Consider the following 482,845-nt stretch of genomic DNA (forward strand, 5'->3'; position numbering starts at 1 on the left):
GCTGGATTTGCTGCCGTTATTTTCTGATTACTTCCTCTTTTTTTCTTATTATTTCTTCTTACTGCAAATAAGAAAAATTTCCAAGGTTAGGTGAAAAAGAGGATAGCTGTTCTACATTCTTTATTTAAACACATTTTTCCAGTGGTCCACAGCATAACTAGAGCTATGGGTTTCAATGTTTTCTCCTTAAAAACATAGATCAAACAGTATTGTGAAGCCATACATCTCCCCTGTCAAACATTTAATTTATTGTGCTGTTCATTTATAGCTTGAGACTAGAGAACTATTGGTTGACAAAAGAGGATGGATGGCTTTTTTATTGAGTCCTTACACAGCTGGCAGAAGATAGCAAATGGGGGAAGGAAATGTACAACACTCATTTCCAAGCTTCTAATAAATTGTGAATGGATCACAAGGGGTTATGCTAACTTAAATAAGTATTGCATTGCTTTTCTAAAGGATTGAGGGTTAACAATCATTTGTCTCATTCACCGTGGTTAAACTGAGTGTCAGAAAGCAGGTTAAAAACAAACTTTTATAGTGGTACACAACAGCTAATATTACGGATATACACAAGTAAATAGCATGATCCATTTCTAACTCAGTTATGGCTGTTGCTTCATCCCTCTGAAGTTAAAGCAATATTAGCATTAGAACAGTTCTTGTTTGGTATTATTTATTCCATTATACTTTAGAGCTCCTTTTCAAGTTAGTAGTTTATGGTAGTGGGATTTCAGCAGCTTGCTTCTCTGACAGCTCTGTCTGTTGAGTTTGTGCACAGGATGGCCGTGCTGTAGGCGGCACTTCGGGGCCCAGATGCTGCTGCTGCCTCGGAAGTTCTTGGTTACGACGCAGTGGGCATCCCTCAGCATCCACTCCTGTAATCTCTCTTCCTCTGATCATTTTGAAGTACATAAAAATCATGCCACTGTAGAAAAATGCCGATGCTTATTGGTTTGAAATAATAATTTCCTGGTTTGAATATTTTTCTGTTTTCTGCATTGTCAAGTTGTAGGTTTCATCTTCAGCTTTGGGGACCTTTGTCTCCTCTCTGCTTTTGCCTCACCATATCAGCCCTCATCTTTCTCTGTATCCATAATGCTGTTACTTCTATTTGGTAGTTTTATCGATCTGTAAACTTCATGTTCCTGCTGAGCATCCCGTAAGCATGGATACCACCCTTGACTCAATTAGTTTGCAAGGTCATTTGCACTATCAGCATTAAATGCATACTCTTACCAAGACTCCTAAGGGGAAAAATGGACAATTATCACAACTCTTACTGGATTAGGAAAGGACAGTTTGTATTTGGAGGGGAAAAAACAAAGGTAATTTAAATTGTCTGTTTTACCCAGTTTCTGCTTCTTTTGTTGTTAAGAGATGAAAATGTAATTTGCAAAAACAAATAATTCTCCTGGATTTTTTTTTTTTCTTATTTCTCAAGTGGGAATGCTTTGTCATTGTGATACTTTCCCCTTAAGGGAAGTTGTCCCATAACATTTAAAATACATAAATTTTTTTTTAATGATCTCTTGACCATAGGTTATCAGTGGGTATAAGCCATGCAATCTGAACTTCAAACCGCTTTGTTATCTAGTAGCATTATAAGTCTTGTATCCTCTCTCTCAATCACTAGAGGGGGATGAATCCTATTTAGACATAGCAATTAAAGATATTGTGATTGGTTTCAAGTTAGACATCCTGATGGATTAGTTGGAATAAAGATCTGCATTCTACAATTTTCTAACATTCCTGAGTTCCTACTGTTTCACTTTTCCTTCAATTAATCTTTTATTTAGGTGCGTTAGTTTAAGCTAATATTAGTTTACACACGCATGCAAACAATATGTAAACAGATGAATAACTATTAAGAGGGCTGCAAAAGCCATTACGCTAATAGAAGTGTTTCTGCTAAACAGACGGTGAATGGATGCAGTATATAGTAATTCTCTTCAGAATTTTAAACAGCACATATATGAAGCAAATGTAAGAAAAGTGGTATCTGAGCTTTTTTAAATAAAGTGAAATTTCTGCTTGCCCACATCTTAATAAAGAGAAAGAAGCTAAGCCGCATTTCTTCTATCTGCACAGAATTGACCGCATTTCAATCAGTAAACCTAACAGTGAAGAGGAAGCGGTTTAAGTATGTAGCTGCAAATACCAAATATAGTAAGAGTTTAGAAATACATTGACAAAACTTGGATTGGTACATTTGTTTATTTTTTTTAGGCAAAATATACTTGCATAGTAATCGACACTGACCATGAAAATAACATGCAGAAATAATGATGTATGATTGATTTTTGAAGTGGAGAATGCTTTTATATCACAACCTCATTATCCAGCAATCAGCCTGGTAAAATCTTACAGAAGGGCTCATAAATGAGGCAGCACAAGTCAAAATAATTACCTTTACTTCTGTTATTTTCAGAAAAGTTCCTGTTTAGAATAGGTAGAAGAAAGGAAAAGGAACGGGTGGATGGGATATGCTGTAACAGAACTCCCCCAGACTTGCCTTCCACCTGCACATCAGCCTACGTTGCAGGAAAAGCACTGGCCAGACTTTGCTATTTAAAAGCTTGTAAATACCTATTTTAAAAACCTTATACACAAAAGGAGGGAGCTATGCAACTTTTAAGAATTAACACTTTAAAATATCTGTCCATCTACGTCCCCACCTGGAACACTTGTGTCATCTTGGCTTTAGAAGCTGTTTTGTGGGAACTCTGTTACTGTTTCCCAGCACAGATTTTTGTCTTCCAAGCTTCATGAAACCTTACATATAAATACCTTCATAGATACAAATCTCCAGTCTTTCATCCAGAGATAACCTCTGAGTTTGTGGAGATGGTCTCAGACAGTATTTTCATTCTTATTCTTCAGATTCAGAAGAGCATACCCAGCTAGCCCATTCTACAACGAGCTTTCTCAACAAAACAGCTTATGACGCTCCTCTCCTCCAATGGTAATTCTGACCCAACCTAGCGCCTTTTCAATTTCCATTTTTTCCATTTTCAATTTTGAGGCGTGGAGTCAAACCAGCCTGTTCTGGGAGGGCAGCTGTCCACCACCCTTCCTGCGATGTTAGCTGACTCTGTCTGCGAGGGGTTTGTCAGCCCAGCAGCCCTGCGCAGCCCAGCAGTGAGCTCCCATTGCTGCACATCAGCAGCCCTTGCGCTGCTCCCCGACAGGCCAGATAGTTTGACTGTAAAGGACGGCCTATCTTGAGCAGGTGCAGAAATCAAGCCATACCCTTTAGTCTTCACCAGACCAGACCTATTTAGCTCACACACAGGGCTGTTGACAGCACTTGTCACAATGTTAAGGAGCATTCATGGTAACCAATATACTCCTCCAAATTAGTCCTGCAGTTAAGAAGTCTCTAAAGGGGCATGGTGGTCTGCACTAACTCCTGAGAACTATGCTGGTGCACTGTGAGTGACTGCAACACCTGCAGGTACCCTGGACCCACCATCACATTCTCAGAGGCTTGTCCTGTTCCACATTTTAAGAGACTTCATGCATTCAACATCTTCACAAGGAAATAAAAAAAAGCACACCCTTGTTACTTCATACAAGCACGTTTGCAATTTTTTTCGTTCTTTTTGAAGAACTGTGTTGAGATTTTAAAAAAAAAATATGGTAGAGAAAAGATCCATTAGAATTAAACTGCCATCATTATAAACTAGTGTCAAACTTCAAGTATTTCTACTTTCCCTTTCCTATTCCTCTTATTTTCTCTATAAGTAACGGACTTGTTCAGTAAGTGAAATAGACTGCTTCAGTAGCCTATCATGTATTTTATTTTTGCTAAACTTTTGGTTGTGCTTTTTATACCATGCCACCTAAAAAAAATTTGTTCCATCAGACTGTTTTTCATTTAAGCTTATTGCAAATTATTTGAAAGGTTTTGTTTGTCCCAAGTGCAGCTTAGGTTCGGTGCAATAGATACTACTGCCTCCTTAATAGCATAGGGAGATAAAACATAGGATGGCTAGATACTCAACACTAGTTTCTGAAACTCACAGTTGATCCTTCCCCACCCTGCCTCCCTGTTTCCCCCCCAAACCTTTTACACAGTTTTACATGGATTCTCATAATTTTTTTTCAAGGTAATAGAAAACCACTTCCCCACTCTTTTAAATGTCAAAGATGTACACAGAGGAAAACATAGGAAAAGATTTTGTTTAAAATAGCCTCACCAACGTTGAAGCAACTGATGTTTTATTATGTTGTCTGGTGAACTCACCCTAGAGCAAATCATGCAGGAAGATGAATATGTTTTGAAGGCCTTTGAGAACAATAATTATTCTTCAAATGTATCCTAACTGCAGAAACATGTCTAAAAAATAAATGTTTGATGATTTACACAGAGAAAACTTACAAAGTGTTCAGTACCTTTTAGCAAAGTTTCATTGCTTGTCTTACGTGTGAGCCAAAAACCCTACTTTTGTGTTTCCAGCTGTCTAAATATTTTGTAGACTCTCCTGCTGTACTCTTGCTGGTTTGCTTTCCAACCTCCAACTGGCACTTAGAGCCAGATTTTCATGATGTTTGAGAATGTACATATCTCACATGTGTCATAGCCACCTCCATGTGTAGGTGATGAAGCAAGCCTGTGTCTATACACCAGATACTGCGCCCACCATTTAAATTTTAGCACATCATTGTAATGAAGTCTCAAGGACAGCAATCAAAATAACGCCCCTTCAAGACATTTTATAGCTGAGTCTTAATCACACAAAGCAATGTATCTTTTTCATTATATCATCTTACTTTCTTACCAAATATTCACTATGATCTTTTTCCTTAAGTCAACACATTTCTGCCTCTCCAAGCAATAAAAAATAGTAAGAAAATAATAGTTTCTGAAGGTAAAATGAATGCTAGAGTTTGCTTACATGTGTTTTAAGCTTGATTTAAATTTTAAAGCTTGGTTGAATACATGTAGAATACATGTAGATTATTCACTTTTTGTTTAAATGTTCTTGAAGTTTAAAAGGGTGAGATGGGTTGTACTTTTTTTCCATTGCTGTCTTTTTGGTGCGTCTTCACATGGGGATGTGTTTTCCTCTTGGGAAGCTGGCAGTGTAAGTGGCTGACAAACTAGCTAATAAATCTGAGGTTAATAGGGCTGTAGACAGCAAAGTACATAGGCGTAGGAAGGATCACCAGTCACAGAATGCTGCACATCTAGAAGCTGTCAATACAGAGTATGAAAAATGCAAAGGACAAAGCAAAACTAGAAGTTCCAGCTCATTTTTCTTCTTGCTGAAGCAATCTCTCACATCAGCATATCCTGGTGCTCTAGGGAAGGCTTGATCTTGCTTCTGCTCATGCCAGAAGAAAGTCTAATTTTTAACCCAAAGTGGACAGGATGAGGTCATTAATGACTTTTCCTCCAAAAATAAAACCAGAAAAAGTAGCAATGCTTCAGGTTATACTGAAATGGCATGTCTGTGTAAGAAGTATCGCTTTCTATTTCACGTGTAAAAACTAGTTTGAATTCATTGAGAGGTATTTAGAAATGGGTATTAGAGCTTTAAAGCTGATTATTCTAGTTCTCTTAATTAGTGGACCAAATGTCCGATACAACTGCTGTGCAGTCAAGTTATTGAGGACAATTTCCATCTGGGGAAAAAAAAAAGATCTTTTGAAGAAATTTTCTGTGTAGTAAATTAAATCCCTTGAAGTAGCTTGTGGCCAGAAATTTGAGTAAGTCAGTATGGCGTTCTTGAATTCAACAGAGCCACACTGATGGCTGTTGCCTGCAATTGTCATTGAATAATGCAATGAAATTCTCCTAAGGCACAAACATAAGCATGAGATAAGAAAGGGTGAAAAGGTGTTACTGCTCCACCAAAACTGTTCAAAGAAATGTCAATTGCTAAAGAGTTACGTCTTCAATATACTCTCCATTTGTGTAAAGCCAGCATAAAAAAAGCTGACTGGAGACTTAAAGGCAGCATGCACATCACAGTACTGCTAGGGAAACCCTCCCTGCGCTAGGAAGACTGCCAGGCTGCTCTTCTGGTGTCTTTGAAGGCATGATGCCCTGAAGGCTCCGTTCTCCCCTCTTCCTTCCCTGTGACTCTTCTCAGATGCTTTTTGATCATGCAAAGACCTTGCCAAGGGGCAATCATTTCAAAGGGAGCCAGGATGCCCCATAACAGCTGGTCTGGGGTAACTGTCTGCCTCTGGGCTCTTCCCAGGTGCTGTGGACACCATCCCACCTCCTGGCCTCTCGCTTGTTGCAGAGCAGCACCAATTTCTGTGGGCAGCTGCTTACAGCCAGGGAGGGAATGCTTTCCACATGGCACGGAGAAGGAGGCACTGGGAGCTGGGGCTGCGGAAAGGTAAGTCCGGGGAGCAGCCCCTCTTTGAAGGAGGAGTTGGCTGGGAGCTGCACCCCCATGGATCGTGCAGGGCAGCTGCCTGCTGTGGCCGTGCCACCACGAAACACCTCTTCCTGCAAGGCTGAATTAGTGCCCTGAGTTGGATTTTTTTTTTTTTTTTTTTTTGAAGTAAGTTTGAAACTAAAGTACTGGGTTTGGTGGGGGTGGGAAATAGCCTGCTTAAAGGGGGAAGGGAGAAGACAAAGCTATTAACTACATAGGGACGCACATTCATATATGAAAGTCTTGGTCATTTGGAAGGGCAGTCTGCAGGGAGGCGCTCATGGGAGGTGCCATAGAAGCACAGTTTAGTATTGCGTGAGTCATGCCCCTGGCTGTAAACTGAATGAAGTGTGTGGTTAAGTGCCAGACTTGGGGGGACTGGGGCAGCAAATCTCAGCTCGTAATGTTACCTGAAACAACACTCCTACCTGAAGTACTTCATCTTCTAAAAGAGGTTTTCACTGTAAACGTACACTGCTTAAAACAGATGGAGCCAGGGTGTCAGTGTATTCCTCGGGCAACTCAGTGGGCAAAGTGAGATTGCAATAATAGAGGTGATTGTGATTCTTTATACCTTAAAGATTTAAATTCTGTGGCAGGATTAAGACTTGCCCACATTGCTAATCTGATTTGTACTGTCACCCAAGATTTCCTTCCTCGTACCTAGACTCTTCACTAAGTTTTCACATAGCAAGAAATTGTGCCCACTGTTGTCAATTCAGAAGAGTATGTATTCACACACACACGTGTGCTGGCACAGCAAGACATGAGCTTGATTTAGTACGATAGGAAACTGAATACTGTGGCCTCATTGGTATTCTGTTGTGTTTGTTTTGGTGGTTGTTTTTTTTTTACTTGAACATTAAGTGTATGACAACACAGATGTTGGATATGCAAATAGTGTAACTTCTGATATTTCTCAATATTAGTATAAGAAATATATGCTCTGAGGGGAAAGTGCTGATTGCCAGGCCATAGAGTGTTTAACAGCAAAAAAGAAGCTACTATAGTTGTCCTTTTTTAAACCTTAAACGCTTTCAGTAAGCATCAAATATGGACCACTGTCAGAGGAGGTTTGCTGTATTACTAAACCTTTGTTCTGTTGCAGCATGCTTTCTTAGGCTTTCAAAAACAACAGAAAAAATTTACATTAAACCTTTAAATTTACAAATACTTTATTTTCAGTATTATATTGACAACTTAAAGATATTTTTAATTTATTTTACGATTATACTTTCTTTTCTTCATATTCATCTTCTGCAATGCAGTTTATGATTCTTGTGTCTGTGACCCCAAAATCAGTTGCCAGGGAAAGAAATGTGATGCCGCAGATTCAGCCCAGGACTTCAGTGCAGAATTAAGTGCAAGGAACAAAGAAGAAGGTGAGTGGCTTTCTAAAATAGAAACGCCTGTTAGAAAAATCCTTTTTTTTTATGTCAGCTTTATTTGAATAGGTAGTTCCCGTGTCAAAATCTCCACTTAACTGGAGTATATGTGTTTAGGTTTTGCAATGACTTTGTGCTCCTGGGGCTTATCCAGGCTCCACTGAAATCAGCTGAAAGGTTCCTGTTGGTTTCAGTGGGCTTCATTTCTGGCCTCTGCTAAAAATCTTTATGTTTGGAGATACTAAACTGAAAGGTAGGTATTGAAAGGCAAAGATTTTGATATGTAACTTACTCTCAAAGGATCCAGATCCTCAGTGTGCTGGATTCTGTGCTTTTGCTTTTTTTCAACCTCCATTAAACAGAAGGTGAGTGAATCTCTTCCTCAAGCACTTAGAGCAAGATTTTAAATAATGGAATGTTTGAATGCTGAGGCATCAGAATTCTTAGTTGCCCAGATATCTGAAAATCTGGCCTTCCTCAGAGTTTCCTACACAAATTTTTTAACTATTGCACTTGCAAATGAGAAAAATACATTCTGCAGTAAGATTTGTCTGGACTGAGATTCAAAATGTTTAAGGAACATCATTCTCTAATTTTCACATTCCTTTCAGTTGCCTGTGGTTTCATAAATTAGCTGTTTACCTCTCGCTTAGTCTTTGCTGTCTGTATGTTGGATATGTGGTTAGGCTAGTTGCCTACGCTCCCTGTTGCCTGTGGGGAGAAACAGGCAGCTCTGACCAGGGCAGGGGGTGAAGTCCGATGCACTGAATCATGTGCTTGGAGGTGCCATTGGCTATGGCAGCAGTTTTGGAAACCAGCCAAGATTAACTTCTAGATGGGTGAAGTCAGGTGAAATGTATGCTATCTTTAGCAACCAAGAAATGTGATTGGAAGCCTTTCTCTCTGACCCACAGGAAAAGATGCACTAATAAGCAGCAGTCAATCCATCAGCCAGCAAATGGTGGTATTTTCACTGAAAGTGGATTTGATGCTTAAAGGGGAGACGGATAATTAAGACTTCATCTTCCAAAATATTAAATATTGATTTGTAGCCATTTAGCAGCAGGCATAAAGCTCTCCTGAGAACTGGCAGCAACTGTCTAAAAGATTATAAAAGATTTTACTTCTCCATGTAGAATTTAGCATTTTTTTTTATTTAAAATTTATGAAATGAGAGTAAAATAAATCAGGAGGTAACTTCTAACCCTCTGAGTGTGTGTTAGTTCTGCTCCATGTTGCCATTCAGAGTCAAAATGGATATATAATTTTCTTTAAGGTTTGTATTGGCTTTTGGTTTATTGAAGTGTCAGGAGGTTTATAAGCTCTTCAACTCCAGTTTTGATTGTTTTATCCAAGTACTGTCACTTCTTGTCAGTATTAAAGGCAGAAATCAAAGCATGGGACCCATGGGAAGTAGCGTTTCAAATGTACACCACCGCTCCTTTTTGTCAGTGTTCTGAACTATGCACCTCTGCTTCTGACAGCTAACCCAAAACGAGATAAGGAGGTGAGTTTCTTACTTCATTAATTCATTTGTGGATTAAACAAAGGCTTTTTTAACTAGAGTGTATTTCTTTCCACCTGCCTAGTCCTTTCTTTACGACCTGTGAAAATTGCTGAAGTACAGCAGACACCACATAGGGCAGCTTTGCTCTAGGCAGCCCGCTCGTCTCTTCAGCCTTTCACTAATTGTACATTGGGAATCTGCATGATTACATTTGTTTGAACAGGTGAAAAAAAATGTTCCAGTTAGCTGCGTCTTGCAGGGGTTTCTCCCTGACAGAAAGTAACCCAAATTTATCAACTAGATTTGAAAACTTAGCCTCAACTGTGATACTTGTTGGTCTGAGTAAAGTTAACCAGATGTTCAGCTACCTAATTGCTGCTTGGCACGGGCCGCTTGCAGGACACTGCTGCTGGACCGAGGAGGCAGGTGTGAAGTGGTTTGAAAAACCCTGCCTCTGCAGAAAGAAAATACCTGAAACTAAAGGGAAAGGAACAGTTTGTTCTCACTAGGCAGTGTCTGGGTGGATATTACAGGGTTTTACAGGTGGGATCTTTCCCTATCACAGCTCAGCTACCAAAATGGCAGTATCTTTGATGAGTAAAATTGCAGTATTTTTAACTTTATGCTGATGGCTCCGTGGTCCAATCTGTGCAATAATAGTCAGTCTTGTAAATCGAGGGCTTTATTCATGGTAAAGCATTTGTGCAGCAAGTTTTCTTTCTTTTTTTTTTTTTCATTTTTTGAGATGTCTTTGCATTACAAACCGACGCAAATTTTCACAGTCCATTTTATTTGGATTAACAAGTGTGTTGAATTTGAGATATTTTTTTGTGCTTTATGTGCAATACTTTCAAGCTGATCAAATTCATTTCAGAATGTTCTCCATTTTATGCAAACTCACTTTAAATACATGTAAGCATTAGACTTATTTTCATTTCACCATTGTATCAGCTTATTAGGTTTTAAAAGTGCATTTCCACTATACCATCAACAGCAGTAAAGGAGAAAAGGGGACGAGCAGTGACACAAAATCTATTTGACAGAGTAAATAGTTTCTTTGCATGTATGTATATATAGGTGTGTGGTTTTATATGGATAAAGTCATGGTGATGTGACTGGTGGCGCTGACATGTTTTAGCATTACAGTGACAAATCATGAAAGATGACACACACTTTAAAAAAAGATGGTATTTATTGGAGACTTGATTATTTCCTACCTTCACCAAATGTATAATTGACAGAGACAAGAGAATCCAGCAAGTTAGGGTCTAAATTGAAACACTAAGTCATGTCTACGTGGTAAGTAAACAGTAATTAAAAAAAAAAAAAAGTCACCAGTTCTAGAGGAGGGAAAAAAGAGAGGCAATATAATTAGAAGCCAATACTTAAATCTTACTTTGAACACTGCAATTGCAAAAAGCAGATATTTTGTAACAAAGATGTTGCAGTGGCATAAGCAGGGGAAAAGACACTAGGAAGAAGCAGGCAAATCTTTATATATTTGCACATTTCTAAGTAAGTATATATACCAGATATTTTTTGAGTCCTTGGGGTTTTAGTAAATTAATACCTTTGACCATTTCAGCTGGGCTATAGATCCAGGAGGGACATACATTTTATGTTCATTTCACTTTGACATTTTTATTGTTAAATGTTGTGCACTGAGTTAAATTTTTTTTTGCTCAAGTTTGGATACTTGAATCCTGAAGTCCTTTTATTCATCCTGTCATCTGTCATTGATGTAACTGACTTCCGTGACAGTGTTGACAGGATTTATCTAAGAGTTTGCTGGATAGCACATTTTATAAAATCAAATATAAATAAAAGGTTCCATCACCTGGGGGATATGGGATTGGAAGTCAATGGGTGTTGATGGTGCTTAGTTTTACAAAGAGCTATTCAAGAACTCACACAATCACCTCTTACAGATTTAGCTCTCTTTATATATGACCATGTTCGTATTCCCTTCAGGTTGGGGAGCAAAATGTTGTTTTTCTTTTTTTCTTCTCTGAGATCTGCGAGATAATCAAATATGTACCTGCATTTCTTTCTGACATTTCAGAAATACTAAGTCTTGTATTCTGGTCATAATGCTTTCCGAAGGAGGAGGGAGATGGCCCATTTAATAATGCATACTTCATTTACAGTTTGGAGCATTAGCCAACTACTTGTGATGATACTTCTTCCAGTCATAATACTGATATATGCAGAGTTCTAACTACATTTTTAAAACGAAAAACAACTGAATGATACATTCAAAATAATTCATGGAGAGGAAATAGATGTATTTCAGCATGGGAGAATATTTATGCATTATTTAACAGCAATAATGTTTGAATTCATACATTATGCAAATGCTGTTATAATCAGGAAAATGAAAGAACTTGGACTCCTGCAACATCTTTAAATCTACCATTAGGTACTTATTTGTGCATATCATTTAATACTGCACAATGTTACAGTATGTCACTTGAAGAGAGAAGTTAACAGAGACTAACAGGTTATAAAAAAGTAGAGCTGAAGAGTCCTGATTGCTACCTTGATGCTAATGTCTATAAATTTATCAGCAAACAAGAGTAAAGGCTTTAATGGTAATTTACATAAACTCCTCTTCCAGAGATAAGTTATTGGGGTTTTACACACAGTTCACATTTTGCGTTGTGATCCCTCTGCATACCCACCCACACACAACAGACCGGCGTGCAGCGTGGGCTGACACTGCCAAATTGTGTTTTCTTAATGTATCAGCAGCTATGCTCCAAAACTATCTAAACCAGCAAGCCTGACCAAAGCTGCTTCTCTCCTTTCTGTCTCTTACCTTCAAGACAAAATATCAAACATAAAAAAAAAAAAAAAAAGAGCTTGTGATCTGGTGAAGGGCATTAATAGACCTTCCCTCTTACCAGCTAAATCTGTTTATATCTCTGCTTAACTAAATTCATAAAGCCACATATATGTATGTGGGCACTTCATTGCAGTATGTGCCACACACCCTTTGTGATGTCTGTGGCATTGTGGCCGGTGTGAGTGTGCATACGTGTAGCCGATGGGCGTGGGAGGGGGCGATGGCAGCCCTCGGCCCGGGAGCTGGGCCCGAAGGCACTGCTCTGGAGCTAGAGATGCAGGACAGGGTACGAGCAGGAGCTCGGCATGGCGCCTGGGTGGCCTTGACAGAACTGGCCCTGGCTGTCAGGCCCAGGAGAAGAGCAGATTTCTGCCCCAGTGTTGGGTGCCTCCTGGTCTCTCCCTGCCACTCCTGCTTTTGTTTTCTTAGTCCTCTTTTCATCAACGGTTTCTTTTTCTCCCTCTTTTAAATAGCTCTTCTGTTTCTTTCTTTTACTGCATTCAGCCAGGCTTTCTACCAACCGCTTTGTCCTTACAGCCTTTCCTCTTCAGTACTTCACGTTAATGAATTTCTCCTCCAAATGATATATGAAGTCATCTGTAGTGTGTACTACTCCCATGTTATGAAACAGAGCTAGTCAGACATATGTCCTCAAAAGTGTCTGGGGTATTATCTCCTATTTTGAGCCTAAGAAGTTGAGGGTTCAGCTGTGTTCAGCTTGCTCTTTGGAGAAGCAATCTTGTGTTAGAGCCCCAAGACTGTCCTTTTCCACTGGCATCAGCCTTCAGTACACAGCACGCGCCAGCACTCACCCTGCCCTCGCCATCCCCATGGGGAAAGCCAAGAGGAGTGCGAGATGTGAAGCGACCTGTGAAGGCTGTGCTTCCAGTGCTGCCATTTGCTTCTCTGAGGTAAAATCCAAGGAGTTCACTTGCTGCCCAACTGCACAGCCACTCTGGAGCTGTGCTTGAATGGACTTGCTCTGGTTGGTCTCCAACATCTCAGGGTCTCTTATGTCTGCATATATGAAAAGTAAAAATGCACAGGATACAGGAAGAACAGAGTAGACAGATCCTCCTTATCTCATGGAAAATACTGGAGCTTTTGGGTCTGGTGATAATGATTAAAAAAGAAAAAAAAAGAAAAAAACCTTCAATTTTATCTGGTCTGTTCTTCTTTGCCATTATGGGAATGAGAACTTCAGAAATAACAGTACTGATTATCTTGTGCTTTTCAGTCTCCCACATTTGACAAATATACCCTGGAGGGAATGGGCTATGGATGATTTTGCCAAATTGGAAGTAAACACTGCATCTGATTTCTTTTTCTTCCTACCAAACTTTGAACATGCTTAATGCATTGGCAGGAAAGGTGAAAGACAAAGGAGCTTCCTAGTCGGTGATGGACTCTGCCAGGTCCTTTCTTGCCTGGCTGATTTTTAGGTCAGCATTTGGGAAAACAAAGCCATCAGTAGTCAGAGGTGCATAGCAATGAAAGAAAAGCTAGACTTTCCCTTTGTAGTCCATGAGTGAACAAAATTTCTTCCAAAGTATTCATATTGCAAAATCCTTCATTTTTAATAACTAATATTTCTGTTAATGATAAAAATAAGAGCAAATAGAAATAAAGAATGATTGTACTGAGAGAGCAACCAATTTTCTTAACCCTTTAAATAAATCTGGCCCATCACTTGTCAAGGAGTGATTTACAGAAACGGACAGCAGAGGGAAATTTACACTGATTTCCATGTGTACTGGTTGTATGGCAAGCAAAAAAGAATTTGCATGCAGATGCCATCAATCCAGCATGTCTCGTAAACACTATATTCCCATAATAGCTCAGGAATTCAGAACAGATCTTCTTGCAACTGGGTGGCATTTGGACACATTTTGGGTACTCACCAATTTGAATCCAATCCACAGCCTGGAATTTTTACTGTGTTAGAGTCTTCCAGAAATGATTACTTTTTATGGCAGAATGGATGCAATACTGTTTGCTCCTCCATCATAACGACTGTGCCAGGGCTTCTGCTATAAAATCTCTGTTGCTAACAAGAAAACACAATTCAACCAATATATTGTGCTCCTGGCTAAGAACTGGCATGCAAGAATTCATCCTGGAAATTTTTATTTGCAATGAATGATTTCTAATTTCTTGAAATGCAAAATAGTGCATGAACTCCCTTTTGTTGAATATTATCTGAGCTTTATGTCATTGTAGCAGTCAGTTGTTGTAAAGCTGATTGGGACAAGAAAGAGGGACAGTAGGATGCAGCAGGCACCAAGGGTGCAATAACAACATGAGCCCACTCCAGTGCCAACTGGAGACAACCAGCTGATGATCAAGAGGAGACAGGGCTGTAGAAACTGAAGTCAATATGTTGTACAACGGTAAATAAATTAACAAGATATTAACTTTGGAGTGGTTATAGTAATGTCTTTAATGCAGACCTCTCTGTTTTACATAGCTTTGACAGTGACAGATGGGAGTGCTGGCTATACAAGAAGAAAGTGGAAGCTAGTTTTCACTGCAGTCATTTTATGGCACTGTTGGACTGGTGGTTGTGTTGTTTGTGCATAGGTGAACTGAGGTATAAGTTAGTCTCAGGTGGAATTCAGTGCCTGAACACAGCAGGAAAGCCCAGCCTTAGCTAATACAACACGTTCACATCACTTCAACACTTCCTCCTGACTGGTGTGCTCCTTTTGGTCAAGCAGATGGTACAGCATTTTGTAGAAGCTGTCCAGCGCGTCTGTGTTTTCCCTCTGATTACAGCTCCTGAGATCAAATTTCAGAAAGTGCCTGTTGGGGTTGATGTAGCTTGAGAGTTAGCATGACCAGGCCGCTTAAGCAAAACAGTTAGCATAACTGAACAGGCCGCTGGAAAGGGCAGCTAAGAATAACAATTGAGAAAGTTCTGATAGTGTACGTGGTGTGGGTTAGCAAAAACAAGATGTGTTCAAGGACGTGGAGGCAGTCTGTTGCTATTGGTGTTAGTGCGTAGTTACCAATCATAAGGGAATACAGGGTGCGTGAACAGCACGTGATTTATGTCTGTAGCCTATCTGAATAAGTGTGATCGTGTGTGCAGATATGAAAAATGTATATAACCGCACAAGTGGAGCAATAAATCGAATCGGCTGTGCATTGCATCTATGTGTGAGAGTTGTTCCTGTCCCTGCATGGATGCTGAAACTCGGCAGTGCCAAATCCAGCCAGGCCTCTGCTTTGGCAGGAGGGTTGGACTAGATGACCCACAGAGGTCCCTTCCAACCCCTACCATTCTGTGATTCTGTGATTCTGTGATTCTATGATTAGCAAGGATGCCATTCCCACCACAGAGAAGTGCAAGAACTGTGGCAATCACTCATCAGAGGTCCTTGGAGACACCAAGAGAGTCAATGGTATGGTTAACCCCAAAGCTGTCACGCTGTAGAAATTTACTTTTCTGCCTAATGCAACCCTGTTGTTTTGGCAGTGTGGACAAACTCCAGCTGGAGGAAGCGCCTGCTTGGTGAAGAGAATACAACCCCCATCTGCAAAGTTATGCAAAATCAAGATGAGAGCTTTACATTTCTATGGACTTAGAAGAGGGTCTTCTAAAAGACAGCATAAATTCTACACAACCAAAAAATGACACAGTAACTTCTTTGGGATTTTGTTTAATGGTTCAGTAGAATGCCTGCATGTGGAAAAGCATCTCTGGATTAACTCCTTTTGTTAGCTCATCCTTCTTTGAAGGAAGACTATTGCTCTTCTTACTCCTGTTAGTTTCTGATTGCACTTAGGACATGCTCCAAAATCCACTGAAGTCAACAGAAAAATTCCATGAGAGCCCAAACACCAAATTTCTGTGGTTTTCCCTATTCAAGATCGTCCAGTGTCTGTCCCCAGTGTGCCAGGATGGGTCCAGGATACTTGCTTTTCCAAACAGAAAAATGAACTCAAACATGAAAATTGGCACTATGTCACCTATGTTCTGGCAATCCTTTCTTACAGCACTGTTTTAACGCATGTTAAATTTTGCGCCAATAGTTTGCATATTCTTATACTAAATAAATATGTACATTTATGTACACTGTGATGTAATGGCAACTTACATCTCATATGACCATCTGACATTGTTTCTCCTTGGAATATATAATGGATGCATCTTGTCAGCATCATGAGAAAAATGCTGTTTCAACCTAACAGCATATTTTAATTTCAGATAGTCAAAACGGTGTATCTTTAACATAGGGTTGTCTGCAGTTTGTGGTATGGCTTTTGTAAGTTTGCTAATTCCTTTGGGTTTTAATTAGAAACACTTCAGCTACGTTTCCCTAAAACATGCAGATGCTGAGGATCCCACAAACAGTATTATTAAGATGGCTTCTTAATTGATTTTTCTCTGGAAGCAATTTGTTTCTCTTCCAGTTTATTGTGGCAAACACTGGCATTTGTCACTTCTTCCAGTAACTGAAGCTTTCTGCTTTAATAAATGCACATATTAGATGCTATTCTTTCTCTGCTTGATAGGTGTATAGTGTCAGGCAGGAGAAGGTCACAATGATGTTAAATTTGCTGCTAAGCAAAGGATCAGAGTGTAAATGAAATCTTGAAAGCTGGGAAATGAGAATGTGCAAGTGTAAATAATGTATTAATTATTGACAGCTAAGGGACCAAAGAGTCCTGTTTAGTAATGACCTCTTTATTGTCACACTGCCTGACACTATCTCAGGTATTTTTATTTTAATAACAGGTTTTCCCCCCAAGATAGTAAGTATTTCAATTTACCAGTGTAACATTATTGATATTTTTCATTTTCTTTGGCTTTTCTTTATCTTACTGCAGTCTAGGTGCTTGGTTGAGGAAGGGATGGGGGAGAGTCAAATCGTCTTATTTTATTGTAGCAAGTGATATTATTATGGTACAAAATAGATTTTTCTTATAATAAAAGAGCACAGTACTGAGGTGCAAAAGGAGATTCCACCTCATGGGTTATTTATAGAAGATAAGATAGAGTTTAGGAAAAGATATATGATAGCTAAGGGCTCAGTTTTGCCAACAGGCATTGCTTAACATATGTGAGAGGCAGAATTGATTTCACCATGGCTTTCCTGAGCAAAACACTGGTTAGGTAAAAGAAAGGTGCTTCTGAGGTAAAGTCTTTTAATATTCTGTACTTCCTAAACATTGCACAAAGTCTAAGAGTATTAGTAAATTTGTTACTATGTAAATGATTTTTTTTTATTACAAATTAGCACAGAAAAAAATCCCATGATCCAAAAAAAGGTCTTAGTGTAATACCTGTTTGCATAAGACTGCTAGGATAAATCTTGGCAAATACCAAGATTTTAAAAGAAAAAAAAACAACCCCCAAAAAGCAAAGCAAAAAACCCAAAGATACATCCTGAGCCTTGTTTGCCAATGGAGCCAAGAACTTTTCTCCTCCTGAGATTTTAACCTGTGGAGGAGATCTGGTCTCTTGCTTCCCAAGCCCTCCAGCAAGCTCCTCACGGAGACATTGTGAGCCCCAGGCAACTGCAAGAGGCTACACTGCCGCTCTGCAGCCCTGGGCCACCTCCAGCCCCGCTGCTGGCCCTGACTCCTGCTTTAATCCCCACGCTGGCTCTTCCCGTAAATGGTAGATCTTGCCCCTTCTGTAGGTGGAAGGGACGGCAGCCAGGGGAGGCTTGCGAGGCTCTGGGGGAAAGTGGGGGCTGCGCAGTGTCCCTTCGGCGCAGAAGGTGCTACTGGGAGCTGGGGGTTACAGAAAAAGAAGAGGCAACTTCTTCAGATGCTCTCCAGCTATTTGTCTTTCCTTTCTCCTTAGTGAGGAGAGCTGGGCGGCAGCTTTCAGTCAAATCCTCTTTCCCCTGAAAAATGCAGGTTCTGGTCTGTGGAACTGCTTAGCAAATTTCTGTCAGCTTTAGTGAATTGATCCTGGTATGTGGGGAGCTGGAAAAAGTGAAAATATCTCACAGTTTTCAAAACGTTGTTTGATTGATTGCGTTGGAAAGATGTTCCATCTGAAGCAGCTCAATTTCTTCGATGTAAAAATATTAATATTTTTACATAGCTAAAATTAATGAAACAATTCACCTGAAATTAATTTTCCACTTTTGAGCTGAACAAAGCCTTGCTGTGTGTTCGGCCAGGAGTGTGCTATTGTTTCTGTGAACAGCAAGAGGCCATGCTGTGCCCAGCTTGGTTGGTGCGTGCTGTGGGGCTCCTCGTGCTGGTGGCTCTGCCGGCGTCATCTCTGCGGGGAAAAGAGCAGATTCATGTTACCAGGATGTCCCCAGCTGCACCACCCACTCGTAAGGTGTTATTTACTGTTGCTAATACCACGAGGGGAAAATGCAACTCGCTTTTTAAGTCTGTTGTTATTTACAGAACATGTGTCTCAAGCATTAAAAAATGCCATATGTGATACTGAATATGGAGCCTTCTTCCTCTGCCCAAGAATATAACTTTATCAAACTGAAATTTCCTGCTCATTTGAGCCAGTCTCCATAGCAACAGTACTGTACACCTGTGATGTACAAGTATAAGCTGTTACAACCTCTGAACTAGGCAGAATGAGCCATGCCCCATCCCCCTGTCAAAGGGAGAAGTACATTGCCCACGTATCCATGGCACACATTTCTATATTTTACATATGTGTGGTCTGTCTATAGTGTCATTTTATACAGAATTACCCTACTTATATTTGGTAAATAAATACAAGTATGCTACTTACATGAAGTTATACACTTGCAGAAATGCAGTGTATTCTTGTCCTGAGGGAAGACTTTCTAATGCAAGCATTACCTGAAAATAAAAGCTTGTGCTTACATTTGCTTCTGTAAGAATTTCCAAATTCGAAAAATTAATAAAATGCCTCACTCTTGCAAATCTGTCAACCTGTTAATAGTACATCATTAAAAAAAGAGTAAAGCAACTGCATGCTGAATTATTTAAATACTGTTTTAGTAGTAAACTGGAAATAATTATGCACCTTTGGCTATCCAATATTGCAAACAGGCTATTGCTGTTCACTCCATAACTTTTAGTGAAATTGAACTCGCCAATAAGAAACAAATGGTTGTATTTTAAAGAAACCTGAAATGATTTCCCCAGGTCATTCATAAGGTAGATCATTACAGAGAAACATTTTCTTATGCAAAGGAAAAATAGCTTACTAATGCAACGGAAATTATATTTTAAGCTTCCTACATTTATTAGCTTATGTGAGAAGAGGCAAACTTCAAAGGATAACTTTATTTGAAATACATGCAGTATAAAAAACTACATAATCATAAGTATTGCTCTCAGATATACTATATATTACTAAAAATACAGATGAACTGTTTCCATCTTCTGACATTCGCACATTCTTGTCTTTGCTTTCAGATCTGCCCTCTCTTCCCCTCTCAATTCAGTGTTTCCCATGACCAAATGCAGGGCAAGCTACAAGCAAAAAGAGTGAAATATGATAGACGATACATGTATCTCTTCAAAGTTGAATGCAGCAGGTTGCCTGAATTTTTAATACCGCTTCTTGATACAATGTTCTTGACTTTTTCCCCCTGGTTTTATTAGAATCCTCATTTCTATGCCAGTGAAAATGGGGCTTCTGCTCCCAGAGCAAAATTTCTCATCCTTGTTGAGCGAAGGGGTGTGCAGTGGTGGTGGTCTTTTACAGGGCCAGAGAAGACAGGGTCTGGCCCCTTGCCCTCGTGCAGGCTGCTGGCAGCACGGCCGTTCGGCTGGTACCAGCTGGCAACTGCATGGGAAGGGAAGGGAGCTGAGCTTTCACCCGCAGTATAAGGATGGGAGACAACTATCTCTGCTTTTTGTTTGGTTTTTTTTCTGTAACAACTATTAATTTACGTTTTTTTCCTGAAGTGTGGTTGTTTTCAGATTTTCTACTAGGAAATATCTGTCTTACGTAAGCTGCTAATACTCTGCTTGAGGCAGAACATGGTGCTTGGAGCTTATGTAGGCTGATTTCAGGGAAACTAGCAGCATTATTGATTTTCATTGGGCTTATTAAGATCAGCGTAACATGCACTTTTGCTATACTAGATTGTATTTGGCTTTCATCATGAAATCTCATTACACTAAAAAGAAATGGAAACAAGTTATGCAAGTAAAAGATTTTGCAGAGTACTCTAATGAAATTACTCTGCATCTGTGAAAATACACTTTCGATGTAGGTCGTTCAAACCCTGAATGCTGCTGGTCAGATTCTGTTCTCATTTGCTTTTTGAAAATTAAGAATAAATTCTCCAGTTTTAGTGGAAGTATTTCAGATTGATACTAAATAACTGAAGGTATAGCTCAGTCCTTGAAGTAGTCGTGCTCTCTGAATCCTGATGTTGAATCAGCAATTTACTAGGAAAGAGAAGTCCCAGTTGTTTCTCTGCTTGCATCTGGCATGGAATATGTTACAACATTGTGAAGGTGTGAATTGCATGTGGCTGTGGGTGCACTCCTTTTAGACCCCCAGCCAGAATGAGGAATGAACAGTAAGCTTGTTCTCACCCTTTTGGTTCTTGTGGGACATGAGCTAGTTGTGATTTGCCTGCTGACAACGGCGGAGGAAGCGTGAGCTGGTAGCACAGTGCATCTCCTCAGCGCAGCATCAGAGGCATAAATTCCTCTTTCCTGAAGCTCAGAGGAGGTCCAGCTGCCACCCTAACTTCCCTCTTCTGAGCCCAATTCACCACCGATGCTCATATGTCCAAACCTTGACTCTTCTCCAGCATTTCTGGAGCTGCAGACAGTGCTGTGACTTTCTTATATTCTGCTAGCAGGGTGGAGGTAAAGGTTTTTATGTGATTCCCAGCCCACGAGTGTCTGGACTCTTTAGGGAGAGCAAAACTCCTTTGCTGTGGGTGTCCCAAAGCCACTGAAATCACGCGCCCAGGGCTGTGCGGGGCTGGGGATGGCAGCAATGCCTTCCTGCCCACAGTGGGGTGGCAGCAAGCCTCGGGCGTGTCTCTATGTGGCCAGACCTCATCTTGTGGCTTGTCAAGCAAGTTTGCAGGGTTGAGGAGGGGTTTTTTTGTTGCTTTCATTTTTTTAGCACTTGAAATGGTGATAAGGAAAACACTTCCCCAAGATCTATACTTGTGCTGTAAGAATGGATCAAGACTCTTGAGCTGTCAGGGAAAAAAATATCCTCTTTTGACATGTTTTGATGATGCCTCTTAGAATATTTCCTAATGGCCAGGATGCTTTTATTTTCATAGTTGTTCTACATTTGGCAAAAGCAACATTCTTTTGAGAAAGAGAAAACTAGTTTTGAAGAAATATGAGAAACTACTTTCAGGCTTCCTTTCCTAATACAGCAGTGTATTTCAGATCATAGAGAAAGAGCTATGTAAGGTACCAAAACTAGCAGAAAGCACCCAGTTAAAAAACAACATACAGAATAGATGCTAAGAAGCACAAATTCAAGATACAAAGCTGTAACTGCGAAGTGACTTGAGGAGTACATATTTTGCATTATTGAAAGGCTATGATATAATGACATTGCATAGTTACCTCTTGCGCAGTCTTGAGTCATTCCCTGTTGATTCAATGACACTGCTTTTCCACTTGGAATTGCATACCAGTTTGGTGGTTTTACATGGAGAAACTTTGGTATCATAAATGGACTGACCATGTCCTAGACTTCAAAGCTTTTTTCCAGAATTGTTCATACCCATATAGCAAAACGCTAAAGGGGAAGATCCCCTGAATATACATGTGACTGTCTCATTTATTTGTGAAAATGGGTCTCAAAACTGCTGAACACACAGCTTTATGGAAAAGAGCTCTCCTGTGTTGCTGACAATTAGTACACTTTTCACTTGTGAAATGAAATGATGCTTTCTGCTAATGCTACAGTATAGTAATCAAAAGCACCTAATCCATCTGATGATTAAAAATTCCCTGCTGGGCTTTGCTGACCAAATGAATACAATTAGTAAGACATTTCAAGTAGAGAATTTCCTGCAAATACTGATATTCATATACTTTAAATTAAAATTATGAGAACTACACATCAAATGAAGAGAGGTCTTGTTCCCTGGTGCGTCTCAGTGAGACCCGTTGCTGATGTGCGGCAGAAGAGATTTTATACTAAAGTGCAGGTAAGCTTTTCACTCAGATCTCAGCTTTAGAATCAAATTAACTGAGTGATGAAAGCATTTTCTTTTTGACCTCCAACCAAAGAAACCTAGCAAATCAGCTCCCTTAAATAAGTTAGCTTTGTAGGCAACGGTAACAGGTGCTATGGGTTGTTGTTGGGTATTTGTTTGTTTAATATTAATCTAAAATTATTTAAATGGCATCTTAATAGCCTTATTTTATGTCTCTTATTTTGATTTTAAAAATCAGCACATTCCCCTTAGTGCAGTTAATAGGGTCAGTCTGTAAGCCTGTGCTGGTTACCATGCCTTCAGTCATGTGGAATCCAAACAGCCATTATAATTTGTTTCTAAACAGATCAAGAGCTATTTACCATCTCAATGTTTTGTGCACAGCTGGGTGTCTGGCAAACATCCAATATCCATTAACATTTAAAAATTAGTCCCATAATGCATCTTTTCTGTGGCTTGAGGAGTATACACACTGACACATGTTGGGAACCAATTATATTTGCACCACCATTAGTCTGGCTGCATTCAACTTCCCAGTAAATGAGGGCTAATTTAGTTTCCAGAATGGTGTATCTTAAATTCATGCAATGACCTTAGAGAAAGCGGAGTATCTGAAGATATAAAGAGGAAGGAAATGTTCAGAAAGAATAATGCTTCCTTTTTTTCTGCCTAAAACATAGGAGTACATTATTATATGACTGTTCCTAGCATCCATGCCTGGCCCTGGAAACCAGATTCCTCTAATTCAATACTTCTAAAATTCATGAGCAGAATTTAGATGGAAAGAAATCAGACTAATACAGTAAACTAGAACACCCTCCTTGCTCAGATCAAACCTGCTAATGGACCTTTTTATAACAGCAATTTAAGACCTGCCTGTAGTAGGTCTAACTCTTTAGGTTCCCAACTGGTTTTAAATATTCTATTTTCCTACCAGCAGGAAAATAAGAAATACGGATTTCACAGTAAGTGCTGTCTACACTGCTTGTGAAATATATTCTAACAATGCCGTGCAAGTAAAACGACCTTCACAATTGGCAGTTTGGCAAAAAGGTTTAATGAAAACAGAGAAACACAAAAATATTTTCTGAGAACTACAGTTTGCCAAACCTCTGCTGCCATGAGAAATGCCTTCAATAGTATCAGAGGTGAAATGGGGTGTCTAGCTTGGCAGATGAGTAAGTGAGAAGAGGGGTTTTTGACACCTTTCCCTGCAGCGTGTCAGCACAGCTCTCGTAGTCAGGTTCTAGACTGATTGGCTGCTGCTGCTGCTGACTCTGCTGCAACATGCTGTACAAAGCTTATCTTCGCTCACTTCGTCTAAGTCATGTTGCTTAATAAAGCTAAACTGCTTCTACAAACAGAACACTATTCTGCATCCTTTTAGAATTCAGAGACAGTTTAAAAATACTGTTTTTCCTTAACATTCATCCAAACCAGTTAAAAACTCAGGAAGGCAGGAATTTTCTAAATGGGCATACAGCAATGCAGTGGAGTGAGCTTCCAGGTGACGAGCCTGCTTTCTCCTACAGCAGGGAACAGTTGCAGGAGCCCCGTCCTCTTGGCACACTTGTTTGAATGGAGTAGCTGTAGGAGTCTGTCTGGGGTGAGGCTGCAGGTTTATGAGCAAGTTTATGAAAGTTTAAGATATATAAATATTTATTTACGTGTGTTTAAAATGCAGTATTTAATATGTATAATTATGTTCTCCAGTTACATCCATATAGTTCAGAGTTGCCCTTTGCCAAGTATTTCTTTATTGCATCAGCACTCCTTTTCCTTTTTGTGCAAGAAAGTAGCCTTTTAGTGAAATGGCTTATTCCTTGAAGATGCTCTTTTGAAAAAGTTCATTGTACAGTCAGTATTTACAGATGCTGTTTATACTGCATTTCTCTCAAAATACGTAGCTTTTTATTTTACTGCTTTCTGTGAAACCCATGCATGTAGTCCCTAACAATAATACATTTTCATGCATCATTGGCAATACAAAGCTTCATTTAGACTATTGATTAACATTCTTGCTGTATTAGAGCTTGTTAGTGTTTTATACCTTCTTATTCTTTGGTGATTTCAGGAATTGACCTTTGCAGATTTACAGCACATAAGCAATTAGCCAGTAATAGATTAAATTAATAAAGAAGATTCGTATCAAATTTTGGGGCTTCACAAATCTGTGATGTTACAATACTGTCCATTTCTTTATTTATATTACGCATAGCTGCTGTTACTAGCTGAAGTCCATGTGTGTTGAATCCTGCTTAAGACTCTTGAGTTACATGCAGGAAGAAGATGCTGCACGGCGTGTTTCTAATTTGCTGGGTAAGTGGGTAGGGATGAGAACTGGCAGGAAGGTTGCAATGTTTTCTTTTTTGGTCTTGACAGTCTTTTTTGTTTTTCAGCTATGGATTTAACAAAACAAAACTAGAACTAATTTTAATTTTTAATTAAAGTCAATAGCTTATGTTCATGCTGAAGTATTTGGTACAAAGAAGAATAAAAGAAAATACAGAGAGAAACTTGAAAGAGAAATGCATTTCTTCAGCTTAAGTATTTGGTTTCCAACTAAGAAACAGCTCTGCAGAGTTCGATTATCCTTCAGGGATAACTTAGAAGAAGTGAGCAATTAGCTTGATTTTCTGTTGAATATGTAGCTTGTGTCTCAGTATGTGATCTATTAAAAAGATGATCATTCCTTTTAAACTATGCCCTGATACACATGGAGCCTGTTGCTGAAGGTAAAAGTCAGTGGAGTCCATCACCACGAGACACAGCTTTTCTGTCTTGCTACCCAACAGTCAATGGTAATTTAAAATTCCATAAAATGTCCAAATTTCACACAGGAAAAACAGAATGCAGTTTTACATTTCGTATGTTAGGGGTGTTGGTGTTGTTTGGGTTTTTTTGGTTTGGTTTTGGTTTGTTTGTGGGTTTTTTTTTTACTGTTATGCCATTCAAATTTTACCACAGGGAGAAATTTGAGTGTTTGAGTTTAAAAATGAGCTTTAAGTGACTGGCATGAGAATGGAGTTTGCAAAAGCACTGCCAAATTTTCTGCACACCTCAGTCCCACTTTGAGCACCTCCATCTGTCAAACTGTGCTGCTCCAAATACACACTGAGCTGATGCTCAGGCCTTGATGGGCCTAAATTAGTAGGCACCTGTATTTCTGACATTGAAGCTCCCATGGTATCTGAAACCTTGCTTCTGCTCATGTTTAGAAGTGCCTCAGTCCTGTCGGGACTGAGCAATGTGGTACCTAACTTGTACCTTCACCTGCAACATGAACCCAATGCATTAATATTCACAGCAAACTCTCGGTCTCGCACCTTAAAGGCCAGACTGCTCTAAATCCTTTCTGCATCTTCCCAGCATACTAATGTGAGGAGTAAACCCAAACTGTGCTCTTTCCCAGAATTGTGGCAGGATGTTGAATAATCCCCCTCTTGCCTTTTTGAAACTTAACTTCAAGGCCTTCTTAAAGAGATGAGGTCTTTCTGAGCCCTGTGCACCAGTGCGACTGTTGCTGGCGTGGGCACAGGTGGGCTCCCAGTGGCACAGCTCCTCTGCTCCTGGTGCGATTTGCACCAGCCCACACACATGGTGCCCAGCGGTTTGGCCTCCTTTGCCCTCAGTCCCAAAGGAACACGCTTCTTTAAGTCCCCTTTCACCTCTGCTTAAACGTAAGTCGGCCCTGCCATGGACTGCCCAGCCTAGGGAGTGGTGAGATCCAGCTGTTTGTCGAACTGTACACAAACATGATAGTTAAAGTTAGAGCTCATCTATGTAAGAACGAATATAAGAAATGCTTTTCCATCTCATCCTGTTATTTCTTTGAACTGATCATGCATCATGAGAACTACTGGTGCAGAATAGCCCGTCCTCCTCAAAAATAACTTTAGCTCTGGATAATCAAGATGACACCTACTCACTGCTTCCATACAGCCCAGCAAAAACATCCTGTGTGGTTTCCAGGGCTAGCTGCAGTCCAGAAGCAAATTAGGTGTTTTCTGGTGTCCAGGAGCCTAGGCTAATAAACTCTGCAGACCTAAGCTAGCTTTTCATACAGATGGTTTGTGGCTTCCTGCATTGTGTTTCCATTTATATTGAAAATTACGCTGGATCTGGCAGCACTGGAGCTCTGCCAGGGCTAATAGGCCCATCCAGCCCCACACTGACTCCTGAAGAGCTCCTTAGCTCCTTCCTGCATTGCTGCTCCTGGTGCTGAGGAGCACTTGTGACTGGGGTGTGTGCAGGCAGCCCAACCCAGGGTCCTGAGCTTTTATTACATCATTTGTACTTATATTTATTTTGTTGTTTTAGACAACTTGCATTTCTGCTGGCTTCAGGAAGGTGCTGTGCTCGGGTGCACCAAGTCCTGCCTTTGTAGGCTCCATGTTATCAGTGAGCATGGGGTAACACCAGTGTGATGGCTGTGCTGTAGGTTTAATCAGCTCAGCAGGGACTCAGGGCAAGGCTGAGTATTGCCCAGAAACTCCTTCCATCTGGCCATCCCAGCAGTGGACAAAGCTGAAGATATCGTCCATATCATTGCTTCATTGAGGCGTTCTCTGGAGTACCTGATGATGGGACTAAGAGGCATCTATCAGGCAGTGTCTCAGTCACCAGAGAAGATGACCCCTGCATAAAGCACAATGAAGAGGCAAGGTACAACTGCAGCTTTTGCACATGCCAGGTTCACAGGCTCTGTACTTGTTACTCTTGCAGAGGGTGAGGCAGCTGGGAGCTGTGCAGACCGGCTTCTGGGACACTCTGGTAAGGGCTTGCCACAGACGGTTAGCAGCACAGGGAGCAAACCTCTGTGTTGGCAAAGGGGGAGAAAGCAGAGGGGCCAATGCTGCCAAACACAGCCCTGAGAGGAAAGTCAAGAGGTTGGCCTCCAGGAGACACATCAGGCCTGTATGTGAGCATGGTTCCCTCCCCGAGCAGCATCACCTCCCAGCACTGGAGGGTCCCACTTGCCTGGATTTTGCCTCACGAAAGTCTCTGCGGGGCAAAAGGCACACAGCCCGCATTTCATTGCCATGGCCTTTTAAAAACTGAATGAAGTGCTCATGAAAAGTGTGGGGGAGTGGGGTTCTGGTTCTCCTCTGTTTACTCAGGACGTATGAACTGGAAGGCTGTGGCTGGCACCATTGTTGATGCAACTTCGGTATTACTTTGGCTTCAATTTTTTGAAGGAAGCCAGCAATTAAGGGTGGGATTTGGAGAGGTTCTCTGCACTTCAGTGAAGCACACCTCACAAAATGATGAACACCTCCTGAAAGGGTCATTCAATTACTGATTGTAATGTGACTTTTTTTCTTTTCCAGTGAGGATGCATCCGCTGTCAGAGAACTGCTTCAGTCCATCCTCCCCCAGCTGAGACACAAGAGACACCAGAAAACGGACAAATCTGCCCTCAGCGTGATTTTACTCCTTTTGGCTCAGCTCCATGTTGGGTTAAACCATGGTTCATTAAGCAGTGGCTACTGTGGAAGTTACGGTAACGTTCTGAGAGAGCCTGTCTGGCAGACAGCAGCACAGCGTGGTGCACCTGGAGCTTCACCTGAGTGCACCTGGGGTCCTGTGGGAGCTGGCATCCCAAAACACCCATGCTGTCAGGTGCTTGTTCAGCCTCTTGCTTTGAAACTAAAATTAATGAGTGGGAAAGGCTCAGTATCTTTTTTAGTATTATTTTTTTCCTGTTGTGTTTGTTCTTGAGCAGTGGTGTCTGTGATAAAGCATCGCCCAGTTTAGCTTCTGTACCTCATCACGGAAGGAAAGGATTTCATAAGCGTAAAGGACAGAGTCTGCTGAGCATCCCTGAGGTGAAGCACACCTCGCTCTGCCTTTGCAAGCCCTCTCTGCAAGGGTGTGTGGTTAGATCCCTCTCTCCTGTGGTGCTTTATGTTTCATCTTCCTCGAAACAGGAATTTAAGGAAAGGCTTTTACAGAGCGGGGTGTGTGTTTGTGTGTGCTCTGCATGTGTGTGCTGCCTGCGTGTGCCTTGTTAAAAGGAGGCAGCTGGACCTGCAGGACCACAGCATGAGGGTCTCCTCCAAGCATGGGTACCAGCACCCAAGTGCAGCATGGATGCTCAGCCCCTGCCTGGGAGATCAGGCTCCATGGTGCTGAGGTCCTACAGCTCCTTGTTTTTCTCTTACTCACTCTGGGCTAAATAAACTCTAGGCTCAAGAGAAATTTTAGAAGTGGTCCTCTCAGGATCAGAAAAGTTGTAATTTTCCATACTTTAATCTCAGTTAAATCCAGTTAGCAGTTTTCTAGTGAAAACTGAAACTTTCTGAAATAGGGAAAAAAATGTGAGGCAACTGAACACATGATGAAAGGCAACGATGGTGAAAGAAAAATCCCACCGAGCAGAGGTGGGATGTGCCACAGCGATGGGGTGTCGGTGGGGCAGGCGTCGCCAGCCCAGGGTGATGGGCTGGGAGCATCCCCAGCCCACCCGTGGCAGCAGGGAGAGGGTTTCCCTGCGGACAAGGCAGCGAGTGATGGGGCTTCACTAGAGGTTTGAAGTACACCAAGTGAAAGTCTTGCTTTTACATCTTAAGCAAGGAATTAAGTTGTGTGTAAGCCATTTTTCTGTGTTCATGCTGAAATGTTACAATGGAAATTTTCTGACCCAGAGAAGATACTTATTTTTCTTAAATGCTTTTGTAGAGAAACAACACTACAGCTTATTTCCTGTTGTATGTCTGGGAGGCTGTACAGGAGAGTTAAAACTGAAGGACAGGAAGAATTTAAAGAAATAGGACCTCTGTCTGTTCAGAATGATTCAAGCTTAAAGATGGAATACTGCTGCATTTTCACTTCAAGCATCACTTCATTGATATTTCTGACATTTCAGAATAGCAGAGTGAAAAAAATACAGGAATGTCTTCAATCCATTGAAAAACATCTTCCTGGTGTTTTACCAGAGTGCTGAAAGACATTCCAAGGAAATATGTATATGTATATATGCAAAAACATATATAAATATTAATCTTTATAAGAGACCAGTTTCTGGGGAAAACAATATGACAAGCACAAGTACTGTAAATGGTACAAGTCCATTAAAGCGTGCGAGTACCAGGAGCTGCTTTTGTGTTGAATAAAAAGTTCACAAAACCTAAGGTTGCCTCCAAATACAGAACCAACCTGAGAGTCTGCATTTAGCACTGACCGGACCTGTCATATTTCCTCTTAATGAGGCTCAGTACTGAAAAAAAGGAGGAAACAAAAATGGTCGCTGTGATAAGCTGTACAATGCAGTAATTGGATCAAGCTGAGACACTAGTGGCCTTAGGAGCAGCAGAAGAGACTTGTAACGAGGTTGGCATATGCAAATTTTTTATTTTAATATAGAATGTCCTCAATAGAATTTTTTTATTTCTTCAAAACAGGGCAGGCAGAAAAATCCTGTTTGTGGACTCTGGGAGCGTTACACATTTTGCTTCTCAGCCTGGTAGGACATAGGTGGTTACACCTTTGCCCAGAAGAAGACCCTTCCATGCCTAGAAAGTTTATCATGAAATTCTGGAAGCCATCTTCAGTGTTGCTCAGAGGCTGTAAGGAGTTTTTTGAGGCTCTGAGTTTTGGAGGGAAATACCTGCAGGACGAGTTAGGTGACAGCTACACTGGTTTTATCCTGGTAAGTCTGGAACAGTCAGGTGGACCTAGACCTCAGTCCGAAGCAGAAATATTCTCTGTGGATATTTTCCCACTCTTATCAAGAGTATATGGCGGATATCTCCAGATGTGATAGAAGCCCATATCATTGTGTAAATCCAGATTTAAATGATTCTGATTATTAATTTTTCTGATGTGGCTTAAGCCATCACATTATCCTTGATTTCAATTTGACTGGATTTCAGGAATAAAATCCATGTGTGAAAACAGGATAAAGTTGCTTTATAAACATAAGCATTTGGGATAGACCACTTTAATCCAGCCAAGACAGGGCAAGTCTTTCCTAGGTTAACTGCAATGCAAACCAGATAGAAGTCAATAAAAATGTGGAAGATCAGTGTCTTGTCCTGTTTGTTTTATCTTGCAGACGAAATAACCTTCCTTAAAGGTTTGGATTTGGCATTCACTTTTCTACTCTCAGTGTACTTCTAAGGCTGTATACTGACTCTTGGCCCTCCCTTTCATAGATCGGTATCCAAAAGGCTACAAGCTGGCTGACGCAGAGTAACTTTATTAAAACCATTTGGGAAATAAAACAAGTGATCACATTTTTGACCAGCAAAATAGCAGTTTACTAGTCATCTACTAGGAAAGTAATAATTAGTAGTAAAATTAGTTCTATACTTGTTTAGTATGTCTGTGATATTGTGGAAGGAAATCTGGGATTTCTGTCTATGCCGAAAATCAATCACAGGTGGATTGCTAGGTGCTATGATACCTGCAGTTCACAGTAAGAAACAGTGAGAAAGACCTCAACAACTTTTCCTCAAGTCTGCAGCAAAATGAATCAAGTCAACTCTGTCAGAAGGCCCCTTGAGCTTCTACCAGGACTGGCTATTACATTTGCTATTTCTTACCGGAAGTTTTATAGATTGCAGAGGTTGCACCAGGATCTTCTGGCTCTCTGTGCACGAAGTACCTTAAACACATAGCAGAAAAAAGTCTCAAAGCACTGACAGTGTCATTCATTTTTTTCATTGACTAAATATAATATTTTCCACTGGATAAAAATGATTGACATTTCTCAAGCTGCCACCAGCTAAATTCTTGACTCCCCAAATACTTTAAAATAATTCAGTTATCCTCACACAGTTTCTTCAGGGATCACAGTGGTACTACTACTGAAGCTCGGTTTCCTAAGGAAACTCAATCTACACACTCTTGCTATGAATTTGTTAACTCATTGCTTTCCCTCTGTTTGAACCTTTCAGCTACAGCAGCCAATTTCACATAAATCTGGCGGCATAACTACCTCAAAGATACCACATCACCGCAGGCTCTGTGGCAATCTGCGGTGTCATCGCTGAGGGACAGAGGGCTTTACCATTACCCCGCGCAGCGGGGAATGCTGAAGAGGAAGGGGTGATGTGGGTGCTCCAGCACTGGGACAGGCTCCAGCTGGAGCATGAGCTGTATCTGGTGCCGCGACACACTGTGATCAGATGTGAACTCAGTGCACTGCTCCTGCCACTCCCAGCATGGCTTGTTCATGCAGGAAAACCTATTTTCCAAAGAGAGCTTAGTGACTTCCAGAAGAATAGACCACATCCACGTGGCTACCACTTGATGCTGGTGTCTCCTTGCTAAGCATTTGTCTGGGTACACAGGAGCTTGCCCCAGGAAGGAGCTTAGGCATGCTCGTTCTTCTGTGATGTCTTCTCAGGTGGCTCATGATGTATTTGTAAAGATGCATGGTTCTTAAGTCACACACACTACTTCAGTAGTTTTTTTCCAATTCTTTTGGGGAAGAAAGAACGCATTATAATAATGTCATCTCCTGGAAATGTCTAGAAAGGACAGCTGGTTCAGATTAGGCCTTTGATAAGCTCCAAGTTGTTATAACTGTTACAGTTCAGTCATTTTTTTGTTTTAAAAAGATATAGCGATGCCATGACCGATGCATGTAGTTGAATAAGAATAGTGCTCTGTTGTGGCTTAGTTTATTATTCAGAAATAGCCCTATTGGCCCAAAAGAATCTATCCCACTAGAACTGTTGTGACACCAGCTATACTTGTGGAGCCCGAGTAAAACAAGCAAGCTCTTCTTGTAGATGGAATTTATGTTATATATACATACATAAGTGTATGGAAATAAAATGTGGGTGTAAATCTCCACATTATCTTATACTAGTGTAGTCCTCTACTTTACCAAACATCATTTTAAAAAATGTTTTTGCCTATTAAAAAAAAATCCAAAGAATCTCTCTTTTAATATATATATATATCTATATTCTACAGCCTGTACCTTCTCTGAGAGAACACCTGGGACAGATCTCCCTTAGTTTCCATTGTGCTCCCCAGCCCTGATATCCAAAGCTGCACCTAGGAGGCACAGCGCTCTGCCCCCCTCCCCTGCTTCGTGTTGCTCCTGCCTCTTCGCTGTCTCAGGAGTGCGTCTTTTCTACGTAGGTAGGGACAACATGCCGTCTGCTGGGGAGATTAGCATCCCTGAGCTGGAGCCCTGCAATACTCCTAGACAATATAGGAAATGTATTACCAGAATGGAGCGACTTGTATTTGCATTTCACGCATTTAGGTTTGCTTCACACATTCCTCTCTCTCAGACATGATAAAGGGAGGGAACGCTCTATTTCTTGTCAGTGTGGATGGATGGCACCCCTAGAAGAATATGCATTTGAAGCAATATGTTCTGCATCACTGACGTAAGCTAAGATGCTGTTAAGTCCAGGCAGGTTTGTTTTCCTATTCAGTGCTAGCGAGCGGGGCACTCAGGGACTCGGTGTCCTTGAATTTAAAGAAGATTGAAATGTCGCATTGTTCGGAATGAAGGGAACAAGGATGGGAGCAGAATCATGCTGCAGCAGAGAGTAAACACTTGATTGCCAGAGCTGAATGGGCTTGGACTACATTTTGAATCTCACCACAGCCTCTTTTATTTCACCCATTTGTGTTCCCTGACTCTCCCGTCAGTCCCAGGTTTTCTCCTGTAGTTTCTCACACGTTTTTCTTCAGGTCTGCAATGCTGATTGTGCATCTTGGCAGAAAAACAGCCCGCGAGGGATGCCAGAGTGGTGATGTATACAAGATCATTTCTCCCTGTCTGTATTTTGTCCTTTTAAGATTGAAAATTGTTCTCACGAGATTCTCTTGGTAGTCTCTAAACCCATCATTTTATACCACATAGCAGGGCTCTAATGGTCAGGGTGCAGAAATGTTTCTGAATTTCCAAAAGCAAAATTTTATCAGTAGCAAGCCCTGTCCTTTCCCTGACCCTACCCACCACTCCCTCCTCATTTCCCATTCCACGCGGGGAAGACATTAAGGTGGTGAACGCTAAGCACTGAGCTCATCAGCATCTTGCCAGGGCAACTTCTTCTCTTATTGTTTATTTACAGCTTTTGTTGGAATAGCTAATAAACAGGAAGTGAATGAGGGGGGCAACACCTGCAGAGAAAGCCATAGTAGATCCCAGTGTAATTCCTTTAAATATCCAGATTTTTCAAATCTATCGGTGGAGACCAAGAAATGCATAAAATCATAGTTAAAGCTGAAATGGGAAAACAAAAATGCTGGGTTTTCCTAACTGATAAATTGACAGGAATAACCAATTTTAATTCAGTGGAGATCCAAGTTCCTTGATGGAGCTGAAGGAAAGAAATGGAGACAAATTAAATGCAATGCATTTGTAATAGAGAAAATAAGTTTTTTGACGTATTCGCAGTGCTTGTTAAATGGTTTTCTCTGGCAAAAATGTCTCCAGAACTGCAAACTATAGATGGATTTACAGAGGAGGCACTTTTGAATCTTGTCTTCTGTACATTGGATAGATGATTAGAACAGCAAGCAATCATAACTTACTCATCCTTTCATTCTTTATATACAAACCGAAATATTTTTTGTCAATTTATTCAGTACCTTATTGTTGATCCCAAGGTAGCTGGTAGATACATCCTTGAGTATGATCATCGTTTAGAATGGCATCTTAAAAATATATAAACTAAGATATGTTACTGTGTGATACATGTAAATACATAAAATACAGAATATGAAGAATGATGTCTCCACTCTTCGAAAACAACAGCATTTGCTAAAGCATCTTTAAATTTCAATCACCAAGTTCTATAGGATGGTTTTAGAGCTAAACTTCCATCATCCCTATGTAATTTCTACAAATGTTTCCCTGGTAATCACTGCCACAATCACCCTTGCCATTTGGCTGCATTATGTGCAGGATTTTGGAAAAGATTACAAATAGCTCAGTATAGAAACAAATACATCAACCGCTCTCTGGTTTTTATTCCATAGGTATTTCAGGGACCGAAGGCACCACAGTATTTGCGTTTGCCAAAGCTGGAGGAACTTCAAGATACAGTTATGCCCCTCTTGGTGCATTAAAGGAGGAGTGACTTCAGGCAATGGATGGGTGGGATTTGGTCTGTGGATTTGATCTTTGGCCGTGCTTGCACTCCAAACATCTCTTGCCTACAGCTGTTTGAAGAGGTGTTCAAGTCTGCACTGAACAGTATGAGGCTGGGCAGGCCTGAGTCATGGACCAGTCTATGTGAGTATCACCTTCTTCCCTGTAACATGCCCACTAAAACCAGGGACCAGAGTCTAATATGTGATGTTTCTCATTGTGCCCTTTAATGATTACCCATAACTTTGATCAGGGAGGGGGAAGGGCTTGAGAAAGCTAAGTTTGAGACCCAACTGTGATGAAAATTCAACACATTAAGATCTTGCTAATCAAACAACTCGAGACACAAAGAAGAGCTGATGGGATGTACGTGAAAGAGTGGGGCTGCCAGTCTTGGAACTAACTCTGGACAAAACGCTTACCCAAATGTGGGGAGAGGAGAGCAGGTGTCTGGTGAGGTGGCACCAATGTATGGCACTGCACAAGTGACCACTGTCCCTGCTCTGGGCATTAGCCACACTGCACATATTGCTCAGTTGCACTTCTGGTTGCTCTGAATTATGTCTGTCTTTCTGACTCCCAACGCTGCAGTGTGTAATGTCCTGCATGACGTTAAATTCAGTAGTGATCCCCAGTGCAGAGTGTGCGTAAGACCTGTGCAGAGGTCAGACACCAGCAGCAGAGCAGACTGGGGTTAAGAGGAGACAGGGTTGGAGCACTTCTTCCATAAGCAGGGTTAGAAATACCAGACCTAAATCTTAAGATCAAGTATCATCCCAGAGAGACAAGAACCTTCCCTCCTCCTATTGCTCTACAAGGCAGACTTCCAAAGGCCTCAGCTTTGTTTCACTCTACATGTTCATTACTGCTTTTTAATGACTGAATTCTCACTCAACCATGAATTTAGGGAAAACTGCATTAGTAAGCAGACTTGCTAAATTCATAATTAAGGTATTTTCAAATATTATGGATGGAACTTCACTTACTGTGCTGTCTGTGGAAACAGTGCAGAAGACAGCAGGTTGTCTTGTGGAATATTTATGAAATACTTACTGGTATTGGCAGAGGACATAGACAAATCTGTGGTGATGCAGCAGTGAGGGTGTTGGTCTTTGTGTAGCCTGGGAACATTTATTTCCACAGTTCAAAGAGAGATCAGCCGACCATTATCTCCTCTCCCCACCTGCAGTAAATGAACAAGGTGCTGTTCTGGCAGAGGGGCGATGACCCACCGAAAGCTGCCAGGGAAGGGGCTGAAGCCATCCCCATGGCGGCCGGCTGCAGGCAGCAGTCTCAGCACAGCACCTCTGTGGCGGGGAAGGAGGCAGGTGACACAGGAGTTTCACTCTGAAATTATCGCGATTTGAGGAGATGTCTGCAAAGCACAATTTCCCAGCAGGCCCACAAGGAGGGATTTTGTGGGCTGCAGAGCCGGCGGTGGCGCGGGCAGCCTGCATCCCGCAGCATCGCCCCGCGGAGCAGCGCACGGGATGGAGCGGGATGGAGCCCGCGAGCTCAGTTACACCGTGCTGGCAACGACATCCTCTGGGTTTTTTTTTTTTCTTTTTCCTGTTTAATCATGTCTCCCCGTAATTGTCTCCAAGGGTGTCTTTTTAAGAGCAAACCAGTGGGAAATGTGTTAGGAGCTCCCTGGAGGATGTTAGCAACAATATCAAACATATTCCTGTTCCTCTGCTGCCCAAACGTTGGGGGCAGCTCGCCTTTTCTATCAGATGGGCACCTCTGCCAGGGAAACCAGGAGCAGGGTTGGCAGGCCATGGGCAAGTAAAAGGTCTTTGTGAGGAAAAAAAATGGTTGTCTTGGTGTAACTAAATTTTTTCACAGAAGTGACAGGCTTTGGATACATTTATGTTGGACAATGACATGAAAAACCTGATTTAAAATATTTTATTTGGGATATTTTTGTTTCAGAAATGGAAATGAAAGTTTCACTTTTGCATGTTTATTTAAAATGACTTCTCAATTTAATATTGACTACTGTCATCTTAGAAACAAGAAATAATATAAACATTCATTTTCAGCTTTTAATTTAGAAGCAATTATGAGCTCAGCCTGCTGAAAATAAATGGAGACACTGATCTAGAAAAACAATGACTTTCAGTCAGTTCTAAGGGGCAGCCGTCCTCACTGATTTAACAAATGACATAAAAGAACAGGAAAATTTCATCATTTCCATTGCATGATGATTTCAGTAGATGATGCAGTGAACTGAATATCCCACAGCTGACTTGGTAGGACGGAATGTAAAATAATTGAAAAGATGAAAATCTGAAACTGTGACTAAAAGAATTTTGGCAATTTTTTCCCCAGATTTCCTGGGATTAGGAGAAAAACTTTTTTTGTTGTTTTGTTTTTAATTGGAAGAAACACAAACTTCCACCAGTAAAGGTGTCCTGCGATTCTGTATTGCAACAGGCTGGTGCTATGACAGTGTGGTCAAGCTGAGATTAACCCAAAATTAGCAAGAGTATTTGAAAGCACAGGAGAAAAAACAAAACGCAGAGCAGCAGTTGTGCTTCTGCGGCGGAAGGAAAGATGAAGCTTCCTCTACAGCTGCAGACCCTGTGTATGTGGTCCATGGACACCTTGCTGGGGAGTCAGAAACCTCACTGGAGAGGCCTGATGCCATTGGTGTGAGGTGGTCCCCTCTCTCGTCCCCTGCTGCATCAGCCTGCGAAAGAAGAGCAGAAAGGCAAACAGGAGGTGTGTCTTAGGAGCTGTGTTTTTAAGATGTCAGTGGGGAAAGGTTTTGCATCCTTCCTTCATGTGAGGCTATGCTCAACCTAGTGGGTTTAAACTTAGTTATGAAACACATCCACAGTGCTAGCGAAGATGCTGATGACCTGTCACTGAGAAGTCAGGAATGGAGATGATCTACTATGCGACTGGTAGACACAGATAGGGCACCAGCCTGGTGCTACACTGCTGCTGCGTTTTCAGAAGGAAAGCTGTTGTCAGCCTTGTCCTTGGAGGACGTGGTGCTAGTTGTGGGGCTGGGAACAGGGATTCAGCTAGCCCACACATCATTTATGGTTGTGTCCCTAATGGGCTGGCTTGTGGGGAGAGCAAGAGTTAACAGCTAATGTTGTTTTATGAGCAGTACATGTGGTAAACAGGATTATCTCTAATGAGATTAGCCTTGGACAGGCTAAACCATTGATGAGTTCATCTTGGTCTGAGGCAATCCTGAAGCAATTGTAGCACTAGAGAAGGTCTGAAGTGGTGCTGGGCATCCTGGTGTGCCAGGGTCCTGCCAGGAAGTGGTGGCCTCTCCTTGGATGGAAGAACAGCTGCTGCAGGTAACGGGTGGCTGTGAGTAATCACCTCGCTGTAGGTACATGATGCAAATGGACATAATCGGCTTCAAAGAATCATCTCTGGTGAACTGAGTATGGTTACAGCTGGAAATATCTGTGGGTGGCCCAGTGGCGCAGCTAACTGCGGGCGGTTGCTCACCAGCAGCTCCCAGTGCTGGGTGTGGGGCACATGCACGGACAGAGGTGGGAGCTTTGGGTTTGGCCAGTGCTGGCAGCCCGCTGTGAGCTGCGGGAGCCGGGGCAGGGCGTGTGGACCCCTCCTGCGAAGCAAGAGAGGTTGGGCACTGACCAGCACACATGCAGCCCAGCTGCTGTCACCTGCAACCCACCCAGCTGGGGAGTAGCAGCTGCAGGTACATGGGATTTATGTTATGGGAGGAGTGAGGCAGGGAGTTGATGCAGCCTTAAATTAACATAACTCAGCTAGGCGCCTGATAGCGCATGTCTGTGCTGTGCTCGAACAAGCAGACTTTTTATCTGGGATGGGTTAAGTTAGTGATGAGTGTAAGGAAACATGCACAGGGGAAAAGAAAAAACAAAAAAAGAGCAACCTGTTAGCAGAGTGAAGTCCTTGGCTTCAGAGAAACAGCCCTGTGTTTCCGTGTTATTTTCTCAGCACCCTGCACACAGCTCCTCTAGAGGGGTCTCCCATAGAAAACAGCACTGAAAGGCATGCACCCGAACGGGAATGTAGGAGAGAGGTCCTAAGCCTCAGCGGGCGGACCTGGGTATTCCCGCTGGAGGCATGGTGCCGCTGGGGAGAGCTGGGTGAGAGCTAGACACAAAATATGCAGACTGGGCCTCAAACAAGCTTGTATTTGCTGATGCAATTTAAATCACTGATTCAGACCTTCCATATGCTTAAACCAGCCATTAGATTTCTGTGTTCTTATAGTGGTGTAAATTAAGTTAAAATCTGTCCATGTAGTGCTGTTGCAATGAAGAACTGATCTGGTGGTGGTTTCATGCCAGCTCAGTGTTATCCATCCAGTTTGTCCCAGTAGTTCCCCACTGGGAATATGTCTCCCTTAACCCCAAGTCCCTGCTACAGTAATGTTGAACACACAGCAAATGGAGAATTATTGACATTTTAGCAAATATCATTTACATTCCTGCACCTGTCACTTGCTGATTTTGGACCCTCTATTTCCTTGGCCAAATCTCACTGTCATCCATCAACTTTTTGATATTAAAAATCTAAAGCACTTAGGTATTTTTTTTTAATCAGATACTAAATGATTATTCTACTTTCATTAATTAGTCTTTTAACACATTTAAATTCTGTTTTAACAGAAGAAAATATGACCTAAGAGTCTTTGAAGCCATTCTACTCCTTTCTTTTCCTGTTGCTTGTCACGGAACAGTATGTCTATTGCTTTTCACTAAACACTATGTATGCCAGACTAAAATTATGCTGCTTAAACTTGATAAAGTACTGCATCAACAGCAAGAAGGAAAATAAGACTGAGAAAAAGAATGGAAAGCAAAAAAACTCATAGTACACCAGAAGGGCTTTTCTTTTCCATCTCATGTTATGCAGCGTGCAAAAGTATTCGATTTGAAAAATGGACTTGGAGCAAATTGCTAGCAAGAGAGCATGCACAAAAGCAGATACAAAGCTGCTCACAGGCTCAGATTAAGTGAGACTCTTGTCAGCCCTCCCTCAACCCCCCACCATATTACAGAGGGGAGAATTAGGCAAGCTGTGTCCTGCAGCATGTGTGCAAGTCACATGTCAGATGCGTAGCAAGGGACACCGATTCATTGCAGAGATTTTCTGGGCTGGCAAGGCCTCACCAGCGTCCCCCCTGACTCCCAGCATCTCCCGGGTCATGAAGCCCCACTCCCCCGTACCCAGGCTCTGCCCAGGGATGGTGGGCCTCATCTGGTTGAATGGTGCCAAAACATAGATGAACTAGGTAGAACAGTTCCGCATATTAAATTGTCTCAGTGCAAATTGAGAGTGAGTGTATGAAGAGGGAGATTGGTATTTACTATATTTCTCTTTCTCAGAAACCCTATTAGTGATCTCCCACTTCAGCACTTCACTTGTTGGTTAGTCCCCATTCTCCAAATGCCACTATGTCATAGAGGGAACATCAGCCCAGAAATAATTAGTGTGGCAATTTGGCACTCACTCTGCAAATTACATCTAGCAGTTGCATGCAAAATTGTCTGTAGAAATCATCTGGCTCTTACCAGGAGCTAGTTTAATAATGGAACTTGTTTTGTTACTGCTGCTATTATGCTGAAGTCTGTGGTGAAGATTTATTTTCCCTTCTTGCTGATGGAAACATCTTCTAGGGAGAGAAATGAAGCCTTCTCTGCTACACAGTGCTTTGTTGGAGTGAGGAGTCCTGACTTCAAATCTGTTGAAAATATATGTGTTTGCTGATATTGACTCTGGGGAGACCCACTCAAAAGCTGTATTTCATGCACATAATAGACTATTGGAGCTCTTCCTCTTATCACTAATTAACTATGAACTGGTGCAGAGACAACAGTACAATCTCCCACTTCTTAGGTGACTGCTGAGCCCAAGCTGAACTACGATCCTTCATACTACAGAGGAAGAAAGGCACCAGGAAAGACTAAAAGAGAACACTCCCCCACTAAAACCAAAACAGCTCTTCATCGCAGTGAGATATGTTGCCCTCAGCTTGCATTTGACTTATCTCCGTCCTTAATGAATGTTCTCAGGACCCTTACGAGAGAAATGCAGACTATATTTTTCTTTCTGTGAACAAACAGAAACAACAAATTATCTTGGACCTGAGAAAGCTTCTTCAGCAAAAGTGAGTTTTGCCCCAGGAGGTACAGGGTACAGTCCCCTGAAATGGTCCCAATCCAGCATCTCAGCATCATCCCACCAGCAGTATTTTTCCCACCTTCCAAACACTTTACTAACTGATTTAGCAATCAGCCTTTCCTGTAGCAGCAGGAGGTTCTGGAGCAGACCTTGTGGATGGGATTTTAAGAGAGGGAATAATAGATAACCACCAGACTACTGTCAAAGGAAAATACAACATCCTTATAATATGGACACTGCGGGATTTCTGAAGCTGCTTTCAAAATGGATCCAAAGAATATATCCAGCAGTGCAGGACCTCTGGAAAAAGAAAACAGGCAGATAGTATGCTAGCTGGAGAACAGTAAACAGTGAATGTGGTTTGTGCGTGTGCGCATGCGTGCTTTGGGCTTTACACACACAGGAAAGTTATTACAGGGCAGCAGCTGATTCATGTACTGTACACATGCACACTGTTAGCTAATGCCAGGCAATGCAGGTTAGTTTGGGCATCTTTCCTTGACTTATGTTGCAGCTCAGCTGGTGGGAAGTAAGGCTTAGTACCTGTGACTACACCCTTGGTGACACAGATAATACGCTTTTTTTGAACATGTGGAAGAATGAAGAGCTTTAAACACACACTGTGAATGTGTCTTCAGATGGCAGGTTCTTCAGTTGCGTGCTGTTTGGCCACTGCTTAGATTTCATGCGTTTCTTCCCACAGATTAAAAGAAATTAAGCCTGCTGTCACACCAGCTGTGTGGCTGAGGGACTAGGTGGGGAGGGACAGAGGAAGGTGTGATTTTTCACTGCCCATTTATTCCTTGGTGCTGGTGCTCGCTTGAACTGTAGTGCGATTAACCACACACCTGATGGTTAGGCACCAGGGCACCTTATGCCGTTTGTTAACGGTACTAAGTTATGAGCACTCCTGGGTGTTGCTCTAATTGTCATACTTTACTTCTGGCAGCCTTTAACTCCCACTAGATTAGTAGATCCTATAAGAATTATGACTGCCAAATTAAGCCATCTGTAAACACTAAAACTTGCATGCTCTTACCAAATTCGTAGCAGTCAGGTTTGGGAAATAAGTTCTGCATCTTTTCAGCTGGCTGCCAGGAGAAATGCTCAAATGGTCGGCGTGTGCTCTGGTCCCTTCCTCTGGGAGCATCCTCTCCCCGTGCTCTTGCAGCTGGTGTCTTCTCCACCAGGCCACTGCAGTCCTTGGCATTATCATGCTCAACGGCCTTGGCATGCCACACTGCACTTGTGCATGAGCCTCTCTGTAAACATGTCTTGGCAAATACTATAAAGAAGTAATTTGACAACACAGCCATTTGAATCTGAAAGGCTAACGCAGAAGTGACAGAGCAGCTTCACCACTCTGTTACTGCTGGCTTGTTATGTTTGTTCTACATACGCTGTTACTGCATCAACGTGATATTTTTCAATTAGAAAGTGAAATGAAGAAGAAAACCTTCTTTGTTGGTTTCTTCTTTTGTCGTCTGTGCAGCAAACTCTGGATTACTATAGCCCAGCCTAGTGAGCAGTAAGTGCAGAAAGTATCGAAGGCCTCAGGTGAGCTCCCGAACAGCCATGGCGGGCAGAGGCGGCTGGGCTCGAGGAGCTGGCTGCGCGCACACCCGTGGCTCTCGCCCTGGCACACGCGGCCGGCGTGGGCTCTGGCTGCGGAGTGTTAATCAGCTACCCTGAGTGGCAGTGCAGTATTCATGGTGCTCAGATGAATCACAAATGAGTTGAAGTCCTCACAGAAGTGAGGCAATACCCCTTGCAACACATGTATTTAACAATTCAAGGGCAAAGGAGGGACTTGTGTGAGTCAAAAGCAGGCTGTATTCTGTGATAGTAAGCAAAGGCTGGGCTCACCGGTTGCTGTTCATCTTTACTCCTTGGAGCAAGCCTGGAAGATGCGACATGGGCTGCTCAGAGTGGTGTCACCATGCAAATTGCCTCTCTGTAGCTGCCTGCAACCTAGGGCCATGTCCTAGGTGCACTGCAGCAACGATCAAGCTCCCCTGCTAATCCCCACTGTCAGCCAGCCTTGATCCGGACGGCGTTCCTGCCACTCAGCTTGGCCTGTTGCTCAGCACTACATACAACTAATTATGCAAACAAAAGGTACAGTGTAATAACTGGCAGGTTGCTCACACCACACCAGCAATGCTAAATGCCTCCAGGCTGCTCTTCAGGAGGGAAGACAGGGTTGGGGCAGAACTGCTGAGGAGATAAGGGAGAAAACCAACGCCACGGATGGGTTGTTGGAGTCGTCTCCCTGTTTTCTGCCCTTTTTAAAGGATCAGCTGGTTGATGTCACGGGCGTTCCTGTGGGAAAGCCAGGCCACAGAAAGCTGGGATATATAGACAACTCTAAGTGGGGAGACTTTTGCTCGCCATCATCACCGCAGAGTGGCTGGGTGAGCAGCTCTGCACGTGCTGCGAGATGCGCTCGGGGGCTGGGTGTGAAAGAAGCAGAGCTCAGGCCAGCGGTGATGGCTGCCTGCCGCGGGTTAGCAGGACTGAGGCAGCCATTGAGATATCCTGCCCTGAGACAGCTGAGGGCTTTGGAAATGCGTGAAGTGACCTTAATTTTGATTTGGGCTGTGCAGTAATGAGCAAGTGATGTGATGAATGCATGAAGCTGACAGAAGGCACCAGCATCTGTGAAGAAATAGGATGTGCAAGGTCAGGAAAGGTGTGTGAGGTGAAGCGATGTTTCAGAGGCAGCGAGCATGCCAGGCTGACTCATGAGCTGAACTGTGCAATAATCACAGATAATTACTGCCAGCCAGCCAGGAGAAGGATTTGCATACACACCACGCTGGACCACGGGGCCCGTTTGGGCTCTGGCACGCTCCACTCACAGCTTGGAGCAGACAGGCAGAGAGATGAGGAGCCATTTCCAAACAGCTCACTATTCTGGTTGTTTCCCCATCCAGCTTCCAGACGTGACACTGAGCCACGTCCTGCAGCAGTAAGGAGACAGGGAGCCACTCTTCAGAGCAATGAAGGGCAGAGAAGCCCCTGTATTCACTCCCTCAAAATAAGGCTGTGCTACAGAAACGTGCTTCTGAATCAATACCGAGGAATTCACTCATGAGCCAATGTATTTTTCACTGAAATGAAAACCATGGAAGGCCTGGAAAGTAATGAAACCCTGTAGGGCAGGACCTCTCAGGCGATGCAGGCTGCAGCTTACCAGCTGAGGGGCGAGGTACCGCACCTGCCCGGGTCTCCTTCGACAGAGAAATCCCGAGGGTTTCCCGTCGTCCTGGGGGCAGGTTTTGAGGCTGCCTTCTTGCAGTAGGAAAATAACCTTAGTACCTTGCTTCTGGTGCTGTTAAGGCCCTTGTACGGTTTGGGTTAATGTCACCTTGCCCTCCCCTGCTCTTGTCCAGATACACAGCCGGCTGGTGCTGATGGCAGTGGAAGTTTGTGTCGGTACACAAGGACATGGCACAGGTGGATCATATCCCAAAGCGGCCGTCTGAATCCAGAGCAGAGCACAGATTTTCTGCGTGCCTATGAACAGACCAGACCTTGAAAGAGGAGCACATCGGCAAGTCTTGTGGTTGAAGGGCAGACAAAGCATGTCATGCATCAGGTAGGGGCTCCTAGGCCCCCTCACCGGTCACTCTTTGTGCCACATAACACGGCTGCAAAAACCCCAGGCGCACAGGCGGCTCTTGCTAGAGATCTTAGGGGGGGCATCCATCAGCACCTCTAACACCGTTTCTCTTCCCCTGCTAGGTGTTAAGCTACGTCTGCTACAGAGAAAAGAGTTTGGAGATAGTGTCTCACATGACTTGCTTAGAAACAGAAACTTAACCATGAGCAATAATTAGCACCTGTCCAGACATACATGCAAAGTGCAATATATGAAGTGCATACACATGTGTGCACACAATGTATTGCAGAGAAGTACATATAAGGCACTGTTTGTATGCCTAAGATTTCATGCAGCGGAATACCATTTCAGCATCAGTAATATGAAGTCATACTGTTTCGGCTATAATATAGACATTTCCCATCTATTTTTAGCTCCGTCTGGCTAATTCGGCAGCGCTTGAGTAACGGTAATAGTCTCCCTTCTCTTCTTACGATGCTACTCTTATTGCGGTGTCCAGAGCCTCTCTGGCAATAGCTCTGCCTCCCGGTTCATCGGTACCGGTGGCCGCTGGAAGGGTAAAAGAGGCTGTGACCAACGTCGCAGTGCGCGGGCGCTTGTGCTGCTGTTCGAGCAGGGAAAAAGGCAGCGCCACCGAGCCGCGGGCACGGCGGGGAGGCAACCCGCGCCGAACGGCTGGCGCTGGAGACCTCAGGTCCGTACTGCGGTAGCGGGGACGCAGCCAGGCGCCCGGGAGCGGAGCCCGTCTCCCTCCGCATCCCGCGGCGCGACAGCCCGTCTGCTCCGCCACCCGTGGCTCGCGCCCTCCGGCCGTCACGAGCAGGCCGCTCGCGCACCCGCGCAAGGCCCGCGACACAACGGCGGCAGCGCCGGCAGCGCCTGGGCCGCGCTGCCCGCCCGCCCGCCCCGCGCGGCCCGGGGACAGGCGGGGGGTTCCCGCCGATGGGCCTGCTCTCCCGCGGCACGCGGCCCGCGCCCGCCAGCCGGGCAGCAGTCTGCCTCACGCACCGAACCGCCCCTGACGCCGACGACTGGCCGGCCCTGACACCAAGCGGGCGGGGCGGGGCGGTGCGCGGCCTCCCCGCGGCCCCGGCAGGCCCCGCCCCGCTCGCGCGCCGGGCCTGGTGAAAGGCTGCCCCCTGCTGCGGGAGCGGGGCTGGCACCGCGCCCTCGCGCCGGGGTCGCGCGCAGCGCGGAGCGGCTCCCCCAGCCCGCTCGGCCGCCGCCGCCGCCCGAGGGTGGGCTAGCGCGTGGCCCCCGGCCCGTGGGCCCGCGCGCCGCAGACCGAGCCGGCGGGCGAGCCCGGTGCGCGAGCGCGGTGCGCGCTGCTGGAGGCGTCCGGGCGGCCGCCCCCCGCCGCGCGCGAGCCCTCCCCCCGCCCCGAGCCGGCGGCCCCGCGCTGTGCCCGCCGCGCGCAGCCCGCACGTGGGCGCGCGGCCGGGGAGCCTCCGGTGCCCCGTCAGCTGCGCGAGCCCTGCGGGTTGGTGCGGTCGGGCAGCCCCCAGGCGCCGGTCTCCGGCCTCCGCTGCACGGAGCGCGAGGGGAGGGGGCGCGGGGCCAGGGCTTCTGCGGGTCCCTGAGGACCAACGCGGGGGCAGCGGCCCAGGCACTCGCGGTGCCGAGGGGAGGGCAGCGCGTGGCGAGGCCCCTGCTTTGTGCGACACGCGGTTACCTGGGACGCGGTTGTTTTTCCTCATGGCTGGGCCAGAGGAGCTGCAGTGAGCTGCGGCGAAGGGTCCCCGCCCCACCCCCAAACCACTCCGTCTTGTTTGTTGACTGTCCCGTGTACCAGACTGCCACGTTTAAAGCATGCCAACCTATGGAAAAGAAAAACGTTAAGCTTAAAAAAAACCAACAATACTTGAGTATATTAATTATTGTACCAGTGTTAACCTCTGCGTGGGGGAAAGGTGTTTAGATGCGGTGCTTTTGGGAGCCACAAGCTCTCTGTCAGTCGTGACAGGACACGGACTTCTGGCTGAACTGCCACCAGGTGACGTTTGCCCAAACCCAAACCGCTGGTTCAAACGCTTGACGTTAACATTGACTAGTCCAAACCCCTCGCCTACAACAGCACGATAGGTAATGATAAAGTTAACTGAGTCCTGTATGACTAGGCGGCTGGAGGATGCTTTCCATGTGGAAAGAGAAACAAAGGCGGGAGAGGAATATGGCACCAGCACTACCCACCACGCGCACTGAACCCTTGGCCTTGGGCTTTTCTGTCCAGGGGCAGCTGCAGTCTTTCACCTTGCCAGCTACATCACTGTTTTCCTTCTGGGTCTTTGGGCATTTCTTACACAATGAATTGCCTAGGAGGAAGCACTTAAAATTTAATTCAGGTAGGGAAGGCAGCACAGGTGAATGATACAGATGATTCAGCGAGCCCTTGTAGATTCTGTGATTTATACATTCAGTCAGACAGCAGTGAATGAACAGTCTTACAGCAGGCAATATGCTACTGTGCTGTTACTTCTATGCCTTGTCTTTTTAATGAAAGGGTTTATACCTTCAAAGTTAATTAACTCATTTCTCAAAATCATTTACACATCTGCTCTGTTTCCAGTAAAACTTGTTTCACATTACTGACTTCAGAGTTATATTAGAAAAAAGAAAAAAAACACCCCACATCAGATATGCTACTTCATTGGTAATGACTTCAGACGTGGAGTTGCTGATAACGATGAATTTCATGGCTGAAATTTGGCCTGTGACTCTGCACCGGTTGCTGCTTCAGAAGGACAACCGGATAAACACTAGCCAAGAGCCTGTGTCGTACTCCCTGTCACATCGGTGGTGCAAAGCCAGACTAAAGCCAGCAGAGCCAGTCTTGGGGTGTCGCTGGCGCCCGCCTGGGCACCACGGCCCCTCTGTCGCTGGCAGGCAGCACGGTAGAGCTGAGGAGGTCTCCCGTTCCCGACTGCGCCTTACCTGCCATCGTAGCCTCTGCGGCTACCTGGCACCAGTACGCTATGAAGAGCTTTTCCATCTGACTGCGGGGCCTGTTTTGGTTACTGCTGGCCAAAACCCAAGACTGCCGAGGGGAGTGCTGAGTGTTGTACGGGTCTCAGCCAAGCCCCACTGCGTCCCCCTCCTCCACAGAGCTGGCCAGGTGCTGTCACAGGGAGGGAGCAAGCGGAAGGGCAGCACCAGGAATGGCAGCGCTTGAGAAGAGCAATGCAAACAGGGCTGACACCGCCCCTACCCGTGCCACACACAGGGAGTAGTCCCACTTACTTCTGCTAATGGGCGGACGTATTATTTTAATTGAGCTATTATTTCAATAACCATTACCACGTGTGGGCACGACTTGGGAAACATTAAAACCAAGGTAAACAAAGAGTCTAGCACTCCATCTGCTTTTAACCCCACAGTTCAGCAACGCGACTGTTTGGGCAGCACACATAGCTGAGTACTGTTAGTATTTACAGTAGAACACATCATGCCAAGTTTAGCCTACAAGCTGATCACAGGCATGAAGTTTCATTTTTTAAAGTGATTTATTCTTTTCTGATGCACAGAACACCACTTCTCTGCTCCAAATGCTGCCTGTGAAGTCTGCTTTTCCACTTAAGGGATGCTAAGCAGAAGCTAGCCAATGAAATGAAGGTAAATTTAATTACAAAAAATACAAGGTTCTTCCAAACCAACAGCTCACTCCCTCTCCAACATGGAAAAATACAAATAAAAACCCTTTGGCAATGCAGAAGAAATATCTGGGGCTGAGGTGAAAGGGACACAGCTTGACGAGTATGCTGAAAGCTGAATGTGGATTACCCGTGAGTGCAAAAATGAATAAATGTGTTTTATTCCATTATATTAATGAAATGGTTAATTCGGTTGCTATAGCAACAAAGAACAGCCATGCTAAAAAGCTAAAGGGCTATACATAATGCCAGATACAAGGTCTCTAATTCTAAAGCTGATTTTCTTAGCTACAATAGAAGTGATGTGTGTTTTCAATATCATCTTAAGCTTTTGCATCAAATCCTCAAGCTAATCCAATAAATAGGCTAGTAGCATAAAATAGCGTATATGTTTGCACCTCATAAAACTTATGAAAGGGCTTTACCTACGCACAGTCATAAGAAAGGATCCATAGAGTGCAGCGTGGGGCTCTTTAAAAAGACTGCTCTGCATGTGATGGTGAACCAGCAAACGTGTTACAATGGGAAGTTCCTGCAGTTACGAAGCAGGTGACTGCACGGGAAATCACTGCAGCGCCAGCCCAGACACCAAGACAAAGTTATGCTTACCATCCTGCTAGCTATTTCACCTTATAGAAAATAGACTTTGTATTTTTTTTTGCTTGCATTTCACATGATTGTGTTTAAAAATAATAATTCTGAAAGACTTCAGTAAGGAATCCTGCAGTGCTTGCTTTTGTTTTAACATTAAAGTCACGGAAAGGGTGACCCATGGTCTTGCCAGCAGTGCAGAGGACAGGCTAGCATTATTAAAGTCTGCGCCAAAGCCAAGGGAAGAGGAGTGCCCATTCTGCCCGTCAGAGGGGCCTGGGGCAGCTCCCGCACAGCCGGCGCTGCCTGGAGAAGCAGCTGCTGGGGAGGGCTGCCCGTGCTGCCCAGCCCCAATACCTTCGTCAGGCCGGAGCCCTACACCGCAGCACAGGATTGCTTCCATTCACTTCGGCTCCCTTTTGTTGTAGCTAGATTTGTCAAACTGTGCATCACTCACTGCCTAAAATAAATAAAACAGAGTATAGCACACCCATAGGAGAAACAGAAGGCACTGACTTCCCTCCACTGAACCCTGGCTTGCAAAATTTGGCGTCATGCACTTGCACAAAGGGGGTGACTTTTATCTTCAGGCCATCTGATTTTGCAATAACAGGAGTTCAATTCCCAAGAAACATTATTTCTCAGCAATTGAACATGAATACAAAGATTTCAGTGACGAGGCCTAAACCTGTCTCCAATAAGCAGAAGTAAAACCTGTGACGATAAGTAGTGTCTAGACTAAACAGTTGAGAAAAATATTCTTTAGGATGAAGATTAGCTCTAGTTGTTGGTGTGTGACTTGTCAGCAATTACCACTGCAAGTCGCCAACTGGAGACATTTGCTGCTGACTGCCACTTGGCTGAAATGCAACACGACCTCTCACCACTGAAGACAGTAATACTGAGGAGCAAGTTTAACTGTATTACAATGCTGAAGAAGTAAAATGTTTGGTCTTAGAAAAGACAAGGCAGATCAATGGTTGCCACTGTTTTAGTCAACTTGTATGAAAATCATGTATTAAAATTCTCCTGAACTTTACATAGTACCTCCAAAACAGGTGAGCAGCAGCTTGAAACTATTTGCTGCCCTTGTCTGAAGGATCCTGGCTGCCAAACATGTGGAAAGGGCCATGGGATGCAGATAGATGAGTAATGTCTAACCTCCACATCTGGAGGCTTGGAGGGCGCTGCCATGGCTGTCCCCGCAGAAGCAGTCCCCGCCATGTAAGGTGCAAAGGCAGCTCTCCGCAGAGCACATGAAGTCTGCGCTGTGCTCACTGCACTGCCCTGCTGAGTGTACGCGGGACAGTTGGCATTGCTGCAGCACCACAATAAACCCCAGTGAGTTCAGAGGTATGTTAGCATTTGGCAAAGCGCAGATAAACTGAACAGCTACAGTTTTCAGCTGCTGAGCCACAGCAGGAAGAACTTTCTTACATCCCAGTGATCAGTCCCAGTTAATTCATATGTATTGCCCAGCCCATGTCTGATAGCACCCAGGTAGGCCTATCAGGGTAAAGCTTAACAACTTGCAGGTCTTAACACGGCAAATGAGCAATTGCATTTCCTTGTGGTAACTTTAGTTTGCTTGAACTAGAAGAGAAGTATGTGTGTGTGTGTGTGTGTGCGTTTGTGTGTGTGCGTGCATGCATGTGTTTACTGCTAAGAGTTGAGATTGTTTAGGGCTTTATTTGTGCAGAGGCAGTACATGTCCACTTGCCAAAATGACCTCCAGCTTCCTGCTTGGTAGCAATGAGATATGCTCCAGCACCACAAAAAGGCATGAGGTACAGATTCAGACCTCCAAGAAAGAAGGAAGGATAAAAGCAGGGTTCCAGCCTCTGGGCAAGGCCAGCATGAACGTTTGCACAAAACCCAGCAGACCAACCTGAGGAAGAGTTACTCAAAACTGATCTCCTGGAGAACGAACTGCAGAGCTTACAGTTCCTCAGAAAAGAAAGGACATTGCAACAGCAAAGACGAAGTGACCCAGATGGCCCATAAGCAGACTAATTACATGAAAGACCCATAAGCAACTCTGAAGTCACCAATCCAGCTGCTGAGAGAGTCTGCCAGGTTGCCAGGTGTTGCCAATGCAAACGTATCTTCCACAATTCATCAAAGAAGTGGAGCAGCCTGGTGAAGTGAAACCTTTGCCAATAAAATAAATATTTTATCTAAAAAAATATTTTCTACTAGGAAACATGGTGAAAAATATAAAATTTTACCAACATGCCCAACCCCATGTTACAGTAGATAAATAATGAAACATACATACAAAATGTGTTAGCAGGATCTTCTTACTGATAGGAAATATCTATGCTTAACATTGCATTTCGAACGCTACAGTCTTGGACTGTGTTAAACAAAGTGGGTTTATGAGGGATAGGGTTGATGGCATCCAGCTGGGATTTGAGTCATTTGCCTTGAATCTTGCAATCACTTTTGCCACCTTGAGCTAAAAGACTTAAAGACAACAAAGCTGGAGGAGCCAAAGGTGACAGTGATACATGTAGGAAGGTGGGGAGACTCTGAAGAGGCAGCGAGTCGCTTTGCCCAGAGGCCACAGGGTGGACAGCTCTGTGTCCTCCAAGACGCAACAAAGAGGGGCAGCGATTCTAGGCTGGTAACTTGCATTTTGCTCCTCCTAGGTTTTATGAATTAAGCAAATGGGTGTCTGCAAAGAAAGCCTCCTCTAGCCATTGGTAAAGCTTCAGAGCAAGGAGCAGTATACACGTACATTGGCTTCAACACTGGAGATACAGGTTACCCATCAGATTCATGCACACAAGCTAGTTTTAATTTTTCTAAGGGATCAAATTAGTATTTGCTTTAAAATCAGGAAATTATGTATTTCAGAAGTCCTGTGTAATTTTTCAAATGTGCCTATTAACATTGCCAATCCAATGCCTTGGAAATATTATGTCTGTTCATCCTAGAGGCCACAACCCAAACTGCCTGCATAGTCTGTTAGCAAGGCAAAACATCTCTTTTTCCAATGAACATGTATGAGTGCATTGGGATTCACACAAGCGGATTTGGCAGCTTTTTCAAGTATTTCTTGGACTGCAGACCACACACTGAACACGGGGGGCTTTTTCTGTTTGGGAATATGATGTGAATAAGAATGTGCTACTGGAGGATAAGCTATGGCATTTCCATCATAATTTAATTTGTCAATATAGTTTATAATATAATAGTAAGCAATAGGACAACATGTCTAAAAACTGCAAGGGCTAGCGTTGCAGGATCGCACCCAGCATGTCTTTAATAATACATAATTCCTTAAACGTGCAACTAAATCTCTGAAATATATGAGCTTAATTTGGAACCTTTTACACTTTGAAAATTCATATCCCTTTTTTAATAACTGGCTACAGCATTTGCAGAATAGACCAGATTTTTCTGATTTGTTTGTTTGGCTCTTGAAAATGCTGAATGGGATGGATTCCCCAAGGAAGATGTGAAAACCTACAAAACCCAGGAGTATGTTCTTTGTGGCTCCCTCCCCTGCCTGTTTACACCTCGCCTTACCCTGATGACTTACAGACAGTCCTGCAGGAGACCTAACTGTGGCCATTTCTCTGAGTTCCTGCCACACAGATTTATTGCTGTCAGAAAGTATTCACATTCATTTGGGAACGCATTTCCCGAAACTGTTAATGGACTTGATAGAACAAGAGTAGGGGAGAGGGCAGGTAGCGAGAAAGAAATGTGCATAATACAGCCCGTTATTCCTTCTTCGGTAAACAAATTATAGGCTTGATTATAATCTTGATTCACAATGTCTCTACTCCTCCAAAGATTACTTTATAGCTACTTGGGAATACTGGATATCATCTGATACTGAATATCCTAGGAAAAGCTCTGATTTTGCTGCTACGCTTATGATGTACATGTGCTTATCTACTTAAATTAGGTCTCCTGGCATTGTCCTGCCTTTAAAAGAAGCCACACTACCAGATGTGATGCCTTCAGGATAGTAAGGTAATCAGGTCTCATGATGCAGCAACAAAAGACCCGGAGAAGCTGGCCGGTTCAGTCACAGGTGACGCACCACTGCTCACCCTCAGGGTTCATGGTAGGTAGGATACAAAATAAGAAGTACATGGTAACAGCCTGGGAGAAGATAACTACTTTTTCTTGCATCTGCTAACTGAGAACATAAAATATTACCTGCAGATGATCTGATTTTGATGTTTTTTTGCCCCACTCAAGGGCGTGCTGCCTGTCAGCCAGCTCCTCAGGAGAAGTACTAGTACATGCAGATACTTTCCAAACTTTGCCCCTAACATTCACAAAACAGCTTGTTCTTCCTGTGAGTCCTTCATAGCTCATGTAAGATAAGAAACTACCAGAAACCAAGAGCTTTAAAGAAGTTTCAGGCCAGTGTTTGCGAAGCAGTATGACGATCTGTTCCTGTTTTCATCTGAGTGTGAAAAATTCACAAGGAAGAGAAAAATTAAAGTATGAAGAGAAAGCTGCTAATGGAGACACTGGGCTTGAGCCTGCCAAGGGATCAGAGTGCAAGCCCAAAGTGTCAGCAAAACAGTGTTGGTGGCGCAAGGATACTGAATGAAATGACACTTCAGAATGTTCGGGTGGCACAGTGTGTACATATGTGTGCATGCAAGTGTATGCATGTGGCGAAGGGATGCGAAAGGAAGACAAGGCAAAGGCAGACAAAGAGGTACCAGAGTGGGGCAAAGAGCACGCTACGTTCTGCACTGTAGGCAATTAATGGAATCATCTACACATGAATTAACTCATTAATGATTCCTGGAGTGAATCTTAGAGATCATGAAACACCACCTGACAAGCCTGTACAAGAAAATCTGTTTAGTAAATGAAAAAAAATCCCACACACAAACCCAAGTTGGTTCCCAGATTTATTTATAATTTGGTCACAATTCATATATCAAGAAACAGAAGTCAGGGTATATTTTTAATCAAAGCTTTTGCTGAGCACAATATAGGGTATAAGAAATTGAATTGATAGATCATTTATTATTATGAAACTTAAAGGCTTTACATTCTGCGTAAAGCAGACAGTAATACATTCATATTAGAAAGTTCCTACTGTGCGTGAAAAATGGATTAAAACTGAAGTATTGTTTAGCAAGACAGACAAATCTATGTTTCTTTTTGGTTGCAAAACTATTATAACCATACAAAACCAATAAGTATGAAGAATTGGCACTGGGGGAAATCATCTTGCCAGTTTGCCCTATGTGTCTGTGTTTGGCAAATGCAGTCTGCAGGGTGTGTATTCCATTTGCACGTAATCAGATCTCTGACCTGTAACATGTATATTCTGGAACATTAATTGGCACAATTAAAAAGTTATTTAGAGGATGAGCTTGGAGAAAAAATAGTTGTCACATCTCAGAATCCTGAAATGCAACCTGGACTTCCTAATAAGCCGATTCAACCATTTTTAGAGAGATGTTATGAGTGTTCATTGGGGGGAAAAAGTAATGATCAAACTACCCATGCAACACACAAATGTGAAGAGTCCAGCATGTGTCAGTGCACAGCAAATTTATTCTATGAAGTGACTAGTGTGAGAAAGAATTAGAAAGGATTATAAAAATACACTACCATATGCTGTAGTAGTTGAAAGTGATTAATCCAGTTCTTAAATCCTATTTTAAACTCCCTTTCATTTCTTCCCATAGAAAAACAGAAGCCACGTTGCTTTGTTTGAATGCTATGTAGTTAATTACATCTTCTAAGAAACTCTTTTAAAACTAAATGTAATGTTTAATTAAAAAATGCCTCCTTGAAAACAGTTAGCTTGTACACTGATTTGTAGTTCATGAAAAATGCTTTCTTAATTATATTTACAGCCAGAAAATACATAGAGATTAAAGAGTCTATAGAGAAATTTTGAAATTACAGCATGAATTGTGAAGAGAAAGTTACACTTCAAATAGTGGACAACTGACAGCCACGACTGACTAATTGCTGCCTTTCTGTAATTTCAAAACTTAATGGTTGTAAAAATAATAATAATTGGAAAACACAGTGTTCATTTTAATGGCTATCAATATTGCATTTTTTTATAAGAGAAGATTTTCAAGGACTAATTAGAAAGCAAATCAACTGCATCAAACAAGTGTAAAGTTCACATGAGCTGTCGGACCGATCACCTCAACACACGGGGTTCCTGGCTAAGGGCAGCCCGCGCTTTGGTTCATAGGGTGTTGTCCTGGAAACCATGCGGATGCAGTCGATAACAGGGCAGACACTGAGACACAGGGTGCAGCCTGTACAGCTGTCAGTAACCGCGGGCAGGTGGGTTTCGGGATCAAACTGGATAGCCTGCGAACAGGAATAAACATTATTGATGTCACTCATGGAAAAGGTCAAAATTGCTCCCATTTTAGTGTCTGCATTTCCTGTGCTACAGCACTTGGAAACATCTTGGTGTGATTCTGCACTGCAGCTACAGCAACTGTTCAACTGGCAGGGAACAAAACAACCCCTCTCTCGACACTCTAAAATTAGAAATATGGGCCAAATCATACTGTGGTGAAAGCTCACGGGTCACACGGGCTGGTTACAAAAGGAGGAGTTTGGCCCATGATGTTTAAACTCCCAGAGCGGTATTTCTCCTTCGTGTGAAGGAAATATTTTGTAAGACAGCAATGTGGCAGGGTGTGGTGCCTGAAGGGCTTCAGCGAAACGCTGGCCACAATGCATGCTTCTGACTTTTATTTTCAGCACAGCATAAACAATGTAATCTAATAAACAGCCCAGAAAAACACAGCATGCTGTGCCTCGTGATTATTTTCCTTTGCAAATCTTCGAAAGGGATATCTGCATTTTAGGCAGGCAGAACTTGCTTTAGTTCTCACGTTTCCATGCAGTGAATCTTCATTACCAGTTAGGGTGATAAAGTGTATTTGAATGCAAAAGAACAATTGCAGTCTCAATGAAATAAGCTCCTGGTATAATGCAAATGTCAATCAAAAGTGAAAACAAAAGCATTACACAACCACAAAAGCTTCAATATCTAAGAGCCAAGCCTAGAAAAGTAAAAAATAAAATAAAAACCCCCAAAATATCTACTTTTAAGAGTTTTAGGAAAGAAAAGTCAGGCCTGAAAGCTGAACTCTCACTTGTCTGCAAACAAGTGATGCCTTGGCAAATCTCCCTGGGCATCGCCAGCACCGGGGAGCCCGGGAGGAGGTGGGAGGTACCCAGGGGTGCTGTGGGCTGGCTCCCGAGGCAGGCTGGCTGCAGTGGGGCTTTCACTACTAGCAAAGCACAGAAGCTGCTGTAGCAACCAGCAGGGCATGAAGTAGGTACCAACTGCTCCGAACCTACAAGTTTTAGTTTAGCTTGAGCACAAAGAGAGCTTTGGCTTGTGAGTATTTAAGAAGGACTCCTTCCTCTCTCCCTAACAATGTGCATCTTGAAAGGGAGTTCAGGGAGGCAGAGGAAGTCAGGGCCGCAGTGCTAACTTTAAATTAAGGAAAGCTTTTCTGTTGGAGTCATACAAGGTGATAGCTCTGTAGAGATGCATGGGTATTTTTGAAACAAAGAGAATCATAAAGCAGATGCTATTTTGAAGGGGGGTGATTCTTTGCAATTAAGAATTTCTTTGCAATTCTTTGCAATTAATTTCTTTTCCATTTCCTTAATTAATTAAGGAAAAACCATTTTTTTGTGCTGAGTAAACCTCCTGGGGTTTTAAACTTTGGTTCTTCTGGTGCTGATTTTTTTTTCCAGTTATAGAAAAGAAAGTTTTACTAAATATAAACACAGTCTTTTGCTCTCCAAGGACTATATCCTCCCCTTCACTGGGAAATCTGACGGAAGAAGAGGTGAAGACTGCAGTGTCAAGAAGAAATTTAGACAGTTCAAAGGCTACTGTAGTAATCTAATCTGGTATAAATGCAGCATTAATTTTCTCATATCAGTGGAAAAAAATGTGTCTACCTTTGCTCTGACACACTTGTAATTGCAGGAGTTGATTTTAAATGGGAAGACTTCTTTCTTTGACTGTATGTAGTTAAAATCATCAGACCTACGATTGATTAGACTGAATTAAGGATAAACAAAAGGTCCTGGTGTTCAGAGGAAACTTGGTCCTCGGTTAAAGTATTTGTTTCTCACAAACTATTCTTGTACTGGGATGAATGGAAAAATTCAGGTAAAAATTATTGCTTACTGCATAATGGATTCCATGGGGCTTATGCTACACTGTATTTTAGTTTGCTAAAAGAACATGAGTCCTCCTGTGCTGCCCTTTTTACTGCAGACCAGTTCATCAGCTCCAGTGGACATGGCAAGGAATGGCATGTAGCAATGCTGACACATTTCATACAACTTGTGTTACCATACTGAGCGGAAAACAGAGAAATACTTTGCTGCAAACAGGAGCCCCAGCTTAGAATTGTGCTATTTTCTGGTCACAATGATTTCTGCAAACTTGAACCTGCTGCTCTAAACCCTGGCAGCTATCCTGGAGAAAGGATTTGCACCTCAATCAAAATCAAAACAAAAACCCACCCGCCTGAAACCTGAATTAGTTCAAGTTCAGTAATGCTGATGGAACAAGGACTATGCTTCTTAGAAAGCACTCGGCAGTAAGAACAGCTCTTGTCTCCCTGCATCCCCTTGGTGGGAAGGGATGCATTCTTCCCTTTCTCCCTCACGTACTTTAAAACCACCAGATAACTACATTTACTGCCATCTGACTTGGGTCCCCCTCATTTTCTTCCTCTTAAAAAGAATCCCACTTCCCACTTGCAGGTAGGGAGAGTCTGGGAGAGTGACCTAGAGCGAGCCAGTGAGATGTGGTACACTCAGCGTGGCCCTCCAGAAGCAGCCATGCTGGGCAGTGTTCTCACTGCCCCGCAAACAGCTCAGGCAGGGCCTGGGAGCATGCTGGGGTTCAAATCCAGTATTTAAGACATCTGTTTTTACCACCTGCTCATTAACAGAAGGTGGTTTCTTTCTTCCCAGCAGCAGAAAGATAACTTATTGTGCCTTTCTGCTAATTACAGCTGTGCTCTTACCTGGTAGCCAGAATCATTACAGGTCATGTAACATTTGCCACAGTTGATACACATTTCCTCGTCAATCAGAGCCACAACTTGCTCTGTGTTGCAGAGCTCACCATATGTTCCAATATACTGCAGTGCTTTTCCAATTACATCCTAGGGAAAAAAAAAAGTGATCAACTAATTTAGAAGATAACTAAGCTGTTTCTATAGCTGCGCAGGAACACTCTCTAGTACTTCAATATGGAAGATTTGGCCATGCATTCTGATGGTGTTTAGGATTTTTCTTATGAATTTGCAAGTTGCTGACCTTCATCCTGTAAAATACAAAGAATGCTCCATACAGGCACATTTTGAATGTAGGCAGCACTAGAAGTATATATTTGTATAGAAATATGTTCTACAAATAGGTTACATATTTAGTACTTGATTCTGAATGCACTGGTGTTTTGCCATTATTGTGTGAAACTCCAGGGAACAAAATGGAGCACAAAACAGGAGTGACATGCTACAAACGATCAGATCATCCTTGGTCATTTCTCATTAGCACAGATTTAGGAACTTACAGCAAGAAAAGAAAGGGACATGATCAAATAAACTGACATAACAATAATTGCTTTTCTCTCTTTAGTAAGGTGCGCAAATGACATGAAAATCATCAGTTTATTGCAAATATTGTACAGAAGTAAGATGTGAGTCTAATCCTGCAAATCTTGATTCAGTTCTGCTAACTTCACAGTGAGAAATTTGTGGCATCAACCTTACACAACTGTGCTGCGAAAGTAAAGGTATATGGCAGGACCATGTATGGGTACATACCACAAGGGGAAGTCACGCCCTCTATAGTAAGTTGTTGGGGATCTACCTAATGCAAACCATTTCTAGCTTACACAAAGAGAAACTGCACAGTTCAGTGGCAGTTCAGCTTCACTGAGTCAATGGAAGAGATGGGACAAGTTCCAGGTCCTTCGGACTACCGCTATCCCTCAGTTAAATGAGTTGAACTTGTGGAATTATAGCATAGATGATGAACATGACTGCATTTTAAAGATTCACTCAGTGGCACTGTACTGGTGAGTTTACTAAGCACGCTTCTATAACAGCTCCCATGTTGCAAAACAAGCTAGATTTTATGTGCAAGATTCTACATTGTTAAGATAAAGTTGGGCTTAGTAAATGAAGGTTATGTGATAAAACAATACATTTCACTTTTGATTTAAAAAGGAGTGTAACTGTTAAGTATTCCAGAAATCTCATTGAATGATAAGAGAGCAGAACTGGCTTCAAAATCATTCTACTGTAATAAACCAAGAAGTCATTACGATTTTGATTATGGAATGTGATCCAAGTCAATTGAAAAATGCTCAAGATCAAGCCAAATACAAGACACAGACAAGTCTGCCCAGAATTATAAGCTTCAAAGTGTTTACCTTTGGTCTTGCATTGCCAAGAAACATGATAAGGATTTCTTTTTGTATTCTGTTTCTCAACATTTTTTGAAGAAGCAATACTTACCTTATTCCTATCAGTCAAAAAAAATGTTCTGAAATGATTAGCAACCATTTTAAGTGTGCAGTAGCATGCTATATTTAACCTGTATAATTCATAATCATACACAATGCTTTATATTGTTTTCAATTCTCATTGAATCAGAAGAACTAGATTAGAGTAACTTAAATTTTCATTGCATATCTTATTTTGGGCAGCCTTACTTTCAGACAAACTAAGCATCCCTAATTATTCTTATGCCACGTAAGAGCAATAGGGTAATATGGATTTATCAATGTTAGCTCTAAAGAAAAGCTCTGCTACATGAATTAAATGCAAAAATGGGTCCAACCTTGTCTCCCTGAGCCTGCTGAGAACTTCCAGCAACTGCTCTGCTTCCTGAATGAATGACTCCTATTCGTATCAGTGAAGTTGTAACTCTGAGGCCTACCTGGCCTTCAGCATTTAAATTCCAATAATATCTTTATACAATGAGACAAATTCCTTTGTTCATTGGATGCAGTGGTAGAATCTACGCTCTTAATGACTGTTCAATAGGAAATTCAACCATATCCTAAGCCTAGGAAGAAGGACAGGGAAATTGTACTGTTTTCTTGTTCCAAAAACATTCAGAAGTTTTCTCTCTGCTAAACCCCTAAGTTGCTGATGAGAAATACCTTGGTTGCATTCATTCAATGCTAAAAGCCTTCCAATTCTTTCCAGCATAAACCAGCTATGGCACATTGCTAAAGGCAGCATGATGAGTGTGGACAGATGACTGTAAGTAAGCAAGTTATCACAGCTTAATGAGTTAGCACTCATAAATAGAGCTGTGCAAGCTGATTATGTGCATGATCCAAATTCACGGCAAATCTGAAGTAAAATCTGTTTGCTTAAACCACTGTAAAAGGTCAATTAACTACTATGAAATTGTTTCAGCAAATGCTTTTTACTTTGGTATTGCAAAGGACTAGACTTGAACACATAACCCTTTACTGTGCCTCCACTGATGAGCTACAGTAACTCAATCAAATGTGATCTCTTAGGAACTGCTCACATCTCTGTATTATCATTTCCATGTCTCACTCAGAAATGTTCATGGATTTACTGGGAATTGCTCAGCAGTTTTCAGGTTGCTACAGTTCTCAGGTTTCTGCAGTCTTCTGTATCAGTTGAAAAATTCTCCAGGTTTCAAAATACAGGTGTCTTTGTGTGATCCACTGCCCCCAGCAATACTAAGTATCCTACAAGCCTCTCTGTATATAGCCCCCAAACATTCAACTGCATGTCACAAATGCAAGTGTCATCTGCAAGTACTGGTCTGTCTACTGAAGAATTTGAAGAAATTATGTAAAACTTGTACAACATACAGTGAAGTAGCCTTCCACTGCCTAGTCATGTTGTAAAAGTATCAACATGGGGAGATTCCTGATAGTGAAGGGCTTTTTAATCTAATAAACGCAGATGTTTAAACAGCATAGTTAATTACCAGTTTTCTCAGGGAAGTTCTGGATTCACATTTGTATTCCTCAAATATCACTTGGATGTTCACAAAACCCACAAAGCTCAAGCAGGTTGCAGAGAGGGGCTATTGAAATAATCATGGGATGGAGGGCCTTGCTTAGGAGAGAAGACAAAAAGAGCCTAACAAAATGTTTAGCCTAGGAAGATGAAGGCAGAGCAGGAGTATGATGTCGCTTTATATATACATCAGGGAGGGAAAAGAGCTGTTTAAGTTAAATGACAATGTTGGCACAAGAACACATGATTATAAGCCAGCCATGAATAAATTTGAAGCTGGAAATTAGAAAAGGCTTTTTAAATGGGAAAGGAGTGAGGTGGTTAATGGCCATCCAGAGAAACACCTGGGGGACAAGGAGGAGACAGTGTGAGGTTTAGGATCGCATTAGATAGCTCAGGAAATGGTTGCTCAGAAGAACATGATCACAATAGATTTTTCCAGCTACAAACTTACAAAGGCAATAACAAAAACAATGCATATGGCACGGTGATTTCTGAATTTGCAACCAAGTCTCACTTCTCAAAGCTTACAAAAGACACTTTTGGGGACTCAAAATCCCAAATAGGGAGGATGATGGCATTTTAGAGGCCTGAAAGTGATTTCAAAAGACCGTGGCAATGATTTACTGCTCATTTACACTCCTGGGTGTTATGTCTTTTAATCACTTCTTTCTCTCGAGCAAAAACTGTATCTTTATTCATTTGCAAAGTTTCAAGGCTTTATTGACTAAAAAAGCAATGGTATTTAAAAGATGTTTTGCAGGTGCGCTCTTTTACAGCATCTCAAGCTATCTCAGAGCTTCTTGTTTCCATCAAATCATAATCGTTCAGAACAAAATAAACAGTGCAGCAAGAAATAATCAGCTTTCACTGTTTAAAGCGCAGTTTCACTCCAAAAAGCAACTGCCTAAAATGGCACTATGGGATTCCACACTTGTTATATCTCAATGGCCTCCAGATCAAATTTGCACTGTTTACAGTATAATGGTTTTTTTGCCAACTGCCAGACCTGCAAACAGAAGCCAGGTTCTGAAAGTCAAGCTGTGTTCTTTCTGGCTTATGCATTACCAGCAGCAATAACAGAAAAAAAAAGCTGGAAGTTAAATTTTGTACTAAGTTACACCTTTGCAGTCTTGGGGACCTAGAGTGCTCCTTTTGACTACTGCTGTGCTGTCCCACTCTTCTCAACAAAACTGTACTGAACGAACTGGGAGAGGAATTTAGTCCTGCCACTGGAACTGGCAGGGAATTCAGTTGCTATGGAGAGAATCAGAGCAGAATCCATTAGTTCCATGTTACTAATGAGTACAGAAAAAAAATTCATTTTTTCACTAATCTAGGCAGATGTGGTTTTGAGTATACACAAGGAGCAGATCTGTTCATTAGGATATTATGTTTCCAATGCTATTTTTATTACCATAGCTGCATTTTTACCGTTAATATATCAAACATTTTATGGTGATTAGCTTTTCATTAGCCATCATGTTAATAAACCTATATTTGTAAATACAATTCGTGGTTCAGTTATGACTCCTTGCAGACCTGCTGTGTCCATCTTCATGCAGACCACACTGTAAAAGACCACACTGTGCTCTAGAGATGATGAACATCACAGGCCTCTCATTAGATCATCAGAAAGCCATACACAGTGCAGATACTGCATCTCATATAGCACGTGCAAAGGGAACACACATGCTTGCCCTTTTATTGCACTTTTTGAGTCATCATAAAACACTTCGTATGTCACACCATGTTCAGGAGAAAGGTTCACTGGCTAGGAACTTTGTGCACCTGAAGCTGACAGCAACAGCAGGTAAGGAAAGGAGGGTAATCTTGAGATTGCCAGAAGTAGAGGTCTGCTTGTCCTCTTCACCTCAGCCTCAATCTTCACGTCTCCGAGGGATCACTGACCATGATACAAATGCTGAAGTTAATTCACCACTAAGTAATATAAAACACTCCTAACAAAGCACCTGACATTTATATAGCAAAGTTGTGTGCTTGATCCCAAGTACCCTTTTCCATTCATTATTATTTATGGGGTGTTTGGGCAGTTCTCAGGATTCAATAGGTGGTGAAAGAACAAGGGGATCTGGAGAAGTGCCCTCACTAGGACACAGAGAGAGCACAGAAAGGGGACGAAACATTGCAAAGAAAGTAAATGACTCTCTGTACCAGTGTTTACCTCCATTAGTGAGATACCTGCCTCCCACTTGTTCTTTTTTGGTAATACAGGTGAGGTAGTGTTAGAGAGATGAAAAGAAGAAATGTTAGGAAAAAAATTATGGATTAAAGGAGAAAAAGTCACCAGAATTTGAGGGTACACAACCAAGGTCAATTTACAGTAAAGTGGCTAACAAAAATATGTAATCTTATTAAAACTAACTTTGCATTGAAAGATTACAAATGCTTTGCCAATAGTTAAAAAGGTTATTAAATGTGCTCTGGGATTTAGGGACCTCTAAGCCTTGTTTCAGTAAAGCAAGTAAAACAATTGCAGTACTAGCTAAAGAGGGACTGAAAAATAACTCAAATGAACCTGTACTACACAATTTAATATGGCTTCTGTAATAAAAACTATGCCTCGTGAATCTATCACAACTCTTTATGAGGACTGTGAGACAATAAATAAAAAAACCCCACAACTGGTATATTTTATGTTTCAGTAGGCCTCTGACACAACAGAGTTCTGAAATTAAGTAGCCATGAAGTGGGACTGCAAGTTGGCTAAACAAAGGAAAAATAAAGAGCTGGAATACAATGATCAATGTTCAGAAAAGGCAAAATATTAACAGATAAAGTGTCTCAATTTACTGGTTTAGATATGATGCTGTTTAATATGCTTGTGTGTATTTCAGGAAAAGATTTGAACCAGAAGACTATAGAGTTGATACAGATTTTAATTTAAACTAAATTAAAGAAAACCCAAGGAACTTCACAGGTATTTTATAAAACTCAATGAACAGGTACTATCACAGTGAAAAAATGCAGGTCGACAAACAGCCTATCAAACTTCTGTTACTCTTACCAACAGATACCTTCTTGATAAAAGCAAGCTGCAAGAGCAAACACTGTAGGAGACACCACGGGCAGCTCCAGAAAATTCTGCTTGATGTGCTGTCCTGACAAGACACGAGCAAACTAGCAAGATGTTAAGATAGAAAACAGCACTGTAATTACTGTAATGCTGCTGTTGTGTTCATCAGCCATGATCTTGGAATACACATTCCAGTTTTACATACAGCAGTACAGTGCCCTTCCCCTTACGGGCTGCTAGCGCAACGGCAGCCTTGCAGAGAGATCTAGATAGATCGGAGCATGGGGCAATGATTAACGGGATGAAATTTAACAAGTCCAAATGCCAGATTCTACACCTAGGACAGAGTAACGCTGGGGACAAGTATAAATTGGGAGAGGAGTGGCTGGAGAGCAGCCCTGCAGAAGGGATCTGGAGGTGCTGGCCGGCAGCAGACTCAGTAGAAGTCAGCAGTGTGCCCTGGCAGCCGAGAGGACAAACTGCACCCTGGGGTGCATCAGACACAGCAAAACCAGCCGGTCAGAAGATGTGATTGTCCTGCTGTAGTCAGCCTTGGTGTGGCCTCACCTTGAGTACAATTTAAGAAGGACATGAAGGTACTTGAATGCATCCAGAGGAAGGCAACAAAACTGGTGAAAGGGCTGGAAGGAACGTCCTGTGAGGACTCTGGGTTTGTCTAGTGTGGAGAAAAGAAGGCTGAGGGGTGACCTCATTGCTCTCTGCAGCATCCTGAGGAGGGGAAGTTGAGAGGGAGGTGCTGACCTCTTCTCCCTGGTATCCAGTGATAGGACGCGTGGGAATGGTTCAAAGCTGAGCCAGGGGAGGTTTAGGCTGGACCTTAGGAAGCATTTCCTTACTGAGATGGTGGGCAAACACTGGAACAGGCTTCCTAGAGAGGCGGTCGATGCTCCGACCCTTTCAGTGTTTAAGAGGCATTTGGACAAAGCTCTTAATAACATGCTTTAACTTTTGGTCAGCCTTGAATTGGTCAGGCCATTGGACTAGATGATGTTGTAGGTCCCCTCCAACTGAAAATATTCTATTCTATTCCATTCTATTCTATTCTATTCTATTCTATTCTATTCTATTCTATTCTATTCTATTCTATTCTATTCTATTCTATTCTATTCCATTCCATTCCATTCCATTCCATTCCATTCCATTCCACTGCATTCCACTGCATTCCACTGCATTCCACTGCATTCCATTGCATTCCATTGCATTCCATTGCAGAACCACTTGAGGCTGTCCTTCCACAGCCAGAGTGGGGAGAGAAAGAGGTTTGGACTCTGGATTTCTCCCCATATCTGAAGAGTAACTTAAATTTTCTTAAACTGTCACATGTAATGAGAATATTCTCTGAGGTACTGTGATAGAGAAGGGATCATTACTGGCTACTGCAGGAGAGATTATTGCTGTGATTCATGTTGGAGCAAACACTTGGGAGAAGCAGACTCAGCGACCCGTAAATTATGGGACACACATGCATAGTTTCACCTGAAATATGTAACAGCTCCACATTTCTGATGAAGATTACAACAAAATGGTCTTTTCCAGGCAGGCACGCACAAGCTAAAAGTACTCGTGTTGAACCACCCAGACACATGCCAGGAAGGATCCAAATGTGACACTGTTATGCCATAATATTGCTGTGCCTAGACCAATATACCTTGCTTATCTAGAGGATTTTATAGGTTAAGCAGAGCACTAGACTAAATGTGGTTAGATGCCTCCCAAGATGCTGGCTTCCAAATTATTCGGAAAAAAAACACAGAAATGTATAAGGCAAGAAAGTTAAAGTAATAAGCAGGTAACCTGAGGTAGGGAAATACATGTGTGGGAGTTGTACAAAAATGTAACTGAAAAGAAAAGATCCAGGGCACATATCCGCTTACGGTAGAAATTTTGATATTACAGACAAGTGAGAAAAGAAGAAACAACTCTGCTGAATATCAAAGTATGCAGTTTCAATTAATATTGAAAAATAGAGAAAATAAAGAGAAAAGCCATGGGAAAACCATCCAAAAATTAAATTAGATTTTGGATAATCACTGAGGGTTTTTAAATCTATAAAAAAAGCATTTTTGGCAGCATGTGGAATTTAAACAAATGTTGGAATTTACATATCACCAACCCAAAAGCAGATTAGACACATGATGGAGTTCTGGGCAGGCATCAGGAAATTTTCAGCAACCCTCCAAAAATACAACCAGCCAAAGCAGGGGTTGTAGCTCTTTCGAGGACAGCTATGTCTGGGGTTGTAGCTCTTTCGAGGACAGCTCTATCTCGGGTCCAATCATGCTTTCAAGCATGCCTCTTCACTGGTCCAGAGAACTGGAGTTAGGCTGGGACTAGCTATAAGAGCTGACCATTCCCACCTCTCGATATCCTAGTCTGAACTAACATAACATATTCTCTCCTCTGTCTAGAGGGTCAGCCAAGACAGAACCACTTGGAGACTGTCTGGGATTTGTAATTCTAAATGTGAGTACTTCTTGGACAGCGACAAATCAGTCCTTCAAGTCCGAGCTCCTCTGCCTTCCTCTGTGGAGAGTTCCTGATCAGGAAAGGGTGTCATGCTTCACTCAGCTTCCTTAATGAATATTCTGAATCTTCCTGGAAGTTTTTCTCCACAATGTAATAATAGATGGATCTATTAATAACAAACTTTATTAAAGCCTCCCTCTGTTGTGGCAAGTTCCCTAATTCAAGCAAAGCCCAGGTATTTTCCTATTTCTTAGTGGGCATCTGTCATTGCTGTTTTTCTCATTATGGTTAAAAAGTTACCTTCTAAAGAGATGTTCAGACTGAAAGACTGTCAAGAATCACCTTTGGTGGTTCCTACTTTCTTCTAATTGCTTCAGCCTTTTTCAGTGAAAATGAAGGTGTGAGAAAGATGCTAACCTGATTTCTCTGAGCTGAGAAGCTCCTCACAGACACCACACAAAAGTATTCAACGTCTTTATAAACAGAAGTTTTTGTTTTGGGGAATTCATTTTCCTTTTCCCTGCAGCAGGGCCTCTTTTCTTCTTTTTAACCTATCTCCTACTACTTGGTTCTTTTTTGCTTTTGTATTTGGAGTTAGGCTTGATAAATTATTGACCTCAACTTTTTATTTATGTATTTTTCAAGTCTTTATGTCTGTTTTTCCCTCTTGTTAAACTTTTTCCTTCATTCAGTTTATTTGTTGTTGGGTGGTTTTTGGTTTTCTGCTGTTTTCAGAAGCAAGCTGTCTCATTGAAAATGCAGTTACTGGCTGTTGCTGCTTCTTTCTCTTTTCCCCTACATCAAAACTCTCCCTGCAAAGAGAACAGAACCATAAAACCTCTGAGGTCAAGCAGGCTTTGAAAATGCTCACCATAGTGGGAAAAAAAAAAAGAGTAGATTGCTGTTCTTTGGAACTTTCTGTACACATAAAGAAGGGAACCTCAGCACAGGAGGAAGGGAGCGATTTTCAACAGCATGACACAAACCAAAATAAGCAGTGGAAAAAAATGAGAGGGGTCTACAGAACTGGCAAACTATTTAACTTAAACAGGAAGATGACTCAAAATTTCTCCTTGGCTGGTTTTGCAGTTCTACCACTTTGCTTGGAATACTGCATGTGCTGGTAAACTGTAAAATTCCCTTGGGAATAATGTGTTATTCTGAGCTATTGCTTGTATTGTATTTTATGTTTGGCCTTATTTTTGCAAGAATTCTTACAGGTCCAATCATACAATGAAAGTTACCTATCTGTAGATATCTGATATTCTCACATATATGAGGAAGACAGTCAAGAAGCTCAATAGATGTACTTTTCATACTACATGAGAATTCTGGTTTTAAAAAAATATTTTTTTGCTTCCTTCTTTTTCCTATTCATACATGAAGTTTAAGTAAGGTCTAAAATGAACATCTAGAATAATTAGCTTCTCACGTTTCATTTTATTGACATTTATTGGCTACCTAAGGGAAGGGAAAAGCTCCAATGTATGGATTATGCAGTACATGGGGTCACCAGAGGTTTTATTTTCTCCTTGACATTTACTCATTGTAGACGGTGGATCAGCTACTTAGACAAACATTCTCCAGCTTTGAAAGTTCAGACTGAAAACCTATGACACAGCTTTCTTGTATACTGAACACCAACCTTTTCCACTGATCCTGCATGAGAGATGGATGTATTTAGCATATTGCAAGTAATCAGAAGGTATCATACGAAACTGAGCTCATGCTGTAGCATTCAAACTGAAAGAAATATTTAACAGTTCTACTTTGTTCTTCAAGGCATTACCCATGCCTTGTTCTACGATTACCATTCCATTGCCTGAATATCTTCATTCTGAAAAATGACATTAGGGAAATACCTATACATGTACATCACAAATCATTTCCCATCGATTTTGGTTAAAAGCTCAAAAGTCTGCATAAATAGTTGTCTTCGATGACCTCTAACAAGCTTAAAAGCAGTAATAACCAACTCAATCTGCTAGAAATGACTGTGCATGTCAACTGCCTGATGGCTGATCATTTCTTATGCGTAAGCATGTATTTTTGTTACCTTGATTGCTGGAATGGGCTTCTTTGGAGTGAACTGCTTTTTCTCAGGAAGCACAGCAGCCATGCTCTGTTCCTTCAGCTTAATCTTGTTCTCAGCTATTATCTTTCTGCGTTGTTCCAGGTAAGGTCCAAAACTTGGTAGTTTCTGAAAAAAAATCAGGAGTAATGATTATACTTAATGAGTGGGTGTAGCAAAAAGGCGAGTCTGATCCCAAGGGCGAGATCCTAAGTCCTTCCTGAGTACAACTTGCTTCTTGTTCAGGAAGTTGAAATTGAAATCAGTGAGACTGCACCAAAGTGAGAAGTGAATAAAAATCAAACATGAACTTCAGGATCTGACTTGAAAATATATATTAGAATATTAAAATATTAATATACTACAGCAGAAAAATCGCTGAATTGCAGGTCAGCATCCAACAGTCTTATATTTCCCCATTGCATACTTGCTTATATATAAAAATGTATTATTTTAAATAATTCAAATGTGTAACTTTATTTCTATAGTATGTGGAAAGGTATCATAAAACTATCAGTTTACTTAGGAAGGTTCCACCAGTGTTTACAATTATTTGTATGGCTATCTGAATATGTCAATATATATTTTTAAAGCTTACAAACGTGTATTTTGCATTCTGGTGACAGAAGGCTGTCTTGACCTGTCAAAGTAAGGCTAACATACACCAAATGAACTGAAACACATTCTAATCTCCTGATTTACCTCTATGCCCCACTAGCAGTCGTTTCTGCAACATCTAATCCTCAAAGCCAATTAAGCAAACTCTAGAGGATGATTTCACTGAATTGCAAAACTCATGTCTCACCCAAGAACATGAAAGTGCTGGTTCAGATTTCATAAAACATCCGGCTTCCTGAAAGAAAAAGTCCCTTTGCTTACCTATCAGAGATATGGACAACTGTCGCGTGCCACAATCACAGATTTAGGTGAATGAAACATGGTGGAAAACATGGATTTTTGCTTGATGCAAAAGACCATGTCCTTCTTCCCCTGAAACTAGTTCCTTATTATGCAAAAGTATTTTATCTGCCTAACTAAACCCTGTTCAGAAGCTACGGCAGTACTGCAGAAACTAGCAGGTAGTAACAGGGGATACATAGCCTCAGCAGTTGCTAGCATTAATTCACGCTAATAATACAACCTCAAAGAGCATATCGAACAAGATACAGTACTGCTGTGGTTATAAATTTTTAAGAAGGAATTTCAATGTGAATTTTAAAACCAGAATTATTTAAAAATTTAAAAATTATTATTTTTTAAAATGAAGTATATCCAGAAGAGGTTACCCAGCTAATCCTTACGAGAAAAATTCCTCAATGAGCTCTGTCAGTCACCATACCCAACCTTGGGATCTCAGGCTTCCTGTTATGACAAATAAAAGCTTTCTTGGCTGCTAGGTTTTTGGCACTCTGAGCATACGGCCCATGGGTGAGGCCTTGAAATGCTTCCCTGCCTCCGAGAGCTGGTTTGTGGCCTCAACACATTTTTGACTTCAAGTCAGAAGACTTGCAGTTTCATGGTGCTCTCCAGAGGAGGTGCCCTCCTGCACGCTGGGACTGAGCTGTACTCTGGGACAATGCCTCAATCTAGGCAAATGCAAGACAAGAGCTGCAGGGGATGTTGCAGACCCCATCTGTCCCAAATCTAGATGTAGCCTGAGTTTGCCCACTAGCAAAGGGATCTTGTTTTGTCTGTTCAATGGGAACGCTGTTGCTGAATGTCATGTTCAAGGCCTTCCTTAGAGACATCAAACAAACTTTCCTTTCTGTGCAGTTGCCGTACATGATCTTGGAAAGAAAATATTCTAGGATGTCTTAAAATAAGACTTTAAATATTACTGCAAACAGCAGTAAGGTAGTGGCCTTACATACCAAAGTCAAATAAGACAGCAAAACCAGAATTATTTTAAACAGGAAAATGAGTACAAGCAAGAATTTGTCTAATTTCAATATAATCAATAGGCTCTAAAGAACACACATAAAGACTCAATTTTTTATGAGACTTTTAGCAAAAATCTAAAAAAATACAAATTTTGATAAAATGTGTTCTTGTATGTCTGCTAGGCTGCATCAATTAGAAATACATTTTGGTTACAACTAAGTAGTAGCTGTGTCACTGAGAAACTACTTTCTCTCCATAATTTATGTGCTGATGCCAACAAGTTTGGGTTTGAGAGGGCAAGACACTTGATGACAAAGCATTTTTGGACTCTTCCTTGTCTGGCCAGGAATTGAATTGCTGACTTTCAGAGTAGGCAGCAAAGCTAATTTTGCTGAGGTTTTAACTGAAGGAGTAGAGAGATGAGACAGTTGTTCATGGCTTGACTGAACATCTCTGGGAAGAATAGCCAAAGCTCTGCAGAATAAATCATTTACTTTTCTGTTCTCTTAATGTATGCCCAATCTCCTAATTTGTACAGACAGAAATACTGAGTATATTGAAATGAAACAGGTGATCTAAGGAAAAGTGTGGAAAAAAATGATTTCTGTGTATAGATGAAGAGCGAATTACAAAGGCAATTAATTAACTGTCTAAGTTGTGAGATGGAAGTCTCTAGATTTTTACATCTAACATAGCTGCTAGCTGGAATGTACAGCAGACATTTGAACAAGCGTGCAATCCCATCAGTACCAACATTCAGATGCTTCATAATGACAAGCATGCAGTTAAATTAAACAATATAATCTGTACCTTTTAGAAATAAATGAAATTATGATTAATCTAGAAAAGTAACATTCAACCTTGGTCTTTGCTGAGCCTTGCTGGTTTTCCATCAAGAAATTGATTATAAATGCAATTTAAAATGATTAAGGAAGCACCTAGGTCGTAGTCCAGGCTTGGGCACACACAATGAGCTTCCACTGACTTAACAGAAGGTGACTATGTGCCCATGCAAATGGTCTGATTACTTGGTGTTTGGAGTCTAGCAGTTCACAAGCAGCCAAGCCAAATTTCATCAAACACCACTGAAAACCAGCTATCTTTTCTACAACAATAAATAATACATGAAAATGTAGCCTCAGGAGCTTAGGAAAGACTTATTGATGGCTCTCCTTATGAGTAATGCACAGATACAGGGAACGCTGATGAGAGTGCTTATTGTTCAGAGCTGTGGTTTCAAACATTTTAGAGTCAAAGGCCATATGAAATGGCAAACAGTATTTTAATGAAGTGAGTTACTGGATATAGCAAAAGTGGAAACATGTTGAAATAACTGCCAAAGAGATGGATATTTAAGAGGGTTTAAAATAAAATCACCTCTAATCATTGAAGGGGATATCTTCCTAAGCACATGGGGGATTTAATAGCACAATTCCCAATGAAAGCAAAAGCATAGAGCTTGGTAAGTTTAACTCTGTTTGCTTTGCTTTTGATATCTTTCTACACTTTTTAATTTCCAGATATTCCAATATCACTAAACTCTCCATACACTGATCTCTTTGTCATATCAACATCTGCCTAGAAAAAAATAATTAATATGAATATGTGGATCATAGCAAGTGCTTAGAAGATTGCAACAAGCACAGTAATTAGGTAATTCTTGTCTACTTCTATATGTGCATCAGTGATATCTATAGCTGCATTTGTATCCATCTGTCTCTGTATAGCCATAATCCAATGTGTTTCTATTGGAGGCACCACATCAAGAATGGGGCCAAAATAAATATATTGAGTGATATTATTTCATGGTTTATAACTGCATATAACAAAACTCGAAGCTTGACATATTGTACTGGAATATTTTACAGAAAGAAACGAAAAATCCAAATCCTTCTCCCCACCACAAGATTTCCAAAAGCTGCCTTTTAACTGATGAACTGTATAAATCTCCGGCAATATTGTGATTTTTGTTTTAGTAGTTTCTCCAGGGATTCATCATTGATGACTTTGTTTTCACCAGAAAAGCTAAATCCTACTCATTTAAAGATAACATTATCTTCCACTAAAACTGTCTCTATCCAGATATAAAAAAGCATTACCCTGCCAATAGAGAACTGACAACATAATGAATCAACAATGAAACCTTAATCCGGGAGAGCTTTAAGGTGAATAAGTCTGTTTTGATTATAATTTATTCATGGATCAATCTAAAGGTAATTGAGCATATTATGAACTACAGAAGGTGCTTGTTTCCTAATGGTGCAAAGCAGAGAGAATCCTCCACTTCAGACTGCTGCAATTTTCATGGGCACACCAGCACATAGCCTAACTGGTGGAACAGGCTAGTGAACAGGGCAGTGCAATATGCGCCAGATGACTCAGACTTTATTTCTAACTTTGAAACGGATCTGCTCCTTATTCTGGGAAAGTCCATCTATGTCTCCACTGTGTAATCATGGGTTGCTTATTTGGGAGCTGTCTCCTGCTGAATGGCTGGACGCTATCTACTGTTAGAAGACCCATATTTCAGCTGGCCCAGCTAGGTATCATCATAAACCAAAAATAAGCAACAGTCTCCTACAGTACTCTAGTGGATCTAAAGTATATCCTGCTGGTATATGCTGATGAGATGGGGCATCAGAAAGAACACTGGAAAACAGTAATTTTCATAAAAATGATTTTCAGGGAGCAGTGGTCACAAGGTAAAGGAGGAACTTGCATAAACAATTCTAAGGATCATTGGCTCATGGAAATTTGAGGTAGCAGTATCATTTAGCTATGAGGCAACACATTTCAAAATACTGTTTCCCTCGTGTGAAGAATTTCTCATATTGAATGTAATGTCATTACCCAATTTCTTTTATACTTAAGTGTTGCCTCTATTCTGAGGTAGGAAGGTGCATTAATTCTCTAAATTCCTCTTGTGCCCTTTCAACATGTAAACAATTTTAAGTCACACAGTGATGTCCCTCATGAATCTAGAAATGGAACTGAAGCCAAATTGTCTTATTTCATGTACTATACATTTTTCAAGTGTTTCTGCTTGCACATAATAAAACTAGATGAGAACAAGAATGAAGACTGAAAAACGTCTGACAAACTGAACTGCTAAAGAGAGTTCAAATTGCTCTACTGAAATATTCTATACTGGCTGGAGTAGAGATGCACCAAACAAAGGCCCACCTACTCTGTAGCTACAAAAATTGATGGATAATTGTCACACCAAAACTTTGCCACATAGTGGCAAATACTAGTGTGCTCTAAAAAACTATTGTGTTTTAGAAATCAAACAAGAGGTGGCTTTTAATCTTCCTTCTCTGTGGCTTGTTTTTCTGAATAGGCCTTTCTCTCAAATTACTTAATCAACAGCTTTCCCTCAGAGAAGGAGAGAATAAAGGGGAAAAAATACAAATTCCGTAAACAATTGGGAAGGACAAAGGTGGCCAGCTACCTTCACAGAATCACTGAGTGGCTGAGATTGGAAGAGACATCTTGAGACCATCCAGTCCAATCCCCTGCTCAGAGCAGGGTCTGATACAGCAGGTTTCACCTGTTTTCTATGAGGATGCTATGGGAGACAGCGTTGAAAGCCATACTAAAGAGAACACCTACTGCTCTCCTCTCATCTACCCACCCAGTCATCTCATTGTAGTAGGCTATCGAGTTGGTCAAACGTGTTTTTCCCTTCATAAATCCATGCTGACAACTCCCTTCCTGCGAAGAACAGTTGATCTGTAGTTGGTTTAGCTACCTTTCCCAAATACCACTCTTTTCTGTAAACATGCAGAAAAGCTGGGCTTCATCACTTGCTGCCTTGGCAGGACTATATCTGGGAAGGTTTCTCATTGGCTTCAGAGAACTGGGGAGACAAGCAGCTGGGCTGGATAAAAGCTAAGAGTGAAACAGCTTATAAAATCATAGCATCATTGAATGCTTTGGGTTGGAATGGACCTTTAGAAGTGATCTAGTCCAACCACTCCGCACTGAGAAGGGACATCTTTGACTACATCAGGTTGATCAGAGCCCTGTCCAGCCTGGCCTTGAGTGTTTCCAGGGATGGGGCCTCCACTACATCTCTGGGCAACCCGTTCCAGTGTTTCACCATTCTCATTGTAAAAAAATTTCTTCCATATATCCAGTCTAAATCTACCCTCTCTTAGTTTAAATCCGTTACTCCTTGTCTTATCTCAACAGGCCTTGCTAAGAAGATTGTCCCCACCTTTCCTATAGGCCCCCTTCAGCAATAATGTCCACCCGCAGCCTTCTCTTCTTCAGGCTGAATAGCCCCAACTCTCTCAGCCTTTCTCCTCACAGGAGAGATGCTCCAGCCCTCTGATCATTTTTGTGGCCCTCCTCTGGACCTGGTCCAACAGGTCCATGTCCTTCTTGTGCTGAGGGCTCCAGAGCTGGACGCAGGACTCCAGGTGGGGTCTCACCAGCTTGTGAGGCTACACAGCCAAGTGACTACCTCAGACACAGTTAAAGCTATAAAGATTGCAGACAAGAATGAAAAGCTTTGAAGAGGGTAATAGGTGAAGCAGAACCCCTGAAAGTGGGAGCATGGTACAGAAAGGCAATCAGATAAGGGAAACATTAACATTTAAGCAAGGTAGACAGCTGCCCTCACACAGAAGCTACAAGAATTTAAATCAGATTTGTATGGGTCATTTTATATGCCCTCAGCACAAAGGTTTTGGTAATGTTTGACCCCCTTTTTTTCATGTGGAAAACTTCTATATTTGATGTATAAAGTTTTCCAGAGAAAGCAGTTTCAATTTTAATGATTTTTTTCCAGTTGCTTCTGAATCTTTCAAGTTTATTTTTCATAAAGTCTAATGTGCTCAAAATGGCTGCATATATCTAGAATCGTTATTACACGCTGCATGTACGTGTGGCCTTGACCATACTTTACACTGCACAACAGTTTTCATTCAGTGGTCTGCATCCACCCTCCTGCAACTTCACAACAATAACAAAAAAGATTACTGTAAAGTTTCCTGAAGTGCTTATCTGCTTTCTTCCTTGTTCTCAGAGAATACAACGAAACATGACTCCAACATTTCCAGAGAGGAAGAAAACATGAAGTCCCAGTACCAAAGAACAGCACGAGTAACAACAAAACGTTGTCACCATGTCAAGGGAGCTTGTGCTCCTTCTGGGAAAAAAAACCCAACCCGTCAACAAAGCCAAAAGCTGAATTCTGCTCCTCTGAAGGTGGCAAATAACACACATATTCATTTTCATAGATATATGGAGAGACTATTTTGCACAAGCTTTCCTCACTAATTGGGTAAACTGCTTAACTAATGAAGCCTAAGTATGTATGGCAATGGAGAAAGCCAAGCTGCTACTTCTTATTCTTTTAGACGTTCTCACTTCTTCAGACATTCAAAGCTAAATTCTCTGAAATAGCTGCTCTTCTGTGTGTAAGTCTGGCAATGCTACCACACGGGCCCTTCCTATGCGCTGCATGGTGAGGGCCCACGGCATGAAGGAGTCACCCAGATGGCAGCAGGGTTGACGTCAAGCCCTTCAGCAGGGAATCCTGCAGAAGCTCTCCCCATGGCATGCAGACCTGCGACGTGCCATGGAGAGGACAGGATAATTCACTTATCAATTTCCATCTGATAGTGAGTTTCTCAGGCCAACACCAGTTGTTACAGCCCCCAGAGCTGCTGTAGTTACATTAACAAGAAGCCACAGAGAATTTGCCCCTTGTATTAAGGGTTCACACATTCTCATGGCCCTGTTTCTTAGAGCTGAGACATTACTGGCATCACTGCCTTTAATGATGTGGAAATGCCTTCAAAATAAAGGACAGAACACAACAATTCTTCAGAAAAAAATGAACTCTGCCTTTCAGTTAATCTTTTTTCTTGGAACTTTTAGTTGCTTTGTAAACAGTGTTGTCTCAATAATCTGTAGTTACTGCATGTATATTTGTTGCTGTAACCTCTTCTTCTCACACTGCATGTGTACATACCATTGCATTTAGTTACTCCATTATTCCGCCCGCTCTTTAGACCATGATTATTTAAAGCAGGTGAGCTGACCCCCAGCACTGCAGTAATTCTGAGACTAAACAGAACATTAATGTGTGTTCTAGGAAAACATATTGTTGTGACCTCACCATGAGATATACAGTACCATGCTTGAGCGTGCAGATAAACCATTATTTAAAATAACAATTATTTCTTCTTTCATCATTTTTCTAACACTGCCAAAGTTTTCTCTACTAGCTCAAAATAACGAGCAAATTATTCTTCATGTTCTACCTCAAATGTCTGGGTTTTAGCAGCTTAGATATACCAAGTGAAGGAAAAGATTTTAGGATTATAGGCTTACTAAAGTGCAGCAAAAACATTCTACAAATGTACTGAAGTCATGAAATATTCATCAATAAAACAAAAAGGAGTTAATATTTGAGTCAAGCTTAGACATTTACAATCAAAAAACAGGATGACATAGATGATAAAGAAAATGTTACCTTCTGGGGTGAAGAAAAGCAGATACTGATACACATTACTGTGCTACTTCATGAACATCTGGCAGTCTGTCACTTAATAGACAACAACATCTTCTCTAAACAGAAGAGACTTGAATTCATCAGGGATTCCTGTAGTACAGTATGTGCTTAACTTAAGTACCTGCTTTCTGTGATTTCCATAGATTACCATATTCATGACACCGTGGAGTGAAAGCATTCTTCTTACTCTCTAACCAGAACATGCAAAAGAAATTAAAACATTGGCAGGCACTTTGTCTCCAGTTTGTTGGACATGTGAGGAAAGGACTTTCCACCCATTTATGCAGATGAAATTCTGTCACCTAAGCAGCAGCATAACAAAGATGTCAGCAGAATGACTATTAACAAATATCTGACAGGCAAGCAAATATAACTGTATTCAAATGCATTTAGGAAATGTGGATCAGAATCAGTTAAGCCTTAGTACTGGAAAAAAATTTGTGCAAACAAGATTTTGTACTTTTACTGGTACAGAAGTAAAAATACATCAGTCCAGCACACACATGTGTGTCTGTATACCATGGTGTGTATATATCCATACATTCAGCTTATGTGCTTATCATATCAATTTTGTAAATTACCTGATCATATGAAAAAATGCCATTGCTAGATACTTTTACCTACCTTCTCCTCCAGGCTGGCTGGCAATGTAACTGTTCAGAACAACCCTAAATTTATATGTTTCTTTGGATTTAACCATCATCTTCTGGGGGTACATGTAGTGAGGAGATTGAACTCTAGCAGTACCTAATGACTGTCTGTTTTTCAGGTCCTTTAAAGAAGTTTCAGAGGTGCCAGCTAGACTATTAAAAGGGCAAAAGAAATCTTTTCTTACAACTATGAGGAAGCATCAATATCCATGTTGCTATAGCTATATTAGTGGTTACCAACCGACCTGTCAATCATAGATGCTGCTGACCCAGCAAGGTGAGTAGAGCTGCATTAAGCTGAATTTACTAATTCCACCTGTGCTAAATGAGCTGGGTCAGGTACCAGGAGCACCCTAGCCCTGTTTCTAGAACTGTGAAGCTCTGTGAAGCTGCATTTAAAGTGCCTGTGTGACCCATGTGAACCTGTTCAAAAGCACCATGAGCAACCTGACACTGCCATGCAGCCGGAGGGCAAATACACCCTGTGGGCAGGACAAGATAAAATTCATGCTATCTATATCCTCCTTAGCTGTCCGACGCTCCCTTCCAGCATCTCCCTGGTGGAAACACAGATCTAGACACCCTGCAGTACCTAGACATGTTCGTGCCCATCAGATTCGCGTTCTCAGGGGAATGGAAGACTAGACAGAAAGGGCAACCAGCAACCACTTCTTCCAGCCTCTCGACGAAACCAAGATTTTGAAAGCCATTCTACATGGCTTTGAGTACACTCAGTAAAATAACGACTGCTGCCACTGTGTGCAAAGAAAAGTGCATTTTCACCATTACTATATGTGTTTTAACTGCAAATTTACCTATCAAATACTTTTTGCTAACAGTTAAACCTTACATAAGTGATAAGAGCATACACTTTTTCCATCTGCTGGAACATTTGCATATTTTTGCTTTGGTTTTGTTTTGATTTTTGTTTATCCTGCCTTTTTGTTTTGATGTATTTTTTTGCATGGAAGCTCCAGATTTATTACCACTTTAACTATACTGTAAACAGCATAACATTTCCATATATCTAGAAATCAACTCTGCTTTCCCCTGGTAGATTACACATCACATAACTATACATATATAATTGCACTAATAGATTACTTAAATGCAAACCACTGCTAATAATTCCTAAGCAAACCTTCTTCCACTTCAGATTCACTGTAATCCATCTCTTATGGCAGATGAACTACAGTACTTATCCTTCTGCACAGACTACAATGCTGTCCCTCATTCATCTCTCACACACAGAGTTATCCTTCCATCTCTACTTCACACAATCCTAATTTAAATGTAAAGTATTCAGAGCTCTAGTCAGCTCTCGCAGTTATGACCAAGGAGCCAGCATTCCCTTTTAGAGTCTTCAAACTCAATAATACAATGATTTTTATCATCACCTCAATAATCTAAACTCACTAAATTTCATGCTAAGAGTCATAACACAAATAGTTCTGGCATTAATAGTAAGTGCTTCCACCCCTAGTTAGTCAAAACTCCCTCTTAGTTAGCGAGATGTGGGATGAGAAAATGCTGAATGCTCCCCTACGAAGAGTTTGGGCATTCTGGTTTGATTCAGGCCTTGCAACAGTTTTGAAAATTTGACAAATCAACACATGACATTAAAAAAAATAATGAGAATATAACCAGATGGTAAAATTTGAATAGTCCACTGAAAGAAAGTAATGATGAAGAATTTTGATAATTTGAAGTTATTAAAACTTTTAAACAGATCTGAAAAGAAATAATTGCTAAACTATTTAAAATGAATATTATGCCCAACTTCTCTTACAAATAAAATACCAATAACACATTACAAAAGTGATACCTTCACTAAACTGATACAAATGCTTCCTATATCACCACCAAGCAGTGAGGAGATGTCAATGCGTAGGTACCAAAGTAACAGATGCTATATAAAAATTAGATGCTATATAAAAATCTAATGCAGACAAACAGAAAAGTGCTCACCTGAATCAACCTTTCAAGTCCCCTACAGTGCTTTGCTTGCAAATTTATCTGTCTTTATAACAGTTGAAGTATAATATCTAAAGTATTGTTATATTCTGAAAATGACATTACAACGGTCATATATTCTAACATGCTAATTTGATTAGATTTTCACTCAAGTCAATCAAAAGAAAAAATTATTTTTAAAAATCTAATGTGTAAATTGTTAGAAATACAGATCACAGGCATACGTCACTGTATTTTTAAAAACTATCTTGTTTTAAATTACTATAATAACTTTAAAATGAGTTCTGATCATCTTGTTACTACAAGATTTCACTGATTTGTATGCACAGTTAGGCTTGTGAGTGTATGCATTCAGCTTGCCCTCTGCTACTACATATAACCACAATTACATATTGCTTCAGCAGGCCATCCACTGTTTCACTGGTATGTACTCCTTACAGATAAACAATGGAGATACATAAACCTTCCCTTTACATATCACTTTGCACTGTGTACTCATTGGGCTATTTTGCAGGCCAAAAGGATTGGCATGGCACAACAAACTATATAAATTATATTTGCAAAGGAACTGCTGTCTTCATCCTACAAGCTTTTATGCATGGCTGACCTTTAAGATGCAAGCAGTTACACTGACCGAGGTTAAGCCTCCGTGCAGTGACTGGGGGAACCGGGACCATGTCTCACTGGCTGACCACAACCAACCCACTCTTCTTGGACATGCACAGACGGTTCCACCTGACTTCATCACAGTAGTTACAGGTGCCCAATGAAAAATAAAACAGAGCATTCAGTGTACACCTCTTCTGTGTTGTTTGAAAAAACTGTGATGTCTTCAGCTGTTCTGCACCCAGATAGTTCCAGATAACATACCTCTTCATGGATGAGTGATCACACAAGCCCTACAGAGCTTCACTAGTCAAAAACCTGACATATTTTAAAATCTCATTCTCATTTAAATTGTAAAAAAAAAAAATGTTTTTATTTCTTGACATAATTCATCTTGTTAAAGTTATGTCAGATATTTATAGTGATCCAATCTACAGCTCAAAAAAAAAAATCTATAGCCATTTAGATCACAAGACAGAAAGGGAAACAAAATTTTCTACGCAGTACAGCTTCTCTACATTAATGCTGTCTACAACAGCGCTGCTGTTATAAAGGTCACAGATGACATAATTTATATTATTATAGATAATCTATGCCATCTCTCTGCCTGACTGTTTTTTCTCCATATTTTATAGAGGTGTTGTGTATTCTGATGGATAGAACTCCTAGGAGAGCTTCAGCCCGAGTGGCTTACAAAGGCAGGAGAGGTTTGCTGGTTGTCCTGAGGGAGGCTGGGACCATTCACTACCTCCAGAGAAGATGCAGTGAGTGGTCCTGCACGAACAGTTAAGTCTGTTCCCAAATATCCACTCTTTCTGCATGCAGACCACTTTGACAAGCCATGACATCATAGCAGGACAAACTGCTTCTTATCAGGTGTGCATCTGGAGCCGGGCGGGCAGGGAGGTGAGGCAGGGTAGCAAAATGTAGCTTAGCTACATGGGCTTCACAGACAATCGTGGCACAAAATCAGCTCACAGCTGTGAAGCATTTAAGCAACACTTGATTTTGCTGGAGATGGGTTGCTGTCCTGCACCTCACTGCTGCTGGAAATGCGTAGTGTGGAGCTGGAGTGCTCGCTGACCAGGCAGGGGAAAGGAGCAGGGGCAAGGCTGTGACGGGGAGCAGTAGCATGACGAATGGCAGAGTCTCCTGGGCAGTAGCAGCACGTCCTCAAATTCCCCGCTCTGCCCATGCCACCCCAAGCTGCTGCCTGCTCTGATAGTAACTTGACTGATGGAGCAGCTCGTGCCCTTCAGCCACCATTTCAGGGTACCTGCAGGCTTAGACAAACATTCTTCTGTGCTCAGACCTCAGAAATGAGATAGAGCACCTCACTCCAGCCTTTAATCCTTCTTCCAGATGGATTATTTTCTTTCAATTGCTTTCCTGAAGCAGAGTTCTCTGAATTTCCTACACATAAATGTGTTTATGCAGGAAAAAACCAGCTCATTGTGGTGACAACCCCCAGTTACATTTAGCTGAAATGGCACTATGAAACACGAATATAACTGCTCTCCATACTTAGCCTGGGACACAGAACACACAAAACTTAGTAATTATTACTGGAAAAAAACAAAATTCCAACTCAACTTTCTCGGCAACGTGGGTTAGGCGGATTACTTTGTTAGCTTCAATACTCCCCAAAATGGAACCTGCAAGCAGTGTAAAGCTTGGGCAGGCATTTTCTGCAAAGAGACTGTGACACAGCTGTTGAAGTGGTGTGGAGTTTAACAAGTCGGCTACAAAATCGGTTTGTGTTCTTCTGTCCCCCTGACAAAGCCCTGATGAAAAAAGTGTCTTCTTATCCATACCTTTGCCTCCTGCTCATATGACGTAGACATTTGGGGTGAGACTAGAAAATATATTCACCCACTCCTGCTTTAGACCAGTTACAGGGTCTCTTCAATGGGGGTGACTTGCACTCAAGTTCATGATTTATCTTGAGGAAAAAGTTCGATTTCAGCAGAGTCCTGGGTCATATTTCTTGGTGGTTGTTGGCCTGCTGATCATAGTATTACCCTTTGATTTCTTTTATTTTCTTTTTGTTATTCCTTTCCCCATTGCCAGCCATAATGCTTCCTGAGGCAGCAGACACTGAGGTATACACATGTCCTGGCATCAGTATGGCACCAGGCAACTGTAAGCACTTTCTGTGAGGGCCATTTTTCCACTGGATATTGTCTTCCTTTTCGTTTTTTTTTTTAAAAATTGCAATTTCAGTTCTTGACTCAGTTTTGCCATTTGACTTGCTGCAAGGCAATGGTAGTGATAGCAGTGATGAGAAGTGGACTAGATTTTTATTCCCAGGTTATTTGCATCAGTGAGCAATAAATAGCCCAGGCTCCACTGTCTTCACACGCAGTTTGGTAGCAGGACTGCTGGAGTCCCCGATCCTGATCACACTCTCTGCAGCAATTGCTACAAAATGACGGTCTGACCAATATAGCAAAGGTTAGGCTCTGAGATTTGTTGTTTGAAATCAAGTCCTTTGATCTACTTTTCCTCAAAGTCTGTTAAGAATGCAATGAGTTTTTACATCTCTCCTTGCTGTTAGGCCTGTATTTCTCTAGGAGTAATGCAACTACCTGCACAGCTTGATGCTCCCCAGTACACAGTCATCCTTTTAAATGGAGGATTCTGTCCCAGAATAGCTTTGACAGGTGCCCAATAGCACTTCTGCTCAGTGATCTGGGTGCTGTAACTTGAACACATTCCACTGACCTGTGGGGCTGCAGTACTCCAGGAGATGATGGGACTTCTCCCTGCTCATATGGACAATATGAAAGATTGATGGGCATGAGCTGACACTAAATTTTTGCCTTATTCAAACACTCCTTTGCGGTTCTTTTGTAGCCCCTGCCTCAAACTGACAAATTCCCAGTTTAAATAATACTTATGTTGAATCTCCTAATTTTCTCTATTTCTGTTATTTTAAGAATCTGACATTCTTATTCAGTTGTCCTGAATTTGTGTACAGCAGCCTGGATAAGAAGTCAGGGATGTACCTCTCAATCCCTTTCCAGATGTCAAGCAATGCACATCACTGAAGGTTTACCAGCATTCCCTTGTGGTTGCTGATGGGGTGCTAGTTCTGACTTTATAAAATGCTTTCTAAATTGATGGTCACTTCATATTTGTATAAGTTCCTGTGCTTAAAACATAAGGATTGAAGTTCTTCACTTGCGCACATTACTCCAGTATGTCTCAGCTGGGCTGCTCCTTCACTTTGCTAGTGGATGTAGAAGCCTTTTTGGAGGAGCAGTGTTCTACATATGCCTTCCACAAACAGTAGTGCCTCCCTTGTCTTGCCTTGTGCGATACAATGGCCTCGGCATTTACATGCTGCAGTGCTGCACCATGGGATATTTTGTGCAGTTCCTGTATATAGGAGGAGCCTCCAGTGAATGACAGCAGTTGTACTTATAGCATGATTTTGTTTAGTATCACCTTAGGAGACCACACAGATCTGAAAAGCATTGAAAAGTATTGTGTGATGGTTTATGAATCCCACTAATCTGCAAAATGACTTACCCATTTTCAGGTGTGGGTCTACCCTGCCTGGATTTTGCTTTTCAGGAGCTGGGTAATAGCCTTTGGGAGGTCAGCAATTATCCCAGTGCTCCAGGAGTCAAATGCAATTTCATCTCATTTTATTTCATTTTAGATTTATTGCCTTGGTCATTTCATGATCAACTACAGCTTTTGCTGTTCTGTTTCTGCATCTACACATCTATGGCAGCAATCCCAGTCAGCCCCGTTAGTTCTTCTTGCTGATACTGTTGGCATTCTCCTACCACAGGTTTGATCACAAATTGCATTTTCTTCCACCTGTATCTGCCCTAATGGATGCTCGAAAGATATTGAAGTAGTTAGTTTCTTTAATTCTTATATCTAATACATTTGCAAATATATGAGTATTGCATCAGAAACTAAAACTACTTTTACTTTTTTAAGATGGAAAGCATATTACCAGCTGCACGTCTGTATAATGCCTTGTTAAATTGCTAAAAGACTATGCATATGTATAGCTTCCCATCTTCTCTACAGCTGCCTTGCTGCCCATGTGACCTGTGGCTCTGGAAAACCTCAGCAACGAGACTTATGCCCTCCTTACTTTAACTTGCATTATTGCTTTTTCTCTGAGTGCAGAGAACATTCTATCAAACAAGTGCTCTCCTGGCTGCATTGCTGTATCCATTTCCACCTCTCATCTGCCTAGAAGACATCCCAGACCTTTAAAACACCATGTGGATACTTTGCTACAGAAGTCTTACAGCTTACTACCTATTTGAGCTAGGTTTTCTCACTTTTTGTACTTTTATTAATTGTTTGCCCCAGTTTAGTCACATGCTTTATTCATTCACTGGATTTAGTTAAAAGCAGAGTATTTGTGTGTTTTCTATATTTCCTGGTATTTTAATTCATTTAACTTTTCTCGGTAATTTAAATTGTCCTGCTGGTATTTTGATTTTCTATTATGTAATATTATGCTGTACGTTTTTGTCAGCAGTTTTATATTCTCACAAAATGCCAGTGAAGTCTCTATGATCTAGCATTTACTGATGTTTAACTGTCCAGCTGGCATTCAGACTCTTCTCTGATTTTGTGCTGCTGCTCTTAGTTTAAAGTTCATGCTTGTGCAAATGGCACCAAAAGTTTATTTTAGTTCATGTGTAGTGCATCAAAGCCAGATATGTGCAAAATTACATTTTCTGACTGAGTTTGTTTTCCTGATGTGGTGCCTTTTTTTTTTCGCTATTGTGAGTAAGCTTTGGCAAAACAATTTTCTTGCCAATGCAAAGAATCCCATATGCAAGAAAATTACCAGTAGATTTTTCTTCTCTGCTTTGTGCTAATGCATTTATGTTGGCACAAAATTTTTCCTTGTCTATGCAAACATTTTCTTTTCTGTGTGATTAACGGTTTCTATCTCTGCTCCACTGATGGTTGGCCTCGGCTTGCTCACTAATTGTGCACATTAGCTCTGCATTGCTGTAATGCTGCTGCATGAGCTCTCCAGGTGCCTCTACATTAGTGTTTTAGTTTAGATCAGGAGTACACCTTTGAAGTGAATCTCCTGATTATCCCCACATACTGCACTTTGGTTCTTATGGCAGAGCAGCCTCAGAGAGCACAAACTGGATTTTATTTTGGATGAAATGAAACCTGAATGCTCCGGGAGTGTACCTAAAATGAGCTCCAGCTGCTAATGGGCATTTAGCCTATAAGACCAGACTAGAGCTAGAACACAGTAAACAACCCCGGAATGCATATTGTGTGGACACCAGTCTGCAGCATCAAGCATTTCATTCTGCAAGTCCATTCCTATTTGGCCTACTTGTCTGCACTAATTAATGTAAACATAGCTTCTGAGTGCTCTGATTTGAATCACTACAATTTTGTCCCACCTACAAACTGAATTAATCCATTAGGATGCAATGAACTCACAGGTTAGCTGTTTTACAACATTCAGAAAGACAGTGAGCTGTCATTTTTTTAGACTGTCCATACTTGGATAATACATATATACACATATATATGAGTGACACCACACAAAAATACATGATTAGTCACACATTTACGTTCTATTACATTACATTGTATTATATTTTAGATAGAAGATATTTCTGGAGATTTTTTGAAAATTCTCACCAGTTTTCTTGATTTTGGAGCCTCAGGCTGATGGAGCTGTTTTTCCCAGTGCAATTTTCACTAACATCCAGTATAGCTCATTTTTCTGTCTATCTGTCCATCTTTCATGCCCACTCACGTACTACCATAATAATTCCTTTTTTTTTTTTGAGTCTTTTGCAAGACACTCAGTCTATATCCACAGTAGTAAATCAGTATCTGGGAATGCTCCTGGGCACAAGGATGTTGTCATCTATCCTAACAAAGCGTTACAACATTTTCTTGCCCGCTTTTGGCCTGTGCTGACTATCAGTGTCCCAGGCAATTCCTGGAGAGGCTTTGGAAGTCAGCGTGCTCCAGGAACCATTCCCAGTAGGCAGCCCGCCTGCAGCCAACCTGCTTTGGAGACTAACAGCTTCTGATCATTGGTACAGGCTGCTCGGTGCCAGCTGGCCTAAGTGCCTAGGAATATTCCCGGGCACATTTAATTTGAAAGGACAGACATATCTCTCCTTTCTGAACTTAGATGCCTATAGGAATCTAGTCACTTCTGATGTTAGTGCCCAGGCAGAATGAAGTAAAACAGTGTAACATCCAACTAGTTTCAATAAATCCTATTCTCTGTCATCAGGGACTTCCTGGAACTAGAGTTACAAAGCTTAATGCATAACCATAAAAAGTATGTCCTGGTATGGAGTTATTTATTACAGATATCACTGCATTTTTTCACATTTAAGGACATTTCTCTTTTTTTTTTCAAAAATAGAAGTACAAATACAGCTTTAAAAAGCCAAGAAAATAAACATAAACCAGCATAAACCAAAGTATGAGCTGTATCTCCAACTCTGTCTTAAAGCAAGATCCTGCACTAGGTGTGTCCTTCTACAGCTACTTTACACCACACAGGATTACTTTCACACTCTGCAAAATGCTGCTCTAGTCTTAATTAGGAGGTGAAGCAACCTCAGGATGCTATGAAGTTTTCTTTTCAACACTGTAACTGGTATCAGTGACACTGACACTGGTACAGACAGATCATAAAATCATAATATTTTGATTTAACTCTCCTTTCTAAGTGAAATAACAGCTTTAAAAAGTTAGTGTTGATGATTACATCCACGGGAACTCAGCATATTTAATATAAATTGTTACCAATTGTTTTTTCCTTAGGAAAACTTCGCTTCAAAGTCTTTAAACATTTCCCCAACAGAAATGAGTAGATTTGGGGGTCCACTGACTCCTTTCTATATCAGTGAAACTGATCTGAGATATTCCAAATACTTGGCAGGTCCTAATGACACTACTGGGAGTATGAATCATATCTGAAGACTAGCCCAGACACCTAGCTTCTCTCTTCAAGAACGAGTACTACCTTGAGAATTCTGGTTACAATGTCTTACTTTTTTCTGAAAATAGTACAAATTGAATATGCACAGAATCAGTCTTGGGCAACAGAACTGGGAACTAATTTTCATTTCCTTTCAGTATTTAATTAGGTTTCTTGAGCCTGCCTCTCAGTGTCTCTGTTTCTGTTCCAGAAGACAAAAGAAATGAGATAAAATGGACACTTGTTTCGTATTGTCTTCCCTTGCAAACGTTTTAGGCCACCTTCGTCATTAAAATATCCTAGCGGTGTCTGTTAACTAATGAACTCCACCTATCTTGCATGGCTCACCCGCTCTCTTTTTCTCATTCTTTGTGTGTGGGACAGGCTGCTTTGTTTTGGTAAGATTTTAGTAATTTCCTTCCTGTAAAATCATAAGCAAGCAGCAACATAGATACACTTCTGCACAGAGAAGGCAAAGTTGGAAAAGTGCCTTTTACTCTCAGGGTGAAAGGCAAAGGCACTAACCGAGTCTTAGGTCCTGTGGGAGCTTGTTCCACAGTTGTGGACATGGCCCTAAGCCAACTCAGTCACCTTACACAGCAGTATTATAAAAAGAGCATTGCTGAAAATCCAGCAAGCACAAAGAGTGAATGGAGTCATGGCGTACAGTCTTCCCCTGGGACTTAAGCTAGCATGTAAGATACAAAGAATCTTCGGTACTGATGGTGCTGAAGAAAAGAGCCAAGAGCTGGTTTGCTATTCTGTGCTGGGATAGCCCATCTAGGGCTTCCATGCCACCCATACTCCTCATTGCCAGAACATGCAGGAACCCAGGGGAAAAAAAGAGAAAAATAAAAAGTGGAGGCCATACAGGAGGTCAGTGCTTCATCTGAGATGGAAGATGGATCTTTCCTTCAATGTGTGCTGAACCTTACAGCTGAACTGCTGTGTCGGAAAATGCTGGGAATCTAGCCTATAAAATGTAGGGACGATGGCCTGGTGTGCTTGCAGCAACTTTGGTTTCAGAGCAAACACGCTGCAGCATTTTCTGCAAGCTGAAGCTTTCCAGAAGATAATTACAACTGCTGCTACTTCATAATTTCCTTTCTTTTTTCTCTTAGCAGAAGGTAAATCACAGTAATAATAAATCCTTCTATATAAATGCAAAGCAGAGCTAAAAATTAAATTGATGTTGCAATTTTAATTTACCACTTTCATTGTAGTTAATTTATACGCAAGCAGTGTGCCATAAGTTTCCCCTGGAAAACAGTATAATTCATTTCAAGCATCCCCCATGAAAACTAGATACAGACACTCTGAGTTTCATGCCGTATTCTTTGTATGTCTTAAAAGACTTCTTATTTTTTGCAAGTTGGGGAAAAGAACATACCCCTGTAGCAAGACAAAGCAAAGCAGGTTTCAACCTTTATCTGAAGTTTCTGATTGCTGTGATAAGGGGTGAAGAATAATTTAAGATACCATCAGCTATAATAGATCACAGGAAAATTTACAGTAGCCTTCTTTAAAGTCTTACTGTTCTTATGTATATAAAAGCCACCAGGGGCGCAAACAAAGTTGAACTTTTTGGCTGAGCTCACTTCACAACTAGCAGCCTGGTTCCAGCACAGATCACTAAGCTACACGTTATCTTTCAAAAATTCCTCCAGAAATTAAGCCCGGATACACACCACAAAATAAAATTTTCATTGGCAGCCTGCCTCTTTTACAGCAGATACTACATGCAGTGGTCAGGACCGGGCCGTGAGGGTTACCAGGCTTCACAACAGCAGGGTTCATGGTTCGGGGTGACTCATACAGAGAAACCCTCAGGCCTGGACTCACAGGGCAAGATGGGCAGTGGGTGGCAGGAGGGCCACAGAAGCCGAGCCAAGAACAGCCACTGTGGAGCCACTGCAGGAGAGAAAGCCCTGAAATACTTTGAATTTCTTTGCAACTATTTCTGAGAGAGTCTTTGCATGGGAAAAGTTCAAATGTCTAGTACTCCAGATGATTTTGGAGGGCAAAACGCACCTCCCCCCCAAACTGGAATGAAAACTTTGAGTTGCAGAAACTTCTGTCTGGGAGAACGTAGGTAAGCTATACTATGCAAGTCAGCAGACATTCCTACTGTCCCTCATCACTTTTGAGACGGCCATTTGGTATATTATTCACTTCTAAACAGGAAAAAGAGGGCAGCACTATTGACAGCAATCATGTTGTCTTCTCTGCTGGGTTTCCGGAGAAAGGGGCCACATTTTGGGTTGAAACTGATTTCAGATTAAGCAAAATATCTATAATTTGGTCACCACCGTTATTGTACTATCACTTTCATTGTAATGCTACTTAATTACTTAACATTTCAATTTGTATGAGTAAAACCTTCCGTCTCTGAACTAGAAATACTCCCCCAAACCAAGTAAAACATTTCCAAAAGATAACATCAGAAATCAGTTGTGTAGTGATTGAGCTAAAACTAAGTAGTCTTCAGCAATGCACTGAAATTATTTCAGTGTTTAACCAAATGTTTACAAGTACTGTTAAAATAAAAATTCTTAATTTTCTTAACTCCAAAAAGGAATTCTATCCCTTCATGACTGTAAAAGCCAAGTAGAACCCAAGTGCAATAAAACCATCCCAGCCTAATATTTTAATTCAGTTGTTCAATAATGCCTATTTCTTTGCATTATTTTTACTTTATTATACTTTTATAATACCCTCAAATATATCTATAAAGCTTTACAGCCCTTTTCCAACAGCATATGGTGTGTGTTGTGAACAGAAACATGTTTATGAGCTGCAAGACAGGAAGAAAATTAAAGTACCCTTATGGGACTGAAGCAGGGAGAGCTGACTATGATTATGAGCTGAGATTTTGATGTATCCACCACTACCTAATTCTTGAGTCTCCAAATTTCATTGCAATTACATTACAGAATTATCTTGTGTTGGGCTGACAACACTGTACAATCTCTCAACACTTGAAACCAAAAGCAACTTATGTTGCAACAGTCCCTTTCACAGCAGCAACTGAGCTAGCCTTGAGGGAATTTAAAATGAATTTTAACTGAACTAACATTTATTCCACTAGAGATGTGGAAGCAAATATTCAATGTACCTAGCTACTATTCAAGAACCATTTGTCATATCCTGATCCAATTCCACTCTCTAAATGAACATCAGTCAGTTGGGATAGGATCTAACAGCAGAGGCTTACTTGTCTTTGAGCTAGCTTCAATGTAGCTGGTCACAGTTCTCAGTTGTGGGTTTCTAAAATCAACTTTCAGAAACAACCTCTGTGGCTGACACTGTTTTTGGGGAGAGTGACCACATGCAGTGGCCACATCAGCTGTGGGATCCAAGCTTTCGGAGCTCTCTAGTCTTTCCTGTGCCCCTGACTCCAGCAAGAGTGAACCTTGCTGCAGTTACTGGACATACCTGCAGAACAGCTGAGAAACACAAATATAGCAATACACTTCTTGCACATGCACACACATACACATGGCTACACATACTTTAGTTTTCTTTCAAAAAGCTCAAAGGCATTGGATGACATTTTGGATGAATGCCTCAACCCTTTCCGTCTGACCTCGGCACCACTAGGAGCAGTAAGCCTGGTCAGTACTTCACTTAGACTCTGTTCCCTCTGGAGGAGGAATGGTCTTCCCTCGTTGAGAGAGTGTACACTTCTTGAAACAGCTTTCTGTATCCTTTTTGACTGTGTGTTTCTGGTTGTCAAGCTTTCAGTGTCTGAACCACACCAAATGTGTGGGCAGGAAAGGGTTTATCCACCCCAACACAGGTCTCTAGTGCCACGCTCCAAGATCCAGACCTGGACAGATGCCTTAGATACTTGTAAGGTCTTAAACTGCAACCTGGAGGGAATTAAATCCCACTCTGAGTGTGCAACGTTCAACTATTCCAGTGTCCTAATATCTGACTTCAACGCTTATAGTCAGGGACTTCACTCGTCATGCTGGAGACTCCTAAAGGCAATTCAGCCAGTCAGATACCATAAATTAAAACCTCTCTCCTTGGATGAGCTGGGCATGGTATTTGGACAATACAGCTGGATGCTTATAATAGACTGTGTTAAGACTCCATTGCAAAATAAATGCTCAATTCTGCACTAAAAATTATATTCCCTATGCATGCTGAATTATAAACCAGTACTCATACAGTCAAAATAGTGGTCATGATTTCAAACAGGCATCCCCCCTAAACTGCCATTTAGGAACTAGACAGCTAAAGACACAGACTGGATGGGAAGGAAATGCTCTTTTTAAATGGAGGCAGAGAAGCAGACTTTGAAGCTTTTCAGACTGCATCTTCATCACTTAAATGTTGTTATAAATACCCTTGCAAACAAGTCACACTATGTACACAAAAATATCTCAGTGATAAACAACAGAGAAATAAATTAAGTCCTATGGAAAAATGTAAACACTGTTTCTCCTCCATCTGCTTTATCCTGGTAATTAAGTCCAAAATCCAGCAGCAGGCACAGAAGCCCATCTACAGACCAGGCACTGAAGGTCAAAAACCAAGCTATGACAAAATTGCTAGCAAAATGGCTGCAGTTGTGTTGTGAAGAGAGAGGGGGGTTCTGGAGTGTGAGGGATGAATTAGCCCTGCTCTGTACCACCCAGAATGGCAGCTCCGAGAGACCATGCTCAGTCCTTCCAGGTGCTCTTTTATAAACGCTGATTACAAAAGGCACTCTCATGCTACAGTTGCCAAAGGATTTCTTGTTGCTCCCACTTTAATTGGTAAGTTTAGAAGTTTCAGAATATCATTTATGCTAATATAAATGGCATGTGAGTTTTTTATAATTTAGTGATACATTTTTAGTGAAAGGGAAAACACAGATACATTTGTGCTTATAGAGCTTTGTGGGTTTACAATGAGCCTCTGGTTTTCAATTTACAAATGGAAATTTGTGAAATGGACATTTCAAAATGTCAGGAGTGCTCAGCATTTGAAAGAAGGCTCAGTAAAGGAAATGAAAAACTGCTGGAGAGTCTGGATTAGACTTTTGGTCTAGAACCAGGAAAGATGTCTTTTGGCATATATTTAGTATTTTAAGCAAGAGCACAACTATTCAGACAACAGTAAGTAATCATTAGCATCTAGGATACAATGCTCTATGCTGTAATGATGGGTCGTATAAATAAATAAAATTATAGTCGACATTCTAGATTTCAACTACTTTAAACTCAACTGCAAGGTCTTGTCTTGAACAGTCTAAAAACATGTACTATTTCAGTGATGTGCTTCTGGGTTTCTTATGAATCCAGACATACTGCATAAAACCACAAGGTAGTTTATTGCTTTTATGTATAAATAAATCAGTAACTTGGAAGAAATACAACACAGTAATAGAAAAAAAACGTTAATTATTCCAAGCAGTCAAACAGGAAAGACAAAATGATTAATGAAAGAACAGATATATGTGATGATGTATTCTGAGCAATATATGGGTTATACAGTGACTTACTTACACTGGATAGTTACAAATGTGGCAATCAAAAACTGAGCTGTGTCATAATAAAATAAAAGGGAGTTATTTCATTAAAGCTTGTCTGCAGAGTTGAATGAAGGGCAAACAAGGTCTTACCTATGTGAGGATTAGACCCACCTTCTTAATAACAGCTAGGGTAGGTGTTCTTAAACATCAACCATCAGAGTACCCAAGTGCAATCAGCCCGAATGAGATCCCAAGAAATCGATAAAATTCTTGCCAGGCCTCTTCAAACTATTACAAAGCCCCAATGTGCTGCGGAGCAGCAGATTACAGGCTGGCTGTAATTGTTCCCTCGAACAACCCAAACAGAGTTCCTGGGCCTTAATCAATTCTGTACAGCATGGATAGGTCAGCAAGTGCAGAAATCTCTTTTCTCAAGTCCTACATGGAGAAATCGTGTGCCCAACAGCTCCATTCAGTTACTGGGGGCAGTTGCCTTGTGCCAATGTATGACTAATGAGCAATGAAACAGAAAGACATTTTTAATCCATTTGTCCATAAAAACTCAGGAAGTACAGCTCTGACTGCGGAGGCACCCATGTGGTGGGATCAAAACCACACAAGATTATAGAAAAACCTTCAGGGTTTTTTATAGCAACAAAGTTAAAATAGGTGGGAAAGGACATAATCATGTTCCTTAAGTATGATCTTGATCTTTAAGAAAAAAGACATTTCAATTGCATATCATTAGATGCTGTTAGCTCCAGTGGCTTATACTGAGTCACTATCTGAACATTTTGTGGCTTCCAAGGACAGTCCCTAGTGCCCAACTGAAATGCTGGAAAGGGCCATAGGCTAGCTTGTGCATATCAGACTGGAAAAGTCTACAAGTCCAGCCCTGGCAATCTGAAATTTCTCCCAGCAGCACTTTTGTCAGACTTCATGCATTCAAGTTTTAGAATTTCTCCCTACCTTTAATCTCAGAAACCCAGCATGAAATCTCCATAGTTGCTACAAAAAGGCTTTCCTTCCAATCAGGATAATTTTTCGCCTGCTTTTCCTGAACAGTTCCTTTTTTTTACCAATTCAATTCATCAGTCTTGCTTGAGTTCTTACTCTACATCATAAAATCCCCCTATCTCAATTGATTGCAAACTTCAAATATTTGTAGACCACCAAGTTCTCCACCTCTTACGTTTACACATATCATTTAGGCAGGACATATGGACACTAAAGTTTTAGCTTCGTCAGCCTCTCACCATAAATCACTCCTTCTAGTTACTTGTACATCTGTGCATGTCACTACACTTGGGGCTGTGCTTAGGGGCCAGAACTGTTCCTAAGGGAATTAAGAGATGTTGTAGTCAAATTTCCTTTCAAAACTAACACAAGAATAATACAATTCTTGGAAAACAGGTTGAAAATGAACACTTAGTCTGCTGTCTATGACCATTACCATGGACTTTCTTTTGCACTTTCCTTGCACGAACACTGGGGCCCACAGAGCACCTTGCTATCCAAGTAAACAGCTTTCTTAGGAGAGAAGTTTAAAGGGACAATGGTTCTTTCAGAAGCTAAAAGCTTACATCAGTAAGTATGTCTGTGACTAGTACCACAAAAAAAATGGGAACACATAAATAAAAGTAGGTTTTACGAATAATAGCTACCTGTAGATACCGGAGAGATATTTCTGATTGCATAGATTTTTCTAAGCCATCTGGATGCCTATATGATATAGCCTGCGATGCCGTAAGACTACATCTCGTATAATAGCAAGCATTTTACCAGTGCTTAATGAATAAAAAGATGGTTAGAAGTACTGCTTAGAAATACACAATATTGTTAATAAATTACTTCTCTCACTAGGGGTAGATTCTAGAGGAAGAATTTCATATCATCATGTTCTCGGACTAGTAATTATAGCTTATATTTTGAAATGCACAACCTTGCTTTCACAGATGCAATTTGCATCAAAATCTGCACTTACAAAATCAGGGAGAAGAATTTTGCACATGTAAATTAATTGCTGACATATTTTCTAGTGCTTGAACTGTAAACAATTAGCTATCAATCACTACTGACCAGGGCTTTACTCAGTGAGGAGACAAAGAATAAGGCTCTGTAACTAATATAAATTCTGCCAATACTGCAGTGTCCGAAACATCCCCAAACTCCATGAGTTTCACCTGACAAAGAAAAACCTCTTTGGCAGTAAAAGCTGGTACAGAGCTGAAGGTTGCAGAAGGAGGGGAGAGAGGGAGAGGGAGAGAGAGAGACTGATTTGCTCTCAATGAATATGAAAAAGCTGATCTCTGCCATTGAGGAAAATTCTTGCACCAGCAAGTGCTGACTGATTGCGACGAGGAATGCTTTATCGCCAAGATCCAGACACCCTTTCATATGGTGATTATTATTCCTGTCATGACCCTCTGGTCATCAAGCCACAGTGTCTTTTGTCACAAAACAACTATCCAATAAGGAATAATCTAGGAATAAGCCTGTAGCATAATATCTTCCACTTGCTTATACGCACAGCGGGAGGAGGAAAATCTTCTTCCTGTGAGTTATTACCTGCTCTAATCCACTTTGGAAAATAGTAGTATTTCCTTAATTTTGTGAAGTGTGCAAACATATTTTTCACAAACCACAGCTACCTGAATAGCTCCCAGAGCTGAGAGCAAATCTAAAAGCTCTCTCAGGTAGTAAATAGTCCAACATCACCATTAAATCCGTGGCAGCACAGAAATTGTCAAATATTCCCCTTAAAACTTGATAAGGACATGAAAAGGCTGAATTGTGTACCAGCTTGCCTCTACTTTTAATTTCATATTGTCTTCTGTAAGGCTGAGGTCTGGCCTAATTCCTGATGCTATTCTTGGAGCAACAGCTCTGACAGAGGTAACACATGTACAAAGCCCCAACAAACAGCACATACCACCTAGCAATATTAGCTCTCTTCTAGTTTCTATACAGCAAAACAATACTAAATTCTTCAGAAAAGAGACATTTTATATTAGCACCACCATTGTCCATACTAATATTATCCAACTACAGCATTCTGTAGAACTCATTTAACCTTCTACGCATTATTTCTCTGGCTTTTCTAATTCAGCTGCTTGAGAAAGGGGCTACCACTCTGCAGTCGCAGACAGTGCATGCTGCGCTGAAACCATCTGGGGGAGAAGGGCTGGGAACCCCTGCTCTGGGAGCAGATGGGAGAAGCCATGCCTGGCTTATGCAGGCCAGTTCTTTTAGTGTCTTTTCTGTTCTTATTGCTTGTGTAGATCACCTAACACAAGGGCTGTTCTGAATGGTTTTATCCAACTAGCAAGCTAACCCTAGGTAACAAATACAACAACACATATACAACTGAACAGAATAAAAAATTAATGGTGTTAGAGAAGGATGATGCACAGAGACATTATGTGTGACACTGGGGAGGAGGTGGGGGTAAGTGCACACGGTTAATATGAAAAGATGTCAAAAAAAATGAAGCATAATAATAGTGCAATTTATCCTTGCTAAACGTACTGCACTGTGCTATAATTAAATATGAAAACCTAAATTTATCTCTATGTTCGGCTGTCATTAACTTAACAGGGAGTGCACATGTTCTAATCTAATGGCTGATTTTTTTTCTCCATGTGCAGCGTATTAAAATGTATATTAGCCTCAAGGTGCATAAACACAAAATAATAGACCAAAGGTTTTGGCCTGTGGAGAAAAAAATCCATGCTCAAAGGCCGTCAAGTAGCTGGTGATGCAGGGGAGACACTCACTTAGCCTCATTAAGCCAAAGCTCTCCTTTGCTTGTCTTTTGTTCTGTGTGACAGCAGCCTCTTTGTTGTGTAATAATTCATTCCAAGTTCGTTCCAAGCTACCGAAACTGGTGAACTGTGGCCATTTTAATGAGCAGTATTGGTGGTATGCATAATCTGGAAGCCACGTGGACCAAGCAATCACAGAGCACTGCAGCCAGCAAAATGAGATACTGTCGAAATCACAAATTTGTCAAGTTGTTTTTGGACAGGGTATTATAATAAGTACTAAAATATGCATCTTATTACTCTGCATCTGCCAGTCAAAGATCACTGTAATGAATGCATGCTGCAGGGTATGACCAGGTCATTTCCCTACGTAAAACAAACTGCAGAGTACAAAAAAAAGAATTATGTATATTTGGCAGTGTCTGGATGCTTTTTTTAAATCCTTTTGCATCAGGAGTTGGATTTTCCTGGCTTGATGTCCATTGCCAGCAGTGCACACACTAAAACCGCCACAGCCAAGGAGTTAACGTGAATACATTGTTTCTTAATAGCCACATTTACTGGCTGTGAATATGAAACTTTAAACTCAGTGCTTGAAGCAAATTTAGCATACACTACATATAAAAACCACAAAGATTAAACCACTTTAAATCCACTTTAATAATCCTAGTTCCTTTTGTTTTATCCATTTCTACTGCAAATGGCTTCACCATTAGGGAAGACACATTTTATGTAACAACCGGCAGTCTCCGCTAGAAACAGCACTGTAGATAATCACAACATAAACTTCCATAATAGACCAGTTAGGAGAAAAAAAATAATGTTTTTTTCTACAAATTGGTCAGGCCAGGGATTGCTCATAATTGCTTACAGCTTGCAAATGCTGGGAGGTTCACCCACGGCAGCAAATCTGGTAAGCGTGACTTGTGCAGTGAGGTGCAGAGGTCTGCTCTGCTGGCACTCCCCGAAACACTACTGGCAATGCTCCACAGAGGGACCATCAAGCTCCCACCTGAAGCCATGCCTGTAGAGATCTCTCATCATGTCAGGGGAGAAGGTGAGGGGGAAGCAGGAGGAAAGGACTTACTTCCTCATCTGCTTGCAGACGCTGGTTCAGATGTATTTTGGCAGAGCCTTATTTTTGGTCAACCCAACAAACCTACGTGGCAACAGTCCCTGAGTGTGCTGATGCACAGCTCCCATAATATCTTAAACCAAGAGGCTTCTTGATCAATACTAGCTTACACTTACGAGGCTTTGCCTGCCTGAGAGCTGTATTTCAGGTGCAAGCCTTACCTAATGGGAAAAAAGATCAAACAGCCTAAAATTAATTTTATTCCCGCTCTGAATCTTCTTCAGAACTGTGATGGCAATATGGGAAAAGGGTTTTTTTCATCAATTATTTATTGCAATCTCTATACCACCACATGGTGAGATAGTCTGTATTTCTGGACACGGCCACAAATATCGTTTGTTCTGTCCTCTTTATGCAGTGCTGGAAACAAGGGGACAGTTCTTTACCATACCGGACAAACTTGCCTTCCCGAACAACAAGGAGCACTTCCAAAAACGGAGGGTGAAAGCCTCTGCTCAGTGAAGGCAGCCAGAGGTCTTGAAGAACCTGAAGGCAGCCAAAACTTGGTGCGTGCATTGCAATAGTGTTCTTGCATGGCTGGGAGCTCACATTTTATTTATTTATTTATTTAATAGAAGAGTTAATTTAATATTTTGTATAAAATCTCGATGGTATAGCAATGGTTTTTCTCCTCCATACACAAGGCTATTTAGATTTGACTGCAATCAAGTTAGAATTTAGCAGGTTTGTACTGTTCAGAAAACTCAGCTTTTAGTACCCACAGATACTTGAAGGAAGTGTGTATTTTATTCTTAATGGGAAGTCCATGCATTCAGAGAACAAAATCAGCAGCTTGCTAAATTTAATGTGATGAGAATTTTCACTGAAGGTCATACACTGTGCATGTTCGGGATCATTGTCTCTCATCTGTCTGCTGGAGAAAACCACCTTCTATAGAAGTATTTTTATCAGATATGGCTTTAACATTTTCAATACAGCATAACCTTAACAGTTGAGGAGGATCCACTATGAAACCCAGTTTGTTTTAGGTTTTGGATATTTCTAGAATGAAGGTGTTAAAATTATGACTTTTTCTTCTTTTTAATTTTTTATCCTTTAGGCATGATCCAAAAAATGTCAGTTTTGCAAAACTTCTGGTGCTGAAAGCAAGGTATGAAACATCCATATATATTTATCTGTTCCTATAAACCCACACCTACCAAGTGAATACACTGCCATATTTTTAATGTTTAGCTACCTGGCACGTATAGAGGCCACTGTGTTAAGTATGATTTTTATAGCTGACATTAGGTGGAAGTTTATACAGAAAACCACTATACCACTTCTGTGACCACCAGCTGACACCAGTGCATTTCTGGGACATAATCACTTCAGCTCTCTGGAGTAAGATCAGTGTGTGAATAAAAGAGTCCTGTAATAAACAGACAAGGTGAGACAGCGACTACACACAGGAGATCAAAGTGCACCTCTGGGGAACACTGCACCTTATCCAGATACCTGGTGAGAAACGAGTTATCTTTATTGCCCCTGGTTATGTATCTTCCTAAGACACTCAGGAACATTATTTTAAAACATAATTCTGTTAATTTTGGGTTATAAGGACACTATCTGTGCTCTCCCTCTCTGTTATGCAGCCACGCTAATAACTTTGGGTTGTAAGAACATGCTCTACATCTTAACTCTCTGCCTGATTGCATCATGCACTTGATCTCAGTCCTAAATTCATGCTGAGGTAAGTGTGCTTCTACAAAAGTTCTTCCTCAAGGGAGTCAGTGAGAAGCAGTGTGGTGTCATCATTACCTTGCTATTCTCTTATCTCAGTGTCGAGATTTGCAAGCTGAGATTATAGCTGAGACAAGCTGACAAGTTTTATTCCATGCATTTAATGGCAAGGTGATTCAGAGGTGATACTAATGACAGTCATCTGTGTCAAGGCTTCAAATGTCAGGTCCTCCCAGAGAAAAAAAAAAACCAACTAAATATGCCATCTGAAAAGCAATGAGGAAGGAAGCCCAGAAGGCTGGCTCTGTCCACCTTTGTGAGTCTGATGCAGCATCTCTGCTAGGACTGTCTTTGGAGCAGTTATGGATAAGGCTACAACCACAGGAAAGAATAAAATTGGTGGAGCTATGGAAAACAGTATCAGCTGGTGACTGGAAGCCACGACTGAGGTTAGCATTTCTAAGGGGGAATCTCACCGCTATTAAAGGCAGTGTAGTACCACAGGTCACATCCTGAACTATGGCAAATATCGACTCCACAGCAACTGCTGTGTTAGCAAAAGGGAAAAAGGCAGCACTATTACAAAGACTATCAGAAAATATCTGCTGGCTGGCTCAAAGATGATAAATCTAGGGTCTATATACCAAAAAATAGATTCTACAACAATGAAAAGCATAAAAACAGCACTCAAGTTTCCAAAATATTTTCCAGTGCTATGACGCTTCTCATATGTTGAGTTATAAATTATCAAATGAAAGTATTAGTTTCATTAAAGCAGAAGCATGAACAGTTACTAATCAATATGATTCTCTTTTTCAGCCAAAAGTTAATGTTTGCTATTAAACTGCTTATTATATTACACTATTTAGCACAGTATTTTTAGTATTCTTTCTGTTTAGGAAGGAAATTATTGTGATAAATGTAACGATGGACAATGATAACTGTTCAGTTTGTCATTTATCTGGTAACTGCATGGCAAGACAGCTTCAGTTTGATGTCAGGCGTACCATTTATAAGAAAGTATTTATCTTTTAGTTTACTCTGATCATTAAATACTACAATATTTCACAACAAAACTCTACTGTGTCAATCTCCGGTGGCAACACTCTGCACTCAGCATCTGTTTTATGCTGAAACCACACAGAAAATGAACTATCAAAAGAATAGTGCACTGCTATATAAAAATACAGACATCAACATTCAATATTGCACTGTGAATGAAAATAGATACTATTATGAACATACTTCGCTGGGAATAGGACAGGTCCTAACTCAGTAATTCACTGAAAACTGGGAGAGGGTCAATGAATTTGTATACAATCAGAAGGCAAGTGGTTCTTGATGCTGTCAAAAATAATATTTGTCCCTCTGTTCCTTCTCATTAAAATGTCAATTGCCTGAACTTGTTATTCCTGTGATTCTGTATGAAAATTAATAGGAATTTTGTAACAAAATGGAGGTTGATTCCTTCATATTTTTACATTTACTGCACCAAAAATGCAACATATCAAAATTAGCCTTTTTTTTTTTTTAATGCAAAAGTTCATTCATATTTGCTGTTCGGCTTCTCACGGGGTCTCACTGAAGAAACTGCAATACCAAGACAAACTTGGACAGCTCCTTATAAGTTTGTGAAATCATCATGCAGGATTTTGGCTGTCACATTTTACTCCATGTATAATATATACATTCCTACACATTACTTTTATCAATGAGAACATATACATCACATCAACAGCCTCTATTCTCTTTTCCAAATAGAGAGCAAGTACATGCTTTTTAGTGAATTTAGTTTAGAAAGAGAATCAGAAGTGTGTTATATGACTTGCTGCCAAGCAAGCTGGGTATTTGTGTTCGAGTCTAGATGAAACTACAGTACTTAACTAAATTTACTAGGCACAAGTACATGAAATCCAATATTAATAATAATTTATGAAGGTAAAAATACTGATTCCTATAATACTGCAAACTTAGTTTATGATAACATCATTAGTTACACTAATAACTGCTTAGGCACAGTCTTGCTAATTATGATATTATAAATATTAATGATATCAAGCCTTTGTATTTGATTGCCCCTAGTAGGATCATTTATCATGGTATTTCCTTTTACCCGCGTTGCATTATTTTTCTTCCTTTTCCCTTGAATGTTCATTGCTGGACAAAGAGTCATCCTGAGCTTATACTTAAAATGTATCACTACCTCATCAATGATGCAGCCTGGTTAACTTTGTATCGTATTATTTAGTAGCAATGATCCAATGATATAATTCGGTGCTAGGGGCAATCAAACACACAATCCGTTATATTCTGTATGCCTTGTTCCTTTTAAATGTCGAACAGAGCCAGCCAGACAAGATTACATAGGGCTTTGTTTTTCATTCTTTTTCATGTCACCTGTTTCAAGTTTAAATTCATTTGAATTATTAAATGCTTCCTTAAAGCACCTTTTCAGGCTACCTTTTTAAAGTTAACTATTGATGTAGTGACAAGTGGAAAAGACTAAGAATTATAATTTTTTCTTCTCATTCAAAAGGATATGAGAAACATCTTTGACAATGGTTGTCTGTTTAGTAAAATAGAAAGGTAATACAAAGAACACTGAATGCAGCTTTAAAAAAGAATTACAACAAATCTCTGTTACATGAGTTGGAAATGCTGTGTATGTTTCTACAGGTGTTAATGGAAGGGAGTTTAGATATAACCCTTTGAGCCTGGTTTAACTGCTTAACATAAGTAGATGAAAATGAAACTGCTGGTATCTTGTTTTATTTTTAAGCAGCGTATTATCCAGAGCTTTAGGAATAGGATTGTCTTTTCTCCTGGAAGGTAATGTTGTAATTTCCAGACATCCACAGAGAATAACAACAACAATATAGAAGTCTAGTCTAATCTCCTGCTAAATCCAACTCCAGTTGTCAGCAACGATAAGCAGAGATTTGGAGGTGTTTGACACTCCAAATCCTATTCTTTTGTAATTCTTTACTTTTTACAACATTTTCAACACTGTTATATCAGATTCTTGGAAGGATAATCAATAGGCATGATGTATAACTGAAATCAGTCTTCAGAGTGATCCCCTCTAGTAACCAGAAACAAAAGCTCAGCCTCCCTGCTGTGCAGGTATTTTACTTAGAGCAGTAAGCAGTGGGGCATCAGTAGGAAGCCCCTTCCACCTCCCTGCTTCTCAGCGTGGATCAGCCAGTGCCCTGGTGGAGGGGTGAGCAGTACTGGGGCGGCTGCAAACCACTGCATCTGGCAAAAATCTCCAAAGATGCTTTTGTAGCAGGGAATTGCTAGAACAGAGAGGAAAGACAGTCCAGAGGTTACGACTTCAGTGACACCATAGTTTACATTCCTCTTCCACCACAGTTTTAAATGATCTTGTGGAATCTATTAAATTATTCGGTGTCACTGTTCCTCAACTGGAACTTCCCTGCCTTGCAGAGGGTTTGGATGTCAGCACACATGAAAGACCATGAGATGCTCAGATATGACGATTGAAGGGCCACTCCTACCTGATCCAGTGTTCCAGCTAATAGCTGGTTTGTGAGAACCTGTCTCAGCTGGTCAGGTCCAGTGCTAGCAAGCTTTCATGTCTCCTGAATGTTGCACCCTGGCTGGAACACCCAGGAACTTCTGGCACAATATTAGCATCAATCTGAATCAAGCCGAGTTTCATTAAAACAAGCAGTTCCAGAATGTGTACCAATGCATTTATAATTTTACTTGCTACACTTTTTTTAAAGAAATGATGTTATGAATCAAGTGGAGAGATCATATTTATAGCAAAAAAAGTTATCCCATATCAAATCATTTCAAGTTTGTCTCCTCAAGCTGCCTTCAGATATTTGTTAGTACTCAGAAGGAAAAAGACTTGGTGAGTAATTGTGACGGCAGCAGTGGTTAACCAAGGTAAGCAGCACAAACTGCATACAATGATTATAGAATAGCATTCAAAGCCAAGACTTAGTGTCATTATACAGGAGTGGCTATGAAACAACATACCTTTCCCATCAGATCAGCAATTCTAGGTACTGGTTTTCCTTTCTGATGGCGCATTGTTGCAGGACTCTGTCCATTCCAGCCTTCAAGTTCCTCAATGCTTTTCAGGTAAAGAAGAGCTTGCAGTCCAGTGCAGTAGTCATCAATAACAGTGAAATCTTGATTCTGGATTGCACTGCACACCTATGAAATGTAATTCAGTTATCAGCAACGTCCTGGCAGAGGAGCATATGGAATTTGCAAGCCCTTTGGACTTACTGATTATCAGATGACCCTTCTGGAACTTCACTGGGAAAGAACTAGAAGAATTCAGGATATTAATTGGCTGTTTAATCCTATCTCATGATATCACCACTGCAGTTCAGGAACAAAAGGACTCAATAACACTAGTTATGCCCAAGTTTCCTAATGGCAGCCCTTAGACCAGACCTGAAAGCTGTTCAGAAGTAAGCCTGCAAGACCAGCCCCAAGTGTGCCTTCCAGGTCGCTGATGCTGAGCATGGCAAGTACGCTAGCACAGCACCAGCTGTGCTCAGACCTTTGCCTGCAGACAGACAATGGTATTCCCCAGCACAGACATATCCAGTCATACCCCAGTCAAGCAAATCACAGAACCACAGGCTTACTGAGGTTGGCAAGACATCTCTAGAGACTGTCTTGTCCAACCTCCCAGCTCAGAGAAGGGTCAACTAGAGAAGCCTACCCAAGACTGTATCCAGTCAGGGTTTGAACACTGCCAAAGACACAGACTACACAACCTCTTCGGGGAACCTGGTCCACTGTTCAATCTCCCTTGCAGCTGTTTCTTGTATTTAAATGGAATTTCCTGTGTTCCAGTTTGTGCCCATTGCATCTTGTCCTTTCACTTGATGCCCCTAGGAAGAACCTGGCTCCAACGGAAGTGTTTCTGCAAACAGCACCCATTAAGCTGACCTGTTATTATGGGTGAGCATTGCCAGGCACAGAACAGAACAGTCCCCTTAATCTAATCACCATTCGCCCTTCAGGCCAGGCCCTTTTTTTTAGATACTTCAGAAACACAGATAGCAATAGAGCTTTATAAACATATAAAGCAATGATCCATGACCTGCAGAGCTTAACGTGTAAACACAAAACTACTGACAGTAGAGAACAGTCTGACCGTTTACACAGATTCTTCTGGACAACTTTGTGGATATCAACTCAGATTTAAACCCACAGAAATCCCAAACCAAACTGACAAGAGAATAAAAAATCCCTGACTTTTCTCTGAATATCTTCTCATTAGCTAAACTCTAATCATCCATCAGTGGCGAGGTGCAGGGTTGGTTGAGTACCATTAATTGTCAGTCCCTGGAAATGCTCTGAAATTCCAGATATGTCAGTGTTCTCAGCCTCTGATTCAGCTTTTATTCTAAAAGCTAAAAAGAATGCTCCTGATAATAGCTACACTGACGTACACACATAATGAACCCAACAAAGAAATAGCCACCTATTTTAGAACATGAATGTGTGCACATACACAAACCAGTCCATGCTTCTTGGACATGAAAACACACTTTGGATCATAATTTACATTGACAATTAAAAAATACAGGAAATATAGAATTGTTTTTCGCATTTCAGAAATGATAACACAACTTGCAGTTTTGAAGACTGCAAAATACCATACACTACAGCTGTACAAGGTAAAAAATAAGGATAAACTATAAAACAAGCACAAGAACATTTTCTTTGCAGCACATTTACATTACACAAAATCTGTTTCTCTGAAGAAACAGTGTGGGCATTAATTGGGTCTGTTACGCCTTCCATAGACTTCAAGACTTTTTTTTCCCAGAGCAATTATAGAGAACATCATCATAATTTCCTGTACAGTTTATTTAACTGCAAAGCTCAACTGATGCTTTTTTAAACCTTTTGTTCACCAAGGGATTCTCTATTTTTTTAGTGCATGGGTAACACTTTTATTAGCTATTCTTAAAAATACTAAAACTGTAAAAAAATACAGTTAAAAGTCATGTCATGTCACTTGAACAAGTTCAGGCACTGTTGTCAAAATCCTGAAATATTTTGACAGGATGTATACGCATGAGATACACTGGAGGATACCTGTAATAACCTTATAAATAAAGAGACTTTTACTGTTTTCCATCTTGTGGTGCAGTATTATGAACTGCAATAATATAAAAATGTGCAGAAGATGATATCACACTAAAAGCTAACATTTGATCCCTGTGAGTTTATGTGCAGTGCACTGTTTGCCTTCCCTGGAAAGCCAAGTACGTTCCAGAACTGAAGGCAAAATGCAAATTTTTAAGAAAAATGTAAATCTTTGCACTAAAGGAAAATGTTAGCTGAAATGGAAAGACTTAGAAACAGAATTAGCAAGTGGTTTCAGACAATCTTCCTCTTCTGTAGGAGCCTTATGACTACAGTGCCCAATGGTGCAGACAATTAACCAAAGAAATGCCTTTCACTGATTTCACTGTGGTAAAAGCAAGTGCTTATGTTTATGGGCTGTTCCTAGAACAAGAGAGATTCAAACATTAACACATACAAAACCAACAGAAATAGTTTTGCCATGCAAATTCCAACACATTCCGAGCTTCGAAATTTCTTATGTTGCATATATCAGATGGTGAGATTTGTGTTTTAGCTTACAGTATCTTCCCTGAATCAATGTAGCAGCCTTTGCTGCATTTTAAAAGGTGGTGAAAAAAGTCAAGATAAAAGGTCACCCTGACCCATCAGCCATGACAATTTCTACAGCACAGAGAGAGGTTTTTAGCATCATACCTGGCTGCCTCTGAATCACCAGTTTAAATGACACTGTGCTCTCTTTTCAGAACAAGAGAAGTGGCAGGGCAATAGAGCAGGTGAGACTCAAACTCACGCATCCGGAAAAATCGCAGAAGAACTGAACCGACCCGGCTCCACACATCATTAATGCCCCTGCTTTGCTCCTGCTGCTTGCACTGGGAACAGGTATGCTTCTCCTCCCTTGCAAAGCTACACGTTGAGCCCCCTCGTCTGCTTGTATCTTATTTTATGGGTGTGAAGAGCAGGAAGAGCAGTCCAGCTATGGTCATATTTAAAATGGAGCTACTGTTTGGTTTCTACCACCTCTCATTTAATGTCCTATTAAACCACCTCAACAGCAGATAAAGGTGAGCTGTTGTAACAGCTGTTGTCCGTGCCTTGCACACCGATCAGAGCAGCAGCATGAAACTAAACTGTAACCAGCCCTGCCTGCTCAGCTCCTCTCCTCAGCACCATGCTTTTACCAACCAAACACAGCGAAATGCACTTCCCTTTAGATCCTGAAGCAAAAGCCTGAACAAAAATGTAACTTCACAATGGAGAACACACACATGGTCATACTGTGCCAGACCAGCAGTCTGTATACTGTGGCCAACAGAAGCTGCTTATGGACGAGCATAAGATTAACAGCGCAAGTGTGGATCAGTTGCTGACGTGGTTTATCAGCCCAAGTTCTGGCAAGCAGTAGTGCTAGGATTTCACATGGCAGAGATGGCACCTGTTTGATATCCCTTGATCCTAAATAATCCAAGTGAATCTGCTTTAGGAGTAAATTGACATTCAACTGTTCACTGACCCAAGCTTTCACTTGAAACATTTAGGTAGAAAGTAGCTTTTTCTTCTTTGGAAGATGAGAGACAGGCTCTGTGAGCAACCTATGGCACAGAGTGCGGTGCAGATCCCAATAAGCTGTTAGCTGTCCTCCTGGCAAGTGCTGTCCCGCTGTCCTGCTTGTGTTTGTCTCTAGCTTTGGACTAGAACTTCGGCTAGAAAAGAAAGATGCTACATTTTTCCTGCTTAGAAAGGTAATATATACTATCCTTACTGCACTACATACACAGGGAGATAATTTTGCACAAGCTTGGGTTTACTGCATTGTCTGGCTCTGCTTTGGGAGTAGAACTGCTACAATTTCATTTTTAACATCTGACCTCCTTCCCTTTCCCCCAGATCCAGACTCCAGTGATTGCCCCTTATGTCCCAAAGGAGACAAGCAGGCAACATGGTATGTATGAACAATTATATTGTGCTCTCAGTATTCTGAAATCTAAAGCTGTTCAGTCTAAGTTGCAACTGTAGGTTACCATTCTAATCTATACAGACATGTCTGAGACACTAAAAGACACAATCCCTGCTTTGCTGCTGGTAAATCAAACGTACACCAAATGATCTCACTGGGGAATGGGCATGTGAAATGAATTACAGGCTAAGGCTCTAAGTAAAACTGCTCTGCAAAATGCAAAGATTAGAGAGGCATGCAAAGGTCCCTGCTGATGTCTTGCATAAGAAATGACCTGTCTGCTCTACTACTAAATAAACATAAATACTGAGTCTAACTTTGTCAAAGGATGTAGAGTCATTACAAATCTTACTTGAGGAACTGGAGTAAATTGTCAGGAGGTTATTATTGTGTAAAAAGAGTTTTACAGGTTACATGACCCCTATTAATCATTCACATCAATCCAAAACTTTTAATTTACATACTTTGAAGAAAAAGTTCGTTATTGGTGACAGGTGCTACCACATCAGTTATAAAACACTGTCAATGCCTTTGCTTTTAGCACAATCATTACACAACAAAGAGATGCCAATTTCTTAAGTCTTTACTGAGGCAAATCTCCCGCACCATTTACTGAGAGCTCTATCTGTGTAAGACCTTTTAGATTTTGTCCATAGTCTATGTTTCTAGTAGCAACAGGAAAAACGGATGTTGTTCCTGTACAAACTTTGGCATATCTTGCAGGACTGTGTAGAAGACCTGTACCATTCGTGCAGAACCTGGACAAAGTGGCTGAGGCATTTCCAGCCAGATTATCCACTACTGAGTGTTGTCCTTGCATTTTCCCACTGGGGAACGTTGCAGAGAAGAAAGTATTTTAACACTACAAAGAGGAGGCAATGCACTCCTCTTCAGTGCTGTCCACTCTCTCTTACCCCACGACCTTCAGTTTTTACATAAACTCATTATTATATGGTGAAATCCCAGCTGGAGAGGTGATGGTGGGGAAGATCGTGCCAAAAAACAGACCCCGGTCCCCACCTGCATTCTTTCTATTCCATCAATAGCAGGGATTTCAGCAGAAGCGGCAGAGGAGATGCAGATCTAGACATGTTTGTATCAGTTTTTCCCTACGCTACTTTCAACTAACAACTGGTAGTGTCTCTATAATCTCATATACTGCTAGTTCACTGCAAAAGGCTGGAGCAGGTCAGAGAATCTAGCCTGTTTAATAATGTGTTGCAGTGCAAGAAGTGTAAGTATTCATGGTGTGACTAGATCTGTGAGAACAAGAATGCTGCAACCTCTGGCAGCAGTCGTGCTCCTATTCAAAATTGTCTCAAAGTACTATTAAACCCTTTGTCCACAATTTGTGGTAGGAGATAGTAGCTTAGAGAATATTTTAATTTTTATACCCCTCCGAAATATATGTTTCTCTCTTCAGAATATGAATGTAAAGTAATTGTCATTTTTATGAAAACAGAAGTAACAGTAAGGAGGCAGATGTGTGGCAGTGATACACAGTCTAGAAGTAACAAGATTGATGGGTATATATTTGTATATACAAACGCAAATCATATAGCTTGACTGTTCTACCATATTAGTTTCCATTTGTTGTAGCTGTACTACATCAAAGCAGTGATGTCTCTGTGTATTGCATTTAGTGGTAATGTAACGGACTACCAAAAAAAAAAAAAAATCAAAGCGAGAGTTTCTAAGTAGTTTCCTGGCAATTGAGACAGCAGGCTTTTTCATCTGTGCTGTAACTGTGGCAGTGCATTGATTTAAACTCCTTCTGAGATCTCAAATGCTTTTATATTCTTAGGTCTTGCTGGTTGCTTTCTTTTTGCCTTTTTTTCCCCTTGAAATGATAAAATTCTAGCATTTAGCAGAATGCCATCTTGCTTCCCCAGAAGACGGAGTCTTATTTCCGCTTTGGTTCTAAACTGCATAGGATCTCTAAATAAAATAGCTCTCAAAATGCCATCCGATTAGGAAATTGGCCTTTGACTTCACAGGTTCTAATATTCTTACCATAGCAAGGGGATAAACAACTATTATCCCTCCGAGATACCTGTAAGAGATTTTACAATGGATTAACAGTTTTGCTTTTCCATTAATTTGGTTGAATTCCTTTGAAAATGTTGTTACTGATATGCCCAAATGGCAAGCAAAAGATTTACTGTTTTGATTTTATATTAAAATATATTTTCAATTTTAGCATTATTTTTCATCTTTTACAGAAGCTTTATTTTTCTATTAAAAATTCTTACTGATAATTATTGAAGACATAAATCCACCTTCCTTTTAGAGAAACATTTATGAACAGCTCTAAGCTGTTTTTCAATGTATAGTTGAGGCTACTGTTTTTTTGATTAGTGTCTATTGATTAAGATTCTGGTGGAAAAAGACTGAAGTTGTAAATGACTGCAAGGAGTTTCTGGATGGATTATATTTGTGCCCACCTAGGTATCAATATGAATCGACAGCCTTAAGAAAATTCATTTTATTGTAGTGGGAAAGAGCATGATTATAATCTGGGTAAAGCATACACACAATTTAAAATTTATTCTCAAAAGCAACTAGCAAAAATTGACTCAACTGAAAGGAGATCTTTCTGGGCCATGCAATCTATATGCTGCATAGCTCTTGCCTATGGAAATGAAAATGTTTGTTTTCTAGACCCTGTACAATGATTTAGAAGTACGCAGATCTACAAAGCAAAAAGCAGTACACATAGCATTAGTTGTCTGACACAGTACTCATAATAATGTGGCAAGAGCTGCGATGTGAGAGTAAGCAGGCAAATAAAATCTCCTCTGAGAGGGGTTTCTGTACTTACAATCTTCAGGATACCAATATCTATGGAAAGGCTGCCTGTATAACGATGGGTCCTCCTCCTCGTGTCTCGTTGAACACTGACTTACCAGTACACTAAATGCGTAGCCTAAAATATCCTTTCTATTAGCAATTATTACTTTTGCTAGAGAGTTGCATGAATAAGAACTTTAGGGGAAGTGGTTTATCAGACAATGTGGTGCACTCTCTGGAAAAAAATGAGATTCTTTGTTTTAAAGAAAAAATCCCTAAGTAAGAAAAAGCTTCCCAAATATTGATACAGTACAGATGGAATGATTTGATTCATTCACATTAGCTGCTTAAATGACTCTAGAGATATAGGTTAGCAGATGGGATGTTACTTAACAAAGCTTCAAATACTGGATCAAGATGCAAAACTGATTTGAATGTTAGCTGATAGCCTTTTTAAAACATTAGAATTGAGCTAACATGCATGAACTAATGAACTATTATTTGTTCCAAAGTCTAGTACAGCTTTCAGAAAGCAGTTTGAAGGACTCAGATATTGCATCTATGACTTGTCTGAATTGTGGGGAAAAAACCCACATAGTCTATTTTACTGAGTCCTACACTTGCAGTCCTAACGAGCTTACTAGTGACACTTCAGGGGCAACATAGAAGAAAGATTCAAAGATGCTAACAACTCCAGGCTCTGCAGAGTAGGCAACTGTTGACACATCGGGCTTAAGAAATCTGTGTTAAAAAAATTACTGGATGGTCTGATGTCATGTGGGTGTCAGTAATGAAGTATTTCAGTTATTTTGTTGTACCTTAAGTGAGTTCATCAGACAAACTTGAGGTAAAGTGTCATTCTAATCAGAAGTATAGGCTAATGTAAGTAAGTAACGGAGCTCAAAATGAGTTAAAAGGAGGTCTCCAGCCCAAGACAGGCTTGCGGGATAAGAGCTCTATCTCCTGTACAGCTTGGATCCTCTCTACAAGAGGACAACCTAATGCTGATGTGGTGTTGAGCAGAGCTGAGCTGACATTTAGGGAGCATCAAAGCAGAGACCAGAGGTAAGGAAATAGGGATGCAATAGCTAAGCACCAAGAAAAGCCACACAGCTTGGGCTGAAGCCACAGCAGCCTCCTGGGACAGGCTGTAATGAAAATCCTCCCCAGCACCAAGGTGATAGTGACTCCCACTGGCACAGAGACCCCAAAGTGCCTGATTTTGGGGGGTGAAAGATAGACCTTGTTCATCTATTGCACTCCAGCAACCTTGGGCAACTGTGAGTGGCCAACAATGAAGGAGGAGGAAAGAGTCTAGAATCCATTAGCCACTTATCAGATGAGGGCACAGCAGGGGATAAGAGCACTGTAAGGGATTGTTCAGGAATGTTATCCAATGCATTAATTCCTAGCCTACTCAAATGTATTTTTTCTCCCCTTAAGTTCTTCTCTGCCAATTAATGTATCTTTGATCTAAATAGCTAAACTGAGTGCTTTGGAGTGGGAAGCTGGTACTTATCAAGGGACTCTGAACAATGCAATTTTGTATCCCGTGTCTTTGAGAGGGGAAATGTGGAAGAAATCAAGAATTTTCAGAAGGCCCCCTGAGGTAATTTTTTTTTTTTTTCCCTGTCAACCACCCCTAGAGGAATGGTTATATTTCCTTATCTCACTAAAGCATTCTGTCAGTTCTTGGAACTACAAAGTGGACCTTTATGCAGTAGGTGGGCACACACACTGATAAAAGTGCTCATCGTGATCATCTTTCCTAAGAAAACAAATATGATTCCACATGCCTTGGGCATTGAGGAGTGTGGGAAACAGCTCCATAATAAGCCATCTATAGCAAATTGCATCATTGTACTGCAGATCTACAAAATGAAAGATATCTTTAAAAGCAGATGAGCTAACTCCCCCTGTGTAAACAGTCCAATCACATATAGAGGCTCTACAACTACCTTTAAATGTATGTTGAATATCACTTCATATTTCATTTATTAACACCCAAAGGTCTCGCCTCTCTTTTGTAACTACTGTTGTGGAAAATGAAATCCTTCAGTTCTCCCAGCGGTTCTGCAGCTTCTGGTACAGCATCAGCAGCTGTGCCAGGTAGCTGTAGATTTACTCGACCCACAATCATGAGTTGTATCCTCCAGGTCTTACAAAGACATTTCTAAAGCAGGTATCAGTTAAGGCACTCAGATCTGGTGGTTTGATGTTAAAAGTCATCAAGTAATGTAACACCTTCAGTGAGAAGTTAACAGGCCTTTTAAGATTTTGTTTTCTGAGAGTTAACCAACAGGAACACCGTCCTCTCGGGACTGGAGTTGGTATGTTAATTTGTTTTTGGAAAGGCATATTTGTCAGAAATGAGTGTGGTTCTAGGAAAGCATGCTTTTCAGAACAGAACTGTGTTCTGAAAAACGTGTGGAAAAGAGTTTCAGAATCACCAATATGTGCTGTTTGACAACATGGAATGCAGTGGCTGCATTTAACTTGAAAATGTCTGCTTTGCAATCCAAGATAATTGGAATGAAAAGGTCAAAGCTAAAATATGTTGCAAAATGACTGAAACAAAGATTTGATTTACCCAAATAATATGTTTTTCTTTAAATGTGTTAATTTCACACATTTTTAGAATTTTGATTAGCAGTTTAAACTGGAAAACTTTTCCATCCTTAATCTTTCCTGTGACAGAATAACTATTTTCTGAACATTGGTAATACTCAGGTTTATTAATGCATAATGGATCCAGGGTAAAGCTTCAGTGTTCTTCATCCCAGGATACTCTGAATCAGGCACAGCAGGGACTTGAACCCAGATCTATTCTGATTAAATGAAATTTGTCAATGAAAAACAGTTCCCTCAGAGAAGTTTTCAGCAAACTCTAATGAGAACCATCTACTGAGGGACATCCTCCTGTGACCAGAATTTTCAAAGCTGCAGAACTCTCAAAATCAAACAGAAAAGCAATTTTTCTATTTTGGAAACTCAGTTCACTCCTGCAATGATTAACCCCTCATCCTTGTGAGTCCTTCCCTCTAGAACTCTCACATTTTATTTCAGCTAAAATTACTTTAATCCTTTATCAGCTTGCCTGTACGAATTTGTGCAGCAGCTGCTGTGTCCATTGAAGAGTGAGATTCATGTGAATAAAATAGTCCTGACCCTTTGAGTCCTTCATGTCTGAAATAAAAACCCACTTCCAGATTTCCTTAGGGATTGTTTTACCTATCTCTGTCCAAATAATAAATATCAGCAAGAAAAGCAGAGACATAACTAAGATACTGAAGGAAGTTAAGCCCTTTCTTAAACGTACTGCCAGCTTCAGAAAAATGGTTTCTCTGTTTGTTTCCTTCATTCAAACTGCATGGATGAAAGGACCTCTCACCAGCCAGATCAAGCTGTGTCAGGGAGCTTGTGTTGCAGCAGGAAAAAAACTTCAAAAAGGCATCAGGGCTCCTATTCCCAGATTGCTCCCTCCTTCCTAGGCAGAAAAAAGATTTTTCTGCCCCGGGGAAAACCAGCAGATTGGTCACCAAACTCCAGCTAGCCCCGCACTGAGCCTGAGACGAGCTGCACGGCAGTGCACGCCTGTGCCAGCGTGGGCTCCAGGACCGTGCTTGCCCTGAGCACAGCCTCCTCCACTGCCTGCTCTCCCTTTCTTCCCTGCACTGCCAGCTACGGCCTCTGACTGAAAGACCAACAGAGCCATGATACAAAAAGGAAAATTTCTTACATGCCTATTTTCTTTGTATGACCGATAACATTTCCAGGAAAAAACTGCCCTGATGGCAGAGCTTTGCAATCCTGAATGTTTTACATTTTCCCTTTTTGGAAAACAAGTCCCCTGCAGTTATAATATGTATAATTTAAAACAAAACAGAAAATTCCCTAAGTAATTACTGGAGATGGCAGTAACAAAAAAAGAAACTCAGCATTTTCCACTGCACTTACGTTTCCTTCTATTTACATTTTCAATATCCAGCAAGGAGCTGGATACATTTTCAGATTCAATTTCCAGTCACCTCCACACTGGTACACAAGGGAAACTCTGTCTACAACGGAGCTAGCTGCGTATTTGAAAGCAACCTGAGCTGAGTAAAACAACTTGCCCACAATTTCTTCCACACTTAACTGAGGCTCTTTTGAAGAATCAGCTCCATGTAGCTTTTACTTTGTAAACTTTTAAACAAAACTTGTTTATGTCAATTCACACCATGTGGTTTTATCTACAGGCAGGACAGTTCTGTGCTTGTTCATATAAGATAGAGGCAGCGTGAATTCACATCAGTAGTGTGAATCCACATTCAAAACAGGTGCAGCAGTACTGGGTTTTGGAAAAAGAAGCAGTATTGTGGATCCTTGGGAGAGATGGAGAGAGCATGTTGCCAAAACAACTATTCTTCACATCTCCTCAACCATTAAAGTCCCTGCATCACCAGACCCAGGGAAGTAGGGTAGACACCTGGGTGGAAGGGGAAAGAGAAGCACGCTCAGTGTCCCCAGGTATATAAGAGCAGAGCAAAAATCCTCTGCAGAGGCTGTGAGAGACTGGTACAGGACATCATTGGAGCTGATGCTCAATTGAGACCTAATTGTTATTAAATAATTATTACCATCCACTGATAGTTAAACCTACTTTGCACGAGAATCCATTATAAGAATGACAAATAGCAGTTGTTATGGTATGAGCTTGAATTCATTCTTACAAATTTATGAAATAACAATCCTATCTATGCAGACCTCATTTACTAGCTGGTGAAATGAGCAGAAGTAAAGGAAAGCTAATAGATAAATCCCGTAAGCAGTTCCAAATAAAATGTAAGACTACTGCAAAACTGCACAAAGTAAAAGGCATTATTAGCTTACAGTTTATTCTGTAGCTTTACAATGTGCTGATTTGAATATTGCAATTTTTCATTAAAAGTGGCAAGAAAATAAAGGTAAAAATCAATGACAAAAACCTGTGATTTTTTGTTTTCCAACTGTAACCAACAAGCCTTCTAGATTGTTTTTGTTTGACAAATGCCCATTTCCATTAAAAGGAATTCTCACAGAAAATTCTCACTATCAATTAGCAATTTCCAACCCAAGCATCTGTAATGGAGCAAGTGTGGCAATCCTCTCAGGACTTTTTTTTATTAGCAAAGACAGACAGACAGCTGAGAACAGGTTAAGTTTCTGCAATTAGCACTGAGCTAAGAAAAAAGCAGAAAATAATGAAATGTTTATCAGAAGTGATCGCTTGAGCATGTCTGTCCCAACTCTTCTCTCTCTTTCACATTCCTTTTTCTTTTGATTTTATGTCGACATGTTCAAACAGCACTTTGTTCTCTCTTTTGTTTCTGCACGTACTGTAAATTTCAGCTCTGCAGAGAGGGGCCACTCCCTTCAGCGCTGCGTCCATTGAAGACTTTTTTAAGCACACGGCTCTGTGAGCAGCAGAGCTAATGATACCTGGCTTCCAGCAGCTCTGTGTCTCCTGGTTGGGTTCTCTGACGTCTAACAAGGTGTGACTGCCAATTAAAGCCTTTCCTGTGGCTGACATAGTCCTAACAGTGCTGTCCCATGTGGATTCTCAGAGGTCCAATAAAGGTGAGCTCGTAGTGCGCTCACGCTTACAGTGAAGGAATGCAGGTACGCTGTCTCCTCTGCCTGCCTTTTTTGTCTTCTCAAAACTTGTTATAGCAATATACTTTCTATCTTCTGGCAAATTTCAGTGAAAATGGCCACAAAGCTCAAATGTGACTGAGGATACTCAAAAGCACACAAAAACACATATCAAGTATCTTTGGGAATATGGGCTAAAAACTGGTATTTCTATGTGAGACTTCAATTATCTCAATCGAAGTACTTAATCTGAAAAGTGGTTCTGCCTCAAATGGTATTTTTTTCCCTTAAAATTGTTGGTGGATGTAAAAAGCCATCGCCTGAATCTCATCTTGTGTCATTTCGGTGGCCTGCCACTGCATCCAGCAATCTATTCTTCACTCCTCAATTTAATTGCAATAGAATAATTAAGTAATAATAATAATAACTAATAATAATAATAATTAATAATTAACTCCTCAATTTAATTGCAATAGAATAATTAGCTCCAACATCTTAACTTCTCTGTATCATGTACAGAAAGGTTTTGTCCTTCTACGCCCCCGAGCCATAGCCTACGTCAGAAATTTCACGGTGGCCAGCTGGTGCCAAAGCATGCCGGTTGTGAGGCTTATGCGCCCGTGGATCACTCTCTGACCAGCACAAAGCAAAGACTTCAGCCTCTGTTCCCCCCATGCGCTGGTGAAAGGACAGGCTGGGGGCAGAGGAAGGATGGGCTCTTGGCGAGTCCAGGCTAGAGAAGCTCAGCCTTGCTCTGCCACACCAATGGCAGCCTGTGGTTGTTTAAGACTTACAGCCACCCACCCAACTTCATTCTCCTCGCACAGAGCCTGGGTTAGACACAAGGAAAGACTGAGCCTTTCCTCTGCATTCAAAATCACTGCTATTCATTGCAAGACAAAATAATTTTTTTTCCAAATGTCATCAGTATAAACTTAACCTGGAACTTTACTGCTCTGTCACTCCCATGATTTCAATTTCTTTTAGTTTTTCACTCTCCATACCATTAAATGGCATAAACAAGAATTCCTGGGTGAGAATTTTTTGGCCTTATCTAGTCCTCACTTAACTAAAATATCATTGTCTTCACTGGCCTGAACAGACACTGAGATGGGCTTCAAAGAACACTAATTAAGTGCATGGAGAACCAGCTCTCTACTTTGCAGTCCTGCAGTCACAAAAAACCAGAGAAATCGCATCAGGGCCCTTAAAGAAAATTAGAAAAAAAAAATGGGGAAGATATGATAAATGATTACAGCATACATTAACTTCATGGGTTTTTGCAGGGTTTTTTTTGCGATTAGGGTGGAAAAATGGTAGCATCTAAACATTAAGATGCGACATAATGCTTATGAAAATTTTTTTTTTTCCTCCTGCCATTTCAGTGTTTATATTTTCAGAGCCTCGCTTTTATTTTCTGATACCCAGGTCATTTTATACCATGTAGAAGGGTTCCTCACAGGGTTTCACATTTGCAAAAATACCATAACTATGCTCTCTTATACTTCAAGTCCCACTATTTTGTGATAGAAAAGCTTGTTTATTCTCACACAAAGGGCCATCCTGCTGTTGTAAAAATCCCTCAGCTAAATGCTTCAGTAAAAAGCCTGCTGAAGAAAAAATAATAATCAAACTGTCCTGAATCCCTTGTGACTCTGGCTCTAAAGAGGTACCAACAAGAATGCTCCTTGAAAACATTACGAAAAACACAAGTAGTCTCATAAAAACAACTGCCTTCTGTGCTGGAGGGAGATTTTATCTTGCAGAAGCAAAAAACATTGCTACTGCTTTCCTGTCATGGGCTCTCATACTTCCAGAATGGTTTTGTTCTTCCTCCTTCGTTCCTACATAACTGGTGTGGGGCATCAGAGAAGGGCACGAGGAAGATCCAGCATCACGGCAGCTTTGTCTCTGAGGTGGGGTATATTCCCACCTTATTTCCTTGCCTGAGAGATGAGGCGGGTCATGGTGCAAGGTCTGGAGGCTGCAGCTGTGCATGGGCTGAATATGATACAGTGAGGACAAGAGCACAATGCCTGTAGGAACAGGACTGTAAGGTACTACATCCTGTCCAGGGCAAGTGGGAGACGGAGATGGGCGAAGGTGGGTCCGAAACAGGGCTCAGGGGAAAGCTACAGGTGGCCCTGCTGGGAAGCAGCATTATGTGGGTGAATTTTAAATTGTTGCTATGCAGAAAGCCTTACAGACATCCATGCTGGAGCAACGGGGGACATGTGTGACCATACTTTCTAAGAAAAGAAATTTTTTTGAAAAGGAACCTATATTCTTTATACATTAATGACCAATATTCAAGATTAACAAAAGTATTCCATACCAGAATATAATCTTAAGAGACTCTACCATGAAACAAGTATACTTCAGAAAGTACTCCTTTGTTCTACCTTTTTTTTTGTTACATCTGCTAGAAATAATGACTACGGAATGTCTTTCAACAAAAGGTCATTTACGTCAATGGACAGAACACAGAGGATCAGATCACCTGCGGTAATTGCAAATTAATGCTCTACTGCTAATGCATTAACTACACAATATTGATCTACAATTGAATCATACAGGCTACTGTGAAGTGATTTTTACTTTAATATTTTTATGCTTTTATTGCTTTTTCCATAATGCATTTTCTCTTTCCACTGGAATTTTCTATAATTGTCTCCATTTTTAATTTCCTACAGGGAGATGACTTTGAAAAACATATGTCTCTTTCAAGGCCTTGCAAAAATGTAAAAAACCATCAATGCGACATGGTAAGTCATATATATGATGCAAAAGATGCAAAAAATTGCAATATACATCTTATTTTGATATATTTGGGCTTAAAAAAACCCTTACTTTATTGAAAAAAAATACTTCAGCCTCACTGGAAGCCTATAGTAATGAACTGCACCTCAGAAAGATGCAGTTAGACATTTCTGGAGCTTTTGGTATGCAATGAGTGCAAGATTATCTCCACAAATAAAGTTGCCATTTTAAAAAATTTCATACCTGTACTGAAAAGGGATTGGTGGATTTGGGTATGTTACAAAAAAGTACACTGTTATGGAATCAGCTGAAGACTGATTGAAATGTTTCAGCATTTTTAATAAAAAATTAAAAAAACAGGTAGCATCTTTTTGCAACTGTTTCTGAAGTCCATAAAGTGGAAGAATGGTCTGTTAAAAAAAACCTATGGAAAACTGGAAAAAAATGCCCAAACTGGAAACTATGATAAGGCACATGGAAAAGAAGGAGATGACTGGTGACAGACAACACAGCCTCACTAAGGGTAAATCGTGCCAGACAAATTTGGTGGCCTTCTATGACAGGGTTACAGCGTTGGTGGATAAGGGAAGAGCAACTGATGTCATCTACCTGGACTTGTGCAAAGCATTTGACACTGCTCTGCATGACATCCTTGTCTTCAAATCGAGACATGGATTTGATGGATGGACCACTCAGTGGATAAGGCATTGGCTGGATGGTCGCACTCATAGAGTTGTGGCCAACAGCTTGATATCCAAGTGGAGACCAGTGACGAGTGGTGTCCCTCAGGGATCAGTACTGAGACCAGTGCATTTTTATATCTTTGTTGGTGACATGGACAGTGGGATCGTGGGCACCCTCAGCAAGTTTGCCGACAACACCAAGAAGAATGGTGTGGTCGACACACTGGAGGAAAGGGATGCCATCCCGAGAGACCTTGACAGGCTCTAGAGGTGGGCCTGTGTGAACCTCATGAAGTCTAACAAGGCCAAGCGCAAGGTCCTGCACATGGATCAGGGCAATCCCAAGCACAAACACAGGCTGGGTGGAGCCTTTCACACCACATCTGCCATCCTTTCATTTCCTTTCACACCACATCCGCCATCCTACTCTTTCCCCATAGTACAATGATAAAGCTTACATAGAAAAGCACTGCTATCAATAAGGACTTTGATTCCTTTGTCCAGCTGCTGAAATGACTCAGAAGCACCTTATTCTTTTGGGTTTAAACATATCATGTTGTTTTACTGCAGTCCTTCACGTTACGTAACTTAGGTGAAAGAACAGCATTTACAGGTTGTTAGAACAGCATTATATGGTTGGACTCGATTATCTTAAAGGTCTTTTCCAACCTAAATGATTCTATAATTCTAAATTGCTGTACAAAATTTTAATCCCAGCTTTTAATCAGCTACTACCGACTGCAATGATCCATTTTTTTTCTGTATCTGCTGCGAAACTTCCTTACACATGAACTTTTTGTCAGTAATGACACTAAGATGATGACTTCTTCTAGACGGGATAGAACACACTTTGAATACTGAAGCTCTCTGCCTAAACCATTCTCTAATATACCTGCTTAATACCACTTGAGGTGGTTATGGCATATATCAAAATATGGCTTACCACCTGACTCCTGACTTGCATTCCTGTGTATGATGATTTTGTAAATGGAAAATAAATCCCCATGTTTTAAAAATAAAAGCGATTGGAAAAAATAATGGAGAACTGATTGTAGGTGAAATAGCTGCAGAGGAAAACCTGATCTTGCTTTTAATGGAGGTACATTTATTATTCATAAACCTCTTCTCTAAGAGATATGCCACATTGCAATTACACCAACTCACACAAAGCCTTTGTATTATCTTATCCCACGAACGTCACCCTTACTTGGCAGAGAAGACACAGGACTCTTGCCTAGGCAAAACGAAGGGAAGTGCTACAGCCACCCAAGTGCTGTTCTTCCAGGCTCTCTAGCTGGGCTCTGTGGATGGATCAATACCACCTGTGCTGCTTAGTAGTGTCAGAATGTGTTTAATGCTGGATGAACTGACATTTCCTGTCCTTTTAAAATACTGCTAATGAGGAAACTTCCACACGCTACTCTGTGCAACAGGGCAGTGATAGCAGTGACAATACCCACTCCCAGGTTTTGAGACCACCGCTCACTCAGCATAGCTGAGCGCAGAGCTCACTGCAGCACTGCCAAAGCCTGAGCTGCTTGCTTTCTGCCTCTGGATAAGTCATAAGGTATCCTCGTGGTTTTGGAAATGTGAAGTAAGACACAAAATGTGCAGTATTGAGTCAGTCCAAGTGTCTATTCAGCACCATCTCCAACACCATCCTAAGCAGATACCTAAGATAAGGCTATGGGATGCATATATAATTCCCCTAGTACAGTCCCACCTTTTACCTACTTAACTCAGGGACTTGCTATGTAGTGAATCTTAATATACTGACTAATTCACTTAATATACTGAATAATTCAACTTAATTGACGCTATCTGCAAATTCTGTACTTACTCTGTATTTTGGTACTGAGAAAGCAGAAGTGAATTGTCAAAACTGTTACAATAAGCGACAGAGGTTTTGACTGTTGAAGAAAGAACAACCTGGGCATTTGATACCAAGTACATGTGAGAGAGAGATTTGGATTCAGGGAGAAGTATATTAGCCGGCTGTTCATATGACCTTGTTAAGAAGGAAAACAACTGCAGTGACTCTCATAATCCTACCTGGGTTCCAAAGATAACCTATGAAGATGAAGCTGTCTAATTCTGTCTATCACAGCGTATCTTGCCTGAGCAGCAAATGAAAATTTTGGTCTAGTCCCGGTCAAGTGTATTTCTTGTAAGACTGTCTATGGAGATCACTCGCTTCCTCCTCCCTTCCATTTGCCTTTCCCAAGATGAGGGAAAGATTTATGGCCTGTACTTATAATCTTGCATGAAGTTTACTAAAGGCTTATTTTTAAATAAATGTAATTAAACTCATTCAGACCCTTACCTACAGAGCAGCTTTAGAATTCATTTATCTCAGATTAGTTTAAATGACTTCCCTGCTTAGGTGAAACAGAAATAAGCCACTCAAACTGAGGATAGATTTGATCCAGAGGAGTTTACAATCAGTTCTAGAAATGATTTAAAAGTCAAACTGATGAAGTCTAAGGACAAGAAAAGAGTTTTTTCACCATCTCTGGGAAAAATCTGTTGAAAATTCGAGATATTGTTCTTTAAAGAGCAGAAGACCAGTACAGACCCAAGTCATTTCTGGAAGTCACTTCCAGAGAACTTTTTTATTACTAAAAAGAAAACAATAATTAATGTTTTGTAAATGCAATATTCTTTCTCTTGAGCACTGACTAGGATATCCAAATTGAATTATATTTCAGAATTTCCCGTTACCTTTGTGGTAAACCATCAAAAAAAAAAAAAAAAGATAAACGGCTACACAGCCTATATAAAGGAAAAGTGCATAAATGACATTAAAAAACTTAATTTTTAGTCAACCAGAAACAGATATAGCAGATGTAGAACAGAAAATTATTCCATTCTGTGTAGTTCAGATCACATAACATTGCCACAGAGAAAGCCATCAAAACTGCAGCTCTATTACCAACAACAAATGAAATGCACCTATAACATATTCCCTTGCCAATCCTACTTTTTTGTAGACAAATGCTGCTTTGTAATTTGTACCATTACTTAGTATCTATATGGAAGGAGCTCTCAGACCATTTTGTAAGAGAGATCTTTTGTCTGTCCACGGGAACGAAGAGTTTGAAGCATTCTAACATAAACTAAAAAAACCCCACCAGGAATAGGTATTAATAAATCCAAAGAACATAGTAAGTCTATAAAAAAGCAGTAGCCTTCTACTTCAGCTCCGAGATGCTAACTTTATGTGCATTAAAAAAATTAACAAAACCAAACCATTGAGTTGGCCTATTATTTTTTCTCTAAAACATAGCAAACAAATTACTAATCTCAGCAGTCACCATAGCTGTGCAGCAAAGATGGTCACACTGAACCTAATTTTAACATTTAAGTGTATTGTAGGAATGAAACCACTCCAGTTGTCCCACGGAGTGGCACAAAGCCAATATCCACAGGATCCACAGCTGCTTTTGTCTATGATGGGGATGAGTATCTACCAGAATGTAACAATACATAATAGAAAAATGTAACACAACCACCACTTGCTCCTATCAGCCATTCTAAAGTATATGCTGCAATGGTGCCCTGACATGCCTAGTAGAGCAGGTAAGGGGCTGATTTTCAGCCAATTTCCTGATGACCATAATAACATGCCAGCAAGGCTTCCTTCCTTGACAGGGACTAACTAACCATGCCAGTCTGGCCAGGACATCAAAACAACACATCGGGCAATTAAAGAGCCGTAGCTACTGCATGCAGTCCGACACCTCACTCCAATGCAATCAGCTGCAATGCCAGCACCACATGCAGGAGGTACAGCTCTGCACCTCCTGTCCCATTAAACATGCTTAAGGGACACAGATGCCTGGATAAACAACAGTGACTTTAAACTGGCTGCTAGTGGGACCAAAGTAGTGCTCTTTGAAATCCTCCTCGCCTTGAAAAGGCTCTTTGCAGAAGACAAAACCAGAGAATAAAGGAAGATCAGATAGCTCAAGCTTAACACAGGTCAACCTTATTTGTATGATAAGGGAGAGATGTTTACAGTTAAAATCCTATAGGTCAGAGAAAAAAAGTAATAACATACTCATGGCTAGCCTTTTCCCAGACTAGTATTGTGACACCCAAAGACTTCTTTTGGCAGCTCCTCCTCCTGCTCCATCTGAAATGAATGTCTCTTAACAAGAAGCATGAAGCTAAAAACATGAAAATTCCTTTCAATTATATAAAAACCCCACTATGCTAATGTTTGAAAGTAAGAGACATTATGGTTTTAATTATAGTTATTTTAATTTTAATGTTTTGAAGAAAGAAAAGGTACCTGTAAAGCAGAAGCCCCACTGTGCAGAAATTGGAGCCCACTTTCAGCAGAATCTATGCCTCCAGTTGCTAAAATGGGAAATCCTGGGAGAGCACGGGCTATGGCAGACACTGCCCGGAGCGCGATGGGCCGAATAGCATTTCCTACAGAAAACGAGAACATTATTTTAGCAATGTCAGAACACACTCTGATGTAATTTGCACATCCCTCATGGTAGGAACATCAGGAACTAACATTTAATTCTGACATGTAGAGGTTATATTCATTTATAAATTCACACCAAGTGGGTTTCAAGTGGTATCAATACTTGCAAAGTATTATGAATTTGGCTGAAATAAAGAAAATCACAGAGACATTTGGATAAACATTGAAGAGCTAGTTGAATGTTTTAGCTGATGCTCAAAACAAAGAATAACAATGTCTGAGACAGAAAGCAATACTACCATACAGTACACTGTAGACAGAGATCTACATTTCTACATAAAGAATCAGGTTTATTTTTTGAACACAGATGTTGTCCAAGTAAGAGGGAACACCTCATTTATTTATGTCTGACTAAAAATTGTTTAAAAGTGCCATTTCACTGCACTTGACATTTCATACATTGTTTAATATGTTTCCCCTTTGGATGTTTGTAGATTTGGATAATCCTTTAAGTAAGCCCCCTTTAACTATTAACATGATAACCAGAAGCTCAAAATAATAAAATATATTCATACCATGGTTGTATCTCCAAGACTGGAACTTGCATTTTCAAATGGTATATAGAGTCTGAGTCAGAAAACTCCCTGCTACATTTAGAGGAATTATGATTAAAGTCTCGTTACACTGTATCTGCTTTGGCTACATCCTATTGATGGTATGTAAGCATTTGAAATATGCATACAGATGCTGCTCATTAAATGATGGATAGGATAGACAGCTGACACTTTCAGTTATTTATTTTTTTGGCTGGTTGGGATTTCTCTAGATAACTCTTGCATTCTTAAAATTTTAACTTGATTTAGAGAATCTTTAGGATAATTTTATGTTATCATGGAACAACAATACAGTAGTGTAAGGGAAGGACACATCACTCCCAGAGGAACTGTCTGGCTGTGAACCTACACAAGGAAGTGCTAGTGCTTTTTTTTTTTTTTCAGTATCAGGTAACTTGTGGAAATACTCTGATATGAAATACTTCTGAACACCTCCCATGGGTGTCTTCATAACCTTTAGAGCTTTGACCTTCTGCAAGAGCACATAATCGCAAGAGAAGAAAGAAATAAAACCAATGCAATGAACAAAGCAAGAGGAAGAAGAAACCAAAATTAGGAACTGTGGGAAAAGAGCCCGTGTGGAAACAGTAGCTGCTACATTGCCACACCTCTGCTTAGATGCCTGACCAACATCCTCTTCTCTTTCCAACAAAACATCTTCAGCTCAAACGAGCTGTGTTGTTTTTCCTTCTCTATGCTTTCTGAGACAGAAATACTGTAGTCTGTTGGCTGGATTTTTAATATAAGAAAGTCTCTCGTACAGGGTAAGTTGCTTTTTTTCAAGCAGCCCTGTCTCACTGAGCACAGCACCTACCCTCCTTCCAATGTCCCCATCAGTGCTCCCTCTCAGGCAGAGTTCATTGGTGTCCTCGAAGGGCCTACTGTCGGCTCCGGATTCTGCTCCCTAGAAAGAGCGCCTGCCTTGCTTCTGCATCAGCTCAGACGTCCCAGGTCTATTCGGAATGTCAATGAGGAGAATGATCCCACCTAACTTCAGGTCACAAAACCTGTCATGTTTTGCTTTAAATAGGACAGCTACACTATCACTTTTGTCAAGGAGCTGTTTTTTCAAGGTAATATTCCACTACAGAAAACTGAAATTTGACTTGTCTTAACCATTAAAAATACTTTGTCTTCAGCTCAGATTGCCTTTTGCAACATGCTACTGCCCCTCATTGTAACCCTGACAGACAACACCGAATTCTCAGGAGACTGTGGCCCATCAGTATTAAATACATTCCTACCCAAAAGCTCAGCTAACCAGTCTCTGTTGACACCTGCTCTAGATTCAGCACAAAACTATCTTCTTGGGCAACGACAACTTGTGCTGCTTCAGGATAGACACCTTCTCGTTATATACTTAATACAACACCTCCTCCTTCTTGAATAGCTGATCTCTGCACCTGAGCAAAAACCCGACAACTCACTATCCGATCAGACAGACCTTTCCGCCTGCCATCAAGACACACCGGATGTTCTTGCATGCCCGTGTTAGGGATCAGGACTGCTCACAGGCTTTAGACAGATACTTCTTGCCAGTTGAACAGACCTAGAGATATGTTTTCAGCATATAAAGTTCCATTTGCACAAATGGACAGTCTAACCCAAGATGCACTATCAGTGTGTTTTGGTCAAAAATTCATAAAAATTAGAGATCTCACCAAAACTGCCATAAAGAATCTTAGGTCACTCCAGAACAGATCACAGAAAGGAGCTGGAGCTGAATAGGAACTTTCCACAGGACACTGGTGACTATTTGCCATCATTTGAGCTAGATCAATTGTAACATATTTGAAAGGAACAGAACGATTCTGTGAAACAGGATGACTGCTAGTGTCCAAAGAGCAAATATTATGACAGAATTGACAGTCCAGTCTTAGAGAAAGACTTGAGATAAAAAAAATGGAACCATGCTGTTTGCTCTCACAGATTTATTTATAAAGCTTTTCGGAGGACATACATGCCAAGACACACACCACACAGCCAAAACCATTGAAAATAATCTCATCGAAAAACATTAGCTCATGAAATTCTTCAGATACCCAGTGTTTGAAATTGAGGCTACAGGTAAGCATCAGACTCGCTATATTGCTTTCAGGCACTGACAGAGCTGCTCCAGAATCTCACCGTGATGAAGTAGTTATTTTTTAGAAAGGTGAAAAGAGTGCAGACGCTGGTAACTCTGAAATCATGTGGCTAGAGGGAAATTTCTTCCCAATCTGCATGAGTTAAAAACTGACAACTGCCTTGAGCCATGAAGCTTTATATTCTTTTAACCCCAATGTAACTCTGAGAGTTTGCATTCAATCAGTTTTTAAGCCTTATAGGCCCTTGACCTTAATGATATCTTGTAGCAAAGAGTTCCACAAGAAAATATTTCAAAAGTATAATTGTTCCTTTCTTCAGTCTGATTAAATTAGCCACCTTCTCACTTAAATGACTGTCTCTGTACAACGGTCAGTAGAGGAAAAGGAACAAATGACAGTTTATTTAAGGTTTCAGCACAACAAGTAATCAGAAAGGCCTTCATTCTGTCCAAAGAAATCAAGCATATGATTTGATGAAGCCTGGCAGAGATGGCAGAGACAGAATTTATTACAGAACATAGGTACTTTTTAGTACTAGCTGCACTTCATATTCATGAGTTATTACTTACATTGGGTGATTAGTAAATTAGTGATAAATTGGTATGATCACAGAAGTATTCCATTCATCTATAATTCACCCAAATGAATTCAAAAACATTTCAGGAGTGCTTCTGATGAAAGTAAATAAATGGCTCTAATGACAATCAGAGGGTTGACTGAGGTGTCACTATTCAGCCCAGCCTTTTTTTCTTTAGTCTACAGAATATGGAACAAGCACATTGGAAGGTGCAGCCACTCTCCCATGCATTTCTTGATTAACACTTCAGAAGCTTCCCCTTCTGCAATAAAATATTGGTCTGGAATACCATGTGATTCACTTGTGACAGAGATCCTACTGGCTAATGAAACAGTGAAAACAACCTTCCAGATTAAAGTTAAAAAAAAAAAAAAAGAAGACAAACAATAGTGATGTCAAGCTATTAAAAAAAAAGGCAAAAAACCTAAAAAAAAGCAAATGAGCATTGAATTTGACCTAGAGACTCTATTTTCTGGCATTTTTATACGAGCACCACTGGAAGGTAATAAATTCCATTACAAAGATTTGTGGAGAAGGAGTTTTTAAAAGCCTGAAATAAAGGAGATTTAATGCCAAATTTTAAAAGAGCTGTAAGTAGTAGTGGGGATTTGCAGAATGTTGTCTGGTAAAACCAATGGTATTTAAGTAGCTGAGGTCCAAATCCAGCATGCATTTGAAAGACAGCTCACATGCTAAAAAATAAACATCTACCACATACTTTGACATGTTGGGACCTGTAATTCCACTAACTAAGCACCTGTAGCTGGGAAAACTGCTGATACGGTACTGTCTTGATAATAGCACTACAGCTGCTACCAGATGCTAGATGTGGCTATCATTTACCTTGCTGTAGAATAACGAGATTTAATAAAAAAAGTCCATTTATCCAGACCTCAAGCAGGGAATGAGATTTGAAAACAAAAGACAGACAGAAAAATACCTGGTGGAGATGACATGCTACTCTATGTTGAAAACTACTCTTTCAAGTCTCTCATTAATTATTGAACAAACACTTGGTATTACATAAAGATTTAAACAATTATGTAATTATATGATGCAATAGTCCCTGGCCTTTTTCTTGCCTTAAAACAAAGAGGTTTGGTTTTCTTTTTTTTTTCTTTTTTTTTTTTTTTAACCAAAAGTCATATTTTTCATTACTATCAGGGACTGCAGTCAAGGAAATCCAAGAGGCAAAATACAACACGAAGGAGAAGCAGAACATACATCAATCAAATGCCGCTCGCTGATCAGTGCAGGTAGGGAGAGCTGCCCTTGTCCTCTGAAGATAGCAGACTGATGATAAACTGAGCCTCAGCACAGGAAAGAAGTGGACCTGTTGTAGCGCATCCAGAGGAGGCCACAAAATTGATCCAAGGGCTGGAACACCTCTCTTTTGAGGACAGGCTGAGACCGCTGAAGCTTTTCAGTCTGGAGAAGAGAAGGTTCCGGAGAGACCTTATAGCAGCCTTCCAGTACCTGAACGGGGCTACAAGAAAGCTGGAGAGGGACTTTTTTCAAGGACATGTGGTGATGGGACAAGGGGTAATGGCTTTAAACTGAAAAGGGGTAGATTTAGATTAGATATAAGACAGAAATTCTTCACTATGAGGGTGGTGATGCACTTGAACAGGTTGCTCAGAGAAGCTGTGGATGCCCCCTCTCTGGAAGTGTTCAAGGCCAGGTTGGATGGGGCTTTGAACAACCTGGTCTACTGGAACCATGTCCCTGCCCATGGCAGTGGGTTGGAACAAGATGACCTTTAAGGTCCTTTCCAACCCAAATCATTCTATGATTCTATGATGAGAGGTATTATACCTACTTATTTGTTTGATTGTTTGCTTTTCCTTAGGAAGCAAAAAATCTTTACCAGAAGATGCATGTTTTATTACAACTTCATAAGTCCCTGGAGTCCCCAGAGGCCTCAATCCTGCCAAGCAGCAGAAATGTTCACTTGACTGAGGCCTGAGAGCCAAACTTAATGCCTTCTTCAAGGAGAAGCCTGGCATTAAGCTTCAGGCAACCCAGTAGCTTTGCAAGTTCCTAGCAGAAACAATTAAAATGTTCTTTATCCCAGTGATCCACCAATGGGGAAAAAAAAAGGTCTCAGAAGTCTTGAGTACTGGGCTACATTCTCACTTACAATACATTGCACCAACATGGTAGTTTAAAGTCTTTAACACACATTTGCACCATGTCTAAATGGGCCTTTAGGTAAAGATGATTCAGATCCATTAAAAGACAGCCAACAGAACTGAGGTGAATCAATTCAGACTGCCAATATTGAGCCTGAATCCTGAAACAGTCTGAATGGTCTGTATCGAACTCTCAGTCAACAAAAGAAACAGATTTAATAGGAAAGAAAACTCTCATACCTTTGGTTAATAGATGACTTAAAAGCAAATTTCTGTATCTATGGTTACTAGATGGAATAAAAATGAATTTGGGTCTTCATTCTCCCCATTCTGTACATTGTAACATAAAATTAATTTTTAATTTGTATTAGATTATATTACACCGCAGTTCTTCTGTACAAATTTAATATTAGTTTTAAACCACAGAGCCTAAAAATTACGAAGAAAAACTAGCTGATACATTATTTTTGATTAATAACTTACTGATAAAGTCTGTGCTGCAAGAAAAAATAAACCTCCAAAACCTAAGCAACATCACGCGCCCTCCCTCTGTAAATGCATTCTCGCAAGACAGCTGACATTGTTAACTCCCCGACTGTTAAAATTAATAAAGCTAATGACAAAAGAAGGCAATGACAGCAAATACCTCACTTGGGTGAAAAACCGTTACATAAGGGAATTGGTCTGGGAAAGTTCAGGCATTGTAGACGACCAGTCCAATGCTGCAGGAAGTAACTAGACTCCAAAGTTTGTGAATTAGGAAAAAAACATAGAAAACATAATTCTTTGTTAAGACATTTTCTGCATAATGTGTATGCTGCCTAGTACTGGTGATCAAAATACTTTATATATATCATCTGCATTTGAAAACAGCCCAGGAAAACCTGCAGGTTATACACAATTCATTCGCATTTCATTGCTTCTAATTGCAAGTATTCTATATGTTCTTTCTCTCTTCCACCTGTAGGTGGCCACCATAAGCTATGCTTATCAAATAACTCATTAGCAGGCTTTTCAATACTGTCATATCCAGATAATTAGCAATTTATTTAAATAACCAATTTCTGTGGAAATAATTGCCATGGAATGCCCTGAACCTACTTTTATAAACTATAATAAAAGTGTTAAGATAATCCCTGACATTTGCAAATGCCATTAGTTCACCTTTCCTTTTGATAGTGCTATGGCATTATGTTTAAACAATTACCCGATAACGTGGCAGTTTAATGAAACAGTGTAGCAGGCACATCCTTCAAAATGGCCAGAGAATGCATTTATACACAGAAGAAAACCCAATGAACAGATATGTTTACAGAGGAAGACTATCCACGGCTGTTCGGAAGTCCGTAAATGGGACACACAGTATTCAGCACGCTAAAAAATATGGGAAGTGAACAAAGAGCAAATTCATGATGGACCTTACCACAGTTTCAATGGTGCACAGCCCAACACTTCTTAGGATGCAGAAAAGACTCTTTTCACTACCCCCTATCTATTTCACAGCCTGGTCAGTCCTTCAGGTCGTTGCTACCCACACATTAACAGTGATTTGCCAAAATCACAAATAATAATGTACTGTTTACTCAGGATCTGGCTATTTCCAACCAAAACTTTTAATTATTCATTTATCAAATGGAGCATTTGAGGGACTATTCATTTTATGGGTTGTCTCTACAACAGAGCCTACATCTTCAAAGGAATGGTTACCTAATGTTTCATTTTATCAGTAATTTGTGAAGGGTGATGTGCCAACACTACTAAATCAATGGCAAAGGTTCTGCTGACTACAGTGAAGTTAGGACTTTATCCCAAGACTTTAGAATAAAGTTAATGATTCTGCAAATTTGAAACAATTTCTAACTCACGCTGCCATTGCTGGCTCTTGAAACCATATCGACTGACTGCATTCTTTTGTTACACATTGTGACTAGCTATGACATTTATGGCTTAATAAATGATGGCATGTTAATATTTTCTCTGATAATTATTTCCTCCTTCCTTTTTATTACAAAGTTTACTTCTCATTTGATTCGATTTGAGATAACTATGGGTGTGAGTCCAACCTGTGACTGGAAAAAAGTAGTAAACTTTTTGCTCCATGTTTCCCTCAAAACAAAATTGTACTCAAATAGAAAAAAAGGGTGAAACTTTCGTAAACCCAAAGAAAAATCAGTGTCCTTTTCAGTATTTATTTTTAACATTTCGGAATTCATACTAATGATTATTTATGCTCTTTCAGATGAAAGTTCATAAAATCACCAGAGTTCTCATTCAACAAATGTTTAGCAGTCATCAGAGACTTCTCTCAATTAAAAAGGTTAGAATCAGAGAAAAGGAAGAGGGAAAAAGTAAATTTTTCTTATCTGTAAATATTGTTCATCCAGGAAGACCTTGGGGAATTTTCACTCCTACTGAACTTCAATAGGAAAAATCAAGAGGACAGATACAAATTGTTTTGTGACTGCTGCAAGAGCTGGTTAAAGATTTTCTAACAAAGCAATTCTCTCACTGAAAACTACAAAACCACTGAAAATCAATACTTCAGGTGATCTGCATGAAACCTAGCAAAGCATTTTCTGTTGCAATTTATGAGATGTTAATTGTTTAATTTCATTCATGCTTTCTACTTTAGTTTGACTTGCAGCTGGAAATTGTCTCACACCATACTTTACGTGTTCTTTGGTTGGCTTGGTATGCTCTTTCTTCGTCCTGACTGCTTTGCTATTGCTCCCTGTGAGTCACCTGGCTGGGTGCCACGGAGCCGAGCACAGTGTGCTGCTGAAGGAGGTCTGGCACCTGTTTGCACTGCACTCCTCCACTGGACCAGGACAAAACCTGCCTTTTACTGAGAGACTGATAGTGTTAGTAAAATAAAACCAATAATGACACAACAGTAATGATAAAATAATAAAAGTGGTGCTAATAAATGAGGTATGCTCCCAACATAACACAAGGAAGAAGACACGTGAATTAGACCAGCATAAAAGCCAAGGGACAGCTTTTCTAAGAAATACTGCCCACAGTTCCCAGACAAGACCATAGCAGCCATCACAGAGGGACAAATGAGCTCCTGCCAAATTCTGCTGCACAATCCTTCCCCCCGAAAGATGTTAGTGCTTCACTTGAACACACAGTAGGTCTCACTGCCCATTTATTTTGGTGCAGAGACAGATGTATTTAACTCAAAGTCTAGTAGAAGTGTTTGTGGCTATTTACCCAAAAGTGTATAGATTTGTTCAAATGCAGCCTTGCTTCTGTCAGCCTCAGAGGCAGCGCTACCTTCGTTTGAGCTGGTTTTAACCTCCTTAACAACAACAACAACTGCCATGGTCAACACGACCCCGGTGCTAGAAAGTGGCATGTGCCTGTGTGTCCATGTGTCTGTGCCTGTACTTTAGCGCACACATAATTCTAATCATACTTCAGTATATCTAATGACACTAAGATTTATCTATCAGATATATCAGTGTATCTAAGGACACACTGTAAGAGTGGTGACTGGCTGCTGAGCAGGGAGCTGAGGCTCCTACAGTGTATTTAAAAATAAAAAAGTTACTGAAAAATGCCCTACAACTTTTCAGGTTATTTACAATAGCTAAAGTATACCTTGTACTGTATAATAACCACTTGTCTAAGAACTCCATTACAGAAAGCGAAGCAGAGCTTATGAAAGTACAGCAAACTAATGAAACCAGATCTAGGTATCTAGAAAGCTTAGATGAAGTATTTCCTTCTCCCTTTACATAACTCAGGATCATTCTTACGTGATTTTGAGATTTGTCTATTTTGTCTCTTTCTCTCTCTATTTTATCTATCTCATCCAGTTGCTACTATCTAGTAATATACAGTTTTACATATGGATATATTTAGATCTATTTATAGAAACATAAAATATATTAAAAGTATGATGGTATAAATGCAAAATGTTTGTGAAAGAAATGATTCAGTTTCACTAGAAAACACTGTATTTGCCTGTGCAATAGTGTGTGTGTCTACACACATCTACCATGTTATTATTACATATCCATGTAATCTGCGTGAGTATATATATATATATGCACACTGAGTAGATATATTTCCATATTCACATAACAGTGGATGACACGTCCCCTGATAAAACCTGTTATTTCAACACTTCAAGTGAAAAGTGTTAAAATAAATGGTTCATCACATACAACGTGTTAAAATAAATGTTTATTTCAACACTACGTGTATCATAGCCATTTATTTCAACACTTCCCGTTTCTCAAGACTCACACAACTAAGAGTAGGAGAACTGATAGCTATACCTAAGATAGTTGAAGCACACAGCCCTACTCATCTGCTTGCCATAGTATGAGTAGGAAGTTATTTGACACTTTTTTTTCTCCCAGCAATAACTAGAAACTACCTACCTTGACTGTTCATGGGGATCTACATGTGTCTGTAAGCTCGTAGGCTGTATCATCATTTGGAAAGAAGCAGGGCCATACCAGAGTCTGTTGAGGTACTTGAAAAGCAAGCTGCTGCTACCAGGGTAGGGTTAGGGAAAGAAGCAAAGTATGGAGGCTTTCAACAATTTCACTTCGCAGTTTTGGAATTTGATACATAGGGATCTGGGCAGACAGAGACTCATGTGAACAAGAGCAAAAACTAGAGCTGTTCATACTGAAGGCTGAAAGGCATGAGATTTTTGCAGGACCAGTTTTAATCTGGTGATCAAATTACGAGCTAGGAGAGAATAGCTGGGTTCCCGGTCTATCCTGCTGAAATAATTTCTTGGGAGGACTCTTCAGCTCCCAAGACTTGCCTTATTTAATACACAACTGAAGGATTTTGGAGCAGAAGCTTTCCAACTTTAGGTGGTCTCTGAAGTACAAATACAGTCATTGGGAGCTTCATGTTGGTGGGTGTAGATTAGTGTTCGCATCTGACCTTGCTACTACAAGCTGAGCTTGGACATTACATTATATGCCAGTTTTAAGCTAGCGTCGGTTTCTTTCTTTGCCTTATTTTGGGTGGAAAGCACAAGAAGCTCCCATTCTCTGGTACTGCTGGAGCCAGAGGGTACTATGCCTTTACAGGTCAGTCTCTAAGGGACAAAGGCAGGATGAGGACAAAGAAATATAAATAATGCACAAAAGATGCACAAACCCACCACAAACTACAAGTCCCCTCCAAGAAATATTTAACGCTAACTTGCCTGCAATGTCTTCTTACTGCTTTGATAAACTCTCGAAGCATGATCAGAGGTTGCCTGGGCCCTAGCATGACAGTGTGGTCTTAAGAAGATAAACACTTGGTGGGGGGTTCTCTTTTCTTTTTCTTGTACATTTTCTTCCCTGAAATTGCAGACCTGTGTGCTGGTCTGGACAGAGCACAAACCCACAAATTAAACTAATGAAATGTTACCAAAGACTTTGCAACCAGCACACCCTGTCAGAAGACTGTTTTGTACCGATACAATGAAAAATTGAGACCACAGTTTCATCCACCCACAAATAAATTCACTGCCTGGAGCCAAGCCACTGCACAGTGCTAGTGGCCTATATTCAAACATCTCTCTTCCTGTAAAGTTATCTTCCCCCAGTGTCACCTTTGGCAGATAAAACACTATAATCATTTTGTAGCAGAATAGTGTACAATGCAATGAAAGCTCTCCAGAAAAAAAAAATGTTTTCACCCATTCACTTTCTTTAGATGTGATTTGTTCCAGAAAGAGGAGGTATCATCACTCCTTTGAAGGCACTGTAGGTTATAAGATTGGTCCTCAGAAGTTGGCAACATGTAATAAAAGTGCTTTATTCCTAAACATCAATCAGTTTTAAAAATGGTAGTTGCTCACAGAATGGTAATAATGGAAATATTCAGTTAATAACTACTGTAGACATTAAAACACTGTATGATAGATGTGCACTGCTCGTTACAGAAGAACACTTTCTTATAATTATGGTTTTACGGTTAGGTACATAAGTTTCTAAATATTTAGTTCCTTACACTTTGGTAATTTTGTAATGAAATTTCCATGGCAATACTTAGTTTTCCATAAAAGAAAAGGCTCCCCCATTCCAACAGAGAGTTGATACCTTGGCTTTAGCTGTGACTATGGCTGCGCATGGCTGACAATGTTAAAGAAAGGCTTTTTCTTCTGTTCCTTCTTTTTAATAACCTTCGCAATTACAGGAAGTTTCATGCCATTTCTTTAGCTGAGAGTGTACAGAAAGCTGAAGAGTTAATGCCTTAATGAAAAGCAAAATAATAGCATGTCCATGCCGTGTAAACTATTTGTGTCATAATGGAAGCAGAAACCTTATTTGCGGAGGCCCTTCCTAGCTCTGGACATATTATTGAGGGTTGGTAATTAAAATATGTTTGTATCAGTCCTGCTTGTGACCAGCCACACAACTCAATGTGATTTCAAGTTGAAATTATACACCTGTATGATAACTCTGCTTTCTGCATTAATAAAATACAACAGCATTAATAGGCCTAAATACTCATTTGTTTGACATATTCAGAGCAACATAAGGGGATATAAGGGAATTTAGTGCGTTGCTCTGTCAGATTATTTTAATTGTTATCCAGTGAGGGCAGCTCAGAGGGTGAGTAAGGGACTTAATTTATGTACTTATCCTCTTGGCTTCCACTGAAGAAAAATGATAGCAACACAACTCCTAAACTGCATTCACTGGTCTTCAGTGATCAAACTAAAGGCCAATTAACAGAAAGCCAGGGGCCCACAAAGTGTTTGTTGATTTTAAAATATGGATCAGAACACACACTGCTGCTGCTAAACACATACCAGATATATTTGGCACTTACGCAGTGCCTTCTAGGAGAGGATATCCAAATGGTATACAAAGATATGATAACTTTATCTCACAGAAAAGAAAGGGTGCAAGGGGAGGCCTGGAAATCTGTGTGTGAAGAGAGCAATTCCACTTGAGCAGAAGAGGCAGCAGTCAGCCCTCCTGGTCACAAACTTCTTGTCCCTTGGCCCAGGACGTCACATTGCCCTTTTCTCAAAAACTGTTGGTAATTTCAAGGATACCTTTATAGAGGTATGCTTTGTAAATCAACTCAAAGAGTGTCCTCTTAGAAGTAAATTACATACTAATGTCCTGGTAACCTTATTCTGTGCATTTTCATGGATGAATTTTTATGCCCATTCAAACCACAGCCTCAAGCATGGGAATCTGGCTGTTCACAGAAGCACACAGGACTGTTGTTGACTGCTGCTGTCACCCATAAAGGAATTACATTCTCTTTCCTTCCTGTTTTTCTCTAATCTAAAATAAAACATATCTGAAAGAATTGATTCACTCTGGGAGCAGTAACTTTGGGCAAAACCGGGTTGCTTCCTTGTTCTTCTTGGTCACACAGAATTATTAGGAATTCTGAAGGTTATTTTAAGCAATCCATGTACATATGAAAATGAAGAGATGCCATTTGCATGAGCTATTGCTGACATAATACTGTGTACGGAAAGCTCAAAGAGGAAGACTCACAAAAGCATAAATGTTCTGTGCGAAACTCTAACACATCTGTTCAGTGCTGAAAAGCCAGCATTTAAGTCCAAAGCACTAGAGGGCCGAGACAAGTGCATTTTTGGAATCAAAACAAATGCTATTAATTTAAGAAAATACTGTGAAGCACACAAAGACTGTACAATGCCATATGTTGCACAATGCATCTGGTAATCAATTTAGTGCCTATGCCTAATTTACTAGAAGCCCAAATAGGCTTAAGTTCTTTATTCAGAAATTCAGAAAGTAAACTATAAGCATTATAAACATGGTGCAATTACAATTAGAAAAAAAGTAGATTTTTCTTTTTACTTACAGAACACAAATAAAAATTAATCTCCTAAACTATATCCCATAACAAATACGTGTCCAAGCTCCACTTTCGATCAACAGCTTTCACAGACACACAGTTTTAGGATATAATGTGTTCTACAGCATAAAATATAAACGTAATTTTAAAATATTTTTACACTCAATGTCTACTTCTATTTTGTAAGTTTGAAGTCATGAGGGTTTTACACTGTCATTTGTGATTCTATACACAATACATTACTGAAGATGTCATCAAATACAGATGTACAAGCAACCTTGCATATACTGTGGTCCTAAATCAAATACGAATCCACAGTTACAGCATTAAAAATACAGTAAAAATCCCTAATTCAAGTGGACAGTATCACCTATAAAGCCAAAATAAATGGAGTAGAATAATAGTTTTCAGACCTGGGTTACAGTGTTAATGCAGAGACTTGAGCTGTGTTAATTCACCAAGCTTGATCTTGCTTGCCAGAGCATGCTTGTCAATATTTAGCTCCCAGGGAGCATGTCATGAGTCTTTACAAAAACTAGCTTAAACACAAAATACTATAGCAGCTGCTGTGATCCTTTTTCTAACACTGAGATTAAATTGCTGAAATTTGTTTTGAGCTTTTTAAACCAGAAAATGCGTGCCATATACCTACCGTAACAAGAATACGAGAAACAGCATTAAGGGATTGCAATGCTGTTATTAGGGCTTATTAAAAAACAGAAAAACACCAGATGCTTTACATTAACTGATTGGAAGATATTTTACTGTCAAGCATACAAATATTACTTTCTTTTGTGATACCAGATTAGAAAATGGACTGGGCTACAATCAGATGCTTCCATGTTTTCAAAAAACAAAAAGTCTAACCTGCACCAGAAAAAAAAAATGAATAATTTACTTGCCTGACCACTGGAATTTCATCACAAAATGTAGGCAGACACTGTCTTCGGCATTTGACAGAGGTACCTAAACTAGGAATATACTAACCTCAGATTTCTGATCCAGTCAATGGAGCGAGAAAGGAACCCACCTCTGAGAATGCCTGTCTCCTCACAGTGACGTAGCAGCAGCTTAATAGTCTCCTAGTGAAGTGCCGGAAGTTCAGCAGGATAACCCTTGCTGTACTTGGTCAGCACGTCTGCTCACAGCTGCCTGTGAGATCCCCGACAGTGAGGGCATATCACCAGCTGTATCTTAGCAAGTCCTCAGCCTCTTTGGGGACAGCCTGGAAGGGCTCTGAGACACAGAGATGTCCTGGTAGGAACAGCAGCTCAGGGAGGCAATGCAGGTAGTGTAAGCAGAAGAGAGTACCACTACTGCCTGCCTTTTCTGCCCAGCAAACCTTTGGCTCAGGGCATCTTCTTTATGAGAAACAGGGAGAAATAGCAAAGGACATTGGAGACAGCCCTGGAAGAAGCCCAAGTCTGGAAAAGAGATTGTAAGAGTGACAATTTTCTTTTGAAGACCCTTTTACCACCCCACACTACCTGACTTTTAACAGTAATCTGGGGATGTTCTCAGAGCTGTAAATTAGCGAGCCTAAGAGAAAAGAAAAATAAAGACATCAGAAAGAAATCCGTGTGTCAGCCCACGTGGGAGGGAGCTTCTTCCTAACATTCCCCTTAACAAAATGGAGCAAGACTTGGGGTGACTTCCCTGCCTCTGGCAGGGTTTAACTCCTCTCTGGATACCTGCCAAGGACTGATCCTCTAATGAGTTTTTATGAACAACAAAGATACAAGCAATCTCTTCATTATTTCAATAAACTAGATTGTACCACATAGCATGGGTTTTCAAAATATTTCTTACGCAAAATAAGTTGCCACCAGATCCTCCTTGGTGGTCTGAATTCTTCAAATCCAACCTTCAATAAGTTCTGAAGAAGCTGCTCAACTTCAAAGAAAAAGCAAGAGTCTTAAAAGCCTTGTCTGGAAATACCTTACCTGCAAGCACTCCTGATGCACAGAATTTATCAGGGCCTACAACGAGAAGATTTCTCTGAGTACTCCGTATTAAAATCTAAGTAGCTTTTGAGGGAGCATATATCCAGAAATCAGTGGAAATACTGCCAAAGCTGGGGTACTCAATAGGCAGGCAGCTGATGTGGCATTAAGAGTGTAAGCACAGCAGTAACTGACAGAGAGCAAGACAAGCTCAGCCTAGCCAAAATATGGACTGGAGTAATCATACATACTTTAGAAAACCAATAGGTCACTCAATAGGGCCATGAACATTTATAAATGGCTAGACATAACTGTAAAACAGTTAACCATGTCTTCATCGGCATGCCTGCTTGCAAAAAAACCCACAGCTTTCTCCTCATTGTGAGCTGCCTATAACTAAGTTCTTCATAGCATTAGGCTAACCTCTGTGCTGAGTCAGGTGTGGTACCACACATTTCATGGACTGATCCCATGTCATTAAAAACACCCTCCTTGTATGTCTGCCACAGCTGTGCAATGGATTTCTCATTTTGAAACAGCGGGACACTGCGCTCAGCAGTTCTCACTCAGCTCTCACTTAACCCAAATAATGGTGGCTCAATCCCTGACTATGGGCGTGCTTTGAGATTTAAACAGGACTTAGTAAAGATGGTTATAGAGGGCATGTTAATTGGGAAGACATTTGCAATTACCTGGCAACGCAGAAATTGCAAATTGTTCATAAATTGGGAAACCAAATTACTACAGCATGTTTCCTAAAAGATTTTGTAGATATCTTTGTATATACTGTGTGGGAGCAGGATATCTGTGTAGCTCATTCTATACAACAGTGTGCCTGCATGAAAAGACACAATAAAATGCAGATCCCCTGGCTGACTACTATATATTAGTTGCATTCTTTTGAAAGGTAAAAAAAATTTTCTGTGAAATGCATTTATAAATGCTTCTGGCAATAACTCATCAGGGATGATGTGACGCCCAGTGAAATACAAACCCAGGATCTACCCAGTTAAACAAATCTGCTGTATTTTGTGTTCCGTATTTTATGTGTGAAGTTGGCATTAGGATTTATTCATCATTCAAGTAGTATACTAAAAAATACAGAATGTTAGCAGAATTTAGGTGAATAAAGATCTATTCACTCTGGTGACTTCAGCATAAATCATAGCTAACCAGTGGTAGAACTTTCAAAGGCTACTCCTACATGGAAGCAGGACAGCAGCAATAACTGTGTATGTCCCTTTGGTGTTGCTGGATGTAAAGCAATGCCCTGGGTTTAAAGTTGTTCCAGGGATTATTTCTTTTTTTTCCTAAACCCTTGTATCTGATTGTCAAAATAGCCTGCAACTGGATTAACCTCATGAAGCACAGTTTCATATAGCTGTGAAAACTTCTCTTCAAGCTTTTCCTGACCTATTTCTAAAACACATCAATCCAGGGTTTTGTAGGTAGTGAGAATGGTAGGAGCCCCAGCATCCTCACAGAGATGCCTAAGCTACCAAGGCTACTGAAGCTACTGAACCAGGTGGAGGAGCTAGCATGCAATACAGAAGTTGGGGTGTATTGTCAACTGCGGTAGTATCCCCAGACAGATGGTGTCCGACAGTAGTCGGCTGGCCTATCCTGCAAGCACAGTTGTCACACAGAGAGAAGGAAGAACAGAATGAAGCTCCTGAATTTGGACGTATTATCTTCGCCAGGTCTTTCCTCTGCCTCCTGTATTAAAGCTCCCTAAACTGTCATAACCTGTATCAAAGTTTGAATCCATCACACATGTAACACCGCAACAAAGCTTTGCAGACGTCCAGGCCAACTTGAACACTACCACCTGAAATTATCTTCTTTGTGCTCCAGCCCATGACCATATGTTTAACCACTTAAAATTACTGCTTCTGTACAAAAAATACTTCTGCATTGTCTGACACACTGAGAGCAGAAAGCTAGGCCCAACTCTCATGCGATTGCCAGAGACCAGTCGGCAAGCCAGAATGACCTTTCTAACCCATCACTGAGCTGGGATATCATCAGGCACGCAGTTCCCACAGTTTAGGCGCACTCTGTAGTGAGTTGAAATTTGTATGAAAGACTGGAGAGTTATACCGCATGCCACCATGGTCTCTAGTCCTGGTTCAAGCTGCACTTGGAAGTCAAAAGACATTTTGACTGCATTGTGGTTATCCAGGGAGAAAGGTGAGCAAAGTCAGATTGAGAAAGCTGCTGAGATTTAACGGCAAACAAACCTAGCAGCAGACTTCACCGGGGCTTTTCCTGATTTTTATTTTTTTAATTAATGCCTATTTGAAATTCTTAATAATATTTTAATTCCTGCGTTAGAATAAACTGAATAGTACTTAAATGCCAAGCATTTACTTAAAGCAGTTATATTTAAATGACCTCCAAAATTAATTGTAGTAAGTATTTTTTTTTTATGATAGAAATGTATCAGTTTTCAACACGATAATCTCCACGAGTCATTACACAAAAATATTGTGAGACTTTTTTTTTGCGAGCATTTGCTTAAAATTGCAAGAGGTGATCTTAAGAGAAAGAGACACCTTCTCCGCTACATCTCACAGACATGGAAAGACAATCAACTTGTGCTGACAAAGACAACACCAACGGGTTGAACCTTGCTGATATTACTGGAACGAGAAATTTTCTGCTCCTGACTTACATCTCCTCATCAGGTCATAGTTTGCATGTGGTACATTCACCTCTACCCATTACTATAACCAAGTTTAAATACAAGCCCGTGCTCCACCAGCCTGCTTTAAAATGCTTTGACATTTCTTTTACTTTCTCTATTCATTTCCATTCTTTGTTAATCAGAATATGTCTCCACGTTGCTAACTATAAGAGCACTCTTTACTTAATAATGTTAATCCATACCATCATATGAACTGATTTCCCATTTTATCTACCTGCACCCAGATTAAAACCGCATGTGCTTTCACCCATGCTTGAACAAGCTAGGCCACAGTCATTCTTATTTTTACCATATTATGTCTGAGTAGAATTTATGCTTTTATCTGAATCACCTTCTGACATTCACCTTTGGTAGCCATCAGTAAGACTTGATAGCTTAACAGTTATCTGCTTATTAAAAAAACCCACTCATCTGGGAAATGAATTATTTCAACCAGAGATATTCTGTATGAGCTTTGATGTAAACAGTAAATCCAGAGTGCTCAACAACAGTAGTTTACAGATTAATCTAATTACAGGCTATTAAAACAGGATACAGCTGTTGCATTTCTAAAACCCTGTACAGACCAGTAACAGTTAACAATGATTTGATGGTTTTCTAGGAGTTTGGAACAAATACTTTGCTTTTAGTCTGAGAGCAATGCTGGACATTTCTGTCTGATGCTTGGGGGATTCAGCCAACTAACAGATACATTTGGTGAAGAATCTCATTCTAGTCATGCCCTCCCTTCCTAATTTCCCTTTTCACTGTTTTGTCGTTTTTGCCTGTTCCTCAGGGAACCGAGTGATTGATAGCCTAATCCAATGACTGTATTACAGCTGCCTCAACTTGGACTCTTTTCCTTATCATTAGCAGTTAGCCTATGGTTAAATTCACAGCTCACTGCTTGGTACAGCCCCTGAGATTTAAGGGTCTGGCCTTTAGAAAATATTTAACATAAAATTGAAATCTTGACATACTGAGAATTCAGTTCTCTGCAAGGCTTCTTTAATTAATCCAATGTACTGTACCATTGTTCTATATGAGGCTGTGACATGGTGAACTGTTACTGAAGCTCACAGAGATGTGTAATTCTAAATTAAACACTCACTCACATGTACCTACACTGCATTTGTTTCTCAGGTACACGTGCATGAATGTGAAAAATTCAATCTATAACAACAATAAAACACAAACCAATTATGCTTCAAGAGTTAAGACTTTTCATTCATTTCAAGCTCAGAATGAGCTTTTTTCAAAGTAAGAGGAGGAGAAATCACAGCTTTGTTCAAGTGCTGTGTGTAAAGACTCATGCTTCATCCTTTTTCCAGGACTCATTTAATCTTTTGGTGAATGAAATCAATTACAATCATTTTTAATCAACTACAAACAGCACCTGTGCTAAAAGTGTAAAACGTTTTCTTTGTGGGAAAGAAATTGGCTAAAAAATATTAAATGTGGAAAAAATATGCTTAGTTCTCTGACCTTATCTGGAGAATAATACTTATTTTTAAATAGCTATTGGAAGGATGTAGACCTTGATCTATGCTGTAAACCTTTGCCCTACTTCCAGTCAGTCGATGAGCTGCAAGCTTCTATAAAAATGGCAGCTGAGTCCCAGATGAAAAATTATGCATCTCATAAACTGCTATTCTGCTGAAATGTCAAGCCATGGTAGGGCTGTACCTCAAACTCAGCACTTGGCATTTTCCTTCTGTCTGCTTTGTTGCCATGAAGCAAACATGAACAGTGAGGATTTGTGTAGGGCAGGTAGCAGGCGAGCTCCCTGTCAAAAATCTATTATTAGGGCTCTGATCTCTCCTGCACAGACCAGTGATGGCAGAACACTATGAGAAATCAGACTACTACAAGGACACCATGGAAAACAGAGGACTCTTTGTGAATCCTGATATAATATATGCAAATAAGGGCTTTTAATGGCTGAACTACATTTAACAGAAATAATAAAAGAAAATTAAAATTGTACCATGGCATATATTTGGTTTTTACTCCTATCTACACTGTTTTATAAATATATGTTAACATAAATAGTCTTTAACTCTCAGTAAATATTTATACAAAACAGAAGTGCCTATGCATACATACATTTTGTTTTGTTTCCCATGATGGGCAGCTTTTCATTCATTTCTATTGACCAAAATCCACACTGCACAGTCACTGAGAGAACTGTGATTAGGAAAGTGAATGCTCTTGGCTTTTTTTTCACTTTCTTTTTACTGGTGTGTCAGAAAATTAATATTAAAAGGCAGTCATTATTATAACTTCAACTTTTCCTCTTTTAATATAATTCATACATTTCAGATTAGAATATACGCCCCTATTAATAATGTCAATTATTCACATAATGTATACATTTTAATTTAATGCAATAACACCTGCAAATCATTCCCTTAAAAGTCACAGTTGCTGTCTGACAGTGCTTTTTTTGTAAAAACAGACAGCTCCACTAACATACTTCAAGAGCAACTAAAATTAACTGCCTCTTCTGGCTTCCAACAATTACTCGTTCCCACACTTAATGACCGAATCTGCTATCTAGGTATATTCTTTCTGACGTCCCTTGTGGTCAGCTATGAAGATACAACACAACTTCCTGAATCTCTCTTGTTCTGGAAAACGTACAAACATATGTACTCATAAATGCTGTACAACATATTCATGCAATACAGAAGGTAATGATTGGACAAAGCAATAACAGCACATAGATGTGAGGTGTTTGAACTACTACTGTAAAATACTGCACTATTTTTGCAACAAAGCATTAAAAGGATACTGAGCGAGTGCACCACACAGACAATTGCTTTTAACCTAAGTTTTTTACTAAGTCAGTCCAGTATATGGTTTTATAAATTTGTCCCCTAATGATTTGGCTTCCAGACAAAAATAAAGAAATAAACAGATGACAAAGAACAAAAAAACATGGAAATTCAAACAGAAGCTCTGCTCCATTTTGCCTGCAATAGATGTACTATTGTGCTGCAATGTGGTATGTTTTAGAAAACATCCGGAATATGGAAGCACCGTTTGAAAGCTCATGAAAAACCTTTATTTAAAATTATTTTTAAAACGCATTTAAAGGAAGCAAACCTTAGGGAAGCATGTGGCTGCTGACAGTATATTAACATTTCTCTGGCAAACCTGGCATCTTGTTCTAGTACCTATAATATACAGATTTTCAAAATAATTCATACAGACTAAAACCTCTTTCAGAGTCAGAGGTCTTTATTCGTTTTCGTCAATGACATAGACAGCAAGATCGAGTGTACCCTCAGCAAGTTTGTAGATGTCATCAAGCTGCGTGGTGCAGTTGACACACCAGAAGGATGGGATGCCATCCAGAGGGACCTGGACAAGCTCGAGAAGTTCCTCAGAGGTTCCTCATAAGGTTCAACAAGGCGAAGCGCAAAGTCCTGCACCTGGGTCAGTGCAACCCCCGGTATCAATACAGGGTGGGGGATGAAGGGATTGAGAGCAGCCCTGCTGAGAAGGACTCTGGGGTACTGGTGGATGAAAAGCTGGACATGAGCCACCAATGTGCGCTCGCAGCCCAGAAGGACAACCACATCCTGGGCTGCATCAAAAGAAGTGTGGCCAGCAGGTTGAGGGAGGGGATTCTGCCCCTCTGATCCGCTCTGCTGAGACCTCAACTGGAGTCCTGGGTCCAGCTCTGGAGCCCTCAACACAAGAAGGACATGGACCTGTTGGAGTGGGGCCAGAGCAGGGCCACAAAAATGATCCGAGGGCTGGAGCACCTCTCCTATGAGGAAAGCCTGAGAGCGTTGGGGCTGCTCAGCCTGGAGAAGGGAAAGCTCCAGGGAAACGTTACAGCAGACTTCCAGTACCTGAAGGGGCCTACAGGAAAGATGGGGACAATCTTTTTACCAAGGCCTGTTGTGACAGGACAAGGAGTAATGGCTTTAAACTAAGGGAAAAGAGATTTAGACTGGATATAAGGAATAAATTTTTTACATTGAGGGTGGTGAAACACTGGAACGGGTTGCCCAGAGATGTAGTAGAAGCCCAATCCCTGGAAACATTCAAGGCCAGGTTGGACGGGGCTCTGAGCAGCCTGTTCAAGTTGAAGATGTCCCTGCTCACTGCAGGGTGGTTGGGCTAGATGGCCTCTAAAAGTCCCTTCCAACCCAAAGCATTCTATGACTCTATGATTCTTTATGACAATAAAAAAACCAGGATAATCTTCTTTTTAAGAAACAAATAATCTGTATTGCACATGTATAGGAAGAACTTGGGGTAAAATCTCATGTATTCTATATTCTCAAACCTGAAATACTGCTGGATCAATCCTAAAAGCTCCTTAATGGAAATCAAACTCTGTCTTTAATCCCGCAAACACATATGATAGTTACACATTTTGGGAAGCCATATCACAATTCTAGTATTTTTCTTTCATCCTAAGGGCTTATTTTCTTAACTGTATTTTGGTAGAGCTTTTGTTACGACATTTCCACTTTTTAAGTAATGGACAGTTCCTGGAAACTTATTAAAAATGGATGAAGCCTGGGGTCCTCTCAGCACAATACCCTCTTGTGTAACGGGGCCACAGAAATCCGTACGGCTACCATAGCCCTTGTGCTCAGCTGAGGCTCCATGGTACCAATTAGAAATTAATTTTCTTTAGAAAACAATAATTTGTCAAAAGTGAAATTTTTCCTGCACATATTTTTTGGCACCAGGATAGAGGTAGAAGGTAAAGAAAAACCAGAGAGATTTTACAAAGCTCAATAGTTGAGGGGTAAACTTGGAATCCAAGGGACACAGCTGGGACCTGGGCTCACACCTGAGCTCTTGCAAGTCAGGCTCTTGTGAAGGTCAGCAGCCTGTGCTAGTATGAGCGTGTATCCTGTGAGAGCTGTTTCACTTTGTATTAATAATTCAGTATTTTCAGGGAAGTGGAGAAGAGAGACTAATCCTACAGTCTAGTGCTCAAACATCCACCTGGGATACTGGGATCCTTCCCCGTCAAAACCACCCAACAAACAGGAGAGTAGGAAGGAGGAAACAGTGATGCCTCTTACAGCTTAGCAATTTTCAGCTGATCACATTAGATCAAAACAGGAAGGTCACTGCCCGAGCACTGGCTGGGAAGAAAACACCGACTGTGACAACTCAAAGCGACATGAGAGTTTAAAGTAATCTCATTAAGTCCCTCCTTTGAAAGATCTAAAAAAAGAATTGTTTTAAAAAAGAGAGACATAAGTCTGTTCTGAAAACATCTCAGGATCTGGCAATTATGTTAATAAACCTTTTTCATTATTATTTTCATGTATGTTAGACAAACCGTAGGAAACTACATGTCGTTTAGTCATTTGAAAGTAATTAAAAAGAAATTCCCTTTTCAACGTCTCTCTTTTCTGGAACAATGAACGACAATCCTCCTGCATACAGCTGCTTCCACACGAGGCGGCCGAGGAGGGAAGAGGAGGACAAGGGGAAGTCACGTACAGAAAACATTTCTGCAGTGTGTGGCCACGTAGGAGCACATTTTTGAACAGTGGAGGACAGGGAAGACTGTAAGTCGCAGTGTCAGGCTGCCACTAGGCCAGGGCATTAACGCACTTTCGTTGTTTGCTCTTGGACGGAAAGCTTCATCGAACTCCGAGGAGTGAGTTTGCACTCACCTGGAGAAGGCAACCCGCACTGTGTTAAGAAACGTGTGACGCAGCCAATTTACAAGACATGGAAGAACAGCCGTCCTTCCAGAGAACGCCTTCCTCGCAACCCCGTGCCGCGGGCGCCGGCAGCGCCTGCCCGGCCGCGGGGCGCCATGCGAGCGCCCTCCTGCCCTCGGGCCCAGCGGCGGCAGCCAGGCCTCGGCTGCCAGCGCAGCCCCGCAGCGAGCAGAGGCGGCCGCTGCCCCCGGCCCTGCTTCGGGCTGTGAAGGGCTGACTTTCGCCGGCTTACCGCCAGCCTTCCGCTGGCCGCTCCGCCCCCCGCCACGCCGCGGCCCTCCACCGAGGCGCGGGGCTCCTTCGGCCTCCGGGGAGGCAGCGGGCGCTTTTGCTGTTCGACGTCACGGGAGGAACGTGGCCCTGCTGCTGATGTGGGCCCTGAGCACAACGGCTTCTGCTTTTCACTGAAGCAAAAGCACCTTTGCAGACAGAGCAGCCCCTCTCCTAGCAGGCAGTGCTGCTGGAGGCACAGGGAGTTACCTGTGATTTACATGTAAAGAGAAGGGGAAAAAAGGTAAGCAAGCGCAGACGGATCTAAGGTGTGGGTTGATCCAGCGCTCCAGAAATACTCCATTGCGAGCAGATCCTCACCGGCTGGGTGATGCTGAGGGCCGCCAGCTTTCAGCCTCGGCACATTCCCGACCTCACCAGCAGACCTGACGGGTGGCTCCACGCTGAGAGCTCCCCGGCGCTGGGGACCAGCCCCCCCTCCCCGGGGCACCCCGCGAGGCAGAGACCCCTGCCCCGCACACCGCACCTCCCTGCCAAGCCGGCGCCATCCCAAGTCCAGAAAAGAACTAAAATACGTGCAGCTGGAAAAAGTGCGGAAAGCGAGATACAGCTTGGCTATGCCCTGTATCTGCTCCAGGGCTGCGCACTAGATAATGCGATAAACCAGCTGTGCTTTGGTAAAACACTCGGAAAACAGAGCAGACATACTGCTTCTATAACAGCGCTGACTTTCACTTAAAAAATTAATTCTCTCTCTCTCGGAACTATTTGAAAAAACAACAGAAACTTACCGACTCTACCAGATAATAAAACAGAACAGGAAGGTTAAGCAAGTCAAAACAGAGAACCGATACTTTACACTATGAAGCAAGCGACTTGCATGCCAGGACCACAGAGCCCTTCCCAACAAGCCCGTAGGCATGTAAGTGGTGTTCCTGCCATCTCACAGACAGGAGAAATAAAGCACGGAAAGGTCAGGTTTCTGGCTCCAGGCCACATGGCTCAGCCCTGGCGTGGCCGGGAACAGATCTCAGAAGTACAGCCACCCTGCCCCTTGCTCTGACAAGAGGACATGCTCTCCCATTTTTTGTCTTCTTGTAAGCATGCTAGCTCTCTGCATTTAAAATTGCTTTCCTGCTTTCATAGATGTGTATACTGCTATACCCCGATCGCTGAGCAGAAAGTATTGCAATGTGTTGCAGAGCCTATTGACTTTATTGACTCCGTGGCTTTCTTTTGCACAATGAGTTGTGGGATTGGGACCTAGTGATGTCAATTATCAGCAAGAAGCCTTTATATATTTGTCTGCAACAATACGCTCTTTCTAAACATAATAAATTGACAGAACTTCCAGTGGTTTTAATATTTTTTAAATAACCAGATTTGTGTCATAGGTAATTGTGCTTCCTAAAATGACATTTTTGATCTCCTCTAATACATGTAAAACCTCAGGAAAAACCCCTCATTTTTATACATACTCATGCACATACATATAAAAAATAAAAGAAATAAAGAACTTCTCCGCAGGTCCCACTTACAACAGAATCACAAACTACAGAAATGCTGGTATGTCCTCCCTTATAGATGAGCATCCAGGTGCCACTGTAACTTATGCTATATACATGTTTTAAATTTGTGATATGAGACATACTTTTCATAATGCAGTCATTTTATAGATTTTTATTAGACAGACTTATGGTAGAAAGGAATATTCAGAAATTGCAACTTAAATGAGAAAATGTGAATGGTGTTACATATATAAAATACTACTGCAATAGTTCTTTTATTAATTTTTAATGTGCAGCACCCACTGTGACCTCCTTTATTCTTTTGCCATCAACACGGCAGGCTAGAGAAATTGAAATGGGCTGTAGCTGTTCTCTTCTTGTTCCTCTCTTCCTCCCATTTTGCATAATGTTAAAATTATTACATCTTATTGGACTGTCAGTGTGAAATAATCATTATGCAATAACCACAACAATTTTTTCTGATTGTTATCTCTTCCTTGCTTTTCAGCATTCTCTAAAAAATTCCAAATTCCATGCAGTTATCTAAGGCAATAAGGCACTTTTCCACTGAATACACTCGTCTGAAAGTTTGTTTAAAAGGTATCTTTTGCTACATTTCTTATAGTTCTGTAAGGATAACACCAGTCACATAAAATAAAGCATTTTTTGCCTGTCTGGTCTCCTCTGATTACGTTTTTGGGGTAAGGTAGGAGGTTGGTCTGATAAAATCGTGTTTGACTCAATCAGGAGGATGCGATTACTTCTGTTACATATATTTACTGCTACCTCTATCACCAAGGAGACTAATCTCCATACCAGTAAAGTCAAGAAGCTCACAGTATTGTCTTTGCATGACCAAGTTCATGTTGTCACAGCAACAGAGTGCACAGGGTCAATAGATTAACACATTAGTGTGCACAGGCACTGAATTGGAGTGTAAAAGTTTTGCTGCTGGTTTTAAAATTAAACTGTGAAGCAGGACTTGGAAATATGGCCTACATAAAATATTCTTGTGTATCTCAAGGAATAGGCTACAAAAATACACACATACTTGCCTAATACAATCTGTCACTTTTACCACAGCAGGAAGAGGAGGAAATAACCTCCTTGGGAGAGGTGCACTCCATGGGAAGGAGGGAGGAAGGTTGGAGTTTGGCCTATGAAAGATACACTGCATTTGGATTGTTGATATTTCCCCCTGTGGTGCCCTTTCATTAGCCTCTGTCTAACATGGGGCCTGACAATTGTGACAGAATGAAAAATTTGAGGAAAAGCGAGGGTCACGAGAGAAGAGATTTCCTTCCCTCTCCAGTGACCCTATCACAGTATTCTGATGCAGTGCTTTACCATTAAGGAGAGGGCAACGCTAGAGCCTTCACACTTAATCTTTTCCATCTGTCATGACTATTAGAATCATTGACCAGCAGTGAGCTTTAAGGACTCGGTGCAACTGCAGACATGATATTCTAGCCCACTACAAGGACCTCCTGATGTTTTGAAAACCTCCAAGGAAGTCCGTGCATCAAAAAGGGCAACACCTACCTGACATGCCACCATATGTGGTCCTCAGTCCTCCACCAACTGCTGGCCAAGGTGTGCTGTCTGCTTTCAGTCCCATCAGTCCTGACACAGTGTTGGTGGCTGTAACACCATCTGCGCCACCTGCAAAAGAAAAGGTCAGTCACTTTATGTTAAATCATGTGTATAAGAACAAGAGAGGAAAAAATACAACAGAAAAACTGTGAAACTGTGATAAAACTAGAAATTCAAATAAACAGCTGAAGACAGAAAGCAACAAATCGCAAGAGGATGTGCAGAAGGATCCTTAAGACAAATCCTGGCTGATTAACACTAGCTTCAAGGCAGGCTGTATCAACTGGAAGAGCTGTAAGGGTTCTAAGACAGCACAGGGGAAATGCTGAGGCTTGCGGGTAGATCTCTGCCCTTCAGCTGTGTGAGAGAGAACCTGCTACAGTGGTGGTTCAACACCTGGACGTGCCCCAGCACAGGGGTCAACGCCTCCAAGCTGATGACACCAACTCTACATTGATGGAGCCAGCCCATATTCTCATTTCTCATTGTGAAGAGCAAGACAAAATGAACACCGTGACGGAGAAAAGATGGCCACGGTTCTAAGTGATGGATTAATACACCTACTTGCAAACTAATTTCCTGACATGTTGTACTTCAAGCTCTGAGGAAAAAAATAAAAAAATATATATACCTTCAAATGGTCTATTTCCTTTTCCTCAGGTCACACACACCATTTTCGCTACTAAAGGTAGGAATAGGGCAATTTACAGTGGTATGGTAAACATATAACTATGATAGTAACAGGAGCGCGCAGACAAGCATGTACAAAAACATATATGATTTATTGTTAACAATCTAATATAGTTCTCTTCATATATTGCTATATTCTAGAAGCATGGACAAAATTACGAAGCCTTTGATCACTGTGTTTATTCTAAATACATCAGATAAACTATTGTCATATTAGTTTCTATTGTTATTTGTTATTATTCCAGCAAATCCTCTATCTTCCCCCATCCAGCAAATTAGTAAATCTGCACAGCTTGTGCACTGGAGTTGGTTACCTTCCTGCGCAGCCATCGCAATATTCACAATATCAGTGACATTTGGGGTCAACTTGGCAAAGAAAGGAATCTGAACAGCTTGTCTAACCCAGCGACAGATGTTCCGTACCAGCTCTGGATCCTGTTCAAATAGGTCAGATAAATATAGAACGTAATTAAAAGTAGTATGAATAAAAGGTATACCAGGGAAATTGAAAACTTTGCTATAAGTGGCTATACTGTGATTTTGTGAAATTACACATCAGGACTGAATCTCATCTCATTAGTTAACTTATTTCAGACGCATTGAGTAACTGCAAATCCATTACAGAAAAGTTAGTTAATGAAAAAAGGAAAATTCGTGCTTTTTTTTCCAAAAGACAAAAATATCACAAAACGTTCCCTTCCCAGAGAGGGGAAAATATCATTTTGGATGACAAAGACTTTCTTTACCCATTTATTTAAAAAATTACTTTCCCGGTTTAATGACTCACTCCATGTAAGGTATACTGAAAATAACCACTATCCTATAAAATAATGCGATCCTGAAGCATTGGCTGATCACGCCTTGATCAGACAACAAGGATGAGTCGAGGTTGCAGGGCTATCAGAATTCAATTCAGCATTTCTGAACTCTTCTCTGACTTCAGAGAATAACTTGGCATGGCCATAATGTATAGGAAAGATCAAAATCTTCTGTTATAGGCAGAAACTGAAATCTGGCTTTTCATGATTTCCAGGCATTTACTTCCCTTACAGAATATGTCTCACCTAGAGATATCAACTATGCTTTCCATTGAAAACAGCTCAGAGCTCAGTGGAACTAACTTTCTGTGTCTGGCACAAATAATGTTTATTGTTCAATACAACTCCTACGGTATGGGCTGCTGTTTTTTTCTGTTGGCTATTGATAATGTTCTTCAACCAATACATTAAAATCTGAAATCCTGATACACGTAGAACATGGTGCGTGATCTGGTTAAAAACTGTATGGTGCTATTACAAGTATAACCTGTGGGTAGGCTAATTGGTACCGCAGCAATTATTTACATTTAGTAAATCTTTACCACTCTTACAGATAATTAATTCTGTCATATATGAATAATTTTCTCCCATTTGGATATTGTAAAAACTCAGACAACTGCGTTGCTATGAGTAAGTGAAAATGGGATAAGCCTAAATGAAGTTCAGTTTAAAGCAATCCAGTGGACACCAAGGTTGTCAGTCTAGTGAACACACAGGAAATATTCCCTTGCTGTTTTTCCTTTTTACACCCATGGTTAAATACAAACAAAAAAACCCCACAGGCTGTGTTCCTAGAAAGCATACAGCACTTGATGTGAATAGTAGGACCCTGAGACTTAGCTACGCCATTCCAATAAAAATGGTGATCTCCCCGCCTATGCAGCTTCCATGAAATATGTATGAACACTGCACTGGCAGTATGAAAGTAGTTGCATCTTTGACTTTCATTTCTGTTTTGAATTTCCTTGAGGCCCAACGCAGAAATGAGAGACCCACTAGAAGACATGAATCGTATATCCTTTATGTTAATTCTTATCCTTAGAAATCCTTGTAATAATGTTCAGGATGTTGGCATCACATAACTCATTACGCTGGCTTCATCGTGCTTATAGTGCTGCCATAAAAACTCCAACACAACTAACACTTTAAAAAAATACAACTATCTTAGTCCACATTGAATAACTTATTGGGAGATCTCTTTCAGTCATATAAACCCAATTTCCATCCTACCCAAGACAATCTAACTAATTTGTCTTTCTTAATAGGTATTAATTTGACCTTTTTTTTCCCCAAAAGTAAGAAAGACCTTAATTTTCCATCAGTTCTGCTTCTCCCACACCAGAATTAATGGAACGGATGTAATGGAAGGGTCTTCAATTTCTGAAGCTAGTAGAGAGTTTAAAGATCTGATTGCACAGCACATGTTTAGACAAAGCCCTTTTGAAAGGCTCACTTCTGTCAGTCTTGGAAACCTGCCCATTTTCAGTACCCATAAAACCAAAGTTAACTGAAGAGGAAAATAATTGGAAAACTCAGCTGAAGGAGGTGAAATCTTTGGGTTTACTTCATTTAATATTCCAAGGAAAAGACAGGAATTTTTAGTGAGGAAACACGGAAAAAAAAAAAAAAAATGTTGACACAGTGCTTTGCTGCATAGTGAGACAGTCATTTTATGAAATTTTATGAAAAAAATAGAATTTCCATTAAATTTGACAATTTTAGATTGAAACAAGTATTTCTAAAGCTGATTTTTCTCCCCGTAATCTTTTATCTGGTTCATTTGCTCGTTAAATAAATATCATATAAGGATAATGCTGGATGCTTTAAAAAAAATTCCTGTTTACCCTTGTGTCACCCCCAAAACACATACACACATCTGATGGATCTCACTGCTTCTCTCTTCAGGGCGAGCGCTACAGTGGAGCTGTACTGGAGCACTCAGCTGAGGCCACCACCAGCCAGGGCCATCGCAAGTGTCCAGTGGTCACAGCCACTCCAGCCTGAGCTTCCCTGCTTCCAGAGGGGTTTCTATGCCATGAAGCCACTGCCTGAGAATACGCACGAGGACTTTAGTAGGCATGGTGGTGTTTAGTAGGCATGGTGGTGTTGGGTGGATGGTTGGACTCAATGATCTTAGAGGTCTTTTCCAACCTATGATTCTATGATTCTATGCTCTACAGACAACTAACGTATTCTCAAAGAGGAATGATATCCCCACCTGTTTTTATAGAATTATAGAATCATAGAATCTAAGGTCATCGAGTCCAACCATCCACCCAACACCACCATGCCTACTAAACCATATCCTGAAGTGCCACATCTGCTTGTTTTTCAAATGTGTTTCATATGAAATGAACGAACTACGTCTATATCATCCAGGGGAAGTTCACTGGATGGCATACAACCTCTCCATAGAAGTTTGGCTTTGCACTGAGAACAATTTGTGGAGCTCACACAAGAACACAACTTTTGAGAAAGATTTAAGTGATTAGAGAATTCACTTCTAAGTGCAATCACTGACTAAAGAAATTATCCCAATTTGAAATGCAGTTCAAAACTTAAGATTTCTGAGAATATTAATTTATCATATTAATTAAAGTTTTAAACTCGGGTGCAAATTTAACAAGGTGAGCAGCCTGGTACCAAAAACTAGTTTTAAAGAGGCTATGTACAGGCTTCTTTTTGCCTAATTCATTTTGCTAATTCAGGGCCTCCCATCTACCTGAAAGATTGACCCCAATTTACAAATTGCATTTAGTGATCCTTAGCAGAGATTAGATTTATAAAACATTCAAAGGATAAGCATATAACTTCTAGGAGAATGAATCTTGAGGCCCATAAATCACGTTACAAAAAATACCTGTCACGGCTAACACAACATAAATATCTTTTTTTGCCCCAGTCCAACTTTATGAAAGTGTCTGCAGCTTTTATCATTGATAAAGTGGTTGATGAAGCCTACATAGTTAAGAAATATTTTATAAATGACTTTATATGTAAAATACTATTAGCTGTAAAAACAGCTGGGCATTTACATTCAGAAAATCAACAATATGAACTAAAATATTACTTTGCTTAATGTAGTACAGAATTTAAATGCTTTTGGTTCAAAGTCTACCACACTGCTATAAATTATCTTCTTCTGTTACACATAACTAGGTTTGCTGGTTCTGTCATTAATGATGATACAGTGCAATTGTTACAGAATGTGCAGCGTAATTTTGCTCTGTGTGTCACTCCAGAAGAATGAACACATGCTTCAACGGACTGTAACATCCGTTGGTAGCACACTTAATTTATCTGCGGGTTTTGTTGTTGTTTTTTTTTTTTTAAACAAACACCATTTAAATAGAAGCTTGATGAAATTATCATCAGCTAAAACATAATATTGATTCATGCACTGTACCTACAGGAATCTGTTGGTAATTTAATACCATATAAAGTCTCTTTTGGTATGAGATGTACATCAGTGTGTCTTCTGCTTTCCTGTTCTTAATCAAATATTGCTTGTTTATTCCAAAGGCACAGGAGATTTGAATGTTACAGGGGTTTTTTACTTCCCTAAGCAGCAGCACAGAATCATTTTTCCTGAATATTCATTATAGCCTTGGGGTAGATGGAGCTTTTAATCCTAACTACTCATTGCCAATGGGTAGATATACTAGACGAAAAAAAAACTATTCACCTTTTTTTCTAAATGATCACATGATAAGCTTAACTACAACCATAACTATAAGTCCTCAGAAATTAAAGCAGCAAGTTGGCTACTGATTGCATTTGGCATTCGTAATGAGATGAATCCCACGTCCTATCACCCCCAAGGCAGATACATCCTGCATGTTTAAAAAGCAGTGTGAAAACGCTGCGTATAGAGTAGGTCACCTCTCCTTGTGTTTCACAGAAAGAAACAAAATCATGAAGAGATTATCACAGAAATGTCTGGCTGTAGTTTTTTGGAATTTTTTGAAATTTTTACTGTGTCCTGTTTTCAGTGTTCTTGCAGGGTCCTTGTTTTTACACTATCCTGTTACTGCACAATCTCTATACTGTATCCAGAACACCTCTCCGAGGTAGGAAGTACTATTCTACCTGTTCAATAAATGGAGAGAGGAGAGTCAGATAGACTGAGGTGCACCTCTTCAAACTCACCTTGTTTTGGTGCCCAGTTTTTACTAAGTCATTTTCATAAGGATCTAAAAGATTTGTCTGCCAGAAAACTGCACTTGGTTCTTCAGAATACCATAAATCATGAGACACTTTCCACATTAACAAAGAAATATTCTTAATACTGGAATTTAATCAGTTTTTCAGAGTATTTCAATAATGCAAAAGATAGAAATGTAACTACTTTAGGGTAACAAACATGCTTTTCTTAACTACGCAAACAGTCCTTGGGAAGCACATATGTGTGAGTGTATGTACGTATGTAAGTGTGCATATAAAAAGAATACAAATGTCAGTCTGAAAGATGTCATAACAATAAACCTGTTACAGTTTGCCCCAAGAACTTCAGAAGGAAGGCTACCACTCAGCAGAGCACATTAGCTGATCTTGTCTAATTAGTGCTACAGAAAATTGACCACACCATGCAATCTCCAGTCCATCCCTAACTACTGTAATGGTGGCAGTTCTGTCTCACTGAGAACAGGGTACAGGTCTTTGCAGTTGTGGGAATAATAAAAACATAATTCTTCTCAGAGAGAATCCTGGTTTTACACATGTCTGAAGGCTTTCTTACATAAGACTACCAAAGTTATCATTAGAGGTCATGCTGATGATTGGTGTAAGTCCATTATCCTGACTGTGATGATGGGGAGTTCTAGATGGCACAGAGAATGTTGCAAGATCCATTAGGACCTTGCATGTAAAGTCCTTAAATCTCATTACAATGACCTAAACAATAAAGTTTCAGAAATTAAAATACTTCATTCTATTTAATGCAAGTCTGATCTTCCTCATAAACCTCAAGTCTTTGACGGCCACAAAACTGTTCTCATATATATGTCTTGCCAATGAGTTCAATGGCTAAATCATGCATTATGTCAACATGTTTGCAACTTTAAATACTGACACTAAGTTAAAGAGAACTTACTTTGTCCTTGTATTAACTTAACGCACATGAAGCTGACAGGATTTCTTATATATGGTTAGTAGGCAAGTGGCACGAGGAGTCCCTCATCAGTGCATTCTTCTGGTGACAGATTTTCTTTCTCTGCTGGCTCTTCAGGAAAAACACCTTGTAGCCTCCTTAGATGTATTATCATTGGAGGAATTTTTTATATGAAAAAATGTTCTATAGTTAACTTCCTCATTCTGCACAGGAGTACCTTTTCCAAAATAGTATAGATAGCTATGGGAAAAGGAGGGAGTGCTTTTATGGTCAGGAATGCTGTAGCCTAAGAAAAAATCTAGTGAAAAAAAAAAAGTGAGAATTTGAAAGATTTGGCTTTTAATTAATGTACTATTCTCACTTTACTGTGTCATTCAACAATAGTCTACAAGGGAGGAGTTAAACCTATCCTCACTCAGATAACTGTCCAACAGCCCATGAGGACTCCAATGCACCCTCATCTGAAAAACAAGAAAGCAGAAAATAATCTTTCACCACCTGTAGGTAACCTCCATGCAACAGCCAGACTTTCTTCCAGGCCGTGCTACCCTTTCCTTGTGAACATTACAGCAGCACTACCTGCCATGACCTGCACTGCAGGCAGGCAGGGGCAGGATACATTTGGAGCAGAAAGTGAGTACTGACCATTGCTATAGATTCCTCACCTATTCAATCCACTCCACCAGGTCAACATGTAGGTCTGGATCTGCATCTTTTACAGAGATCCCACAGATGTTCTGAGGACTTGTTAGCCTGATAAGCTGTTACTTTAAATGCTTTTTCTATGTGTCTGTCATGTATTTCTTTTCCAGATCAAACATGGATCCAGAAATTAGGATTAGGAAATCAGAATTAAAAATAAATAAATCAAAATTCCTCTCTGTGTGCTCTTCCTTCATATGTGAATAAAAAGTAAAAGTATGGGAATTTCAGCTTAAAGCATTGCAAATTAGTGTCTTTAGCATTCACCTTATTTTCATACTGCAATTGATCTTTTCCACAGCCATCTTTTCTCCCTCCTCCTATAAGATGAACAACATTGCCTTCATAAAACTGTCTATCTCTAAAGCCACCCAAAACGTCCACAATACCTAAATATAGAATTGCAGTCAATCACTATAGCAAAAGAGACACCATTTCTGAATCTCATGGTTAATTTTACTGTCTTCTCACGTCCTAGAAAGGAGCAGATTAGGTTGTGTATTTGTCCCATTTCAAACTTAATTAAAGTTAAAAATTTGTTTAAAGCCCGTCAAATTAAGAGAAGGATTTCCCAGGATAGAAGATGAATAACTCTCTACTTCTCATCCGGAGCAAAAAATGCTTCCTCATTTCTCACGAAATTTGACAGCTTTTGGTCAACATCTATTGACCGCAGCTGTCAAAAAGAAAGAAATGAGGCAGTTTAACCTAAGGCAGGAATAACAGTTTTCACAGTTGCATGTGAAGGTATCTATATATATTAGGAAAAATTTCAAAAAATGCCTAAATGACTTCAGAGGCTTTGGATCAGCCTGGCTAACCCCACAAAAATGTGGCTGCTGGATGAGAGCTTATAACCTTCTGGCTAGATTCTATGATATGATGTGATGTGAAACCAATGCCACAAAATAAACTTTTAAAGATAACGACAGCACGTGAATTCAGGACTCTTTTTCAGTCAATACTGTACTGCATTTTGGCATGAGGTCCAGAGTATACCGCAGGTAGTGGAAGCCTTTTCCATTAGTTTAGCAAAAAAAAAAAAAAAAGTTCAAAATCTCATTAGACATCTTCAATAAAATGGTATAGGAAAATCCTATTCAGGACAGAAATTCAAAAATGTCTATAAACGGATAATTTCATACTTTGGTCTGGGAGGATCAAAATGTTTCATTCCAGTTGAGGCCTTTAGCTTTCGTTAATTAACTTGCACTTCGAAACAAGAGGTTTCAAAATGAAGTGGGGTTATAGGGGTTTATTTTGGGCAATAATTTCTAAAAGATCAGAGATTAATATGAGAAGAATCAAGCAAGGTCCACATAGTTACCATTTAACTACACTACCATAGCAACAATATGTAGTGTGACTATTGCTCACTGGTTTAATTTGAGGATATATTTGTTTTCTAGTCTCTTACATATTCGAAAATGTTCCTTTCTTTTAAAAAAATCTTTTAAAAGAAGTCTACTGAGTAAATGAAGACATTTATGTTGTTTCTACAAAAGTGTTCTCTTTATAATTTGAAAAAAATATAGTATTTTTAAACTGAAGAAATATCTTATGGCTTATATAACTAAGCATGTACTACTAGTGAAACAAGTGCATTTTTGCTTACAAAATACTGCAGATTAAGATGTAGAAGTATAGCTTGGAAAATTTCCATTAGCTTTTACAGACTACATTCTTTTTGCTATAGTCTTTTCACTCAGGCAAAAAGATTACCATTTGAAGACCATGTAAAGACTATATTTATGTTTTTTATTTCAATTTAATTTTATTTTTTTATATTTATAGGGATTAATGACTCCCAATATATAGATGATTTTGCCAAACTGAAAATCTAAGCAAGATCCTGGTGGCATGATTCTTTTTTTTCATTTATTTTTTTTATTTTCTGTGGGAAATGAGAAGAACTAAAAAACCCCTGCCATCTAGCTCCATTCTCAGATGCTAGGAGTTTATTACTTTAAAGTAAAGCTGCAAGCATGATGTCGTGATTTGTTCAGCTGCTCCAGCAGTCGCTGGACTGACCAGTCGCTTCAAGTTCCACTTGTGGGAGCCTAACTGAGATTCTCCATTTCTTCCAGTGATATCAGTGTGTCACTGGACAAAATCAAGTCACTCTGGATTAGGTCCAGGCTTTGGTCACAGCTGAGTTGAGAAGTCAAAGCTCTGAGACCCAGTCTATAGCGTGAGAGATGACAGCAGGTATGGAGAAAAGCCACCATGAGACTATGACACTACTGTGGTTCTTACTTCCCACAGCTGGGCTACTTTGAAAATTAAAAAAAAAAAATTGATGCACACTAAAAAAATGGAATTTAAAATTCAACAGTGTTTGACCAAATAAACCTTAAAAGACTCATAAAAGGTCTTGACAGAATCAGAATTTCTTCATAAATTTCAATTTTAGCAGATCCCCATCTCCCTCTTCTTTCTTACTCTCAGTTGGTATCACAGTCACTATTTCTCCCTTCTCCAGCTCTACGATTAGAACCTTTGAAAGCTGTTAAAAGCATAAGACAAATAGCGTTTGATCACCTCTCTCTATTCCAAATGAAATAATGGGAACAATAAGTTGTTACAGCATTTCCATAGTGTAGTACGCTAGTGGAGCTGCACAAATGAATGATGCTTAACAGTACATTTAAAAAAAAAGAAAATACAAAGCCCAACACTCCAAAGCTTATTAACATAACTCATCTAATAGCTGCCAATATTAACACAGGCCAGTATCCAAACTCAAGAATACATTTATCGAAGTGCTGTGTGGGAGATCCACTTTGGATATCTTATTAGCAGCATGGCACTCCTACACCCCTTCTCTGATAATGTAGTACCTAATGACTGAAAAGATAACCAACGTGAAGACAAGGTCAAAAATGAGCTGGAAATTTTTGATTGACTGGTACACAAAAGTACAAAACATAGAGTTGTGTTGGGAGTCAGAGCAACGATAAGAGGGATGTCAAGATCAAGCACAACTGAGACTTGAAAGGTTTGTGGCTGTCTTTAGTCAGCTTTGTAATTACTCCCTTTTTCAGATCACATAAAAGCTTTTTGTTTTCTCCCCAGTACTAAAAGAAAAACAATTGAATTTATTTTGAAAACTGAGTCCTCTCTCTAAGTAGGTGGTCAAACTATAATGTTTTTATTTATTCCAAATTTGTTGTTTTGTTGTTTCTTTTAAATTAAAATGTTAATCTAAGCAACCAGAAGAAACATCATTGTTAGAAACCTTTCTACTTTAAAAATTAACTATAATGCTTTTTTTAGTTGTTAGAGTTATATGATAGGAAAAACTGTACATTTCATTGACATAGGTCAGTTAAAACTGTAGCAATTGTTATTTACAGCTATTGGTTTTAATGCAACATTAAAGGAGTCAGACACAACCATTACTTTCTTTGGTTGTCAGAATAAAGGCTCATAATAGCTGGCCTGAAAGGGTGAAACTCAGATTGCCAGTTCAAATTAGCAAATCATTTGTTCTGATACCAACCGGGCCTAAACATTCCAAGAGAAAAATGTGTAATTGCACATTTAAATTTAATAAACTTCTTGGAGATACTAACTGGAAAGATTTATTTATCAACTGCATTGGTATATGTAAAGTGTTGACTAATAAAAATGCCTTTTTACCCCTGACAGAACAAAATATTTTATCTTGGTTGTTTCTAGCCAACCAAAATAAAGTTTCTCATATCACTGTAAAAAAGTATTACACAGCATGATTAAACAATATTTCAGCTCTTTAGTTCATGCAGAGGTTACCTGCTAGAAGGCATAAACGCTAAAGGGAAGCATAGAACTCAAATATACAAGCACTGCAGCAACAAATAGCTTTCTCTTCTGGTCAGGTAGGCAAGCTCTCAATCCTTTCCTATAATAATGAGGCAGAAAATACCAGACAACTGAGGAAACCATAAACCTTTGAAACCATCAAACTTAGGAATTTAAAACCTATGCTCTGAGAAGGATTTCACACTCAGTTTTAAAATTACCATGCAGGCCTGTATTCAGATTTGTTCTACTGTAAAGAGCAAGCCTCCCAGCACATTGACTAAATGTACTAGGAGGTGAGGCAAAATTATAAAAGTATGAGCCTAGTCCTGAAAATCCTCATATAGGCAGTGAAGAGACTAGTTAACACACTGTTAATTAACTTTATCAAATGGTGGCATAAAACTGAAACCATAGGAAAGAAAAGCTATTAACCTGCACTGCGTAGTTAACTTTTACTGTGCACCAAGACAAACAACCTTAAATATTTTATTTTACCTGCACATATATACTTGTTGCTGATAATTTCCTTTCCAATAAATCCTGTTTACCGTACATCATCGGTATGAACAACTGCAGCGCCTTACGCTGCAACCACATATCCAAAAGCAAAGCAGTGCACAGGATCTAGACATTTAACCCAAAAATTTAACCACGTAGACCACAGAAATATGCTTGCCTGAGTTTTCTACATTTCCCTTTTCTGAAAGACTCTCAGTGTATGAAAACACAGCTGCAAGAATAAGTACAGGCTGCCATTGGGTTTTTAAAAAAAAATCATGGTTTTCTTTCTTTCTGGGAAGCACTCGTTATACACTCCATTGTAATTAGGCTACTGAAGTGTCATTAAAACAGCCCAAATCTTTTTGTTTCCTTTTTAAGCAGTGGCAGGTCACTGATATTTTGGCCGAACTGACCTTCTTTGTGACATCTGTCATCCATAATGCGAATTCCAGATGAAATGCTTCCATCATAGAGAACCTGAAAATAAGGTTATCCCCAACTTGCTTTCATGTCTTCATGAATTTCAAGGAAACAGAACCTCTTTTATATTTTTCTAAGAAAATCCATTCTGTAAAGAATGCTTTCCACATATAAATGAAAAGTCACCACAGATAAACAGTATTTAAAACCTTAACAGCCATACTGTGTCATTAAAAAGTTGGTAGTGCTGTTAACATTACTGTCCTATTAATAATCCCTTTTATTTTCCGTTTTGTCTTTTGAGTAATTAAATTAAAAATACTTCAAAGCAATAACAGTGGATTAAGCATTGTCAAAAAGCAATACAAAATTATATAATAGTGTTCAGATGATGAATTAATTAAACTTTGCATCTTAATTCATTTCTTCTTTAGCATACGAAAACCAGAATTCTTAAGACAAAATACCAATTAACTGTCATACCTCATTATTAAATATTGTCTCCTTTCATGTGTTACACAAAATAGAATATGTGAGCACATAAAGGAGATACAGAACTCAAGACAGGAAATAAATCCATTTAAGTCATGACATTCCACCACAGCTGAGTCCTGTGAGGGCAACAGGAAAGGAAAAAAATCCTCAGGTACTGGAGGAAAGCGAGTGATGTCACCAGCCCAGGAGTGATAACATAGCAAGCTTTTTCTGTTCAGATTTCCAGATGAATAGCTCATGAGTCAATTATTACTTTCAAAGCAACTCAGCAAAGGGTTTGATGAGGAGGGTTTTAAAGCAGGAGGGAGTGGAAAAAGATAGGGAAGAGATGCATATAAAACCAAGGAAGGTGAAAAAAACATCCGAAGAGGTTAAAAAAACAAAACTGAGCTATCATAAAGGATGACATGTGGCCACGATCCGTGTGGGAGCTAGGAACATAAGCCCTCAAAACACATCTCTTGGCCCGCAAAAAAGCGTGCTCAGATCTAGGTTTGCAGGAGTTGGAGGAGGCAATCAGCAGCATCCCTTCTCCCTTACACATCCCAAATACCCTCCCAGAAAAACAACGCCCGGTGCAGCCCATTTCTGTGAACGCAAAGCAACACCATCACTGCCTGAAACAAGGAATCCTTCTTTCTGAGGAGTCTGCACCTGGTGACGGAATTCCCTGCGTCTGCCTGAGCTTTTCCCTCCTCTGGACTGTTCAGGCTCTTGTTCATATCCATCAGCTTGGGTGGCAGACAGTTTCTTTCCCCTGCCCAGCTGCCGAGTTGTATGAAACTTACAGCAATTCGGTATCTTTGAAACAGTTTCAACTCTGAGAAACATGACTGAAACAGGTCATTTGGTTGAAATACACCTCAAAGCAACAGAGGGCACTGACAGACAGAAAGACAGTGAGATCAGCTAGGACTTATCATCTGAACATCCCAGCGAAAATGGATGAAATTGGCCAATGCAAGAGAACAAGACGACACATAAATCCTGAAACTCTACCGCAAACAACAACACAAACCTCACTTTGATTACACTAGTTTATACTAGATTTCGGGTGGCAATGTTCCCACTGCTGCTACAGCCCAGTGTAACACCACCCTGCCGTACTTTGCATTAATTTGTTGCAGTAACTGATACAAAAGAGAAGAGAGAGAACTAATACTGCCTGCAGGACTCAATGAATTATACTTAACCAGCATATTATTGTAGGGTGATAGTAGAATGCCACATGAACACAGACATAATCAAATTCTGTTTGGGGCATCATTTATTTAAAATACTTCAAGCTTCTTGCTGGCAGAGTAACAGCGAATTAGCATGCTATGCTGTGCACTTCAATTAAAAAGCAGCCTCATCTTTCCTGTTTCCAAGCTACAGCAGAGCAAATCTAATTGCGCCACGCAGCCAGTCCTCATCTTTGCAGAGTAACCAGGGCTTTTGGGTTTTTTGCTTTTTGTTTTTGACAGATTTATCTTCTTCTGAATAAGGCACTGTGGGCTTTTACGAAACTTGCCTCCTAATTGCTGGCAATAAACATGAGCACAGCCAGCAGAAGAGGCTGTAGCAAGTACAGTTTAAGCAAAATGAAAATAAAGGTAAGACATTTTACATATGATCTGAATAGTTAAACCATCAGGATCTGGATTTCAGTTCTCATGCCTCTTTCAATATAAACTAAAAAAAGCAAACAACCCCCAAAACCTATTGCTTAAATGCTGAGATAGGCAAAGATTTTTTGTATTTTTGAAGGTTAGAAGGTATGACTAATTAAAGAGAAATATTTATAAGCCACAATGCTATTAACTTTTAAAATATTTGCTTACAGCAGAAAAAATCTCTGTTCTTGCACTTAGGCTGAGATCTCTGAACATGAGATTTGTTTTTTCAAAAAGTACACAAGCATCCTCTTTGCTTTGGAAATTTAACTGATGTGTTGCTTTTGATGAGATCTCCCCATGATACTTATCATCTCATCCCAAGTGAGCAGGTGAGTCCTTGTGCTTCCCACTACTCATCTTCCACCCCTGGTACAAACAATGCAGTACCTTTGGATAGGAACTGAGCAGGGTGAATCCACAGAGTCACAGAAATGTGAGTCTGAATGGACTTCTGGAGGGCAGCTAGTCCAAGCCCCTGCTCTGAGTGGGACTAGCACCAACACCAGCTGAAATTGGCCTCGGCTTTGCCTGCCTGAGCCCTGAAAACCCCAGAGATGGAGAGCACAGAGCCCTACTAGACAACATCTTCCCGTGCTGCATCACCTTCTTGGTAACTTTTTTTCCTGATGCCCAACCTGAAACGTTCAGCCTGCAATTTGTGGCCATTTCCCCTTGCTGTATCATCTGACACTACAGAAAATCATCTTTCCCTCTCTGTAGCTACTCTTCCAGCATCTTTGTTACTACCTTTCAAGCAGCTGCAGGCTGCCATTTTCTTCCTTCTGTTGTTCTTCAGTCCCTATTAGGCCAAGGAGACTCACTGATATTTCTGAAGACTTTGGATATCACTCGTCCTAGTTGGTCTTATTTTAATGATTCTAGGTATATGCACACTACACTTAGTAGACCTGGGGTTTTATCTGAACAACAAAGAATGACACAAAACTGGCAGGAATGCAAAATAAAACCCCAGTTATGGACTGAATTAAACTATTTATTCATTCTTACCATAGCCACTAGAGAGACTTTCTGACTTTTGGACCAAAACCAAAAAGCCAAACACTTACATTTGTTGATTTCACATCACAGTAATGGTTCTGAATATTTAATGCCATTTTTAAGAAGGATAAGTAAAAAAAAATCAAAACACATCTCTCCACTGAAGAGACAAAAAGTGAACCACAAACACAAATACAACACCACAAGTTAGACATCAAAACGTGAGTGCTACTGTCTCAGATGATTGATTGATTTATTATTTTCATAATTTTATGCTGTAATTACTACAGTAATAGACTACAGTGGGAAAGCGATACTGTCATTTTTTAAATCATCTGCTGTTCACCACATCGTCTTTATGTTTACTGTTAAATGTTTTGTACACTTATGTTATCTAATTCAAAGAAAATCCATGCATTACTGCTGTTAGTGCTGTTAAACCTAATGACGGAAATTCTATTATGATTTTTAATGATATCCAACTTTTATACAGTTGCAGATTGTTATGAAAGAATACAAACCTTAACTTTATTATCATTAATCAGCATTAGTAAATATAATTGACATTTTATACAGAACCAGCTTTAAGTAACTTATTGGCAGCAATACAGATGCCTCTTAATATTACCCTCTGGCTAGCTATGCTGTTTGGGCGCCAGAGTGTCTGCACTAATGACTTGGAATTAAAATCAAATAAAAGCTAAGAACTGTAATTCAGTATAAAACAAACAGCCATTCTTAGTATCAATTTTTTATATACATAATTTGGATATATCTGGAATTTTTAAAATTTACAGGGCGTAGAAAACAGTGGAAGTGTTTTAGAGTAGATAATAAAATAGGATACAGAAAAAAGAAATCTGATGTTCCCAGATTTCTACACTTACCCTTAGGCGCACCATAGGAATTGAAATGAGCAGAAAAAGTAGACAGTGTAATTAACCTTTCCTTTCCCTTTTTTTTTTTTGAACAAAAACAACAAAAAAGCAGAACATTTTAAACAGTAAAAATACACATGCATGTTTTTCTGCCATTATTTTTCATCTCAGAAATTTCTGTAGTTTCCTGAGGATTTAATGTGCTTGGGCATGAAAAGGGATCTAATCTTTTCCTATGAAGACGTGGATAATGTTATCAAAAAGATTTAAGAAAACTTGCTTAACTGTACAACCAGGAAAGCTGCTCTGTCTCTCAAAGCCTCATGTCCTGTCTTCTAGATATCAAGTGGTGTTTTTTTTCCAGAGCATATCTGAGCTCTCTCTTCCCCACACCACCTATGTATGACCTATTTGACTTCAGCCCGGGGTGGGGGGGACGGGGAAGGAGGGAATTAGGAGTAGAGCCAAAATGCTTCCTAGCACTTTTCTGTCTTATGATGGGGCATCCAGGGGCCACCACATGTGCAAGCCCCCTGAAGGGCTACTGATAAATCTGCTCGCACATGTTGTTATTTTATCCAGTTTATCCTCACTCTTTGCTTCGATAAACTTAATTTAAAGCCACTATAATTTAATCTTAGCCAACTCTGAGGAAGAACCTCAGGATCTGGCCCTCTAAAGATGGCTTGTTTTATTCATTTATTTGTCTAAAGAAGTAGATTCTTTTCTGAGCTCTCATTTTGGTGACTCAGTTAAGGAAACACAAGAATATATTTAAACAAGAGTAGTATATATTAAACATTCAAAAGAATATCCATATTGTATGGGGAAGAGAAAATTTTATTATTATACAAATATATATGTATATATAATGTAATTATCTTCCTGCTTTATGGATCTGATCTTCTCCAAGGAGACTCACAAATACACACGATAGCCCTGAGTGCCTGGATTTTGCATTTGGTTCTCTGATTTTACAATAGCTGAAAGATATGTAAAAACTCATGTAGGCAGACAGCTCCCTACTGACTACACATCTAAGCAATATCACATGCATATATTATTCCAACCAGTGAAAGCTGAAAATAACATATGCCTAACAAAAAAAAAAAAAGGGTAAAAAAAGAGGCATATGCTTGAAACGATATGCCTGTTTCTTCCACGTGAAACATTCAGGGCTCTCCATGACCAAACCGCACCCTTCTACAGCATGCTGCCATCTCTGATGGGGACAACCCAAACTGCTGAGTTACGCTGTGCAGAGTGAAGGGTGGGAATTGCTTCATAAACATATAATAACTGATACTATAGCTCTTCGTTGTGGAATGCAATTCAGGGAAAAAAATTAATAATAACTATTACCATTTTGCTAGTATGGTCCTGGAGTGTTCTTATAATTTTCTCCTCTCCGATTTTTAATCATAACTTCAGTAAATGACCACTGGCCATGAAAAGCAGCTAGATTATTTTCATTAAAAATAACAATCTATAGCATTAAACAGATTGACATCATTTTGCTCACAGAAAATAATGAAACATCCCATGCACTGTGCCTGACAGCATTGCTCTAATAAAGCTTCGTCTGAAGTGTGTCCACAGTTGCATTGAAATGATTACAGCTCCTATTGCCTCTCTACTAAAAGTTTTAGAAAGTTAATGATTTAGTTATCTAACCACACCTTGGTTCTCAAAAGTTTTGTGTTTAACTGAGGAAGTGAGGATGAATTAAGATGTCCACTAGCCCTCCCCAAGGGGATCAACTGAATAGTATGTGTTGATTTTAGGGCACGTAATCATGATTCCCACTCTGCATATCCCTCCTGTTCTTTTTCACCTCTCACCACAATGTAGTAAGATAGGAAATCAGGTTTCAGACTTCTGAAACTTTGACAGTCAAACTGTAGAAAATTTCTCCCAGTAGACTGTGAATGAAGATTTTTTCAGAGACTTCCAAGATCACCACATTTGGGCATGTTTCAGAGCTAAAACAAATTTCAAACCATGACCAAAAGATGCAAAAATCTGAAAACTTCAAAAGGATATGAGTATGAGAATTGGCTTTTGTGCATGTTTGTTTTCTTTTAATGGGCAAAACAACACACATTCTCCTAACTGAAGTCACGGGACATACTGATAAACTCTGCATCAGATTTCTACACAGCAGAGACATCAGGCACAGATAATTCCAACCTAAACTGTATAAACCATCAAATCTATAGGTTACCGAATGCAGGCTCTTATAAGAGAAGAGGTTAACTGTAGGTGGCAGTACCACAATGTATGCCCTATTGTGTGATTCTAAAATACAGCTAGGTTCATGCGCTAAAAGTTGTAAAATGAAATGTGTCTATATCCATGTCCTTCAAAATCATTATTGACACGTACAGTAGTTACCAGGTTGTGATCTAAAAGATATCTATAGGGCACTGAAATGACAATCAACAAATTCTGTCCAAGAACTTTTTGGAAATTATTTGTTTTCATCTTGTTCCTTGTCAAAAACATAATGTGGTATTTTTCTCAGCAAAACTAAGCATTTGGTATATTCTCAGCTTCTTCAGTTTTTTTGCTTTCAGCACTAAATATTTAAATCCATTCAACCTAAAAATCACAAGCTAGTAATCTGCTGCTTGTGTCTTACCCCTGAGGTGTAACTATCAATGTGGTAGTGCAGGATTGCTGAAGAGACATGAAAGAGGCTGCAGTTACAGTCCTACCTGCCCACAGGCCAGGCCCATGCCTCTCTCCCCCATACCATGAGGACAGGATAAATTTAACTCCAGCGCATCTGCACCAGCATCCTATGAAACATGCAAAAGAAAAAAAACCCGCAAAATTAACTTCAAGTAATGCACTCTTTCCTGTAGCATTTACTGTTCATGTTAAACAGATTTTTTTAGACATTTGATTTTTTTTTTTTTTTTAAAGAGAGAAAGCTACAGACATGATAGCCTGAAAAAGCAATGTGTTGATCATTACAGAGAGAAATTTTAAAAACTGATGTGGCTTCCCATAATTACAAAGGAAATGAAAGTTAAAAAAAATAATTAAAAAGAGACAAGTACAATACGGAGTTGGTTCTGGAAAATGTTAACAAATGAAATGTAATCGCAGGGCCTTCGGGCCGGACTGAGAGTGAGGTTCAGTAGTCAGTGTTACCCAGGTGCTTCTGTGCTCTGAAGAACTGTGACTCAGTGGTAAATTTCCCCTTGCTGCTTTAATAAATTTAGTCTGTAAATTTTCTGCAGATGCCTTTACTATGCCATAGCTTTTGTCATTAAATCTGTTTGTTTCTGAAGTCGAACAAGACGGTATTAAAAAAAGTCTACACAAACATATTATTCATGCTAATTTCTCTTCAGCACCCTCTATTAGCTACAATTAAAAAGGCAACTAAAAAAACAAAGGCAAAGGAGCCAAGGTGTACAAGGGCAGCATACAGACACGCTCCTTTTCCTCCTTGCTGAGCTGTTCCAGCCTGAGATGAGGATCTCTCCCGTTGCCTTTGACGTGGCTGTAACTAGTATTTTCTCTTGCATTTGCATTTTGTTTTTGCTTATTGAACTGGAGTAACTTTGCCTGCTGTGTGGCCATGGTTCAGCAGCTCTCCAAGCGTGTGAGCCAGGGAGAAGCCATCCATCACCTTCAGGAACCCTCCACATCCTGGCCAGCTCTGTGAGCCCGGCCATGCCGCGTGGAGGCTGGTGCTGTCGGCCTCCGTGACAAGCTGACCTTTTGTATGAATAGGTCGTCCTCCTGCTGAGAGGCACTGCTGTACCTTCTGGGGCTTCTGCTCTTTGGAAAGCCACATCTATTACCTTCTAGGTAGGATCCTACACGTACGATTAAATATCACTGCTCTTCAGCTGCAGATTCCAGAGCGCCCCAAACAAGTGTGCTGCTCTTTGCAAAGCAGAGACTAACAACAGCTTTGCGGAAAAAAGTTGTATCACATAGGTTACACTTTATTGCATGCATTTAAGTAACTACTTTTTTCTAAAGGGGTAGCATAAATACAAACACAGGTTGAAAATATCTGTCTTAAAACTGGATAGCAGTACCACTGGATTGAAAAAAAAAGGAGGGAATGGCACAATAAAGCCATTCATCTTAGTTTAAAAGCAGTACTGCTCCTGTCAAGCACGGATTCCACCAAAGATTTCATGGTCAATTAGGTAAATACAGGTATAAAATGGACTAGTGTTCAAGATTACCAAGCCAATTACTGATAATGTTTAATTTCACTTCCCTAAGTCCCCAAAGTGATTTTTTCCTCATAGGTTTAAAATGCCCAAAGAAAATAGAGAAGTGTCTTCCCATATCACCATAGGAGGGCTTAGGACACTATGAATAAAGAAGAAATAATGTCCAAACATGCACGTAAAGCCATAAGAAAACACAAATCCAAAATATTCACACCCACATCTACACATATATAAAACCATATAAATACAAAAAATATATGATACTTATAAAAGATTTAAATATGAGCTTATGATAGCAATAATGACAAGCTAATTTTTTTCTTTACTGAAATTTGTTTAAACCTTCCTTTATTGATCTGAAACTATGCTTTTTTATTTCCTCTAGATATCTTAATCTATGTGAAAAAAACACCCAGTTTAATTTAAAAATGACAATTTTGTGTTACACTCAGATATAGACACCTTTCTGAATGAAATTACTGTGGTCTTAATCAAGTATTTCTTATATTATTTCCTATGGACACAGGTACATGTTTTTAAATATTTTTTTTCCTTCAAATTTAATCGAAATTTCAGGTGCATAGTTTGTTTGCATTTATGTGAGATTGGATGTATATTATAGGAAGTCTGCTGACTGCTGTTCTATGCACTGGCTTTCTCCGCTATAATTTTTGAAAGCCTGTATTAAAACTAGAATAGCATTAAATGAGCCTTTTATATGTTAAATATTCAAGAGTTTTATATTCAAAATTTCTTCTGGTGCTGTCAAACTAGTGTGCCTGTAGGCAAGGTAAGATCAAGTTAGGCTCTCAAAGGTAGAATTAAATTTTATCAGGGCATCCGTCATAATATAGAGTTTGCTTAAAATGCAAATAAAAAGTATATAGATTCAAATACTAAAGGCTTTCCAGGTACTGCTTAAAAATCCAAGGGACAATTTTTATGGAAAAGAGTTCCTTTAAATTTACATTTCCATCATTTTAATGAAAACACAGAATAAACAAATTATAATGGCCATGTTTTAAATTCTCATTTTTCACTCTAAATCTATTTCTTTGAAGAAATTCCTTATTGTAGCTCTTGTTTTATTAGGAGAATAAAAAAAGACAGATGCAGAAATGCATCTAGGAAACCATTACCTCAGCCATTTTTGAAAGTTCAGTCCAGTCCTCCTTGCTATAGCTGCACATGATACTGGCAATCAGAATCTGAAAAGAATATATATGCAATCATTTTAGGCCATGTTACCAGATTTTGTAATATAGTACTTTACTGTGACTCTAGACATGAACTACCGCTACCCGTATATGAGAACTACTAGCTGTATACTACTAGCATGTATAATGAAATACAGCTATATATTTCACTGGGGAAATTGTATACAAAGTCCTCTATTTTGTCCCTACTTTTTAAGTCATTAAGGAAAACCAGCAGGTCTAGTCAAACATGTAGAGGAATTTGCATTCTCTTCAACCTGCGATAAAGCGAGAACAAAGGCCGTCGTAGACCCAGAGCCCACCAGGAAAACTGCCAAACATACTTGCTTCTGAGGTCAAAGGAATTAAGTTATTTATTATTTATACAATGCCAGAAATACTTGGGGGTCTTTAGAGGTAGGTAAGACACCAGTGCAAGAGTTTACAGTCTAACGTGGCAGCATATGAACGCAACATTCCAGCTGACTTGAGGAAGCTGGGATACACCAAAACCAGCCCCCTGGAATCTCACACTATGCAAGCTAAGGACAGTGACTGGCAGCTGGGAATGTTTTGTGTAGAGGTAACTGGGAGGAAGACTTGTATGGGGAAAATCTGGGAGGACTGGGAGGGTGGCACAGGGAAATTCCAGCTTTTGTTTTCCCACCATACGTGTTTTGTTCCTATTTGCTGCCTGTGGCCCCAGTGCCCCCAGAGCTGTTTCTGTGTACTGCCTTTCCTCCTCACTGCACTGAACACCTTTCAGGCCCAGGTTCTCCCTGCAACTGCTGCTTATTCTAATATCTTTATTGAGGTTCAAGTTTTCAGGTAAAATAAGTTCTAACAGGATTCTTCTGGTAAGGCAGCTAGACACACACCTTTCCAGTTGCTTATGGTGCTATTTATTGTTAAATGAATGTTAACTACTACTCCAGTCGATGTGTAGTTCAAGTAATGATGTTAGTTTCTAATTAAGACTAAAACAAAACCACTTGTTCTGGACCCATCATATATCATCAGACACTGAAACTCTGCAGTTGATACACTCGTGGTGAGATCAGCAGAGAATTCAGCCCAGGAACTCCTGCATTGAGGACTTCTTAGAAGGATGAGGTTTGCAAGAAAAAAGCATCAGAGACCTGTACTGCAGCAGCTAAAAGGTTAAATCGGAATGATCTCACGGAACTCACGAGCACATTGCTCGATCAGTCTGTGAAGGAAACACCACGAGAGGAGAACAGAAAAACATCTGGTCATGCTCTTGTTTATTTGGCCCTCTTATGTGAAATGCATGAAAGTTTTAAATGTAAGTTTGATTCACAGGTAGCATGAAATTGGGTGTTAATTTTTTTGCTTTCCAAACAAGTTTTACTGTCGGCATTAATATCTGGCATGAGCCTAGTCTGTCACTCCCAGTCATTATAACACTTCTCTTGAACTTTCCCGTAATGATGAGGGTTAATGGCTCATTTATGTAAGGCAAAACACTGAAAAGCGTGGTGTAGAAAAATTGTCCAGTACACACAATGGCTGGAAACTGTAAACTCCCAAATTATCTCCATAAGGATGAGATATTTATTATCTTTAGAAAGGAGGGAAATATACTTTAAAAAGGAAGGCAGCTATGGAGAAAATTAGACATGGTGAGGTTACAATCTGTTCATTTGAAAGGGCAATACCACTTATCATCATCATTATTTCCATTATTTCCATTGTTTTGCTCTGATGAATCTCTATCTATCAATCTACCACCTACCTACCTACCTGCAGACTACCCACCCATCCACCCTTCTGGCTGATGTTTGCAAGATGGGAGCCTTTTGAGACAGAAAGCAGTTGATGAAGTGCCTGCCTTGCCTGCAGGTGCCCTCTGTGTGCCCCTCTGGCATAAACATAAGACCAAGCTTTTCATTAAACGTACACAATCATTACTGGCCATGCTTTTACTCCCCTCTTGACAGAGGAAAAAAATGTCTCTCCTATATCATACTTTATTGTGAAAAATCTTATATAGCTCTACAGGTCAAATGTTTATGAAATAAAATTTGCTCTATGTTCTATTTGAATATTCGAGACGATTTGAGTACTCAGGCAATAAATAAAAACCTCTTCAAAAGGACTCCATAATATTTAAAAAAAATAAATTGTGAAAAATTAGTTTAAGAAAGTACATATGAGAAAAAATTAGAGTAAGAACCTAGTTAAAATATGTACTAACTGGAAGTTAGCTAGCAATCGTATCTTGTCAAATTCACACTCTTTATAAACTAACTAAAGCAAAATAAACCCCCACCTCAGACACTGACAACATGATAAGGATTTTCACAGTTGCAGTCACAATCCAAAGTATATCAGAAATCTACACAATTCAGCTTTAAAACAAACCAAATGTTTCACCAGGGAAAGCTGTAAGACAACAAGGGCTGCTGACTACATTCACAACTAGCTGAGTTAGTTTATGTCAAGTGTTATTAACAAAATTTGAAATTTCCGCTGGGAGAGTACAAAAGAGGAGGAACAACATCTGTAATGTTTCAAAGAGTTGTTAATTAAGATAGGTTTATTTAATATTGATTAGTTCTAGCATTCACATCTAAAATTAAGTACATACTTTTGACAGAAGCAGTGGTTTACAATAACAAAAGTAACTGAAAGCAAAAATTACATTTCTGCGTTGACTGTTCAAGTGAAAACCATGATCTCAGAGGGAATAATGAAAATTCAAAAATAGTAGGGATTTTAGTCTCTTTTTTTTCCCCAGTGTTTTCTTATAACTTGAAATTAAACTTAATTCCTAGGCGGAAAGGATCCTCCAGCACTCCATGTTAACAAAAGTGTCTTTTCTGAAGTGACTACTCTGCCCTACAATGCCTCTACAGTCTTTTTATTTGGAACCAGTACCCATGACAAAAAAAATAATGATTATCGTATGTGGACATTTAGGGGCACTATCTGTGATGTCTGAGGTTTGAATTTACTCCTAAAATCACACATGGGAATTTATAAAGAAAACATAGAATATTATCTCCTATTATCTAGAAAGAGAATAGCAAGAAACAAGTAATAATAACAAGTGATAAAAATCAGAGTTATTATTGGAAAGTAATAAACAGAAATTGTATCACATTTCCGCCTCTCAGCCTCTTCCCATCATTTAATTTTTTTTCCTTTACATCTTTGGTCCCTACAATGTCATGTAACACATTCCCATCCCTGCAACTTTAATAGCCCCAAACAGCTGGTGTCTGTTAACAGCCCAGTGCATGGCCCAGCCCAGGAGCATCCCTGGAGAGCACATCCTTCCTCCTGACTCCTGAAATTTGCACTGGCAACCTGAAATTACAGTTGTTTGAATCACAAGTGCGAGGCCGCACCAGGCTTGCCTGGCTTACAAAAGCAGACTACTGACGGATCTTACAATAAAGCTGCTGCTAACGAGTAGTAAGTGGTAAATGAAGGTTGGCTAAATTGCAGCTTTGTCATAGCTTGAGTGAGGGCTGCCTGGGAAACCATGCGTGATTGAAGCACAGCGGGATCCCTGGCTCATTCCTTATTCCAGATCAGAAGCAGAGCTGGCACGTGCTGCTCCCCCTTCTTCATCCAAATTGCTATTTTGCCTATTGCCGAGAGATCCTGACTGCTCTGCCCAACGCCAAGGAGCACGGCAGCCCTGCGGACACTGCTCCCTCCCTCACGATCCCTGCGACAGATGCCACTGGATGAGGTCTTTACGCCCTGACATTACACAAAGTGATAGACAATTTCTCCAAATGCCTATGAAGGGACAAACACGTTTGTAACATCAGACACTGTTCTGTGTACAGGAATTTCTTGATCATTCATGGAAGAAGGAGGTCTACAACAAAACTTATTTCTTTTATTGGAGGGAGGGGAGACGGAAAAGGGCGGATATATAATGTACCATTTAGGACTTGATTGCAAGATGAATATACTGTAGGTAAAGCACCCAGTAAAAAGCTACATTTCACACAATTCTGTAACTAATGCATTAGTTGTTGTTCTACTTAAAAGCACAGTAACAAGATACTTCTCATAATCCTTAAAGTTTTTTTTTTCTCCCTGTTTATAATAATCCCCTGGAAGCTTAAACTATAATCTACTTCCCTCGCAAATGTTTCTTTTTCTCTTCCACTATCTCTACGTGGATGTCTCATGAATGCAATAGCATCAAAAGAAATAAAAAGGATGAGTTTCACCACTCTGTATGTTTTCAAGTGATCTTTCTTCCTTAACACACAGAATTCAATGCAAGAGGTTGCAAAACAAAAAGAAGGAGAAAAAAAATAACTGGGCCTACTTTGGGTCAGACAATCCTGAGAACAGCTATTTAAAGCCAGACAGCAGTAAAACTCTAGGTAGACAATTACCATTTGTCCTGTACTGCTCTGCAGGGAATAAGGGAATTTCAGTACACTCAAAGAGTCTGGAAAAAATCTCAGGAGGCTGGATTTAAATGTGAATGCTATCAATTCCTGCAAACTTAAGAAAACTTCCCAACAGACACAACAGAATCACAATCCTCTACCCCCATGCCTATAATAACCATATTTATTTTGGTCATCTAACACAGGCCATAGCCCGCATCTGTTCCAAACACATTCTTCCAGATCTGTACATAATCCCCCCACACTTCAGGAAATTCAGACACCTGTATAATTTCTACTTTCTCTTCCCTGCCTGTCCCTTCTCATTGCTGCACCAGGCTTGAGGACAGTTCTGCACCAAGTGTCCATAGATACTCCCTATGGACACTGCTGCTGGCCTCAACCTGCACACCGTTCTGCTTTCTCAAACACTTGCAAAAATCTCCAGCACTTTACTTTTGATGTGCACCGTCCTTGCAGAAATAGAAAGAGATTTTTGATGTCATCTTTGAGAGACTGTTCCCCTGAAAGCTGTAAAATCGAGAGGAGCTTTGAAGAAGGCTGAAGGACTGGTTTTGTAACAGCTACCTGTTTGGGAAGCAAAGATGTGGAACAGGATAATTGCTGCAAATAGAGGTAGTGCAGAGATGGAACACTACATTAAGAATCAGATTTCACATACTCACAAAATTATTCTTGATCAACCTAAACTTCAGAAGGTATTTGTGTTTGGGTCAGACGGAAATACCTCAATCTTCCTTTCAGGACATGTTTCTTCTTCCCAAACAACACAGTATAGCCTTGCCATGACCTGCTTAGTCTACACAAACTCAAAAGTTTTAAACGAGAATTCCTCAGGAAGCATTTCCTAGGAAGAAGCTTGGCACTGGAGATATAGTCTTTCTAAAACAATACAAAAATAATGTATTGAGTTCATCACTCGCCAACGGAAAAGACATCTACACCTTATAAGCACATTAGGACAGGAGAACAACTTGGCTTCTTAGAATCCCTCCTGTTGGTCTGAATGAGGGGAACGTGCACCCAGTTCTGACCCACGCCATCTCTCACCCGCACACAGTAACAAGCCGACACGCTCGGAGCATTTCCTGAAGGCCCTGCACACACGTAGCTACAAGAGTCCACATGTGGTCCACCAGGTGTTTGGTGTGAAGTTTATAAAGAACAGTTTACTGAACACTCATCAGCTATGTCAATGACATGACAAACAACCCTGTAAATAACTAACTGAAAAACACACATGCTACATACAGACTTCTCATAGTTTTTTCACACATGAAAGAAGGAAACCTACAGACCTAGGGCAGATTCTGCCCTACCCAATAGCTCTTGGATGCAGTCTCAGTAGCAAAGAGTGAGCAGCAAGGGAATAAACAATAGCATCACAGGACTTTTTGGGTTGGTGCAAACTTTCCACCTTATTGAGACTTGCACCACTAGCCTGCCACCGTAACCCTGGTTCTCACACAATTTCAAGTTCAGGACAAGTCACAGCTATGCCACATCCTTCCAGGAGAAAGATTCCTGGAGGCTTACTGCCACTGAGTGCCATTTGCACCACTCCTCTGCTTTTCCAAATGGCCGCTGGCTGCTGAAATGATCATATTCAAAATCATCCAGCTGGAATTACCAATGTACAGAACATTTCTAACACCCACCTCACAAGATAAGAGTACAACTGCAGCAAATATTCTGTATTGCACAAACATGCTTCAATGTGCAGTGCTGAAAAAAGAGGTGAGCACAAAGACTCACTGTTGTAAAAATTACCCTCTAGAAGCCAGCCTGATTTTGATGCCTTGTAGACCCAACCAGGTTTCTCTTTTTGCGTACTTCCTTGTTGTAATTTTCGATTTGTTGCAGAACTGAAATGAAAATAAGCTTATTAAAAACTACCTAGAATATCAAAACCCATGCAATAAGAAAGTTAACAATTGTAAACCCTGTCATGTCTCTGAGAAGAAGAGGAATTATCTTGTTATCAATTTAATAATGGAACACTGAAGTAAATGATGCCATCCACTGACACCAGTAACACTGTCTCTCCTGGGAAATTCATGTTCTTAGGAACTGCCAATCTCGATGGATATGGACATATTAAACATTGTACCTTCAGTCCATAAATCTACTCTTTCTATGCTGCCTTAATAAAAAGATTCTGCATGTTGATAAAGACAAGCGATGCAGAATGTCGTGACATTGCTGACCTATAATTCTGCTTCTCTTCTCTTCATTTTTCAGGGAGTGGAGAGTAAATAATTTGAAAATCTCTAACCATCCATTGTTTTCATCCTTGACTTGCACTTAAAATACATTTAAGATAATTTGAGTAAACAAAAATAAGACAAGTAGGGGATACTAATATGCTTATTATTTAGCTGTTTTTCTGTAGCAAACCTTCCACATAAAACCCTGTCTTTACCTTGTTACTTTATATTGAGATCTCCAGTTTGTTTTTCAAAGTGAAGTGGAAGTGAGATACAACAGAACGACACAAAAACAGGCCAAACATTATCAGCACGCAAATAAGTCCAGAGAAGATGATGACAGGAGTTCGAAAATATTACCATTTGCTCACCCTATACCATACACACAAAATCAGCACAAGCAGAAAACAACAAAGATTCCCTTCTCAGGCTAAACAGAGATGCTTATTTTCAAAGGCAGTTATTTTCGGATGATGACTCTACTTCTATCAATGAGATTCCATCTATTTAATGAGATTATTTCATGGATGTCAGTGAGTACACTGGGCTATAGCTTCAAATTAGGGCTTAGAGTTGTTAGGATCTAACCTCCTCAGACACATAAAAACCAAGGGTTATAAACAAACCCATTTCTTTTTAAAATAACAGAATGCTGTGGCTTTGACGGGAGCACAAAGCTAAACAGATTGCTCTTTAGGACTGGCTGCACCTTCAGGAAAACAAGGGAGCAGCTTGGTGTTGTAACTGATCCTCTGCTACCTGAGACTCAGCACTGTATCAGCACTATCAGGGCAGGACGTGAGCTACTGTGCCCTTGGCACTGCTTGTATGCACAAATGTGTAGGCACAGATCATGGAAATGGAGAGCGTGGATGAAGGAAAAGCTAACTTTCCCTTAAAGCATTTAATGACAGTCCTACGAACTTGGAATACCACTGAAAGCATAAATGGACCGAAAAAAAAGAGACCTTCTGATGCACCTGTACCTCCCACGCTTCAGGGCACTCTTTAATTAAGACATGGTAATTCCTGAAAAGTGAAAAAGAGACTATGGAATTTGAGTTCCCCAAAACAGATGTTTAATGGAAGAAAATACAGCACTTGTACAAAACACTTCAGGGAAAATATTTTACATCATGAGAAAAAGCATGTCCATTTTAAGATAGACTGTTGAAAATCTCAGTGCTTCAGGTAAACTCTTCAAATTCCATTGAAAATTACCCGTGTGGCTGAAGACTTCCCTGGAAACTTGATAGAATCTCTGGGATTTTATTTTGCATGGGAAACCTAGCCTAGTTCAACCTTTAGTCTCTTTGGTAATGAGTGAGAACGAATACATGGGTGAGCGGAAATTTGCGTTACTGAAAATTAGCAAAGGCTGAATCCAAGAGAAGAGTGAAGACAGATACTCATTTTCAGCAGTATCCACAGAAAACAACACTGCAAGCCCTTGTGGATCTGCCATGCCGCTGCTGTATTTCTGTACTGTCCATGCTGACTTTATATAAACAGAAAGCAGAGGAGGCCAATACAATATTGGAGAAGCTAACAGAAAAAGGATATATCTAATTCTACCATATTTCAGACACATGCTATGACCTGTAGCAAAAGCTTTACACCAGGGTCCTGACACATTATTGATTCTCAAGACCACATATGGAAAACAAGGCTGGCAAAAGCCAACACGAATCTGCAATTCCCCAGGTCAAACGAGTCTCTCTGCATCCCCGAGAAGTCCATTCTATCTCTTCCCTTGTTCCACCAACCCCGGGCTTCTTTTAATTCACTTCCTTGGATTTGAAGGCTCAAGAAAACTAGCAGTATTGGTGCCGGTAGAGGAGAAAAATGTAGCTCAGAAAGGAGGGCGAAAAAACCCTCCCTTTTACACTTTAGAGCTCTGTGATCTGCTTAATCATGTGACATCGTTGGTGCCAAAGCAATGCTTGGAGTGAGTGATTTTGTCAGCATGGTTGCATCCTCCATAACTCACCCACTCTCTCTCTGTGCACCATTATCCTCATAGTGATATACTGAAAAGCACTGATAATTTACCTGATTTTGCACAAACAGCTCAGAGGTTAGACTGTTCTCATAGATGAGGGTATGGTTATTAAGAAGGTGTGTGGGAACAGGCCATAAGGCTTGTCCTTTCTTCAGGAAATTATCTGAGGCCTTTACATGCCAGCTGTACTGGGGAGACCCATCAGTCCCTTACGCTATTCTCTCCTGTCTGGTCTAGGTATCAGACTTCACAAAGAGGAGAGCTTCCTCACACTCCAAAGCCTGCCTGATTAAAGGGACGGGTTCGCCTCATGAAAGGAGACAATCTGGAAATGTTCACAGGCCTGGCAACATGGGATCTTTTCAATGGCCAGAGTGCGACCAGCAGGATCCATCCCCACCAGATCTTCACTGAAGATCACTTACAAAATGTTTTTCTGGGTTATTTTCTGGGTTGGAAAGCATGGATGAAAGGATAGTAGAAAGTTACAATGCACACAGCAACATAATAATAACTGTTCTATCTATTGATCTTCATTTTCTTGTGATACCTTTGCCTTCCTCCTCCAGACATGAGAATGATTCATTTGAAGAACACTTGTTTCCACTTCTTTAGGCATTCTCTCCAAATCCATATAATTTTCTCTGAATGGTCTGATTTCATAAGCAATTTACTTTGAGCAGAAGGCTGGACTAGCTCACCTCACTTCCTGAGGTTCCTGCCAACCTGAATCTTCCTGTGAACCCTTCCTGCAAAAATACACATGATCAACAAGTATTCTTGCCTCATTCACTTCATGATCTCTCCATACCCTTGTGCTGAGCAAAGGGCCACCTATCTAGCAATTCTGACATTAAGCCTATCAAGCCTTCCCCAGGTACAGGAACCTGCTGCAGTCTGGTATTTGTTCAAACCTGTCTTTCATTGCTATATTTTGCCTTCTGTTCTCTCATGCAATCTTCAAGTTATCATCCTTGATCCTTTTTGAGATCTGGTTCATTGCTGTCTCCTCTGCCTCTTCCTGTGATCTTGCAGGACCGGTGTGTTTATTTTTCTTCATTGTTACCTACCTTCAGATTTTGTTATCCCCCTTCATCGCATACTGAAGCAAATATAACCTTCAGTTCTGCTTTTTCTGCCACTATCTGAGCTCGTACAGCTCTGCTTTTTAATAAGACTTGGTTGTTATTGAGAGACAGATCAGACCCACAGCCCAACAGCAAGGACATCTCCACAACTACAACATGCCATCCACCTCCCTCACATACAATGCACAAACCTCAAACTGCAGCAAAGCCAAATACCAGATGCACTCACATACATTCATTGATTCTTATCCAGCTTTCACCGCTCCAAACGAAGAGGAGCCCTCCTGACCCAGTGGAAGACCACTGGTTCTCATTAGGTCCATGCTAGTGTGAGCCCTAGGCTCATTTAATGATAAGCCTGTATCAATTGTAGCATTTCTTATACAAAATTAATTCTGCTTGAGCTTTTCAAATGATTAGCAATAAATTAGCACTCAGTAGCTTCTTGCCAGTAACATATTTTAGGAATTTTTAAGAGGGAAAAGAGAGAAGATAAGAAGGTGAGACAAGCAACAAACATGCTTCGTGGACTATACAAAAACTTTTAAAAGTAAATAAATATTTTCATTTGAAATAAATTTTCATATATAAATACTTCCATAGTGAAAATTACATTAAAATAGTCCCTTAGCAAATCAAAAAACTCTACTTTCTATCAGACATAGAACTTTTCAAGAAGTGAAGATGAAAATCCATGTTTTCTTTTGAACTTCATCTCTTCATATATCCTTCCTATTATACCCTGGTATCTCCCAGCTGGGCCAAAAATTCAGCGAACAGTGCCACTATACACTGAACCTCATGATAACAGGTCTTCAGTGCTCCCATCTGAGATACAATCAGAAAAATCTCATGAGTGGGTAGCTTTATCTTTTTTATATGCAAACATTATAATTTATTTAAGTAGCTAGCTGTTATGTCTGATGACCCAAGTAGTTTTTTGGCTACACTTCAGCAGCTAAGATATAAAATTAAAGGCTGGAAGTTGGCAGCTACCTTCTGACTAATCTTTTCTCCTCAACCGCCAGTTCCACCCACCTCTTCATCTTTTAGGGAAGCTTATCTGAAAATCCTGAGAAACTGAAAGAGGCCTTACTGTTTTCACTAAATATTTGGATGTTTAATCAAATTGTTATCTAACTTGTTCAGCATACTGCTATGCAATTGGACATTTCAAAATTAAAATGCATTGAATAGTCTATAGGATTATAGTCTCATTCACATGAAAGCACTGTAAGACCAGCTGCCATCTAATGTTGGAGTGATTTTATAAATGAGCCAGCAGTGAGTATGTGTGTTCCCAAAAAGATAAACTGAAAATAAATCAGGTGACATGTGGATGCCTCTGGCAGAATCAAAGGCAGAAGTCCTTCTAGGAACCAGAGGGGTGCCGATACTAGAACATTAAGAGAATGTAAATGTGACTTACATCCTTGTTTAATGCCCACGCTTTACCTTGAGATGCACATACTGCTCACAGGTAAGAATTTGGGGTACCGATAAAATTCACAGAATCTCTAGATACTCTCACCTGAGCTGCAGTTAACTTACACGAAACATTCTGCAAGTGTATTCAGATTTTAACATGGAGGTATATCTCTCATAAATGGCTAGGTGGCCAAGAATGGTGTGGCTAAGAGCAAGTCTATCAGATTCTTACACTGCAAGAAAAGAGCCACAGTGTTTTAGAAATGCTACCATGAAATTTAGGAATAGAGCTTCATTATAATTTTTTTCCAAATCTAAGACCTTAACTAGCTGTTATGTGTAGACAGAAACAATCAACATAACGACAATCTTACAACAAAAATGTTAAACATAAAGAGAACTAAAAGAAAATAAAACTTCAAATAGGTGAAGAACTTTGAGCTTAAAAAATATGAGAAAGATACGAAAATCAACCAGCGAATAAGCATTCTTTCAGGGAGTTGTGAGACTGAGAGGTGCAGCAGCAGAAAACAGGACAGAAAAGTACTCTGTTGTTTTCTTAGAGTTTACATTTAACTTACATGGCTCATAATAAAGGATGTATTTAGGTTTCCTTGAAAGAAGCCTTTAAAATATTTATTTGGGTTCAGAAAATAAGTACTCACTGTCACATTTTTCCTTCAACAATTATAAAAAAATATACCATCTCCACTAGATATGCACACAAGGTTTAGACGCACAAGTCACTGCTCATTTATGGGTTACTAGCAATCAGTACACTTGCAGTAATGGACTGCTTCAGTACTCTTTCAAACCCCACAGAATACATGGTAAGTCCAGTTTGCTATATCCAAAATTAAAGAAATTCATATTAATTTGAATTAGCTTGTATTTGCTGCAAGTTACAAACAGGCACACGTGTAGTTACCATACTGACACACAGTAATTTGCTATCCCATGGTAATTTTTTGGCATGTCTGTGTTCACATAACAGTATATCAGACATAATATATGAAGAGAGAAAGAGTTTTGCTTTTCGGGTCTTGCTGGCCACCCGATTTTGCATGTTTAGCAGTTGCTACTTAACAGCAAGTTCAGTTCACTAGTTTCAACTAGAACAGAAAAAAAGGAGTTAAATATAAACCAGGGTGAACTGAGATCTAGAATATGGAAATGTGACAGATACAAGAAGTTGGGTGAAGAAGACTATGTAAAAGTTTATGATCATAGTCCTTGAACTTAATGTGCATAAAAAGTTCAGAAGCTATCAGCAGTGTGGAGGGTGTAGATTATGAGCCCACTAAGAATTCTACTAATCTACATGTTCCTCTCAGTGGATAAGGAAAAAAAAAAACATCTTGGAACCCCTTATTCCCACATTTCGCTCTGAATTTGAGATCTTTCCACAGCCCCACTCCCCAGAAAGCGCAGGAGGCTGGGATATAGTCCAGCTGCTGTCAATCAGACCGAAGAGCTGGCTCCAACTGCAATAGATTCAAGCATGTGCCTCTGCCTTTCCTGTCTAAGCTAGAACATGTCTGTACAGAGCCAGCTCTCCTACTATTGACGGAGTTCATCTCACTAAAGTAAATTCTTTACTTGCTCTTGAACAAAAATAAACAGTTTGATGGTGTAACTGCATCTACACTAGGGTTCTGCTAGGACAGCAGTTAGATGCAATTTTATTTTTAGTATTCCTAGCCTACATAAGTATGTGAGCAAGACTTTTAAATATAGACCTAGCCTTCATATTTCTCTTCATTAGGGCTCCAGCAGAATGCCTAAAATGTAAACCACATCACAGAAACTAACTGCAGAATATGGGCTACAGGAACAGCATACACTTACTACTTTTATCAGATATAAATTTGCCTTTTTGTTATTATTGCAATATACATTACATAAAAGCAAAAAAGCAGAATTATCTAAATCACATACACCCAGTGCCTCATAAAAGACTAAAATTGTATCACAGCCAGTATAAATGAATGTCAAAGGTACTGTGCATTTTGAAAGAACAAATTTTGTAATTTACCCAATCGCCTATGACCAACATGGAATGGAAACTAGGGAGAAGCATTTGGGGGATAAATGTTTTGCACCAGTAATAAGACTAGCAGAATTTTTTCATTCTTACAAACTTTAGATATTAATTTTGCTACATCATTGGCTATTAATAATTTTAAAATTTTGTCATTTGGCGGTTTATTTTTTAACATTGCCACAAGGTCATTTTCTCCCCATCCAATGGCAACTTCTACATCCTAATATTAAAACAATAAGTACCCAGAAAAGGGCATTTCCCAGGGAGTAATGACTGGCTGGGAGGAGTTGATGGCCCGAGGCACTGCTGAGGGCCATTAACCCTGGCCGGTTATTAATCGCCAGGAAATGCCCTGCACCAAGGCTGTTATTGCTATTTTAAGCACAGATCGGGGAGGGTGAAATGGACATCTTAGTGTACAGATTTTTTTAACACATGATGCCATTTCCTTTGTTGCAGTTTACTGAGGACATTTCTAGAAAGAATTAATGCTCCGCCTGATACTCAGCTGGATTTCACAGATCATTTCGCAGCACTCTGGTATGCGCACAGTAACTTCCTAAACTGAGAAAACAGTTGGGGATTTTAAGGGCGTTTCTTTTCTCTCTAAATAATAGTCTACATCAAAAAATAAAAGGAAATTTGAACCCTAATAAGATGAACAAAAAACTGCAACTTTTCATGTCACTGTCAGCAGAATTACACTCTAGAAATATCTTTATAATCACACTGTCTTTATGTTTAGTGCATTTCCTTTGTCGATACTCCTGCTTAATGACCATTCACGTATCTCTTCAAAAAAGGAATTTTTAGCAGCAACAGCCAAAGCACATCCTGAACACGATTCAGTTGATGCTAGCCATTAAGTAGTTTGTCTTTTCCAATACTCAAGCTCATTGGGTTATTTTCTAGGAGATGACTGGTGAAGTATTTCAGAAACTGCCTTAATTTTCTCCTAGTTCTTACCCTAAGGCTAAAGTTTTAAAGATGCATTCATAGTCCTCACAAAACTGTGAAAATTGTTCTTTTCTTGCAGGGATCAATAACTCACTCTTCAATTCAAAAGGATATTCTTAGTGTATGTACAGTCTCCTGCCTTTACCACTTACTATTTGTCAAACCTTAGCTGTGAAAGTAAAACAAACAAAATAAGTCATGGCTTTATAATATGCATAGGAAGAAAGTACAGCTCTGCACTAAACTAGTTGGACAGGTTTCTCAAGAAAGTGGTAGTTTCTAAGTGCAAAACATAAAAGATCTCGCATTTGTCCTCAAGGTCCTAATTTGTCACCACAAACATGTACATCTGAATCATAGATTGATTGTAAAAAACTCACTGAATTTACCATGTGGTTCTATTTTCAGTTACAAATTGCAGTTTCCAGCAAAAGATATGTGCTTTCTTAAAATAAAATTCCCTCAAATTGATGGCCAGAGTATGTGCTTTCACCTCTTTGCCAGATTAATAACCATATTCTTAAAAAAAAAATAATAACCCCCGAAATGAATATAGTGGCAGTTGGGTCCAATCAATGTGACATGTACTGCATGATTATTTGAACATGCGTGAACAGACCTTGTCTCTGGGTAAATATTTAGCAGACTTGCTTGTGTTTCTATATATAGGATGATCTGCAGTGACCCTGTGGAAGTGCAGCCTTTCAAATCTTAGTAAACTGAAGATGGCACTTGAAATACAAAACCCTTAGCACATCATTTCAAACTAGTACAAAATATATCTTCATCTCAGCTTGAGTTCAAGTAATGTAGTTACATGCTAATCAGGTTATCAAAATGTAGTACGGGCACAATGGTCCAAAGATTGAGACAGGACTGGGAGGCAGGAGAGGGTTTCTGATCCTGGGTACGAACCTAACAGCTCTTCTCTGTGCATCAATAATATAAACCTGTAGGAACGGGTTACGTAGCTCAGTACCCCTTCTCCAACATGGACCAGCAGCAGTAGCATTTCCCTAGAAAATTCTCATAGCTTTTAAGAAATCTGTGCCACAGGAGTTCCATGATCCAGAGGTGATGCACTCCACAGACTTCTCCAAATAATTTTTCTAGTCAGTTCTTTCTCAACCCATATATACCTCTCGCACCAGCAATGCCCTGTGAGAATAAGCTCCATAGCCACAGTGGCATGTCGTGAAGTGTCTCCTACTGCTCATTTCCACCTATCACCCTTCTGATTCCAATCCAGCTTCACCCTTGCTGAGACAGAAAAATGTGAACCGCACAGTGTATTCAAAATGTGAAAAAAAAAAATCAATATGCTGGCATACTGATGGTTTTTACTTTGTTCTCTCTTCCTTTCCCAGAAATTCTGTTTGACATGTTTTATTTCAATGCTATTCAACATTAAGCTGAGATTTTCAGAGTGCTCTCTACTGTAACCTAGTATAGTTAGCTTACAATCAATCACTGTATATATAAATTTAGTACTGTTTTATCCCACGTGCATACTACATGTATCTTCATTTAATTTTACGTGGCAGTCCACTGGCCAGTCACTCAGTAATGCAAGATCCTTCACAACGCTTTATAGTCAGCTCTCATCTCTATCTCCTTACAATACTTACTATTACAAGCAAAGTTTACATTCTTGAAATTCTCTCTATTTTTCTGACTGTTAATAAACATTTTAAATAGCACAGAACACAGCACAAATACCTAGGGAATTTTAGTGGAGCTGTCTATCCACTGTGAAGATTGAGTATTTATTCCTTAACATTGTTTCATATGTTTAACTAGTTATTTATTCCTGTGGGTTTCTTCCCTCTAATCTTATAGTAACTTAATTTATTTCAAATCCTTCAGTGAGGGACCCTATCAAATGCTTTCGGAAACCCAAACTCACTTTATCAGCTGAGTTTTTTTTGATGTCTTCAAAGAACTTTTTTTAAGGCTTGGCATACTACAAAAGGGGTTTCTTTACTCTTTTTTTTTTTCTTTTTACTAATTTTATTTTTTAGAATAGCTTCTACCAATTTGCACACAAGGACAGAAGATTTTAGGTCTGTAGTTCCCCTGATCTCTCCCAGAAAAGAGATATTACATTGATGTTGTGCTAGTTCTCTGCTACTTTTCAAGCCTCAAGCAGATCTGCTTTAGCCAACACTACTATCAAAAAATGCTGATGATAGATGACAATTTCCCTGTATTTTCTCATTTTTTTACTAACACCTAAGCCTCAAGAAGTGAAAATTTACAGTACTGTATTCTGTAGCTCAGTCCCATCTCTATTAACATTCAGGTCATATGAGGCTTGAGCATTTTTTATGCCTTGTGGAAGAGCCTTTCACAGAAAACTTACTTCCTTACAAGAAACTGTGATCTCAAAGACCCAATACATCAACTTTTCTGTTACTAGCCTCTGTTTTACTCTTGCAAATAGAAACTGCTGTGCCTACAGAAATGGACAGGCACTTCTGGTGTAAATCAGAGCTCTTGCTGAATTTCTGCTTAGACTACACAGAGGAAAATGTGTCCTTCTAGCTCACGAAGAGGTCAGAAACAATGAGAACACCCTCAGGATGAGGGAGAGCAGAGCTTCCCCTGCAAAATACAGAGGTACGTTGTTAATGTGTCTGTTCTTCTTTCATGTCAACTCTCTTCTCTCTCTTTTCTAGGAAGCATCTTTCTGCACTGTTTTTCATCCTCTCTTTTCCTTGTGGTGAAGGAGGAAGAAAAAAATGGAAGGTGGTCATATGCTCCATACTCCAAGGCCTCTTCCCTTCTACCCACCACAGTAGTCACTGGAAATTAAGGAGTCTTGGCCATTCTTGCACTCCACACCAGCTAAGGCCAAAAGGCTTAGTTCCTGAGCAAGGTAGCCAGTATGAGTGCCTTACTCCAACCTCATCCTCCCTCTTCAGCTAGGATTTCCTCTGATGTTAAGGGACTAGGACTACTGCCAGTTTTCTGTAGTGAAAGGGATCTTTTCCATATGGTGAATTTAACAACTGCTGTGTGGGTTTTTTCACCTCCTACCAAGCATCCATGATGGATGGCTTTGGGAAGTTTAAGCTGCAGCAATAACAACTTCTGGAATTCTAAAATGTGATTTGTGGATCCGAAACTCAGATAAAGGAACCCAAGTAGCTGTTCTGCACCACTGGGCACTTCCACGCTATGGAGAGTGTAAGCTTCTAGGCAGCTCAGCTTGCGGCTCCCTCCCCTTGTGCTCTGTCCTTCTCAGTTCATGTGGAAAAGCATCTAGGCTTCCAGCAAGGGTCCTCTGATAGGCCTGAGAACATGTGGCGTGTACCCTCCTCATTCTGGTCCACAACAAAGTGGTTGCCGCTGGTACCAAGTGAGGTCCACATGGGCTCAGCCCTACCTGGTTGTTTAGAAATGTTTTATTCCAAGTTTGTAGGTGTTGTGGCTTGTCAAGATGTCTGTGACTTCTCATGTGGATGCACACCTTAGTATGTATTTGGAGTACAAAATATCATTTCTTTGTGATGGAAAGGCAAAGCTATCCATACTAGCCCTAGGAAGAGCAGATGTTTACGGAGATCAGCTGGTTGACAATTTGATCTTTACTTCTTCTGAGCATGCCTTCTGCAAAGATCAAGATGAGGCTCACCTAATCACCTGTGTTACAAATGCTGTTCTGAATTCTGAAGTATTTCAAATTTGAAACCCAAGTAGTAAAACAAATTTTGTAACATGAATCAAGTCAGTGACTGGTACCTTGAAATGTAAATACCATGTACTCTACAAAACATCCCACAGACCTCTGAACACCCATCAAAAGCAAAAGCTATAACAGTGCCTGCAAAAATACACAAATTATGCCTAATACATTTAGTGAGAAAGCCAGACCTTCTCCTCACAGTAAAGCTGTGAAGTCTATGACTCCTCTGTATCTTAAAAAGTTACCCATCTAATGTCCCTTAATTTTAAGTCTCAAAGGAGATCTACAGCCATTTTAGGTATTCTGGTCAATTCCTCTCAGTAACCAGTCTACTATTAGTGCAGACTTGTAGAGGGAAAAGGTTTATATAATTTATAAATGTTGTTCACAGTCTGCAGACGAAACATGCTATTAAAACCAGAGCTGGTCCTATACATAAACTTGACATGTAGGACCACACTTCAAGGATCACTTTGACAAACTAATCAAACTTTTCCATGTAAACTATCCAAATAACTCCTACTGCTGTTGCAAATCCATTTCTATTTATCTTACAACTTCTGTAAATCTTTCTGAACATTGCATTCTTCTGCACCAAAAACTATTTACAGGAACAAGGCACTCCCTTATGTCTGTTCCATTGTATTTTTCTTGCTCTGTAACCCCTCATTTCCTCCTACCCCCACAGAGCAGAATTAAAACAAATTTGGTTTAAAAACCTAAAAATTAAAAAAACCCAAACAAACAAACAACAAAACAACCAAAACCACCCCAAACACCAAAACCAAACAAAACTAGCTGACTGGCTGCCCTATTTCATACCTTAGTGGTTGAAAAAAGCTGCATAATATAAAAAACTAATTACATCATTCCAGGATATTTAAAAAAAAAAAAACAAAAACAAACCCCCCAAGCCTCTGAATGCTACAAAGAAGTCGTTATCAGCCTGGGATCCAGCGATCTGTTCTCACACACTCTCTAGCACGGCTACTCCTGACAGGTGTTCCTGGGACATTCTGAGCAAAATGTTGAACAAAAAAAAATCTATCTTTAACAGTTTCGGCCTTGAAAAGCTGCTTTCTGCTGAGTAACTGTCAGAGACTGTCAGCAACATTGTACAAGCAGCAGAGCAAACATTAAGACAACAAGAGTTTTCAGCTTAGTTTTGGGGTCCAAGAGTACTTAATGTTTCTAGCAGAAAAGGTTTCTCTATTCAACACGTCACAACACTGATAACTGAATCACAGAATCAGTGTCACAGCTGACAACCTGGCATCCTATGTTATGTTCCTCAGAGTCATGAAGCAGCGCAAACTGATTTGTGTTCAGTCAGGAGGCCAAAAAGTTACTTTTAAGACTTATAATAATTGCTTATACTAATATAGCAATATTGAAAAATATTAAATTTGGCATCTTCTTCCAAGATCCCAGGTCTTCTTTGCAGTACAAATTTCTGAGACATTTGCTTGTTTGTGACAGACTTCTGTTTGCCCTGTAGGGAATGACATTTCCTCCGCAATCTATTTTGTTTCATTAAGTGTCCTTTTAAAGCCCTTTATCTATACTGCTGCGACCTTCTGCTCATGCTCAGACCCAAAATAATTTGCATATTGAGGTTTTTCATTAATTTGCTTACTTTTTTATCATCTACAGTGCACCAATTACAGTTTGGGAAGATGGAGAAAGACTACCTGGCAACTGTATCCATCATCTTCCTACTGAACCTTCAGTTCACATTTTTCTGTAGAGAAGTGTTTTACCATTTTCAAACCTTGCTCTTCTCAAGCTTGTTCTCCCCATTGCAAATGTTAAAGGGGTTTCAGGGTAATACGCAACCTTAAAACTAGGTAGTGCAAATATTAGTCCCAAACATGCTTAATGGGACTGGAAGCATAGATGTCTGTGTGAGTGGGTGACTTACCAATTCAAATGAGAAGGCTGAGCTATGGTAAGCAAAAAGTTTTGATGAGGAACAGCAACAGTTTGTATGCTTTCTCTGATGAAACAAGTGCTAGCACCAATATATCCCATTCCCTCACAATCACCAAAAATGATTCTCACGATCACCAGCTTCACTATGCACACAGCTCCTTGTTCTACCGGCACACAAAGATGTACTGCCACAGTATTAATACCAGTATTCACAGTTCCCAGCACAGATACTGGCCATACTATAGCTAATGTCAAGTATGTGCATATAACATTTCATCAGTGAATTCTCTTCCAAGGTTTTATAATTTTATTTTCAATTTTCTCAGACACTTTTTACTGATAATAAGTTCATAGACTTTTGCTAAAGTGATTTCTTTTTTTTCTGCAGAGTTTTCATTCCTGTTCATATTATTAGGTGAGTTCTACTTTGCCAAATTCATATTTCTTAAGTGAACTAAAGTCTTGAATATACCATAAAACACCATTTTTCAGCCTCAATACACCATATAATCAGGTGTCTCCTTGGTAAGTAACATATGAAACTAGGACACATTGTGGCATTAGCATTAGTTCTTTTGCCCTGCTATCTAAAGCACATCAAATATTGCATGTCTAGATTGTGGTCTAGTCTTTTTCACATGAACTGCCAACTTCATGCATTTCACATCTGTGGTAGGTTGATGCCACAGCAGCTAAGCCCCCACCGAGCCACTTGCTCACGCCCCACCTCCAAATCTCCCCTCCACCATCGCAAACCAGTCTAAGGAGGCCTTAGAAAGGGACAGTCTTCTTTTTTCTCTATGATGTTGAGATAATATTCTTTATTACATGGGAACAGCCTTTATTGGCCTTGGACGAAAACGTCCCTCTATAGCAGGGAGTAAAGAGAACAGACTACCAGACTATGATTATGCTTTCAGTAGTCATTCCTCTTAAAAAAGCAGTTTGATTATTTATATTTTTCTTTCACTTTTTTCTTGAGTTTTAGATTAATACAGCACTTTACAAACGACATTTTTTGGAGGAGTGGGGATGCAAAATTTGCCAGTAAGGTGTCAGCTTTATACTAATTCAGAAAGGATATTTTAATATTACATTTAAGACTACAAAATTAATAAAATAATTGTTCCATCTTCTCTCACTGTCAAATTCTCAGTCTCTACTACTAAAGAACAAAAAAACCCATTTTCTCCTGACTAATCAATGCACAGAATGATAAATCCTGTGGTATCAGGTGCTATGCGGGGCCATAAGACAGAAAAATATAAATACTTTATAGGCTCTCATAAAAAACCCTTAGTTAACCACATAAGGAAGATGTTTGGATATCACAAAGACAGGCCAATAGAAATAAGTAAAACTACAGTATCTGGGCAAGTAAAAAGAAGACAACAAATACAAACAGACCAATTTTCTTCTCACTTTCACAGCTCTCTGACTGAAAGGTTGTTATCTTGGTATAGCGGACACAGCGTTTTTAAAACTGCACTCTTTGAAAATATAAGAATAAACACTAAATAATACATATGTTTTAAATGGTCTCAGCCAAGTTGCTGAAGTAATACCTTGCTGAGATGACTGAAGTACCAGAAGGAAAACAGTCCCATTTTTAATTGCAAATCATTTTAAGAGAGAAGCACCTGATTTAAAAAAATAAAATTAAAAAAGAAATCATCTTGGGCCTGTACTGTGCACACCATCTAATTTCTTTTTTCTTTTTGTGTGTGCTTTCTGAAAAAAAACAGTAATAGTGATATTAAATTAACTCCACTTAAAAAAAGGGCCCAAACTGAAACAGCAAAGCTTTTGATGATACTTCATAAGCAAACATACAAAATCCAGATACTTCTTCCTTCTGCTTTCTCCTCTGGACCCTTACAAATATTTAATTCACTGATAGTGGCACTGAAGCAAGTTTCTGCCGATGGCAGATTTTGTCCTAGTCCACTTCAAGAGGATTCAGGGTCGAAGGGAGAAGCTAAGAGAAGAAAAGGCTTGAAAAGACAGCCAGTCAGAGATAATTGCAAACTACAAGCAAGAAGCAGGAGTCAGAAGAGCCAAAGAATGAGGCCACCAACTACAAGGGTGAAGACCACACAAGGGACATGCTAGTTCCTGATCTACAGAAGCAACATGTCACAGTTAGGTGACATTATTCACTGAGCTGTGACTGGTAGTCCTCTTTTGCACAACCCCTTGCAAAATTTAGTTTAAATTCTAGACTTTGTTGGGGGAATTTATCTGCTCTTTTTGCGTTATGGTTCACTTTTTCCTAATGGCACAAAATAGGATGCTATTGTGGGATCATCTTCTAGTGACGTAGCTATTTTGCTCATATCCTTTTCATCCGTAAGATAAATCTTACCTTAAATTACTTATATTACATAGCAAAAGTAATTATGTATAAATTTTTTATTTATTTTTAATATTTACCATAGCAAGGTAAGTTTTTTACTGTAATCACTTGTGTCCTCATCTCTGTTTGGCCTTCATTTGAGCAGAAAATATCATTCTTTGCTTGTTAATTAAGGTCACCTGAACAGTTCTCAGAAACTGTTTTGGTTTTAATAAAACACATCAAGTTTAAAAAGCCTTTCTGGAGGAGCAAACAGGAATTGGGGGGTGGGAAGGAATTCTGCAAGCTTTAATTATGCAAAAAATTTCAAAATAATCACCAAGATATTTCTACTCAGTGAACAAAGATCTGTTTTCAGTTAGCAACAAATTTACCATTATAATTATGACAGTTCTTAGATGAGCTCACAGACACATTTTAAACATCCCTGTGAGCAAAGCCAAGGTCTACTGCTGGGTGCTGCTTCCTCTGTGCCCACGCGGTGTTACCAACCTCAAAGATGCCACAGCAGCAACCACAGCCAATGTGCAGGAGCTGAATTCACATTCTCAAAGTAATAACTCACACAGTGAGGGACGATCTGAAGATGCTCACCCCGGGAACTATGGAAGAGTGGGACTTCTTCATCCCACACAAGAGACCAGGTCTCAAAAAATTCAAATTTTCCTTCTGGAATTATTGCTAGTGCATTTCTTTACAGAAAAGAACAGTTTGATCTCAAGCACAAAGTGCTGCAACAGACTTTTGGTGAAGACTGCAATGGGAGACCATTCCCACAGCAGGAACAGCCAACAATCTGTCTGCATGCAATATCCAGGATTTTGACAAAGGACGTTGTAATCAAAATCAGAGAGTAACACTCTTATCTTTCAGTTCACACTTTCACTATTATGAAGCCTGGTCACAGTAAACAAAGTGACTTGAACCTCAGCAAAGAAACACACAGTCCCTTCATAGTGAAGTAGCATATGAAACATGCAGCACTCAACTTTTATTATCAATACAATGTGTTTAAACATTTTTATACTTGTTGATGTGTATGCTTAAACTCCAGGAATAAGGCAAAAAAAAAGTATTGTCTTCATGTCATAATATATTCAGGAACATTCACTTATTTTGTTCATAGCTGAATCACGGAGGTAATAACTTCAAGACAGAAGATATGTAGGCTCTGGGATTTCTAGCTCTATCCATTCGAGATAATGACTGAGGAGACTTACTTTCCATCTGATTGTTCTCATTCACTGCAACAGTAGCTGAAAACCATTTATGCCAGCTAGCTGGCGTCATTGCTCCCAACTTTGATTATTACCTTCTCAACAGATACCCCCCTTAGCCAAGAAGGCGCTAACAAGCCTTTATCCTTGCTGTGAAGTTAACTTTAAGTCAGTATTGCTTTTTTCCTCCTAAAGCAACCAATTGCTTATAAAAATATTAGAAGTATCTTTCACATTTGGATTAAGAATGAAAAAAACAAAGATTCCTTTTATAATCAAATTCAATTCACAATTAAAATTATTATTCTAAGTTACATCTTTAAATATGATCTTAAATACAAAATTATTCACAGCAGAACTGACAAGCATTCACACTGGGATCAACTCTTTCCCTTGACAGTGTCTATTTGAATGTAAACATCAGCCTAAATATCATGCCCATTCTCTGCTTGTGTAACAATCATTTTACAGAATTTTCTGTGATAATTAATTTGGATGGGCTTTTCTTGTTTTTAACAACATACTCGTATGTCAATAAAGCAATTGGCATTCTATTTAATGTTTATTAAATAGGTGAGTTTTCACAGATCTGTACACCCAAGCTTCTATACATGTTGCATCTTAATGACTGAGTTGTACTTACATGGTTTGGAAAGTCAGCTTTCAGTTCAGCTATACTTTTACACCAATATGCTGCTGTTTTCTCGCTGATCAGTTCAATATTTAGAAAAGAGCCTTGGCCTGGGCCGTACATAGGACCTGAAGTAATTCCACGCACTATCCTTGGAGAAACATTGGTCACAATATCCTGCAAAACAGTGAATCCTTTCAGACTGATTTTGCAAAGTGAGGCATGTATCAATGATGTCTATGACATAACATAAACTTAAATGTATCAGGTGTTTTAAAAATCTACTGTTCTTATGAGTAAAAACTACAATTATAAGTCAGTTCTTTACATTAGCAGCTTCCCTAAATTGGATTCTCTACATCAGAGGAGAAAAATGTTTGCTGTGCATGTGGAATGGTATGACAACTGTCAAGAAAACACCAATACGGGGCACCTATAAACTGCCATAAAAAATCTCGTTCACATAATGGTTTTGTGTTGGGCAGAGGACATACAAGACTTTGTGTAAAAACCTGTGCAGGCCTCAATCATGTAACAGCAGACATGTGGACCATCCTCCCCAAAGATGATCAAAGTCCACGTCCGACAGTAACAGGTGAAGTGCAAAGAGATGCTGCTCGCCAGCCTCTCTGCTGAAAAGTCGGGGCCACTGGTCCAGTCACCAGCAAAAGTATACCGGTGTATCAAATTTCGCAAATGAAATTATATGATTAACAGAGATCACAATCAAAAAATAAAACCAAAAATAGTGAAAATTAAGATCAATATTGTAAAGCATGACATTTTTGAAGGTCAACATGAGGTTAGCAAACAATTTTGAAACATAGAGTAAACACACAAAATGTTGACGTTTAGTAGTCTTAATTAAGGTGCAATGTCACTGTATGTATATTAACAAAGAACTGTAAATTCTGACATTATTTAAAACTAAAGAGAAACATAGATGGCTAAATGTTCCTTTTGCCAATTTCCAATTAAAAATAATTTTGAGTAAAGGTCATTTATTTACAATTGTATCAGAATAATTTGTTTAGGTCCCCCTCCTCAGCATCTTGTCATTTTTAGTGAGATAACATGAACCTCCATTAGTATATAGCAATTAAGGTCAATTTACATATTTTAATTAAGAACCATTCCATATAAAACAATTAGGGTAATAGGCATACTAACTGGATTTCATAACATTTGGACGTTTTTCCAACTAGATAGACAGGAAACCTTAATTAGCATTAATTAGCACTGATCTGCATATGTTTGATAAGGCATACCCTTGCCACAAAAGATTATTTATTCCTGAATCTGCCAAATGTGGCAGTTACAGAGGATAAAGGGACTTCTCTTCACATTGTATGTAAATTTCAGGTAATCTTAATTTGCTTATAAAGTTGAATGAATCATTATACAGTAAATACACACTAATATTTTACACTGATAGATAATTATATATCCATTTTCATATGTAGAAATCCTACAAAGTAATCTCCGCAGTTCATCTGTTTTCAGGCCTAACACGTCTGGAACATGGACATCACAATAATCCCTAATTTTCCTGTTACACTATTTTCCCTTCATCACAAAAACATCACCTCCCTCTCGACAGTTAAGTTATATTTTCAGAAAAAAATAATTCAGAACATTTTCTGAATTTATGCAAATGAAAACCAAAGCGCAAAGTACACTCCCCTCACTCTCAAGACAAATTACAAAAATTGCAGTTTATGCAGAAGAACTATTTACGTCAGTTTGCTACACATTATCCTCTTGAGCCTTTCACTCCTTTTAAATTGCCTTAGCGGAGCTTGTGCTTTGACTTCATCCCAGAAAGCTAGTCATACACACAGGCCAGTGCTATCACATCATACAGTGCGAGAAAACACGCAAAGTCAATGACTTCAATGCTGGCAATCTGACTGCACTCCTGCAAGCACAGGGTGCACACGGTCATTTGACAACAGATCGGGGTTACTTTGAGCATGCTGCAAGCAACCATGAGCTTCCTTCTCCCATGCTCCAAAGCAGTCAGAAGCTATGTAGCTTTGGTAGTATGGCACTAAGCCTGAGCTAACAGCCTGTCTGTGGTGGGAATTACTATTCTTGGGTTCAGTGTAAATTATGATAAAATGCACGTGGTATAATTTCCATTTTGTGCCTGGCTTGTGTATGTGTGCATGCCAGATAATGCTTAGAGCCACCTACAGTACTGTTTGTTATCTTACTACATGTGTGTTTTGTTCTCCTGCCAGTCTCCTCTCATTTTACTACAGGTAAGAATTCAAAGACTGAGATATTACAGACTAGATTATACCTCTTGTGAGACACTCACAAAGCCTCAGTCTACTTCCATGCAAAAACACTCTGAAGATTTTCTGTCTGCCTTGGGTCTCCAGGCAATCTCTTCTCTCTTCTAAGAAGAGACCCCTGTTTAGACCCTGCGACAGCTGCCAAATCCCCATGGCTTTGACTCAGTCTTTCCCAGAGCTCAGTCATAGCCGACTTCTGAGTGACAATTTATCTCTCCAGGATCCCACAAAGCTGAATCAGGTAATGCACAGACTTTGCAAACTGTCTCAAAGGCAGCCACTCTTCACTTTAATGACCACAAGAGATACACAGAGCCACATGAAACACGAAACACACATACATCTCTCTGCCTGCGCTTCCTCACTCTTGAACTTTCCTTGAGATCTTGTGAGAAGCCTTCCTTTCCCTTCCCCCGCCAGCAGACAGCTGCTGCTTCGAATGGCGTCTTCCACTGCCTCCTTACTGCCTCTGTGTCACAGGACCCCTCCACTGTGTCCAAGCATCACTATCTTTCCTGACCAAGCTGCTTCTGCTTCCAAAAATCCTTCCTGGCTTTAAAATTCAAATACCACCACCTGGCTGCTTTGTCTTGGCTCCTCCTGAGAACGATATGCTGTCCTTATTTAAGATCCCGTTCCTCATTTGCCTCTTCTAGCTCAGATTAAGCTAGGTGGTGAGAGTCTGTAATGACTGACACGCTGGCACCCCTCCTGTCTCTTGTTAGCACATGACAGCCCCAGACACAAGGAAACTCACAGTTCATGGAAACAAAATGGAATTTATAACTTATGTGATGATTCAAGGAATCTGTCTATGTACATACAGAACGAAATCACATAAGTGACAGAAAACTGTCTCTTTGAGATGAGTGCGAAACACCTACACAGAACTTGCCTTACCATCATCTTCCTCTTCTGTCTCCTGCCACAGCTACAAATGCTAAACAGGGAGAGAGTTAGGCAAAGGATCTCTTGGCTGGGCTTAGCCAACTTCACGCCCTTTGGTCTTAGGAGTGAATTTTACACGGTAACACAGGTTCCTTCACTAAGATAGGAAATTCTGGTGGCTGGCCTATTGTTACTGCTGTCTCCAAAACAGCAGGGGAGGCCAGAGCAGCTGAAATAGCCACAATGCTCCGGCCCATGGGGGTTGTGACAGACCATCTTTGGGTGTTTTACTCAAATACTGATTTTCCCTGCTTGTAGGAATTGTGCAGCCAAATGCTGGCATCTGATCACTTTTCTGAAAGCCCAGCTTTTGCTTTTATCCCAGCTATGCACACAACCATTTTATTGTTAATAAAAATTGTTATGCGCATAAAAAGTCACAGTGGAATTGAAGCAAGAAGCCTGACAGGAAGCACTTCAAGGTTTGAACCTAAAAACTTTTCTGATTCTAAAAAAAGCTGACTGCTACAGAGAGATGGCCTGACTGATGAGTTGGTCTGGTCCCTGCACACAAAAGTAGAAAGTAGAGGTCTACATACTGGAATAGGAGAACTTTCCCCAGACTCCAAAAGGAATCAAGTATCTTATCTCTCCATGTGACGGACGCAATAAACAGTCCTTGGGAAACATAGCACAAAGCTTTTGTGTACTCTGAAGACCAAGGACAGAAGTCTTTTAATAAACAGCAACTAGGGGAGAACAAAGCTTGTATCTGACCACGGTAAAAGACAAAGCTATGGAAAAAATGACTAAAAAAAATCATTGGCAAAGGTAAACAGAAGAGTCCATAGAAAATTAATTTGTTTCATGGGGAAATCTTGCAAACTAATGTAGACTTGGGGATTAGGGAAACTGTATTCAGTACTAGATTATGGCAAAACAACCTGGTTTGGGGGAGTTAATGCAAACAAAGAGTGACAACAAATGCAATCAAGGGCCAACTGTGAGTCATGAATATTTCAGTTACTGAATTTGTTCTCTTGCCTCAAAAGCAGATTCTTTTCCCCAGGAGAGCACACCAAAAACAATCACATCAATCCCTCCAACATATCTAGCTCAGGACACTACCTAAGAAAGTGGTGTTCACAGATAAAAGTGCCAATACCCTGCTGCTTTAGGATTCCTCTTTTCTGCTTATGAACAATTCTGGTATTCTAGTAACTTGAGACTGAGTTAATCTGCATTATATATACATTTCTGTTCCTGTTGATTAATTAATTAACACACTAAAAAAAAGACCCAAAGCATTGATCAGGCCCCCTCTGCTCTAATAATCTCTGAACGCTGCAATCAGATCATTGAATTCTAAACTACTTAAGTCTAACGGGCTGGGAGGTTTGAGACAACATCTTAAAGATAAAGCCCAAACACTCAGCAGTTTTTACTCAGTTAAATTTAAGTAAACGTGCAAATCAATACATCAGCCCATGCCTTACTAGTCACTCTAAAACTTGCTTTGCTTCACAATGTCCACATTTGCAGTTAGTAACTGCCACAGATTTTTGTAAAAACACAACCACGCTGTTTAAGCTGAGAGATGCTTTTATGTTTGGGCAGCAGGGACATTTGAGTTTTAAGGGATCCAAAGGGGTGTCGGCACAGTGTTAGATCATGAGGTAAGTACATTCCTTGTGTGTTTCTCCTAAACTAATCAGCAGAGAAATAAGTCACACTGTGAATATTAACATTGTCATCTGTAGGCGTGTAAGTTAATGACCCATAGAGAAGAATCAAGCCATTCGCCTCTCTCTCAGAGTTATTGATTTAAGGGAATCACGAAGACAACTCTTCATTAGCTGAGCACTTTTTATTTCATAATCCTGTTTCCTAGAAACTAAAAAAAAAAAAAAAGTTTGGAGAAAAATGTATAAAGAGGTCAGTTACATGAATATATAAAAAGTCTCCCAAGAAGTACACCACAACCTCATGCCTATTCAACTAATGTAGTTATATTAGGCAATATAATAAAAGGAACCGAAAGGATAAATCTGAATGATTTTTTGTATCAAAGCTCTGATGTGTTTCTATTCTTCTTCCCATTTTTCCCAAAATATTAAAGCTAATGGTATTTTAATGAACACTTGAAATAACAAGATTGCTTAAAAAACCACATACGAACTTATATTTTGATATGGAAAAAAAATTAATGAATTGTACCTTTATTTAATATATTAACCAGTTGTACAAGTATTCACTCCTGAAGTACAGGTGTTTTGCAATGCAAATATCTGCAGCAACATTAAGGTTTCAAATAAGATTTTTCTATTTTAATAATACGTTTAATCATGCTATACCAAGTGCTAACACATCTTTAACTTATGAAAGCAGATAAGATTTAGTGACCATTGTCAGTTTCTTCTCGTTAATACGAGAAAAAGATTTAACACAATGAGCTGATTACTACTTCTAACAACCTTAAATTATTTGACCTTTCTCTCTTCTAGGGAGGGAGGGCATTACACTTGCCAAGTGGAGTATGCATCTGCACATTCCTGGGGTTACTACTTACTAAATGTCAATACGAACACCAAGGCAGCCACACTGGGCTCTTCGCGAAGAAGTCTAAGTAAATACCTCATTAAGGTAATTTTAGTCAAGTATCTCAGAACAGCATACTTTAAGTTAGTAGACAGTAAACTGCAATGTAAAAAAAAGCCCAAATGTAAGTTTCTACTTTACTATATTCAATATACCACCTTCTTTACTTGAACAACAAAATACAGTAGCTGAAAAGTGCAGGTGTTTAAGCAAATTATGATGTACTTCTTTTCCAAAGATTTCTAAAGTTGTGTTCAGAAGGTTGTAAAGATTTCAAAATCCAGTATGCATGGAATATTTTTAGAGCTTATTTTCTAAATGCTTTTATCAACCACCCCAACATCAAGATTCAGTTTTCCCTCCAGTTTCCACCAATTACAGTAGAACTTGATGCACTATTTCACCTATGTATAAATATGGAGGAGAAGGAGATGTCGCCCTTTTCTGCCTAATATCACAGTAGTTAAAGCATTCTGGAAATCCGACTCGCTGTTTGCACACCCTCACAGATATGAACGGCATCACAGACTTCTGTCCTCGTAATTCCCTGCCAACTCTCACTCAAGGTCTTGTGATGATTTGCCTCTTCTGTGACTCAGCTGTCTAGCCAGACTGTGTCTAGTATCGCCCCTTCTGGAGTTTTAACCATCCACAAAAGTCAAGTGAAACCTGAAGCAACAATACCACTTCACACAGCACTGTTCCGATACATCTTGAGTTGTTCCTCATCTTCTCCATCAGAGCTGAAATGTGACATCTCCATAGGCTTCCTCTTCTGAGGGTCAAAGCACTGACTTGCACTCCTGAATTTCCCCAAGCTCAGAATTGTTTCCAGCTGAGCTTGCCAGGCTCCTTTTACCAGGAAGCTAAATCCACAGCAAGGAGCACTACAAACACAAACCCATTCCATCAGGTACAACCATGCAGATTAATGATTAATTCCATGAAGACCTTAACTGCTAGAGCAGGATTTTTACAACATATAGTGAGACTTATTGGCTCACAGAGCAAGGCAAGTAAATTTGCTTATGATTTCTGCCCAGGAGGTTTCATGTAGCCACTGGCACTTTCCAGCGCACAACCCACTGTTATGTTGTACACAATGCTGCCTGTTGAATTTGTAACACTTGTATTTAGCATTTTATTTTAGTGAGGGAATAGGCAAGACTTTATTCTTCACATATGAGTACAAAACCTCAAGAAAGTCACTTCCTCACTCTCTTCCTCCCTTTCCCTCAGTGAATGTGGAAGCATTTTTTAAAAGCTGAAACCACCCTGACAGAAAAACTTATCTCAGAACACCCCACCATGCAGAAACTGCTCCAATCTCTCCACCACCAGGTATAAGAAACTCGGTACCATAAAGGCATCTCCTTTTTTCATTGCTTTTGCGAAAGAAGCCTAGACCTAGCCCTCTCTTCTGTCTTCATTGTTTTCCTTCTCTTGAAGACAGATAGCATATAATGATAAAATGATGTAAAATAATTATTTTTCAAGTTCTCTCACCAAAATAAGAAATGAATTGAAAAAGCTATTCTTTCCTCAGCCTTCCAGGATGGTTCACTTTGGTGATTTAAAGCATAAGTGTTCTGATCTTTCACTAGTACAGAACTGATCTTGAAAAAGATCCTTGCTGTTACTTATAAATTACATTTCTTCAGCTTTTACATACAAGATCTAGTATGCTACAGAGGGGAAACGGATACTTCAAAAAATATTCTTATCTGTCTTTTGACGGCTCTTTGTCATGTGTTTGCAAAGACAAAAGTACCCAAATCTGTACATATCTTATATCCCAACAGTCTGGAGTACAAACAGTGCTTGTAAAACTTCCTTAATATTCTACTCTATTTCTAGACTGAATAAGCTGAGTTATGGAAACTATTTTTTTTTAAAATGGACCATTACTTCATAAATGTTTTTACAACATTACACTCTCCCATTTGTGTTTATTAAACCAATTTAACACTACAGCTCCAGCAAGCAAACTAGCTTTCCAAATCAATAAGTTAGCACAGAATGCTGAAGCCCCATAAGGGAAAAAGCAACGCGTCAGGATTTTGGAGAAAAACTGCTGAAGCACTCATATTGTGTGAAAGATAAATTATAAGTTAGAGGTTTAGTTACCATGTATTTGATGTTTTTCTAAACTGTCTCATTAGTGCTCTAAGATTTAACCATAAGAACACATAAGAAGTTTCAAAATTTACAGACACTGAACTTAATTTCTACCTAAACTTTGATCATTGCTGCTTGCTCAGCACACTACCTTTCTTACTAATGCAATTTTCATACAGTAGGCATCACTACCGGTAACTTATGATTAAGACAGCAAAATCCCAAGCTCTTCAAATAATCTTACTAGATTAGAGTATTAGAAAAAAACTGGTTATTCTCTTTACCTTAGAATAATTTTGGCACAATCCCATCCCCATTGCAAGTCAAGTAAAAAAGCTTGGTCTGCTGCCCTTCTTCAAACAGCAGTCCCCCAATCTTTTTTAACTCAGAACATGATGGTTAGGTTACAAGTCCTAATTTTATAAACTAAAGCTCCCTAAAGTAATAAATCAGAGTATTAAATTACAAGACAAAAGCAATACAAATTACGAGTAAACGTACAAAAAAAATGGAAAAGTAATTATAATGTTTATGCCAAATATACAAATAAATATTTTCTAGCTGAGTTACATGTTTTATAACAAAATGAAGATTTGATCTTTGTTTACAATTACATTTGCTTGAGCAGTTTTTCTAAAAAAATCATTTTTATAATACAAAGCCTTAATGCCTTAAAATTAAAACATTTCATATTTTTTCTTATTTTTGACATATTTGCTTATTTGCTAGACATTAGAATGTAAAGACACTTGTACTGTAATTACAAAAGATAATTTAAAAAATGTATTATGTCCTACAGCATTTTGCCATGACAAACAATTAATAGATATCACATTCAACAGAACAGAAAAAACAATCTTCATCACAAGGTTAAAATTAGTCTTTGAACAAAAGATGCTTTCAAAGCAAATCCAAATTCTCATCAGCTTTATATCAGTTTCTCTGGGAGAGACAGGGAAGCGAGGGAGGGAGAGAAAGGAAAAAAAAAATCCTGAAGGACATTTGAAAAATTTCTTGCTAATGTTCAGTGTGAGCACACATTTTATCAGTTTTCTGAAAAAGGTGTAAGCAGTAGGACAGGATTAAATTCCTTCTCTGAAACTGCATAGTGGTCAAAAACTATACCCTTAGAAGAATTAAGAAGTAGACTTCTAGTTCTTGAGAGAAAGTTGTATTTGTATTCAGACATTCACTTTTGGATCTGCTTATTTAGTGTAAGGTTCTGAGATGTCAGTGTTCAAATACAGTAAAGTACCTAACCGATGAATGGTTGCTTGAGCTGTCTGATGAGAAAAATGTTCAGTAATTGTCTCAAAACATTAATTTACTTTCAGTGAGAGGCCACAAGAACAGAAATCATGTTTAAACATCCCAGACTCCTGTAAGAAAGAAATTTGACGCTGATCAGCAGATTTCTCAGGCTTTGGGGTGGGGGGGGGGGGGTTTGGTTGGGTTTTTTTGAGTGTTTTTTTGTTTTGGTTTTGTTTTTTTTTAGAAACAAATAGCATTTCTCTACTCCAAGAGTAAGCTTTCCCAAGCTTGTTTTGGAAACAAATAGCACACAAGCTGTAGCAGAAGAAAAAAAAAAAAAAAAGAAGAGGACAAGATATTATTCAGCTAATGAAGAAAATTAGAAATAAGAATAAAGCGTGGCAGAAAACACAAAGCAAGAACATCTATTAGCAAGCTCTTTAGAAATTTTCTATCCACAACTTTCTGACAAATGATAAAATTTCCAACAACAGCAGCAACAAAATCTGTTTTATTCTTGGCACAAATGTTGGCAACCAGAGCTTTCACAGTGCAGCATTTTTTTCTGGACTGTGCTCTGCACCTCCCAGGAGACAATCCCATGAAAAACAGTCACTGATGAAGTTGTTAGCAGTGGGTGGTCAACACTGCTATTTTAATTGAAGCATAGAATTCAAAATACCAAAAAGAAGCATGATCTCTAGAACTTTAAGTAACCTCAGCTCCAGGAATGCACATGAAGCTATTCATTGTAGTATATGGACTGTATTGGGATCTAGTAAGAAACTAGATCTTTCAGAAATCACTGCGTCAGACTGTATGAAGTGAGATGCTTGAGACTATCTACAATGAAACAAAATGCTATATCATAACAGCACAGATAATCCCTGAGGTACTAGGATACAATGTCTTGAAACTGTGTAAAAACTCTGTTTTACTCTCCTACGAGTTATATCTTTGCCAACAGAGCATTATTTGTGTAGCTTGGATTAAGTACCTGATGAGCTTTATCAAAAAAACTAAACTCTGTATCTGTAACTCACTTATGTTCTCTAAAATATTGACAAGGCATTTCTGGATAATAACCCTAAGCAGATGCTCACAAGTGATCAACATGACGAGACTGGATTCTATGACTCTGCTGCAAGCAAAATATTGCAATGCTAATGATTTGAGGGGAACAGAACGGAATAAAATAGGAGAACATGGGTAAATAAAATATCTACACAGATTGCAGCTTTTGATCTGTATGCTAAAGTGAAATTTCTGTGGCATGACTTCTAAGGACCTGCGTACATTCACAAAGGTGGAAAATGAATGCATAAAATTTAAAATATACTAGTCCAGTTTATAATGCTTACCCTTGGGACTCCAGTCGACTTAGATCATAACAACTTAGCTTGCCTTAAGAGATTAATTCTTTTACAGACATCTAAAAAATATTAGTCCACTTTCAGCTCTCTGGGAATATCACCATCAAATCAGTGACTAAAACTTGTTCTGAAATATACTTAACTGCCCAAATAAAGGAGCAGCAATTCTTAAGGCTTCATTCTAGAGATGTACTGTTGAATGGTTCCAAGAAAAGGGAATGAAAAGCAAGTTTGAAAAGCATAAGTTTAAGAAAACCAGGCAGGAACCAACTAGGTAAGATGCAATAAAAAAAAATAGGTAAGACCAAAGAAAGAGAAGGAAGAATTACGTGACACATTTGCAGCAGCAAGTTTGGGAGAGTCACTAAAGGAGTTATGCTTACAAGGAGAATACAAATAGATTATATTCTTGTACTTTAAGAGGAAGCCAAATTAACATAGTTTTTCAAACATCATCATTAGAGACACTCAATATTTTTTTCTCTAATACTGCTTTCTATTTGCTAAACAAAATACTGTAAGAAGGCAGTAGGGCAACATCAGTAGCAGCAGGTTCCTAAAGGGGTGAACTAAAAGCCAAGGCACATAATGCCGCAGAATGAGCTCCTCTAGATAAAAAATGGGAGAGAATTGCAGGTATTCTCATAATTTGACCAAAATCTCTGACAGAAACAGCAAAGAATGAGAAAATGGGTTCTTTAAAGCCCACAACATCTAGGATTTTGTACTCAACATATAGACACAGAAATTAAAAAAAAACCAAACAAAAACTCTAACAGGAATTCTAATGTCTGCTAATTAGGTATGTAACTCGACACTTGAAAAAAGCAAGGAGGTAACTATTTATTTAAAAGGCAATACTACATGGATTTAAAAAGCTCCTGTCAACAACTCTGGACACCTGTACCAAGCTCACTTATTGTCTAATTAAATATTAACATATCCTGATAGAATCTGTGGTATAATTTTAATTACAGTTTTCTCATAGGAAATCCATATAATCAATGTCTTTCTAGCTGTTCCTAGAAGGCGTTTTGTAAAACTCGATTAGTAAATTGTGAACTGTCACTAAAATATTTTCCTCCAGATTGCTGTAAGTAAATCAAGACTATTGTATTCTCCTGGGAAGAGCGGAGAATAGATGCTTCCCTTTTAAGGAGAGAAAAATATGATTTCTTCAGTAATAAAGAAGACAAATCATTTAACTACAATCCTATTTAAAGAGTAGTTAAAATTCTTGCACAAAGAATTAACATCGGGGAGTTAACAGAACACCAAAGTTATATTTAAATTCATGTGTAATCCAAAATATTTTTATTGCCGGATTAAATAATTAGGAGGAGAATCACAGGACTCCCTTGAAGCATATATTTAAATTTTCCGCTGGGGATGAAACGCAAACATTGAGGTACATCTTGTATCTACCTGCAGCATTTTATTTTTCCATTAGGATTCAGAATGCTTAAATGCTATCAACATTGATTAACATTTGTGTATATTTAGTGGTGAGAAATTCAAGGAAATTATAGGAATTCTATTTGGCGAGGTATTTAAATAGCTAGTACTATAATTTTTAACGTATCAGTTCTCCAGGTGGCACTTACAAATTTCAGGTCATAGATAAAATAAACAAGGTACAGAGAAGGTGGAAGGGTTTCAGTATCTATGGAAATGTTTTTACATTGCAGTGATAATCTATCCACAATGCTTGTATTTTGATCATAGAATTGTAGAATGCTTTGGTTTGGAAGGGACCTTTAAAGGCCATCTAGCCCAACCCCCCTGCAGTGAGCAGGGACATCTTCAACTTGAACAGGCTGCTCAGAGCCTGTCCAACCCGGCCTTGAATGTTTCCGGGGATGGGGCACCTGCCACCTCTCTGGGCAACATGTTCCAGTGTTTCACCACCCTCAGTGTAAAGAAATTCTTCCTTATATCCAGTCCAAATCTACCCTCCCTTAGTTTAAAGCCATTACTCCTTGTCCTGTCACAACAGGCCTTGCTAAAAATATTGTCCCCATCTTTCCTATAGGTCCCTTCAGGTACTGAAAGGCCGCAATAAAGTCTTCCTGCAGCCTCCCCTTCTCCAGGCTAAGCAGCCCCAACTCTCTCAGACTTTCCTCATAGGAGAGGTGCTCCAGCCCTCGGATCATTTTTGTGGCCCTCCTCTGAACCTGCTCCAACAGGTCCATGTCCTTCTTGTGCTGAGGGCTCCAGTGCTGAACCCAGGACTCCAGTTGAGGTCTCACCAGAGCTGATCAGAAGGGCAGAATCCCCTCCCTCAACCTGCTGGCCACACCTCTCTTGATGCAGCCCAGGATGCAGTTGGCCTTCTGGGCTGCAAGCGCATACTGGTGGCTCATGTCCAGCTTTTCATCCACCAGTACCCCAGAGTCCTTCTCAGCAGGGCTGCTCTCAATCCCTTCATTCCCCCACCCTGTATTGATACCAGGGTTGCACCAACCCCGGTGCAGGACTTTGTACTTCGCCTTGTTGAACCTCATGAGGTTCACACAGGCCCACTCCTCAAGTTTGTCCAGGTCCCTCTGGATGGCATCCTGTCCCTCCAGTGTGTTGATAACCTGAGCTCTTAAATGTTAACTTTGTTTTGATGATACTCCTTTTATCTTTTCCTATCCAGAAGTCCTAATTAAGCCAAAGGGTCTTTTGCATGAGCAGGGATTGCAAGGCTGAGTCACCTACTGCTCTCAGAGCCTGATTATACATAGATCTGGATAATATAACTGTGAGTAAAAACACACTATGAAAAATATCAGCCCCTATGAATTTTTACTCAGTGCTTCAACTTCTTGTAAAATATTCAAACCAATTTTAATTCAGCACTAAATATTAGACAGTATCTTTAAAATAGATTTTGATTTTTGCTAGAGGCCTCATCTACTTAAAAATCCATGAAATAAACCCAGTATTTTCCTCTTTGTACTAGCTACCAGAATGGGGACACACATAAGAGTACTGCATGCAAACTGTTAGATTTTATTGACATAGACATAAAAGTAGTTGAAATAGTATCAGAATAGACTTAAACTAAAAAAAACCAAAAACCAAATAGTTACCAAAACTCTTTTGAAATTACTTTCCTATGAATCAACTTGCAAAGAATCTCAAATCTTCCACTCCAAATGAAACTATCATCCTGACATAGTTACCATTTTTATAATGACTACTAACAGTTCTTTCCTAACCCCCTGAACCAGGGAATGAACTCTGCTAGCATGTTATGATTGATGAGGATGCAGTACAGCTCTGGCAAGAAAGCTGAGACTGAACTTGGGGCATTATGTATACATCCTGGGTGTGGTCTTTGGGAATGCAGATCCTGGGCAGGCTGCAGTCAGGAAGGGTAGAGCCAGCACATCTGGATCTGCCATCAGTCTTTGAGAGCACTGTGTGTTCATCCATCAGTCATCACAAGAGGCACCACACAGGCTCCATAATCTACAGAGAGATGACTTTTTCCTCTTGAGAGCCTCAAAGCAGGTATTTCCAGCCTGCTGGGCTGATTCTGGTTTTTCAGACTGAGCTCTCACTAAACATTCAGTGTTTGCACATGTTTTACCTTCTCTGACAGACAGGAATCCGTGTAGACAAGTGCTGAAGTGTACACAGAATTTTTATGCCAAAGGACGAGCTCTGATTCCCATCCGCTAGTGGCAGACACAGAGGCCCCAATCTCAAGTCTGGTTTTCCTCCAGGTTAACCTGAAGTTTTCATAGCAGTAGGCTAATCATTGCCTATTGATTTTTTTTAATACCCAGGAAAAATGATGCATTCTATTGGCCTTTAAAAATCAGCTCTGTGGGACATTAGGAACAAATTTAATAACGCAAAAAAAAGCAACTTTCATTAAAATATTCTTGTAAGAACTGAAAGTAGGCATGATACACGGAAATTCCTAGCTAGATGATTCTCCTGTTTACCACTGAGAAAAAAAAAATATTCTGAGCTGGCCATGTTCTTTCTCTTTAAATGTATAATAGGGCCCAAGCCCCAGCACTCTTTGGAGTCATTGCTCAGGTCTGTCAGTTAAGTAAATATGCTCATCAGAGGACATAGCAGGCACACATAGATAGGGTAGACATGAAGTTCGTTCCCCTTGAAATCAATAGGAAGGTGGTTAGTAGAGTCGATTTTGAGTAAGAGTTTCATTTGGGGAATCTGTGGTAAATGTTCCCACTACTACTGCCACAGACATGTAATAAAGTATACGACGGCTGTGGCTAGATCTCTGGCACTATTAATGGCAGAGCCAGCTGAATGTGTTACTAAAGGCTTATGCATGCTCAAAAATGGTATGCTAAGAATAAATCTGTTGTCAGCTAGAGAGGGCAGCCTGACCTGCCAGCTCTTCGTTTATTCCAATAAAATACTGATTTAAAACTGGGACAGGAATTGAAAAGCCTTCTGATGCTAAACATAAAAAGTCATGCATAAAGCTGTATAAGGAGAAATATGTATTTTTGCCCCACAAGAAATCCTCAATTAGGGATAATTATACTAGTGATAAATAGGACACAGGGAACGTCTTCCCATCCTTTTTCCTCCCGCAGAACAGTGAAGTCTAAAGCACAGCTCACTGCAAAACCTCACTGAGGAACAGGATAGACCTGCTGCTGACACACACCAGATCGCACGATGTGTCATGCCAAGGGCAATGAAGCCAGGTTTCCACCAGGACCAAGAAGAGCCGCACCACGCGGAGATCCCGCATTCCTCCTCATGGCTATAAGAGACCCCGCATTCCTCCCTATGGCCATAAATTGTTGATACTCTTCTCAGCCCAAAGCTGTGCCCCCAGGTATGGAGATTAGTCTATACAGTATAGTCAATGCTCACTTATCTTAATGTGCAAAACAAGAAAGTATGCAGGCAGGTATGGATTGCATGTTTCTGCTTTTGGGGCAATAGGAATCTGATTTTTTACATCTTTGCTTATCTTAGACAACCTTCCCCTAGCTAACATTGGTTTGTGCAGCCAGTACAGAGCAGGGCAGGCTTCTTTGCTGTGCATCTAGGAAAATCAAGGGTAAGACAATTTTATGTGCACAGTGATACAGCAGAAACAATAATCCTCATGGTATTTAAACAGTATTTTGTAAACTACAATGCAAAACACTGAAGTGCCCTATCCCAAGAATATCAACAAACTTTTCGACAATTTCTTAAACCAGAATCACAGAAACTAGAGTTATTGTAGGAGGGAAATCAATTGGGCATTATATAAGCTCTTTATGCTACACATCTTTTCATGACTTGTCTTCATATATTTGAATTTTATATAAACATATATGCACATTTGCAAAATAAGTTGCATAATTTTGAATTTGCATTATTCATACTTTAGTGAAACACTCTTTTATTTTGGAACTCTTTAACCCACAGCCTCCTTAAGGGAAAAAAACTTGTCTGTTTTATATCTGAATCATCCCATTATTCCACAACATTTAGTGTCACCAGTGATAATAACACTTCCTAACCAGGACCATTCCTGCAATTAATTTCATTTTCACAGTTCCTATGAATGTCAATATGCATTCCAATTACCAGATCTCAGCCTTATTAAAGTAATATCATTTTTATATTCTTTTTTTTTCTGATTACAAGGATGCTGAGAATGGCTAATTTCCTACACATTATACATGTGCAACCATTAACAACCCAGCCCTTTGTGAAACTATCCATGTATAAGCATGAGTGCTGCTTGTACCTCAGTTCTTTAAAAGTGACTTCTCTCACATTGCATCCATTCTGTTCTGTAGCAACATAACACCATTTCTTTGTGGAAATATATGCATCTACTTCTTATTTATACATACCAGATTCCATACCACAAACTCACCTAGTTTTAATTACGCGTCATTACCTAGCGATACAGACAACAGAGTTCCCCCATCTAAACTGTGAATACTAGCATCTCAAAAGATTTTTTTCTTTTATAAGTAAAAATAAGTTACTGCATTAAAATAAATGAGCTATTTTGGTCAGTTGATTGGACACTGAGTAGACATAATAAATCACCAAAAGCATTGTATTCTAGTCTACGTGCTAACCTTGAGCTGCAGTTTATCTATTGCTTGCAATTCAGAATAAGGTATTTTACCCAATCAGCTGATCAGCTGAAGGAACGCAAAAGACTGAAATGGCTTTGAAGTACACAAGCTTTTAGATGTCAAATTACCTCTGGAACCCTCTACCCAGAAGTAACTCAAAGAAAACCCATTTGAAAAACAGCTTCAATATTCAAAAAAATCAATAATTTAAACCACAGGTTGAACATTTTTACTGCTTCCACCGCAGACTCTCATTTTTTGAAATGAAAATGCTAATGGCACCAAAGGGGAAAGCTCCAGCCAGAAGAGAAACATGCGTGCAGGCACAAATTGGCTAGAAATGCTGGTCGGCTTTCCCTCCCCCAGTTACATTTACATAAGATCTCTTAAAATAAACAACTCTCATTTCCATGACTTCAAAAAAAGAATTTTTCTTTGTTACACTTAATGTTTCTGTCCACAAGAGCTTAGCTATATCAAGACATATCACTGTGAATATGCATGCTGAATGCAAATACTACATCCTCAATTATGCTATTAAGTTGCATTATTTTGAAACAGGTGCTATTTTTGAATACCAGCTAGCACACACTGTTGAACTCTTGTTTTACAGACAGAAAAGCAAGAATATAGGTGATGTTGTGTTCCAATATCTACATCAGAAACAGGAAGCAGTCCAGCGCAGCCTGCAAAAAACAAACATGTATGGAAGGTCCACTGGCTGTGATAAAAGCTCATTTAAGAGCAGAAATGGCTGACTGACAAAAGACTTCTTAAAATAGAAGGAAAACACAGAAGGAAGAGGCATGGTGGGAATGTGAACCTTTGAATGCGACTGAAGCAAGCTACACATGGAAGATGTCTGACACAGAAGTGAGTCTCTCCTCTGCATGAATTCGACCGTCAGACAGATTCTTAGCAGAGCTTGAATCTGTCAGTCCCTTTGTGTAGAAACTGTTATCTTTTGGTAATTTAAACCTCGCTAAATCCTTGCACTCCCTGGCACTAATTTTTTAAATTGTGTTAAGGCAGGAATGCAAGAAGCAAAAAACTCTCCAAAAGCTATGAAATATACATCACGAGAGAGAGCTTATGTATCTACAGGTATGCAACTCCCAGTGCACACTAAGAACAATTTTTGTTACGGGAGCAACGCATCACTTTCAGTACTGAAGAGAGAGGCATAAGAAACCAGTTGTAATACTGATGTTCTTTTGTTTATAGCCTTAATACTTTACTCTCAAATATATTCGTATTCTCTCTTTCATATACTTTTAGAATTTTCTCCAACCATAGGATTAGAATGGAAAAGAAAATGTAAATGATATTATGAGGGCAAAGTTAGTCAAGTAAAAAACCTATGTATTTGGAGACATACAGTCTTATTGTAAAGTGAAGATTAAGTTTGCATTTCCAGTTTAAACTTTCTGTTTCTAGAAAAAAATCATAATATTCCCTTATGAATTTTCTGGCTGATAGACTTGTTCAATTTTAGGCCAAGATAAATGCAAATTTTCAGCCTGGAATAAGAAATGACAAAAGTATAGCCATTAAAAAAGTGTGACACTCAAAAATGCATACTCCAAAAATTCGGATATGGACTCCAATATTCTGCTCTCCCTAAAGGCACAAAAATTCTCTGGCTATCAAATGGAAAAGTCCATAAATGTAAGCATAGAAATTAATCTTAGTTTAAATATACCCAGAATACAGGAAAATAAGATTTTGTTTATTTATGTGTTTGAGATCTGCAATACCTTCACGTGAAACCACCTATTCCAGGTACTCCTGGCAGTCTTCAAAATATACCTCCTACACAATAGCAGCAATCAACTGACCTTCCAAGAACACTGCTCTTGGCAGCAACATAAATGTACACAGAATAAGAAAAAAAACTGTAGCAACTAGGAACTCAATATTCACCCTTTCCTCAATTCTTGCAAAGTTAAGGAGGAAAAATAAGCTCTTCAAGCTTGCGCTGGAGTTAAGAGACTCCGGCTGTTACAGATCACCCCATGGCAAGAGCTCCTAGCATATGCGACAGTGTTCAGATGAACTGCCAGCATCTCCTTCCTTTCCATCCCAGCGTACCCAAAACAGCCAGTATGGGCTGGGCACATTTTTAATTCCCCAATGAGGCACTCTGTGGTGTTCCAGCCATGAAGACTGTCACCACCGACAATATTTGGATAGATTTAAGACACAGTCCCATATAGCATGCATTGGCAGTAAGTTAATCTTGAAATAAAAAGCATGGACACACTTAGCAAGGCCTGCATTCAGAAAATAAAAGGGGTGTAGGCACCTGGCTCTTATCTGCTGTTGCAGCTACAGCCTGGAATGGAACTACATTCCTCAGCCGGAAGGACTGATAATTGTCTTGCTGTAGTCTCCGGATGTTTCCTCTAACTATCCCAGCATTACTCCTATCTTGTCTGGATTGACTTTTGCTCAGCATGCTCTCAACCATGCCCCAGTCTCCCACAAACACTGAATAATGCAATCAACTGCTCATGCTAAATCAGCCGAGAGTTATAAAGCTGAGTTTCGACATACTGAAAACACTTCAATCAATGTCACTTTACTAAATCTTCTCTATGGCTTGATATACACATTAAACAAAAGGGTGACAAACAGGAACCCTCCTGCACTGCACAGGGAGAACCATCGCAGGCAATAAACTGGAGCACAACACCGACAACGTGCCGACAACAGGCTCCTCTGCCTCCATTGTTTAAGCATGAGATTTGAAAACAGACAATGAAGATGCTGTGAGAAAGAATGCATTAGGGACAGTTGGGAACGGTGTCCAGTTTTGATCAAGTCCACGACAAAGCACAGACATATGATAAGATACAGAAACAACTGCATACGAAAATATTAATACATTATAAAAAACCCCATGATTTCTCAAAAATGTCAGTCATTGATGCTGTAAAAAGCAGCATTATTGCCACACAATTTTTTGTTATTACAGATGATGTTGCAAAAGGGCCTTACATATATACATTTACTACACCATGTGAACTACCAGAAATATCCTTTTCTATGTTTGTGTGATTTATTAAATCATAAATCATCATAACATATGCCAGAAATTCCTTTTGAAGGATGTAATAAGGTAACAATTATCATCTGAACTCCTTTCTCTGTCTTCAGAGAATAAAATGCATTAGCAACATATCCTTTTGCTGCCCCATGATAGAAAATGAAAGCAAGTGTGATGGTTGCACCGTATGCTTTCAGTTCCTGCAGTTGGCTGGTGAAGTGAGCTTTGTTCCTGAATGTGCTGTCAGAGACAAAAAGAATAGTTTCTCCAATATTTTTTAGGAATAGTCCTTAAGGAAAAAGGAATTGAAGAGGTTTGGTTTTGCACATGGGCAGATAGAGGTGGAAAAAACAGACACGTAAATATCAAATGTAAATCTAAAATATATTTTATTTGAAAGAAAATTAGGTACATACAGCCTCCTTATATGATTTTGACTAGAAACAATTAATTACACCTTCTTAATTTTACACAACAATTCACAGAATCTGATGCAGGGGAATCGTAGCATTTTATTCTGTGCAAACATATACAGAGGAGCAACATTACAAGTATTGTTCCAATCCCCTCAGACAAGGTTTAAGGCCTTCTAGATCAAGCTGTTAGTGTTCAGAGTCCAGTGTCTGATGACTGGCACAGTGAGAATGCTCTTAGTGTACCATGATTTTGCTCAATGATTTCTGAAGGAAAAAACATAAACAAAAATTCACTATGTAGAGGGTGCTACATAAAGGCACTGTGCAGGTGCAGGGAGGTAGAGGCAGCAAGATCAGGGTATAAATGGCTTCATTAATTCCAAGAAAGTATAATTTACTCCCTCCAATTTTTATTTTTTTTAAAAAACTCTATTTCTACAGGAGAAGAAACATATTTGTGGTTTAAATTAAGAAGAATAAAATAAAATTAACAGTTTCAGCAGCAATCCAGATCTGGATTTCACTCTGTTTTCTTTTTTGTTCCAGGAAGACACTGTGCCCAAACCATATATCATGAATATTAAAAAGTAAAAAGATGGGGACCAGTGATGGGGACCTCTGAAACAATATATCATTTCCAAGAGTCAAAGTGGATATTAAGATTCACTTTGCTCGAGTGACATGAAAACCTTCTTAATAAATAAATATAGACACATGTTTTCTTTGGTTTATCTTATGACATACAAAAGAGCCATTTTTTTTCTTAGATGTTGCTGATACATAACTCAAAATTAAATCTTGGCATCATGTGAAGACTGACTCCTGTGCTGTGCAATGCTGATTCTGTGGGAAGCTTACATTTATAACTAACTTTAAGAAAGTGCATGTACCACATTATTTTAGTGCATTACAAATTTAAATCACAGAGAATTATGCTTTGCTGAATTGGTATCTGTATTCCTATGTTGTTCAGGTTCTCACTGTTCAAAACCCCCAACAGTTTCCATCAGCTTTGGGTCAGAATCTGGAATCTAGATACTTTCATTAATCATATTATAGTCATGCATAGTGCACACACATTTAATTCACAGCATCATTATGACCTGTTCATACTTTATCACATCTAGGGATGGACACAATGCCTAATGAGGATTTAGAATACCATGTATGATGGTTATGATGGCTGGCGAGCATCCTTATTAACAGCTATACTTTTTCAACATTGACATACAAATAGAGTATCCTGGGAAACAGGATCATTTTGTGACCCCACTAAACAGATCACAATACAGTACTTGCTGCCATGGTCAAATTGCACTGGTTGGTGAAGTTCTTTACATGAGAATTTTTGTACCCTGCGTGTATTAGCAAACATTTTAATTATCTAAAGTCCAAATTCTGACTAAAATATGAGAAGAGCCCACATCACTGCTTTTCTAATATTACACACTTAAATCTTATTTTATTTACAGCTTCTAGTAGCTTTCAGCTAAATTTCTCATTATACCCACTGCCACATAGCTGGAGAAGGCTAACAAACCCCTCAGTGTTCACATGACAACCTTTGTGCAAACGCTTCCTTATTCTGTCATCTACTGGCAGCATGTTTCCCAGTCATGTTCTCTGCCAGTTCTTACCAGTTTGCCAATTACACAAGCTGCTTCCTAGACATCAGACAAAAATTCCACAAGACTGCTGTGCAAGCGTACCCTAATTAACCATCAGCTTAATTAGACAATTTACTGTGTAATTAGCAGGCAATTAGTCAACACCTCTCAGATCTTATTGACTGCTGTGACAGCCTTCCTTAGTCTACACATTCCCATACGCTTCCACAACCATGATCCCAGCCCCATCCCATACAACACCAGCCCTTGCAAGGGAAGGGAAATCACATTACATAACAAGGGAAGAGGGTGAAAAAAATCAATATATAGCCTGTTCATTTATTGAACTGTCTTCTAGCTAAGACTTTCTTTTTTCTAGCAATAGAAGGTCCAGCTGCTAAAGAAAAAATATGCAGCTATAACATTAGCTTATGTCTTTTTCATTTTAGGAATAATTTTTTTAAAACTCTTATATTCCACTGAATTATCAGAGAAGTCACACAAACAGAAGTTAAGGGAAAAAATAATTTTTAAACTTACTTACGTATTGTAGGTTTAAGTATATAGCTAAAAGCAGTGAAAAGGTACTGATAGCTGCTTTTGAAACCTATAGCTAGCATTGTAATTAACTCCTTCATATTCCAAAATGCACCAGGAAAGTCAAAGTAGATTAGCTTTAAAGTATAAGAAGACAATAGTCGACAATAATTCAACAACATTAGTGTAATTCAGTAGAAATTACGTTTTGAAGTAGTATGAAATCCTCCACACAAATCTAAAGTTGTACGCCCTTGTAATACATGACATGAGAATGTACAATTAAAGATTATTGTAATATGTATATTAAGAGGATATTAAAAATGCGTGTTCCTCTTTCTATAGACCAAAAATTGGATTTTCCAACTAGCTGTGACAAGAATATTTTTGATAATTCTTAAAGTAATAATTCCAAAGTTCATGGGATGGAAATACCTGTCTCTTGTTGCAATTAACTGTAGAAGTTTTATTCACAAAAATCCTACACTTTCTGGCTGAAGGATGGAGTCCCACAAAATCACAATCTCTATTATAGTAAAATATTTAGGTAATTATAAATCCCAAATAATGATAAGAAATGTTATTTAGAATACACTTACATACATATTTGCACTACTAATAGGTATTTTAATGTAAGAACCTATCAGGTTTTTTGAACATATGGGGCTTCATTCTGCTTTTGCAACAACGTCAACCAGGAGTAAACGCAATTATATCACCATGAGATTCAAAAATCAGCTCCTTGCTTTCTTAACTTCTTGTGTGAGCAAATCAGGTGTTAAACACAGCCCTACCAGTTTCATTTACCAAGTGGGAACTCAAGACCTGAGACAACTCAAGCATTTAGGAGAAGCATGTTGCCTTTACATAAAAGCTACACTGGTATAACCAAAAATCCCTTGAAAAATTATTAAGCCAAAACCCTGTAAACCCAGATGTGGAAACACACTCCAGCTTAGAGCTAGCTGTATCATTACAGCTTATGTCTGCAAACTTTTTAACACAAGCAATACACCACCAGATGCGTGCTTAACATTGATTTAAGAGTGTCCATGTAGAGTCAGTTTGGGACCACATTTCTGAAAACATGTTGCAAGGCTGCATGGTCCAATCGGCAATCTTTGGGCAATAGCTGTTGCATGAGATGCTTCAGTTCCCTTACTCAGTTTTTCCTGGTGGAGATGGCAAAAAGCGCTCATTGAACAGCAGGGCTGCTATTTAATGTGCAAAGCTGAAGCAAGAAACCACTAGCTGGTGCCCAGGGGAGAAGGCATGGTGCCGGAAGCATGTCCTCCCCAATATATTTGCGGCCTGATAATGTTCATGGGCAGAGGTGGGGTCCCAAAGCGTCATATGCAGAAGCCAGCATATGACCACAGCTATCTACTTCACTTTTGGCTTCTGAATATAGACCTCAGCAAAGATGCTGAACTGTAAATGAGAGAAACTGCGGCATAAAGACCACTTTTCCTTTATTCCACTTCAGTATTTCAGAAGAACTACTCAAGTCGGAATTGCATTCTGGATTTTCTTGTGATTAAAATGTGGAAATGAGGGAAAAAAACAAACTGACACATGCAATTAAACAAATGGAGAGAAGGGGAAGTCAACGACTTGACAGGAGGGAAACTTCTGAATTCTATGATGGCAAACTAAAGATTTCACTTTTTTGCTGAAAGTCTGTGGTTATTAAAGTGTACCATGACAAATCAAAAAAATAAGGAAGTTTATATCACTTAAGCTAAGAAAAGTCAAAATTTTTAAGTATGGCCTTATGCTATGATTGTCTTGGACAGGCATTCTTTAAATATAACTATTAAGAAAAATATACTACAACTTTTTCTAATGGATTACTAAATAAATTAATGCCACTTAAGAAAGTTACATGCAGTCAGTTGTTTTGGAGACAGCAAAATACTACAAAGAGCCTGCAACTCTCAAGTCAGTCGCTCTGAATTAAGAATGAAACATGTGAAAATTCTAAATTTCAGAATTACATCTGGCAATTTCTAGCTTACATTGAAACTGCCTTTTTAGCTGAACTGCCTTCTCACACAAATTTATTTGAGGTATTGTCCAGATTACCAACAGCCTTCCAGGGGCACACAAAGCAGCTACAGAAAATGACACCTGAATGATATTTTACACAAGTATGTTACATATTTGCTTTTTGAATCCTGTTTATTCAGGATGTGATATTCAAAAATGTTGAGTACTTCAGATATAGCCATCACGAGCTGCAGATTCTCAGCGTTTTTGGAAAATCATGCATGTGTGCTCTCTTTTGTGTCTCCCTGTTTTGTTAAATATTTGCAGATCTTTTCAGAAGAATGAGGTAAATAAAGAAAAGGTAGCAAAGAGCAAAGCAGCTTTTTCAACATAAAAAGAAATACTGTTCAAATTTTTAGCCAACTGTAAAATTTGCATCCTTTTTGTCTGACTGATTGGCTACTAGTTACGCTATGAATAGAAATCACATCTTCTCTTAAGCGCTGGTCACTTCCAGAACACCACATATGCTGAGCTCCTCCTTTTCGCAGCTTTTTTTTTTTTACAGAAAGGCTTATGTAGCAAAAGACTCAGTATTGCAATCTTTATACTCTTCTGAATTTCATTGGAACTGCTTCTCAGTTATGCCACTCTAAGCGCACAATGAGTTTCATTAAAACATGCAACAGTTTTCAGATTTAAAACTACCTAAATAACTGGCTTACAAGTCTTTCATATATAAGATGCCTAAAATATTCAAGCTCAAGGTTAATGATCAAATTTACACTTTGCATATGTTAGTGCACTGTTGCTCTAGTGTTTTAAACCATTGGCTCCAGAAGAAAACCACATGAAAAAGAAACAATCTCAAATAACATGTAAAAGACAAACAGATGAAAGGAAAACAAATCCTTATATAAATACATAACTGAGGAATGTGTGGTCTACCAAGAACCAGTTTTGCATATATGTCTAGTAGAACTTTTGATGGCCAGCTTCATATGCAGCTTTCAGGACGATATGTCATTGCTGGCTTAAAGACTGTGGAACTTATAAAATGACCTCAAGAAGCATATGACATAAAAGTTATAGCCAAGCTTACTCTGCTCCATGAGGGTGAGTGGAAGGAAAAGAGAAAACATGGAAAGCAACTTGCTGATGCTCTGTTTGTAAAAACTGCCCTTTTGCATGTATGAGGTCTACTGACCTAATGCCCACACCCCTGTGTGACTGATCCCTCTGCCTTCCACTGATGAGTTGTCACGTGGTGCTCCATGCCTTGAGATCACAGACTTCTCCATGAGAGACTCTGTGCTGTAGCTCTCACTGCAGAAGAAATGCAGCATTTCTGTGATATTGAATGCTACAGAAAGAGTGGGACTAAGCATTTGTCCAGAGGTTTATCATGAACTTACAAAAAATTGCTCATTTCTGAATAAATACAATCACAGGGAGAGACTTTTTTACAGACAGTTATTAAACCCTTTCTTTAAAAATGCAGTTCATTATCTTCAACATTTGAAGTATTAATTGGCCAGAATAACCAGACTTACGAATGGTAAAAACAGATTACTAAAATGGTCCAAACTACCTCACTTGCAAATTCATTGGTGTCAAGAAGCGTGCCTGCAAGGCATGCATCTACTTGGTGCAGACTTCAGCTGTGGTAGGAAGGGACTTGGCTTATCAATAATGACTTGGTTAAAGCTCTTAATCCTGGACTCTTTGGCCTCTGTGCTTTCACTGTGCTGTTCAAGCTGTGCTACTTCTCTCCAGACTGAGATTTCTCCAGGGTGAAGATGTGCCAAGCCCCTACATCCCCAGGTGTGCAGACAGGAGAAAGAATGGTCAGACACAGTCCTCTCCAGTTCCTCAGACACCTATGTTGAAGCTATTAAAGTTATTAGCATTTAAAGAGAGCCTCCAGGCTTCTTTATACTAAGTCAAGGTAGGATAAAACTAAGTAGAGATGAGTTCTGGCCCTGAAGTTGAACGTATCAGAGAAATACTTTTTCTTGAGGAAAAAGGAGGAAAATGTGTTTTCCTGACACTTACTCAGATTCACAGAATGATTTGTTCCTTTTTTGTATCCAAATTACACATTTTCTCTACAAAAATACTCAAGTAACATACAATGTCATAGCTACAGCATTTGAAAAAATATTAATTACATTATATTGCATTTCCCTAGAATAGTCTTTTACCTCCCCCATTTAAATGTTGCTAATTTTATGCAGTGATCTAAAAATGTAAAAAATTGGGGAACAATAAAGCTGATATTTCTTATTAAAATTCTTTCATTAGTATGGAACAAAATAAGGTGTGTAAAGAACTCATAAGAATATTAAGACCAGTAATAATAATTTTAACATTTGTAAAACCAAAAAATAATTCAACTCTTTGTATACCAAGGAATCCTGTAAAATGCCCATTTTTCTGTTAAAAAAATGTAGTTAATAAAAGTTGTCTGATGTTATTTAGTAGAAAGGCAAACAGTCCTTTTTATATTTGACATTAACAATCTTATCATTTGTCTCCCCAAAGAAAGCCCATACAGCTTTCATACAGACCACACAATAAAGAATAGTAATATTTCTGTTTACTGAGATATCAACTGGCATTTCAATGCATGTCAATGGTCTATCTTTGCTACAGCATACTAGACCTCAATCTGGCATCTACAAATGTCAAGAGTATAAAAAAAATATTATAGGATGGAAATCAAAAGCATGTTCTAAATTCCTAAAAAATGAAACAAAGTTCACCTAAACATATTTGCTGCAGAAATCAGTATAATATTCAGCTGTCAATCTTGAAAAACAATGAGGGAGCGATGCTGTCAGTAGGACAGGATAATAACATTTCAAGCAGATGTTCAGGCAGGGCTCTAATTCTCACTGAACTCCCTTGGTAAGCATTTAATTTCTTTATCATATGCAAGCTAGGCAAATTGTACTTCATCAAAACTGTATTGTGAAATATTAATATTTCATATTATAGCAAAACTCCATAGAATAACCTTTGTCATATTAAGAACATCAGAATTTCAAATGTCATGGTTCTGCATTTTAATGCATCTTAAATAGCTTTTTGGCTTGGCACCATAAATTATAACTAGTTTAATCTAAATTACTATGCTGTAATATCATACAAAAATATACATTTTGTAATACAGATTCACTTCCATGAAATACTAATGTTATGGAAAACAATGCGTTATTGTTCCATGATTTTTTACCACCTTCAATTATGAAGCGAGGTGCACACAGTGCAAATGTACAGAGAGAGAACTAGTTGGAGCCTAAATATGTATATTGTAATAACAGCACACAGAAATGCGATATGTCCTGGGTAAATTAATTAATTCTCTAGCAGCAATGGTTTTAATTTAGAAATGGTTCTGCAAATATATTGTAAAATCTACATCAGTGAATTGTATAAACATATATTATGACTAGAAAGTTTTCTCCACTACAGTTTAGTTCAAAATTAATCTAGTTTTAATTGTAGCTTTGTTTTTAAAATCATCCATGCAACTTGCTCCATATATAATGAAAAATATATTAAAGATTAAAAATTAAGTCAGTCTGCATGTTGATTTCTGCTCGTTCTCATAATAAAGGCAACTGTTTCCACATTATTGAAAGTGACAGCATCACAAATCAATGCATGTCACAACAGAATAGACAGATGTATCTGATTAATCAGAATTAAATTTTAGAAGAGAAGGAAGCATCTAAAAATCAAAGCACACATTTCTGCTATCACATTTGGTTTTTTCCTCTTTCTAAGCAGCCCATACAATGCAGTGAGAGAACAACAAAGCCTGAATTCAGTTGATAAAACCAAAATTTCTGCTATAAACTTTGCACTGTGGTAATGGATAAGGTATAGAGGCATGCACACTTCATATAACCTCTGATTTATTTTGATACTATGTTTACAGAATATTTCTGATTATAGGTTTTAAAGCAAATTTTGTGTACTAAACAATGCTCACTAATAAATTCTAAGTAAATAAACCAGCTCAGTGTAACATTTCTACTAAAAAACTCCCACTCGCAGTTATTTGTTTAATTAATGCAGTATCTCTCATTCTGTGGGTAGCTTTCTGTTCATCTAAACTCTAAAATAGGTAGTAATTGGTATTCATTTATTGTGGACCTATGATACCTGCATTTCCCTGTGATATGCAGTTCCCCCATTTCCCACCAATAGCTTGCCCACAGAAATTACAAATCATACGTTGCAGCACAGAGTTATCTGAATAAGAAAGAAATACTATCTGAACCAATAGAGCAATGAGCTATTGATCCTGCAGTCAACAAGGGAAGACATGAACGTAGGAAAAGGTGTGTGAAGAGGCATTTTTATTCTGCTACCATTTGTCTTTCCTAGCGATAGTCCATTTTAAAAGCAGTTATTCTCATTTCTGGAAGCAATCAGATCTATTTGATACTAAAGCTGCTGTGCAAAGATGTTTAATTTGGTAAATAAAATTCTACAAGTCACTGTCCCCCTCACAGACACCTACAGACACATACAGGTACAGTACCCTATAATTAATATTTGCATTATGCTATAATTTCCAGTACCTTCTAAAATATTTAGAGTTCAGTATACTAATAGGTACAAATACTCTAGAGGAATTTCAGTTATTTTTCATGTTAGCTTTTTTTATGTTTCAACAATAGTACAGTAGTCTGCAAGAACAAACTTTTGCTGAATCACTCAGAGTTGAAATCCTCACCCTACAAACAAAAAACGCTACACAGGTTGTCATGAAGGCAATTATGCAGTGAAGTATGTGGGTGTTTGAAAAGGGAGCACGGCACAAAACAGTTAGTGCTATGCTAACTCCCTCTGTGGCAATACGTGATGCTTTCAAGGTGAGGCCAAGACAGACAAGGGTTGGGAAGACTGGGGGAGTAAATTATGGTCCAGGGACTAGAACTGCAGCATCGCTCTCCAACAGTTGCCCTGTACAAGAAAGTATGGCCTCTCATCAGCTCCAAGGAGTTTTCTGTGCTAGGTAGTGAAAGAGGGAAAAGAAGTTCATATGAAATGAATCCTCTGTCTTCTGAGAATCACAGCACTCCAGTCAGAGTCCTCTCTATCTTTGTCCTTGGATCTCCTTCTTCCAAGATTTATCCTGCTTTTCTCTCTGATCTTATTCCATCACACAGTAAGTTAATGTACGGAAATCTGTGGTTAGGCTGTATATGCTTTTCACTAGCTATACATCACTCAAATTTAGCCTGCATCAGTCACTTTTGCTGAAGTGCCAAAGGATGCCCATGGTCAACAGAGAAGTCACTGGTTTCCCTGTCAGTGACTGAATACAGTGGTGAATTCAGTAATCAGCATTTCTCCTGCTGCTAAGCTCCCCATTGCCACACAGGCAGTTTACACTTGGCCTTTAACTACTGCAAGTAAGAAGCAAGCCCACAAGTTAAACCTAAACGGGACAGATAAACGAGGAGACAAGAGGGATGAACATAGAATCCTGCTTGTATCACATACAATCAAGGCTGAAGAGGAGGAGGATCAGCTGACAAAAACTGAGTCTAGTGAGCTCCCTTCCTTCCAGAAGCTGTTCCGCTCTTGGGAACTGTACTGTCTGGGGAGCAGCTCTGTCTCCTCCCACTGACTCTGCAGGCTTCAATCAGGAAATATTTGTACTTGGTCCTGCTATGCCATTAGCTGTGACTAGCTGGGCAGGACAGTTCAGTCTGAAATCTCTACTTCCATAGGTACCGCAGCCCAAGAGACCATTCTGCCCTGCTGGACACTGCACAAGATTTACGTCTACATAATCAGAAGCTTAGTTTAAATTAAAAAAAGAAGTTTGCACATTATGCCAACCTATATTATTCCAAACTCTCTACCAACTCTTTGTTGTTCAGTCAACAAGAGAAGTCTTTGTGTAGTACGCTTTGTTCACATAAGCACTGCTGTACCTCATTGAGCTTTTCTTCCCATTTGAAATATTTATTTTGTAGTATTAATTACTATGCTACTATTATAAATAAAAGCAATTTTGTTTCTGCGGCACCTCGCAGCCAAGAACTCAAATCATGTCACAAACACTAAGACTTAAGACCTGTGGGAAGAGCACTACTGGGAAGAATACAATAGTAGAAAAACTAGGTAGTACTGGTGTGGGACACAGTCCTACTCCACACAGCAATATATGATTCAAGAGTTTAGACTCCAGAGAAAGATTACTGCCTCCTAGTGAACTTCAGAAGAAAGTTTAGCTAGAAATAATAATTACTGGACTAGAATTCATTTAAAGCACTTTTCTGAACTTTTGCTCTTTAAAATAAACACTACCTGCAATATTTTGCAGCTTCTTGCAACAAATATTAAAAAAAAAATCATTTTATAACCCCTTAAGATACTTGCTTTTAGCAATCCTCTCCCTTGAAACATCTCTATTTGAGTCACTCCTCCAAAGCACAGCATCCTGTGGAACATGTTGCAGTCACCATTTGAGAAATGACTCAGAGTCTGCTGCTTAGTGGAGTACCAACATCACTTCCTACAACATGCATGTCTTTCCTCCTGAACTCCCACCCAAGCTGGAACTCAGCCAGTGTCTGTTTAGCTCTTGAGACACACAGTAATCAACATGCAGTCTGGCAGGACTGCGAGCATACCAGCAATAAAACTGATAAATAAATAAATCTCCGTACTTGCTATGAGTTGCCTTTAGCCTAGGCACTGAATAATTACAGCTGACGGTATGTTACACACATAAGTCAGTTGTAAACATACTTCAATGACATTTATGTTTGAAAAAGTGTTTTAATAAGAAACTCTGTGAAGTAGATTGGGATCTCATTGCAATTTACAGAAATGCTTACTCAGGTGTAAGTGAGAGCAGAAGTGAGTATGACATATTTTACACTATGCTGTAGTAATATAGCACTTTGTTCTTAGACCTTCTTCATATTAGAGGGCCACCCTCTATAGTTAGTTCAGTTATAGTACTTTCCCATGTAGAGGTGGCAGAGTAACAAATTCACCTTTTCTCTCCTGCTGAGGTGTCCATCCACCAGCACACTTTTACATCCCACCTCTGAACCAAGAATAAAAGCTCCTTGTTTCCAAATTAATCTGTCTTCAGCCCACGCTACTGTTTGTCACTGGTTGACAACAGATTACCATTATTCACCCTGTTACTCAGGCCTATACCCAAGGATTCACCTTTGATCCTCTTCCCCTCTCCACAACTCAAACTACATCTACATCGCAGCACAGATCCTGTTTCTTTTCTCTGCAATACACTTATTAAAACTGTTGTTTTCTTTCACTGTCTAAACTTCTTGCTCCATCTCATTTTGCCATTTTAAATGTTGTAACAAGAAACCCACCCTGAATGCAATTCTCAGGTCAAATAATTACACCCTTCAAATCTACACAAAATGCTTTATTTTAGGTGCCACACTGAGCCATAGCCTTCGAGACTTAATTCTAACTCCTTGTCTTCCACTACGTGTAACCGAAGATTTATGTCACTGTACTACAAACCTTCAACACAACTACTCTTCCCTTCATAGGCTTGTTTTATATTGTCTCCGTCTTTCTCTTCCACTACCCACGCAGCCTCAAGCTTACACCCACATTATCACATTGCAACTGCAACTCAATTTTCAATGGCTTATCTTGGCAGTCCACAGCCCAGAAGCTGCCTTTCATGAGTTGCTTGATAGAGCTGTTACTCATTCCCTTTGCATTCTGATCCCTCACAGAAAACACTTTCATTGCAATATTTAAAAGAAAGGACTATTACCCTTACTAGATGGCTAATATTAAAAGGTTGGGGAACAAAAAGCAAGAATGTACCAGCAAGCAAAGCCAGAAGCTGTGTCACCTTTACACTGCACTGTTGGAACCTCCCAGACTAGTTGACCTACACAATGTATCATACCCTCCCCCTGCTATCTTTATGCTAACTAGATTTAACAGTGCCATTCCCAAAAGATTCAGGTTTTTCAAATACACAAAGAAATGGTTACATGCCAAATACACTTTAAAATATTTCCTTACCTTATCCAGGGAGAATGTTTTAGTGACAGCAAAGCCCCATCCAGCTTCAAAAGCTCTTCGAATCATTGCTGAACTAGTAGTGGGGGTTGCACTGGCAAGGCCAAAAGGATTTGGAAACTTCAGTCCAGACACTTCTACACTGATGTCAACTAAATCGATAGGAGTATAGAAGAGTGGTAGCTCTGGAACTGTAGAAACTGCAACACCATGTAAGGACTGTAAAAAACAAACAAAAATCACAGAAATTTTTGCTGATTCATTTTTATATAATTTATTATTAACCCTGATAAGGGAATAGTTCACATATAATAACCCAAAGTTCAAGTATTCTGTGTTCAGACTCGCAAATCAGCAAAACATGCAAAAACTTGTTTATGTAACATCTTCTGTTCAAACAGCATTCATGCTGCAATATTATGCCATGATGAAAATAACTGAATAATAATAATAATGAAACAGTTGTTTCACATCCTGTACTGCTAGCCTGGCTCAGTCCAAAGGTTTGTTCAGTGATTCTGAACAGCCAGTTCTGTTTCCTACAGCACCCAGCAGCGGTGAGACTGAAAAATCCCAGGGTATGCACAAACAGACCCTTTCTAGTTTTCTTCCCAGGTGCCAATCTGCTTGTCAAAAATGAGGGGAGGCATCCATGTGCTGGATCACTCAGCCCTAACTCAATGTATTTGAACTCCTGCACCTTTTTACCCCCCTTTTTAAAAATTTTATCTAGCCTATTCAATGGGATACATATTAATATACGCAAAACTATTATTTTTTTAATATTTAATTGTATTAATATGAATACTTTCAGGATGACAACAATTAGACTCTGATTTGAGATCAAAGAAGAATATACACATTATGGCTGTGACACCATAATCAGTTTTGTTTTCATTTTAAAGACAGTCTTTTCTCTGGAGGATCAATGAAAAGCTTTCAACGTAAACGTTGCATCTAACACTGTAAAAATTGTAGAGAGAAAAACTTTTTGCATTTGTGGATACTAATCAGGCTGCGGTAGGTAGAATTAAAATCTTTGCTCACTCAGATGGTTGACTCAATAAAATCACAAAGAAATAAAGCAGGAATATCTAACACAGAGAAGCCCTACACAGTCTGTGTTCCTAACAGGTCCCAGCACAACATCACAGCAGTTTATCCTTAAAATGCAGATTTCTTCAGCAGGACAAAAAGAACCACTACTGGAGGTGTGGGGAAGATTTTCTGTAACAGAGTAAAAACCTCAGCCACTTACAAATTGCTGCCATTTGGGGTAGGTTTTTTTTCTTTTTTTTAAAGGAACTTATTTACCCTATTTTTACATGTGAAAACTAATAAGCATGGAAGGGGTAAGGGGCTGTTGTCTGTTTTAGTGACTTTTGTTTCCTAGGCTGGTTTCAAAACCTGAGAGTTCACATATCTGTTTTGTTTTGGGACTGCCTGCATTCACATCTCAGATTCTGACCCCAGATCTTCGATTCCTTGAAGAGAGAGGATACATTCAGGGGCCAAATTTTCTGATGGCTTAAAAGCACTGAAAATAGTGGAACTGTTCTCGCCTGAGTGATGCAAACATGAACGTGTCCTTAAAGGCAGACATTTTGAGAAAAGTTAATATTTAAAGATCCCTAACACATGGGACCAAACTCCCTTCAGTATCACCACCTCTTCCCTCTAGCAGCCGACGCAGCCACTGTTCTAAAAAGCCAGACAACGCTCATCTCATCCCTCCTGAGTGCTCACTGGTTCCTGCCTGTCATACTCCCCAGGGCTGTTTTCCTGCACCAGAAGAATCTCAGTTCTTAGAAGACCAAACAGTGCGGCATTCTACACATCTCAAAAGCTTTTGTTAACTGACAAATCAAAGAAAAGAAAAAAAAAATAAAAAGGAAGTATTATCTTCCAATTATTTTTGGTTTGATTTCATCCTTTTAACTTTTTTTTTTAGTCTTTGTTAACTAAAATGTCAACTGCAAAACGTTCTTTGCAATGCCACAACAGAAATTCCTGGATCACACGATTTAAATTAAAGCATTTTTAAAATGTTAGCGCTTTTTGTCTCCTACATATTTGGAAGTCAGGAAATCTGCTGAAGCCAACACTGACACACTGAACTCTTACACTGAACTCTTTGATTTTGATTCTGTAAGAATGACAACAAAGAAAGATTTATGGAAAGGTTTTTGGCCAATTCCACTCTATGTGCACATGTGAGTAATAAACCTAATCTTCCATTTGGAAAGCAGTTATTTGTTAATTCATTTGCTATCCAGAATTGTTCAAATGTTCTCTGCAAATATATTTCAGTCTGTGGATCGCTCATGAACTATTCATTGTTTGTATAACTAAATATTGATTGCTGTAGACAGACAGACAGACAAAGTGCTCAGTATGCAACTTTAGTTACATTGTACTGTTTCTTGTCCCAAGCTGGACAATTTAACCTCTAAAAGCTGTTCTCACCTAAAATGAGTGTTGCTTGAAAGTGATTCTTAACGAGAGACCCAAAACAATCTTTCTGTGATAAAACAGAAAATGAATACTATACAAGACAAAAAAAAAAATCCACTAGAGCAATGAGGCTTTTGAACCAGGTGGTTGAATACACCCATGCAAAAATAGGCCTTGCCTCCTGCATGCCATCAGGCAAACTGGTCACAAGCAACTTCCTCAACCATACGCAAACAGGCCTATTCTTCCTGCCCAACTTCCCTCACAAAGAGCAAAACCACAAACAATTCCACCAGATACACTCAAGCACTGCAAGATGTGCCTAATGGTTTGTTAATGATGAGGTGACCCAGGTGGAGGTGGCAGGGGGAGCAGAAAAAAAGCTTTTAATGGAATAAACAGAGTCTTTTAAAAACACACAGGGGCAAAATGCAGCAGAAGGTTCAGTAGCCAGTGTCTATACATCCTCACAGATTTATCTCCCTCCTTCCTATCACTTCCCTTTTTGCTCTATTTATTTTTTGCTGTTTTTTCAGCACAATGCTTATAAAGGAAATAAATTTACTAAGCCTTGATGTGTTGTTTTCTACAAAACAAAACTTTTGGCAAACTAAAATGTATTCTAGCTTCCTGAAAGCAAAATCATCTTTACAATGAAGGATTTCCCTGACATTGCACAAACAAACAGGAAAAGAAAGCCTGTAGGCAAGGATTTGTTTATAATAACTCTTCCCGTGATTTTTTAAAAAAAGAGGACAAAAAGTCCTCTAATTTGATGCCAACCAGCTGAGCTAACAATATTGAAGGTACTTATTGTTCCAGTCATGGCAATTCTTTGGATACTGGAATAGGGTGGTGAAAAATCCCCTGTACGTCACATGCAGTGGCCCTACCATAATATGGCTACAGGCAAAAGCAGCAGAGTGTGTAGAGCAGGGCCGAGAGACAAGAGCTCAGCTTTAGACCTGACACAATTTGTGACATTCATTTTCTTGAGATGGAGAAAATTCTTAACCACAGTGATATGGTCTAACTCCATTTTCAGGCCTTTAACAAAGACAGACTGTGAAAGTGAGTAGTTGTATTACTGTTATTTTTCAAAGAAAGCCTTATCTACAAATGCTACTGCCTCAAAGAGTTTTCCTGAATACTTTCATCTCACTCCTGCTCTCTCTATGTTTAAACCTGATCTTAAAATATATCTTTTCTCCCTTGCATGTGCTTCTTCTATCCTCTCTCCAATTATCCATTATTTAACTTTGTTAAATATGTTTACGCTATTTCATACAATCTCAGAATGATTGTGGAAGGGATGCCTGGGACCATCTAGTCCAACACGCTTGCTCAAAGCAGGGTCAACAAGAACAGGTTGCTTGGGGCAGTTGGACAGAGATTTTCTAAGCTCCTTCCTGGCTTTCTGTTTCTCAAAGAGACATATTGCTTACTCAGTGGTAAGCAACTAAAATACCAGGTTTCCTGCACTTGCATTTAGTCCGTCTTCTTGCAAACAGTACTTTGTTACTTGTCTCCATGCTAGTGTTTCATACGTTGTTCTAGCTAAACAAAGGGACATTCATTTTTTCCTTCGGTTATTCTGAAAAGAAGCAGACAACATAACTAACAGCTTCAAAGACAAGCTTCCTGGGAACCACCCCTCTCTGGCATTGATTATGAAACAATGCACATTCATGCATGCTCAAGGAATATATGAGAATGGTCAACCTTCATAAAAGAATCAACAACTTTACTCTTCAGATACAAAGCCCAAATATTTTTTGACTGTATAGATAAAGAAAAAACTAAGCAAATATACAATACTGGTTCAAAATAACACAGTGATGTTCTCAAAATTCATACTGAATAGTGTCTTAGTGAAGTGCAATTTGTATCAGTTGGGATCCAGCTCTCCATTCTTTAAGTGTATCATGTACATTTCAGTCTAGGAAAAATATAAAACAAACTGTCCACATCGGGGACATAACAGTAAAGAAAAAATAGATTTAAATAAGAGAAAGCTTCTTGTGAACCAGAGAGGAAAAGTCACTTTCTAAGAGGGATTCTAGTGAGAAGAAGATGGCAGCTTGCGGGCCACATATGGGAAAACGCTCCACAGGTAAGTATATGAATAGAGCAGAAGTGAAGCATCAAGGCTGGTGAAGTGGCCCAGGAAGAAAATACTGGAAGAATCACGATGTAAGAGCTGTCTTTGCTCTCAAGGCAGGCACAGAAAATTAGAAGTTAGTCCTGCAATAATTGTGAAATACCCTGTATGTAACTATTATATTATTAAATTCCATTCACTGATCAAATAGAAATGAATGGTAACTGAGGCATAGAAGAGAACAGCAGCCTGTATTGCTTCTGCACAAGATCATAAAGTCACTACTGGACAAAAGCGAGGGCCATTACAATCCCCAAACTAAATAAATCACCCAGATTATTTTACAGACATTTTTACATCATTCATGGAACAACAAAAAAGGTTGACTCCTGAAAAAATGTTGTAAATAGTAGACAGTTGCATGAATTGTGCTGATTCTGTTTGGATCCCTAACAAATCAGAAAGAACAGGAAGACTGACTATATTTTCTAACAGGTTCTACTACAACTATCCTTAGTTAGGCTTTGACTGGTCATGTTTGTAGAAACTAACCTGACACAGCTGCAGGCAACAGTTTTTAAGATGAACCTATGCTTCATATAGTGGGAGGAATATGTTAAGAGGCAGGAGATATTTAGGCAACTAATGATGGAAAGTTTCCAGCATAAGAGCAGCCAAGAAGCTTCTGTAAATAACTCCCAGTTTTGAACATAAGGCATTTCTGCTGGAGAGTTCTTGAGTCTGGATCTCATGCTTCATTTGACCATATGCCAGAGCTTGCAATGACTGGAGTTTCAGGGCACATATCGGGCCCATCTGTTTGCTTAGCCTTTTGCCTGGAGTAGGTTGGGATTCAAGAGGCGTGCCGTTCAAACAGTGCACTCTGCAAGTAGTCGGGATGATGTTTTTGGGTTTCTGTCTTTGGCATGGTCTTGGATTGGTTGAGAAATCCTATGGAATAGTTTTATTTTGCTAAAGGATGACTGCATTATTTACAGATCCTGGTGCTGAGACAGTCTGTGATTTTGGAAATGGCTGCCTATTCCTGTAACTAAAATGTAAATGGATAGATGACATCAATGTATTTACTTAAAATTTAACGTGTACTCAATTCAGACACTCCGATCACAGGAAGGTTGCTTGCTTTACAGTCCCACAGTAGAGAGAAAGTAAGGTAGTGTGTAAGGGTGTTTTTTCACTTGATATTGGAAGTTCCCAGAATACAGGGCTGCGGATTGAATGCGTGCATACACATGCACACAAAGGCATGCACACATGTACATATCTACCCCTATAAACATCAGGGTAACACAATCCTTCTCTAAACAACTCCTTTAAAAAACAAACTCTCCTCCAGTCACTAAAATTTCTACCAGGTTGAAACACTGGTGAAGTAAATTGCCAAATTACAGCACTGCACCACAGCAACCAGATTTTACAAGGGCTGCACATCCAAATAAATGCCCCCGGGCAACCCATTCATCTAACAGCTGGAAAGGTGACACTTGACATTTGGAAACTTTCCTGTGAAGATTGCTGTAAGGCTTTCCCATTAGCTTCCTGGTGAGACTGTAAGGTCGAATAAACTGCCTTGAAACCTGCAAAGGGTAATGAAAATGGTCTAATATCACAAGCCTGCTTGATTTAAAATTCTAATTCTCAAGCCATGACTATTCAGATTTTTTCCAAAGTATCCGACACATTCCAGAGGGGGAACAAAAAGCAAGCTTTGTGGAGGAAGCAACACGATAAAGGAGAGTTTTTAACTGATGCATGCAGTTCTAGAGGTTAAAGAGGAAGGAGACAAAAAGGATGAGACACCTCCCTCTCCCCCTATCAGAGTTACCCAAATTCACTGTGCACTGAGAAATTAAGCAAGCAGGTCAGGGACTAAAGATGTTTCACACTCAGCATTTTCATAGGGTCTAAGAAGGCAGGACACAAACAGTGCTTTAGAACAAGTGAGAAAAAGTATGCACCAATACTAACAACAAGTTTTCAGTTGAAGTATTTTTAGGAAGTGAAATCAGACCCCAACAGCATGAAATTGCAGAAACATACAATCAGAGGTTTTGAGCAGATGGATGGGGGAGAAAGACATCGAGCTGTTACAGTCCCATCTTCAGTTGTTCAAATCTCATTTTGTGGGAGAATGAATCATGTGTCATGTTTCTAAAAAGTTCCTTGCACTATGAACACACTATTTGAGAGCTGGTTCTCCACACACAGGCTGTCTCTCCTGTATTTGCAGGTTCCTCTGCAGCTCCTCTAGACTTTGTGCTCTTTCTTTTACCAGAAAAATTAGGGCAGAGGTGCTCAGTCAGCAACACACAAGGAGCACCAAAAGGCAACATGCAGTTACTTTTTCAAGTCTGTTCCCCTTAAAATCACATTTCTCAGGTCAATTCTCCTTTCCACTATTTTCTCAGTGCATTCTTGTGTCCAGTTTATCAGCCTCATCAGATCAAATTTTGGTTTCAGTGTAGATACTCTGAGTGTTCTACAAACTGTTAGCACACTTGCACTTTAAAAATATTAAAACTGTCTTCCCTAGGTAACAACATTAGCAGTATTTAATTTTTACTTTTATATTATGCGTTATTGAGAGGTTTTACTTTTTAATACTGATGGGCTCGCTTCTTTTCCCCAATTACCTAATTAGGACTTGTACTTGCACTGTGTATTGTACAGGAAGGCTTGCTACAGAATCACAGAATCACAGAATAGTAGGGGTTGGAAGGGACCTCTGTGGGTCATCTAGTCCAACCCTCCTGCTGAAGCAGGGTCACCTACAGCAGGCTGCACAGGACCTTGTCCAGGCGGGTCTTGAATATCTCCAGAGAGGGAGACTCCACAACCTCCCTGGGCAGCCTGTTCCAGTGCTCCGTCACCCTCAGAGGGAAGAAGTTCTTCCTCATGTTCAGACGGAACTTCCTGTGCCTCAGTTTGTGCCCATTGCCCCTTGTCCTGCCACTGGGCACCACTGAAAAGAGCTTGGCCCCATCCTCCTGACACCCACCCTTCAGATATTCATAAGCATTTATAAGGTCCCCTCGCAGCCTTCTCTTCTTCAGGCTGAACAAGCCCATCTCCCTCAACCTCTCCTCATAGGGGAGATGTTCCAGTCCCCTCATCATCCTCGTAGACCTCCGCTGGACTCTCTCCAGTAGCTCTTCATCTTTCTTGAACTGGGGAGCCCAGAACTGGACACAGTACTCCAGATGAGGCCTCACTAGGGCAGTGTAGAGGGGAAGGAGAACCTCCCTCGTCCTGCTGGCCACACTCTTCTTGATGCACCCCAGGATGCCATTGGCTTTCTTGGCAGCCAGGGCACACTGCTGGCTCATGGTTAACCTGTCGTCCACCAGGACACCCAGGTCCCTCTCCGCAGAGCTGCTCTCCAGCAGGTCCGCCCCAAGCCTGTACTGGTGCATGAGGTTGTTCCTCCCCAGGTGCAGGACCCTGCATTTGGCTTTGTTGAACCTCATCAGGTTCCTCTCTGCCCAAATTTCCAGCCTATCCAGGTCACGCTGAATGGCAGCACAGCCTTCTGGTGTATCTACCACACCTCCCAGTTTGGTGTCGTCAGCAAACTTGCTGAGGGTACATTCTACCCTTGAGCAGAATTCAGACCTGGGGCCAAGAAAATGTTGCTTGGACTTTAGTGTTAAGATAACTTAAGAATGTTGGGTTCAACTACCCAAACTCACGTATGTGATCCAAGTTGAATGAATCTATAATGTTCAAACCACCAGATAATCTAGGTATTAGTTCCTCAGGACTTGCATTTTCAATCTAAATCAAATTAAATTGTTTTAACAATCACAATAAAAGTATCTAAAAGCAGATAGAAATGGGAAAGAGAAAAATACTTTTAAAAAATCACCTGTATGTATCTGTGCATGTACCAGGAAGCTTGTTTTCCATCATTTACCGATTCCACTGTAGTGTTAGCAAGACCACCAATGTCACCCCCTGCAAAAACCCAGGGTTCACTTGTTTGCATAGTTTCTGGATCTACTTCAGGAAGACCCCATTTGTTAAACTTGATAGGTGCCATGGCCTCTCTGACTGTAATTAAATTGAACAACAAGTATATTAATAAAAGAAACAAAACCCTGTTGCTAAAATCTGTCAAATATACACTGAAAACCAGTTCCAAGTCCCAGTTCTTTCACTTAAATGTAAATTTACAGTAGAAATGAAAAGTCCTTTTATATACATGAATGTTTTTGCTGAGCTTGTGAAGGTATGTAAATACTAACAGGAGTCAGACAGAAGAACAACATACATTATATAGAACAGCAGTTTGTAATATCAGAAAAGTAACCGGGTCCTGTGTGCCTGCAAAGCCAGGCTTGTGTACAAGACAAATGTACCCAAGTGACACAAGAAGTGACTGACTTAACACAGGCTCAAGAAATAATTGGTGCTAATGTTCCTCTGGTCACTCCCTGAGAACATATGCCAGAAGCTGGGTTTCACAAAGTCATTCTCACTGACATTGCTCATCTGCCAGGGAAAAAGTCCAGCACTTCTGAAAAACCTGCTAATGAATCATATTAACAAAGGAAAATTTTCTCCCTTTCCCTCCACCCATAGCTTTGTATTGCATTTACCATATAGACATGCTTTTGTCCTGAATAACCTACCACATACTTCATTCTGCAACTTCATATGCAGCATACAATTTTTGAGTTTTAAAATGAAGAAAGAATATTTATGATACAATTTCTAGAAATTCATTTAGATCTCCAGAATTTACCTCCCACATTTATTAACCCTCACAACAGAAATGATACTCTGCTACTTTTGACAGGTCATTATTAAACCAGACTGAAAATTTTGAGATGCAACATATTCCCACCAGGAAATGTTACACTATCAAAGCTTTGGCTTTGACAAAGTGTGTTAGTTTTAAAGAAATTTAATTCTGAAAAAGATACATTTCGATAAAGTCAAAACCATCCTGACTTTATACTTAAACTCAGAACACCCTGAAAGTCAGGCTCGCTTTGAAACTTCTTACATATATTAAGAATAAAAACATCAAAACAGACTCAAAATTAAATGCTTAATGCTTACATGAAAACATTATCTTTTATATCTTTTCATTGTAAATTCCGTTGGTGTTTTAGAGCATGTATTAAGATACCTTAATTTTTTTCATGTTAGTAAACAGCATATATAGGAATTCTGAACATAAACTATTATTGTCTTTAAAAATAATGTAGATGTGAAAAAAAAACATAATTTTTTATACTGCATGGAATTATACAAATGGCATTCAATACACATACTTACTGAGAATAAAAACTCTTGCTCTATATTAACAGGATTTTTATTACACATTTTAAAATCATTTTATTATAACAGAAAAGACACTTCAAAGTAGCTTTGTGAAGAGAACCACTTTTTCAATAAATATTTTTAGCAAATGTTGGTGGCATATATCAAAATGAGCGGGTTTTTATATAGCTTTGTCTACAGGAACTGAAGATTCTGCAATAAAACGCAGCTTAAAATTGCAATGTCCCTCAGGGACATACCACTAGCAGATGCATATTGCCAAGGTCAATTAAACTGATGTAGTTGTGCTGTCATATATGTAAAAGAGAAACCTGCCAGTTTAAGACAAGAATATTTCTCCAATACAAGGGCAGAGTCACAGTACTGCCCCAGCACACACCTGAGTATACAGCAAGCTTCAAATGCATCTTTCTCACACATCATCACAATGGAATTTTCTTCCCAGGCTCTGTATCTCTCTTCACCTCCAAATCGTATACTAGAAATGTATTTCAAAGTGGGGGCTGTGTATAACCCAGGGCCAAATAACAAATAGGAAGCAAGGCACAAAAATTGTGACCTACTTTTCCCACCTATGCCTCTCCTCCTCAGCCTTGGGATACACAAATATCCAGAGGACTCAAATCCAAAGTACTTTATTGCAACTGGTTCAGAAGCCAGAATCACAGAAGACAGTTTTAAGCTGAAACACTGTAGCAGGTTTTCATACCAGAAGGATTTAATCTATCTTCAAGTCCTATTGTTTGCACAATCCCTCCCACCCCACATATCTTTGTGGCTTAACTTGGCAAAACTAATATTCATGTAGCAACAGAATCAAAAACATATGAAATGGTGTCCTTTAGAAATATTTAAATTACTGAAAGATCACACCAAACACAACCTTCAGACTGAGACATTTTCCAGTCTGGAAAATGAGTTTTTTGGTTGGCTTCTTTCGGGTTCGAGGTGTTTTTTATTTCCCTTTTTTTAAAAAAGGAAAGCGTTGATAATGGCTGATAACAGTTTTATTAAGAATGCTTCAAGTACTATTTATAAATCGATACATTAACTTTCTCTTTATGTCTCAGACTGTCTGTACTTCCAGAAAGCTTTGATCGTCTTATATTTGTCATATATAGGATAACTCATTGCATGCAGTGGTACCATCTCAGCATGTGGTATAGACAGTTCTCACAAGCTAAACACGTACAGGCTTGTAAAGACATGTTTGGAAAAAACCCAGAGGAAAACTTCGTGCTGCGGGATTTGGTATCTGGGATTTAATAGATGACTTGTGTTTCTCTGAGACAGGACTGAACCACGGTAGGTGTTAAAGGGCAACATACTACTGGAGATGTAGTTTTTCAGAACAAATGATGTAAAACTGGAAGTTCTGACTACTTATTTAATCTTGTGGAAAAATAGGGTATTACTTCTGTTATCCTGGATCTATTCCATTTCTCAAATCTATCTTTGGATTGTCTTGTGCTAAACTAGCTGTCTGGACATAATTATATCAAAAGCTTTTTGAGTGCAAAGAATGCCCAACATACCTTCACTGACACATCTCCCCAGGGCCTGGGGATTTGTCTGCTGGTCAGTATTTTTAAAATTGGGAAAGAACATTTTCCTGGTGGCAAGCTGACATGGTATCCAGCAGCTATTTCTTTCTGTCTTTTTTTTAATCTCCAAGATTTAAGTTAAGTAAAAATAAGGGCATGATTTAAAAACATCTTATATGAGAATTCCTAACGTCCTCACAATTTGGATCTCGTACTGGCAACTGTGAGGCTGAAGTGACCACCTCCTAGACCACTTGCAGAAAGAAGTGGAGAACTTTAGTCTTCACAAAGGGAAGTCCCTTCTCTGTCCCTGCACGGTGTCAGAGAGTCTAAGAGTCAAACCTGACCTCAACATCAGTTCTCTGAATTGCTGTTTGACACTGAACATTAAGCAAACTGGATACTTCATGTTTTTGTTGGTGCATGCTTTGGGACGGGGGTAAAGAAAAGAGTGTGTCCTAAATCCCTGCACCCTCACACCCTTCGAAGCTTAAAACTAACATAGCTTTTCTCTTGAAAATTCAAAGTACAATCCTGTGGCTATGCTGCCTTCTCCTCCATATCCTGGTGAGACATTATGCACAATTTGAAAAGATCCTTCTGGATGAAAGACAACACACAATTGAGTTACTCTAATGCTATCAAGTAATGCTAACACAAATAACACTAAACAAAAGGATAATTCTGAATATATATTCCAAATTTTCTATATTCACAGAGCAAACAAACGCAAATGGAAAAGCAGCAGCAAATTCTAGCACTTGCAAAAACAATATTAAAATATAAGTGAATACAGAAAAAGTATTTTAATTAACAAAACAAATCAAATGGAAAAGATTCCTCAAATAAAGCTTTAAAAGTGAGTCTCTGTGTGTTTGACTGCCATGACTAATTATGTATCTATGTAATGTGTGTTCAATTTGGGCTTATTTAAATAGCAGAAATGCTCATTAGCTGCAGTATATCTGTGAAGCTTCAATAAACAGTTTAATGGTTTTTATGTTTAACCAATTTCATAAGTTCCTGTAATTCTAGCTTTAGTAGCTCATTAATGTTATTTTTGATATCCATCTTACAGACTTCCTTTACAGTGAATAGTAGCATCACTTCAGAAAAATACAAATATACTGCAACTTTCTTAATCTCCTATGTAAAACTACAGCTGTTACATGCACCAACAGACTGATTAACTGCTGATGCTGCCCAGTCTAAATGCCCAGCAAATAAAGAAAGGCACAATCACGCTTCCCACAGTCTCTGCCCCACTAGCATACTGGATCAGGATTAAAAAGTGGTTTGACTGGATAAAGCTGGGTTCAGGTATGCCAGGAGAGGCCCCTGCTGCAAGCTGGTAGTGACTGTTTTCTGCCTGCCACCAGCAAGCAAACGTGTACTGATGCCTACCAGGTTGAAAGAGCAGAATTCCTGCTCTAAGTTAACAGGGCTTTAGCAGTCATCATGAAGCCACTTTTGGATATTGGAAATTGGTAATAATTTCAGAGTGTGGAACTGCTGCACTCAAACTCCTTTAGTAATCGAATTTGGGAAGAAAAATTCTATTTGAAATGACTCAGCAGGAAAACTCCTACCTATTTCACTACGAATCTTTTGAATCTAGATAAATTTCACTTTTATATAACATTTCTGAAAAAAAAAAAATCTGGTGACTAAAAGTCTGTTCTGTGGGTGCAAGGCAGATGCTGTGCTACTAGCAAAACACCAGGTCACCCCTGTGGGCATTCCCAGCTGGGGCATCACAGCCACCTCTCTTCCTCCCTCCTAGTCTTTTCTTAGATAGTCAAGGCTTCAGTGCTTTGAGGTTGAAGTTACCTAGTTGTCCAAGCAGGCTGTATGAAGAAACTCAACACTCCTTGCAGATTCGCTGGCTTCTGTACCACTTGAATTTCTGTATTTGTACAAAGGAAAACTAAAATCTTGTTCACTTACAAGCTCAGAGCTCTGCAAGCGTTTTCCCTTTTTCCCTAGCAAATCCTTCTCAATCTATAGAGATAAATATGAACTAGAAGTGGGTTAAATAATAAAATTGCAAACTACTGGTGCAAATTTATCTTTGCTGTCTGTTGAACTATACTGGGGGGGGCAGCAGTTATACTCTAATAAGCCTTCTGTGGTTTGCTGCTGCAGTTTCCAAGTACGATGACAGTCATACTAAAAGTAAAAGCAAAATATCTGAAAGTTGTGACTGATTCCCAGAAATATGAAATATAATTTTGCCCTTCAGTTACCATGCAATAGCTAGCTACTACCAAAAACTTAATAAAACACATTTTTGCTCACAAATAGGCTACTGTTTCTGGACGTTTTTGCAAAGGTGGTATTTGGCATTTGCTTTGATATTTTTGCATTCCCCTTTTATTCTCCCTAGGAAAATACAATAAACATTATCGTGCTAAGATTTAGTGTTCTGGTAAATGGGAATACTTCCTCATTACTGCTGCCTGCTAAACAGTGTTGAACTGAACTGAACTCATGTTGCCAGTTCCCTATCCTGCCTTAGTCCCCTGTCCCACACTGCATTTTGTAATGCGTTGTGAACAAGTGTACTATTTTCCATAATTTCTCCATGGGTCTCCTCAGAAAGTCCAGGTTGTCCTCAGAAATTCACGAAAATAAATCAGAACAAGGACATTTATTCCAGTGCAAAATTTTACAGTCCAAAAATATTGTTCCTTTTTGCTTATCAGAACAAAGTAGATAAGAAAGTGTTTATTTGAAGTTCAGACTTTAAAACCAACTGGACTGGTGTCAGGTACGATGTTGAGGCTGTACGCAGTGCTAGGAGTACAGAGAATTACATCTGTATATATTGAGTAGTTGCAATTTGGAATGGTGACAGAAGATATTTCAGTAATTCACTAATACATTGTAGGTCTCCAAAATAACAAACCAAGGAAAAGAGCAGGAACACAAGGAAAGGTACAAAATTCTCTCACCACGCTTTGTTTATATGGGACAGTTATGATGGCTTCAAGGCTTTGGTAAGCTATGCAGTGAAAAAAAGCAGCTTGTGCTTGTAAAATTTTTTTTTTTCAACAAGAAGGCAAACATTTTTCTTACTCCACCTGCAGTAGTTTGATTTGAATGATTTGTTGGGGGTTTTTTTCACTGGTTCCAGGAAAGTGGTAACGTTCTTAAAAGAGTCTAGAAGGCAACTCTCCTGTTTTGTCTATGAGCAACTTCCTGAGCATCAGATGGACTTAAGAGTCCAGTTTTTTTAAATGAATGATGCTTTCATATGATTCTCAATGGGAAGATGAATACCTACTAGTACTGTTGCTTAAAAACACAGTCATCATTTTATTTAAAAAAAATAAAAAATACTAAATACCTACCGTTAGCACACAGAATCTCAGCTGCAAATTTAATAGTTACCATGCAAGAACAAGAAACATCTTGTTGAGGATAACAGACTAGAAAAAGCTTTCTAACCTATGAGCTATTTCTGCTTAGAACAGCAGTCACCCACGTGTGTACGTCTTGTTAAACAAAACTTTAAAATATGAGCATCAAGGCTGCCCTGAACACTCTCCTGAAGTGGGGCTAAGTCTGTTATTATTCCCTCTGGTTTTCAAAGTATTTTCCCTATTCTTACATCAGTAGCATCAGAATTTGACAATATTAATAACAAACAGGACATATCTTGCTATCTTAGCCCACACCAATACTGCATTTGCAGTTCCCTGAGGTGCCTTATGAATTAGGTCAATTGATAGAGCTCTTTGCATGAGCAACAGTTGACACGTTTATTCAACCTGCATCCAAGTTATCCAGTTGCAGAATAAGTCAGACTAGAAGGGCCCTCTGAAGGTCACCTAGTCCATCCCCTTTTTCAGTTAGACCAGATCAAGTTAGATCAAGTTCCAGGTCAGATCTGTTTGCTCATGGCATTGCCCAGTTCTGAGTACCTCGAGTATTTCCACCTCCATCTTTTGATGGAGAACACCTGAATATCTCTATCTCTTGAATACAAAAATGCACTTCCTTTAGAAAATAAAAAACAAAACCATTATGAATATGAGATGCTTTTGGTGGCTGGCTTTTTTTTTCATTTCTTTTTGTTATGTATGCTGAGGTAGCCTGGAGATTTGGTTGTAATCCAGCTTAATGGTGAAAAGCAAATTTGACTTTCATTAAGACAGCTTAGTCAAAAAATAAAGATTTAAAAGCAACTGAAATGGTATGCTCGAAATAAACATTTTATTCCCTCAAGTCTTAGTTTCTTTTCACTTTCACAACTTCCAAACCTTGCATTTTTCCTTGTAATTTGTTTGTTATTCTAATAGCAGTTTCACCAAAAATACAGTGTGAAACTGAAGTGTACTGCTCACCCCCAAGGTAAATGACTCTCTTCTTTCACGATTAGCTCACTGCAGGAGTTTGTTCCCCTCCCATTTTAAGTTCTTCTTTAAAAACCTCATAACAAATAATTCAGACAGTGAACAAGTACTAGGAGATACAAGACCGGCACAGTATTATGGCTAAGCAACACGGTAAGTTCAACCTTTTAGCTGAAGCAGATGTTAATGTGGGAGAAAACAGAATTACTCCTTTATGATAGGGTCTGCGAATCACAACAAAATATACTGACTGCATAGGCTAATATTTGGTTTCCCATATGAGGTTCTAGAAAAGCTTCCAAAAAAAAAACTAAAAAGAGGGTTTCAAAAACAACAACAAAACTTTCCAAAATTCTCATTCAAGTCAACTCCACCAACGGAGTAGCTCATGAATCTCTTAGAGATTAAAAACATTCTTCTTCTCCCTGCTTCCTAGAGGTTAGACTGAGCCCTAAAGCATGACCAACACAGATGTCAGACTCTTCATACAGTAACACATCTCCAAGTGGAATGCGACTCTGTTCTCTCACAGGGAGGTAGACTGCACCTCCCCTGCCCTTTAGAGCAGGGGGCAGCCCTGAGTAATCAGCACTGTACGTAGCTGGGTTCAGCTGCTCTCTGGATAACAACCTAGGCTGCATGAACCTATCCGAAAGCAATAGTAACACACACAAGATAGGAATGCTCCTGGAATAAACTTCACACATTCCTCAAGGAACCAGGTTGATCCTTCTTTTCTACTGTGGGAGAGAGTTTCAGCTTTTCTCACAGCTGTATGAAGGTTTACCTTTATATACAATTGGACTGGTGAACAGGAAGCTCTGAGTAGCTCATTCAGACTACAGACAAATCTGCTATCGGCTATATTCTAAAATTCTTCAATAGGACCTATAATTTATCTCATTAACTAATGTTTTGTCATCCTGTGAAGTCAGTACACTTTTTGTATAATTCTACCAATAACTCTAGATAATCTTACTACAAGAAAACTGATTTCTTTAACTTCATTTAAAACAGCCTTATCTACAATGCATACACAGAAAATGCAAATGTGAGAAGTCATACATTTTATATGTGCCTCCACAAATGCTACTAGACTCTGCTTAGATTATTTCACATTTACAATTTTCCTTGATTGAAAGATTCAAAAACCACATTATGCTAAGAAATTTTGAAATTCCCTTTGCACTAGCAGAATCAGCATCTGATTACCAAATTTTTTGGTGATGTGCACTCTGAGGCATTTGCCAAGTCCTATGTCAGCGCATTTATACCCAAAAGACCATGACAACATGTCATGGGGTAATTGGCTGGCATGACCATGCCCTGAAGAGGTAGGCACATTGATCACTAAGGCTTTCAAAACCTGCTAACCTTGATGAGTGTCTCCAAGGCTGAAGATCTATTCATTTTATCAAACTGTCTTCTGCTGAGTCAGTGTTTTTTACTTTCTAGGCACATTTGATGTATGTGCCTAAACTCTTTAAATCTAACCTAGTGTCAGAGCAGAACAGTCTGAGCTCTGCTCAATTCCCATATTCTTAGTTGTTCTTCAGCTCTCTTTCTGCTACATCCAGACAATTTGTTCGATCTCTGAAATGCTGTCTGTGTGTCAATTTCTGTATCTTTGGAGCTATGTAACTGTTAATTTTTAAGACCAAAGCTTGGAAAGTGCAGCTAAGTAATGAGACAACCTGAGACAAGCACAGGTGAATTTAACAAATACTGCATATATGAGAGAACCACAAGAAATGAGTGATAGCCAGACCAGCTGAACCAGAATAATGAATCTGTCTTAATTCTTGCTTAATTTAATAGGTAAAAAAAAGGTTTCAGAGATCAGATCAGTTCAAAGTTGTAGTATAATGAGTTTTTCCAAAGCTAATGAGACCAGAAGAAATCCCCAAGTGTATTCTTTGAGATCCCATTTGCATCGAGAGGAAAGCAAGATATATACTCAGCAACTGTATCTCTAATCTGAGTCCCTGCTCTATACAGCGATATACATAAAACTGCTTTGTTATCAGACCCTCAAGTTTTGCTCTAACAGGTATATCTACAGGACACAGAAATTCCTGTGAAGGAGATCAGCTGTTACAAGCTTTGTAATCTCCAGAAGACTCATTTCACAAAACTGTCAAAGGACAGGAAATGGCTGCAGCTACCATAACCATCAGCATTTACAGAATGCATTAGTCAGGGTTACCTTTAGCGTCGCCTAAAATGGAACCAAAGGCACTGATGACCACATCAGCTTTCAGATGGACAACCTGATCCTCATCTTCTTTCCAGTTTCCATCATTGTCTTCTTCAGTTCGAACAAACTCCATAGCAACAATTTGTCTACCTCTAAGTACAACTTTCCGAGGGGAGAGGAAGGGCAGAAATTCACACTTCTCTTCTTTTGCAAGTTCTATCTGTAGAATAGAAGCATTAAAATATATAGCTTGAATACTGTTGTGTTTTTATGAAAAAAAATATGACATTTTTTGAGTCAAGATGTTACCATGCATTCTTCTGTAGTAGAAGTCACCTGTGTACGGTATACAGATAGTCATCTTAATATCAACTTCACAGTCTCCCATGCTATTAAATCAAGCAGTTCTAGACAGTGGCACTAGGTAAATTTCCAATGCAAATATTTGTCCAATATATTTTCTTATTGTTCCTGGTTACTTTGAATATGTACCACTCCGTTAAGGGCAAAAGAGTTACCTTATATAACTATCTGAGTTTTTTAAGAAGAAGCCTAGTACTAATTAAGTACATTTGTGTTTACTATGGTTTTAAGTTGTTATTAAATGCTGACTACCACGTGCAAACAACAGTTTTCTGAGTGACAATCCAGACTTAAGATCTTCTGAATCTCTGCTGTGGTAGAACTGCTGAAGTCAAACAGCCTTTTGTCTTAGCAAAGTCTTCAGGATTTGATTGTTTATGTTTACATGACAAAACTTCTTTGAACACGTAATATCCAACCTGATGTCATACTAGCATGGCTATTACTAGCTGAAGCTACCTTTATTTTACTTTTTTTCAAGGCCACTGCATGATTAGATGCATTGACATTGCCAACTTTCAGGAATTTACCCAGGCTGCTGATTCTTCATTAGCATGAATTTGAACAGTGCATGAGTGAGCCTGTGCAATGGCTTCAGTCCAGAATTCTTAAATTAAGTGCAACAGAAACAGAAGCAAATTCAGCATCAAGAGACCCCCTATTACTTTTTGTGCACCTCGATTCCCCTTTTATAAGATCTCTTCTCACTTTCTTGACTCAGATGACCAAAGTACCACAAATCTCATTATAAAGATGCATCAGATGTCCTGATATCCTCAAGTATGTAAAAGTATGTACCAGATAGATGATAATGGAAAAAGACCACCAAAGTAATAAAATCTAACCCAAAAAAAACCCTGCTGTAGTACACTGAGAAAGCAGTCAGTTTGAAAACATGCAGATGTCCTGATAAATGCCAAAGTGCAAAGCCAAACTAAAAATCAAACTGAACATTGAAATCCATGATGAATGACATTGCTCTATTGCCATTGACAGTGATTCAAAACCAAAATCACTTTAAGCAATTTTCTTACAAGATTTTATAGGCTCCCAAGGCAACGTCAGGATCACTGAGATTCATTAGATAGCAGCCAGAAGGTATCATTCTAGGATCTAAGCACGACCCGAAGAGTTATCTACAATACTCAAGTGGCTGTTTGATCTCGGGGATGCTTCCAAGACTAAAAATTTTACTGCATTTTCTAATCTACAAGAAAGCCTACCCCCCGTATGCAAAATGCATCTCTCTGACTTTATAGGAAACTGGTACAGCAGAGGAAATTGTTTATACAGAAACTGTATAAAGTGAGCCTCTGATCTTTAATGAACATTTATACATTTTGGGAGCACTTTTATAAAAAAAAAACTTTCAGTAGATGTCTTTTAAGTACCTATAGCAGACTTTGAGGCCCTGTAGAAATAACAACCAATATTCCTTCTCATAAATGCTGTTATTCAATTTTACCTCTTCTGGGACGGCCCTGATATTAGTGAATCCCTTCCTGAAGACCAGAAACACGCGACGAGCTCCACAGCGTAAAGCAGATGTTGCGCAGTCAAAAGCAGTGTCTCCTGCCCCAAGTACAATCACTGTTCCTTGTATTGATGGCAATGGAGAGTGACAGGCACACATCCCTGAAAGATGAAAGGAAAACCCTATTTTCAAGCAGAGAAACCATTTCTGCATGACAGCTCAAAAGGTACTTGTACTCAAAGCAGTGAAAAATTGCATCTTACAGTTTCCAGGCATGGAGTGTCACTATCAAATTATTCTGCTTCACTGAAAGACAGTTTTATTCCCGTTTTTAAGATATGCTCATATACATAATTTCATAGTCAGTACTCTAAGCTGCTGCACCTTTCTATCTGGAAAGAATTCAAATGACAACACGTTTGTAGGATTGTAGGTCCTGTCAGGTTGAAATTAGCATTATGAGATCTTTTTATTCAAAAGTAAGTTTCTCTCTTATCAGATTCATTATCCTCCCAGTTAAAAAACCCAACACCTTTCAACAGATTATAAAGAATAATACTTTTTTCAAAAGACAACCAGTTGTTGACAGTTTTGTGTAATATCTTCTCAAAGTTAGTCCTCTCAGTCTGTTTTCTACAAGGCACTGACACTGTTCGGGCTATGACGTGGTTCTCGTAGGCTATTCTCCATGTCAGCTGAACATGAGGCAGAAGAAATATTATTATTTCAGTGACTTCTAGATCTTCCACTGGGACACAAAGTTTAATCTACAGTGGCTTTCTACAGACGATATGCAAAAAGTTACATGGAAAGAATGACACTGTGTTCATCATCTACAGCTTGTATTTGATGATTCAATTATACAAGAAATACTTCAGTAAAATGGAATTGCATATGTTCCTTGTAAGAGACTGCACCTTACCACAAGTTTAAATACAACTAATTGTTGATTAAGCAAATTATTGCAACTTAAAAAATAATGTCTGAAGCAATATAAAGCTATATTCTTAACGAGCCTGCGATAATTTCAGTCAGGAGGTGATAAGATGGCCATTTAATCATTGCAATTCGAGTATCCTGCAGATTTTCAGTATCAGTATTAGCAGATTTTCACATGCCATTGCCAAGAAACACAAGTATCATTCAAGGAAACAATGCTTTTAATTTAGACATACAAATAGAGTGAGAAACAACCTCTTAATACACATATTCTCTCTCCATTTGCAAAATGCTTCAAGTATGGCAAATGTGTTCATTTTCCCCTATGTTATGGCATTGCATTTACTAATTACTTAATAGGCTTCTTATTCTAAAGTTCTGTCTTAACTTTTCTCATTTACTTTTAATGAACTTAACCCTTCACAAAAATTGTACATTGAGCAGTGGAAAAAGTACAAGTGCAGCAATGGAATGGCAGCTCAGAGTGCCATTACGGAACTAGTCCAGAGAGAACAGATAAGTCACAGCAGCCCACTTTGCTCTTGGTAACTAGGCCACTTGCAAGGTAAATTCACATCTATATATTTGCAAGGGAAACCCCTTTGGAAGGAAAGTATATTCAGAACTTAATAAGCAGACAGAATATGTATTTTACTGTGAATAAGCCTATTATGTCTATTATTTAGAGACCTGTCATAGTGAAAAAAAGAGGACAGAGCAGGATACAGGACATGTATATTTTATTTTAAAATTCCATGCTTTAGAGAGCAAGAGGTGGCTACAACCACAGACAGACACTAGGAAAATTCAGTAAAAGCAACCACGTTATTTAACAGACAACACCAAAGAGCTGTCTATTACTGTCAGTCAGAAGAGGTTAGTTCTTCAAAGTTCATCCTTTTTTTCACTGTAGACTTAACATTAAAAAATATCATTACATATCCTGGCAAACCAAGAGTGCTACTTTGCAACATTTTAAAAGATGCAGATCACAGTATATAGATCCTCTCGCAGGCAGGTCACTTACAGTACACAAGTGCTATATGTCCATACAAAATTCTATTCTATTTTTAGTCAAATTACTACAAGAGGGATTGTTTTGCAGGATTTATTTTTTCCTTTGTTAATCAACAGATGTTTTGCAGTGCAGATTCTCAATCTGCTTCCTTTTTAAACATCTCTTTCTTCAGAAAAAACCCAAACAAACCACTCTTCTCTCCCAACTCATTTGAGCTCACTTTGCACTTAAGAAAACAGAGACAAATAAGCATTTGATCAAAACAGCAGAGATGGGACAGAAGAGATGCAGAATTTCCCTTCCTAAATGTTTTGCATAAAATAGGGTAATAAACTTTACTTCTATATGCAGGATAATTTGATGCAGAAGATTTAACACATTGTTTATGGAAAGTTTACTAAAAAAGCAGGCAACTCTATCTGATTCTAAAAAAAATTCTGAATGCTCAGAAAAAAATCAGTTTGTAGATAAAAAAGGTATATGTGTGGTTAAATATGTGGTCATATGTACAAGACCACATATTGCACTAAGTACATGCCCAGAAAACTGTACATAGAATTTCTTTTTTATCAATACATTGGGAAATATAGACCATGAGGGAATGTGGCATAGGAATCCCAAGCCCCATCTTGTACATCCATCTGAGGCTTATGACTGCACATTCAGGGCCACTGAAAGCAACTATACTCCTTGGGGAGCAAATGCAGCCATCTCTGTACTCAAAACAAAGATGTAAAAGTGTAAAACAAGATTGCATTTGGTGCCCATGAACTGAGTATTGTCTTATTAACTCCTGGCATACTGCTGTCCTGAGTCTCAGACTGTAAGTTCTTTGGGTATGGAACTAGAGCTCCCTTAAGTTTGCCTGTAAAACATGCAGCACATGACTTGGGATCAAGTAAAATCATTTATCGATATACAAAGCGGCTGCTTATATGGGTTGGCAACACCTTTTTAATATCAGGTTTTTTCAAGACCATCTTATATATACTATTTATATCAAGATAATTTATACAAATGAGAAGCTTATGACATCTTTTGAATATAATTCAAAATAACTTATTAGGGGTAGTGAATTGCCATGTGCTTAGATTTTTATATATGACTATTTGCTTTACAGTCTCTAGGACTGACCTTCCTGACGACACTCACAGAATCACAGAATCACAGAATCACAGAATAGTAGGGGTTGGAAGGGACCTCTGTGGGTCATCTAGTCCAACCCTCCTGCTGAAGCAGGGTCACCTACAGCAAGCTGCACAGGACCTTGTCCAGGCGGGTCTTGAATATCTCCAGAGAGGGAGACTCCACAACCTCCCTGGGCAGCCTGTTCCAGTGCTCCGTCACCCTCAGAGGGAAGAAGTTCCTCCTCATGTTCAGACGGAACTTCCTGTGCCTCAGTTTGTGCCCATTGCCCCTTGTCCTGCCACTGGGCACCACTGAAAAGAGCTTGGCCCCATCCTCCTGACACCCACCCTTCAGATATTTGTAAGCATTTATAAGGTCCCCTCGCAGCCTTCTCTTCTTCAGGCTGAACAGGCCCAGCTCCCTCAGCCTCTCTTCGTAGGAGAGATGCTCCAGTCCCCTCATCATCCTCGTAGCCCTCCGCTGGACTCTCTCCAGTAGCTCTTCAGCTTTCTTGAACTGGGGAGCCCAGAACTGGACACAGTACTCTAGATGAGGCCTCACTAGGGCAGTGTAGAGGGGAAGGAGAACCTCCCTCGTCCTGCTGGCCACACTCTTCTTGATGCACCCCAGGATGCCATTGGCTTTCTTGGCAGCCAGGGCACACTGCTGGCTCATGGTTAACCTGTTGTCCACCAGGACGCCCAGGTCCCTCTCCGCAGAGCTGCTCTCCAGCAGGTCCACCCCAAGCCTGTACTGGTGCATGAGGTTGTTCCTCCCCAGGTGCAGGACCCTGCATTTGGCTTTGTTGAACCTCATCAGGTTCCTCTCTGCCCAGCTTTCCAGCCTATCCAGGTCACTCCTGAAGTTGCAACTCACCAAGAGAAAACCCTGCTCCTGACCTGTTCATTGGGAGGTACTTCATAATTGGATGTGCTGCTGAGTAACCATCTGTCCATTTTGATATATCAATAACTGCTAATGACTTACTGAACATGATTACTACAAAAACGTAGTATCACATACCTGGCTTACTTGCCATGGCTACCAAAGGTAGGAAGTCTTTAGATGTGTAGAATCCTTGATCCATTCTCAGTCCTTGGAATATACTGTCTCTGTTTGGTTCTGGCAAACCTAAAATAGGTATTTTAAGGCATATCAGAACTACAAGAGAAATTTCAATGACCAGTATGTATTTCACATTACCCACACATTCGCAGAAACACCCCCAACACAAGTACTTTTACAAACCTTCAAATGTTTCTAAAAGAACATCACAAATGACTGTAGCTTCACGTTTGTAGTCTGTAGCTTATGTAACTCTTGGTCTTTTAATAGTACTGGCACTTGAAAATAAGGTTGCTGGATAACCTGTGTACTCATACAACTTGTATCAAAACAAATGCAGAGGACAGGGTTAGAGAGAACAGGATATACAGGGTGCAAGAGCAGGGAAGCTACTGGGGAAGAAAAGACGCTTGTAAGGTTTTCTTGTATTGCTTCACCTGCACGCGCATGTAACTCTCACTGCTGTGAAATGGTTTTGTTCCCTTTGTTTTAAGGCATTTTTCAATGCAGCTTGTCTGAAGATAATACAAATGAGGCAATAATAAACAGCTTAACCGATGAGGAGAGGAGGACAAATGGCAATGCTGCAGATCTGTCTTATCTACTTGTATTTGTATGCTGTCATTTCTTGCCATTCTTGTATTCTCAAAACCCCAAAGTCCTTATTAGCTGACATTTATTTATAGTTATTAATAGTTCACATTTATACAGAAGCCGTAGCATACAGACAGGGATACACTTTGCAACCAATATTAGCAACAAATACCTTTAATTAAAAGAAAGTTGCAAAAAGCCTCTTCCAATTATCAAAGAATTATCTTCTTGTTCCTGTGTGAACATTTGGACAGAACAAAAAAAAACAGCCTAGTTGGCACAGAAGTTAAAACATTTTTTTCATTCAAATGCAATGATCTCTCAGCGTATTTTCAACAGGGCCTCAACTTTCATATTTACATCTAAAAAAACATAATATTATCAAAGTATGCTAATTAATAATTACACACTGAAATGGAGTAAATGTCAACAATTTTTCTAAAAAAACACACTAGAACTGAGGAGTCCTCAGAGCAAGCAGGCAGAACTGGAGCATGCAAAGCAATCTGTGTTCCCTTGCTTCTCAGGCATGGACGGCAGCAGACTAGTCTTTCTCCTCTTTGAGACACACTGGTCTGGAAAGCCCCAACACCACCATGTCAACAATAAAGTAGGACTGCACTTTGAGGAGTGCTGTTCCAGGTAGGGAAGGTTTAGGGCCTTCTTGTATCACTGAAGCAGCAAAAATCTGTCTCATTACAGCATAACATCAGGACTCAGTCGTAAGAAAGCTCAGGATTTTTTCATGAGTCACCTGATATGAGGGAAGTTTCTTAAATCTCTAGATCCCTGAATGAAGTTACTATAAAACAAGTAGAAAAAAAAGTACATTTTTAGTTTCAACAGGTTCAGTGAAGAAAATGCAACTATGTTCTCAGTGAATTCAAAAGGCTTACAAGCCAAAACACAAATAAAATATCCTGAATGTTTTGCATTTCAAAAATCTCATGTTATTGAGCACTTTCTTGACCTCTATTTATTAAAAAAAAAATAAAATAAAATCATGACTCAGTTGCTGAACACCTGATTTTCAAAACACTGCTGATGTATAATTGGATACTGAGAAAAACAAGCATAGAAAATACTAGCATGTACTGAACTTGAAGATCTTTGAATGCTGTATTTCCTGGGCAGACTGAAATATCAGGTAATGAAGAATGAATAATAGACATCTTAAGAGGCTGACAGAAATAGTTTGTGCTACTGAATGTACAATATGTAAAATGCATTAAATAAATTACTTTTAAAACTGCTTAGGTTTTTCTCTATGTATATATTGCAAAATCATCTATGGCAAGAAGAGTACCTTGGAAAAAGCTCTCAGTGACTGCACAGAGGCAGAGGACAGAGTAATGCAACTATTGCTATTGAGGTATCCATACACAACTCAGAGGCCTCAGTTTTCTCTCGGGAGAAACACTCTTGTCATTAGTGGGATGTGCACCCTGCATTAAAGATAATTTCCTTTCTACCTAACATCTAGCCTCATTCAAAAACAAGGAGAAACCCTCACAAATATTTCTTTCCACTTATTTTTGCTGCTTTTATCGACTCCTAATGAAAATGATTTTATCTCTAACAGCATCATTAATTTAGTTCCCATAGGCTGAAGAAATAGTAGAATTAAGGGAATGTTGCAATGTTCATGGTCCAGGTTCATCACTAGTTCAGCGTCACTGAAATCAAAGGAGTTGAATTAAGAATGCAGTGAATTCAATAATGTTTAGCCTGGCTGGTACAACAAAAAAAAAGCCTAAGAGGTTGTCACTATACATGGCATCTTCTGCTGCTAATTTTACTATTTTAATTTTGCTGAAAACTCCATGAAAACCAATTTTGCAATATTTACATTTGAAGGAAATGCAGGGGATTTTTATCTTATACCTATAAATATCTGGCACAGTTTCAAGCTCTTATGCCAAGCATCTGCTGGAAGTTCTACCGGATTCTGACACATCTTTTTTTGCTGTTTAGTATTTGTTATCATAATGATTGCATTTAGTTTTGTCAAAATAGAGACGCAGAGTACTTCTTTAAGCCACCAGGCTAGCTAAGAAAGAGGCAGACAAACAGAAAGAGATCAAGAACTGATATGACCCACTTTAGAGAGACACCATTTCATAATAAATGGCCATCCCACGGAAGTACACTTTACAGACAGATCAAATATTGATAAATAGCCAACAGCCTCTCAGGAGAGAGAACAGTTGACAAAAAAATAGCCGTAGAGGAAAAATGTAGTTTCAAGCAAACGGTTTTAGAGAAGAAAGAAAATTTTAAAAAGCCCAGTCATCTACGAAAGACACAGTTTAGGTCAAAATAATGAACCAAGAGAAATACCCTTTGAAGATAAATCAGAGAAATCCTTTAGCAAAAGGGAATTCATACACTAGTACAAAATAGCCAGGAGTCACCCAAGAAAAAATGCTTAGAAAAACATGAGGTCTTTCCCCTAGGTTTTAGGCTGAAGTCGACAGTAGTCAGTTCTCTGCTCTCTAAATCCACCTGCAAGCCATCTAAAAGACTTTTTTATTTATTACTTGGCATTTCTTGTCCTGAAACAATCTTTCACTATTCTAGGTGTCCTGTCTTTAAATAACCTGTACCAAAATCTAGCGATAACAATTACTTCCTTCACCAGCACTGAAGAATAACTCTTCCGAAGGGCAGTCAAGAGGAGGCAGCCTAGAAAGACAATTGCACTAGTGTTGTGTGGATGGGCTCTGCACACCCATACACAAGTACACAAGCAGAGGGCTATGCCCAGCCCCCCACCTTCTGCAGTCAAAGCCCTGGACTTCCTGAAGCCTCAGTCCCTTTACCTGCTGATGCCGGGGAACAAGCCTCTGAAGCAACTGATATCCAAACCACATAATGAAGCCTCATGGGCTGTGGAAAACAGCATTTACTAAGAACAGAGAAAGCTGAAACACCATGAAAATAACAGCTTGCATGACAGAACTAGTTCAGCTTTGCAAAAGCTAATCCAGACAGTTCCAGTCTGGGTCAGGTACAGCGTAGTAAGCACTTAATGTCTCTTCCTGACCCTCTGGTTTGCTAGGCTCTGCCTTTGCTCTCCAGATGCTCCAGCTACCTCTCAGTAAACATCACTCTCTTAGTATGAAGCCCCACAACCCCTTCTCCAGTGGGCTATACCTCAGCATCAGTGTCACTCCCATGTCTTACATAGCATGTACTTTGCAAAAGCATTCGCCACTGTAACAGTGGGTTTGGAAAACACAGACTTTAATCTCCCACTTTTATATCCATTATAAGTATATATAAATATATGCATGCATATATTATTATGTTCTCACAATACTGATGCATGTTAATTTTCTTAACTGGTGGTGTTAAGTCCATCATCTACATTTAAAGATAAAACTTAGATCCTCTCACAATCCCCTAGTCCAGACGAAATATGAATTGCTAAATGATTACAGTCAATTTGTCAGATATACAAGGCAATGTACAAGTGTGATGCATACACAATGTAAGGGATTGGCATGCAGAGCAATGCACCTAGTCTACTTGGTTGCTGCATCAAATAAATCAAGGCACGTCAACGTATCAATCAGCTAAGTCTGAAAAGGAAATAAATACTGCTGCTATTACTGCAACTATTAGCCTCGTCTGGAAAGGAAAACTAAAGTGGGAGTAGAGGCACAGCACGTCTCTTTCCTATTTGATCAAATCCACTCTCCTCAAAAGCAGGAATGCCTTCTGAACCTGAACTCATTGTTTGGATTACTTAAATCTGACATATTCAGGCAGATTTGCGGTTTCAAATGAACTTCTCAGCCATTTTTAATAACTGACATACAAAAGAAGCCCTCTTCTTTTTTAAGAGTCAAATGCAGTTTTCACTGACAGCTGACTGAAAATACATCTCCAGGAAAAAAAAAAAAAAAGGAGCGGAAGTGTAAACACACAGTAGCCTACAGGGACAAAACTTAATAGAACATTGTGAGGTTTTCTGTTTTTCCTTACATCAAACACTCAAAAGTTTGGTTGGTTTCATTTTTAATTGTGATAATACCACATTCTGGAAAAACTTAAGCTGGACCAGGTAAACAAAAGAAGAGCTAGGATCTTTCAAGCAATATTCCCTCTCTTTGCACTCTTAGCTATTGCTATCCTGACAGAAGAGAGTTTTCAAGACGAGAACTGGCTGAATTGTATTTACCAACCCCTTACTTTCAGGTAAAAATGTAAATTCAGGCTGGTGAATGCAATCCCTGATTGAATATACCAAGAACTATTTTTTTAAAAGCCAAGACATTCTGTTTTGACATTTTTTATAATGAACCTTTCAACTTTCTTTCAAAATGACATTACATTTATAAATTTATCCAAACTGAATTCGAAATAAAACAAAGAAAAATGGATTCACTGGCTATGCACATCCCTTTTTCTACCTTTTAAAACTTTCTACCTTTTAAAACTAGCAAGCCAAAACCAACATCAAACTCCATCCACCTATTTATGCGACTTTTATTTTATTTATTTTTTTTATTTATGCGACAAACATGGAGCATCAGGTAGAAGTTTAGAGGGTAAGCAGATCTTTCTACCTTCTGCATATCTACAAAAACCTGCTCACGTTTGAGAGTTAAATGAGATTTTGAAAAATCACATTTAGAGGGAAAACTCTTTTTTGCTCTTCCCAGCCTCCATAACAGTGATCTGCCAAGGAAGGGGGGCCCAGGAGATCCTAAGACCAGGCGGAAAGGCTTGAACTGTCAGAATCTACTGAGAATGAGGAGAAAAACGTGTGAATCTCCTAAGAAACTGGATGTGGGCAGAAGAAACATATGACTAGCTGTGTATCTGCTCTGGTGGCAATGCAAGTCTCCTGAAATAATACCTGAGAGGCTAAGACCAGACAAGCTGAGACCCAGCCTGCTAATCAGCATAAGAAACTTGAACACAGCCCAGTAATGAGGCAGCACAGGTTTTGCACCAGCAATAGCTCACCTTTGGCCAGCTTGAGGAATAGGAATAACAAGTTGTGCCCACTCACGTGCCCTGGGCAAAGGAGCCATGGAAGGCTGACAGAGAGAGACTGATACAAATTTTAGAGAGGAACTGATGTGGTCCGATAAGTTATTTTTGTTAACAATATTTGTTTCTATGGTTTTGTTTTTTTTTAAAAAAGATGTGCTGAAGTAGATACAGAGCTAACATAATTATCCTCTAAATGTAAACTTCTAAATCCACCATTTCCCTTTTGAAAGAGTCCTTTTTCCTTTTGACTTAACAGAAAAGTACTCATTTTGTTCCATCTCCTTGCCCTTTTATGCACCGAGTGTTCCAACTTGCTCCTTGTGTTCTCATATAAAAATATTTCAGATGTAACACTTCTGATAGGATTTCACTCTTGCCCAGGGACTTGCAGCTACAGGTACCATATGGTCAGAATGTGACTACAAAGGTGCATGGCAGAGAAGAAAGAACATATTGTAAATTCCAAGTGCATAAGCATCCTTTAATATTTCTGAATGCTCTGTTCTTCTTCAGTAAGTCTAGTTTGTGGTCTGGGGAAATGGAGATCAAAATCTACGTATTTAAAGCAGTTTTATTTTATGTCATACAATCCATGAATTGTATAAATTGGACCATGGGTTTTAAGTACATTATTTTCTTGAAAGATAACATTGAAACAGTAAATTCTCATAACAGTCACATTTACAGTTTTCCCTAGACATGATAGAACCCGTTTGTATGCAGCAGCATGTGCTCTACCTATTTGTTTATAAGTTGTCATGTTCATTCATATCAACATTGATAACATTGCTGTCCATGGATCAATATTACACAACAATTTAGATGTGAACGATAATGAAATGTGGTATCCAAATATGGTACGTAAGCTGTGCCACACAGCTGATTATATTAAATGCACCATCACAATTCGTGCTATGATATTAATCAGCAATGGAACAGAAAGCCATTGGTATCTAAAGAGTTACACTCTCTACATTTTTAAAGGTTTGATTCTGAAAGACTAAATGCCCAGTAAAGTTGCAAATGCTCTGCAGTCGCTCAGCTTCTCGCAGGGTCAGTCCATTAGTGATTAACACATTAGTAAATACTTTTGAGGCTTGTATTTTTAAAGGATCTCTCTCATTTTGCTGGAGATTTCTTTTATGGTGGCAGCTTTGTTACTTCCTGTTGGGAAGTTCAATACAGTATGTTTTCTAGGTGGCTGATTTTTTTTTTTTTGCTACGTATGTTGATGGAGATAAGTGTTTTAATTACTTTTTTAATGTCTATGCTTTTGTATTTTCTTACTCTGTCTGTTTCCCGCTGTTGAGATTACTGCCTCATCTCCACAGCAGGTGGCTCTTTCAAATTTGTTTTCTTTGTAAGCCTAGCAGATTTATTTTGTAATATAACTGCTCATTTTTACCGTTTTTTATTAATGATTTCTTTACTTCGGAATAGGTACACTTGCAAGGTTTGTAGGAGTAATTCCCTAATGATGGCTAAAGGCCTTCTTCATAGAAAAAGTAAAGGGAGAAAAGTAAAAGAACTACAAGCCATATGGCTTAGCCTTCTCTTATTCTCAAGTTAGAATGAACACTGTACGGCATATGTGAAAGAACACGCTCCACATCTATCAACAAGAGCCATACAGAACTGCTGCAGTGCATTCTAAGTAGAACAGCTATGTCCATACCAAAATGTCTTTTAAAAACATCTGAATAAGTACCTGAAACTGGAAGTAATACAGTCTATAGGTATAACACCTTAATTTGTTGCTAAATTAGACACAGAGACAAGGATCTGAGCTCTTGCAAATGGTATTGAAATAACAAGGATGAAGTAGTGAGACCAGCCAGAACTAAATTTGTTCTTATAATCCAATTTCTCTTTGAAGCCATTTGTCCAATCCCAGTGTGGATGCAGCCAAAATTTCACAAGAGCGAGGCATTAGAAACTGCACATGGGAGTCAAAGGCAGAGTTTAGAATCAATTCACGTGAGTGATGGAAATCAGGATTAAGACCAAACAATCAGTGTTGTATGTCTGAGCCTGGATTACAAAACACTGCAGCCTTGTGGTCTACTCTCACAACATTTAGTGATCCCATGATCAGATCAGACTGACATCTAATGTCAACCAAAATGTCCAAAGGTGAACTATAGCTCATCAGCCCCATCAAATATAGAGGTCACCCCTAATTTGGTTATCACAGGATCACAGAATGTTAGGGGTTGGAAAGGACCTCTGTGGATCAGCTAGTCCAAGCTCCCTGCCGAAGCAGGGTCACCTACAGCAGGCTGCACAGGACCACGTCCAGGCGGGTTTTGAATACCTCCAGAGAAGGAGACTCCACAACCTCTCTGGGCAGCCTGTTCCAGGGCTCCGTCACCCTCAGAGGGAAGAAGTTCTTCCTCATGTTCAGACAGAACTTCCTATGCTTCCGTTTGTGCCCATTGCCCCTTGTCCTGTCGCTGGGCACCACTGAAAAGAGTCTGGCCCCGACCTCTTGGTACCCACCCTTCAGATATTTACAGGCATTTATTAGGTCCCCTCGCAGCCTCCTCTTCTTCAGGCTGAACAAGCCCAGCTCCCTCAGCCTCTCCTCGTAGGAGAGATGCTCCAGTCCCCTAATCATCCTCGTAGCCCTCCGCTGGACTCTCTCCAGTAGCTCCTCAGCTTTCTTGAACTGGGGAGCCCAGAACTGGACACAGTACTCCAGATGAGGCCTCACTAGGGCAGAGTAGAGGGGAAGGAGAACCTCCCTCGACCTGCTGGCCACACTCTTCTTAATGCATCGCAGGATCCCATTGGCCTTCTTGGCAGCCAGGGCACACTGCTGGCTCATGGTCAACCTGTCATCCACCAGCACTCCCAGGTCCCTCTCCACAGAGCTGCTCTCCAGCAGGTCCACCCTGAACCTGTACTGATGCATGGGGTTGTTCCTCCCCAGGTGCAGGACCCTGCACTTGCCCTTGTTGAACTTCATCAGGTTCCTCTCTGCCCAACTCTCCAGCCTGTCCAGGTCTCGCTGAATGGCAGCACAGCCTTTTGGTGTATCCACCACTCCTCCTCCCAGTTTTCTGTCATCAGCAAACTTGATGAGGGTACACTCTGTCCCTTCATCCAGGTCATTGATGAAGAAGTTAAACAAGACTGGGCCCAGTACTGACCCCTGGGGGATGCCACTAGTTACAAGCCTCCAACAAGACTCGGTGCTACTGATGACAACCCTCTGAGTTCTGCCATTCAGCCAGTTCTCTATCCACTTCACCAACCACTCATCCAGCCCACACTTCCTGAGCTTCCCTAGGAGGATATTATGGGAGACAGTGTCGAAAGCCTTGCTGAAGTCGAGGTAGACAGCATGCACTGCTCTCCCCTCATCTACCCAGCCAGTCATGCCATCGTAGAACGCTATCAGATTGGTCAGGCATGATTTCCCCTTGGTGAATCCATGCTGACTACTCCTGGTAACCTTCTTTTCCTCCACTTGCTTAATGATGGCATCCAGAATGAGCTGCTCCATCATCTTTCCTGGGATGGAGGTGAGGCTGACTGGCCTGTAGTTCCCTGGGTCCTCATTCTTGTCCTCTTTGAAGACTGGAATGTCATTGACTTTTCCCCAGCCCTCAGACACTTCTGTTCTCCAGGACCTTTCAAAGATGATGGAGAGTGGCTCAGCAATGACATCTGGCAGCAACCTCAGCACTTTGTTACATTGCACATTGTTGCATGGTTACATTGTAATCAGTCCATCTTTTCTCAAGGCTTTAGCCTACCCTCCACAGCCTACGTCTAGTCTTAATTACTCTTCTTAATTTTATTATGGTCAATATATGTGACCTGCACTTCGCATTTTATTGGAGTACATACACTCAAGTATGACTAAGGTAATGCATTTTAGTGAAAATCATCAGTTTTTCAAGATAATTGAACAAAGATCTGAAAAAATTATGTGGTGATCTTGTAGTTCTCAATACCTGGGTATTCAATTAAGCACCATATTTATTTTTAAATCCCAGTTTGACTTGAGCACTTATCCTCTAAAAGCACTCTTCTAAAATGCATACCTTTAGAACCGAAGTACAGAGTATCACTAAGTGTTTCTGAAACATAATTCTTTAAAGGATGCACTAGAAGAAGCAATACTAGGTTGGACAAAGATATACAGCTTCCTAAATTAAGGAACAGATGGTAATTCTAGCCTTTCCTCTCAGGTTGGAAACTGATACTTAATGTTGCCCCTACTTGAAGTAACAGTCAAACTGAGGATGCTAGTCCTGGTGAAAGGACTTGCTGAAATGTGAAAATTACTATGAAGTAAACCTCATCATAGAGCAGGATGAATGCAGAAATCTGCTTACCTTCCCTCTGGTTCTGTTTTGCTGGTATTGTTTATTGCAGGATTTTAAGCACTGAAATGGTTTGCTATGAATCTTGATTTGTAGAACATGAGTTCTGTACACTGCAATACAGAGTAACTGAATAAACACCTGCTGTAAAAACAAAGTGGAACATTGCTGCAAACCATTCTTATGTCATTTTGGTAACATTTGTTATAGTGGCAACAAATCCGAAAAGGTCACTAACAAAAATGCATTTAGTAATCTCAGTCAAATCCATCTCTAACACAAGAATGTACCATTCAACCCAGGAAAAGAGCTTGCTCCCATCTGCTTACAATAGACATGAACTGGATTTTTAGTCCTGAGTGGAATTTGGCATCTTCTCACCACTGGCATAAGCTGTCATTATTCAGGAGCATCCTTGAACTGGCATAGCAGGGAGGCTGAAGTTTAAGATCTGACATGCTAATGTTGTCAGTTTCTTTCCCTCTTCTTTCTACAGGTATGTTCCTAGCACTAATATGCCAAAGGAAAGACACAGCGGGGCTGCGTTTCCTCCAGACACCAGCCAGATACTATTTGTCAGTGTCATACGCTGCACCACACCAGAGGAGCAGAAACTGGCCCCAATGCTTACTTTTGTTCAGTACACAGTGCTGAAGTGAAGTGGTCACAAAAGTAAGATCACCTCCTTGGGGACTGCCTATCAGTAACTTGAAGGACACAAAAAATCACCTCAGAAACAATATTTCACATTAAAGTGATTTTTATACACTATAGAAAATCTATATATGTAGAAGCAATAGCAAAATAAACGGGATGGAGAGACTGGGAGCAACAGATTCCTGAAAAGAAAGCAGAAAATATTACAATAGCTGTTTGCAACAGAAACAATCTCTTTCCCCAAGCCAATTCATTGTAACTTACCTGTCTAATATGTCCATTTTATAGGCAGTCATGCTGGCATATTGGAATATTCAATGTCAATGAAAATTTACAATGGGAAAATCAAATGTTAGCACAGAAAAGATCTCTTCATATTAATTTTTTATTTCAAAAAAAATGGAAAAAAACCTTGAAAAGCTGGATCAATAGAAGCTTCTTACGGTAAATATACAGGGAATGGATAAAATGAGAACAAATCTGATGGAAAACATTCACAAACATAAAGCCACAAATGTTTAGCTAGCATCACAAAGAAAAATAAATACTAGACCTCTACACTGTTGCAAAGCAACAGCTGAAAAAAATCTATCAAAGGCAGCAAATTCATCCTGTGCAAATAAATGAGGAATAATTAAGTCATTAGTATTCTGGAATAATAGCTTTGGTCAGATCTCAAGTACTGTACAGCAAGGAAGCTGCAATGAGGTGTACCGAGATAACTTCAACTTGTACTAGCTAAAATTGTCCTGTACTTTTGAAGTAATAGTAATATAAAAGTTGATAGGTCGTATCAAAGTCTTAGAAATATAAACAATTATTTTTATAATATTGTTTCCTAAATTTGATGAAACAGAACAGTTAAGAATCATAGAAATATCTAACTGTAGCCATTTCTCTTGAATCCCCCATTATTACTCTGTTGCATGCTACTTCCATAGCTTCGATCCTATTTGAATATGGTGACTACGAAACAACAAGCAGGCTCAGTTACAGCTTTGCACCCTATATAACTGTATCTATATTAAATACTCCTAAAATCTTACTTATCCAAGAAGAAAATCCCACATGCTAAATAGTAATATTTGCAAAATATGACTTTCTGGTTATTCCCGTTTTTAAACCAGAACAAGGTTTCACCCAAACCTTTTTTTTTTCTTTTAAATGTGAAAGTCTTCAGTGTAAACCAGCAATGTCTTCCAAATGCTACTTAATAAAACACTCTATCTGAAATTTCAATATAGGAAAAAAATATTGTTTCCCAGTTCTTTGTTAACATATTATATTGTCTTATCTGAAATCTTAGAATATTAATACACTGGTTTTGTCCACATGGAAGAAGAAAAAGATGCTATAAAGCTTATTCAGTAATTACTCTCATATTGTTCCGCCTACACTGCATTTTTTAATCACTTCAGGTAAACCATCTTTACATACATTATAAAATGATGCCTCAAAAAAAGACTTCTAAACATTATTCATTTCTCTGCAGCATAGATCTACAACTGAAAACCTATCATCAGTGCATTCTGATGAAAAGGTAATAATTAAATTTTTTTTCTCCTTCTTCTACAGCACATTATTTGACCTATGATACAACAACCTACCAAATTTCCATTTATTATTTCTACCTGAAGGGCTTTGCCAGATCACACAAACATAAATCTCCATTTGTCAGATTTAAACTGTACCCGTCCCAGCTGCTATAAGGGTTCATAGCTCTTGTCCCTTAAAAATTACCAAATAGCATCAAGCGACATACCCTCCCTCCAGCCTTCACTGACCCTTGCAATCAATATTTGTAACCTGTATGCACACAGTTAAGTAGAACAGAAGCCGTGCACTATCCCAGTTAACCACATTGAGCTGTGATACTACAATCTGCTCCCTTGTGTCTTCTGTGATCAATTTTAATCTCTGGACCAAGAATGAAAGAATGCAGCCCCTTGTTTCCGAATTCATCTGAAACGGATGTTATAGATTTGTAGGTCTGCACAGGACCTGTGTATTTAATACAACCAGCAGTTCAAGGAAAGAACACATCCTAGCTATCATTCATTCGCGTTATCCTCAGTGTATTTTGGATCTTCAGAAGACAATACAAAACACTGGAAAATGCACATGTACTGACTTAAAGCAAGCTCGCTTTGTTAAAATACCATCAAGTAACAGTTCTTTGTTAGAGCTGTATCCATTACTGCCACTGCAGGTAAGGTGGAGGTCAGTCATTCCATTATGATTACTTTGTTTAAAGGTTTATAAATAGACTGCCTATACTCATTCCTTCTGGAAATGTATCATATATAAACTAAACAGAAATTCCCTAGAAATAAAAAAGCCTAGTTCTGCTCTGTTAAAGAGAAACAATTATTATGGAAGAAAAGAGTAATTGAGGCTCCTGATGGTATTTATTCACCTCCAAACTAATTTTATTTAAAAGAGGGCAATTTTGCCAGCCAATTAGTCTAATCAGACAATGGTATCTGAATGTAGAACAGGAAGAAAGCAAATTTAGAAACCTACTCTGGTAGGAAAAAGTGCTTCTTGAATCTGTCGCACTGTCAGAATGCATGTCTCCAGAGTTCTTGTAACTGCATATTTTAGGCTTGGCTATATTGGCTCCTCGACAGCAGCTCCAGTGTCACGAATCATCTCTCAAAACATTTGAGAACACTTTCTTACTCATTTCTTTAAAACAATGTTCTGGAGAGACACTTTCAACATGATTATGCTCCAGTGCTCTCTATCAATTCAGAAAAATAGAACACAGAGTTTTGTAATTGCAGGTGAGTAAGAAGTATGCATTGCTAGAGGTTTTATCTTCTCAGATTATCACATGCTGTGTGTCAGTACAGAGTATGATGCAACAAACACAACATTCTTTTAACATAATGGAGGGTCAATGACCTTTCTCACTCAGGTCATTTACCCACTTCACATCAATGACCTTATCATTAAGCACATACTTATCTGCCTTTCCTTTTAAATGCAGCAGTAGCAAGGAGTTTTATGTAAAAATTCTGTTAAAGTAATACCCTCTTACACAAGTAGATCAGCCGAGAAACATTACACGAACTATATAGCTACCCCTGCATACTTTCACATACTGAGAATAACCAAGCAAGCTCAAACTTTGACCAGGCCGTATTCTGAGTAATGGTCAGCAACCAAAAGAAGTCATAAAATGTCTAAGGCTTTTTTTAATCCATTAATTAAAACTTTAATCTTTTCCCAATATCTGCATAAATTGCATTTCATATGAAATTTGTTATTCAAAGACAGAGTGTCTATTAACTAATTATACCGTTCTCACCAAGTGCCGGATTTTTCCTTGGGTGTTTCACATACTGCTGACAGAGCACCAAGTCTGGTACTTTGGGTCAGAAACATAACACACTTGAACCTCTGATGCTGTAAGGCTACTATCTCGAAAAAAGACAGACAAATGATGGTGAAGATCTCCAAATGCCTCCTCAACACTGAACAGTCAAGAACATGAAGTGAAACACTGTCACTGAAGACCATGGGTCAAGTACTCGGCTTGTGGGTACAGAAATCTGCACAGACATGCACACAAGCTCCCTCCTCCTCCTCTTCATCTTATTCTTTTGGTGGTTAAGTAAAAAATTCAAAATGGAAAATCTATATTTCTTGTGTGAAACAACCAATTTTTGTGACGCTTGTTAAAGTATCAAAAAGGTATGAAGCACATCCCTTTTCAGTCCATGAAGAGATGGCCATGTCCAGAGAGATGATTGTTTCAGAAAGTTAAAACTAAATGCCTCATATTGCCTGAAGCCAATGGTGTGAATATGGTCAAGAGAGGGTACGCTTTCCCTGACACAGGCATCTGACCCATACTAATGTTAGTCCAGCCACACAAACATACCAAAGAGTGAGCGTGAATCCTTAATGTTTTCTTAGTGCATACTTTTGTATTTGTAGTACTACAGCAGGAAGATTCTCTCCCAGTGGAATTTCAGACAGTAACAAAACCAAGAAGCATTTGATCAATAAACAGAAAATCAAGTTACACAGTCCCAATAGGTCCTCTAACAAGGATTTCACTCTGAAATGTTCATGCTTGTCTAATGGTGCTGCTTTTAATCCTGTCATACCAGTGGGTCCTACATGCCTGCATTAGTGCCAATATAAAAAAAATGAACATTTTATACAAGGATATCCACTCTCCCCAAGTAAAGGGGTTAATACCAAAGTAAGCTTTAAGAATGTAAATTATTTTCCCCATGTGGCTGAAAAACTACATGAGTTATTCATTTAAAAATTATTAGCATATAAAATCATTATTATCTCTGCAGTTAATGTACAGTTCACTGACAACCCTTTGGACCATTACAATTAAGAAAGGCAGCATCCTTAATGAAGTTAAAAACCACATTGTTTATTAAATAGTAAATTGTATCTTTAATTACTTTAAATATTATAATCCGATGAAAAATTATTTCATAAACCTCAAGACAAATTATGTCAGAGATGGAGTATGCATTTTGTTCCTCTATGAATCCCAAACAGCACTTTCAATTTGCTTACAGGTTTCTGTTGTATGCAAATCTGCTCTTGAAATTGCTTTGAAGTGCCCAAATCCAATGCCACTAGCCTAAATTTAAGATGCAGTTTGTGCTGTTCTTTCTTTTTAGAACAGATATAATTTTTGTCAAATGTAAAATTTGGCAGTTCTAGTAAATGCAGCTTTTCTATTAATCCTCAGGAGGTAAACTGAAGATAGGTTTCTGTGGGGGTCCCGAAATCAGGCTCATTGAAATAAAGACTATTTGGGGGTCTACTGTATTTTATTATTTCACTGTTCGATTTTAAGCTAAAAGTTAACTTTTCTTCAAAACTGTCAAGGGCTTTGAGGATACGCTGTAATGCCAACAAGCACATACTGAGCTACTTTTAAATATTCTGTCTTTTTTTTATACAAAGTAATCTCTGCACACTATCAAGACACTTTTTGCTGTCTACCCAGTACTAACACCTACCTGCTTGCTGTGCTCGCCACTATCTGACAAAGGCTAAGTGCAACACAATTAAAAAGTTTAGCTGTGCACAGCGTTAGGCCCTTCACTGTGGTCTGGATTAAACCCAGACCAAAATCAGTATTAAAATGCACTGATTTCTGTATCACTAAGAAAATTAATACATTCAGCTTCAATTATGTCAACAGCAACTTGCAAGTGCTTATTTTGACACTGTTTGGAAACTGTGAGTTAACTATCAGACTTCTTGGGCTAATCAATGAATCAGGAAAGCACAGAGCTTGTCTTCAACTCCTTCATGCTAAAAAATTGCTACATTCTATCTATGTCTTCTTTAGCAGAAATATTGCCCATGCAAATCATGAAGAGAGACTGAGGAGAAACAATTATTCAGTTTAACACTATAATAGTAAAACAGAAATTCTAAAAGCAGCAAACTTTTTTTAAAGCTTCTGCCAGTGGTGAATAATTCATATTATATAATTATAAAATACAATCATTGATAACATTTTGGTTAGAGTTGAAACAAAAATACACTAAAAATCAAGAGATAATAAACATGCTATCTTGCACAATCAGTACAAGAACTTCTGAATATGGAAATCTGTTCAGAAACATACTTGGCAGTCCTTTGGGACTACCTGTGCGCCAGAAGAACAACACAGCTGGCATTTTTAGGCAAGCTGGGTAGTGAAAGTCAGATACGTTTGTGAAAGCATTCACAATAAAACCAAGTTTTGAAAAAAGTTTTCCTGCAGAAATTTAACTTTAACTGTAACACAGTTAAATGTGTTATGGACCAAACTGAATGCTGTACTTGAAACAGACTCCTTCCTGAGTGTGCACCTAAATACTCTGGTTGATTTGGGGCCTAGGTATCTTTGGGGCCCACACCTTTTTTTCTAAAAGATCTGTATGTCTGTACATTACTGATGCACTATTTAGCAGAGAGACTGCCTTGGAGGCAAAGAACATCAGGAGTGGCAGGAGATTTTTCAGAGCAAGCCTTCTTACCTATTCAAAGACATTCAAGACCTGACTGGATACAGTCCCAGGCAGCCTGCTCTAGCTGACCCTGCTTTCAGCTGGGAGGCTAGACTAGATGATCTCCAAAGGTTCCTCCCAACTATTTTATGATTCTATGAAATACCCCCCAGTTGAGGTCCTAGGCCATGGAAAAAATTCCAAATATTTTATCTGGGATTTGAAAAACCCACTAATACAGTTAGGTAAAAGAAAAGTATTGTCTATTAGGAAGCAGGTACCAGACATTCACAGAAAATTAAGAGAAATACACAGGCATCTACAGGCATTTTCCACATGCCCTACATGTTTCTATCGGTTACAGAGCTCTCCTAGCCAGTGGCAGTGTACTAGGAATCAGACCCTTTCTTCTTCTACCCATGCTACAAAGAAACAAAGCTCAGGGATGCAGAACTAGAAAATACAGCTCTCGCACAAGGCTGCAAAGTTAATTTTTGAAACTCCATCACTCCAAAACTTCCTTCCATGCTTCCATTCAGTACCACACATACCCGTGTGCAGAAACCACATCTTGCCACTCACAGTCCCTTTCCCAGTAAGTGATGGAGTTGGGCTTGTCTTATTCAACAAAAATACTCATGAATGTGGTAAAATAGGAGTGTAGGAGAAGGCCAATGCCTTTAAATCAAAAACTGATTACAATTTTTGTCCATTCTCAGATGATTTCATTTACTAGTATTTAAAAACAACTTCTTAAATATCACTATGTACAGTTGCAGAAGTTTGCAACATGTAAGAACAGTAATTCTCTATCTGATGTAATTTTCTAACAGGTTACAACCCACACTGTTCAATACTGGAGCTTCCTTAAAGTCCATGTAAAAATTCCACCATGCAGATTGGAAAACCTTGATTTGTACATCCACTGCCCTATTTACAAAATTGTCTTTCAGAAGTTCAGCATCACCAAATCAGTTACACCAAACCAAGCCTTTCACACCAGTATCTTTAATGATAAATTAGTTTTGCTTCACATATAGAATTAGACAATGCCTGCTTAAACACTTGCCACAGAATGACTTTAATTAACCTTAGCAACAGCAACAGTTGTGTAAGAGAGACACCCAGATAAGCAGAATCCTCTGCTAAAAAAAATCTACCTCTGACTTCCGCATTCTGGTGACCATGACCTTACTTCTGATTATAGTACACATGTAAGTAGAAAACAAGTATTCACTTATGCATTCAAATGCAAAATCAGTATGTTAAAGGTATAGCATGTGCGATGAAATCTATCAGCTTGATAACCCTGCACTGACAATCACGTCACCAAGCATATGCACTGATACAGCTCCATACCTGTAAGTACAGGTCTTTCCAAAAGCTCATGCCCTTAAATTTTTGGAGGGTGGGATTAGGATTGTAACATCTCTTGAGTCTGCAATCAAATGCTGAGCAGATAAATATTTATATATCAGACAGCTGCTTTTTTCATGGTCATTTCTATCACCAACTTAACAGAAAAGAAAAAGCCATTTTTAGAGACTCGTGGCTCAGGAACAAAGTAATTAATTAAGCCATATTTCAGAATATTTGAATGAAGAAATTGTTGAAGGGACAAGAAAAAAAACTATTTCTAAATGCAGTCTTTGTAAGATAAAAAGAGACTACTACTGAGGCATCACAGGGGAGGTTTGGGGGACTTTGCTATTTACTTGTTTATTCATTCAATCATTTACACAGATAGTTTAGAATGCTGTACTGAAACCAAAATTCCTAATCACATAGATTTTACAGAATACGTGAGTATTAATTAATGAAACGTCATTCATGCAACCAATGAAGATTACTGAAAAACCTGGAAAGAGATAAACAGAATGATGCACTCAAACGGAGCCATCAGAAAGATGCCATAAATGCAATGCTATCACGACACTGAAGAAGCAAAAAAGAAAATAGAATATTTAAAATTTCTGAAGCCTTGTAATTAAATGTATAACAAATGCAGCATGCTGAATTTCTGGCTGTATTGCAAAAGCCATAAAATTTGTAAAATTAAGGTAGTGGTATTACAGCAACATCTTCCCATTTTCATTGCATATAGAAATGCAAATAAGTTAGCAGACAGCAAGCTATACTCTATGGTCGGCTGCATGAGTTATTTTGATACCAATAGTAACAAATAGCACCTACCGTTTGTAGTGCTTTCTGTTTTCAAGGTGCTACACAAGCAGGCAATCCTCAAAATATCCAGTATCCAGATAACACATAAACATTTATCCCTGCACTTTACAGATGTGTGAAGAAATATAAGTGCTTTGCTGAGGACCATACATTAGAAGCAAGGCTGTGATGCCTCTTGGGCATTCACACAACAGGATTTTAAAATGCTGGAACAGTGGATATTTCATAACCAGAATCTTTACTGTCCGGGAAACACGCAGACTACTTCCTGCCTATGACAGTGCTCCTTGCAACTGGAGCTCTGGAGGCACCCAGACCACCTATGCCCTACGCAGGAACCACGGTGCTAAGAGGTGAGCAATGTCCTTCAAAGGGCACTCTCTATGGTCTTAGAAAGGCCTTGGAGACTGGAGGAGATCCGCGATGACTAGAGACAGGAATGAAGCCTCCAATATCTACTAATTATTGTAAAATGCTTATTTTTGCAACTATTTTCCCTTCCTTGTTTTAAGGAGATGGAACATACCTATAAGCCATGTCACATCATAGCTATTTTGCCAGTAGCCTGGACAGAGTGGACACAGGTAGAAAGATTCGCACATATCAGAGGGCAGCTACACCCTCTGTCTTTGGGAAACACATGTGAATGCTAATATTAAAAACCTAGGAATAATACACTGTCAAAGTGTTATTCAGAGAGTAAATCAAAATTAGCACCTAATTAAAAGTCCCGCTATTTCCACTGACTCCATACAGAGTAGTAAGAGCTCAGCTGCAGAAGCAGAGCAGGAGGTGACTATTTAATGAACTGTACATTTGAATGAGACGGTCATCTGGTGTCAGCACAGACAATGGCAACCTTCCTTCATGATTACTAGTTTCCACTATTTGACTTCCTTTGGACATGTCTAATTATACGTCTTCTCTTACCTGTCACCTAGCAACCTGAGCTGTGATTGAATTATGTTTTGAAAAAAAACCCCAGTATATTGGCTGACATAACAATATGCTTATTTTTTCATTTGAATAAGTAATGTAATTAAAACCAATGTAAAAATCCTCCAAATACACACATTTCCCCATTTTTCAACACATTACAGCTGACCAGTCAGAAGAGGTATTTATATAAATACTTCTCTTTTTATAACTTTAGATCTTACTTATCTGGCTTATGTGACAAACAATATTTTACAAAGAACAGAAAGGATCCAAATTCAGCAAAATGAATCTATTCCATTCATTTGCTCTTCTTCTTAAAAGAAAAAAATGACCTTTACGTTATCAAATGAAGGAAACTATTGAAAATATAGTGAAAATAGCTATATGAGTTTTTTGCTTTATTCTAATCCTTTCAATTTTTATCAACTTTATGGATATTGCTTATGTCTTTCATCTTTATTCCTTCAGTTTGCACTTTTTTTCAGTTTATGCATTCTACTATAGCTATTTTTTTTTCCTTTATGTTTCCTTAATTTTTTCAGTTTCATTTCCTTGTAGACATATTTTTCTTGTTTGCCTCCCCTTAAACTACCATTTTTTTCCAACTCTCCCTCAATTTTTGCAGGGTTTACCCCTTCAGCCCTTCCTTTCCAGGCTCACATTGCCAGTGGTTTTCTCTGGAGCAACTTAAAGTAACAAGACTCAAAATACCACTTGCCTAGGGACCCAGGAATTTGTCAGCTACAAGGTGCTTCAGAGAAAATACTTAATTATATCATTGCCTTAAAAAATGCCAGGAGAACTTAAAGCATTTGAGGTTGGTACTTCAAAATATAGATAATGTGTATTAGAAAAAAAAAACAACACAGGCAAACAACACAAAAACCAAAGAAGCTCTTTCTAGCAAAGTAGTAAGTGTAGTGGAGAAGTAATACCTCGCTTTTGATGATTTTGAAATTTTTCATTCTGTAGATCACTACAAGGCATTAATGGGGCAGTGGAACTGGCTCCCTGAAGAAGTTGTGATGTAGTAACAGCTGTATATCGCAGTATCTGTCATTGACTGCTACACTGTAGGAAGTGTGGAGATGGCATGAACATACCTGATTACCAGGGAAGAATATCATATATACTTCTGGCAGATGTCCCACTGGCTTAAAATACCACATTCTAAAGACACATAGATAATTTTGTAAATTTTTTTTCCTGCATAAAGCAAGTGCTTTGAGCAGTTTTTTCTTGCGATCACTTTTCTACAGTATCTTAGGCTGTTGTACTGCAAACATTTACACTCACAGTGAAGTCCATGCACTGCAAGTTAAAGTGGCCTGTTGACACTGTCTATTGAGGTAAACCTTGAGTCGAGACCAAATTTGCTCCCTATACAGAAGGCAAGCTCCCCCTCAGGAAAACCTTGTTCATACATCAGTCATTCAGACAAGCCATACAGTGCGGCGTGCATAGTCACTCCAGACACTGCATCAGAGCTGTGTAGACATAGCCATAAATGCCAGTGGAATTACTTGCATTGTGTAAAGCGAAGTCTGTGCATAAGCTTTTGTGAGAACAAGGCCTAACATTGTTTTTAACACAAAAACATTTTACAGAACTCCTCCCACATTTCTTAAAACTGCATCCCTAATTATGGAGTGTGGAGATCTACTATAACTGATTGATGTTGTTTTGTATGTTGTTATGGAAACAAACCAAGTAGGAGTCTCTGCTTTGTGTATAGAATTTTGAGTCAGATTTTACAGTAAATAACTAAGCTTTCCAGTGTATAAGCAACAACACCATATGGCCATTAATCTCCACCCAAAGACTATGTCCTCACTCGCCACTACTTGTAAAAATTAAGGTCTTTCCAGGAATAGAGTAAAAATCAGTGGACCTGCTCCATCCTGTCACTGGTCAGTGAGCAACAAAATGTGGTCATCTCAATTAGGGACAGTTTATAAGTGTGAACATTGACAAACTCTATCAAAACATTCATAACAAAGCAATGCTTAAATCAAACATGAGTTGACAAATTCTGCAGCAATCAGGACAGAACACCTGCCCTGGGGATGCTACAGCCATACACAGGAATTTATGGAATGCAAGTTCCCATCAAATGAACGGCGTATGTAAGTTAAAAGATATTAATTTCTGAACTATTATTTTGGTATTGAAAATGTGTTATGTGGGTACCTTCCAAAAGTAAAAACAGGAGACCAGACTTCCCTAAGGAACTTATGATTCAATAAACAGAGGTTCGCAAAAAGTTTGTGAGTGAGATTAAAGGTGAAAGCCATGTGAAGAAAGAAAACATCAAAGTGGTGTAGTTTAGTAAGAAAATAACAACCTGAATTTTGCTTCTGTGGGAGTTAAATGACCTGGATAGACCACGTCATGATTCTTGTCTATCATTTTTGGTTTGTGCATATAGAGCCAAACTTCAGCACTGTGCATCTGAATCCAGCCCTGCATTGTGGCCATCTCCCCTCCCTGAGCCTGACAGCAGGACTGACTATCCCCTTCCTTCGGGTCTCCTCTGAAGATCATTGTAATTCCACAAGGACCCTCTCTGCCACCAAGGGGCATTACTGATCACCTTAGCTCTCACTTGATGTGCTCCTGCACAGGTTCCCAAGCAGATAAAAATGTTCTCCCCAGCATCAACACAAAAAGGGAAGGTGCGTCCATTTCCTGATGAACTGTGGTACCAAACAAATCCGCTTGTAAACGTAGTGGCCACCAGTTCATAGATCAGTGGAAATCTGCAGAGGGATCTGGACAGACTGGAGCGATGGGCCAAGGCCAACTATATGAGGTTCAACAAGGTCAAATGCCGGGTCCTGCACTTCAGTCACAACAACCCCATGCAACGCTACAGGCTTGGGGAGGAGTGGCTGGAAAGCTGCCTGGCGGAAAAGGATATGGGGGTGTTTGTCGACAGCTGGATGAACATGAGCCAGCAGTGTGCCCAGGTGGCCAAGAAGACCAACGGCATCCTGGCTTGTATCAGGCACAGTGTGGCCAGCAGGGGTGGGAAGGTGATTGTGCCCCTGTACTTGGCACTGGTGAGGATGCACCTCAAGTACTGTGTTCACTTTTGGGCCCCTCACTACAAGCAAGACACTGAGTTGCTGGAGGATGTCCAGAGAAAGGCAACGAGGCTGGTGAGGGGTCTAGAGAACGAGTCTTATGAGGAGCGACTGAGGGAACTGAGGCTGTTCAGTCTGGAGAAGAGGAAGCTGAAGGGGTACCTTATTGCTGTCTACAACTACCTGAAAGGAGGTTGTAGTGAGGCAGGTGTTGGTCTCTTCTCCCAGGTAACTAGCGATATGACGAGAGGAAATGGCCTCAAGTTGCATCAGGGGAGGTTTAGATTAGATATTAAGAAAAATTTATTTACTGAAAGAGTGGTCAGGCATTGGAACAGGCTGCCCAGGGAGGTGGTTGAGTCACAGTCCCTGGAGGTGTTTAAAAAACGTGCAGATACGGCACTTCGGGATATAGTTTAGTAGGCATAGGGTTGTTGGGCGGATGGTTGGACTTGGTGATTTAGAGGTCTTCTCCAACCTATGATTCTATGATATCCAGTCATTTCCTGCCTTGCCTGCTCCTTTGTCCCTTCTTGGAATCATGCCAGAAGTACTCCTGGATTTGCCCAAAGTGATTATCACTAGCCCAGACATACAATAATCATTACAGGTGGCTGGTTCCTGGCTGCCAAGCAGTATCAGACAGGCCTCAGTTGGCCTCAGAGACATGCATCTTTATCAAGTCAAAACCTGTCCTGCCATTAATGCCCAGCAGCAAACCCCAGCAACAGAGGCTCCCTCATTTGGGTCCAGTGCATGTTCTCAAACGCACCACAAATCTGCATTTTTGATATCGCATTGGTTCCCTGCTGAAAAGCCAGCCACTCCACCCCCCACGGGGCACGTCACCTTTCCTTTCATCCCCAGCAGCTGCAGGAGGGGAATGGAAACTGCCTCAGCCCTGCTTCATCATCTCCTTATTCTAGCTCTTGATTCTACCACTGATCCCAATTTTCCTTGCATTTTCACTCTGAAGGAGTGTAATGTTACTCTGGTTAGAATGACAAGCTTCCTCATCCATTCCTGACCAAGAGACACTTCTGCCTGTGAAAACACTAATAATGAGTCTCTTCTGACACTGGATATTTATGCTGCCCTAGTGCCCTTTGCTGCATCATTGGGTGATTTCTAACCGGGCCTTAATGTGATCCCATTAGTTATCCTGCAGCTTTGGGGACATCTAATCTACGTCCTGTCTCTGTGTGTACAGCTATGGACATAAACCCTACTGTCCTCTGCTGCCTCCTCCTAACTCTTCTTACCACTTATTCAGACATCATGCTAGAATTTAGTTGAAGGACAGGCCTTAAATATCCTTCCTGGTGCACAGAACAACAGTTTGTCCATCATCTGAATAAGCAGTGCAAAGTGTCTTTACAATGAAGCATCCAAGAGGACTAGGCAAAATAAACAGTAGTCTTTTATTCAGACTTGTCTGCCTGAGCAATGTATTACAACCTTTGGGCTAAGTTTTTCTTTTTATACTAGAAGGGAAAGCAACGCGTTTTAGATGGTACAGGAGGTGAATCACAGGACTTGTAAAATTACAGGGGCAGGTAATAAGAATATTATAGGGTATTTTATAGGTGATATAACTGCAGCTATTTTTAATAATAAAAATCCATTGAAATTAGGATTTGAATTACACATAAATGTAGCCATAGGGCTGCGCTTCTAAAATCTCAGCTGAGAACTTAATTCTCATCTAAAAGTGAAACCATGACCGAAAAGCGAGCAGCCAATGCTAGTCCTCTATACTGAGAATAACTAATACAGAGGGAGTGAAATGAAACGAGCTAGCAATGCATTTCCCCCCCAGCATATCAAGCAGGTTTTCATAGAGAAGCAGTGGTCATCAATCACTACCTCATTACCAACCTGTCATCTGGGTTTAGGCTAAATGCATTCTGGCTCGCTGCCATACTAAATGTTCAATGAAACATCCTTAAGGCTCTCTACAAGTTCAGCTGAAGTCACACATGCTATACATCAAAGACGAACATTAGCGTTATCATAGCTTAATAAATAGTGCAATTCTGGCAATGTAATCCTATGTTCTAGAGCTATCTTCCATTCCCAGTATTATACTGCTTAAGTAAACAATCTTGCTGTCTTGTGTGAAGTTTATTTAGTGATAAATGCATGTAAAGATAATTAGTCATACTGTTATAGATACAATTCCATTCCAGCTGAAGAACATGAGCAAAAATAGCATAGGATTTTGAAAGCACACAATGACATAATCAGCTTTATCTTGAAGCATTAGTTCTTAGTTCTTGCATATCATGGCTTATTATCCAAGTTTCACTGCACTGGAAAACAAACACAACAGCTGAAGGACCCCAAATCAATGTCTTTTTAAAATAACATTGTCTTGAACATGGGACTTTTGCATACCTCTGGGTTATACATATGACAAAATATATACTTTGTCATATATATCTATGCGGAGACCCTGCTCTGGCAGGGAGGTTGGACTAGATGACCCACAAAGGTCCCTTCCAACCCCTAACACTCTGTGATTCTGTGATTCTGTGAATGTAATATGTGCATATGCACATATAATATATGCATTTATAATATAACATAATATATGCATATATGATTATATATATATATATATTACTGCAAAATATATTTCAACAGCTGTGAATACTACTTGCTTTGGGAGTAACTCCTGACTTTAGTAAGGATACTCATAATTAGTCATTCATTTCCACACATACTTGGAGTACAAACTCTTGAATGTTTTCAAATTTTAAAATGCTAATACAATTTACATCTAGATTCTAAAATGGCAGAAACTTCAAGAGACACTTTAAAGCAAAGACTAACAACATGTTTTTCTATATGCGAACCAGATTAGCCACTGAAAATTATTTTAAAATAATGAAAAATCATCTAGAAATTTAAGAATACTTTTTGTCCTTGTACAAAAAATTTTATTTATAAACACTACATTTGCCATGCAATCAGGCCATATTATTCCTTAACTGAAATATGAGAAATGGCTTCAATATGTTCAGTCACAGATTTTCTAGATGATTTTAAGTATGTAGCAGGAAACCTGTCTTGACTAGCAAGCTGGGTTTGTTCTATGCAAAACTCATTGAAGTTAAACCATGGATTCAAGCCCTTACCTGTATCTGACACTGTTCCTTCCCATTGTGTATTGATCTAAATAAAGCAGTAGCTGCACCAACCCTTGACATAAATACAACTGGCAAAGGAGAAAAATTACATGAGTCAGCATCCTTTCTTTACTAATATAGATGTAAAGAAAAAGTGATGTATCAAAGATTGCTCCTCATATTACAGTACGTCAAGACAAGTTGGGAACACTTTTGAACATGCGAAGAATAAAACTTGCATGGTATTTGAATGGTGTCCTCCTTGAGAAGGGATGGCAGAAGATGCTGTTTTCAGAGTGTGTATCCTGCTTGGCAATAACAAAGCTGCAGAGTCCTCCTCCCACACGTTCACTGAGGCATGCATACATGAGGAACAGCAATTCATTTTTTTAACTGAAGTTCTGACAAACTGGAGATAGAGGCTGCTAAATGATTCTTTGGTCCGTACAAAGCTTACGATACATATTGCTCGCTCAAACCAGGCTCTTCCTTTCTTGCTCTGTTGCCTCATCTCTTAAGCAACTAAACTAGAAGTTAGTCTTGGGACAAATTTGGTTGTCTGTAGAGACTTAGCAACAAAGACTGGATTTCCAGATATACATTTGAAGAAGGAACTTGCCCTTTCAACTTTGAGTTGTCTCGCTTTTTGCTTGTCTATCCCACAACCTTTAAGTTCTCTCATGCCTTTAAGGCAAGGTCTCTGCTATGAAATGATGATGCTCAAATAGCTGCATTTAGTGCTTAGAAAAGGTGATATGTCAAGAAGCAGTAGTAGTTGCACATTTCTGGCACTCCTGAGAGCAGTAAGAGTGTATTTGGTGCGGTTCATGCTCAGGACTGCAAGTAAAAGATATAATAGGCTTTTCCTTTTTCTATTTCTGCCTATATATAAAGGGCCAGGCACCCAACTTGCTGTCAATAGTATGTAATTCTTCATTTAAGCCAAACATTAGATGCAAAACACATGGCTTCGATCAACCTCTTTAATAATAACTTCAGTGGAAACAAGATCAGAATTTATATGCGTAAAAGTTATACATTGCTAGGCTGTACTTTTTTCCACTCCCACAAAGTTACTAAAGAAAAAGTATGCGAAAACATGCATGTTGCATGTGAAAATCTCACTAGATCCTTGACAAAACTAAGACTGCTCTCACAGGACCACAGCACTAAACAGTTCTGTCCTTAACCCTTACATTAATTCAGTGGCATTTTAGAGGTCTTCTACACCACTGTTAGCCAGCTTAATTCAGGAAGCTGAAAGTAATCACTAAACACAGCAGCAATGATAAAGGGTATTAAAAGATATATCAGTTAAAGGTGTGCTATCATTTTCTTGTGTATTTGGTGCACAACAAGGGAAGAAGAAAAACTGTGCTTGGCTTTCTAAATTCCTTTTTTACAAAAGAATCCTGCACATGGACTTGCAGCAGGTCTGTCCTCTTCCATGCCTGATAGCTTACAGACTTCGCTGCCTGACCAAGGAAATTGGATTCAGATCCTTCAGTATAGAAATGATCAGATTTACACTGCTTCTGACAGCTTTTGCTTCTGAAATTGCAATCTGGCTGCTAGACTAAATTATTGCAGCATCCATGCAGCATTACTATAAATGCTGATTATCTACTTTTTTAGATTTGTTTGGTTTGGGTTTTTTCCCCCCTTTCACTATAAATTTACATGGGTCAAGATCCTGTGAGAGCTCAGAGGACTTAGTGTCCAGCTGTTCTTCCATATGTTCTCTAGGCCAACACCTGCTGCAGAGATACTACCAAGACCTCATGGTTGGCAAGCTGCTCTAATTCCACTCAGCTTGTAGGCTGAAAGGTCACTCCTTTAATGTAGTCAGTTTGTGTCTTCCACATTAAAGAGAGGGAGTTGCTAACACTGCTGGAGCTCTATTTTATGAAATCCAGTGACAGTAAAACCAGATGCCCTCCACTTTCATAATTGCTTTAACTGTCTAGTACATCTTAGAAAAATAACTTATAGGGCCTGATGAGAGGATGAGCCAACCTCTCCACGAACAAGAGAACCTTCTAACTCAAAGCAATGACATTACTCAAGGACCCTAAAGAACTGGCTCAAGGCATGGTCCGAGGACAAGATTAATTTCCTCTTCTTTTTATTTCAGAGATACTATGAAAAGAGAATTGAAGATAAAGAGGCTTTTTTCTACTCTCTAACTCCCACTATAGAGGAGCCCGTAAGATCAAAAGAAGATGAAGTACTGAGCAGAAAAGGCTGTACGTGAAGAAAGCAAATGCTATGAACAGAATCTACTGGGATCTTCAACAAAACTTTTGATAAACAATGATAACCCTAAGTTACTAAATACAATGTGACTACTACGTTATAGCCCTTTAGCACTAAATTCTGCAGACAAATCAGGGTGTGAAAATAGGTTCAAGGGACACAGCAGTACCTCTTCCAATTTTACTAAAAATTGGCACACTTTATTAAAAACTTTATGAGGATTTAATTTCTTTACATGACAGGAAAACATGTCTTTTTTCTGACTGCAGTTTATGCACAAGTAATCAGTGACAAATCCCAATTTTATGAACCAGTTAAATGATTTGTATTCAGAGCAACATTAAAAATCCCCATGACAAAGTGTACTTGAACAAAAATACCTTGCTTGTGACACATCCTTTACAAGTAATGTGTTTTCATTTTTCACATGTTGCATCTCATTTATTTTATTCAGGCACACATAGTTGAATCTACAAGATACAGTAAACTTACAATACCTTTGAAATTATAAATCATTTCTTATAGATGCTTTCACCCACAGTAAGGCTGCTGCTCATTAATCACACATTATCTATCACTGCCTAGTGCTAAACATGAAAGGCACCTCATTTTGAGTTTTGACTTTTACTCACTGGTTAGTTCCTGACCCTTATAGTACTGCATAAAGGTACAGAAGTGTTTAGAAATATGGAAACTCCTATTGCATGGCAGATCTTACTACGAGGAGTTTTAGCAGGAGTGTTATACAAGCAGAGGTGTATTTTTCTTCGAGAACTGAAGGAAAGAAAGTCAAGTTGCTCTTCAAATTGGCAACACAAATGCAATCACACTGTCTTCAAAGCTCTTTTCCAACATGTAAGTAAAATGTAACTATGTCAGCAAACTAATTCTGGTCTAGATCTTTTCATATCTGAAATAATGACATAAATATATATTAGGCATTATGCAAGACACATTTCCTTTTTGATAAATAATTAAAATTTTATTTCAGGAAACAGTACGTAGGATGCAATGGGGGGGAATACAGGTGGAAGTTTAAAGAAAATGGTACAATGCGAGTAAGAAGTGATTTTATAAAAAATTTCAACTTCCTTGTGATCGTCGAGAAAATGCTGGATTCATGCCAATAATGCAAAATGTGATTTGCATTATTTAATTTTCTATTTTGGTCATTACACATCTTTTTCAAAATACTGGAATAGAACTGAAATTTAGGGAAGGAGCACAAATCACAAGTGGTTAGGAATGAAGACTTCCACAGCTCTAAGAAACAGCCTGAATGTTAGCCAGCAAGAACACAGTCTAGCTTCTCCACAGCACTTTTACAGTACTGAGCACTTGTACAGCCCTTTTAGTGCCAAGTCTCACTACTCCCATATGATGGTATCGAAGAATGAAGAGTCAGCCAGGAGGCCAACAGCCAGAGCCCAAAGCCTCACTCTCAGCAGAGCATCACATCACACTGCTTCCCTCCAGTGACCTACTATGGGGCATGATTTATATGTTCGTTATTAACGAAGTGAAAAATTACAGGCAATGAACGTGGCTTCCTGTTAAAAACAACTACCATCTCCTGCCACAGCTGCAATCCACTCAACTCTCCTTTAACTAAATATTTTGTTTGCATATTCTGTAGCTTTCTGAATGAACACTGAATGCCACACTTGTATCTATGATTATTCACTCTGCAAGGCTGATTCTTGCAAGCATGGCAGGTCTACAGAAACGACTGAGGTACAATGTGTTTTTTCTATGCTTCAATACAATAAAGGGCACATTCAGCACATGCAAAGGCCCATATTTGCATTTGAAAAATAAGGGACCAACTTGCCAGTGTAGTGGATGTATTAAGACTCTTCTGTCTCTATGATTTAAGAAGTGCTAAGATTTCAAAACTTACTTTACTTAATTTTATTGGGCTTTCCAGAAAAAAAGCTGTGCACAAAGAAGGCATGGATTGTAACAATTAAGGGTGATTTCTTCAGATTCTATCTACTGGGGGAAGGGAATCAATTTTTTAATGCAAATTAACTCCAAGCTTTATTACCAAGCAGCTACTACAGCAACAAAACAGGCAGGAACTTTATGCCAGTGATTAGTACAGACACAACAACTGAGTACCTTACGCTTCCTGCACAGAATGGTCACTGCGTCTATCTCCCCCAACTATGCAGATTTATTTCTGCTAGGAAAAGGAAAGAACTCAAACTCTTAGTATAAGGAGACAATCTGGCAATTCAAAATCCCATAATATGCAACAGCTTCAGGATCTGTAGTAGTCTTGAACTCAAGCTAACCACACTAACCCCTGGTGTAGCATGCCATGCCCCCAGCTTCTGTGCTGAACTGCAGAGGAGGCTGCAGGAACTGACCTCAGCTATCGCCTCAGGCTCCAGCATGGAAGAGCTGTCCTAGACTGCCGGGGCCTTCCCGAGCTTTGCATGGAGCACGTGGGGAATAAGCCATCTCACCCAGGGGAGGATCAAATCATTAAAAGTGCCTAAAATCTAATCAGAATAGGCACCACAACGCTTCATGTTTTGGATTTACCTCTTTTCCTTAGCCACCAACAGTGTTTCTTCTACAGCACAGTTGTAGAATATCAAACTCGGGAGCCACAAGCAACCTAAAAATGGTCACCCAAGTATGTAAAATCTTCTTGGGAGCATTTCTTTTTGGTTTTGAAGCAACCCTTCTCTAACTCTGCAAAGGCTAAGAAATCTTCTCCCAGATAAAAACTGAGCCATCATTTTTCACCTACAAAAGATTTGCATTGGGCCATAATAGCAGCATCAAGCCTGTGTTTCCCAGTGAATAGAAAAGTAATCATGTCTAAGTCATCTGTATATTGAAATAATGAACTGTGATATTTTCAAAGTCTAACTACTAAACAATATGGAACTATAAAACTAGAATCACTGTTTCTTTTAGAAGATATGTTCCATTCTCACTTTAGAAATCCAATGTATTAGAGAAAGAGCTATAAATATTGTACTACTGAGAAACAGTCTTTGATAATGGTTAAGGATGTCACCTCAATTTAAATAATAACCAGGTACTGAAATTTCACTATCTACTAAACTGTTCGAATCTATTTGAAAATACACAACACACTCAAATAAACAACCATCTATTGTCATTAGTCACAAACCAACAATGAATTATTTCTCACAAAAAATAAAAATCCTAAGAAATCTGCAGTGAGTTACCCCATTCTCCATCACATCAGTGAAACAATAACAAACAAAACCTTGACACTTCTTAGAAATGTAGTAATACACCAAAAGTTTCTACCTGGTAAGTGACTAGTAACTTCAACACAATTGCAGTATTAACATTAAAGATGAATTGGCTGAAACCTGTTGATCTTTAAATTCTCATTATTCCTTTTTTTTTCTTCCTACAAAATTAATCACCAAAGATCACTAGAGGGAATGTTGAATCATAATACTACTTCTTGAATGCATTTTCACTTTCTCTGACGGTGCATGTTCAGTTTACTACATTTTTAGCACAAATGAATGAATAATAGCCAAAGGATTTCCTGTGAAAGAAAACACTGTCAGGGACAATGTTTGGAAAGTATTTTCCTTTGTTAGATAAACATGTAATTTGTATTAGCATTTTCCGAACACTGTGAGTACTTAGTATGCTTATTTCTGTCTTCTAATCTTGTAAATATTGTTTTATAAAGATAATTTACAGTAAATCTAGCATTAATAAACTGAAAGCAGTAACAGTACAAACAGCGAATCTTAATTACTGTATATACCCTACACCTTGTGACATCACCAAGAGAGTGCCAAATTTTGAATATGGTTTGATACTAGAAAACGTTCACAGAAGACTATTCATGTGACTTCATGCATAAGGAAGGTCGAATTTTATCTCAAGCCTATAGGACACAACAGTACACTACAAAAATCCAGAGAAATATTTGCATACTTGTTAACATTTCTTTTAAAAGACTTGCCATGTGATACATACTATAATATTTATATGTTGTATCTTAATAATATACACAGTCAGAGTAATCATTAACATATGTATTTACACAGTGTCTTCTAATTTCACAGCAAAAGCAACCATACAACTGGCATCTCCAAACAGTATAGATTAGAATAGTAAAGAACAATTTTCAAGTATCATGACCATGACAAGTGGTTCAAAAGCCTGGATAATCTCTGTGCTCTCAAAATTCGAGATACAGCAGCAAAAATACTTACATAGCTTAGTTAAATATTACTTACTATAGTGAACGTGTAGAATTTTCTTCTCAGATATTTGTTGCCTTTAGAAACTGCCATTCCATTAAAACTAAAGAGAGCTGGAAGGCAGTGGATGTGTCTTCCCATAACGGTAGAAGCTATTCTATCCGATAAGTAAATTACAAAACTCACTGGAATAGGAAAGCTTTTCAATTAATGTGTTGAGCCTTAAGGAAGGACTGAGGGATTCCCTTGGGCACAGACCACAAAGACGGCTACAGTTCTCAGAAGGCCCTCACATTATGAATCCCACCCAGAGAAGCAGAATCACTAGTGAGTGTGCCCTAAGTTATATGAAGGACCAAAACTGGCCTCAAGCACGTCCAGGTGTCAGGATTTTCCCAAAATGAGGTAACTGTCCTTCATTATACCAAACTGCTCCTAGATCAAAAAAGGCCTGACTACTAAGCAATGATGAACAGGGAAGCAGATGACTCAGAAGCACAAAACAACCACCAGGTCAGGTGGAAGCCTTGAGCCCTGCCCTTGTTCAGCGGTGGCTTCCTAGGGACCACTTGAGAAGCAGAGAATCAGCAGAGCAAGGTTTCCTAAAGCCATCTCTAAAAGTTCTTCAACAAGTACTACAAACCCACTGCACAAATCCAGGCTTTGTCTTAACTTATCAATTCAGTAAGTCGATACACTCCTTCTTGGGTGGGCAGCGAAAGGAATATGAATTCAGAAACACTGTATTTATGAGACATAAATGCATACAGGAAGACTGCTTAAAACTTTATTCATTCACATAAAAAAGTGCTTGCCATCTTCTCACTAATAATTGTCACTAAAGAAACTGTATTTTGATACACTTCCTATTTCCGTACGATCTTTAAAAATAAAAAAATTAAATGCAATGAGCCTAGGTTATTAACCAGCCTTTTATTTTTTGTAAGCAAGATGAAAAAAGGTAAGGGATTTCTAAAGCTATTGTTTAAATTTTGTATTGTGTCGGTCCTCCGACAATATTAGGTAGAACAACAATTCAAAAAACTATCTGATTGCATTAAATACATATTGGACCACATGCAACTGTCCTTAAAAGGAAAGAGAGCTCAACTGAAATAAATAGATACGCACCAAATTACCAGCTGTATTTTAGAGGGTTGTTCATTCTGTGTCTGAATATTAACATGGAAGTAAAAAGATGGCAGTAAAATTAATACTTGTACATCTAAGAGATAAAAGTAACTGACTCCTGGAGTCAACTTTGGGAAACAACCGGGAAGCAAGCAAAGTTCTTTTCTTTAGGTGTAAAGCACTGAAGTGTATAACATCAAAATAAGAAAAAGCAATATCTAACATCACCATTTTGTTCAATATTTTCTTTTCTTATATACTTCTCAAACATCAAAATGCTTAAAAATAAAAGCCTGAATAAACTCCCAAAAAGTGCTAAATAATGTTAGATGAATTGATCTACCAAAATATTCAAAAAAATTAACTACTCTTAAAACAATATGAATCAAATTGATTTTGTCATTATATTTAGATGAGCATTTCTACAGGGAAACTGTCCAGCATCTTAGAGACAGGAGTGGGTGTTGTAAAATATGTGCAGTAGAAATTGTTCTGCTAAGTAGTTTTTTGGTAGGAAAGTTAAGTAAATAAGAGCATGAAAATTTGTGTAATTTTCAAGGGAAAAACCTAAGGATGCCCAAGGGCAGATTATTAGTATTTTTTGAAAGTGTCCTAAGACTATTTATTATAAATAAGCTGTTTTGTTCATCAGGGCCCTAAAAGTTTTCAATTGCCTACTGCTTCCGATATCTATCAGGAATGTTCCACCAATGTCCAGAGCAGTAGCGAGGACTACAGAATTGGAAGAACAGCTTACTATAAATGCCAATAGTAGAAAAAGATGCCTCAAGCACAAAAATACTTGGATGTATGTACATTGTTGGTCTCCAGGAAAGATGCTGCACTGGAAATAACAGCAAGTTCAAACATCTGCTATAAGCATGTAAGAACAGGTTCTTTCACGGAGTTCCTTTTCTAATATATCTCTATTTCTTTTGTCTTTTAATAACAAAACGTTTTTAAAGTGTAGCAGAAGATGAGAACAACATGAATATTGAGAACTAATGAGTTTTGTATTACAACCAATTTATGGTGTAATTTGTTTATAATACTCTTCACAGAAGACACGAAAAAATTATGAAATGTGGTGTTCTAGAAGGGCGCATTCATTCTACAAGCTGTGAGCCATGAGCTAAGGCTCTCCAGGAGGCTGACTATAATGAAGTCCTACACTTGATTGAACAGACTTTTGTAGGCCTTCTTCCCTGGGACTTCATTTCATGCAGTTGCAGTTCAATGTGCAGTTTTCATCCTGTTCTTTACTAAACTGCAAATGCATCTGTCACTGACCTTCTCATGGATCTTTAAAAAAAAATATTTTTAAATTTAATTTTCAAATTATTCAGGTTTCTGTGATGCAATTGTGAAATATTTTGAACTGGCTTTGTCCAAATGCTGCCACTGCTCTTCATCACCATTGCTCTTCAAACTGTTCAAAGTACTCTCTCTGACTTATGACTCATCTTGATGACTTCATTCTGATTATATCTGATACCAAAGTCTCACAGCTTTTCACAGCTAAATGGATTTGAGTATTTTGTTTTGTCACAATAAAGTATAATTCCAAGTGTTTTCCCTGTCTCTGTGGCATGTATTATCTGTTATTGCATAAGGATACTGATGCCTGAAAGGCCACTGTTGTCACCATTCAAAATCCTGGGTGAAAAGCACTGTCTTTGCAAGATTCTGAGACAGTGACAACCCTTGTCTACAAGCATCAGTAAAACCAACACAGAAATTAAGCTAGGCACATATTTCTTCTGAGTAACTAGTTGATCATGTTTCCAACAACACCATTCTATCCTGCACTACCTTCCAACATATTATTTTTCTCCCCTGCCTGTTGTTTCATGTGGTCTTTAGAATTCAGCTTCCTTGCAGCAAACACTGTATAATCTATGTACTGTCAGAATACTTAGGAAATTATAAAATAATACAAAACAACACCAAAACCCCTACAAAAATAGAGCTGAAGATCCTAAGAGTCTAAGGCTACGCAATGCTTGTACTACAGTTCCATCTTTAACCAAATGTATTATATTTTACATGACTTGCTACATCACCACTGAGACAAACAGGTCTTCACCAAGAGGCCGAAAAGCATAATTTTAGGAACATCTTAAATGCCAAGAAACAGAAAACAATTCTGAAAAACGAACAACCAACAGATAAATCCTGGATATATTATCAAATGACTCTCCCTCTAAACTTCTCCCTTTGGAGGTGATAAGTGAAATAGCAAGTGAAGAGAAAAAGAAAACTCAGAAATGCAAGTTAAAACGAAACCAGAGAAGCAAACAAATAAAAGTCTGTTCACAACGTGAAATGAGAACGATTCTGAATATGACATATTTCCTCCATAAATGTCTGTGCTGGCCATGGGCCTACAGGGCCCATATGCAGATTTCATGTCCTCCAAATTTAGTTTATGAATCAGAAGTATGATGCACAATTTTTTCCTATAGCACAACTAAAATGAACATCTGTTCACTTTTTGCCACATAGGTTTATATCTGTGTGGGTGGGTGTGAACAGAGCTCTTGATGTGTAATATTCTTCCCATCTGCACACCAGGTGGCACTGCATAGTTAATCAGAAGATAATAACAGGCATGAGGAGATTACTTACTTTTTGGGGAAGAGACAGTAAATCAATCTCACAGGATTTTTTTTTAAAACAAGTTACATCAATGCTTGGACTTTTAATTTCTTTTTTTAGTGTGTAATTTCATTCCAATCAATAGAATCATCTGATTATATTATTGTTTGAATGCTATGTTAATTCACTATGAATGACTGCAATTATCACAGAGGCTCTTTCCACGAGGGATTTCACTTTTTTTTTCTTTCTAATGTACGGTTTTAACCCTTGCAAGCAGGATATACTATTTAGGATACATCCAAGCAACAATCTACTTAGATTTACTCTGGTACGCTCATCTAACTTACCATTTCGCAGTATTTAATAGAACTTCTGAATACTCTAATACAATAAAACTGACTTTATAGCAATGCAACATCACAAGATGGAGGAAGAAACAAGAAAGCTTCATTACTAGCTGTGTTTGCCCTATAATAAGAAGTTAACCAGAAAGTTAGTGCCGCAAGTTTAAGCCTACTGTCACTAAAGTTAAAGCTACTAAGCAACTTCTGGGAATGGGGACTTAAGATTTTTTTTTTTTAATAATTTATCAAATAAAACTTTCTTTCAAGATATATTTTATCCAAACTTTATATAAAAAGAATGTAAATGTTACATAAAACCCCTATGTTATGATGAAATGTTACAGAATAAGGACAGAGGTTTGTGTAAAAGTCTGCAGAAAATATGTTTTTGGTGACAGCCTTTCTACATATTTGTTTGACTGTCACATGAAACATGTCCCTATACACTTTAAATATTTAAGTCATTCATTTTCATTCAAGTAAACAGTTTCATAAAAAAATTGGTTTGTACTTTCTGTTTCAAAAAGAATATATAATGCATATACAAATGTGGAGTCTTAAAAAGACAGAACCACAGAATCCTGTTTTCCAAAGAATGTAGCTGAACTTCAAAAACAATGAGTAATAAAAGCCTAGTATTTCTGCATTTTCTCTTACAGCCAAGTGAGACACATACACATAGACATTTTTTGGAAAAATCCTAAGTATTCTATCCTGAAAATCAACCTAGAGACACAGGAACACAAAGCATTCAGATTACCCTGTTCTCTGTAAGATACTCTTCGCTGCCTTACTTTGCCATCTCTGAGGACCATGTGCTCTCTCCTCTAGCCCCTCACACCATCATTGATTTCTCCTTTTGCTCTCAGCATGCCGATTCTCTGTTACGGGGAGTCTCTATGGTGTTTTAAAAAGGCAGCAACTGATGCAAGACTCTTTTTTTCAACAGCAAAATTTTCAAAATTATTTGTCAGCTCAATCACAAATCCTTCACAAACACTTCTTAGTAAAAAGCAGAGCTGATTTTTTTTTTTCTATGCGCAGTTTTAGAGATTAGTTTATAACTGTGAAAGTTCAATTGGGAGATTTAATTCCTATTCATCAATGATTATGAATAACCAAATAAAACCAAGAGACTTGTAACTGGAAGATAAAACAGAATTTTAAAATTAAAATTTTAAGGACTCTATTCTACACCTCCAATTCTTAATCAGCATTTTAACTGTCCACTGAAATAAGACTGAATAAGTTTAAAAATTGCACCAAACTAAATGACAATGAAAAGAGAACTAAAAAAAATAGTAGAGACTCCCAGAACATATTTAATATTAATTTAATATATTTGTTCCTTCCTTTGTTTGGCTGCTGCCTTTTAGTCCTGTGAAAAAGATCTCATGTGTGCTATTGTCTATCATTACTTTTGATGTAAGAAACCGAGATCCATGGACTATCCTTTAATATTTATGTTTGCTGTAATTTGAAATCAGGAGAATGGTCTATCTCTTAGGTCCTTGTATACAAAATGCAAGATACATTTATTGCCAGATGTTGCAAAATATACGTCTTTGTAGAGACAAAACTGAGAGGCCATGAGAGTAAATGATGGACAGGGAAGAGGCAATTCACATACTGATCCTCTAGAAAGAAACAGAAGTACCACATAAGGAACTTCTTGGATGAAACAGAGTTCAGGTAAGCAAAAACCAGGAGATTTAAGGAAAGAACTATCAAAGGCAAAACTGGTAACAGGCAATCCTGTGACTGAGATTCACCTACCATTTGTTCTGAGGTTCTGCTACCCGAGGGTAGTGTTGGCTTCCACTGTGCCTTAGTCCAGACTGATCTCTTTCATTACCGCTTATCCAGGTAACTATGAAAGCTTTTCCTTGGATCCAGTCTTTGCTAGTTCAGCATGTATCTTTGTAACCCCAAGTTCCACATCAGTCTCTACAATGTTATACACACAGCCACAGCCTAACTGGGAAAGATGGTGGAAAATAAAATAGTATGGAGGTAAGGTGTGACTCAAATTGAGACCCCAGAAGTTGCCAAAGGTTGGTGACACCTACTGGCCATCTGCTAGTTTTCAGGTCTAGTACAAGATGTTTTTCTGAGCTTTAAGCAGTGACCTAAATGCACCAGACCTACTGGCTGCAGCGAGTCTTTCACCTTAAGATAAAACATCATAGTCTCAATGCCTCAGTAAGCAAAGACTTGAAGCTAAGTATCTTTTTTCTTATTATTTATTTTAGAGTAAGGCTGTTAACCTGTATCACTTTGTGAACTTCTTGGGAATACTTTACCCTTCAGGTCTGAAACAGAGCAAATACGTTGACTAGAGCACTCTTCTAATACCTTTCCAAAGAGCTCTCACAGAAAGCCTTTGCTATTCATTTTTCTTCAATATGGTCACTTGCTAGAAGTGATCAGACTCAGTCACCTGTGCTGTACCTTCCATAGACCCAGATGAGGAACATAATTTCCCTACTTCATGCGACATTCCTACAGAGCAATAGACTTCTCCTGATGCATAACTGTGTGGAAAATAGCTTTCAAAGTTCTCTTCGCATCTCCAACTGCCCTCATGTAGCTGGCTATTTACAAATGCTCTTCTATTTCATGAATCACACATGGACTCTTCTACAATCCTGACTGATAAATTCTTGAGTTCCATCTCATTTGCAAGACTAAAGCTGTGCTCTTCAAACATCACATGGCTATGAAAAAATTCTCTCACAGTGTACTCCCTCATCTCATCAGGGTCTTCATCTTCTCTTACACAAGCATTCATTTTTATTTCTTCCACTAATACAGAAAATTGAAAACTACCACGTTTATTTTCCATTGAGGTACAGATTAATTCAGAAGCAAATTACAACCACCTTTAAAAAAAAAATCTTCTATTTTATGTAAGCAGGGTTCTCTACTTATTTTACTCCCATGATTCAGGGTAATGTTCAAATGTGATATTTCATTGAATATATATTTGTTCAGTAGGCAAAGAACACAAAAAGAAATACAGTACAGACTCATTATGGAAAAACTGCTGTTGCTGAGTTTATAAATGCTCTATTGCATTAATATAGCTAACCCCAGAAATCTGTAACGCCTTAGTTTGTCCTCCATCTTTCACTACCAGTGTGCAAGGCCACATTACTGTCCAATGTCTAACACAGCACTGTAAAAGAGAGATGACAGGCAGACATGGAGGCACAGAGAGGGACCAACTTCATCATGAATGCAAGGCAGCTTCCAGTTACAAAACTTTGTAGGAACTTTATACCCTCCGTTTCCTAATACAATCCATGAACACATGGTTTACAGGAGAATTATGCTTCAGATACCTTCTCTTGTTTATTAAAATTCTAGCTGTATCTCTTTACACAGCGTCTCTATGGCACAATGTTGTCTATATATATTTCTAACCAAAAATATTTTATATTAGGATAACTTTATTAAGGTCAGAAAATAAACCCACAGACATAAATCAAACATTCCATCCTATGTGTAGTTCTCAATCACTATATTTGCTAACCTTTAACTGAACTACTATTTTAAATTTCTGAGTCAGAAATGCAGGGTTATCATGCTGATATTCCAAAAATGACTGATAACTTTTTCCTAAATGCTACACTCTCAGAAAACAAATGTTTATTTATGAATTAATCGCTCATTGGTGAGATTTTTACAAAGCAGTTTGAAAGACATAGATTAAAACACTAAAGAAGATAAGTTGGACTGTTGCCTTGTATGTAATTATACCAAAATATGACACAACAGAATTCCTATACATGGAAGGTCACTAACAATGTGAGGATTTAGGATTACATAAATTGCAATGCTCTGTACTATAATCACATGGCAGAATAGACCTGCAGAGCTTATTATACTGCATATCCAGATGGTAAACAACAGTTGTCGCTGTACTAAGAATTACATCTCTGTAATCAATAATAGGAAGGAGGAACAGTTGGACAACTTGTTTCCTATTATGTTCACTTAGGCAACGTCTAGATCAATAAAGAGCATTAAGCCTCAAACCAACTGTAGACAATGCCTGCTCAACATGCCTATCATATGGCAGCGATGGGTCCAGCTGTACTTCAAAATACTTGCAAATGGATAACAATTCTAATCTAACGTTAAAAAGAAGCAATGATTCAGACACCAGGCAGGTGCAGGACTTCTTTAGCATAGAAGAGAAGACAGACCTATGATGCCATTTTTAGGTTAAGTCAAAGCATGCTTATTTTGTTAACTCATCCCATAATTACATTTCACTACAGCCCTTCTGAAGGATTTCACATGTTTTTTATGGAGGAAAGCAAAAAAGCAACCAAGCATGGTATCACTGGCTTACATATAAGACTCAGTAATTAGTGGGTATGAGTAAGCTCTTTGCAAAAATTGAAAACTGAACTTGTGTATCACCCTAGGCCAATATGGCAATTAATTGCCAGTAATTTTGTAGTTCATCCATTTTTTAACTATTTAAACAAACATTCAGCTACATTCTCATCTTGCTTAAAAATCTATCCTATAAATGTGACAATTTTAACAAGTAACTGTCTTGACAGCTAGTTTAGCTTCCTGTTTAATTTTCCTTATATTCCATACTTCATAATGCATCAAATTGAAGCTGTCTCACATCATGCTTTTAACACAGATACAGTGTTTACAGTTACAGTTTATTCTTAGACAGTCATTCAATTTCAGGATGACAAAACACAGGACAGTGAGCTCTTCTTACCTATTCCAATAAAGACCACTTCATAGCCATCTTCTTTCAAGGTAGGGAGTGTCATCCCATCCATTGCAAGGCCTTTACTAAAAATTATCTGAAAGAATTAAAGATTACTTGCTTTTAATGTGATAACTTGAAAATACTTTCTATCGTGTCCTGCATACAGACATCTCACAGGATCTTCTCGTGAACAAAGCAAATTTATTTTCCCCTCCTCGCGCAAGCCAGGTTTAAAAAGCCAGTTTGGCTCGAATTGAAGCAAGTGGCCCAAACTAGATCCTGGTAAAAAGTACCTTCAGACTATTCTCAGATGGGAGCCACCATGGGCTAGCTTGGTTTCTGCTGTAAGCTAAAAGAGTTAAAGCAAGATAAACAAACAAATGAAGCCTGTGTATGGAATACAATACTGAAGCAAAGCTGAAAACAACAGTTTTCTACTGTAAGTAAATCGCTGTATTCAGTGCTGACTACAAGAGGTTGTATTCCCACATGAAAATCAGAATTTAAGAAACATGATGTCAAAGCAAGACTCTCCTTTAGGGAATGTGCGCTAAATGGATCACCCAGCACACCAACCAATAAAGCAAGCAGCTTAGGTTATTGCAGAAACGTTAGTGAAAGTATGAGCCTCTTATAGAGAAATAAAGAAAATAAAAGACATGACAGTATTCAGTATCAACAGGGGTTCTGAACAGAAAACGAAGCAATGTTTTCCCACACAGTATCAGGCACTTGGTAGGCCTCCAATTGTGCAGAATGCAACGCCAGTCCCAAAGGAAAGGTGGTATTGCTTTGTGCTGCGCTCTCAAGGCTCACAGCCTGAATTTTGCACTGAGACCACTAGCTAGGACACCTCTATGTCAAAAACCCTCAAGTGAAGCCAATGATGTTTTTGTGGATTCAGAAAACCTGCCTGCAAAACACTGGGCCAGAGACGGAGTCTGAAGAATATTCTGTGCAAATTACAGCATGCCCTATTTGCACATAATGAAGCAGACTGTTCTGCATAGTAAACTAACAAAGGTTTTCAAAGTTATGAATGAGATCAATTTTGATTTAAACTTGCAATTATTAATTCTAATTTAGACAAGCAACAATGTCCAGAGTGCAGTGATTGGTGCTCATTTATTGAAAGTAATAAGTCACAGTAATCAAAATGCACCTATAATCTATACTTGTTTCAGTTCAACTACTAGTCACCTCCAGAAGCAAAAGCTGAAAAATCTTTGTAGACTATGCACCAACCAATGTTGCACCAGCAATCCTGCTTTGAGCAGCCACTGCACAGGCTGAGTAACTATAATTGTTACAAGACAGGAAAGTGCCACGTGTTCAGCAAACCAACTACCACAGTCTCCTGTGTAGAGGTCACGCAACTGAAGACACACATACCTTTTGCTCATAACTCCAAGGCTTCTGAGTGCATAAAATGTGTGTGACTCCTCCTCTGATATTTTCTACTTCTTGACATAGGTACCTGTGGTTTTATCTCCATACTTTAGAATCTCTGAATATGAATGTTTTCCCCCAGTTTTTATTATATCACTTCCGTATTCACTTTACAAGATGCCACGCTCTATTGTATAAGTGCTATACTTTGCAACCTTAACAGTTTAGTCTTGTATATCATTGCATTCATTGTATATCTTGTTTGCTATTGCATCTGCCTATATTCCATTTAATACACTTTTCTTATTGGTGAAAAAGAAGTCTGATGTATAATACAATGTACAATACTTAGAATGCTGACTTTTTTTTGTCTTTGGAGATTTAGTATAGATGTTATCAGAGGTACAAAAGCCATATACAGTTGTAATCCTTTCAAGAATACAGACTAGATGCTCACTGCCAACAAAATACATTCCATAAATTGTCATTACTTTTTTTTATCCTATTGTGTACATATGTTATGAAAACCTAATGAAGGAATTTAAATGGCAATACTGTTTTATGTGGGGATTCATAATACTCCTAGGGCCTAGCTCTGTAATCCTTGTTCAGCTGACTAATTCTTACTAATTTCAGTAGAATTACTTGAATAAACAGCACTACGGAGCATTTACACAATACAGCACCTTCCACCACAAATTTGAAATGCTTTAAGTAAACACCAGAAAGTATGTCCAGCTTATAGAGGTATAAAGCTAAGGTACCCAGTTAACCAGCTTGCCAAAGGGTCAATCGCAAACCAGTGGCAGAGCTTGGAAGCAAATTTACATTGAGATTCTCTGCTGCACTTCAACCCTGCAGAGGACTTGCAGGTAAAGATGATTTGGTGGCTCTATCAGTCCATTCTGGAGACCTTGTCATAGCAGGGAGCCCTGAGGAACTGAGTTTTGCAGAGGGTTCCCAGGAGCCTACGCCCAGCAATTTTATCTAAAATTGTCCGAGTGCCCTGTTTTTAGCCCCATCCCTATCTCAACCTCTATTTTGTCAGTCTTTTCAAGGGTTGCAAAGGGATATTTAGAGTAGAAAAATAGATCTGTGGCATTTAAAGCCTTATTTTACATCTTACCAGCACTTTTATAAAACCTGGGCAGGATGAGGTTCTCACTTGGGTCTTATGACAACAGTCTACTGCTTTTACAATACGAACCAACATGAAAGATTCCAAGAAGAATTTCTTGCTTCACTGAACGCTTTAGTATGATGTTAAAAACATATTATCCCTCCTGGCACTCAAAAACTTGATCCAGTGATGCATTCCACATTTGTAACTTCTATTAAAACGTGCAGCAGTTGTAAATACGATCTAAATCTTCAGCTCAAGCCCTAAATTAACAATAAAGCAATGTTCCCATTATCTGTGAAAAACACATATTTGTTTAACAGAATAATGCATTAGTATTACTTTCCAAGAAGTTGAATGACTGTTATTGTTTATAATGGATGATCATGTTAACGCTTTGTTTAATTTGGTGCATTTTATTATAAAATTAACTTGGATGCAAGACTGTATCATACACCATTAAGAAAAAACTCAGGGAGTGGAAATGAACAGAGAAGTAGCAAATAAGAATGTTTTAAGTAGTGCCAAACTTGCATGAAAAAAACTCGATTAAAAAAAATCAAATCATTCCAATAGCTACATTGAACCCCTAAAGCAATTTAGGAATTTGTTTCTTACAGACAATTAATCACATGCAGGCATGCCAGATGAGAACTATTGATTGCCCTTTTCCAAACTAGTGGCATTCAGACAGGAGACAGACAAATGCCCTGAGCAAGAGGAAGCATCTTCCTGCCTCTGTCTAGCGTAGCTTTTAATTGTTCTTTACTAATGTGCATGACATTTTGCTGCTAATGTTTGGCAGAGTTCTTGTTCTTTTTTCTTTGAGCTATATATAGGCAGGATATATTTTTCATTACCTTCACTCCAAGATCCTTCATAAGTTCAGCTTCAAAATTCACTACATCATATGGCAATCGGAACTGAGGGATTTCAGATGTACTAAAACAAATGAAAACGCTTGTGAAATACCAACAGTTGTTTGGAAGAAAGCATTTTTTATTTGTTAAAAATTCAGTAATTGTAACACACCTTAGTTAATTTTGGAAATTTGGAAAAGTGCTGAAGATTGACTTCAGCTTTTTTAAATTGTTAGAGTGACAAAACAGCATTATTCACCCAATGCTAAAAACTTAGGCCAGGAAGGCAGTACCTTGAGGCCAATCCTGCCCACAACTTGCAGGTAACCATTTAACATATGTCAAGTTGAGGTACAAAAGAGTTTTAGCTCCATTCCTTTTTTTCACCAAAATGTGTAACACTAAACAAACTTAAGACACCCATTTAAGAAAAGATCTCCTGGCTACTAAAAGCACAGTGACCTTCCAGCAATCATTCACTAAGCTATTCAATAAGAAAGAATCAAATTTCCCATACATTTTTTTAAAAAGTGTTGCATATGCTATTTTGGGCAATGATATTTAAAACTGTACCTTCCTCCATTTCTACTTCATAATTTTGTATGATCTTTCAGCATGGACAAAGTCAGTAATTTTCTATCAGCTCTTGGTCTAAAGTCTGCTTTTTGACTTCACGTTTATTAGCTGGCATTTTCTTCCTTTTGGGGAACATTAGAAATGACATCTTCATCTCCTTCATGGAAAACTGCAGAATCTCAATTTATATCTACCAGTACAGATTTTTTATCTCCAATAAAATGACATCTACTTATGCCAGTTCAAAATCCATGACATAAAACACATTACAGGTAAACACAGTGTAGTTCTATTCTAGATACTTTTGTTCAACGAAGATAAAAAAAACTGAGTAAGCAGAAAAGTGAAAGTCTCTCCCCAGACATTTCTAAGCTTCAGTCTAATCCGTTTTCAAATTAATGGTTCCACCATTTCCATAACAACGCACTGGCACAAGAGATTCACTGTGGCTTTATTTTACATATTGTTAGTGACCACACCATCTTTACCATCTAACTTTGTCAGGCCAGAAGGATTTTATTTATTTTACGTTGTATCAACTTTAATTATATTGATAAGAAACTGGTGTTCCTCCTTATCATTTCTAACACTGCCATGTCTTCACCTTTCCTGACCAGTGTACAATGAAGTGTTCTAAATATATCAGATATAATGAACGAGTCATGACAATACAACTTCCATAGGCCATGCTAAGTAAAAAGGTGTCTGAGGCAGAAATTAATGTGTCAGTATGATTTTGCAACAGAGATTCAATAAAGAAATCTAATATAAAAATGAAAGTTCTGTTTCCCAAGCCACCTATATACTTGTTGAAGGTCTGTCATTTCCATGACTCTTAGAAGAACCCAGAACAGTATTGGCTGTGTTATGTCACTGTCAGAATTTGTAAACATTTATTTTCTCTTATTAAATGTTTACTTACAGTTCTGTGCAGTGGACTACCCACATACATGTACATATAACTGTACATATATGTTCCTATATAAATATGCACAGTTCTGTGGGGACACATACATGCACATTTACCATGAAAATAAGCATCTTATGAAAGTCTACTGGGACATAAATAATTCTGATACAATTTCTTTCAGCAGCAGAAGACAGTCTCTGACTCTGCAACGAAGAGACAGAGGGGGAAGAAGGAAATGGGGCAGAGGTGCAGGAGGGATACAGTGGGTGGAACAGTGTGCCACAAATTCACCTCTTACTCAAATCTGATCCAAGTTAGAGGTGCTTGGACAGGTGCCTGGCATTTCTCAGTGAACCCACATTAGTTTTGCTCAAGGAAAACCCCTTTGGCCTAGTGAGAGAAATATTTTGTTCTGTTGTAAACCAGTGGCATAGAAGAATGAACAGTGAAGCTTGATCACAGTCTCTAAGCAAGAGCATGACTTACTATAAAGCACATATTTTACACAACTGGTGAAATCTGGGAAAACCTGCCTGTGAAAGTGAAAAATTCAGACATGTTCAGATAACCACAGACTTACGCTATGCTTAAATATCACATCACAGGAACCGCAATTAATAGACACCTTTCTATTGTCACAATATTATTAAATTTAGCTATCAGGCAACTTGTGTTTGAAGGAACACCCTAGGTAAAAACATTTTAAAAAAGGCAGAGCAAACTGAAAAAGGGCACAAGCACTGCCCTTCCAAACAGCTGATTCCAAATTCAAAATTAATTTGGTCTTGTTAGCCTTTGCCATAGTTTATGAAGCCTTGACAACACACCCATCAACAACGTAAACTTGTTACATGTAGTGCAAAGACTTACAAATGCAATAATGGGTGATCGCTGCCACAGGCCAGCCTCTCTTCTGTTCCAAAATTAAAATAAGGATAAAAGGAATTGATGCCCATAAACCAGGTGTGAAACTTTCTACAATGAATGGAAGTAAAATTTGACCTTGAGTGCTTGTCCTGGTTTGGAGGAGAAGACCCGTGCAGGTGATGTTTCCAGCATCTCAGGGTTTGAGGGGACACAGCTAGGACAGCTGATGCAAACTGGCCAAAGGGGTATTCTATTCCTTATGATGTCATGCACAGTATATAAGCTGGGAGAGTTGGCTGGGGGGCAGCAATTGCTGACCGGGGACAGGCTGGGTATTGTTCATTGCATGGTGAGCAATTGCATTTCTGCATCACTTGTTTTGTGTATCTCTATATATATAATTATTACTATTATTATTATCCCTTCCTTTACTTTCTTGTTAAACTTTATTTATCTCAATCCACAAGATTTTACTTTTTCTCATTCTCCTTCCCATCCCACAGGGTAGGAGAGGGGAAGAGTAAGCAAGCAGCTGTCTGGTGCTTAGTTGCTGGCTGGGATTAAACCACAACATTGCTATGTGTTCTTTAAGACTCAAAAGCAAGAAATACATTTTAAAATGTACTCTTTAACCATTAAGGATACTAACAGAACAGGCAAAACTTAGTGTAAGGCTTTTTGCAGTAGAACAAACAACAGGCTAAGCTTTTTTTTAAATTCAACTTAAAACATGAAGAACAGATGCAGCTTAAGATCACATTGCTCCAAATATTCAAGCACATAGTAATCAACTGCAACATTGTACTGTAAGCACTGTAAGCAACTGCAGAAAGTACTGCATTGTATTGCTGAGTCCACCATGATTCTAACCTGTCACCAAGTAAAATTTCATTGCTAAAAAAAAATCTCATTATTTCTTAGTAATTTACAGCAACAAAACAGATTTTAAACCTGGTACTTACAAAAACATGTGCAACTCAACAGGTGAATAGGTATTTCATATACTAAAATTGCAGTTCTCTGTGGCAACCAGTTCAAGCAAAACAGCTCCATGTTAAATGCCTATGTATTAATACCTTGATAAATAGGTAGAATACTTCTGAACCTCACTGGGGAAAATGCAAGTAATCAGTTCAACTTCTCCAGCATTGATTCTCTATCTTCCAGAGCACTGAATAAGTATTTCACATTATGACATTATGGATCAAATTAATTAACAGTATCAACTCTATCGATTTCGGTGATGCTGCGATGAGAAATATGAGTGCATCGCCCTTGTTTCTCTTTTTGTTTTCAGTTGTTATTTTATAAACACTTTAGTGTAAGTAGGTCTTAACATGTACAATTTAACTTTGATTTTGAATGAGTTGGTATCCACTAGTCAGTTTCTGAAATATTTTATCTTATACTTGTAAGACACAATCTCAGAAACTGTACAGTGGTAAAAATTCATCGTCTAGCATAGAGAACGTGATACCATGCAAATATCAGCCAAGTGTTAACCACACTGGAAAACTGCAAAGGTACCTTCCTTTGTGTATTCGCAATTTGTTGACAGTTGAGACTTGTAGGGGGTTTATTTCAGTCTTATGGTATGGTTTACTAAAGCTGCAAGTCCAGGTGTACAAAATGGATTTATTCACCGTCACCTCTATTTGCATAACGTAGTTGAGGAAAGCATTCTGAATTTTAAATTCTCCATCAATTTAGTTTCTGTCGAAAGCATTTTAAACATCTACTAGTTCTTTCACTATGCAGGGCTACATGTACTTCACCATCTTTTAAAAATTTTTGAATAAGGGAAAATGGTTCCTGACATAATGTTCTGAAGTGTTTATTTGATAACAATTGCACCCTGGAATTTTAGAGGTCATATGAAGAAAATATAGGAGATAGCCACCAGGTTCTTAAAGCTTGCCTGTAGCTGTACCTATTTTAACTTCAATAATGAATTATTTCAATTAAAAAAAAAAAAAGTGAACCAGATCTGAAATTTTCTACTCTCTTCCTTTGGTAAAGGTAAAGGGATAGTGCATAAACCACATTCACACAATAGTTCTTGCTATGCTTTCTACAATCATTGGAAAAAGTACTTTGTTGTCATTGTTTTTTACCTTAAGCCACCAACATACTCCTGCTTTTCAAATATGGTGATGTTCGAATAGCCCAATCGAGCCAAAAAGGAAGCACAACTTAAACTTGCAGGTCCTGCACCAAGGAGAGCTATCTTCATGTGATAGGCTTCAGGCATATCTTCTAGAGGAGGTAAGGAAGGGTTTCTGATCTGAGGAATATTCATAGCTTTGAACACCTGAAAAGCATACATTCAACAGGTTACATACTTTACGTCCTCTCCTTAAACTTTATTATAAATAACATGATGGAAGCTTCTGCTTGTCCTGTCACATATCACTGATGTTTTACTGCAGATCACTTCGTAACACTGTGATCCTGGACAAATCACTTACGGCTTGACTTTTTAGAGGTGGCATGTAATCAACAGTAGACGGTTTTGAAATTTTTTTCAGGAACTGCCTCTAGTGTTCAGTGCTATATTTTAAAAGGTAACCCATGCTTGAAATGCCTCCTCTTAGGTAATTCTAATAGGAGTTGTTTCATGTTAATTGCTCATCTATTTCAGATGTCTCCTTTCAATCGGGTGTCCAAAAGTTGTAGGCATACCTGAAAGTTAGACTATTCTCCCTATGCCTCAATTCTTCACCTGTAAAATGGTGATCACCTGCCCCATTCTGTCTTGACTATTAAAAGTACTCTGGGACAGTCTCTGACCACTATTCTGCATTTTTACAGAACCCAGCGCAATGGGCTTCTAACCTAGTTGCAATGTCACACAGTTTATTTCATATTTGCATTAAACCAGTTCTTTGCTTAGGCACACAGGTAAGAGACTAAGGCAGAAATATTCTACATTCACTGAGCTACACTTCACTGTCCTTTGCATTTATATACATGGTAGAGGAAGGAATGGATTCTCTATCTTGTACAACCTATAAAAGGAAATAATAGACTCACAGCCCTTGAAGGTTACTAAATATTAGGAGCATGGAAGAGCACAATTACTTCTTCATTTTATTTTAGGCATTAGGGGGAAATATTTAATCCAAGGAGTATATCTTATGTCAGAAAAACAATATTATACCTAAAGAATACAAGAGTTCATTGCATTGGGATTCTCAGTCATACCGGAAACACTTCAAGGCTGAACCTCAAAAACTACCAGAGGACAACACTGTTTCCCATCTATTTCAATGCAGAATTGTGTTTCATAAGCACTAACTAGTACTCTAAAACACATACGTTGTCATTTGTCTTAATAAAAATAATATTTGAGCTATTCAACAAGTTTACCAACAGTTTTTACACTCCTTAGAACTCAAGAACCAAAGGTTTTTCAACTTAAACTTTGGCAATTCCACTCGTGAATAGAATTTTTCATTTAAATTTTGAATTAGTTAATTTTCTTCATGTGCACTTGAGCACTCATGCTAGGTAAACCAATGATTAGCTCCTTCCCCCTCTAAAATTTCTGTGTCAAATTCCCCCAGTCACTGTAAATTGACATAGCATTTTAACAAACTGCAAGAAGCAAGAGATAGACAATTGTTTTAAAAAAAGAATCATTTAAACCTGACAATTCATACAATATGAGAAGGTTTAATGTGGTTATTAATGGATTTCACAGGCTGAAAAGCTTATATTGTACTGTGAAACTAGACTGTGATAACCAAAATGCAGTAGGGTATTTCTAAAATGTCTGCTTTGTTACATTCACACAGAAACGGCTTGAATTATACCAAATTTCCATTAAAGTCTCATGCAGTTTTTTTAGAAGGCTATTCAGTAATACAAATTACATAACTTGCATATTTAGTGTGTATATTGAACCCTATGAATATGCATATGCTTAATAAACTTCTCACTAAATTTACTTTATTGTTAACATAATTATTTTTATATTTTTTATTGAACAGTCATACCCATCAACTAAATATACTACAGTGCAGCATTACTGCAGTGCAGTGTTAAGCTTCAAAAACCATGCACTCATGCAGGAAATCCTAGTAGTTCAGGCTGAATGGTCAACTCTAATTCTGCCTATTTGCAAATAGGGTGAAACTGTCTTCATGCAGCACAGCCAGCTTGTGCGGCAGTATCTTGCCATCTGGAATTCAGTGGCAGTTTTGCATATTAAGGCTGCCAGTGTAACTGTGTGAAAACAGCAAACTGCTTCAATGCATTTCAAACGATTTTCACTCACCTCATGGTGAAGTTTCCCTACACTGTAATTAATCCAATTAAATATCACTGAATTCTTCTGTACAAATCCTTTGGTGTGCAGAGATGACTACATTGCAAGCAAGTGTTCAACACCACATTACACGCAATTGTCCTCTCCGATTTTAATCTGCTCAGACTGCAGAATTTTAAAGCTGAACCTCTCAACAGAAAGACCCTGCCTTCATCCCCATGCCTGCCTTTCCTTCTGGTTCTGTCTCATACACAAACAAAAGAGATTACATAGATTATTAATAGACATTAACAACATTGGGCATTTATTCTTTAACTTTTTATCAAATACTATACCATTGTTACTACTTCACCATCCAGGGCCTATTCAAACTAAACCCACACAGATTCCATCCACTGCTTATGCTTCACGTACACTAGGGTCCATAGAAAGTATATCCTAATTTACAAAAAAGGTTATGGGACTTTGTCCTCAAGTAAGATACAATTTGACCAAACTGAAATAGCCAAGCTATTCTGCTACAGTTCCAACAATTGAAACAAATTGTCTCTTGATTCAGACATTTATAACATATTACAGTTTCCCTATTTGCATTACTTCAACACGCAAAGGTGTGAGTGCTCTTCCTCAGTGTTCTCTCCAGAGTGAAATATGGGGGGCTGTTCTCTTCTCCCTTGTAAATCAAACATCCTTTCACTGCAGTGGGGTTGGTTCTTGCTCCAAAACATTCAGTATACTCAGCAAAGAGCTTAATTCCAGGCACTGTATGCAAACACAAGTTTGTATTAGGGTTCCACAATATTTCCCACTTAAGCAAATTACAGTGGTTCCGACTGTTAAGCATCTGATACAAGTTTAATTATCCTGGAGAGTTTTAGCTAACTCACTTTAGCTGTTTTTCAGAATGCACAAAGGGAAAAGCTTATTGTCCTCCTATGTAACATAATTCTGGTTCTTTCCTTCACCACACGACTCTAGTATTAGCATGTTTTGATGAAAAGATATGACATTTGGCAGAGTGGCAGGTGACTCAGAGAAATGCATTTTGTTAACCTCATGAAAATCATTTTATGGCATCGTAAGCATGATTTAAATGAATCTAAAACATTTAAAACCATTAGAGCAAGATAGAACTGTTATTCAGAATCATTATCGCAATTTTCATATAAAATAAAGTAACTCACTTCAGTCACTTTTGAGTTTTCTGATCAGAATTATTTTAAGAGGAATATACTGTAGATACCCATCACCACCTATCTGCAGAATTCAAATATGGTCGTACAGTTTTACTCTAATTCACCTTTATTTAAAATTAGCTTTGAATTGTGACAAAGCATGTGCTAAATAAAAGAGTAAATAGACTGAAAGTCTAACTTCAGTGTTAAACTGTTAAAAAGCCTTTGTCTAATCCTACGACACAAGACAGCCTGCTAAAAAGCATATTTGGTAGTCTCCAAGAAATACACAGGAGGTCACATTTCTTAAGTAAAAAGTGCATCTGTTTAATCTCTCATCTTCATCACAAAACCTTCATCAACAGAAAACGGCTGAAATACAAAAAAAAAATAGGAGAAATGGAAGGACCAGTGGGAAAATCTAATCTTTCAGTAACATAAGTTTTGACTTCATTACTAAATCCTTTATATTCTTGAGGCATAATGCTTGTTTCCACACTTAAAAGGCTATAGAAATAAGTTTATCAGTCAGGTTTGCCATTAAATACCCTTCACTAAGATGATGAGATACCAAACAGCTACTGACGTAAACATCATCATCTAGCTGGTACTTATTTTAGTGTGAAATATATTAGTATATTTTGAATTGTTATCAGATTTTGCTAGTGCACAGAAAGAAAAATACAGGCAATGAAATCAGTAATATTTAGGAACTGATTTTATTAGTTTCACACTTTCCCACTGGTTTCCATGGATATTTATCTGTAGGCTGGTTTACATTAATACGGGGCAGTTGCATATTTTAAGGAGAAAATAATATTATGCACAGATTTAAATAAAAAATGAAGCAAATTGCATGCTCAGTAATCTTATTGAAGTTGTCAAATTACACGCTCATACAATTAATTTCATTTAATTGCAGTGGCTAGCACAGGATGTACAGGGAGTGTTTTTTCCACGAAGGTAAGCTAGTTGTGAAAACTTGTTAATCCTCCCTCCACAAGCTATCAACTAATGTTGCAATACTACAAACTTCTACACAAGTAGGTGAGTGTTGACAATGTTAGAGCCTAAGGTGGGTGTCAGGAGGATGGGGCCAAGCTCTTTTCAGTAGTGCCCAGTGACAGGACAAGGGGCAATGGGCACAAACTGAGGCACAGGAAGTTCCGTCTGAACATGAGGAAGAACTTCTTCCCTCTGAGGGTGACGGAGCACTGGAACAGGATGCCTAGGGAGGTTGTGGAGTCTCCTTCTCTGGAGATATTCAAGACCCGCCTGGACAAGGTCCTCTGCAGCCTGCTGTAGGTGACCCTGCTTCGGCAGGAGGGCTGGACTAGATGACCCACAGAGGTCCCTTCCAACCCCTACTATTCTGTGATTCTGTGATTCTGTGATTAAAGAGTTTTCAACCTAAATAACAACTATACGTTAATATTACCCCAGTCCCAAGAAAATCCATGGATCTAGGCCATTGCAGAGTCCACACCTCGACATTTCATGAATCCCACCACTAAAAAGGACATAGCAACATTTACGTAAATGCCTTAAAAAAAAACTCAAACATTTAATGTCTGTAAAACATGCTATAGAGAAGTTTATAAAACTTGTCCAGATATCAGCAAGTCTTTCAGCGTTGGCCTGAGGAATCAGAAGTCCTCAGATTCACTCCCTGAGCTACTGTATAAGGCTACACTATCCCCTTCAGAAAAACCTAAAATTTTATAGTTGATTATTATCGGTCTCAACATGACTTAAAAGAGAAAATAACCTGAAGATGTGCTAAAATAAAAAAATCAATACTGACAAATAGAGTTTTCTTTCTGTTTGTCCTGCTATCCGAGCTCCCCAGAACAATCTGCTGATGCAGCACACCCATCTGAGCTGGCGACAGGGAGGGGCCCAGGCAGACATCCCGAGGCCATCCAACTGCAGGAGCTGCAGCTCCACGAGAACCACCTTCTCGCCCGCACCTATGTTAAGACTGATTAGATCTCTCAATAAGCAACTAAAAGAGGGACTCTGAGGCCCAGGGTGCAGGGCACCCCTCCACGGCAGTCCCTCTGGGCAGCCGTGGCTTCCTTGCCCGTGGCGGGTTGGGTGAAAAGAGGAGGTTCCACACTCAGAGGGGGACCCTCATCACAGCCCTCCTCCCAGACCAGGCCCTCGGCTGATATGTCCCTAGCTTAACAGCAGGTAAGCTGATAGAATGCATCTTTTAGGAGAAAAACATACAAAGTTTCCTCTTCCAATTTCTCTCTGCTGCAATAGCAGCCAGAATATATCTCCAGAGAGGAACAAATCACCAGAACTGTTGCTGGCACAAGAGTCACTGTACTAAATTATCTAGTATTTAAATCTAGTATGCAGCGATTAAAATAATACATTTTCTATTTAATTTGTGCTGCTCCATTCAGAACACTTAACTATAAACACAGAAGAACCCTTAGACTCAGCAATGTCTATCCGGAACTGTAAGATTTTGCGGGCTTCTTACTCACTCTACAACAGACAATGTACTAGATCATGCTTCTTTTTTACTGCAAGCTTACAAACTTGTACTTGAGTAACCAACAATTTTAGTTTATTCTGTGGGAATGACAGTCATATAGCTCATGCCTGTATGTATTGTCACTGCAGCTCAGTATATTTTCACTGAACTTGTGCTCCAAAACCAGAGATGTTTCCTGATTCTAAAGTACTTGGGCAAAGGAGACAGATAAAGACATTAATAAAATTTTGACCTGTGCAGTAGCAGGTGTAACCTGCGCTTGACACTCATCATTTATAACACTGAGCTTTTACTCCATGTTATTCTCTAGGTGCGACAGTTACCGTGGTAACTGCATCCCAGTATACACACTCTACATCACAAATATAAAGGGACATTTCCTTTTTTTCCACTTTAACATATAATTGTAAAATTCCACATTTTTTCAGATATGATTACGATTTACTGAAAGAATGAGGCTAACATAGTTACAAAACTATATGGAAGGGTAGAAGGAAAATCAAGGAAGCATGAGGTGCTGGGGTTTTTTTTGTTCTACCATATGCAAGACAAATATTCACAATTAGGGAGTTTTAGTTGCAGGATGAACAGATGATCAGTCATTGTTCAGAAGCACAAAGGGGCATACACCATACCCGTATATTTTCCATTTTAAACCCACGTTCCTGCTTATTGCAGTTTTGTCTTTTATCTCAGCTAGCAGTTGTGTCTTTTTATTATCACTCACTATCATAATGCACCAAGTGTATGATCCTCAGACTAATTCCAAGGAAAAAGAGTTTAAAACTGGCTTTATGTACAATGGAGTTTTGAGTAAATAAGCCCCTGTGGGACAAACTGTTACACAGTGCATGAGAATTACCATGCAGCTCTCATTAAGAGTAACATATGTTGCACACTTAAATTACACTATTTGCTAAGTTACTCATATAGGTAAAGCCGTGAACACACTTCACTTGCAGTATCTGGGCCAAATTTTGTGTGAGCAGTAGTACCTTATGATTTTCTGTAGTATTTTAATCTGTATTTTTATAATGATTGTTACTTGGAAGCACTCACACCATTGTATTTTTTTCAACCCTACATACTTTCATAGTAAAATATAACTGAATGAAAGCTAAAAAAAAGTATTAATTACAAAAGTGACTGCCTATTATTACTAATTATGAGTACTTCAATACATAAAAATTCTTTGTTAAACAGCAGTAAATCCAAAGGTAATTAACAACTAAGTTTAACATTTTAGGATATTATAAAAATATAAAGGATATTAAAATTTACTGACATTTTGTTTTTGTTAAGAGTGCTAAATAGAACTGTATAACCATTTCATTTTGTTAGAACTCAACACTAATATCACTTTAAACAAACCTGAAACATTAGGAGCAAAGCCATTCTGAGCTATTCTTCCTCTCTGCAGTTTTCATATCAATCATTGTGCTAGCACTGAGCTTTTTTAATAGACTTATAAAGATTTTTGAAGAAGAATGGCAGATATTTAGCATTGTCTATCCAGCTATAATTCCTCTCTATTAATCATAACATTAGGACTAAAAGGAGACACAAATCAAGTTTTAACAGATATTACTTGCATTTGGTTCCTAAACAGTAATATTTTACCATCATATTTATCATCTACTTGACAACTGTTTACTCTTTCTTTTTTTATTTTTGGGGGTTTTTTTTGGGGGGGGGTTGCTTGTTTTTTCTTTTAAGAAAAAAATAAGCCTTCCACTTTGCAACAAATACTAAGTTTTTACATATAAGTCTTTATACATACGACCATTAGAAGAAAAGCTCATACAATTGCCTCTTGACTGATAAAAAACAACTGTTGAATATACATGTAGAACAAATACAGCTCAGTATCTCTAACCTCATCCTGTACATGAGAACTTTGGTCCAAACTGTACTGATTCTTACACTTGTATGTTCAAATCTCTAGAAAATCAAAGTGGATAGCTACTTAAATGACAGAGAGGAGAGAAGGTTCAGCAACAGCTAGCAGAAAAGTTTAGCAGGTGCTCCAGAAACTTTATGTTTCTCCTGGAGAGAAGAAAGGAGGGATACAAACAGGTAAAAGGAGAACTGCAGCAGGCAGCAATGTTTGCTCATTGAATCATGACCCACAGCCACTGCGAAGGGGATGTGAAGTCTATGAATGACAGCAGAGGAAAAAAATTTTCCTTGTACACATATCATCTCTTACTTCCAGATTAATTTGTATTCCTACGTTGGTCTGTCTTACAAAGTTTTGTTTCTCAGCCTTTGTAAAGGTGACTGGAATTTCATTGTATGTTTGTAAATACAATCTGCCAAATAGCTTAAGGTACACAAGAGGGACATGCTCATTAGTTAAGGACTGTATAGAAATATGCAATCATAACACATGCATATTCCTGTTTTTATACAGCCACAACTTCCTCACTGTTACAGAGACCAAAACTACAATTTTCACCCAATAATACTTCAGCCAGATCAGAAGAGGTGCCAGGTGAGACCACGAGTTTGGTACAAATACTCCATGCCCTCAAAGGAAGTTAACAAATCAGCAGTAGCCTCGATCTTTCTTCAAATAGAAATTGGAGCACTGAAACTATACAGTCACAAACAAGGCACATGCACCTCAACAGAAACCCTTGAGAAGACTTCCTAACATCAAGCACGAAGCAAAAACCTTTGCTTCAGTAGCCAAAATATACACATGCCTGCATGAACTAATAAATTTACACATACACACGTGTGTGCATCTATATCTATCTAGATGCACACACACACATTTCTACCCTTTCATACCGTTTTTTGATTCAGTTTTCAGCCCCAAGGCAGGCCCTCAGGAATCCCAGGCCCTGGAAGCTAGAGAGGAAGCCTACAGAGAGGATGACTTTCCCTTGTTCAAAAAGGACTGCGTGAGGGATCACTTAAGCAATCTGGACACCCACAAATCCATGGGCCCCGATGGAATGCACCCACAAGTGCTGAGGGAGCTGGCGGACGTCATTGCTGAGCCACTCTCCATCATCTTTGAAAGGTCCTGGAGGACAGGAGAGGTGCTCGAGGACTGGAGAAAAGCCAGTGTCACTCCAATCTTCAAAAAGGGCAAGAAGGAGGACCCAGGGAACTACAGGCCGGTCAGCCTCACCTCCATCCCAGGAAAGATGATGGAGCAGCTCATTCTAGAGGTCATCATTAAGCAAGTGGAGGAAAAGAAGGTTATCAGGAGTAGTCAACATGAATTCACCAAGGGGAAATCATGCTTGACCAATCTGATAGCGTTCTACGATGGCATGACCAGCTGGGCAGATGAGGGGAGAGCAGTGGATGTTGTCTACCTCGACTTCAGCAAGGCTTTCGACACTGTCTCCCATAACATCCTCCTAGGGAAGCTCAGGAAGTGTGGGCTGGATGAGTGGTTGGTGAAGTGCATAGAGAACTGGTTGAATGGCAGAACTCAGAGGGTTGTCATCAGTAGCACCGAGTCTTGTTGGAGGCTTGTAACTAGTGGCGTCCCCCAGGGGTCAGTACTTGGCCCAGTCTTGTGCAAATTCTTCATCAATGACCTGGATGAAGGGACGGAGTGTACCCTCAGCAGGTTTGCTGATGACACAAAGCTGGGAGGAGTGGTGGATACACCAAAAGGCTGTACTGCCATTCAGCGAGACCTGGACAGGCTGGAGAGTTGGGCAGAGAGGAACCTGATGTGGTTCAACAAGGGCAAGTGCAGGGTCCTGCACCTGGGGAGGAACAACCCCATGCATCAGTACAGGCTTGGGGCAGACCTGCTGGAGAGCAGCTCTGCGGAGAGGGACCTGGGAGTGCTGGTGGATGACAGGTTGACCATGAGCCAGCAGTGTGCCATGGTTGCCAAGAAGGCCAATGGGATCCTGGGGTGCATTAAGAGGAGTGCGGCCAGTAGTTCGAGGGAGGTTCTCTTCCCCCTCTACTCAGCCCTAGTGAGGCCTCATCTGGAGTACTGTGTCCAGTTCTGGGCTCCCCACTTCAAGAAAGATGAGGAGCTACTGGTGAGAGTCCAGCAGAGGACTACAAAGATCATTAGGGGACTGGAGCATCTCTCCTATGAGGAAAGGTGAAGGGAGCTGGGCTTGTTCAGCCTGAAGAAGAGAAGGCTGAAAGGGGACCTTGTAAATGCCTATAAATATGTTAAGGTTTGGGTATCAGGAGGATGGGGCCAAAGTGTTTTCAGTGGTGCCCAGCGACAGGACAAGGGGCAATGGGCACAAACGGAAGCATAGGAAGTTCCGTCTGAACATGAGGAAGAACTTCTTCCCTCTGAGGGTGACGGAGCACTGGAACAGGTTGCCCAGGGAGGCTGTGGAGTCTCCTTGTCTGGAGATATTCAAGACCCGCCTGGACAAGGGTCCTGTGCAGCCTGCTGTAGGTGACCCTGCTTCGGTAGGGGGGTTGGACTAGATGACCCACAGAGGTCCCTTCCAACCGCTAACATTCTGATTCTATGATTCCATATATTTCAGGTCGACCTGAAACTACTTAGTTACTTTGTTTGGGCAGAACAACACAGTAAAAAGTGTAAATGTTCTGAAACTTTTCCTTTGCCACAAAGCCAGTACAAATGCACACTAACCCAATTACAGGATCTACCCTCTGCCCAGAATAGTCCTAAATCTCCTTAACATGCAGTTACAGATGCAGGCACACTTGATCTTTTTCCCTATGCATCCTACTTCAGTAATATCCACAATTTCACCTGGCTTAGATAAATCTTTCATTATAAAACAGATTGTCTCAACTACTAGTGTTTCAAAAGAGTCATCTTGTTCACAAATAAGGTTCCTTCTATTCCTAAAAAGTATTGCATTATGAAAGCATTTCTAAGCTTCTGAATGTGCTGTAAGAAAAGGGATAATTATTCTAACTTCCTACAGCTTTATTGTATTAGTACCATTTTTTTTAAACAAATCATTAACAATGGCAACCACTTAGACAATACTCATTGGTACATACAAAGAATTTAAGACATTTGCAAGTCCTACCTACCTCAGTAGCAAACTGCTGCAATCCACCAATATTAATTGGTCCCTCCTCAGTGGCATATAGATTGCAGCCACCAACGCAGAGATCTGATGTTGGACACACCATTCCGCATGTCAGGCCAAGTGGATTATCAGAAAGAATCACTTTGGCAGCTCCATAGTAGTTCTGGAGGAAAATGAAAAAAAAAAAAGGGGGGGTGAAGACAAAAAACAAGACACAGGCACAGACCAAGGAAGCAAAAATTGAAAAATTCAAGAGAAAATACAAAATACTTTTTTCTCTGTCTAGTAGAATAAAATGTAAATATAAATACATTAAATAGCAATGACATTACTTAAATGTACCAACATGTTATACAGCATTACGTCAAAGACACTGAAAAAAAAGTCAGCAAAACTGTTGATTATGCAAAGATAAAACTTTTCTGCAAAATAGTTAAAAGCATCTTCAGTCTGAGGTGGCTGTAGGATTTTTAGTGGCTTAACAAATCTGTGTTCAAAAACCACTGTGCCTGCATTATGTACTTGTAAATACTTTCTCCATTTCTAGGTCAACTGGGCAGTAGATGAGTTGTAATCCTTGTTGGAGGTCTGATCAGAAAATGCCAGTTAGAGTATCCGTTCTTTACGACACAGGGAATTAAAAGCTTATTTTACACATCTGTGCACACCACCTCTGCAGATATGCCTGTCCTTCACACCAGATTAGTAGTGCTAGTTGTCCCAGACCCATGATGAGGAGAAGGTTTCCTATGTATCTACCTGTAGATACACTACTGAAGCACTACTGAACATAGATACACTACTGATGCACTACTGAATTCTTTTGTGAACTCTTTTTCCTCAATCACATACTGATCAGGGTAAACACTTATTTTCCTGATTCCCTAAATAGCAAACCAGGCAACTGACTAAAGAAGTTACATACAATTCACAACTCCACAGATTCTCAATATTCAGTGCACATTCTCAGAAAAGGAACAGTTTCCTGCTATATGAGAGCTAGCAACATTTCTTTCCATAATAACAATCTAAGGAATGAATATTAGCAAGTTCTCGGTGCCTGAAGACATGAGAATAGAAACCCTGGTTGTTTTTACAGACTGGATAATTCTTTTAAGAGGTAGCATCAGAAAAAACGCAAAGAGTGAACCAAAGTCTCATTCTGAGAGGCAGAATTACTGATGGCAGTTTTGCATTTAAATCATTTTTACATTCATGAAATTATGGTGTAATTTAAGCAAACTATTTATATCCCATCTTTTCTTCTCTACAGACAATATAGAAGAACTCTAGTTCTTTATTTTACCACTCCTCCTACCCCCTCTTAAGGCCCCACCAAGGAAAGTCCATGAAGATGGGTTAATGCAAGAGTTTCCTTTAAGGCCAGAAGACAATACAGTACCCCTTAGAAACAGCACACAGCTGAGGTTCTACAAAAGTTTGTTCAGTGAGAAATTAATGCTGGGATCTCATTCCAGCTTTCTCCAAACTAGCAATAACCGAGAGACTAAAAACCAGTATGTCTCCCTTCTCTTCCATATTCCAATCTTCAATACTTATCACTAACATAAAACTGTTCTTTATAATAAATACCGTTACCTCTCTGTCCCAGGACAGCTGACTCAGAACAGCCAGAAGATGTAGCGTTCAAACAACACGAAGTACTCAGTCACAGCAGACCCTAAGCAATGCCTGTGACTTACTGCCTGTCAAGTAGGCTAATGTACACAGCAGTGTTTATTCAAAGAGAACACTATGCCATGCAGAGCAAGAAACCAGTTATGAATAAAAAGAGCAGTGTCACGATCTGACAATATAACTAACAATAGGTAACAAGACTTGGGTTTGGGAGATTCAAATTCACTAAAGGCATATTAAAAGACTGAGCATAAAAATCTTAAAATTAAACCAAATGCTACAGACACAGCCAGAGATTCCCAAGAGAATGCCAATGTTTCAGAAAAGTTATTTGCAGATGTAAGCTGGACCTTTTGCTTACAGATGCTGGTCTACTGCACAGCATGAGCCCCTGTCCATCACTTGGAAACACAAACAAGATACTTGGGTGTACCTTCACTGGATTGTCTTAGACACTATTAAAATCCATTGAAATTTTAACCCTGGCTGAACAAGCAATCCCTTTCCACAACTTTTCTGGGAGAACTTTCAACCATTTTGCCTGCAGTGACTGGTAATGCACTTTATCATCCCCAATTCTCATTTATTCCAATGTAAAGGAGTATTAGTTAAATGGAAGTTGTATGTATTAGTAAATATTTTTGCTCTTCCAGATGAATGATACTGTTTTGATATGCTAGCAATTGTCAGAGCTGCTAAAAACAGACAGTAAAGACATTGTAAGCTCAATTCAGCAGCAAAACACGGAAGTCTAGTTATATTGGAGATGTCCCTGACACATAACTATGCAGACAGCAGAGGTGACACAGTCAATGCAGGAGAACCACGTCTTTCTGAAGCAGCACTGAGACATCAGCCTAGATACCCTACAGCAACTTAAGTGGCACTAGATGTCTGTTCCCCAGGCAATTACACCTAGCCATTCCTTTTTTCCACTCTAAAGGAATAATTACATACTAGTGGTGGGGATTTTTCTCACTAACTCAAAGACAAAATGGTTTTTAGAGAATTTTTGTTCAGTTTGATATTTCACTACATATGAGAGTTCTATTTCCCCTTCCTGTGTTGTCCAGGATTATTATTTTTATTATCTTCAACTCTGGTTCAGTGGAAACAATTACAACAACATGCATTTCCATTTAAATAACTTCATTAAGGATTTTCTACATTTTTAGGCTTTGTAATTAAAATGAATATAAAAAGCTAGTTATTATGCCTAGAATGCAAAGCTGTTAAACTATTCCTTTTTAAAATTAATTTCATTACATATCTGTAAAGCATATTCTCACAGTTGAGCTGTGCCATTACAGGCAGCGTCAACACCACTGGAATATTTCACTTGTTTTGCAAGCTCAAAAAAAACTTGGAGCATAGCTATGCTACAGAAAGACAGGGTATGTTAAAGAAGCAAGTGACTTCAGAGAGATGAGACCAGGGTCATTGTGGGTACAGGACTGAGATCGTGCCTTATTGAGGGGATATGTAGGGAAATCTGTCTCAGAACATCATGGTAAGGAGTGAAGGCCTAATGGGTCTAAGGCCAACGGCTGCTGAACTCTTTAATTGGGGGAAACATGACAGAGTATATGAAAATGGGGTCCTGATCTGGGAAGTCCTGAAATGTTGCTGTCATAATCATGAGTTGCTGCCGCTACCACTAGTAGTGGTACCACCTGAGAAAAAGAGGAACCCTGTCCTCTTGAAATGGGAGTACCAAAAGATGTATCATACATGTTACCATGCTAAATATTAAAAAATTAGATAAACTGTATCAAAGAGTATATATCTTCTTAACACTTGAAGCAAGTTTTAACGATAAATTAAAAGACAGTCACACCTGAAGTCCAAAGTATTCCACTTATCTTTGGGAGCGGCTGGGCAAGTCTTCTGCACTGCTTCACTACTGTGCTCCAGCTGCGCTAAAGTGGACACCTCTAAAGACGAAAAGGAAGTACAGGTTCAGTGCTGACTTGGTTTCCCTCTCTGCGAACAAAAAGTTACCCTGCGTCAGTTTTACCATTGGTAAACTTCTAGCATACTCGCAGAAGGGCTGCAGTTTCCTAACTCTCCTCTTCCACCTTCCAGAACAGCAGTGTAACTGCTGTTCCTGTTGCCATTGATACTTTCCACTACCAGTGAAAGGATACAGCCACGTGTCGCTACCATGACTCAAGAGCCAAGGTCATCTGCAACTTTCCTGATAACCAGGGCACAGTCCAGCATGGAGACCAGGCTGTGGACAGGACTTCAGGAGCCCAGCTCTGAGTTGCTTCATCTCTTTGTCCTTCCATTCTATTTAATCATTTATCCTACCTTTACTGTGTTCATTTATTATCCAATGTATTAAACATGATTAGAAAAATGTTTTCCAATACTTGACAAAATCCGGCAGGGAATACAGTATAGTCTAGTAAGTAATACAGTCTACACTAAACAGTGTTATACAAACTGAGTTACAAAACTGTAAACCCCTGTGTTACTACTACAGCAATAAGTGAGTTTGTAGTACATGTACAGTAGTATATGTACAGTATCTTAAATGTTTAGTTACATGAACACTTTGTGCTTACATAGCTTTTTTTTTAAGCTGAAAACATGTATTAATGATCATTACATTTATCAGTGACATTAAAGGTAGAATATTCATGGAACATTCACATTTTATAAAAAAATATTGATCACTTTTATTTCACAAAACCAGGGTGTAGTAGGCTTCACACAAAATAGACATGAGATGCAGACCTGGCAAGCTGGTAACTACACACCACATGTTGTACATGAGAAAGGATCAGAATTAAAGGGAGGCTGGCTACTTTAAAATGACAAAGTTACTCCAGGGCATGGAATGATGCAAGCTACCTTAACAGTTAGGAGTAATTTTTTCAGATGCTGAAATAATAAGATGACTCAGTTGGCTAGTTTCTTACACACGTCACAGAGGAAGCAAGTCTAAAACTAGAATATTTCTGAATTTTAAAATGAGATAAATGTCTGCTCATGCCTTTGTTCATTGAATCGTTTTTCCTGTGCACTTCCATAGAAATAAATTAATCTAACTGGATAGGATTTTTTGTGACTTCCTACATCAAAATGTCAATAAATACTACATCGCTAACATAGGGAACAAAAACAAGCCTTAAACAGACATCAATAATCAGCGGAAACTAGGCAGAGGAGGATCTCCACATGTATCATTTGGAAGCACTATATAATTTGCATGCAAATGAGACTGTTTTTTACTTGGAAAAAACTGTTAAAACACATAGGATCAATACTGAGAGTCCAGAAGAAAATGCATTTACTATCAGGAAATGCTTATAGCATCTTTTATTTAAATTCAATTCGAGAGCTTTTTATATAAATTCATTATGCATCAGGGTGTTTTGATATTGCAGTTTTCTCAAAAACAATGAAGACTATGCATTATTATGCTTTGTGTAATAAAAATGAATACACTGACTTCATCAGGATTTTGGGACACAGTGAGTACTTGAAAAGAAGAAAAAAGTGGTAATTTTGTTTCAATCTGGGTTTAGTTTAAAAAAAGGGAGACATAGCAAAAAATATGGCAAAATATCACCCCCTTCTATCCTAGTTTGTGTTCTGCAATGGCTTTAAAATTCACTCAAGATGTACTGGATTAAAATATTTTCACATACCGAAGAGCTGTTATTTAAAGTACATTGTTATATAAGTAGCATTTTTCACATTGACACACACCAGTTCAAATACAACAAGAAACTCCCTCAGTCTGTCAGCCCCCCCCAAATATCTTCCAAAGAAGAGTGAACAAAACATAACAGCAACTTATCATATCATACATATTCTATATTATAATGCTGATGACTTTTAATCAATCCAGAAATCTTTCACATCATTTGACTTGTGTCACCATAACAGGACTGTAATTTCACACAGTGTCACTATCTTTTTATGAAAAAAAACGGAAGAAATATCTTGTACTGTCATTTCGTCCTTTGTAGTCTAGAATGTGAGAGATTCCTTAATTGACATAGTGTCATCGCAATAGTCTATTCTACATAATTACACTATGGCAACTGAAACCAGCTGTCAGCCATTCCATTACACTAAGTACAAACAGACATCTCAAGAAAAGTCCCTGTTTCAAGTGCATCAATTTAACACCATTACTACTTTTTCTTTTAAATGTTTTTTTTGTATTTAGTGACCTGAAACATACAAAGATTAACAGAGAAAGCTGAATAAAACAGCACTTTCAAAAACCTGGGGCCTCAAAGTAGTACATAAAGATTAATTGTGATGCATATCTGTATATAATTATTACCAATCATCTAGTGGCTTTCTGACTTCCGCAATCCTTCACTGTATTAACAGTATCCCACTTACAGTATTTTACATATGAACTGTGACTCCTGATTTTCTACAGTCTTTCCAATGGCATATAGATGTCCTTTGTTAATTTAGTCAGAGTTCCTCTGGCACAGAAAAACCATCATTCTGTTTCTCTCACCTGTCATAATCCTCTGTCTCTCCCTCACAATCTTTTCCTCATTTCATTTTCTCTTAATGATCCCACAACTTTTTGTTTCTTGCCTTCCTTTGTATGCCCACTTTGCTTTCTTTCTCATTTCCAGTATATCACCACAAACATTTTTTCCTTTACTCCCTCAGTCTCCCAAACTTCAGATTCATCCTTATCCCTTCATACCCATCTCTGTCCTCCAGTTTGTTACCTCTTCATTTCTCCCCTGAAAAAATAAATTTCTTCCCTAAAAAAAAGCCACACATTTCCTTTGGCTTCATTTAAACCTAAACGTTCCCTTGAAATCCTAAAACTTACTCTCATGTTCCACAACTTTCTCTTTACTGTTCCTGGCATTCAGTTGTCCCTCCCCCAGTTTCCTACCAGCACTCTGCACAGTTCGGGAACAACCTTATACCCAAAGGGCAGCATGGTTTTTTCGGGTTTGGGTTTATTTTTTTGCTTTCTGTTTCATTTTTTGTTTGTTTGTTTTTTTAAAATGCTGGCCACCAGAAGGCTTACATCCACCTGTAAAGCCTATTAGAAAATGGTTGACATGCCAGCTCAGACCAGTTTATCTTTATTATTAAGGGATATGAGAGAAGATGGTCTTTCTGAAAAAGAAGAAAACTGTTCAATCAATGTCAGGAATCATTGTAATATTGCAAGACCTCAGATAAAAATATGAGAGCTAGTAATGGAGGGCTGCAGTGACTATGTGTGATTTTTGAGTACTGATAACACAAAAGATACTTCTGCACCCCCAATTCTTCATTATAGACTCAGGCTATAAAGGCTGAGTCACTCACTCACTCATGCCTGTGCCACATAACATAACTTAATATCCCCATGCCTAAACTGCACCAACACTTGTTTTTCAATGCGACTACTCAACCATAAAGGTATCTGACAACAAAAAGCTCCAAGATCATCTCACTGAACATTACAGAGGTAGAGCATGTGAGCAGCTGTTGCTTTCTAAGAGGCAGCTTCCTCTGGCAGACACTTGCACTTAAGAGGAGGAAAGCTGGACAGGCTGCAAGTGTTCAGGCTGAGAGTTGCTTCTGGGAAACTGTAGGATTTTCTGCTGCTGTACAATATTTGATTGTGCCAGCCCTAAAGGATGATGGGTGCTAGAGCTCCATTTTACCAAGTTCTTCTTGCTTTGTCATATCAACATGGGGAAATGAGGATATAAAATCCTAAAATCAGTCATGGTAGTCATTCAGGGGTAGAGGGTATAGCTTTCTCCTGCAGTAGCTGAACACATTTTTTTTCTTAGTGTTTTTTCTTTTTAAAGAAAGAAATAACTCTAATGGCACTTGTGCATCATAAAACAAAGAACATAAACTTTGCACTGTGAAGGCTGTATTTAAAAAGAGGACAGCTGGAAGTCAGATACTTCTTTGCCATCTTCTGATGTTTAGAAACAAAAGTAGTAACTTGTGCATGGTGAATTTGAAGCCTGGTCTCTGAGAGACACAATTGCAAGCAGTCTGTCTGAACTGAGAAACACTGACTGGGAAGACACAATAGAATAGATTGTACCTTTATAAAGTGGAGTTGTAAACCAGTTTGTATGGAAAAAGACAATGGAAGTTGTGGCCTAAACTCTACTGAGTCACAGCAGCTAACACAATACAGCATAAGTGACATTCTTTTTCTCAAAGAGGCTCAAGGCTCACCGAGTCTGGGAATTCAATTACCCTCTCAACCCTAAACAACCCCTCCTCCCCTGTTGCTCTTCTACTCAGGAGCTCAGATCTAATGGCAGAACAGCCAGCACAACTACACTGTACATGGACTGTAAATATCCAAAAAGCCTCAGGCTTTAGAGAGCAAGAATCCCTGACCTTTTAAGATTGCTATAGCAGTTTTCCAACAAAACAAACTATATACAATAGAGCTCTTAAATACCTGACAAAGTAATTAATTTTCAGTACACTGCTGTCTAAATACTCTATATTAATAATGAATCATGTTTAAATAAGCACCTGCATGCAGTACTGCTTACTGCTTACACAGGGATGAGGACAAGGAATTTATTGAACTGAATCTCCTCTAAACAAGTAGAAGGGTACCCTGCTGAAGAGATTTGCTTAAGTGAGTGATGCAGAAAGATTCAGAAGCAGGAGAGGGACTTCAATAAGCCTAGAAAGTGTACCCTGATTTCCTGGATTTATTGACCTCAAATACCTGAATTTTCTACACTTCACCTATTTATTTTGTCTAGAAGTTAACATATCTATTTATACACTTTTGCACTAAAAAAGAAAGTTTATTTACAAGGTGAAAGCAGCAAAAAAGATTTAACATTTTGAAAAGTATTTTCAATGACATGTAAAACACCCTTGGTCACGTGAAGTAAACACTTCACGACAATAATACAAAAATATTCAGCAAGCAGACTGCTGAATGATATCAGAGTCATTATTTCAGTAAAAGTTTAGAAAAATGCAGAACAGTGAAAAATTACTTACTGGTACCAGTAAAAACTTTCAAAATGATAAGTCAGAAGTGTGGTTTTCAAAAGCACACCATTCTTGTTTTCTGTCTGCTCTAAAGGTGCATGGTGCAGGTACCCCAACCACCACAGCAGCAGAATAAAGAGGGAGGAGGACACTGCAGGAGCAGCCATGGTGGTGGGCTCTCATGCAGACTCTGCCAGGGCCATGCCTCCAGGTGAATCATTTCAACTTTCAGTACCCCTCTATCGACATCCATATTATATCTATTGCTTGCTTGGCAGAAAGCAAGGAGTTTTAAAATGCAGTAATATAATAACAGTAGTACATACCTATATCCAGAAAAAAATTCCTATTAACAAAGGAAACCAGAAGAATTTACTGTTACGTTTTCCGAAGAACAGAATTTGTTACAATAGAAATATTTTCTAGCAAAGGCATCAGAAACTAATTCATCAGAAGTAAAATTCAGCCTAGCAGACTGCAGCCATCAAGTCACAATTGGGTTCCCTCTACGCCGCACTGTTTATTTCCCTGAGAAGTTGCTTGGTAGATGAATTACAGGAGGCACAGCCATTGACATGGAGGTCACAAATATGCAGGACTTCCTAGCCTTGTTTCTCAGCCTATGACTTCAGCTACTTGCTTAGCATATCTGGTTGTGGGTTTTTCTCACTTTCTCTTCTTCTTGAGTTTGGTTTTTTGTTTTGTTTTGCTTTTCTGCTTGTTTGTTTATTTTTGAAGTCACCATTAGCAGAAAACGACTACCTGACTTTTCAAAACTTCCTCTGTGTGAATGTTTCCTGCTATCTATGCAATTATCAGACACCAATATGAGCTAAAAGCAGTGGCCAAAATCATTGTATACCTATTATAAACACTAGTTTCAGAGTCAATACAGAAGCTATTAATAGATAGGGATAGGGTTCAAAAAGAAAGGCTATAAGTACATTTCAGTAATCTAAGATACTTAGGTTTTTCTGTAAAGAATCTTAAATCTCCTGAGAGAATAGCAGCATACTGCAATTCTTTTCTAAAGCAGGATTTCCTGATAAAACAGCAACTGATCAGGTCACCTGCTCAGGGCAAAACCAGAGTCTTACCAAGCATCTGCAGCTTCCAAGATGATTTAAAAGAGTTATCATCAAACAGCCCAAATGCTATAGGGTTGGATCCACCTCACTCACCATCCGACAGGTTAAATCTAGCCCTGTAAGAATGTACCCATTGGTTTCAACAGGGCAAAGACTTCACTCCTTTGAGGCAATTTCCTAATATTATTCCAGTATACCTTTGCCAAACTACAACTCTCCAAGCTCTGCAGTCACTCCACCTTGATTTTCTCTGCTCTGTAATGGATTCACAGAATTCAGAATCAATCAGCTGTTGGCATGACTTACCCTTTCTGCCAAGTTACAAAGGTGCATCGTATTTCTGAGGCTACCAGAGTCTAAAAGACCCACCAAATTTCTCATTCCAGGATGCCACTGGTGTTAGTTCTTCTGACATCTTCCGTTGCAGTCTTCAGTCCATCTTCCCTAGTGCCTTGTTCCCAGCTTTTATGTTCTGATAACCAGGCTCTTTTTCTTTCCTCAACAACACATCACCCTATCCTACCCAAAGCAGTGGCATAACTAATCCTTAATAAGAAAAGACCATCCTGGTAAAACACTTTCATAAAATTTGCTTTAAATTGCTTTTTTTTTTTAAACAAACTACAGCACAATGATGAGACGGAGACTAGCAGTTCGATTACTGCCTTGTACCTTCTCTGTTCAATTTGCCTGCTTCGCAATGCCTGGAAGAGGTAATAAGCAGCAATATGCTGCATACTATACTATACTATGGTTGCAAACAGATGCCTACATTCATGAAAATAAATGCTGCACTGACAGGGTACAGATTATGTAAGAAAACTGTCTATATGCAGATGCTGGGCATAATGCCAATTACTGCAAACCACATCAACACATAGTTATGTTAAAATTGATACACGCATCTTAATATCTCCTCTTATCCTAATGTTTCTTGTTAAGGTGCAGAATTTGCCAGTGTCTTCTCTGTACAACACAGAGTGCAGCAAAAGGAATGTGGCTGTTAACTCAGACACGGCAGTGCTGCTGTTGTCCACTTCACTCCAGCTTTACCTGGGTTGGCCCTTTCAGCTGCATGTAACAGTGAGACATGTTAGAGCATAAAAAGTGTCCACAAAAATCTTTGTAGCACCCTCAGTAGATTATGAGTCTACTTGGACTCATACAGGCAAATAAATCACATGGCAGCTAATGATTCCACAGATGGGAAGCAAGTTTTAAAAGGTATGGGGCAATCAATATCCAGTCATCTTTAGGCTATCCCAGACAGCCTAATTAATGCTGTCATATCAACTTTGCAGGCATCTTTATTTCTATTTCTGACTGTTAGAAGTCATTTGTAAACCACAAATAGGAATAATGTTTTTAAGATTTCATTATCATTATAGTATAATAGCCTATTAAGAAAGGAAAAGGTACAGGATCTCCAAAGAAGGGGTTCAATTTATTCCTGTAATATTTTATTAATAGTCTAAGTTACTGACTACATTTGCATTAACCAGAGCCTCTTACTATAAACTACAAGAAAACATCTCTTGAGATGACCACCTTCATGACAAATTTCTGCCCAAAGCAAGTTTAAACTATAATTGCTTCTTGGAAAAAAAAAAATCTTTAATGAAAGAAAAGGTTTGTAACTGCAATACCTCAGGTAGCAGCAAAGTCAAATAATTACATTGTAATGGTTAGTTTTTTGAGTATCATTTTATTTGAAAACCATCAAAACCAAAAACTTTAAAGAAAAAGTGACATGGAGAAACAGATTTGCACTATACGCTATCTGTACGGGCACAGAACAGCAGCAAAAATAATTAAAAATTACATGACTGTTGCACTTTAACGCATCTGTTGTAAACACTATTTTTTTAAGACTTTACAAAGATAAACCTTGAAACGCAATCTCAGTAACAGAACTGCAAGTAACTGCAAGCCTGATTTTACCTTGTTTGCAATACTTGTGATGAATGACTTGATGTCCAGATTAGTTGGGCAACTCTTCTGACAGGGAGCATCCGCACACTTTAAGCATCTAGATGAATAAAAGAAAATGTGTCAAGAAGACATGGAACACAAATGCTGCCAATAGCACAAGGTTTTCAAGCTAGCATGGTGGAACATAAGTCACAAAGGAATAATACAGAGCATTTTCATAAAATTTCTATTTAAAACTTCAAAGCACTGCATGGTCATTATTGACATGCATTCAACACTGACTGGTTACGTTCTGTTGACTCCACTTTACAAAGGAAGGCAGCAGGGTGCAGTTACAAACATATGGACTACACATGTCTAAGTATTATGTAACAACATCTAATTACATAGAAATAATTTCTTCCTTGGAATCCAAGATTGCTAAACTTCTGACCATTTCATTTTTCTATTTGAAAAACATCTGTGCTGTAAATCTGAATTTTTAATGAAGTTCTGGAAGTGTCACTGTGAATTAAATTCTGGATGTTGGACAATCAGACATACAAAAGCAACAGTATTTCCACAGAGGAAGGAATTACTTTGTACTGTATGTGCTAAAGAATAAGAATGGCTAACAAATTTTCAAGTCACTTTCCTACAAATTTCCTGTGGTATGTCTGTGACGTCTGAAAACAATTCAATTCAGTAGTCTTATGCATACTCCCAACTGAAATCCCTAAGACCTTCTTGCCATCTCTAATGACAAAATCTACCTGCGTATTAAAACCTGCTAAGTAACATAGATTTATTGTCTGTTCCTGCATAGACATCCATGAGGATGTACTGAGCTGGTTTCTTACACAAGTCCCATCTAAGGATTAAGCCCTCAGAGTAGTCTATACAATTTGCAATAAGCAAACCTAACAAAAAAGCTAAAAGTCAGGTAAGAAGTAAAATGGTTCTCTATTCAACACAAAGGCACTTGTACATACTTTTGGCTTTACATATCAATGATTATCATAGGCCAAATGCCACACTACTAGTTATCTTGCAATTCATTAAGTTATTCCAGATGATCTTTCAATATTGTTTTACTAACATACAGAATTTATGTAAATTGTGGTTTTAACAGTCTATGGAAAATGAAATTAAATTTGGGTTTTACGTATTATCTGAGCACAACTGCTTACACAACTTCCACAAGTCCACCTTAATTATTGTTACTTAGTGATGGATAATAACACGGTGGAACTGGCTAGGACAGAATCTTTGCAAACACAGAAAAGCTGCAAGAGGCCTATGGACTACACGCACAAAGAAATGAAGAGCACATTAAAAGGAATCAAATGCCTGAAATACCTGCAGTGAAAAACTGGCCTTTGTCAATCACATGCATTGCTTTTGGGGTTTTTTTTGGTTTGTTTTTTTTTTTTGTTTGGGTTTTTTGGGTTTTTTTGTCAAATTAGGGTGGAATAAAAGAGAAGGCAAAGCCAGTTAAGTATAAGATTAATTAGTCTTTCATCTTCCTATTCATTATCATCTAGCTATTGCATCATTATCATCTAGATATTGCAGACACCATGGCACCAATAAAAATTGAAGGCACATGTGGTAGCAGCTTTTGGGATTTTCTCACAGAACTAGTCAGGGGTGAAAGGTCCCAGAGGAAGTATTTAAAGGAAAACAGGTCTCACCAGCTGCAAAGCTGGGAAATCTGATAAAGCCAATTCCAGGTTCAACACCATGGTGGCTTACTAGTTCAACTAGTCAGGATGTTAGAGGGCTCTGGCAGAAAAGCACCAGCAGGTTTAGCTGTGGCAGTTAAACATACCGCTAGCCAGCACTACCCGCTGACAGGCACACGTTATAAATGCCTTAACAAGCAAAGGCAGGCCAGTGGGGACTTCAAAGGGTTAATGTGGCCAGAGCACCAAGTCAAGAGGATGCTCTTAGCATTCTAAGCAGATTGAAAGACAGCAAAGTTTTAGTACTAGAAGCCAGAAAAAAAGGAGCTACACTAGACAAAATAACACCACTATGAGGGCTTGGATGATCATTTTGCCTGTGTAGGCAGTAAGGAAATAATAGAAGTGGAAAATCACATGTTTAAAAAAGGCAACAATTCCATTACAACTGTTTGCTCTTCACTTTCTTGAATGTGGTTTCCTTTAAAATACAACAGTCCTATATCCAAGACCAAAAGAATTGCACTTAACATAAAATCTCATGTCAAAACTGACTAGAATGGCACCTAGCAGAACAAGCAGTGTACAGATTACCCGTTGTGTCTAGCAAGCATCTTTACCAAATTATTTCTCTTTTGATTTTTGAACTGGCTCACAAATAACAGCTGTTGAAAATGTCAGCTGCTGGGGGGGTGGGTAATGCAAACTTGAATGTGAGCTTTGGGGAGGAGGGGAGGGTGCCATGAATATGCCAATCCAGACTTTCTCTTATAATAATACCATCTTCTGATTCTCTGAACACTCTGCAGACTAAAGTGCACCAGGCTGCCATTAATCCCACTTATCACCCTGACAGCTCAGTAATTACACTCCCGCTATTGCTAGGTACTGTAAGGTACTGTAGTCCTAATAAAACATCAAGCACTGTGCAGAACACATGCTGGTGAGGTGTTTTATTAAACTTGGGGGGTTGATCATCAAGTGACATTAGTGTTGACCTATTTTTCTATCTGACAATAGATTATCCTTTGACCATACCATAATAGATATTACAGGGTGCATTTACTGTACCAAGGAGCGAAAGTATTGCATTCTGGTGAACCAGGCAAAAAGCATAAATATAACAGTAGAATCACCCACCAGAAAGTTATTACATAAATAGCTGCAAGTGATTGATCCCTTCAAAAACCACAGGCAAAATACTGTGCTTAAGGGAATACATCAACAATTACCATGAGCTTCAATTCCACATGCACGCCCACATATGAAGAAACATTAAGTATTACACTTCTTTCCTTTTTCTGTAACTATCATCCCACCCTATGAAATCCCACCTTTCATTTTATAAGGTTACTCCATTAATGTGGTTTTAGTTCAAAGTAATGTAAACAACACATTAGAAATTTAATTAAATTTCTCTAATTCACTTGCTAGCTCCTACCAAATTTAAATGAAGAGCTACATGCTCATTATTAAAACAACAAAACAAAAAAAAAAAACAAAAAACCCCACACAACAAAAAAACTACAACAAAATTAAATAGCCATGTTTTTAAGTGGTCATACTATTCTAGACTGCATAAAAACACAGAGCACTGCACAAAGCCAGACCTATGCTAATCTCGGAGTACATATCTCAGCATTTCTTAGTAAAAACATAGGAAAAATCCTTCCAACTATCAGAAAACACCCTATTATCAATTTTTCCCCTATTTTTTCATGGAATAACTTCTCCTTTAGAAACATAGAGGCTATGTTGAATCTCAAAAGATACCATATTCTCTTCACGTGCATATATTGATTTCTATGTAAAAGGCAACACCACAATCTTTGCACAACTAAACCCCAACTTGAGAAACTTGAAGAAAAGGAATGATATTTTCCATTTTGGAAGCACTTAGCTGTTGGTTCAACTCAGTTTCATTATGAAATAGTAAATTAAGTTAGATATAAAATCCCTACAAATGCTAAGCAAGTATAGCATATTTATATAAATATTTAAGCAAATATTATCATTTGGCTTAGCTTTATAGACATATCTGCGCCTATATGATGACAGAAACTCACGTTTCCCACACATCTAATTTAAAAATTTACGTCTCTTACCAAACAGTGTTAAATTATGCATAAGTATCCTCAATGAACTTAAAAACGTAAAGATTTTAAATGTTGCAAACTAAAGTTATTTATTGTTTAAGGTGAGAGTGTTTGTAAATCTCTTTCAGGCACAAAATAATGCACGTAAGCGATACTTATGCAGTAGCCCAGCGTTATCAGCTATCAGGTTTGTACCTATCAATTGCATCAGTGCAAAATAAGCACCTAAAACTGTGCATGTACGTACACAAACTCATTCAATCAACCTCCAATAGCATGGGTACTAATAATTCGCTTATATGGGTTTCTGCAGGACACAAACATTCATTTTGAAAAAAGGCTTCCAGCTCTACCTTTCGTAGAATTTTCTAAAACTTTATCCACTACTCAGACAAATAGCCCAGACAGCCACAGTTTTACACAGGTGTCATAATGAGACCAAACACCCGAAACTAACAATCAAACAAAAAAATCTTACATCCTTTTGTGTTCCTGTTCCTTACATTTCACAATGGACGGAAGAGGAGAAAAAGATTATAAAGAAGTGGGGAGGTTTTGTTGCCAGCTTTAAATACCAAAACACAGGAATAGTTGATATAAGGATTTTATGAGTACCAAAGACAAATGATACTTAGAGAAATATTTGTTTTCATTCAAAGTCGTGAAGCAGAAAAAGCAACTCTCACATGCAAGGCTGAGAACTCTGTTGTGTATGTGCCATGTAACAATGAAGACAAAATACTCTTAAATTAGAATTAACTATGAACACAGAATTTTGGACCATAGGAGAAACATATAATCCCCAAGAAATGCCTCTGAACACGAAGGGCATCAGAAATTGTATAAAAGGCAGTGACCACAGACTGTAAAAGCAAGTGGGTATCGTGGTCCTGGATATGTAATACTGGAAAGAGAAACTGCCTGTTAGCAATGCACAGAAAGAAACAAAACATTCAGTATCACGTAAATTGGCAGTACTGGTTCATATTTGAAGAAAGAAGGAAAGACTCCCACATCATCACTGTTGCCTCTTCAATCACCTGGAGGTTCTGCGAGCCTTCTGCAGACACACAGAAAATGGGACAACTTCTCTGTCAGTAAGTTAAGGTGACCAAAGAAAGCAAATTTTAAATAGAGGCACTCTACAGGGTTAGAGGCAGACATGACTTTGCTGTTGGCAGCTACAGCAGGTGCAAGGACGGAAATGAAAGGAAGGAAGTTGTACTGAAAGGAAGAAATGCTCAGAGTTGAAAGTTAGTCTTCAGACACAAAAACCTCCCACCCTAGTGCAGAATAATGGCACTTACAGATAAGGTTATTTTCGGACACTTAATAGGTAGTGAATCATATGGACATAGACTCCAAATCATTCCATTCATCAATGACTCATCTTTCCCTTTTCTTCTTTAGCTCTCTACACGACCATAATTCTTCTTTTCTCATCTACTTCTGAATCCCCCTTGAGTGCAGGAATTCTCCTCTCCCTTTTGCACCTGTTTGGCTATCTTCCTGTTTTCTGTAGCCTTTTTTTCTCCATTCACCTGAAACTTCTCCACTTCTCTGTCCTATAACTTTTTATCATTCTTCAGCATAACTCCATTTTAATGGATAACTTCGTTAACATAAAAAAGTGTGATTAAATGTCTGCCAGCAGGTAATTACAACAGTGGTGTAGGAGAGTGTAGACCAGTCACTTTTCAATTCATCTTCCGAGTTTTTGCCATCCACCCCTTCAGAACCTCTATTTCTGGTAGGTTCCAACACTAAAACCGTCCTTTCCCAGTGACATCTCTTCTGGATACTGAAGACCGTGCTATCTCGGTCTGTGATCAGACATATGCAAACTGTGGCTACCAGAAGAAAAGCAGATTGCTGAGATTTCCTCTTAAACCCTTGCTGAATGGTGGGAAGGCAGCCAGGCAGAGCTCCGTAGTCAGCTCACAGCTAGTGCTCCGAGCACTGCCCCATGGCAAGAAGCCTGCTCCAAGTCAGTTTATGGGAAATTATATTCTGCCTGCTCTTAAATTTCTCCTGTCATTTGACTGGGACACAGAATTTTTCACTTACCATACTGCAATACAGCCTCAAAGACCACTGCCTTTCACCCACTTCATTTTATATAGCTTGTATATCATTACTCTAATCATATTTCTCCTATTTATAATGTTACAGAGTAAAACTACTATATAAATTAGAGTTGATTAAAAATAGAAAAAGCAGTGTTCCTTACAGAATATTGTAGCACAAAGGATGCCAAATCTGAAAAGCTGTAGCATCCTTTTGACATATCAGAAATCAGAACAATTTTTTTTATATATATAATGCAAATCATTTCAATCATCTTATGCTTTCTCATAGACTCAATCTGTGAACAAGCAAATCAAATAAATGGTTCACATCTCTATTAATAACTGTTATATGCAGCTCATACGAAATCAAAATAATTACTAAAAATATATTTATATTAACATCACCATACTAGAATCTGTATGGAATACCTTTCACTAGCTCCTTCACTCCCACACAAACTACCTCTTTTCTTGAGTTTTAACAGGGCAATTTATTTACAGCATCTTTAAATCTATGCTTTATTTTTACACTCCATTTGTTATATATTCCTCATCATTCAGAGTTCTTTGACTTCAAAAACAAAGTTATTATGATAACGTCTCACAAAAAGTTATAGTCGTGGTGCAGGAATATAATGCTCTCAGATTGTATAAAAGCAACAAGTCCAGTGAGTGTCAAAACCTATTTGTTCTTCCTCCTTAGTGGTAGATCTTAAATGGGATATGTCAACCACACAGTTCCTGACAAGTATGTGCAGACTCATGTACCACACAGCTCTCTTCTATCAGACCCATATACATGCTTTTACCTGCAGCAATTATTCCACCTCAGTCTCTACCACTTCAGACACAAAATAAACATCTGATTCTTCATTTGAATGTTACTTTCTTCTATCTCTTGAATTCATTTCCAAGCGACAAAGATTTCTTACCAGTTCATCAGCATACTATGCTTTGGAAGGGGCTATTAAAAATAATAACCTTCTCTTTCTGCTCCATCCAGGATCATGGTACATTAAATGCTGCTTCAGTTCTCATTTTTGACACTACTAGTGTCACTAGGTTACATCAGGTAATGTAGTCAGAAAGGAAGTCAGACTTTAGTTCTAGACAATAGAGACAGCAGCTACGAGTCCCAGTAAGATCAACCTATATTCCATCAACAGCAATTCAAGCTTATTCTCAAGCGGCAGTTAGTACCAGTTTGGGTGCTGTCTGTCACAGAAAACTATCATGGGAAACAGTACCTGATGTGCTCAGGAGACTCCTGGTCTTCTCCTCATCTTTTCAGTTATTTCTCATCCTTTATGTTGTGGAACCTCCCTAATGAACTTTGACTGGTCCCTTTATTGATATTCTGTCCCAGACTAGGGCAGCATTACTGTACCTCTCCAAAAAGGTTGTATTTCAATTGCTACATTTTTGCAATTCCCATGAATGACAAGGTAGGTACCGGTTTCAATTAGCTTTAAAAATTCAGTACATTGATTGGTCCACTGGTTTTAAAAGCTGGCTTTGGATTTGGGTTTGATTTTAAAAAAATAGTAAGTCTCTTACTTTTGCACATCTCTTCCTAATCTTTTTTTAAAAAAATCCTCTATGGAAGACTCAGCTGACTTAGCTTGTTGTTAACACTTCCAGCTAGGGTTAAGAAGTTTAAAAAATCCTGTGACAGCTCTGTACAAAACTGAGGATTTTACATAGTGTTATATAATACACTAAATGTTACCAGATGTGTTCAAACTGAAAAGTCAACAAATGTGATTCATAAATTTCCATTCTGAAATATTATATTAGAATTAGAATTTAAGTTTAGACACTGGAGTCGGCCCTCACATGCCTATTCCATGGCCTAATTTCTCTGAACAAGTGCTTGGCTGAGAAGTTACCACTGCTTTCTGAAGAATGATTTTGTAAACTCCTTCCAGCAGGACTTAGTACATAACTGGCCTAAATATTGTTGCTTTGCACAAAGAAAGAAAAAGTATTTGGGAATCTGGGCCTTCAAATTTAGCTACTTAAAATAAATGTAAGAGGAAATAAAGTTGAACTTATCAATGTACAAAAGTACGGGATACATTTTCAAAAGAAAAATACCACTTATCTTGAGTTTAATTTTCAGCTTCATCTCTTATACCTACTACACTGGCCAAACACATGAATGCTTAGCGAAAAGCAGGTGCTGCAACTATTAAAGTCTGTACTACAGAATCTGAGGGCCACCTTTACCTGTACATAAGAAATCCATTCCATAATCTGGACAGCTATCCATTTTTCATACCTCATTCTCACAAAAAGAAAAAAACAAAACCAACCAACCAAAGTTGCACCTTCTGATTAAAGGATATATCGAGTAGACTGTTTCCTCCCATTCACTTCAGAACAGAAAGGACTCTTTTTTTTAATTTCAAATACAAAAATTTTAAATATTACAGACTTACAGTACTATTCATTCTAAACTTTGTTACCATTTTCTTGTTTCATATTAAGCATTATGAAATTGTTGCATTTTCAAAAGTATTGATCAACATTCAAAATTCATTAAACTGTCCCAGAAAAACTAAGTATAATTAAAGTTTTTATTGCCATCAACAACATATTTCTATTTAAAACTTAAGAGTTTTTAGAGTTACAAAAAAAAGTAGTTGAAAGTCAATTTGCAACTTCTCTGGAAACAATGATTACATTTCACACTACATATTAATTAATATTTTCTCAACACCATAGGAACACAATACAGTTCATTGGTTATTATGCCAAACTTCATGGTATCCCATAAATTCCAGTAGTGCAAAAGATGCACAAGAAACACATTCATCGATAAGACTTTGACACTGTCTATTTAGAACTTGGACTGTGCACTTGCAAGCCCTTGAAAGCAGTACTTCATCTGCCAAACCAACCACCTGTGGCCCAGTCACACCTAGCCTTACAGGGTTTCTTAAATGGGTACATTTATGTTCACCACAGTAGTGATCCCTTTCACATAGGAGACAGCTGTTACATGATGTTCAATATCCTTTTAATCCTCTATAGACCTTAGACAGAAGGGCTGACAGAATTGACAGCTTTTATTATAGCTTGTCCTGTACACAATAATCTTCTTTCACCTGGACTGTTCTCCCAGAAGTGTTACAGACTTTTTGACTTATACCGAGGATTATTTCTAGTCTTTAGGAGAGAAGAAATTATTTTTGTGTGGCATGATTCTTATCCTGCGTAAACTACCTTTTCAAAATATGAAACACCTGTTGTCTGTTTATCTTAATGCCAGTGAAACTCCTTCGGGTTCACTTCAGGAAAAATACACTTTAGAAGTTCAGTTATGGACATCTTTTTCTCCCGAAATGCCTTCACCGTCTATGGACATCTTACAAATGTCATTCTGTACAATACATTGTTAACAACAGGAGCACGCACCTACTGTTTATTTTTACTGAAAACATTTAATACATTTAATAATAATATATATAAACAATCTATGATAAAGTATAATGTAACTAAAATGCAAGAATTGAAAATTTAAGAAAGTGTTCTCAGTTAAAAACTACAAACTGAGAAGAAATAGATTTCCTCACTATAGCACCACAGAGATTCAAACAATCAGACTAACTGTGCTAATGCTCATCTGTCTTGCAATTTAGGCAAGCCAGCAATTCCACCACAATTAATGCAAGAGTGATTTAAGCTAAGAACCTTTGTGGAGAAGTAGTCTTGGGAAAGGCAATAACAGCAGACTAAGCCAGCATTTCCCTTATTGTTAGGATCTGAGCTCCAAGGAATTCTCTGTCTCTACCACCATCTTGCCATGTGCCCAGAGAACTGACCTGATGTTGATCTAGGATCCAGCCACTTGCAAGGCAGGCTTCACTGCTCTCTGCACACAATGCACTCCCATCATTTCCAAACCCATGCTATGAGAAAGGGGTAGGAGTGGGGGGGGGGGGGAGGGAAAGAGGGTAAAAGACCAAGGAGGTTTGCACAGGCTTTGCTGCTGGTGTCACCTGAACATTTGACCCTACATCGAGTGTACTTGGGAAGCACGCAAAAGCACAAATTACCTCATTGAACTCTGTATTCAAAACACAAGTTTCAAAAGTTTCAGCTTCCCTTGTTTTCCGACTTGTAGAAAAAAAAACCAAAACAAAACACATTTTTGGCTGCTATTACAGTTTAGAGCTCCAAAGAAAACTAAGAGGTCAGTCATCTTCCCACTGTGAACCTAATAAAGTTACTTTTTCCCATGCAGAAGGTAACTAGTTGACCCCAGCTGATGATCTTTTTCCAAATTTTGAAACTTGTAGCCAGAGTATCCTTAGCAAAGCTCAGTCCTGGCAGATTGTGAACACTCTAGTTCATTATCAGACTGCTTAACTGTGCTTTATTTTAATAAATGTAGTCCCCAGTAGGACTTGGACCATTCATTTGCTTGTAATGAAAGCCCTTGAGCTATTTGTTAAAACAACTTAATACAAGTCTTCCAGAAGCGAGTTCCCAGCACCCAGACTGGTAGGAACAGCTCCAGTATCCTCAGCCTTCTCACCTTAAAACTGATGCAGCTACATACTTCAAAACCATGTGCCACTCCCTCATGTCTTTTTCCTCAGAGGATCTGCTGGTGTGGAAACTGCAAGAATTCAGCAGAGAATTCTAAGACTTCATATTTTCTCTAGAAATTGCATGTGTACAATGACTGCCTTCCATCTTTTGCAAATAAATAGGTTTGTCTTAGACACCTTAATAACTGACGCTGTCACTTCTTAATATGTTCAGCCATCAAGACTCAGAAAAAAGTAAGTATGTTTGCTATTTGGGTTCTAATTTTCTAAGCTGCATATCATTTATGCATTTTTTAGCCATATGAAAAGAATACCCTGTTTGTAATACAAAAGCATCTTAAAAAAAAAAGGTGGTATTTTCTTGTATGCTTTGCTGTTTAAGAGAATTATTTGGCTTCGCTTTTCTACCTTAAATTTATTAAAAAAGTAAAGATTCAAAACCAGTATCCCCTCACCAAATGAAAAGAGCTTGATGACATAACAACAGAAAACATACAGGCAAACTACAGAGGACAGCACAAAGAGAAGCCCTCTACAAGCTACACTAAGAATCAATGTTGCATTCATAATATTCCAAGTTTAAACATATAAGTAATATTTCAATAGTAGGTAGCTGAAAATTCAGTCTTACTTGTTTACTAGAAGTAAATATGCTAACTCATTAAGACTGAATGATTGGTATATATGTGCTATATCTAGATTTTGCTATAATCGCCTTCACTGTGAAGAATTTTACAACATTCACAGTATGATGATATAAATAAATTACATAGCCAAAAGCACTCTCCAGACTATTGATATTTACATGAAACCAAGACATAATTTAAATACAAATGGCTTTTTTTTATCTTGTAACCAAAACTTATGGAGACAACAGTGGTAATATCCAGGCTCACCTTCTATAGATCAGAGTGGTCCCCAAATAAAGGTTCAACCTTTAATGTCTCACCAACCAGGACTACTGTAAAGTCATATGGACAGAAGGCTGGACTAGATGACCTAACAAGTTTACACTATCTCTGCAATTTCTCCTAGTATATTGAATAATAGCCTTTAAAAATGGCAAATCTATGTCTGCTTAACTATCTGCAGTTGAGGTTTCCAAACAGACACAGCAAACTTTAAAGATCTTCAGAGATCACATATTTCTTGAGTTATTTTGGATTACAGGAGTGACACAAGTATTAATTTTCCTTACCAATTAAATCCCTGTTTTTAGCACCTTACCAGTCACTCCAAAATTAGGGTAAATAAAAGGACTATAGTTAAAATAACAGTACCCAAAGGATCTAAAATATGTGAGTATTATATACAAGGATTTTCAAATACAGTCACCTGAACGTGTCTTTAAAAGGGTTTGTTTTCTAAACAGTATAGCATGGCCTTTTAGGTGGATGTATATTGGCAAAGAAAACTCCATCTACTAGCTCAACATAAAAAACGTTATGGCCTGCTAGTGTCAAGAAGGCTTAGGTGGCAACTAGACCACAATTGGTTCATCTGTGTTTGTGAAAATAGGACAAACATTTGTTGCTAACAGGAAGGCCCAAAGAATCTTGTGTTTTAGGTTTTACCCTTACAACCTAAGTAGGAAAAATTTTCACATCCTTTTAAGAAGTTTATATAAAAGACAAAGTATTTGTCACATTTCCTCCCATACTGAAGCTAATGGCACAAGAATGAATACATTTTCTGGGATGGCTCAGCAGTTAAGTGCTGTTTGGAAAATATTAAAAGAAATGTTTTTTTCAGAAAAACACAGCTTAGAGAAATGTTAGGATGAATAAAAAGATCATTAAGCTGTTGATTCACCATGGTTTGATAGATAACTTGTTCTTGAATATGTGGCATTGTTCTTCTTTGTACATGCTCAGATTGTTAGACCAACACCAAATACAGCAATCCCAGGACTGTAAATGTAGTGCAACTGAAAAAGTATACTTTTCCCATTACCCAAAGGCACTGCATTTTCAAAAACCTGCTAGAAGGATTTAAATATTCTCTTTGGATAGATAGTTTCTCTTGCTACAAATGAGCAGATGTCTGCCTTTCGGCAATTCTTTTTTACACAGTTATTTGAAAACAATTACAGAAGAATGTTAGAACTGATGTATAAAAAAATAATCCACAAAGATTCAAATACTGCATTCCTCAGACAAGTCACACAAACATTTCAGAAAGCCTAGGAAACAGCGCAGTGTTTCTTCTCTTCCACCCTCCATTAGCACCTCCTCTCTCTACACAAAAATACACAGAGTACACATTAGCAACTTCCCAATTGTTCCTGCATCTCAGGTTTAGATGTTGTGATTTCAGTGTTGCTCTTTTCTAACCAAGAAGCATTAGGGTTTGATGAATACATCTGATATCTTTCAGCAGCTTCATGTCTCAGGTCAAGGAGGATTGTGTGAGAGATCGCTTAAGCAATCTGGACACCCACAAATCCATGGGCACCGATGGAATGCACCCACAAGTGCTGAGGGAGCTGGTGGATGTCATTGCTGAGCCACTCTCCATCATCTTTGAAATGTCCTGGAGGACAGGAGAGGTGCCCGAGGACTGGAGAAAAGCCAGTGTCACTCCAATCTTCAAAAAGGGCAAGAACAGAAGACCCAGGGAACTACAGGCCGGTCAGCCTCACCTCCATCCCAGGAAAGATGATGGAGCAGCTCATTCTAGAGGTCTTCATCAAGCAAGTGGAGGAAAAGAAGGTTATCAGGAGTAGTCAACATGGATTCACCAAGGGGAAATCATGCCTGACCAATCTGACAGCTTTCTACGATGGCATGACTGGCTGGGCAGATGAGGGGAGAGCAGTGGATGTTGTCTACCTCGACTTCAGCAAGGCTCTTGACACTACCTCCCATAACATCCTCCTAGGGAAGCTCAGGAAGTGTGGGCTGGATGAGTGGTCGGTGAGGTGGATTGAGAACTGGCTGAATGGCAGAGCTCAGAGGGTTGTCATCAGCGGCACTGAGTCTAGTTGGAGGCTTGTAACTAGTGGCGTCCCCCAGGGGTCAGTACTGGGCCCAGTCTTGTTCAACTTCTTCATCAATGACCTGGATGAAGGGACAGAGTGTACCCTCAGCAAGTTTGCTGATGACACAAAGCTGGGAGGAGTGGTGGATACACCAAAAGGCTGTGCTGCCATTCAGCGAGACCTGGACAGGCTGGAGAGTTGGGCAGAGAGGAACCTGATGAAGTTCAACAAAGGCAAGTGCAGGGTCCTGCACCTGGGGAGGAACAACCCCATGCATCACTACAGACTTGGGGCAGACCTGCTGGAGAGCAGCTCTGCGGAGAGGAACCTGGGTGTCCTAGTGGATGACAGGTTGACCATGAGCCAGCAGTGTGCCCTGGCTGCCAAGAAGGCCAATGGGATCCTGGGGTGCATTAGGAGGAGTGTGGCCAGCAGGTCGAGGGAGGTTCTCCTTCCCCTCTACTCTGCCCTAGTGAGGCCTCATCTGGAGTACTCTGTCCAGTTCTGGGCTCCCCAGTTCCAGAAAGATGAAGAGCTACTGGAGAGAGTCCAGCGGAGGGTTATGAGGATGGTGAGGGGACTGGAGCATCTCTCCTGTGAGGAAAGGCGAAGGGAGCTGGGCTTGTTCAGCCTGAAGAAGAGAAGGCTGAGAGGGGACCTAATAAATGCTTATAAATATCCGAAGGGTGGGTATCAAGAGGTCGGGACCAGACTCTTTTCAGTGGTGCCCAGCGACAGGACAAGGGGCAATGGGCAGAAACTGAAGGATAGGAAGTTCCATCTGAACATGAAGAAGAACTTCATCCCTCTGAGGGTGATGGAGCACTGGCACAGGCTGCCCAGAGAGGTTGTGGAGTCTCCTTCTCTGGAGATATTCAAAACCCACGTGGACATGGTCCTGTGCAACCTGCTTTAGGTGACCCTGCCTTGGCAGGGGGGGTTGGAGTAGATGATCCACAGAGGTCCCTTCCAACCCCTGCGATTCTGCAATTCTGTGATTTAAAGGATAGTACGATACAGCCTGTGATATCAATAGAATCACAAATATAGCTTCCTTACCAGTGCTTCTCTTCCTTAACAATGAGGGCTGTTAATTGTTGTCTCTACTCTACATGAATGCCAAAAGAAGAGGATACCTGTAGACTGGGACAGACCGTATTAAAACTCTTTGCAGTAAGAATCCTGAAGCTCTCTTTATCCCTGCCCTTTTTATCCCTGCACAACCACCACTCTCCCTGTCCTGAGCACTACAGTTGCTAAAAGCCTTCAACGCTCCCCCAGATCTCAGCTCTCACCACGTATGAAGCCAACAGGAGAACCTCCTTGATGGTTAGTACTATCAGTCTGCTCCATTCCTCCACCTCTGGCTCCAGGAAGCCAGCAGGCAAGCCTAGCTATTTTTCCCCCCACTCTTTGGCCAGAATCTGATCACAGCACGATATATTGCAGTTTGGGTTTATTGTATACTGGTAAGAGTTCTGATTGTGGATGATGCTGCTGCACAGATATCTTTCTCACTCAGGACTTGCCTGGTTAGCAATTTTAAAAGCTGTTAGCTAGCCTGTGTGAAGGCATCTTGATAACGGCTTCCAAAATTTAAGCAGCAGAAGGAAAGCTACTTTGCGTTAGAAGCCCCATTTCAGGCATATTCAAGGGCTGGATGGTATTAAACATTGTTCCATCAAGAAAGGTACCTAAAGATACTAAAACTACATAAGTTTCATCTTCAGTCTGTGAGTTCTGACTGAAGTTATGCAGTTTAACAAAGAATATCAATATAAATTCAAACCAACACTTAACTTGTGTATTTGTTTTGCTGCTGATATGTGTTCAATTAGGTAACATGAAGCAGTGGAACAGACAAATGCAAGTAAAGGGCGTTTAATCACTTGTAATTCAGTCAACACAATTAGGTTTTCCTTTGTAAGCCTAGAATAGCAGAAGGATAGAGTTATCCACTCTTTAATTTCCCATTTCAGTAGGGGCTTGAAATGTACTAGTCACATTATGATTAGAAATGCATTCTTGGAAATAGCCTCTATTCATTATTTTCTACACTCTGAAGCAATTTTTTGGATAATCAGAAGAGGTTTGTCTTTCTGCATTACACAAGAATGAAGACTAGTAAAAGCTCCTTGTCTTTTCTTCATCCCTTCATCTGCTTGTCCATGATTAGCCTCTTCAGCCCCTTCGAAGACCAGGAGCTTTTCAGAGAGACAGGAGTTTGACAGCTTTTGACAGTATATTTTCTCAAAGAGAAAAATAAAAGTCAATTCCCCAAATGCCAAGAAAATAAATACCAGTGCAATTAAGAGCAGAATTCCTGTCTGTATTTTTGAAAGATGTCTCCACAAATCCATTTTGGTGCTCCACACATGCTAAAACCCAGCAACATAAATTCTACTGATTTGTGTTTATAAAACATGATGATGCAAAACTATCTCCACAATTTCAAACAAAAGCAATAGAAATATGCACAATACATTACATAAGGCAATATAACCCTCACATTTTTCAGTAAAGAACAAGCAGTAACATTGCTCTGGCAAAATGCTCTACTGATAGCACAGCATGATCTTTGCTAAAATATACTTGAGTCTGTTTACTAGTGGGGTGCAAGATTATGTACTAGCATAAACAGTTAACACTGAACCACAAATGTCAAAACAGATTAAGTACATTATGTGACACATTTTTTTGTTGTTGTTGTGTTTGTTCACTTGCTAATTTGCACAATTCAGTAATTCATAAAAGGGTCTCCCTATCATTAGTGCAAATTAGCAATATTCTAGCACATAATTTAAAATATGCATTAAATTTATACTTTACATTGCATATTTGTTGCCTTTGTGAAGATGAAAAATGTTACACGGTCAAATGGAATTCTAGAGTGATTATTTTGAACCTGAAAATAGCTCTACACAGCCTCCTGACATACTTGTCAACATTAGTCTAGTGAGTATACTATACTACCATCAGCAATTTTCTGCTTAGCATGAAAATATAAAGCTATTTTTTCTGAATAGCTCCTGATGGAATTACCTATTCATACATTTTAAACTGAAGTCACCCCTTCTCTGGACAAATACTACTAGTGCCACACCAGTAACATCATATGTGTCCTAATCCTTCTCTAACACACACCTTTTCCATAGTATAAGCCTAAGTCACTGTGTAGAGATAAATCTCACATTGAGGCAGGTTCCATCGACAAATTTAAACATCATATTTTGGTTTTAGATTCAGTCAAATAATTGTTCTAGTATAGTTCAGAGTGCTGCCTTGCAAGAGTGACAATAATGGTTCACCATCATTTTTGGAGGAATAAGAGTTATTGTTAATGCATCTATCTCCTTATTATCAGAGTTCACAACACAAACATCACAAATATTAATGAATACTTCAAATAAATTTCATCTTCCAACAGAAGAAACAAATCAGACATTTTCAGATGTTGTGATTTAATGTTCCCTTTTTATCTATTAAGACAAAAAAATCATGAGTTCCAGCATTTTCCATATTCTCCCAGTATACATAAGGTAAGGTGTGGAACGCAAACCATCTCAACCAAAACAGCTGAAATGAGTTTAGTTGGCATCCGTGAATTATGTGTGACAAATGCCCTCAAGTATTCCACCCTTTTATATAGTGAGTTCATAATGGCTCATGCTAGCATCTATTAAATATTTTTATTAATTTACCATGAATATAAAGTATGACATTACCACCTTACTCTTGGAGAGATAAAAGACGAAATTACTGACACACCATATCCCAGGGAGGGGGGAGAAAAAAAAACAGGAAAAAACACGGATTAAGAAAAAGGGAAAGAAAAAGAAAAACCGACATTAGCAAGCATTAACTAACAAAGACACTTACATTGCTAGGCCCAACTTCTCAAGTCAAACCTATCCCAAGAGCCCTAGTGTTTCAGAATGCTACAGACACCAACTCTCAAACAGCTCAGAGACTCACACTTCTGTTGTAAATGTACTAATATTAATTTGCTGATTTTTCAGAAACGCCACATTTCCACATTTTCCTTTTAAAAGAAAACAGGTATTTGAGTCATATTCCAAAATGCAAATATTTAAATTTACATTATGCTTTATGAAAGTACACACTGCATTGTACTAAATCTTCATATTGGTACATCTTTGGTTACTTGACAAACTTATTTCTGCAACATTGTTATAACACAGATGGTCTGAATGTTTCTATCCAGTTACAGATCACTATTCCTGTAACAGAGACCAGGAGCATTTCTTATGTAGGCTCAGAACCTAGCCTTATTACCACAGCTTCAAAATGAGTGACAGATCTTTTGTCTCACTAACCAACAGACAAAAGCACTAAGTGATACCTGAACCAAGCATCATGAACCGATGTGCTATTTTCAAAAATACTATTTTGTAAACGATGACTTCTTGCTAACATAAAACTTGTCTGCATTGTGACTCTAGTGATTAGTGCTCATCCTGAAATGGTCAGTTACAGTTCATTATAGAATGCAGAAATGTAGTTCCTTAAGCCAAAGAGCCTTATACTTCAAGACATCGCCTCGGCAGCCCTGAGAATAAAACCAAATGAGTCTCGGGGTGTTGCCCAACCCCCAGTATTGTTCAGATGTGCCATCCTTGCAGATGTGGACCTGGTGAAAGTAGAGTGTTAAAACCTTTCACTTTGAATCTGGAAGAGGTATAGCTAGGTCAGTGCCCGTAACCACATGTGGAAGAATTAGCTCTGCTCATTTCTTAATCTGTGTAAATTTAGGCTCAGCATAATGCTGACACATCTACTATTTTCTGTTCGCCCACAGAGGCTGTGGAGTGTTGTGCTGGTTTTGGCTGGGATAAAGTTAATTTTCTTCACAGTAGCTAGTATGAGGCTGTTTTGGATTTGTCCTGAAAACAGTGTTGATAACACAGGGATGTTTTAGTTATTGCTGAGCAGTGCTTACACAGAGTCAAGGCCTTTTCTGCTCCTCACGCCCCCCCTCCACCAGCGAGCAGGCTGGGGGTGTGCAAGAGGCTGAGGGACACAGCCGGGACAGCTGACCCCAACTGACCAGAGGAATATTCCATAACATACAGTGTCATGCTCAGCATATAAAGCGGGGGGAAGAAGGAGGAAGGGGACACATACAGAGTGATGGCGTTTGCTTCCCAAGTAACCGCTACGTGTGATGGAGCCCTGCTTCCCTGGAGATGGCTGAGCACCTGCCTGCCAGTGGGAAGCAGTAAATGAATTGCTTGTTTTGCTTTGCTTGTGTGCGTGGCTTTTGCTTTACCTGTTAAAGTGTCTTTACCTCAACGCACAAGTTTTCTCACTTTTACTCTTCTGATTTTCTCTGCCATTCCATTAGGTGGGCGGAATGAGCGAGCGGCTGTCTGGTGCTCAGTTGCCAGGTGGGATTAAACCACAAGTGTCCACCCTTGGAGATATTCAAAACCTGTCTTTACACAAGTCAGAACAAGCTGCTCTAGTCAATGCTGTTCTGAGCAAGAGGATTAGACTACACAATCTCCCTACGTCCCTTCCAACCTCAGTGAGTCTGTGATTCTACAAGAGATATCTAAACTGTTTACTCAAAGATAATTTTTCCTACCTGCTTATTATCACTGACCCACACCTATGACAACCACAACTTCACTCTGTGCTAACCGAAGTTAACTCTGAACTCAGACAAGGCAAGTTTGTACAAAAGACTGTGTTTATCTCCCTACATTTACCTAGGCAGTCAACACAGCACCTGAGCATCTCTCATTCTTGCTTTGTACTTCTCTCCCCATCAAAGCTATAAAGCAAAGAAATATTATTTCAGTTTTGACAATGAAGGACTTGGGCACAGAACACTTTAGCAGCCTACAGCACAGAAACAACTTGCATCCGAGGCAATACCAAAACCACTGAATTATCCCTCATTCCTGGGTGCTCCACTGGACCGTCAAGTCAGATGCTGTTATTTTACTCAATTTAACAAAATCTTTCCGAATTCTTTTATTTAAAGGTTATCATGATGAAGAGCAGAACTCTCTATCTGCTGCTCCAAGCAAACAAAATCATGGTATCAAGGAAGTCAATGAGAAGTCTGTTTCTAACATCACTGTACTCTAAGGTGAAATTATAGCAACATTACTGATATTTTCACTCATGCTTGTTCTGAAGAGTGAACGCAACTCAAGAGTTACCTGGACTTTAGACTGAGTCATTGATCATCAGGAAGACTATTGAGTGTCACATGAAAAAGTTTTGTCACAGGTATATGACAGTAAAAAAGAAAAATTTCATTTTTAGGCTACTTTTCAAGTTGGAGGCCTACTGATAAGAAATTTTAAAGGAAAAACAATGTGCAAACAGAACCAATAAATTTAAAAGTCACTGAGATTCAGATTACAGAATCACAGAATGTTAGGGGTTGGAAGGGACCTCCGTGGGTCAGCTAGTCCAACCCCCCTGCTGAGGCAGGGTCACCTAAAGCAGCCTGCACAGGACCGCGTCCAGGCGGGTTTTGAATATCTCCAGAGAAGGAGAATCCACAACCTCCCTGGGCAGCCTGTGCCAGTGCTCCGTCACCCTCAGAGAGAAGAAGTTCTTCCTCGTGTTCAGACAAAACTTCCTATGCTTCAGTTTGTGCCCATTGCCCCTTGTCCTGTCGCTGGGCACCACTGAAAACACTTTGACCCCATGCTCCTGACACCCACACTTCAGATATTTATAAGCATTTATTGGGTCCCCTCGCAGCCTCCTTCAGGCTGAACAAGCTCAGCTCCCTCAGCCTCTCCTCGTAGGAGAGATGCTCCAGTCCCCTCACCATCCTTGTAGCCCTCCGCTGGACTCTCTCCAGTAGCTCCTCATCTTTCTTGAAGTGGGGAGCCCAGAACTGGACAGAGTACTCCAGATGAGGCCTCACTAGGGCAGAGTAGAGGGGAAGGAGAACCTCCCTCGACCTGCTGGCCACACTCCTCCTAATGCACCCCAGGATCCCATTGGCCTTCTTGGCAGCCAGGGCACACTGCTGGCTCATGGTCAACCTGTCATCCACCAGCACTCCCAGGTTCCTCTCCACAGAGCTGCTCTCTAGCAGGTCTGCCCCAAGTCTGTAGTGGTGCATGGGGTTGTTCCTCCCCAGGTGCAGGACCCTGCACTTGCCCTTGTTGAACTTCATCAGGTTCCTCTCTGCCCAACTCTCCAGCCTGTCCAGGTCTCGCTGAATGGCAGCACAGCCTTTTGGTGTATCCACCACTCCTCCCAGCTTTGTGTCATCAGCAAACTTGCTGAGGGTACACTCTGTCCCTTCATCCAGGTCACTGATGAAGAAGTTGAACAAGACTGGGCCCAGTACTGACCCCTGAGGGACACCACTAGTTACAGGCCTCCAACTAGACTCAGTGCCGCTGATGACAACCCTCTGAGTTCTGCCATTCAGCCAGTTCTCAATCCACCTCACCGACCACTCATCCAGCCCACACTTCCTGAGCTTCCCTAGGAGGATGTTATGGGAGGTAGTGTCAAGAGCCTTGCTGAAGTCGAGGTAGACAACATCCACTGCTCTCCCCTCATCTACCCAGCCAGTCATGCCATCGTAGAAAGCTATCAGATTGGTCGGGCATCATTTCCCCTTGGTGAATCCATGCTGACTACTCCTGATAACCTTCTTTTCCTCCACTTGCTTAATCATGACATCCAGAATGAGCTGCACCATCTTTCCCGGAATGGAGGTGAGGCTGACCGGCCTGTAGTTCCCTGGAATGTTTCCCTGAAACATTTTTGAAATGTTTTGAGAAAAGATTAATAAATAACATGAAGTTATATCAGTTTTTGTTTTTCATGGCGTACACTTGTGAATGAACATTGACAGAGCACCAAGGTAATTGTATGGATTTTAACACATGCATGAGAACAAACTGCATGCAATTATTAAAAACAAACTATATTTTTGCATGGCAAAAGAAACAGTTGCTTTCTAGTACAAAATCTCGTAGCATGGAATACATCTACATGTAGCAGAATTTAAAAAACGGTATAGTCTTAAGAATAAATATCAGCATTATGCCAGATAATAAAATATTTTTTCTATTTAGGGTGACGGAGCTGTAACTTGTGACACATTTCAAGTCTCTAAATATTGCTCTTTTTTTATAGCTCAGACGAATCTTATGACCACCTCTTTTACAGTTCTCTGGTAATTTTGAAGGATATGCCAAATTGCTGTTAGTATTAAAATAACTTCATATTTAGTTTTATGAAGACAAAAAATACTAAGTAGTCTTATTTACATGATTCCAAAGAAAGAAGTAGAAATTATATTTGAAATTATTGGTAATGAGCAAAGACTGAATATCTTTACACGGTTCATAATATTTAGTTCACTTTACATTGTTCTCCGCTGCATCTAACTACAGCAGTAATTATTGCAATAAACAGTATGCTTTCACGCTAATGAGAAATCCTACAGACTAATTTTTAAAGTCTTTCCCTTAATGATTCTCCTATCAATTTGATCTCTTAGATCTAAATAATAAAATAGCAATCATACAGAGAGTATCTAGTAGGTTCCATGTAGTTTCAAAAAGAAAATCAGGTGTAATTTAGCATGTATACATACTGCATCGTAACATTAAATAATCATCTTATTATATATCAATGTTCTGGGTTTTTAGAAAAATTTAAAAAATACCTGAACGCTTATTAATGTTAACCAACTATATTCAAAACACAGTGAACAAAACACAGCAATTTGTACACTCTGATTACCACTTGGAATAACATAATTTAGCCCATTTAAATATGTTATCAAACATATCAAAAACAGTATTAACAAGAAGCGCTCTTCTTTTTTAGTTAAATAGGAATCCAAATAGAATATTCACATCTATTTCTGAGAGAGTAACACAAAGGAATTCTTTTCAAGTTGTATGCAATGTTTTAAATACATGTTCTGCATGGTAGACTCTCACTTCTTGTCCGAATTTAACATTAGGTAACTTTCTTACTCGTTTCATAACACTTCATTACAACTTACTTCACTACTACCTTTGCCATTCATCGAACAATGTAATAAAAGAAATAGAGATCCCTCATGTTGATAAAATATGGTATGTTTGAAGACAGCAAGCATGTGCACATTTGTTTACAACAGAACGCACAAATCAGATGTTTTATTTGTATTGGGGCTGGCACAAATCACTTGCTAACGAAAGCATTAGTGCTATCCTGAGGCTGCACTCTGCCAATAAACAACTTTGAAAAGAAACTAACCTGAAGGAAACCTCCACTTTCACCTGTCATATAAAGCATCCATCTGTCTGACGCACACTTACAGAATGAAAGTAAAATTGAAGTGTGACTGTGGTATCTAATAATTCTATTGAATAACTCTGAAGGTATTCAATGAAAGGGAAGTTTGTCAGAAGGAAACAAAACCCTTCCACCTAATCAGACTTTTAAATTCTTTCAAAATACTTTTTTCAGTAAATTAAAAATATAGCAACCTCTAAATTTAACCATTTGTGGTATAAAGAGAGGCTCAGGGATGACAGACCTCAGAGTTTCCCTGTTTTCAGCCAGCATGTTAATAAACAGATCTTCCTGACAGAGCCCATGCTGCCAAAGAGCAACTAGAAAGCAGTACACTCCAGAGAAGCACACCTAATGTTTCTAACCATCAGTCCCTTCTGAAAGCTGCCTTTAAGTGCTTACAAACAATTTTAGAAAGTACTTCCAGTCTACAGACAGCCAAGCTAGATAAGGGGCAGTTTTCACAACTTGCTGCACAGTCTGTGTTTTAATGAAATTCTGCACTAAGAGAGAATAAACTCTCCAAGAATGTTCCTATGAGGAGTAGTATGAGGCTTCTACAGTTGGGAAACTTCAAATTACAAGGCATTATATGGAGTATATTACATACTATATAAGTCACAGTGATACAAAAATACATTGTGAAGTAAAAGCAGAATTTTATCTGCAAGCATTGCATTCATGAATACTGCAGTATTCATGAATACTGCAGTATTCATGCTACAATTATACATTATGTTCAGAACAGATGATGGTGTAAGGAAAAATTAATTTTCAGTACATTCAGTGGTATCTTTAAAACACCTGTCTATGACTGTTTTCTTTTCTCTTTGTTCCAACAACAATATGTAGCCTAGTCACCATAAGACACATTCTGTGCTGTGTATACAGGGTTGCTGTTACTGAAGCCTATGCATGTGGAAATGAATTGACTATCAGCTCAGGAGCATCCTTCAGGTTTTTAAATATTTTAATTGCATTGCTCTAGGGCTTAGAAGAGAAACAGCGTTTCAAGAGCTCATTCCTGTTTCAAGTTCTTCCGTGTGTTGCTTGGCTGATCTAGCAAAGGTCAATCTTTTTCTTATTTTATTTCTGTAGTATGCAGAGATGATACTGCTTCTCAAAGGGGCTGTGAGCATCACTGATCACTTAGGTACTATGATGCCAGGGCCCCAGGCATACCATGCTTTGCATTTTGGTGCATCTATGTTACCACTTTACTTTGGATCAGCAGAGGACTTCAGAAGCCAGTCTCCCAGGAGAGCGCTCCAGTTCTTCAAACGCTCCAGCCTACACGCAGTCTGAGGGGTCTAACCAGCACACACACGAATGGGTAGACCCTGGGCCCACAGCACTGCCTGTCCACAACATAGACCCGCTCCAGGGGGGCTGTCCTGCTGCCTATGCTGTGCCCCCTCCACCGCACCAGCATCTGATGCTGTGCTCAGCGATCAGTGTGAAAGAGCTCTCTCGCACTGTAAGGAATTCCCCCTTCAAAGACGCAGCTAATAATTTTACTAGATAATACCCTATTCCAACACATACTATCATTAAGACACATTGTGTATCACTTAAAATCTCAAGAGTTTTTTCTGTATTCCTGAAACAAGGCAGCTTCTCTGCCGAAATATCTGTATCTCAGAAAGTCTCTGTCTCCAGACACAGGCTGACAACTTCCTGGACTGAAACTCATTCAACTACATTCAGTATCACTGTTTCCAGGCTTTACAAGTTTCTTTATATTTTCTTGACCAGTGTCTCTGTCAACCACCATAAACTTGATTTTTTTTTCTTTCCTTTTTTGATAATTCATGTGGTTTTTAAATGCGATATCACTAAATAGCTTCATCACTTCAACATTTTTCTTCTTCCTTACTCTTTTAATTTTATGGCAATTGACAGATGCCCTCCTACATTTTAACTGAAAAATCCATTTTTGATAACAGAATTACATGAAAGACAGTTTCTCTTTTCAAATGCTACACATTTTTTCAATAGTGTAATTTCTACATATTATATATGGTTTTTTCTTCAAAGAAAAATATTGAATTTACAAAATTATGCCGAAAAGGAAACACATTTTTTAGAGATTAATATAAGCTACAAGTAACTCAGCCTTGTTAGTATAACTTGGAGGAAGAAAGGTACACAAATGTAAACATTTGCCACTGAATAATAAACTCAGTTTTGAAGACTGAATATCAGTCTTTTCACCTATAAAAGAACAGGTCATTGATTAAGACTGAGGCTATTCATTTATGAGTCCAGAGAGCCCAGAAGAAATGCAAAAGGCTAAGTTTTCTGAACTTTTTGAAATTTTCCCAACATCTGCTGCTACAGTATTATCACAAAATCCTAGGTTTACATCCTGGTTGCCAAAAAAAAAACCCAAACCACCCAACCAACCCTAAAATAAGCTATTTAAGTCTATAATACATGATATAACTTAAGCCTGTTTCCAAATATCTTAAGTTTACCTTTTCTTTACACCTTCTTTCACCTTTTAACATACCAATCCCAATGTAAACAAACAATTAGAAGAATGAACACAGCAGAAAGTTCTTCCCAGCTTTCCCCTGCTCCAGGAAAAGCCTGGGAACACAGAGGATGCTGACAGGATGCCCTGAAGGTCACCACATCCAAGCCACAGCAGACCCAGGAATAACATGAGGAGCCTTTCACTTGAACTGAGGTCCCTCATCTCGACTGCCCAGCACAATGGCAGTGCTATACTACCACACTAGGAAAAGCAGCATCACCCTAGAAGCTAGTTACAAATCACTGGTGCTTTTACATCTCTCTTTAAAACAGATACATGTACATCTTAAATGCTGTCCAAAACCATGCACATACTTATTTAAAACGCTTAGTAAGTGGCATGCAGTCACATCCTGCATGAGTTTCTCTTTCTAACAAGCTTGCAGAAAACCAATACAGTTATACTCCCTTCCACAAACGAGTAGGTAATATGCAGATTTCACAACTATGCATTTATCAAGACTATCAGGAACAAAAAACAAGCAAAGCTGAAAACTAGAATATCCCCAGGTACAAGCCACAGTTTGAAGTATGAAATGAAAGCTGCTGCCAGTTAATGGAAGACACTGACAGAGTGGGACTCCGCAACCCTCAGTAGTATAGGCTCCTACAGAGACCAAAAATACATTAGCCAAAGAAGGGACAACAGAAAAGTTCCTTCCAACTGTTTTTTTTAAAACCTGAAACTAAGCTTGCCTGCAAATACATCTACCACGAGATGCTGCCAGGAAGAATTTGGAAGCTGGACAGCTGTTCACCTACAACTATACATAACTTTCATACCCCTGCTACCCCTTAGATAGGGGAGGAATTGCCAGGATGCAATTCTTGCACAGCCAGTTCTCACAAACCTTATCTGCACTTCCCTAATTAGACCTACCATTTCTAGGTCAGTTACATAGAAGCTGCAGCCTCCTTCAGTCACTTTTCCAGAATAAAATTGTGGTGCTTCAGCCCCTGCTATACAAAGTAGCATATGAAACTTTGTTCCAGTGTACAGAAAATACACATCATTTACAACGCTGACTAAACGGAGACAGAGGTGTTTTCCCAAGCTTCTAAAACAAGTGTGGTGTCTATTGCTGACAGAGAAGAAGAGCAGACCACTCATCTTCAGTAATGTCCACCAGCAAGCAAGTTACAACCTACAGATCTGTTTACACTACGTAATATTAAATGATATGTATCTGGACTGTAAAGTGAATGTTGTAGTCCCCAAATTTGTATCTAATTCTAGCGTATAACAGTTTAACCCTAATCTTTTTATTTTTCAAAGTAGGACTACAGTCAACAACCTGACTATATAACAAATTCAACTAATTCAGGGAATTATTAAAGAAAGTTTTGCAATTAATATTTCTAAGAAATGCAGAAATATTTCACATCAAATTGCCTGGGTTCCTATCAGTAAAACAAACAGATGATTTCCTTTAAAACCCAGAGGGAGGAGGAGGAGGAGGGAAGAATCTATCTGTAACATGAAATATCATTTGCACAGTCACAAGCAGTTTGGGTTAATTACTGTTAAGGTGTTACACTACCCAATTTTTAATCAACAGAGCCTTACTCTGGTGCAGATGTTGACATCTGTAAAAGTTAGTGCCATTTTACCTCCTCCAGGCATTGTAAGCACCTGGAGAAGCCACAGGAAAGGCAACACGGATTCTTCTTGAAACCACTGCAACAGCTGTCAGCTCAGGAGGCGGTATATACCAACTTGCACCAGACAGCAGCATTGCACAGACCCACACTCTCTCTTCTTAAATACAGTCTATAAGCAACACTGGGAAATTTGTAATGAGAACACAACTTACCATATGACAACAAATAACAGCATTCATTGCACAGATGTACTTAAAGCTTTTAATTTTGTCACGCATGTACAGACCTTGATTTGGCACTTGTCTAATTAACATAGCAGATGTACCATTAACAAAGTCATATACAGTTCATGGTGACATGATAACTTGTGTCAAAACACCTGAATTTTAACATGGATGTTGTTTAAAACCAAAACCAAAAAGGTAAAAAACATTTATTACATGAACTCATTTTTATCACCTTATTTTTTTTTTTGTGGGTCTATCAACTCTAAGCAAAAAATTATACACTACTGAGAAAACATTAGTACAAGAACCCAATAATCATATACTGGAAAATGCAGAAAACTGTTTGCCCTTCTCCGGTCCAATCTTGGAAAAAAGAACCAATAGTTTATTCCTGTTTGAAAGTACATCCCAGTTGCGAGATGAGTGTCACAAATCTACACAAAGCAAGTTATAGAGCTGTAAACACAGCAGTATTAGTGCAGACAAAGTACGGCAGCCCTTCCAATGCAAATGCCATAGCATTCCATACCACAATCACAAAAAAGAACAATCAAAAGCTTAAAATAATAGACACATATTCCTTGCGGATTTTGTACAATAGTAAAATGATAACAGTCACTTTTCCAGTTTAAATTCCCACCCAATTTGTCAGCACAGAAATAAAAGGTAATACTGACAAACTACACTGTCCTGTCAGAAAAGAAAAAAACGCATAGCTCTATCATCCCTTGTTGGGCTTTCATTTGCTTTTTAGGCAGTTGTTCAAATCCTTTCCAAAGTCCTTCCACCCAAGTACAGGTTCATGAGAGACCTAAATTCATCAGCTTTGTGCCCAGGAATATCCGGAGTAACAAAAATGGAGAAGTACTTATGTTTCCCTTAACTTCACAGTACCAGAATGCTACAAAATAAAAACCAGCAGAGTGCAAGGCTGGTAACTTCAGTATGCATCCCAGATCCACTTCAATAACAGCATAACCTATCATGTCTCATAATATTTACTAGAGTAATCTTGCTGCATATCAGTGCAGCAAGAACAGAATCTTCCTTGTTCTTATAATAAACTGCCGTTAGCCTCTTCCTAACTTCACAGAAAATACTCTCTGAGCATTTCCATTGTGTTACAATAAACAACTTGAACTTAATAGCTGAAAGGTGTAATACTATTTTTTTTATACTCTTACAAGTTAATCTACTTCTTTGGAAAAAAAGAAAACCTATTTCAGACTACTGTTTCACAGAAATCTGACCCTGTAGGCATTAGGGTTTTGAAAATATTTTCTAGTGGGCAAGAGCAATTTCTCAGATGTACAGCATACTTATAAAACTTACTCTGCAGAGGAGATCAACTTCTATTCTTGATCTCAGTCTATGAACACAACAGATGAAACTGACAATTGTCAATCTATAATCAATCGCCCATTGATCTTAATGGGGTGTTATACAAAACTCAAGAGATAACAGATATTGCATATTAATGAATTTATAGATTATCATCATTATTTGTTCAGTGCTGTATTATACTTCAGCTCACTTGAGTGGGAAATACGTACCTCTCCCTTTTTGATCACTGCTCTACTGTACTGTGTTTCCCTTTCACTCCTTTCCCTGCATTGCCTTAGTATTTCTGAATCTCTCTGCTAGAGCTCTCTCACTGCAGGCTCTGCTTTTAGCCACTACCCAGCAGAGCCACTCAGATGATTGCTTATTAAACAAATACATACACCACACATACTATAAACTAATAATACATACACCTAATAGCAATCATTAGGTCTTAGAGAGACCAAATCCCAGTAATGTCAGAGTGGGAAGCAGTATACACATCTCCCGGTCATTCTTTAGGCTGTTTTCAACGCAAATCTCCACAGCAGCATCTAATACAGAAAAGACATTGGGATGGCTCCTATCATAAAATATCTCTCTCCTGTGGTCCAGGGCCAAATACTGTATCCAGAGGAATTATTCTGAAGACTTACTGTTAATACTGAAAACATGGTGTAAAAGAAGGTGTTAGAAGATGTGTGTATACAAAACTCAGAGAACACAAAACTACATCTAATTTTTACTTTGAAGAAGTTAAAATGTTACGCAGTCAGAGTTATTGATTCAGTCTCATTTGAAGATTTTGAATCAAATTCATAAATGAAGAAGAGTGAGAGCTCAAATACGTCCAAGTCAGGGAGATTCCTGGTGGTTCCTGCAGGACATGCAATTACTAATGCAGCTCTTAAGACTCCCTTTGCTTCTCCTCTCCCACTTGCTAATACTTGTGAAAAACAGAGGTTTTGGTGTATAAAAATTAGAAGAGATGTGAGTGGGTATGTAAAAAACACACGGGGATAGAATCTGAGGGGACTTGAAGTTCAGACTGAATGCAGCTATCCATGATGATGTCCCCTCATGCTGTTTCTAATTTACCTCAACACAAACACGACTAGAATGATAATACTTATCTTAAGAATTGCAACAGACCTAATTGCATTACCACCAGAATCAGAACTACCTTTCCTCAAATCATGCAAGTGATTTGAATTACAGGCTCAGGCTTACGATATCACAGTTCCAAAACTTAAGTGGGATTTTATAATATCCTGCCTTCTAAATCTTATGTTTACCAGTATAACCCACTCAGTCACAGAATTAGCTTGTATTTTGACTGCTAGATCTTCTCTGCCATTCATGCACACGCTACTCTCTTTCCATGAATTCAAAACGCAAGTATTAAAGTAATCTTTCTGACTATTGTTTCATCTGCAAAGGCAAGATTTGGGCTTTGCAACTCCAAAATTAACTAAAGCTAACTTCAGCTGCCCCTCTGTGTAGTGAAGTGCTTTGACCCAAGTTAGATGCTCAGGCTCCAAACACACCCTACATGAACAGACAGAGTAGGTAGGCGTATACATGAGAGATTCTCAAAAAAAAGCCAAGATGCTAGCTGCAAATGGTTTAGTTGCTTAAATACCTGACATGGCCAGAGATGAACCAGACCCATGCCTTTTCTCCTTCAAAGGTTATCACTATAAACCTCACAAAGGAATAAATTTAAGTTTTGCTTTTCCATCTGAAAAAGAAAAAAAAGAAATACAGCTTCTCAGCAACCACCATCAGCCAACCTATGCTTGCGCCCTGAGTTGTAGAAGTACTAAACTGAAGTGTTTACTCCAAAATCAGGAAGAGCAGGGATTTGAACTCACATACTTAATATGCCACACATACTTGCTAAACTTCTAAGCTATCAGGTTTCAGTATCAGATAGTTACTAGCTCCTTCTGTACATCTGTCTTGGTTAACCTGGAGGGACTGAATTGATGTGAAATAGGCAGACCCCTCGTTTGGAAACCTACTGCAGCGTTCAGTGTTAAGAAGCTCTTTAATTGTAAAGCAGCATAAGTACTCTGGCAGCCTTCAGGTACTCTCAAGCATTAGGGATTTACTGGGACAACTCTTAATTGACTTTAATAATCACCCCCAGTGTCTCATAACTACCAGGTATTTTGTCTGACCTGGTAATCTAAAAGACAATCTCACATGTTAATAGCCTTGTCAACCTAAAAACTGATCAAATAATCCATCCATTTCTTTGAAAAATATTACATACCTTTCAATAAATTTGAAAAGTACATATATTCTGTTGAACAGATGTACCAAATTTCAAAAATCACATTTTCAAATAAAAAAGGTCCAAATGGATACTTCAAAAGGATGCAAGCTAGATGCCGCATTCAATAGACATATCTATTTCTACTTAGGATGATATGAAGCACTTACAGACACTGGTTTCGGTGCTATATATGGTACATTACTCATTCTGAGAAATAGTTAGCATATTATTTTACAAATGGAAGAAAATCGCTACTTGCACATACATTTGTGATTCAAAGACTTCATTTAAGCAATGACACCCATCCATCACAAGTACACCACAGTGCATGCTTTTCTCTAACAGGTTGTTACATACAATGAGAGAATCTAAATATCCAACATGTTTACAGCATATCAGGCAGTCCTTCTAGCACATCAACCTGATGCCTGTGTTGAACGAGCTCCTGATAGCACATCAACCATTGCACCATTAATTAACATATCTCTGCAGCTTTCAGAAAGAGACAGATGATCTTTCCTTGGAGGCCAGTGCAGCTTGACCATACTGACAGGTGCCCACTTTGACCTCTAAATTTTAGGTGAGGATGCCTCAGTAAAAAAGGAGTAAGAACTGATTAAGTATCTTACTTCCTTGACAGCACTATAGAAGCCATTTAAGGAATAAAAAACCCCAACTATTTTATGTTAATATTAACTCATAATAGTAAAGCTGGTACAAAATACTGTTTCATAGACTTGTATTTTTAAATAAGTTGCTAGTATTGGTAGCAATTTTTTTTCCTCTCAGCTGTTCACCTACAGATAGGCACACTTAACAGCTAAAGGCAGACCATTTCTGTAATGCTACGAAATTTGACGTAACCACCCCTACTGCTACAACCTCTCAAAAATCCAGTATGTCCATGATCTAAAACAAGTAACAGAATGCAAAAACGCCATGCAAGTTTTACACACATCCATGTGAGCATCTTTTAGTTTTGAGGCACAGATAAAACGTGCTTAGTCTGATCTGAATTACTGCAGTGTTCTTGTTAAAAACCACCATCTGTCAGAGATTATCCTATTTTACACAGAGGGAACATGCATTAATTATTAATTCTACTCCTTACAACAATGTACTCACACAAGATCAGGACTATCCATGGTGTGACAGGAGTATTATTGTTCTTAGTAGGTAGTCTCTGGATGAAACTCAGGATTGATCCCTTGAGTACTTCCAGCAAATGAGCTGCTTCAGGGCAGGGCATCATCATACAAGAAGCAACAGCTATGAATTCCCAGGACCTGAGTCTGTTTCCATGAGCTGACATAAATACTACATGCAGTACAGACATCACATTTGCAGGCTTAAGCACTGTGGCCCTATGCTGTGCATTCACTGAAGCATTTGTTGAAGTTTAAGCACATGAATTTGGCTTCATTTAAAATTAAATGCAAGAGTAAGAGCTTTATCAGTGCTGGTCAAAGTGCTTGGCACTTTGCTGAGTCTTCCACATGTGCTGAGGGAGGGAATTCATAGCTGTAAATAGCACACTGATGTGGCAGGTCTAATTCATCTGCAATGAGCATCTGATTATAGGCAAAATAAGATTAAGAAAGCTCTTCATAGATCTTAGTGAGGGACAATGGAAAGGGATCAATCTTCCCCATGAAATTCCCTGATCACCTATCATTTTCTAGGGAAGCTGGTAGAGATCACATTTCTGCTCTGAGAGAGTTTTACCTGTTTGGTATTGTTTGAGTGTACACTTCCTTATATTGCCTTCAGTTAAAGCTTCATTACCACTGAGCTTGTTTCCTTGGTCAGTGGCAAACTGACCACTCGAAGCATTTTACAAACTTCTTGCAGGTGTTAGTATTCCAACGAGGAAAATCTTACAGAAAGACTACTGAGCAAACTAATTAAAAAAAAGAAGAAGAAGAAATTTATGACATCTAGATAGCTGATATGAGACAGCAACTCACAGTCCCAGGCTGTATTTGGTGCAATGAATGCCAGGACCTCTATCTTACTATGAAGAACAAAACTAAAAGTATATTCTTGATTCCTCAAACAAGAATAAGACATATCAGAACATGGAGGACTCTTCTGGATAAACAGAAAATATAATAATGTCCATAAATCTAAAAACTTTTATATCGTTCCTATTTTTAAGGTAATCTCTTAGGTTACAAAGTCTGTACCTTTCTGGGCAAGGAAGAGGTTAAAAATTTTTCTTCCTAAAAACCAGAAAATGCTCTACTGAAAAGCTGCCTAAGCTGCCAAGCATGCAGGGATGGCACTCCAGTTGGAACTCATTACAGAGACAACATAGGAGAGACGACCCAGCTTTCTATTTACTGTAGAGGCAGAACTGACATGAACATCTTTCTACGTAGACCTAGAAAAACATGTTGGCCCTGAAGCCAAGGATCAGAACATTACCAACCCTGCCAAAATGAAATAGGTTATTTGTGTTTTTAATTTAGTGAGATTTGGCACAATTTATGTATTTTTCCCTGGAGAAGAGGAACTATTTATATTCTTCAGAGCATAGATCATAACTGTTAATTTTCTGTGGTCCTGCATAAAGAAATACTAGGTTTATTATTTTGAAACAAGAGGACCAGAGTTTTCAGTGTAGTAAGGAGAGACAATTTTGTGTAAAGGCATTTTAAGCCTCTTCCAGTAGGTGGAACTTCCAAGAGCAGGTTTTTTTTTTTTTCACGTAAGCACATGTCCATGTCTCTCAAGGTGAGCAACTGTGACATACAGGAAGGGGCATGCAAGTCCCACGTTAGAAGGTCACTTTCCATTAAGCAAAGTGTAACTAAGGACTTCTCCCATTTTCACATGGTTTCATTTTTCCCCTGCATAAAGTCACAGTGCAAGCGGTGCCAATTGTGAGAACATAAAAATAACAGGTACCTTGTCCTTTGATGTCCTGTCCTTCGACACTCCTAAAAAGGGATTTTACTCACCCTTACACCACCATTCAAGTAGTATGCACACTCATCTGTACTTACAGCACGTAATATAGCTCAGGTTATATTTCCAGATCACAGTAGGTTGCCTCTATCTGACAGGAGTTATGAGAACCTGTCGAAGGATCTTCCGAGGGCTCTGCTTACAGACCTCAGTTCAGAGGTTTAAATTGACTATGCAGCAGGAGAGTGAGTCAGCTATTATGTAGGTTTTGACCCTTCGTAAACCACCAGGTCCTAATCCTCTTCCCTGGCAGTCAGATCTGGACTTCAGCATTCAGGCTGCTTCTGCTGAGCACTTTGACCACTCATCAGCCAGCCACAGACTGAAGGAAAGAATCTAAGATCAGCCTGGAAAGTCACAACCTTTCCAACAGCTACTGCACAGGCAAAAGAAGAAAGATCACATTACAGGACTTGGCTCAGTCCCTCTTAACTAGTGAAGTCATGGTAGGCCACATGAGGAACAACAAAAAAGTATACTGGAGACGGGAAAAAAAAAAAAAAAGGCGGCAGAGGAAACAAAAGGGGACAAAACCAGCTGGTTAACACCGACTCTTCCCTCTCTGTCTCCCCATCAGGATATCTGAAACTGGTCATCGAGGGTCAGGAGGATGAAATCCATCAAGCTAACGTAACAAGCTGAGATCATTCCCCTACTTGAAAATGCAGGAACAGATCTAACCTTCCTTGCTGTTTTAAAACAACAGATGTGTCACATGCAGCACAGCATTATAATTATTTGTCCAGTAAACCTAAGAAAACAAATAAATGACACCAAAAGCAATACAATAATTAATGCTACCTATTTTGCAAGCAAATTATTTGTAATTATCGCTCTAGAGTTTGCCAGGCATTTTTATGCAAGCAGTTCAGGAGAATTTACATACTAATAAAAGAGTCCATCATACAGTTCCAAGTTCAGATTCCTTAAAAAAACAACCCAACAACTTTATTGTATCTACTGATACTGAAAAACCTGTCACTGCATAACACTTACCCTGAGCATAACTGCTTCTTTGGGTCATCAGGTATACAAAAGACAACATTTGATTTTTATGACCAACTTGAGTTTCTTGCTCATTACTGGCAACAGTAGAAGTTCCCCACAGTACCACAACTACCCACCCCGACGTCCCCACTCCTTCCATAAGTGGGACAATGTAAACCTCTGGCAGGTCCAAACATTTACGACTTGCTTCCACAAGGCTGAATCCTAACAACAGCATGCAAGGATTGCAGCAGATTTTCCAGAAACTGTTAATAAGACCAAGTTGTTTCTTTCAACCTCAGCAATAGTGCAGCATTAAATATTGACTTTGCTATTCAACATCTAGAACGGATAAAAACAGAGGGAAGAAAATTTTTAAACAATCAGATTTTTTAGAGTACTCCCACAAAGTCTTGCCACCATTCCTATTAATTAGTGACTTCCTCATACTGCAAAAAATATACTTGTCAGCAAACCTTTAAAAAGGGCAACAACCATATGTTAAACAGGAGTCATTCCATGAAGCCAGTCCATTAATTACCACACATTTTTCCACCATTATTCATCATATGGATAATAAATGAGCCAGAACATAAGGTTTATTTATCTTATGATTACTTCCCCTTAGATTGTCAGTTGCAGAGTTTTTATGGTATCGGTGTATTCCATCAGTGCAAAACCTGAGCAGGTTGTGTTGGCCAAAAAAAAAGATTCAAGACAAGAAAGAATCAGAACATTGCTTTCCTAGAGATGAAGTTAGAATTATCGGACTACTGAAAAATAGCCCAACTACTGCTTTAAAGGTTTCTCCTTCAAGTACATCAATCCAGAAAGACAGATCAGTGGGAGCTTCACGAAGTGACTTTTTCTTATCAATGTATGTATTTCCAATTAAAAGCAGAGTACTTTGACTCAGGACAGCATCACTGCTTTGTAATTTTGTGATTACATAGCTGTTCTTCATCGCTGTTTTTCATTAGTTTTAAGGAAATGGCATCAGAAAATTGTTATTTTGAAAAACATGGATAATACATACTGGAACACTGACATCCAGCATGGTGCTCTTCTTTACATTCCACCACTATTTGGATGTTATTTCTACTCTTTCAATAGCTTTGCTACAATTCCCTTCATATCCTCAAAGAAAACAATAATGATGTAACTCATTCATGTAAAAAAAAAGAGAACAATTGTATTTTCACACAAATTTGCAGCATATCTCTGCAGCTCAGATCTTAGTGATGCAGTAGAGAGAGATGTTTTAGAAATGCTCAGGGACACAGACAGCTCCTTCACAAAGCTGTTGATATTCATTCCTTCACAAGTCAATTCTCACAGAAACAGGCTCAGCAAGCTGTTCTGTATTTCTGTCGATGGAATGTAACAAGAACTGGGGAAACAGATTCTGTTTGCAAGCTATCTTGCTATTTAAAGAAATACTTGAAATTTAATTAAAAAGTATTGTTTGCAAAAGAATACCTGAAAAGTCATTATAAGTAAAGTGACAAAACACTTTCTCCAATCTCATTTTTTATATACTAGAAAATGTAAATTAAGACTTTGAATTAAAAAAAAAAAAATCAGAGGTTATCATTCCATTAGGATTATTTTCCAATGAAATTTCATTACATTCTAAAATAGAAAGAAAACTTTCCCATCACCAGAATGTTGTCCTTCAGGGAAATTTATCTTGCACTCACAATTTTGATAATAGTGAGTTAACAATTTTGATAATAGTGAGTCATCATATGCATACAAATTTTCACTTGGTTATGGACTTAATGAAGTTCCATTTGCTCATTCTTTTAATGCAATAGTAGCTATGATGTTTTTCGAAACGGCATGCCTCAAAAGTTTTCTTTCTTCTTTAGTATTTAAACATTTGAAGCACTTGAATTCTCAGCAGTTTCGAAAATCTGGTCATCAGCCACTTATCTAGAATGGGAATATTAAAAGGAGGTTAAGGTGAGCTATCCATATACAACCGCAAGTTACACAAGGTCTGTGTAGGAACTTTAGAAAATCCCAGCCTAAGGATGGTGGGGAAAAAAAAAACAAACAAAACAAAACATGAAAAAACATGGAGCTTACCTTTCCGCAAATACATAATCTAACCTGCAGCTCCCAAAGCATACTTATTTCTGGTTCTAACAAAGTGATACCAGGAGCATCTGTACCAAATTCACCACATTATGTGACCTTCTTGCCCTCTGCCATCATTAAGCCTCAGCAGCTGCTTTATTTTTACCAGGGTCCATTTTTCTAGGTCAAAGCTACATTCCATATTCTACACTGGGAACAGTATCGTAACCTTGCTCTAGAAGTTTTTTTCCTACCTACCAATATAAGAATATATAATGTAATGAAGCATCTCCTTACTTGTCACTTCCACCAAACAGTCTCCATAAAACGGCAGCAAAGAAACCTGAAAACATTCCTCAATGAAAGTAGCTAACCCAAAGCTCTCTTGCTGCAGGCAGATTCCCAATTTCTTGCTGGAAATAATGGAAAAACAACAATTTGATTACTTTTCTGTTAAATTAACACACATTTGCAGATTCGATTCCAGGTGATAATGGACAGACTGCAAGGGATTTTGGTTTTTAGTCCCTTAAGGGTTGCTTTTCTCTTAGTCTTTTTTATGTGTGTGAAGATATAACTATATTTAGATTTTAATTCAAAGCACAGCTCTAGTTTATAGTACATAAAGATGTCCCTGAAGTACAAAGTACTGAATCAGAGAAAGGAAAGCACATCCCATCCTACAGTGGTGACATGAGTTATTTGCATAGTTGCCACAAAACTAATAATTACACTGTAACTCAATGGGAACAATGGTAATTTCACAGTAGCTCATGTTGTTGTTATCACCCTATATCCTGATAACTGTGAAATTAATTTGTGGCACCACTGTATGTGTCAGCTTTAACCTGTTCCCTAGGTAACATTATGCTACCATAGAGAAGGAATGCTTGGCAGTAAAATGGGTAGCAGCAGATTGACTACACAAAAAGAATCTTCTATCTATATACAAACAACCTGGCAAACAGAGAAGATGCTGAGAAAAAAAAAATCCTTTCCACTGCTTTTTTTTAAGGGAAAAAAAAAAAAAGAAATTAATAGACTTCATGGTATTAACTGACCATTATCCACACACACAGGATGAATGCAAAGGTAAAACAAAATGAACAAAATACCAGATTAGATTTAGTGCCAGTGACCCATTGTTCTAACTGCTGCCAAGATGTAGCATAAAAACGCTAAAAATTTCTTTTTCCTTCTAGTCATTTCCCACATTAACCACTAAATAGCAATTTTAAATATAAAAGCAAATATACACCACTAAGACATATTTAGGAGGGCAACAATAGTGTAGATTATGCTTTCACAAATAATTGTCACTTCATCTGAGAGGCACAGTCCTTTCACCTCCTGAACACTCAACATCATTTTGCAATACTACTACTGCCAAAAACGAGTTCCACACTGAACATAAAAGATGACACTCTGCCACAAAATGTGTGGAAATGCTTACAAATTTACTGGTGAAAATCCAGTGCCACAATAATTGAAGGTCTGGAAAACATTAAAGCATGGAATTTAAGGAGGGAACTTCTTACTGATTGGTAACAATAGATGAAACACTGAATTTAAACTTCCCAGTCATTCTGCTTGGTACTGCAGTGTGTATGAGTCTTTGTATTAAAGAAAGACGCTATTTATTTTTATCGAATTTGGGTATTTCTTTCACTATTAATCCAGGTCTGCTTACATCGCATTAGAAACACATGCTGTAATGCCTTGATCTCTTGCTGTATGTTTGTCTGTAAGGAAACAGATGAAAAAAATCACAGCATGTTACACATACAGACTCCGTGGTTCAGCTGGAGTTTTGTTACTGAAAAAGCAGCAGCATCTCACTGTCAGCACTTGTCATCAAAGCAAACCAAGGTGTTGAGCACATACTCTGATCCAGGATATCCAGGGACAAGCATGTTTTGTCGCTCTGTAGTTTTGATCTTTATCTCTGACTGATCCTCCTTTTGTGATTGCTGTTCCTAAAAGCCCTGACAGGTGATATTCAAATGTGGGGGGGGGGGGGGGGGGCGGGGGTGTCCAATCCAAAATAAAGACTTCAGAGCTCTGAAAGCAGCTACTGGAGCCTAAAGCCGGCTTGGACAGTCCCAAATCTGTATTCTTCATTAAATATTGGGGCATACTATGCCAAATTATGTCACTGCTGAGAGGAAAATTTTGACCACCCTATACTCAATTATTCATCAGAAAGGCACTCTGATCATTGCCACTATCAACCCAGGAATTCAACCTATATTCTTTGCCAAATCAGCACATATCCTCATCCACTCATCTCTGACGTTTCTTCCACTCCCCACTATGTGAGCCAATTCTGATGCATGAGGACCCTTAAATGCAGACAACATACACAACACACATTTGCAGTCAGCAAGCTCACTGTATTAACTACATGGAGAAACTGCTAGTGATTCATACCAGCATCAAGAGTACCAAGGGATATCAGTACTGATTGATCCCTTTTTCAGTTCCACTAATAAATGTCTGCAGTTATCTTTACTTTGCTAGACCAGTGCAGATCCTGGATGCTCAGCTAAGTCAGTGGTCATTTTCTTTTCCGCACACCTGACACTACTTCTGCCTTAAGGAGTACCGGCCAAGCCCAATGGCTGGCTTTTTAACCCCTGTGCATCTCCTCTGTCCTGTATTTTCTATACACTCTTCACATGTCAGGGCTGAAACAATTCCAATCAGTTGGAACAAACACGCCTCCTGGCATGACAGATGCTGCCAGTGACAAACAACCTTCCATTTGCTGGATCAATGCTGCCAAAGGCATTCAGAAATGCTTCAAGAAAGGTGTAAGGATGTATGCAACTAAAGATCTTTGGAAAGCTTTAGATGCTAGTAGCAATTACTGTTTTTACTGTAAGCCCAAACTCACTACCACAGAGAAAGTGTCTCTGACCAGGAGATGTCAGATACTCTTTCTAGAAGGCTGTAGTGGGGATGGAAAAAAAATGCCTGAGATGAGGAGTTATACCTTTATAATCATCAAATCAAACCAGGTACAGTGCAGCTGGTATTTTTACCTATAATAACATTCAATAACCTGCTTGAAACTAACTGATGTACTCCAAGCTATCTGTGGTTCACAAAAAGAATTCCCAACATTGTTTTTAGCATGCGCTGGTAATTGTACTGAGACTGATAATGATTGACTCCTTAATTACGAACTATTTGCTAATACTCCATAAGTGGTGGCTGTTCCTTACGACATTTGAAACATGCTGAGATATACCATGGAGCAGTTTATAAAGCCACTCCCATGTTATTTTAAATGTACATATTTTGCTGAGGACTGTTCAAAATTGTAAAGAGTGTTAATGTATCTTTAAGACAGTTATGGTGGGTTGACTGCCATAGTACAACAGTGATGTCTGTTGACTTGGGTAATGGCTTTAAAGCGATGGGAAAATTAGTCGAAAATGAGGCCAACCACTAAAAATCTAAGCAATTTCTATCCAACCCCCCCAGGTCTCAACAGCAAAGTCACTATCAAAAAAGATGCCTTGCCTTCTCTGGTTTCTTCCAGCTGTCAAACTGCTGATACATTACTAGTTCTCTGGCCTTCAAAAAAAAATGAGAATGTCTATTTAGACTATACATACATTTTCATTTTAGATCTTATTTTAGATATATTTTGCCTCAGAAAATAGGAACTTTTTGGAGGAAAAGTTTACATATTTTGACCAAATTAATGGAGCAGATCTTTCCGATTTCATACGATTCAGCAGGGTCTTGGAAAAAGAGTGTACATGGTCTCTCAACATACAGAAATTATATTTGATTACTAAAACTACAAAGCCATAAATGTAGCATCTACAGAGAAGCTTGTTCAAATATTGCTAGAATACCATAATGTCCCAAAACTAAGATATAAAATCCTTGCAATGAAACGACACCAAGTACTTTCCATAAGACAAATGTCACATACATTCAGCAAGAGATATTAGCCAGCACGCAAAGTCTTAGAATAACTTCCACTGCACTTCCAGCCAACTGTAAGCTTGACGTATTACCTTGGAAGAATGCCACATTTTCTGCTGTACTAAACTTACTGAAACAAATAGGAAAGTAGCATTGCTGTGTTACATCCCTGCTTTACCATTGTGTAATTGGACCACGCTACAAGAATTACAAACATTGAGTTACCATTATCGACTTGTGGCTTCACACTCTCAGCACAAGAGCAATGAATTTTTGTCTTACGTGAAGAATTAAATGAGTAAAATAGAAGAGAAAATATTAAGAGAAGGTGCATTTCAACGCTCTGTTTGCAGCTGCAGTTTTAAGACAAAATAAATTTTACGTGTTATGACTCTGTTAGACTAGCAGGAGATAGAATGTTTAGCAACATCAATAGCAAAAGATTACTCAGGCCTTTCCAATCTAGGGGTAAAGGCTTCACTCACCCAGTGTACACAAGTAGAATAAAAGAATAAAAAATGATCACAGAAGCGGGGAGTAGAGTAAGATAGTTTTACACTTACTGAAATACATCTAATTCAACTAAGAAAGAAAGAAAAGTATTTATGCCATATAGTCCCTGCTTGTTACAGGTCTTCCTGCACTAGAAAAGGAAAATCAGGGATTTCATTTGCAACTGACTGAACAGTGGTCTGCTCCCTCTCCTAGGGTATTAACCAGCCTTTCCCCATGATTTGGGCCACAGAGAATTTATCCCTAGGATGGCTACATCTAATAGCAGAAGTAACCCTAGAATGACTATATCTACATGAACGAGCAGTGTTGCCCAGTAGCAAGCGGTCTCTACAGCAAAATAGTTGGCATTAAGACCCAACACAACCCTTCCTGAAATGCAGGTAGTGTTTATTTCAGCCTAGTTCTAACCTAGTCCTGTAGGCTTGAGCAACCAACATGGACCACGACATCCCTGCAGTTTCTGCATCATGGCTGCCTGTGGTGGCTATCAGAGACAGCACAGAAGAGCTCACCTGCCACAGGCAGGACTCACAGCAGTGGCAGCAGTGCATCCCCCTGCCTGGGCACACACTGCCCGTTGGCTTTGCACGAATGTTGACTGAGTCAGTGAGGATGACACAGAGGCACCCCACAGGTAGGCCATGACTAAACGTATGACTCTACCTAGGAGCCATTTAAGCTTGTCTATATATACCCCAAAAAAACAGAAGTTATGCCAGGTGCTGATAACAATACAGCTGCATCTCAGTGCAGGCTGAAAGATACATTCTAGAAATGGGACTTTCAGCTCTGTTTTGGCTATTGCAGCCACATGACTAGCAGATCTCAGGCTTAGCCATGCAGTCACAGCTTGCTTCAGTAGGAAACACTCAATGCAGCCAGAATCTCCAATATCTAACAAATCCTATTTAAGTATTTTTAAACATCCTTGTATCATTCTTTAATTACAGAGACAACAATTCCCACCCTAGTTGATCATTTTATCTGAGAAGGAATCACAGAAGAATACACTTCAGGATGTAAGAGGGTCAACACTACCAGTTGCCATGCAAGTAAATTTGCAAGGCGAAGACTGATGTGTGGACACTGTAAGGCATAGCCCACCATCTAACAGCCAGCCATAAGTGAAGCAAGATGCTGTAGGTCCCTGGGGACAGCAAAGGTTCTACACACGCTCAGGTGCCTTTCCTGTTCACTAGAAAACACAGGTAAGCAGCAAGAACTGCTCAGGAGGCCCCTATATCCTCTGGAAGACACACCAGGTAGGAGAAAAAAGAAAACATGGAAAATCATGCTATAAATATAACTTTTTCTCTAATAAAAATATTGCTTGAAGTGCTTTCTTGCCATTTTAGTAATACTGTCAGATACCAACCAAAACCAAATTTATTTTTTTTCTTTAATACATTATCAAATACAAAGTACTTGGCTAATACCAATTAATACTGACAAATGTGGAAAAATCTTCAGTAGGTAAAAGCAGTAATAAAAGTATTAGTAGCATTAAACAGTAACATTAAACACTACTATTGAATAGTAGTAATAAAAGTAATAGTGTTTACAAATATAGTAATTAAATAAATGAAAATATTATAGTAATAGCAATCATTATTTTTAAAGTATAGTAATACTAAAAATATTAAATACTATTAATAAATAGTAGTAAAAAAGTAGTAGTACCAGTTTTAAAAGATTATTGGATTATAATGGTGTCAGATTGTAAATCAATGTCTTTTGTAAGTATTCTGATGGAAATTACACTGTAATTCTTTCCATTAAATTCCGTTCCACATGCAGATCCATTACTAGAACTCATTTGAATGGGTCCTAATACTATGGTGATATTTAGAACCGCTCAGGGTTTATTTTACAGAAAAAAAAGTCTTTTATTTTTTCTTTCTGAAATAAATCGTTGAAGTTCATTATTGGACCAAGCCAGAACTAAATGCTCCAGATTGGTTGAACAAGCTCCACACATACAAATTGAAACTTGATGCAAACGCCTACTCCACAAAGAATCTTATCATTGCCAATATTCTCTGCACGTTGCAAAGCCCATCCTAGATAAGCAGTACTGGGCATTCAAGACAGCAGGAGATACTACTCAAGAATATTTAGTTTGTTCCTTGATTCGCCATGACACCTCTCATGTTTGTCTCACTCTGTAAGCAGCTTCCTTTGTACAAATTGTTGCCTGAAATCTTAACACTTCCCACTCCTAGGGGTGCTAAAATTTAGGAGCCTTGCCTTAGGTGCTAGCGGTGAAAGTACAGGTCTTTCAGGACACCAGCCAGAAAGAAGTCTAAGGCTTAACTGTCTGCCCACCAACTTTTCAACAGCAAACTCCAATAAAAGAGATTGTCCTTTAAAGTATCTGTGTTCCTTAGAAAGGAGGACGAAAAATTGCTTCTAGAAGATTTTGTAGCCAAATAGCTAAATGTGTGGTACTCATGCTAGTTTATCATCTTAACAACTAATTTACTGAAAAAATCCAATACACATTGGAGTCTTATTTTCAATAAATGGGTTGATTCCATTGGAATATTAAATAATCTTTTCTTGTTCTCCCAAATAGCCTCAAGTAAATAAACAGGATATAAATTCAGAAGTCTACAGGGGAAGGGCAGATTAATTTTGGTGAAAGTTAAATATCTTGGGGCACAGCTGGACACCCAAAATTTAATCTCTAAAACAGTCTCACCCTGATACACAAAGCTTTTCTAGGACAATGCATGTTTGCTCTTATGTCCAGAACCACCACAGCCAGCATATTATAAAGTTAGGACTCATAAGAACTAATAAAAATGTAAGCATAGCTACTAATATTCATTATAACCAAAGGGTTCTAAACACACCATAATCGGAAAAGATAATGATGATCTGGCCACAACGAACATACAATGCAAAGACACACACTACCTAATAAAGCAGTTTTGAATGAAGTCTATACTTTGTTCTCAATCCCCTATCTTTGCTTTGTATGCTGAACTCCAAGGAGATGCCCATGGCAATACAAAGCCCCTTGACTTCAAAGGACACCACAAAGGAAGGAAAGGAAGATTACATTCTTTGAGGGTGGTAGTCACTGTATGTATCATCTCTAGCAATCCAGAGCATTTCTTCATGATTGTTAGCGGTAGCAAAAGAACAAATATCAGAAATATTTTAAACTTTGCATTTTAAAAAGTAACAAAAGGGAAATCCATAGAGTGAACTCAAGATTCTGTAGTGCAATTTTCTGCTCTAACAGTTTGCAGACAAGTAGCTATTAGCCACTGAAACAGTGCGACAGACAGGGTACACCTGTCTCAAAGGGGGAAGAGGATCCTTGCACAGGAGTTTAGCAGGGCTGATAGAAAGAGCTTTAAACTGTATTTGCAGGGCAAAGGAGACAATAACAGGCTCACTAGAGCCAAGCCTGCAGGTGGCACACCAATGTGCGAGGGATGGTATGCTCCCAAGGTCCCTCGGTCTGCCATCTCAGTGGAGGTAGGGGATGGAGAGCCATGCAGCAGCAAAGGTGCAAGGGTTATTGAGGTGTTAGAAACCGCAGAAGTGCCTGAGAATGGTCACATAGGAACAGAGGCTTCTCCCCCTGAAAGGGGGTGGGATAAATAGCCCAGCTGAAGTGCATTTACACCAATGCACACAGCATGGGCAACAAACAGGAGGAGCTTGAACCCATTGTGCAGCAGGAAAACTGTGATATACTGGCCATAGCGGAAACATGGTGGGATGACTCGCACAACTGGAGTGCTGCAATGGACAGCTATAAACTCGTCAGAAGGGATAGGGAAGGAAGGAGATGCGGTGGGGTAGCACTGTATGTTAGGGAGCGTTTTGATTGTGATGATGGTGATGATAGGGTTGAGTGTTTATGGGTAAGAATCAGGAGGAACGCCAGCAAAGCAGATATCATGGTGGTAGTCTCTTATAGACCACCCAACCAGGATGAAGAGGCAGATTAAATATTCTGTAAGCAGCTGGGGGAAGTCTCACAATCGCTAGCCCATGTTCTCATGGGGGCCTTCAACTTACCAGATGTCTGCTGGAAATACAATACAGCGGATAGGAAACAGTCCAGGAGGTTCCTGGAACATGTAGAAGATAATCTGCTAACACAGCTGGTGAGTGAGCAAACTAGGGAAAGCACCCTGTCAGACCTGTTGTTTGCGAACAGGGAAGGACTTGTGGGTGATGTGATGGCTGGAGGCCGTCTTGGGCACAGCTACCACAAAATGATAGAGTTTTTGATTCTTGGAGAAGTAAGGAGGGGGGTTAGCAGAACCGCCACCTTGGACTTCCAGAGGGCAGACTTCGGCCTGTTTAGGAGCCTCGTTGACAGAGTCCCTCGGGAGGCCATCCTGAAGGGCAAAGCAGTCCAGGAAGGCTGGACACTCTTCAAGAAGGAAGTCTTCAAGGCACAGGAGCAGGCTGTCCCCATGTGATGAAAGACAAGCCAGAGGGGAAGAAGACCAACCTGGCTGAACAGAGAGCTTTGGTGGGAACTCATGAAAAAAGGAGGGTTTATGTCCTTTGGAAGAAAGGGCAGGCCACTCAGGAGGACTACAAGGATATTGTCAAGTTATGCAGGGAGGAAGTTACAAGAGCCAAAGCCCAACTAAAACTTAGCCTGGCTTCTGCCATAGAAGACAACAAAAAAATGTTCCTATAAATATATTAACAACAAAAGGAGGGCAAAGGAGAATCTCCATCCTCTATTGGATGCAGGGGGAAACTTCGTGACAAAGGATGAGGAAAAGGCTGAGGTACTTAATGCCTTCTTTGCCTCAGTCTTTAGCAGTAAGAGAAGTTGTTCTCCAGACACCTAGCCCTCTAAGCATGAAGAGAGGGATAGGGAGCAGAAAGAAACCTCCAAAATCCAAGGTGAAATGGTCAGTGACCTGCTATGCCACATAGACACACACAGGTCTATGGGGCCGGATGGGATCCACCCAAGGGTGCTGAAGGAGCTGGTAGATGTGCTCGCCAAGCCACTTTCCATCAGCAGTCCTGGCTAATAGGGGAAGTGCCAGATGACAGGAAGTTAGCTAATGTGACACCTGTCTACAAGAAGGACAGGAAGGAGTATCCCAGGAACTACAGGTGTGCCAGTCTGACCTCAGTGCTGGGAAAGGTTATAGAGCAGATCATTTTGAGTGCCATCATGTGGCACAAACAGGACAACCAGGCGATCAGTCCCAGTCAGTAGGGGTTTATGAAAGGCAGGTCCTGCTTGACTAACTTGATCTCCTTCTACGACCAGGTGACCCACTTAGTGGATGAGGGATAGGCTGTGGATGTTATCTGCCTCGACTTTAGTACAGCCTTTGACACTGTTTCCCACAGCACCCTCCTGGAGAAACTGGCTGCTCATGGCTTGGATGGATGTACACTTCACTTGGTAAAAAACTGGCTGGATGGCCAGACCCAAAGAGTGGTGGTGAATGGAGTTAAATCCAGCTGGCAGCTAGGGAACGAGTGGTGTTCCCCAGGGCTCAGTACTGGGGCCAGTTCAGTTTAAGATCTTTATCAATGACCTGAAAGAGGGGATTGAGTACACCTTCGGTAAGTTTGCAGATAACGCCAAGCTGGGCAGGAGTGTTGATCTGCTTGAGGGTAGGAAGGCTCTGCAGAGGGATCTGGACAGACTGGATTGATGGGCTGAGGCCAACCGCATGAGTTTCAACAAGGCCAAATGCCGGGTCCCACGCTTCAGTCACAGCAACCCCATACAACGCTACAGACTTGGGGAACAGTGGCTAGAGAGCTGCCCAGTGGAAGACGACCTGGCGGTGTTGGTCAACAGCTGGCTGAATGTGAGCCAGCAGTGTGCCCAGGTGGCCAAGAAAGCCAATGGCATCCTGGCTTGTATTAGAAAAAGTGTGGCCAGCAGGACTACGGAAGTGATTGTCCCCCTGTACTCGGCACTGGTGAGGCCACACCTCAAATACTGTGTTCAGTTTTGGGCCCCTCACTACAAGGAAGACATTGAGGTGCTGGAGCATCACCAAAGAATGGCAATGAAGCTGGTGAAGGGAGCAGAGCACAAGCCTTATGAGGAGCAGCTGAGGGAACTAGGGTTGTTGAGTCTGGAGAAGAGGAGGCTGAGGGGAGACCTTATCGCTCTCTACAACTACCTGAAAGGCGGTTGTAGTGAGATGGGTATTGGTCTCTTCTCCCAGGTAACTAGCAATAGGACGACAGGAAATGGCATCAAGTTGCACCAGGGGAGGTTTAGATTGGACATAAGGAAAAATTTCTTTACTGAAAGAGTTGTGAAGCATTGGAACAGGCTGCCCAAGGAAGTGGTGGAGTCACCATGCCCGGAGGTATTTAAAAGACGTATAGATGTGGACCTTAGGGACACAGTTTAGTGGTGGAATTGACTGTTCAGTTAATGGTTGGACTCAATGATCGTGAAGGTCTCCTCCAACCTAAACAATTCTATGATTCTATGAAAGGTACAACGCTACACCCACTGCATGTCATCTTTGGAGTTCCTGTGATAAGCCATCTAGCACAGTGGTTTCAAAATGTCTTCCACCACCAACATCAGACAACATCTCCTGCAGTTTCCTAAAAAGCAAAATTTTGAGGGTTATCAAATTATTTTCTTTAAATTATAAAACTAAATGGTTCAAAAGCAGAAACAGGCTCTCCTCCCTGGAAGTGACAGAAACGCGCTTTTTGTTCTCTCCTCTCCCCTCTGAAATATTTTTTGGGAATGGTACACATGAATACAGCAAAGATGTGTTTACCATACACAGAACAGACGTGAAGCATTATTCAGTCACTGTAATACATACAAGAAAGAGCATGAAAAACATGCAAGATATTACCAAAAACATTCATGTAAGATCTTGCCCAAAACACACTTCAGTATATAAACAAAAATAGTAATTGTAATGCAGTTTCCAAAATCATGAATATTATTTGTTATTTTGCTATTTTACTATATTGCTTACTATTTTGCTAAAATGCTTTCATTCTAGATCCATGTATTGTTTCTATACACTACAGGGCATAAACTCAGTCCTCTGATGCAAAGTGCTGCGAACCTACATTGCCAATCAGAATCACAAAAAAAAAAAAAAAAAAATCAATATCCTTTTACATCTGCCAATCACAAACATCATCACTGCACAGCTTCAGGTCAGTTAAATTTGCATTTTTTAGTTTATGCTTGCTAGGTTACTAAAGGAACATTCAAAGCAAAACAGTAAAACTTACCTTGATCCCCTCCCCTGTAATATCTAAAGAAACATGCCTATCCTTTGTTTAGCACTAGATTAAATTACAATTCATAAACTAAAAATGAAAAATTATATACAATATTCTGAACAACATATGTGCAACAATCAGCTGAGATAAACTGGAAATGTAATTCAGTATCAAACTTTCTGGTCAAGGTATTATGAAGTTAACAGAGCAGCTGATCTCACAATCAGGCTCAAAACAAGAAACTTCATAATTTTCTTGATTTATACCTTAAAAATACATATAGCAATGCAATCACATTCTAAAATGCAGAAAATAAATATTATCACTAGTTCCACAAGACCTTCAGTGTGAATTATACATGTGACTTGAAACAATGGACTTGTCATATATCAGAACCTTCTTTTTTAACAGCAAAATGAAATATGAAGTGCTTTAATTCCCCATGTAAATGACACAGAAACATAACACAAGTTCTAACTATCACAAAAATAACTACATTAATGTCACAGGCTCCTATACACCCTTGGTGCTACAGCTGTGCACAGTGCCTGTAGACAGAAATGATTCCATAGTGGCAAGATCTAAGTAATGCATCCCATGCACCGCTAGGCCCCCAGAGGGTGGCTAGTGGGTGCTCAGGAGTTAATTAGCCAACAAAGAGCAAGGTAAACCTGCATGAACACAGAACCTTGTCAATGACACTAAACAGCTTCCAGCACCTAAGCAGATTGTTCACTCATAGCTATCCTTACATAGGACTGTCTTGCACTGTAAAAATATATGACCAGTGTTTGGTCAACGCAAGTGATGCTGACAATCTGTTTCATCTATAATGTACACTAAGGATGACAGTGACGTTCCGATTTCAAAATGACACTCAAAACAAAATTAAATTCATTTCTATTAGCCACATAGGTCTTCACTATGGAAGTACTACTAACAGCTCTCAAGTGCTTCTAATGGTCTGTATGTATTCCTATGCAACACCAAATATAACTAGCAACACTAGCATTCTGCAGTGGCTGCTTATTTCCATATGCTATTAATAATATGGTAAATTTATAAAATTCTCAAGATACATATCTAGAAAAGAAACTCTAAGGGAAGCATAGTCCCCTAAATTCCACAGTTTTGTGGGTTGTTTTGTTTGCAGTCGGAGTACGTCTCTGCAGATATTATACATATATATTTTTTTAAGGAATATCTCTAAGCCAAGTGTAGTCTAAATAAAGGTCTAAATGAATAAGCCTATATATCAAAGTGGTTTACCTAATTAGTACTTCCTCTGGGGCGAGGGGGGTGTTTGGTTGTTGGTGGTGACATACATCACCCGAGAAGGCATAGCGTTGTTGCAACCTTGGAAGCAGCACAACATATTTGTTAAATACATATGAAGCAATCCCTTGTTTCTCCTCTAAAAACATGCCTCAAGCAGTATTTAAATGATTGAGCTGGAGAGAAATGTAAAGAAAGATGAAGGTGTAAGAGAAATTTTAACCTACTCCCTCAGTCCCAGATAAGCACACTAATCACAAGGCTAGAGGCTACTTTGGATCACTGGAATTCACTCCAAAGGCTTCCAGGTCCCCAGAACATGCAGGATTTCTTTGAATAGACAATCTTTGAGAGCTGGATCAGGAACCCAGAAACAATTATCTTTACTCCTCCTCATTCACCTTCCCTTTCAACTTGCCTGAGATTAGTCCCATCTCTCAGAACAGCTGAAGAACAATACAGGAAAGCAGACATATGTGACATTTTTCATTGTTCTCATTTTCCTTATATTTCATGCCTGCATTTCTCTAACTCTATAGCTCCATGATGTGGCTTTTTACACTGGAAAAACCTAGTTGCCTGACTCAGAAGCAGAATATGAACCTGTATTTGCCACATTTCAGGGCAGAGCCCCAACAAGTTGGTTACTAGATAGTTTGTAGTTTGTGCTGCAGACTTAATTTATTCACAAGTTTTTAAATCCCTAACTCTCACTCTGCAAACTAATGAACACTTGTGAAATCATGGAACTTCTTACAGTGCGATTTTCTTGGGTTTTGCCCAGCCATAGAAACTATTTGTCAAATACATCTGAGAGTCTAGACCATATTAAAAGAAGCTTGATTATCACTAACCCCAGCTTATACAGTTGTCAAGACAACAGTGAATATCATTAACAGAAACTGTTCCTATCAAACTGGAAATCACAGTTGAAGCCTCACTCCTGTGTTCACATCTTCCAAAACCATATGTAAATATAAAAATGCAAAAGAAAATTCCAAATGAACTTTGGTGTCTTTTTATACTGATCCAAACAGACAAGCAAACTTTCTTTCACCTTTCTCACTTTGAAGTATGAAGAAATATGTTTAAAGCTTCCTTTATTAACAAGAAGTCTATACAAAAACACTGAGCTTTCATTTTCACTTGCAAAGGTTTCATTCATACTAAGTCAGTCAATGTTCACAAGATAGACCATACACATGTTTACCTACAGGTAGGACCCATTGGTGAGCTGTTCAACACATCAGTCTTACCAACCGAATGAAATCTATGCTAGACATAGACCTAAAGCATGTTACTAGTATAGTGTTCAAAAGCAATCTGTCATTTACTGGAGTGGTTGATACTCCAAAGGGTTGCGCTACCATTCACAGGGACCTCGACAGGCTGGAGGAACGGGCCTACTAAAACCTCATGAAGTTTGAGAAAAAAAAAAAAAAGAAATGAACTCCTGCCCCTGGGGAGGAACAACCCCAGGCACCAGAATACAGGCTGGGGCCAACCAGTTGCAAAACACCTTTGCAGAAAAGGCCCCAGGGGTCCTGGAAGATAAGTAGAACATGAGCCAGTCCTTGCATGAAAGGCCAGTGGCTTCCTGGGTTGTGCTAGGTACCGCATCACCAGCAGGTGGAGGAAGGAGATCCTTCTCCGCTGCCCAGCGCTGGTGAGACACACCTGGAGTGCTGTATCTTGTGCTGAGCGCCCAAGGACAAGAGACACACATGACATACCAGAGCGAGCCCAGCAAAGGGCCACCGAGGTGATTAAGGGACTGGAGCATCTGTCACCTGATGGGAGGGAATAAAGACAATGGAGCCAGATCTTCTTTAGTGGTGCCCAGTGAAAGGGCAAAAAACAACAGGCAAAAGCTGAAACACAAGTAATTCCAGTAAAAAAAGAAAAGGGGGGGGGGGGGGTGTTGTTGAGGTTGTTTGGGTTTGGTTGTTGTTTATTGTGAGGATGTTTGACCTAAGAGTCTGTGGAGTCTCCATCCTTGGAGATAAACAAAACCTGGCTGGACACAGCCCTGAGCAACCTGCTCTAATTGACCCTGCCCTAAGAAGGAAAGTTGGTCCAGATCAGTGATCTCCAAAGTGGAGTGTGCGCAAGACAATCCACTTGGATGTGGGAAGAAAATATTTTTTGTACCATTAATAAATAATTTTTAAAAAAAAATGAAGTAGTGTTTATTTAATCTTGATCTCATCCTTTTCAAATTTCTATTCTTGTGTTTTATAACACACCTAACATATTAGTACAGTGGTACATGTATATAATTTATAAAGACATAAACATACACATATTGGGGGTGCATGCTCGAAAACATTTTCCTGGTGCACAATCAAAAAAGTTTGGCGACCACTGGTTTACAGCATCTCCAACAGTCTCTTCCAACTTCAGTAAGTCTAATGATTCTCTCCCTTGAATACAACAACAGATGCCTGTACACAAAGTGAGTGAAGGGATTCAGTGGAAAAAAATTTCCCTTCCTGCCAGCTGATGTCTACTGCTTTCTGAAATGTCCTTCATCTTGTTAAACCCAGTAACTCCCTAAACCTTATCTTATTCTAAATTGGTATTAATAATTGTTTTTGGATTTCTTCCACAGTTCTACTAAAAGTTACTTTATAGATGTGGAGGAAGAAGGGTGTGAGGGGGTGTGTTCATTGTGGGGTTTTTTGTTTTTAAGACTCCTCAAGGCTACTTTACCCTGCTTTCCCAAAGGAATGGTTACTGCAGCAGCTCACATTCTAGTTTTGCCATCTATGAAAAGACTACCAGGGTTAGCATAGTTAGCTATGCCACTTCCTCCTCCTCAAATACTTATCTCCTCATAGCAGCCAGATCATTCTAAAAGCTCCTTTAAATTTCTAGATGAAGCCTTACTGAGGATCAGGAACCAGATTTTTTACAGTGATTATATATTAAGAACAAATTGAGCCCTGTTTAACAAAAGCTTAATGCTCTTACTTACGCAACCTGACATTATAGATACATATCTACGCTATTTTTCTGCCAAGTGACTACATAAAATGCCCAATTAAATTATCGTATACAGATTCAAGGTATGTAAAGGAATAGTCTGTCCATTTATAAACCCCAATTCAAAAAACTAATGTATTTTAATTGTTGACTTAAGCTTTGCTATTGCATTAAAATATAATAATAAATAAACCATTTGGAGTACATTAACAAAATCAGCAAAATATTAACTGAATTGAATGCTTTAAGATTTTATGTGCAGTCATAAGTAAACCAAATTCTTACAATACCACTCTTTATACACTAAGTAATAGCAAACTACTATCAGCTCACTATCTCATTCAAGGTCTAAAATAGTATGTAAAGTAGAACTAGAGAAAGTTCATATGCTTTAAGAACATTTCAAAGCCCTTCAGAAAGTTTATTTTGCATACATCTATATACATAGACAAGATGATTTTCATGTAATCCTTAATTTGCATGCCATTCATTTTCTGAGGAGCTGGAAAAAGAACAAGACCCTTCTTGGATATTACTGTTTGTTTATGCAGAGCACAGTGATGTTCATGGACTAGAAATGTACTGAAACCCACACTAAATTGACCACTTTTCTCAAAGAGAAAGTTAAAATGGAAGGTCTTGTTCCAAACAGGAGCACTGGGGAAAAATGTTCATTGTATCTCATCTGGCAGACCAGTAGTACCACTCTGGGAAATCAGAGAGGATTTGGGCAGACTGCCCACTTAACTTAAGGCTCATCTGAGATCCACATATATCCGCTTAGCTATCCAACTAGGATTCTTTTGTTGTTGTTGTTTTCATGCCCACATGATTTTAGTGCTTTTGTGCAATGTGCAACCCTCTCCACATGCTTCCCTTACCAAAAGGAGGCACGTATCTCACAATACTGAGGCCAGCACATCTATGTCCTCTCACATCTGGTCTGATGTCCACTAAGGAAAGCAAAGTGAACTTCAATCTTTCAAAATGTACCATTTGAATTACATATGCTACAGATAATCTTGGGATCCAAATAGAAAAATGCAGCCATCAAGGATATGGGGTGACTATGTAGCAGCTGAAAGAACGGTACAGCCTAAAGTAAGTGTCTTTTACACACATTTAGAAAAATACATACACCTACATGCACATACCTCTCTAAATTAACATTTTGCACTTCTCGTGTTACTCAAATATGCTACAAAAACATACTACAGTCTTAATTAAGTTGGGTATTTTCATTACTGACATAAAAATAACTAAGAAAAAAATCAACCATAGAACATTGACTGCAGTTAGGAGAATTCCAGCACTGCACAATATCTGTCACACTTCACAATCAATCACTATTTCTCAGAATGGCTTGTACACTAGCAAAAATAGCCAGGATACAAATTTATGAGATAGTAAAGTGCTTTTTATTGTATGCACAGCATACAATCATGAGAATTTTCTACACAGTCCTTGTAACAGAAGCATGACCTTTGAAATGCCAAAGCTCCCTTTTCTAGTGAATGTTTATCACCAAAGAGCTGTCAGCTCCCAAGTTTTTAAAAGATTAACTCTGCTGAGTCATGTATCGCAAAACATCGCAAACCTAACCATGGAACGTTGTTACAGGAGAGCAGCAACCTGAAATCCAATTTGTTGAAAATACTAAAAGTAGCTTCACATGCCAAAAGTTCTGCAAATCTTTATTTTAAATCACTTTCCATTTACTGGCATTACACGAAAGATCTATGCACATAGATAACCAACCACAAAGGGAGAAAACCCTAAATGTATGAAGCAAAACAAGCAAAGAGCAAGAAATCACAATTAGAAACGTGAATACCATTATTTTTACAGTTATTTGCAACACTAGTAGTTGAAACGTTCAGAAAGGAAAGAATATAATTTGGAGGTAATAAGAAAGGCTTCAAAAGAGGCAGGTTCCATTTCAAGTCAGAATACTTTTACAAACACATACTCATAGCCGCATACATGAGACAAGAGTGTCATGAACATAAAGTCAGTCATGCAAATAAAGTCATTCACACACATCCATAAAGTTAAAGGGATTATGAACACAATCAAAGCAAATGGGTGTAATTAGTTTTTCAAGAAGATTCTCAGTATTTTTTGTTGTTGTTTTTACTTTCTACTGCACTAGCGCAAGTCTAAGAAGTTACTCTGATATCGGGCAAGTGAAATGAAGCACTATGGTTTTGCATTATTACATTTTACTATCCAGCTTTCAAAATCTTTAGAAGTACAGGTTACTACAATTTTCTCATCCACAGATAATACTATAATTAACACCTCCCTGATTATTCAGTGAGTTACTTAACAAAATCTGTCTTTGATTCCACCACCTTTCAACATAGCGATCATTCCCTTTTCCAGGTACTATGGCTGACAAGTTTATTTGGAGACCTGTACCCAGATACTCTACAGTGCAAGTAAGGGTGACAGAAGATTCATGTACTGACTAATTTTAACCTCCGCTAATAAGCATTAAGTGCAATGATATGAAGTATACACCTCCACAATATATGAAGGAACAGATAGATTTTAAAGTTCCATTAGCAAAAACAAAAGTATGTAAATCTGGTGATAAAATCAGAGTACACAGGAAGTACATACATAAATATCAAATCCATTTTAAAAGCAAACACAGGTTTGTTCTAACAGCATTGTACAAGTACTTTAACACTTACAGAATTTAGATGAACAATATTTTCATTCACTCACAGTTTAGTATAAATATGAAGCAAGGCACCCCTTAAGCATTTTAAATAACAAATTAAACATTTACGTTTTTTACTGTGCAGTCAGGCTTAACATTTATGCAGCTTCAAAACCAAAGCACAGCCTCAAGGGAAGCCTCTCCACTGACAAATTAATACCTTAGAGAATAGAGCTGAATGGTGGCAATGAACTCATTTGTTCCCCCAATAATGAAGAATGACTCTTTCTTTACCACATCTGTGACTGTTGCTATGGTGACCCAGACTTACCTCATTGCTTCTCGAAGTGCTCCTCGCTCACTAAGAGTTGTGTGGTTGATGTCATCAAAATTATTTTCTAGTTTCTCACAGTTCTGCAACCAGACAAATCCATGTAAGGCTCTTAAACAGTATAGTGTACATGTATTAACTTTATTCAACATCATGCAAACAAAACTGATTTATAATATGTAACCTCAAATTATGCATTCTGTTTTAATTACACAGGAGTCATTAAAAAGACACTAAGAACTCAGAAACAAAGTAAACATGGATCTTACTGTATGGTTGTCATGGAAATCACCTTATTAATGTCCCATAATGAAATGTACTGAATTTTTACATTTTTCTTCTTTGAAAAAAGAAATTAATTTTCCCTTTATCAGTATGCGAGGCTAGAAAGCTACTACACACACACAGACAAGAATAGAAACCTAAACGTGCATGTTAGAATTAAAATAAGAGCTACAAATTCTATGAAACAGGCAGTGTTGTTCGACCAAACCATCATATTTAATTCATGTTTAATTTCTACAGGCATCATAATCACTTAATGTTTTTTCCAGATTAGAGCTCATCAGTATTTCTAAAAGTAATACGAAGCCAACAATTTTGTGACTATAAACGAAATAAACTTCGCTACACTCTGCTAATTATTATTAAATGTGTGACTGGTTCCATTACTCCAGATTGCTGATCCTTTTCTTCTGCTCCCATAAAGGAAGTAAAATTGATTCAGAAGATGCTGGGGAACACAGAAATTTGTATCTATGCAAAGAAAGTGTGAAATACCAGCATATAAGAATTATGTGATCATCATCATCGATAGGATTTTTATATTCTCTTGAGGCTTAGTCAATACAGGAGGCTTTTAGGTTACACCTGTTCTCAGCAGCACCTTTCTCCAATATCAAAACTTACCTCTGGGAGGCATAATTTTGCTGCATGGGTGTAAAAGAAATACAAGTGGCAAGCCTAACGTTACTATTGAGAACAACCTTGAAGGCAGAATTGTCTGGCTCTTTATGCAGTAGCTTTAAAGAAAATATGTGCACTGTTATTTGGTCATATTGCTTTCACAGTTTTTAATATCTGAATTAGTTTTCAAGTCCACATTTGAAAGATTGTTATGTAAATGCAATAAAAGTTACCTAATATTACTTCTTTTGTGCATTGATTCTTTATTTTTATAATTACATTCAATTTGAGACTACAGAAGCATTACTGGAATGGAAATAATTAGATATTTGTCAAGGACCTAACATGATATTTTAGCTTTTCAATTAACATTTAAAATATCATTATTTTTAAATACAATTATAGACTTGTTAATACAAAGTTTTAATGCTTTAACAATACATTTCTGAACAGGAAAAATGAACAAAGCTACATTTGGAACTTTTGCCATCTTTTCTCCCCCTTATAAAGTTGTGCCTGTCTTAAGTATAAGTAGTAAACCTTATCCCATGGCTAATCTGATATTTTTTCTTTGTTTATATTACAATCAGCTGCCCTTTGTATGGCAAAAGTCTACTCAGAAACTCAAAAGGATTACACAAGAAAGACAGGGAAGCTCTATTATGCAGTATTCTATTATTTAGATCAGCATACATTGACCTTCAGCTCCAAGCACATATAGGCAGGTCAGTCATTTAAAATACACAAAAGAAATCCAAATCAACAACACTAATTTAAGAACTCCTGATCTATCAGTACTAAACTGAAAGCAACTGTGCAAGCAAAATTAAACCTCCCATCCTCCAGGAGAACAGACCAAAGGAAACACCATCTGGAATATTGCTCCAAGCACCGAAAGAGGAAAGCCCGTGTTTAACAGTCCTGTGCCACCACCATCTCAGGACAATTTCAGAAAATCCTGAGCATCACGCAGTTCATTTCTCCTGATCTTGTAAGTATAAAGCATGTAGAAATGACATAGGATCCAAAGGACACAAGATTTTTATCAAACACAACTACATCTTCTCTATATCATATAAGCTAAAATTACTGATGCTCTCCATGTGGAAAATGCTGAAAAGAGTAAGTTCAGCTGGTATTTCTTCTTTGTCTATACAGACCTTACTGCATTAATGAGCTGAAGGGCAACAAATGTGGCCCATGTCTAGAGAAAATGCTGAGATCGTGTAGCCTCACACCCACAAATATTCCATCTCCACTACAAACCTAATACAAAAATTAATAGATAACCCAGAACAAAAAAAATAAAACACATTTTGTAGACTCAAATAATAGATGTTATACCATTTCATTTGGCAAGAAAATGAACTTACTTCTACCATTTCTGAGAACTGTTTCTGGACAATATCTTTCTCAGCAACTTTCAGCCAAATAGGTACAGCCGTTGAAGAGCAAGTAAATTCACCATTGGGAAAAAATGAACTAAAAGCTGAGCCAAATGCAAACTGCTGAAGGAAGATGACCTCAAAGTACTATACCATCAGTTACTGCACACATACCGAACAGAAGAGTGAGCAAACACTGATCATATCCACTGCTTTCCAGTTAGAGCTGCAATCATCCAAAACAGTATGTTGGATTCTCTCAGAGAAGAGAGAGCAGGGTGTCTGAAATATCAAATACAAGCATAGCTACAGGTGTATAGATGCCACTTCTTCATGGGTGGGTCTGATTATCAGCTTGCACACTACATTTATAGATTGTCTGAAAGCACACCAGTTTATAAGACAGGCTACCAATATGAATGAAACTGTGAGCCTGAGAATACTCTGAAGAATATGTCTGGGAAATGATGAAACTTGGTAGACTATGACCAGGGTGGGATTTACATTCTTTAGTATTAAATCAGTAGCAAATTTGAGCTCATTCCATCATCCTTGCTACCAAACAGATTAATGTCTACAAACATCTTGCACAGGGCAGTATGTTCTGGCCCACAATACTTCGCAGATTTAAGTATAATGAGCAATTAAACTCCCAGGTGTTTCATTTTGAGCAGCAGCTAAAGTAAAAAAAAAAAAAAATTAAAACACAAGCAACGAAAAAAAATGGGTTTGGTAGCTTACTGCCAAGTGATTTTCTGTGGGTATGGATAAAGTCTAGAACTCTATGATTCAACAATTATATAGTATTCTATATGTTATTGCTGTTGGCAGATCTATAGTGCTGTATGGTACTAAACTAAACATCACCATTCAGAAGTTCAGGAGGAAAAATAAATACAGAGATGCGATTATGGACATGGTCATCATAAGTCAAACTACCACTCTATGTCAAAAAGCCATAGAGGTCTAAATACTGCTTCTTAAAGGATTCTAGCACAAATACTTTGATTTTTTTAAATAAAACAAAAAGCAAGAGAGTGGGGAAGATATTTTATGTATAAATAAATGGCTTATTTATTATATGAGATCTTAACTAAAACTACATGACAACTAGATAAAAAGGGAGATGTAGACTGGATATCCACAAATATCTGTGGCATCCCACACAGTATACTGGTGGAACATCTAATCAGAAATGAGAAAGATGAATGATGCAGAAGAAGGAAGATTAATGAACAAATGGAAAAACTTATCCTCCCATAACCACAAAAATATTACTTTTTTCCCACTGCAATTTATTCTTGTTAATAAAGTAAATGGCAAACTTTGGAGGCAAGGACTATGTGCTCATAAGTCTGTATTTTCAGTTATTGTAAGTGATAATATTAATAAGATCATGACATGAAGTTCTATGTATGAAGTTCATGACATGTATTCTAACAGTCTGAGGAAAGTCAGCAACTACCAAGTCCAAAAATACTCTTTGGCACTGGTTGAAGTAACAAGGTAGCTCACATAATTGGAGAATGTAAATAGTCATTCCAGTTTTAAATAAAACCCTAGCATTCCAGCAAAAGTGAAACTTTCTAAAACACTTCTCTAAACGTTCATAAGCTTAGCTTTCTTAGTCATTTGAAAAGCAATTCTTGATTTGTCCTCTTGGGTCAAATGCAAAACTTAGCAGAAGTAGCTCAGAAACCAAAAGCAGTCTCTTGCCTGGTGTCACAGCTGAGGATCTCCCTAAATCACCAAAGTACTGCTGCCTCTGCTCTGCCGTGACAGGCCTAAGAGTCAGAGTTTTGAGAAGACCCTAACCCACAACTCGTCCATTCTGTGATACAGTACTGATAGAAGAAGTGACCCCACTTCCATTGAAATCAACCTTAAATCTTCCATCCTGTCAAACGAGAGTGGGATCACACTAAGCCACATCCTGCTCCTTTAACTCTATCCTCAAATATTTCACATAAGACTTTCAAAAGTGTTAGTATTACAGATAATGTCTAACACACATTTTGAGATAGTTGAGAAATAAAATCTTTTGATCTGACAACAATGTAAGACCTATTTCTAAGGCAGCCTGCATCACTGAAGTTGAGTAGATCTCTTATCCTAGTTCATACACTGCCAAATCAAAAGCCTTATTTAAAATGCTATCTCTCTTCTATGAAAGAAGTTTTCAGGTAAGTAGGATTGCAGGATTCGTGGAATTCATTGCTTTCAAATGGGGAAATTTTCTTTAAAAGCTTGAGTTTTTTCCCCAAACATTTGTGAAAGTAAATCTTGCATTTTTACTGTCAGCTGTCCTCTGTGTACTAAACACAGGGAATGTACAGCAATTGGAACAGCTCACTCCTGTTTGGTTTCTATTTGCTAATCCTGCTAATGCTAAAACAAATTCATTTTTCTCCTGATTTCTCCTTTATAATCCATGAAAAAGGTTCCTACAAAGTCTGTTGTGTGTTAATTTTCTAATGTTTATGCAGTCAATTTAAAATGTGCATATTAAATGTATTTGCATCTAGATTTCTGAGTGCTTAAAACAAGAAAACCTGCTCCATATTCTGAAGGATGTAGTGGCTCCCTCTGATATTTCAATTAGATACCTTTAATCATAGAATCACAGAATCATTTAGGTTGGAGAATATTTTTAAGATCATCAAGTCCAAGTGTAAACCTAACACTGCCAAGTCCGTCCACCACTAAACAATGTCCCTAAGCAACATATCCACAAGTATTTTAAATACCTCCAGGGATGGCTACTCACTTCCCTGGGCAGCCTGTTCCAGTGCTTGACAAACCTTTTGGTGACGAATTTTGTCCTAATATCCAATCTAAACCTCTCCTGGTGCAACTTGACGCCATTTCTCTTGTCCTCTCTCTTGTTACTTGGTATTGTATTCGAGGCATGGCCTCACTAGTGCCCAGTACAGGGGGACGATCACTTCCCTCCTCCTGCTGGCCACATTATTCCTGATACAAGGCAGGATGCTCTTGGCCTTCTTGGCCACATGGGCACACTGCTGGGTCATGTTCAGCTGGCTGTCAACCAACACCCCCAGGTCCTCTTCTGCCGGGCAGCTGTCCAGCCACTCTTCCGCAAGCCTGTAGTATTGCATGGGGTTGTTATGACCCAAGTGCAGGACCTGACACTTGGCCTTCTTGAACCTCATACAGTTGGCCTCAGCCCATCAATCCAGTCTGTCCAGATCCCTCTTTAGAGTCCTTAGGGAGGTAGGCTCCAACAACACATTGCCAAAACCGTTGGAGACTTACATAATCTACTCTAAGTACCTGTATCCTGTACAGATTCAGCAAGAAACGTCTCAAATTTTGGTCCAAAAATTCCTTAGAAGTCAAATCCCAAATATGCCACAAAGCTGACCACGTTAGCTAGCTGCTTTGAAAATGTTTGCCATACTGTAGAAGTGATCTCTTTTAACAAACTTCGAATAAAAAAAGCTGACTTTTTTGGGGGACTGTATAAAAATTGTAGAATGTTTATTTCCATATTGATGATCTTATTGATATAGAAAATGTTAACACCAATAATCACTTGTTATTCTGGAAATGTGAATTATTTTATCAGCAGAAAACTTTAGAAGCAACTAACTTGAGTTTTTTAAACCTAAAGTAACATTATAATAGTAATCTAAACTGTAATATATTGCTGCAGGGATAATTATTAAGGGAAAACACAGCTGACATTTTCTGATTTATGCACACAATCAGAGATGGAGTCCAAGGACTGTGACATAATTATCTTCATGCTAACAATTTTTGTAAATCTCTTGACAGAATTTTAGCTAATTTTAAAATGCCTGCTGAAGATTAGCACTTAAAACTGTTGGGGAAAATAGCACAATTTATTAGCAAGGGTATAATTGTAAACCTTCCAAATACTCATTGTGAATATCATTTAGACAGTAATTCCTGCTTTAGCAGCTGGTATATAAGACTCCAGTTTATGGAATCTTGAAACAACAGAGAGAGTAGAAACTAATTAAATAGGATAACATGCCAAAGAAAAATATGAAAAACAGACCAATAGACAATTGTTACGAATTTGGAATAGCACATCTACTTCTTTTGATGTGAACTTATCTAACACTGTGCTTTATCCAATGAAACCTAAATATTATTTTGCAGACTTCTGTCTTGATTTGGAACAGATTGTCTTTCTACAGGGAAACACCACAAAAAGCTAAATGGTTCCATTGATCTTCTTTCACAGACTTAAGCATCCACCTCTATAGGGTAAAATAATTTACATATATTGCATTTATTCTAATGCTGGTGCTAAAATTCATTAAAGTTATTCAGTAGCCAACAGCTGTATGCCATACAGGAAGCGCCTAAACAAAACTAAACAAAACCAAGGCCATTTACCAAAGTGTTTTACCTAAGAGCATTCATATAAACTAAACAAGTAAAAGGACTGTTTGACCCTAACTGTAACATATTATGACCTACACAATATCTACCTACTAAATTCTTCCTTCCTATTTGCTGTGACTCATTCTCAGAGGGTTCTTATTCCAAACAGAGGGAAAAGCAGCTTAAATCTGATACCTGACCAGCTGTTCACAAAGGAAAAATAGGTATTTTTCTAATATGTACATATCTCTAATATCTGCAGAAAGTATATTGAGCCCTCAGGTATTTACATAACATTTGACAGCATGTCATTCATAATACATGAACATTTGTTAGAACAGTATTTTCATTATGTGATACAGCCACCTTGGCCAGACAGGCTCTTTGAAAATATAGATATTAATACATCAAAAATACCAGACTTCCAGCAGAAAACCAGGTCTAAGTGTTAGTAATCAAATAAAAATCAACAGAGAAAAAAAATTAAGTAGAATTGTGGGTGGCTGCAATCAATGCCTAATTAGCATAACCATGTTAATTTTTCTCAGTTTTTTTAGAGGAATATCATTTTTAAGGCATGCAAAATAGAGCACATGCAAACTCAAACACAAGTATCATATTTTCCCCACAAACGAGAACTTACTGCTAAAACAGGACCGACACCAGGAAACTCCAATTCGTGAGCTATTTTCTGAAACTGCAAGTGTGGTTTTTGTTATTAATTACCAGAAATACTGTCAATGTAACTGGGAATTCTGAAGTGGAAGCAGACAATTTTGGATTTTTTAAAGTTTTCCCAGTTTAAAATACGGTGCACTTAATCCTTCAAGACAGGTAATTATATAAAAGTTAATTACTTGTTAAACATACACAACACTTTCGTTTGCAATTTTACCGGGACTGTGAAAGATTTTCCAGTCTGAGATGGCATTCTGCTAACTTCTTTTTCATGCTGTTTCACGTACAAATTTCGAGTGGCAAATTTATAACAGCCTTCATGTTCACATACGGGTATGGTATCTTGCTTGCATTCAGCCTGAATTCAGAGCAGATGCAGATACCACGTGTTTTGGCAGTAGATAACACATCAGACAGTAGTGATACAGGGAAGATGAGAAAAGACATTCTGAAAGGACCAAGCATGCAACACAAAGAATAGTAGACCAAAGAACACAAAAGAAAAGAATAAAAAGCTACAAAAGATATGCAAGGCAGCAGACACACAGCTGGAAATAATAAAGGAGCAGAGAACGCAGGTGATGCCACTACACAGGACATTTTATAATGCTCCTCCCCTTGTGATTCATCTTTAAAAGGCAGAGAAAACTTAAAGAACAAAAACAAAGGAAAACTTTTGCCTCTCCCACTTATTTCCTTCTCTTCCTAGAACAAATGTTAAACTTGATTAATAGATGAATGGGAGAACTTGGCAAACAAGCTACTGGTCCCTCTGCATCTGAAGGGAGACTTTCCCTGTATGGGACAGGGCTCTGTATCAGGGAACAATACACATCATCACTTAGAAAATGACAAGCTTCATCTAGATGCTATTTCTTTTTTAATGTGGCTGTAGTCCTGCCTTTCTCTGAGAGCCTAAGCACTACATGAGAGCCTTCACAGAAGTTTAAGATCCTGTCTGGGACCATAAATTTACAGTTTAACGCTTTCAGGGCATGAAGTAGAAGTACAGAGACACAGGCTCTACACAGAATTTCTATATAAACTATTTTCACTTGACAGTGGAAATATAACTAGGTGAAGATTAGTAAGAAGAAAAATATCCCAAATGCTGTACTCCCTCCCCTCCCAGTAGTTTCCCATACCTCAGCCTAGCTTGCTTTTCCCTTGGGATTCTTTACTCTGCTTAGGCAAATATTACCCCGACTCATCGAGATCAAACAAAATGAGAGTATGTAGGTAAAGACCAGACTCATATTGAGAATTAACATTTACAGAGCTCATAACCTGTAAAAAAAGCAAGAATTTTTAAAATGCAGGTAGAACAGTACTCCTAAGGAACAGATTATGTTCTTGACCTTCAACAAAGAGCGTAAGAAAGCACACATACCTAAAAGCCCCTGCTTTTTTAGGAGCCAAATGACCGAGAATTTAAGGAATTAACCCCACATATTTGAGAGTACCAACTTACAGGATCCCTCTTATTTTTCATGCATAGCTAAAGAATTATTAAATATTACAGTTTTTCAAAAATTAAAGTTACAATAAAATGCTTAAATGCCATCCTGAAACAATGTCGTCCAGCCCTATGTAGAGGAATAAAAGCAAATTACACATAGCAGGCTTGCTTCCTCAGCCCAAGATGCCACCTCTCACCTCTTACAAGGCTCATTTTATTCTCCAACAGCAGTATTTTTCAGAAGTGCCACAACAACACATTTTCATTCATGATTGTGTGCTCACCATGCACTACAGCTCCCTGTAGTTGCCTCAGTATTAAAAAAAAAACACAACAGGACACAATTTTCCCAACTGATTCTGCAGAAGATAATCTGCCTAAACTTTTTCTCAGGATTCTGCATAAGCTTTTTTCCCAAATAACTATGAGAATTGACCAGGCAAGTGCTGGTTTTGGCTAGGATAGAGTTAATTTTCTTCACAGTAGCTAGTATGAGGCTGTTCTGGATTTGTCCTGAAAACAGTGTTGATAACACAGGGATGTTTTAGTTATTGCTGAGCAGTGCTTACACAGAGTCAAGGCCTTTTCTGCTCCTCAGCCCCCCTGCCTCCACCAGCGAGCAGGCTGGGGGTGTGCAAGAGGCTGGGAGGGGACACAGCCGGGACAGCTGACCCCAACTGACCAGAGGAATATTTCATAACATACAGTGTCATGCTCAGCATATAAAGCGGGGGTAACAAGGAGGAAGGGGGCACATTCAGAGCGATGGCGTTTGTCTTCCCAAGTAACCGTTACGTGTGATGGAGCCCTGCTTCCCTGGAGATGGCTGAGCACCTGCCTGCCAGTGGGAAGCAGCAAATGAATTCCTTGTTTTGCTTTGCTTGTGCGCACGGCCTTTGCTTTACCTATTAAACTGTCTTTGTCTCAACCCATGAGTTTTCTCACTTTTACCCTTCTGATTCTCTCTGCCATCCCGCTGGGTGGGCGGAGTGAGAAGCTGTCTGGTGCGTAGTTGCTGGCTGCGGTTAAACCACAACAGCAAGGTCCTACCAAGGTCCTTCTCTACTAATCTTACAGATCATGTCTTTCTATAGACAGTTATAGAAGTACATGCACCAGCTATACCACATTCCATGCACTACTCACTAAATTGTGTATTCCACATTCTCTCCAACATCTAAAAGACTTACATAAAATAGTCTTTAAGTCCCCTGGAAAGAGCCTAAAAAGATGTTATATACAAGGCTAAGAGCCGAGGAACTGGCAGCAGTACCAAGGGACTAGACTCATGTACAGAGAACACTATAGGATCTATGACTTCCAGGCTCCAAGCAACCCAAAGTTTCTGTTCTGCAGGAGGGAGTGGGGAAAATCCCATCCTCTTAGCTTAGTAGAAGAAACCAGTGACAGCTCTGCATGAAAAATACTTCAGTGCCCATGACTGATCATATTTCTTCTTGTAACCATATATGGTTATATGTCACTATACTCACTGGTCAAGTCCTCATAAAGGAGCACCCTTCCTCCAAATTTTCTTTGCAAAAAACTGAAACAATTCCACAAAAAACACTATAAAGATCCCATCCTCTGACTTGGTGAATTACCTATAAAACAGTGTATGCACTTCTATTCTGGATTACTGTGTTATCTGAAAATCAGTATCACAGCATAAAAGATGATTTGGATAGCAATGAAAAAAATTTCCTCATGTGACAGTTGAGGGTACTTACCACAGGCAAAGCCAAATATGAAGTTGAGACCAGAGGAATAACTGGAAATATTAAGTTTGCTTGAGAACCATCTACCCAAATCAAAGGGATAAGAATTAGGAAAAAGGCTGCAGCCAGTAGAGCACAACCCTTGTATCAAGACCCCGGTGCAGCTGCGTCACATGCTGGCACTTTATATCAGACTTTCCATCACTATTATTCCTCACAAAAAACTGAAGAATGATTTGACTTGAAATAATCTGAAGCTCATTCATGAACTATAAGCACCATATGCAAACACCAACAACATGGTACCTCAGCTCTCATATTTTAAACTACATGTTAACCCTGAAGTAACTGTAAACGATAGCAGGACATGTCATGAGAAGACATATAAGTGAGTTGACAAGTCACTTATCTCCAAATAAAAAAAAAAAACAAAAAAGCCCCTCTGCTTAAATTTCTGTTCAGGGAAGCCAAGTATTTGCATTTTATATTAATTGCCATATAAAATAGCTAAGTCTGAGGAAAACTTGCAGGCTTTTTTTTTTTTTTTTCCAAAACACCATAAATTTAAAAAAAATCAAAAGATTACTGCATTTACATGCATTCTTTACCCTGCTCATCACTGACTGGTATCTAAAACCTTATTATAACACTACAGGGTCCACACACAGCAAGACAGTAACCTCAGACTCTGTGATATATACAAGTCAGAAGAAACAAACGGAACTAAACAAGAATTTCCCACATCAAGTGTAAAAAAAAACAAACATGAAACTAGAAAGCATGTTTAGGAATGCACAAAGAACCACTAAATTGTTCACTACGAGACAAAACTGTTTAAGAGTCAACACAATTACATGTCTTTAAATATCATGCATCAAGCCAACTTAGTCAAAACAAAAGCTTACACTCATTGCTAGGGAGGTGGAAAGTAAATTCTCGGGGGGGAGGGGGTACAACAAAGTAGGACAGTACAAACATTGTTGCTGTACAAACACTATAGAATATTTTTTCCCTCTCAATATTCAGAAAATCAGAGGTGTAAGTCTATTACAATGGTTGCAGATCCTACAAAGTTATCACCTTCTGTTGTGTCATCTATTCACGGACACACAGACATAATCCAAACTGAGAGAAAACTGTTCAAATAAGTGTAATTTTCTTTGAATAAGATACCATGCATCTTTAATAAGCTTGAGAATCTCCTGCTACAAATTTAATGGAACAAACACTATAGCTTTCTTTTCTGTAGGAAATGACATACATGAACGAGAACTTTCTTACATACAGAAATGAACAGGGTTTATGTGTAGCTACACTGGTCAGCAAGGCATTCAAAGTTCTTTTCACAGGGAACATTAGAAAGACCATTAGGAGAACGCTGCTGTAACCGTGTTTATTCACATGCAGCTTGAAAACAACATCCAGGATAAATATATAGTCTCAGGTCTCAGTTCTATATACCACCCTAGAGAGAAAAGCATCTAACAACCCAACACCTCAGTACAGCACTATGCACTTTTCTAGTTCTGCGTCCCATTTACTGTTGCCTTTGCAAGGTTTTTACTCCTTTGGAAGCTTTCATGTCTCTACCTGAAAAGGTTTCTTCTCCCAAAACCTTCTGGCCTGCCTTCAGACAGCTCAGACTGCTGTATTCCCCTGCTCGTCAGTGTCTTAAAAATTGCTGTGCTCAAGCTGAGGTGATCAATACAAGCATGTCCCAAAGCACTAGGCAAGCATCCAAGCAATTCCCAAGCAAGCAGGGACATACGGAGCCAAGATGGACCAGAAGAGAAGTGTGATGCAAAGGTCCATGGTGTGAACTAGGCTTAGCACTCTTTGGAGGAGTCTAGTTCAGGTCCCACAAACGGTGCTCCTCAGGACAGCTGGGCTAGGTAGCACAGTTCCTGAGCTAATAAATCGGGTCTCTCAGCAGGGCTGGCTCTGTTACAGCATTTTCCTCACACGGCTATGCTACTTTGAAGCCTAGAAGTGGCTCCAACTATTGCAAGCAAAGGGCTTTTAGTTCACAGAAACTGCATAGGACAGACTGCCCCTGCTTAATGTGTTTAACTTGGAGAGTATGAACAACCCACTCGCTCCCTGCAGCCAAAGCTTAACCTAGTAGTACCCTTAGTATAATCATCCACTTTAAATAAAATGCAAAAACCTACTTTTGAAACTGCTATTTTCAAACATACACACTGAATATTTTCTAAATAACATTGCAACTCAAAGTATTTTTTCTCTCTGGAACACATACTGGACTTATTAATCAGTACTCAGCTCCTGAGTGTCACTACTACTATTGCTTATGTGCAAACAGAGCCATAGGAAAGAGCAGGGTGGCTGCAAAGCAAAAAGAAACTAAAACCATATTCTTTTAATACAATTACCAAATTTCTCCTTTTTCTTCTCAAAGCCATTTTTATCTCCAATTTTTAATCCTTATTCTTATGCAGCAGTTTCCCCATTTCCCTTGTGTATACACTGTTTGAGCTTTTTTTTTTTTTCTTCATTGCAAGGCTTTCGACACAGTCTCCCATGATATCCTCCTAGGGAAGCTGAGGAAGTGTGGGCTGGATGAGTGGTCGGTGAAGTGGATAGAGAACTGGCTGAATGGCAGAAACCAGAGGGTTCTCTGAGTCTAGTTGGAGGCTGGTGACAAGTGGTGTCCCTCAGGGGTCAGTACTGGGCCCAGTCTTGTTTAACTTCTTCATCAACGACCTGGATGAAGAGTTAGAATGTACCCTCAGCAAGTTTGCTGATGACACCAGACTGGGAGGTGTGGTAGATACACCAGAAGGCTGTGCTGCCATTCAGCGTGACCTGGACAGGCTGGAAAGCTGGGCAGAGAGGAACCTGATGAGGTTCAACAGGGGCAAGTGCAGGGTCCTGCACCTGGGGAGGAACAACCTCATGCACCAGTACAGGCTTGGGGCGGACCTGCTGGAGAGCAGCTCTGCGGAGAGGGACCTGGGTGTCCTGGTGGACGACAGGTTAACCATGAGCCAGCAGTGTGCCCTGGCTGCCAAGAAAGCCAATGGGATCCTGGGGTGCATCAAGAAGAGTGTGGCCAGTAGGACGAGGGAGGTTCTCCTTCCCCTCTACACTGCCCTGGTGAGGCCTCATCTGGAGTACTGTGTCCAGTTCTGGGCTCCCCAGTTCAAGAAAGATGAAGAGCTACTGGAGAGAGTCCAGCGGAGGGCTACAAGGATGGTGAGGGGACTGGAGCATCTCCCCTACGAGGAGAGGTTGAGGGAGCTGGGCTTGTTCATCCTGAAGAAGAGAAGGCTGCGAGGAGACCTTATAAATGCCTACAAATATCTGAAGGGTGGGTGTCAGGAGGACGGGGCCAAGCTCTTTTCAGTGGTGCCCAGTGACAGGACAAGGGGCAATGGGCACAAACTAGGGCACAGGAAGTTCCGTCTGAACATGAGGAAGAACTTCTTCCCTCTGAGGGTGACGGAGCACTGGAACAGGCTGCCCAGGGAGGTGGTGGAGTCTCCTTCTCTGGAGATATTCAAGACCCGCCTGGACAAGGTCCTCTACAACCTACTGTAGGTGACCCTGCTTCGGCAGGGGGGTTGGACTAGATGACCCACAGAGGTCCCTTCCAACCCCTACTATTCTGTGATTCTGTGTGATTCTGTGATTACTTGGGTTTTCTCTTCTCCTGTTCTGTTTCCCCATGCTTGTTTACTTTCTTCCCCTAGCCCTTACTAATTGATTTATGTCTCTTGGTCTGTTTCATTATGTGTCATGGCTTTTCCTGTCTTTTTTATTTTACATTGCATTCCTTTATTCCACTCCTGCAGCTCTCTGATTTCTATGTGCTTGCTTAACTATTACCCAAATGGCTCCAAGCAGGACACACTCAAACTGAAGAATAAATAAATTAAAAGAAAAATATTATCTATGGCCATGTGGTGTTGCCTAGCAACGACCTGTACCTCTCCACAGCTTTTCTAGAGCCCTGGTGGCAACAGAGTTTTTCAGACTTCTTGCTACAAATATATGCAAGATTCTTCTCGCATTGTTTGTCCATTCAGTAGCAAATAAATGCGTAAGAAAATATAAATGAGAAAGAAAAATTCCAGAGAAAGAACCAACAGGACTACTCTTCCAGCACAAGAAAGGGCCATACACTCTGATGTGCACTGCCCCCTTGTCTCTCATGTACTCTGTAAAACATGCACAGCTTATATGTTATTACTGTTCACTAATACTACTACTGTTACAATAGTTGAGAAAGAGAATGTAAATAATATTTCTTATGCAATTAAAATTTGTGTTAAATTTACTCAACCCTTAAATAGTTACTGTGTATGCATTACTGGCTGAGATTCATTGAATTTGTACACTCTTGCAAAGTTGCTTCTGGAAGCTTTACACTAAAGAAAACACAGTGGGTGGCCTCTGGATTGGATAGGAGAGCAAAAATGGTCCAAGCATTGTCAAAAATGCAGCGTGATTATTAAGGAACTGAAGTTTGGTCCTAAAGCTTATATATCCAATCTTAAAAGATTTTCAGTATCTATTTCTTCTAATGACTTCAAGTGTGACAGTAGTGAAGCTTCCCTCCCACTCCCTCTTTTCTTTTAAAACAAAAGTTTGCTGGGCTCAGTCTTCAAAAGTTAGAAACAAATGCTCATTACATCCACGTTTCACAAAGTATTTATGATTCAGCATTAGTCAGACTGAGTTTCAAGAAGACAGTTTCCCTGACAGCCCTTTTTTATTCCACAGCAATCACAGAATCATTAAGGTTGGAAAAGACCCCTAAGATCATCAAGTCCAATCACCAAACCAACACCACCATGCCTAATAAACCATGTCCTGAAGTGTCACATCTACATGTTTTTTGAACACCTCCAGGAATGGTGACTCCACCACTTCCTTGGGCAGCCTGTTCCAATGCTTCACAACTCTTTCAGCAAAATGTTTCCTAATATCGAATCTAAACCTCCCCTGACGCAACTTGATGCTATTTCCTCTTGTCCTATTGCTAGTTACCTGGGAGAACAGACCAACACCCATCTCACTACAACTGCCTTTCAGGTAGTTGTAGAGAGCGATAAGGTCTCCCCCCTCAGCCTCCTCTTCTCCAGACTCAACAACCCCAGTTCCCTCAGCCGCTCCTCATAGGACTTGTGCTCTACTCCCTTCACCAGTTTCATTGCCCTTCTCTGGACATGTTCCAGCACCTCAATGTCCTTCTTGTAGTGAACACAATATCTGAGGTGTGGCCTCAACAGTGCCGAGCACAGGGGGACGATCATTTCCATAGTCCTGCTGGCCACACTATTTCTGATACAAGCCAGGATGCCATTTGGCCTTCTTGGCCACCTGGGCACACTGCTGGGTCATGTTCAGCCAGCTGTCGACCAGCACCTCCAGGTCCTTTTCCACCAGGCAGCTTTCCAGCCACAATGAAAAGACTCTTTCCAACAGCCAATGGCAACTTCTTCTTTGTCTTTTTAATTTTGGAATGGAAATAATCCTTATCCAAGGGACTAAAACTTTAAGGACATTAGGAGTCCTGGAGGGGGAGTCAAGAAATACAAATGCTAAAGCAAAAGATAATTAATTAAAGTAAGGACCAACCTGTGATGAAGCCCTAAATAATGGAGAAAAAGTTCAGTTAACATGTATCTTTCTGAAGGGCATCAAAATAAGTATTATTACCTGGTAATTTTTTATATAGCTAAATTAGCCTCAAAGCAATTTGATGTCTGCATAGCAGAGTAGCAGTAGCAAGTGCAAGGGACTTCAGGGCACTGGGGCGACTGGTTGAGGGATCAGGGCGCAGGTGGTGTTTTCCTCCATCCCATCAGTGGCAGGGAACAGCACTGAAAGGGGCAGGAAAACTCACCTGGTTAACAGATGGCTCAGGGACTGGTGCCAGCAGTCAAATTTTGGCTTCTTTGATCACGGGGAGGTGTACACAGCACCGGGCCTGCTGACAACAGGTTCATCGCAGCTATCTCAAAGGGGAAAAAGGATTCTTGGCCACGAGCTGGTGGGGCTCACTGAGAGGGCTTTAAACTAGGTTCGAAGGGGGAAGGGGACATAGTCCAGCTCACTAGGGACGAGCCCAGGCTTGGAGTGCCAGGGTCAGGGGTGAGATTGACAGCCCAGTTCAAGTGTGTCTATACCAACGCACGTAGCATGGGCAATAAACAGGAGGAGCTGGAAGCCATTATACAGCAGGACGGCTACGACTTGGTCGCCATCACAGAAATGTGGTGGGACAGCTCGCATGACTGGCATGCTGTCATGGATGGCTATAGACACTTTAGGAAAGACGGGCCAACAAGGAGAGGTAGTAGAGTTGCTCTGTATGTGAGGGAGCAACTGGAATGCATTGAGCTTGGCCTGGGGGCAAATGAGGAACAAGTTGAAAGCTTGTGAGTTAGAATTAAGGGACAGGCTCACACGAGTGACATTACGGTGGGTGTGTACTACAGGCCACCTAACCAGGAGGAGGAGGTTGATGAGGCCTTCTACAGGCAGCTACAAGCAGTCACAGGCCCTGGTTCTCATGGGGGACTTCAACCACCCTGACATCAGCTGGGAAGACCACACAGCTACACACACACAATCCAGCAGGTTCCTGCAGAACATCAACGATAACTTTCTGATGCAAGTGGTGGAGGAACGAACAAGGAAAGGCGCTCTGCTGGATCTTCTATTAACAAACAAGGAGGGACTGGTGGAGGATGTGAAGGTTGGAGGTAGACTCGGCTGCAGTGACCATGAAATGGTCGAGTATGGTCATGCACCAGTACAGGCTTGGGGTGGACCTGCTGGAGAGCAGCTCTGCGGAGAGGGACCTGGGTGTCCTGGTGGACGACAGGTTAACCATGAGCCAGCAGTGTGCCCTGGCTGCCAAGAAAGCCAATGGGATCCTGGGTTGCATCAAGAAGAGTGTGGCCAGCAGGACGAGGGAGGTTCTCCTTCCCCTCTACACTGCCCTAGTGAGGCCTCATCTGGAGTACTGTGTCCAGTTCTGGGCTCCCCAGTTCAAGAAAGATGAAGAGCTACTGGAGAGAGTCCAGCAGAGGGCTACAAGGATGGTGAGGGGACTGGAGCATCTCTCCCACGAGGAGAGGTTGAGGGAACTGGGCTTGTTCAGCCTGAAGAAGAGAAGGCTGCGAGGGGACCTTATAAATGCCTACAAATATCTGAAGGGTGGGTGTCAGGAGGATGGGGCCAAACTCTTTTCAGTGGTGCCCAGTGACAGGACAAGGGGCAATGGGCACAAACTGAGGCACAGGAAGTTCCGTCTGAACATGAGGAAGAACTTCTTCCCTCTGAGGGTGACGGAACACTGGAACAGGCTGCCCAGGGGGGTTGTGGAGTCTCCTTCTCTGGAGATATTCAAGACTCGCCTGGACAAGGTCCTGTGCAGCCTACTGTAGGTGACCCTGCTTCGGCAGGGGGGTTGGACTAGATGACCCCCGGAGGTCCCTTCCAACCCCTAACATTCTGTGATTCTGTGATTCTGTGAGTTCAGGATCCTGCATGGAAGAAGCAGGGCAATAAGCAGGATCAAAACCTTGGACCTCAGGAGGGCTGACTTTGGACTCTTCAAGGAGCTACTGGCAGAAATCCCGTGGGCCAGGGGTCTCGAAGGCAGGGGGGTCCAAGAGTGCTGGTCACTCTTTAAACGTCACTTCCTCCATGCTCAGGAGCACTGCATCCCCCTGAGAAAGAAATCGAGCAAAGGAAGCAGGAGACCTGCATGGTTGAACAAGGAGCTTCTAGCGGAGATCAGGTGGAAGAGAAAGGTCCATGGAATGTGGAAGGAGGGACAGGCCACTTGGGAATAATACAGGAATGTGGTCAGAGCATGCAGGGATGCGACGAGGAAGGCAAAGGCCCACATGGAATTGAAGCTGGCAAGGCATGTCAAAAACAACAAGAATGGCTTCTTCAACTACATTAGCAGCAAAAGGAAGGCTAGGGACAATGTGGGGCTGCTGCCGAATGAGGCGGGTGTCCTGGTGACAGAGGATGCGGAGAAGACAGAGCTACTGAATGCCGCCTTTGCTTCAGTCTTCCGTGCTAAGGCAGGCCCTCAGGAATCCCAGGCCCTGGAGGCTAGAGAGGAAGCCGATAGAGAGAATGACTTTCCCTTGGTCAAGGAGGACTGTGTGAGGGATCGCTTAAGCAATCTGGACACCCACAAATCTATGGGTCCCGATGGAATGCACCCACGAGTGCTGGGGGAGCTGGTGGACATCATTGCTGAGCCACTCTCCATCATCTTCGAGAGCTCCTGGAGGACAGGAGAGGTGCCTGAGGACTGGAGAAAGGCCAATGTCACTCCAGTCTTCAAAAAGGGCAAGAAGGAGGAACCAGGGAACTACAGGCCGGTCAGCCTCACCTCCATCCCTGGGAAGGTGATGGAGCAGCTTATCCTGGAGGTCATCAACAAGCAAGTGGAAGAAAAGAAGGTTATCAGGAGTAGTCAGCATGGATTCACCAAGGGGAAATCATGCCTGACCAATCTGATAGCTTTCTACGATGGCATGACTGGCTGGGCAGATGAGGGGAGAGCCGCAGATGTTGTCTACCTTGACTTCACCAAGGCTTTTGACACAGTCTCCCATAACATCCTCCTAGGGAAGCTCAGGAAGTGTGGGCTGGATGAGTGGTCGGTGAGGTGGATTGAGAACTGGCTGAATGGCAGAACTCGGAGGGTTGTCGTCAGCGGCACTGAGTCTAGTTGGAGGCCTGTAACTAGTGGTGTCCCCCAGGGGTCAGTACTGGGCCCAGCCTTGTTCAACTTCTTCATCAATGACCTGGATGAAGAGTTAGAGTGTACCCTCAGCAAGTTTGCTGATGACACCAAACTGGGAGGTGTGGTGGATACACCAGAAGGCTGTGCTGCCATTCAGCGAGACCTGGACAGGCTGGAGAGTTGGGCAGAGAGGAACCTGATGAGGTTCAACAAAGGCAAATGCAGGGTCCTGCACGTGGGGAGGAACAACCCCATGCACCAGGACAGGCTTGGGGCGGACCTGCTGGAGAGCAGCTCTGCGGAGAGGGACCTGGGTGTCCTAGTGGACGACAGGTTGACCATGAGCCAGCAGTGTGCCCTGGCTGCCAAGAAGGCCAATGGCATTCTGGGATGCATCAAGAGGAGTGTGGCCAGCAGGCTGAGGGAGGTTCTCCTTCCCCTCTACACTGCCCTAGTGAGGCCTCATCTGGAGTACTGTGTCCAGTTCTGGGCTCCCCAGTTCAAGAAACATGAAGAGCTACTGGAGAGAGTTCAGCGGAGGGCTACAAGGATGGTGAGGGGACTGGAGCATCTCTCCTACGAGGAGAGGCTGAGGGAGCTGGGCTTGTTCAGCCTGAAGAAGAGAAGGCTGAGAGGGGACCTTATAAATGCCTACAAATATCTGAAGGGTGGGTGTCAGGAGGATGGGGCCAAACTCTTTTCAGTGGTGCCCAGTGACAGGACAAGGGGCAATGGGCACAAACTGAAGCATAGGAAGTTTTGTCTGAACATGAGGAAGAACTTCTTCTCTCTGAGGGTGACGGAGCACTGGAACAGGCTGCCCAGGGAGGTGGTGGAGTCTCCTTCTCTGGAGATATTCAAGACCCGCCTGGACAAGGTCCTGTACAACCTACTGTAGGTGACCCTGCTTCGGCAGGAGGGTTGGACTAGATGACCCACAGAGGTCCCTTCCAACCCCTACCATTCTGTGATTCTGTGATTCACATTCAGTTCACATTCAGAACTTCTCATCCAGTTGTTTGAACCATCACCCTCTGATCAGCTGATATTTCTAAATCATTTTCTCTCTTAATTCCAACCATGAAGCTCCTAGACATTCTCATCCTCGGCCCTTGGCTGTACAGCCTCCTAATTGCACTATTAAATTTATTCTTATTGGTTTTTTTTTTATTCTAAACTTCAGTGTCACACAGTTCTTTATGATGTTCTAGTTCCTTCTGTATTGACAGTGCCTGTCAACTTTCTTGTAACACGCTCCTAATATTTATATCAAGCTCATTAATAAAAATACTAAATGGTATCAATCTGAAAAGTGATCCTTCAAAGCCCAGAAACTCTTTTTTAAGCACTACTCACTCTCATTTCCTTTCTAGACAGTCCGTTATCCATGTTACTATTCTAATCTAAGCAGATGACACTTCATTACTAATTGGCAAAAAAAACCAAAAACCCTTGTCAGTGTGTCATGATCTATCCCTAAAAATAAAGCCCAGTACATCTTATTCCATCTTATATTTACCTTCATGCATTTAATAAATCTTTGCTTCAAAATTTGTTTTCAAAGTTTTGCATTCTACTGGTATGAGACTAACAGAGTTATAGTTGCCCATCAGTTCTCCATCTTCTAACATACAGAAACTGCATTGGCTATTCTTTAACCAAGTACCATAACGTACAGCTTGCTTTACTCTTAGACCTGTAATTTCACATGTCAATTTTTCTGTGATATTTTTATGGACATTTTCCTGTCCCTTTGACTTCAGAGATTAAACACTCCTTCTCTCATATCTTCACACTGGCTTTCCTTGTTCTTTTATTTCTTTTAATTTAGATAGCTTAAGAACCTTTTTACTATTTGTTTTATATAGCTGAATAACCTTTTACTATTTGTTTTAATTTCTTTCACCAGGTGTGACTCAACATGACTTTTGAAAGTTCTCTTTTCCCTCTGTACTTCCTGCTTTGCCCATCAATGCCATTTTTTTCAATTCCTTATGGGTTATCCTCATATTCTTAATATTCTTTTTGAAGTTGTCTCCAGTTAAGTCTGAAACTCTTCTTCAAAAGCTGGGATGCAAATTCCAAAAAACTTTTGTATATTTGAATTAATAACAGTCTCCTCAAAATCCATGTCATTGAGCCGTTTAGTTCAGTTCAGAGATACTAAGGAGTTTTCTTAACTTCTGAGTTTGTCTTATAAAATAATACAATAAATTCTGGTAATTCTTTATAGAATTTATATTACATTAACTCAAAAAAAGCTTGATGCACAATATATTCTGTGATTATCTATTCTATGACTTCCCCCATTTGCTAAATTTAAGGCTCAAGTCCATTCAGCTTGATACCTGAATTAGTAAGAATTGATACTACTTAAAATGTTATGTTAGCGTGATACTATTTAAAATTTTATGTTAGTGTTTCTGATTTAATGACTAACAAATTTTGTCAGTTATCACATCAAAGAACACCTGCACCCTACCATCATTAGAATCTGGGGTTTTCCAGGCTGTATACAGAAACTCAAAGTGTCTTACTATGACTTACCTCTCTAACAGCATTAAAATCAACTTCAATTAAAGAAAGTTGTGAGAGTAACAGAATGAGGATGGTGAACTTCAGAAAATATAATTTTAATAGATGCAGGGATCAGGTTGGTATGTCTCCTGAAAGATATACTGATCGGTAAAGTAAAGCAGGCGAGAGGACAAATGCACAAAGGGAAACTATTCTTGAGCAAATTTAAAAAAAAAAAAGCGCAATTAACAGACCTGTATGATTATAACACATCTCCCCCAAGGCCTGGAAATCAAAATCATAAAAGCAGGGAAACTGTGACACATACCTAATCATATAAATTTCTAAGTATAAATGAACAGCACTAGCACTATAGGAATAAAATTAGAAACCTAAGGCACCAAGCAAATTCCAACTAGCAATGAAGAGAAGAAATAATTAAAAGAATGCTTTCTATACATAACAAGTGAAAAGAAAATAAAGAGAAGTACAGGTTATGTACAGGAAAGGAGAGCAAGTAACAAATGATGTAAAGTGAACTGAATTATTCAGAGTCTTCCCTTCTCTCTTTATTAAGATGGCATGGTACAGCCATAACCATTACTTAAAGTATTATTTCTAGTGAGAACATGGGATTGCAGGCTTGAGTATGGAAAAAAGAGGTTTGGGAATTTATTTTTTTTATCAAACTGATGCAGTTCATATATATCACTGAGTCGTCAGGGAACTAACTGAAGTAATCCATGGACCACTACCAACTGCACCCAAAGACTCTGAGGGCGTGGGGTTCCAAAAGGCCAGGAGAGACAAACATAATATTTCCCTTTACAAAAAAGGGTGTGAAAATAGCAATTCTTGCCCCAGCAGATAAAATGGAGTACATTCTTAAAAAACATAATGTGCTACAAAAAAGCCAACATGGGCATGTCAAAACCAAAGTTAAATCAATCTTATTTTCTGTCCTTAAGCGGGCGAATGGTCTCATGAATATGTGGTAAATGCGACAAACCTTGAGTAAAATTTTTTCAGTATTCCACACCACATTTTCATAACCCAATTAAAAATGTAGTCCAGATACAAGAAATATCCAGCGAGTACACAACTTACTGAAAAACAATCCCTAGCTGCTTCTCTATCACTGAAAAAGGACTTGAATCAAGCTGCTTCATGATTCACCCAGAACCCCAGTGACTTGGATAGCTGGAAAAGAAGAATGTACTAATGTCTTCTACCGACATCATGTTTGGTGGAATAAGGGAAACAGGGAAGGAAGAGATATTAAACATTTCACAAGGCAAGATAAGAACTTAAAGAAGGGTCAAAATTTAGGCTATAAATTGGCTACAAGACAATCCAATGCTCTTGCAGAAGGAACAGCACATTGTGGGATAGCTCAGTCTGTGAGGCAAAGAAATTATTTCATTCTGTTCGGTGATAGCTTGGTCATGGCTGAAAAATTGTGTAATTTTTCATCATCAAGATTACAGAAAGACACAGAAAAAGAAAATCCAAAGAAAAGCAATAAAATAACAGTTTTGGGATAAGTGCCCAGCAAAGAAGAGTTGAAGGAACACAGAGAAATGGAGGGATATCTAACAGGAATCTTCTAATATAACAGGTTTTATACCAAAAGACAACAATCATCAACTGTTCTGCATGTAGGAGGAGAAGGACAAGACAACGATCTTCAACAAATGAAATAAAGTGTATTTTCACAGAATCACAGAACCACAGAATATTACGGGTTAGAAGGGACCTCTGTGGGCCATCTAGTCCAACCCCCCTGCCGAAGCAGGGTCACCTACAGCAGCCTGCACAGGACCACGTCCAGGCGGGTCTTGAATATCTCCAGAGAAGGAGACTCCACAATCTCCCTGGGCAACCTGTTCCAGTGCTCCGTCACCCTCAGAGGGATGAAGTTCTTCCTCATGTTCAGACAAAACTTCCTATGCTTCAGTTTGTGCCCGTTGGCCCCTTGTCCTGTCACTGGGCACCACTGAAAAGAGTTTGGCCCCATCCTCCTGATACCCAACCTTAACATATTTATAGGCATTTATAAGGTCCCCTCTCAGCCTTCTCTTCTTCAGGCTGAACAAGCCCAGCTCCCTCAGCCTCTCCTCATAGGACAGATACTCCAGTCCCCTCACCATCCTTGTAGCCCTCCGCTGGACTCTCTCCAGTAGCTCCTCATCTTTCTCGAACTGGGGAGCCCAGGACTGGACACAGTACTCCAGATGAGGCCTCACTAGGGCAGTGTAGAGGGGAAGGAGAACCTCCCTCGTCCTACTGGCCACACTCCTCTTGATGCACCCCAGGATCCCATTGGCCTTCTTGGCAACCAGGGCACACTGCTGGCTCATGGTCAACCTGTCGTCCACCAGCACTCCCAGGTCCCTCTCCGCAGAGCTGCTCTCCAGCAGGTCCGCCCCAAGCCTGTCCTGGTGCATGGGGTTGTTCCTCCCCAGGTGCAGGACCCTGCACTTGCCCTTGTTGAAACTCATCAGGTTCCTCTCTGCCCAACTCTCCAGCCTGTCCAGGTCTCGCTGAATGGCAGCACAGACTGTCGGTGTATCCACCACTCCTCCCAGTCTGGTGTCATCAGCAAACTTGCTGAGGGTGCACTCTATCTCTTCATCCAGGTCATTAATGAAGAAGTTGAACAAGGCTGGGCCCAGTACTGACCCCTGGGGGACACCACTAGTTACAGGCCTCCAACTAGACTCAGTGCCGCTGACGACAACCCTCTGAGTTCTGCCATTCAGCCAGTTCTCAATCCACCTCACTGACCACTCATCCAGCCCACACTTCCTGAGCTTCCCTAGGAGGATGTTATGGGAGACTGTGTCAAAAGCCTTGCTGAAGTCAAGGTAGACAACATCCACTGCTCTCCCCTCATCTGCCCAGCCAGTCATGCCATCGTAGAAAGCTATCAGATTGGTCAGGCATGATTTCCCCTTGGTGAATCCATGCTGACTACTCCTGATAACCTTCTTTTCCTCCACTTGCTTGATGAAGACCTCTAGAATGAGTTGCTCCATCATCTTCCCAGGGATGGAGGTGAGGCTGACCGGCCTGTAGTTCCCTGGTTCCTCCTTCTTGCCCTTTTTGAAGATTGGAGTGACACTGGCTTTTCTCCAGTCCTCGAGCACCTCTCCTGTCCTCCAGGACCTTTCAAAGATGATGGAGAGTGGCTCAGCAATGATGTCCACCAGTTCCCCCAGCACTTGTGGGTGCATTCAATCGGTGCCCATGGATTTGTGGGTGTCCAGATTGCTTAAGCGATCCCTCATGCAGTGCTCCTCGACCAAGGGAAAGTCATCCTCTCTATCGGCTTCCTCTCTAGCCTCCAGGGCCTGGGATTCCTGAGGGCCTGCCTTAGCACGGAAGACTGAAGCAAAGGCGGCATTCAGTAGCTCTGCCTTCTCTTCACCCTCTGTCACCAGGACACCAACCTCATTCAGCAGCGGCCCCACATTGTCCCTAGTCTTCCATTTTCTACTGATGTAGTTGAAGAAGCCCTTCTTGTTGTTTTTTCTGACATCCCTTGCCAGCTTCAATTCCATGTGGGCCTTGGCATTCCTTGTTGCATCTCTGTATTCTTCCCAAGCGGCCTGTCCCTCTTTGCACATTCCATGGACCTTTCTCTTCCACCTGAGCTCCGCTAGAAGCACCTTGTTCAACCATGCTGGTATCCTGCATCCTTTTCTGGATTTCCTGCTCAGGGGGATGCACCGCTCCTGAGCATGGAGGAAATTTTAGGAAAATCTTGTTGTTGCATTGATTAAACACTAACAAGAATGGGAAGTCTCCAACATCGTATGCCTTTAGAAGTGGGCTATATGAAAATCTGTCAAGAAATATCTACATTTCATTGTGTCCCAATCCAGGAATTCTCTGACTATCTCTCTCAAACCTACATTTTTATGATTCTATGATTAGATTAATTTCTATTTACAGCCATAGCCAAATTTAAACCTGCTGTGTGGAGACTCTATAGCATATTCTCAGCACACTAGAAACAAGTTTACTGCCCTTCCCTGAAGTGACTTTGATGCTTAAAGGTTCAGTTTTACACCCTTGCTATCTTTTTACCGTCTACTGTATTATTAACATAAAATGCTTTACCTTTATATTTGTCCTTCCTGAATAGTGCATATCCTTTAAGGCAAATATATAGGCAGTCATTTGGATGTTTCTTAATTTGTTTACTTGATACAGCAATGTTAATAACATTCCTCTCACATGGTACATGAACAAGAAATCTTCAACTTATATTTTAAAGGAAAATACAAAAAGACAGGAATTACAACTTGGTAATCTTCAAATAGAATGCACACAGTAGGATCTTTACCTCTACAGCAGAAAACCTCTTCCACTTGAGTCAGTAATTAAGCAACAGTAGGTTCTTGTCTTGTTCTCAGAATTAGAGGACAACAGAAAGTTTTGCTGAGTGATTGTTCCAGATACTTGCTGAAGAAACAGGACAGACTGGAAGATGGAAAATGTGACTGCAGAAAACACAAACGTAGCTTTCTGAAGACAGCTGGAACTGCTGGAACAGGCACACAGCCAGAAAGACTAACAGGGAATATGCTTTGACATAGCAACACCACAGCTCCAGAGACTGGACTGCCCACCAATTCCTATTTCACCAATATGAACCGCACACGCCAAAAGGAAGGTTCTTGTACCAAGGAGTACCTAGGATCTTTGCAGACTAAGGAATCCCAGAAACATTATTTCTGATATCAGTTCTGGATAGAATATCATGTTTACTTTCAACACTATATTCAAATAACGTATCAGTTTATAAAATAGCAAAGAAATCGTTATGAAAGTGTCAGATCATTCCTGAGATGCACCACGAAAATTTTAAGAGTTCCTGAAACCAGGACACTACTGTAAGCAAAGAATACTAAATATTGTAAGCAAGGAAGCAGTGAGTGATGAGGTAGTTAATAGCTGTCCATCCGAGTACTGTACGTTGTGATAAAAATGCAACAGAAGTTGGTCAAGATAAGGTTTTCAAAGATTCTGGACAGTTCTGTTGTACCAACATACCTTTCGAATCCCCAGTCTGTTACGCATCCTTGCTTCAAAGCATTAGTATCCTACTGTTCTTTTTAAAATAATGCTATCAGGATTGGTTAAAAGATCAAAACTAAGCTTTTCTGCCAGACCTGTTCATTCATAGGTAAATCAAGCGACTTATTTATAGGCATATATGACTGATTTTTTAGTATGCATAAAAGAATTGATGGACTGGTACTTGGAAAATTTTTGTCCAAATACATGGCAAAGTTGCAGCCAAATTACAAGCAGGGTCTTGTAATGAACACTTCAGTGCAGTTTAATATTGGACAGTGCTACAAGCCCTGCTTAAAATACAGCATTCAGCAAGCTATACTACTTCCTTCACGCTAAACTGCTCTCTCAGCTCCTTTTACTTCTGGCCAGCAGAACTTAAGACAATATAAATAGATCTCAAGTGAGTCATTACTAACAGGCTAACAACGGCACAGGTTTCTCCAAGAAATGATGTTCAGGCACTTCTCAACCTAAAGCTCATGATCATTTTTAATTTTATAGATTTCTAAACAGAATGAAGATGAGGCTTTTGCTGTACAAGTAGAAAGTCTAGGAGAGGACAGGAAACAGCAGTATAGGTTTCAGTATAGGCAATGGGTTATGAAAGAAAGAAAAAGTGGAAGTACAGATGCTGAAAAAAGAGAAGCTAGCCTTCTTGTTATTCATTGTTTTCCAATACACCAGCACAAGAAGGAACCTTTATCTCCATCCAATAACCACAGGGAAGTGCACATATAGAAATCCACATCTAAAAGAATATCAGGCTAAGCAGAAGATGAAAGTTAACAGTGGAGATTGTTTCTAGTCCTATCTCTACTCTCTGATCTGCTCAGCTTTAATGAAGGGGAATGAGTTGATCAGACCTTGAATTCAGCATTTGCAGCTGACAAGCATTATTCATTTTGTCATATGTGTATGTGTAAAAATCAAACAATTTGCAACTCTGAGCCACTTCAGTTTTGAAATGGTTAAGATCAGAAATACACCTGGAACTAAAAATCTTTGGCGAGTGCTGCTCTATAAAAAGGGGAATCATCCAACACCAAACCTGAAGAACACCAAACCTGAAGAACTCTGAACAGAGGAAGTTAAGAGGTCAGAGGTGGTTTTGCACAGCACTCCAGGAGAGCCACAAGGTAAGAACAATTCTTTTGCAGACAACTAAACAAGGATTTGGCGTAACTTGCCATCAGCTAGTATTTACAATTTCATGCACCAAAAATGCACATAAAAGCACTAATTTGTAGCACTCAGGCAAGTTAGGAGCTATTGAGATATTCTAATGAAAATAACTTAAGACTTTGAAGCTAAAATGAAACAAAAAATTCAAGAATTGTAATATGCAATTCTTACAGCAAGTATAAGTGATATCACATATAAACATGTAAACTACTTTATTGCAGTAAAATGGTTATAAATGCCAGCATATGGTATCAATATGAGAAAATGCAGAGTAATTAGTTAATCTAAAAAATGCATGAGTAGGAATTTGACTGCTAAATGATTAAACTGGTACATTTTAAAATGTGTGTTAATATTTAATTATTGACTCTATGAGAAAAGAGAAAAATCTCTTGATGTTATTTCTCAGCTCTTTCTGATACTCAGTAACCCATGTATTATTCATATGAATAGCTTGTGCATATACAGTCAATCACTATTTAAATAAAAGAATCATTCTCAAATTCCCTAATCACCTCAATAGATCCTAATGCAATATTTTCCACATTTGGGAATCAGAGCGTTTTATTTAAGAAATCAGTCTGGCCATGATGAATACTGTGCAGCCTGAGCAGACATCAGTTCAAAGAATCAGATGTCAAAGTGCTCCCTCTAATGTCCCTTAATCATCACACCAATTAGTGGCTGAATAGTGATGTGATTAAAACGACTGCTGCTATCCTATACCTATTCAGAGTAGTAGAATTCTACATATGTTCTACCAATTAATGTTTGAATAGAGCAGCAATTAGAGAGACATCTGCCATTGTATATTCATTCAGTAAAGAGCTAAACTTGCATATTCATATGCAATGAAGACAAAAATAAATATTTGCAAAGGTAAACTATACATTTAGATTATAAAGATAATTGAGTTGATTTCCTTTAATCAGTGTTCTCTGTTTTGCAATATTTGGGATTATTTTTTATTTATAAATATATAATCTTTCATCAATACATATCTAGAGATGGCCAGATTATTCACTGAAAAAGGCCTGATTTCAGGCCTTGGGTGAACTGGGTTTCATATCTACATGTTTGCAATTTGCACTATTTCTGCTTCAACCCATCAGTTCTTTGTGAACTACTAACTTAATTATTCTGTTATACATAATTGGGCACAAAAATCACGTGGCATTTTTCCATCTCACTGGAAGGCAATACTTAGAGTAACAAACTGATTATAGCTGAGAAAGAAATATCTTATTTATGGGTTTTTCTATGCAAGCTTGGACATTTGTACACTAAGAGGTCCTTAGAAAACTTTTTTTTTTAAATAATTCCTTTTTACAGATGTTCATATATAGCAGTGACAGCCACAGAAATACTATTAAAGTGAAAAGCAGTTTGAAGTTTTAGCAAATTCTTTATTACTACTGTTTTAATACGGCAACCTTGTCCTTCGAGTTTAAAGAGCAACGCGATCTGTTCATCCTGCAATGAACTGCAGATCTCATTCTCCGCCATTAGCACAGAGCAGTCTGGTAGTTGCAACTTCATGTTGCACAGAAAAAGACAAGGTGAAGAATTTGGTTCTCTGTAATGGCTAGAAAGAACTATAGAACAGTTAAAGACTCTTGCCCAGAAGTGATGCCCGTGCAAAAAACAGCTGAGCTTAAAAAATGTTTTGTTCAAGGAAGAGAAGCTCTTGTTGCACAACGCTGATCAGGGTTAGCAAACATAAGGACAAAGAACAACGCTACTACTGCCAGAAAATCAATACTGTTACAGGCTATAGCAATTAACTACAAACCAACCTAAACTCCATTTCCTTTTCACTTTTCTTGTCTCGCTGAAATACTTCCAAGTCCTCCATCTGGAACAATTATTACTATCATTTCTAAATGCAGAAACTGAAGTCTGAATACATAGGTGGGTTTATAGCATCTTCTCACCCATCCTTAGTAGGTACCTCCAAGGTTTCATTACAAAAAAAATGCTGGACTACAACGTCCCACTGAAATCTCCAGTGACACGTGAATTTATAAAAACTGCAGAGGTGAATTTCATTAAAATAACAAACCCACACGTGTACAAGGTAAAAGCAGAACTTGTCTCATGCTTAGAAACCCTATTCATAAAGTAAGGAATGGAATTCAGTGTGCTCAGTGGAACGCAAATGCACAAAACACACACCGTCTAGTTTATGATTGAAATGTCAGCAAGAATAAAATACATACAGAAATAGAATTATAGACAGTTGGAAAGTATAAATAAAAACATAAATCAGATGTCTAAATAATCCTGAACTAACTAGCAAAACCCTGAAATCAAAGCAAGTCCTCAGAGCATCCACAGTCCATTTCTTTGCTTTAGTTTTATCTGTAAATTGATGACCTAATGCAATCTAAATTTTGATTCCTTCTCCAAGATTTATTATTAGTATAGCCACCTGAATACTCTTCTACTTTTAATTTCTTCTGACCAACAGAAAACTTTGTTTCCCCAGACAGACTGGTGGCATCTGCTTAGACCACCTTTTAGCATGACTCAGAAGAAACCAGAGCGTTAATGCTTTGATTTAGCACTGCCACCGAGGGTGACTCGGCAATAAAGAGTTTACCTACTCTGATCTAAATCTCCGAGTTAAAATTTCTGAAGGAAAGCTGACTGATCTTGCACCTACAGCTATAAATCATTTTCACAGCAAAATTTGGTTGCTAACACAGTAAATAATCAATATCACTCATTGAAAGCATAAATGAACCTTTCCCTAGGCGAACGCATTTCCAGTGTTGAGGAAAGATATTGACACTCAGTTTCCACTTCAGAAATTGTTCAATGTGCAACCCAAAGCATCTCATAGCAGCCTAGGAGTTAAAATATCGCTTATGTAATTATTCTGAGGAAATATATAAGTCTGCCATCTGGAACTGTATTAGACATTGTGTGCAAGCCTCAGCAGATGCAGGTTTTGTTCAGAGTTTTGAGGGCTGTTAATTTAATTAGTTTTGTATTTTTATACTCCCACCTTCGCTCCAACAGTAAGTCTGCAAAAGCAGCATCAGTACACCTTTAAAAGAATCCAAAGCTAGAAGCCAAATTCAGATTTTAAGGAAATGCAAACAAGTACATTGCCTATGGACTTCAAATACAGCTTGACCTGTTCATTAGCAGGCCTAAATGTTACTGCCAATGGCTTTTCAGAATGTAACAGAAAATTGCTCTCAATGTATCCTTTCCTACATTGGCTTTCTTATTTTTCGAAGGCTAGGAAAAGATTCTATGGTTTTGTTTTCTGTTTATTAAAACCGCTCAACAACAATGATCTAGAGAATGTAAAAAGTCTCTTCTTTTATCCTAATGTCTTTTATGTAACAGGATACCAGACAAATGTTTAGGCTTGATTTGTATTTAGTTTTGTAGGGCTTTTTCTGACAGAAGAGTAGTCTGTGTGGTAAGTCTTGAACAGTAAAAGTAAACTACGTATTTCTGAGCAAGAAGAAGTTTGACAGTGCTGAAAACTAGGACCATTACCGGCCTATAAATAAGAACCATCCCTTTACAGTTTCTTCAAGTATTTTAGATTTCTTATCATGACTTGCAAACTAAATGATGTGTTGTTTCTACCAAATAATTCATAATATAGAGTATAAGAACTATCTGCGATGAAGGTGTGTACAGGTACAGATACACCTATTTGCTTATCTCTAACCTCTAGCCCTGTAAGTTGCAACCCATGAGCAGATCTCTGCCGGTGCAGGGTCCTAACGACTGCACAGATCTCCATGCAGTAATGCAGAACTACAAAACCAAGTTGTTTATTAGATTGAAAACCTATGCCAAAACATCCTCCTGAAATATTTGACAACATTCAGAATTTCCTTCAAATGAAAATCCACCCAAGGCACGCCAGCTAGCGATGAAACAAAATCGGTGTTGTTTGCACAGCCCAAGCTCAGGCCTTGGGGATCCAGGAACATCTGAGGCACCACGAGGTACGCATGCACAGCTAAGAGCAGGAACACGGGAAGAGAGACAATTTCTAGAAAGCTATGCACTTTCATAACTAACAACAAAACCCTCAAATATCAAACATTTTATGGATAAACTGAATACCAAAATCAAACAAGGCTGACATGGGGGAAAGGTCAGAGATAAACAACAGTGATCTTAAAGCCTAGAAGTTTAAAAAATATGTCTTAACACACCCATTAGGAAAATAGATATGTGTATGCTATAGTTTCAAGTTTAACCAGGATAATTTACACTGGAACAGCCAATCAAGTTACTACACAGATACTTAGCTGCCCTGCTGCATGGCTACCTGAGCTTCCTAACAAAGTTTCTGAAACGGAGGAGTTTACGGCCCAGTATTGATTACAGGTCATGTGAAAACGTAATGATGTAAACTGCAGCTGCCCAGGAGCTGCATGCTGAGCAGCTCAACTATCTGTGCAGCAGGAACAGACAGTTGTGGGCAATAACTGCATCAGACATCCCAAAATAATCATCCCTGTTCACAAACAGAAGCTTTTTGTGTACATTAGTTTCCAGTTACTACAACATTATCTAAGACAATATATAAAGAAAATGAGAATATTAGCTACAGTAAGAGTGAGATTCTTATAATCAATGCTGTAAAACAGGAAACTATACTAGGGTATGGTTGAAATGCTAAGGATACCCTGGGTTGCTCCTCCCAGGAAATATTTGTTGGTCATACTGGATTTGAGAACCTGAGGAACATTTTTTGTTTTGGTTTGTGGTTTATTGTTTTGTTTGTGTTTTTTTTAATAAGTGAGTATCAACCATCAAACCTGAATTTTCCTATTTAGTGGGACAAGATGCTTTGATAACACTATGAAAAGACACCATAACATTGTATCCATAAGGGAAATAGTTGGCAGATAAAGTAGTACTCTACCTAAAAGACGTCTGAATTTAGAGGATTATCTAGGAGAATCTGTAGGAAGACAGTAGAAGCACTACAAACCTTCTAATCAGATGAGAGATCAAAGAGACAACAAAGTCTGATAGGATTAGTGAAATATCACACTGAGACTAGGAATCTAAATACCTAGAGAGAAAATGATGATATCTAATGGCAGAAATACTGAAGAATACAGACAGTTCAATGAAAAAAATATTTCTTCTAAAACCACCTATTTCCTAAAAAAATACAATGCACAAAGTTTAAAATCCAGAGCCATGTTTCAATTTACGTTTTCCATGTTTATATATAACATTACACATATGGTCATGTATATATAGTACATATATAGGTATCTCTATATATATACACATACATATGTATATAAAATAGGTGCATATGATGGGTTTCCCTATTTCTGTACTGAAATAAAATTATCTTTAAAAGTCTCAGAAAGGATGGTGAAGTCCTGCTTTACCCAGTGTTACTCTTGGAAAACAGAAAGAAAAGGAGCAAGTGTGCAGTAGCCCTGCGGGGTACAGAGGAGGCACCTGACACTGGCTACCCAGGGCGAGCGAGTGGCTCTGCGAGGCTCGGGAGGTGGAGAGCCAGCTGTGATACTGCTTGATACTTGAAACTGATCAGACTCCACAACAAAAGGCGAAAAAGTTGCATCAAACACTTACAAAATCCCCAAAAAGGAAAAAGGTATGGTATGTACTTGGTTCTGAAAAGTAAATAGCTGATCACAAAGTAACTTTGTATCTACAGGAACAGAACTAGGAGTCAAATGTGGCTACCGAACAACACTGAAAACTCAAAATTTTAATTTCTCACACAACTGAGGTTTCAGCCTCAAAAAATTATTGCATGTTCCAGATGCACTAATAAACATGCACTTACTGAACAGCTTTTGTCAGAATTTCTTTTCCATTGCTTCTTGACTTGTTTCTTCGCTGCAGTTGAATGTAGAGTTGCATGCACCTGTTTTCGGGGATTTAAAGCCAGAATATTCTGTAGAAAGAAAACAGAAAATAGTAAAATATGGATAAAATTTCCAAAAAAGTTCAAAGCCTCTTGAGTCACACCTCACACTTTTCTACAGTGCTGCGCAAAACTAAAACACAATTACTCAGTATTATAGCCCAGCTTCATATAGATTTGTTTAGATTTGTATTGTCCACACCACTTAGAGTATGCAAAGACATTTCTAGGACTGCTAGAAAACAGAATTATACTTAGTGGCCATGATAATGGTTCCCATTCCCGGATGTTTGCTATGTACTGCATGCAGAAACACACAATTCTGCTTCATTATATCACTTCAAATAACACTTCTAAAGCAAAGTAAGCAGAAATATCTTAAAGGATCTGGGCTATTTCTGGATGTTTCACCATTTCAGTATAAATTCCAACTTCCCCTTCACAAGAACCCGCTTCTACACCTAGTGAGCTGATAATTTAACTTCCTCTATCTTACAATGCTTTTATTTGCAAGGACACAAATGTTGGGAATATAGCTGTACTTTTAAGTGACAGTGATGGTCTGACAACACAGGCAGAACGAAGTCTCTAATGTCTTTCATTATACTAGTGTAACTCGAAAAATTAAATCAGCTTTTTGGAACCTCAGCTCTTTTTCAAATCAGGCAAATGACAGATTTCCGTAGCAAAACTGACCTCATTCATTTCAAAGAGTGAGTGTGAACAGCATGCAAGCAACAGATCCAGACTCGGGTCTGTGACAGAGAACCAAAACAGGCATATTGTTGGTTGTAACTCCTGCAATTGGTTTTGTAAGTTTTCCTTTAAAAAAACTTGACTTTAGCACTATACTTCTCCACTGTGGTGAACAGGGTGTGCTTATTCTGTTACTACATGTCAAAGATGTGCTAGACTGACTTACAGAAATGGAGACTGAACATGATGAGTATGATGGAGTTATATTATATCAGCATGCTTCCTTATTTTAAAAGTCTGCTTGAGTGGATGATAATGATGAAAAAGTAAACTGTTGTATTATGTTGCTTTATGGGGACTTTTTTTTTTTTTAAATGGAAAGGGATCATTTTCTAACCAACTATTTAATGCTTACTCTGGACTGATCAGCATCTATTTTTCTCACAAAACAGAAATCTCACCTCCCTGAAAAATCTACCTGCAAATAACAACGTAGCCCAAGACAGTAACTACCAGACTGCCCGAAGCACAAAGAGGCAAAAAAAGCGGGTTACAACATTCAAAAAGGTATAGACTATTTGTCAGCCTACACGCTGTTACTTTCAGGAACAGTTACAGGGTGTAATCAAACGCGCCCCTGCAATTCCAGCAGTAAAGACTCTGCTCCATTTCTGGGTGTTCCCCAGCTGAGTACCTCAGGCAAGATGCGACAACCAAACATTCAGTGGTGGTTTATGCTAATTTATTTCATTCTTAATTAAAACAGAGCAGGGACATTCACATAAGGGATGTCAGTTACAGCATCTCAGTTGCTACTTTAATTTCTCAAGATGATCAAACTCAACTGTCAGAGCACATCTGACTCACTGGTGATAGGCTGTTGAGTGCCCAACTCACCCAAATCAGGCAGTAGGTCCTGAATCAGACATATACTTTAGCAAAATTTTGCCCACTCTCTTTTGTAATTGCTTAATGCAGTACTCTTGGCCATGAATATTATAATTATTTTAGCAAACTGAAATGAATTGCAAATTTCTAGTAATAAACTGCAACAGATGTACTCCACTGGGTACAGCACCAGTTGGTTTAAAATGTGGAACAAATGGTGGGGCAAGCCAAGGACGGAAGAATCCCCATATGTTTGGTCCTGTTGGAATTCTGTAGCAGAAGCATGGCTCCAAGCTCAACAGTTGCAGAAATCCAAAAGGACTACATAGCGCAGCATGTCCCAGAATTAAATCTGAAATAAAACTGGCACAGAACATACTAAATCATATATACAATATAAAAGCTGCTTATATTCCCACTACCATAATAATATACTATCTGTCTAAATCTTGGATTGTTGGCCAAGGTGGCTGTTCTAGCTAGAGGTCCCCGGTGTTCAAGAACCGCTCAGAAGTTAACTGCCTAAATGGGAAAGTAATGTAAATGCTTCTAGGTCTGTTAAACTGTCAGAAACGAAAATTAGTGAGGGTGTTTTCTTCCTATTCATTTAAGTTCCCTGGTTGTTTTGGTGCAGTTTATCGCTAGTCAGACATTTAGTAAATTTAACAAATAAATTCAGATAGGTCAGACAGTAAGTGGAAAATTGCTGAGAAGAAAGTTCTAGAGAGAGTGTTGCAACTAACACTTCACGTATACACCCAGTTAAATAAAAAATAAACCACCATGGACACAAAGAAGGGAATCCTGAGACCTCCAATCTCTCAGACACACTGGCCATCTGACCAGGGAAAGAGCTCATTGGTAAGTGGAATTATTTGGGCATCTGTGATCTTGCTTGTCCCAATCCCATGCTTATTCTGCTACATAGATTCTCTATTCTTGCCAGATGAACTGTTGTTTGATCTCTCCAGATGTTGAAAGGACAAGACTCAAGTTCCCCAGTGGAGGATGTGGGTACATAACACATCACTTTTCAGAGCACTAGTGAACTTTGGATTTCACATTAAGATGCTATTTGTATAATAATGGAGAACTTATGAATTATATATTTACTGTTTTACATACATGGCCACATTTATTTCATTAAAAATAAAGTAGGTATAAATCCATTATCATTAATGGCTGCAATCAGAATAGAACACTGCTGTATTTTTGTATAAATATATTTACGTACTGTGGTTGATGGAGAAAGAAATACGGCTATAAGTCAGTACACAGAAGTAAATTCAGCCCATGTTGAGTACACACATGTGGCACAGCTGTACAACATGCATAGTAGAGTTAAGTTTGCAGCTTTGCACAACGCTGATGATTATGGGCACCATCAAAATACTATACTTTCTTTTATTATTTTCACAGATTAATCTGAAGACTTCTCTTTGGGAAGAAAGCCAAGTGGCCTGTTTTTACTGAACACAACTCAATACATACTGCAGATGACTTCCTCAAATGCAACTACCTTAAGGAATTCCTTCAGTACTAACCCACGACAATGATTTCTTTTATGCCTTTTAAAAGATGAAACTTATTATGAGCTAAAAAATATTAAAGAGTGGTTTAATTCTCCAAGACATCCTCTTCTAAAAGGGAACATATTCATCATGACTAACATATATTGATGTAGGTTGCAAGTATCCTAAAATGCTATATAGTACTGATATGTAATGTACATTGAGAATGACTAGCATGCATGATAGCTACAGTTTTTAAAATTCTGTTAATTTAGTGATAAATGGTTATGTTGATCTGTGCCAACACAGTAACATAGCTTCTGAGAATAAACTTGCCATAAGCTATTCATTAGATGTTTATTGCTCAGCTTCTACTTTAAAGGCTATGATTAAGAAGTCTACACAAAAAATACTAGCTCTAATCTTCACTATCATGTATTAATGAAAAGGCTGTAAAAGCTTTAAAACAGCATGTTATACTACAGTGAGTAATTTATCAAGAAGTTGAATTAATATGACTCCAAAATAAGTGATTTCAAGGCAGTCATTTGGGATAGAACACATTCTGCATTTGGGAGTCCTGTTTCCAATACAGCATTTTCAGGTAAATCAAGAAAGGTTTGGCACATGCTCTGCAGTGATCCAACATAAATTTCTGGTATAGAAATCTCATTTCATTAAAAGTGTCACACTCTTATTCCCAACTCATAAAGGCACCTTTTAGCTGAAATCACAGGAAGCTATTGCAATTAAATCTGATTTTTAATTAAACGCATACTCAGCAAAATAAAGTTATGGAAGCACTATGCTTATTAGGAACACTACAACACCAATCAGGGTGTGGGGCACAGAGGGGATGGTGTTAAGAAAAAAAGTACAATTTACATCATAGGTGGGACTACCTATCATCAGGCAGTCATAAAAAAATTCTGCTGGTCTAGCCTTGTCTTTGTAAAATATATGACATTACTGCAAATTTTGAAAGATTTTCTTTAAATTACTAAACTTTGAAATCTTCAGCTTTTTTATTCCTCCCTCTCAAAGTAACAACCTTAGCAAGGTGTCCTGGTTACATGGACCTTATCTCTCATTTGAAACAGCAAATTTGGTAAAAATTCAGTAGTTAAGGTTACTTTTGGAAGAACTCATAATGAAATCAGTGAGCTGCATCAGGAGTATTCAGTCCTTAGTAATCCTCATCTTTGTTACTGGTAAATCAAAACCAGAATAAGGATTAGAAAAACCCTCTTCAGGCTCTGTCACACATTGTAGTATTAAAACTGTATAGGCTTCTTAATAAGACAAAGCAATTTGTTGTTTTCATGGATTCTGTCCACTTTCTCTAGCTTATTGGTGAAGTTTCTTTTGAATAGCCCCAAAACTCTTGCTGAAGTTCACCACAGATCAATACACACACAGCCACAATGAAGCCGCTGAAAATGCAACTGTTCACATGCAGACTATGGTTATGGGCACAAAACATGATCCCATGTATTATTTGCTTTGTTCTAGCATACAGCACATTTACCTAGCCCAGCCCCTGCAACACACAGGTTATATCCTATTTTACCCCAGTTGCTTCACAGAGCATAACCTCAGCTAAACTCTTCTCTATATACCAACTAAAATTCAGGAGTAGGTTAGGCACGCTAGGGAATGCACGTGGAGAGCAATTTAACCCACTCCATCCCATTAATCTACCCAATTTGCTTAAAAAGAGTTGTAATCTCCCTCACAGCAAGTAACATTAAGTGTATTGCAAGATACATAGGTTCACCAAGTGAATGTAATAAGAACATATTTATTTTTTCTAAGAGTAATGAGCATACTAAACAATTAATTTCAAAGCTATGCAGGTGTTAACTCACTGACAGAAACTTCTCCTCTGATATCTTCTAGTATATCTGAACATGAAACTAATTTTATTAGTGTTAGTCAGTCAAAGACCAAAGAACTCAACCTAGAAGTATTTGTTTTCACGAGATTAGATGACCCAGAATAACGAGTATTGTCTAAAAATCATGTCAGTTAAGAACAAGATGACTAAAGCATGGAGTCCTTCTATTAATATTTTATTTGAATCGCCTAGTTCACATTTTACTTCTCACATATACTCTGCCTTTTGGAAAGCTTCATGCAGCACTTCGAACATTGTGTAAAGACCTCAACTAGTACAACTGTAAGTTTCATTACCAAATGAGCAAAAGCAAGTTCTAGCCCTAGGAGAGTTTGTAAGACTAAAAGATAAACAAGATTTCATAAAATAAGTATCCATAGTATCTTGTCTTCCAGAAGCTAGCTCTACTTTATTTTTCATTATTGAAAAAATATGTCAAACTGTTGTGAATTTCACCCTCATGCTTATGTATGTTAGAGTATCTCATAAATTGTGTCATCTCATAATTGTGTCAAATGTGTATTTCCTTATTGAAGATCTGAACTGATAAGAATCTTTACAAACAATTTATATAACCTGGCTGATAATGTGTCTTAGGAATCCATCCAAAAATTTCAAAAATGAGAAAAGACTGTGCTTTTACAGTAGTTCAGGCCTGGTTTAATTGTGAGGCAACAAATGCCAGGGAAAGCTACATGAAATGTGAAATGACCACAGACATCAGGGGAATAGAGTGGTCAGCCTTTGGAGAACCCATTTCTAGAACCAGAAAGGATCCCAGACATCATGGGACTCACAAGGGAAACCCCCAAAGAATTATTTTTGTATATTATCAGATACGTTTTCTGTTACCAAGACAAACATCTGCATGTGTGAGCAAAGTCCCAAGCTGACTGCAAACTCATTTATATCACAGCATATCACAGATGTGGCAAGCCACAACCCTCTCACCTCTCTCAACAAGGATAAACTCTCCAGGTGACCCTCTGCATCCTTGCCCGAGAACCAGCAATTTACATTATTATGATCTCTTCAAACCAGAGTCCTCAAGGTCCAGACAGTTGAAAGATAGGGCTCCACTTCTGTGAAGAGACAGCCAGACAGTGACCAGCAAACATGCTGGAAGTGCAGCAATGCTGCAGCCTCCTGTGACAGAGGCCGAGAGGCCGACAGGCCCAGGGGACTGGGACCTGACCCTGAACCCTGGTGCGTATGCAGCCGGGGTGCAGGAAGCTCAAACATACACAGGAAAAGACTCAACTTCTAATCACAAGACTTACTTCTTCTCTGAGTCACATAAGCTCAGAGTTTCAAAAAAGAGCAAGATCTCGAAGATAGTGGATGATTTTGTGGTAAGCATATTCCAGCTCTGCACTAACAGGTCATTGCCTTTAGCATAGTACTTAAGTACTACATCTTTATCTTTACATTTCCGTGTAGCTTTAGATTTCCCCGTAAGACAGACTGCCTGTATATATCCCAACAAACACCTTTCCAGCTTCTTGCATTCCTTACACAGCCTCTAATATTTAGTGAGAATAAGACTATTCCTTATCTTGTAATAATATCACAGCATACCAGTATTCTAGAGGTGTAGTCCTAGATCCATTACTACATATTTCGAAAGTAGAGCTTTCAAACCAGATTTTCCTCCACAGATATTCACGGTCCTTAGATTTCCCTGCAGTATGTAAATAATGTTTCTTAACAAAACGAGCAGTTTTCTAAATCATTCCCACAAAAGCCAGGAAAGTCTGTTACAAATATGTCTATATTAACAAAAGTGTAGTATAGCTCATGCACTTTCTGTTATGTAAGGAAAGTTAATACATTACAGATTAACATAGTAGCAAAATTACACAACCTTAAACATGGTTTACCTAATTTTGTTGACATGTTAATTTACAGATTTAGAGCTTGATTCCTCTTCCTCAGCAATGCACTTATGCTAGGTATTACTGTAAATTCTAGAAAGTTTATTAAAATAGAAAACAAAAAGTGTTACTTGCTTCCCATAGATACCAACCACTACTGTCTATTGGAAGAGCTCTGGGTGGTAAATTCTGCCACTGGAAACTCTGCACGCTACCTCCTTGACACAGCTAATCTCTGCAGAAGTGCCCTGACCCTCACACGGAAAACTAAAGTGAATATTCACCCTCCATGGTTCACTTTAAGTATCCAAGTAGTATCCCAGTATTCAGCAAATTATTCACATATTTAACACAGGCATATATACATTAAAAGCCACACAGCTTAAAGAAGGCTGAGACTCCACCATACCATAACATGTTCTCAGATCTGAGGCTTCCCCAGGAACACCCTACTCAGTGATAAGATCACATTTTCACACTATAAATAACATCAAAAGCCATTCAGGCTAACATCGTAAATTTAGAGAAGGCATAGCTGAGCACAGCTCTCACCGATTTAGTCAAAGCTGATTTCACTACTATGTATTCATTTTGTTGACTAAAATATTACTTAATTTACAGCCTTTAAAAATTAAAGGGTTTAAAATTTGGTGTAGCTATCCTTCTACCCCCACTTTTAACATTTTAATACATTTTCTCTATAACTGCATAGTTTTTAACCATCCAACCAATTGCCTAAATGCAAAAAAAGGAGTAATTCACATCACAGCCTTGATTCTTAACTCAGAGTTACCTTTTTTCATCTTCCTAACAAAAATATCTTCCTTTTTTGCAAATCAAAACTTAAAGCTTCAGAAAACATTTAGGTCTGCATCACAGGTATAACAGAAGATTTTTGTTTCCTCAATAATATTCACCTGCACCTGCATCGCTTGCACATCGAATTGCTCTGTTACATGAGGAATACTAAGTTACATTTCTAACTGCTCACTCGTATGGAGAGTCATTTAATGAGTATCTCACAGCAAAAAGGATCATGCACATAAATATACATCTCACTTCTATGTTTCTGCAAGAAGACAAACAGACTGAAAAAGAAAGCAAGCTTAGTTGCCTTCGGAAATAAACTTAGCGCCAAAACAATAAATAGGCCACTGTATCCCCATAATTGAACCTCTCAACTGAACCCTCAGTTGCAGGTGTTTGCTTAACCAAAACGCAAACTAGCATTAGAGACATGTCATTTAATGAAAAATGAATGCTCTACTGACTTTTGATTATAGAACAGAAATTAACATTAAAAGTTATTACTGCTTTAAGTTTAATCATTGGCAAAATCAGCTGAACTAATTTTAGCTGAGCAAAGCAATGTTCTGGAAACTTGGTTAAAACGTGATTTTCAAAGTCCAATGAACGAACCTGAAATGGGAATATGAGATCGACAATCTACATCCAAAAGATCTAGTACATTCAGTGCTTGAAACACATATGAACATTGGTATTTGTTCCAAGAACATGCCATCTATCAGTACTGACTTTCTAAATCTGTTGCAGCATTAAGAAGCAGCAAGTTAAACTTACCTATGTGCAACTAATGTGCAAACTTCTACAAAAATTTCAGTACCAACTGTTGAATACAATGGTAAAATACAAAACTGATAATGGAACTACTGATTTTCTAGTAAATTTGTGTATACATCAAAGTGTCCTAAACAAAAAAGAAAAATAAAATCAGTGCATAGAAAGAAAATGGAAGTGTGAAGTATTTGTTAACTATATACTGCGAACAGTAACAGTCTGATGTGTGAAGTTACATATTAAAATATTATCAAATGTCTGATAATTGAAAAAAATAACACAGCCAATTTTCAAGCAACAGAATTTAACAGCCCATGCAAGTAAGGCAAGAGGAAACTGTTGCCAATTTTACCTTTTCCTTTTAACATGTCATTGTTTTCTTTTGCAGAAGCTTACAGTGATATTATGTTGACACTTTTAATCACTCTGAGGATGACAGAGCACTGGAACAGGCTGCCCAGGGAGGTGGTGGAGTCTCCTTCTCTGGAGATATTCAAGACCCGCCTGGACAAGGTCCTCTACAACCTACTGTAGGTGACCCTGCTTCAGCAGGAGGGTTGGACTAGATGACCCACAGAGGTCCCTTCCAACCCCTACCATTCTGTGATTCTGTGATTCTGTAAATAAATGTGACATTCTAGAAACACATAGGGCATCATATAGAAGACAATGGAACATATATTGATAATGGGAAATAGAAAGCAATTCCTCAGAGTTCTCTCTTATTCAGCTATTTTGATTTTTAAATCTTATTGATGTTACATACTGCTGAACGTGTGGGCCGGAGGCAGAGGTGATACTCTTAAAAACACAGGATAATCAGATTAGGCTGCCCAATCTAAAAACATGCCAGCAAACATCTGGATTCTAATCTATGACACATTGTCACATGCTTCTAGAGAAAATTATTTTTTAAATACTTTATAAAGGGTGTTGTACTATTCTCCAACTCTTTTAAGACAAATCATATTTCTACTATGAGACCTCCGAACAGGGAAGAACTATTATTTTTATAATTTGTCAGGGTTTCTAAAAATATAGTTAAGCGGTTATCCTACAAACATACAGTGATGACTCTAAAGCCTTGGATTTCAGCTGCAGAAAGATTTAAGTATCAAACTTTTGCAAAAATAAAAATCCTATCTTGCTGACAGGAAAAGCTCTCTTTCCTACATTACAAAATACAAGATGACAACACTGTCATTCAATTAGGATGGACATATTAACAAACACTTGTCTCAGATACCCATCCCTTTGTTTGTGGTTTGGTATGAGCAGGAGCAAAAGCTGCAGAGTAACAGGAACAGCTGTAATGCAAGTAACTTTATATAATACACTAGAAACAATGCAAAGGAAAAGCACCCAGGTAACTGTTACATAAGTGCTTTAGCTATCTCCCTGCTCTTCTCCACCTGACAGCTTCAGAAACATGCCAGAAGAACCAACAATTCATAGAGTCATAGAATGGTTTGGGTTGGAAGGGACCTTAATGGTCATTTAGTTCCAACACCCCTGCCATGGGCAGGCATACCTTCCACTAGCCATTACCTGTTGTCATATCACTACACGTCCTTGTCAAAAGTCCCTCTCCAGCTTTCATGTAGGCCCCTTGTGGATCTGGTCTTTACCTCCTTCAGCTTGTCTTTAGGTCAGCTCTTCTTTTAGCTATTGCTTGTTGTTTTGCATAATAGTCTAACAGTTACTGGAGTCACCCCGGAAAGGAAAGACCTCCATCCTCATGTTCCTGCCTTCCACTGACCAGGATGGAAGGCAAACCTGGATACAGTTGAGCTGATTAGCTGTTCAGCTAAGATTACAAAAGCAAATCAGAGAGAAAATATGATGAGAACACTGCTCCAGCACTAAAACAATTTTGACCCAACTCTCAAGACTGCTTATTAAGTGTTCACTAAGTGCATAGAGAACATTATGTTGGGAGTTAAAAATGAGCTAACTTTGCTTTTGTGCTAAACGCTTCTTGGGGTTTCTAAATCAATTCATCTTATCTCCTCACCTGGTGCCAAGGTTTGGCAGTGTGCAGGCTACTCTGCTTTACTTAAGAACAAATATTCTACAGTCTTCTGAAAACTTTTTCTTACCATATCCTAACAAATAGGAACTGACCCTTCAGCAGTCAAAAGTATTGGTTACTGCTGGCTGCTGACATTTTAGTCATACTGTAGGTTTTTCGAGAATAGATAATATTTTCATTTTTTCTGTTCTGTATTCATTTCATTTCTGCATTTTATCACCGGCGTTCCAGAACAGCTTGTGTTGTGGTTATCTTGTTTGACTTTTATTTTCCTCCCAACTCTTTTGTCACTCTCTCATTTCCCTCTGTTTTGAAGAGCTATGTATAAGCTTACCAAAAATCTTTAAAATTTCGCATTTTCAGTTGGAATTGAAAAAAGGGCAATATCAAACACAGCTTTAAAATGGAAGCAGAGTAAGTCTGGGAACCCCCTCTAACCTCCCATCTTGTGTTCCTGTCATTAGCACACACATGCACCCACACGCAAGTGTGTGCGCAAATTTGCACAAGCTTACTTTGTCTCTCAGATTCTGAAGACTACTGAGATTAACAGGGAGGGAGGTATACCTCTAATACTAATGAACAAATTTGTAAGGGTGAAATCAAATCTTGTATTGATCTGTAGTTATACAGCAAAATATTACACTACACATGATACTTTGTGCACAGATCCTCACACCAATTACTCACAGCACTCCTTAAGACTAGTACATAGACCTTAAATGTAGGACAGCGGGCTTTAATTTCATTAGTACTGAATCAAAGACAAATCTGGTACTCATTCCTATTTTTGTCTTGAGCAGTAAGAGACAGAGCACTTCTTCAATACAGATTTAATTTACAATTACAGTTTTCCTAAATGTGATGGCTATACCCTATTTAATAAACCTAATTTTTAACCTTAACATGTGACATACTATGAAAACTGCTGACACAAATAATTGACTGCTTTATTATAAATAAGAATACTTAAAATTATTTTTTAAATGCTTCATAAATCCACATTATGTCTACTTTATTGATTTCAGAAAAGTTCATTTTATTTCCATAGCAATATTCCGTGATCTGAGCACTTAAAGAAAAAACTCCACTTTTCTCAGTTTTAGCTGTCATTGAAATATCCTTCATTTCAAAGATATCAAGAAATTATCACTATTCATTTTCAATACAAAGCCTCTTACATTTCAGCTGTCATTTTCAAAAAATCATACTGAAAATAGTGTTTCTAAGCAGAGTTCAGTTGCAGTGTAATAAGTAATAATTTCATCAATTAGCAGTATTCAGCATCCACTGAGAGTTCTCTCACTATTATTTTATTCATAGAGTCCTTTGTGGAAGTAGCATACTAAAAAGATCAATTTATCCTTCAAGGTTTTTCATAAATGTGTCATACATCTTAGAAAACAATTGGTTATTATTCTCGCTCAATCTAAATAACTATAATAACTTCCAGGTGTAAAACCTCTTTTTATACTTCCAATCTTCCTCACTCACATCATGGGTCTACATTTTTAATAACCTATTCTAACACTTCTACCTACTTTTGCACGTGCATGCTGGAGTTTTTCATGGATGCTAGACATGCCTGGATGGGAGGGCAGTCAGCTTATTGTTAAGAGCAGAATAGAACTGGGGTTCACAAAATGCCCTTCACAATCAAGGCAAAACCAAGCATTTTATAATGAGGTAGACGCTAGCATAGATACTAACAGTGCAATGGCTGTAAAGGAAAATGCTGTGATTGTTAAATTCAGCAATAGCTTACTTGCAGCACCTATTTTATTTCTCCTTCCCGCTAGATCCCTCCAAATATTTATCAGCCCGTTTCTTCTCACCCAGAAGGATATGTCCTGCCTTCTGTCCTTTCATCTCAAGACTGCAAAGGGCTCCCTTCAGAGCATAATATTATCATTCCTTAATCAATTAACAAAGATGAGATTGGGCAGTAAGAAGACCTCTCTCAAGGCTGGGTAGACAGCCCTGAGCAGAGTGTACAGCACAACCAAACATCCCTGCATTAGGAAACAGCAGCCCAAGTTTCAGTGAAGCATCTCCTACGCAGCAGCCTGCTTCATTCTCTCCAAGCTGGTCAAACGTTTTGTTGACCAAGAAAACCCTGACCAGGACAGTTCATTCCAACAGAAGAAGTTTCAATATAAATAAGGCCTCTCAGAGCACAGCTAACAAGATCACAACAAAGAACCAAGGAAAGTGTGCAGCAATACATTAACAAATAAACCAGGTATCACAACAACCTATCTGAAAATGGCAGAGTCCAACGTCCATAACAAATATAAACCCCATGACATTGTTTATATGACTAATACTTGAAAGAAGAGCATCATTAAGAAGAAGAGATTAACTAACATCAAACTGTCAAAGCAGCTTTCAATTTTTCCACCTCACTTCTACATTCTCCAAGTGGTGTGCACCGTTACATCTATTAAAAAAAATGCATACACTGGCAAGATGTGTAAATCAGACCGTTTGGCTGCCTGGACACTTCTCTCTTTAATTCCATATATAATTGTTTTTGAACCTGAAATTAAAATATTGGAATGCACCATGACTGCCTTTAACTGATGACTACCATCCCATCTAAATGCAAATATTTAAATTCAACACCTAGATATTTTTTTAACTAGCTTTCAAATGAAGTCACAAGCAAGCATGTCTGCCTTCTCCGATTTGCACTGCTGGTGTCAAGTCGAACTGGAAAGGCCAACCATTTCAATGAACTAAAATAAACATAATTATAAGGTCAAGTCACTTGTAACACTTCAGGCAGCAAATGCCATACTGAAAACAAAACTGCACCTTGGTTCGAGCAGAGATGAAAGGTCTGGCATTTCAAAGACTTGATTGTGTTTATCACTTTAAATTTATAAATAAAACACTAACAAAACATACATTAATGTTTATCATACTAATAAAGCTTTCTGAAACTATATGTATAAATACTGGAAGCATTTTAAAAAACAAAATACTTCTATAGGTGGTCTTAACCTAATTTCAAATGGTGAAGTCCCTGCAAGACCTATAAATGTTCAAAATTCCACATTGGCTTAGTGAGGCATCTCTGACCATGGTAAGAGATCAGATGTTTCATAAGAAGGTCTAAGTATTTTGACAGAGGGCAGAAATGAAATTGCCCAACTCAGTCCACAACATAAGAAAACAAGGATGTTGAAAAAGTGGGTTATTTTGTTTATTCTGAGACTGCACACCAAAGGCACGGATGTATTTCTCCCCATTCCCAGCCTGAGCAGCGTGACCCAAGTACTGGCCATCTAAGGTTGACATCCTATGGCTATCAGAGTAAGTCACCTCCCACCACTCACAATGTGTGCTAATACACTGACTTCTGAGGAGTTAAAACATCTTCTGGCTTTGACTTAAGGCCTACCACTGTTTAATGCAGAATCTCTATGAACCCTAAGCCCCTCACAAATACAGTTATGGGTTTGATACAGAAATGCTAGTCATCCTGATGATGCATTTCCAAGGGGAATAAACCCCTCTTCTGTTGTAAGGCAGTTAGGGAAGGTTACACAGTTATTTCTGAGCTGTCTCGAGGACAGAGTACATATCAGAATTGCTTCACAAAGAGATTCTTCCATTCTTCCCGCTTGCAAAGAAAACTGGATCCCTCTGGTATAATCTGGGCTGAGAACGGTAATTCTACTACAGCTTAACTGGGTAATGGCTTATGAATTGGATAATATAAAGAAAAAACTCCTATACATATCTTGATCTAAACAGTCCTCCAAATGTACTTGCTTTGGCCTTTCATCCTCACTGTGTCTTCTAATTTTTGTTCTTGTTGTTGTTTTTTTCTAATGATATTTAAAGAAGCTTGTCCAACTGAATCCTATGTTCTTTGCCATCTGCAAGAACAAAAAAGATTCACGTATTTCTTATAAGAGCTATGAGCAGAAAAAAACAAATTTAAGGTTAAACTTAAGACCCAGTCTGAATCAGCTGTTATTTCATAAAAGAATACACCTGGCCAAAGTGAAGGCAAAATGTTCTTCCTTCTTCCTAATAAGCATTATTATAAGAAGAAAACCAGAGAATTTAGTTCATTTCCTCCACTTACTTCTTCACCTGCTTTCTTCCCCCGTCCCATTTTGACCTGGATATATCTGATTTTTTCATATTTACATTTTGAATTATGGCATTGCATTTGAACTGCATACAGATGAAGATGACAAAATGCCCACCAAGATCTGTGTAGCTGGTCTCTGTTAGCACATTTCACAAACTGATGCTCTGCACATGCAAAGATATGAGACATTTATGCTGTGCTGAGCTGCAAGAATTCTGCACTCAGTATACAAATGACAGCAAATGAAAATGAAAAGACTCTGAGTAACATGCCCACACAAACGCCACCCTCTGAGCTTCTGATAAGACATTTATGGCCAAAGGTTTCCTAATCCCAAACGTTTGACTTTGCCAAATCATATACTTGCCGAAGTCTCATATAAAGGCACAAATCCTGGTCTTCTCAAAGGCGACAGCACAGGGTAGGGAACAGAGTGTTTAACACTATACAGATAAAATAAAAAAAAGAATAGAAATCATATGCTAATAAGTGAAGGGTGGTTGCCAGGCAACCAGAGAGGGAGAGAAAGCAGTTTTTGATTTGAACTCTGTGCTGTCAAAGGGTTAGCATAGCCAGAACAAACAGGACACATCGAATCCAGCTTGTCTGCAGCCACCAGGAATTTCAGCTTTTCTCAACATTTTAAGTAGAAGGGTGTTCCCAACTCAGTGCCAGCTATGTGTTCCCTGGATCATTTTACTGACACTGGCAAAACAGCACAACATAGGATGGACAGCAAATTTTTAAAAAGCATCCACTTGAAAAGCAGCACCACGTGCTTTTGGGTAGCACACACTGCACCACGCATGTAGACTGGCTTGTAGAATGGAGATAGCTGTGCAAGCAAATCCCATTCCATCAGATACAGCCACATCTCTCTTGGCTGCACAGATTTCAGTGCAAGGTCTGCCCTGCTAGTAAAACCGCACCCCTTCAAATGCCTCTAAAAAGACTGCCCTGCACCTCTGCCGTCTTGTCACATCTGATGGGCAAAAGCCTGCCTTACAGATCTCAGCTTGCTATATTAACATGTAGTTTCACTTTCTTAAAAGATGTAACAGTGAGCAGAGGAAAGAATAAAATTCAAATACAGTCTACAATATAAAATCATAACGAAATCCATTTATGTAACAAAAAGGAAAAGGAATTTCAGCTCCATCTTGTTTTCAGAGTTGTTAACTGCAGTGAAAACCATCATTAAGTCTCATAATGGCCTGTGCTTCTCATAAGTCCCAGCCATGAGAAAAGGTGCGGGTAATAGGTCTTATTTTAAACACCTTCTTACAAAAAGAGTAAAATTTTAAAAATGTGGAAAAAATTGGAAGTTGAATTCATGAGTAACATTAAAACTCAAAGGTCAAAGGAAAATGAAAAGCACAAGAGTCACTTCACTTTCTTTTCACTTCTTTTCTTTCCCAACATCATTATTTTGGAGAACTCGACTGAATTTCAGTACTACAATTTAGCAGACTATCAGCAGTGGAGACAAGCTTGCACGTAACTCTTTGAGCATCAACAGGATTTGCATATGCAACATGAAAAGATACAATGTTTCATACAGAAGACTTTCCTTCCTACTTGCTAGACTAGTTTGCAACCTGATGAGTAAATTGCATTGTTCAATTCTCCAAAACAGACATGATAATTGTGGTCTATAATCTTCCACGAGTTCTTGGTAATCATGCTATAATTGCTGTTCCACTCAGCTCAGAGTTTACTACAACTAAAACAATGAAAGAGCTTGAGAAATTCATTAAATAAAAATAGCTAAAATAGTTATGTTTCCTCACTGATTGCTCAACAAATGACCCTAGAAAGACACAGCCACCAACCTGAACAGCCATCTGATCATCACAGCAAGCCATAAAGCAATAACTTTAAAAAATCCTACATATTAAAGCTTCATTACAGAACTTCAAACAACTAGCAGATAGAGAGAGACACTGTAATAACTGGGGCTTTTTAAAATAAAAGTTTAGCCTAGAACAAGGAAATCTAGCTTCAGCTATTTAATCACATCACCTTTGCTTGACAGTTTCGCAAGCCATGCTGACTAGTAGGATTCCCTGCTATCTTGCTGGAGGTTTCCCGTGTTTTCACACTATTCTTTATTTTTCTATCCTTTCCCTGCTCCCCCCTCTAGACATCAAGCTCAGCTCTCAGATGTACCCTCAAGGCACCACCTTTGCTACTTGCAGTCTTTCACTGTTCTAGCCCGTTTGTATTGGAGAAGAATAAACCTGACAAGCAAAACTTGCTTACCTTGCTGTAATAGCTTGTGCTTTATAGCACCCATTAAGCATATATCCCAGGGAAAGAAGAACCATCACTGCTATCAAACCTGCTACTTTAAGGTGTATGAAAACTGCAGTTGTACAATAAAGCTTCCTTGAGTCTTAGGGGCACTTCCCAGGTGGCACTCGCATGCAGTAGGGAGCACAGCACAAGAAGTCCTGTTCCCCCACCTACCCGACCCTGGAACCAGCTGCAGCCTTTGAGTTCAGCTGCTCAAACCGGCTATAACCTCATTCCACCTTAGTTAGCAGCCTTCAGAGAGCAGCATATCTTCCTGCTGAAGAAACTCAAAATCAACACTCACACATGCACTGAATAACTCCTGGAGCCTCCGGTGTCCTCACAAAGGTCAGCACTCAATGGGCACAGTCTGGCCCTTAAGAAACACTCCTCTTCACCCTGAAGTTAACATAGTTTGTAAAGCTTTTGTACACAATAGGCAACAGCAACTCATTTATACCTATGGATTACACCACCACGGAAATAAGAGTACAGTGCACAAGAAGAACAGCAAATGTTAGCTTTCTGAAGTAACATCAAATGAAACCATATGCATGAATTTTGTAATAACTTTTCAAACAAAGAGATGTGATTGAAGAGCATTTCTAAAGTGAAATGAAGAGAAAGCTCGACACACAGCGATCACGTTCTTCATATTATATGTGAAAGCACCACAAATCTACCCTTGTAATTCTCAGACAATACCCAGACTGCTATTTCAGAACATGGCTCTAGCCCTTCACACCTTTCCTTTTATTTTCACAAATCAGGCACCAGTGCTAACATCTGGAAACATCTGTGACAGCATGCTAGGTACCCAGCTGCTGGCCCAGCATGGAATTACCCATTCATCAACACCCAACTTCCCTTTAAACATACGCAATAGACGATTCAGAGGGAAGGTTAGATCTGTGAAATGCCAATATACTCTCTACCTACTGTAAGAACCATAATGCCATTTCATATTAATGTATGTTAGGGGGGTGGGTGTTAATTTACTGTCAATGTTTTAGGTTTGTGACAACAGTGTGGCAACGCACCTCTGCTCTGCTGGGAATGCAGCCTTACCAAGCAAGGCTGGGAGTCCTACTCTCACTACATGTAGACTGGATGGCAAGGAGCTAAGGGAAGCATCCACCACCGAAACATCACCGAATGAGATGACAAGAGGGACTGCAGAGAAAGACTCATATGCAGTAAGGAAAACACAGCACACAGAGAACAATATTAAGTAATGTAATCCAAGGTTGTGTCATCCTGCATGAACTCGAGAGACTGAGTTAAGATTCTACTCAGCACTTCACAGTTCTGCCACTCATTAATATCCGAGTACTTGGTCTGACAACTTTAACTCAAAATTTCTTCTAAAGATCTAGAAATGCAATAAATAACAAGCCAAGACAAGTCCTTGCACCATAGATCCAAGGTAGGTACTTTCACCCATAGCTATTTTGAAATGGGCTTTCCTTCCTCTTGCTTAGAGTTTGTGCATCCAAGGAATAGTCTCAGCACATTCCAATAGATTTGACCAGATTCCACTTCCCTGTCAAAAATAAAAAAAGCAGTATTTGGGTTCTGTGAGCTTGACAGTTGTTTAGGGTTGGGTTTGGTTTTGGTTTGTTGGTTTGTTTTTTTTTAAAATACTAACTTTTTTTTGCAGAAGATCCTATATTTTAATCACAACACTCCTAGTCTTCCACAAATTGGAATGCAGATTTTAGAACAAGATTATCTATGTAATTTCTTCATCTTCTTTAGTTAGGCCCAAAGATTTCACGGACAGGATGTCCAGAAGCTGAAGCTGCTGGCTAAGTCAAACAAGGGGGATAAGATTCCTCAGAGACAGCTTCCTGGAATTTTTCTTTTATTAAATAACTTCAAGAATTGGCTGTGATTTTAGCTACTTCTAGCGCAGATTCTTGGCTCCTCTTTAACCAGTGACCTGAGTCTTTATATGCAGCTTTATCTAAATAAATGATAAAGTAGTACCAAGACTCCAACAGTCATATTTAATATTTTAATTATATGAACTACGTTGTGCGAGATGCTAACCATTGAGATAAGGTTAATGAAATAGTTCACCCAGTTTTTACACTGTAGCCAAGAAAGTGACCAAAGGATTCAAATCGTGCTGCTAGTGCTCATGTTGATAGACTTCTCTGCTCAACAACCAGATTTCTGAGAATACTTATCGGCAATGATATAGTCTTAGCTAACATGCACTTTCCCTACTTCAAAGAAAAAGATAAAATATGTTTTTATTGAAAAAACACTACTTATTTTCCCCGCAAAAAAAGTCCCATGGGGGGGGGGCAGAATCCAGAACACTGCAATTAGACTATCAGTAATTACTGATATACTCATCAGGGAGACAAATCATACAGTGACTAAATTTACTCAAACAGATAGGAAAAGTACAACACATTTGGTTAGAAGCAGACTGCCTTGATTTTCTTGCTAATTTCAGCGAGTGCTGAAAACAAAAACACAGGAAGATACTGACCAAAGTTTCTATCTTCAATGGAGCAGTAAACACTAGTCTTTTTTGAACTGTCAGTCTTCTAAATCGTGTAGTGCTGCATACTATTACCAACACATGATCCTACAATAATACATCGTTCTTTGAATCTGAGTCATACATATCTATAAATGCAAAACAATGTAATCCCAGAAATATTTTGCATTAAAAATCTGAGGAAAGTACTCAAAAACCTGTACTGCTGAAATCAAACTTCTGTAATAGACAAATGAACTTCAGCACTTGGAGAAAAATCCCAGACTGGCTGCTCTGAAAACAATGAGCTGGTAGAAGACAGACAGTACTGCTTTCATACCACAGTGCCTCCCTAATTGCCAGGAAGACTTCCACAACAGTTCGTTTTTCCCATCCATTCCATGTTTCAGTCTTATCAGAGTATCTGTAATAGCATTTCTGAACGTTAGTCATGGTTTGAGCAGCAGCTCGGTTAGGAAATGGACTGGATACAAAAAACTCAGTATGAGAACTGATGCTAAAAACATTCACAACTGATCTAGAAGTGTATTCAAGCTGCTGCTATGCACATGTACATATTATGGCTGGGCCCTGAATGAGCTGCAATAGCCCACCCCAAACCTAGTATTTTAACCTTAAAGGCATACCACTGCAAGAAGTTTTGTCAGGCTGGAACAAGACCATCAACAACTTGGTTTATCGTCACTTTGTTTTTACTAGACTCTCCAAAAGATCTGAAGATTACAGCCACGTGTGAGGTCCCATGACGCATGGGGGAAAGCGACCTTGCGTCCCAACCACACAACCTGACTAACATCAGCAGGAGCTCACCACATTACACTACACTAGCCTTGGTCCCACTCCATCTCACTTCCGCCTTGCTCCAGGTTGTGTCTGGATCCTACTTCCAAGCTCTCAGTCTGACCTGCAGCAAGCAATGTCACGTAAAAAGATGAAGTGCTACAGGTACTGCAAGCCACCTGCAGGAAGGGTGCTACTCCAGCCATCCTTCTCAGCGTTCCATGCAACTGTTTTACTGTCAAGAGACACAGCGCAGTACGTCAGCTCAGCCTGGCCCATAGCCGGACAGCGAACAAGCGAGGGCGCGCAGACCTCCGACGGCCCACAGGCTGCTGTGGGCCACTGAGGCCAAGGCCCTGAGGCGTTGTGAGAGGGCCCTGCCTCGCAGCTTGAGGCCCGTAAAGCCGCCCAGGGCCTTATCTGGCCACGGTCCCCGAGCAGCCCTGCCCCGCAGCAACCCTGCCAGTGCCGGGAGGGGCAGGGCTCGCCCAGACCCAGACCTCGACTTCGCCGGCGGGGAGAAGCGGAGGCGCCGGGCGCCGCCCCCTCACACGCTTCGGCCCCGCTCACCGGGGCGAGGAGGGGTACGCGGGGCGAGAGCCGGAGCGGTGCCTCAGGCCGCCCCCGACAAGGGCTGCGGCTTCCTGGGCGGCAAGCCAGCCCCCGGGGCCGGGGCTGCCAGCGGCCGGGCCCCCGGCGGGGCGGCGCGGCACGGCGCGGCGTAGCGAGGCCCCGGACGCCGCTGGCGGGCAGCGGCAACAGCGGCGAGGCACTTCCCTCACGCAGCCAAACTTTGCTGGGCGCTCCCGGCCCGGGCGCCGCCGCCGGCCAGAGCCCCCTCCCCGCTAGCGACAGCCGCACGTCCCGGCAGGGCGAGTGGGTACCTCAATGTCCACCGGGTCCCGGCTCAGCACACGAGCCATGGCGTCCGCACCGCCTTCCCCCGGCTCCCCGCAGTCCCAGAGTGGTGCGGAGCGGAGCGCGGGAGGAGGCGGAGCCGCCAGCCCGGACAGCAACGCCCAAGTGGGCGGGCGCCCCCCGCGCCGGGCAGAGCCGCCGCGCCGGGTCAGGGGCGGCCCGGCGGGGCGAGGGGACGGGAGTGCTCCCGGCGCGGCGGGGGCTCGCGCCGCTTTACCTCAGGCCCGCGGCGGGCGCCAGCGGTCCCGAGGGGAGAAGAGGCGGCTCGGCAGATATCCTCCGCGGGGGCTGCCTGACACCCTCTCCCCGCTGGGAAACGGCCCCTCAGCCGCAGGCCGAAGGGCAGGTGCCCTGGGTCCCGGCCTCGCCCGCGCCAGGTGCCGCTGCACCCCGTGCCAGCGCCCAGGGGCCCTCACCCCGCGTCGGGCCGCACGCTCAGCGCAGACTCCCACGCTGTCGTCCTCCCCACTGCCTGTTCGCGGAAGGGGAAGCAGGGGCAGGGCCAAACCTCACCCTGGTCGTTTTTCCACTTCATGAAAGTCCCGCAGGAGGAGCCTGCGTGCCAGGGCCGCAGCCCCTCTCCCGCCCAGAGGACCCTTCCCGGGTTACACACGCCTTTCCGGCATTGCCGGCCCGGGCTGTCCCTGAACCCTCGCCCTGCTCCCCGCAGGGCCAGCGAGCCTTCGCTCCCCCTGCATCCCCTCGGGAGAATCCACAGGGAGTGCCGCACAGGCAAGCAGGCCAGGTCACACAGCCTCCGCACTCTCTGAAGTTTCTTTCCTCCCAAACATTGCAATTGTTTTAATACCACAAACACAATATTTATGGTATCATTGAAATAAACATTCCCACTGCAGCGCGCCTACAAAGAAGTTCTGTCTTCCCTACTACCTTAAAGAACAATCAAAAGCAAGTATACTTCATTTGGAAAAAAATTCAAACACCGTAACATCAGCTTCTAGACAGCCCTTTGAAGTAGCCACACCTATGATCCCACAAAATATGAGAGCTTTTCTCATCATTTCACAAGAATAGAGGAGTTTTCAATACGACCAGTCTTTGTTTTCCTATTTGTGTGCCAGGCAACTTCTTGCGTTCTTTCTCCCCTTTCCAAAAGGGAATCCCAGATCTGATCTTCATCCTGCTCTTTACAGCACTCATCTTATGCCGTTAACTTGCGCTCTACTCTTTTTTTATTACAGCATAAAAAGGATAAAAAAGGGCTTCCCATTCTTATTTGCTTTGTAAAAAGCCTGAAAAAGAGTAAGTAGCTTCTGGACACTGATGACCCTTTGGGTGCAGCAGAGAGTAGGTTTGCTTGCCTTTGCTCTTCCTTTCATCTCTCTGGAGAGAACACCTGTCACGGAATAGCATGGAAGTTTTTCTTTGCATTGTAATTATTTTATTTCTTTCCATCTCTGTAAATGAGCACTTTCAAGATGCCCAGTGAAGATTTTGTTTCCTTTGTAAGATGCAGAGAAATAAGGTTGTGGTCTTTTGTATCTCAAGTGAGAGCTGTGTTTTCTCAAGTCTCTGCTTCAGTGCTATCGCATAACAATTCTTGCTGATTACAATACCCCATGCAAAGCAGTTGAAGTGTTGGCTGGAAAATCAAAAGCAGGATCCATTGCATTGCTAGTACTTACCTCTAGTTCTTTTCATGAATATTGACATTTCTGAACAGCTCAGTGGTCTCTGGTGCTAACTGGGCAGTTTTCTAGTTGCGTTTGCTCCTGACCTACTGCAGTATATTGTCTACGCAAGTGCATTAGGCCTGTAAGTCATTTTCACAAGGAATCATATAATGGTTTGGGTTGGAAAGGACCTTAAAGGTCATCTCATTCCAACTCCACTGCATGGGCAGGGACACCTTCTGCTAGACCAAGTTGCTCAAAGTCCCATCCAACCTGGCCTTGAACACTTCCAGGGAGGGGGGGCATTCACAGCTTCTCTGGGCAATCTGTTCAAGTACCTCACCTCCCTCATGGTAAAGAATTTCATTCTTATATCTAATCTAGATATAACCTGTTTCAGTTTAAAGCCATTACCCCTTGTCCTATCACTCCATGCCCTTGTAAAAAGTCCCTCTCCAGCTTTCTTGTTGCCCCATTCAGGTACTGGAAGACTGCTATAAGGTCTCCCCAGAGCCTCGTCTTCTCCAGGCTGAACAGCCCCAACTCTAGCAGCCTTTCCACATATATGAAATAATAAACCGCTTTGTGCCCAACCATCTACAGTTTCCATCCATTTGTTCTGAAGGAGCAGTTACATTAGAGACTAGTGGACTCTCCAGTTTCATTCTGTCCTGCCATGTTTTCATCTGTTACAGCTGTTCCTTTTGAGGAACCTCCATTGCTTTTTGGAAAGTGTCATTACACTCATTTTCTTTTTTGTTCTGCAGGTTATAAATCCTTGGTTACCCCCATGTAACCTACAAAGCCAAATGAACTGGACACCTGTAGGATTTTTGCCCTGTGAATACAGTAAATAGTAACACCATCTAAATTTCATACAAGTAGGGTTTTCCCATCCAAATGAAGCCAGACTTATTATGCCAATAAGTACAAGTCAGACAAAGGGATTCAGAGACCTAACCATACCCTGCCTTACCTCACAATTTGTATTTCTTGGTAGAGGTAGCTCATTTTACTTCCCCCATCACAAATTTCTCCTGGGGATCAGTTTACTCTCTGCAAACCATGGCAGTCAGCCAGTCTATGTCAGCCTGCTGCAGCTGCCAGCTTCCCCCAGCAGTTCAGGAGGGCTAGCCTTCCATGGATCAGCCCTTCTGATCTCTGGATTCTCAGCTGTGGTGAATAGTGCTCTTATCAGCACTGAGCATCTGTACAGCTGAACTTTGTTTCAGGAAATAAACAAGCAGAAACAGGGAGGCATGGACAACATTCATCAGAATACAAGTATTCCTACTTTTCTAAAGCGGATGTTACAAGAAATTTTAATAAGAGAAGTGTTACACAGCCTAAATATACTTTCGGCTTTTTTCCTGAAGAAGTGCTAAGCCTTTTTTTTTTCTCCCCTAACAGGGTTTTGAAAGCAGCTAAAGACCTAACTTTCTCTTCTGGCCTGAAATGCTGTTGAGTTATAGGCTTTTGAAAATTGCCATTAACCTTTTGTTCCTTGTGATCTTCAGGTAAAATTTGCTCACACACCAAAGAAATAATTGCACGTGAACTTTCTCAGAAAACCTCCAGGCACTCACTGCCACCACAGCAGCAGCAGCCTTGTGCTGGGAATGGCTGCCTGGCTGGGAGGGCAGAAAGAGGGCAGGGCAGGGCAGCCGGCAGCAAGCAAGGCCATGTCCTTCAAATTCAAATAGTTCCAGGAACACAACCTGCAATCTACAAAAAATTCCTCCTCCAGCCATTGCAGTAGATAATCTGTGAGTTTAAAGGGTATGCTGTAAACTCTGAAAGTTCAGCATTCAAATTCTGGTAGTGATGTGTTAGAGAGCCTAGAGGTCTCAGTGTGCTGACATATCAGACAAGCAACTTCCCACTTTTTCCTCGAAACTGCCCCGATTCACATCAGTTCAAGTACTAGAAAGACAGGACATTCCAGACTTTAATTTGCTGTGCAGTTGTAACTTGGACCTGGTGGGCAGTCTTTAATCACACACTATTTTTATTCCAGGACCAGTTTCCTCCCTCACTGCATATGATGAAGAGTTACAGTCTCACAGCCAGCATCTCCCAACATCTGAATGTCTGATTTAGCAATCCAGATTACTCATTAGACTTAAGCAAGCTCATCTGACAAATTCATGGGGTTCAGGAAAGCCTGAAGTAAACCCAAGTTTCTCTTTTACCTGCTTTGAGCACCTCACTATGACAGTCTAAAGGTGATATATCCAGTATGTGAAGGGTCCAAGAGAAATGGGACTAACAAGAAAATGCCATGAAGATGGCAAGCTGTGTCTGAAGGCTCCCAACAGCTACTCAGATGTTAGTTTGATTTCTTCCCTTATGCTAGGAGTCACGATAGTAGTGGTGTCAACTTTCCCAGGACAAGGCAAATCACTATCAAAGTTGAAAGAAGTAACCCCACTGATTCCAGTGCCAGGTTCACCAACTCTGAAGGCATCTGTGTTGCATGTCTTCACTGTACTGGTGTCAAGGAGGAAACAAGTGTATACATGTGAAAAAGCTGAAGTGTGAGAGGGAGAGGTTCTACTGTACTGTTTCTGAAAGGTCCACAAATGAAGAACTATAGAGTAACTATGCCATCCTTTGTCCTCCCTCATCCTAATCCAGGCCAGAGGGATTGGAACTCAAGAGCGAATTTGGGAAGCCTTGCTCTCACTACCTCTCCCAAATAACATCGTTGACGTTGAAGGAAGTATATAGTTACAGCTTTATGCATCTCTTCACCAATTTAAGGAAAATGCTCAACTTAAAACATGAAAATTAGTGAAGAAGAAGTTTACCTTACCTTTCTGATCTGCTTGTTTACAAGTGGATTTTCAGCATTCTTCAGAAAGAGTAGCTACACATGGTAACCCAGGGTGTGCCATAATACAAGAGTACAAATGTGCTTGAAGTGTGAGATACACATAAATTCTGTTTGGAGGAGACTCTGACCATTACTCAGACATTGCCTTTGGACATGGAATTGTAAAGCACAAATAGATGAATAAATAACAAAAAATGACCACCATGTGAGCTTTGATAAGTGTCCAAATGCATTTTAAACTAAAATGAACTGTTCTTTAGTGAGTCTACTGATTTATTCCAGCCATCTGTGGCAGTGTAAACAAAAGCTTGTCTCCTAAACCGCTTTATAATTTTTTAGTTGTAGCAAGGACCACAAGTTTCAACATGATAATCTTGAGGAAAAAAATTAAGCAAAAAGAACCCACATATGTTCACACCACAAACATATTTTGATAACCACTATCATGCAATTCAAAGAAATATTAAAAAATAAAACTTTTTTTCTGGCATAGCATAATGGTTTTGTATTTAAATGCCACCAAATGTTTCTTTAGGATATTTTAGGGGATGGAAGAATCTGACTATTTCCCCCCCCCCCCCCCAGTCTCCAGTGATGACATCGGTAGACAAATCCTATATTTATTACTAAGCTTGAGAACTACTAAATCCATGTCCTGGGTTTGCACTGGTCCGAGAGTCTTTTCTCCGTATGTGCCTCAAATTATTTTCAGTCTCTTAATGTGCTTCTCATGTTGGCAGACCTTGGCTAGGTAGAATAGTCAGGAAATCTGAGTGCTTATAAGCTAAAAAGTATACACATTTAGCACGAGTCTTCTCTGGATAAAAGCAATTATAGATCTCAGAGTAAGATGGGATTTTGGAGCATTGAACCTGGGGTAGAGGAGACTGAAAGTACTTTACAGGAAGAGTATGTTGGACTTAATTTTAGAGATACTGAGCTGCCATTTAGTAACATCAGACCAAATGATCTTTTCTGGACAAAAAAGGAAATCTACTATAGGATTTGAAAATTTGAAATCACTTAGTTGCCTCTGAGACATCTCATAGTTGTGGTGGTGGAAGGGGTGTCACATCCATCTCTTTCAGCCCTGGGTGTAAGAAGCAAAAGGTTCTCCTTTCCAGATATAGACACCTGGGATGAGAAGGGTGAAAAATAAGTTTTGTTTTGAAGGATCAGACCATTTGGGCTGAGGCCCAGCACACTGCATTGTTTGCATCTTCCACATTCACTGTGGCAGCAAGTTTCTGACAAGGGTGAGGTCTGCCTTTTGAACAGGACCTGGTTTGGAGTCATTTGATTGTGCAGCAGTGAAGTAGGACAAAATGATACTGCATTGACCCGAGATTCCTGTAGACGTTAACTGTCTGGTGTCCATGCAAGCTGACCTTGCAGCCCTCCTTCCCTGTTGCTGAGAGGGTTTCCAAGTCTCCAACAAGTCACACTGCCAAGCAGTAAACCAGTTCTCTCTGTATTAGAGAACTGGTTTACTGCCTACCTAAATGGGGCCAACAGCAAGTATTTCTCCATCCAGGTGAAGGTTAGAGATGGTGACTTATGCCTAGCCTATGACTGTGCAAAATTAACTACTTCTGTGCTTGCTGTTTCAAAGGGAAGTGTGCGGTGAGATCAGAGGAAGATCAGCCTCCAAAACAGACACCACGAAAATATTAGCTGAAATATTGGTATGAATACACCCCTTCCAACAACAGCAGGAGCACTAGCAGAAGTTTTTGTGTTTGGTTGGGTTTGGTTGGGGGGGGTCGTCATGTTGGGGGTTGTTTGGGGTTTTTTTTGATAGGGATTCTGTAGTTGTGTTGCTTTCCAGAGATACTGACAAGGCATGAACTGGCCTGTTGATAATTTACAAAATACTACTACTATTTGCTGTCAGTCTCTATAGTCGGTAACTGTTTTCAACTTTGATAGCTTTTCAAATGCCTCACAAAACAAACATTTGACAAACAAAATTGTTACTGTTTGCTTTTTTAAATGACTTTTTTGTAAAGAAAAACAGCCACCAAATTAACATCCTTGAAACAAATAAACTGCTCGTGTGTTTGGGTTGTTCTTGGTTAGTAGTTCAAAAGGGAACAAATAGGTTTGTGTTTTCCTAAAAGAAATACCATAACTGATAGTAACCTGATGTCCCTTAACTGCAATTGGTCCTTTGTCTCTGCAATACACCCGTTCCTCTAATGGCTGAAATCCCAGCCATACTTGGTAGTACCCAATGATCAGCAACAGCAGTTTTAGGCTGGGTTAGTACATTTTTAACACCTTCATCTACGCCTTGTGATCAGACAAAAAAATCTAACAATAGATTCTGCAATGACTGTGAAAGTACTAAGGAGAGCACTACAAAAGAAAAACCTTAGCAACTGATAGGAGCTATATGATAGTCTCATAGTAAGTCAGCTTGGTAGGCAGGTTTACAAGACAAATCTTAGTTTTAACAGTAAAGGCAGGACAAGAATAAAGGGTTACCTTGTCCGATTTTGTAACGTGAACAATTTCCTTCTCACTAGCATACGTATAATGCATGACATTCCCAGAGGACTGTCTGCTTGCTTGCTTAGAGATGACAATTTACAAGTGACATTAGTTGTTCAGCTGTGTAAGAGCAAATATTAGTTTTACATTAACAGACATCTTCCCATTTAGTTGTTATAGTACACAAAAATGACCATTTTCTTTTTTGTCTTACTTGAATATGTGCTGGATTGCCATTAAAACAGTGAAGGTTTCTCCCTCCATCAGTGCTCTGTGTAAACACCAAACAGAACTGCCCAATCTTAACCCAACTCTTTGCGTGCCTCGGATTTGCTTCCTATAGAGAGTTCCATTTACTTCCAAATGATTAGTTTGCAATGGTCTGCAACTTCAGCAGTTGTGGCCGTACATATAGTGAAATGTATTGCTCCTATTGCAAGAGTTAAACACGGAGTTAAAAGGCTGTAAACTGAAAATAATTTTCTAATAGAGACTGCTGTCTTCTCCAGGTCTTTACAGTGCTCAGGGCAAGGGACCACAGCTACACCTTGGATTTTATAATAGTATTCAACAGCCATCAACACTTAACAGACACACGTAATTAACATTACTATTTTAAGCCGAGCAATGAAACATTGCTGGAGAGAAACTGTTCTATGGCGCTTTACATTGCATAAATAATTGCTGTAAGGTAACATAGCGCTTGTGCTGGAAACGTGAAGTGGAAGACCCCAAAACACTAACCAGTACACCTTTTGCTCTGTAGTTTCCAGGAAATAGTACAAAAAGAACAAAAACTTGACGAAGTTTTCCACAAGACAGTTCAAGAAAACTGATCTTCCTTACCTTGCTATAGAGCTGACTTTTACCCAGGTCCTAAACAGCACACAGAAAAAAGTAGATTTCCACTTACAGGTCTCAGATGTGTCTGTAGCCCTCAGCTGTTGGTATAAGATGATGGATAAAGACTATCCACAGCCTCAGTTGTTGACTGGAGAGCTGATACTCAGTTAATATAAATGACGTGTAGTACATCCCTATGTTCTTGCTGAACTACTAGGCTGATGGTAAGCTAGTAATCTGTCTTAGACCGTTTTAAGCAAATTCCTGAAGCCCATTTCACCGCTTCAGAAATAGCTGACTTTACAGTCAGCAACAGTTATTGCCTTCTTGGCAAGGTTGAAATGAATAGGAGAAGTTAATTCCTACTCAAGGTCCCTGCAAAATATGGTCAAGATGTTAATTCACTGCCACCCTAGCCTAAGGTAGCAATTGTCAGCAGGACAAACACTCTGCATCATCATTTTCTCTCTAATTTAATCAAGGTCATATTAGGTCACTACACGAAATCAAGCATAGTCAATTTGATAAAAAAAATCTGAGCTAAACCAGTTTCCTTCTGAAAATTAACCCTTTATCACAAATGCTATCCCATCAATGCAGACCATCTTGTTTCCACTGAAAATGACTACTGCTACAGAACACACACCATGCTTTAAAGAATAAATCCTCTCCTACCAAATAGAACAAGATTACATTGTCTATTCTTATGCCTAAAGTTGTGGATTTTGATTGGATTCAAACATTTAATTCTTGCTTTTATTTTTGTTTCCTCCAAAACTCTTTCTACTGCTTTTCTTTTATTTACATAGTATTAGCCCCATAATACCAGTTGACCTTACGACAGCTTTTCTAGACAAATATCTTGCATACACAGTGTTGTCACTTCTCTGGTCATCAAACATTTTACATGTCTGGGGTTTTTCACCATATATATTTAAGTCTCGTGGGAAAATAACAATTTTCATGGAATACTGAAATGTATGCTTAACAAAAGTGTACTGTATTATGCTGGGTGCTATTTTCCTCATATGCAGGGTTAGATCTTAAAAAAATGAAGGTCGTAGTGTTTGTGGAGCTCTTCACTTCTTACACAAAGGAGCAAAGTAAAAGGTTTTCTGTTTTCTTGCTGGTGCTTTTGTTTGTTTGGCTTGGTTTGTTGGGGTTTTTTTGTTTGTTTTTAAGATTACATCCAGTAAAGCTCCTTCACCAAATTTGTAGCAGTTATCACTTTTTTCATTGCGGCACCTATATGTCCAAAATTTTACTCTTAACTGTGTAACAATCTATTGCTATGGCAACTTTTGGCTAAATGGCGTTCCACCTTCCTGCAGAATCCCTGCAGTTAGGTGGACTACAGCCACAACAGCTGGCTGGGAAAGTATGATCTCCACCTGGCTGGGACTCGTGGAAGGAGAGGGGCACAGATACAGTCTTTTTAGCCCACACAGCAAATTACTGCTTCAAACTTTCCAAAAACTTGAAGGATACCTCCCACATGCCTCGTAACACCTACATCAATAGCTTCTATAGCCAAAACATTTTTTTTAAGCTTGTCAAATACTGACAATGAGATCATATATATATGCATACTTGTCATTTCACACTTATTGCAGAGAGAACCTATACCACTGTCACTGGATATATTCACTAGAAGCCTGAAAAGAACAGAATAGCATGGATTTAGAAGACCTTTTATTTTTTACTTTTTTTCTCAATCACAGAAGAAATTAATCATCATCATATAAATAAAGCTATTGTAAATACCAAAGTCAACGGAGCTATGACAATTAAGATTGACTAAGGAGCTCCCCCACACACACACAGCCAGACCTGCAGCTGAACCACGTTGTAACAGACTGGCTGGCCCATCTGTTTGTTATGCTTGTTTGTTATTCTCCCGTCATATACTTAAACTGTCAGCTCTGGATTTGGGTTATATGCTTTGCAAGTACATACCAGCCATTTAAAAATGATGAGCTCCTCCATCCCCATTAAAACCATGGTAACACAATTTGCTTTGGATCTGATTTTGCACCGCTTGAGTAATGTGACACTGAGCAAGTACTACTCACTACAGCTGTAGGTTGTGATCTTGCAACGGACAAGCCTTAGTATCAGCAAGATCAATTTGAAAGGATGCAGAGTCTGGCAGAGAGACATAGCTGCTTTGCTTCTTCCAGTGACACTTTTTTTCCTTTTAAGTCTGTACCTCCATCTCACACTACTTCCACATAATAAAATGAAGAGCGGACTAGTAGACTAGAAATATTTATGACTAAATGTAACCTCAAAGTGTTTTAGAATAGGAATAATACACTTGGGTTAACAACTGCTGCAAGTTCTATATAGATCTGTGCATTTTGGTAAGCTATATTGTAGGGTTCTTTTGGGTTTTTTTCCTTTAAGGTTGAAATAAATCACTCCCCAACAAAACCAAAAATGCATAGAATCCCTTTTGCCCAGATATATTTGTTTGGAGGACAATATGGTTTACCATTTAAGATTTCTACATCTTAATTTATTTTTAATATGTAATTTAGGGGTCTATCTGCAGATTGTGATTTTTAATTTCAAAATCAGCTATGTTATTTTTGCTATCTACCAACTATAAGATGCTATATTTTACCACCAAGTTACTGTAATGAGCCACTAGTTCAAGATTTTAAAATATGTATATACCTATGAATTTAGAATTTCTTTCTGCCCATTGTTTAAGGGATTTTTTTTTCAAAGCACATCTAATATTGCAGAAAGTATGTCTAGGTGTTTGATGATAATTAGCTAAAAAATTAGCTTGCTAGAAACATTATTCATCAAAATACCATTGAGTCCTGGAAGATTGCAGACCTCTGTTGGAAAGTTTATCAGAGGCAGGCTACTTGGTTGCATCAGGTTTAAATTACATAAAATATTGATTATAGTATTTCTCAATTAATTATTGCTAATTTAATACCAGATCATTCATGTGCCTGTTCTTTTAAGGGTACATTTAGGGGCAGATTCTGGACTGTGTTAGGGCTCAGTTGTACTGCTCCGTAGCAGCCCAGAGAGGTTGCTAAGGTCATGATTCCTATTCTACCCTGACCCTGCAAACCTGAAAATATGGGTGGGATTTTCCCATGGCTCGAATTTTCTACTGACATAGCACCCATCCACTCTGCCTTGCCTCATTAGTAGCAGCAGAAAAGGAGGCAAAGGATAGCATGTGTACACAAGCTCAGCATCAGGGAAATGAGGATTAAAGCTTCTTCCACAACTTCTTCTCTCAGGACTACAGTATGTGCTTTGCTTTGTCCAATTTAAACATATCTTGTTTTGAAAGTATTTAATTTCTGTATATCAAAAAATTCTATAAGTCTGCCAACATCATTATTTGGTGTTCTGTATACTGAAGGACATTATCTGTGATATCTGGTGTTTGCAAAACACAGTGCAAGTTCATAAATCAAGGCATTCATTGATGGAACTTTGAAGAGTTAATTTTGCCCAGTCATCTACAATTAGGTGCAGCAAAGCTCTGTATCTTCCAGTGAAGAAGCCTTTAGCCACCCCAAGCAAAGAGGCAAATAGTTTCTCCTCAGATGAGGAAGCTGTTGCACGTGGCATGAGTCCACCAAGATGACCTGAGCCATCTTTCTGGATGACTTGAGGTAGCCCTGGACTACACAAGCAATCAGGTTCCACCAACTTCAAGGAGTGCTTAGAAGGATATGTTGTATGAAAGGAGTTCAGAACATAATCAAGACAATCCATTGCTATATCACAAAAGATTCCTGTTAAGTAACCACTGAAACAGTCAGTTAAAAGGAAAGGTTAGAAAAAAAGCAAGCACAGTAAATGGAGTTTTTAACCCCAAATACAGTTTTACACAATTTCAGTACGAGCAATAGCAACACATACTCCTTACAACACTTTCTCAGAAAGCTTACACAGCCAGAGCTGTGACCACCAAGCTCAAGGTGCTGACAGAAGCCTACTCATGAGATAGACAAAGCTGTACACACAGCAGAAGCTAATCTCTTATCAAATGGGTCTCTCAAAAAAGACCTTTAAACTTTCTGCAGACAAAGTCATAAACAGACTCTGGACTCATTTATATCACTGATAATTTCACTGAAGACCAAATCAATTTATTTCCTTGTTTTGATTATGTAGAACAGCATGTGTAATTTCTTCTAAACCAATGTGTATCTGAAGTTCATCATATCTAAACTTCAGGAATGTGCATTTCTTCCATAAAAGATCACAGTGATACTGAATACAAAGAGTGACGTACTCCAAATATGAGTCTATTTGGGCCAAATTTTAATATTGTAACACCTTGATTGCTACTTCAGTAACTGAGCATCTAAAGTTTCTATAATAGAGATATCAATTCTATTATCAGTATACACTCCACAGTAGGGTTTGTGGGGGTTCCCCTCTCTGTACCTCATGTTCAGACCACTGATATCCCAAATCAAACTGTTTAGTCACAGGACACATCAGCAACATTAAGCCATTACATCTACTTGTTCTCTTCCTACCTCCACACTAATGAAGCCATAGGATGTTTTACAAAGAAAGAAGTGTGGGAGGATGAATAAATAACCAAAGTGTGCTTTACGTTTTTCTTCTCAATTGTCTTCTAACTCTTTGCTAGAGGCTGTCACACCTCTCCTTCCTCTTTTCATTCTGCTTTCACTGTCTCTGAAAGTTAGTCAGTCCTTTTTTGAAGTACCACAAGCACACCCCTGGGGCTGCCCATGCCTCTCTGGTCTAAGCTTCTTGCCTTAATATACTTTTTCCCTTGTTTTTTTTAATCCTCTCCCCTTGTTCTTCTACCACCTGTTCTTCATCCTCTCTTCTCACTTGCCCTTTTTACCATGTGGAGCTTTTGCTTTTAACTCTGTCACAGCATCAGGAGCCTTTTTTCTTATTCTTTACATTTGAGTATAGGTCAATCTAGCTTTGTTATTTTTCAGGCATACTATGACTGCATTTGTAGCATTGATTTCAGTAAATAGTAGGCCTGCAGGACAGAAAACAGACTTTTAAACCAAAGGAAGTCGTAAGATGTTAAGGAGAACAGTCACCTTCTGTCTGAGCCCCGAGTCTTAGGGGATGGTCTACATCTGTTATGAGTTGGAATTATCCTCCTGCTTGGAGAAAAGCCAGAGCAATGGAAAAGAAAACAAAAAGAAAAAAAAACTTATAACCAAACGTCCTTCTGATGAAGGTGCTTTGGATATAATGAAGTTAATCAAACAGCAATGTGGGATGCATAGTGGTCCTTTCCACCCAGTTTATCTTAGGTGGCTTCACAGTTTCCAGCTAGTTATGGAAAAAAGGAAATATGTTACTAGGGGGAAATATTTTTTTCTTTCCTCACCTCTGTGGATGAGCATTAAGAAGTATTTCTTCCATATGAAGTTATTCTACTCTATGTTGCATTTCACCTCACATTAGCTTGAGTGCTGCAGCAGGGTGTGAATTTAACATAGTGTAACTTATGATGAACTTTCTCTCCATGGGGAACTACAACAATATGTGATAAGTTATTGTTAAAAACATATTAATTCTGAGCATCAGTAGGACTTGCTTCCTTGTAATCAGGGTGGCTTCACATGTTTCTTATTATTATGTGTTCAGAGCGAACTAGTCCTTTAGTAAAAGGAGTATGAAGAAAAAAGCTACAGTTAAGCGGACAGCAGTTCAACAGTTGAAAGTCAGCCTGTCTCTGGCAAAATCAGGGCAAATCAATACAAATTAAGAATTTGGCCCAATATTGGCAGGCAGAACCAGAAAATAAAGCCAAAAGGCAGACTCATCAAAGGAACTTTCAGATACAAATAGTCTTCATAAGCTAAAAAGAAAAATAAGTGTGAGAAATAGGCATAGGCATACAGGGTTACTGTTTAGTACAGAACAGAGCAGGTGACTTCTTTCTAGTTCCTCAAAAAATGTAATAGCGTAAATACTAGTGAAGCGAGAGGGGAAACATTTTTTTCCTATGACCTCTATGTTACATGCACCATAGAAAAATCATTACTACAGTCTGATCAAGTGTATCAGGAAAGCTGAAAAGGTGAAATCCCAGACTGTTTATATCAGTTGCAAAACTCACCTCTGTAATTAAGTTCTCTAAATCAGTAAGATTTCAGCAGAAACCAAAGAATTGACTAAGGATATCCTAACATTGTAGCATAGACCCATTATTCCTTCTAGTGACTCCTCACATGGGAAATAGCCTTTGATCCAACAAAGACCTTTTGCTACTCACCTTGAGCTCTAAAAGCTTTTTGCTCCTGCTAGGCACTAATTAAGCAAATTTAGCTCCATTTCATTACCATATGTGGAAATGCCTATCAGAAGCAGTAACTGTTTCAGAATGCTGATTTGCTCTAACCTCACCCTCTCCTGGGGTAGATGATATGACAGAAAAGGGAGTTTCCACTTTTTTTTAGTATTTTGAAAAATATAATGGAGGATAAAATGGGTCCTGACCCTCTGTGCTTTCCCCTTACACTCTGGCCTTTGATATAAAGACCTTGGTTCAGAGGCTTGCAGGCAATACAGAGCTTGCATGCAATGAGCATGCAATACAGCAGCTGTGTATTCTTGACTCATCACCTTTAAAGCAAGTGTCAGCAGCATTAGGATAGATACAGGTAACTGGGAGTTTCCACCCCTGTGAGCCAAGTGAGCACCGTACAGCTGTTCTTTACATGTTATTCCCAAACTCTGCCCCCAGAACCCAGTGGAATGGTGTGGATCACAGTATCCCTCTATGGTTGTGCAGAGAAGTAACACCCATTGACTCTTCCTGCATCTTCTTATGACCTTTGTACTCGTTATTCATTGTGTTAGATGACAGACATGATGCGACCCATCAAAATTTACTTCCCCTTCTATGTCTGTGCTTCAACTCTATAAACAATATCTAAGAGTACCTGTTTGCCATCTTTATAATATAATAAATAAGACGTAAGTGTAAAACATTTTTAAGAATGACAAGAAGACTATTTTATTTCATGCAACATAGTATCAATTATTTTACCAACTGCTTCTTGTATTCTTATAGATTTGGCCATAGTAGCGCTTGTATAACCTGTACACCATGATATCAGAAACATCCACTTTTTTCACTCTCGCTTCCCTCATTGTGTAATAAAAACATGTGATCATTCAAAATTCATATGCAGACTGGGCAGATAGCCCTTATAAGTGTTATTCTTAGGGGGGGAGTTTCGTGTGTAGATACTGCATAACATGGTATTTCATATGCAATTGTCTTCAAGTCCATGAGATTTCAGAACCAGTACGCCTTGCCTTCCATCCATGTGTCCTCCAAAGGATTGCCACATGGCAGGCAACGCAGAAAGTCTAGAAAGTCTTAGTAAATAATTAGGAATGGCCCCTTGTGCCATGCACTTTTCCTGTATTTTATTTTGTCATTTAAAGAATATTACAGATATGCTACCAAGGAATAACACTGTTCGTCTGGTATCTTTGACATAACAGACAATGTGAAGTAAGGCTTTCTAATAAATGCTATAAAATGGATTTCTTGAGCAGAATAATGTGTTATCTATGGGTAATTTCCCATGAAAGTAGAGACTATAATTCTGATTAGACATGGATATTATCTTTTCCAGTATGTTTCTGTCAATGCACTGATTCAGCAACCATTCAGACCCCAAGGTCAGGGCTGTTCAGAAGTCTCATTAATTTCAGAGTTGAATGTCTGCCCAAGATTAAACACAAAGAGGAATGCGTTCCTAAATCCATTTATTTAAGTCTGTATATAAGTGTTCTGTTGAATCAGGGCCTAAAGTCAGGAACAAATCAGGAAAGATGATGAGTTTGGGTCAAATATGTGTATTAGTAGCCAAAACACATATAGTGAGACAAGGAACATTGTTACATGGATTTGAACCAAGATCCCCAAATGTATAAGGTAACCAGATCTTTAACTTGGGGTGGCCCTTGGTTGTCTTCTGCCCTGTGTCTGGGTCTGCTTCCCAGAGAAGCCACAATATCGGCAGGTGGGGCAGTGCCTGCCTGAGTTATATCTTGATAGGGTGATACAGAATACAGACTTAAAATCCAGAGCTGGGAAGGGCTCTGCACCCCACAGGCTCAGGGTCGAAATCTTTTGTTCTGTCCAGTGCCTTCAGACAGAAGTTTGTTCTGAGTTCCTGTATAAGCAAGGAGAAAGTAATGTTAAAAAAACACAAGACTTTATGAATTTGACAGACCACAGTGTAGATCAAAATGGTTTTAATCATAACCTCCTGTTTTAATTACTACTTGACATGTTATCTCTATTGTCCTTCTACAAGTCCCTCTTTTGAATAAAATATTAAAGGCGAGTCACAGCTGAATATATATGCAGTCTAGAAAAAAAGGGCTTTGAACTATTTGGAATGATTTATTGTCCACATTTCTTTATGAATATTTATTTGCCATAGCGAAAGCAATTCAATAAAGAGAAAACATGAGGACCAGTTAACTGAACATTTGCATACTCTAATGATTAAAAAAAGGGAAAGAAAAATAATACAGTGCATTAGAATTGTGTTAATGCTGTGGTTCTCCAATTTCCTGTAGTTAATTCCAAATATTGCATGTGTGAGAGCAAAAAGCTAAGGCGAAGACTCTTAGGAATTCACATCATGGAGGGGAAATTTATAAATATCCTACAAATGAGTGTCCCCAGCTTTTATATATTCCCATTCAGAAGGAAGTGACCATGTTTGTAGGGGTATTTTCAAGGCCTGGGTGGAGCCTATTATTATGTTTCCGTACTGCTTCAGGTAGCTGGGTATGAAAGTTTGTTTCTTGCAACAAGTAAATAAACATAATCTAAGTCCTCATCTTGCCAGGACCAGAGATTGCTCATTCACTGACACTCTTCAGAGAAGCAGCAGGTGTTCGTGGCTATCAAAAGGAGATGTGAGCACACCGAGTATTTTGCCATGTAATACCTTTAGTATTTAGTATTTATGTGTACCAAAATCAAGATCACACACACAGCAGAGATACTGCTTTCCTTCACTCCTCAGTGGAGGAACAGAGTTTTTCGTGGTATGTGCCCTCATTTCACCCTGTTTGAATTAATTTCATCAACCAAAAAACATAATGCGTTAGACTTGGAATGAACTTTGCTCCTCAGAGCTTCTTAGCGATATTCTGATACCCAGTCACAGATGGGGCCTTGACAGATTTTGTACTGATTTTCATGATTCCTTTTTTCTTTATATTTGTTTTTAAGCAGGATCATTGCTGCTTGAAAATTCAAATGCAAATGGAGATGTTCACAGGCACGATTTCATAAGGAAGCTCAGCTGCTTGGTTTTTAGAGCTCATAAACTGAATAGTATGTCACATACAGTATTTAGAAAAGGATAAACTTGATCTATAATAGTTCTAGAGAAGGATGGTTACAGTAGTAAAACACAGACTTTGGACAAATATGTAAATTCTCTATGGCTTAATTTTCATTTATTTGGAGCAAGAATGATAATAATATTTATTTATAGTAGTAATTATCATTATTATCTACCTGAAAGATATCTGTGAGGCTAATTCATTAATATTTTCAAATTACTTCATGATCCTCAGCTAGAATTTGCCCTGAAAGTACTAAATATTATTATTTGCTCTGTATGCCTATTTCATTTTTCTCCAGAGAAAAAGACACTTGATGTGTTTTTTTCTTTACATTTGTCTACATACCACATTGTAAAATTCCAGCTGTTGAGCTTTTCTAGAAATTTTACATTACTGTAGTTTTTGCTTATTTCTCCCTCTTTTGTCATAGCATTTTACCCCCATCTAGAAATCACGATACCTGATCTGGGGGTTTATTACTGTTTGTACAAATAAGTAAGTTGAGACCTTCACTTGCTATTTATTTCCTTGTCTGAATTTGGAGCTGACAATGTAACCACACATTGGTTCTGTGAGTTCAGAGCTCTTTTGACATACCATTTTAAATGTACTGCGAGTAATCAGGGAGTTTGTTTAAGCTACACAGTTAGAAGCTACCACATATTGCATGCCTGATTATATTTGTAGGTATCTCAAAAGCTTTTTCTTCTGGCAGTTTACCAGGTCCTCCATTTATTGGCAAAAGTGTCTCAGTTATTCACAGTTGAAGATACCCAGATCCATCTCCTCTGGTTGTTATCTGTTGGATAGCTGGACTCTAATGGCTAAAATCTCCATCTACCAACATAAAAGCCACAGGATACAACACTGATATCTTGTGGTTCTTAATCAGCCTTCTGGTATTATATCAGTCCTTTTTATTTAACTGTATTTCTACCAGGCTCAGCCTGCTTGAGTCACACTAGCTGTTTTACATAGCGTCTGCATTGTATATTGTGATAATTGAAACTCAACACAGCCCGGAGGCAGCAGCACAACGGGACAGGAGTGGGCCAGGGCATAACTTAGAGGAATAAGAGAAGCAGGCAAGCAACAAGCAGGGCAAAGCTGGCCCCGGCAGCATCTCCGCCAGCTGTCAAGCTGGGTCGGGTGTCCAGCAGCTGGGTTTCTCACGGCGCATGGCAACTCTGGGAGCAGCAAACACCCGGTGCAGCAACTGGGAGAAGCGGGACTCCAGATGTCGCTCCATCTGCCATCGTGGGGTTAACGTCTGGGAGCACAGGCTATGGGCAGTGTCCGAGGATCACCTGGAAAATCACGTAGACAGGTCAGAACTAGATTCACAGCCATGCACTTCACCGACAGCTCCCATCCTGTGCGCATGCCCAGCCCTTTGTGGGTGGTCCCCTGTTCTTAAAACATCATCTAAACTAACATTAGCAGAGAATGGGCCAGACAATTTTTTCTAGGGTTTCAGAAGTGTAACATACATCAATAAATGTCACTTGCTATTTGAATGCTCATAGTAAGAATTAAAACCAATTACTTAAATTAAATGCCTAGCGTAGGGCACAGTATTTCTTCCTATTATCTTACATAGAAAGAAAAAATGCCTGGAATGTAAAAAGGAAACAAGAAGAAATAATGAGAAAGGAAGTAGTGGCATGAAGAAAAGAAATATTTCTTGCCTGTCCTCTTGGCTCTATATATGAAGATTTCATGCAACAACATCAGCCAAAACTAGTGAGCAGGTGATTTGTGTGTCTGGCTGGTGGAAGGTCCAGTTGCCTCAGGGGGCTGCCTTGCAGGCAGGAGGATTTTCCAAGAAGCAGACAAGTAGGTCTCTGGAGTGTGAGTCGCAAGCTTTTCACATGAGCAGCAAACCTGAGCTGATGGGATCGTTTGAAGAAGTTAGATGTGGCCCTACCTTGTAGCAGCACCCCCAGAAGTTGCGGATGTTAGATTGTCCCCGCAGACTGAAGATCTACAGCTTTCCATGGGTCACTGGCACTGTGAGGAAGGAAGGCGGGCTAGTCAGGGAGTCTTAGGCTGTACAGCTGTAACATCAAGATGGGTTGAAACACTCCACCAGTTAGGGCTCTGCCTTAAAGGTATGTTTTTATAAACAGGTGCCTGAAACCACCCAGTGGAGCAGGTCAGACCAGTTCCTGCCTTCCCTGTAGCTCTGGTCTGTCTTTGCCTTGTCTCTGCTCTCCACTCTGCCCAAATTCCCCAGCCACAGCAGGTCTGCTCCTCCGGCACCTTGCCCACAGCTGGGGAAGGCCCCCGCTGAGACCCCATGAGACACCCCACACCAAACCACAGGGCTTCATCCTGCCTTGCGCCCTGTCTCCCCACCGCAGCAGAGCCCCATCCCACCCCTAATCCTCGAGGTTCAGCTCCCCAAATGCCAGTGCTTCTGAGGCCTCATTAGGGGAAGGTTAAGTAGCACAGGTCCAGCAGGTAGCAGTGGGAATCTGGGCTTTTGTTCATGTTGCTATTTCCTAGATTTCTGCGAGAAGTGCACCCTTTTAGGGCTCTGTTTAGCTGTCTGCATTATGGGTGTGATCATGTAAATTTCCTGCTCATGGCACAGTGTTAATTAATCATTATTTCTAAAGTTCCTGTATATCCTTTGACAGTGGGATCTGTTACTTTCTGTTGTTTTTTTCTTACCTTTTTCTTCCTCTGTTTAGTATAAAGAGAGTCATCAGTAGTGAACTGATTATGGGAAACTAATTTACATTGTCAGTTCAGTAGTAGGACATAGTTCTTAAATAATCTAAGATAAATACTTTTAATTAAGCAAATGTCTTAGTTCACTGTGGACAATCCTATCATAATGGATATTACTTCTGCATGCTAAATCTTAATCTTCACCAATACTGAATGCACAATGCAAAACCATTATAAAAAAAATATAGGCTTACTGTAATATTGCCATTTTAAAGCTGATAGTTTTATATTCATTAATACCATGACAACAGACCCCTGGCTAACAAATTTTACTACAGATCAGCATTTTTATCAGATACATATATGAGATCAAATCCATGCTGGCATATTATTTGCAGTTTTTGTTAAAAAGTTAAATTTGGTTTATTATCAACTCTCTTCAGATACCTTAATAAAAAAAAAAAAATCAAGTTAAAATCTAAGGAGATTTCCTGGAAGCATTTTAAAAGGTTGCAACAGCAGTAAAGTCAGCAGACACCACATAGCAAAAGGAAGAATTTACTGATCAGAAGATGAACACTTCCTCCCCCAGAGTTGGTTTTACATTATATGGATTTTTAAGACAAAAAGAGAGACAGAAAGCAAGAAAACTCAAAGCCAATGCTATCCTCACTTAAGACATTGTATTTCTTCCTGATCAAAGCCTTCAAATTCTAGTGCAAACTGACTCTTGTGACCAAAAGCTTTCACCCCTCCTCTCCCCTCCCCAAATCTGTTTAGGCTTCGATTTAGACATCCCTACCACAGAGGAAGAAAGCCTGATCCCTACTGCCTCAGTTGTGGTGTTGAAATCCATTAATATTCCTCTGGCAGGTATACTGACCCTGGTGCCCTTGAACATGCTCAAAAACATAGGCTATTCCTGAGCCTTTGTCCCTGGGAGGATCAACAGGGTTGCCCTGGAGCCAGCCTGGGGGAGTCTTCATAGGTAATATGGGTGGGCTGCACAGCTGACTTCAAGCTTTGCCTCAGGCTGCCCCTGCTCAGCAACATAGATGCAATCACTGAAATTAGGAGGTAAAGCATGGCTCCATGTACAAGTTAGAGTGAATCCTCAGAATCTGGGGAAGAGTATTGCTAAATATCTCCTTCCTCCAGTGGGGCAGGCATCCCGATGGAGAGAAACGAGGCTAGAGACCTGCTCTGCTTCTGTCACTGACTTCTTTGACCTTCAGTCAATTACTTAATCTGTTTCTCCCTCTCTCTCTGTTTTTCTTTCCTCTCTGCTCTTTCTCATGGCTCTTAGGCTTACGGATTGCCTGAAGAAGAGACCATGGCTCTCTGTGTGGTTTTTCTGTGCTTAGCAGAAGTAGGTCCCAGTCTCAGCTGGGTCCTGCAGCTATATCATGGTAGAAGTAAATAAACAGGTGGTAGTAGTAACAATGGTTATTTTTTTCTATGAACAATAGGATCCTAATGAAGGAGAAGCCTCTCCTCTGAGGTGTTTTTTATCTGCAAATGAAGGTCTCTCTTTCCTTGCTCAGCTGGAGAAAATACTGCCTTTGTAAATCAGACAAAACTTATCATGTAAAATGGAACACATCTTTGATTATACTGAATACTATCCTGTCTGTAATTTACCCTTTCCACTGCAAAGGACGCAACATGATTAAGCTAAGATATGATAGACTGAACATCATGTGTCAGGACAGAAAAAGATATTTCCTATCTAAATAGGAAACAATCATCAAAAACCAGTGAAAATACACAAGAAAATGTTTCGACATACAATAAACAAGCCACCCTGCTGTTACCTTATATTGTATTGTTGTTTTCTTTGCACAGATTGCTGCAGATACTTCTCCTGTAACCTACAATATCCGTTACCTTTAAAAAACTACAAACTATCATGATTTTTTAATGATGTGAATATCTTTCCTCCATCAGTGCATATGTTCTGTTGCCTGTTTGGTCTGCCAACTCTGCTATGTTTCCCTGGGTGAGTCCAGATTCTCCCAGTGACGTTTCTCAAATTGTAGATCTGTGCAGTGTATTTTCCTGGAGCTGTTAAAAACATTGCTACTTTACTTAATAACAATGTTTAATAGTACCAGCTATCCCTTGTTATTTGGTATATGCCAGGTGCTCTGCACAGAGGGACAGGGGTCATTATCCCCGTTTTAGAGACTGGGAAAGCAAGGTGTTGCATTTGGCAGTGATTTTCCCAAAATATGCCACAGAACGTGCAAACAGGAGAAGGACCAACATCCCTTCAGCTCACGTTTTATTCTTTAGCATTTCTTACTGCTGTTTTTTTCCTTTGATATTACCACCTGCACTGCAGTGCCCTCCCAGCAGCATTACAGAGGATGATCACAGCAGAGCCAAGTGCTTTTGCGATAACAAATTCAGATACTGCAGCAAACAATGCAAGTAATTTTCCTGATTTTGGAGTGCAACTTTGCCATGTATGATGTTTAGCAACTCCTACCGTGTCTCTGATGATTTTTGGGTCTGATGCCAATAACATGATATTTTCCTGTCCAAATTAACATACGATGAAATTTTGTGCTAATATTCGGATGAGAAGTTCTGTTTGCTGTGTCCATATTGATGTATCTTTGACAGGAAGAGCAATTCTATAATAAGCCCAGATGAAAAGCCCATCAATTGAATTGGTACCACATTACCATGGCAACAATATAATGCTAATGAAAATGTGACTGTTGAACCTTGTTTATGGAACTCTTACACAATGGGCCTCATAAAAGGAGAAATCTTTTTGTTGGTTAGTAAATATTTCAAAGCATGATAAAAACCTTATAACCACATGTGCCGTGACTTATTAACCATGTTATCATCCTCATAGAAGATATACATTGCTGTTTGCAAGAGCAATAGCACTCTCAAAGAAATAAAATTATATAGGAAAATCTGTGCTTCTCCAGGTTTCAACATGCACCACAGAAAGACTTACTCACCTCGATGCCCCAGTTCACCAGGTCAATTGGTATAGGTGCATTTCTAGTCATGCAGTCATTAATACTTGTTTAACCTCTCTTAGAATCTATACAATACAGTGCTACTGTATTTTTTTTCCAGTGCTACTGGGAAAATAGCTGCCAAATGCAACACCTTGCTTTCCCAGTCTCTAAAATGGGGGTAATGATCCCTCTCCCCCTGTGCAGTAAACACCTTTTCTGTAACACAAATGTGGCTTAGTTTATATCAAAATATTCCACAAAAACATATCCTTTTAGATGAAACCCTACACAGAGAAGGTGTGGTAGCAGGAACACGCTCTCGTCTTCCCCACTCCTTTCTTCCTCCCCCATTGGCAGTTTACTGTTGTGTAGGCTCCAAGTGCATAGGCAGGGAGTCACCCTCCCAGAGGTATGGCTCTCATTCCTCAGCACAACGGTCCTTGCTGAAGGCAAGGTGTGATATTATGTCCTGCTTTTAAACAAAAAAATGCTGAGCATTCAGATTTCCCAGCTAGTCATGTCTCTGAAGAGCCAACAGGCTTCTGTGGAGTTACCTCACCTCTAAGCTTTTGGGGCACTAGTGCCGAGTTTTGTACAGCAGCAGCTCATTTTTAGCTAATAGATAATTTTCCTCACAGTTTTCACCTTGGAAATAAAAACTGTAGTTTACCCTATGAAGTCCATCTCCTAATTTGCCAGATAAATCAGAACAGAAGAGCAGATGAACCAGCAGTGAGCTCGTTGAGGCAAGGGGGCTGGGAATGTGTGCCAAGTTTTTTCCTTTAGCAGGCTAATAGTACTGTAGAATATTCACCACAGTAGTGTTTTCTAGATATTTAGCACAGACAATAGGAGAGAACACTGCTTGTTTTAGTGAAGTCCTGATGTACATGGCACAGAAGTCAGCATGAATCTTCACCTTTAATGGTGCTTTAATGGGCTTTAAATCAGGGTTTTAAAGGGCTGTTTTTGAAAGCTCCACGTTTCATCCTATTTGGAGAAGGAAACACTGTCTAACATTCTGTTATGCCCATGGTTTGTGGGAAACCAATGCACTGAATTTCTGAGTTGATAGAAATATAATGTAATGTAATTTAACTTAATAGATATTTTGCATTGGCTGACAGTTTTATTAAGCAGAACCAATAATCATCATTATTCAGTGTAATAACCATCTCATTAGAAATGGTCTAATTTTCCCTAATTTTAATTTACCTCTTGGACTAAGTTGCTCTAAAATTACTGAAGTGCCTACAGTTCACTTTTGTAAAAATTAAAAGGAAACTTAAGTCTTCAGAAAGCTACTGCTGACAGATTGCTGCTAAAAGAGTGATATGCCAGAGCTTTGTGAGAGAAGGAAGTACAGAAAATTCAGGTTAGGAAATTACTATATCGCATTCATTTTCTTACTGTCTTTGAAATAACACTTTCTGAACTCGTTTTGCACAAACAATGATAAATTGTATGGTTGCCTGCAAGCCTTGCATGTACCTCCCTTTAATAAAGGACCTGGCTAAGGATCACACCAAAGAGTGCTGGCAAGGAGGAGCTGACAAGCAGAAATATTTCTTAGAGAGAGGGAGAAGAAGATGAAGATACCAATCACGTTTCATTATCCATCAATGAAAATAGGATGTAAACTGTGACACCCAGGCAGATTACATATGTCAGGCAAGCAGATGTGAGCAGAAAAATGTAGATGCTAAATCTCACCTAATAGGCTTACACTGTGGATTATTCTCAATGACCAAGACTATGTTAACTGTAGTTAACACACAGGATATAAGAAATATGTATTCATAAGTGAATCTAGGGACATTCCCTGTTGTGCTGAAGTTGATGTTCTTTGATATACCTTGGAGTATCCTAAAAGCACTTTGGGTATCACATACTTCTACAGACATCATAAACAGCACTATGGTATATGGCTTTAGTTCCAAAATTTCAAAGAATGCTCTGTTTTCTCTAAAAATGTGCTTTAAAATTTCTCTATTCAAACAGCACTTGTGCATGCAAACTGCTAGAGTTGCTTAGCTACTGGATTTGTTTGTGCCAGTTTTGAAAACACATTTGATGAAAAGAATATTGTTGCAATCACAGAGAGAAATAACCTCGTATGAACAAGGATGCATTTTGCAGGTTATGCTATAAAACACACAAATTGTCTGAAGTTTTTTATCATAGGATGTCACTCTGTGTGGTTCTGAGTCATAAAAGATAACTGCTTTTTTGTTTTTGTTTCTTTTTAATATTCCCCCAAAACAATACAGAAAGGGCAGTCTCTCCTGTGGAAGCACTCTGCTTAACGAAATCTCTTCTCTTTGAAATTCTGAGATTTTTCCAGCTGTAGTATTATTTGCTCAGCTATCAGAATACACAGTACAGCAGTGAAAAGCATTAGAAATTATCCCAAGATAATTTGATAGTCTGTAAATGTATTTTCCTGCCTGTGGTTCCAGGCATTACACTCTCACTTGAAGTAATGATTTGCAGTTATCTTATACAATTTAAGTTAGCCCATATTGGTTTCACTTTGAACATTTACCTGCGCAGTATAAAAAGGGCTTATTTGTAGGTCGTACAAGCTAGACTAGGTTGCTGATTTTTACAAGCCAGACTAGATCAGCAGTGCAACGAGATGCCTACCGTAGACAGCCGGCTTCTGGAGCAAGTGGTGCGGTGACTCAGTGGTGGCTGTCTCCTGCCTGCATCAATGTTATCACACCCGTACATCAGCATGAGTCTGCTGGAAATGCTGAATTTTAAGTCTGACATAAAACCACTGCTGTGACCTGATGTGGTCGGTAAATACAGCATGGCACTTTCCAGAAGTACTTACCCTGCTTTTCTCTTTGGACTCTGCGTGGGACATGAAACCTCATCTTAAATTCCTCTTGCATTTCTGGAGTTTACCATGCCGTTCCCCTAAACGCTGGAAACCAAGTTGTCCAGTGCTAACAGGGTAGTTGTTTCAGCTCTGATGCACCTGCATTTCAGGGCGATACCCTTCCTTTGTAGAATTTGTAAAGTCAGTGAGTGTGGACGAGAGGCTTTGGATGGGCTCACAGGTCACCTCCCTTACCCTCACTTGTGAGCCTGTGTTTGGAACAGATTTACATGAGGTGACAACAATTTACTCCTGGCTATTAACTGGTCAGCAATGGATGCAATACCCCTTCATGCTGGCAAGAAGAAAGTCTCATTAGAGAGCACTCTGCTTTCTCCATCCCTAGTGATATCCCTGGTGAGCCCGGGGTGAGTTCAGAGGAGCCATGCACTGGTGACATCAATTGAGCTGCTGGCTCTCTGTGGGTGTGAAAATGCTCTGCAATGCAAAAGACATAAAATATGATTTACACTCTCTCATTCCACTGTCATAAATTCCCGAGTGTCACCCTGGTTCATATTTGATATAGAAAAAAAAAGGAATGTCAGGACTGATTTGCAGAAGGGTGCAGCAAGGGCAGGAGCTCCCACCTCTGCCACCCTGCTCCCCCATCCTTAGCTGCAGCAGCCCCCAGCGTGTGGGCAAGAGGCCTGGAGATGCCCAAGTGATGCAGGTGTGACAAATAAAGCCATGGGGGACAGTATCTAAATAGTCAGGAATTATTGTGTTGCTGGTGTCTCTTTTCTCATCTGTTCATGGTATCTTGGATTCTGCTGTGACACTGCAGCCAGTTACTTAAAAATAAAATTAAAGTTCTTTGGTTGTTGAAAAATCTACTTCTGCTATGCTGACAGTCTTCAAGTCCTTTATTTTGAGAGAAAAAATAATACTAAACTTGTCTTTCTGGGACCACAGTGACGTTTCAGAACAGCAACACCTTAAAAAAAAAAGTGCAAGAATCCCAGTTTACCATCCTAATGTCAGTTTATGATAACATTTATGACATTAATATAATGGATTATGACCTTTCTTGGCTTGTCTGACTGACAGTTTTTCATATATAACATGATACTTATCACCTTGGTCCTTCCATAATAATAATCGCTTCAATTTTCTGAGCTGTGTCATCAAAACATGTATTCACGAGTGTTGATCTCATCTCTGGGAGAGTAATACCATGAGCTCCTTTTGAGCTTTATGTCACCTAAAATCTAGGGTGAAATTGAAGCCCAATTGTGGAAAAATACCCTGTATCTAAATTTATCCCACAGGCTGCATAAGGGCAGCGTTATGATTTTAAATGATTTACTGAGGCCTGTCAAAACAATGTGCCGTTCTGCATGGAAGTTCAGAAATGTCGTTATTCTGTACAAACGTGAGAGATCTTGAGGAAATACACAATAGCTGGTGTGTTACAATTACTAACCTTAACCTTCCTAATTTTTTTGCTCTTTAGTCTCAGGGTAGACAGAATAAAATATATTTCCTTCAATATTTATGGTAAAAATTTGCTGTGCAATTTGTACCTGCTTTCCTTGTGCCCATTTTCACTAAACAAGGTGTTGAGATACTCTCTTCAAATTAGCAGTTTCACATGTATCATACATTAAAGATGAGAGGAAGGTGAAAATTTTGGGTGTTTCCAAAACTTGACAATTTAGCAAATACTAAGGCTGTTTGGGTGGATAAGGGGATGCTCTGAAGACCTAGATTATACACGGAGTTCTGCCACAGTCTTGCTCCACAACCCTGTTTCTTCCCTGTCTGCACTGAGCCTCCCAGCCTGCTCAGTGGCCACCGACGTGTTCTCTACCATCTTCTGAGCAAGAAAGCTGGGCTGGGACCATTGCTGTGGCATGTGAAAGATGTTCACACCGCAGGGTCAGGTCTGACGCAACCAAGCCAGTGTGCACAGCAACAGCCCAATTAGTCAACTTCATTCAAACAAACCTGGGAACGGCATCAAACACCTTGCACCAGCAAAGCAGGACCATCTTCCCGTGCTTGGAGATGACACCTGCCTCTCCCTGAACATGGCAGGTCATGGGTGCAGCTGTAGCACCAGCACAGCAGCGTGCTGGTCTTTACATAGTACAAGGTTTCAGCGTGCTGGTCTTTACATAGTACAAGGTTTCCTCATGTATGCAAGGGAGAACCAGCTTGGCAACAGACACATCCTTTAAATAATAAATATTAAAAGAAATATCACGTCTTTAAGCCAGCTGAAAAATTCCATATGCCTTGGAGCCAAACAAAGAGAGGACATCTCCATTCAAAATAGTGCTGTACTCCTACAGACAGGCTTCTCCAGGTGAGCACCAAGGCTGCCCAGCCCTCGCTGTTTCCCTGGGGCTATGTACCAGTGTCTTTCTGCCACGAATATCCCATCTACAGGAACTTCAAGTTCAAGCAAGAACAAGCCAGTAGCACAAGGAGGCAGTGCTGGCACATGCTGTTGACTGCGTTTATATTGATTCCTCTATCTTTCTTCTTTCCAGTATTTCATGGAGAACATGACATGCTTTTTTTTGTTTCTGTTTTTTTTTTTTTTTTTAAATGAACCGGCAAAGTGACAGGGTAGCTACATGCAAGGTATGGGGTACTGCGTTTCTGTTGGCTGCCATGGCAGCACAGAGGGGTGCTCTGGTGCTCAGTTGTCACCTTATGAAGCTGCTTTCAATATGGTGAATCAAAATTGTTCCTCAGCAACAGATCCTGGGCTGGCTTTTCAGGCTGGGCGCCGATGAGCAGCCATTTCCATCTCTGGGCCTGGTGATTAGTTTTATTCAGCTGAGAGACAAGTAGCTGGATGTTTTCTTGGGCTATCAAATGGGACATATGAGAGCTGGATTCCATCTTTCGTTAGATCTTGGAAATTGTGCCCTCCTGACGCAGTTGATTAGCATGATGTTCTTGGCTGCTAATGTTTGCTTTCAAATTTCAGCGTCAACAGACTTGGCGACATAAATTTTGTGAGGATGGTCTAATAGTTTAGGGTGTTAGCCAAGGCCTCCACAGCTTTCTTCAACCCCTCAGCTTTTACAGACTTCCCTGTGTGCAGACAGGTCTCATGGTTTCTGTCCAAGTCTCAGCTTTCCCTTTGAAAAACATCTATAATAGTACTTTCCTGCTTCATAGGACATATGCATTACAGATTGCACTACGACAGAGGCCAGGCAGCACCATTGCAGTCCTCTGCCTCCCTGTCTCCACGATGGAGGATCTATTCTGCAAACCTTTTCTTTGATCCTTTCACAGTTTAACATAAAATCATTTACGTTGGAAATTTGTCAGTTGAACGTGTTTCTATTTGTTTACTTTCAATTTGCCCATTGTATATACCTGCAGGCTGTAGAAAGAACATCTGTGGAAAAAGGCATATTTCCTTTTTTAAGTAAGCCATTTGATGTAGGCTCCTATATAAGGTATACGCCCCTCAGCTGGTGTCTTCCGTGTGTGATCATTTCCAAACTATATCCTCCCTAAACCAGTGTGATGTACAGCAAAACCACACACTTTTAACCTGTGAGTACAATCCAGAGGATATAATCCTGACTGTTTGCTGTGTTTTTATTACCTCAATTACATTTATAATGTTATATAATTATAACAATTCATGGCTGAAAAATAGTGTTAGTTACAACTGCAAAAAATACCATGCCTCTCTTGAAGTTAGACGCAAGCAAAATATAAAATATCTAGCTAGTACAGTTACACAGTGAATAACACATCTGCCATGGGGAATAACACATGCTTTTCTTCGCTATTCACTAAACACTAACAGAGGGCTGAATTTTCAAAGTGAGGAGAGAGGTGGAACTGATTTTAGTGCACCAAAATGCTAGTGCCATTTTATAGATGCAGTTAGTACTATTGCAAATAAGTAGTTGTGCATGTAGGAGCTCACTTAACTGGTCATTTCTGTATGTAATTTGAACTCACAAAAGGCATATTACAGACCTGTTTGAAACAGATGTGCTCCTACCCTCCATTTAAAACAAAATTAGTCAGTTGTATTAGTGTAGGCAACCTTTGCAGCCACTAATATACAATCACACACTTTTTAATCATATATGAGAGGAATTAGGCAGAAGAAGAAAATGAAAATACCACTGAACAGTAGCTTCAGTGTTTGATGCTCCTTTCAGATAGCTTGTTCTCATTTAAATGGAATGAGAAAATGCAAAACATTAAATGTAGGATTGTCTATTTTCGCTTGATATAGCATAGGCTTACAACTTAAACACCCTGGGATGGAACTGTTTTCATACCTGCCAGACAAACCTCCATTAACTAAAACCAACAAAAATACAAGCAGGACAGCCAAATAATTGGAGGTGAATTTATCCTATATAACCAATGTATTCATGCCATGCTTTTTTATACTTTGTGCTACTACTCTTATTAGCCCACAATATCTAATGCAGTGCTTCTTCAGACTCCCTTATTCCTCCCATCAGTTCAGGCACAGAGATCCATTTCCGCACAACCAGCATTCAACCTCCAGCTCTCTGACTTTCAAACCGTGTCTTTCACAGACCACCAGGAAGGATTTTGCAGAACACTAGCTGAAAGACACTTATTGTGCAACTAATAAGGAAGGTTTAAAAACCATTAAAATTCTGACTCGTACTTTAAAATGACATGAAATTCTGAATTAAGGCTCTGCCTTGCATCCCTGGTTGCACAATTGCACCTAAGTGCTGCCAACAGTGTAGTAAGATCACAGGTTGCCTGCAGCAGCTGAAATGCACAGGCACTTTGGACCACTACAGCTTTTTGCTCAGTCTCCTGATGGCTTTCTTGGGAGCCTGTCCACCATCAAGGCTAGAGAGGAAGGCAAAGAGTAGGAAGTTTGAGCTCTGAATTACTTCGATGGTTTACTTCAGCCTCTCATATATTGCTGTCTTTGAAGTCATAACAGCTCCGTGCTCAACTATTTAATTTAGGCCTCAAAATTACACTTATCCTTAAATTGTTGTCAGATGATGAAGGAAAAAGTAAAATGATAAAATGTTCACTTTTTAAGCCATCTGTTTAAAAAATTGGGGAGAAAACATAGCGAATATTTCAGACCATTCTTTTGAATCACTGATATGAAACAATTTGGTGAGTAGGTATTGTTTGTATGATGGGACCAAGGATTTTCGGTTGATATATGGCTGGTGTGATGGAATCTTAAGATCTGCTGTATGGATGGGAGTATATGTTAAAAAATTAAGATCCAAGGAAACTGCATAAGGAAAATTGTTGTGATTAAAAATTGAAGAGCATTGATCTACATTATTGACTGACAATTGTAAACCTTGCATTTTACAGGACAGCTGCTTCCTAACTTGTGTACAAAAATCTTCAAAACTGTTGGCTCTTTTCTTTACAGGTTTTAAAATTGTAATTAACTAGATATGGCATAAATATCATTTAGATGTTGACTATGGGGCTAGACTAAGCAGTACCAGTATAAGAAATAAAGGCCAGGTATTACTGTAGAATTGCTTACAGAGCCATCAGCCAGCCTGCAGGGAGCCACTCTGGTGAAAAATGTCCATGCATAATGTAAACCTCTTTTTTTGGTGATGGTGGTTTAGCAACCTCCATTTCAGGTGGGTATGACGTTTTTAATTGATTCCTAGCACCACAGTCTATATCCTTCACTGATACATGTCCATTTCACAAGGTTATTGGCTTTCAACATACCTTGTTAGATGTTAGGAGGAGACAGATTTTTCTGCACAGATTGATGTCTATTGATATCACATTAGTTCATCAAAGTTACAAATCACACTGCATTGCACTACATTTCACATTTGCTGTCTCATGACAAGAAGTTTATGACATTCACTCTGGGGCACATAAGATGCCTGCTACACACCCCTTGGATAAATAATTTAAGGAATTGTTGGGAAATCATACCTAATTAGTAAGGATTTGCACTCAACAAGTGCCCTTTGATTTAAATTGTATTTGTATTTTGATAGATATTGATTTTATGAGTAGGAGAGATGAATAATACATTTTGCATTTCTCCACTGTTCACAGCAATAATATGACAGAAATAGTGGAGGAACACTCCTGCGATGGAAGCTGCCTCTTTGGGGACCTGTATGCCTTTCCCCAGAAAACCCATGGGGCAGTTAAAGGCACTCCTAAACTGCATAGAGTGGCCTGATCCCATTTTCTTCCATTGATTTCCTGCATCATCCTGGACAAATCACTCAGCCTCTCAAAGTCGCTCCTTTTCCAGCTGTAAAATGGAAACAGAATCGTTCCTCATAAGTCCGGAAATGGCTGTGAGACATAGGGAGAACAAGAGTAGCTACATCTGAGTCAGTATTACTGAAGTCCTGCCTAGCATTACCACAAGGAGCATGGGGCAAAGAAGGGAGCCAGCAAATGAGTCTTTCTGTGGGTGCAGAAGAGCCTTGTTACACACACTAGGGCCCATGGTGAAACCGTATGCCTCCGAGAGCAGTAAGGCAGAGGTGGGCGTCACGCAGCTCACTCGAATCCAGCTGGGCTGCCTTCTGTCCATGCTGACAGCATTAATGTTCTGGTTGTTTTCACTACTCACTTCCCTGGGTGAAATGATAAAACAAGATTAATTTGTTTTTTTGATTGGATGCTAATCCCTTAGAGTAAGAAAAGTGAACAAGGTGTAGGCTGTACCATGCACATAATCCAGGTAACACGTGCAGGCTGGTATCTTTCCGAGGCAATAGCCACTTGGCATGCAGGTACTCAAGCCTGCTTGCCTGAGTGGCTGGAGGTGAGGAACAGAAGCAGGCAAAAACATCTCTAAGATTGAAAACAAAATTATAGAAAAGCTTTATTTTTTTTTTCCACCCAGTATGCTAGCTCTGATTAGAAAGGAAAACAGTAGGCTCGACTGTGCAACACAATAAACCATGGCATCAAAGCAAGCATCAAAGTGGCCCCTCAGCTGCTGGCAAACAGTACAGTCGTAAGAAAAGAGACAATGAAAATACAATAAGTAGAAATAGCAGTTTTTTCACCATAATATAAACACCATAGACATTCTTTTAATACAAAGAGAAGTTGGATCAACAGTGACAGCTTTAAATTTTCCAAGTATGATGGGAGGACTCTAAAATACATCCTTCCCAAACAAGCTGAAGGAGCAGAATGAGCCAAGATGTTCTCCTCAGAACAAAGACATCCCTTTTCATAGGTCTCAGACAGTTAGCAGGCTTAATTTTTTTTATTATTTTTACCATCATTTCTGTCTCACTCTACCTTCAGCAGATGTGCTGAAATATCTGTTAGTTCCTGTTTACGTAGGTGCAGTCCACTGCATCAAAATCACTTGATGCTCTTCAAAAATCAGAAATTTTATTAAGATGTTTTATTAGAATATGCATCTTAAAAAAAATTCCCAAGTAGACAACTGTGGAACTCTGAAGTCATATAGAAAAGCAGACAATTCAATGCATTTGTGTCCTCAGCCTCTCATAGGGGAAGATTTGAATAATGCATGGTGGGTTTCTTTGTGATGCTTTTCCTTTTTTTTCTTTTTGTTAATATTTTACATTCTTTTAGAAGTATTACCTGTATGTTAAGGCCTATATTCATATAATCATGAGTGACATGCAACTTCTCTGTCTCACCTTTCTAGTTCCAGGCAGATTTAGAGAAATTGAGGTCTGGCAACACACGGCTGATGTGCACAGGAGCACACAGCTGAAAGCATAAGAATGGGACTGCCTGAACTTTTTTTTTTTCCTTTACTCATTAAAGTTTCATCTGAAGAATTTTTGTGGGAGCCTTAGCCAGCGAAACAGCACTCGCCACTTTTAGGTTCCCAAACAGCAGTGCAAGGGGAGAACATGTATCTGGTCTTTCGTATCTGGTAATACAGTCTTTCTGCTTATGCCTGCTGTACCCTCCCAGATGCAATAAATCACCCTCTTCAGTATCTTTTCATAACTGACAAGCAATATTAATTATCCTGAAGTATTTTTTAAGAGGATGAATATTGGAGTTCTTACTTATTTCACGAGATATTCTGCTTTCCAAGTAAAACGCAAAGTGTTTGTAGTAAGTTTCACTGTAAGGCAATGCCAGATAGCTCCTGGGTAACCCATCTAGCAAAGTCTGATACCTGGTGAAGCCAACATGAGAACCATATATGCTTTTATGAATGCAGAAAAGGTCCACAAATCTCAAATAGTATTACACGCTCTGTTTTATAAATCTTTTATGTGTTTTTCTTCAATAAATACATATATTTTGCTTTTTGAATCTCAGGGCCCCTCTTGAGCTGCATGGCTCTTCGAATCTTTATAGAAAACTAGCAACATGAAACTGAAAATAAATGCTTTTAGGAAATGGGGAAAGTCTATACTTCACCAAGGAAAGTGTGGTTTAAAATAAACACAGGCTCCTGCAACATCTAAATTTTGCATATTTTCTGCAGAGCATGCCACAGCTATTGACATGCTGTTGGTTTTATATGTCCCAGGATGCATGAATTATTACTGTCATTCGACATTTTATATTCCTAGTTCCATAGCCTATAGCAATACTTACTATCATCTGTGGTAGGCTATACCAGATCTCTGGCAATGCCTCTTATTGATCAAGCACTGCTCAGTGTTTGTCTGCTCAGTAGTGCAAAGACATCCTAATTCTCTAAGACAGAAAACCCACAAGTTACTGCGTTTGGGACTTCTAGTCCTTTTAAGAGACTCAAGACACGAAACACAGATTACAGATACCTTCTCCCCCACCAGCGGGCAAACTGATAGTTGTCTTATGAGCTTCAGGTACTACAAAAGAAAGTGCATTGCACAGTAATACTAAAGAGAAAAGCTGGCCAGATGCTAACAAACAGTGCCAATATGCAAACTGGTTACGAAAGGGACATCAGGAATGAGAGAGACATTCTACTGAGAGTCGATGGACTTGCGGTGACAGGTTTATTAACTTCTTGAAAAAGGACCTAGCCCCAGTGAGCAATACAGAGATCCCAGTAGCAGAAAAGCAATGTCAAAGGTGTTTGTACTTCTGGATTTGAAGGAAGGTAAACTAGCTCAGTGCTTACTTGGGTGAAATTCCCTGAAGACAGCACGAGCATGAATTTATGTAAATAATAAAATAGATATTGCAAACCACAGGGCAGTGGAGAACACGATGACTGTCTGTGAAAAGACCCAGTGTGGCAGTGACTGGTTTCTGGGCCCAGAACATGCACGTACATGCACTCCAACATCCACTTGCGTCAAAAGAAAGGCAACCTACACTTGGCCTGGGACAACTCCTGTCAGGCACCGCAGCTCATTGCAGCAGCACACCAGCCTCAGCCCCTGCTCTGGGGAGCTATTTTATCACCTGCTCCCTTCCCCGGTCCACACTTTTCCCCTTGCTTTGGTGCTGTCTCCTCTGATTTCTCTCTGCTCCTTACAGGGAGCAGCTGTGGCCCCAGCAGGCTTCAAAGAGGCCATGGCTTTGCTCCCCTACACAGCCCGTCGGGTGGAGCAGGTCAGCAGGCAACGGGGAAACAAGAAACACGGCAGGGGAGAACCACACAGGGGGTGGAGTGATAGTGCAGAAACTTTGACCTCTTCTAAAAAAAAGCAGCTTTATTTCACATATATATTTAAAAAAAAAAAATCTCCAGGTGATTCCTGCAAATAATGCCATTACGGATTGTTAGCAGCATTTTTAACTTTATTTCTTACATCTTTATTTTTCAGTTAGTTTCTTAAAACATATTCACTCCATTGCACTGGTGCAGCTGAGCTAGGTTCACCTGATACAAAGACAAGGGGGCCATACCCTCAGTTCGACTGAAAGCGTGGCTGCAGAGCTCCTGAGATGAGGAGTCTTGGGGCCGGGGACCGCTTGTGCTTGTGGGCACAGTTTGGGGCAGGGGGGCAGCCGGTGCCCTGAGCTGGGGAGCACAGGGGCCACACTGATTCCCATCACTGTGTGCGGAGAACCCCTCCTGAAGGGCTGACAGCCACCACTGTGCATGGTGGTGGTGACGGCTGCACCACGTGTGCAGGGTTTGCTTGTGTGTGCACACTGGTGTGGCCATGTCCATCTGCACAGGTCAGGTGTGACGGTGATGAGATGATGCCCACGGTGGGCTCGTTGGTGAGTCATCTGGCTAGGAGAGTGGTGGGGACAATGTCCGAGCCCTGCCAGGGATGGTCTCCAGGTCTGCACACCCTCAGCACAGTCCTCCCACAGCAGCAAGTGCAGGGGCAGCCAGGAGCCATCTCTGCCTCTGACCCATCAGTATCAGATGTTTCCCTTGAAGCCATGACATCAGCCAAGGGGAGGAACCTGCTTAGCTTGGCCAGACTGAAACACTGGAGAATTTGCACAAGGCCAGCTCAGCTTCTCCCCTTAGCCTTGTGGCTGCCCTTCATCAGGGTGTGGCCCCCAGGGGAGCATCCTGGTCTTCTGCCCTGGACCGTCAGCGAGGTTGTGCTTCACACTCAGGGAACCAGTGCTCACATATTCTCAGGGCTGGTTGCTCAGGGACTGAAATACTCCAGTAACACCTCATCAGCATTCACCTGGCCAGGGATCAGCTTTAATGCATTTGTGTGGTAAGCATCCTGCCTGGTGTCCGACAGCACCCTGTCCCAGCAGGTTGTGGCTCCCTGTGTGGGGCGAGGGCCTTCCCCTGCTCCGGGTACCTGCTGGACCCAACTCTCAGGACAACGGAGATCTTGGATGACACCTGCAGTCCATGGCCTTGCTGACTGTGGCTTTGCTCCTCGCTTTTGCTGCAGAGGCAGCGCTTGCAGCACCCTTCTGGCATGCTCTGCTGGTCTTCTGTAAGGGGCTCTTCCTCCAGCTATCGTTTTTTGTCCCACAGCTCTGAGTGCAAAAGTGAGCCTGAAGCATGGCAAAGAGTCTTTCTGCTTGCATTGCACCTCTCTCCTATCGCCTGATCCTCCTGCTTCCCTCACCCACTCCACCAGTGTTACTCCCACCCGAGGGGCCCCCAACATCTTTATTTCCTGGCTGCATCTCTTGGGAAGCATCACTGGGTCATGAACCATATCCTCCAAACGCTGACTGCATCTGCTGCCTTAGCACAGAGTCCCTTATACAATGCCAACTTGCTGCAATGAAAATCTGTCCTTCTTCAATTTATCCAGTGAGGTTTTATTATCACTTGAAATACAGTGGCACAGATCTGCACCCGTAATGTCTTCAGAGTCACTTAATGGCCCAGCTACAGAGCATGATTCCAGTTGAGCTCAGCTGAACACAGAAGGTGACTTCTGTCACTGAAGCACTTCATCACTGGGGTAATGCAGGCTGGTAAGGCAGGCAGCATTTGACTAGCGAAGCCTCTTTCTTTGGCATCCTGGGGGGGGAGCATGGCTGCACATGAGTTCAAACCTTGCCAGCAAGGAAAATATTTTGCTTTGCCAAAACATTATAATGGTGGGTTTGTTCCTGCTTTTTGAAGGGATGGGATTTAATCAACAGATCCATTCAGCTCCTCAGCCAGCTTGAAGAGAGCTGGTTAATGACAAAGACCACTTGCATTCACACAGTCCCAATGAATAATGACTCTGACTTCTCACAGGGAGGACCAAGTTTCCAGCTTAGCCCCTGGAAATTGTGGAAGGTGCAAACTCCAGGCTAAAGGCAGCCCTCCTGTACTTCACGAGGTTTGGTCCACTGGCGTCACATTCCTATGGTCACCTCTGTGAGAGACACTATACTGGAGCATGCAAACCAGCCCCCAAATTCAGGCACCTGATCACGACAAGGACAGGGAGTGAGTTTCTGCTGTAGTTCATTGTCACCAGGGTCAGCCAGAGCCACACGCTGAGCAGGACAGTCTGAGAGGCTGCTACAGGCACCGGCGGGACTCAACATACTCAGAAACGGCACAGATTGTATAGCCAAAAGCAGCCTTTGGCTCTTCATACCACAGTGCAATATGTATATAGTTTTAGAAATATTTATACACACACACATTTACATACATGCTCAGCTACACATCATACATATGTATGGATATATGTATAGGCAGACATGATGGTAGTCCTAAATTTGCAATAGAGAAAGAATGCATCGTGTGTGTCTTGCAAAAATATCACAACATCTGCAGATAGTTTATCAACTGAAATGGGAATTTTACAACCCTCCAAATCCTTACTTTTGAATCTTTCAGTGGTTTATGCAACTGGGGAAGAGTCCAATTTTGACTTATTGACATCAGTGCAGTTACTGAGTGAGAAGGCCCAGCTCCCACCATGGTTTCCTGTGAACCCTCATATGAAGAAACAAAATGTATTCCATCTCTGGAAACACTAGATGTAGTGCTTTTAATAAAATAAAATGTCTTCAAATAAAATACTTCATATAATTTGATTTATTTGTAGTTTTTCTTCTAAAGATTAGAAACATCTATTAACTTCCCATGATCAGTTATCAATGTTTTAACGGGGCTGTTACTCTCATTATAAACGTATAAAAGCAATCCAAGCTACTAAAATCCTGTATAGAGACTCATCATAAAAGCCAAACTACTTTATACCCAGCAGGCAAAAAAAGACATGGACAGGTCTAAGATGACCCAGCCTGAATGACCCTGCAGTGGATCCTAGTTGTGGAGTGGGAAGTTGGAAGGGTGTGAAAGGCAGCGTACCCGGTTTTGTAGGTGTGCCGCAAGCATTCGCATCTCCTGTTTGCAATGTGTTGTGCTTCAGCTGACAAAACAAAATGGAGGAGACCCATTCCTCCTTCGTCCACAGCCGGCTGGGCTTTGTTCCTCTGTTTCCATCTCTTTCTGCCCAACTCCTTCATCCCTCATCCAAGCTCTCTAAGCTTGCTATTATTCTAGTCTTTAAATCAATTTGTGTTAAGCTATTACTGTTGTAGATGCTCCTTCTGTCTTCCTGCTGCTCAGTAGGAAGCAGACTTAGCGGTGCCATCTTAGCTGACGAAAGTTTATTTCATCATTTCAAACCCATTAAAAACAAGTGGCTTGATCCCACAGACCTGTACTCAAGCCTGCAACCCCCACCCCAGGCTGATCACTGTGGTGTCTAACAAAGTGCTATTGGCAGACCTGCCAACACTGTCTCAGTTGCATATTTACATATATTAGTTGCATTAAATTATTGTTACTGCACCAAGCTGTCATCCGGCCTCGTCGCATGTTAAAATTGCAGGAGCTGCTTGGGACTTGGCCCTGCACTCCCAGTGTTTGTGAAACTCTGTGATCCCCACGGTATTACCCTGAGTCAGCCACTGCAGTCAGGTTCACACAGCAGCTCATAAGCATAACTGTATTTTTAACATCCCAGAAACTGTTACTGCATTGTCTCCCTTTATGGCTTTCCCGGAATATTCTTTATGTTCTCTGGGTTGTACAAAATGCTGCATCTAGGATGATAACTCTCCCTGCGCAGGCTTGATGGGTTATTCTTGCCCAAAGAGGAATGCATGGCCTCCCTCTTAAACATAACATATTGATTTAAAAATTGCTTTGATGACTTGGAAAGAGATGCACAGATTGGGATCAGTGCATTTATCAGAGCTCTGCTCTTTGTGTGAGAGCAGCTGATGTTTCTGATTACCAGAGGACAGTGTACCAGCCTCTCCAAAACACAACGTAAAGATTTACAGAAGACGTGCTCCTAACTCTTGTCCAGCCCAGGTCCAGAATTCATTCTCAACATGTTGGAAATGCTGAGTTAAACTTCTTCAAATCGCATCTTAAACCTGTCTTTTTATAAAGGCTTATTCTCATCGAAAGGTCTGCTTTCACTATCAGTACTAGGGCAAAACTCCTCAGGTTGCTCTTTCACAAGGATACTACTAATTTACTCTGTATTAAAGTTCATTAGGCTTTGGCTTTTTAGAAGGTAGCAGCAACAAATTGCATAGGATCATGTGTTTTCATCATCCCCTGCAATTGTAAATGGCACGATGAGAACAGAGGTAATCTATAAGCACCTTAAAAAAAAAATCTTTGGGCTTTGATAAGAGTGCATTGATTTGAGTCACCTGGTTATCACTGAATCTTTGTATGAAAGCACTGTATGTAAATTTTATTTTAAACATTTAGCTCCTCAAACCACAATAACTGATTTTTTTTTTTGGACAGCAACAAGACACATCAGATAGCTCTCCTTTTAGAAAAAAGGGCCTACAGCCCAATTTGTGGCCAGATAGGACATTAGTTCATCTTTTGTCATGGTTTTGTAAATGATAAACCTGCTGAGATTTAACAGGGAGCTGGTGCTTACTCATGTTCCTTGTAGACCTCAGGTCAGCTGAATGTGGATGAGCACCAGAGAGAGCCCGTGACCAGCAGCAGCTCACCAGGCCAGCCCACAGGGCTGCTGTTGGGCACTGCAGGGCTGTGCAAGCCCTCGCTCCAGCCAAGGTGAAAGGGAGAAAAGCTATTGGAGACAGTGCTGGGGGGCGGGGGGGGTAGGGAGAGGTGGGTTTGTGTCAAAAAACCCCACAAACCTCCAAATCTCATTGAGCTGCTGCCTAAGGAGTATGCTGAAAGATTAAGACTGAGAATTAATTATTGTTTATCCAAGTCTTCCATTTTGTTTTCATTTTTCTTCTCCTTTTTCCTCTTTCTTCCTTTTCAGTCCCTTGTCTCTCTCTGATTCGCTTTCTTTTCAGCTTTTTCCTATTTCTCCCCTTCCTCTGCTATTTCCAGTCATTCCCTTCTGTGCTTTTCCTCTTCTATCTTTTACCTTTTTTCTTTGTGCCTCTTTGTCCCTCTCCTCTGCTCCCTCCAGGAGAGGAGAGTTGGACACTTGTGTGATTTGGTGCTGATTCTTCACCTAGCCTGGGATAAGCAACAAAAAAGGAAAGGATATAGCAAGTATTTTCTTTGAAAAATATCACAGGTCCTTTAGGACCCTGATTCAATCCCTCCAAAAAAATAAATCAATAGTGATTTTTAATATTCATCAGATCAAGACTCAAAGATACCACTCCTTGAGTACAATGAGTCATCCAGTTCTAGAAGCTGTGGGATATGGGAAACTTGTTTTGCTAGTTATTTGTGGACCATTCTGCAAAATTAATTTCAACCATTATTTAGTAAGCTCTATCACATGGACTTCATTCCCCTTCTCTTTACATACCTATTCCATCACTGAAAATAAAGACATCTATCTACTCAAGCACATCTTTCTGAACATTTTCTAAATGCAGTAAACTCTCGATTTTCTGCCTTACGTCACACCAAGGACAAGGCAATAAGAGCTAACAGGAGCTCTCACAAAAACATTAGATATACTCTAACCATCCATGCTACTATCACATCTTTAATACCAGGCAGTATTTTGCACCTCAGATTTAATGCATACAGAATAGTTGCAAGTACAATGACTTTTGGATAACAACATTTAGAAGCATGACATTACAAGTGTACCAACAGGTTTTTATGTGCTTCCTTGCAGCACAGAAGCTGCTGCTCTTTGTCCCCCACATCCTTTGTGTCAGAAGCAGCACAATGCTAATAAATCTCAAATATATTTTGAGATTCACAGCAAGGGCTGCAACACTCAAGTGGAATTTATAAACATGTTTTATAATTGTTTCTGCATCACACTAGAGCACAGAAGCACAAGGAAAAGTCTTTTTGCCCTGTTAGTGGGCATCAGATATGTAAGTAGCTTCATTCCTCTGCCTGGGACATGATCCCTGATGTTTGCAGGTCTGGCTGGACACAAAGGGAGCCAGGTTGCCTGCTCTTGCTGGAGTGGGCCTGGGCAGCACCGCATGCTGCTCGCAGCTGGCAGAGATGGGGTAGCTCTGCAACGTCTGCTTCTAGCTCACTTGCTGAGCCAAAGATCTTTTTAGGACACGTATTGTAAGTATTTATGAGTATTTATGTAAGGTAGCAGCATGGCTTTGAAATCTGGCAGTGCCTAGACTTCACAGGACTCAAATCTGCTACACAGTTAAGATCTGGGGTTAGTTTTCTTTTTGGGCATTTACATAACCTCAGAAAGTGCTTTGCTCAGAACTGTCAGAGAGGTTCCAGCATCATTACTAAAACATTAGGGAGTTTCACACCCGATGTACAGCAATCTGTTTGGATCTAAAAACAAGACCATGCTGTAGTAAACAGGTTTTTTCCTGATCTCGTTTCATATAATTGGGCAGGAATGCTGAGGTGTTGGAGGCTTGAATCCTTCCTGGAAGCACAGTGCTGGGCAGGGAGGGTGTTGTGTGGGTTACACCAGGGGATCAGGACTCCTCAGCTCGTCAGACCAATTCCCTCTACCTTTCTCCATCCAGTTGGCAATCTGGCATCCCCAACTTTACACTGAGGGAGCCAGTTAACCCATAGAAGGTACTGAACAGCAGGGATTTATTTCATGTGACAAACAGCTTTTGTCTTGTGAATACCAGGCTTAAATCATCGTATGGATATATCCTCTGGAAAGAATACTCAGATAATACTCTCATCATAATACTCAGTTTTCCAGAGCTTTAGGGTAGCTATTTGGAAATCCATCAGTAGAAACTTAGAGAGTTACTAGAGAGAGAGGTCCTTAGTTGCAGTTTTTTTAACCAAGACCCTCCTTTTTTATGATTTCCAGTAACTTCCTACTCTCATATTCTAAAGGTAACATTAAATTTCTGGAAAAAAATGCACTGAATTTTTTATTTATTAATATAAACATTTGCCATTGAAAATAATTCACTGGCTTCCTCAGTTTCCTTCTGTTAAAACCCTCTAACACCTCACTCCTTTATGCATATGCAAGAGAAAATCCAAGGTCAAAAGCAGAGGAGCCCTGCTGATCCTATTGAGCCACATCCTTTCAGCGGGGCGGGGAGGAGCAGTGCTGCCCCTGGGGAGCTCTACACAACCTCCCAGCAAGCCCAGCTGCTGCTGCATCACCTCGCAGGCAGCATCCCTGCCCACCCAGGCAGGGCCCTGGCAGAAATCCCACACCACAGCAAGGAGGAGGAGGGCTAGAGTGCTGGCCACCCCCGAGCACTGCACCATGCCAGTCGTGCCTCCGCGCAGAGAGTCATGCTAAGGCAAAGCGGCACAGGCCCTCAGCACCAAGCCCCGCAGTGGGGAGCAACACAGGTGGCCATGGCTTCCGCATTGCATTGCCTTTGAGCATGTGGTAATATGTTGTTTTTCTGGGAGATTAGGTTGTATCTGTTCATTGCAATATTCCACCACCCTGACCACTGAAGCTTCCTGAGCTCCCAGATGTCCTGGCCCCAGTAGACCCCACCTGGCCCTGGGGTTATCGTGAAGAAAAGCCATGTTGGTCCTCTGTAAACTCCTTCAGTTCACCACATACACCTTGTGTTCAGCAGCGTTTAGCAGCGTACACAGAGCTGTTATCCTGCCAAGACCTTTTACTTCTGTGGGAGAGCCATTTCCCCCCCTCTTTTCCCTTCAGCTTACACGAATAAAAGGAAGTAATGGAAAAGAATGGGATTGTGAAGTTACAAATTCAACACCAGAAAATTTAGCTAGGAAAACATTCTCACCCAGTACCACTCAGACTTTTCCACTCTGTTGTGGAGGTACTGCGCCTGACCATGTGGGGACTTGATAATACGTTTCATACTGCCAGCTTAATTCAGCACCTAACTTCATGCAAGGCTGGACTACTGCGGGGTGTGTGTGTATGCACGCTTGCTGTAAAACAGAGCTGTTATTCTTAAAACAAGCATGTTCAAATTGCATAATATTAACAGAGTGTCTTTTCACTTGAAAAAAGTCACATATTTTATATCCTTTATCAATCACAGTGTCTAAGTCTGGAGCACCACCCAGACAACACACCTGCTGATTTCTCAGCCAGCTCCTGCATTTTCATTTCAACAGTATTTTTCAATCCCGACACTGAACAGATGAGCAAGTTATGATCTGACATGTCAAAAACAAGCAATTGCTCACGTTGCCCCATGCAGCAGAGCTGCCACCCCTGCAGGGACAGCCTGCAGCCCTCGTGTGGGCAAGGCTCCCACAGAGGGGACTGGGATTGCGTGTTACTAACGCTGCCATGCCAGGCTTGCTCTCTGGGGACAGACTTTGCTGCATGGACAGCGTTTGGATTTTTCATTGTAAAGGAAGTGAAGAAATGGCTTTATTATAAATCTTCCCAAAAGCTGTCCTTAATAGCAAGTCAAATAAATCAGCATATGATTTGGTTTTCTGTGTAAGAGTATGTTGAGCTATCAAAGCATGTATATGTCTCCTCTCCAAGGACATCCAGGTGATCAGTCTTCCCTTACCTTAGGTGAGATAGGGGTATTCATATTCTAATACTTGTGCTGCACATGTATACTTGAAAGTCTTTTTTGAAGTGCTGGAATCCAGGCTCTAATTGGGCTGGCCCAACACTCGGAGCTGTTACAGCCAACACTCACGTAACACCACAAACTTCAGCAGGGTTGCCCTGCGTTTAGACTGCTTTAAGAAACTTTGGTTTCCATTTCTCCTGCTGTCCTTGTTTTTCCCTGCTTGCAGTGTTAGCGCAGGGAGCCGACAGAGGAACACAGGCAGTAGCGCACTCCTGTACTTGGTTACCTGAGCACAAAGCAAAGGTGCAAGAGCCAGAAGCAAGGACCTCCCCTGAAAGAGGGTGGTACTGAATTTGTCACCAGATATAGGAAGTTGAAGATATTTTTCTTTTACTCTGCAAGAGCTCTGAGTTAAAATATCTAGAAAAAGTGTGATTCAGTAAAAATTAGATCAGCTTTTACATCGTTATTTTCATCTCCTAAATCCTTGCAATAGCTTTAGTGGTTTGGAAAGAGCTTCTCTGAGAGACAGAAGATGTTCTGTCCTGGAGAGCCTCCACCCAGTGAGGGCAGAACCTCTCCAGCCACCCCCAGGCAATGGGTCCCGGCCACCCCATGTCCCAGCTTCCCCTGCTTCAGCATCCAGGGGACCTGCTGCACAAAAATTCACCAGTTTACACGGGCACTGATGTCTGCCTGAGTCCAGACATCTAAGCACCAGGAGTAGAAAACATTGCAGTGTTTGAATTTATTAACAAATAAAACAATGCATGGCAGCAATGTTCAAACTGAAAGGTAAAATAGCTGGCTGGAGCGGGTTGTGGCTTTGTGCACATCACAGCCTCCACCAATGCGCTTTCTCTTCAGCCAAGTTCAGGATCTACGTGCCCCCTCCCTCGAGCAGGAGCCGTAGAGAGGGGACTCTGCCGCTGCTCATGCCTTGCCTGCCGTGTGCTGCCTGCGGGACCCAGCTCGGACCTACCCATGGCAGGAGGGATGCTGCAGCCTGCCCACCCCCTGCCACCACGCCAAGCCACGGCTGCCCCTGCCTTCACAGACTGCAGCGTCTCCAGTGATTAAAGCATTGTTCTGGGGGCCTGGATTTTCATGTCAGGGTCTATGAACTACAGAATAACCCTACAAACCAAATTATATGGCTGAGACTCTCTTTCCCCACCAGAAGAGGAAACAATTTTGACCCCTGCCTGTTCTCTAGCAGTCTTTCCCTACAGGTGAGTGACCTGCACTGCTCCACTGCAATTAACTGTGGCCCTTGGCTTTCGGTAGCAATTTGTTTTCAATTACCTCCTTCGGACAAATCTGAACAATTACCACCATTTTTTTCCCCACCTCTTTCTCATGCCAGGTATGTATCGAAGTGTTCACAGTGCATCAACTGTTAGCCCTGCAAAACTCCAAAGAAAGCATCAGTTGCCTCTGGTGAAGACTGGGGTAGCCCAAACCCTGGGCTGCTTTGCCTGGCACAGATCTGCAGGCACCGATGGGGTTTCCCCCCAGTGACGAGGGCAGGTCTTAGCACTGCCGGGCCACCCTGGTGCCAGCTCTGCTGAGTCTGGGGGATGCTCACACCTGCTAACAAAATCACTCCTCCCCTGCCCAGGGCCACGGTGCTGGCAGCGGAGCAGCAGCAGCTCCTTTCCCAGCTGAGCCCTGTGAGATGCCAGCTGCTCCCAAAGCAGCGGGAGTCCACAGGGGCTTGGTGACACTCTGCCCTCCCTCCCCAGAACCTCTCCTCCACTCTAAGGCTGGCATGGGCTGGGCACCAGGCTTAAGCTGAACCTAACAGCAGCTTTTCCAGGGTAGGGAAATGAAGAAATGAAGCTGCAATGCACTGTGGATCCTAATTGCATTTGCTGTGCAAGCTCTGAAATGTCAGTCAAACAGATATGCCATCGCCTTTACTGCTCTGCGGTTGCCATTTACTATTTTACTGGGAAATTGTCCAGAAAAGGGATACTACCTAGAAGGGAGCATAATGCCAGCTCTGGAAACCAGTAATATTTCTGAACAACCCCATGGGTCCATTGTCTATTCCTACACTGCAGAAAGACAAGAAGAGTCAGAGCGAGCTGATTTGTGTTTGTGGTAGCAATTGCAGCAGCAGTGGGTATGGAAGAAGCCCAGGACCCAGCGGGTGCATCTGAACTGGTGCACACTCTGGAGCTATGATGATTTACACAGAGAAGAGTATGATTCAGTGAGCAGAAGTAAAAAAAACTCATCCTAAACTGAGCTCTTTTACGAGTCTGAGTTTCGTAATGTAACTTCACCAGAGTTCAGGAGAACTGGGGTAAGAAATATGGAGAGGCAGAACATGCCGAGTCCCCAGCTCTATCAATCCACAAAGCCAGCAGTTTCCAGGAGATGCAGATGCCACAGGGCAGACAGGTTTGCTGAAGTGGTAAAGCCACTTTCCCTGGGAACATCCCCACTAAAACCATCTCATTTCTCTGGCAATGCCTCTTGCCCCGCAGAGAGCTCACTTCCTTCTACAGGCAGCTACCTGATACTTAATTACCTCTCTGCTAGAGACTCAGAGTAAGTGTTTGAGTTATTTAATACACAGGATCATTCTGAATCACCCTATTTTACCACTACTTTATTTTTCCTCCCAATTTAAAAAAAAAAGTAACAAAGGGCACATGGCCCATTTCTGCCTCCTGTAATTCCCCTCCTGCTCCCCACGAGGAAATACAGATTTACCTGGACCACATCCTGTTGACTTCTAAGCAAAGTCCAATTGGTCTATCTGTCCTCCCCTCCCTCCAGCTAGGAGAGCTAGTCTTAGAGGGCAGTTTCAGACCTACTTATAGATCAGCTTCTGTGGGCAGGGGGAGCAGGGGCTGTGCCCAGCACAGATGAGGATGGAACCATCCATTGCCGAAATGGGCAGCTCCCACCCCCTGGAAATCAGCTTAGCCAGGAAAACCTGGGCTCTTCACACCAGCAGCTGGCTCTGTTTCCAGAAGGTTCAGCAACCATTTTATTTCTCACAGTTTTTGGTTTCCATGACCTCTCTGGCACTGAAAGTGCTGGTGGAGCGATGCTCAGCTCAAGTTTTCGTGTCAAGACACCCTGTCCCTGCGCTGGGGCAACACTAACGAGGCCACGCAGTGCCCGGCGAACAGGGGACAGGGAAGGACACACCACCAGCAGTGCTGTGGTGGCTGCTTGGCACAGGGTCAGTTGTTCTGCCCAGGGCCAGAGCCTGTGCTGCTGCAGTCTGGGGGAGCGGTGTTCAGTGCAGCACAGGGATTTACACCACGAGCATTTGGTTCCTACCTTATTCTTTGCATGCTTTGTTGGCTCTACATATAGTTTCTGCAGACATACAAGCTGGATGAATATAATTTTTTTCATTTCAAACAAAACAAATGCCATGTTTTATAGCCCCTTTCTCCCTCTCTCTCTCTCAGATGGGATTTCTTAAATTCACGTGGGCTCCGTATTTTCATAAACCACATTGGCTGGAGTAGCTGTGTTTGAATAATCATCTAGAGAAGTGAAGATTTAATTTCATGGTGGAATTAAGGTTGACATTTCCTTTTTATTTACACTACACCAAGGGTTAATAAGGTTACTATAACCTTAATCTTTGATAGCTCAACAATAGAATAGTCTGGGATTACTGCAATAGCTGGATTTTAACTCTTTCAATCCCATTATTGTTGATAACCTTATCAACAACGTGCACCACCATAGAGGTGGAGCAGCGGAATCTGAGACCCTACAATTCCTTTCCATGGAGCAGCATTCAATTTGAGCAGAAGCGCCAGAGACAGTTGCTTGGTTGATGCCTGCAGTGAGGTTGACAGTTTGCAGTAGGGCTGCAACGCTGCTTTTAAACTCGTCAGAGATCTTTGCCAAGAAAAACATTGGTCCAGTGACATATGTTGGCGGAGCAATGCAAGGTTGCTCCAATTCCCTTACTTTGTTTTGCCCTCCTCCCATGCGACAACTACTCCAAGAATCAGACTGTCAGTCTGGCAAGTTGAGATCTAGAAACTTACTGCTAATTACCATGTTTACAATTCCCATCCTGTCTGTTGGTGCCAACAATCAAACTGCATCCTCTTGAGTGCACCAAAAGACACTTGCTGGCAGTAGCTTCCTAAAGTTCCAGGCTGGCTACATTAATTACTGTTAACTTAATTTTTGTGTATTGAGAAACAGCTTTAATTAGCAATTCCATGGATTAAAATGATCCTTTATGAGTTTCAAGGAATAGCAGCTTCACTTATAGACTTCTTATCAACCTATATGCCTTTTATTTGGAAACACAAGTGGTAATAAATTTATATGTGGTCTGACAATAAAATAGGCAGAGGTTTAGTAAAAATCACACCAAGAAATGAAAGGTGATACCTTCTCTTTGAAATCAAATAAGCAGCTCTAAAAAGGCAGGTTGAATATCTTTTGTCACTTCTCAGTAAATATTTGACTGGACAGAATAAACGATGTTCTCACAGTATATCACTGAATCAAAGTATTTAATGAAAGAAAAAAAAGAAGCGCATGTATTTTGTGAACTCAGTGAAAGACAACCCAAACTCAAATAACTGCAGGGCAGAGCCTGAGCAGAGAGGATCCCATTTGTGCCCTGCAGGTCCTAGCCCAAGACTCCAGAAGGCCATCTGTCTACTCAAGCAAAACCAACTCATTTGGGATCCCCTTTAACAAAGCACATGCTGCAACTGTGCCGGAATCAGCAGGTACCCAAAGAGCAGCACATCTCAGAAGCCAGCCTGGGCAGGGCGGGCTGGGGGACCAGCACAGGCTCTTCATTTATAACCTGAATTTTCCATGCCAATAGCATTCACAAGCTCCGTGATGCCGGCCTTAAAAACTTGGTCAAGATTTCACAAGAATTGCACTGCATCGCCTCTCTGAAGATATTTTCTTCTGTTCTCCAGCTGGCATGGAAGTAAAGGACTGAGAACAGAGCTATCCTGAGCTGTGTCCCCGATGTGGCTCGGTGCTCGCAGGGCAGGTGGGGCTGCCAGCGGTGGCACAACGCTGCCCTCGGCCAGTGCTGCCAGACACGCTGGCAGAGTGCCGAAGCTGGTACAGCCACTGCCTGCCAGACATGCTTTTCTGTGCTGAGGCTGCAGTTGGTCTTCTCTTTCAGGGGCAGTTTGGTTTGCCACAATCATGTAAAAATTGACATTTTTAAGAGGAACTTTGAAGTCAGACTGTAGAGCAGGGCCATGCTTGTATCTG

At 39.7% G+C, this 482,845-nt stretch overlaps 1 protein-coding gene across 2 annotated transcripts; it reads right to left on the reverse strand.

Moving 5' to 3' along the window:
* Positions 1-53,203: 53,203 nt before the first annotated feature.
* DPYD (dihydropyrimidine dehydrogenase) lies at positions 53,204-433,680 on the reverse strand. Of its 2 annotated transcripts, XM_075424984.1 has the most exons (23): positions 433,591-433,680; positions 412,452-412,562; positions 378,581-378,663; positions 322,971-323,058; positions 311,330-311,491; positions 300,474-300,670; positions 296,007-296,088; positions 292,644-292,731; positions 251,390-251,497; positions 247,273-247,442; positions 245,454-245,664; positions 235,922-236,106; positions 227,484-227,699; positions 195,244-195,408; positions 171,219-171,287; positions 168,592-168,675; positions 150,822-150,942; positions 149,767-149,886; positions 122,777-122,919; positions 102,598-102,777; positions 67,931-68,074; positions 57,357-57,497; positions 53,204-54,651 (listed from the first exon to the last, which is right to left on the reverse strand). In XM_075424984.1, the coding sequence occupies exons 1-23, from the start codon at positions 433,627-433,629 to the stop codon at positions 54,481-54,483; spliced, it is 3,078 nt and encodes a 1,025-aa protein (XP_075281099.1). In that variant the 5' UTR covers positions 433,630-433,680; the 3' UTR covers positions 53,204-54,480. The 2 variants fall into 2 exon arrangements, with proteins under 2 accessions (XP_075281099.1, XP_075281100.1); XM_075424985.1 differs by lacking the exons at positions 53,204-54,651; positions 57,357-57,497; positions 67,931-68,074; ... (5 more) ...; positions 171,219-171,287; positions 195,244-195,408 and adding an exon at positions 215,252-215,559.
* Between the last annotated feature and the right edge of the window lie 49,165 nt (positions 433,681-482,845).

Source organism: Opisthocomus hoazin, chromosome 6 (genome assembly GCF_030867145.1).
Source record: "Opisthocomus hoazin isolate bOpiHoa1 chromosome 6, bOpiHoa1.hap1, whole genome shotgun sequence".
NCBI lineage: Eukaryota > Metazoa > Chordata > Aves > Opisthocomiformes > Opisthocomidae > Opisthocomus > Opisthocomus hoazin.

Bases quoted from the DNA above. Each gene is read 5' to 3' on its own strand.
- DPYD (XM_075424984.1), bottom strand. From the start codon at position 433,629: ATGGCTCGTGTGCTGAGCCGGGACCCGGTGGACATTGAG. The intron at 296,089-300,473 runs GTAAAAAACAAT...CATTTGTTTTAG, and splicing joins GAGTATGTTGGTGGCTTAAG to TACATCTGAAATCCCTCAGT. The intron at 102,778-122,776 runs GTACCTTTTCTT...TACATTTCATAG, and splicing joins GTGGGGCTTCTGCTTTACAG to GTGTGCAGTGCAATCCAGAA.